Source organism: Dipodomys merriami, unplaced genomic scaffold, assembly GCF_024711535.1.
Source record: "Dipodomys merriami isolate MVZ:Mamm:240054 unplaced genomic scaffold, mDipMer1.0.p SCAF_35, whole genome shotgun sequence".
NCBI classification, from domain to species: Eukaryota; Metazoa; Chordata; class Mammalia; order Rodentia; family Heteromyidae; genus Dipodomys; species Dipodomys merriami.
The window spans coordinates 10,874,365-11,445,447 of NW_027205048.1; the positions used below are offsets into that span (position 1 = coordinate 10,874,365).

Genomic DNA, 571,083 nt, shown 5'->3' on the forward strand with positions numbered 1-571,083 from the left:
AGAAACCAGCTTGGCACCAGTGACTCACACCTGTAATCCTAACTACTTAGGAAGGTGAGATTTGACGATTGTGGTTAGAAGCTAGCCAAGGCAGGAAAGTCTAGGAAACTGTTATTTCCAATAAACTACCAAAAAGGCTGGAAGTGGATCTGTGACTCAAGTGGTAGAGCACTATCCTTGAGCAAAAGAAGCTCAGGGACAGCACCCAGGCCCTGAGTTCAAGCCCCAGAATTAGTGGGTACACACACACACACAAAACAGCAGCAGATCCCCTGTGTCAGTCTTACTCAGTGTTGTCACTACCCTGCTTGACACAGTAAGCCACTTCACGAATATTAAATACATAAAAAACAACCACATAATTTACAACTTGGAAGGAACCCTGAAGGGTCATCTAACTTAGGTTCAGGATTTCCCAGTTTTCAAAAACAGCAGAAGCTTCTTTCAAGTGAAAACACTTTCAGATTTGAGCTGGTAAGTGAGGTGAGACAGTGTCTCCTGTGTGTGTCTTGATCCCCTTTTCCTCACGAGTGAGTGGCTCAGCCCCTCCTACTCAACTCCCAGGTAAGACAGTCAACTCTGCTACTTCCAGATTGTTTCATGTGTAGAGTTGGGGACAAAATTTTTTTACAAAGTCAGCATCAGAACTTGAAGGTAAAAGAGACATCATAAAACTGATGGGGAAAACCCAGGTCCAGTTAGTGTATATTGTAGTAGATTGCAATGAGCTTTCTGAATCGGATAGGCAAATGTGCTTCTTTTTTTTTTTTTTTTTTGGCATGGGGCTTGAACTCTGGGCTTAGGCGCTGTCCCTGCGCTCTTCAGCTCAAGGCAAACGCTCTACCGCTTGAGCCACAGCGCCACTTCTGGTTTTCTAGTAGTTTATTGGAGATAAGAGTCTCGTGGACTTTCCTTGCCCGGGCTGGCTTTGAACCGTGATCCTCAGATCTCAGCCTCCTGAGTAGCTAGGATTACAGGCAATCCGTGAGCCACCGGTGCCCGGCAAATGTACTTCTTTAAATCCAACCACATATGTGTTTTCTTTTTTCTTTTTTTGGCAGTTATGGGGCTTGAACTCTGGGCCTGGGTGCTGTCCCTCAGCTCTTCAGCTCAATGGTAGAGCACTAGCCTTGACCCACAGCACTACTTCTGATTTTCTGGTGGCTTATTGGAGATAACGAGTCTTAGGGACTTTGCTGCCCAGGCTGGCTTTGAACTGCAGTCCTCAGATCTTAGCCTCCTGAGTAGCTAGGCACTGTTTTCTTAAAACCAGGCAGGCTATAATTAAAACAAATGGATGCAGATGGTATTAATTTTCAAGGTAATAATGTTACCTGAGATGTGGTCTGCAGACATCCTTGCAGAAGAGAATACTGGGAAGAGCTGCACTGTCTGGCACGGATGAACAGGTATTTGAAATTGTTATCTAGTGTGAGGCTTAAAATCAGGATTGCCTCCAGAGAGACTAGGATGATTGGCTTATTTTTGTTGTTGGTCATGGGACTTGAACTCATGGCCTGGGATGCTGTCCCTGAGCTCTTTTGCTCAATGCTAGCCACAGTTCTACTTCGGTTTTTTAGTTAGTTGGAGATGAGTCTTACAAGGAACTTCTCTGCCCGGGCTGGCTTTGAACTGTGATCCTCTGATCTCAGCCTGCTGTGTAGCTAGGATTACAGGCGTGAGCCACTAGGGCCAGCTAGGATGATTGGCTTTTGCATTCATACTGCACTGTTTGGGGCATCTGCCTTGAAGCACCAACTACCTGAGTCCCTTGATGTTACCAAGCACCCATTTGGTTGCCATTATCAATTTTACCACCTGGAAAGAGGGCAAAGCCATCCTGTGTAGTGCTTTGGTCAGGTTTCTGGTACTTGAACACTGCTAGAGAGAGCAGCTTACTCTGCACCTTGAGACTGGGGAGTGATGGGCCTGTGTGGTAGGTAGGTTCAGGCCTTGGGAGGCGGGGGCGAAGGCTGTGGGACTGGCTGGGGTCTGGAGGGAGATGATGTTGAGGGCTTATTAGCCTTGCCTTCACCCAGGTCACTGGTTCTTACAAAGCACCTTTGGGCAATGTCAGTGTGAGCCGATTTGCTAGGCTCATCTTGAAGTATGAAATTCCTAAATTATGTCCACTTCACTCCCTAATATTTCTTTGCTTTTAAAACTCAACTCCATTGTAGATTTTCCCAAACATATGGATCCCACAGAAAAATTGGAGAATAACTATGCTGTTAGGCCTAGGTGGGAGCTAGTGGGATAACCCAACTCTTCCTGCAAGACTTCCCTTCTTCATGTTTTAGATCAAGTGAAATGAGTTTGGGCAGTTCTATATTACAGTAGACATTACTAAGACCACATATCCTCAATATGGATGACAGACTCCTCAGACCTGGGCCTCTTTAGGAGATGTTAGAGAGATGGTGGGCAGATGCTTGATGTTGATTAGTGGGAGTTGCAGTTCAAGCTCATGGTTGGATAGGTGGAATTAGTCTATAGGAACGGATATACCATATATCCCCTTCTTTCTCGTGTTGAGAGTCTATTGAAATTACGGGATTTATACACATATTCAGAAGCATGGAGGATAGTTATAATGAATCACTGCGTGTCCTTCTTCAAGCTTCACTAGTGGTACTGGGATATAGAAGGTGCCAGGTGGAAAGGAGGGAAGGAAAATACATGTAAGACCTATGGAAAGATGTGTGGTGGGAGAGAGCATCATGCCCATGGGCAACTGAAGAAGTTGGGTATGATATACAAAAAGAGCTCTATGATGAGTATGCTTTCATTGAGAATTTTTTCCCTCCATTCCAGGGCTTGAACTCAGGGCATTGTGTTCTCAGCTTAAGTCTTGCTCATGGCTGGTGCTCTACTACTGCAGCCATGTCTCCAGTCCAGCATTTTGCTGATTAATGGGAGACAGAGTCAGATTTTTCTGTCTCTGCTGGCTTTGAACCATGATCCTTCAGGTCTCAGTCTCCTGAGGAGCTAGGATTGCAGGCACGAGCCACTGTTGCCGGGCTTCCTTGAATAATTAAAGAAAACATCTGTAGTAGTGCCTTTTCTTTTGATGCCACATAAAGTCTTGTTGAAAGAGCAGTTTGTAATTCTGGAAGGTAGCTGCCCGTCAGATGGATCACTTCTGCAAACCTGCACCCCAGCCATTTCTCTCTGACCTCTGCTTTTCTTTCCATTGTGGACTGATTAGTGAGAAGTTGCAAACTGTTTTGAAGAGCACTTCTGATGCCTGGAGCAGTGTTTAGGTGAGCCAAATGTGGCTTCCTAGTTTGAAGCAAGTTGGGGGACATCTTGTGTTTTCTCTGCACCCTGTGTTTCAGGCACTGCCAGCTCAAGCTCCTCCCTTGATGTTTTACAGAGAAGAGAACAGAGGCCAGAGCACCTAGCTGTGCTGCTCAGTCACTCCTGTGACTACAGGCAGGAGAGAGTGTGCTCATATCTTACATGGCTGAATCAAGGGAGGAAGCCTCTGCTGTAGAGTGGGCATTTCCAACACTTGGAAACACCTGAGCAGTCAAAGCTCACCTCTTTGCTCTTTTCTTTAACTTTGAAAGAAAACTGAGATAGGAATTATAATTTGTTTTTTCCATATGTGTCTTTTTTAAAGGTTAATGAGCAGGTTTTTGTCTATAACTGCCCATTGTGCAACATGCTCATGCCATTATCCTAGCTATTCAAGGGGCTGGAATCTGGAGGGTTGAGGTTCAAAGCTAGCTCATAAGTTTGCTAGACTTATTTCCAAAATAACCAGCACAAAATAGGGCTGGAGGCATGTCTCAAATGGTAGAATGCTAGCCAAGCAAAGTATGAAGCCCTAAGTTCAAACCCTGGTACCAGAAAAAAAGAAACAAAAGTGTAGGAAGTGTCCCTAGCCCATGACCCCCGCCCAAGTTTTTTGTGTGTGTGTGGTCATTGTCAGGAGTTCACTGCTTTCCTCAAGCCCAATAGCCATGATGCAGCCCTAACTGCTTCCATCTTGAAATTCTGCCCTCCTTGCTTTTCCTTAAAGGCCTTTCCCCCTGCCCTGTACCACAGGAAGGAAGATATTAGGTCCTTGGTCCTGTCTCCTGTCTTCCTCTCCAGTCTCTCTCAGCCTGTCTTACACTCCCTGTATATAAACCAAGCCAAGTTTGTTTGATTCCTACTTCTGCCTTTAAAAAGTAATGTAGAGGGCTGGGAAAGTGGCTCAGTGGTAGAGCGCTTGACTTGCATGCATGAGGCCCTGGGTTTGATTCCTCAGCACCACATAAGCAGAAAAAAAAAAGCCAGAAGTGGTGCTGTGGCTCAAGTGGTAGAGCGCTAGCCTTGAGCTAGAGAGCTGAGGGACAGCGCCCAGGCCGAGTTCAGGCCTGACAACCGGACCCCCCCCCAAAAAAAAAATAATAATGCAGAAGGCTAGGAACATGGCTTAGTGGTAGAGTGCTTGCCTAGCATGCATGAAGCCTTGGGTTTGATTCCTCAGTTCCACAGAAAAAGCCAGAAGTAGTACTGTGGCTCAAGTGGTAGAGTGTTAGCCTTGAGCAAAAGAAGCTCATAGACAGTGCACTCAAGCCCCAGGACTGGCAAAAAAAAAAAAAAAAAAAAAAAAAGTAATGCAGAAAGTGTACTATTTTCACTGTTAGAAAATTCCTTCATCAAAATTTCCACTAATTGAATCTTACAGTCCTGACTCTATTGCCTGCTAGCCAGTTAGTACTTCCTGGTGAAGGAATCTTTTCACCGATCCAATATGGATGCAGGTAGTTCATTTCATCCTGTTTCTCTAGCTCCTTAGAAACTTCTTCCTTTGAAGGGTGAAGTTTGCCAGCTTTTGCACACACCTAAGGAGATTAATTTTTTAAGCTTTCTCCTCTGATTTAAAACACATACCATCTTTTCCTTTCATGTTCAGTTCCCACTGGAGCAAGCCAGGCACAAGAAGTTGGCAGAAAACTCAGCTGTTATTAAAGAAGCAATGTGTGGCCCACTGATCACCCTAAAGAACTAGGTCAAGGAGATTTTAAAAAAACAAACCCACCATTAATGGGCTCTGAATGGCAAACACTTTATTTCAGTGTGCTTATTTAAATCTCTTAACAACCCTATTGAAGCAATAATGGTTTTAATCCTTATTGTGCTGTTTAGGGCATTCAAACTGAAAGAGGTGAAGGAGCTGGTCAGGAGGATGTGGGTGGATCAGGACTTGGATAAACGGCCAGTAAGTGTCAGGCATAGGCACTGGGCCACTACCCCAGACCCCATCGAAGCCTTCAGGGACATGGCACAAGGCCCTGGGTGCTTCTCTAGGATTGTGGACAAGGATACACAAAGACCACTGGCTCCGGGAGCATAGCCTTCTTACTGAGATCAGTATGAGATGAAATGTGCTGAGACCAAAGTAGGTCTAGTCACACATGAAGCAGCTGCCTCACGCACGGTAGGAACCATGGATACAGACACCCTGTTTCATGAGGAGCACAGGTCGAAGCAAATGGCTCTTGAATTCACTCTTACTTTTCCAAATAGTTTTTTTCTTTTTCTGTTTTGGTGCCAGTATGGGGCTTGAACTCAGGGCCTGGACACTGCTTGCTCAAGGCTAGCATTCTACCACTTGAGCCATAGCTTTACTTCTGGATTTTTGGTGCTTAACTGGAGATTTCAGTCTCATGAACTTTACTGCTTGGTTGCCTTTGAACCACAGTCCTCAGATCTCAGTCTTTTGAGGAGCTAAGATTACAGGGTTGTGCCACTGGCATACAGCTCCCTGTGCTCAATTTTTCAAATTAAGAAATGGTGTTACACTTTTTCTTTTTGTTGGTCAGTCATAGGACTTGAACTCAGGGCCTGGGCACTGCCCCTGAGCTTTTTCAGTGCTTTTTCTGGTAGTTAATTTGAGGTCAGAGTCTCATGGGCTTTCCTATCCAGGCTGGCTTCAAATTGCAATCTTCAGATCTCAGTCTCCCAAGTGGCTAGGATTACAGATGTGAGCCACTTTTGCCTGTTCTTTTTTTTTTTTTGGTCCGTTGTGGGGCTTGAACTCAGGGCCTGGGAGCTGTTTTCAGCTCTTCAGCTCAAGGCAAGCACTGTACTACCTGAGCCACAGCGCCACTTCTGGTTTTCTGGTGGCTTGTTGGAGATAAGAGTCTCATGGGTAATAGTAACTCCTCTGTACAGCATTTTTACAATTAAAAAAAATGTAAAAAAAAAAAAAAAGTCTCATGGACTTTCCTGCCCAGGCTGGCTTTGAACCCTGATCCTCAGATCTCAGCCTCATGCGTAGCTGGGATTACAGGTGTGAGCCCCTGGCGCCAGCTCATTTTTTTTAAAGGCAGGATCTTGTTGTGTAGCCCAATTTGGTCTCGAATTTGTTATCCTCTTATCTTGTGAATGCTGGCATTAGAGGCCTACACAACTAAACTTGGATTGTCAATGGGTTTTTGAAAGTTCTAGAATATGGAGGCAAAAGTTCCCATGTCTTTTTGCGCTGTCAGCATCTCTGGGAAGAGTGAGCTGCTGGAAGCCCCCTGTGGGCCTTGGTTGCTGTGACAGTAAGGCAGGGTCTGCGTCTCAGGCCTTCCAGTGTGGTGAGCTCACAGAAGCTCCGCCAAGCTGCTGTCTCAGCACTGTGCAGAAGCTGCGGAACGAACGGGAGATTTGTTTTTATTATTGTTAACTTTCAGGACTTCTACAAATGTACATTTTTCTATTTTATTGTGTAGTTCTAACCACTAAAATGACCCTGAACAATGTACAAACTGCAATAAAGCATATACATCTGACTTTCAGGAAGATAAAAATGTAGGTAGCAGGAAGAAAGAGCGGCAAGAGGAAGAATTGAGTAGGAAACAACCATAAATAAATGCCTGGACTGGATCCCCTCCTCCATTTTAAAACTATGCTTCAGCGCACCATTGCTCGTGATGGCAGAAGATGGCCAAGAGCCTCAACCTCTAGCTAAGGGAGATGATTAGACAAATGACAGTTCTCCATGCTATAGGGTCCTATATAGATCAAAGTTAGAGAAGATCTACCAGACATTTAAAATGAAGTAACCAAGCAAATTCTGTTGTACACTAAGCTGTAGTTTGTAGAAAAAATGAATTGTGTGTGTGTGTGTGTGTGTGTGTGTGTGTGTGTGTGTGTGTGCACGGTGCTCTTTTTTAATCAGACTCTAGGTTTGAACTCAGCCTGGGTGCTATCCCTGAACACTTTTTTGTTGTTGGTCATGGGTCTTGAACTCTGGACCTGGGCACTGTCCCTGAGCTCAAGGCAAGCTCTCTACCATTTGAGCCACAGCACCACTTCTGGTTTTCTAGTGGTTAATTGGAGATAAAAGTCTCCTAGGCTTTCCTGCCCGGGCTGGCTTTGAACCACAATCCTCAGGAAGCTGAGTAGCTAGGATTACAAGTATGAGCCACTGGTGCACGGCACCCTGAACATTTTTTGCTCTAGGCTAGCACTCTACCACTTGACCTATTGTTCCACTTCTGGCTTTTTCGTGGTTAATTGGATATAAGAGTCTCATAGACTTTCCTGCTGGGACTGGTTTTGAATCTTGATCCTCAGATCTCAGTTTCCCCAGTAGCTAGGTTTGCAGGCATGAGCCACTGGTGCCTAGCTCTCTAACACATTCTCAAGCTTGCTTATTTATATCTAGTGAAACTCTGGAAAGGTCAAGAAGAGACTGATAGCAATGCTTATATATGGAGGTGGGAGGGAGATTTCATAGTAACACCTATATAGTTTTTATTTTGGGACCATGTAAGTATATCACTTATTGAAAATAAAACTAGAAAGGGTTTCTATTTGTCAGCCAGCCTGATTTCAGGTAATGCTCAAAATCTAAATTAAGTTGATTTATAGGCAACTAGACAGTTACACAATTTCGAGAAACAAATCTCTTTTTCAGACTCTTTGGAATTTACCTTTTGATGGAGGAAGCCAACAACTTCTGGTCCCGACACTATAGATTCCTGGGCAGAAGCAAGGAGGAAGATGATGCTCAATCTTGCTGGACAAAATGGTCCTCAACTCTTTGGAGAAACCAGAGTCCACTGAGGTTAACAAAATCCCAAGGAGTTCAGGGCCAAAGTGACAGAGTGAGCCTTTGAGTACCATCTCTCTTCCTGTCTTCAGGCATCTACAGCATTGAGAAGGGGAATGGGTCTAGGGTAGGGGTTTTCGAGTTGGGCAGAGGAGGAAACCAAAGCTTGGATGACTTGAATTGGTTCACTGGGGCTCGGTCTCTCCTGCATGTTGTTTTGGGGCAGAGGTGGGAGGTGCTGTCCCACCCCTCCACCCCCCATACACACACACACCCATGCATACTCAACCCTGGCTTCTTAGCTGGGCTCAGCCCTGGATTTGCCTTACCATCCCATGTCAACTAGCAGGTAAACAGGGAAGCAAAAGAACACGCATTGATTAAGTGCCCATCTCCTTGAGGCTGGGACCTTCGCTGCTCTCACTCCCAAGACTCCTCAGGCAGGAAGATCTTGAGCTCAGGTCTAGGAAGAGAATATGTCTTTCCACCCGGAGTTCAGGTCTAGGAAGAGAGTATGTCACTCCATTCAGAGCTCAGGTCTGAGAAGAGTGTGTCTTTCCATCTGGAACTCACCTGGGGAAGCACAAGGTAGGGCCTAGCTTTCCTTTCTACCAGATAACCATCACCAGACAAGGAGCAGTTCCTCTTAAGGGAATAGTGGTGACTCAGGAAGTTATCTGAGGAGCAGGTCCTTTGTGAAAATAAGCTGCCAGTCAAATGTCAGAGATGCTGTGATGGCTCACCAGCGAATCTGTCTGTTAAGTCATAAAAAACGGGAGATAGGCAGATCAAAGGTGAAAAGGTAAACAGAATTAGACCCAGAAAATCTGAGCCTAAAACAGCTCCATAGCTTAGTACCAGATAAAATACATTAATATTTATAACAACCAAAGCAAAGACAAAGGGTCTTGCTGTGTAGCCCAGAATGGCTTTGAATTTGTTAGCCTCCTGCTTTAGCCTCCTGAGTGCTGGAATTACAGACATATACCACAACACTTGGCTGATTGTTGGGTTTTTTGTTGTTGTTGTTTTGTTGGTTGTGGGGCTTGAACTTACAGCCTGGGTGAGTCTCTGTTTTCTTGCTCAAGTATAATGTTCTACCACTTTAAGCCATAGTGCCACTTCCAGTTTTCTGGTGGTTAATTGGAAATACAAGTCTCAAGGATGTTCCTGCCTGGGCTGGCTTTGAACCAAGATCCTCAGATCTCAGCCTCCTGCGTAGCTAGGATGACAGGTATGAGCCACCAGCACCCAGTTGTCTCTTTTCTTTAAGCCATAGTTAGTCTGGGTTTCTGATATAAGTAACTGAACTTACATCATAACTAAAATAGAACTGAAGAGACAAAGTTGTCATTATTTTTCAATGTTATAAGAATTTACATAGCAAACTGAAGGGAATAAACAGAGCATTAGGGCTGGGAAGGTGGCTCAGTGGTAGAGCGCTTGCCTTGCATGCCTGAGGCCCTGGGTTCGATTCCTCAGCACCACATAAGCAAAAAGAAAAAAGCCGGAAGTGGCACTGTGGCTCAAGCGCTAGCCTTGAGCTGAAGAGCTGAGGGACAGTGCCCAGGCCCAGAGTACAGGCCCCTCGACTGGACCCCCCCCCCAAAAAAAGAAAGGAAGTGAATGATTAAAAAAAAAACAAAACAGTATTAGAACCAATGAGAGAATTAAAAGTTCATCAAGGTTTTGGATAAAAAGGAACTAGAAAGACCTCGTTGAAAAATGCAAAATGAAAGGAAGGTACTGATTAAATAGTAAGGAGCAAAATTTTCTAGGAATGAACAATAACAAGTATCAAGATGCTTATGAAGGAAAAAATGTGTAACTCTATACTAACAAGGATAAAATCATATGTTAATAAATGATGCACCTCTAATTAAAATTTCAAGAGTATTTTTAGATAAAGCTCCATGAATAACTAGACATTTTGGGAGTAAGGTGAGCAAAAAAGGAGACCTATTAGATGTTGACGTACATTATAAACTCAGTGTAAAAACAGGCCCCATAGAGGTGAAGCACTCTGCCCTGTGTACAGCAGAGTATATGGACTCTGTCTCTATGGGAGCTTGCTATTTTATGGAGATAGGAAAGGGTGGACTGTTTGGTAAATAAGCTTGTAAAAATTGAGTCATTATTTAATAAAAGTAAAGTAGAGTCAGGCACTGTGGCTCATACCTGTACTTCTAGCTACTGAGGAGGCTGAGATCTGAGGATCCTAATCCAAAGCCAGCCCAGGCAGGAAAGCCCATAAGACTCCTATCACCAATTAACTAGCAAAAAGCTGAAATAGAACTGTGGCTCCAGTGGTACAGCATCGGCCTTGAGCGAAAGAGCTAAGGGACAGTGTCCAGGCCCTGAGTTCAGGCCCCGGTACTGGCACGCCCCTCACCACTACTCTCTCCCCCACCCCCCTCGCACCACACACAAAAGAAAAAATAAATTTTGTTGGTTGGATTGTGGCTATTTTGATTATGAATCACCAAGTGAGCTTTTCCCACTTGGTAGTTAGTTTTATTCATTTGTGTAAGTATTTGGTTGTCTGTCTTCTCCAGTAGCCTGCAGATTTCTGAAGGTAGGCAGCATGTTTGCTTCTGCAGAGTTTACATGGTGTCTGGTATATAGCAGTTGTTCCATTAATATATGCAGAATGAACAGTCATCAGCATTTTTAATGAACTAGTGAGTTACAAGAGGAAGAGGACTTAGAATTGGTGCCTTCAGTACAATAATTTCTAAACAAATAGTAACTATTTGCTATGTGCTAGGTAGCTATAGTACCTAAATGTCTATTCAGTTTAATTACATAAGAGTTTAAGAGTTGTGAAATTGTTTCTCTCCTTTCCTTCCTCCCATGCTTGCTTGCTTGCTTCCTTCCCTCCTTTCCTTTTTTCTGCTTTTTTTTTTTTTTGTGGCAGAACTAGTGTTTAAACTTAGGGCCTTGTGCTTACCAGGCAGGTGCTCTACACTTGAGCCATGCCCCAGTTCCTTTTGCTTTAGTTATTTTTTAGATCATGATCCATTTTTATTTATACTTTCTGAGTTTTTGGTGTAACAGGTGTGCACCACCCTGCCCAGCCTTTTGTTTGTTATTAGTTGAAAGGAGGTCTTAAATCTTGATCCTCTCCATCTCTACCTGTCCAGTTACTAGGATTATAGGCATGAGCAACTGTTCCGGCCTTGAGTTGTGAAATTCTTTGCAAGGGATTATGTCTCTCTTAGATGAGGAAGTCTCATTTGCTTCCTGGGACTGATGCTTGCATTTAACTAAGGTCAGTGCGTTTGGTGGGAAGAAAGCCCCCAGCATGGATGTAGAAGCTGCTGTAGAAACAGCACGAGGTAGACCAGTGTTCTGTGTGCCATAGACAGAGAGAAATTAAGTTAGGTTTCTTAGGATTAACATATTCAGGCAAAATCAACACAATGTAACAGTATGAGGAGTTGAGAAAAATATAGATTCCAGATTCATCTCTGCCCTTCTTCAGCCTGAAGCCCAGATTCTGAAAGCTTCATTTGAATGCAATGTATCTTCATTTTAACTCAGTGTAAAAAAGTCATCATTTATTTGCATTTGAGTTTAATTGTCCATCTTTAATATTACTCTCCATATTCTGACTGGTAAAGCATTTTAGTTAAAATGCTTAAGTGCAAATCATCTGTTTGCCTTTTTTTTCCTTTTTAATGGTGGGATGAAGTGTTAGGGGGGAAGAGTAGAAATACATCTTAGTGGAATTTGGGATATGAGAGGAGCTACTGGCTGGAAACAGTGCGGCATTTCAGGCTCAGCTCGACTGAAAACATTATGAAAGGCTCCATGTATGTGGTGCTTTCTATATAATTTAGATATAATAATAAATTGAAGTTGGACTTTTGGCTCCTCTCCCAGATTAAATCCTTTGAATATTTATCTTATGGAAGACACAAAAAAGAATTCAATTTCAGACCCATACATTTATCTAAATGCTGCAACTGACACTATGTTTCTTTTGTTTTGTGTAGGGAGAAAAAAATTCGTCTGTCTCAGAGTAAAATACAAAAAAAAGTAATAGTAGTAATATTCTAGGACCAAGACTCTGAAATACATTTTCCTAGTGGCAGGACAACTTGATAAATCAGGGCTATTTGTTTGCTTTGTAATTGATTTTCCATATATTTTTTTTAAAGCAAGCCACAGAAAATTCAGCTTTAAATATGTCTGTTTTTATCTACAACCCTCTGTGGGAAGAAATTACTTGTGTCTGTAATTTAAATTATTTGCTTTCCTGAAACTTTCTTCATGTCTTACCTGCAGATTAGTCATACAAGAGGTTTATTCACTTATTCATCTATGATTTATATGAAGTCTTGTCTGGATTCCTGATGATTGAGTTAGTTGTGTCTGGCATTTGATGGCATTTATGCCTATTCATTAAATGAAGGAACATGTACTCAGTCCTCTTCCCTGTACCTCTGAAACGAGTGGGATTGTATTCATGTTCTACCACACCAGTCCGGGCTAGCCTTGAACCGCCACCCTCCTAGTCTCCCCTTCCTGACACATTTATCTTTTTATTTAAGACATACAAACATGCTATTATTATAGTTTTTATTTATGACCAACCTTCCTGGTTCACCATTTTACTCATGGATAAAACAGAGTTAGCAATATTTGCTTTCGTATCCTTATGTGCAAAACAATGTCTACCTCTTAGTCACAGTATTGGGGTTGTAAATCATTTGCACAATGCTGCATGCATAGCAAGCTCAAAAAATTAGTATACAACTTTTGAAGCAGGGCTCTAGAAAAGGTCTCCATGTTTTCTACTTCTTTTAAGGGAAAGACAGGGCTATGTGAAATTTTGTTAAATGTTGTATGGACAGTGTCCGTGTGTGTGTGTGCGTGTGTGTGCGCGCGCGTGCGCGGTGCAGGTGTTGTGCGTGTGTGTGTGTGCACGCACGCGGGTGCAGGTGTGCATGTGTGTGTGTGTGTGTGTGCGTGCGTGTGTGCGCGTGCATGTGTGCCCGCAACATCTGCCTTAACAACAGGTATTCAGCCTCACTCTGGCTCGTTCTGTGCCTTGGCAGGGGAGGTGGAGGATACCAGTTGGTGTTGGAGAGAACGTGGAGTTCAAGGGAGCTGCAGCCATCGATTGAGGCCTTTTCTGAGGTGTTCCCAAACCCTGGAAGGAGCCTGTGTCCTTTGTGACAGTCAAGGAAAATGAGATTTGGAGAAGATGAACTGTCTGGCCCGTGGTCCGTGGTCCTCGGGCTGCCCTGGCAGATGGGGAACCATCTGACACTCGCCCAGGGACTCCTGCCAGTTGCGGGGTCAGAAGTAGAGCAGGCAGGTTGGCAGAGCTCCGGATGTCTTTCCTGTAGTCCTATAGTGCTGTAGTCCCAGTGATGTCAGAGAGACTCCTGTTCTGACTCCAGCTGTCTGAGATGGCACCCTCCAAAAGGGCCCTTGACCTTGTTGGGGTCTCTCAGGGGATCCTCCTTCCCCTTCTTCATTTCTTGATCCTTTAGGGAGCAAACTTCTTTTGGCTTTCTCAGCTGGAGTTGGGACTTCTTCAGAGGCTGTCTGGGGTACCCTGTCCTGCCCTGTCATCAGGAGTGCTGACACAGATGAAAAGGCCTGAGTCAAACCCTGCACTTCAAGAGCTTTCTGGAAGAGCAGGCTGCTTCTCAGCTGGTCAGTACCAGTTATTCAGACTGCCCTGGAAGGTAAGAGGTTAAAGAAGAAACAGCAAGAAACATGGGCTTCCTAGCCTAGGCTATGACAGAGCAGGGACAAGAGTAAGCTGGCATGAGGCGGCTTTAGCATGTTCCAATTTTGTTTAAAAAGGGCCAAGGGAGCTGGGCACTGGTGGCTCACGCCTGCGTGCCTAGCTATTCAGGAGCCTGAGATCTGAGAATCTCGGTTCAAAGCCAACCTGGGCAGGAAAGTCTGTGAGACTCTAATCTCCAATTAACCACCAGAAAACTGGAAGTAGTGCTGTGGCTTAAATGGTAGAGCTCTAGTCTTGAGCAAAAAGTTCAAGAACAGCACTCAGGCCCCAAGTTCAAGCTCCAGGATGGACAGACAGACAGACAGACAGACACACACACAGACACACACACACACACACACACACACACACACACACGTGTGCCGTGCTAAAGGGGTGACCTGAGGACTGATACCAGCCCCTGCTCAGCCTGGACAGGAGGCAATGGCTTCGGTCTGGTCATTCCTTCTCTTGGCCAGACAGTGGCCACTGCAGGCGCTAACACGCCCCCATGGCGGTCACCTTGCCATGGTCTAAATCAGGGACAGATGGAGCTGCCACGTGTGCTCTGCCCGTGGGAGGCAGAGTCAACGAATCATCCAGCACCAGGAGAGCCAGGAGACCCGCGAGGGCAATGGAGGACACCACGGCATTGCTGAGGCCCAGCAGGACAGGTCCCCGGGCCAGTGGACCCTGAGGTTGCAGCAGCAAGCTGGGCCAGGGGCTTCCAGCGACTTCTCAGTGGGTGGAGCCCTCGGCTCACAGTCGCACTCTGAATATTTCCAATCACAACGAGAAGACAATTTCTCACAACGGATGCGATCAAGGGTGGCTCTGGTGTCCATTTCGGTTCTGATTTCATCCATTTGCCTGATGCAAAAAAAAAAAAAAATCTGATCACTTCCAGCTACATTAAGTCAAAACCAGGTGCTTGTCCGTCAGATGGCTGGAAGGCAGGCTCTCCTGGGGCTGTAGCTTGCTGTCCTCCTCCATTTTGGGGCCACTGCACCACTTGACTGGAGACTTTCACCAATGCCCTGAAGGCTTCCTCTTGGTTGGCCACTGGTCTTGGCCTCCATTTCCAGTGGCTCTCATTCCCATGGCCCTGGGCCTGCTGCCTGTGGGCCTGTTCCCACTGTCACCATCCACACTGTCCCTGATCTCCCCGGGTTCCTGCATGCCAAGCTCCTGCCCTCGGTTCTGCACTCTCCCTCCCCTGGTACTGGGTGAGGGGCACCTTTGGTTCTTTTTCACTTGCACCTTTCGGTTTTGGGGAGCGAAGGCTGTGAAAAATATGAGCCCTGCTAGTTTCAAACAACTGTCCCTCCTATGCCTTTTTCTTTGCTGGTCTTTGTGGGACTATGAGCCAGTCTGGAGAAGATCTGAGTCTCAGCTTATCTCTTCGGGCAAGGGAAGTCTTCCTTCCTCTCCTTTTGTCCTGTTGAGGGCCTCTGGGGATTGGATAGTGCCCGTCAGTGCTGGGGAGGGCCATCTGCTTCACTCAGTCTACATATTCAAATACTGATCTCTTCTAGACACACACAGAGTAACATTCAACTCCTGAGAATTGTGGCTCGTGCCTGTAATATTAGCTAACTGAGAGGTTGAGATTGGGTGGATCATGGTTTGAGGTTGGCCTGGGCAGAGAGTTTATGAGGCTCCATCTTAAAACAAAACAAAACAAAACAAAAAACAGTCATTCCAGCTATGGTGGGAAACATAAGTGGGCAAATCATACTTCAAAGCTGGCCCAGGCAAAAAGTCAAAACTTACCTAAAAAATAACAGAGCAAAAAGGCCTGGAGTTCTGGCTTATATGGTAGAATAACAGCCTCGCAAGAATGAAGCCCTGAATTCAAACCCTGCTAACCCTCCCCAGCCAAAGTAGTATTTAATTAAATGTCTGGGTATACAGTAGCCCATTCCAGTTGACAAATAAAGTTAATTGTTACACTTCAGTACTAGCTCTCCTGAAAGAAGAGGACACACAGTTCAGCTACATTACTTAGAGCTCAGCAGATTTGTTATATGCTCTTTTGGTTTTCCTTGCAGTGTTTGGTCTGGAACTCAGGGCCTCAATGCAAGTGTTCTACCCCTGATCTATGTCTCTAGCTGTTAGGTGCTTTTTACCCAGACTATACCCTAGATAAATACAGCTGAAGTGTTCCAACAGCACAGACTGAACTTTATAGATAGCACTTGGTTTGAATAGTCTGTAGTGATGTTCAGTACAGCATTTGCTATGAGTTTCAGGTCTGTGGACACCACTGGAGCTCCATGAACATTATACCCAGGAACCAGCTGCCTCTGAAGCTTTACTATTGAGCTCTCATTAGCACTGGGTTTCTGTCTGGCAGGTTCTCACTTATTGACTTAATTAACAGATGTCACAAGACAGGTAGCTGCGAATGATAAAATGTTGTAGAGATGGAAGTAGATGGGAAATCAGAGAGCAGGAGGCAAACAGGAGCTTTCTGTTTAAATTTTTTAAGGAGTGGAGGAAGTTGGGTGTGGTGGTGGTTCATACCTGTAACTATAGTTACTCAGGAGGCTAAGCCCTGGAGGATCAAGATTTGAAGCCAGCCCTGAGCAGTAAAGTCTATGAGATGACATCTATGAAATAACTGGCAAAAAGCTGGACTAGAGGCAAGGCTCAAGTGGTAGAGGGCCAAGGTGGGCTGAGAGAGAGTACTAGGTCTGAATCTAAGTCCCGATAATGACACACACACACACACACACACACACGCACATACAAAGGAGGAGTTGAAAGAATATTCAAGATATCAAAAGATGCAATTTAAAATTTTCTTTTAATTTCTTTAAAACAAAGTACATTTTATGAGTATACATTAATAGCACAGGAGGTTTCATTATGATAACTATTGAAGCCCACAGAGTACTTTGAACACATTCACCTCCCTCCATTATACTCACGTAACCCCCCTTTTTAAAGAGTATTTTGTGGGTTTTATTATGCTATCTTTATATATATATGTATATATATATATATAAGTATGTATATGTAACATCTTTATCTTGTTAATATTTATTGTCATAGAAGTAGAAAATTTAGAGGGTGCATTTATAAAAAACAAAATAATTGCTCATAATTCTACCACCAAGAGATACACTATTTATATACAAAAATATATTTCCGTGCATGACATGTGTTTTATAAGAATGCTTTACATAGAATACTTTATAAATATTCTATTTTGAGAGTTTATAATTGTAAAAGCAATCTCTGCTTCCTGTAGAAAATTCAAAAGAACAGATCATACGCAACCTGGCTTTCATCCTCTGGATTCCCTGTCTCACTCCCAGAGTGTAGGCATTTGGCGTGCATTCTTCTAGATACTTCTTTCACACATGGAATGTCTGCAAATTGCCTTGTTCATTGGTTCTTTCTATTTATCCTTTCCCCTCCCCTGTGCTCGTGGGCTCAATTAATGAGAGCACAGTGCCACGCAGAGCAGAGCCACTGGCTGAGCCCCAGGCAATGCCTTTTCCTGATGGTTTCAGGAAGTCAGGGGAGCACCAAAGTCCACTCCTTGTCCTATGATGATATCTCAGACAACCCTGGACGTTGTCTTCTCCCTGAGTGCTGTCATCATGTGCAGTAATTCCCTCCCCATCAGTGACCCCACGGGTGATGGCCCTGGCTTGCACAGCAGGTGCTACTGGCAGTTGACTAAGAGAAATCCAAATACGTCAACATTTGGAATTGCATATTTGTGTATGCTGAGCTCACACCTAAATAGCCGCTCCCCCTCCGCCCCCCAAAAATCTGGGAAGGTAGCTTCCATGTTGGCTTCTAATTTGTTAGAAAATTTTCGTTCTGTCTGAAAGCATGGGAGAGCCAGATAGTGTAATTGTCACATTGTTTACAATTGTTACCTGTCTCCTAGGAGTACGGTGGCTCTGCCATTAACGGGAGAACTGGACGTTTCAGGGCTGCTTTTCATTTCCAGCGGGCTTGCATTCTCTGACTCTGTCTCTGTTTCTTAATCCTAGATCTATAGCAAATTCAAAGACCTACAGGACAAGAGCAGTGATATGAGCTGTGGAGCAGGTGAAGGAACTCTTGCAGGTGAGGCCCAGGCCCCTGTGAGTCATGTTTTCTCTCCACCCGTCCCCCCCCCCTGAAAATTGTTTTAATGTTTTTTTTAAAATTATAATCTAGGGACTGGGAAGGTGGCTCAGTGGTAGAGTGCTTGCCTTGCATGCATGAAGCCCTGGGTTCGATTCCTCAGTACCACATAAGCAGAAAAAGCCAGAAGTGGCACTGTGGTTCAAGTGGTAGAGGACTAGCCTTGAGCTGAAGAGCTGAGGGACAGTGCCCAGGCCCAGAGTTCAGGCCCCACAGCCAACACACAAAATTTTTTTAAAAAATTATAATCTATGGGCAACTTACATCAGATCTTTTAGTCTTTGTTAAAAATGTAGATGTAAGCCAGGTGCCAGTGGCCTGTAATCCTAACTACTCAGGAGGCTGAGATCCAAGGATCAGGGTTCAAAGCCAGCCCAGGCAGCAAAGTCCATGAGACTTTTGTCTCTAATTAACCCCCAGAAAACAGGAAGTGGAGCTGTGGCTCAAAGTGGTAGAACACTAGCCTTGAGCAAAAAAGCTCAGGGACAGTGCCCAAGCCCTGAGTTCAAGCCCAGGACCAACAAAATAAATAAGTAAATAAAATGTAGTTCCAACCAAGGAATCTTTTAAATTTTTTTATAGTTATTATAAAGGTGTTGTACAGAGGGGTTACAGTTACATAAGTCAGGTATACTTTTCTTTTTCCAACCAAAGAATATTGGCTGTGTCTCATGACTGGCATTTTAAATCTCTTTGGTTACTATCAGTGCCTACAAAGGCTTAAGGACCACTGTACTAGTGATTTCCTTCCTTCCTTCCTTCCTTCTTGCTATCTCTGTCTCTCTCTTTCCCTCTTTCTCTCTTTCCATTTTTGGGATTAAACCCAAGGCCTTGTGAATCCTAAGTAAGTGTTCTATTACTGAGCCCCACTCCACTTCTAGCCCATAGTGATAGTTAAAGGTTTTCTTTTTCTTTTTTGACAGAGTTCAAGCTGTCCCTGGGAGCTATTCCTGAGCTTTTGAGTCACAGCTCCACTTCCAGTTTTTAGATGGTTAATTAGAGATAACAGTATTATAACAGCCTTTCGTGCCTGGGCTGGCTTTGAACCAAGATCCTCAGATCTCAACTTCCTGAGTAGCTAGGATGATAGGTATGAGCGACTAGCACCTGGCTTAAACAGTATCTTAATAGCATCATGTTAGGAAGAATTCTGTCTCAGTCTTATTAGACTGCTACAAAACAACACCTTAGATGAAGTAATTTATAAATGAGGAATTCACTGCTCATAGTCCTGGGATTTGGGGAATCCAATATGAAAGTGCTGGCAGATGCAGTGACTGGTGAGAGGCCATTTCAGGGATGACATCTTTTCTCTGTCCTTGACTTGGTGGAAAGGACAAACAAGCTCTCTTGGGCCTCTTTTATAGGCCCATTAATACTATCTATAGGGACAGAGCCCTGGCCATCTCATCTCCCAAAGGTTTTGTCTCCTAAGACTCTTACCTTGAGGGCAGGATTTCAACACATCAGTGTTTTGATTGTTTGGGTTGTCTTTTGTTTTGTTTTTGTTTTTTGGTAGGGAAGACATATCCAAACATTCAGACTGTGGCAGGTCTTCAATATTTAAACTATAAACGGTCAGACTCGTCTCCTGTGGGAGTGGAGCGGGATGGATCCATTTCCATGTTCTAGGCAGAAACTGTTCTCAACTGAGCTGCCAGCAGCCAGGCTTGGAAGACAGACCCTTGGGACCCGAGGAACCCCCGTCTTTACAAGGGCTTTATTTCCGCAATCCAGCCCCTCCTGCAAGGACTGTGTCCTGACCCTTCTCAAAGGTTGAACTCCCTCGGCCTTGGCGTCTACAACACCACAGCATAACCTTCCTGAACTTGCTATCTGCAGCCCAGTCCCGAGCCGTGGCCTCGGTTTCCTGGCGTGCAGGGTCTCCTGAGCACGTGTTCTGATCTTCTGTCAGTTGTCCGTGCCTCCACTGGGGATGACTGACAGCAGCGGGCAGTTACCCGGGCGCACGGTTTCTCTGGTGTTGGTTCAGCTGATCCTCGCAGCGGATGGCCGGCCTCGGGGGATCCGGGCCTTCGGCGGGCGCGGGGCCGAGCCAGGGCTGCGAAGAGGCACCTGCCTGACCCCCGGAAGCGCGCTCTGGCTGGTGGCCGACAGGCCGGGGCCTCCCCGCGCTACTCTAGTCGGGCTGGAAAGCGGGGTGGCTCCCAGCGCGGAGGAGCGCGGAGCGCGGAGGCGGGACCCCATCCGCGGGCTCTGCGGTGAAGCAGCCGGTCCCCGTCCCCGTCCCGATGAGGCCTTCGCTGGGCCTGCAGCGCAGGAGCGGGTGCCAGAGTCAGCACGGCAGCTCGGAGCAGAGGGAGAGAGGAGAGAGGGGGGAGAAAGGAAAGAAATAGATCCTTCGGGAAGACCAGTCTTCAGGTGCAATAGGTGCTGCTCCAGTGCCTCTCCTGGAGTTAGTGAGCTGCCGCACGGACCACGTCCTTCCCGGGATGTGCGGGACGGAAGCCAGAGCCTGCATCCAACTGAGGGAAACTGAGTCTCCAGATTGAACTCTGGTAAGGCGGGGCCTCGGAGGCTGTGGGTGGGGCATGGGGATGGAGAGGGCGGGGCCTCGGAGACTGGGGTGGGGCATGGGGTGGGGAGGGCGGGGCCTCAGAGGCTGTGGGTGTGGCACGGGGAGGGCGGGGCCTCAGAGCCCTGGGTGGGGCATGGGGACGGGGGGCGGGGCCTCAGAGGCCGTGGGTGGGGCATGGGGATGGGGGAGGGCGGGGCCTCAGAGGCTGTGGGTGTGGCACGGGGAGGGCGGGGCCTCAGAGCCCTGGGTGGGGTATGGGGATGGGGGGAGGGCGGGGCCTCAGAGGCCTGGGTGGGGCACAGGGGAGGGCGGGGCCTCAGAGGCTGTGGGTGTGGCACGGGGGAGGGTGGGGCCTCAGAGCCCTGGGTGGGGCACAGGGGAGGGCGGGGCCTCAGAGCCCTGGCTGGGCTGGGATTCTGAGCAGCCTGGTCTGGCAGTCTGACTCTGCTGTGGAAGTGGGTGGCTGTGCGTTTTAGAGCTGAGGGCGTGGATGTGTATTTTCGAGCTGCTGGGGTGAAAGTCTCATCATATACGGAAGGAGAGTTTAAAACCAGGGAGCGGTCTCTGGAGACCAACAGTGAGCTTTCCAGGATTTCAGCGGATGCTGGGATGGCGGGAAGTGCCTCCAGTGAGAATCTGCGGCGAGTGGAGGTTCAGCAAGCGTTCAGAGACTTCTTCTCTTGAGGGAATGGAAACCTCTGACTTACAAAGGAGTTGAATCTGCGTTGCTGCTGAAGGGAAGGGGAGGATATATATATATACACACAACCGTTTTCATCAGAGCTCCTCGTGTTGCGAATCGTTTCTGCTTTTGCCAGGTTCCTGGCCGCAGCCACTTTGGTTATCGCCCGATGATCACTTTATGTTCCATTCTACTGTGCATCACGTTCTTGTGGTTTGATGCATCGTAACTAGTAATGAGCCAGTTTGTCTTTCCTACTGACTGGAAGAAAGAGTTTGGGTGGCCTCCAGAAGAAGCCTCGCTTCAGTTACTAAATAGGAAGCTGTTTAGATTTAAGTAGACAATTCTTATATCATAGATGGATTTTCTTCTAGTACCAAGGTGAAAGCCACATTTAGGAAGAGATCTATTTAGCCAAGCCCTAAATGGCTCATGCTTCAATCCTAACTATGTAAGAGGTTGAGATCTGAGGGTCACGGTTCAAAGCCAGCCCAGGCAGAAAAGTCAGTGAGATTGTCCAATGAATCCATAACAATGCCGAACTGAAGGTGTGATTCGAATGTAGAGCTCCAGGTGTGAATGAAGAAGCTGAGTGGAAATGCAAGGCTCAGAGTTCAAGCCCCAGCATCTCCCCCCAAAGAACTATTTCTGGGGTGGAGAAGCCCAGCGGGAGTGGGAAGGAAGAATGAGCAGTTGAACATGGGGAAACATTTGTCACCATCACCATAGCTGACCAGTTTAGGTACCAGAGGTGAGAGAGGCCTGGGAGGAACATTGGCCCATGGTTGTTTAGTCCAGAGAATTCAGAGCTTTTCCACTTACAGAATAAATATTGAATAAATACTGCAATTTCTGCTTCATGTATATCTTTAGAGAATCACTTGGAAGTGACCTGGCAGGCTTGAGTCTTCATCTTACTTGGAAAACTGACATGTTTCTAGTTGGAGAAAAACATTGCACAGTAAATTGGAGTTTTTGCCTGGGAAGGCTCTTCTCTGGCCAGCTGTGCAGCTAACCTGGTGGCTTCGTGTGGGGTCAGAAGTTGAAAGTAATTAGCAACCAAGAAATTAGAAATCTATCCAGGTGCCAAAGGCTCATGCCTGTAATCCTAGCTACTCAGGAGGCTGAGGTCTGAGGATCGGGTTTGGAAGCCAGCCAGGGAAGAAAAGTCTTCATGAGACTCTTATCTCCAAGTTACCACTCAAAAACTGGAAGTGGTGCTGTGCCCAAAGTGATAGAGTACTAGCCTTGAGCAAAAAGAACACAGGGACAGCATCTCTTCCCCCTTCCAAATTAGAAGTCTCAGGTCTTTGACAAACTTGTTTTTCTTTCCAAAGCAAAATTTGTATCCATCTAAGACCTCTTTATTTATATTTATTAAACTTGATTTTTACTTACTTTTCTTATTATCCTTAAATAGTAAGTAGTTATATAAAAGGGTTTCAGTTCAACCTATCAATTTATGAGTACAATGCATCTTTTTCATTTCTTTTTTGGTCCTGGGACTTGAACTCAGGATCTGGGCAGTGTCCCTGTAAAGTGGTACAGAGGGGTTTATAGTTGCATAAGTCAGGTAATGAGTATATTTCTTTTTGAGCAGTGTCACCTCTTCCCTCATTTTCTCTCATTTTTTCCCTCACAACCCCTCCCCCACAAGTTGTATAGGTCATTTTCAACAGTGTCTAGTGAGTATCACTGCTAAATTAGTTTGTCCTTTGTCCCACTTTTTGTGCTTTCCCCTTGCCCTCCCCAAATCAGATAAACTTACAAAACAAAAGACACAGAAATAAAAAAGTGACAAAAGACAAAAACAGAAATAAGAACCCCACAAAGTGTAAAATGAAAACCTGGTTTCCATTTTATGGAGTTCATTTTGGTAAGCATCATTTTATATGATCATATGCATATAGCTACTGAGCCCTTGTGATCCTCTTCTAAGAATATCCTCCTGTGGTCTCACTGTATGAATGTTTTGAGTCCTGTTTAATTTATCATGTCTAAGTGTAATTTTTTTTTTTTAGTATCCATTGGATTTACTTGTAGTACATACTAATTATTACAAATGAGGGAAACCATGCAACCTATGTTTCTTTGAGTCTGGCTTACTTTGTTTAATATAATTTTTCCAAGTCTTTTCGTTTCCTTAAGAATGGGACAATGCCATTCTTTCTGATGGAAGCATAGAATTCCATTGTGTAAATATACCACATTTTCTTGATCCATTCATCCACTGAAGGGCACCTGAATTGACTGTATATCTCGGCTATTGGAAACAATATTACAATGAACATGGTTGTGCTGGTGGCTTTAGTGTGACCTTGTTTGTGGTCAATTGGATAAATGCCCAGGAGTGGCATTTATCCAATTGCCGGGTCAGAGGAGAGCTCTATGTTTGTTTGTTTTTTTATAGGCACCTCCATACTGCTTTCCAGAGTGGTTGAACAAGTTTACATTTCCATGAAGAGTGTAGTAGTGTTTCCTTTTGGCTACATCCCCACCAGCATCTGTTATTGTTAGTTTTCTTGATAATGGCCATTCTAACTAAGGTGAGGTGGAGTCTCAATATTGTTTTGATTTGCATTTCTTTTATGGCCAGAGATGTTGAACATTTCTTCATGTGCCTATTTGCGATTCTTACTTCTTCTTTTGAGTACCTGAGCTTTTTGTTCAAGGCTAGTGCTCTACCACTTGAGCACACTGTCATTTCTGGCTCTTTTTTCTGGCTAATTGGAGATAAGAGCTTCATGGGCTTTCCTGCGGGGGCTGGCTTTGAACTGCAGTCCTCAGATATCAGCCTCCTTGAGTAGGGAGGATTACAGGAATAAGCCATTGGGGACTAGCTCAGACAAAATGTTTAAAAAAGATGGTACAAGATTGGCACTGACCAAGAAGGTGTCCTGAGCTCAGAATGTGGAGAGTTTGTGTATCATACACACACACACACACACACACACACACACACACAGATACATACAAATATCAGGATAAATAGGCCATTCTGTCACAGAGGAACAGGTGTTCAATGTGGGAGCAAAATAATTCACAGTCCCAAATACCTGCTTTGGGGGACTCATCCAGGCTCCAGGGCAATACTCCTCAGCTCCTGTCTGGTGCCCTCTGCACAGAGATAGTTGTGCCTGAGGACCATGAACTTAAGGCTCCAGCTGCTACTGAGTTGGCTGTGCTCAGGGATGCAGGGTGATTTACACAGCAGAGCACTTAGGTACAGAAAAGACAGTTTCATTAATTTGTCTTTAATTAACTTGCAGTAGATTTCTGGATAAAGAGTTATTGTTTCTCAGCAGTGCCAAGGATTCATTTTCTTGCTTTTCTTGATGTTCCAATTCTTGGCTCCAGAGATTCCTATAAATTAGAACAGTGTTTGCAGGAGTTACGATGGCAGCTGAGCAATAATTTGCAATATTGTAAGTGCATATTATTTTTAAATTTGTAATTATGTAAGTCTAGGAATAATATGCCTGAAGTATGATATGTATTCTTTATATCAGCAACTAGAGAGTAATGGAATGTTAAAAGACCAAGTATGGTGGTGTTTGCTTGTAGTCCCAGCACTTGGAAGATGGGGGCAGGAGAACAGAAATTCCCGTCTAGTCTGGGCCATGTAGTGAGACTGTATCTTTAACTCCCATTCCCTTCAAGGGAAGCATGGAATGTTTTTCTCTTTTCCTACTTTACTTTGTTCTAAAATAAATTCTTGCTGGGCACTGGTGGCTTACCCCTGTAAATCCTCGCTACTCAGGAAGTTGAGAGCTGAAGATTACTGTTTGAAGCCAGCTTGGACAGAAAAGTCCAACTAACCACCAAAAAGCTGGAAGTGGAGCTGTGGTTCAAGTAGCAGAGCACTAGCCTTCAGTGATAAAGCTAAGGGATAGCGCCTAGACCCAGAGTTCAAGCTCCAGTACACTCTCTCTTTCTCTCGCTCTCTGTCTCTGTCTCTATCTCTGTCTCTCTCTCTCTCACACACACACACACACACATACACACATCTTGCTAAAACTTAAAAAAAAAAACAAAACCACAGAAATTAAATAGACAAACCATAAAGAACAATTGGAGTGCTAGAATTAAGCATAGTTTTACTTTCATAAAATAAATAAGCTTTGATTATACTTACAAAAATAAATTTCCAGCTTTAAAAACTTGAGAAAGATATAACATTTTCTTTTTTTGTCCTTTAAATTATTGTTTATTGTGTTTTTGTGCCCTTCATTTTATGGAAACTTGCATCTCAAAAAACAAATGGTTGCCCCCAAATTGCCCAAGGTAAAAGTTATGGTAGTCTATGTAATCATAAAGGCAAAGAGCCTTAATTTAAATGTTAAAGTGAAAATATGAGATGTGTTGAGGTGCTATGCCTGGAAGTTAGATGGTACTGTGTTATAGGAAGACTGAATGGGGTATATCAGCTTGTCAATGCATCAGAGAACTACTTGGAAGCATTGAGGATTACTAAATTTAGGATACTGGATTTGGTTTAGCAGTAGAACACTTCTCAATAATCCCCTCAGACATATGCCTATAAGGCTTGTGGGAAGACATGATGGCCACAAATTCCAACCATATATTTCATGACTTTCTCAGCTTCCCAGGGAAGTCGGTCTTCATGACAAAATTAACTCCAGGGAACCCCAAGAGCATCAAGCACTTATCTTGAGGAAGCCTGAGCACCATCAGGAGAGAAGGGATCACTCATCATGGTTGCCAAGACAGGAGCATGCTGTCAGGGAAGCAATGAAAGAAAAGGCCAAGCCCCTCAGGGCTGGCTCCGGACATGCTGCAGCATTTCCAAACCTTGGGCTTGACAACGAGCATCCTGGTGCTCCAAATACTGAGCCATGATCATGAGGCACTGCCTGGCCTTTGGTGGACCCACCACAGTGACTTGAGTGTGGCCTGTGGCTGTGAACCAGGGCTCCAGCTGAATGAGGGTGTGGCTCTGTTTCTCAATGCAGCGGAGAAATGTGTCCCCTTGGCCGAATATGTCTTTCTCCTGTTCTTCTGTCAGGTAAAAAACCAATGGAGCATCGAAGTTTTCAGGCCAGGTCCACCAGGCTCCCATGCTGTGTGTTCAGCTCTATGTTGTCTTCTCCCCTAGCCTTACTCAGAACAGAGCAAGTCCAAGCAGCTGCTTGCCAAGATATAACATTTTCATAGTTATTATTTAAAATTTATATTTTGTATGCCATACTTTTGAATATTTTAGTAGGAAAAATCTCTTTTGAAAGCATAAAGTTTAGTGTTCAAAATAATATTTTATTTTCATTTACTTTTTTTCTTTTGGTATTGCTGGGATTTGAACTCATGGACTCAGACTTAATAAGCAGAAACTCTACCATTCTACCAGCCCATTTTTATGTTAGTTACTTTTTTTTTTTTTTTTTTTTTTTGTTGGTCATAGGGCTTGAACCCTGGGCCTGGGCGCTGTCCCTGCGCTTGTCAGCTCAAGGCAAATGCTCTACCGCTTGAGCCACAGCACCACTTCTGCTTTTCTGGTGGTTAATTGGAGATAAGAGTCTCATGGGTACTTTCCTATTTGGGCTAGCTTTGAACTGTGACCCTCAGATCTCAGCCTCCTGAGTAGCTAGGATTACAGGCATGAGCCACCAGTACCCAGCTCTGTTAGTTACTTTTGAGATAGCATCTTGCTTTATGATCAGGCTGGCCTGAGCTGTGATCCTCTTATTTGTGCTTCTCTTTGTTTCTGAGGTGACAAGCATGTGCCGCCATACTCAACTATTGGTTGAATGGACACGAATCCCTTGTTCTCTGCCTCTAAAATGCTTAGGATTGCAGGTATAAGTCATTGTGTTTTTCTGGTGGTATAGAGGTTTGAACTCTGCTCCTCAGGTTTTCTGGGTGGGTTTTAACCACTGAGCCATTTTATCTGTGGTAAAAAATATTTTTTTTTGAGATAGGGTCACTTTTTGCCCACGTGTGTGCCTTGATGTGATTCATCTTTATAACACTGGCCTTGAACTCTTATCACAACAATCTCAGCCTCCCAAATAGCTGGGATTATAGGCATGAGCCACTGGTGTCTGAGTTAATTTACATTTTTGATGAAAGTTTATTCTAGTTTTGTAATTTTTTCCTGGTAATGGAATTTGAACTCAGGGCTTTTGATTATTAGGCAGTTGCTCTATAGCTTGACCACACCCCCAACTGGTTTTATAAATTTTCAATATTATGTTTTTATTATTAAATAATTCATGCTACTGTTTGCAATATAATGCATATTATAAGAAAATCTTCACTGTAGGGCTGAGATGTAGCTCAGTGGCAAAGCACTTGCCTGGCAAGTGCAACGTCCTGGGTTTGATCCCCAGTACCAAAAAAGAAAAGACAAAAAAAAAAAAAAGAAAATCTTCACTGTAAAATATGATTTTTACTGAAATTTATGAAATAAATGTAATTCATAAATGATGTACTTCTATTTGCTGGTACTGGAGTTTGAACTAAAGGTTTTACACTTGCTCAGCTTTCTTGCTACCAGGCTGGCACTCTCCCTTTGAGCCATACCTCTTGCCTGGCATTGTTTTTTTGCTGGTTGTTTTAGAGATGGAGTCTAGTGAACTCTTCTTCCCAGGCTGTCTTTTGAGCCCTAGTCCTCTGGATATCAGCCTCCTGAGTCACCAAAATCATTACTGAGCCTCTGGGACCTGGTGAATGTGCTTCCATTACTTATCCAATACCACCTGCTTGTTAAAAGAGCGGCCAGAGATGCACAATCAAGTCCAATGTGTTTCGTTGTGTGCCAACTTTCATTTACATCCAAACCTCACTCTGTATATATGTTAAATATTGTCTTATGACACTATCCTTGTCAAGGTAGGAGGGTGAAATTTGCTTCAGTGAGCAGTCTGATTACTTGACTTACAGCTTTCAAACTTAGTCCTCTACTTAGACTCAGGCCCAGAAGCGAGTGTATATTGGAACATCCCATATCCCACTGACAAGTCCACTTACACTGCAGAGAATTTCCAGTCTGGGATTAAACTTTTAATCTCCTTTTTTTTTCCTTAAAAAAAAATGTGCTGTTACTAGAGCTTGAACTCAGAGCCTAGACACTACCCCTTAGTTTTTTTCCACCCTATGACTTGAGCCACAGCTCCTCCTCTTCTGTTTTTGTGATTGTTGTTGTTAATTGAAGATAATCTCACAGACCTTCCTGCTTGGGCTGGCTTTGTACCTCAGATCTTGTAGCTAGAATTTCAACATAGGTGCCTAACTTAATGAAGTGTTTTAAATTATGTGGCTTTGAGAATGCTCTGTGACACCCAAACTCAGGAATACCTCTGTAGTTAGGGCTACCTCAAATCAATCAAACCTCGGACATTGACATTGAATGTGGAGAGATAAAATGGCAGGAAGTTAGTACTTTTGCTATTCGAGGATGGCATTTTAGAAGTTAAATTGCGATCTCTCTGCAGAAAGCCATCTTATCAAGTGAAGAGGGATAAGGCACCTTCCTGCCAATATGGAAAGTAAAAATATTTATTGCACTGCTTACCAGAGGCTAGGAGCCAATTTTTCTTTGATTGACAGTGTGACCCCTATATACCTGGGGCACACGCTGTCTCAGTGGACAGAGATTTTATTTGTCACCTGCCTTTCATAGATGTAGTTTTAAACCAGGAGCCCAAGACGAAGCTGAGTTGGGGCAGAGGGCACGATGCCCATAGTTTCAATCTCTTCCTAGAGCACATAGTCTATTTTAGTAAACAAAGTCAGGGTGTTCCTTTGGAGTCACAGAACCACGGGCTAGCCGGGCTAGTCATAGCAGGCCATAGGGGAAAGGCGGGCAGGTCATGCGATGTATTATTTGGCAAATGATCTGAGCCCAGGCCGGCCCCTCCCCACAGTCAGCATGGAGACTTTACAACTATTATGTCTCAGTTCAGAGTTGCAGGGCCACAGCTCCCTGTGCCCTAAGTGCACAATAAATTTTTGTTGGCTTGCTTTGTTTTCTACTACATTGCTTTAATAACCAACCCACTAGACAGAGTCTACCATAAACTGTCATTAAGTTTCTGTGTCCAGGCAGGTTAAGGTCATGGGCTCTGGGTTGGATGGTCAAGGGTTAAAACCCTGAGGCTCTGTTACCGATTAGCAGGGAACCTGGACCACAGTCATCACTTCTGTTTCTCCCTTGGTGTCTGTAAAATGAGGGTGATAATACTCCATAGCGCTTAGAGGTATTTTGCAAATTAACTTAGTTGATATACATGGACTGCATAAAGCAGCCTTTTGGCTGCTCTGGGTAAGTCTAGCATGTGCTTTGCTGGCTCTCTGCCCCAAATGCATATTCATGAAGCTAATTCCATTACCTTTACCTTTCAGTGGCAAAGTCTGCATTTTGAAAGTGAGTATGGTTGGGGATTCCTCTCTGTTCCAGCTGCTCAGGGATTCTGTTTGTGGTTCATTAGAATTCTAAGGGCAGCGGGGCTGGTCTTGAAATAGAATCTTTAAGCACAAGACCTTCTGATGGTGTCTACTGGACTATTACTCTTCATAAGTAACACTTTTTCAGCTTTGCACTAGCCATTGGATATGAGCATGTTAGCAATTAAAAATAGCTTAAAAGCACATTAAGATGACAACTAATCTCGATTGATCAGAATAGGTCTTTATTATACTTGATGCATAGTTTGAATTTTATTGCTGAGATAAAAGGTTAAAACAGATAGGTAACTGACATGGAATCTGTGCTTTACAGGAATTTTCCTTTGAATTTTTAAAAATATCTTAGTGAAATTAATAAACCATTTCTTCCAGCAGAATTGTGCCACTGAATAGATCCCATGAGCTTACTGAGTGTCAAAGCAAAATCAAGTGACTTCGAACTTTTTTTAAAATTTTTATTTATTTTTTATTGTGAAAATACTGTACAGAGGGGTTACAATTACATGGGCAAGATAATGAGTACATATCAAGCATTGTAGCCTCCTCCTTTGTTTCCCCTTCCCATCCCTTCCAGTCCTCCCCCCCCAGTCCCCCCTGCCCTTTCGAACTTTATTTAAAGGAGAAAACTGTAAAGGCTTGTACATTCCTAACCTTGGATGAGGGAATCTGTAGTATCTCAGGAAGAGGGAATAAACATTCCCTGCAAGGTAATGCCACATTACTTTCTCTCTACAAAGACAAAATCTAGCCATGCAAAAACCTTTTAGTTGATGCAATCACATCTATCAAGTCTTTCTTGGATTTGCTTGCTGCGTTTTTGGATCATTACTCAGAAAGTTCCTGATTGATGTTTCTCCTATTCCTTCCTGCAATCGTTTCATGGTTTTAGGTCTTCCATTGTGGTCTCAGATCCATTTTGAATTGATACTGGTGCAAAGTGATAGACAGGATCGAGTTCAGGTTTTTGCATGTGGATATCCACTGCTCCGAGCACCATTTGTAAAAAAAAAAAAAAAAAAAAAAAAAAATGACATGAAGTGAAGACAAGTTGCATGCTTTCTCGTGTATGTAGAAGCCAGAATTCATTTACAAACATATAAATAAATATGTTGCATGATGTGCAAATGTCTACAAATGTATTCACCAAAATAGTGTGATTCCTTCGAAAGGCAAAAACCAAAATAAATACCAGGAAATAGGTACTTGAAAAGAATGGGGTGGGATCAAGGGGAGAGGAGTAGACAAGTGAAGAGAAGGAGGAGGGGGAGAGAATATAGTCAATAATTCAATGTGTAGCCTGCAAAGTTGAGAAAAATGAGGGAAGGGGCAGGTTGGGAGGGATGGGAGGGAAAGTTGAAAAGGATGATCAAGACACACTGCATTCAAAAACTGCTTTGTTGAATGGCAACTCCTTTTTACAACTACTTAAAGAGAAAAAAAAGAAACCTCGCCAAAGACAATAGCCATATGTAAATACAGTGGCTCCCACGTGTGTAGGACGATCCTTCTTTGCCACTCTCTAGTCACGTGCCCCTCTATATTCTTCGAGGTATAGCTATTATCCTCTGACATTCATGGTAAACAATCATGGTAAACAGTGGGAATTTGACCAGCCTGGTATCCTCTGCCAGAACACCACACACTGGGTGACTTACCACCTGACATAGGTGTTCTCTCAGAGGTTTTAGGCTAGGAGGCAGACATCGAGATTTGGGAAGGAGTTGTACCTTCTGGAGGCCTCAAAGAGTACTCGATGCTGCTGGTAGAAAGTGGCTGACAATCTTGGCTTGTGGACTCCTCACTTCTTTCTTCACTGAGTTCTCCCAGTGTTTGCGCATCTCTGTCCAAACTTCCCTGTTCTTATCTTCCTTGCTCTTCTCTGTTCTTATGAGGATACCTGTCATTGGACAAAGGCCCATCCTTACCAGTATGACCTCATCTTGGCTGACTGCTCTGTGAAGATCCTATTTCCCTTCATGCTCACATCTATAGCTATCAGAAATTGGCTAATATTTTCCATTTTCTGTAGTAATTGCAAAGTTTCAGGTTTTTTTTGGTCCGGTCGTGGGGCCTGAACTCGGCCTGAGCGCTGTCCCTCAGCTCTTCAGCTCAAGGCTAGCGCTCTACCACTTGAGCCGCAACACCACTTCTGGCTTTTTTCTTTTTGCTTATGTGGTGCTGAGGAATCAAACCCAGGGCCTCAGGCATGCAAGGCAAGCTCTCTACCACTGAGCCACCTTCCCAGCCCCAAAGTTTCAGGTTTTATACTAAGATCCCTGAACCACTTTGAATTTAGTGAATGTCAAGAGGAGACAGAAATCTAGTTTCTGTCTTCTGTATGTAGATATCCAGTTTTCCAGCATTATATGTTAAAGATGCTTCCTCTCTCCCTCACAACATAGGTACCTTTCTCAAAAATCAGATATCTGAAGCTCCATGGATTTACTTTTGAGTCCATTTGGTCTTTGTGTATTTTTGTGACAATACCATGCTGTTTTTGTTACTATGGTTCTGTTGTATAATTTAAAGTCTGATACTCTAATACCTCCAGCAATGCTTTTTTTCTGAAGATTGCTTTGTTGTTGTTGGTTGTGGGGCTTGAACTCTGGGCCTGGGTGCTGTCCCAGCTCAAGGCTAGCACTCTACCACTTGAGCCACAGCATTACTTCTGGCTTTTTCTGCTTATGTGGTGCTGAGGAATAGAATTCAGGGCCTCATGCATGCAATGCAAGCACTCTACCACTGAGCCACCTTCCCAGCCCCATGAAGATTGCTTTTGCTATTTGCGTTCTTTTTTTTTTTTTTTTTTTGGTGCTAGTCCTAGAGGGTTTGAACTCAGGGACTGAGCACTGTTTCTGAACTTTCCCACTTAAGGCTGGCCTTCTACCACTTGGCTTTTTTTTTTCCAGGTTAATTGGAGATAAGAGTTGTGGACTTTCCTGACTGGACTGACTTTGAACTGTGAGTCTAAGATCTCAGCTTTGAAACAGTATTACAGGTGTGAGCCATTGGCACACAGCTATTTAGGGTCTTTTGTGTTTCCATATGAATTTTAGGGTTGATTTATTATTAATGTGAAAATGGCATTGGGATTTTGATAGAGTCTTGTGTTGAACCTGTAAGTTGCTTTTGGTAATATAGCCATTTTCGTAATATTGCTTCTGCCAGTCCATGAGCATGGGAGGTCTTTCATCTGCCGATGTCGTCTTTAATTTCTTTCTTTGATATTTTATAGTTTTCATTGTAGAGGTCTTTTACTTCTTTGGTTATTCCTACTTATTCAATTTATTTATTTTGAGGCTACTGTAAATGGAATTGTTCTGATTTTTTTTTTCTCAGCCAGTTCACTATTGATGAACAAAAAAAGCTACTTGTTTTTGTATTTGATAAAGCAGCTTTTTGGTGGGTTCTGGAGTCTGGTGGCGCCTCTCTCCTCCCTGTCTGACTCCTGATGATATTGCTGGTTACCTCAGTCATGTACAGATGCTGCAGATTATATGCAGATTTCTGTGGGGCCACATCTAAGTCCTTTGCTACTCCCCCTGGAGGTTCCCAAATACCAGGGAATTCAATGTTGAAGATCAAGTGACTGAAGCTGGACCATGATTTACCCTGAAAGGTCAGCCTAGAATCAAGGATGTTACCTACCCAGGGTGAGTCCTCAAATCTTGTAGAATAAATCTCAAAACATCTGTGGATCTCTGAGTGTCATATATTCTATGTAGGTTTTCTGTTCTTCCTTGCTGTGGAAGGGTATTCTGTGTGGCAAGGCTACTGTAACAAGGCAGTGCAGCCTGGCTATATTAAAGAACGGAAATGCATCCTTCCATGGCTCTGGAAGTGAGAGAAGGGGTTGGGGGTTGGCAGGGCTGGTTTTGAGAGCTGTGAGGGAGGCGTCTCTCCTAGGTTCTAGAGGGAGGCAGACAGTCTTTGGGGGAAGGTTCCCTGGCCTGTAGATGTATTACCCACATCTCTGCCTTTATATTCTCATGATAGTCTCCCCAAGTCTGTATCTACCCCCCCCCTTTTATTTGTTGGTCAGGGGCTTGAACTCAGGGCCTGGGTGCTCTCCCTGAGCTTCTTTGTGCTCAAGGCTAGAGTGTTCTACCAGTTGAGCCACAGCTCCACTTCTGGGTTTTGAGTGGGTAATTGGAGATAAGAGTCTCACAGAGACTTTTCTGCCTGGGGCTGGCTTTGAACTGCAATCTTCAAATCTCAACTTCCTGAGTACTTAGGATTACAGGTGTGAACCACCAGTTCCTGGCTCCCTCCCTCCCCGCCCCGATTTTAATGGACAGTAGTCAGATTAGATTAGGGACTTACCCTTAAAGGGACTTACATTGCCCATGCCGAAAACAAGAGGTCTTAAAACTTGGAGTCCATATGAATTTCTGAGTTTGTGTGGATGCGACACAAACTCTATAATACTCCACAGAAGATTCTAGAGAAGAGAGCTGATCTCACCTGGGGAATCATGTCAGATAATTCAGTAGCAGCTGGTGAAAAAATTTTTATCTGGGCCAGAGTCTAGGGAAAGCACAGTGTGTTAATGACTTAATTCAGGGTGGAAGCTGTCTGCAGATATGCGATGTGAATTTAAATTGCAGCCTTGTCTTAATGCTGTACCCATGACGCCAGGGAGGTAGAAGGGAGGTGGAGACTTAGTCCAACTAAAATCAGTCTGAACCTAAATCTTTAGTAGGCCAGGTCACTTAAGGTCATGGCTGAGTTGGAGCAAGCACAGTATGTATAAAACATACCTGGTCTGACTTCCTGCTGTGAATTCCCCTGGTCTGCTGTGACCTACTTTAAAATTTCATGAAGAGCTGGCACTGGCTCATACCTGTAATCCTAGCTACTCCAAGGGCTGAGATCTGAGGATTATGGTTCAAAGCCAGACCAGGCATGAAAATCTATGAGACTCTGATCTTCAATAAATCACCAAAAAGCAGGAACTGGAGTTGTGGCTCAAGTGGTAGAATGCCAGCCTTGAGTGAAAAGCCTAGAGACAATACCAAGGCCCTGAGCTCAAGCCCCAGTACTGGCATAAAAACAAAGTAGTTTACTCCTGTAATCTTAGCTACTCAGAAGGCTGATATCTGAGGATTGCAGTTAAAAGCCAGCCCAGGCAGGAAAGAATAAACCATCAAAATAGCAAGAAGTGGCTCAAGTGGTAAAATGTCAGCCTTGAGCACAGAAGCTCAGGGACAGTATCCAGACCCTGAGTTCAAGCCCCAGGACTAGCACACCAAACATATTTTTACAAAAATTCTCAGCCATACTACTATTCTGAAACATAGTAGAAACACCCAAAACTGGTTGAGCAGACCGGTCTGAGACCTGATTCAGAATTCAGAGAAGATGGCGGCAGCCTCAGGACCAGGTCCGTAGCAACTGGTAAAGACTAGAGTCTGCCTGTTCTTCTGATCTCTTGTGGGAGCCTCAAATAATGAGACTTTATAATCTCCCCCCACAAGCAGGAAGTAGAAGTGTGGCTCAAGTGGTAGAACACTAGCCTGAAAAGCCTGGGCCCTGAGTTCAAACTCTAGTACCACCAAAGAAAGTCTAGAGATTTTTTTTTCATCAGATATCCAACTGAGAGCTTGATGAATATACTTTCCCTTTTCCATATGATACCTACAAACACAATATTTTGGGGAAAATTTCTGAAAGTTTCCCAAACTTAAGTGGCCCTTCTCTAGTTAACACATTTCATCATATAATCCTTTGACATTCTTACATTCCAAGGTATGAATGGAGATGCTGAAGGAGGGGAATGCTGTGTGTACCCTGGGCAAGGAGAGGTGAATAAGCTCTCAGGATCTTATCATGTTGGTGAGTTTCCCTCACATCCGAAGAGGTGCAGAAAATTCTAGAGTGAGGAGAGGAAGACAGACATGACAACCATCCTGAGGGGTATGCTTCCTGGTTTGTGAATGCTCTGTTTGATGTAGCCGTGTTTATTTCCTTGTTCATTTCTTTGCCAGTACTAGGAGGTGCAGGTGGAATCTTGGATAGTTTCGGGTCCAAGTATCACTATGAATTCTGCACCTGCACCTGCAGAATTGGGTCCTTTGGAAGGGCAGTTTTTTTTTTTTTTTTTACAACACTCATGAGTGCTTTCCTGTAAACAGTGAAAAGTTGGATTCTTTTCTATAATTTCTAGACATTTCTGATATGTTGCACAAACAAAAAGAATAAAAAATAAAGTTCTCCAGTGTCGGGCCTACCTATACTGTGAGGTATCTCAGCACATCATTCCTTTTTATGGCTGAAAATATCCATTGTGGGCATATACATGCAGTATTTTATCTGTCCACTCATCTACTGATAGACATTTGGCTGTTTTGGCCTCTTGGCTACCAAATGTTTTGTTTAAAATTGGAGACAAGAGGATCCTGTGCTGACTCCTGGGATGGTAGCAGCATAGTACACAGCAAGGAAGCCACGCTGATTTCATGTTATCTGCAGGAAGGAGGAAGAGAAGAAAGTCCTTGTTAATTGGCAAGTCCCTAGAATGGCTTTGTGTTATTGCTCCCTCACTTCCTTTGATTCCCAAGATTAATTAGACACGGTTTAACCATGCTAATTAGCAGCATATTCATCCATCCCTTCCTTCCCAAATGCCATTTTTTATCCATCCTCTGTAGCTGAGTAGAACTTAAACATTTCCTTTCATTTGTGCACTTACCTTCCACAAAACACTCAAGGGATTCTTTTTCAAGTCAACTTTCCTCAAGCAATTCACAATGAAATTCTACAAGTAAACCACATTTCCTGTCACTTAGGGAGACAGAAAGTCAAAGGCACACCCTTAGGCTTCAGTTCCAATTCCTTTAACAACAATATGTTTTTAGCTATGGTACATTCCCAGGCTGTACCTCGGAGACCTTTTGTCTTGATGAAAAATAGGAGCTGACCTGTTTTCCCCCATTAAATTTTGATATGTTCTTTTCATTAATTTAAAATAGCTGGATACTGCACTTTGGGGATTTTTCTTTTTCTGGTCCAGTGGAGAAATGTATCCTGGTGAGCACCAGCCAAGCAGAGGTATGTTCAGCTTCACATGTGAATTTATTTTTGACCCAGCTATGATCCAAATGAAAACTTCACTGGGCATTTTTTGAGCACCATTGCAAATCAGGTAGAACATCAGATAGAACAGTGGCTGTCTACTGCCTCTAGAGGGCACTCTCAAAGACTCTTCCTTAGTGTCACAACCCTTGTAGATGTGTATTTGCCTTGCCAGAGAAGAAGTGAACCTTGGTTAGGAGGCTTCATTGAAGGAGGTGGTGTAGACCCCAAATTTATTGATCCTAATGTGGTCTTAGATTTATTGTTTTGTGTCAAACTCCCAGCCAAGAAGTGAGTAGTAATAACAAGAGAATAACAAAAGCACAGATATTCTTAGAGCAAGAAAAACATTTCCCAGGGACATAATGAAATGGAGTCCTTAGATTTTGGTCTGTCTTCTTCCATCCCTTTGGGTTCAGTCCTGCTCATTCCCTGTCCCTCCTTTTCTTTCTTTAGTGTGTGTCTGGCTGCATTACGCACTGATTGAGAAAAGTCAAGGGATGATCTAGAACCTCATATCCGGGCTTGCTTCTAGAATCTCCCATTGATCCTCACATAATATCGAGAAAGTTATTTGACTTCTCTAAATGCCAATTTTCTCATCTATAAAATGGCAATGATGATCCCTGGTTATTGTGGGGACTGAGAGCATACATGCAAAATGCCAGGCGCAGCCCCAGTTCAATAACGTATTCCTAATAATAAATCTTGAGATCTAAAACCCACATGATGACTCCTAATGGTCTCACGACATCAGATAACATGGAGACCACAATGTGCACGTGGCCTTATCTAACAAGCAACATTATGGGGGCACACATAGCAAGCTCAGGTTCAGGTGGAATATCCACACTGCGTAGAAGAGACTCTGAGGATGAAGATTCAGTTTGAAACAGACTGAAACTGACTGCTGAGAAATAGCATTCTGTGGGCAAGAGCAACCGATGAGGAGTTTGAAGACCATAACTATGGCGGACAGTCGTAACTATCTGTTATATTGGTCATCAGCAAAAATTACCATCTTTGCATAGGTGCTCAGCTAACACTTACAGAATACTCTTAACCAGCTATGCAAAGTCTTGACACTGGGGAATAGAATCCCTGTCCCCAAAGACCTCAAGTCTGTCTAATTGGGAAGGAAGATGGCAGGATTGCTATACAGAGTGCTGTGGTAGTACAGAGGTGGTATCTTGAGCTTTGTGACCCAGAGGTCTTGGAGGGGTGTGGGCTGGAGCTGTGAACTAAGGGCTAAAGAAAGAACCAGGAATTAAAGAGGTGAAAGAGACAGGCGGCAGGTGTGGGCAGTAACCTTCCCACGAGTACATTTGTTACTGTGAACTGTAAATATTTCTATTACCTGAAGCCCAAGAGGATTAATTAGAAAAAACATTTGATAAGGAAGAAAGATTATTAGAATGTATTAAAACAACAATGAATGAAGTGATAAAAAGGAGATAAAATCCATGTCAACAATGAAGATGATAGGCTGACAGTGGCCTAGGGATCCAATGAGAACCACGGTGGCGACCGGATTATAGGTGGGTCTGGCATTGCTGCTGGGCAGAGAGGAGAATTAGAAGTGGAATGGAAGTGGGCATGGCAGCGCTTGCAGGACTTGGACTTTATCTGTAGGCGACAGAAAGTCACAGAAAGGCTTTTTTCCCCCCCAGCGGAACTGTGTATTCAGGATTTGGAGCACTGGTCACTTTTTGTTTTAGTTTTAGAAATTGACCTTGATTCATTGGGTTTCCTTTCTTTTGTCCTTCCACATGTTCAATTAGACAGTTGGATGCTGACGACTAAAATGGTCTGTGTGGTCTGGTTGTTCACACCTGAAAGTCCAGCTACTCAGGAACTGGAGATGGGAAGATAATTTGGCCAGGAACACAAGGCATTATGGGAACAAGAAGTACCATGATGGGTAATCTGACACATTAATTTTCTTTTTCCTTAAAACAGTTAAAGGCTCCCAGATTCAGACTGCTCTACTCATTACCACAAGGACAGACATCCCAGCGAGATCAATATACAGCTTTTGTCAGTAGTAGCTCCTGTGCGCATCCCAGCATCTAGGGCTGACCTTCCCCCTCGTGCTGTCCACAGCCACAGAACTGAACCCCGAGTCCCCCCACCCCCACCCCGCCACCCTCAACTTCTTGGAAAGCTAAGGAGTTTATTGGAGCTCAGGATGCAAATGATGAAGTAGAGCATTCAGAATTTGGGGGCCTTAAAACATTTGGGCTCAAACTCAGGGCTTGGGTGCTGTCCTTGAGCTTCTGTTTGCTCAAGGCTAGCACTCTATCACTTCAGCCACAGCTCCACTGACTTTCTTGGTGGTTACTTGGAGATCAGAGTCTCATGGTCTTTCCTGAGGGGGTTGGCTTCAAACCATGATACTTGGATCTCAGTCTTCTGAGTAGCTAGGATTACAGGTATGAGCCACTGCATCCTGCACTTCATAAAATTCTCCTTTTCTTCCCTCAATATTTCTACATGGTGATTATATAGATGAATAGAACCCAGAAACTGAGTTCCGGCACCAGCATTATCTGTATCAAATGAATCTTTTGTCTCCAAATGTGATGTGATTAAATTTTTTCCCCCTCAATATATAATGACTTATTTACAAAACTGCCTTCATAATAAACATTTTGTTAGCATGAACTAAAAGTCATTATGGTTAATTTCACAACCCTTTTCCATGTAATGGTTTTCACCAGAGTTTGCATCTACAAATTCATAGGTATAACAAAGTTAAATTCCTCTGTAACTAAAGAGGTTTTATTTTTATTTATGCAACAAATTATTATCTCTTCAACTTGAGCCTCTAGGCCAACTCAGTAAGCTTTAGTTCATTATCTCTGCTTTGTGAGGATTAACTCAGATGTGTGCCCATGCTGGCAATTAATGTATTCTCATTTGATGTTGGTAAGACCACCAAATGTCCACAGCCCCACCCTTCTTCAAGCATGGATGAACTAGTTTATTGCTTCTTCTTAAGCCATTGAAAGAAGATACAAGAACAGGAGACAAAGTGTCACCAGGTACAGGGAAGGTTTGTGAAGTTTTCCAATAGAAGTAGGGACTCTCCACTTAAGATCCTTGACTTCAATCACAGAAGAATTCCTGGACAAGTCATAATGGTAAGAAAACTTGGAAGAGCTTTATGGAGTAAGCAAATAAACAGAAAAACAGAGAAGCAGGCAAAGGGACAGGTAGACTGGAAGAAAGGAGGTGTACTTGAACAGTATGGGTTCTCTTAATGGGAGGGACACTGAGCTCTTTAACATCAGGGCTATTTCTTTTTTTTTGTCTGTCGTCGGGCTTGAACTCTGGGCTTGGGCACTGTCCCTGCATTCTTCAGCTCAAGGCAAGTGCTCTACCACTTGAGCCACAGCCACTTCAGGTTTTCTAGTGGTTTATTGGAGATAAGAGTCTCACGGACTTTCCTGCCCAGGCTGGCTTTGAACCGTGCTCCTCAGATCTCAGCCTCCTGAGTAGCTAGGATTATAGGCGTGAGCCACGGGCACCTGGCTTCAGGGCTATTTCTATAATAAAGGCAGAGTCTAACTTAAGGTTATGCAAAGATAGATGCTTACCTTTGCACTTAATCACTCTTGGTGTTACACTTTTATTACTTGGGTTCAGGGTCTCTAAGACTGACCTATATTTTTAATATTTGACCATTATGTTTGGGCATTCATTTTAGGAAAGAATGCATTCTGCCATATATTTTAAAACTTGTGTTTATCCTCAAGATAAAGAATGCATCCATGCATCCTTCCAGGAATGTTTATCCTTTGAGATGAGTACTTTGGGCCAGAAGGAGCCATTTTCCCAAGCATTTGCTTCTTCAGGAGACATCCCTTTTAAAATTTTTGTTTTAGTTAATTAATTAATTAATACTATTTTTGTTACTTGTGGGGCTTGAACTCTGGGCTTGGGCGCTGTCCTTCAGCTCTTCAGCTCAAGGCAAGCGCTCTACCACTTGAGCCACAGTGTCACTTCTGGTTTTCTGAGTGGTTTATTGGAGAGAGATAAGAGTCTCATGTACTTTCCTGCCCTGGCTGGCTTTGAACCATAGTCCTCAGGTCTCAGCCTCCTGAGTAGCTAGGATTACAGGTATGAGCCACTGTGCCTGGCTTTAATTAATTAATTATTAATTAATTTTGTTGGTTGTGGGGCGTTGTGTTCAAGGCAGGTGCTGTTCCACTTGAGCCACAGCACCACTTCTGGTTTTTGAGTGTTTAATTGGAGATCAGAATCTGGTTTTGAACCGGGATCCTCCGATCTCAGCCTCCTGAGTAGGTAGGATTACAGGTGTGAGCCACTGGCGCCTGGCTTACTTTTTACTTTTATGACATCCTTTCTGAGTTTTTAGAATACACTAATTGTTTGGGGCCACGGGCAAGATCAGATAGAAAAAGCTGCTCTTGCTCTTTCTTTTTTTCCCTTGTGCTAATACTGCAGCTTATGAAGGAGTGCAGGGGTTTTAACAAAGAAGACAGTGTTTCTGTCTCTCTAAATACCCTGTTTCTAAGTTCCTGGCGGCCATGCACCAGGCCTTACTGCCCCTATTCCATCCTGCCTCATTTCCCCAAAAACAACTTTGGTCTCTTAATCTTAAGGGAAGTTGGTGGGTGAAGATCAGCCTTTTGTATTTGCTTTAAGCTGAGGTTTTGAATTTCTGACTGCCGTTTATTCTGCCTCCTTTTCCCTAATTTATCCTGCCTCAAAAGAACACCAACAGTTTTTGGATCTCCCAAGTGTCTCTGCTCCATATTTCTCAGACTGACCCATGAGGGTGGTAGCAACTGTCCAGCCTTCTACACCTGGGTCAGGGCTTCTATCCTTGTTCTAGGGAAGTAATTGTCCCTCACTCCCTCCTTCCTTTTCCCCTTTGTTTCCCCTCCCCGGCCCAATCATTTTGTTGAAGAAACTCCACGTAGATGGCTAAAATGTTAACTGCTAACCCTTTAGGTTACAGAATCTAGAACATCTGAGGATCCTTGTAATATCCATCCTTAGCCTTTGTTCTATGTATCAAAGAACACAAGACATACAAGTCCCCCAAAAACCCACAAACCACTGTGGGAATCGCTCCTGGAGGTAGAGCTCCACTGCAGCCTGTGGAAAAGCCACAGCAAAGGACCCAGGCGGGGATGACGAAGACCTCACCCAGCACGCGCTGCCGGCCTCGCATCTCCTAATCGCTTTGCTCTCTGGGGCCTCCTTAGACAGCACTTGGAGGAGTTCTATCTTCTCAAGATTTCTAGCCCTTGAACAACACTGATTCCTTCTCACCCCCTCGTGGCACTTTGAATGGCAGGCAGAAGGATTTTAGTTATATAATTCCAGGTACACTCTTGCTACCAAAGAAGTAGTGACTATGAATCGTGCACTGCATCAGACCACCTTCTGCTTCTCTGGGAAGGGAAGGGATCTACAGTGTGGAATTCCATTTATAAAGCAGAGCAAATGTTTAATGAGTGGTATAGTGTGTGCTGCTGCTTTGGGGCACACACTGCAACCGAGACTGATAAAGAACCTCAAGTCCTGCCTGATTTGGTGGCACAGGCCTGTAACACCAGCTTCTCAGGAAGTGGAGACAGAAGAATCTCAAGTTCCAAGATAGCCTGGGCAAGGTAGTGAGATGCTATCTCAAAAGCCAAACACGAAGCCGGGTGCTGGTGGATCGCACCTCTAATCATAGCTACTCTGGAGGCTGAGATCTAAGGATCGCAGTTCAAAGCAATCTTTGGGTAAGTTCTGAGAGACTCTTATCTCCAATGAACCACCAGAAACCTGGAAGTGGTGTGATGGCTCAAACTGGTAAAGCAAAGAAAACTCAGGGACACTGCCCAGGCCCTGAGTTCAAGACTGTGACCAACGATAAAGAAAACAAAAACAAAAACAAATACATACCAAAGGTGTTGGGGTCTTAAGTAGTAAGAGTTTGCTTAGCCTGTTCAGGTCCTCAGGAAAAAGTCCAAGTTTTGGCCCTAGCACTCTGATTTCTGCAGCGAAGAGCAGCAAGTATTTGGAGAGGTAACAAGACCATAGAAAGGGCCCTTCGTTCTCTAGGGGCAACAAATTGTGAGACTACCAATCAATAGACAAGGGTAGTCAAGCGCATGACACTGATTCTGACATCATCTCAGAGCTGATAAAGTTTGAAAGCTGTGTTAGGTGATCCACTGCTGTCTTTCCTGGTAAAGGAAAAGCAGGACAACTTTCTAAATTTCTATCTTGCAAATGAGGGGAGGGCAGAAGGCTTTCGTATGTGTATCTTCTCAAGTGTTTTCCTCTCAAAATAATCCTCTGCCCAAGTGGCAGGTCTTGTGGTCTCTTATATTGCTGGTCTTCTTTTGATGGCATGCTAACATTGATAGGCCAGGCATGATGTCCCATATGTTATAAACTCATTTCCAGTGTGTGTGTGTGTGTGTGTGTGTGTGTGTGTGTGTGTGCGCACGCGCGCGTGCACACATACACATGGGGCTTAAACTCAAGGCCTGAGCTTTTAGGCTTAAGGCTAGCACTCCACTTGAGTCATGGCTCCACTTTCAGCTTTTTGTGGTTAATTGGAAATAAGAGTCCATGAATTGTGATCCTCAGATCTCAGCCTCCTGAGTGGTTAGGATTATAGGTGTGAGCAACCAACATCGGGTGCATCTCCATTTTTGCATCAATGCCATGAAGCAAGTGGATGTTATCAATTTCATCTCTATATGGGGAAACTGAGGTTTAGAGAAGATCAGCCAAGGCTGACCCAAGGCTATGCCCTTCGCGAGAGGCTTGGTTGAGCTGGAGCTTAGATCTCGCTGACTCTGAAGTCCATGGGAAATGAGCTATTGTATCCATGGTTGACAGGGGGTTAAGGTGTAGTGATATGAAAAGGTAGCTAACCAGCTGACTAGTACAGAAATGCTATATGACTTCATAGGTTGAGAATGGTTGTGTCTCGGGCACATGGTGAAATGGAATATTCTGCAGGGATTTCTGTGCTAGATTTGCTATAGGAACAAGGCCAAATGCCCTCTTCAAAGACAGGGGTAGAGAGGAATACTCTATAATCAGTGGTTTCCATGTTTGAATATTTGAGAAATAACCAGAAGGTCTGATCTCAACACACACGAGTGGGCCCACTCCAGAGCGTCTGTCCCTGTGAATCCTGGGTAAGAACTTTGAATTTGCATTTCTAACTTTCCAGGTGCTGATGCTACTTTGCGTGTCACATTTTGAGAACCGCTACTCAGCAAAGGCAAGGTCTGGAATTATAGGGTTTACTTGGAAACTGGTAATTTGGCCAGATGGTGCCCAGGGAAGGATTATGTAAGCCAGGGAAGGCATGGAAAAGGCTAGAAAGTAGTTGAGAGCAAATACATTCCTGTCATCATTCAGGAAAGAATTTCATTACTACGGTGTTTGTTATTTGTAATGAAGGATCAATCCCAGGACGTTGTGTGTGCTAGGGGAGGGGTCTACTACTCCAAGCCCTATAGTTGTATTATGGCAAAAAAATAACATTAAGGTATTTTTTAAAGATTTAAAACCAATTTTTTTAAAAAAACTATTAAAATTCTTTTTAGTCACTTAATTTTTAAAAATATTTTAATAATTTAGGGGCTTTGTGCTTGCTAAGCAAATGCTCTACCATTTCAGTCATACCACCAGTCCTCTTCGCTTTAGTTAATTTGGGGATAGGTGTTTGGGATAGCTGGTCTGTAACCATGATCTTCCAATTTATGCTTTCAGTGTAGCCGGTCTGACACGTGAGTACCATTATTCCCAATTATTCCTTCAATAGAGGCTTATGATATTTTTGTCTAAGCTGGCCTCAAGCCATTATCCTCCTGATCTTTATCTCTGGTGTAGTTGAGATTGTAGGCATGAGCTATCATACCTGGTAGGAAATTTCAATTAATCTACATGGGAAAAAGGCCTTTCTCTTGGTTGTAGATTGTATGACAGTCTCCTTCCTATATGCACACACCCAATCATTTGACCTTTTGTCTAAAGGTGGGACGTATTTCTCTCCTCCTTTACTTGGAGTTCATCTCTATGGTTTTATTTGGCAAAAAAAGAAAGAGGCAGAAGTGATAGCGTCGTCTAAGACTCGGCTGTGTGACCTGGTGGGTTTCTACTCTCTCTTTGGCTTCAGGCATCACTATTAGGAGACTCTGCCTGGACTGGTGCATTGGTCCAAGGACAACGCGAGGACAATGGAACAGTGCCATCCAGAGGAGCAAGATGGGAACAGTCATCTACTCAGTCTCATGTTCATGAGAAATAACTGATTGCTTAATGCAGAGGGGCTGAATGTGATCAAAATATATCATATGCGTGTCTGTAACACTAAAAACACTCAAAAATAGGGGGAGCAGCAAGAAAGACTAATACAGAGGTTGGTATTTACAATTTTTTTTGGTGTGGGTACTGTGGCTTGAACTCAGGGCTTTTATATCTCACTCAGCTTATTTGCTCATGGCTGATGCTCTACCATTTGAACAATGCTTCCACTCCTGTTTTTTTCTTGTTAATTGGAGATGAGGTCTTGGGGACTTTCCTACCTGGGCTGGCCTTTGATCTTAGTCCCATTACAGGTATGAGCCTGTATTTGACCAAATGCATTATATGCAAGTGTGTATGTAAATGTAACAGGGAAATCCCTTTGTAGAAGTAATTTATGCTAATAAAAATAAAGTGGGAAAAATCCATTTTGGTGAACATGGAGCTACAAATCAAAAATTAATTGTTAATTTTAAGCCACTGAATTTTGGGATGGCTTGTTAACTTGGCAATAATTTGCTGATGTCTCATCTCTTAAGACGTATTTAGTGATTTATGTATGTAAGCATGTTAAGTTGCCTAATCAAAATACCAAATTCATGATTCCCTTTTCTTTGTATGAGAAATCTTAAATGAAGTCTGTTAGGCTTGCAGTGTTGGTGATAATCTACAAAGCACCAAGGACATCACGTGGGCAGTTCTGTTAGAGAATCGGCCATAACCTCTGGGATTTTCCTCCTGTCTTCTGCTGTTGTCTTCCTGATTGCAGACTCTAGCAGAGTCCTTCACCGGGCTGGGTTATTATTCTTGAAGAACCTAATGAGCAGTACCTTATGTTGTCGGCTCATTGATTAAGAGTGTCTTCAGCATGAGAGAAGATCATTGTTCTGGAAATTACTCTGCTCCTATCTATTTTTCTGCATAAACTGGGTGCAAATGAGAAGCCAAGGAGAGAGAAAAGGGTACTGTTAAAGCAAGCCATAAATTCAGGCCAAGTAGTGATTTACCATTAATAAAACATTTCGGCTTCATTTTTCATAAATATTGCCAAATTGATTTATCCTTGTTTTGGTGCTGGATTGAGAGATGTGAGTTTTGGGTAGAACACAGCTTGATTCTTATGAGGGACAGCAGATGGCTCCTTGGGGTTAGTTCTGGGAGCTAGAAGATGTTGACACAGTTGCCACTGTTCTTGTTAAGAAGTCTCTAGATCCTGATCTAGAACAAGTATTATATTCTTTTTTTTTTTTTTTTTTGGTCAGTTGTGGGGCTTGAACTCAGGGCCTGGGCACTGTCCCTGAACCTTGTTGTGCTCAAGGCTACTGTTCTACCACTTGAGCCACAGCACCACTTTTGGTTTTTGAGTGGTTAATTGGAGATAAAAGTCTCATGGGGACTTTTCTGTCCGGGTCAGCCTTAAATCATGATCCTTAGATCTCAGCCTCCTGAGTAGCTAGGATTACAGGTGTGAGCCACTAGCACCCGGCATTAGTTCACTGTTCCTGGTGAAGAACTTGACTTACACACACAAGAAGTGGTCAAAAGACACCTCAATCCTCCATTCCAAGAGCACTTATCCTAAAGACATTGCTTTTTTTTTAAGACCATACTTCTTATACTGTCACATTGGGTCTTAAGCGAGACAAGCATTAAGACCACAGCACAGTGTGATTTATGATGTGTGCCTTGAGCTGCCCCATTTCAGCTGGCTTTCTCAGGTCTGAGGCTGGAGGTCAGACACAAAGGTGTCTATGTGACTGAACTCCCGTGAAAACCCTGGACCCTGAGACTTGATTGACCTTCCCTGGCTCCCAATCCTGTATTGTTGGGACAAACAGATACCAGCTCTGTCTACATGGCCTCCGTGGAGAGGACGGCTGGGCGTGCCTGCGGTTCTCTCCTGTATTCTCCCTTGGAGTCTCTTTCTTCTGTTGCTGTTAACCTGAATCCTTTTAGTTCAGTGGCTAGAAACGAAAATATAATGATTTTTCTGAGTGCTGAGTCCTAGCAAAAAATTAACCCCAAGAGTGGTCTTCCTGACTGGCAGCAGTGAGTGTGATAAATTACCAAAGTCAACACACACAGAGTACAGTGGGTAGTGAATTCACCTTGGTTGGCAGGGCGGGAAGGAGGGAAGGAGCTCAGAGAAGGGGGAGGACTTGAGCTAATCCTTGAAGGATGGTGAGATTAAAATAATAAAAATCTAGGAGAGTGGATTTCCTTGGAAAAAAGGTTTTCATAATACAGAAAATTATAGAGAAAAATGGAAGTTAACTCTCATTCTAAAGTACACCCCCAATTGAAGATATTATTGAGTCATCTTTTGGTATTTATATGTGCATGTAATTTACCCTGGAAAATACCAAACCTATGAAAGGATAAAGGGAGCTCCATGAGTCTATCAACCAAATATTAACGTCTTAATTCCTTTAATGCTTCCTTTTATTGCATATATTTCCTGAATGAAACCCCAGACATTGAGAACATTTTAGATGAATCTCTAAAAGATGAGAATTAACTTCTAAATGTGTAACTGCATCATCACCCTAACCCCAACCCTATAATAAGACCTTAAAGCTATAAAATACCTAGATAATGTTGACATTTTTTAGAAATTCCCTTTTAAAAAACAGAAACTGGAAGTGGCGCTGTGGCGTGAGTGGTAGAGCGCTCACCTTGAGCTGAAGAGCTGGGAGACAGCGTCCAGACCCAGAGTTCGAGCCCCATGACCCACAAAACAACAACAACAAAACCCCAACAAAACAACAAAAGAAAAACAAAAACAACGGCCGCGCCCCCCCCCCCCCCCCCCCGCCCAAAATTGGCTGGCTGCTGTTGACTGGTGTCTGTAATCTTAGGAGGCTGAGATCTGAGGGTTGTGATTTGAAGCCAGCCTAGGCAGGAAAATTCTTCTCTCCAAGTAACCAACCAAAAAGCCAGAAGTGGGGCTGTGGCTCAAATAATAGAAAATTAACACTGAGCAGAAAAACTCAGAGATAGCACCCTGACCCTGAATCCGAGCCCCAGGATCAGAATAACAATAACAACAAACAAACAAAAACAAAAAAACTGTTTGAATTAGGATCCTAGCAAGATCCACCCCTCTCATTTGTTTATTTTTTATTTATTTATTTATTTATTTATTTATTTATTTATGCCAGTATTCGGGCTTGAACTCAGGGCGTGGGCCATGTCCCTAAGATTTTTCACTCAAGGACAAGGCCCTATCACTTGAGCCACAGATTCATTTCCAGCATTTTAGTGGTTAATTGGAGATAAAGAGTCTCACAGCCTTTTCTGCCTGGGCTAGCTTCTAACTTTGATTCTCAGGTCTCCACCTCCTTGAACAGCTAGGATTCGAGCCTGGGTGCTATCCTGAACTTCATTTTGCTGAAGGCTAGCACTGGACCACTTGAATCACAGCTTCACTTCTGGCTTATTTTGGTAGTTTAATGGAGATTAGAGTCTTCCTGCTTGGGCTGGCTTTGAGCCATGATCCTCAGATCTCAGCCCCCTGAACAGCTAGGATTACAGGGGTGAGCCACAGGTTTTAAATCTGGCTTTAAATCTCTTTTAAAACACCAACAAAGGCCTAACTTACATGTGATAAATACACCCATCTTAGGTCATGCCATTACCATTCTCATCACAGATGGAGAATAGTGAAATTCCCTTGTGTGTCTTTGACATCCACTTCAGTCTCCCTCAACAGCTTTGATAATCTGCCAATGTACTCTAAGCTAGCCCCTGCCTGCACTTGGCTTTTCTCTTCTGCCATTTTGGAATTCTATGGAGCTCTGGAGATCAGTGTCATTTGTCTCAGGTCTTTTGGTAACATACTCCTGGTTCTGATTTGTGTAGTAATCTAATTCCATGTGCTGTCTTCCTGAGAGTTAAAAGAAAATATTTACAGCCTTTCGTGGCCTTTCTTGTTTTTCTGTGCTATCATGGTTTTGTTGGAAAAAAAAAAAAGACACATGACCCATCAACTCAGTGGGGACCTTAGCAAGAAATCGTTTTTATTTCTTTCAGCCATGGCCTCAAGACATTCCTTTGTCAATTTCTTCTTCCTTGTCCTTTAATAAAATCTTGGGCAAACTTTTAAACTTTTTCTTATTTTCCACTTAGTGCTGCGTTGGGTGGAAGTCTCATCCTGCTAGTTGATTGAAACTTCCTTCTCTGTAGCCTCTGACTTCAGGGACCAAGGGGGCAGGCTTAATTTGTTTTTGGAGTATATTTCTCTCCTCTCCTCAAACATAGTTCTTCCAGAATTGGGAGCAGAAAGGGAGACAACAGAAGCCAGAAAACTGCTTGAGAACAAAGCAAGCAAAGGAATCTTGCCTCTGCCCTCTATGCTGGCAAGGTTCCATCTGGAGAGCAAGGCATAATTTGATGTAGGGTCTTTCTAGGGAAGTATATGCCTGCCCTTACAATATATTATTTTCGCTCTGTGTGTGTGTGTGTGTGTGTGTGTGTGCGCGCCGGTCCTGGGACTTGAACTCAGGGCCTGGGCACCATTTCTGAGCTTCCTTTTGCTCAAGGCTAGTGCCCTACTACTTGAGCCATAACTCTAGCTTTTTCTGAGTAGTTTATTGGAGATAAGAGTCTCATGCACTTTGCTGCCCTGGCTGCCTTTGAACTTTGATTCTACTCAGCCTCCTGAGTAGCTGGGATTATGTGTGCAAGCCACAAGTGCCCAGCCATATTTTATTCTTTTTGAAAAAAGTATAGTGAGAAAAGGTTTAGGATTTGGGCTTTGCTGGTGGTGGTTTTTTCCTTTGTGCTTATAGCATCCTTCTTTCCTCTCTTAACGGTAATGATGAGAAACAGGTTGGGTTTTGTTGAGATTGCTAGAGCTTGATAGTAATCTCATGATTGCAGAACTGTTCATTGCTTCCTTGATTTGTCATTCTTGATAATGGGGATCTGGAAATTGCTTTTATCTATTTCACCTGAGATCCTGAGTAATTTTCTTCTCTCCATTCTCCATCTTGGAATGGCCGAGGCCAGAAGCTTTTGTTCGTTTTTCAGGTTATTATTAAAGGTGAGACTGAAAGGTCATTCAAATAGGTTTATGAACCAGGGATGAATTTCTTTGCTCTCAGAAAAGAGTTATCTTGAGATTTACTAATATCAGCAACACATCTAATACAGAAGTATTTCCACATGGTTGAAGGTAGCTAGTTTGAAATGCAAAACATTCTTCATGATAATTGCCATAGCATGCAATGGATTTCAACAGATGCTTTGGGGAGTTCACAGGTAAGAGGCTTGGCATCATGGCCACTGGGTTTTAATGTTTCAGAAAAGGTGTGATGATAACTGAGAGGCACTAATTACTGTCCATTGGTTATGACAGATGAACATATTACATTTGTTCTGCACTGTAGGCATTATTTCACAAAGATAATTTAAGGTACGTAAGAAAACAATCCCATATTGTTCAGTGGCATTTGTAAATCATTTCTCTCAATCCAAGGGCATTTTAAATACATCTTTTGGCAGTTAAAGTTCTCTGATGGAACTAGGAAACTCGGGTGGGAAGGGATTGGGCCAGGTTTGCATTCCGTGCTTTATTTAGCTCCTTTTAGGCCTTGCGAGTACAGTCAAGTATTTTTTCTTCAAACATTTGGAGTAAGTTTCTTTGACCAGGAATTGGGCTAGATCATTTCTAAGGTCTTTTGGAGCCATGAACTCCATGGAGTCTGTGCTTGAGGAGAAAACTCATTGCCTACTCAAATTCTAAAGCATTTGTTTGAGCAGTTCGTGATTTGTAAGTTGGCATAGCATTAGGGCTAGGAGTCTAGCTCGCCAGAAGGATATTTGTCTGACAGGTGGGAAGCGCTGGGTTAAGTGAAAAAGACAGGGAAAGCATTCAGCCAGGTGCCTGGTACCTGGCTAGCCTTGGGAAGTGTCTGTCATAGTGGCGGTCGTTAGCCGTCTAACTTCTAGGCGTGTCATAAAGGCCAACGTCTCACCCACAAAAGGATCTATCCTTTCGAAGCAGTTCAGATGTAGACATGCTTTCTTCAGACCTGTCACAGTTGGGCAGCTGGGGTAGCCAGCCAGGCCCTCTGCACCTTCCCGGCTGTTAGACGGCCCCTGTTGAGATAATCTCCCTTCTGCAGCTGGAATTCAACAGTGGCCCCTGGATTAGAAGGCCCTTTGAGGAAAGTGACTGACGGTGTGTGTGTGTTTCCTCCACTGGGCTCTAAATGGCTGTGTTTGGAGGTTTGGCACAGCAGTTCTCTTCAGGATGTCAGAGGAGGCCATGGCTCATGGTTGCCTTTGGATGGAAGTGGCAGCCGAGTTCTGTCTCCCAAAAGCTTTCCCGCTCTTGTTCTGGTAGGCGTGGTGACTGTGCTGACCCCCGGGAGACGCTGTGAGAGGTCTTGGTCTAATGCTGGAGTTTACAAACAGTGGTCAAGTCTTAAACTTCAGTTCCATGGGATGGCCACGTGGTCGAGGGAGTCTCTTCAGTTTTTCTCCCCAAGATTTTCCTTGGGGAGAGAATCCTCAGGATTAGTAGCCCCTGGCTACTGTAAAAGTTGTAATTTATAAAGGCCTAGGTAGAGGATTATTATTATTATGATGATTATTATTAGCACAGCTAGAGGGTTATTTCCATTCCATAAATGAAGAGCCTGAGAGGCTGGGGAAGGCCAACAATCTTGCGTGAGCTCACGCCCAGCAGAACTGAAGCAGACCACGATCTCTACATCTCGGGCTGCTTCCACGGGAGTGGCCTGTCCTCAGGGACCAAAAACGAGGCTGGAGATCCTGCACAGGGAAGTTTTCCAGTACTTTCTGTCCAGAGTTCCCATCCTAGTTCAGTTTCCTTCAGCGAGGGAGCAGGGGAGGGAGAGAGAGTAAGGAAAGATGACAGTATATATATGTATATGTATATTTGAGAATATATCTGTCTATCTATCTATCTATCTATCTATCTATCTATCTATCTATCTATCTATCTAGGAATATCTGCCCTGAATTCGGGGCCTCATACTCTTCCTTTTCTTTATGTTCAAGGCTGGCCCTCTACTAGTTGAACCACACCTCCACTTCTGGATTTGGCTGGTTAACTGTAGATAAGAGTCATATGGATTTTCCTGCCCTTAACTGGCTTTGAATCTTGGCCCTCAGATCTCTGCTTCCTGAGTAGCTAAGATTACAGGTGTGAACCATGGGTGCCCAGCAGAGGATGTACGTTTAGCTTCTTCCATTGGAGAAACTTGTCATCTGTTTCCTTTTGCTTGCTAAACTGTCCCGGAGAATTGTCTTTCCCAGGCTCTGAGAGTCTCCTGTGTGGCTCAGCTTCACAGCCTCTCATGCTGGCACAGACGATATAAATGTACACTCGTGTCTTCTTTGCTTTGGGCCCACAGGAGGGAGATGACATTTTCTTGTGAGAATGAAGGCAAGCAGAGGCAGGCACGGGGAAAGACTGTTTTGTAGTCCAAATGTTATGGATGTTTTCTATTGTCTTCTGAGGGACAAAGTATTTACCAAAAAGGAGCAGGAGCAGATGATGATGTCTGGGCCATCCTTTTCTGTCACAGAGAATAATAATCAGGTGCAGCCTGTGGGCTTGCTGAGCTGGGTCCATGCCCTTCCTTTTGCCCAGGCTGAAGCTGGGCTTTGCAAAGGAGCATGGGTGTAAAGGTGGCAGTCCTATAAAAGGCGGCACTCACAGGTTTGCTTGTACAACGTGGGCAGAACACTGATTCTCAATCAGGTGACGTTTCTCCCTCCTCCTCCTGCCACAGGGTACATTGGCAACACCAGGGGACGTTTTTTTGGTTGTTATAACTGGAGAGGGTGCTATTGGCATGCAGTGGTAAAGGCAGGAGACATGGGATGTGCTGCGGAGCCTCTTATGATGTCTGGGATAACCCCCCAGCAGTGGATATCTAGCTGGGATGAAGATGGGCAGCCCTGGCCACAGCGACGCATCGTGACAGGTGCTTTGAGGATGCTGATTGATGGCTGGAGGCTGATATCACAGAGCTCTGAGAAGGGCAAACCTGGTCAGCATGAGTTAGGTAAATTAATTATAATTGTTTTTGCATTAAAAAATCCACAAATGAGACATGATACTATTATTACTGCAGATGATTCAAGCAACACAAGAATGAAGAGAACAAGGCTAGACCGCCCTGCTGGCGTCCTGGAGTCCTCTCTGGCTTTTCTTGTCCTTCTCATCCGCACACTCCTCTCCTTTCTGGAGGTGATGCTACCTATCCATGTCTCCAGTGCCCACTCACCTTTTTTTTCTGACATAAATTGGATCGTTCCTCACACACTCGGCTGCAACTGGCCATTTCCACTTACCTTTGAGAAGTCTTACTGCGGGTAGACAGTCTTATTGTCAAAGGCTCAGAAGCAGCTACTGTCTAGGGACTTCTAACAAGGCAGGATTCCAGAGACTTAGCTGGGATTCATTCAGTCCTCACATCCATGCATGAGGCATCAGGAAACTAAGGCACATAGGCAGTCTGGTTGGCTATGTTTTTAATCCTGCATTATCTTAAAAAAAATATTAGTTGGATACTGGTGGCTCACACCTGTAATCCTAGCTATTCAGAAGGCTGAGATCTGAGTATTGTAGTTCAAAGCCAGCTTGGGCAAGGAAGTCTGTGAGACTCTTATCTCCAATTAGCCACCAGAAAATCAGAAGTGGTGCTGTGGCTCAAAGTGGTAGATCCTTAGACTTGAGCAAAGAGCTCAGGGACAGAGCCCAGGCCCTGAGTTCAAGCCACACAACCCCCTATTATTATTATTATTGCATAATATCAGGGTTTGAATTCAGGGCTTCATGTTTTCATTCCCCTGTATTTTTTTTCTCTGTCATGGGCTTGAACTCAGGGCCTGGTTGCTGCCCCCGAGCTCTTTGCTCAAAGCTAGTGCTTTACTGAATTGAGCCACAGAGCCACTTCTGGTTTTCTGGTGGTTAATTGGAGATAAGAGTCTCAGGCACTTTCCTGCTTTGAACTGCTATTCTCAGATCTCAGGAGCCTCCTGAGTAGTTAGGATTACAGGTGTGGGCCACTAGTGCCCAGTTTCACCTCCCTGTTTTATCCATGGCTGATGCTCTACTACTTACGACATGCCTTCAATTCAGCATGTTGCTGGTTTGTTGGAGATGGAATCTTTTCTGTGTAGGGGGGCTTTGAACTATGAGCCTCAGCTCTTAGCCACCTGAATAGCTAGATGACAGGTATGCGCCACTGGTGCTTGTGTTTATTTATTTATTTTTTATGGCACAAAGGATTGGACCCAGGTCTTACCTCTGCCAGGGAAGTAGTTACCACTTGAGTTATGCTCTCAATTCCTTTTTAAAATGTTGTTTTTGAAACACAGTCTCATGATTTTTCCATGATCAGGCTTCAAACTCAAGACTCTCCTGGTTCTACTTTTCCAGCAGCTGGGATTACAGGCATGTACCATCACAGCTATTTTTCCAAATTACATTGCCTGCCCAGAAAATGATTTTCTGGGGGTTGGGAAAACTTCACTGTCACCCATCACTGAATAGCAGCTAGGTGCTCAGCACAGAGCCAGCCTTCCCTGCCTTCCAGGCCTTCCTGGTCTCAACAGGAAAGGGAGGCAGATGGATAATCCCAGTTCTCTTCAGCCTTGTAAGCCTAAGCGTGGGGGCAACAGTTATCCCTTGATATGGCAACTATGGGAGGGAGCCCAGAGCCAGGCTTAACCAGCAATGGTCTTACGTTTAAGCGCTGCATCTCTCAGTTCTGAAGCTGGCCCCGTCCTCATTTGCCTTGTGGTTTTGCTCCTGAGCTTCACATCTGGACCTGTCCCAAATCACCACAACCCTTCAGTCATTGCAACGTGCTGGAGCTTGGAACTCCACTGTCTGAATTTCTCATTTCCATTTGAGATGTACTGCTAATTATTTCCCAACTTGCAGATGCGTTGCATTAAATATGTCAGTCTTTTCCCTCCCTACCTTGTAACGTTAGTTTTCTCTTTCACCAGTGATGATACTTTCTCAATAGTTTGAGTATAAATAAAATGACACAGGAACCCAGTTCACAATATCCTTAGCTACTGTCCCTGTTTCCAACTGTCCCTATTTTCATGGGACTGTTTAGTGTTTAGTGTTAACAGGAAAGTTCCAGCAAACTGGGATAAATCCATCATTCCAGCATCATGCTGTTAAGACAAATTAGAAGGAGGTAGTGAACTGGAGGCTACTTGTCTAACCAAGGCTCCTGTGTAAGCAAACCAAAACCTCAGCTCAATGTAACAGAGTAAAATGAATTTAAAAAAAAATTGTCAGTTGTGGGGTTTGAACTCAGGGCCTGGGTGCTGTCCCTGAGCACTTTTGCTCAAGGCTAGCACCCTACCACTTTGAATCACAGCGCCACTTTCAGTTTTCAGGTGGTTAAGTGGAGATAAGAGTCTCACAGACTTTCCTGCCGGGGTTGGCTTTGAACCAGAATCCTCAGATCTCTGCCTCCTGAGTAGCTAGGATTACAGATGTGAGCCTGTACCAGTACTGCTGGCATCCCACAGTAAAATGAAATTTGAGCTTAATCCCTAAGTAACCTCTTCTTAGGGCCCAGCTACAAGATCATATCCAAGTAAAGTGCATGGCCTGGGAAAGCCGGTTGAGAAAGTGTGTGGCTTCTCTTCCGCGTTCAGCTTGGAAAAGCTTGCAGCTTGTGGCTCTCGGCCAGCTGAAGCTCTCTTCACCACCCCTGGTTCTGAAAACACTGTCCGAGTAACCAACCCTGCCATGTAATCTGCGTTATTGATTGTGTCTAAAGTTTTCCTTTTAACCATGGATTTGTAAGAACATTAGTCTTTTGGTGAGGGTTCTGGGCAAGCAAGTTTCTAGAAAGGAAAAAAGCAAAAGCAAGCAGGTGACCACTCAATGTGACCTTCTGTCATAATGAGAGTCGCCTGGGATTATTCAGACCTGGGAGGGAGGGAGGATGGAGGAGGGAGTCTTGGCTGCCTTACAGTTGTGTGTGTTTCTATCCTATAGGCCAGGCGGGCAGAGGCTGACCCCACGGTGCCCTCCCAGGGGGCTGGACTCTAGGGGAGCTGCTGGAGGCCCTGGCTGTCAGACTAGGTAGCTACTGCCTTTTGGCTAACTGATAGTGTATTAAATTTGTCCTATGAAATAGACTATGACTAGGGATGAACTCAAAGTCTTCAGCCTGTGGGCCCAGTAAGGGACAGTTTACACTGTGTATTAGTCAGGATATGGGCTCCACGGAATGGGACAAAATCCAAATATCACAGCCCAAATGCAATAGATATCTAGATTCTTCCATATAAAAACCCAAGCCCAGAATAGACCTTACACACCCAGTTTCTTTCCACTTATATTTTCATCTTGTCTATGGTGGGGCCTTGTCCATGTGGTCTGTGAATGCCCCTGAGCTGTGTTTCTCTCCAGCCAATGGGAAGGGAGGAGATGGCAGCTGTATTTCTTCTGGGAACTCCAGCCAGAGGCACACATCCTACTTCTCACATCTGATTGGTCAGCACTAAGTCACGTGGGTAAGTTACGTGGGTAAGCATGACTGCAAGATCACCTTGTGAGCATGGTATTTGTTTTAGACAGTCATATGTCCAGCTGGACGTTCCATAATGAAGGAGGTCAGGATATGCCCTGCCAAAATACGCCATCATGGATGCTAAAACCAATGGAGAAATCAAAAGAAGTAGGGGACCTTCTCTGCCCTCCTCTGTCTGTCTAATGGCAGGACCTGTTTCCCTGAGAAGGCCCCCTGTGAACCAGCAAGAGAAGAACAATTCTGTTCCCTGGAGACTGAGAGTTAACACTAAGACGTTTGCATAAGCAGACTTTGTTAAAATGACCTCATATTCCCTTGATCCCCTGAATGTTTCCTGGTCTCTCCTTTACAATTGATCAACCCTTAAAAACCCAACCCCTAGCATGTACTGAATGCCATGTATGAGCTAGTCTCACTGCTTCTTGGAGTTTGATTTCTTTTCTAAGGACTCTCAGTTACACAGATACTAATAAACACTCATTTCTCTCAAATGTATCTTACTGGCTTAATTTGCAGGCCTCAGTGATAGAATCTAAAGGCAGAGACACAAAGTTTCAAGCATTAGGAAGGTGGGGAGAAGCCACTCATAACATGAGGATGCTGTGCAGTGCACTAAACACTGAAGAGGGTGAGAACGGGATGCTGCTGGCATCCAGCATCCACTGAGAGCAGGCCGCTACCAACCCTAGCACCTGAGGACACACACATGTGGCTCATCGTGCTCCATATGCTCTGTGTTCACGGAGAGTGCCCGGATGAGCATTGTGCTCTCCTCCTGTCTGCTCCTCATGTAGGGGCTGGGAGGTTGGGTTTTTGGTGGACTGACAGTACAGTATAAACACCACAGAGCCAAGGAATGTCTCCTTATTTACCATCTTGTGGGAGAGACAGCTGGTCCACTCTGGTGAGGGTCACAGGTCACAGTGGGTATTCAGTAAGTTAGTAAACGTCCTTTGCTAATCTAATCTCTTCTAACATTACAGTGTTAAACCCATTTACTCCAAGGCAGATAAGTGAACCCCAGGTTTCACCTGCCTGTCCCTCTCCCAGCCCTGGAAGACAGTCTCTCAGTTAATACTGCAATGTCACTCCCCTCCCTCAGATAGTGATCGCCTTGTTCAACTGTGAATTCCCAGGAAAACCTTCCCATCCACTGCCTTTATTCACTGCTCCTCAACCATGCACCTTGCATGGTTGAATTTAACTTCTTCTGTTTGCTGTGGATTTTCTCTGTATCAGAAAGTCAAACCACATTATTTAAGAAGGCAGACAGAAAGACATTTATACCCTTGGGCTTTTGACATATCAGACTTTCCTGAGGCAGTGGAATTGTTTAAGCATCCACAGATATGTGGGATTTGGGTATTTAAGCCTTTTAGGATATTTGTGAAGGCTTTCCATTTTATCCCAAGGCATGTTTGGAGAGGATGCTTGTTTTTTTGGGGGGGGGGTAAAGAAGAAACTTTAAAATTTTGGGTAAGCCTGGAGTTTGTGTGGAATGAAATCTTTATGAGGCAGTCAGGACAGATTGTGGTTTGTTGTAGGAACAAGGCATGGCTCCTCCTGACACTGGGAAGAAAGAAAGAATTATCTGAAATTTACAAACTCTTACAGAGAGGGAACTCACATTCTAGTATTTCTGTTAAAAAAATTAACTTTATTTTTAAATGATAGGGATGTCCCAAAAGAGCTGGTGTCAAATAAGGCTAGGAGATCTTTTGTTAAAAAGGTTATAAACTCTTTGCCCCTAATGCTTCTTCTTCCTTCCTTCCTTCCTTCCTTCTTTCTTTCTTTCTTTCTTTCTTTCTTTCTTTCTTTCTTTCTTTCTTTCTTTCTTTCTTTCTTTCTTTCTCTCTCTTTCTCTCTTTCTTTCTTTCTCTCTCTTTCTCTCTTTCTTTCTTTCTTTCTCTCTCTTTCTCTCTTTCTTTCTTTCTCTCTTTCTCTCTTTCTTTCTTTCTCTCTCTCTCTTTCTCTCTCTCTCTTTCTTTCTTTCTCTCTCTTTCTCTCTTTCTTTCTCTCTCTTTCTCTCTTTCTTTCTTTCTCTCTTTCTCTCTTTCTTTCTCTCTTTCTCTCTTTCTTTCTCTCTCTCTCTTTCTCTCTCTCTCTCTCTTTCTTTCTCTCTTTCTTTCTCTCTCTCTTTCTTTCTCTCTTTCTTTCTTTTTTTTTTTTTTAAAGTATTTTTTTTATTGTAAAGATACTATACAGAGGGTTACAGTTACATGAGTGAGGTAATGAGTACACTTCCACTTCCTCTTGAACATTGTTACCCCCTCCATTGTTTTCCCCCTACCATCCCCTCCCTCCCTCCCTTCCCCAAGGTTCTTTTTTTTTTTTTTTTTTTTTTTTTTTTGATTGTGATTAAGTGATTACTTAATTTCCGGAAATTCACAGTATTGTAGAATAATGATGCTCATTTAAAGTCACAAGTTCATTCTAACTTTCCTGGAGCAAATTGTCTATCACAGTCTGTAATATATAACGGTGCTCATATGTTATATACCATATATGTGATCAGCAGCATGGGGATATTTAGTAGTGGTTCAACCAGATGAGTGGGAGTTCTTTGTTTCTTAAGTCCTGTTAGTTTTGTCATATCACCTAACATTTTGGATTCATCATCCACTTATCAGGGAGACCATGTACTGTTTGTCTCTTCGTTCTTGGCTTACCTCGCTCAACATGATTCCTTCTAGCTCCATCCATTTCCCTGCAAATGCCATTATTTTGTCATTTCTAATGGCTGCATAATATTCCATTGTGTATAGATACCACAATTTTTGGATCCATTCATCTGTGGTGGGGCATCTAGGTTGTTTCCATATCCTAGCTATTGCGAACAGTGCTGCAATAAACATGGAGGTGCACGTGTCCTTGTATATTGGTTCCTGTTGTTCAGGGTAGATGCCTAGAAGTGGTATGACTGGGTCGTAAGGGAGGTCAATCTTTAGCTTTCTAAGGACCCTCCAGACTGCTTTCCAGAGTGGTTGTATGAGTGTACATTCCCACCAGCAGTGTAATAGCGTTCCTCGTTCTCCACATCCCCTCCAGCATTTGTCGTTGGCTGATTTGTGGATGTGGGACATTCTGACTGGGGTAAGGTGGTATCTCAGGGTTGTCTTTATTTGCATTTCCTTCACCACCAGGGATGATGAACATTTCCTCATGTGTTTCTTTGCCATTTTTATTTCTTCATTTGAGAAGTCCCTCTTTAGTTCCCTTGCCCATTTAGTAATTGGTTTGTTGGGTTTGGGAGGGATTAGTTTCTTGAGTTCCCTGTATATACAGGATGTTAACCCCTTGTCTGATATATTGCTGGTAAATATTTTTTCCCAATTAGTTGGTTGTCTTTCTAGCTTGGTTGCGATAGCTTTATCTGTGCAGAAGCTTTTTATTTTAAGGTAGTCCCATTTGTCGAGTCTCTCTCCAATTTGTTGTGACCCTGGGACTCTGTTCAGGAAGTTCCTTCCTGTGCCTATTAGTTCAAGTGTCTCTCCTACTCTGTCCTGCAGTAGTTTCAGAGATTCAGGTTTAATGTTAAGGTCTTTAATCCATTTTGAGTTGATGTTGGTGCATGGTGATAGGCTGGGGTCCACTTTTAGTTTTCTGCATGTGGCTGCCCAGTTTTCCCAGCACCAGTGGTTGAAGAGGCTGTGTTTCTTCCATTGTATGTCTTTGGCTCCTTTGTCGAATATCAGCTGACTGTAGGCCTGTGGGTTTATTTCTGGATCTTCTATTCTGTTCCATTGGTCTTCGGGTCTGTTTTTGTGCCAGTACCATGCTGTCTTTGTTATTATAGCTCTGTAGTAGAGTTTGAAGTTCGGCATGGATAGCCCTCCCATATTGTCTTTATCCCCTAGAATTGTTTTGGCTATTCTAGGTCTTTTGTTGTTCCATATGAATTTTTGGACTGTTTTCTGTATTTCAGTGATGTACGTCATTGGGATTTTAATAGGAATTGCATTGAATTTGTATATTAGTTTTGGAAGTATTACCATCTTTACTATATTAAGTCGGCCTATCCAAGAGCATGGGAGGTCTTTCCATTTCCTAGTGTCTTCTGCAATTTCTTTCTTTAACTTTTTATAGTTCTCATTAAATAGTTCTTTTACATCTTTGGTTAGGTTAATTCCTAAATATTTTATTTTTCGGGAGGTTATTGTGAATGGGGTTGCTCCCTTTATTTCCCTCTCTTCCTGTACATTATCAGTGTATAGGAAGGCAACTGATTTTTGTGGGTTTATTTTGTATCCTGCTATTTTGCCGAAGTGATTTATGATTTCTAAGAGTTTGGGGATGGAGTTTTTGGGATCGTGGAGGTATAGTATCATGTCATCTGCAAAAAGGGATAGTTTAACTTCTTCTTTCCCTATGCGGATCCCTTTAATGTCTTTTTCTTGCCTTATTGCCCTGGCTAAGGGTTCTAGGACTATATTGAAGAGGAGTGGAGACAGTGGGCATCCTTGCCTTGTTCCTGATTTTAGGAGAATTGGTTGCAGCTTTTCCCCATTAAGTATAATATTGGCTATTGGTCTGTCATAAATGGCTTTTATTGTTTTTAGAAATGTTCCTTCTATTCCTATTTTCTCCAGAGCTTTTAGCATGAATGAATGTTGAATTTTGTCAAAGGCCTTTTCTGCATCTGTAGCAATAATCATGTGATTCTTGACCTTGGCTCTGTTGATATGTTGGATTACATTTATTGACTTACGTATGTTAAACCATCCCTGTGTCTCTGGGATGAAGCCTACCTGGTCATAATGAATTATTTTTTTTATGTGTTTCTGGATTCTGTTAGCTAGAATCTTGTTAAGGATCTTTGCATCTGTGTTCATCAAGGAGATTGCCTGTAATTCTCCTTTTTGGTTGGGTCTTTGCCTGGTTTGGGGATGAGTGTGATATTGGCTTCGTAGAATGAGTTTGGGATAGCTCCTTCCTTCTCTGTTTCTCTGAAGAGCTTGAGGAGTATGGGTATTAGTTCTTGTTTAAAGGTCTTATAGAATTCTGCTGTGAATCCATCTGGTCCTGGGCTTTTTTTTGTTGGAAGACTTTTGATAGCTTCCTGTATCTCATTATAGGATATTGGCTTATTTAATTGGTTAACTTCTTCTTTGCTCAGTTTGGGCAACTTGTATTTCTCTAAAAATGCATCCATTTCTGCCCGATTTTCTTCCTTTAGAGAGTATAGCTTTTGAAAGTAGTCTGTTAGAATTGTTTGGATATCTTGGGTACGTGTGGTGATGTTTCCCGTGGCATCCCTAATCCTATTAATATGGGTTTCCTCTCTTCTTTTTTTAATTAATCTAGCCAATGGGCCATCAATTTTGTTTATTTTTTCAAAGAACCAGCTTTTTGTTTGGTTTATTTTGGTTATGGTTTTCTGATTTTCTAATTGGTTAATCTCTGCTTTTAATTTGGTTATCTGGCTTCTTCTAGTAGCTTTAGGTCCCATTTTTTCCTGTTTTTCTAGCTGTTTTAATTGCAACATGAGATTATTTACTTGGTCTGTCTCCATTCTCTTGATGTGGGCACTGAGGGCAATAAATTTGCCCCTCAGGACTGCTTTTGCTGTGTCCCACAAGTTTCTTTGTGAGGTGTTTTCATTTTCATTGAATTGTAGGAAATGCTTTATTTCTTCTCTGATCTCTTCTGTTATCCAGGCATTGTTAAGGAGTGTGCTGTTCAATTTCCATGTATTGGAGAAATTTCTGCGGTATGCTTTGTTATTGAGAGCTAGCTTGATTCCACTGTGGTCAGATAGGATACAGGGGATTATGTCGATCCCTTTGTATTTGCTTAAGTTCCTTGCATGAACTATGATATGGTCTATTTTGGAGAAAGTTCCGTGAGCTGCTGAGAAGAATGTGTACTGTGTTGTTTTAGGGTGAAATACTCGGTAGATGTCAGTTAATTCCGCTTGAAGTATGGCCTCTCTTAATTCGGTAGCTTCTTTGCCAATCCTCTGGTTGGTAGACCTGTCCTTTGGTGAGAGTGGTGTGTTAAAGTCTCCTAGTATTATCGTATTGGGATCTATTTTATTCTGTAAGTTTGAGAGCATTTGTTTGACATATCTGGGTGCACCAATATTTGGGGCATATAAGTTGATGATGGTTATATCCTCCTCTTGGATTGTTCCCTTTATTAATATGTAGTGTCCGTCCTTGTCTTTCTGTACTGATTTTAATGAAAAGTTTATTTTGTCAGATATCAGGATAGCTACACCTGCTTTCTTACTGGGGGCGTTTGATTGGTAGATCCTTTTCCACCCCTTCACTCTGAGTTTGTTTGTATGTTTGGCTGAGAGGTGGGTCTCCTGAAGGCAACAGATGGATGGGTCTTGTTTTCTTATCCAGTCCTCAGTTCGTTTTCTTTTAATTGGCGAATTCAGCCCATTTATATTAAGAGAAAGTATAGAGAGATGCATTGTTGTCCCTGCCATTCTGTTTTCCTAAGTTTTTCTTTTTTCCTTTCCTCCTGTGCTTGCTCAGTTAGACTTTGAGTAACGCCTGTTTGGGGCAGGCCCCAGTTCCTGGCTGCTTTCTTCAGGTTGTGTCCCCCCTCTTAGAATTCTTTGTAATGCTGGCTTAATGTTTATGTATTCATTTAGTTTTTCTTTGCTATTAAAAGTTTTCAGTTCTCCATCAAATGTGAATGCTAGCTTTGCCGGGTAGATCAGTCTGGGTTGGCAGTTATTGGCTCTCAGGGCTCGTATGGTGCTTTCCCAGGCTTTTCTTGCATTCATTGTTTGTGTGGAGAGATCTGCAGTAATTCTTATTTTTTTCCCATTGTAGTATAGCTCCTTCTTCATTTTTGCTGCATGCAGGATTGTTTCCTTATTATTCAGATCTATCATTTTTACTATAATGTGTCTAGAAGTGTTTCTCCTGGGGTCTTGCTTGTTGGGTGTTCGATAAGCTTTTGTGATGTAGTTAAGATGGTCGTTTTTGAGGTGGGGAAAATTTTCATTGATTATCTTGTTAAATAGGTGTTGCATTCCCTTGCTCTGGAATTCCTCACCTTCGTCCACTCCAATTATGCGAAGGTTAAATTTTTTAGCATTATCTGCTTGCTCTTGAATATCCCTTTGGTTTAATTTGAGTGTTTTTTCCATATCTGTCACTTTTTGGTCCAGTTGGTGTATTCTGTCTTCTGTATCTGACACCCTACCTTCCATTTCATTCACTCTGTTGACAGTGGCTTCTATTGTGGTTTGCATGGAGGAAATGGATCCCTTTATGGATTCAATGTTGGTTCTCAGAGTACTGATCTCACCTCTCAATGAGGTATGCATTACCTCTAATTTGGCATTTATCTCACTTCTTACTGAGGTTTGTGCAGCTTCTATTTTTGCATGCATCTCTTGTTTGATACCCTGTATCTCTTTGGATAGTTCATCCTTGTGCTCTTTCAATTTCTGATCAATTTCTCGCTTTATTTCTTGAGTCATTGCCTCCAGCAACCCTTGGAAGTAGCCTTTGTCTTCCATTCCTGCTTTGCTCCCACTGGGGCTCTCCCCTGTGTGGCTGCTGGCTTTTGAGGTGGGCTTGCTGTCCTGGGTGGTAGTAAACCTTGTGATTTTTCTCTGTGATTTTCGCATGGAGGTTCAGGAGACTGCTCTTCAATTTTGTTTTGGTGTGTCTGTCTTTGCTTGGTTGCTGATTCTGTATTGGTAGAGAGAGTCTGTGCCTGATCTGGGTTCTGTTGGGAGCCTATTTCCAGCTGCTATTCTGACTTAGGATTCTCAGCTCTCTGCTGTAGATTGCTGGCAGTTCCCGCCTTTGGAAGGGTTGAGCAGCCTAGACTGCTTGTGTTTGCTCCTACGGGTGCTCTTGTGAAGAACAGATGCTCTGGATGCACTCTCCCAAATGCTGGAGTCTGCTATGAGCTCCTGATGTGTTTTTGTTTATTTGTTTTGGGCTGGTTGTGGGCTTGAACTCTAGGTTTGGGTGCTGTCCCTCAGCTTTTCAGCTCAAGGCTGGCACCCTACTGTTTGAGCCACAGCGCCACTTCTGACCCTTTTTGCTTTTGTGATGCTGAGGAATCAGATCCAGGGCCTCATACATCCAAGACTATCACTCTATTGCTGAGCCGCCTTAACAGTCTGAGCTCCTGCTTACTATCAGGTGCTGGCAGCCTGTGTTGCCCAATTCTCAGTCTAGGGTATATGGGTGGAGTTTTGGTGGGGTTTGGGCTTCTCTTGTCCTGGGCCTCCAGGTCTTTTGTTGTCACAGGCGTGCTTCCCGGGGGAGTGTTGTTTCCTGGTTTTCTCCCCTCTGTTGAGGCGTATGCTCAGCTTTTTACTTCAATTGGGAGGAGTTGGTTGTGTTGTTCAGGCGCCGGATCCCCGGGCCTGGTTCCGGCCCCAGCCTGGAGCGCGCTTGTTAGGCCTGTGCTGATGTGTATACCACCTAGGTTATGCAGCCTGGAGCGCACTCGTTAGGCCTGTGCTGATGTGTATACCACCTAGGTTATACAGCCTGGGGGACACAGTTCGAATTTCTTCTACTGTTGGTAGTCTTGACCCAGGGGCGCTGTTCCTGGCTTGGGCATTTAAGCTCCCTTCCAGGGGTGCTCTTGCTCTAGCCTGGCCAGCTGAGTGTGCTCCACGGGCTGGTGGAGCTCTCAAACAGTTCCCAGTTTTAGTGGGTCCTGTGGTCCGGGTGCTGGGGTAGGGAGTCTAGGTCAGGGTCTGGGGATTCCCTCCAGCTCTGGTCTCCCTTGAGGGATACACTTCCCCTGTGGGGTACTCACCCTGGAGCTGGTTGTTTCTGTGTGGTGTAGGTCGTCAGTTGTTGTTGCAATCCGGGCTGGGTTGGGCGGTGGTGGCTCTGTGTGATTCTTTTCTGTCTCTGCCTCTGTCGAAGCTGTCGGGTCAAGAGTGTCCACGCTCAGGCAGCTTCTTCTCGGTACCTCTGGGGCCCGAGTGACCCCGCCGGGTCGTTGCGATCGTGATCGGGCGGGCGGGTGGTTTGCAGACAGGACCCTTTGTCGCACTGCTGGCGCGCGGCTTTGGCAGGATGGAACCTCTCTGCTCGGGTGGAGAGTGCTGGATCGTTGTGATCGCGATCAGGCGGGCAGGGTGGTCTGCTGGCAGGTCCTTTTGTCACTCTGCTGATGCCGAGCGGCTTTGGCGGGATGGAGCCTCTCTGCTCGGGTGGAGAGTGAGGGGTGGGGGTGGGATCCTCGTGGAGACTCCCGGCTGGTAGGTTTCTCTGTTCCTGGCGATCTGCTGTTCTGCAAACCAGTACCTGATGTTCTGAAAGCGGCCCCCTGTGTCTCTGCTGTGTCTCTGGGGCTCCCCCAGCCCCCGCCGGGGCCGGCTGGCCGGCGGCTTGGCGCACTGCCGCGCGGCCAGTAAAGGTTGGGGGAGGGGTCTTCGCTTTTCTGTTTTGAAATTCTTCTTTTTCTCTCTTTCTTTTTTTGTTATTCTCCGCCTCTGGTTTTTCTCTGAGTGTTCGTCTTTTGTTGTTGTAGGTCTCTTGGGGAGATTAAGCGTAGGAACTCGAACTCTCTTTTTGGTTGGAGAGAGCTGTGGCGTTTCCCTACTGCCCCGTCGCCATCTTGGTCCCCCCCCTCCTCTCTTTCTTTCTTTCTTTCTTTCTTTCTTTCTTTCTTTCTTTCTTTCTTTCTTTCTTTCTTTCTTTCTTTCTTTTTGTCAGTTGTGGGGCTTGAACTCTGGGCTGGGCACTGTCCTTGAGCTCTTCAGCTCAAGGCGAGTACTCAAACCACTTGAGCCACAGCGCAACTTCCAGTTTTCTGGTGGTTAATTGGAGGTAAGAGTCTCATGGACTTTCCTGCCCAGGCTGGCTTTGAACTATGATCTTCAGATCTCAGTCTCCTGAGTAGCGAGGATTACAGGTGTGAGCCACTGGCACCCAGCCCTAATGCTTCTTATAGCCTTCATTTTTTTTTTCTGTGAAGGTTCTCAAATTTATGCAAAAATAGGAAGGAAAATATGATTCTCCTGCTCCCCAGGCATTAATCTTCTTTATTTCCATTTCAGTTCCAGGCCCAGCCACAGTGATACTGAAGAGCAAGGCAGGTGCACTGTTAGTCATACCTTGCTCCCTAGGGGGTGCTTGGGGATGAGCTCCAATATGGATAGCCTGGTGTGATGGGAACTCGTAGGGAATAAATCCATAGGAAGGACAGAAGAAAGCAACTTAGACGTGAGGAGTAAAGGAATTCCAGGTAAAATAGGTTTGGCAAATCACTTTTCTCCTTTGTGAGTTAGAATCTTTGTTCACCATTCCTCTGAGGGCTTTATCCCAATACTGCTGAGTTTGTAGGGCCTTGGAATCGAGAGAAAGCCAGAGGAAGCCTACTTGCTAGCTTTAGCCCAACCCTGAGGGCTGAAAATTAGTGTATTGTTCTGAAGTTGGTGCATTGTTCACCCAGATGGGAAGGGAGGATGGATGGGAACAGGAGACTGTTGTCCTAGTTAGGGATAAAAAGTGTGTAATTTGAGTGTCTCTTGCATGGTTGCAGGTGAGCAAGGCAGAGTTAGAGGTTGGAAAGACTCAGGAAAGCAAATCAGGACCTTACCATCTATTTCCAAAGAGAACAACTAATTGTCCTGTGATATACATGATGAACATAATTGGCAGGAGATGCAGGATGGTGATTCCTTACTTTGCCCTCAAGGCTGAGGTTTGCATGAGGGGTGATAGAACACACACCTGTAAGAAGGGAATTGAAGTTGCTGGCCTGTGTGGTTCTAGAAGATTTCAACTATCCTGAAGTGAAGGAAATAGTTCTCAAGGAAATCTCCAAGTGGGGGTCACTCAACTACTGCCAATGGGTTTATAGAATTGTGGAAGAGAGGTTTGTTGGAAGTTTAGTCAACTATGAAAATTGTTTTGATTCTTAAAAGGGAAATATGGATTTTTTCTCCCTCCAAGATTATAGCATGATAAGCTTGACAAATGAAGCTAGCTAAGAGCATAGAATACATTACTAAAGGAATTATATGTGACCACTTAGAAACAAAAGTGATCAATAGACTTAGTGTGGGCTTACTAGGAATAAGACACATTTCATCTTACTTCATTTTCTCTAACAGTTATTCAAACCCAACTGTCAATTACCTAGTCAGAGTTTAACAAGGCACCTGACAGGTACGTAATAATCTCTGAAGAGGACAGAGTATTGTTAGCAGGATGGATTTATAACACTACACAAAGTAGTGTTATTGATTCGTTGACTTGTTCTCCCCGTGGAGAGGGGAGTAACAGGACACTATGCAAAATTTAGAAAGGCTGTCTTGCTACTTTCATCTGAACATGTTCATGTACAAGACTGGTCCAGTGGCAAAGGGAAGAAAATATTTGGACAAAATATTCAGGAAGATCCCATAGATTAAGTTATGGGTCGACTGAATATTTTATTAATGCATATTTACACTAGGCAGTGGAAATAGCCCTCAAATGTTATATATCTCATATACAACTCATATATCATAGGAAATGGACCCAGTGTGGTAGCACACATCTACAATCCCAGCTACTCAAGAGGCAGAGATGAATGAGGATTTGTGGTTTGAGTCCAGCAGGAGGGAAAATTTCCTGAGACTCTATCTCAACAAATAAGCTGTGTATAGTGGTACGCACGCTGGGACGCATGGGTAATGGGATCAGAGAGCAGCCCTGACAATAACAGGAGACCCGGTCTGAAAAACAATGAGAAGAAAAAAGGCCAGAGCTATGGTTCAGGTGTTAGAGCTGAGTTCAAAACCCTGGTATTACAAACGAATGTGTTTATTGTTCACACAATGGTGAAGGTGGATGCTCATGGCTGGCTGTGGCCTCCTTCTAGGCTGTGGCTCTGCATCGACCTCCAGATGTGAAAACCAGACAGCGAGAGAGCATGCGAGAGAGCATTTGATGTTTTTCCTCTTAAACTTATCTTTTACTACTGATTATTTCAATGAGAGAACTTTTGGACTCATCCCCCATCCCCCTCGTCAGCTCTGTGGTGATCAGCTGATGCCTTCGTTTCATTTCTGTTTCCTGTTTTGCTTCCTCTTCCCCTCCCTCATTAGATGATTTTGTTTTTTGTTTTTTTGGGTCCGGTCGTGGGGCCTGAACTCTGGGCCTGGGCGCTGTCCCTCAGCTCTTCAGCTCAAGGATAGCGCTCTACTGCTTGAGCCACAGCGCCACTTCCGGCTTTTTTCTTTTTGCTTATGTGGTGCTGAGGAATCGAACCCAGGGCCTCAGGCATGCAAGGCAAGCGCTATACCACTGAGCCACCTTCCCAGTCCCTCATTAGATGATTTTGAAGCCAAGTCTACCCCGTATATCATTCTATACATAAGTGTGGATTTCCATAAATGACTCTATGATTTAAAATGACAAGCCGGGTCCGGGTGGTTAGCTATTTAGGAGGTTAAGGTCTGAGGATCAGTGTTCGAAACCAGCCCGGTAGAAAGTGTGTGAGACTCTTATCTCCAATAAAGTATTCAGAAAAAAGCTGGAAGTGGTGCTATGGCACTAGCCTTGAACACAAAGAAGCTCAGGGACAGTGCCCAGACCCTCAGTTCAAGCCCCAGGACTTACAAAAGAAGAGATAATTACAGTATCAATATCACTCCTAACATACTGACTGCAGTTTCTTAACATCATCCAATGTCTTAGCCATGTTAACATTTGCCGGATTCATATTCCAGCTCTATAGTTTGTTTGAATTATGATCCAACAAGAATATCCACATTGCAGTTGGCTGATATATACACAGTAGTGCTGGTATGTGTGTATAATATGTGTATGTGTATACATATATAATATGTATATGTATATGTATCTACACATATATGTAGATCTCCTACATGGTTGCCCTTTGTAACTAATTTGCTATCAGGTGATTTGTTCTGGATTTACTGGTTACATTCCCACTCTAGAGTCAAATGGATTCCTTTGCATTTTCTGTGACCTGACGATTATATGTAGGGTCTTGTCCAGATTCAGGCTGTGCGTGTTTTCACCACTGATGATCATGATGTGAAATCCTAGTTCACTGAGGGGTTGTGAAGGAGTGATATTTCACGTATCTCATTTATTAGCCAGAGTCTCCTATAGAGAGAAACAAATCTCATGACTTGATGGGCTACTCTGAGTTCATATTTGCTTCTTTCACATCTCAAGCTCTACTCACAGGGTCATCAGATTGCATCCTGGGGCCAGCTCCACCTGCAGGGGAGGCTGGGAAGTAGACACCAGCTGTGTGCCCAGAAGAGAGAGGAAAGCAGCCCATCTGTACCTACACCAACACGGAGATTTCCCTGTGCTATTGCGAAGGTCCAGAGAACCAGCAACCCCATTGAGAACAGGAGAGACATCACAAGCAGCAGAGGAGCTGGAAACCTTATTTCAGCAAGGAAGCACAGGGCTGCAGAAGCCAGAAGAGGCTCAGAGTCCCGGATGGCTGCAGCAGCAGTAGCAGCGTCAGGTGCTGGAGGAGTTCCTGGACTCTCTCAGGTGCTGAGCAGAGCAGCTCAAAGTCACCTGCTGGGAGAAAGGCCGGCAGAATTGAGAGCATTTAGACTCAGGTGGAATTTGAGAGGAGGCTGGAAAGGGGCTCACACTGGATCTGAATGATCTGGGGGAGGGGGGGGAATTAGAGAGGCAGATTATGGTTGCATGGAGGCTGTCTCCTGTTGTTTGCAGTGATTTGTTTCTGTAGTCCTGTCTGTGTCATGACAGAATGGAATATCCCAGAAAGCACATGGACTTCCTTTTCTCTGATAGGCAGAGGAGGGATTTTGGGGCCCCTTGATCAAGGTGGAGTGAAGAGTGCAAAAGAGACTCCTACAGGTGGCAATGCAAGACCAGCCTGGGTTAACTTGGTGAGACCCTCTTCCCCAGCGCAACCAATAAGCCGGGCATGGTGTTTTACATCTGTGGTCCCAGCTACTCAGGAGACATAGAGAAGAGGATCCAGGTGTGAAGCCTGCACTGGGCAAGAGGGGGGAGGGGAGGAAGAGCAGCATGTGTGGGAATGAGGGTGGGGTACGTTGGGGTGTCAGGAAGGCATAGAGGGCTCCTAGGGGTGATGTGCTGCTGAAGGCTGCCTGGCAGTTCATCGGGGCAGCGGAGGGCATCCCTTTTGGGGAGGGAGGGGACCATGGTGTATGGTGATTCCAGGTCACGATAGGAAAGTCCTTGCCAATGGGCGCTGTAGGTTCTTGCCCCTCCTCCTAGATCTCCAAGGTGGCTTCAGGGAGGATGGCTTGGAGCGAAGTCAGAGGGAGGGATGAATGCCAAACTTTCCTGGCGCTGTTAGTTGCTCTTTGGGCATTTGCAGGCCCCAGCCAGGAGTCCCTGCTTTTCAGCGCAAGCACCGTCTGCTGGCAATTGGATTTTCACGGAGCTAATTCCAGGCCACTGAAGTCTCAGGCCGTTGTAGGCGTGGCTCTAGTAGTTTGCTCACAGCCTACTCTCCTGCCCACTTCCCAGGCCAGATCCCCCAAACCACACACCGCTGTGGCAGCCAACCATGGGTCAGTGAACAATGCCACAGTTAATATGCCACTCAGGATCATAGGAACACTCGGCACAATGAGCAGCCCTACTCAATTAAATCCCAGCGCTGTGGTAAGTAAACCCTTTCCAGGGATTCTCTCATCCAATCCTCAGAGGTTGACTTGTTCTTCCTGCCCATCTCCCCCCACCCCCACCCCAATTTCCCCATGAAGAGGCGCACAGGATAAACAACAGTAAATAAGTGCTGGGGGCAGGATTTGAACTTGGACTCTCTGTTCCAAACGGGCCACTGTGCTCTTCGTCACGAGTCCTCTTTGTTCTCAAGATGTGGAAACTGAGGTTGAACACAGGAGAAGTGGATGATGGCCACGCTGGGCCCAGCATCAGGGGTGTCCATCCATCTCCAGCCCGGGGCTCCCCAGAAATCCCTGTGCCTCAGGAGGAAAATCTCAAAGACTGAGCCCCGGCTCTTCAGCATGGCTTCTGCACCCTTCGGGCCTGGATCCTGCGCTCTCCAGCCTTGCTGTCACTGCGCCCGCGGGAGCCGTCCACGCCTGCCCCACCCTCTCCATCCTGAGGCCTCGTCCAGGCCACAGCTGGGAAGTAACTGAGACTATTTAATAATTAGGCAGCCCTCTCACCCTCGGCCCCATTCTGCCTCCACGGATGCCGGAAGCTCATGACTGTGTCCTGCAGATGGGTGGAAATGCTCGCTTTGCCTCTTCCTGTAGTGTATCTGGGCCACACGGTGAACCTCTATTCTCTGCCCTTCACCACTGTGGGCCTCTTTACTTGGTACACTGGGGTGAGTGGTTGGACATATGGAATGCCTGGAGTTGGGTCTGGGGTCTAGAACTCCAGGTGCACGGATTACACATCGAAGGCCACTGCATGACATGATGGCTAGGTTTCCTACCGGATGAAGGGTCAATGGTCAAAGAAGGGCATCAGCCAGCTTGTTTCTTGTGCTCCTGTTCACAAAGTTCTGTCTCCTCCTCTTGCTCCCTCCTCTGCTGGACCTCTCTCTCCCACCCGTGGCTGCTCCAGCCCCAGAATAGCTCCTTCTATTTATTTTTATTGATTTGTTTTGAAAGTCGTGGGACTTGAACTCTGGGTCTGAGCTCTTCAGCTCAAGGCTAGTGCTCTCCCACTTGAGCCACAGGGCCACTTCTGGCTTTCTGGTGTTGTATTGGAGATAAGAATCTCACAGACATTCCTGCTCAGGCTTTTGGAACCATGATCTTCAGATTTCAGCTTCCTGAGTAGCTAGGATGTCAGACGTGAGCCACTGGTGCCCTGAGATTGCATTTTTTAAAATGAGCATTAAGTAGTTATAGAAAGGGGATTTTCAATTCAACATGTCAGTTTATGAGTCCAAGGCATTTTGATCAGTGCTGCTCCGTTCATCCTTCTAAACCTTTCTTCAGGCCCACTTACCATGAGACCCTCTATCAGCCTCTGATACCATCAATTCTCATATAGCTGACAAAATCCAGTGGGTGTTACTTTTTTGCTCTTAAAAGGAGAGGTCTAGTAAATTACAGGGGGATGGTTTGGGAGAGGATCTCTGGGAGAGGAGAGGGGCAAAGGAGAAGATGGAAGGGTGTGAATGTGATGAAAGTAGATTATATGTGTGTATGGAAATATCTTCCTCTTACAAGAACAAATGCTGTGTTCTTTCTCTCTCTCTGGTTGGTTTGGGGCTTGAACTCTGGGCCTGGGCAACGTCCTTGAGCCCTTCAGCTCAAGGCTAGCATTCTACCACTTGAACCACAGCGCCATTTGCAGTTTTGTGAGTGGTTTATTGGAGTTACAAGTCTCATAGGGGACCGGGAAGGTGGCTCAGTGGTAGAGTGCTTGTTTTGCATGCATGAGGCCCTAGGTTCTATTCCTCAGCACCTCATAAGCAGAAAAAGCTGGAAGTGGTGCTGTGGCTCAAGTGGTGCTGAAGGGCTGAGGGACAGTGCCCAGGCCTAGAGTTCAGGCCCTATGACCACACACACACACACACACACACAAAAGTCTCATGGACTTTCCTGCCTGGGCTGGTTTTGAACCGTGATCCTCAAATCTCAGTCTGCCTAGCTAGGATGACAGGCGTGAGCCACTGGCGCCCAGCAAGTGTTTTCTTTTTAAAGTAGGAGAAAGGTGGAGTCTTGACTGGTCACTTCATGGAGATGCCAGTTGCTCGGGGGACAGGAGCTGCAGTCTGACTTGCTCCCTCCTGCTCTGGGACTACCTGTGTCTTTGAGGCTCAGCAGGACGGGTAGGGCCCCTGCCCAGAAGCTGGAGGTTCTGAGGCTGGAAACGGGGGCGTTGAATCCCTCATGGTTCTGTGCCCCTCGGCAGCCCGCCTTCTTTATCTCTAACGAGACTCTGCCTTCCTCAGCTGTCCACTTTGACTTTTAGGACCACAGAATTGGCCTTAGTGGTGAACCCCATCTTGTGTGGTTTTATGTAGTCTGGATCTGTGCAGCAGCTCCATGTAAGGAGCTTTCTTCAGCTATGAGTGCCAAGTATTATGCAATCAGAAATGTCCTACAAGATGCCTTTGTGTCAGTATACAATATTGTTGGCAGGGGGACACTAATATGTGAGATTGGAGAGATTGTCTTGGGCTTTAGAAACAAATCAACGAAAGTAACGAGTCTTTGTGGAATCTCTGGAATTGTTCTTCAGGCCCTGGTTGTGTCTGTCAGGCTTTTTATTGTGTTTGCCCATGGCTGAGTGTGGTTTCCATGACAGAGGTTGCTTTTGAAGACAGATGCACAGGTCTTTATATAGAGAGCCAGGCACCTGTGGCTCATGCCTGTAATCCTAGCTACTCAGGAGGCTAAGACCTGAGCATTATGATTCAAAGCTAGCCTAGGCAGAAAACTTTCTGTGAGGCTGATCTCCATATAACCAAAACTAAAAAACTGAAAGTGATACTATGGTTTTAGTGGCAGAGTGCTAGCCTTGAGCACAAAGAAGCTCAGAGACAGCACCTAGGCCCCAAGTTCAAGCCCCACAACTGACAATATATATGTATACGTTTTTTTGAGAAAATGAACAATTTACAGAACAAAATGAAGCTGGGTGCTGCTGGCTCACACCTGTAATCTTAGCTACTTAGGAGGCTGAGATCTGAGCATCAAGGCTTGAAGTCAGCCCAGGAGAAAAGTCCTTGAGACTCCAATTAACTACTGAAGAGAAAGAAATAGAGCTGTGAATCAAGTAATAGAAAGCTAGCCTTGAGCTAAAAACCTGAGGGACGGCACCCAGGCTCTAAGTTCAAGCCCTAGGATAGGCACAGACACACAGACACACAGACACACACACACAGACACACACACACACACAGGAATTTTAAACATGAATAAAAGGGATTTTCTAAAAAGTTAATGGTCTTTTTATTGAAATAGAAAGACTAGCATTTACAACTTGGAACGGAGGTAAATTGTAAGTTTCTTGAACGGCAATGTCTATGGTTGTGCTGACATCCACAACCACAGTGTCCCCTGGGGGTTCCAGGTGGTGGTTCTGAGAGCTTTAAAAACAGAGTCCAAAGATGCTCCTGGTGCAGATTCCTTATCAGAAAAGTGTGTGTGTTCTTGGTGAGTGACCCCAGACACTCACTTCGCTCTAATGCTAATGCTAGAGGATGCTAAAACCAGCAGACCCCAGGGGCCTGCACCGGGCGTCCCTGTCACCGCGGCGGGGCTCGCGGAGGCGCAGGAAGCCCAGCGGGCCCGGGGGCCGCGTCTCTGGCTCACCCTTCACCCAGTTTTGCTTTTTTCCCTGCTCCCCCTCCTGAAGGTCAACCCATTACAAACGCGCTCGCTTTCAGCAAACCCGCTAGAACCCATTTACCCCGACTCCCATCTGCGACTTTAATCCGAATGCCCGCGGCAGGCATGAAGCCCTGGCCGGCCCAGACAGCGCACGGAAAGTCGGCAAAGGAGCCCTGCCGCCTGCCACTTCCTTCTTTATCAAGTACCGCGCTCAGTGCTGAGGTGCTCAGTCCTCAGGCGGAGCTTCCTTGGAGGGGCAGACCCCCGGCCCACGCGTGCAGACTTGGTGTGGACAGCGGGTACTTTCGCACCTTCGGTTTTGCTATAGAGAAATGGAATGAATACAGGAACCCTTCCTTTCTTTCTTTTCTTTTTTGGTAAGTAAAGGGTGGAGCTCGCCTCTTCTGGGCGGGGCTGGGGTGGGGCTTGGGCGGGGCAGGCTGGGGGTATCAGGGCGTGGCCAGGGCGTGGCAGTTCCGGACGGGGCGGGGTCGGGGCGTGGCCAGGGCGTGGCCTGAGTGTGGCAGGCCCGGGGCGTGGCAGGCCCGGGGCGGGGCCTGGGCGGGGCCGGGGCGGGGCCAGGGCAGGCCCGGGGTGGGGCCGGGCCTTCACTTGGCCATCATCATCTGCACGAACTCCTCGTAGTTGAGCAGGCCGTTGCCGTCGATGTCGGCCTCGCGGATCATCTCGTCCACCTCCAGGTCGGTGAGCTTCTCCCCCAGCGTGGTCAGGACTTGGCGCAGCTCGGCCGCGCTGATGAAGCCGCTGCGGTCTTTGTCGAAGACGCGGAAGGCCTCGCGGATCTCCTCCTCGCTCTCCACCGACACCGAGCCCCGGCTGGCCATCACGGCCGCCAGCGCGGGGAGCGCCACCGTGCCCAGCCCGTCGGGGTCCACCTGGCCCAGCAGGTCCTGCACTTCCGCCTCCGTGGGGTTCTGGCCCAGCGACCGCAGCAAGGTGCCCACGTCCCGGGTCTTGATGACGCCGGCGCCATCTTTATCGAACAGGGAGAAGGCTTTCTTGAGCTGGGCCATCTGTGTCTCGGTCAGCACAGGGGCGTCCATGCTGCGAGGGGCGGGGGGAGGGGGGAGGGGGGCGGTGGAGGGGAGGAGGGGGAGAGGATGGGGGAAGGAGGGGGGGAAGGAGGGAGCGGGGAGGACGGGGGAGTGGGGGAGGACAGCGAGAGGGGGTGGGGGAGGACAAGGGGGTCGGGGGAGGGCGAGCTGGGCCGGGGCGCGCCGGGCACGGGGCACGGGTACCGCGCGGTCCATAACGGCCTCGCCCCCGCGAGGCCCCAGCGGCACCGCCGTGGGGTTCCCCCCCCCCACATTAAAAAGATCTAGAAAAAGGAATTCGGGGACTGGCATGACATCCTGCCCCTGACAGGGGGACGTGGCGTCGCTCGCGGTGACCGCACACGGTAAGTGCATTCAGCCTGCTGTGATTGCAACGAAACGTGCTGCAGAGCCGCCTGCGTGACTGCAAGAAAACATCCGGAGCCACCCGCGTGACTGCGGCACTGTATCCCGATCCCGTCTGCGTGACTGCGGCTCAGAATCCGATCCCGATCCCGCCTGCGTGACTGCGGCTCAGTATCCAGAGCCCGCCTGCCGTGACTGCGGCTCAGTATCCGATCCCGATCCCACCTGCTGTGACTGCGGCACTGTATCCGGATCCGCCTGCCAGGACTCCTGCACCATATAGGAGAGGGTCAACAGACTTTGGAAAGGTCGACGCAGGCGCACAGCGTTCCGAAGCCCTGCGCCCTGGTCCGTGGGCCTCGTGGCTTTGGGCCGGTGGTTGGGCGTCTTGTTAACCCGGGAACAAAACTGTGATCCTCAAGGCCAGGAGGCAACAGAGACAGAAGAAGGGTCCAGGGCCTCAAGGTCACCTCTGAAGGTCCACCTCTGACTCAAGCACCTCCCCCCTCCCTAGGCTCCACCTCCTAGGCTGTGCCCCACCCCGCGCAGCTGCCACGCCTGGGGACCGGGCCTTCCGCCGGGCTGGGGGACGCGCGGCCTGCGCGGCCTGCGCCGGCCAGGAGCGCACTTCATCCTCTGCTTTCACGCAGACCCACAGCCCTTGGCCAGCAGCGGCTCCGTCCCAACCAGGGTGCAGCTGCCCGCCTGCTCGCACGGTTATTCCACTCCCCCTGGCCGCGCTGCGGGGCTCTCGGGCCGACCTGCCGGCCCGGCCTGGCTGTGCGAATCGCTGCAGGAGGAAGAAAAGGGCTGGCTTGCGAACACGCTCAGGAGCCAGCAAGCGAGGCTCCTGACGCAGGTGCACACAGGCAGACTCGACGAACGACGCAATCAAACTGGACTGACCCCCTCCCCCAGCAGCGCAGTGTGGGTGCCGTAAGAACGTCCACAATGGTGGTTTACCTCTCCGCGCCACACGAAGCCTCTCTGTGGGCCAAGGCCCGGGACAGGCAGGGACCCTTTTTTTTTTGTCAGTCGTGGGTCTTGAACTCTTGGCCTGGGCGCTGTCCCTCAGCTCTTCAACTCAAGGCGAGTGCTCTACAGCTTGAGCCACAGCGCCACTTCCGGTTTTCTGGTGCTTTATTGGAGATAAGAGTCTCGCGGACTTTCCTGCCCGGGCTGGCTTTGAACTGCGATCCTCAGATCTCAGCCTCCTGAGTAGCTAGTATTCCAGGCTTGAGCCACCAGCGCCCGGCTTGGCAGGGATCCTTTTTCAACCTCCATTTTTCTTTATCAAATTTATATAAAATAGGGAAAATTTGTATCAGTTTATCCCAGCACAGTTATTTCCATCATTTGAGGCATTTGTTTTTGGTCTGGTCTCCCTGCACAAGATTAAAAACAAATTTGGTTCCAGACAGTATATACATACAATTTTACACCATCTCATTCCTTGTTATAACGATACTGGCATTATAGTCCCCCCTACGTTATTTGTATAGCTATTCAAAATGACATTTAAACAGTTGGTTGGATATAACTATGTTATTGTTCATATATAGATTATTTGCTTTGCCGTCTTTGTTTTTGTGTGTGTGTGGGGGGGGGGGTAAGGGAGGCAGTACTGAGATTTTTTTTTTTTTCTTGTCCAGTTGTGGTGCCTGAACTCTGGGCCTGGGCGCTGTCCCTCAGCTCTTCAGCTCAAGGCTAGCGCTCTACCACTTGAGCCACAGCGCCACTTCCGGCTTTTTTCTTTTTGCTTATGGGGTGCTGGGGAATCGAACCCAGGGCCTCATGCATTGCAAGGCAAGCACTCTACCACTGAGCCATCTTCCCAGCCCCAGTACTGAGATTTTTGAACTCAGAACCTTACCCCCATTCCTTTTCTTAGGTTATTTTCTTTGGGTAGAATCTCGTACTTTGCCCGAGTCAGCCTTGAGACTATGATCTTTGTCCTTCACCTCCAGAGTAGCTAGAATTATAGATGGTACTTGTGTCCAGAGGTTGCTGGGGAGGGACTCCCAAGCATGGTAGAGCAAGAGCAATCATGGGAGAACATGAGGAGTGAGAGAGGAAAACAAGGAAAGCAATGGAGGCGGGAGATTAGTTACCGTGAATCATGGGCACCAAAAACTGAGACCAAATACGAGTTAGCCAGGGGTTCAAACACCCACTCCTTCAACAGGCTGCCACAGAGTAAAGCAGCACCTTTAATCTTGTCCAAACAATTTGCCCTACGATCTGTACAGCACATGCCGGACAAATAGCTTAAGGATAAAGAACTGGAGAAAGCCATCCTTTGATGAAAAATATGCTCAAGGAAAGCAGATAAGGAGATGGCTGTGTCACAGACATTTCAGGAAACTGACTGGATCTGATGCTTCTGGGTCAGATTGAGCCGATCAAGCCTTGTAACAAGAATGCTCAAGTTTAACAGGCACTCAGAGGAAGAGAGGGCTCATCTAAAGGAGAGGGTAAGCCTTAACCTACTTAGCTTAGGTGTATGTATCAACCTCTGATGTTAGTTAGCACAAGCTGCTGTGTTCAGCTCAGTGTCCACACTTGGTCTTTGAAGTTTGGTCTTTGTATGTTGCTTTGGTTGCTGGATAAAACTGCAAGTCTGTTGCTTTGTGATGCAGCCTGAAATTCTTTCCTGCCTCAAAAGTCCAGGACTCCACCATGGCCGGACAGGTCCTCTTGTTTTGAGAGGAGCTTCCTTGGTGTCTCAGTAGCTTGCAGTCCCAAGACCAAGAAAGTGGGGCTGGGTGGAGGCAGCAGTTAACTCCAGTGACAGAAGCTGACCCAACCCCCCCTTCCTAGTGGGTGGGGAGGGGCTCCTGCTGCAAGATCTCTGTCAGCACTCCTGGGCACTCAATCTGGGCCAAACACTGGGCCAAGAGGTTCAACTTCCTTGGTGTTTTGGCTTGACCTCCTTTGTCTCTAGCTCCAGAATCTCTGGTCAGGGCCTTGCCTCAATTGCCTGTCTTCTTTCCCATGCTAGCATCATTTCCTTGATGGTGTGGCAGCCACTGGAGTGGACAGGGTGTCTTCCTCAGATCTCCAGTCCTTGGTCCTCACTACAGGTGAGGCCTAAAATGGATTCCAGGGAGTTAGCAGGCTCTGGTGATCAGGTAATGACACCTGAAGTTTATAGAGAGCTTTGTGCTAGACTCTGTACTTGGTAATTTTTTTCCTCTGATACCAGGGTTTGAACTCAGGGTTTCATACATACTTGCTTGTTCAGCTGGTGCTCTACCACTTGAGCCATGCCTCTAGCCTTACTCCTTGCTGGGTTCTTATTTTGGAATCTAGCAAACTTTTCTGACTGGGCTGACCTTGAACCAGGATCTCCAGGCCTCCTGAGTAGCTAGGATTTCAGGTGTGAGTCACCTGTACCCAGTTCTTTTAGAAGTGTAATGTCATTTCATAAAAGTTGCAGCAACTCCAGAAAACATAAAATGTATTGTCTTAATTAGTTTTTGGTGCACAAGTGTTTAGTTGTGTTAACCATATTCACATTGTTGTAGAATATATCTCCCAAGCCTTTTCATCTTGCAAATTTGAAATATTGTATTCCTTGAACAACATTTTCCTGTATATACATTTTCTTATATTTTCCTGTGGATTTGCCTATTTTCACTATCTGGTATAAGCAAACTCATACAGTATTTGTACTTTGTGATTTTAGTACAAGGTTCTCAAGCTTCAACCACATTATCGAATGCCACAAGGTCCTTTCTTTTTAAGGGTAGACAACATTCCATTAAATGTGCACGCTATGCTGGGTGCCGGTGGCTCATGCTACTCAGGAAGCTGAGATCTGAGGATTGTGGTTCAAAGTTGGCCTGAGCAGGAAAGTCCATGAGACTTTTTTTGGGGGGGGGGTCAGTTGTGGGGCCTGAACTCTGGGCCTGGGCGCTGTCCCTCAGCTCTTCAGCTTAAGGTTAGTGCTCTACCACTTGAGCCACAGTGCCACTTCTGACTTTTTCTGCTTGTGTGGTGCTGAGGAATCGAACCCAGGGCCTCATGCATGCAAGGTAAGCGCTCTACCACTGAGCCACCTTCCCAGCCCCTTCATGAGACTCATTTCCAATTAACCACCAGAAAACTGGAAATGGTGCTGTGGCTCAAAATGATAGAGAGCTATCTTTGAGCAAGAAGAGTTCAGGGACAGAGCCCAGGCCCTGAGTTCAAGCTCCACGACGACGACGATGACGACGACGACGACTACTACTACTACTATTATCCCCCCAAATATGCATACCACATTTTATTTGTCCATCTCTTGGTGAACATTAGGGTTTTGTTTTTTCCCTCTTTGCCTTGCTCTGAAGGTGCTCTACCACTTTCCACACACCCAGTCCTTGAATTTTGTGAATAATGCTATTTTTCATGTAGGTGCTGAGGGTCAGTGAGGTGTGCTACTTGCCTAAAGTCACATAAAATCACAACCAGAAAGTAGTCAAGGTAGGTGAATTTTGAACCTGGGTCTTCCCATGTGTGTAATTTATGTTTGTTGCCACTAGGAGGCACACTCAAAAAATAATACTTCATTATTATTAAGGTGTACAGAGGGGTTACCTTTTCATAAGTCAGGTAGCGAGCACATTTCTCTTTTTGGACAATGTCACCCCTTCCTTTGCGTTTCCTCAGTTTCCTCCTTCCATCCCTGCCCACAAGTTACATAGCTTATTTCCCACATAGTGTAAACTGAATAGCATGATTACATTTGTGCCCCTTCCTCCCTCCCTTCCTACATTCTGCTTCATCATCTCCACCCCCCAAAACCCCAAGGGCAAAAGCAAACACCACCACCACTAACAACAAAACAAACCGTGCTTCAATTTCCTGAAGTTTGTTTTGATAGTATTTTAAATGCGCAGAGAAATTACACCTTTCTGTTTCTCCCCTGAGTATCCTCCTTTAATCTGACTGTACATGTGTGAATGCCTGGAGTCCTGTAGAGATTCTCATATCCACTTAGATTTTAGATTTAGCATCCACGTATAAGAGAAAACATGTGCTGTTTGTCTCTCTGAGCTTGGTTTACCTCACTTAACATGGTTTGTTCTAGGTCCATCCATTTCTCTGTAAATGACAGTCTTTCCAATGAATGAGTAAAATTCCATTGTGTATAGGTACCACATTTAATTGATCCACTCATCTGTTGTAGGGCATCTGGGCTGTTTCCATAACTTGGCTATTGTGAATAGTGCAGCAATGAACATGGATGTGCAGTGTCCTTACCATATCCTGACATATGATGATCTGGGTAGATGCCAAAGAGTGGGCATAGGGGAATTCTTTTTTTTTTTTTTTTTGTGTCGGTCGTGGGACTTGAACTCTGGGCCTGGGCGCTGTCCCTCAGCTCTTCAGCTCAAGGCGAGCGCTCTACCACTTGAGCTACAGCGCCACTTCCGGTTTTCTGGTGGTTTATTGGAGATAGGAGTCTCACGGTCTCTCCTGCCCGGGCTGGCTTTGAACCGCGATCCTCAGATCTCAGCCTCCTGAGTAGCTAGGATTACAGGCGTGAGCCACCAGCGCCCGGCTTGGCATAGGGGAATTCTATGCTTAGGTTTTTGGTTTTTTTTTTTTTGGAACCTTTATATCTCCATCCAGAGTGTTGTACTAGTTTACATCCACCAATAGTAGAAGGCACACTTTTGCTCGGTGAGACCCCCAGAAGATAAATGGAGAACTCTTGAAGTTGATGGAAGCCTTAGGTTTATTTGTGAGATTTAGTGTCAGGTCCCAGAACATAATCCTAAATACTATCCTTAGCATTTACTGAAAACCTATTACATGCGGCAGGTAAGGAATGATCTGGAATTGATACCAATGGCTGCCTAGATGAAAGGACAATGCAATAAAGACAGAGAACTCAGAGAAAGTTGCAGAAGTGATTTTCTGTTCCCGTCACTTATTTTCTGAACGCATCATGTTGAAGCATCTCACAGCGTATGCACGTGCATACATTTCTGTGCAGTGCATAGAAAACAAGCCTGTGGGTTCGAGAAATAATCTGAATGATAAATGGCCTCTGTGTGCATACATTGTAAGCAAGGATGCAAATGATTTGGACAAGTTTGTTAACAGATGCGATCTATTTAGCTAAACCAATATTTTCCAGCTCCTTGACCTGCTGATAAATTACATCCTGTTGGAGATACATTATGACAAGTTAGTTACAGTAAAAGTGAGTGTTGCAAATGATTGTGAAGATGCTATTCAAATGAGATGAGGTCTAGTCACTTATGCTGTTCTTTAATTTAGGAATTATCCACAATATAGGTTTAAAAATAATCAGTTTTTTCCTCTCAAGTTCTGGGCTTGAACTCAGGGCCTGAGCATTATCCCTGAGCTGCTTTTACTCAAGGCTAGCACTCACAGTGCCATTTCCAGCCTTTTCTGTTTATATGGTACTGAGGAATTGAACCCAGGGCTTCATATATGCTAGGTAAGCACTCTACCACTAAGACATATTCCCAGCCCTCATTTATTTTGTAAAAGTAAAGAGGAATAAGTTTATTTGAAAGTGGAAGGAAAATTATGAAAGAAAAATAATGAAAATCTTCCTTTGGAGACAGGCCCCAAGAGGAGTCCTAGATATTTTGCTATTTAATAAATTTAACATTAAGTATTTGAAGAAATTGGGTTATCATTAAGCCAGTTATATTTTTGGCACAGGTTTTGGAGTCTGCACCTAGCTCTTCAGAATGTCGCTTTTCCCAGCACTTACCCTGTAGAACCTGAGATGTGACATGCCCGTGAGCCTTGCTGGGCTTCCAGATAGTCTCTGTAGAGTGGTCTGAAATGCAAACCCTTTTTGTGCAAAGTAGAAACATGATTTGGAATTTCCAGTGAAAAGTCACTTTTAATGATAGCAGATTTTATTTTCATGTATGAAAAGCAAGTTTCTCAATATCCTCAGTAGTGACGCGGTAGACTAGATTGTCAGTTGTCTCCTGCATCTATCTTGTGCATTGTGAAGTTTAACATTACTCCTGGGGGCTTTGACTTCTAGAGGACACTCACGCTGCCTAGTGGCGACAATCCAAAATCTCTTCCCACGTTGTCCAATGTGGAGTGGGGACACGCATTGTTCCCTTGGGCAGATGGCTGATTGAAAGCTTCAGAAGGCGGTGCCTGCCAGCCTCTGGGCGGTGGTGGGTTTTACATGAACTCTCTCTTTGTAACACCTGTTAACGTAAGTATTCTTAGTTGTAATTTTGGCAGTGGCCTGGCAGGGAAGACGAATGGAGGGGGAGAAAAAGCAAAAATATCCTCTTGTGATACCGCAGTGTACTGAATTACATGCTCCTGCAGTGCTGATAAAGGAGGCAAAACATGAAATAATCTTCAATTCTCTGCTGTGTTCCCTGAGTACACCTGATGTCTGGTCCTTCAACTACAGCCTGTCTTTCTGAATCAGTTAATTGTAGGTTACTTTTAACCCACTGATATCACCCACTGCTTATTACCTAGTATCCTTTAAAAAATTCTTGTTAATCCATAAAGCTTTGCTAGTCATTCATCATTGAAAGTGTCAGATTGTTTTCCATTCAGTGTAAATGGCTGACTTCCTGCTTGGATGGATGGAGAAATCTATTTGACTTTGGCGGTGCTAAAATTACATTGTTATTGATCAGTGTCTTTTTGCATGGCAAATCTTGTTGAAATAAAATAATAGAATTTCAGCCTGTGCAGGTGAATAATAATATCAAGGGCAAACACTATTAACAGGCCGAGAATAATTGCTTAAGCTAGATCCTGGGCAGAACATACCATTTGGGTTAGAGGATGATAAAATTTGGATTGTGAATGTAAGAATTTTATGGTGTTAGAAGATGAAGTGATCTGTCAAATGTAAATCCAATGTGACACATTTGTAATGCTTGCCCAGATAAGGTATTCATACTGAATATGCTGTATTGATCAAATATGAGGAATGTAACTAAAATTCAGGCTCTCTTAAGTTTAATGTCGCTCATTTCAGAACTGACAAATGGTTTTATTTCTCTTTTCACTCTTCATTCTTCCCCTTTATTTTGTGATGGCTAAAATGATTTTTCATTTAATTAACAAGAATAAAGGTGAGGATTGCTGAGCAGCTCAAAATAGAGAAGGATTTTATGGTTTTAAAAAATGACCCCAACCTTTTCATTTTGTAATGAAAATAAAAATTAAGGTCAGGAGAGGAAAAAGTGATGTTGCCAAGAACACATAATCAGATAGTTCCACAAATAAGATCGGAGGCTTTTGTGGAAGGTTACAATGGGGTCCTAATCCAGGTTTGATAAGCTATGTTCCCACCAGTGAAAATCTGCCCATCTGCCTTTTTTCTAAATAAAGTTTTATTGGAACACAGCCATGCACATACTTATTACCTATGGCTGGTTTTGTGTTACGAATGCAGAAGTCACTGCTTGTGGCAGAAACAGTATGGTTCATGGAGCAAACACTGTTTTCTCTATAGCTGCTTACAGAACAAGCTGGCTGAGCCTCACTCCCTTTGCAAAGTAACAATGCAAGATTGCCGTCCCTTTCCACCCCTCCTCTGACTCTGGGCTCAGCCACGTGTCTTGCCTTGGGCCTGCTTGCTTTTGTGTCTCCAGGCTGCCATGTTGGAGAATGAGAGGTGTGTGGAGCAGAACAAAGCTAACTGGAGTTACCCCATCCGAGGCCAGCCTAGAGCCCCCGTCAGCAGCCAGCCTTCAGGCAAGGGAGTGAGGTCAGTCAAGACCAGCTATGACCCCAGACTGTGGGCAACTAGTGCCTGTTCTTAGGTAGAACTACGGTGGTCACAACCGTCTTGAGAAATACGTGGTAATGAAGGACCTCCAAGCAGGAAATGGTAGGTTTTAGAGATAGATAACCCGGGTTTGGGACCTGAGTGTGTCACTTTTGGCAGTACTGGGCGTGACGGCCCAGTGCTCCCTGGTACTTGCTAAGCAGATATTCCACTTGAGCTCTGCCACTAACCTGTTTTTGTCTTGATTACTTTCAAGGTGGGGCCTGGCTTTATTCCCAGGTCAGTCTAAGCTGCAGCCCTCCAGCCTGTGCTTTGCTGTGTCAGTGGGTCACTGTGCACAGCCATTGTGACTTCCCCATAGCTGGGATGCAGGTCTCTGCTTGTAAGATGGAGCTGGCCTAGGCCGGCTCCAACTGACATCCTCCGAGCTCTGCCTCCCAAGCATCTGCAGGCTGGAACCACTGCAGCTGGCTCTGACTATGCCATTTTTTTCTTTTTAAAGCTGCATGACCTAGTTCCCTTTCAAGTCTCCCTGCTTGTTGCGGACAGTAAGTACCTCTTTCCTTACATCCAGCTTCCCTCTCCTCTGATGAAAGAGAAGATTCAATTTCTCGGTCTCTCTTTTGATAGACATGCTTTGTGATTTGCCATTGTGACAGGTGGTGGACAAAAGTCACAGGTGTCATTTCTGGGTATGAGTGTCTAGTTACTAATGCTGACTCTACATGTAACTCTTCCTCCCCCAAGGTGGCATCTGCACAGACTTGTTTAGTGTGGGCTGTAAAGCAGTGCACATGTGGGCATCTGTTCCCTTAGAGTGTCATCTGGACAGACCCAGGAGAGTGAGAATTAAGCTTTCACTCTGTTAAGCTGCTAGAATGTGAAGGAAGCTTGTTACCACCACTGGGCAAATAGCATTTTTTTGAGAGATTTTGTAGGAATGACTACAAGTGGGCAAAGTTGTGATGTAGAGAAGAAGAGTGATTTATGGATGCTTTCTGTACATCAAGAAATAATGGGGAACATAGATCTTTACAATGCCAGCTTCTGAGGTCAAAGCCAACAACTACCACAAAACAAGCTACATGACCTGTGGAAGTCAATTCATCATGTGATCTGAGGCATACATAGACCTATTTCCTTTCTGGAAGTTGTAAGGGACTCAACATGGTAGTTATTTGACAGGACATCCAAAGTCCCAGGCAGGGACTCCTGGGAATCTAGGAGAATCTCTCTCCATTGCTATTGAGAAATGCATGCAGGGTAGATGTTAAGATACCATCATGCTTATCTGTATAGTGGTGTTTTAATCTTTGGGGCCTCAGCCGTCTGGGTGCACAGTAGCCTAGCTGAATTACAGTCCACAGTGACCCTGAAAGGCTGTGAAGGTAAGCAACTAGGTAAGGGCAGAAAGAAGAGTCAGGAGACGTGGAGGCTAGGGAGACATCAGGAAACACAGGAGGGAGAGTAGAGACAAGTGCAGAGCCTTCGGGTTGAAGAGGCCTGAGTTCCAATCCCGATTCTGCTCTTACTTTTTTTGTTGTATGACAGAGGATGACTTATTTAACCTCTCTGGATAAGTAGGGCCTAATCATAGTATCAGTCTAGTGGGGTTGTTGTAAAGCTAAAATCTGAGACTGTCATGAAAATTACTGGGTGCCCTCCTTACTTTATTCTTGAGGGGCATGTATAAATGGAGGGAATGTGCTGCATGCCAAGTCAGGGGGCAGGCAGCTGCTGGTCCATAGCCACCCAGCACGCACAGCTAATGTTTCTTAAGAGGAATACGCCGGGTCAGCAGTGGGGTGGATGGTTAACCTGTGCTTGGTCATTATATACCCCAGGAGTATAATCACCTGGAAATAGACTGAACTTGCCAACTCATAATAAGTGCCTGGCCTGATGGTACTAATCAGAAGCATGCCCTGTGGGGCCTATGAAAACCAGACAACCGAATTTGATTCTGCCTCCATTGCTCTGTAATGGACATGTGCGTGCTTATTCATGATCTCCTAAATCTCCTGTCCCAGAGGACTTCCATGTGCTTGAAATCTCTTAGTGACCTTAAAGTTTTTCCTTCTTCTAATGTGCAGGCAGGAGGAGAAGAATAAAACCTTCTTAATTTATTCTAAGGTAAGAATCTTGCACAGATTAAATGATGTGGCAATTACCACTTGTACTCGGGCAGTGCAAAGCAATATGGAGACAGTGAGAAGAACAATTAGGTTTTATAGATGATGTACACATTCTAGCTGAGTGCCTCTGGTCCCTTCTTTTAATTGTTAAGTGCCTCTGGGTGGTTTTTTTTTTTTTTAGCTTATTGGGAGGCTCAGAAAGCAATATTTCAGTGGGCCAAGTTCCAGGAATGGAGGATGAGTATAGGAAGGTTTTCTCCCTCGTCTTACCATGACAAGTGCTGCTTGGGAGATAACAGTTTCCCAGGCTCGAGTCTTGGGGAAAGCTGCTAGATGAACCCAGTGAAATCTACTATCAGGAAGGCAGAGGAAGAAACCCCATTGAAGGCTCCAAAGAAATTCTTGGTGGCTCCCAGTAGACATCTGGGGACCCCCTTATAGATTCACAATTACATTTTGGGGCGCGAAGGCACATACTATTAAGGATATTGCAAATTAAATACGCTGACAGCAAAGAGTTGGTATGTGATGCCATCAGAAAGAAAAACAATTTTCCCAAACAAGAAAGGTACTCTCTGAATTAATTTCTCAAGCATTTATTCTTGCTATGGACATTACTCCCTGCTGGACAGTCAGGGTATAAAATGAAAAGAACTAAAATGATGGAAGGAAGACTCTGATTTGAGTATCTTTTTTTTTTTTTTTTTTTTTTTTTGCTTATGTGGTGCTGAGGAATCAAACCCAGGGCCTCATGCATTGCAAGGCAAGTGCTCTACCACTGAGCCACCTTCCCAGCCCCAGGAAGACTCTGATTTGATGGGGTCGCATTTGCTTTAGAAGCTTTGGATCTGAGAAGATACTTCTCCCTCACCAAGCTGAGAGTGCATTCAGAGTGGATATTAAAATACTTTCATGCTTTGAATAGAAAGGCAGGTTGTGTATTGGGTTCATCAACACAACCTTTACTGTCAGCCTCAAAAGAACTTGTTATCATGCAGGAATTCAGGTCATTGTAAAGTAGATTTCAAAAACATAAACCGTGCCATCAAACAAAAATGGCTTCTGTTTGGAGCTGTGACTTCGAAGGGCAACTTTTATTTTTGTCCTTTTATGGTGGTTCTCCTTCTTTGTATACCTTTCCAGTTGTTTGGGGGACTGAAATATTTTTGAAGCATTTTTTCCCTCATAAGGTAGTTGAAAATGAAATCCGTTTGCTTAGGGCACCTTGAGAATGATCCGACAGTAAAACTTTCATGTGGCCTCAGAAAATTCAGGAGATGTTAGCATTGTTGTGAAGCCTAATTAATGTAAATAAATTTCCTATAAATCCCAAGATAAAAAGTCTGAAAGAGTTGGCTGAGTTCTTGTCCCTTGAAATTTGGTGGAAGTGTGTATGTGTAGAAATGAACATGGTTGTCATTCAAGTGTGTGTGGTTTTTATTTTTGTTTTTGTTTTTGCCAGTCCTGGGGCTTGAACTCAGGGCCTGGGCACTGTCACTGAGCTTCTTTTGCTCAAGGCTACCACTATACCACTTGAGCCATAGCGCCAAATGGAAATGGATGCACAGTAGGAAAAGCCAAAACATCTAAATTTCGGCATTGGAATGGGATCCTATGGGGAGGGGACGGGGCTTGTATTTTGAGTAGCCTTGAGGCCCAGGCTGCACTTCACACGCAGAATGGCAGTCAGGCCTCACTCATGGGGCTGGGAAGCCATTAGTTACCCTTACCATACTGGCTCGGGACTGGCTTCCCCGTGATCCTGTCACCCTGGGGGCCAGAGGCAGCTTTTGGGTAAAAACCACAGCATACCTTGTGGAATTATGAATATCCATTTAAAGGCGGTGATTAAAACAGGGAATGTGCAGAGATACTTGGATTTCTGAATATTGTGCAAGAAGTGACAGAGTGTAAAGGATTGCTTTCCCAAACAATAAACACTTCAATCTGTCTATAATTAGTGCTCAGCTCCTCCTGCAGAGGCCATGGCAAAGTTCCTTTTGTGATTCCATAACCAACCAAAAATGGCCAAGGTTTTCTTTCCCAAGTGGGTGGCTTTTGTCAGACAGCTTAGCAAAGCTGATCGCCAGCCAGGTCTCATGCACAGGGCCTCCTCTTCAAAGGAGAGTAGATTTATTTTAAGGAGCTAAAACCATTAATTTTTCTGGCTGCATTTTCTTTTGCTGTCTCCTGATCTTACCCCAAAAATGTTCCTTAGGGAATCTCATTTGAGAGCTCCAAATTAATTGGAGATCTGTTTTGTGTTGCCACTTTATGATACCCATGGATATGATTTAAAGTGTGCTAGAGATTCACAAGCTGAGGAATAGGAGCACTGAATTGCAGAGGGGAATTTAATTTATTTGTCCTTGTGATAATTTGAGGGTTTTCTCCCCCAAATGTCCTTTTTCATTAAAAAATTTCCCTTTTAAGCTTATTTTCCTTTGACACATTTTTAAAGCAAAATTTGAGTATTGCTATAGTATTTCATCATTCTACCCACATTAAGCTTCAGTCTTTTTGAAGTCAGAGATGGTGCCTTTAATTCATTATGCAACTTAGATTACAGGCTGTGGTATGGGGAATATTTGTAATGCATGCCCTGTAGCACTCAATGCAGTTCAGGGGGTTCATGGTGTTTACCTGTGTGGTTTGATTAGGGTGATGCTCCTGGGGTTCCAACCTTCCTTATAGAACTGAAATCACACCAAGTTTCAACCCACTGCCCTCCCTTTTTCTTGATGATGATGAGGAGGAGGATGATGATGATTTTTAGGATAGCGTTTGGGATCACAGGTTGTTAAATCTTGAAGTGGCTTTGAGGTATCACCTGGGACAAGATGGTCCCAGAGCAGGACTGTTGGGGAGGCCAGAGGCTAGGGATGCCAAGCAGTGAGGATGAGGGCCATGATTTTGACACTGAGAGTCGCAGGGACTTCAGGAAGCACTTTTTGGAAGAAGGCAATTTCAGGTGTTAGACTGTGTCCTAATGCAGGTTGTTGTGGTCGAGTAGAGGCGCCGGTACTGCAGGTGTGTTTCATTCCACCTATACTCAGGAATCTGGAGATGGGGGCTGTGTAACTGCCAAGAGAGTCCCATGAGAAACTGCCTTACCCAGAGAACATTCGTTCCTTTACACTGCTCCCTGCTGGGTGTGTCTCTTGTTGAGACAACTAGGGGGTCTGCTGTCTTCCCAAGGCAGGAACTGTGAACCAGTCCCAGGGCTGGGTTAACACCTCCCCTCGGATCCTCCCCAGATGTTGTTGCTCTGCTGGGGACAACTAGGCTGTCTTCCAACCCTCTGTCTTCTCTCAGCTCCAGCTTTCTGCCTCCCAGAAACAACTGAGGTAGCTCTTCCTGGAACTCACCTGCTCCAGGTCAGTACAGCCTACCACGGGCTTTCAAAAGAATATTGCCTTTGCCCTAGAATGGGAGAATGCTGGTGATGTGTATGGGTCTAACCCCACTATTTGCATTTTCTGTTCTGTATTCTAGTTCCACCCAAAGTAGGCAGTAATTCTAAAATCCTCATCTTAACCTTGTTTGGTGCACGCTCTCTCTCTCTCTCTCTCTCTCTCTCTCTCTCTCTCTCTCTCTCTCTCTCTCTCTCTCTCTCTCTCTCTCTCTCTCTCTCTCTCTCTCTCTCTCTCTCTCTCTCTGACAGGGTCTTATTAAGTTGACTGCTCTGGCTTAGAACTTGAGATCTTCCTGTCATACCCACCTTTGTACTGAGATTACAAGCATGTGCTTGTACTACTGTCTTGACTCACTTCTTTCTCTGTACCATAATTCTGGGACGAGCTAAGGGGAAGTAATTCTGAGCTCTGGGAAGACCTGGGGGAGTAGTAGTAGGAGAACATGTATGCCTATGTCTGTCTCTCTGTATATATGTGTCTCTATGTTTATTTATCACAGTCTCTGTGTGTGTTGTTGGCTGGACTCTTAGATCCTAGAAGCAGTACACTAAGCAGTGTACCAGAAGGTCAAGCCAAGCCTATCAGACCTGGGACAGGTCTGGAGGAGGTGGGAAATACCCCCATCTCCACTGTTCTGCTCTTTGTCCTTTATGAGCCCTAGAGGGTGGAAAGGGCTCTAACCCTGGGAATCAAGTTCAAGTATTTCTGCATTTAGCTGTTCTTTTAACCATGGGGACATGAATAGGAGATATGAATAAATAGTTGTAAGCATGACATGACTAAAATGGAGATTTAGATACATATCTGTTACTCTTTTTGCTCATGAACAGGGTTCTTTGTTAAGGCTTGTATTTCCTCTTTCACTTCTTTTAAGCAATTTAGGAGTTTTTGAGAAGGAAATGTGTATCACCGTTTCTGGATTGGTGACTTTTGGGAGAGTTTCTGTGCTTTCTTTTCTTTCACAGTTTTCTTTCTTTGGCATTCATACCCTAAGTGTTCATCAATTTCTGAAATCCACCCACAAAAATAGGCAAAAAGGGAAGATGCCCAAAAATAATGTATCCTATCCAGTACAGGCGAATAGATGTCTGATGAAAGTGGTGAAATAGCACAGATGTTAGAAAATTAAGAAAAGGCAATCCCAGCATCCAGAATCCAGGGGTGGACACAGAGCTCCGCATGGATGCAGGGTGGTGTGTGGCGTCTGTCCTTCCTGGGGGTGGGTCAGACAAAGGTGCACATCAGATGCTACTTTGATGCTTTGTTGAGCCAGGACGTATCTAGATTTCAACAGGCTGGTGTCTATGATGGGCATGTTTTAAAAAATAATTTTACTGTTATTATTAAGGTGTGGTACAGAGCAGTTATCGTTTCATAAGCTGGGTAATGAGTACATTTCTTTTGGGGCAATGCTACCCTTCCTTTGCTTTTCTCCAGTTTCCCTCCCCCATCCCTGCCTACAAATTACATAGTTCATTTTCCACATAGTGTATACTGCATAGCCTGATTGCATTTGTTCAGCCTTCTGGCCTTTTATTTATTTATCTTTATTATCTTTAAGTAGTTGTACAAAAAGGTTCCCATTCTACAAAACAGTATATAAATACAAAGTGACTGACAACGTTGTCACCCATCTCTCTTAACCCATCCCTTCTCTCACTTTTTTTCTTTAATTGAGATTAGGTGATTACATAAATTTCACATATTTCACAGTGTTGTGGAATAGTGATACTTAGTCCTCCTGACCTTTCTATGCTCTGCTTTACTCCCCTCCCAAATCCCCCAAAGCAAAGACAAACACCACCACCACCACCACTACCAATAATAATAACAAATCAACCCCATGTTTCCATTAAAATACAAATAGTATTTTAAATGTTCAGAGAAGTTACACCTTTGGGTTCCTCCCCTAAGGGCACCCTCCATTAGTCTGACTGTGTGTGAATGCCTGCAGTCCCATATAATTCATCATGTCCAGCTATAGTTTAGCTCTAGCTTCCACATATGAGAGAAGCCACGTGCCGTTTATCTCTCTGAGCTTGGCTTATCTCACTTAGCATGATTTGTTCCAGGTCTATCCATTTCCCTACAAATAACGCAATCTTATTCTTGGTAATGAATGGGTAAAACTCCATTGTGCATAGGTACCATGTTCTATTGATTCACTCATCTGCTGTAGGGCATCTGGACTATTTCCAGAACTTGGCTATTGTGAACAGTGCAGCAATGAACATGGGTGTGCAGTGTCTTTACCATATCCTGACCTGTAATGATCTGGACAGATAGAGTCTAAGAGTGGTCTGGTTGGGTCTTAGGGAACTTCCATATCTTAATATTTTGAGGAAACCACAAACTGCCTCTGGGATGGTCGTACTAGTTTACATCCCAACCCCAACAGTGCAAAAGGGTTTCCCCATGATGGTCTCTTCTGCACAAAGCTTTTGTCCAAGAATAAACAGGTGTGAACTGACTCTGGAGAGTCCCTAGGAATGAGTCCAACTTCATGGACTCATGGCAAGCATGCAGGTGACAAAGGGGCCTCCAAGCAGCTTCCTCTCCTCCAGATAGCATTGCCTTGTAGGGGTGGAAAGAGAAGTAACCCAGCCCCTTAGTCTTCAGAGAACCATGGCCTGTGGTGTCCAAGGAAAGCAACCTTTGTGTCACAACGGAGGACCAGGGAAGGCCTCACAGTGGAGCCTGAGTCTGCGCGAGTTCAAGATGGCAGTGGGGTGAGGTGGCAGAGCACCAGCCTGGCCTGCTCAAAGACACGGAAAAGGACCTCAAGCTGGACATTGCCAAAGTGGTGAAGAGTGTGGGATAAGATAGGGAGGGAGCCGAACTCTTTGTTTTAGAGGTTGTTGGATCCTGGGAGAAAGGGGAGGGAGGGAACTCAATAGGCAGGGACGTTCATGCGGGGCATAGGATGTTTAGCATGCAGTCCTGCAACAACAGGTGGCCAGGATGGGAGGGTAGGGAAGAAGAAGTGGGAGGTGAGGAACCCGGAAACCCACACAGTGGCAGATTAGTGCGGAAAGCCAGGCAGGAGCAGCTATAGAAGGGGAGCTGGGCGAGGGTCCGCAATGAGAAGCAGGGTCACATGGGCTTTGTGATGCCCCCTGCCAGCCCGGGGGTCCACCAGCAGGAAATTTATCACCCCATACACTTTCTGTTATAATGTTATCTCTAGTCTGTATAGCAGTAGAAAATGAATGAAGGATGGCAGAGCTGGGAAGATGAATTAATAACAAGAAAGAGGAAAGGAGTACAGAGATGAAAGCCAGCCAGTAGGAACCCAATACTGTCAAAGATAAAGAGGGCAGAAAATTCCCAAACAAGCTGGGGGCTTCCCTCGTGTTGGGGGGGGGCGGGGGGGCAGGGGCTGGGGGTGGGCAGGGAGTGCTGGCCCCTGGCTCAGAGAGTGTGTGGTAGAAGGCACACTGAAAGAACCTTTGGGAAGGTTTTGTTTTTTTATTTTTTAAAAATCCTTTCCCTTTTTGTATGCTTTCCATTTTCGCAATGTCAGGGGGAAAAAAAAGCCACAAAAATCCTGGCTGGCATATTGCAATGATGAAAATAGGCAGTGTAGCATGCTAACTGTGAAGAAGGTCATTTTAGTAGGTCTGGGAGGCGGTTGAATGTGCTGGAGAATCAGTGTTCAGGCCTTCTATGATGTCCAAATTGAGCTAATGTCCCCCTGGACCAGTTATTCTTGGTCACATAGTAAGGTCAGACCAACTGCTCTGGAAACCTTAGGCTGTGGTCACTGAGAGTGTGCATAATGTCTGTGTGTTGCATCAGCAATTTGTAAGCCTGAATTTTCAGGCCAAATTGCTACAAAAAACATGCCGGAGCTTTTTTAAGTGAGCATTAATTTGATCAAAAATGCCGAGTGCCTAATTGTAAGAAGGTGGTCTTCAATAGAAGAGCACACTTGGGCGGCACACTCAGGTGTGCGTGGGATCATACACAAGAGGCCTTTGTGTCTTGTGATGGCTGCTCTGTCCGTCAGCTGCAGAGGCTTTGTGGATAATTGATTTGTTTTGTTTTTGTTGTTGGTTGTGGGGCTTGAACTCAGGGTCTGGGTATTATCCTTGAGCCTCTTTATGCTTAAGGCTAGTGCTCTACCACTTAAACCACAGCACCACTTCCAGATTTTTTTTTGTGGTTAATTGGAGATAAGAGTCTCACAAGGCCTTTTCTGCCTGCGCTGACTTTGAACTGTGATCTTCAAATCTTAGCCTTCTGAGTAGCTAGGATCACAGGTGTGAGCCACTGATGCCTGGCCTTTGTGGATAGTTGAATGTGTACCTTTCTTCTCAGGCCATGGGAAAAAAAACTAATTATGATCTTGAGCCTCACTCAGGTTTTAAGGAAAAAAATACTAAAAGAGAATTTTCCCTACCTAGGTTTTGCCCTAACTTGCACATGATAGGTCTATCAGGTCTTTCTTATGGATATGCTATGCATATTGAAAATGCTTAAAGTTTAAGTTATAAGACTAATCTCTCTCTTTTATTTATTTTTTTTTGTTGGTCGTGGAGCCTGAACTCTTTGCCTGGGTGCTGTCCCTCAGCTCTTCAGCTCCATCTCTTTTTCTTTTCTTCTTCTTCTTCTTTTTTGTTTTTGGTGCGAATGTGCAAGCTTGAACTTAGGGCCTGGACACTGTCCCTTAGCTTTTGTTTTGCTGAAGGCTTATACGCTACCAGGTGAGCCGTAGCACTACTTCAGGATTTTGGTGGTTAATAGAAGATAAGAATCTCTTGGAGGGCTGGGAAGGTGGCTCAGTGGTAGAGCGCTTGCCTTGCATGCTCAAGGCCCTGGGTTCGATTCCTCAGCACCACATAAGCAAAAAGAAAAAAGCCGGAAGTGGCGCTGTGGCTCAAGTGGTAGAGTGGTAGAGCGCTAGCCTTGAGCTGAAGAGCTGAGGGACAGTGCCCAGGCCCAGAGTTCAGGTCCCACGACTGGACCCCCCCCCAAAAAAAAAAAGGATCTCTTGGACTTTTCTCCTGGGCTGATCCTCATATCTTAGCCTCCAGGGTAGTTAGGATTATAGGCATGAGCCACTGGTGCAGGATAGTAGTCCTCATTTCTAGCCCTTCTTCATCTTCCTCCTCCACTTCAAACCAGTTACAGTTGTAGTTGAGAAATGCAGTGGAGAAAACAGCCTACAGGAAAGGGCAAAGCAATGGTCTCTGTGTGCCCCCTTAGTAGGGTGTTGGCAGGCCAGGGGCTGGTAGGGGGAAGGAGGGTCTCATTCAGGCCCTATGTAACCTCATCCTCTGAGAAGAGGAAGCCAAGAAGGAATTTCAGCCTCCAGAGAGGAAGATCCAAGAGAGACAGTGCGAGGTAGGAAGGCAGCCTTGTCGGTGCAGGGTTGGTGAGTCATGTATGTGAGACAAATTAAATCCATTACTTGGCGCTACTGCTTCATTTGCAGTGATTATTCATTCACTGAGCAGGCTAAATGATGCTCTCATCATTCACCACATCATTTCGCCACCCTGGAGATCAGAGGTGGAGACCTCCGGCGTGTTCTTAACAGTGGATGAAACCGCCCTCCTCATCTGGCGCAAGGCTTCAGGCCCCGAGCGAGCGTCTGTTCAGCCTCTCTCCCCTGACCCCAGGAGCTGTTCTGGGAGGGGAGGGGACCCAGCGTGCATTTCCTCTGTGGGCTGAATATCAATTCGTGGACTCTTTCACTTCATTCCCGTGTCTTGAAGAAGATTAAAGGCACGGAATGTGAAGTGGAGCTGACTAAATGTAGCTGGATGGAGCTGTGTGGTTTCCAGGTTCCTTCTTTTGACAGCTTGGCTGGTCTTTTTACATTTTTTTCCCATTGAGGTGAATTGAGATTTCTTTTTTTAATTAAGTGGTTGTACAAGGGGGTTTCGGTTCTGTTCTGCACGTCAGTATATGAGGACCGTGCACTTTGATCAATGTCACCACGGCTATCATTCTCTCAACCCCACCTGGGACCCAGGTTGCCCAGTTCCATTTTCATACATGACAACAGTCATGATATTCATGTCTCTGCCTCAGCCTCTCTCCATCCCTTCACCTCTCCTCCCCTTGACCTCGCCCTGCCAACAACACATGGTCCAGCCTGGTTAAACTCTAGGCTCCTTGTTCATAGGAGTTACACCATTGGATTCCTCCCTTGTATATGCAAAGACATCCCATATATATATATATATATATATATATATATATATATATATATATATATATATGCATGTATTTCCATTATATGTAATACATAAATATATCATGCTTCACTCAATTTGTGTATATCTGCATAAATCCTGTATATATTTTCTTATATATTTATAGCTTATATATAACTTCCACATATGAGAGCGAGCAAGCATGTGCCCTTTGTCTCTCTGAGCCTAATTTACATCATGGAACATATTTTTTCATTACTATGTAAATTGCATAATATTATTCTTCATCATAGATGAGTAAAATTCTATTACCTAGATCATATTTTCTTGATCACTCACATCATTGTAGGGCACATGAGCTGTTTCCCAAACTTGGCTCTGGTGAACAGTGTAGCAACAAACGTGGGCATGCCAGTGTCTTTTCTGAATCCTGACTTGTACTCTTTTGGATAAATTCAACTGGTCTTGAGTGATGGGCTGGGTGTAGGAGGATCAGGCCCTCTGCAAGGTTTTCCATCACCCACACTGCCCTTACTGTGTGGACACCTCATCCCACACAGATTGAGATGCTACTGTACCGGCAGCCAGGCTGGCCCTGCTGGAAGTAGCATGGCCCTTGGTTAGGAGGGGTGGAAAATATTATTTCAGAACTTGGGGGAAAAGAAAGCTGAACAGATTTCTATGCCATCCTCCACCTTGGGGGTAGTGACCCCGCATCCCTAGCTCCTGACTCTCAAGAGCTGGTAGCTAAACCCACGGAACAATCCACAGATTTGTACCACTTAATATGCTCTCCATGATCTGACCTGTCCTGCCCTAGTGCCCCTGAGTAGCGAAGGAAAATTGCTTTATGATCCTTTAGCTTTTTGATATAATCCTTGTCTTTTCTCTGCTAATCAGTCAGTGGTGACTTTTCACTAAGCCCCATTCTGTGTCCTCTGGGATCTTCTGAGCAAGGTCTACTGCAGTGTGGTTTTGTCTCCCATCCACCCCCGGGGACTGAGACACATTTGTTGACACAACTGGGGAGTGGAGGTGTCTAGGGGGTGGGGGCAGGGATGGCTCAGCATCTTTGAGTGCTGGATACCACAAAGAATTCTCCAGCCCAGAGTCCAGAGTGTCAGCAACCTGGCTGTCCTGCTCTGTCACAAATGGATCCCAAGCCACATCATGGCATTGTCGCCCAGATAATGGAGCTCATGACATCCCAAGCTGGTGTGGGCAGTGCCCAGCATAGAACTGAGCCCACAGCCACCTCTCAGGGTTCCTCCCCACCTGTGTGCTGTGCCCGTGACCCACAGCTGCGCGTGAGCACAAGCTGCCTTGTTGGGTCTTCCCACTGAGCAGGGAGGGCTTTTGGAGTGGATGGGTGCCCCCAATTTTTCCTTATTGAGTAAAGCTATCTTTTTTTTTCCTTCTAAGAGAGAAGACAAAAGATTTTTTCCCCTTAGTACTAAAGAGGATGACTCTGCAGGTAAATGAAGCCAAACAATCTCATTGCAGAAATCTGTCTCCATTGTACCACTGCTTTCTTTTCTTGCAGTTCCAAGAAGACTGCCAGAGGCTATAAATAAGAGACTTAGAGCTTTTTGACTCAGAGCTTCTCTCTGAGATGGCAGAGTGCTCAGGGTTCAGAAAGGGTCTCCCTTTTTGTGTGTGGGGGGGAGTTGAGATCAGGAATAGGTGTATAAGGGAAAAAAAAGGATGATTTTTTTAAATATCCGGTGGGATATTTAAACATGTTATATGAGAAACAGTGTAGAGGACAAGGCTCTGAGATTTCCTGCAAACAGGACTCTAAACATTCACACAGTGAGAACTAAGGAGGATATTCTTAGGAGAGGATCACAAAGTCTCAATAGCTATGTGCATATGATCATATAAGATGATGCTTATCAGAATGAACTCCAAGAAATGGAAACAAGACTTTTTTTTTCTTATTGTACTGTTTGTGGTTCTTTTTTTCCCCCTTTGTCACTGTTTTTGATTTCTTTGCCCTTTGTCTTATGTATAAGTTTATCTGATTTGGAGAGGGGAAAGGGAAGCACAGAAATGGTAGGGCAAAGGGTGAATCAATTCAGCACTGATACTCACTAGACACTATGTTGGAAATGAATTATACAACTTAGGGGGAAGGAGGTTGGGAAGGAAAAATCTGGGAGAAGATGAGGGAAGGGATGACACTATTCAAAGAGAAATGCACTCACTATCTGACATATAACTGTAACCCCTCTGCACATCACCTTTAAAACAAAAATAGATAAAAAAATGAAGCAGAACTGTGAGATGCAAAAAAAAAAAAAGATTTCCTGGAATGTGGTGGTTTCATTTTATTGCTTTTGAAAACTTAGCTGGCAAGTGACAGTTGAAGGTATTCTTATCACTTAGTCTCTGATTGAGATAGCAATCAAATTAAACTTTCTGCTGCTAAAATAACTTTCTCCTGGCCAGAGAGTTCTGGGTTTCTAAGCATATTACATCTTGTATTTGTGTTGCACATTTCCTTCTGAGACAGTCAGGAGCCAGTACGTCATCCTATGTTTGTGAGCTTTGTCCTCATCTTACAGATGGTGTTAGGGAACTTAGTCCTCATCCTACAGATGGTGTTAGAGAGACGAGCTTAGTACTATGACTCACCTGGGGGCTTGGGCTCTGTGGGGGACGGTCTTGGTTCACAAATTGCTTCAGGAAAAGAGAGAGTAGCTGCAGAAATCTGTTATAATTCCCACTTCCCAGAGATTTTCCCGGAAAAGGGAACTTGCAAAGACGCGGGGAGTGAGTGTGGACTTTATTGGGACAATGAGGTTGGATTTATCATGATGTTGAGCTTTATTGAGAGGAACTCACATGATTTGAAATGTACAATTGAATACTGTCTTTAGTCTGTACCATTGATGGTGTTGAGGGTTGGAACCATTACAACTAGCTATAGAATATTTCATCAGCCACTAGAAGAAAACCCAGGCTCCGTAGCTAGGCCTGCCTCTGTTCCTACCCTCAACCTCCAACATCCTGGCAATCAGTAGTCTGAGTTCTGCCTTCATGGATTTGCTTAGCCCCAACAATCTGTGTACATGGAATCATACAGCATGTAGCTTTCTGTGATGGTCTTCTTCAGCTTAGTCTTGTGTGAAGATTCAACCATATTGTGGCAGGAGGCATGTGAGGCATGCCTTTTGTTCCCTTGTAAGGCCCAGAGAATTCCTTTGTGCTGAGGGCCCACAGTCTCACTGGTGGCAACTGAACACAGGTCACAGAAGAGTATGTTCATGGGCCAGCTGAGTGCTCAGGGCATGAATGGATGCATCCATCCGCTCAGCAGGTGATTACTTGATGGCCTACTACTGTGCACCAGACACAGATTGGGGAGTTTTTGTTTTTGTTTGGCCGGTTGTGGGGCTTGAACTCTGGGCCTGGGCGCTGTCCCTCAGCTCCTCAGCTCAAGGTGAGCTCTCTACCACTTGAGCCACAGCGCCACTTCCGGTTTTCTGGTGGTTTATTGGAGATAAGAGTCTCATGGACTTTTCCTGCCAGGGCTGCTTTGAACTGCAACCCTCAGATCTCAGCCTCCTGATTAGCTAGGATTACAGGCATGAGCCACCAGTGCCCGGCTGGGGATTTTATTTTATTTTTTGTAGTGAGGACAACTCCGCTTCCGTTCTTCTGGAGATTGTGCCATACCATAGTAAGAGAGACAGGCCAGGAGACAGATCACTTTGGGTTGTTTCAGTAACAGTAGAAGATATAAAAACTATGAAGGGTGGGAGGAGAGAGAACTTGGGAGGCTCAGAATTGTATTTATGAATGTAGATTCCTTTCTCCTCCACCATCTTGGATTCTGGTACTTCCCAGACATAGGGTGGCAGATCAGGAAAAAGAACCCAGGGTTCCTTTTCGTAATGGTTCAGCCAGACACAGGGAGATTGGCCTGTATGCTAATGTATAGCAATGAGATCCATAAATCTTCCCACAATTGCGATTGTCCCCAGAGAAGGGGCTGCCTCCCTTCTACCTCTTTCTTAAACTCTACATTTGGTACTGCTTAGACATTCCTCGGCATAAATGCCATGCGTGAGAAGCTCACTGTCATTTTGCTCCTTGGTGCTTTTGTAGCCATCAGCTGAGGAGGAAGCTTGCCAGTGGTTTGCATCTTAGGTGGATGTTTGTACACATCCAAGAGGCTTCCTGGTGTGGGAGGAGGCTCTGCTGTGCATTCACCTCCCCCTCCCCCCGCCCCCATGCATGTTCCTGTGTTTCTGTGCATGTATACCTCAATGCCCCAGAGAAGGTTTGAGTCCCTTGGTCTGCCAATCCCTGGCAATACTGCCCATGTGCTTTTTAGAATCCAAGTAGAAATTTGCAGCAATTGTGAAGAATGAGTTCTATGCAGTAGAGTTAAAAAACAAACAAACCCCGAACAAGGTTTTCTATTCTACATGCAAAATTGAGTGTCTGAGATTATTAGAAATGGAGGAGGGGGAGCGGGGCTGGAAGTCCACTTGGGAGAAAGTAGCTGTCACCAGAGCATGATATTTTCATGAAAAGGTTTGCCCTCTCAAAGGTGAAGCTGAATCTTCTGGGTCTTAGTCTTGCATCACAGCCTGGAGGACTGGAGAAGGGGACAGCTGACACTCGGTGCCACTAATGAGGACCCCAGGATCCTGTGGGGTGGAATCAAAGGCTCTGCTCAGGTGTTTGAGTCCACCTTGTGTTTGCCTTGTAGATACAGTCAGGGACCTGGGCCAAGTTATTCATCCAACTTCTTCACTACCTGAGGAGAAACACGGGAGCTGGAGCTCGAAGGCGCTGGGGGCTTTTCTCCTTAATTAACTGGTTAGAGTTAGACTTAGACTGTTCATGAACAGTTCTGTGAGTAACTGGGGACTTGCTCAGAATGAGGGGATATACTTCCAACACAGATCAATATAGAAGGATACAAATAGATGAAAATCTATTTACTAAATTTGCATATTGCAATCATCTGTATTCGGGTCTTTGTTATTTCAATTAAAATGCTGCATTGTTGGTGCATGTACATTGCCTTAGAAATCCAATCAAGGCAGATGAAAGATGATGGGTGAAATATATTTCCCCCTCTTGCTCTCATTCCCTTTTCTCTTCTCGGAAGGCAGCCGTGTGTTTCGTTCCAAAGCCATTTGATGCAAGCATTTTCCAATATTGCAACAATCTCTCAGTGATCACCTGAAATGACCAGGCAGCCAGCTGAGCCAAGATTTGTTCTTAGCATGTACACCTAGAAGCTTCTGTCATTTCTTCCTTCTTAGGGATGTTGGCTCTAAACAAAAGGATTCATATAAATCCCAGAGCCTGATCACAGTACATGCTGGTTATATTAACAATTATTATTTCTATTTAAAACCTAGTAAATAGGGTTGCCACATAGAATGTAGGACAGTCAGTTAAATTTTTAGATAAACAACAAATAGTTTTTAGCAGTCTCCCTTGATACCCATAGTAGACTGGTTTCAGGATTCAAATCAATTATTGATATGACAACATATGTGCTCAAGACCTGTATCTACAATGATGGCATTTGTGGCATTTGTACATAACCTATATGTATCTTTTCAATCACTTCCAGATTACTTATGATGCCTAATACAATCTAAATGCTACATAAGTCCTGGCTTGTTGGGGGAATGACACAAAGGAAAAGAGGATGTACACTTTTCATATAGAGGCAGCCAGCATAGGCCTGTCCATGTCCATACAAGGTGAGTAGAGGTCATCAGAGACAAAGGGGTCTGTGAAAGGGGGGCAGGGAGCTGTGGGGGTGACTGTATGTCACTTCACTCTGTGGATTTGCTTCAGTGCTCAGGGTATGTGGCAAACTCAAGAGTTTTTTTTTTTTTTGTAACTTTCTGGTCCTCCCCATCCACCATTGGCCAAAATCCTTGGATGCAGAATCCTGGATGTAGCGGGCAGAGTGACATAAATATTTCCAAATATTGCAGACGATAGACTTACAGTAACACATTATTCTGGTTATATGTGAGCCTAATGGAGGTGAACATTTGTCACTTTTGTTTGCTAAGCCTGGCAGCCCTACATTTTGAATGTGGCCATGTCATGTCCTTAGACCGTTTCTTTCCCAGGAAAAGCAAATGGTGAGATGTCAGAGCTCATGCTGGCTGAGAGGAAGGAAAACCATGGAGAACTCAATTCAGCCCCCCTTCCTCCCCCTTATTTGTTGTGTGGGTCCCAGGGCTCAATCTCAGAGCCTGGGCACTGTCCTTGAGCTTTTGTGCTCAAAGCTAGTGCTCTACCACTTGAGCCACAACACTTTCAGCATTTTGTGGCTAATTGGAGATAAGAATCTCTCAGACTTTTCCTGCCTGGGCTGGCTTCAAACCATGATCCTCAGATCTCAGCCTCCTGAATAGCTAGGATTATAGATGTGCGACACCAGTGCCCTGCTTTAGCCTTCTCTGAAAAACATGTTGTGATTAGTTTTCATGACTAACGGGATGTAAGTAAACACATTTCAGTGGAAAAATGCAAACGTTCTCCCTCTCCCTTGCTTTCTAGGAAATGCTACTCTACAATGCAGATTAAAAAATGTTTCTGGTTTGTTTTACTGCACAGACCATTCTCTTTCATTCATGGTCGGGTTTCCTTTCTCTTCACATGCCTTCTCCCCTCTCCCATGGTCCACCCAGAGCCGGTCTCCCCTTGGCTCTGAGATTCCCATTAGCTCCCATTCTATAAATCCTGGGAGAAATGCCTCTCATTGCGTGGATTATATGATACTCTTAGGAAGCGGCAGCCCGGGAGGCAGGAAGTAGGAAGAAAGGGGTGGCAGACAACTGCACCCCTTCTTCTCATCCCTGGAGGATGCCAATGAAATGTCACCCAATAGAGCTGTTAGATGGGTGTAACTACAGCCGGAGGCGGAGTCTTTCTAGGAGACAGCTTCCCCAGAGGGTGACCTTGATGACATGCAATGGCAGAAGAGGTCTGATCTTGGATATGAAATAGGAAGGAATAAGAAAGGATATTTTATGACAGTTATGGTTTGGGGAATGGTAGGCACGATGACTTTGTTTTGGAAAGCAGTCTGTCTTACCTGTAAATCACTTTCTACAGTCCAAAAATGTCAAATGGAAAAAATCTGCCGGCAAAGGATGCACAAGTTTTAAGTTGTGTGTCATTCGGAGTAGCATGAATAATGCCATTCCACTTTGTGCTGTCTAAACATGAATCGTCCCCTTGGAAAGCGTATCCACACTGTTATCTGCTATCTTCCGGGTGGTTATCAGATAGCCTGCCACTGTGTGTTCTCCCAGTGCTTGTGTTCAAGTAACCCTTGCGGAGTAAGTGGGAGACCTAATCCTCCATCACGATGTCATTCGCCTCCCGCGTTGATACTATGTCATCTCAACAGGAGGCGTGGGCAGGGAGTAATAAGTATTTTGGGAGGGATTCCATATCACATAACTTTTATTATGGCATCTTATTATACTGCTATAATGGTTCTACTCTATTATTAGTTATTAACAAGAAATGTGGGTATAGAATAAGTATTTTGAGAGAGATCATATCATATAACATTATGGTATATTGCTGTAGTTGCTCTACTCTATTAGCAGTTATTAATCTCTGTAAATAGGCATGTATAGGAAAAATAATGCATATAAAGTCTGTTACTGTCTGTGGCTTTAGACAATCATTTGTGGTCTTAGAACATATCTTCCCTGGGAGAAAACATTCTTTTGAGAATTTACTTAGTTTCTGAGATATTTTGCTTTTATTTTTTCCCCTAATAACTTCAAGTATAATTGTCAACTTATGGGGGGTGGGGATTGTGTCTGCATAGTAGTGAATAAAATACTAAGGTTAGCTTGATCTTTTTTTTGTGTGTGTCAATTATGGGGCTTATACTCAGGGCCTAGGTTCTTTCCCTAAACTTTTCTGCTCAAGGCTAGCACTCAAGCCACAGCTCCATTTCCAGTTTTCTGGTGGTTAATGAGAAATAAGAGTCTCGTGGACTTTCCTGCCTGGGCTGGCTTCTGAACTGCCATCCTCAGATTTCAGCCTCCTGAATAGCTAGGATTACAAGCATGAGCCACTGGTACCCTGCAGTTGATCTCTTAAAAAGCTTTTATAAAGCTGGGCACTGGTGACTCATGCCTGTAATCCTAGCTACTCAGGAGGCTGAGATCTGAGAATCAGTTCAGCCAGCTAGGGCAGGAAGGTCCATAAGACTCTTATCTCCAATAAACCACTCAGAAAACTGGAAGTGGCACAAGTGGTAGAGCTCTAGTCTTAAGCTGAAGAGCTGAGGGACAGCGCCCAGGCCCAGAGTTCAAGCCCCATGACCACCACCAACAACAAAAAAAAGGTTTTCTAGCCGGATACCAGTGGCTCATACATACCTGAAATCCTAGCTACTCAGGAAGCTCAGCTGTGAGGATGGTGGTTCAACACCAGTGTGGTCAGAAAAGCTGGAGAGACTCCTTTTATCTTTAATTAAGCAGGAAAAAGCCAAAAGGGGAGCTGTGGCTCAACGTGGTAGAGTGTCAGCCTTGAGTGAAAAGTGAGTGCAAGGCCCTGAGCTCAGGCCCAGCTGTGGCACACACAAACTTGTTTTTTTTTTTTTTTTTTGCATTTTTTTAATTGTATTTTATTTTATTTGAGAACATACTGTACAGAGGGGCTACAATTACATGGGCAGGATAATGCATACATTTCTTACCAAGCATTGCAGCCTCCTCCTTTGTTTACCCTTCACTTCCCTTCCCCGCCTCCCCCCTCCCCCCACCCAATTTTACCCCCCTCCCCCCACCCAATTATACCCCCCTCCCCCCCCCACACCGACATTGTAAAGCTGGTTTTGACATGACATTTTGTACTTCTCATTGTTGCAACAGGTCCACCTGAATCCTTAAACGACTTGTTTGTCCCCATCTCCTCCACATGTTATACTGACATCAAATATAGTGAAAGCGGGGGTTACACTGTGGGGGAGGGACATACAAAGCAACAAAGAAATAATCTTATAAATGCGTTAGAAACACATGCATGAAAGAAACGAAAACATTAAAATACATATTTAAGGGTTCATTTTCCTAACATCACATTATCTGACCTTTTCCGCTTGACTCATACCTATACTAGATATTGCAAATAAGGGAAACCATGGGACCTATGCTTCTTTGGGCCTGGCTTACTTCACTTAATATAATTTTTTCCAAACCTTTCCATTTCCTAACAAATGGGGAAATGTCATTCTTTCTGATGGAGGCATAGAATTCCATTGTGTATATATACCACATTTTCTTGATCCATTCATCTACTGAGGGGCATCTGGGTTGGTTCCATGTCTTAGCTATGGTAAATAATGCTGCAATAAACATAGTTGTGCTGGTAGCTTTAGTGTGGTCTTGTTTGTAAACATTTGGGTAAATGCCCAAAAGTGGTATTGCTGGATCATAGGGGAGATCTATGTGAAGTCTTTTGAGGAACCTCCATACTGCTTTCCAAAGTGGTTGAACAAGTTTACATTCCCACCAACAATGAAGTAAGGTTCCTTTCTGTCCACATCCCCTCCAGCATCTGTTGTTGTTAGAGTTCTTGATTTTTGCTGTTCTAACTGGAGTGAGGTGATATCTCAATGTTGTTTTGATTTGCATTTCTTTTATGGCTAGGGATGTTGAACATTTCTTCATGTGTCTATTGGCCATCCTTCTTTCTTCTTCAGAGAAGCTTCTCTTTAAGTCTTTCGCCCACTTATTTATTGGGCAGTTGTTTCTTTGAGGATTTGTTGTTGGGTGGTTTAATTTTTTGAGTTCCAAGTATATTTTAGATATGAGACCCTTGTCCGTTGTATGGCTAGTAAAGATCTTCTCCCAATCCTTGGGCTTTCTATTGATCTTGCCAGCTATGTCATTTGCCCTGCAGAAGCTCTGCAATCTTATGCAATCCCATTTGTCCAACCTTTCTTTGATTTGTTGTGCTTCCGGGTCTCTATTCAGAAAATTTCGACCTGAGCCAAGGAGACCTAGGGTTTCTCCTATTCCATCCTGTAATGTTTTCAGAGTGTCTGCTTTGAGTTCAAGGTCTTTGATCCATTTGGAGTTGATTCTGGTGCAGGGTGATATATAAGGATCTAGCTTTAGTTTTCTACATGTAGTTAACCAATTTTGCCAGCACCATTTACTGAAGAGGCTGTCTTTCTTCCATTCTATTGTTTTAGCTTCCTTATCGAAGATTAGATGGCTATAGGTCTGTAGGTTCATTTCTGGGTTTTCAATTCTATTCCATTGGTCCTGAGGTCTGTTCTTATGCCAATACCAAGCTGTTTTGATTACTATGGCTTTATAGTAGAGTTTGAAATTTGGTATTGATATTCCTCCAGCAGTGTTCTTTCCGTTGAGGCACGTTTTTGCTATTCGGGGTCTTTTATTGTTCCATATGAATTTTTGGATTGCCTCTTCTATTTCCTTGAAGAATGAGGGTGGAATTTTGATAGGTATCGCGTTGAATTTGTAGATAGCCTTGGGAAGTATTGCCATTTTCACGATGTTAATCTTGCCAATCCAGGAGCATGGGAGGTTTTGCCATTTTTTAAGTTCTGTGTTGATTTTCTTTTTCAAGATTTTAAAGTTTTCATCATAGAGGTCCTTCACTTCTTTGGTTAAGTTAATTCCTAGGTATTTTATTTTTTGTGGGGCTATTACAAATGGAGTTGCTTTCCTAATTTCAGCCACACTTTTCTCATTGTTGGCATATAGAAAAGCCATTGATTTTTGGGGGTTAATTTTATAACCTGCTACTTTGCCAAAGTTTTGAATCAGCTTGAGTAATTTGGGAGTGGAGACTATGGGATTCTTTAAATACAAGATCATGTCATCTGCAAAGAGGGAGAGTTTTATTTCTTCTTTCCCTATTTGGATCCCCTTTATGTCTGCATCTTGTCTTATTGCTGTAGCTAGGCATTCTAATACTAGATTGAAGAGAAGTGGAGAGAGTGGGCATCCTTGTCTTGTTCCTGAGTTAAGAGGAAATGGCTTTAGTTTTTCACCATTGAGTATAATGCTGGCTGTAGGTTTGTCATATACAGCCTTTATTGTATTGAGGAATGTTCCATGGATTCCTAATTTTTCCAGAACCTTCATCATAAAGGGGTGTTGGATCTTGTCAAATGCTTTTTCTGCATCTATTGAGATAACCATGTGGTTCTTATTCTTGCTCCTGTTGATGTGATGAATAATATTAATTGATTTGCGTATATTGAACCAGCTTTGCATCCCTGAAATGAATCCTGTTTGATCATGGTGTATGATTTTTTGGATGAATTGTTGAAGTCGATTGGCCAAAATTTTGTTGAGAAGTTTTGCATCAATGTTCATCAAAGAAATGGGTCTATAGTTCTCTTTCTTTGATGAGTCCCTGCCTGGTTTTGGGATGAGGGTTATGATGGCTTCATAGAATGTGTTCGGTAGTGAGCTTTCTCTTTCAATTTCATTGAAGAGTTGGAGGAGTATTGGTGTGAGCTCTGCTTTGAAGGCCTTGTAAAATTCCGCTGTAAAACCATCTGGTCCTGGACTTTTCTTAGCTGGGAGGTCTCTTATTGCTGTTTCTATTTCAATGCTTGATATGGGCCTGTTAAGCTGGTTTAACTCATCTTGGTTTAGTTTTGGCATGTCAATATTTGCTAGGAAAAGGTCCCTTTCTGTCAAGTTCTCAAACTTATTAGCATAAAGTTTTGAGAAGTATTCCCTTATAATGTTCTGAATCTTGGTTGTTTCCGTGGTGATGTTTCCATTCTCATCTCTGAGTTTATTAATTTGGGTGTGTTCTCTCCTTTTTCTGATAAGGTTTGCTAAGGGTCTGTCAATTTTGTTAAGTTTTTCGAAGAACCAACTCTTTGTTTTGTTGATTCTTTCTATAGTTTTTTTGGATTCTAATTCATTTAATTCTGATTTAATTTTGATTATTTCTTTCCGTCTACTGGATTGGGGTTTATCTTGCTGCTCTTTTTCAAGGAGGTTTAGATGTGTCATTAAATTGCTAGTTTCCGATCTCTCCAATTTGTTGATGTAGGAGCTCAGAGCTATAAACTTGCCTCTGAGTACTGCCTTTGCTGTGTCCCAGAGGAGCTGGTAATTTGTGTATTCATTTTTGTTGAATAGCATGAACATTTGAATTTCCTTTCTAATCTCTTCCATGACCCACTCATGATTCAGCAGTGTGTTGTTCAGCCTCCATGTGATACCGGACTTTCTTTGGTGGCTTTTGGTGTTGAGTTCTAATTTTATTCCCTTGTGGTCAGAGAGAATGCAAGGTATAACTTCAATGTTTCTGAATTTAGACAAGTTTGCTTTGTGGCCTAAAATGTGATCTATTTTAGAAAACGTTCCATGTGCTGCTGAGAAGAACGTGTATTCTGATGCTGCTGGGTGAAATGTTCGGTAAATGTCTGTTAAGTCTAGTTGATCTATGCAGCTGTTTAGATCTGCGGTTTCTCTGTTGAGTTTTTGCCGAGTTGATCTATCTAGTGGGGAGAGTGGTGTGTTAAAATCCCCAACGATTAATGTCTTTGGATCTATCTGGGATTTGAGGGAAAGTAGTGTTTCTTTGATAAATTTGGGTGCTCCATTGTTTGGAGAATAGATATTTAGAATTGTAATATCCTCCTGAAGGAGAGATCCTTTAATTAGTATGTAGCGACCTTCTTTATCTCTTCTCACGAATTTTAATTTGAAGTCTATTTTATCTGATATTAGGATTGCAACTCCCGCCTGTTTATGAGGGCCGTTTGCTTGGTAGATTTTGTTCCAGCCTTTAACCCTGAAAATATGTTTGTTTTTACGGGCAAGATGTGACTCCTGGAGGCAGCAGATAGAAGGGTCTTGTTTTTTAATCCAACTAGACAGTCTATGTCGCTTAATTGGAGAGTTCAGTCCGTTAACGTTAAGAGATAGGACTGAGAGGTATTTGGGAGTTCCTGCCATGTTATCCACCTTCTTGGGGGCTGTGAAAACTGGGTTCTTCCTAAGGTTCTTGGATTCTCAGTTTGTGTGCAATTTCTTGGCCTTTGTTGCGTTCTTGTTGGTTTTCTATGTGTAGGACATCTTTAAGAATCTTTTGCAGGGCTGGTTTGGTGGAGATGTATTGTTTCAATTTTTCTTTGCTATGGAAGGTTTTTATTTGGCCTTCAGTTATGAAGGAGAGTTTAGCTGGGTACAGTATTCTTGGTTGATAGTTGTTTGTTTTTAGGGCATGGCATACGTCATTCCAGGCTCTTCTTGCTTTGATTGTCTCTGCTGAGAAATCTGAGGTAATTCTAATTGGTTTCCCTTTATAGGTGATTAACCTTTTCTCCTTGACAGCTTTAAGGATCTTTTCCTTGGTCTGGGTTGATCCTGTGTGGATTATAATGTGACGGTGAGATGTCCTATTCTGGTCTGGTCTATTTGGGGTTCTAAAAGCTTCTTGTATCTGAATAGGCCTATCTTTTTGTATGTTTGGGAAGTTCTCTGCTAGGATCCTGTTAAACAAATTTCCTAGACCATTAACTTCTGTTTCTAGGTGCTCCTCTACACCCATTATCCTTAAATTGGGCCTTCTGATGGTGTCCTCCAGGTGTTGGATAGACCTATCATATTTCTTGGACTTGTCTTGGATGGTTGTATGTTCTTTCTCTATAATATCTAGGCTGTCTTCAATCCCTGAGATTCGATCTTCTGCATGGTCTAACCTGCTGTCAAGACTCTCTACTTTGTTTTTTATCTCTTTTCCTTCTAATTGGTCAGCTTTGATGGCTTCAAGTTCTTTGTTGAAGCTCTGTTTTAGGTCTTGTATGAATTTCTTTACTTCCTTAATTTGGTGTTCAGTGTTTGTTCTCAAATCACTTAGTTGATTGGTTATGGTTTCTTTGGACTCCCATTCCTTCTGTTGGGTTCCATTCAGCATTCCCTTTGTGGTCTCCCTGACTTCCTTCAGCTCTTTGTTAATGGATTCCATGAATGTCTTTAGTGATCTTTGTGTATTCTCTACCTGGTCTCTTAATTCGTGAATTACTCTTTGATTAGTTTCCTCCCTTCTGTGGGATTCCTGCAGTTCTCTTTGAGTGTTCTCTGCCTGCTCACGCCATTCCTCCCTTTCTCTTTGAGTATTCTCAAGTTGTTCACGCAAATCCTGTATCTGTTTTTGAGAAGCTTCCTCACGCTTATGATATTCCTGTATAAACTTCTGGGATGCCTCCTCTCTCTCCCTATCACGCTCATACAGAGTCCTTTGTACATTGTCAAACTTCTCATTTATCATGTTTGCTATTAGTGTTTGTAGAGCTATTTGGGAACTCTCCTCTGGATTATTCTTTATCTGTTCTAATCCCTGATTATCAAGGTTGGGAGTTGAGATACCCGAATTTGCCATTTTTCTTGTGTTTTTCCAGCTTACTCGGCCCATTTGAGATAAAGATTGCACCTGTTTTGTGCTAGAACACTATCTTAAGGCAACCATCAACCAAAGTTTGCATTTGTACAGTCAATAGTCTACAGATACAATCTAGTTCAACAGATACATCTATTCAACATCAACCGACTATATGTTAAAGGACTTCGAACCGCAGAAAAGAATTTGGAAAACCAGAAATTATTAGGATTAGTGAGAGATGTGGGTAAAAAATCGGAATAGATTGGTGTTGGGAGGCACAAGGAGAGTTAACTATGTCCTAATCACAGTGCAGGAAATGGGTTGGGTAGGATGCAAGTAGAGAGAGAGAGAAAAAGAAGAGACGGAAAGGGGAATAAAGAGAGACCAGAAAAAGAATAGAAACGTAAAAATTAATGCTATTATAGAGGTTAAAAGACCATCTATTTAGAGAGGAATGTGAATATGTTCAGAGAAGGGGAGGGACATTGAGGAGATGTGAAAAGCTTTAAGGGAGAAGAAAAGATCAGAAGTTCAGTAGAGCTAGATAAAAAACAAAAAGATAATTAAGAAAGAAAGAAAAAGAGAAAGAAGACAAGAAAAGAAAGGAAAACTCTCATTCACGTAATTCTGAAATAAAAATTATAAGATGAGAAAAAAAAAGTTACTGGAAAACAATTATTTTTTCAGAAGAGGCAAAAATTAAAGATTAATAAAAGTTTTAGAAGGGAAAAAATTTATATACGTATATATATATATATAAGGTAACAAAAAACAAAAAACAAGCAAAAAAAAAGAAAAGAAGAAGAGGAAAAAAAAAAGAAAAAAAGAAAAAAAAAGTCTTTTGATTTTTTTTTTTGGGGGGGGGGAGGAGTGGGAAGAATCCTGTATCTCCCTTTTATCTGCAACCAGTCTCTTGGAGTCTCTGGTCAGCTTGAGGTCCTGTGGCTTGATTGGTTTCTTAAGTCGATTGGTTGGAAGAGGCAGAAAAATGCTCTGCTTTACCCAAAATTTTGAGATCCCCCTCCCAGGTTAGTTTTCTGGGAGGGTGGTCTGCTTTGAGAGTCACAAAAGAGAGGGATGTGGTGATGAGGCTAGGTTCTGGGTAGCGTTGAGGCCTTTCAATAAACAGTAGCTTTTCCCTGGGGCTTTTTTGTGATAAAGCTCACAGCGCCCAGCCTGGAGCCATTCTCAGGTTTTCTGTTTTTCAATTGATTGTGGTGGCTGCTAGAGGGAGGGGCAGCCTCTGGCTCTGGTTACCCAGTGAGGCAAGGCACTCCGATGGCTGGCGCCTGAGCTGGGTGACTTTTCCCTGGATGGAGCTGAGTCTGGCAGGTCACTTCGCCGTTAAGTTCTTGTGACCTGCTAAATGACTCATTTTATTCCAAGGCCTGAGCTGGAGCTAGCAGCTCCTCCGAGCTTTGTCGGTATCCAAGATGGAGATCACCGGTGCTGGGGGGGGAGGGGTGGCCTTCCCTCCTCTGCTCCCGGAGGAGTGAGGATGTCGGGCTTGTACTCACGCCGAGTCTTGGATCCTGGGTCGTCTCTGGTCTGCAAACAGCAGGATGAAGATGTTCGCTCCTTGTCGGTTCTTGTTGGTGTTGAGTAGAATCCGCTCGTCTGCTGCGTCTGGCTCCTTCGTCCCCGACTCTCTGTGTCTCAGGTATGACTCCGCGGCGGTGGTCGCCGCCGCGACCCTCTCCGCTGGAGCGGCAGCTGAAGCGTTTCCTTGGCTTCCCCTCTCTTGTCTAACTCTCTGTCCTGTGATGGCACACTTGGTGTGATTCTCTGGCTTAGGACTGTTCACTGGAATTCTAAAACTACTTTCTATGCGAGAGCTTGTTCAGATTCCAGCTTCTCCTCCGCCATCTTCCCGGAACTCCTTTTTGCATTTTTTGATGTGTATTTATTTTATACTTAAAAAATCAGGTTTGCTTTTTAAAATAATAATCAATTTCTTTTAGGGATGGTACAAACAAAGACAACGTGCACAGTAAAGTATACTCCAACTTTGTACATTCTAAGAGGAGAATCTAATCTGTCTGCGGTTGGTACATTGTAAACCTTCCCAGGCCTTTAGTCAAGGACATCATAAGAATTACCATTAGTAAATTGGAAATTTAATGAAGGAAAACATCGCATTCACTTGATGATGCTAATTAATTAACCTTGGGTATGTTCAATGAATTTGACTATTACAAAGTCATGATTGTCCTCTGTAAAAACCCAAATAAAGGTTGATCACCTTGCCTCCTAGTTTATCTAACATAAAGCAGAAAGCATCTATTACATAGTAATCACTAATGAAGCAGAGTATGCATTTATGTACAGCAAATATAACTGCATAAGGGTTGGTTGATAAACTAGGCTGATACCATGTGACCTCCGATGTATTATTTAAAGAATTAATAAGCTTATGATAAACTTAATTTAATAAGAGATGTGTTACTAATTCCTTATTAATGAGGATGTTATAAGAAGTGAGAAAGTCCAACAGAGATTGTGTTGGAATATGTTTGTGTTGTGGTAGTAGCTCAGAGATGGATAAAACCAAAGAGATTTAATAGATTTTAATATGTAAAAACAATAGATTTCAGTTTGAAATCTATAAAATTTACTATGGACATTTTCCCCTAAAGTTTTATATTGTTAGCACCTAATAATGGGAGATAGTACATTTCAGTGTACTTGTACATTGTGTGATGATCATCGTAATTGGCATATCCACATTAAACATTTATCATTTCTTTGTAATGAGAACATTCACAATCCTTCCCTTTTTTTTTTTTTTTTTGGTTGGTCATGGGGCTTGAACTCTGGGCTTGGGCGCTGTCCCTGCGCTCTTCAGCTCAACGCGAGCACTCTACCACTTGAGCCAGGTGCCACTTCTGGTTTTCTAGTGGTTTATTAAAGATAAGAGTCTCACGGACTTTTGTTCCTCAGATCTCAGCCTCCTGAGTAGCTAGGATTACAGGCATGAGCCACTGGTGCTCAGCCCTTCCCGGTTTTTGAAATATATATTCCAGTATTGTTTTGTTATAACACCCTAGTTTATTCCTACTGAACTGTAGCTTAGTACCAAATGACCAACCTCTTCCTTCCCTTCACTCCCCATTTCTTTCCCCACCCTCTGATAACAACTATTATATTATTAATGTTTTAAGATTCGCTTTTTTTAAAGATTCAGCAAATGAGTGAGATCATGTAGTGTTTCATATTCCAAGATAATTGAGATCCAACCTACATCATTGTTTTTGGCTTACTGAAAACACTTGCTTTTGGAAACTGTTCTTCAAATCTAAAAAGTAAAGCTGACTTAAGTTTCAGTGTGGAAATACTGCTAGCTAAAGACATTCTTGACAACCTCAAGAATGTATATTCTGTATCTTAACTGACTGCTCTCTGTGAGGTTTGCATACTTTCCATGAATCTGCTGACATTCCTTATCTCTTCAATAGATAGTCTGCCTTTCCATTAGATTCTTTAGCATTTGTATCATAGTCATTTTTTTTTTTTTTGTCATGGGGCTTGCACTCAGGACTTGGAAACTATCTCTGAGCTTGTTTGCTTTGAGCCACACTACCACTTCTGGTTTTATGGTGGTTTATTGAAAATAAGAGTCTCATGGACTTTCCTGCTCAGGATGGTTTCATACCATAATCCCCAGCTCTGTATCCTGATTAGCGAGGATTACAGGCAGGAGCCACCATCACCGGGTTTATCATAGTCATTTTAGAGGCCATGTCTGATAATTCTGAATGCTGGGGGATCTTTGTGCTGCTTCTATCGACTGTTCTCTTTCTTGTCCATGGATGACATTCTTTTGTTTTTTATGACCGTATCATTTTTGCTGTATGCTGGATATTTTGTATAAAGAAACAATAGATGCTAAAGTGTGGAGATGAGCATGTCCTTTCTCCTTTGGAGAGGCTAGTAGGGAATGGCTGGTTCAAGGCCTCCCGTGGTTGACCTAGGATGGGACCTTAGTGTAGCTTCAATTCACTTGCTTCAGATCTTGAATTTTAAAAAATCATCTTTGAGTAGCTTGTGTACAAAGAGGTTTTAACTAAACATATCAATTATGAGTACAATGCATTATTGGTCAATGGCATCCCTGCTTCAGATCTTTTGAGAGCAGAAACAAGATATTCTCTTCTGAGGTGCCTAGACTCTGACCACAGTTGAAATCCATGACTACCTTTCTATTATGATCCAACTGTTAGCCTTCTCAGAGCAGGAGACCCTCTGTTCACGGTCCATTTCCAGCTCTTTGGGATTATGGATAGTTTTGCTTTCTTCTTAGTCCTACATGAAGCATACTCAGAAACATTTCTTTCGGCTTTCTAGAAATTTGTAGGGAGAATTTCTTCCCCAAAGCTCTTCAAAGCTGAAGCCCTGGTGCCTTGGATTGCTTTTTACCCATCACCCTATGCTTCCTATCTCCCCCCCCCTCAATTAGTTACATAGCATTTGGAGAAGGACCTGTGCTCATGGAGGTGGGGAGTTGGCATGGGGGGCGGGGGAGGATTTCAGTTCTGCTCCATCTCCAGCTTTTAGTATAAGAATATCCATTTGTATTCTAAGGGGATTGGTTTCTAAACCCCACAATGATCTCCGAACCTGTGGATACTCACATACTTTATGTTAAATGGTGTAGTTTCTGACTATCACTGACACACATCTCCTGCATACTTTAAATCACCTCCAGATTACTTCTGATACTGAATGCAATGCTATACAAATAGTAGTTGTGATGTATTGTTTAAGGGATGCTGATAATAGAAAAATGTGTATATGTTCAATATAGATACATTTCCCCCCCAGAATATTTGTTGATCGTGTCTGGTTGAATGTGCACATATGCAATGGCGGATATAGAAGACTGTTCCAATCTGAGCACTTAGTAACAAAGGCTGTGTGAAAGACAGGATCACCTGCCCTGGGGTCAGGGTCCTGGAATGCTAGCCTGTCATTCCAGCTCACGTGTGTGAACTCACAGTGTTACCTGCTTCCTCTTCACTGCCCTCCTTGGAGGAGTTCTCTTCTTATTGCTCAGCCAGAGAGGAGATCAGCTGTGTGTCTTTTGCCCAGAAGGATGGCTATTTTTGGAGACAAGGTCCAGTTCATACACATGTTGAGTCTATTCAATATTTTTGGTTATTGGACAAGGTATATTGTTTTCAACTTTGCCTTCAGTAACTAAGAGCAGAATTGCTCATTATATTTAAATATACCAAATTCCAACCTTGACTTGGTAGAATGTTCTGTTGTTCACTTTTAATGCTTTCTCCTCTCTGCCTATTGAGATACTAGTGGGGTTTTAGAGTGTCCCATCCCCATCATGATGCTTCCCCATCACCCAGGGGCTGCTGTCACCTGGGAATTCTTCTAGTGTTTAGTGCTCTATACTCCCTTAGCATTGAAAATGTGTGTGTGTCCACACACACACACACACACACACACACACACACACACACACACACACACACACACACACACACACACACACACACACACACACACACACACACACACACACACACACACAACTTATTTTGCCTGGGACTGCTCTGTCTCCCATCTCAGAATTCCTGGTTTTGGAAAGTTGGGTAAATCCACGGGAGCGGCATATGTTACCACACAGGTACCCTGACTCGACCCCAAAATGCAGAGATAGTAGTAAATAGTACTGCCAAAAAGGGCAGCAGAAATCCAAGAGGACTGGAAAAGTTAAAAACTCCTCATTTGGAAAAGATAAACAAAAGAATGACTCTGGAAGACAAAACCTGCCAATGTTACCAGTTTGTTGTACTCTGGGATGGTAACAAAAGGTAGAATGAAATGATCAATTAATCTGAAATCACTTGGGGAATCACAGGAGGCAACAAAGCCAGCAATTCCAGCAAGGTCTATTCCATTTCCATTAGAAAACAGCAGCTAGTCACAGAGATGGGGGACAAAATTGGGTGCAATCTATTTGGAGGTATTATTTCCCCTTTCATTCTTCATTCTGAATCAAGTGGTCAAAATGAGAAGTCCCTACTTCCTCAAGAAGAGATTGACAGTTTCATTGCCATCATAACCAGTATCACTGGAACTGGCTTTAAATCAATCAGCAATAACCTGCTTCAGGAAGCAACCAATCAGTGACAGTCATATGCTTTGAGAGCCGGTCAATTAACAGTGGACTCACTCCAGTGAGCATGTTTCTAAGCCCTTGTCAATCTACTCTGGCTCCTGGAACCAGCTCAAAACACATTTCAGAGACTGATATTCTTTCTGCTCTCATCCCTTACCCCAGGTCTGCAGAAAAATAGTCCAGTACTTACAACTTCTCCATGGAATTTTATTGGTCTCTTTGCTCAATGAAATCTCCTGTGACCAGCACAGTTCTTTCTAACTTGAGTAGGCAAGAATCTCAGCATTTTGATGTCAAATTTCAAATGCCTTATTCTTTGACATCCTTCAATAGATACCTACTCAAATCACTTTGAAGACTCTCACATGAAAACATCCTATGTGTACTTTAGGCTAATTGGTGTTTTAATTGGGTCACTTAAGTCTAAATTTTATTGATCCATTCTATTTGCTGCCATGTAAAGCTCTCTGATTGATGATTTGAGCTCTAATGTCTCAATGAGTTCTTGTTGCTGAATGTTTTGTCATCCATCAATCTATAAATTATTTCACTGAACACTTTGGTTACTGCTTTTATTTTGATAGTCTATAATTTATGTCTTACAATTTATTTATAGGCCTAACAAAGTCTGTCATATAAAGTAATTAGATCTTTTAGTTTGTAGGCACAAAATTTGTCTTAAAAGGGGCTGGGAAGGTGGGTCAGTGGTAGAGCGCTTGCCTTGCATGCATGAGGCCCTGAGTTTGATTCCTTAGCACCACATAAAAGAAAAAAGCCGGGAGTGGTGCTGTGGCTCAAGTGGTAGAGTGCTAGCCTTGAGCTGAAGAGCTGAGGGACAGTGCCCAGGCCGAGTTCAGGCCCCACAACTGGACCCCCCCCAAAAATTTGTCTTAAAAAGTTTGACTTAGGTGTGTGTATAAACTCATTGGAAGCTTGGATTTCTAATTGAACTTTTAGTAAGTATTGTTGTCATTAACATGCTTACTATTCTGCTAGCTACTTCACTTTTGTGATTGAGCATTTGTACGATGTCTAATGTGTTTTTCTAATTTCCTGCATTGTTTTGTGTTTGTTGGATGTATGAGAAAATGCTCCATAGAGAATGGTGTAGCTTCAGGCCAAAAACACCTTCCTTCTAACTGGGACTAACCTGAGACTAATCGAGGACTGTTTTGCTGCTGGTCAGCGGGTGATAAGGAGATGGGCGAACCACCTTTGCATTGAGTCTCCTTCAAAGTCTTCAGAGAGGCACTTTGTAAGTCAGTTGGAGATTTGGTTTAGTGGATTATGTTAGTCAACTTTATGTCACCATAACAAACACTTGAGGTAAGTAGCTTTGACTCACAGGGCGCTTGTGATCAGGTAGGCTTGCTGCTTTTAGGCCTCAGGTGTGTTGGAGCCAGCACATCATGAAGGGAGTATGTGACGGAGGAAAACTGCTCTCCTCATGGCCAGGAAGTGAGAGGAAGAGGAAGACGCTGAGTCCCACCGTCCCTTCAAGGGCTTGCCCCAATAACCTAAAGACCTCCCAGCAGGCCCATCGCTCACAGGTCTTACTACTTGCAGATAGCAGCACCCGGGAGGCCACGCTTTTATACCAGGCCCCTAGGTATTAAAATTACCTAGTAATACCTAGGCCTCTAGGTATTTGATATGCAAACAGTATCATGCATATTTTAGAGTTAATTATCTGATAGCTGGTAGCATGAGCTCTTCTTAGGCCTATTTCTTTTTTTTTGTTTTTGTTTTATTTTTATTTATTTTTTTATTGTGAAAATACTGTACAGAGGGGTTACAATTACATGGACAAGACAATGAGTACATTTCTTATCAAGCATTGTAGCCTCCTCCTTTGTTTCCCCTTCCCATTCTCCTTCCGCCCACCCCCCAGGCCTATTTCTTTCTTTTCTTTTTTTTTTTGGGGGGGTCCGGTCGTGGGGCCTGAACTCTGGGACTGTCCCTCAGCTCTTCAGCTCAAGGCTAATGCTCTACCACTGAGCCACCTTCCCAGCCCCTAGGCCTATTTCTTATGTGAATTTTTCTTCTTTTCTCATGAACTATTTTCTATATTAAGATGACCTATAATCTTTAAAAAAATCTTCCTCAGTAAGTGGTAAATATATCTCTATCTATCTATCTATCTATCTATCTATCTATCTATCTATCTATCTATCTATCTATCTTTTGTCAGTCATGAGGCTTGAACTCAGGATCTGGGCACTGAGTTCTTTTGCTCAAGGCTAGTAATCTCCTACTTTGAGCCACAGCTCCACGTCCTGTTTTTGAGTGGTTAATTGGAGATAAGAGTCTTATGGGGACTTTTCTGCTTGGGCTGACTTTGAACCACAATCTCAGATCTCAGCTTCCTGAGTATCTAGGATTACAGGTGTGAGCCACTGGTTCACTGGTGGTAAACCTATTTTTTGCCACAGAAAAAGCAATACTCACTTTGATCAACTTTTCACATGTCATAATCAGTTCTTTTGAGGACTCTAGGAATATAAGGGAAAATAAAAGACTCTAGGAATATGAGGGAAAATAACACTGAAAACTGCAAGAAAGAAAGGTTGAACCCCACAACTATTCTTTCTAAAAAAAAAAAAGCTTTGGTTCATTCCTGTTTTACGCCATCTGAACCCCTCCTTCTTATCTGTTCTCTTCTTTGTTACTTCATCATCCAAAGTGCTGCTTCCTGTTTCTTCCTCTGATCCCCTAAATAAGTCATCCTTTCTTCAGTTTCCTCAAGAAAAGAACACTCACATTATGAAATTACCAGACCAAAAGACTGATGCATACAAAAACTGAATTTAAATCAAAGCCTCAAGCCAAGTAAAGAGTCTATAATTAAAGATTTTTTTTTAAGCCTCATCAAGACAGACAGAAATCATTAGGATTTGACATTTTATTAGATATTTACTGTTTAGGACTATCATCTCAGTACCAATTATTTCATTCAATTGTTGGGAAAAATAGTTTAAACAGCACCAAGTGGGAGTGACAAAGAGAATTTAAATAACTCAGCTCTACATAATTTAATAATAGCCTTGAGAAGACAGGAAAAATAAGCAGTGAATTATTGGAGGCCCAGTAGATACCATTTCCTTAGGGAAGGTTGAATAATGAGCCAAAATTACAAGCAAAATAAAGATGAATCAATAGGAAGCTCTGGAACATAGATTATTCCAAGGGTAGCCAACAATATAGCACATTATATATCATAAAGTAAGAGAGAGGATTTTGAATGTATTCACTGTAAGAAAATGACAAAAGTTAAAGATAGTGGCTCTGATAACTTCCTTGCTTTGACCATAGCTCAATATACAGCTGAATCAAGACGTCACACTGTACCCTACACGTGTGTGTAAATATTGTATCACTAAGAATTAAAATGAATAAATGAGTAGATTTCAGGCAATATTTAGGTAAGATCTAGCAACCTAACCAAGGGAGCCATAGCATCTCTTTTAGACCTCAAATTGAGGATTTAATCAGAAAAGGCATTTCTTTTATTTTAGAAATATCAAGAGTTCTAGAAAGAATGTGAAGACAGGGCAGAGAGCTCCTCTATCTTCCACACTCCTTCCCTTATTATTAGCGTCTCATGTTTGAGGGGATACTCTTTACAAGCAAGGATCCGATATTGATATTATGAACTGAAGCCCATAGTTTATTTAGATTTCCTTAGTCTTAGATTTTTAAAAATAATTTTTCTTAGTTTTTCTTTTTTTTTGGTCCGGTCGTGGGGCCTGAACTCTGGGCCTGGGCGCTGTCCCTCAGCTCTTCAGCTCAAGGCTAGCGCTCTACCACTTGAGCCACAGCGCCACTTCTGGCTTTTTTTCTTTTTTGCTTACGTGGTGCTGAGGAATCAAACCCAGGGCCTCATGCATGCAAGGCAAGCGCTCTACCACTGAGCCACCTTCCCAGCCCTTTTCTTAGTTTTTCTAAGTTTTCCTTACTCTTTTTTCTAACCCAAGGTCCCATCCAGGATGCCAGATGTGTCCACACGTTCTCCTCAGCTGTGGGTGACTTCTCTGGTTCACCTTGTTTTTGATGGCTTTGACAGTAGTGAAGAATTCCAGTTTGGAACCATTTGGTTCCATTTTGTACCATGTTGCTCCATTGGGATTTATCGGCTGTCTCTCTCATGAGTATACTGAGGTTGTGCGTTTTCTTTTGTATCTTTCTGGTGGTGGGAACTGCAGAGATAAGATGCTGTTCCCATATGCCATGTGCAGGGTGTAGACTTGAGCTTGAGGTGGCTGTGGACATCCTTTTGAACACATGACCCAAGGCACTGTTGGGATCTCCTTGTAAAATTCCTCCTTTCCAATTGAGAATTCTTTTGGTTGGTGTAGTGTCTCTGTGATACGGCAATGACATTGTGATTTGAAAAAGGCTGTATGCACTTCCTTAATTTCCCGACATTACAAGATGTACTAGGTCTACCTTGTATATTTTCTGTCCCCATGCTGAGATCAGCCATTTATTCAAGGAGTTCCTGGCTCCTTGTATTGGAGAAAAGTATTAAAACAAAGATTTAAGGGCCCAGTATTGTCACAGCTACGAGATTGTCTGGTTCCAGGCTTTCCCAGTTGACAGAACAAGGAGATTGTTTGTATATGCTAACTTATGTATTTAAATATTGATACACATAACTATGTACTATAATAAGATAAAAGAGAATTCATATTGAAGTTTCCAACTAGTATATTACCACTAGGATCTGAATTGTATAATTTTTTCGTGAGTCTTTCAAAAGAGGAGATTGATCTCCCCCTCCATAGACAAGAAAAGAAAAATGGAAATGTAACAAAATAACTATAAGAAGTCTCATGGCATTTGTAGTAGGTAGGTCAACTTTCTTTTGTTTTGTATATATGGTATTATTATGTAACCCAGGCTTTCCTCAGACCCACAATCCTCATGCCTGCCTCAGACTCTCAAGTGTTGGAATTATAGCCATGTGCCACCATCCCAGCTTAGATCAATTTATTGTGTTTGTGGCCTTGAGAAGGCAGGAAAAAGACCACACTTATTGTATGTGTGTGTGTGTGTGTGTGTGTGTGTGTGTGTGTGTGTGTGTGTGTGTGTGTCTGTCTGTCTGTCTGTCTCTGTGTGTGTGTGCAATGCATGTGTGCTCACACACATGCCAATTCTGGGCTTGGCTTCAGGACCTTGCATCTTCACTCAGTTTCTTGATCATGGCTGGTACTGTACTACTTACGACATGCTTCCAGTCTAGCATTTTGCTGGTTTTGGAGAAAGAGTCTTGTGGACTTTTTATGTCTTGATGCCCTCTTGGTCTCAGCCTCTTAAGTAGCTATGATTACAGGCAGGAGTCAGCAGCTCTCTGACTTTTTTTTTTCATAAAAATCAAAACTGACAGATTGTGTTTTCTTGAGTATTACAAGAATCTCTTGCTCTTAGTAAATTCTGGTTCATTCTATTTTTGCCCTTGAATTTCTTTTTTCTGTTATCTTTTTCTCCCTTATACATCTTTTATCTTCTCTTGCTTACACAGATATTTCTTGCAATTAACTTTGGAAAATAGCCTCATTTTACATACCAAAACTCAATATTGTCTTATTTTTATATTTCTAATTTTATGGATTTTGCTTATTTGCTTTACACTATAACTCTTGCCATTGCCTTTGGTTAAAAGCAGCAGCATTTTTATGTGAGCGGCAATGCCACTAATTACTAAAATTTCAGAGTCAGTTGAGTATAATCTCAGGATATTCTTTAGAAAGTGAACCAAGTCTATAAAAAAGAAGAGCCATATTTTAATTAATAAGTATTTTTATTGTGAAAATACTGTACAGAGGGGTTACAATTACATGAGCAAGGTAATGAGTACATTTCTTATCAAGCATTGTTGCCTCCTCCTTTGTTTCCCCTTCCCGTCCCTGAGAAGAGCCATTTTTTGATATATAGTTTTTAGCGTATTATGGAAACTATGTAGAGTATGTACATATGGCCCCAAAGTATCAGTTTATGATTCTCTCGCCCATCCCTCCTGCACAGGCAAGTAAACAACACATGTTCCTTCATAAGACCTAGAAAATATGTTTTCCTGTAGACAACCATCTTAACAGTAACATACAACCAGGTTCCCAGTTCACTTTATTTGTAAGTGCCTAATTCCTCCTTTAAAGTTCATACTGGCTGCTGGCTTCTAGTGGCCAACTAAGACATCACTTTTCATTCTTTATATGTTAACATTCTTTATATGTTTCATGGAATAGATGATTAGAATGAGGACCTCCTCCCCCTCACCCATCCCCTCCCTGAATCCACCTGTGCAATGAACCAAGTAGCTCTGATCTTCCAGCTACTGATAAAATAAGAAAAGAGACCATAGCAAACCAGTGGACTGCCATCTCTTAGGAGGGATGCTCCATAAAATGACTACATCTGGTCCGGCCCATCTTCATTTATAATTTTACTTAGATCCTATGGACATCACATGTTACAATGGAAAGCACCACTTGGTCAGTCCTTTTCCAGAAGGTCTAATTAGTAAAGGGAGAAAATTGACTTTCCATTAAAAAATGGCAATGTATACAACTTGCCCTCAGGCTAAAGTGAGGAAAATTAAATATCAGCAGCAGATGTTTTAGGCCATGATTTGGGTGCCACAAAAACTAGAATTTATACTACTAAAACTATTCCTTTGGGTTGTAGGAAATTACCTTCTCTTCAATAAAATGAGTTTAGGATGGTATAATTATATTAAAGGCTCTCTTTTGTTAGACGTATCAGCCAACTTTTATCTGAAACCTGTTCTTTGCATAGCTTCTATCTCTACATGGACTTTATTAATATTACATTATATAAACAGAAAATTAAAAATACCAAAGGCAGCCATATTTTCTGTGATTGGATACCGTTTGAAGAATTCAATATAATCCTACAATGAAAACTACAGACCTATTTAGAGAAAATAATTTAAGATATTAAAACATTTAATAAATACAATACTTTGGGTAGGTGTAATTTTATTACAGTTAATTTTTGAAACCAAGATGGAAAATGACATAACACCAGGTATTAGAGGAAATTAATTTTATTTTTGCACCAGTCCTAGGACTTGAACTCAGGGCCTACACACTACCCCTTAGCATTTTTTGCTCAAGAATGATACTCTACCATTTGAGCCACAACTCCACTTCTGGCTTGTGTGTGTGTGTGTGTGTGTGTGTGTGTGTGTGTGTGTGTGAGAGAGAGAGAGAGAGAGAGAGAGGAGAGAGAGAGAGTGAGATTTTGCCTTCCTAACAGGGTCTTTTGTCACTAGGCTCTACCTGACTACTGACACACGGTTTAATGCACTGGCATGACTTTTATTCCCCTAGGATTACAGAGAGAGAATCACTGGACTTATTGTAGCAGTTGGGGAATACTAGTCTCTGCTCCAATAGGGCTATTCTTCCCTTATTTTAGAACTCTACTGCAGTCTGCACAATGGTTTCCTCTTCAGCACCAGGACCAAGGGACAGCTCCAAGCTGTCTCCCACTACTGAAGCCACTCAGCATCAGCTTAGTGTTGAACATAGCCTGGCAAAGGATAGATCTTCAAGGGCCTCTTGAATTGCACCCAGACCCAGCACTCAGTGCCTCTTCTCTAAAAGAGCCCTTCAGGTTCTAGTTTGTACTATAACATCAAGTTCATATTTTTGGAAAAGGAGACCTCAGATTGGCTTATTGTCTCTTATAACTTGCCAGATTTGGAATGCAACTGCCTTTCTTAGGTCTGGCTTAAATAATGCCACCAGGTTCATTTTCCTACTGTTTAGATTGGTTTCTCTCCATGATGGGGAAGATGACCACTATGGCTCTAGACTACTATATTAGCTTAATGATTCCCCTGAAGACACAACCAGCAATGTTCCAGGGAGACTGGTTTTCCTGACCAGGGTCTATGTCTATCCTCCCTGGGCAGGTTGAGGAGCTGTATCAGAGTGGAACCTCAAAGGTAGCAGAGATTTTAGACAGAAGGAGGCAGTGGTGCCAGAGGGACAAAAGAAGTGGAGGTCTGCCCCCTGCATCCTCTGGGGAATTCTTACAACCTATAAGAGACCCAAGAACTGCTGGGAGGGAGAGCCATTATAAAAATCAGATTTCTGGGACACTCAGTGAAAGCCCCAGCTAAGAGTTCATCCATTCTTCTCTGTTACTCCCCTGTGGTGGATATGTTTTAGAGACACATGTAAACTTGGTCCAGAAATAGCCAGAGGTACTTCAGATTTCCCCAGGAGATGCAAATACAATCCTAGCAATGAGTCCTGGTTCTACTTGTAGCTTTATATATCCTGAGCTTATGACAGAATCTATTGTATAATGACTTCATATGATATGAAGTAAATGCATAGTTTAAAGAAGTGACCTGAATGGCCTAACATGGCCACTTTCCTTATTTCACAAGAAAGAAGATCCTGTCATTTACTTGCTCCATTTGTGAGGAATTCCTTTGTGTTTTGTTGTGCAAGACACTAGATTCAGTTGGATTTTAAAATCTGTATGCTTTCTAACATGTATTTTGTAGTGACGCAGGAGCATGGTTTGGAATTGCAATCTCTGCAAGCAATTTCTTCCCCCATTGTTTGTAATTAACTTGATGCTGCTATTTAGAGGAGGTGCTCTCCACAATCTAATTCAACTCTGACAAAGAAGACTACAGGTTACAGCAAGAACCTGATAGCTCCTACCTGGTGAAGAATGCAGGAGCACACAGACTTTTCTCTAGAGTCATTACCACCATTGTTTAGTATTAAAAAAGGAGTAGGTAAGTTTTCTGTCTGATGCTAATATAGGTTAGCAGGTGGCTGCTTGATCCTGATAAAAGAACCAAACAAACATATCTGGAGGTTTTGTGATAGGAAAAAGTCTCAGTGGCTTCTTTCTGTGTCCTCTGATGCCCTTACTTTCTTAGCAGCCCTGATTGTAGGGGTCCAAGAAGTGAGGTTTCCAAGAAGTTGGGAACGTGGCATGTAAGTGTAGCCTCCTGCATCTCTGCGCCAGGGCTTCTCTGCACAGCTGGCTCAGCCAGCGTCTGTGGCTGCACCCCATTGAGCGTGAACTCAGAGCCTTGAACATTCCAAGCATGCACTTCATCTTTCAGCTGCATCTCCCACTCTTCTTGCCCCATATTTTCATCTCTGTCAGCGATGAAATGGTCTCCTGATGACTGATTGAACTTGGATCTGTAGACTTACTTTTCATTCCTACACAGGCCCTTGCTCTCCTGCTTTCTCCCAGCTCTTCCCATGACCTCTTTTACATTTCTCCTTTGCATGCAGGTGAGAGGACCTCACCTTCCTACTCCACTTCAACATAGTCTCTTCCCTGTTTTCAACTTCAGGGCATCTTTCCCTAGTCCTTCATGAAATGCCAAGTAAAGAAGTTGGTGGAGTCAAGTGCTTAGAATCCTCTCCTCACTGCCCAACTGTCTTAGAATAAAAATTTAACTCCTTACCTTCGTCTGCAGGTGCCTGGAGATCTGGTTCCTGTCCCTCTGAGACCTCATCTTATTCTTCCTGTACTCTGGCAGTCTTCCTCCTATATGCTCCCCTTGTGTCCTCACTTTGAACTTGCTCATTCTTTCCTGGCTTCTATCCTTGGGAGGCTCACTTTTTGTCACCTCTTTATTTTTCACCTCACAGCTCAAGAATGCCATCTCAGGGAGATGCACTCTTAATCCAAAGGGGCCCCTTGGTCATGAACTGTCCCAACATCCCAACACTCTTCATTATTTGTAAGACTTATGAATATAAATTTATCCTGCCCCTGTATTTGCCTCATTCCCCTGCAGCACCGCTGTGTTTCTTGGCCAGGCACAATGCCTGGTGCATAGTAAGCCCCAGTGAGCATTTGTTGAATGGAGGACAGTAGGTTTTCCACTGATGTGGATGGATGGATGGCCGTACTCCATTCTATGATAGCCCTGGATTTCTGGAGGGTCATGGATTTCCTAACCAAGGAAGTCAAGATAATTTTGATAATTTGGAAAGCTACCCATTTAAGGTATCTTTCTCTTTAGGTAGGATCAGAAAAATCCATGAAAGAAGTCTCTAAAGCCACCTTGTCTACTTTTTCTGTAAATTTTGAGGTTGTTTTTGAGTCTAGACATGTGGGCTGAGTGGTAATTCCCCAGCTTCTGGGAAGCCCCCTTCATTTTTGGTCAAATCCAGATTCCTCAGAGACAGAGAACAAACTGTATTTATTATTATAAGAAAGGGAAAAATAATTATAGGAATTGGCTCATGTAGTTATAGAAGTTGGGAAGTCCCACAATCATCTGCAAACAGGAGACCAGGATAACTAATGGTATAATTCCAAGTGTAAGTCCCAAGACCTGAGAACCAGAGAGTGGATGACATCCCTAGACCAAGAACAAAAAGACGACAATCCCAGCTCAAGCAGGTAGGCTGAAGTAAAAGGGGGAATCCGCCCTTCTCCCTTTTCTTCTACTTAGGCTCAATGAAGTAGAGGATACCCAAGCACATGGAGTCCAGGGTTTTTTTTTTTACTGAGTCTATTGATTCAATTACTCATTGATTCAGTACTCATCTGGGACTATCCTACCTGACACCCAGAAATTGTGTTTCCTCTGGGCATGTTCAAATCAGTCCAGTTGATCTGTGGAATTAACCATCACAGTGTTAGATAGCTGATCTTTGACTCCCACCCATTTGTTTCCACCTGATCAGCTTATTAGCAGATTATTTGCTAGGCCCCCTAGTTTTGCGGGGCCCCTAGTGAATAGGGAAATTCCTTTTTTTTCTCAGATTTTGGTTAACAGACGACTTCCTGCTAAGTTTGCGAAATGATGTAAAACCAAGCTGGTTTGCTTTAAAGGAGTACAAGTCTGTTCAGTTCACTAATCTTCCCTCTTGCTTGAATATAAAAGAACTTCCTTTGAAACTTCTATTTTTCCCTTGAAGTTTTTTCTTGTTAATATGTTTCGAAGGCGCTATCAGGGGAATATGTTGGTTTACTGTTTCTGATCAGTAGTCTACATGAGAATTATTTAGAACATATGTTCTTATTACTCATGTAAATGAAGGACATCTTCTAAAAGCAACCAAGGGAATACAAATTCAAAATCTTGCATTAGGGATAAAACTTTCAGCTCATGTTAAAGTCAAGGCTACATAGAATCGTTTATGAGTCGATCAATGCCTGACTGGTATCTTCCCTTTAGAACTTCAGTCTTGTTCTTTAAAAAGTATCTTTATTGGAAGATCTGTGCTTGGTCTAGCAATCACCACAGAAACCTCGTTATTCCTCCAGGACTCGTGCCCGTATTGTCCCTATCTGACTCTTAGGAACAGAGTGGAAATGGCCATGGGGAAGGCACAGAACAGCAGGTGACAGTGGAGCCACTAGGACAATCATTTGTGAACCTGTAATGATGATTATCCTTACATTACCTGGGTCTCATGAGCACAGACTGAGATGACATATTTAAAAGCATATTAATGTCAAACATGTAGAACCCATTGTTAGTAACTAAATAATGGCTGTAATCCTCCATAGAGTAGTGATCAGATCTGAGCATGGCAGAATAACATCGTTGCCTCCATCTCCCATGTCCTAATTCTAGGAACCTGTGACATCTCCAGGTTAGGTTTTGCTAGCAAGGGGAATGAAGGTGGAGGATGGAATTCAGGATGCTAAATCAGCTGATTTGAAATAGAGAAGTTATCCAAAGGACACAGGTGGGCTCAATATAGTCACAAGGTCTTTAAATGTGGAAGAGGAAAACAGAACCTACCCTCAGGGAGATAACAGCACAAAGTGCTGCCTGAGATGCTAATAAGATGAGATGTTACTCTTAGTTGGTTATGAACCTAGGAATATAAGCTGCCTCTACAAACTGGAAAAGACAAATGAGTGGATCCCCTTACATCCTCAGGACAGAAATGCTGTTCTAATTAGGTAATAAGTGAAGTTATTTCAAGCTATTAAGTTGCTGGCCATTTGTTAGAGCAGGAATAAATGTGAATAGAAGCTCACAGGGGCCTTAGTGCAAGAGGCATGCTCTCATGTGGATGGGACATTGTTCCCATCCTACCTCTGTGTTGGAGATTACCTGAAAACATATGTTCCTACCATAAACTCATGTGTACTTTGGGATCATCTACCACCAGCTATTTATCATCTCAGATCGCCGCCTTGCAAATAACTATCAACTCAGCGCCTCCAGGCAGCTCTGTGGACACCATGTCTGCTCTTGGATATCCAGTCTCCTTTTTCTCTCTCCTCAATTTCCATTTCAGAAATTATTTGTACTTGCCTCTCCCTAGGACACTGTTTGAAACGTTATTGTAGGATACTTTATTTCCTCTTAGACTTAGTAACTCCCAAGAAAATGGCCTTTCCTTTTCCTCCCCATTCCCACTTTGTGTTTTAATTGTAACAGAATAGTTTATTGGACTTCCAACTTGTCTTTGATATTCTAAATCCATTTGTCTTTGCTCTTCACTGTGGCCAAATGGGAGCATTTATCTACCCTTCTGGAAATCTTTCTAACCTCTTTTCTTGCCCAGCAGCAAATCACTGCTATTCTCCCCTGTGTGTTTGTAGAGTGTAGCTGTGACAATGTTTCGTAATTTTCTTTGGCTTAAGAGAGACATGTGTTCCCCAGGAGACAGGCTGGTCTTCTTTAGAGTTCTCTGAATGTGGATGGTTCTTCCTGTTCTATGAAATTGGCTCTTACAGCTGCAGAATACAGAGGGAGTGTTTGCTCTGCTTTTTGCTGGTCTAGATATGAAAAGCTACCTGCCCAGAGTTTTCTACTGCCATTCAATGAATGTTTATTTAGCACATTGATGGGCCCTGGGTGGCCTTACAAACACAAAGCTACTCTCTCTGCCTTCAAAATGCCCAGGCACTAGTGTGCAATAGGTTTATACCTAATGAACTGAGACATGGCCTAGGATTTCTCCTCTCTCCACTAAATCACTTTCCCCAGCCTCCCTTCAAGTCAAGGCTGACTATGGCTGAACTATATTCAGGAATTTGAGTAGGCCTGATTGGGGGCCCCCATCAGGCCAGGGTGTGATAACCCCTCCTTGTCTCCAGGCCATGTAGGGGAATGTATACTAAAGATGGCTGGCCAGGCTGGGTGGTTTGCTTGGCTATTCATGAGCCCCAGACTGTCATGTGAGCTAGAATTATGAGATTGGTGTGCTACACTGAGCCAGTGGATTCCTTGTGAACAAGAAGTAAATGCTGACTGTTTGTGACTATGTTTTTCATATGTTCATTCAACAGCTGGTATTACCATAACGAATATATCAGACAATTTGAGGTAGGTGTAAGTGGAATTGTATAATTTTAGTAGTTTTACATTTACTTTAAGAAACTAAAAGAAGTGCATCAAAACTATGCTTTCATTCATTTTATCAGTTAGGACATGGCTAAGTGGGTGTTTAAATTCAGAAAGCAATCTCTTGGGAGAAAAGGAAAATAAATAGTATTACCACTAGTGTTGCATGGGACCAAAGATGGCTGGGCAAATAATGGTGGTCGTGCAGGACATGATGGGTGGGGGTATGCCATATGCACAGGACATAAGAGAGGTACACTGCAAATGCCTGCTCATGAGATTTGGGGAATTCATTCTAGATATACACTTCAGCACTGTGACATCATTAATGCAGCTGGGCACTTTTGGGGGCTCAGGTCCTTCTCAGATCTTGAAATTTCAATACTCTGCAATGACTTTCATTGAAGTAAAAAGAAACACTTTTGTACTATTGCCAACAATGAAAAAAGCAAGACTGAAATCAAGAAAGCATCTCCATTTGCAATTTTCACATGGGAATTAATTTAATGTGAGAGACATCTACAGTGAAAAACTATAAAAACTTGAAGGAAATCAAAGAAGATATAAGGAAGTAGAAAGGTCTTCCATGCTCTTGGATTTGAACAAATAATACTGTGAAAATGGCAATACTACCCAACAATCTACAAATTCAATGTCATACCCATTAAAATCCTATAATTTTTCAATGAGATAGAGAAAACAATCCCAAAGTGTGTATGGAACCATAAAAAGCCCTGATTCATGAATGTGGTCCTTGGCAGAAAAAATAGTGCTAGAGGTATTACAATATCAAACTTTAAACTCTACTACAGAGCTATAGAAATGAAAACAGCTTGGTGCTGGCACAGAAATAGGCCTGAGGACCAATTGAATACAATAGAAAACCCAGAAATAAACCCACAGACCTGTAGCCATTAATATTCAATAAGGTAACCAAAAACAGCCTGGAAGAAAGAGCCTCTTCAACTTCGTGCTGAGCAAACTGGATATCCACATGCAGAAAACTGAAACCTTGCACCATCATCAGTTCAAAATGGATCAAAGACCTCAATGTGAAACCATGAAACAATTACAGGAAAGAGTAGGGGAAACATTAGGGCTCCTGGGCACAGGTAGACATTTTCTGAGTAAAGATTCAGAACCACAGTAAATCAAAGAAAGACTTGATAAATGGGACTGCATCAAACTAAAAAGTTCCTACATGGCAAAGGACATAGCCAATAAGCTAAAAAGACAACCTGTGGAATGGGAGAAGGTTTTTTTCACCTACATATCAGACAAGGGCCTAATATCCAAAATATACAGAGAATTTAATAAAATAAACCCTTAAAAAATCCAGTTTCTCACCGGCTGTGGAAGGTGGCAACAAGGCTGAAGATCCCTTTCCACCCTCCCTCGGCCTCTCGGCTCCAGCCCCAGCTTCGGTGAAGGTTTATTCGTGTCCCATTCACCCAGCTGACTCACAAGGAGATTGCTAAGCCCTCAAGCCTCCAGTTTTTGTGCCCTGATCTTTTCGATAAAACTCTTTATAAAGAAAAAAAAATCCAGTTTCTCTGATGAGCTAAAGAGAGTCTTCTCCAAAGAAGATAATGAATAGATATATGAAGAAATATTCAACATCTCTGGCCATAAAGGAAATGCGAATCTAAACAACATTGAGATTCTACCTCACCCCCGTTAGAATGGCCATTGTCCAGAAAACAAACAATATCAGATACTGGTGAGAATGCAGCCCAAGGGGAATCCTAATACACTGTTGGTGGGAATATAAACTTTTGTTCAACCACTTTGGAAAGCAGTGTGGAGGTTCCTCAGAAAATTAAACATAGAACTACCCTATGACCAGAAATTACACTCTTGTACATTTATCTAAAAGATTCCAAACCAGGATATAGTGATGGTGCCAGCACAACCATGTTCATTGTAGCACTATCCACCATAGCATAGGTATAGAATCAGCCCAGATGTCCCTTAATGGATGAATGGACAAGAAAATATGGTATATATACACAGTGGAATTTTACTGATTCATTACAAAGAACGCTATTTTCCCATTTGTAAACAGATAGAAATATCTGGAAAAAAATTATGCGAAGTAAGTTAGACCCAGAGAGACAAAGGATACATGTGTTTCCTTATATGTAGAAGCTAGATTTATCTTATAAACTTGAAAGTAAATATGTTGGGTACTATGCAAGTGTATACAAATGTATTAACTGAAATATGATGGATTCAAGGGAGAACTCAAATAGTATAATTCCTTAGAAAGGCAAAGTATAGTTTAACAAAGTAAACATCAGTAAATCAGTACCTGAAAGGGGGTGGGAACAAGGGGAGAGGGATCCATGAATGAACAGGAGAAGAGGGAAGAATGCAGTCAAGAACTCAATATATGCCCTACAAAATTAAGAAGAGTGAGGGAAGCAGTGGGTGGGGGAGGGACAGGTGAGAATGCTGAATGGGGAGACATTGATCAAGGTAAATTATGTTCAGAAACTGCTTTGTTCAATGGCAACGCCTCTGTACAAGTACTTAAAGATAATAAAGAAAACGAGTGAGGAAACCACTGAAGTACTTACTTCTTATTCCATGTCTTTTCTTTAAAGGTTGTAGTTATAACTAGGTTAGCAGAAAAAAAGTATTGATTGGAGGGGGAAAAACATGAAGCTGGGTGCTGGTACAATCCTAGCACCTCAGGAGGCTGAGATCTGAGAATTGAGGGTTCAAAGCCATCCTGGGCAGGAAAGTCTGTGAGACTCTTATCTCCAATTAACTACTCAAGAAAAGCTGGAAGGGGAGCTGTGGTACAACACTAGCCTTGAGCAAACAAGCTGAAAGACAATGCCCAGGACTTTAGTTCAAGTCAAGCCTCAGAACCAGTGCGTGCACGCACGCGCACGCATCCATACACGCACGCGCGTGCGCATACACACACATGTGTGAAAGGAGCCCATCCATTCCTTTCTCTTCTTAAGTGTTTTGTAGAAGAGGACCACCCTGAGTTGCTGGCGTGATTTTTTTGCTTTTCTTTTCTTCCCTTTTTGGACCTTGGGGGCACCTTGGAGTTATTTTCTGAAGTGCCACTGTTGTGAGATGTCATTGTCAGTCTTTTCAGGACAGGAAGGCTTTGTTTTACTTTTCCCCTTCTTCCTGCTCTTCTCCTTCCTCTCACCAGGAGGCACTGGCTCTCTGGGATTTCTCTATCCTTAAATTTACATGCATCCACAGAAATATTTCCGATCGTTTTCTATGTATTTGGATTTGCCTAAGTGTATGGAACTATAACTCTTGTTGTCTTTTTTTGTTCAATGCTGTTAGCTTTCCCCCCCAATCTATACTGGTGCCGAATGCGCAGCTAATTTGTTGTTTCTGTAGCACAGCAAAACTATTGGTTTGATCTATTTTCCTTGTCCATCTCCCTAAGTAATAGACTGCAGAGTTTTATGTCCTTTTGTTCTGTAATCCAGGATAAGACAGACTGTGTTTTTGATTTAAAGAGAAACCCAGAATGGCAGAGAAGTTCAAGAGAGACAAACAGCAACAGCCTGTAGTGCAGGCCATGTCTTAGATTTGTAGAATCATGGAACTAAAAAGGACTTAGAGATAGTCATATGGGCTGGGGATCTTTCAGAGTTAACAAGATTCAATACATGTTTGATGGGAATGTCATCCTGAAAGGGTCTATTTCTAAACGATGCGAGTGAAATTGTATGTAGATGGGATGCATATCAAAAACTGAGATACAGTGTCACACTGGTATTTCCACAGAAGAGGGGAAGATGGGCGGGCACCATGAGAGAAATGATTGTTGTGTGGGTTTAAGGGGGACAGAGGGCACATAGCTATTTGGAGAAGGCAGCCACTGTTCATTGTGGCTAATGCTTAGCAAAGTGGGGGTTAAGTTCCAGGATGGGCAAATCTTTCTGTCTTTCCTGTTTTTATAGGCAACCTCTTCTAGACCATAAAGAAACAAACCTAATACATTCATGTAACAGGTACAGCACAGGGGTGTTACTTTGTACCCTTGTCTGGAGAATGAAAGTTTCCTTTCAACTAGAATCTTTCAAGACACTGAGCACAGGGTTTGCACCCAGCTAACTGGCATGTGCTCAGGAGATCATAGAATCCCCATGTAAGAAGATCTGTGTGTGAGCCCACATCTGGCCCCTGAGTGAAGAGGAGATGCCTACCACAGCTGCCAGCCAGGCACATGGGCTTCCACATGTGGTCACTTTTCTGCAGTGTGGTCCTGTTGGGCATGTGAGCAGCGACAGTAATGTGACTTCCCATGTCTCCCCAAATTTAGGCTCTGTGGTCATGGAGCTCTGAGCAGTGGGCATTATAATTTACAAGTGTGAGTTTTTTTTTTTTTACAAGAAGTCCAAAACTTCTTGTAAAAGTTTCCAGAGTCTCCAAATGTATAATTTGAAGCCAGACTATTATTACCTTGCAATTTTGAAAAACATTAAAAACCTGAGTTTCTATTCAACGTGCTTCTCTAAGCTCTGAAACAGAAAGAACATTAGTGTGTTACTTGGAAATGGAAGGCTCTGGTGGAAGCCTCTTTACTCAGAGTGGATGTGAACCTTTTTCATGGAGCTTTGTGCAGATGCTCCTCTGCAGGGGCCAAAAATGAAAGAATTAAAATACTAAAGTAGTTTAGGCAGAAATGATAAAACTTCTAGAGGGTGTTTGGGCTACTTTCCTGTGAAATACATGTGCTTTAGGTCTTGCTGGTAGAAATTCCCCTCCCTCCCTCCCTCCCTCCCTCTCTCCCTCCTCTACTCCTCCTTTCCCCCCTCTCTTATTTTCCCTCCTCCCTCTTTTCCCCCTTCTTTCTCTCCCATCTCTCCCTTCCCTCCTTTCTTTGGACTATACTGGGAAGTAAACTCAGGTCCCTGTGATTGCTAGGCAAGCGCTCTACAACTTGAGCCACACCCCTTTCTCTTTTTGCTTTAGTTTTTTTTTTTTTCTCGAATAAGGTCTCATGTTTATGCCTGGGTTGGCTGGACTGCCATCCTCCTATTTATTCTCCCCACATATCTAGGATGATAGGTGAAGACCACCACCTACCACACTCAGATTTTTGTTGACCGAGGTGGGGATCTTGCAGACTTTTGCCTGAGCTAGCACTGAACCAAAATCCTCCCAACCTCTGCTTTTCAAGTGGCTGAAATGATGGGTGTGAGGTGGAATTTCCTGACTTAATAACAACAGGCTTTAGATGATGCGTGATGGACTGCCAAGGCCAGCTGCACAGAGCAGCCATTTCTGTGTCCCAGGCTGGGGAGTCATCCCAGGACTTTGCCTGGGGAACACAGTGAACCTCTGGATGCAGGAGTTCACACTGACAGTTGTTTTTGGACCAGCATCAGAGATTCCAGCCCCTCAGGTGTAGATGACAAAGCTTCAGGGGTGGTGGGCAGGCCGCTGCCTCCTCAAGTAGGTTGCCCTGTTCTACAGCTTTAATCCACTGCCAGAAGCGAGCACAGTTCCAGTGGCATCTTTTTGTATTAATGGAGTGGCTCATTTATTTATTATTCAAGAGTCAATAACTGAATCCTTTAAAAAAATCAGGCATTATACTGTGTTTGGAATTCATTAGGGAGTAGGACAGACACATCTTTGGTGCTTCTGGAAGTTTCTGCTGAACAGAGAAACCAGGCACAAAAGCAAAAGCACAAGGAAACAAGGAAGGAAGCAGGTGATGAGCACTCCCAGCGGTGATGGATCTGAGAACGGGTGAGTGGGAGGGATGTTAGGGAGGGAGCCAGCATTTAACCTGAAGGAGACGGATCCTCTACAACTTGAGCCACAGCCCCCATGTCTGCGAGAGAGCAGGGAGCTAGGTGAAACCATGTGTTAATTTTAAGAAAAAGCCACCGTTGCACAGCTGGAGTGTGACTGTGTGTGTAGCAGTCTTTGGGGGCTAAGCAGAGCTGCTTCTGATGCATGCTGGCCTCTGTGCAGCTAGCTGTGTGGTCTCAGAGACTACAGACAAGGAGGAAAGTACTTAGCCTGATTCCTAGAGCTGTGGGTCTCAGCTTTGGATGCTGAGGACACTCAGGAAGCATCTGGAAATCCCAAGAATGATACCAGGATGCTTCAGGTACCAGGGTTTGGGAAGCTCAGTGGATTCAAATGTTTGCAGAACTTAACATCTGGAAGAGCATGCTGGGTCATTTCTCAGCTCTGAAACATCAACACTTATTAAGAATGTGCAACTTGTCAGGTGCCAGGGCTCATGCCTGTAAGCATAGCTACTCAGGAAGCTGAGATCTGAGCACTGTGGTTTGAAGCCAGCTTGAGCTCCTAGGAAAGTCTGTGAGATTCTTGTCTCCAATTCACCAGGAAAAAGTCAGAAGTGGAGCTGTGGCTCAAGTGGTAGAGCGCTAGGCTGACGCAAAGAAACACAGGGACAGAGCTTTGTCTCTTAGCCCTTTGAGGATTCTGGTGAGTTGGTTCATCATGGCTGTGGTTTGAAAGCTTGGCATTCACCCTGGGAGTTTTTAATTGAAATGTTCTATGCACACATTTCCCCAAGTTTGCAGCTTGGGAAATAGTTACAAAGTAAACACGCCTGGATAATCTGTATGCCTGTCAGGAATCAGGACATTTCCCCCGGAGAAGTCCTAAGACGCCACAGCTTGAGCTCAGACAGCAGCTTATTACATGTTGCTTGTAAATTTGCTTTTATGAAATTTCTGCTCATTTGCTTTTGTAAATCACCATGGATCTAATGATACATTTTCTGATGCTGGCCTGTCATGGGCTCAGGAGGAGAGATCTGCTGGGCTTACAGAATGCCTCATTGAGGGACCCGGCTTAGAAACACAGACGAAGGGCTGTTAGCATCTGTGGGCCATGTCCCCTTGCCTCAACCTCAGATGCATCTATCTGTGATCTGAAGGTCATCGCCTACCTTCCTTGCATGATTCCTGTGCATTTGTTCTGTGTCTGTATTAATAGGCAGACGTTTATCACTATCCATGACAGTTATATCCTCTGAAGTCATTTCGAACAGCAGATGAGCAAATTCTGAAGCATCGCTTCTGGGGGAAACACAGGGTTAGGTTCCTGACAGCCTTTGATCAGAAGCTCTCATTGGCCAATTAATACATTAAAAATGTAGGTTTCCATTTAAAGACTTCTTAGTTAATACCTATTGTTGACTCATTAGCATTGAACTTTGGGCCAGTAGTGCCATCAATCTGTGCCGGTATGAAGCTTGTCTGACACATGGATTTTCTTCACAAGTCCCTCGGAGCCTGAGACAGTGGGCTCTGCAAGGTGAAAACATGGCACTAAATAGACAGTAGGGAAGCTGAGCGTGGCCTTGGGATATAAAATGGAGTCACCCAACTGTGTTTGCTCCTCTGCACTAGGCAGTGATTGATTCTGAAAGCACCTTGAGGACTGAATTTGGGGTTACAAATACATTTTCACAAGAAAGTAATTTGCTGATATGAAATATGTAAAGCACACAGTTGATGTGTTATTCTGGCTTGAGAATGGGGACAAGGAATGCAATGACCCCAGGATCCCTGAGAAAGTGACAAGTGAGGCGTAGAGACTCCTGAACATGGAGCGAGATGCTGACCTGGGAGCAGAGGTGTGTCTGGCACCTGAGATGATGGGCAAAACCCATATCTACTCTGGGCCCTTTCTCTTCACTTTACACAAGGGGACTTGATTTGAGTTACAGCTAAGACTTTGGTGATTGATGGATTGATTTTTGTACTGGGGATGGAACCTAAGACCTAGAGTACATTTGGCAAGAGCCATGCTACTTGCCTTATAACCTTTGACCTTTTGTTTGTCATTTGGTTTACAGACAAGGCTTCTAATTTCGTCCACGCTGGTCCTGAACTTCTGATCCTTCCGCCTTTACCTCTTGAGTACAGGTGTACATCACCGCTCTTGCTTAATAAGTTCAATAATTCTGAGTTCTAGGAACCAAACGGGCAACATACAAATCAGCGAGGAGTTTGCTTGGGGTTCTGTGTTGAAGAGATGATCACATTCCTCTCTGTGTCAACCCCCCACCTCTGTGTGTTACCATTGAAAATTGTGAGCCTTAGAATATCATGACAAACAATGCTTGTTTTATATGTTGTCTTAGCAAAGAATTGCCCAGGATTGCAATTGCGTAAAGACTCAGGTAACGGAATTTTATAGAAAGAACATGCTGTTAGAGCTAGAGTTTTTAGCGTAACCCCAGGCTAACATATCACTGGAGGCAAGCAGGATCTGTATGCAAGGTGAAAAGCCAAGAACAGAACAAAGTTTTCAGAAGGGAAATACCCAAGAGTAGAACTGCAGTGCCACATTTATTGTGAAGTAAGATTATTTGCCAGAGGAATTAGGAAACACCCAGTATGTGGATATATTTAGCCAGTAATTTTTAATTAGAGTGAGAGTGAACTTGTTAGATTGACACCAACTAATTAATAAAATGGTATGCAGTCAGATTTCTCCATTTTTCCTTCCCCTCACTATTAGAGAAGGCATCAAGGATGGATAGAGAGAAGATAACCTTTCTAGGTAGGCAGGTAAGAGCCACCCACCAAACATCTGAGATTTACACTTTCCACCAGATTTCTAATTAACTTGGCCCAGTTCCCACTGGCGTGGGGAAGAAAATCCATAATGTGTTAGAGTGCTTTTATTTTCCTCAAAAAAAGAACCCAATTTGTCACTGTCAGGTAAGGAGTAAAAAGGTCATCCTCTCACTTTGAAATTTCTGAATCATTTAATAGCTAATTTGTACTGCTAATTACTACCTTTCACTTCAGTAATTATTTTGAATTATTGTCATCCCGTTACTATGAATAGATAAGCACGAGACAAATCAACATGGACCTAAGTTTCAGTTGGTTATTCTGGAAAAATGAATTACTTAAAAGTGGAGGAGAAAGATGTCAGTGTATTCAGATTTGTTGTTGACAAAACGGAACAAAACAGCAGCTAAGACATCGTTTGCATTTTCCCAGTCTGGGTGTGCTTCTCTCTAGTATTTTGTATGGTGACACTCTTTTGGATTGAGCGCCTATGATAATGAAGTTCAGCATACTATCTCTACTACTGTAATTACTCTTGTCATCAGATACATCTGAAACACCCAATAGGCTTGATTAACTACTTACAGATCTTCTGGAAGATTCCAGAAGCCATATAGTCAGAGAGTTTAGGAGAAATCTTGAGCAAAGCCCGAGAACAAATTAGATGACAGCTTGGGATGATTTTCAGTGTTCTGATTTTAGGATGAAGTTTCAGTGAATGTAATCACATTGGCCCAGCTTTTAAGGCATTTGGGTGAGATTTTTACAGGTTGAACTTAGACAACCTGTCACGTTGACGAGATGTAATGAATATCACCAGAGTTTTGCTGTCCTGGATTTCTCCTAGGCAATAGCTTGAGGTCTATATTCCTTTCTTTATTTTTATTTATTTTTTTAAAAAATATTTTTATTAAGTAGCTGAACAAAGCAATTACGGTTCCAGAAGTCAGTTTGTAAGCAGAATGCATCTTAGCCAATGTCACCCTTCCATCATTCCCCTTCATCTTTCTTTTTTTGGGCAGTCATGGGGCCTGAACTCTGGGCCTGGGCGCTGTCCCTCAGCTCTTCAGCTCAAGGCTAGCGCTCTACCACTTGAGCCACAGCGCCACTTCCGGCTTTTTTCTTTTTGCTTATGTGGTGCTGAAGAATCGAACCCAGGGCCTCATGCATGCAAGGCAAGCGCTCTACCACTGAGCCACCTTCTCAGCTCTATGTTCCTTTCTTTAAATGCAAGGGTGCAACTGGGTGCTGGTGGCTCACGCCTGCAATCCTAGCTATTCAGGGGCCTGATACCTGAGGATTGCGGTTCAAAACCAGCCCAGGCAGGAAAGTTCGAGAGACTCTTATCTCCAATTAACCACTAGAAAATCAGAAGTGGAGCTGTAGCTCAACATGGTAGAGTACTGGCTTTGAGCACAAAAGTTTAGGGGCAGTACCCAGGCCCTGTATATATATATACACACACATATAGAGAGAGAGATAGACAGAGAGACAGAGAGAGACATAGAGACACAGAGAGAGACAGAGAGACAGAGACAGAGAGACAGAGAGACAGAGACAGAGTCAGTCCTGTTTATGAGCAGATATCTCCAGGCACCTTGCCTTGGGATCTCCTGTGCACAGTACTCTACTGAGACCTTGATTGTGTGTTTGTGTTTGAAATCAAACTTCTGCCCAAGAAAATCCCTTCTCCACACTAAATGGTGTCCCTTCATGTTATGTGTGTTGAGGCACTGAGCATATTATATGGATGTGCGGATTGTATTCCATTGGATTGTGTTGGCTATGGCCAGGGTCTGTAGAAAGAAGACTTGGGTGGAAGTTTGAGCAATTTAGAAGTACAGTTTTCAGACCCTTGGAAGTGGTCAAGCTGAAGAGTTCACACAGTACATCACTCATTCCCTATAGGACAGGAGTGACAGCCTCCAAGGACATATTATCTTTGATTGTTTTCCAGCATTATTCATTGCCATCTGTCAGCTGCAAGAGAGGTCTTGTGACATTGTAGAATAAGTATAGGCCTTGGAATAATAAATATAATAGCTACCATTTATTACGCTATTGCTTCCAAGCTGTTGCTGGGCTAGGCTCACTCTGGGCATCATGACAACTCTCCTGAAGGAGGCGTCACGGTTTATTCCATTCAAGGATGAGGTGGTTAGGTACATCCCACACAGGCAGGAAGTGGAAGTTACTGGACACAGACTCATAGCTGATATGCTGCTCCTTCCTGGGCTCACAGAAGATGAAGAATCCTGTTGGAAATAATAAGAAGAAGGCTATGTACACCAGAAAACAGAAACATGATGAAGAATAAAAGGCTTTCATTTGTTGTAATGGGGCTACGGGTCTTCCTTAGTATCTCTTCCCTGTATTTAGTTTATATACTTTATGCCCTGTACAAATTCATTATTTTTTTGGTGGTGGTGGGGAGGTTGGTCATAGAGTTTGAACTCTGGGCCTGGGCGCTGTCCATGAGCTCTTCAGCTCAAGGTGAGCACTCTACCACTTGAGCCACAGCACCACTTCCGGTTTTCTGGTGGTTAATTGGAGATAAGAGTCTCACAGACTTTCCTGCCTGGGCTGGCTTTGAACCATGATTCTCAAATCTCAGCCTCCTGTGTAGCTAGAATTACAGGTGTGAGCCACTGATGCCTGGCCAAATTAATTGATTTAAAAATTTTAAAAACTTATTATAAAGGTGATGTACAGAGGGGTTACCATTTCACAAGTCAGATAGTGAGTACATTTTTTTAAATTGTGAAAATACCATACAGAAGGGTTACAATTACATGGGCAAGGTAATGAGTACATTTCTTATCAAGCATTGTTGCCTCCTCCTCTGTTTCCCCTTCCCATCCCTTCCTATCTTCCCCCCCATTGACCCCCCTCGGCCAAAGTTGTAAACTTCGTTTTTCGACCTAATGTCTTATACATCTCATTATTGCAATGGGTCCACTTGTATCCCTACTTAAACAATTTGATTTTTCCCTTCCCCTCCACAAATTATACCAACATCAAATACAGTGAAAACAGGGGTTATACCATGGGGGAGGGACATACAAAGCAACAAAGAAATCATCTTATAAATGTGTTAGAAACAATCACAAGAAAGAAAAAAATTTGAGTCCTTGTCTTGGGGTTCATTTTGCCTTAACTTCAACTTATCTGACTGTTTCTGCTTGTCTCAGACATATACTAGTTATTGCAAATAAGGGAAACCATGGGACCTATGTTTCTTTGGGCCTGGCTTATTTCACTTCATATAATTTTTTCCAAGTCTTTCCATTTCCTAACAAATGGGTCAATGTCATTCTTTCTGATGGAGGCATAGCATTCCATTGTGTATATATACCACATTTTTTTGATCCATTCATCTACTGAGAGGCATCTGGGTTGGTTCTATATCTTAGCTATGGTAAATAATGCTGCAATAAACATAGTTGTGCTGGTAGCTTTAGTATGGTCATGAGTACATTTCTTTAAAAAATTTACTATTATAATTTTTTTATTGCAGAGATGATATACAGAGGGGCTGCAGTTACATAAATCAGATAAATGAGTATTTTTCTTTCTTTTTTTGGGGGGGGGTCCAGTCGTGGGGCCTGAACTCTGGGCCTGGGCACTGTCCCTCAGCTCTTCAGCTCAAGACTAGCGCTCTACCACTTGAGCTATAGCGCCACTTCTGGCTTTTTTTCTTATGTGGTGCTGGGGAATCGAACCCAGGGCCTCATGCATGGAAAGCAAGCGCTTTACCACTGAGCCATCTTCCCAGCTCCAGAGTATTTTTCTTTTTGAGCAGTGTCACCCTTCCTTTGTTCTCTCCCAGTCAAATTCACTGATTTTTTTTCAGATGGACTAAATTATTACTAAGTACACTTGCCATCTGTTTTCATTTTTTGTTTTAATTCATGAAATTCTGTCCTACATAGATGCTCCTTTCTCAATAAAAACCAACAAAAATATATACCCTACCAGGCTAATTTCTTTGTCTTTTAAATATTACTAAATGAAAGTCATAGTTCATTGTATTGTTCTTATATATTTGGACTCTCCTAGACAATTTCTGACTTGCTTTTCTCTTTTGAAAAACATTTTTTTTTTTGGGTCCGGTCATGGGGCCTGAACTCTGGGCCTGGGCGCTGTCCCTCAGCTCTTCAGCTCAAGGCTAGTGCTCTACCACTTGAGCCACAGCGCCACTTCTGGCTTTTTTATTCTTTCTGCTTATGTGGTACTGAGGAATCGAACCCAGGGCCTCATGCATGCAAGGCAAGCGCTCTACCACTGAGCCACCTTCCCAGCCCCTTGAAAAACATTTTAATTAGTATTAGTTGTATGGGGGATTTCATTGTGATATTTCCATATATACACACAGTGTATCCTGGTCAAACTCACCTCCCTCATCTACCTTCCACCTCCTTACAACAATTTCAACAGGATTTCTTTCTTTCTTTCTTTCTTTCTTTCTTTCTTTCTTTCTTTCTTTCTTTCTTTCTTTCTTTCTTTCTTTCTTTCTTTCTTTCTTTCTTTCTTTCTTTCTTTCTTTCTTTTTCTTTTTGCCAGTTGTGGGGCTCAAACTCTGGGCCTGGGCACTGCCCCTGAGTGCTTTTCTGCTTAAGGCTAGCACTCTACCACCGAGCCATAGCATTACTTCTGGTTTTCTGGTATTTAATTGGAGATAAGAGTCCCATGGGCTTTTTTTGCTGGGGCTAGCTTTGAACAGTGATTCTCAGATTTCAGCCTCCTGACTGACTAGGATAACAAGCATGAGCCACCAGTGCTCAACTTCAACAGGTTTTATTTTTCTATTTTCATGCATATGTATAAAGTCCTTCATTCATATTCGTCTTTATTTACCCTCTTCCTTGGCCTTTCCCCCTCCTTCTAATACTTGCTCCCCCAACAAAGTCATTCACTTAAAAAAAATCTAGTGTATATTAATGATACAAAGGGTTTCACGGTACTATTTCACATGGACATATTATATTTTAGTCAGATTAATTCCATCTACTGTTCTATTTAGGAAAAGAGGGAGTAGTTGTTCAATATCATTCTGTGAGTTTTATTATGCTATTTTCATAATAGATACTATGTATTTTGATATTATTCATCCTCCATTATTTTCTGGATCCCTTCACTGCTGAATTCTACTAGATATTAAAAAAAAAAACAACCAAAAACCTAACACCAGTACTCCTCAAACTTTTCCATGAAATAGAAAGGGAAGGAATGCTACAAAACTCATTATACGAATCTACTGTTACCTAATTTTAAAGCTTATCAAGGACAAGACAAAAAATTTATATGCCAATCTCTGTAGTAAACATAGATGCAACATTCTCAGTAAACGATTTGCAAACCAAATTCAACCACACCCTGCAAAGATCTCATCATGATCTTTGTTCCAGGGACACGAGGCTATCAGAGCTTCTTAGAACTAGCAGGTTCCAGAAACATTGCATGTTTTCAGGAATCCTCATGTGGAAGTGTCTGGTGCAGAAGCTCAGAGAAAGAGGTGACCCAAGGATCTGGAGAATTGGGGGCAATTTCCAGCATAGTGGAAGGCTTAAGTGTAGCACTGGACTGCCCACCATCTTGAGGGTAGACTTGAAGGGTTCCATTTGGGGAAATGGAAGCCCAAAGAACAAGACCACACTTCTGAGCACAGCTTGGGCCAGAAGCCACATTTTCCAGCTCCAATCTGCCTCCTCCAAGTGTCTCATCATTCATGAAGCTAGAAGTGAGAGCTCCTGAGCAGCACACCATGCCCCATTCCAGACTCAGCGTGCTTTGTTCTGGTCCAACAGATGGAATTTTCTCTCCAGCTTGTACATGGGAAAAGAGGAAAGTGAATTCCTTTCACTTGTAGGAGCTCTTGCAGCCAGAGCTTCTATACTCTCAGGAGCCAAGCACACTGTGGGATGCAGGGAAAAGACCCCACTGCCCAAGGTAGATGGAAGTGCTCCCTTTGACAGTTGCCCTGGTTTAGAATTGATGTTGCTGCTCTCTGATGGTTCTCCCTTCTAGCAGCCCATGTATGAGGCATGCCACCAAGTGAATGAGCACCTCAAAAAAACCCTAAAAATGATCACTTTGGGGCGAGACTCTAGGAGTATATATACTTTTCAAAAAGGATGGAGTTCATAAGCTAATGATATATATGTATATATAAACAATATATGTCATATGTATATTTAAGGAATGGAGTTTACATAGTGAGGTGTGTTAAAAGGGTATTTAAAAAGGCATTAGTTATGAATATTTTTTTGAGATAAAAGGCTCAATTTTGATGAAACATTAAAATGTGAAGAGAGGAAGAAGCCACAACAGATAACCCAAAGACCCCTGGTATGGTATAAATGTTACCCGCTGGTAACAAAATGTCACATGAGTTTGAAATAAAAATAATTAATTTTATTGCTTCTTGTTGGAACATAGGAAAGACCGAGAAGCTCAGTAGAATACTGTGAGATCTGTGATTTTATTGTAACAGATTTCTAGAAATGGAATTTAAAAAATTGGATTGCATATATTAAAATTTAAAGGCCCTGGATAAAACATAGTTCTAATTTCAATTACCTTGGCCTTTATGGTCCAGGGGGGTGAATATTTTAGTGGCTGTTTTTACAGGTATCATATATTCACTTCACTTGCTGGGCTGTCTCTGTCCCTTAGGCGCCTTTTTTCCTCCAGTTGGAAATCTTGTTTAGAACACAGAATCCCCTGGTGCCCTCCAAGTCTGGTTTCCTTGGCCACTGAGCCGGGCATTTCCTGCGAATTGGTTAAGGTGAAGATGTCCCCTGCTGCCTGAGAAGAGATGTGGTCCTGCTGGGTATTGGTGTTTGGAATGAAATAGGAGAGTGTTTATTTGTCTGAGCCCAGTTTTTCCAGGATGCTCCTATTTTCCTGTGGATTTTTTTTTTTTAAAGTTGCTGTGAGCATAGTTTTGCAACTTTTTAAAAAAACCAAAATAAAAAATGTTTATTGTAAATGATGAAGAACCTATAAAAGTGCATATTTCAAAAGCAAAGCTGGAGGTGTAGTTCAGAGCTAGAGGGACTGCTTAGCATATAGGAGCCCCTGGGTTCAGAATAACAATAGCAATACCACCACACTCAGAGATAGCCACAGATACCTCCTGTGAATATAGAAAAATCACCCCCTCCCAGAAATATCTCCTGCTATTAGAACATTTTGAATTACAGGCATCGGAGAGAGTGTTTTGTGTATATAACACATGCAGTTCAGGAACCTGTAAACATTTTTTTGTTTATTTTGTTTCAAGTAAGCAGAGTAAATTTATTTGAAAGTGAAAGGTAAATCATGATAAGAAGACAGCCAGAGTTCCCATTTGGAAAGAGTCCAAAAAGAGGAGTCCAGTAGAGCCCTTTTGGAGGGCAGCCATTATAGTACAAGACTCCTCCACCATCTTCTCCTCTGGGCTTTGCTTGTGTGGGCTCTGCCCTGCCATTGGTTGAGCACTCAAGGCATTATGGGTAGAACACACATTCCAGCAGGGACCAAGGATCTCTGGGAACAAGAAGATCCATGGTGGGGCTGGGAAGGTGGCTCAGTGGTAGAGCGCTTGCCTTGCATGCATGAGGCCCTGGGTTCGATTCCTCAGCACCACATAAGCAAAAAAGAAAAAAGCCGGAAGTGGCGCTGTGGCTCAAGTGGTAGAGCGCTAGCCTTGAGCTGAAGAGCTGAGGGACAGTGCCCAGGCCCAGAGTTCAGGCCCCATGACTGGACCAAATGGGGGGCCCCCCAAAACCAAAACAAAAAAAAAAGAAGGTCCATACTTCTGTCTGATGAATGTATTATGTTAAGGTTATAGTTTACTCGTGACTGTGTTGTATTTTCCTTGTTTGGAGAATACTTGACTTGAATTCCTAACAGAATCATTATCTTATTATCAGATATTTATTTCCAGTTTTTTATTCTTGAAAACAAGACTCCATATTCTTTGTGAGCACATCCTTGTACACTTCTTGAGCACCAACTCTTCTAAACGTATACCAAAGGACGTGCAAACACTTTGTCCTTTTTAATTTGTATTTCCTAGGTTAAAGTTTTGTCTGTCACATTTATTCTTTGTTTAATGGATGGCCAACAATCACTTTGAGATTTTCCTCTGTTTCATCTGTTTTTTTTTTTTCTTTCTCCTTTTTCTGTTTCAAGAAAAAGAGAAATGTTGGCACACAAAAGAATTTCAAATATTTGTTGAACATTGAATTATTTTTCCTGTTCTCTGTTATTCCCGCCCCCCCCCCCCCATGACTCTTGCCTTTTCATTATTGGTTTTGTTTATATACTAAAGATTTTAGCTCTTTGTCATACAGAATTCAAGTTTCTTCCCCGTTTGCTTTTTATGTTTTAACTCTGAGGATTTTTATTTTTGCATATAGAAAGACTTAGCTGTTAGAGGGCCAAGGGTATTTATATTTTATTTAGTTTTCTCTTTCTTGTTCTGATGAAAAAAAAGGCTTTCTCATTCTAGTGTGATAAAACTTTTTAAAAAATTACTTTTAATGGTTTCAGTTAAAAACCTCGTTATTAATTTTTATGAATATGTTTTGGGGAAAGATAGGGATTTAATGTGAATTTTAAAATCCCAAATAATTTGACAGTCACTACCACAATCCCTCCTTTCTCCTGGCTTAAGACCTTTGGAGATGAGCTGGTGAGAGAGGACTACATTTTATGGGGGACTATTTCAGACATGCGATGCTTGCCATGCATATACGGCATTTACCCTCCCAGTCTTTCCCTGAAAGGCTCCCCAGTTTGGCCCAGTATGATAGTACATGTCTGTAATATCAGCTGCCCAGGAGGTGGAAGAGATAAGAGGATCCTGGTTTAAGGCCAGGTGGAGAAAAAGTTAGCAAAACCTTCAAACAAAAAACAGAGTATACACGATGGCATAAGCCTGTGGTCTCAGTTTTGTGGAAGGCCTAAGTAAGAGGATTGAAGTCTGAGGACAGCGCAGGCAAATGCTCAAAGTGCTATCTGAGAACGAAATTAAAAACAAAGGGACTAAGGGGCATGGCTCCATGGTAGAATGAAATTCTGAATTCAGCCCCAGGACTGAAAAACAATTACACCTGGTTTGTACAGGAGTGACAGAGGCATCAAGAGGCAAGAATAGGTCCAGGGCTACGTGGTAAGTGCAGATTTAAGGCTCCCAAACCCCTGCTTTTTTAATGCCATTACACTGTGTCCTGAGTCCCAGCCTCTGAGTGTGTGTGTGCAGTGTGTGTGTGTGTGTGTGTGTGTGTGTGTGTGTGTGTGTGTGAAGTGGTTGTACCAAAGGGTTTCAATTCAACATGTCAGTTTGGGAGTATAATGCACCGTGATCAATGCCACTCCTTACATTTTTTTCCCTCTCTGTCCAAACCCTGCCCATCCCCTCGAGTTCCCCAACTGTGCTCTTATGCCAAGGAAATGTCCTTCTTAGCATGTGGCCAGCAGCATGAATGATGCCAATGGCAGGCCTTCTGCAACCATCAGTAGGTGACATTTTGGAGTGAGGTTTTTTTTTTTTTAAGTCATATTTTGGTGGAGGAGGCAAAGCCATGTTTATAGCTTCCCTCTCTATCTTAAGATGAGCTGCAGTCCCTCAAAACCTATTTTTCTGAGTCTTGAAGTGGCCACAGCCTGCAGGGTCAGAAGCAGAGAGCACAATTTTGTGCCCTTAACATGGAATGAAAGTTGATTTGTGGAAAATGATGATTATTTAAGATGTATAAAAACATTTAGAGTCATACTGCTTGGCACTTCTAGGATGGTAAGCATTATTATTTGATGTTCAAACACAATTTGCTCCATTGAGTTGTTGCCTAGCATTTCAGGTAATAAGGTCTTAAGAAACTCTATTTTGTATCGTAATTGTACTTTGTACTTCGTAGCATTTCTGAATTGCCGTATTTTTAAGAAAATGCCTTTTTCATATTGTGCGCTGAATGTGAACGGTTTTTTGAATGTAATTTAAATGATGTTAAGAATTCAGATTTTTCAGTGGTCTGAATCACTGACAAGGTGATACATTTACAGCACTGAAGTACTGTAAAACAGTTGTGTATTTTTAGCAGCTTCTGTGGGTGCAGACAGCCTAGTAACTTGTGTTTTTACATTTATTCATATTAATTGGACACAGTTTATTTGGAGCATAAACCTGGCAAAATAATTTGAGGCTTTATAAGAATAAATAATAAGTGACATTTTATATTTGAAATAGCACATATATATTATCCCACAAAAGCAAAAAAAGCAAAAAGGAAAGAAATCCCACAAATAGGGGCTGGGGATTTAACTCAGTGGAAAAGCACTTGCCTGGTAAGTGCAAGGCCCTGAGTTCAGTCTTCAGCTCTGCAAAAAACAGGGGGGTAAAAAGAAATCCCATAAATAAATGTATGTTATCTTAATTATAAAAAATAACATACAATAAACAATGTAAAGTAAAATAAGAAATGCTACATGTTAGATAATTTAGAATAAATAAACTATAAATATATATCAAGCATGTGGTATAAATTATAGACATTATTTTATTTGTATTTTAAATTTAAATTGTTTATTATCTTTGTTCTGTTTTGTTTTTTTGTCGGTCATGGGGCTTGAACTCTGGGCCTGGGCGCTGTCCCTCAGCTCTTCAGCTCAAGGCTAGCGTTCTACCACTTGAGCTACAGCGCCACTTCCGGTTTTCTGGTGGTTTATTGGAGATAGGAGTCTCACGGTCTCTCCTGCCTGGGCTGGCTTTGAACCATGATCCTCAGATCTCAGCCTCCTGAGTAGCTAGGATGACAGGCGTGAGCCACCAGCGCCCGGCTGTTTATTATCTTTAAGTAGTTGTACAAAGTGGTTTCAATTTAACATATTAGTCTAGAGTCCAATGCATTTCCATCTTAGAGTTAACAGATGATGTATGGTCACTTCTACAAATATTTTCTGGTGTGACTTCCTTTTTAAATATATAATTTTTTATTACATTTCTTTTAACTGGGTTTAGTTGTCATTATATGATATCAAGGCATTGACCTATATAGATTTACTGTATGTGTTACATAGTTTTTCAGGTTCTTGAAAGTAGTATAACATTAGCCATTCGAGCCTATTTTACCAAAGCTTTTCATTTTCCAAATAGTGTCATCTTTTTTTTTTTGTTCCTGGTCCTGAAGCTTGAACTCTGGGCCTAGGTGCTGTCCCTGAGTTCCTTTTGCTCAAGGCTAGCACTCTACCATTTGAGCCACAGTGCCACTTCCAGGTTTTTCTGTGATTAATTGGCGGTAAGAGTCTTAGATCTCAGCTTTCTAAGTAGCTAGGATTACAGGAGTAAGCCACTAGCATCCAGTTTAAACAGTGGTTTCTGAACAGTATGCATAGATTTTTTATTATTTTTTCTTTGTAGTTAGTACTTTCTGTGTTCTAAGAATTAGTTTGCTACACCAAGATTATAATTTTCCTTAGTGCTTGTTCTAAAAGCTTTAAGGTTTAGTTTTTACCTTTAATTCAACCCTCCATTTCTTGTTATATGTTCATAATGGAAGGCATGGATTAAGGTTCATCTTCTTCCCTATGGATATTGTGTTTTTCAAATATCATTTGTTGAAAACATTGTTTTCTCATTGGACTCTTTCAGTGTTTCAGTCAGCAGTGAGTTGCACGTGTGCAGATCAGGTATGGGGCTCTGCATGCTGCTCTGTTGTCTGTCTGGACATCTTATCCCAGCACTGCAACATCTGAACTCCTGGAGCTCTATAGTAAGTTTTGGGGTCATAGGGTATAAGTCCTCCAATGGTGTATGTCTCCATTTGTTCATGCCTTGTGTAAATTTTCTCAGCAATGTTTTTAAAGTTTCAGTGTTTAGTTTTGACTAAATTTTTTCTAAGAATATCGTTTTTTTAAGACATAGTTATGCCGTGTAGTCCATGCTAGCCTTCAAATTGGGATCTTCCTGCCTTAGCTTCCTGAGTATTAGGATTACAGGTGTGCACCTTACCTTGCCCACCAATAATTCTTTTTTGTTTGTTTGTTTGTTTGGTTACGGGGCTTGAACTCTGGGCCTGGGCACTGTCCCTGAGCCCTTCAGCTCAAGATGATCGCTCTACCACTTGAACCACTGCGCTACTTCCGGTTTTCTGGTGGTTAATTGGAGATAAGAGTCTCATGGACTTTCCTGCCTGGGCTGGCTTTGAACCGCGATCCTCAGATCTCAGCCTCCTGAATAGCTAGGATTGCACCAGCGCCTGGCCATCAATAATTCTCAACTCTTACCAACACCTTAGGCTAATATACGACCTCATACTTCAGTTTTCCCATTTTATACCTGACACTTTCCACATGTTACTTCATCCTCTCTGCCTAATTACTTTATTTTATTTATTTATTTATTTTTGAGTCCAGTCGTGGGGCCTGAACTCTGGGCCTGGGCGATGTCCCTCAGCTCTTCAGCTCAAGGCTAGCACTCTATTACTTGAGCCATGGCGCCACTTCCAGCTTGTTTCTTTTTTGCTTATGTGGTGCTGAGGAATCGAACCCAGGGCCTCATGCATGCAAGGCAAGCACTCTAACACTGAGCCACCTTCCCAGCCCACCTAATTACTTTAATAAGACAGTTTAATCCCATTTACCTGCAACCTTCTCTTTGGACTATTGCTGTCATATGCTTCACTTCATGATTAAAAAGCCACAATTTTCAATGTTATTTTTTTTCTTAGGCCATCTTTTTTAAGCACTTTGAACAAAAATGAAAAATGGAAATACAGTTTTATATTTTTTTGCACGTTTGCTTTGCTGATAAACACATCAGCATCTATTTCCCTTCCTTCTGAAGAACATCCACAGACACATTAACTTCTAAATTTAAAGTCTTTTTAATTTCAGGATTTAAAAATATCAATATCATTAGTAATCACTAGTGATTTGGGATGCTTTTCTCTTCAAATCTTTTTGCTCTCTGTAAAGAGCTAGTTGGATTGGACTCTGGGTGGTGCGCAGTTGAAATCTCTGTCCTCTCTCATTTTTCTTCTCCATGGTGACATTGGTAACTTTGTTCCTTTTGAGAAAATGGATTTCCCAGTGTCTTCTATGTGTCTCTGCTCTCACTCACAACTATTTTCTGTTGTGACTTCTAATATAGTTCTCTCGAAAAGAGCTCTGTGAAGAAACCATTCTCATTTCTGAGCTCTGCCTCAAGCTGGCTTTTAATGTTCTCCTGTTCTTTGTTCTTTTGTGTGTCTGAGCTCTTGGAGGAGAAATGAGGCTGTCTGTCAGAGCTCTGACTGTATGTAGAACTCAACTCTTCCGTTCCCAGGGACTTCTCTACTTGCTTTTGTTGCCTTCTTCCATCCTGCAAATCTTCCTCCTCCTTACCTCAACTCCTTGTTACAACTCCTCTTTAAATGAGAGCATCTATTTCATACTCATTCCTCTGCTGATTAATAATAGGGCATAGGAGAAAAGGATAGGGCGGTGAGCTCGGGCTCGTCATACCTTACGTTAAACCTCTTCTTACATGGACTGTAAGGTCTGCTAGCTATTCTGGGCTGGGGATGTGCTCTTCTCAGTCTTTGGCACTGAGTGAGAGCAGAGCTCAGCTCAGGGTGGAGTGCCATGGGTTGCAGGCCAACTGAGTCATGACATGGACAGAGGTTCTTGTGGTTTCCTGGGCTCCTCTCCAGTCATCTGGGGGGGACCCTTGGCTGGAAAGCTGAGGCATGGTTCACGGGGCGCCTTCACCAGCGCCCTCTCTCTCTCTCTTACTGCTCTGCAGTGACTGAGAAGCTGGGAAGATGTTGTCTCTGGTCCCAGGCTTGGGGGGCCCCTCCCACCTGGTGTTCAGCAGATCCGCTTTCCATGAATACTGTGCCCTGCTCTGGATCAGAAGTTCAGAAACCTAATTCAACTGGGCCTATAACCGTATTTTATGGCATTTGGTAGCTATTCCACTGATTCTGCTTTTAGGTTATCATTTCATTGACAATGAGGGAGGAGAAAAAATCTTTTCCTCCTCCTCCCCCCTCCTCCTTCCTCTTCTTTCCTTCTTTTCCCTCCTCTTTCTCCTCCTCCTCCTCCTCCTCCTTCTTCTTTGTACTGGGACTTAAACTCAGGATCTTGTACTTACCAGGTATGTACTCTACTAACTTGAGCCACACTCCCCCATCATTTTTTCTCCTTTATTTTGTAGACAGGGGTTCATCCTTGAACTATGATCCTCCTGCCTCTAGTTCTCATTCAGTTTTGATTCTAGGCATACACCACCATGTCTGGCCTTGTCCTTCTTGTTTGTGTGCTGGTTCTGGGGCTTTAAATCAGGGCCTTTGTGCTGTCCCAGAGCTTTTGTGCTCAGGATTAGTGCTCTCCCACTTGGACTGCACTTCCACTTAATTGAAGATAAGAGGCTCATGGACTTTCCTTCCTGGGCTGCCTTTGAACTGAGATCCTCAGATCTCAGTGTCCCTGGTAGCTAGAATTATAAGTGTGAGCCATCAGCATCTGGTTTCCAATTTTTTTTCCTGTTTTTTTTTTTTATTTTTTATTTTTTTATCTTTTTGGTTGTGGAGCTTGAACTCTGGGCCTGGGTGCTGTACCTGAGCTCTTCAATTCAAGGCAAGCACTCCACCATTTGAGCCACAGCACTACTTCTGGTTTTCTGGTGGTTAATTGAAGATGTGTCTCATGGACTTTCCTACCTGGGCTAGCTTTGAACCTCGATCCTCAGATCTCAGCCTCCTGAGTAGCCACTGGCACCCAACTTTTCCTGTTCTTTTTTAAAGAGTATTTTTTTCCAGTAGGTTCCAAGGTAAAGAGAAAAGTACAAAATGTACAAAAGTAATTTTCTTTGTCATATCTAATAGGAGTCTATTAGGTTTCAGCTGGAGCTGGTCTACTTTTAGTTTCTGAAGATATCTCTGAAGGGAAAAGACCAAATGCTATAGAGACTCCTGAACAATGTATGTAACTGTTATTTGGTCAGAATGATTGGTTTCTTACTCTAAAATTTGAATTGTGAAAATTCCATCAATCAGTTACCAAGACAATGTGTGCCACTCATGTGCCATCTTATGTATGTATTCAAAAGATAGTTGTTGAAGTGACTGGAGGCTTGTTATTGCTTTGAAAGGTCTACATCAGTATGTGGAACATTTAGATAAGCTTCATACATGAAATTAACATCACAAAGTCACTATTTGTGTTGCCTCTGTGTGTGTGTGTGTGTGTGCGCGCGTGCGCGCCAGTCCTGGGGCTTGAATTCAGAGCCTGGGTACTGTCCTTGAACCTTTGTGCTCTTTATCACTTGACTCACAGTTCCACGTCTACCTTTTTGGTGCTTAATTGGAGATGAGAGTCTCATGGACTTTCCTGCTGAGGCTAGCTTTGAATTGAAGTCCTCAGATCTCAGCCTCCTGAGTAGCTAGGATTATAGGCGTGAGCGACTGGTGCCCAGCTCGTGTTGCCTTTATACTGAGCTGAACTTGGGTACATTGACGGATGAGGTGCATATTTTAACAAATGATTTTGGAACATGGATGATGGCATCTTTCCTTAGTTGGTCTTGGGATTTTACTCTGTGTGTGTGTGTGTGTGTGTGTGTGTGTGTGTGTGTGTGTGTGTGTGTGTGTGTGTGTGTGTGTGTGTGTGTGTGTGTGTGTGTGTGTGTGTGTGTGTGTGTGTGTGTGTGTGTGTGTGTGTGTGTGTGTGTACATGCTCTTGCTTGGCTTTTTCACTCAAAGTTGACAACAAGCCACACCTCTACTTCCAGCTTTCTGCCATTTAATTGGAGATAAGAGTCTCATGGACTTTTCTGCCTGGGCTGGTTTTAAATCATGATCCTCGGATCTCAGCTTCCTGAGCTTACTCACTGTTTGCCATCCGTTGCTAAGACTTTGTTTTTCCTTGCCTATATATGAGAGAACTCTAAATTTTGGATTTCCTCAAGGTAGTAGCTACATTTTCCTAAGACCTCTGACACAATTGGCAGACTTGTATACACCTAGGGGACTTTACTGCATCTATGAGATCAACAGCAATGCTGTAGGTCTTCCTGGATAGGCATTAAATGGCTATGTAAATGAATGCTCTGAGCCCTTGGTATTTGTGCATTGGTGAGACAGGTAGCATAGGGGACTCCCTTCCCAGGCTTTTTGTCTCAGTTCATTTATCCTTCCATAAGCCTTGTTTTGGCATCTTTTTATTTATTTTCATTACTTTCTTCCAGATGCAGCCCATATGGCTTTTCCACGCTCTGCCCCCAAACTTTCTTAGTATCCCACTGATAATTGTATGAATCCAGTTGGAACCCAAGGGAGACTTTTATAGCACATTCAAAGGGAAGAAAACACATTAGTTTCTTGGGACACAATTGGTTCCTAAGCAAAATACCTAATCTTTTCTCTAAAAGGGTGAAAGTAAATAAGTCACTTAAAGCCTTTCATGGATAGCTTGGCTTGCCATTACACGGGCCATGCACATGAAGAGGTTAGTAAGGAGTTCCCGGAGTGGAAACTTTGAGAAATACCAGTGATTTGCGTGAAGCAGAGCAGAGCGAGGCTGTTTATCCTCACAATGAAGTAGGCAGAGCAGGAACACAGCGGTGCTTTAGAGCATTTGAGCTGTTCACGGGGTTTTCTACCCTAGGAGATAAGGTAAGCATTTAAGATTGCTGAGTTAGTTCCTGGCCAGTTTCCGAAGCCTGAAGTGAGCGTGTTGATCAGTTGCTTTTGGAAGAGCTGACAGTTTGAGTGTCAGGTGAAGCAAGTCACCACTTGGAACTTAGAGCCACATGAGTCAAAAACAGTCTTTATATTTATGCCAAATAGATTCAAAATAGCATTATCACTCCAGAATCATCTGAACATGTAATCTTTCAGCATAGACAACAGATTCTACAGGATCTCCTTGTGAGACAGCTACTGAGTCTATATTTGTGTGTGTGTGTGTGTGTGTGCGCGCGCGTGCGTGTGCGTGCATGCATGTGCATATGTGCACGCTGTGACTAGGACTTGAACTCTAGGCCAGAGCTCTGTTCCTTAGCTTTTTTTGCTCAAGGCTAGTACACTTGAGTCACACTTCTACTTGGGGCTTTGTGGTGGTTAATTGCAGATTAGAGTCATGGACTTTACTACCCAGGCTGGCTTTGAACCAGGACCCTCAGATCTCAGTCTCTTCAATAGCTAGGATTATAGGCATGAGCCCCCAGAACCCATCTTGCTACTCTTTGAAAAATAGTATAGGAATGTAGAATTTTGTCACCTGTGATTAGAGCCTAAGTTGCAATATGGAAAGAGGAGAAGCAGAATTTTGGATGCTCATTCAGGCAAATGTTGAAGAAAAGCAGCTGTTGGATGTATTAAGAGGGCCAGGAGTGCTTTCTTGAGGTGTGGCTGAGTTGTTGAGGCCCTTTCAATAGCTACTTCCTGCAAGGCTCTGGAACCTGGTACCTGTGCTCACCATGGACACATGTTGAGCGGCCTTCCCTCCTTTGTGTGCTCAGTTGCTTTCTTCTAGACTTCCGGAACTGCTGACATTCCTGAGGTGTACGTTTTGTACAACTGCACTGAGCACCTCCTTGAATTATAATGACAGAGATAATCAAGTCATGGACGAATGTCACTTGAGTACGCAGGGCAGGTCATCCAAGGATTATTTTTAATAACTTAAATTTTGGAGTGAGTGATGCAAGCTTAAGGAGCTTTATACTGAACTTGACCTCTGAAAAGATCTCATTTTATAAGGTCTCAAGGTCCCTGAGATGCTTTAAGATAGTACCGTTTCCCATAATGCCAGGAAAAGAGATTTGTCACTAAGTCTGGAGTGGCTTTAAGTCTTGGATGTTGAAGCTGAATTTCAGAAAGGGACCATGTCATCTTTATTTCCGCTTTCCACAGGAAGGACCCTTGGGAGTCTGTATGTGCTGAGCACAAATGGATGAGGGTTATGAGTTTTGCTGGCTCTGATCTTAGGATTTTTTTTTTTTTTGTCAGTGTGGGGCTTGAACTCTGGGCCTGGGCACTGTCCCTCAGCTCTTCAGCTCAAGGAGAGAGCACTACCACTTGAACCACAGTGCTACTTCTTGTTTTCTGGTGGTTAATTGGAGAGAAGAGTCTCACAGACTTTCCTGCCTGGGCTGACTTTGAACCATCATCCTCAGATCTCCACCTCCTGAGTAGCTAGGATTACAGGCGTGAGCCACGGGCACCTGGCTTCTGGCCTATGGTTTTTCTGGTGGTTATCATGGAAGCTGTGGACAGATTGCCAAGGAGTCAGATGCTAGGGCTCAAAGCAGAGTTGGAGACAGAGATGTACTGAAAAGTGCACATTATATAAGCAGTCATTTTATTTCATGGTGGTTAAGCTTTCATTATTATATGGAGCTTGGAATGATGTCTGTGGCTTTGACAATTATTGTCATCTTGCAATTGAATATTTTTTAATAGCTTCCCTGAATGCATCTTTTAGCAGGTCCTTTAACAATGGAAATCTTATTTGAAAAATAGTCTCATTGTAATCTTGAGCTTAGTGTGTATTGGAATTATCTATTGATTTTACTATACACTGGTCATATTTTTCTTACTTTCTATAATAAAGCTAAATGCAATTGTTAGTTAAAAATTTCCTCTATGAGGTATAAAATATATTTTTAAAAGATTCCCCATGTATATATCTATAAAATCAGTAACTTTAATCATGTTTTCAGTTTACCTGGTTGTTGGTAAACCTCTCTGTATATATTGCTCATAGGTGTTGGGCCTGGTTTGGGGTTGACATTTGGAATTCACTGACTGTAATTATCCTAAAAATGTAGCTGTTCTTACAAAAATTTCCTAAAACAAAGACATAGTTTTGGCAATAAGTTAACTGGAAGATGTAAAATTTGACTTCTTTTTGATAGTCCAAAGGTGTGTTTAGGTTGCATTTATTGATTATTTTTTTGTGCTTGTCTTGGGCCTTGAACTCAGGACCTGGGCACAGTCCCTGAGCTTTTTTGCTCAAGGCTAGCCACTCTCCCACTTAAGCTACAACTTCACTTCCAACTTTTTTGGTGGTTAATTGAAAATAAGAGTCTCAAAGACTTTCCTGTTAGGCTGGCTTTAAGCCACGGTAACCAGATCTCAGCCTCCTGAATTGCTAGGGTACAGGTGTGAATCACCAATATCTGCCCACATTTGATTCTTTTTTTCTGAACAGGAGGTTTTATCTTTTCTTTGATAACCCACAATTTGTCTGTTCAATTCCCATGACATAGCAATTGAAAAACTTCCTGTTATTTCAAGTGGATCACACTGAACATTTTCCTCATTTCAGGTTAAAAGTGAGTTCTTGGCCATGTGCAACTGGTACCCAGAGGAAGCAAAGCACTGAACAGTTAAGCAGGTCATTAGGTCATTGGGGATGGCTGGTATAGACAATTTCATATGGAGCTGAGGGCGAGAGGAGAAATCTAAGCATCCCTGGGACCACAGAGACAGTGGTTGCAAAGTTGCCGTGTGCTGAGTCTCCCGTGTACCTCATTCTGGAAGGGTTACTTGTCTGCATGCAGAACTAAGCCAACCCCAGCGAGAAGTTAAAAGAGGGATGGATTCTGAGCATCCTTGGTGCTGACAACTACACACCTTGGCTTGTCCTGCAACCTGTGGGGAACGCCAAGCATCCTCTCTCACCATTTCTGATCTCATTGGCCTTTGCTGTTTCTGATGTGCCACCCTGGGCAGGCCCAACCTCAGGTGCCCACTTGAATTCTGATTAACTCCTACAGGGTATCTTTGATGACCACGTGTTGACTTGTGTGTTAGGAACATTGATCATTGCACTGTTTTCTTTCTTTCTTTCTTTCTTTCTTTCTTTCTTTCTTTCTTTCTCTTTCTTTCTTCCTTTCTTTCTTTCTTTCTTTCTTTCTTTCTTTCTTTCTTTCTTTCTTTCTTGATCATTGCTGTATCTGTAACAGCAACTTATTTATTTAACAAAGCAGGTTATGAATATAATGCATCTTGACCAATGTTACCACTTTCAACCTTCTTGCGATCCCTCCCCTATCCACCCCTTTCCTCAGACTTAATTTTGTGGGGTGTATATTGGATTCTTGACTGTTTCCTCCTCTCTTCTCCTCTTCTTTTGTCTGTCCATTTCTAAGGATGTGGAGAATCCATTCCTCTTGACCCCACCTTGCCCGTTTAGTACCCCATTGCTCTATTTCTGACCTGTCAGCTTAGCACAAATACTGCATCTTTCATCATTCCTGGTTTCCCATTTTTTGTGTCTTTTATGAATAGACGGTGGAAATGGCCAGGCTTTGTGTGAAGTTCTGGCGTTTCTCATGTGCTGGCATCCTTTCAAAGTGCTTGTGCTATCTGTAAGGCAAATATCAGACATCGTCCCCCTCCCCCATTGGTTCTTTTTCCTTCTCTAACCCATGACTTAGTCTTCATTCATCCATGGCACATCTGAATGAAGTAAGACTCTGAACAAAGTGAGAGGTTTCAGAGAGCGCAGTGAGTCAGATGGAACTCTGAGCGCCTGCCTGTCTGATGGGCAGCTGGTGCCGAATTGGCTGCTCTGATTAACCTCAGCATCATGGCTTCCCAAACCTGAGTGTGCTGAGCTGTGTGGCTTGACAGCAAGTACAGATGATGAAGGGAGCACTCCATACACCTCATTAAGAAGGGGGTTTCAGTTCAGTCATAACCAATGATAACAAAGTACTGGCTGAATGCTGAGTGCTAAGACCTGACTGAACCTCAGGGCTCTCAGCTGCTGCGAGCATTTCTGCATACAATAAAGGATACGTTCACTTCTCACCAGACAGTGCTGGGGCTTTAGGCTGAGAACCCTCTGTTGAGACATGTGTGATAATGTTTCTGGAATGGCATGAATCACATCTTGGCTTGATGCTATGTTAATGGTAGACATGAGCCTGACAAACTGGGTGCTAGTAGCTCATGTCTGAAATCCTAGCTACTCAGGACGCTGAGATCTGTGGACTGAAGTTCTAAGCAAGCCAGGTCAGGAACACTGGAGAGATTCTTTTCTCCAATTTATCCCCCCAAAGCCAGAAGTGGAGCTGTAGTTTTAATGGAAGAACATCAGCTTTGAGCAAAAATGCTAAGGGACAGAGCCTTGACTCCAGTACCAGCACAAGAAACAACAACAACCAAAAAAAAACATGAAAAAAAAGGATAAGCAAAAGGAAAAGAAATGTGCCTGACTGGTAATTTTCAGTGTTTTCTCAGGTGTGAATGGTATGGGGATTTCCTTCCTTCCTTCCTTCCTTCCTTCCTTCCTTCCTTCCTTCCTTCCTTCCTTCCTTCCTTTCTTTCTTTCTTTCTTTCTTTCTTTCTTTCTTTCTTTCTTTCTTTCTTTCTTTCTTTCTTTCTTTCTTTCTTTCTTTCTTTCTTTCCTTCCTTTCCTTTCCTTTCCTTTCCTTCCTTCTTTTCTTTCTTCTTTTGTTACTGTGTGGTTCTCTTAGAAAATTTTCAGGTCACAATTGATGGACTGTTATTGATGACCCATTCACTCAATCAATTTCACCTTGTGTAGAGAAAATTAATCTGCTGAATTTTCTAGACATTAGCAACACATAAAAATCCTCTAGTAAAGTATGCTATTATCTCTTCTTGAAAACGAGTAATGAGGCATGGCAATTTCTTTCTAAAGCAATAATCAAGAAAGAGAACCTTGCATTTAATTCATTATAGGAGTCCATGGAAAGCGCAAAGGAAAAATAAATATTTTTCACCCATTTGATTTAGCTTCAAGCCTGAATTATAGGTTCTTGGAACTTTAACTTAATTGCCATCAGTACGCAGCACAAGTTGCTGGGATCAGATAGCTCATGAAGTACAAAAGCACTAATCCTTGACATTTGGTAAGTGATGTGATTTTCTTTGCTGCGACCTGCACTGATTCTCTTTCATAGTGAGTTAAGAAAAAAATCAGAACTGAAAACAAAGCCAAACCCAAAAGAAATTTAAATGTAAGTATTCTGTAACAGGGTGACAAGGACTTAATTCAGTGTCTGCTATATCCTTCTCATGGATAATGAATCCCCTCCCCTCCCATGCCCTTCCTGCCCCTCTCTCCTTTCCTCTCCTTTCTCCTTCCATCCCTTCTCCTTTTCTATCTACTTTTCTCTCTTTCTCTTTCCCTTTGTCTCTTTGTCTGCTCACCCTCCTTTCATTTCCTTCCTTCCTCCTTCCCTCCTTCCCTCCCTCCCTCCCTCCCTTTTTCTCTCCCTCCCTATTTCTCATTTCTCTCTCTCTCTCTCTCTCTCTCTCTCTCTCTCTCTCTCTCTCTCTCTCTCTCTCTCTCTCTCTCTCTCTCTCTGTCTCTCCCTCTCCCTCAACAGGGGTTTGCTCTGTAGCCCAGACCAGATTTAAGCTTTTTATACATTGCCTCAGTCTCCTGAGTGCTGAGTTTACAGGCATGACCAACCAGACTCAGCCTGAATATTCTTTATTTTTTGTCAGTTGTGGGGCTTGAACTCTGGGCCTGGGTGCTGTCCCTCAGTTCTTCGGCTCAAGGCAAGTGCTCTACCACTTGAGCCACAGTGCCACTTCTTGTGTTCTGGTGGTTTATTGGAGATGCATGGACTGGCTTTGAACCAGGATCCTCAGATCTCAGTCTCCTGAGTAGCTAGGATTACAGGCATGAACCACCAGCACCTGGCCTGAATATTCTTACTAATATCAATGATACCCTTTCTTACTACCGAAAGTGGTCTTTGTGGATTATTGTCAAAGTCAGTATAGTGGTTAGAATGTGGGGGAGGAACCCGCATCAGACAGTCTAGGATAAAAGGTTTCCTTACAAGGTCACTAGCAATCCCTGGAATGAACCAAGGTGTATGGCGGTGGTGGGGGCGGGAGACCAGCCCTCCTCCTACTGAAGTCCGTGCTTGAAGGAATCGCTTTAGCATCTTGGAGTCCTGTTTTGGCTGTCCTTGTTTTGCATGTCACAGCTTCATTCATTGTCATCATTATTCACTTCATAAAGACTCTGAAGCATTCAGAAAACATCAGCAACAGCATTCACGTGCCCACTATACAACTTGTGCAAATCCATCTTGTATCCCTCTTGCTTCAGATTTCTTCTTTTCAAGGAAACACAGTCTCAGTCCACAGGCTGGCACCATACCTATAATTCCAGCTACTCAGAATATGGAGACTGGAGGATCAAGTTCAGAGGCCTGGGGGACATGGCTCCATGGTCGGGTGCTTGCCTCCCAAGTGTGAGGCCCTGAGTTCGATTTCCCGGATCTCAAAAAGAAATACTCAAAAAAGAAATCTCGAAGAGAAGTAAATGGAGGAGTGTTATTCCTGCATGGCTTGGCCACTCTTTGGCTGTGGAGTCTGGACCCCGAGAGATGTCACAGTCTCAGCCCTCCTACCACAGAGCAGAGCCCTGCAGCTCAGGGCCTGCCTTCCGGTGGCGCTCTGCACTTTGTCCAGCTCCTCTCTTCATCCACTTCTGTCACTCTTCCAGCCCTCAGCAGCACAGGCATGGCGCCTGCAGAGCTGGAATTCAGACCCACAACTGGTTGGCCTGCAGTGGAGTCCTGGGGGGCTCAGCATAGGGCTCCTGTTGTTTTCACCCAGTAAAGGGAAAGGCTGGCTTCATTTTTTAAATTATTTTTATTTTTTTAAAATTTAAGTTTAAATTTTATTGTCAAGGTGATGCACATAGGGTTTACAGTTACATAAGTAAGGCAGTAAGCACATTTCCTGTTGAACTTATTACGCCCTCCCTCACTTTTCTCCCACTTCCCTCCCCCACAGCACCCCCCCCCCCACTTCATTTTTGGAAAGCAATAAGGAAGAATCCAGAAAACCTCGGGGAATGAGGGTGGGAGGGAGAAAAAAAAAACCTTTCTATCATAGCAACAAAGAATCTATACGGCAATATGAATTTCCAACTCAACCCAATGTAATCAGCGGGTGATGTCTCCCTTTCCCCTAAGTGGCTCAAGGCTTGAGTCAGGCTGAAAATCTCAATAGAGAATCCCATGGCTTCTAATCAGTGCTTTGTGCCAGGGGCCCTGGCGCTCTTCCTGCTCTTCCCATGCACTTGCTTAGCCTTGACATTGAGAGGTGGCAGCCAGGGTGGGGGCTTCTCTCTGCTTCCTCCCTGTGCAGTGGCTGGTGCCTGGCTCCACAGGAAGACAAACATGTCATTTCCAGTCAGCAGCTTTGTCCTACCAGGCTCCACCCAGGGTGGAGGGGTCACAGCTAGAGTCCTTCTGGGGTGCTCCCCTGCTTCTGGCCAAGCTCCCTAATACACTTCAAAAGGGAAAGCTCATTTTCCTGGTGAATGCTGTGTGGCTGTGGGCTGCTGTCTTCCAGCCTTGAGTCCTAGGCAGCTTTCCTGCCTGACTAGCGATATTGGCTGGTAGGGTGCTAGGGTTTGGGGTGAGCCACTCAGTGACACGTGGTAATTTGATTTGTTTTTTTTTTAAGATTAAAAAACATCAGCTACTGTTTATCAAGAATCTTCTGTATGCTTGCGTCTTCTTTTTTAATATATATATATTTATTGTGAAGGTACTGTACAGAGGGGTTACAGTGACATGAGTAAGGTCATGAGTACATTTCCTATCCAGCATTGCTACCCGCTCCTTTGTTTTTTTCCTTACTATCCCTTCCCTTCCCACCTCCCCAACTCCTCCCTCCACTCCTCCCAAGTTCGTTTTTAACATAGTGTCTTGTACATCACGTTGTTACAATGGGTCAGCCTGTATCCTTGTTTCAGCATTTTGTTATTTCCCTTCCCCTCCCCAAATTCGAAAAATGTATATACAAGAGGAAGGATAGGGACACAAGAGGTTTTATCTTTGTTGCTGTTGTTTTTAGTGTACTTATAATGTACTAAGTGATTTTTTTGTTTCTTTTGTATGTGCTCGTGTCTTCTGCATGCATTAAGTTTCATACCAAGCCCTCTAAGAGCTCTGAGGTGGATGCGGGTGGCTCCATTTTTTAAACAAACTTATAATTTAAGAGGACTTTCAGGTGTGTGGAGAAACAATTGCAGAGATCCAAGAGGGGCCCTGAATATTCCAGAGTCAGTTTCTGATATCACATGGTGCATCTTCACAAAGAATGATTGATGCTGGCTGTTTGTTAGTAACACAGCTTAGCATTTACTCAAATGGCCTTGGTTTGTACCTGTGTTTGTTTTTTTTTTTCCTATCCCAGACGGACAGGTTGCCTGACTGTTTTTGGTTTTCTTCCCCCCCTGCCCCCATACTGGAATTTGAACTCAGAATGTCACACTTGTGAGGCAGGGTTCTTGCACTGAACTGTGCCTGTCGCCTCTGAGCTGCTTCATCAGGGGCGTGGGGTGAGGAGCAGCTGTGTTATCTGGGAGGCAGTGATCGGCTGGCTGGCTCAGGTGCGGGCCGCGTGGGCATCTCTTCTACATGTATTTTATCATTGCAAACCACAGGATCCCCATTCTGGATGACTGAAGAGAAGGGATTCCTCTGGAAGGCTGTAGAACTGTCCAGAGCTGAGGAAGCATCAGAAGCCAGGTCAGATCCAGGACCAAAAAATGACAGAAAAATGACAAATAGAAGCACTTACCGGACATTTTCTATGTGCTAAGTCTTGGACCCAAAGTGTTGTCTGACGTGATTTTTGCAGTGACTCTATAATTATTACCCGATGAGAGCACAGCGTGCTGACTCTGGACTTCTGCTCTCCACACGCCTGGGTGCCCTGGCAGTGTGGGTTCTGGACAGGTGTCCAGTCTGTCTCTCCCTTGTAAGGGTCAAGTTCTTAAGGAAAAACCATCCAATCAACCCAACTTTGATCAGTTCTGTGGCATGGGCAGAGTCATGTGTGCCCTTGCTCCTGGAGCCCACCCTGAGCAGAGGGAATAGAATGTTGGAAGGGTATCCACCCACCCCATGACTTAGCCTTCTACTTCTATTTACCTTCCTAAAGTCCAAATAATGGCTCCTGAAATGTGTGCCCAGGCTGTACAAGCTAGCCTGGGAAACATGAGTTTATTTTCCTGCCCCACCTCAGATCCACCTCCTCTGGACCCTTGTTAGGATGCAGAGGTCTTAGTGCTTAGTGTGTCAGACTTCCTGTGTTTTATGTGCCAGGATATGAAAATAGAGGCTCCTTCAAGGAACTCCCAGAGTTCTTTTCATGAAAGTTCCCTTCATCACTAAATGTGCTGTTAGAATGTGCTTACTTGGTTGGAAAGAAAATATCTCTGTTCTCTGCTGTGTTTCTTCCCACTTCTTCCTAGAAGTAGCTAGTCATTAAAAACCTACATCAGAGACTATGAATCTACTTAAGTCCTACTAAGAAATATATGTAGGTAAGAACTTGCTAAGTAACAAAACTTTCCTTTGGTGTCAATATTCCCAAGTTTCCATGCATGATTTTACTTATGTATCTGAAGATTCCAAGAAGGAGTTCTACATTCAGGTCTAGTTGGATCAAGATACACAGCTGATGTTACAACCTTTTTCTTTCCCTCTCTCTCTTCTCTGGTTTTTTTTGGCAGTTTTGGATAAGGTCCTTTCAACATGAAGATCTTTCGAACTAGGCTATCATGTATCTTCCATTTTATAACTCAAAGCGAGATTGATTTTTCTCTGTCAGCCGGCATCTTCCTCTCTCTTCTGAAAATCTCTTCTTGGCCCTGTTTGCATTGCATGATCTTTCTTGAGCTGACCATCATTCTGGTAGCTCCAGCCCCTTTGATGGAGGAGCAGGGCTTCCTGCTAGACAGTTCTAGAGTTGTGCCCATTAGGAGTGGGTTAGAATCAGAGGTGGGCTGAAAATATTGAACTACCCACTCTGGTGAAGGGGATGGAAGGCCTGACTAGTGCCGCAGATGGGTTTTTGTAGCTTCTCTCAGTGTGGCTGATTTCCAGCTACCAAAGTGATATTGTTTGAAAATGGACTCCTGAGAGCAATATAGCATCTTACCTAGTGTTTTCTCTATAAAGACATAGCATTGTAGATGAAAACTAACCTCAAGTGTATACGTTACTGTAAAGAGAGTAAAATAATCAGAACAATGGGTTTTGAGGAATGATGGCCTTTACTTTTCTATAATTTGTGTAACATCTTTGTGTGTGTGTGTGTGTGTGTGTGTGTGTGTGTGTGTGTGTGTGTGTGTGTATGCTGATACTGAAGCTTGAACTCAGGGCCTCCCATTCTTGCTTACCTTTTTTTCTCAAAGCTAGCATTCTACCATTTGAGCCATACCTCTGCTGATAGCTTTTTATTGGTTAGTTGGAGATATAAGCCTCTGGGATTTGCCTGTCCACAGTGGCTTTGAACTGCAATCCTTATGCCTCAGCCTCTTGAGTAGCTAGGATTATAGGTGTGAGCCTATAATCAGCCTATGCCTGATGAGCATAGTTTTTAATGATGGCTGTGTTTACCAACTGGTTCTTCACATTCCTGGAAAACTGAACAGTGCTCTTTCCCAAATGGTGCAAGCTAGCTTTAGCCCACAACCAATTGGAACCCAAAGGTCCTTTCCAACTCCTGGTAAGAGCACTGCCGTGTTCACACCTGAGTACTACTTCACATGGCTCATCAAGGTCAGCAAGTACTAAGGGTCAGCACTAAGTCCTTATAAACATCTGGCCTGCAGCCCTTGGCTGTGAACAAATTCATTGTCACACAGTGTTAATGTCCATCCCAGCCATCCCAGGGGACCACGTAGAGGCAGGCAGACACAGGACAAAGATTATTATAAGGTTTATTAGAGGGGCCTTATGTTCCCCAGGAGAGGGAGCAATATGGTGTCTGCCCCTATCCAGGTGGTTGTTCTAGGGTTAGTGGATCAGGCACTCTATGTGCACAGGTAGGTGTGGGCAGAGAATGGGAGTGGCCAGCTACCCCGGTGGGAACTGTAGGACAGGGAAGAGCTCAGGTCTGGGTGGATCTGGGGGCTGTGGATTGGCTGAGGACCTGAGGTGGAAGAATCCCAACACGTAGAGCATGACAATGTGGGAATAGAGCCTTACAGGTCTTTGAACTTAAAGGTGCATTTCAGTTTGACTTTCTTTCTCAGTACAGGAAGACAGCATGACTTTGCTTAAATATAATTTATAAAGTTTGCCCGGAGAGGAACCAAACCTCCTGTTTGTGTCCCCTGCATAAAAAATGCAAAGCTGCCTGTTGGTGGACGTTTTCACTTAGGAAAATCGCACATGCCTCTGGGAGTGTGGAACGTGGGCTCCCAGCCCTCTGCGTGCTTTGCACGCTCTTGCTTGTTTGAGGAAGGCACAGTACTCGGTTGCCAGCTTTGATCCCACTCTGAAGTGTGTTTCACCTTGGAGAAGGCTGAGGCTGGAGGCAGGGAGCAGCCAGGTGGCTGCTACATGTGGGGTTCCAGGTGAGACATGATGGAGTCCCGGGCTTGAGCTTGGTAAGAGGGTACCGAGAGATGTCCAGTGGCCGGCATGAGGTGGAACGATGACCCAAGGGTCTAATCTTAGCTAGAAGAACACAGGGCTGGGATCTGCATACTTCAAAATACTAACCACAATGGAATACATATATTCAATAGTCCAACACTTTCTTGGCAAAGGCTTCTTAACAATAATCCCTCCCCCCCAAAAAAACCCAAACACCAAAAATATCTATCTCAGAGTCAGATTCACCCCCCTTCCACCATTAAACATCATAAAAATTCATTTGTACCTTAGGTATTGACTTGGAAAATGAATAAAGAATAAGGCACAATTTTGCTGGGGCTATTTTTAAGAGGTACCAAAGAGAGTAATGGCTTAAAGAATTAGGCAGACATAAAGTGCAGTGGTAAACATGGATATCTGGAGATGATTTATTATCTGCAAGATACCCAGGAAAGGTCAACACAGACATACAATGTATTCTTCAGAATACAATCAAAGAAAACTCTCAGGGCAGCTTCTTAAAAAAGCATATTCATGTAACAAAGCTGTGTTGTTTGCCTCTTGAATTGGCGCAAGCCATTCAACCATTTCCTTTATGGAAATGGAGTCACCTTTTCATCTAGAGAACAAAGCAGCCAGAGAGGGACCTAAGGCATATACCCCAAAAGGGTACCTGGTATTTCTGCCAGAAGCAACACAGTTCTGATTAAACAATGTTTGCATGATCTCCACCAAAGTGAAGCTGCAGGACAAAAGAATAATCCACTAGCGCCTCTGAGAAACTATGGACAGTCTTTCTAATGCCAATCAAGAGCACTAGAATGCTCATCACAACACCTTCCCAAATCACCTTTGCATGTGCCTGAGAACCAGCCGTACACAGGAAAACCTACTTGGGAATTGGGAAATATACCAGCAACATCTACCAGATCAATGAGTGAATGTTTAAAAAGTGACAAGTGCATCTTTCCTTAGGTCGTACTTGCTTCTGACAAGTTAACGAATTAACATCAGCGTTCTGTGTTCAGATTTGGTTTCAGGATCTCAACAAATCCTGCAGTGACTTAGTTGGACATTACCATGACTTTATGCTCTGCTAACAATTGTGACTGGCTAAGGACCAGGAATTATGCCAGAATATTGCAAATATCTGCTCTGGAAAACACATGCTCTTTCACAGATGTGGTGACTGATTCTCAGAAAAGTTGGGGAATCCCCAAAGTCAGGAAGTAGCTGTTTTGAGCTTCCAATCACATGCCTAATCCCAAATTTATTTTCCTTATTGTGACTTTATATTGGTTAATCTGTAAAGTACTAATGATGTCCAACAAACAAGAGGCACTTTAAGAGTTTGCAAAGGGCAGTGTCATGCATCAGATGAGTATATGAATGTATCTAGAGATTTAGATTGGCCCTTTAGTGGCTGACCTCCTTTATCTCCAGGGAGAGTGAGTTCCAGAACACTGGGCAAATGTACATTCACTCCTGTGAGGAGATAATGGTGTTTATCAGGACTCTCTGTACCTCTGTTGCCTCCAGATAGGTCTGAAAGCTGTCTGCCTCAGTGGCACCACTTCCTTCTATTAGGTCTCATTGTTTTCAGTGCTGCCCTGGGACTCTGGAGTTAACTGGAGACTTTTTTTGGAGATGGATCTTTGAAGTTTGGCCAATGAACATGGAATTCTTTTCATCTTCTAGTATCTACTTCAGCTTCTTTGTTGTATAATGTTCATTGTAGATGTTTTCCATCATCGTCTTAGTTTCATTTCTAGGTATTTTTTGAGGCTATTATCAAGAGGATTGTTTTCTTGATTTCTTTCTCAGCTTATCACTGGTGGTAGATAGAAAAGCAACTGATATTTATACATTGATTTTCTATTCTTCTTTTAATTGTTTATTAGCTCTGAGGGTTTTTTTTTTTTGGTGGAGTCCTTAGGGTCTTTTAAGTAAGAACCATTTCTTCTCCTTTGCAGTACAGTGTCACTATTGGTTTGTCACATTAGCCTTTATTATGTTGATGCACATTCCTTCTGTCCTGCTCCTAGTCATGCCTGAGCTCTTTTTTTCTCTACCCCTACATTCTGTGGTATCATTAAGATTCTGCTCATGACTGAGAATACTCTGCATATGTGTTTTATCTTGTCTTTAGTTCCCTCAACCTCTACTCTCTGCAAGTGCTCGTGATCCACTCAGCCTTTGGTGCTGGCTCTTTGCCAGCGCAGGACAAGAGTTCACTGCCTCCCTTAAAGACTGGTCATTCCCTTAATCCTCAGTAATTCCCTGCCTTCAGCCACTGAAAGAGAGGCTGGAGTATCACTGTTCTAGGTCATTTACCCAGAGCTGCTAGCCTTCTGTTTCTTAGTCTATCATCTTAATCTGCATTATTTAGCTTGGTGATGTAATTCAGTAGTAGTATGCTTGTCTACCCTGGGATTCAATCCCTAGCATTAAAAAAATTAGGTAAACCTAAGTTTTAGATTTTTTCCTTCCCTTCCCTTCCCTTCCGTTCCCTTCTCTTCCCTTCCCTTCCCTTCCTTTCCTTTCCTTTCTTCCCCCTCCCTCCCATCCTTCCTTCCTTCCTTCCTTCCTTCCTTCCTTCCTTCCTTCCTTTCATCTGTGCCAGTACTGGGATTTGAACTCAGGGTCTGAGTGCTGTTCCTTAGTACTTAAGGCCAGTGCTCTACCACTTTGAGCCACAGCTCCACTTCTAGTTTTTTCCTGCGTGGGTTAACATTGAACTCTCAGATCTCAGCCTTCTGAGTAGCTAGGATTACAGGTCTGAGTCACCCACTCCTGGCTTTAGATTATTATTTTTCTAAACATATATTTTTATTGTCTTTCAGTAATGTACAAAGGAGTTACCAGTCAACAAATCTGTTTATGAACATAGCACTTCGTGGCCCGTGTCACCCTTTTCATCATTCTCCCCCATTAGATCTTCTTGGATGAATGTATTTTCATTTTCTGGGTGCTGTGCAGAGGCTGCTGATAGTTGTTTGTTTTAAACATTTTTCACCTCTTGTTCTTGTTTTATTGCAGGACTCATATTGCCACCCTGAACTCCCATTACCAGACTTAGAACAAAAGCCCCAGAGCCTGGGACGTGCAGTATCATTGCATGGACAATCCTTCATCCCTTGTCACGGTATCAGAGATTTGAAGCGAGAGCAGGACTCAGATGATGTCACTTGTTTTAGTAGGGGGAGACTATGACAAAGAACGTATGCTGATTCAGAGTCCTAAAGAGGTTCTCCAGTGACAGCCATTGAGAAAATGGGGAACTTAGTCCTATAGTCACAAAGAAGTAAGTTTGAGCCTGGAGACTGATTCTTCCAGAGGCTGGTCAGCCTCTTACTATGACTATGACCTTGTGAGAGGAGGTTGAGTTCTGTCCTTCAGCACTCATCCTAAGGGAACACAGAACATGTTGGTGTTGAATGTCTTGTTGTGGTTGCTGGGCTGCAGCCTGGAGTACTAAAGGAGCCTGGAATTCCACTTCTGTCCTGTTTTCCTGGGTGGCTGTTTGTCCTGTCAGGCTCAGCCATCCCCTGTTGTCCAACCTGAGGTGAGGTAGGCCCCCCCGCCCTGACATGCATTCTCAAGCTATCTCCTTCCTTTTCTTCCCAGCAATCACCGCTCCTTGGTCTTTTAGGCTTTTTGAAGTAGTAGCATATAGGACTCACACATGCACACTCCAGAACTGTAGAGTTCAAAACTCAGTTCAGCTCATCCTATTTGCCACTTGGATGGCTTTGGCTAAATTATTTACCTTCCTATGCCTTACTTTCCCTATCTGTAAAATAGGCACAATGGGCTTAATGAAAGGGAGTCAAATGAGCAACTTGTATAAAGAGTGTAGAAAAATATTTGACGCAGAGCGCCTAGGCAATAATTGCAGTTATCAACTGTGTATGAATTTAATAACTTTTTAGATCTGAGCTCAGCAAACTGCCACCATTGGGCCAAACCTAGCCACCACATGTTTTTGTAAATGAAGTTGCCTTGGAACATACTTTCATTCACAATTATCCAAGGCATGTCTGGACTCCCTTGGCACTCAAGTAGTTTTGACCACAAGGCCTACAAAACCTCACTTAAAAAAAAATCCTCTGGTCTTCTATTGTAGCAGTTTGGTGTAGACTGCAATTTCCCCATAAGATTGGAACCCCAACTGCCTGTTCATCCTGCGTCCCCAGTTCTCCGCTGGTTCAGCATCACAACATGTGGCAGCAGGATTAGAGGATAAAAGTTGCATTGGGTGCTGAGCCAGTGTTCCCTGTGCAGGTATGAGAGAGTGTGGGTCCTTCCTGGGTTCCCCAGACTGGCAGTAAAACCTCAACTCTGGGACCAGAGGCTCTGCTCATCACCATTCATGCCATCCTTCCACCGGCCTCATTAATGCTCCTGTGAGGGCATCTTGGGCTTTCATGTCAAGTGCCATTTTTACTTTTCAATGAAAGCTGCTTTGTAGCTGCAGTTAATAAGCCCGGTGTCCTTCGACTGTTCATCTCCCAGATCAGTACCTACGGCGGACTGTCTGGGATGCCTCAGACATGATAATCTCAAATCACCAAGTTATAAATCAGTAGGAACTATAGCACTTTAATAAAACTCTGCTATTGGCTTTGTCTTGCCTCCACCTCCCTACTCCAAAGATAGTGTTGGCCTTTGACCCGTGATGCAGGAAACGTTCTAAAGTGTGCATTAAATACCTTAATACCTTTCCTAGTGCTCAATTTAATGGGGTTGGTCCCCTGCCATCCAGCACAGAATTTCCTGTTTGTATTCTCCTATTCTTTAATTATTCCACGGGAGTTCTTGGAGAGTTCTAAATGATCAAACGTATCATGCTCATAGGGAAATCAGATTACCTTTGCCTGAGGTGAACTGTCAGACCTGATTGATCTGTTTGCCGTCTAGACTGCCTGTCTCAGCAATGACCAGGGTTGGGAGGGCAGCTGGCAAGCCTGCTTCCTGTCCTCTCCTTTCTGTCTCAGAACCAACCACGGGCCAAGAATTCCCTTGCATCTGTACTGTCTGCCTCAGGGCCATACATTACAAATATTTTTTGAGAGGTTAACAAGAAGTTTTAAAATTCCACGCTTGATAAACACAAACATATTCACTGAAGTTGGTATAGGCAGGGACGGATTTCAGTGTAGTAACTCCTTTAAACAACAAACTTACAGCTTAACCTACTGAATACCGGGAAGCTGTCAGGGGTCGGAGTGGGGTCAAGAGGAAGGGTAGGCAAATCTAGTCTCAATCTGAATTATTTAGCCTGGTGGTATAGCTCAGTAGTAGTATACTTGCCTGCCCTGGGGTTCAATTCTTAGTAATTCAAAAAAATTAACTTAACCTGAGTTGTAGATTTTCTCTTTCTTCCTTCTTTCCTTTCCTCCTTCCCTTCCTCCCTCTCTCTCTTCCTCCCTCCGCTCTTTTGCTGAAGGCTAGTGCTTTACCACTTGAGCCACAGCTTCACTTGCAACATTTTTGGTGCACAATTAGATGCAAAAGTTTCGTGGACTTTTCTTGCCTGGGCCAGCTTTACACCTTGATCCTCACATCAGCCTCCTGAGTAGCTAGGATTACAGCACCCAGCTTCACACAGCGTTTTGTGACCTGGTCACACACATTACACTTATTCTATTTATTAGAAACGAATCCCTAAATGCCACAGCCAATGGGAAGGCACTAGACTAGAGTATGGTTTCAGGAGGTGGGGTCACTGGGGACCCTTTTAGAGGCTGTCTGTTGTAGGAAGATACATGGTTAATTGTGCTTGTTCACTTGGCTTGAAAAGAATCTTTCATTCCTGTTTGTTAGGATGCATCCCATGGAAATCAGTCCATTCTAAGTTGTCGATGGTGTGATGTCCTCAGAAATCATCTCTTATTCTGCTTGCTTCCTGGGTTGATTTTAGACAAGGATAAAAATCTATGTTGATGACTGTTTCTGTGCATTTGATATGAAGGCATGCCGCAGATGTTGCCTGGGCCATCTACAAATGTCAGTGATGCTGAGCTTTGAGCTATAGCTATTCAAGTCTTCTCTATTCCCACTGATTTTTTTCTATCCATTCTCCCTGTCAATTACTGAGAAAGGAATGGAGCAATCCTGGATCTTGATGGTGGGCTTGTGTATATATCCCTTTAGTTCTGTCAGTTTTGCTCACCTGTTTTGAAGCTCTATTATTAGTTGTGTCATACTTAGAATTGTCCTGTTGAGTGAACTACATTATTATAGATGCTTCTCATTTCTCTGCAATAACCAGTCTCTACTGTGGCTGATTCTCATGTATTTTTCCATTTCATTTTCTACCTGTCGAGGTTTGCAGATTTAGATTTCAATTCAAGCAGTGTGGAGTTGGATCTTGTTTAGTTTTGCTTTCTTAGGCAAGATCTCATTATATAACAGGCTAGATCCGAACTCCAGGTCCTTTGTTGTCTACATTCTAAGTACTAGCATTATAGTGTTTGCCACCACACTCACCCAGGTCTTTGCTTGTTTTTCTTTTTCTTTTTAATCCAGTCTGATAATCTGCCTTTTTAATTGTAATGTTTAAGATGAGTTGATTTTACAGACAGATGTGTTACTGATGGTTGATCCATCAATTTCTTTTTATTTTTTTCCTTTGATGAATTTTGCTTGACATATCTTAGCCTAGGTAGTTAGTTATGTGCTTTATGGGTTAGAAATTGCATTTGGCCCCAGAGACTTAAGAAGTAGAGGCCTAAATAAGGTAAGGGATTGCTTTTTTCTTGACATAACAAAAGTTTGAACCTGGCTCCCAAAGTACAGAATGTGGTATCACCGTTGGAGTTTCTGCCCATGGGGCTTGGATTATAAACACAGATCATAAGCTTTTGGGGAAAGTCCTTATAGACTTTGATGACCAAAGGGAAGAAGCCATTCCTAGCAGGGATGTGAGATTTTTCACCTATGAATGTGTTAATCATGATGATAAAAATTGAAGATTATGAGTAGCCTAAGTAGGATTTGAATTATGGTGTCAGCGTATTAAGCAGATAAAGAAAATCAAACTTACTTTGTTAAAAAAAACATAAATCCTTCATAAAATGAACTTTGGATGCCAGGACTATTTGATGAATGGCTCCCATATACATTTGGGTGATAGGACTCTATGTTTCAACCCTGTCCTGGGACATAGCTGGTCCTCAGTTGTGAGGATAAGAAAGTTTTCACTGCACATTAACTCATTATTTGTCTTTTTCATTTGTTGCTGAGCACTGGAGGGAGAGATTGATGTATAATAGGAAGCTCTTGTTTTCTAGGGATTCCTGTCTGTTGGGAAATGTGTATGGAAACTAGTCACTGAGCACAGTGCAGCAATGTTGGAATGGAGACATGGATTAGAATTAGCCACTGGAGTGCTGGTCAAGTAGATGTGACACTAAGTCAGTGCTTGCTGGCGGACTCTGTGAAATGAGTTGACAGTTGTTTGAGAAACTAGGTATCTTTAGAGAATTTTGAGACTAACTGTATGATGTGGACTAAAATCTTCCTTAGTCAATTCTCCCATTTTAAAAACGATGACAACATAACCTTCAAGGCCCTTCCAGATCATTTCTTATTGCTTGTGTTCTTGATAATAGCCATTCTGACAGGAGTGAGGTGATATCTCAATGTTGTTTTAATTTGCATTTTCCTTTATGGCTAGGGATGTCAAGTATTTCTTTATGTGTTTATTGACTGCTTGTCCTTCATCTTTTGTGACATGTCTGTTCAGTTCATTTCTCCATTCATCAGTTGGGTTAATTGTTTAGGAGTCTAGCCTTTTAAGCTTCCTGAATGTCCTGGTTATTAATCCCTTGTCAGATGTGTAACTGCCAAAGATCTCGTCTCATTGTGTAGGCAGTTTCTTCAGTCTACTGACTATTTCCTTTGCTGTGCTAAAGCTTTTTACCCCGATGCAATCCCATTTATCTGTCCACGCTATTTACTGAGCTTTTAGAATTCTATTCAGCAAGTTACTTCCCATTCCAATATATTCTACTGCTTTTCCTATACTTCCTAAGTTTCAGGCCTTGCATTAAAATCCTTGATCCACTTTGAAATAATATCTCTAGAGTTCTGTTTTCAGTCTTTTGGATGTGGATATCTGGTTTTCCTAGCACCATCTGTTAAAGGGGCTGTCTTATCTTCGGCATGCATTTTGGCTCCTTTGTAAAAAATCACATGGCTAGACCTGGGTGGATAAATTTCTGTTTTTCTTCCTATTGTATTCTATTGGCCTTTTTGTCTGCTTTGGTACTAATACCATGCTATTTTTGGTACTAAGGATCTATACTATAATTTGAAATATGGTATTGTGATACCTGCAGCATTGCTTTTTTTGCTCAAGATTGCTTTGGCTCTTGGAAGTCTTTTGTGCTTTCATATAAAATTAAGGATTGATTTTTAATTTTTTGTGAAGAATCTTATGGAGATTTTGATTAGGATTGCATTAACTCTTTCAATAATATAGCTATTTACATGATACTAATTGGGCACAGGAGATCTTTCTATCTTTTGGTTGTCTTCTTCAATTTTCATCTTCAAAATTTTGTAGTTTCCATTTTTTATCTTCTTGGTTAGGTTTATGCTTATGTATTTTATTTTATGGAGCTATTGTGAATGGTTTGTTCTCTTTATTTCTTTCTCAACATAGTGATATTTTATATGTTGATTTTATATCCTGATAGATTTCTTTTTCTTTTCTTTTTTTTTTTTTGGGGGGGGGTCCGGTTGTGGGGCCTGAACTCTGGGCCTGGGCGCTGTCCCTAAGCTCTTCAGCTCAAGGCTAGTGCTCTACCACTTGAGCCACAGCGCTACTTCCGGCTTTTTTCTTTTTTGCTTATGTGATGCTAAGGAATTGAACCCAGAGCCTCATGCATGCAAGGCAAGTGCTCTACCACTGAGCCACCTTCCCAGCCCATATCCTGATAGATTTCTGGAGGTATTTATTAGATGTAGGAGTACTCTTTAGGATCTTTTAGGTGTAGAACCATAGCTCCATATATCTTTCCATATTTGTATCTCCTTTATTTCATTCTCTTGCCTAATTGCTCAGATGAGGAATTCTAGTATGGTATTGAATAAGACTGGATAGAGTGAATAACCTTGTCTCATTTCTGACTTTAGGGGAAATGATTTTAGTTTCCCTTTGTCTAGTATGATGTTTGCCATATATGGCCTTTATCATATTGAATAGATTCCTATGGTCTCTAGTTTCTTTACAAAATGATGTTGAATTTTGCTAGGCTTTTCCTGCATCTATTAAAATAATCATGATTCTTGTCTTTGAGTATGCTTATGTGTTGTATTATGTTTACTGAATTACTATTTCATTGCATACTTAAAGATAACTTTTTGATTTGGTTTGATTTGCAAATATTTGCTGAAGAAGTTTTGTGTCTATGTTCATCAGAGATATTAATCTATAATTCTCTTTAATTCTGAGGGTTTTTTTCCCCTCTTGGTTTGAATTACCTATCTATTGGTGAAAGGTATTGAAGAAGTATTGGGGTATTGAAATTTCACTATCATTATGTTGGGCCCAATCTGTGCTTTAAAGTCCGATAGTGTTTGTTTAATGAAATTGTGTGCACTGATTTTTGGTGCATAGATGCTAGCAATTGTTATCTTGATGGATTGTTCTCTTTGTTAAGTTGAAGTACCCTTCTTTGTCTCTTCTAGCTCATTTTGGTTTGAAGTTTATTTTGTGACTTATATGATTTATATGATTATACATCATTTGCCTGCTTTGGGTATTAATTTGTTGGTAGATTTTAATTATACACCTTTGTTTTGGTTAGTAACATGTATTTCTTGTAGTCAAGAAATGGCTGGGCTTTGTGTGTGTGTGTGTGTGTGTGTGTGTGTGTGTACATGTGTGTGTCAGTCCTTGGGCTTGAACTCAGAGCCTGGGTGCTGTCTCTGAGATTTTTTTTGCTCCATGCTAGTGCTCTACCACTTGAGTCACAGCTCCACTTCTGGATTTTTTTTCTTTTTACTGATTGATTGGAGGTAAGTGTCTCTGGGACTTTTCTGCCTGGGCTAGTTTGAACCTGGATCCTCAGATATCAGCCTCCTTAGTAGCTAGGATTACAAGTGTGAGCCACCAGTGCCTGGTGGTTCTTTTTTTTAAATAAATTTTATCATTATTATTTTTGTTTGTGGAACTGAGAAATTGAACCCAGGGCTTCATGCATGCTAGACAAGTACTCTGCTACTAAGCCACATTCCCAAATGGTTCCCAGTGTGTTTAATCCAACTTTCCTTTTTATTTGAAGAATTGAGACAATTAACATTTAGTGTTATTATTGAGATGTATGTAGTAATTCTTACCATTTTATTGCTTTTGTAATGTTTAGTCATGTCTTAATTCATATCTGCTTATATGCTTATTTTCTCTCCCATTTTTATGGTTATGTTTAGCTTCCTTGACTGTATATATGATTCTTTTGAGTGTCTTTGACAGTGCTGATTTTAGTGGTTATTACTGCTCCCTTAGTTTTTGTTTATCATGGAAGGCTTTCATTTCTTTTCAGTCGAATGTTTCTCATTTATAAAAACACTTTGTAGTGGCCTTCAGGTCCTACTGCAATATGCAAGATACTGTCTTCATCTTGGTGTCCTTAATTTTTAAAATTTAATCACATCTTCTCTGGTTCTCTTCCCAATAAAGTTGACACGCTCAGATTCTAGAGAATAGCATTTGGACATAATTTGGGATCTATTATTATTGGCCTGTAAACTGTGTAAATTGAAAATAGTCTAACAAAAGAGGTGATTGTTCTGTTCTATTGAACTGGAATTCTGTGTCCATTTCTTGTGTCTTATATCCTCAGAGGGGAGGGAAGAACTTATGATGGTGAAGAGTAGTTTGAGGAAAGAGCAGTAGAAATGGACTTTGAGTGTGGAGAGGATCTATCCTGTGCTGGAGGCAGCGGGCTGGAAATGATGCAGGATGATGGACTACAGCTAAAAGTGGCCATGGCTCGACTCTGGCCTTTCTGCGATCATCATAGTGACTTCATGAGGTAGACTCTGCTGTCCTTCCAGATATTAGTTATTGAAATGTAAATGAATTTTTATCCACCGAGAAGCTGAGCTGCTCACCTTCATGCAAGGGGTGGACACCAAACACTTGACACTTTGGGGTATCACGGAATTCATGCTGTTCTCAGGAAAATGACGGAGCCATCACACTATGGAGGAGAAAAGCCGTAGGATTCAACATGTTTCCACAAAATGCCGTGTGACCCTATTTAAATAAATATAAAAGGGCTACGTATATTAGAAAGTACTAAAAATTGCCTATTGCCAAAGAAGCGTTTTCTAGCATCACTGAAGGGCTTGGCAAACACCAGCTTTTTGGCACCACAAACAATTTCATGTAAAGACCATATGTAGAAAAAGACTTATTTAAAAATGACAGACTCACAGTTTAGTCAGCTCCCTGAATTAATGGCTTCCCTATCTCTGAGTTCAATCAACCATTTGGAGAGGAGATTCAGAAAAAAATTGCATCTGTACTGAACACGAACATTTTCCTTGTCATGATTCCCTAAACAGTCCAGCCCAATCACTATTTCCATAGTATTTACATGGGGCTTAAAACGTGTGTGAGGATACGTGTAGTTTATATGCAAGTACTATGCCATTGTACATGAGGGGCTTAAGCATCTGAAGGCTTTTATATCTATGGGGCTTCTGGAATCAATCACCCTCAGACGCTGAGGGTAACTGTATAGTAAAACATATATATGAAAACGATGTATAAGGATATTTGTATATGTGTTTATACATATTTGTTGCTATTCTAAAAGATGCATAATTTAGGTCTTCAGTCCCTAAAGCCTCACTGCTGATTCTTTTTTTTTTTTTTTTTTTTTGGGTCCGGTTGTGGGGCCTGAACTCTGGGCCTGGCGCTGTCAATCAGCTCTTCAGCTCAAGGCTAGCGCTCTACCACTTGAGCCACAGCGCCACTTCCGGCTTTTTTCATTTTGCTTTATGTGGTGCTGAGGAATCGAACCCAGGGCCTCAGGCATGCAAGGCAAGCGCTCTACCACTGAGCCATCTTCCCAGCCCATCACTGCTGATTCTTTCTGTGCATCTGTCTTTCCTCTTTGAATAGAACAACACACCTTTCATATGCCCCTGTGTTCCCTTGATGCAAGGATTTAGAACAGTGTCTAGAGTATGTGTCTGACTAAACATTTGGGGGCAATAACAGAGAGGTGAGAAGTTTTAGACGGTTGAACGAGTTTCAAAGTACCCCAGACTTGGACTAGAGGCTAATGTGCTAGCCACAGTTGACTGCATATTTGTGCTTTTGCATGATTTTGGTCGTGGAGAGGTGATCAGTGAGCACCATCAGCGGTCAGTAGTTAGCAGATGGTCTACGCTTGACCCAGGTCTCTGGTACCATGTCATCCATAAACAAGACTGTATCTGTACAAGTATAGTGAACCAGAGGCCTAAGAATAGAAAATATCCATGACTACTCTAGACCTATAGCCTAGACCTATAGACCTATAGCTATGGCTTAAAAATAAACCAGAAAAATTAACTGTGGGAAAGTGTATAAGTTACAAGTGTATAATCGCAACTTTCCCTCAGTATATGTTTTCCTCCCTGAGCATGCAGTACAAGAGACCCTTTTGGTTCCCCCTAGTTACAATATCTACAGAGTAATTTTCTCTTGACTTTCAGCAGTATAGAATAGAGCACCTGTGATGGTTCTTTATACTAATGAAACCATGCCCTGTACATTCCTTGTTTAACTTCCCTTGTTAATGTTGTGTTGGTGAGATTCATCCATGTTTTCATGGATGTGGTTTGTTAATTCTCATTGCTGTGTAGAAATCTACTGGGATGAGCTCTCTATTAATAGAGAGACATGGGAGTCATACTCCATGTATGTTATTGTATTATTATCAATCATATTCCATATATGTTATTGTATTATTATTATTGCTGGTATCAGAGTTGGAACTCATATCCTGGTGCTCACTGGGCTTCCTTGTTTGGCTGGTGCTCTACCACTTGAGACATACCTCCAGCCTGGCTTTTTTGCTAATTATTTTGATGTTGGAAAATTGTAAATTTTTCTACCTATGCTGGCTTCAAACTATAATCCTCCAGATATCATATCATTGAGTAACTAGAATTATAGGCATGAGTCATCAATGTCCAGGTCTGTATTTGGTATTAATGGCTAGGTGTGGTCCATTCTACACATTGGGTATTTTCCAATTTGGGTCTATTAAAAAAGTGTTAAAACAGGCACCTGTGGCTCACGCCTGCAATCCTAGCTACTCAGGAGGCTGAGATCTGAGGATCATGGTTCAAAGTCATCCCAGGCAGGAAAGTCGGTGAGACTCTTATCTCCAATAAACGACTCAGAAAACCAGAAGTGGCACTGTGACGCAGTTGGTAGAGCTCTAGCCTTGAGCAGAAGAGCTAAGGCACAATGCCCAGGCCCAGAGTTCAAGCCCCATGACCAGCAAAAAAAAGTGCTACTATGAAGATTCTGTAATATTTCTTTTTGTGCAGATGAGTACATATTTCTTGTGTATATAACCTAGAAATGAACTTGGCTCTCATAGCATATTACAATGACTAACTTGGTAGATGTTTGGACCTAAAGTTCGTGGGGATATTAAGTTTGGGGTGATTTGTTATCAATATTTTTAAAAGCATGCATTCAGGAAGGAATTAGAAGGAATTTAGAAGGAAAATGATCATTTTTATAATACTTGATCTTGTGCAAGAATACAGAATGTCTTTCTACTTATTTGGATCTCTCAAGGGGTTCCACTCATTCTTGTTTAAATAAATACTAGAAACTGCATGGCTCCTTCTATAACTTTCTTTTATTTCTGGTTGATTATTGCTGACAGAGAAAAATGCAATTGGTTTTGGTAGATTTCCCTCAGATCTGACTTCACCATTTGAATAAAAAGTTGTATTTTTCTCATAGCTCTCCCCCCCTCCAAAATACTCACCAGAATCCATTAATCCATTCCTAAAATGGCCAGACATAGCTCTACCAATGGGTTTCCTTCTTTATACTACACTCTTAATGTCCTCAGATATGTCCAAGTGAGGTGGGGCAGTGGTGGCTCATACCCGTAATCCTAGCTACTCAGTAGGCTGAGATCTGAGGATCACAGTTTGAAACCAGCCTGGGATCATAAGTCCAAGAGTCTCTTTATCTCCAATTAGTGAGAAAAAAGCTGGAATTAGAGCTGTGGCTCAAGTGGTAGAGTGAAAAAGCTTAGAACAGTGCCGAAGCTCTGAGTTCAAGCCCCAGTACCAGCACAAAAAAATAAAATGTGTCTAGATGAAGATGGAATAGGACTTGGGTAGGTTTATTGTAATTTCATAATTACTCTGGTATGTCAGTTTCTTAAAAATCAAGAATTAAACCAGAATGTGCCTGTAAATCTACAAGTAAACCCAATGGACAGTAAAAGACAAATAATTACACTTGGACATGATTACTTAAAAAGCACTATAAACATTCACCCAGTGAAAATACAGGAGGATATTTTAAGGAGAGGATCACAAGGGCTCAATAGTGTTGTGTTATGATCATATAAAATGATGCTTATCAAATGAACTCCAGGAAATGGAAACAAGAGGCTTTTTTTTTACTGTATTGTTTGTGGTTCTTTCTTTCTTTCTTTCTTTCTTTCTTTCTTTCTTTCTTTCTTTCTTTCTTTCTTTCTTTCCTTCCTTCCTGCCTTTCTTCCTTCTTTCTTTCCCTCCCCCTCCCTCCTTCCTTCCTTCCTTGTTTATTACCTTTTGTTGCTGTGTTTGATTTCTGTACTCTTTGTCTTGTATATAAGTTTGTCTGATTTGGGGAAGGGAAGAGGAAGCCCTGAAATGGTGGGACAGAGGGTGAACCAATTCAGCAGTGATAGTCACTAGATACTATGTTGGAAATGAGCTATAAAACTTGTAGGGGACTCTCTGCTTTTCTAGCTCTTTCTCAGCTCTTTCCTTTTCTTTCCCAGCTCCCTTTTCTCTCTGCTCTCTCTCTGCTCTTTTGTAGCTCTTCTGTAGCTCTTCTCTTTTCTAGCTATTTTCTTTCTTTTCTAGCTCTCTCTTAGCTCTTTTCCCCAGCTCTCTCTCTTTCTATCTCTTTCCCAGCTCTCTCTTTCCCAGGCCTTCCCCACCACATGGAGGACCAAGATGGCGTGCCAGCCAGAATGATGAATAAACCTACCCCTTACCTGAAAAAAAAAAAACTTGTAGGGGAGAGAAGGTGGGAGAAGAAAAACTGGGAGAGAATGGGGGAAGAAATGACACTGTTCAAAAAGAAATATATTCATTACTTGACTCATGTTATTGTAACCCCTCTGTACATCACCTTTGCAATAAAATTTTAAAAATTAAAAAAAGACCAAACTAAAAAAAAAAAGAATTAAATGGGAGAGACTAATCCATCTTGACTTTTTTCCATATTAGTTTATTTTCCTTTACCACCATATTCATATTGGTTGCACATATACTTGAGAATGAGTATTTAATCATCATGCCAGTTTCATTGCTTAACAGCACACTGATAAGAGGACACCTTCAACCAAACTCCAAATCTCTTGGAAAATTTGCTTTATAGCATAGTAAGTTAGAAAGTGAAGAGATAATGATCTATTTTTAAAAAAATATTTTATTATCTTTAAGTAGGGGTTAATTCCCTTAAAAAAGAAGCTACCATTCAACAAACCAGTTTATAAGTACAATGCATCTTGATTGATATCAACCCTTTCATCATTCTCTCTTACCCTTTCAACCCAATTCCTCCTCTCAGTTTTCCTAGTTTCATTGATATGCATTGAATATGATGACTGTATTCTCCACCCTACTGAGATAATGACCTATCTAATGGAGTTTATGAGGAGTGGAATTATTTCTGTGCTACCTGTTTAATAATTGGGCCACTGAGAACATTCTGAAAGTGAGAGAAAGGCCACATTTTACTCGAGGCAGCTGAGGTACAACTGTACATTTAAAGATTATTTCCTATTAAAAATTAGTAAGACAGCAGGGAGTAATATTCTGCAGTGTTTCTTATTGGACAATATTGTCTTGGTAAGCAGGGATTTTCAGAAGGTTACGGAATCACTGGAGAGTCTTAGGATAGTGTGGCCAAGCTAAGGGTCAGTCCGAGTATGGCTGGCTGTAGTTCTGGGAGCATCTTTGAGAGATGTCTTATAGATTTAGTCCAATTCCTGGTCCAAAAACAGGACTGAGGACCTACTGCATGCCAGACCTTATGTTGGTAATTCTGAATTTTTTTGGCCAGATGTGCCAGCAAATAAAGATGATCTGAAGTCAGAAATCGTGGTGTCACTATGTTGATCTCTGGCCCTTGGTTACCCCTATCAGAGAAGATGCTCTCTGCAGCTGTCAGGGCTTCCTGGGAGCAGATCTTGTGACGTGTCGGCACGTGCAGCTGGTTTGTTTATTTTAGTGGGTGGTCTCAGGAGTCCACTCCTCAGCCTTGGGAGCAGAGCACAGGGAGTGGTCAGTAGAGCGCACAGTTCTAGGCTGATGCCGTAGGCACGTCAGGCTCCGTTCTGTCGAGCAGTTCTGGGAAAGAGCACAGGCATGGAACTCATACTGTGTAAGGCCAATGTCCTTGAACTAGGAAGCTGAAAGTCTTGATTTTCCCCATGGTTTTCTCACTGACCAACTTTCTTGGTTTGGGCAAGACAAGCTCTCTGTACCGTACCCCCGCCCCCGCCCAGTTTTTCTCATAAGTAAACATAAGCAATGATCTAGATTTCTAGAGTGCTTCCTAGCTCTCAGGTATGATCATTTTTGTAAGTTTAGTGCTTTACTTACCCAGAAAACCTCACCCAGGGGAAGCTGGATGCTGAGTAAAGGCTGTTTTATACACATTTCACAGAAAGAGAACGAAAGGGCAATATGGAAAGAAATGGCCCATATGTTCCTTGGTGAGTTAATGGTGCGGCAAAATTACCATGTCTGTATCTATCTGTCTTGAAATAAATATATTCCCTGGCGAAGGAGTTAATGGATTTGAAGCAAATTTTCAAAATTGTGCACACGAGCGGCACTTTATTTGGGAGGGTAGGAAAGGTTCCCATTATGGAGTGTTGATAGAGGAATTATCACTATTTTGGAATCCATTAGACGGTCACAGTTTCAGTATGCTTCCAAGGTTTGTTCTTTCTTTTTTGCCTGGGTGCTGTCCCTCAGCTCTTCAGCTCAAGGCTAGCATTCTATCACTTGAGCCACAGTGCCACTTCTTGCTTTTTCTGCTTATGTGGTGCTAAGGAATCGAACCCAGGGCCTCATGCATGCAAGGCAGGCACTCTACCACTGAGCCACCTTCCCAGCCCCCAAGGTTCTTGCTTAATTATTCAGATTTTAGGTGCTGTATCTGTAAGCAGTCTGTGGAGCTGTGGTCTCCTCCCTGATATTTGGTTATCATGTAGCTCTTCTTTTCCTGACCTGAGGAGAAGTCCCACCTGTATGGTCACCACACATCACATTTGCACCTTGTGCAGATGGCTAGAAGAAAAAGATAAAAGCCTAAGTTGTGAGTCTGACTGACCAAGTAACACTAAAGGTATTTGGAAGTCCATGAATTCATTGTCATTGAGGTTATTTAGAAGCTCATTTCTTGCCAGTGGGCAAGGCTTTAGAAAGCAGAACTCTTCTCAGAGAGAAGCTGCTTATGATGAGCGGCATGTATTTGTAACGCTCCCTTGAGCAGTCCCAGTGGTTGTAGAGCTGATGAAAATGGGGGTGACAGAACTAGAGAAAACTCAGTCCATGGTGAGCTTGCACTGGAGGTCTAAACTCTGAGGGATTGTGATCACAGGGCTGAGGCGTTCCTGACAGCTGTGAGGGAAAGCCCAGCTATGCAAAGCCCAGCTATGCCTCCGTGTTCATCCATTCATTCATCAGCTTCAAGCACATCGGGTTTGAGATCCTTTTGTAAGTTCCAAAGAAAGATGACCAGTAGCTCTAAAATAGCTGCTACCTTTTCTATAGGCCTGCCTAGTGGAGCAGCGTGGGAAGGGCAGACAAAGCTTCCCGAGTGTCTACTTTGGGCCAAACCACATTATCTCTATTTGTCAGAAAAGAAGGTGGAAGCTTATTGAGTTTCAAAAGCTTGTTGCAAATCATACAATTAGAAGGTGGTCAAACGCAGGTATTTAAAAAAATCTTTTAGTAATGTTATATTATAGAAGGTTTGAAGCATATGCAGAAAGAGAGAAAATAGCATAAAGAAACACAATGAACAGCTTTAAGGATTACTACTTTACCTTGTTTCATCTGTACCAGCCACTGCCTTGGTTTGGAAGCAAATGCCATTTCATATGTAGATGAAATTTCATCTGTAGCTATTTCAATGCCACCTAAAAACTCTTAAGCCTATAGCCCTGTCGCCATCATCAGCAAATTACCAGTGAGTCCTTATCAGCAAATTCAATGTGGGCTTTCACTGTCATTACAATCTTTCCAAAACCTCTGCTTAAAACAGGGTGAAATAAGGTCCATATAGTACAATAAGCTGATATGTCCATAGTCATTGATTCATCATTTTCTCCTTCCCCCTTTTTTCCTTTCTCCCTCATAATTTCCATATGGTAGGGAAATGTTTTCAAGCGTTTGTTGTTTAGCATGTAAGACCCTCTTATGGCTTAGGGAAACACATAAAATGAAGTCTTGTGTCACTGAATGATGGTGAATGTTATGTGATGTTTGTCTGTGGGCATAATAGATGTACTTAAACTGAGATGTCTACAATGCCATTAGGTAAAATAATTGTATGGAAGCACCATTGTATATGAGGCTCATCAGTGACCAAAATGTCCCTATACAATGTACTATTGTACAGATATTTTACATGTGTGTGATCGTTTTATGTTTTGTGCACATGGAACCATTTAATAATTCTAGTAACTATCAGCTAATTCTATAAGATGTATTTCTCTTCCAGTGTGGGTCACACTGAAGCAAATTTTGATTCTATTTTTAGCTGGTGGTCTCAGGAGTCCTGTGAGGGGGTGGAGCAGAGCAGAAAAAGTAGGCTGAAGCTAATCAAGTTTCAATAGTTTGTTGCAAATCACACTATTAGAATTCTTTTCTCCTGATCATGGCTGTGGAACATAGTTTATAAATCAAGATTTGAAATCATTCTACCCTGTTGTGAAGGACACTATAGAAGTGATCACTAGCATTGTGCAGTGCTTGATTTCTTTTTTTGCTTGATTAATTTTTTAATGTTAATTTATTGGTATGATAAAGGTGATGTAAGAGGGATTGTAATTACTTGAGTCAGGTAATGAGAACATTTCTTTTCATATGGAGTTTTCTGTTCCCTTACTCTCTCCCAATCTCTCCCTTCCATCTCTTCCATCTCTTTCTTTCTTTTCTTTCTTTCTTTCTTTCTTTCTTTCTTTCTTTCTCTTTCTTTCTTTCTTTCTTTCTCTTTCTTTCTTTCTTTCTTTCTTTCTTTCTTTCTTTCTTTCTTTCTTTCTTTCTTTCTTTCTTTCTTTCTTTCTTTCTTTCTTTCTTTCTTTCTTTCTTTCTTTCTTTCTTTCTTTCTTTCTTTCCTTTCTTTCTTTCTTCTTTTTTGGTTGGTTGTGGGGCCTGAACGCTGGGCCTGGGCGCTGTCCCTCAGCTCAAGGCTAACTCTCTACCACTTGAGCCACAGTGCCACTTCTGGCTTTTTCTGCTTATGTGGTGCTGAGGAATTGAACCCAGGGCCTCATGCATGTAAGGCAAGCACTCTACCACCGAGCCACCTTCCCAGCCCTAGTTGATTTCTTTTTTTTTTTTTTTGTCGGTCGTGGGGCTTGAACTCTGGGCCTGGGCGCTGTCCCTCAGCTCTTCAGCTCAAGGCGAGCGCTCTACCACTTGAGCTACAGCGCCACTTCCGGTTTTCTGGTGGTTTATTGGAGATAGGAGTCTCACGGTCTCTCCTGCCCGGGCTGGCTTTGAACTGCGATCCTCAGATCTCAGCCTCCTGAGTAGCTAGGATTACAGGCGTGAGCCACCAGCGCCCGGCTCCTAGTTGATTTCTTTCTAAGTGTTTTTATAACTTTTTTTTGGTGCCAGTCTTGGCTTGAACTCAGGGCCTGATCGCTAACCCTTAGCTTTTGTGCTCAAAGCTATCACTCCACCATATGAACCATAGTTCCACTTCCAGATTTTTGATGGTTAGTTGGAGATAAGTATCTCACAGTCTTTTCCTGCCTGGGCTGGCTTTGAACCTTGATCTTCAGATTTCAGCCTCCTGAGTAACAAGGATTACAGGTATGAGCTACTGTCACCCAGTTTATGCTACTTGTAAAGTAGGTTTGGTGGTGGAGTAACTTCAGAATTATTATTGTTCTCATGTAGTTTTAAACATTTATTGACTCTAGTGTTATTGCTAGTTTTGTGATGGGAATGCTCCTGTCAGAAAGATGTACTGCCTGGGTTTAGCAAGAGTTAAGGAAGGCAACACGTGGGGTTTTACAATACGTGCTTATACATACATATAAGAACATATCTACATATGTATAGGTAAAATTTGATTGCCCTGTATGAGGTGGTGAATAATATGGAACCCACTGAAAGATATAAAATTCAGAAAATAGGGAAGAAGAAAGAACTAGAGAGGGATAATCTGATCAGTGTACAACATATACTTCTATGAATGATCATGATGAAACCCTTTTGTTCAATTAATGTCCATAAGATATATAATTGGCCCAAAGGCCAAACTGGGTATACTGAGGCTGACTCTTCTTATGTTTTACTATGCAGCTGTACCCCCCAACCTTACCCCTTGATCAAGATCCAGTTTGTTCTACCTCCCAGTTCTGTGAGTACAGAGGCTCTGGGGCTACCAGGTGTTTCCAGATGTTTGTTTTGGACAGGAAACAGCCCTGCCTTCATCTCAGGGTCATTGTGAGTAAATGACAAAGACGAAAGCAGCAGAAGCAAAGCATGTGGGACAGACAAACTTCCCAGACAATCCACCCTGCCCTTTCCCACCTCTAGAAACCAAGGAGAAGTTAATTTTTTCCCTTGAACTTGGAGGCTTACCATGTTCTCCATCTGGCAGTGCCATTGCCCTGTTACTGATGGAAAAAAATACAGATTAAATCTGAACTGTCAATTAAAGAGATAATTTAACTCAAACTCCCTTAACAGACGATGGTCATAAAAAGCATTTTTAGAAGAACCCTTCGAATACATCAGATTCCTGAAAGATAATGGAAGCATGCAAGGAAGTATATTATTCATGAAGTTTTCTCAGAATATGATCTAAAAGATTTTTAAATGATATTAATGTTAAGGCCCAAAGTTGCACAAGAGATTAGAAAGGGTAACCTATCAGAGCACATTTATGTTATAATGAAATCTTGCAGTCAGGATGAAAAAAACTCCCACCCTATTGTGCCCTTTCTGCCCTCCCCGGGCTCTGGGCTTTCAAGAGCTGATTTTCTCTTTCTGTAGACCCATTACGTTTCTGGCTTGTGGCTGGAAAGCAGAATAATTCCCCTACTCCGTCTCTTCTCTTTCCAACCTATCATCCACACTCACGTCAGGATGACTTTCTATAGCGCAATTAGGATCACATCTCTCCCTGATCATTCGGCTCATCAGGGACCAGGCCCTGGAGCCTTAATGTCTGAATCAAGGAATCTCATCTCCTGGCTTAGTGCTATGGTAGAAGAGCCTGGAGCCAGCCTGCCTGAATAAATCCAGGGGCGGGGGGGGGGGGGGAAGGGGAGAGCTCAGAACAGCAGCTGCCATGCAGGGAAGCCACAGAAAGATGCAGCTGGGATGATTATCTGCTTCTGGGCTGTCTTCCAATCTCATTTCTATTCTTTGTCCCTCCCATTCATTCCATCATCATCTTTAACACTCTTGCAGCTCTCTACTTCACGCCATCCTCACGTCAGCCCTTGGAGATGGATTCTTTTATTAACCCCTTCCACAGGGAGCTCTGGGGGGCTTGTCCATACGGAGCTTCTCAGCATGCTCTAAAAAATAGTGATGCCTGCACCTCAGTCCATCAGAAATTCTGATGTATTGTTTGGGTTTGCATGATTGAATCTCTTGGGATGCTACTATGGTGAAGCTAGGGTGGAGGACCAATGAGTTTGGTTGATTTGATGTCTGTGGGGACATGTCCATACACTCCCAGGGAAACCCATTTCAATCTCAGTTCATGAGTTGCCTCATTCTGATCTTCCCTGTTCTGTGATTGCCTGTCTGGCCCACACTGTGAGTTCTAGGAAGGGTGTGGGCTCTATTTAAAATGATGCCTTGGGGGCCTAGCATACTAGCTGACAGAGAGGAGATGTCAGGAAGCGTTAAGTGAGGGACACGGGAAGGACTGCACATGAGCTAAGTCTGGGTCCTTCCATGGAGGAGGTAGAGGCCTGATCAGAGTCTACTTTTTTCATTTTGCTGGTTAATCCCTACTTTCCTGTTGGAGCAATGGGCAGAGGAATTCTAAAAGCCTGTTTTGGATAACCTCAGATGCATTTCTCTCCACCTGAGTATGTTCAAATTGAACTCCTTAAATGTACTTTTAGGAGTCCGAAGTTTCACATCGTCCTGGAGTCTTTGTAGATACAGTTTCTTATGTCATTTGGGAAAATGTCTTCTGTCCCCAGAATTCCAGAGCACTGGGAAGGACAATTGAGCCCATGAAGAAGCACAGTGCTGTGGGAGGAGGAAAGACATTGCCGTGAGAACCAAGGCACTTTAGCAATTGCTTTCGGGGTTGTGGACTTTCCCAGGAGACTGAGGAGTGTCTTGGAATTTTGAACCCTGCAGAAGGGCTGACTTCTGGTCAAGGAGAGCTCTTGCTTTGAAACCCTCATGAGGATGTTCCATAGTCAAATCCCCACATCAGTAAAACAGTTCTATTTGAACTGCAAGATGTATGATTATGAATCCATTGTTTTCTTTAAAGCAGTGGTTGAAACAGGGGCATGGAGAAATGTATATTATTTACTATATCTGAAAGGGAAATTATCTTGTGTTTAATTTTTCATAAGAGATGTTGATTCTCTCTTTGTGTGTGAAACCGTTAGGGATGGTGGTTTTGACATGGTAAAGAATTATTTTCTTACAGTGTTGAATATTCACTTTACAAAATTACCATAAGCTATGAATAAACATGAACAGAGAAGTTAGAGTGATTATCCCCTCGAATCCTCAGGGTGTCCTTTGTAGAAAGTCAATTATTCTAACAGCCTTAATAAGTTCTAATTCTTGAGATAGTTTTAAATAAACGAATCTGTATTCTGTGTGTGTGTGGGTACCAGGGCTTGAACTCTGGGCCTCTACTTTCATTTGGCTTTTTCATTCTAGGCTGGCATTGTACCACCTGAACCATACCTTCATTTCCAGCTTTTTGCTGATTTATTGGCAATATGAGTCTTATGGATTTGTCTCTTTGGCTTTGAACTGTGATCCACAGATTCAGCCCCCTGAGTAGCTAGGATTACAGGCATGAGTCATTGGCACCAGGCTGTCTGTGACGATTTTAAAGAATAATTTTGTGGAGTTAAAATTTCAGAAGCCTGGTTCAGCTCTCCAGCCCTGTGACAATTTCTTTTTCTGCACGATTCATCTGACCTCACAAGGCAGATGAAGAAGTTGGTAGGGCAGCGGGGCACAGGACTGATACCTTTGAGTCTCTAAAGGAGTCCTTAACAACCTCTACAGGTGTAGAAAAGGCCGGATTTGGGGTGCTTTACCATTTCTGAACTTTCCATGGACCTGTTTCCAGTTTAGTAACTTAGGCCTATGTGGACCATTTGGTCTAAGGGTTGTCCATGACCTACCATGTGTTGAATCTTCTTTTTATCTTTCTAGAGATGTGATTGGTGTGTTCTTAGGTAGGCATCTGTAACTGCAAACAGTGGTTGTATGTCTTTCCACCAACAGAAGCGGGGGGGGGGGGCGGTAAATTTTATGGCTAAGGAAGATTGGTTCCTTAATTTTCCAGAAAACATAGAGACTCCAGGAAGAACGCCCAGTGAGCCAGAGAGTAGATTTCAGTCCACTCTTGACTCATGTGTTTGCTGGGAAGGCAGCCTTCAAACGAGTCTCCTAGATGTCCATCTGTCCTAAATTCATGCTGTTCTTTTAACTAACTTTTAATTAACTCTTTTAACTAACTAACTCATACTAGGCTTTTTTCTTTTTCTTTCTTCACATCTCCTCTCTTCTTCCCTTATCAACCCTAGCTTCCCCTCACCCCCTTCTCTTCCTTCCCTTCCCTTTTTTCCCTTCCTCTTCTTTTTGTCTTTTTTTTTTTTGTTAAAGACTAAACTTCTCTCAGTCTTGTTTTCCATGTAAATTACCTTTAAAATGATGCTTCCCATAATGTCTAGAATTTCCTTCTAAAAGTTTCTAACCTTTAATCAACGTTACACTAATGCATTTTTATGAATTTGTCCAGAATACCTGGCACCTGACTGTTTTGCTTTTGGAAAAGATGTGAGGCACATTGTATGAAGTTCTTGGTCCTTCATCCACCTTTCCTCAAAGATTCATCTTTTAATTTCTTTGGGGAAGAAGGGAACTGTAGTGGAAAGTGAGTCAGAGTTTAGGTTAGTACCCATCTCCATACCTGGGTAATAATAGCATTCCTGTGCAATGCCAGGGTGTGGATAATTGTCGTTCTTTTAGATCTGGCATGTGTCAAATCACCTTCCCTGAACAGGAAGAGCCCAGGGACCTGGTGGTTGCCACGTGAGTGCTGGCTGCTGTGTGAAGTGCTTGCTTCTGTAATGGAGACTTTGTGGGAATCACAGGGAGAAAGCAAGTCCTGCCTTTCAACAGCAGCAATTGCAGAATTCCCTGCAAGGTCTTAGCTGCTCTGTTTAGTGCATTGATTTGATCACCTAGACTCTGTGGACTGAATTTTTTTCCCCCTCAAGTCTAGTGAAAGACATATATTTATATGGCTACAAGATATGAACAAAATGAACTCCTTTGTCTTTCATAGTTTAAAATAATCTTGTAGCCTTATTGTTTTCTAAAAATTATTTGAATTCATGATATACAGAAAAATCAGACAATAAAGAAAATACAAGGAAATAAGGTAAAAATTACTTTAAAATATCCTTCCTCCCAGAAATAAGCTTTGGTAAGAATTGATTGACCTCATTCCAGATCTCTCCTTACATGTAAGTAGAAAAAAAAGTTAAATAAAAATGGTTTGGGAAAAACATGATTAAAATGGGATTCCAGTATGTCTGCTTTTTATTAAGATGATTACTAAATTTTACTTGCTTAAATCTACCTGAAAAAATGAGGTAAAATGATCTGATTTCAGGCAAATGTTTCTGTTATTAACTGGACTCAAAACTATCTGTGATGCCTTGCTGTGTCTTGTATAAAGTACGAATTTGTTGAATGACTATATGAATATATTTCTGTATTTATTTTTGAGAATTGATTTTTCTCAAACTGTGATTACATTTCAGTCTTGCACGGTCTTGAACTCAAGGTCGATTTTATATTTGTTTGTGGATTATTAATGCTTTTGGAAACATTTATTGAGACATAATTTTTCATGCTGGGGCTAGTACTCATGTCAACATGTCATCTCTTCTCTCCTGGGACTTAGCTTAAGCCTGAAACCTCCTGTTATTCCTTCTTTTTATTCTTTTGGGAGGCTCTCCTTTTAGCTCTGAGACTGTAACACTGACCTGTGTTCTTCCTGTCTTGAGAACTTGAGTTGGTTATTCCTTCCAGTGAACTCTCTTCTTTATGCTCTTGTTTAATTTGTCTCAACTCTACTTTCAGCTCTAAATGTCATCTCTAGAATGTTCTAGAAGAAACTAAATTCCTGTGTTGTACATCCTACTTCTTTGTCTGTAGGCTTTTTGGGGTAGATGTTTATTGAACTCTAAATACTTGTGGGCAGGATGCTTGGGTCTATCCTTGAGGAAAAACAGATGGAATAAGGCTGAAGGGGGAAAGCATTCCTCCTCCCCCTCCTCGTCCTCCTCCTCCTCAATCACCTCCTCCTCTTCCTCCTCCTCCTCCTCCTCCTGCTGCTGCTGCTTGTCCTAGGGCTTAAACTCAAAGCTTAGGTAGTGTTTCTGAGCTATTTCAATCAAGTCTAGTGCCCTACCACTTGAGCCACAGCTCCACTTCTGGCTTTTTGGAAGTAAGAGTCTCGTGCACTTTCCTGTCTGGGCTGACTTTGAACCACAGCTCCCAGATCTCAGCCTCCTGAGTAGCTAGGATTACAGGCACGAGACAGCAACATTCTTAAATTTGTACTAGTTTTCATATAAAAATCTAGAGAAAAGATGGAACATGATAAAATTCATGAATGATCTGTACTGAGCACTTAGATGTTTTAATGTATTACATTTCAGAGTCATGTTTCAAAGCTCTGCAGTGATTCTTTTGAATTGCGAGGGCTAGGATGAGTAGAGTCGATGGCCCTGTGGTCCCTTGATGTCTGAATTTCATTCAGGTTCATCCATCATTTGAAAAGCACTTTGATAAAGCTGAAGTAGAACCACACCGCTTCGTGTTTCTGGAGAAGCCCGTAAGGCTTGAGCTACAAGGTGGCAGTGTCATCCCGAGCTGCCATGCAGAATTGGTGGCTTCTGCTGAGCCATCTGTGCCAGCCATGCAGTTGTAGGGCACCACATTCCATCCTGTGTGCCTGGCAGGGGCTCATTTCCATCATTATCCCTCATGGAGTACCAGACTGGAAGTTTAAAAATTTCAGATTGATGGGAGAGGGAAATATGGGTGGGTGAGAGGCTCCGGATGACATGTTTTCACCCTCAGCTTTTTGCAGAGGAAAGGAAAGCGGTATGTAAAAGTATAATTAGATGATACTTTAGACTTTGACTCCATTGAGCTCTGCAGGCAGATTTTTACCCTGTCACAGAATAATCTCCATTTCTTTTTGCCAATGTGTTCTTTGCAATTTCTCTTAATATTCTATCCCAAATTAGAGACAGAGGAAATAACTGGGTCAGCTCATCTTTGCTGTGCCAATGCAGGTGTTTTCCAGCAACATGTGTTCTCCGATGGTGCCCAGCTTTTAATAACAAGCCTGTGTACTGTGCAATTAATTTGATAGTCAAGAAAAGATGATAAATGGTACTCACTCTGCCCAGAGAACCCTTTCATTACCGCTGCTCTGCATGGGGATTTGGGGGAAAAGGAGAAGGAACTGGGTATTGAGGTAACCAAGCTTCAGGCCACTTTCTTTTTAAATTTGAAAGCTTAGCTTCAGTCAGCTATAGATGAGATGCACGAAGCACATACAAGCATACTGTTAAATGTCTCAATAGTCTTGGTTAGACAGGGTCTGTCTTACGGTCTTCATAGGACTTGACAGAAGATGACCATTGTGTTAGGTGCTGGTGCCTCACACGTGTAATCCTAGCTATTCAAGAGGCTGAGATCTGAGGATCATGGTACCAAGCCAGCCCAGGCAGAAAACTCCGTGAGACTCTTAGCTCCAATTAATCAGCAAAAAGTCTGGAAGGGGAACTGTGGTTTATATGGTAGAGTGCTCATCTTGAGCAAAAAAGCCAAGAGACAGCCTGAGACCCTGAGTTCAAACCCTAGCATTAGCACACACACACACACACACACACACACACACACACACACACACACACACACACACACACACACACATACACACACACACACACACACAGATCATTGTGAGTAAAATTCCCTCAGAAATTGAATCAGCCTCCTTCCTTGTAACTCTTTGCATTTCTATTTATTTTTTTGTGGCATACATAATTTTATATTGTAATGACATATTTCTGACTATATTGAGCTCTTGAAAATTAGGCCTCACCTTATTTGCCTTCATATTCACAGGACTTTAGCAATGCACTTTGTCCATCCTTGGTACTTTATGAATTTTTCAGTGGATTGATTCGGTCTTGCTATTGGGTCCTCATGAACAAGAGCTAGGTATTGACCTTTGTCTAATAACACCATGTTAGGTGATGTACTTAGTACTAACAAATAGTCAGGAAAATATACGTAAATGTTATTCTTCACCTCTTCATGTGGTAGGAATTTGAAAGGTTTGAGCTAGTTAGGCATGGTGTTGGAAAAGAAGAAAACGGTAGGTATGTTCCCTGTCCCACAGGAATGTGGGAGATAAGGCAGAAAACAAATAGCTAGAGTAGCTAGAATACTATACTAAGATGTGCTACTGATTAGAACTATTGCAAGAAGGCTTAAATAGGGATAGAAGCTGACAGCAGTGTTGGGTAGTATTTCAGGGCAAACATCTTCTTTTGGAATTTAACAGAGACAACAAGTAGTATTATCTTTCCTTCATCCACATGTTGAAAAATATTTTAATATCTACCAAGAACCTACAATACTTTTTTGTATGTGCCCCCATACATATTATATCCAAGACATGTAAAATGGATAAACAATATCTGATACACAACCCATTTTCATTTTCCCAGTTTTCTCAGGTATTGCATTTATATATCATGTCTCTAGTTATTTAAAACAATGTTCTTATCATTTGTGACACTGATACTTAGAGAGTTGTGACTGACTCTCTTGTACAATGTTCATCGATCTGGTTTATTTGTGATCAGATGAGGTTAAACTGTTTCTTCAAGAGTACAAAGCAGGACTGGGAAGGTGGCTCAGTGGTAGAGCGCTTGCCTTGCATGCATGAGGCCCTGGGTTCTATTCCTCAGCACCACATAAGCAAAAAGAAAAAAGCCAGAAGTGGTGCTGTGGCTCAAGTGGTAGAGCACTAGCCTTGAGCTGAAGAGCTGAGGGACAGCGCCCAGGCCCAGAGTTCAGGCCCCACGACCGGACTCCCCTCCCCCCCCAAAAAAGAGTACAAAGCAGGTGATGAAGTGTGCTGTTCATCATGTCAAGATGCACACCCCCATTTGTACCATTATTGGTAACAATAAACTTTAGTCACTTTCTACTATATGGCTTGCCAGATGACTCTATTATAAAAGTACCACAGTGTTAATGATTTTAGTATCTATAGAAGATCCTTTCCTAATCAATTATTGCAATGATGGCAGATGGTCTTTCTAATTTTATCCTCTCTATATTTATTAGTTGACTTTTTAAATAAAGATGGCTCAATTATTTAGTTATTTAAAGCAATACAATGGATTGTTTTAAAATTTAGGGGTTTTTTTGGGTCAATATCTGAGTTTGAACTCTGCCTGCTTACCTTACTTACTCAGCTGGCACTATACCACTTGAGCCATGTCTCCAGCTTGGCTTTGTGCTGGTTATTTTGGAGAGAGCTGGTCTAGGCTGCCTTCAAACTACAAACCTCCAGATCTCAGCCTCCTGAATAGTAGGATTACAGAAGTGTCTGGCTAGTTTCATTTTTTATGTACATGTGCATCAAGTTAATTTTGACAGTGGAGCCTCTTGAAACTGGTCTCTGTGTTTTTCTGATATGTTCCCTTTGTTCTTTAAGCACTTCATGGGAATTTGGCCCAACCAATGGTCCAGGGTCATCTTATACTAATTCTTCCCCAGCCTAGGAACCAGTTCCTTTGTTGGAAGACTAGGTCTGGACACTAGAATATTAGATACATTAATTGTAACTAGTATCTCTGAACGTAGGCCCTCCCAATGGACAGAGCTAGGAAGAAATGTACAAGTTAGCCCATGAATATGCATTGATATCTCTAATGGGAACAGAATTTTAGAAGGTTCTTTCTCTCTCATTCTATATTTGTTATCTCACCAGTTTTTTTTTTGGAGGAGCACTAGCAGCAAGAGGGTAGCTGAAGAGTTTTGTTGAGTGGCCAGGGGCAGAGATGGTAGGAGACAGAGGTGATAAAGGATGATGGAAGTGTAGAGAAGGTTGTGCTGAGCTGAGAAGGAGGGACTGTAGGCCCTGGTCCCTAGAGGAGTTCCAGGGAGCTGCCAAACCCTAAGAGCTTAGGTTTTAATACCCAAGGCCTAAGAGCTGTAACACTAAGGTTGAAGGTCCTGACTCAGAGGCTTGAGAATGTTGACAGTTTATAGAAAAGAAGAAGGATCTGTACCACTTCTGCTTCCTAGATTGACCCCATGGACCAGGAAAATTTGAGCAGAACCAAATGTATAATGTGATGAGCTCTTCTGAGGTTCAGCTATGCACATGGCAGGAGACTAGGGCAGTTAGCTGTTTCCAGTCAGCTGGGAGGGGATCCTCTTTCCCTACTCAGAAAATGCAAGAGAGGGAGACAGAGACAGAGAGACAGAGACAAAGATAAAGACAGAGAGAGAAAGAGAAAGAGAGGGAGAGAGCAGTAGCTTCCCTAGTGTGGGCAGACCAGGGCCTTTGATGCCAAAGACTTATTGGCTGGGCTGACTCAAGTAGCTAATAATTCTGAGGCTATGGTTCCAGGCTGTGAAACCCAGAGAATTCAGACTCTAGGTGCTCTGGTTGGAGACTTACTGCTTTGGACTTTGATTGCCAATATCCTGGCACTTGGCAACTAGTGTAATTCTTGACTCTTACTAGCACCTAGTGCCAGCAGTTAGCACAAGCTAGTTTTGTAACTCCTTAGTCTTGGCATCACTCCCATAGCTCTAAGAGAAATAAGTCCAGAGGCTGAAGATTCTTATTTACTATCCATCATGGGGCTGATTGATCTCTGAAAAACATTACTCTCTCAACTACTTAAAAAACTACGTACCAATTCATTAGCTCAATCTATTCTTTAAGTTCAGGTCTCTGAAAGAATCGGCGTAGAATAGATGTTCTCTTTTATATACTTTTCTCAACCTCATGGATCTAACCCAAGATGAAGATGGGTTATGGTCCAAGGGGACAGAAACATATGAGCATGTGTGCATATGTGTGGGCATATATGCACACATGCACCAACCCAACAGTATGTGTGTGATTCTTTGGGCAGAAGGGGGAAAAAAACAGATCAGTAAGAGCAAGCTCAAAACCCCAGTGGGAACTTGCAATGACTCTGGAAACATCAGAGTAAGACTTTTCTGACATTAAAAAATTCTATTCCTATGTATTAGGAAATAACATTTCCTTGAAGAAGATAAAAAATGTAACAGAACTGAAAGTTCTCTTGAAGCCGAGAATGAAGTATTTAACATTTAATAACAAAATTTTGACCCTCAAGCATTAAAGCGCCTATCAGTGACTATACATATCCGGCCCAATTTGGCTTTTCTGCAGCATGAACAGTGGTGATGTTTGCATCTTGAGGAACAACAAATTAGGGAAGAAGAGATGATGGCCTTCATCTGTATCCCTTTCTGAATTTTTTTTTTTGTGCAGAACTTTTCCTTAGCAGAGATGGTTTGGTTTTGGCGACAATGTAATTTCAATAATGAATAATTCAAAAGAGTAGGCAGAGTGAGTGGTAGCTGAAGACAGAATAAAAGTATCTTTGAGTTCCTGTTCCTTTTATAGGCCATTGGAAACAGCCACCTATGAACAGAGAGAAGGGGAAAATGTGTCTGTTCTTAGGCTAATGGGAAATAATGGCACCATCAGTGAAGTCTTATTCTTAAAAGCCCAAGATAGGACTCACCACACCGCCCCCCTGCCATCTTCTGCATCTATGCTTTCCTGAGTTGGTATCTGGAATAGCACCATCTAAGGGCACCATGCAACGGAAAGGCACCTGCAGCAATGCTTGCGGATGTGGGAGCATCCGAGAGCTGAAAGCAGAGGAGGCATCATCTCCTCCAGCAGACCATGCCGGGGCCAGTCCTGGCTTGCCTGCGTTTCCCTCTCTCCATGCCCTGCATGAAAAAACTCTGCCTTCTGGATTCTGAGATCATGCTTTTCTGGCAGACAGGGAATTGTATATCATCAACCAAAAGACTCGCTGCCTTCTCCATTAATTAATTAGGGGGCAAAAAGCTGCTCTCACTTTAGTTGTCCCTCCCCTAGATGGAGGAAATCTACCCCACCCCCCACACACATTGAACACATACTTAGGAACTCACAGATCTATATGCAGAATGTAGATTAGTGAATTGAATGGAACAGTGTCTTTCCAAATGCCCACTGTCTCCACTTTTGCTAGCAAGTCCCCATTCTCTCCTTTCCAGAGTGTTTAGGAACCTTGAGGATGATGGATTTGGCACTAAGCAGGAATCAGGGTGTAAGAAGCTCTCGGGGAGTTGGGAGCAGGAGAGGGAGGTCTGTGCCATGCTTGGCACAGCCGTGCTTGGATGGGCTGGATGCCCCCTTTCCCAGAGTGCATTTGGAAGTAGAGGTGTTTGTGATTGTTGCATGGTGAAGGGCCCTGCCAGCACTTATTAGATGTGAGCCATGGAAGCAGTCTGTTTTGGAAGGTGGGGACACTTGTGGACAATGAGCATATGCCACGTTGGTTTTATATGCCTGTTACGCTATAACAGATGGCCATAATCTTTTGGGGTCAAAACAGTATAACGTTGTTCTCTGGTTCTGAAGTCTGTTTCATGGGTCTCGCTGGGCTAAGGTTGAGATGTTGGCAGGGCTCTGCTCCCTTCCAGGGTTCTAAGAGAGACTCAGTTTCCTTGCCTTTCCCAGCTACCACCAGGGCAGGTACCCTTTCTTCAAAGCCAGTAATTCTGCATCTTCATGTGTTTCTGACTCTCTGGATACGGCTTACATGTTACGTAGGCCTCTCTGACCCTTCTATACCCTAGGTGCCTTATAAAAGACCTTTGTGATTATGATTACACTGAGTCTATCATGATAGTAAGGATTGTCTCCCCACTTTGAGATTTCCAATTTAATAATATTTACAAAATCCCTTTCTCCATGTATGGTGACAGCATAGGGTACAAGAAGTAGAATGTAGAACTCTTTGGAGGTGATGGTGGGTGGCATTGTTTTGCTACCAAATGCCCTTTCCAAAGGGTCGCAGTGAATTTTGATTCAACTGGCTGGGAGCCAGGTGACTCCCCTTCCTCTCTAATGCTGGCACAAGTTTTGTGTCTTTGCGGTCTGATGATTTGACCACTGCATGGGTGTTATGGTTTGAATAGGAACATTCCTTACAGGCTCCTGTGTTGAAATCTTGCTCCCCAGCTGGTGGTGCTGTTTTGAGAGACTGTGGAAAGTATTGCTGGAGGAAGGAGCTCACTGGGGCCTTGACCTTGGGTGCTATATCGCCCCCTGGCCCCATCCTGTATTCCCTTTTCCCTACTTCCTGTTCACCATGAGGTGAGCTGCTCTACTCCACCATCATGGTGGACTGAAACTTCTGAACCAATGGGAATTGGTGGTGGTAGTAGTGCTTCACTCCAAACACAAACTCTCCAGGCTCCTGGGACTAGAGTTGGGTAGTAATAATCATCCGTCCCCTTTGCCTGTCCTTCTCTCTCAGAAACCAATAAAAAACCAATTCTTGATATTTTTCAAGACTCAACACCACCACATGAGGTTTACTCATAAACCTCAACAACCTGACTGCTATCTTGTGGCTAAGGGAAAAGGAGTCCACGGGATCCTCCTCCATGGACTCTGATATCTGATCTCCCTCCCTGTATCGGAGTCTATTTGTCCTTCTTAAATGCTGGTAACAGGTCTAGTTTACATCCTCCAAGGACAGCTGTCATGATTGAGGGCTGGGTAGATTAGAAAGAGCTGGTGAATACTTGCAGCAGAAAGACACAGTCTGACCTAGAAGCAATGAAAGTTATGAAAAAATACCAAGAACTTACATGCCTGGAGTGTTTCCTCTGCTGCATACTGTTCATTATTATCATCGAATCTTCGTAGCTATCTTGTGAGATGAGTGTGGTTATCTCTGCACAAGAGACAGTATGTGGGAGCCTAGCCACTTGGAGCCCCCAACAAATCTTAGCTTAGGTGTGTAGATCTCTGTACCCGGGACCTGGAAAACTGAATTGGTAGTAGTTGGGCTCTGGCTCTGAACCTGGGGACAGCTCATCTGCTTGTGAGGCCCAAAGCCTTCTGCTAGCCCCTCCCCTTTTAGTCTCTCCCTCTAACCAACCGCATGGTGGTCTTCCCGGGCAAAACTCTGGTGGAAATGAAGGTGTTCACATGGATCTCAGTGCATGCTGCTCACTGGAAGGTGGTGTGGGAAGTTGGTTGTCTTGGAACCCAACAAAGTCATCCAGGTGAGCTCTGTCTCCTAAAGTCAGAGCTGTGAGACCGCCCCCCCCCCCCGCCCCCAAGCTTGGCACAGCCATAACACAGTTACACATGCATAAAGGGTGATCCACCAAGTGCTTTTTGGGAAAAGAACACACAGAGCTTCCTTAGAGATGTTATAAATTAAGCTCCTTTGGTGAACAAAAGGCGAGTTGGCAAGTCATGTGATACAGGAGCTGAGCTGCACTTAGCTTACTGCAGAATTAATGGACTTAGTTAACAGAGACTCCATAAAATATAGACGGCCACAGTCCCATGGGTAGGAATGGAGAGTGATCACCTCCACTGCTGCAAGTCATTTATTAAAGTCTGCAAGTTCACAGGATGAATTGTAGAATGTATAGACAAGATGAGGTTTCTTTTTTTTTTTTTTAACTTATTTTATTGTAAAGGTGATGCACAGAGGGGGTTACCATTATATAAATAAGGGAATGAGCACATTTCTTGTTGAACATAAAATGAGATTTCTGGCCCCGAGGAGAGCAAACCTCACAGCTGAGTGTCGGTGATATTGAAGTTCAAATGTATTGTAATGTGGGATTGTTATCAGAGGTAGACTTCAGGCAAGAAGGCTAAATATGGCTGTTGGCTTTGACAAAGTGTTTAAGAGAGGTGAAGGATCATCTCAGAAGACAAGCATAATGTTAACTTCATGCAAAAAGGAAACAAGTGCACAACTTGAGGGTTTCCCAGACAAGGAGCGTAATTCATTGTCAAATTAAAAGACAAATAATCAATGATAATAAATGCCTGTATCTGTTAAAATTCATCAGAAGTCGGCCACAGGCTTGGTAAGACCATAGATCATTTTTGTTCTGCTGATTAAATTACCTTGGTGATATTGTCTCTGGGGCAAAAACCTTCACATTTGGAAAAATTGTCATTAAACATTTAGGTAAAGTCTCTAGCCAGGGGTAAAGATTTTAGACATGGAGAGGATCAATGCTATACACATGCATGCGTGCACACACACTACATCTGATGGCTGTACTATTCTAAGCTATTCCTTTTGAAAGCTTTGAAAAATAAACTTGGTTTTAACATACATCATCTAATAGATACGCTGCATCTCTGAATTATATTATACAACCGTAAAATGTTTTAGCTGACATACTATGACCTAATTCAATGAGCTTTCCAGTTTAAAGGTTTTCCAACAGGTTCACGTTCAAAATCACAGGCCGGAATGATGGCCTCTGACTTCATTTCGGCTACAACCCCTAGTGTGGTTTAGAGATGAGAGATAACACACAGGTTCTCTGAGACACTCCTCCTGCCATGGTGGACCCTACACAGATGACCCAATGGAATGGGATTCATTACTTAGTTCTAAAGGTTCAATGCATATTCTCATGTACACACTCTGAGCTCTGATTGGGGGGAGTGGTACAAAGTGGGACCTCCTGATAGTTCTGAAGATGGATGAACCCTGATCAAAAATGATACCACGGTTTTTTCTTCTCTCTTTCTTTTTCTGTCTCCCTCCATCCCCCCTTCCCCTTTCTATTTCCACACTTTCTCTTGCTTCTCTATTTTTCAACTGTTAACTTCTGAAGGCTGGGTTAGATGGCTTTCAGAAGTTGGTTGTGGTCCGGAAATTCACTGAGCCTCAGGGCCTCCTCTCTCCATGGCCAGGGTAGGTGAGCGAGGAGACCCATATGCATCCTGCAGCATGGTGACCCTGCAGGGTCTCCACTCCACTAAGAAGCAGAGAGTGTCAGAATATGATGAACAATTCTTACGTTCTTCCAGTGGTGTGATCATCCATATAGGCTGTCTATGTCTTTCAGCATCTGCATCTTCCCCTTCCTGAGAATCTTTATTACTTCTGCCATGTGGGAAGGTACCTAAATGTGAACTTGGAAATCTAAAACAAAACAAGAAGTAATACATGACCAAACCATAATGCCATTATCAAACATACCATTTGATACACTGTCTTCCTTTCCTTCCTTCCTTCCTTCCTTCCTTCCTTCCTTCCTTCCTGTTTTTAATTTTGGATTCAGGGCCTAGGCACTGTCCCTGAGCTTATTTCTGCTCAAGGCTAGTGCTCTACTACTTAAGCCACTTCCAGCTTTTTTGGAAAAGACAACAGATTCATGGACTTTACTGCCCTGGCTGGTTTTGAAACACAGTCCTCAGATCACAGCCTCCTGAGTAGTTGTGGTACACTGTCTTTCGGACACAGTTATGACACTTAATTATCTATTGAAGTAAACATGTTTCTAACAAAGAAGGAGTTTGTAAAATATTAAAGCTATGTTCTATTGCTTCCTACGTTAGGTGCAGGAAAAACAGTTTCATTAGCTCTGTGATGAGTTTTCAAGGCATTGCCTAAAATTGTTTTGTCAAGATTGCTTTAAATAGTCAAAAGTATGTAGCTTTATTTTCTAAATGGTGCAAATTGAATTTGCTTTATAAATTAATGAAAAGGATGATGACCTCATTTCTTTGAATTCTACCATTTATTTAAGCAGTTGTAAAATTTCAGAGATGAATTAGTGGTGAGAAACAGGGTGTCTTTTTTCCTCACTATTTTCTGTCCATTTTTTTTTCTATCCAACTGGGCACCGACTATGCCTGCCTCAATGAAGGCAGTGTCCAGGGTAAGGCCACCTGAGGCTCTTGAGTAGAACCCTGAACCCTAGCCCTTAACATAGTATGAGATTTTTATTGCTGCTATGACAAATAGCATACATAGGCTTAAAATATGTAGTATTCTGTACCAATTCTGAAGGATTTTAAGTCCCAGGTGGGACTTTTTGTATCACACATACTGTGATACAAAGCATTTATTGGTGGAGCTGGTATACTTCTGGAGCGTCTAGAGAACATTCTGTTTCTCCTTCTTCTCATTTCTAATGACTGTCTATACCTCTTGTGGTCTCCTTACTGTATCTTTAAAGCTAAAAAGAGCAGGTTGAGTGTTTTCCTCTTTCATCTTTCTGACTTTTGCCTTTGTCTCTTCCATTTTCTCCTTCATGTGATTAGATTAAGCCCACCTGGATAATTCAGGCCACTTCCCCCTCCCCCAAGTCATCTGAACAGAAACTTTCATTGAAGGACAATTGTAATTCCTTTTTTTCTAGGTGAAGTAATATATTTACTTGTTCTGAGACGAGGACCTAGCCCTTTGGAGGCCCTTACTTGCCATCCACAGTGAATCAGTATCACCTGCCTTGCTACCAAGTCCCTGACTCCTTTCACTGCCCAGTCTTCATGCTTTCCAGAAGAATCCTGGGCTCCTGGGTTCTTTCATTCTCAGGTGTAAGTCAGCTACTTGACCTCACAGGATAATTCTGGACAAAGTAGCTAAAGTGTAGGGAAGAATGTCTCACTGGAAGAGAGCCCTGGGTTTGGAGGGGTGAGGCAGGGCTGCACAGAGGGGAAGAACAGCTTCAGATGTGGCTTCTCTCATGGGATGTCTGATGAAGGTGCGCCCTTTTCTTTCCTGCCTGAGTGTTAGTTAAGCTAGTGGGAGTGTGAGGCATATACCTGGACCTGAGCAACTCTTCTGAGTAATCTGTGATGCCAAGAGCACACTGCTGAGTAATGAGGCTGTCTGGTACCAGCTCTGCACCGCAGTGCCAGCCCCCTATCCACAGCACCAGCCCAACCATCTGTTCATGAGACCATATTGCTGCTTATACAAATGGTGGAAAGGCATATATTCATTCATCCGTCTATGTTCTGAAGTGCAAGTAGACAGCAGCTTCAGACAGGAGACTAATTTGCTTATATTTGCTTGACCAGGGCTCTGGGCATTCTCTTCTGAGCATGCAAAAAAGTCTAACCTTGGCTGACTTTGGTGTTTGATTTTTCCTCCAATGTGCTTATAGTCCTGAAGGTAACAAATAGTCTTGACAAAACCAGAAGTCTCTTCTGAAATCCTGCTGACCCAGGTATAATTTTCTTGTTTATGCCCGTTGATGTGATTGCCTAAAAGAAGGATTGATCCAGTTTGTTTACAGTAAAGAGTAAGCAATTGATTTCAACTAAATCTTCTTTTTAGAAATCAGCAGAATACATCCATTTAGAGTTCCTCTTTCTCAGAACATTAATCAACTCATTAAATAATTTCTTCAAATTTATGATCCCTAATTAGACTCTCTGGAGACCCAGAGAATTAAGTGAGATAGAGTGTTCATTTCTAAAAGCCTTCAGACATTGATTCTAGTTCCTCATGTGCACAATTTAGAGAAATTATTCGATAAGACCTTTGGCCATTTTGCATGGTATACTTCAGTAACTGGCTTGCAGTTAGTGGGTGGAAATACTTGGGATTAGGATCTCTTTGTGGTGAGGAGTCACGGACTACCTTGTAATCTTGTTTTACTGTAGCAATCTTCTCTGTTTGCTTCTCTAATGTTAGTAGTTCTTGAACTTCAGTGTGTATAGAGGCCACCTAGAGAGCTTGTGAAGGGTAAACAGAGTTGATCAGATTTTCTTACCTCTAACTTCTGGAGACCTTTGGGCCTACTCATCCTAGGGACTAGGTTTCAGTTGATTCAGCATGTCCATGATGGATGAAAAGATAGAAAAACCTCTACAAGACATTTTGTGGATGTGATGGGACTAAGCAAAGAATAATGGAAGAATTTATGAAGAACACAAATAAAAAGCTAAATGAATTCTAAAAGATGGCAAAGGAGTCCAATGGAGAAAAAGCCACTCAATTAAAAGAGACAAAAGAAGGCCCAGATTAAAAAAATCAGTGAAGTCAATACATGATCTTAAGGACTTTAATAAAGAGATAGAAATCCTGAAAAGTGACCCAACAGAAGGCAGAGAAATAAAAAATAAAGTAGAAAACCTTTCCAACAGAATAGATGACATGGAAGACAGAGTCTTGGTGCTTGAAGATAGATGGGGGGGGGAGGAGAGAGGGGAGAGAGAATATACAAAAAAAATCCAAATAAAAGCAATAGGAAAGGAAAGAGATTAGCAATAGCCAGGATTCATTAAAAACATCAACAAAGAAAGACCTCTTTTGTCCATATCTTGGGGTTCATTTCACTTAGCATCATCTTATATGGTTTATGTGATTTTTTTGTTTCCTTTGTATGTTTTTCCCCCTATGGCATATCCCCTGTTGTCATTGTACTTGATTTTGGTACCCTGAATCTTGTATATACATTTGTCTAATTTGGGGAGGGGAAGGGGAATAACAAAACTCTGAAACAAGGACACAGGATGACCCATTGCAACAATGATAACCACAAGACAGTATATTGGAAATTATTTTACAACTTTGGCATGGAGGGGGAGGAGTGAAGGAAGTGAGGGAGGGAAAGGATAGTAGGAAAACAAGGGAAAGGGGTAACAGTGTTCAACAAGAAATGTACTCATTGCCTTACTCATGTAACTGTAACCCCTCTTTATAGCATCTTTACAATAAAATAAATTTTTTTAAGAAAAGAACCAGTACTCAATCAGAAGACTTAATTTGTGGCTGATAGGCATTGAGGAAGGAGAAGAACAAACAACAAGGGTACAGGAAATACATGACTACTTGTAGTAGAAAACTTTCCAAACATTCAACAAGAAAAGCTCATTGAGTTACAGGAGTCCTTTCAAACACTCAATGAACCAGACCAGAAAAGAATCTCCCACCACAACATTGTGATCCAAACTGGTTCAGTAGAGAACAAGATAAGGATACTCAAAACTGTTAGAAAGATTGGTTACCTATAAAGGAAAACCGGTCAGAATAACTGCAGAAATCTCAGCTGTCACCATAAAAGCAAGGCAGGTTTGGTATGATTGTATACCAAGCATTGGAATGCAAACAACTACCAACCAAGAAGACTGTATCCACCCAAACTTTCATTCATAACTGAGGGACAAATAAAAACATTCTATGATCAAAACTAAAATTTATCTCCACCATATCAGCACTATAGAAGATATAGGGTGAAGGAAAAGGCAAGATTTGACTTCAAGTGAGTTGATTGTGCCTACAGAATGCCAACATACCTGGATGAAAAGTTTGATCCTGAGTATTTATGAGTGTGTGTGCAGTGGCTCTGATCAGGTAGAATTTTCCAGTGAGCCAAGAAATGACTGTTGTCTCTGTGTTGACTGTGTATCATGCCAACTCAGGTGGAGCAATGCTTCCCAGATTTCCTCGCAATTTTGATTATGAGTTAGTGTTAGGAAAGAGTTCCTACCATATTAAAAGAAAGAAGTAGGGCAGCTGCCATTGATCTCTGACTGCTAGGGCAGAGTGTGCTGCTGCTCCCACAGGTTGCTGGATCCCTTTATTGGTGGAGGTAGCAGCAGAAGGGCCCCCAATCTTCACCGCCCCATTCCCAGCTGTCATGAGACCTCTTTTCACCAGCTTTTCCAAGGTCCTGGACAGGTACCTGTGCAATTCAGTACCACATGATACCAGCTTCTTCTGCCAGTGAGTGCATAATCTACTTACTATGGTGAGAGAGATGTGTGTGGCAGTTGTGTCATGGTTCCAGTTTGGTCTTGTGAGTTTTAGGGGTTTTGTTGCAGATTATGTCTTGCCCATGATCTCTCCTACTTTATATATGGTTTTCCTTCTTGGCTGTCTGCCCCACCTTCAGTGAGTTTCTAACCATCCCAGCTTGTGAAGTCAACAGCTTTCTGTAGACATCTTAATCTGCTTCCATAGTTTTGTGGGTGACCACATAGCAACTGTCAGAATATTTGGTGACAATAAGGAATACAGTGTTTTGTCTGGGAGCTTCTAAGAGAACTTAGTAGAAGTGGTTCATTATTACAGGTGTCTATAAGTGCTACTGACTGACATCAAATGTGTGACAACAGGACAGTAAGGGACCATGTGACCTGAGCCATCTATTATGTACTTCATATTCTCTAATCTACTAAAGCCCAGGGTGGGATGTGCATGGCAGAATTCCATCATTAAGTAGAAGTACTATGTATAATTTTAGGCTTCTATAAAGTGTAGACTTATGCTCATGAAATTCATTGTTTGACCATCTCCTATCACTAGGAGGCAGTTAGTTGATAGATGTTGGATGTTGAATTGTCTTTTTGAAGATCTAGTAATAGTTACAGTAGGGTAAAAATTTCTTGACATATGATCTGGATCTAGGTAAACAGAATTATTTATTATAAGTCTTAGAACTGAGGAATAAAATGGGAATAGCTCTTTTCACTATTAAGTTTAGGGACCCTGTGGTAAATTTTGCTTTTCATTTCTGAGTCTTTCCATATGTGAGCTGGTCAAGAGGTCTTGGATTCAGGGAATAACTACTTCTACCAGGAAACAAGTGATGACACCATTACCCTGGAAGTTGAAGCTTTTGGTTCTTCACTATGAGCTCCTCAGGCCAGTGAAGATGAGTTTCAATAATAGCTGACTGACCCTATCTACAGCTCTCCAATCCTGAGAAAGAGTGTTCTTAGAACTTCCTTGTCTAGTGACAAAAGCCAATGGAAAACCACAGCCATAAAATTTCCAGTAGACCAGACCTTCCAGATCTGAAGCTTTGGGTCATCTCATGAGGGAAGAAATAATGACTAGCTGCTGTGCTCATTGAAGGCATAGGCATGTGGAATGGGTAGTAAGGATTCTGCCAGATTATGCATGTAGTTGCAGGAACTGTCATAGTGCAGAGCCTTTCTTCTTTGTTGTGATGGGCCCATCTTTTTGCATGCATTCACCATTTTCTACTCATCTCCCACATTACCCATGATGTGTTAACAGTACTTAACTTTACACTCACCATTTAAGCTATAGATATTCAAAAGAGAAGTGTGTCTTCCTTAGAAGAAGAATGATTGTGCAATCTAAAGATGAACACTGTATGTTTTGAGGGCGGGGGTTGCTTTCAGTGTATGTGTGAAGCTGAGCACAATCTTTATTTGGAAGCTTCCATGTGGTCATATATGTAAATAGATATAAGCATGTATTTGTATATGTATATATGCATATATTTGTATAGAAAGATGTATATACACAGATATATACCGATACAATCATACACATGTATATATAAACATATATATGTGTTTATACACATATATCTATATGCACCTATATATCTATAAATGACAAGTTGTCAAAGGGTAGACTGTAGTAGCTTTCAACTCTGCCAGCTTATCTAAGCTAAAACTATTCAAACTATTTCAAAAACTAAGATGAAATGATTAGACTTTAAGCTGCCGCAATACTTTATGCAAGGAGACAGAATTTAAAAAAAATAAAGTAAAACTTTGAACAGACCATCACATCAAAATGTTTTTACTGGAATCTTTCATGTAAAAGGAAAAATCTTAATTTTGATTAATGAACACCCAGAAGACAAATGAAACTTGGTTAGTTTTGGCAATGGAAACTGGCTTTACTGGGTTGTGGAGAACATGTAGGATTTTTCCTCAGAAATCTTGGAAAGCAAACACAGTTTTGATTATTTCTGGTCAGAAGGCTGTACTGTGAACAGTGAGAGATCAGAAGGCAAGTCTGGGTGGGGGATAAACGCATACCTAGCAATACTGGAGCAATACAGGCTCAGTGTGAGAGCTGTGAAGTCAGCTCCTCCCATCCCTAGCTGCTTGGCCTTCTCCAGCCAGAAGGAGAGCTCTCCAGCTCTCCTGATTCCCTTCTGGAAGGAGGAACTAGACATTTATCTTCACTGCAGAATCTTCTGTAGAAAGCTGCATTTTTCTTCTGGGAAGCCTTAAGGAAACTTGATCATAAAGGCAACAATTCCCAGGCAACACATCTCGCTCACGGCATATACCTTCCCTCCTCCAGCTGTTGCTCTTGAACAGCTGCTTTACCTGGTACCATCTGCTGGCTCCCAAGGCTCTTGCAAACCTGCACTCTGAGACTTTCACAGTCTCAACACTTACTGGAAGTAGGTGGGTCACTTCTTTGTGTCAAGGGCAGGGCACAGCTGGCCTCCAGTAGTTCCCAGTGATCAAAGCATTTCACAATCTTTTCACTCATTCAAGATCCTATGAGTCACTTGCCATGCAGTTGAGTAGATCCAGATGACGAGTATATTACAGGTCTACCAGTATTATGGAACCCAACTATGCAAAATGATCACATAGTGAGCTTACAAATAAGACACAGTAAACCTTGTCCAAACTGACAGCACCATGAAAGCACAACATCTGGAAGTCAACTGACCTGTTACAGTGACTGACCAAAAGTCTCTCTGTATTCATTTTCATTTATTTAACAAACTTAATAGTGCAGCATTCTGTTTTAAAAATTTAGTTCATTTAGTATTTATGACAGCCCTCTGAGTTAAGAACTAATATGATTGGGGGCTGGGAAGGTGGCTCAGTGGTAGAGTGCTTGCCTTGCATGCTTGAGGCCCTGAGTTCGATTCTCAGCACCACATAAGCAGGAAAAAAAGCCGGAAGTGGCGCTGTGGCTCAAGTGGTAGAGCACTAGCGTTGAGCTGAAGAGCTGAGGGAAAGCACCCAGGCCCAGAGTTCAGGCCCCACGACTGGACCCCCCCCCCAAAAAAAAAGAACAAATATTATTGAATTTCTTTTACAAAGGAGGAAACTGAAGGTCAGAGAGGTTAAGAAATTTGCCCAAGGTCATATATCTATTTAGTGGTGATGAATCTGTTTACAGAATAGCCCAGGTTAAAGGGCTCTGCAATCTGTGTTCTAGGGATAAAAGAAAACAAGGGCTGGGAAGGCGGCTCAATGGTAGAGTGCTTGCCTCGCCTGTATGAGGCCCTGAGTTTGATTCTTCAGCACCACATAAGCAGAAAAAGCTGGAAGTGGCGCTGTGGCTCAAGTGGTAGAGTGCTAGCCTTGAGCTGAATTGCTGAGGGACAGCGCAGGCCCAGAGTTCAGGCCCCATGACCAAAAACAAAAAAAAGGAGAAGACAAGTAGTAAGGAAAAGCATATCAAGGAAAGAAACAGGGATGTGCTCTTAAAAATCAACTGCTGCTTTGGTATTGGTTCATTCCATCCTCCTTTAGCATTTGTAATATCATCAATAGTAATGATTATTAACCTTTTATTTACTACTTGCTGTTATGTTGTAGCCAGCATTAGTTGCATTTCTTCTGTGTGTTACGAATTGTGCTGTTTATTATACATTTGCATATGATGATGATGATGAGTGTATTACAGGTCTACCATTATTATGGAACCCAACTATGCAAAATGATCACATAGTGAGCTTACAAACAAGACAGAGTAAACCTTGCATATAACTGCCTTGGAACTGCCGAATTACTTGCCCTCTTTATATCACTTTTACAGATGTTAGATTACACCTCAAAGAAATATGAGAACTTGCCAGAAGTCATAGAGAATATAAGAATGAAAGACCCATAATAACTTGATCAAGAATAACTGGACTCAGAATAGTTTGTCTGGGGGAATCTATGTCACTCACAGAAATTCTGTAAATAATAAAAGAAAAACTGCATTCTCATCCATAACACATTCTTGGAAAATCAGACCCATGTTACAGGAAAAATGGTGGCCCCATGATTGGAGCAAGTTCTACTCCTTTGACCAGCTGGTGCTGAGGTCTCCAATACAGCACTGGTTCCAGGAATGGACTGGCATAGGCCACCACCTATGTAGATCATATCCACAATCCTGGATGATGTGGTTGGCAGTAGCCCATCCATCCATCCATCCATCCATCCATCCATCCATCCATCCATCTACCCATCCATCTAACATTTATCAGGTACCATGTAGTTCCAGCAGTCAAGTACCAGCACTATATTGTTAGTTACAGGCCTTTTAGGTCTTTTTTTGAGGAATATATGGGATGGGATAATGTTCAGTAAATCCACTGGTGAGAAGAACCTGGAAACAGTCTCCAAATTGTCAATATTTGAGATCCAAAAGTTAGATACCAACTGGAAGCTAAAGGCCCATTCTCCACAATTCTTCTTAGGGAAGATACCTATGACTGTCTCCATTTTACAGGTAAGGAAACTGAGGCAAGGGACAGCTTAGTGAAAGACTCTGATCCATGCAAGGGCAAAGAGGCCTTTCTCTGCCTGCCCAAGCCAGTAACTCTGGGCAGGTTGACCTTATGCAGGTGAGCCACCCTTGAGATCTAAGAAGGACCCTGGGAGATGGTCCTTGACCCCCAGCTGGTGTGTTCACTGAAGTGCCTGGCTCTGCTTTCCCACTCTCTCCCCACCATCTGTGCCTCCCATTCTTCTCTAGGAGTCACATCCCTTTGCTTCGCAAGTCAGCCAGACGCATATTCTTTATCTGCAACCACAGTGATCTTAAGAAGCCGACCCTTGTTGAGTTAGAAATTCAGAAATTACACTTGGAAGAGGCTGTGGAGTAACCATTTGCTGTGACTAGGTAACACTGCCCAGAATGTTAGAGAAACTCCACCTCGTTCATGCTGCATGTGATTTTTAAAAGATTCCTAACCAAAGTATAAGATTTCTGCACATATTGAGTCCAGTTACTTATTTATGATGCAAATAGATGGGTCTTGCTACATCAAGTAAAGAAATAATTTCATTTACTTGACTCGGTCTTTCTTGGAAATGCCCTTTAGAATAACAGAGGTTAGCCTGGGTTGGCCTGACCACTGGAGTTCATATTCCATTCACTGTAAGACAAAACAAGCCTAAGAGAAACTCATTTACAGTGCAGAGTTATTGGCTATAGTAGGGAATGACAGAGCAAGTTGGCTGAGGTTAAAACATTTAAGTAAAGTAAAAGCAACCTAGTATAGTCATCCCTCACTATCTGCAGTGCACGTATTGTGGCTTCACTGTATCACAGGTTAAAAAAATATATATCTAATTCTGTATCACAGACTTTTCACTATATTGTGGGACTTTGTAGTACATGGGTATTTATATACTATTTACGATTTTAATTATTTTTGCCTAAAAATTTAAAACAATATAAAAATATTAAAAAATGTTCATTAAGGTTTACAAGACAGTGGGAAAGGTTTATAGGAGAGTGGAAAGGTTTATAGGAGAGTGGAAGGGTTTTATAAAGCCTTAGTATATATAAATAATGAAATGAATGCTGCTACTCACAGGTTATCGCCTCTGGCAGGGGGTCTGTGGAATGTAACTCCCACAATAGGTGAGGGATTTCTGTAATGCGCTGCCTAGAGTCCCGTGAGATGTGGAGCTTTGCAGGGCACTGTGCAGGGAGGGTTCTATGCCTAATGCACTGGACTTGATGGGTGATGTGGCAGAGCCATTTGCTCACTCATATCCATTATACCACTGCTCCCACTCCCTGCCTCCAGTCTTCCCGCTCTCCACTATCCTGCCACCTGGAAAATGTGAACTGAGAGGGGGAGTGTGGCCTGATAGATTCTGAGTCACTGCAGATAGGAGGATCACAGTCCAAAGAACCCTTGGGAACTCATTCTGCTGCAAACCTTCCAGTTTTAAGTGTCAAATCATTGAGACATTATTATTATTTTTGGACCACTGCCTGGTGTAATCCTGAATAACATAATAGATGCCCTGTTCTAAGCTTCAAAACCTTGGTACCATTGACCTTTTGGGATAAATCATTCTTTGTTGGATTTGAGTTTGTTCTGTTTCTTGTAGGATGCTTGGCAAATCGACAAGTGTCGCTAAGAGGCAAAAACCTTCCTAGTTTCTGAATGAGCTTTGCATCCATTGTGTGACTGCTATTGCTCTCTCTTTGCTGGGTAAGATATTAATATCATGTAGCTTGTACTCTGTAACACGGCACAACCACCAGATCAAGTCAAGAGACTTGTGTTCAAGACTGGAAGCTTGGGATGGTCACAAACCTCGTGCCGGATTCTTTGGTTGTAAGCAACAGAAACAAATTTTGATTACCCTAAAATAATTTTTTTAAACCCAAGGATTTGTTAGTAGACCAGGAGTGTTCTAGAAGAAAGAGGAATCTGGACATCTGGTGGCCATTCCAGCACTCACAGAAACAGATATTGTGGTTTCTATTTGGGCTTCTCCACTTATCCAAGTATCTGGGACCCAGAGAGGTTGATTCCTTATCATGACCCAGTCTTGTGGTAGGAGGGGCAGGGCCTATGATTATCAGCCTCATCAAAACCAAGTGGAGGTGGGAGGAGTCATTTCCTTAAGGAGAGGAGGGAAGGGAGGCCAGGGAAGCAGGAAGACAGCTGAATCCTGCGGGGCTTGGTTTCTGTGCCTATCTATTGGGGATACTATAACTGCCTTGCTTACTTCAGCTTTCTTGAGGATCAAATGAGTCCAATATGAAAATACGAAATGCCAAAAGGGAGCCTTGAAATGTCAGAAATGTGTTCAGGAACTTGTGATTAAAAAAGGCACTGCCAGACAATGTTAAGGCAAGATTTTGGAACTAGCTAAGAGTTTTCCTATCCAGTGGTTGGTTTCATCCAGAGTGTTAAGGGACTTGGGCTCTTGGAGGAGGGGGGAAGGGGAGCATCTCCAGGAACAGTAGGGAGTGGGAGGAGTTTGCATTTGGGAGGAGTTTGCATATTCATCTTCTCCTTCAACCTCAGACTCTAGAACTGGGCTCAGGAGAGGTCTGAGCATGCAAAGCAATTCATGTGCCTCTTTGGCTGGGAAACCCACCCAGTCTACCTTCTTTTGCTTCCTTCCCTCCTAAGAAGGAAATAGACAAATGGTTGTACAGAAATAGGAGAGAGTCTGGAGAAACTCATCTTCTAAGCTATTGGGATAAAAAGAGGAAAATGGCAGGGGGAGGGGCAGGAGGCGGGGGAAGCCCATTAGAGGAAGTAAATTTAAACCTGACCTCAAACCCCGAAAGCTGCTGAAAGGAGGTGAGCTGGCAAGAAGCAGACAGCAGGTCCACATGGCCCGATGCTGGCGTCGTGCAGAGAATGTTTACCTGAGAACCAGTGGGTCCTGGAGCTCTCATTTCTTGACAAGGATACAATTAAATAAGCGAAATCCCGGTGGCTGTCTCTAAAGTAGGAAAGGCATAAATCAAGCTAGCCTCAGCTTTTTTCCACCCCTCCAAATACATTTCCATTTGTTTGCAATGACCACTTTGATTCAATTGTGCTCTGTCACTCATCAGTGATTCCATCAGTCCAATTTCATATACATAAATCTCCAGCTCTGGGGATGCCGCGCCCGCAAACCCTGTTAGCTGCAGAAGGAGACGAGACCACTGCCGGAAAAGTGCATCCAGGCCCCGCAAAGGGATGCATTTATCGCCGAGGGAAAGAACAATCGTTGAAAGACATCATGCTCTGAAGATGTGGGGCGCTGGGCCCCTGCGGGAACTGAGGTGTCTCCGACTCATGAAGGAGGCTTCTTGGCAGAGAGGAGGACGGGATGCTGTTTATTTCCTCATGTGTAGCATTGACTGGACACCAGGCTCAGCAAGCTCATACGGCCACCCAATGCATAGATGCCTGTGGACAACCAACCGTGCATGAGGGTCAAGGGGTGCAAGGGGTTTAGGGCCCCCTGGGGGGCAGATCTACCCCTCTGTGGCCATGAGAAGACATGCATCAGGCTCTTGGAGGTTGTAACAGGGCCTGGTGGTGTACCAGGAGCGGCGGCTTCCCCGAGGAAGGGAGGATTGGCAGGAATCCACAGGGAACGAGGAATGAATGAGGGAAAGGATTTGAAGGTGGGGTGGGGAGAGGTCCATGGGGGGGGGCAGCCAGTGGGCTGTGTCTTGAGGCCAGGAGGTGGACAGGGTCAGGCTGTGAGGTTCCCTGCCAGCCCCCTGCGGGTGGGGGTGGGGGTTCCTGTCTTAATCTTACCACAGGGGTTTGGAGAAGTGCAATCACAGGGTGATTTTCATTTTGGAGAGGTCACATGGGAGGTGGCACCGTGGACTCTGTTACAGTCATCAGGACTCTAGGCCTATAGCAGAATCCAGAACCCAGCCAGGCAGCCCCAGCCTGCACTGGCTGGTGAAACCCTGGAGAGCCAGGCAAGCAATGAAACAGAGGTGACCCACCCACCGACGGTCAGGTACTTTCACCTGCCCAGATCGTAGCCCCCGGTGAGATAGGGAAGCAGCTTTAGCTGGTGGGAAAGAAGTCTAAAGAAGGTGTACTGCGCAGGTGAAAAGAGTCTACTTGCTTTCTTCTGCATATGGATATCATGTTTCCCAACACCATTACTGCTTTTGGGCCAGTGGTTGGGCTTGAACTCAGGGCCTGGGTGTTGTCCCTGAGCTCTGTAGCTCAAGGCTTGTGCTCTGCTCTGCTCTACCACATTGAGCCACCATACCACTTCCAGATTTTGAGTGGTAAATTGGAGGTAAGAATCTCACAGGAACTTTTCTGCCTGGGCTGGCTTCAACCTGGGATCCACAGAGCTCAGCCTTCTGAGTAGATTGGAATACGGTCACGAGGCACAGGCACCCAGCTACCATTTTTTTTTTAAGAAGACTGTCCTTTCTTTAATGTGCTCTGGGCACCTCTGTTGACAGTTGGCCGAATGTGAATTTATTTATTTGTTCTATTCCAGTGACCCATGCATCTATTTTTATGCTAATACCATGCTGTTCTGGTTACTGTAGCTTTGCAGTGTATTTTTAAGTAAGTATGCCTCTGGTCTTGTTCTTTTTGCTCAAGATTACTTTGGCTATTTGGGAGCCTTTTGAAGGTTCATGTGGATTTTAGGACGTTTTTTATTTCTGCAAAGAACATCACTGGTATTTTGATAGCAATTGCATCAAATCTATAGCAGCAATTTCAATACTAGGCGTTTATACCAAGGAAATAAAATCGATGCATTGAAGAGACACTGCCCAATTCATCACAACCAAGATAAGGAGAGAGGGATGAGGAGAGATTGGTCAATGGCTACTAGATTACTTAGTTGGAAGGAGTAAAGTCTGATGTTCTAATGAACACTAGAGTAGAGGATTTTGAATGTTCTTACCACAAAAAGTGATACATGTTTGAGGTTATAAGCATGCTAATTGCTCTGATTTGATATTTATCTTTGGTATGTATGTCTACCTGGGAATACTGCCCTCTAACTATGAGCTATTATTATGTGTCAGTTGAAAGTGAAGCAAGACAGAATTACAGAAAGGAAAGGGGCACTGGGGTCGATCTCCATTTCCCTTTTTGTCTTGGACAAAATCCAATGCTGGATTCTCCTCTGCTTTTCTTACTATTCCTCATTGTGGGCCTGATGCCCTTGTGTCCCCATAGAAAATGCCGGATGATGCTGGCTTTGTTACAGAGTGTCTCAGGAGGTCATAAAAGGAAGTTCTTGTTCCTGTGGGGGAGTGGAAAACTCTTAGAGATGGAAATCAAGGTAGCTGTGGAGCTGAATGTTTAGCTGTGCTCAAATGGAGGAGATGAGAAGAGCCTGTAGAACAAGTAGGAGAAGCAAGAGGCCTTCCTGGAAGAGGAGTAGCCGGGCAGATCAGAGGGAGAGGGACATGCATTGTTGGGCAGACACAGAGGGAGAGGGACATGCATTGTCTTCGAGGCTGCCAGAGGCAGACAGCGATTGAGAGGCAGTAGGGGAATAGCTAAAGCTCTGATCATGGGCCCATACTGCGCCAGTGAAAATCTCAATGCTACAAATCCCTGTCTTGAGAACACAGCCAAATCTCCTTACTTGTAAAATAGGAATTAGATCACCTTCATATTTGGGCCATCATGGGCATTAACTTGAGCACACATACAACCACCCTGTAAGTTTTTGCTGTTTTTGTAGCAATAGGAGTTCATGTTATAAATACAAGGTGAGGCTGTGTCATCAAAGTATAAAATCAGGAATGTAGAGGTAGCAATTACTAGGGCTGTCCCAGATCTCATTCTGTCTTCAATTTCTAATGTCATTCCCATCTGCTTAGAGAATTTAATTGAGTGACTTGAATCTTTTTAATTTATGGGATTCTTTTATGTCTGAGAATATTAGAAAATGTTCTATATGCCTTTAAAAAATGTGTAGGGCCAAATAGGGTGGTACATGCGTGTAATCCCAACACGGGAGAGACTGAGGCGTAAGGTTTGTGAGTTCTAGTTCAACCTGAGCTACTTAATGAGACTGGAAAAAAAAGAAAGGGGGGAGAGAGAGAGACAGAGAGAGAGACAGAAAGATAGGGAGAGACAGAGAGAGACAGAGACAGAGAGACAGGGACAGAGAGAGACAGAGAGAGAAGGGAGGGGAGGGGGGACTGTGCATTACTTCACTAAGTAGAGTGCTATATAAAGTCAATCAGGCTAAACGGGTTACTAATAAATTTTTCACATCTTCCATACGTTTATTGATTCATGTAACTAATGTTTAGAGAGCAGTATTAAAATCCTTATCACAATTCTGGACATGTAATTCTCCTTGAAATTCTATCAGGTTTTGCTTCCTTCCTTTGGTTTTTATGATTAGGGGCAAATATATTAAGATGCTTATATCCTGTCGATGGGCTGATCCCTTTGTAATGGTGAAATGACTTCCCTTATACTTGGTGGTATTCTTTGTTCTAAAGCCTACTTTGAGGTCAATGCTACTCCAGCATTGTTTTGATTAGTGTTAGCATGGTATGTCTTTTTCTGTCCTTTTATTTTAAACCTTTGGTGTTTCAATGTTTAAAACTTTTTTGTACATATGTATGTACAAAAAACTACATTGTATGTAGTTTGTTTTGCCTTTGAAAATCTACTGTGGTTGCTAGTACATTTGATTGCCGTTTTTAGGCTATTTATAGTTCATGTTTGTCAGTTTGCTGTCATGTGTTCTTGTTTCAATTGCTTTTGGTTCCCTGTTTTCTTTTTTTCCTGGCATTCTTAGTAGAATATTTTCTCCTTTCTGCTTGCTTAGTGGCTTTAATGTTTTGCTATATTCTCTTAGCAGTTATTTTCATTAATGGAATAATTTAACTTATCATAGTTCATGTCTAAATGATATTATATCACTTTACATACAGCATAAGAACGTGATGATAGTTTATTTCCATTTTTCCCTTCCTGATCTTGGTGGTATCCTGCTTATATATATATATATATATATATATATATATATATATATATTAGTTTTATATGTATTTGTTATAAACTCCACTATATTATGATTTTTATTTAAGTCACCAGTGACTCTTTAAATGTAAAGAATATGAACAAATCTATGTAGAACTGGGAAGTTTTCATTTCTTGTGCTCCTTATTCTTTTCTGTAGATCCATAATTCCAGCTGGTATACTTTCCCATTTTTCCTGAAGAACTTCCTACCATATTTCATGTAGTGCAGCTTTTCTAGTTGTACATGTGTTCAGGTTTTGCATGTCTTAGATATTATTTCCACCTGCAGTAAGTAGTTTGCTATTTATACCATCTAGTGGATTTTCAGTTTGGATATTGTTATTTTTACCTCTGGAAATTCAATTTTAGTATTTTTAAAGAGCTTCCATATTTCTGTGTAACATTTGAATGGGTGAATTATTGAAGCAACTATTTTTGTTTTAAAGGTGTTTTATTACTACATATTAGGTACAAAAGAAAAGGGACTCTTTTAATGTCTTGGTTAATTCTAACGTGTTTGAATTGTAGGTCAGTCCTGATGAATTCTTCTCTTCTTTTTTTTTTTTTAATTCTTCTCTTCTTCATGGCTTATATTTTTCTGCTTATTTGCATGCATGCTTTTAGTTTTATACAAGACACAGTAAAATGTCATGGTGTGGTGTGTGTGTATGCATATTTGAATTTCTATAGCTGTTCTTGAACTTCTGTGACAAAGTGATATTACTTGGCAATAATTTCATCCTTTTCGATCTTTCTTTTGAGGTACTCTTAGGTGATACCAGAGCCATGCTTACTTTGTTTCATGATTTCTCATTACTAAGATAAGCCCTCCAGTGCACTGTATCCAATCTGCCACCTGTCTTAGGGTCTTGTAGGCAGAAGGGAAAGAAACCTTTTCAGTCTGCCTCCTTCTCCAGCCTCAAGAAATCTATGCGTATGCATGTGCTGTTTGATACCAGAAAGTCTCCAGAATTCTGTGTGTGTGAAGCTCTTTCATCTCTCGTGCTCTGTCCTGTGAACTTCAGTTGCCTGGGTCGCTGTGAACACTGAGCTCTGTTTTCTCAAGTTGGAGAGGGGGGCGTGTCTTTGGCTCTGTCTTATGTACCTGCAATATGCTGGAGACCCTATCAAAGCAGTAAACTGGAGGCAAGGTAGGGCTATATTCTGTGCTGCCTATACTCTGTCAATGGCAAGAAGTGTAGCTTTCAGCCTGTAAAGTTTGTGTCTCAGTCTTTGGTGATACAGAAGCACCAAAGCAGAGAAGTGATCCCTAATGCTGTCAAGAAGGTAACTCTTGGAATGTCCCGTACTGACATGAAGACAGAGCTAAATGGGTACTTACAAAGCCTCCCAGGCAAGAGAGGACCTGGAGAAAGCATGTTTGAGAAACTCTAAAATCTGAGCCTGGGAAATACTCTAAACTAAAATGCACCACAGAAAACACATGCAAAGCAATGTTAGGGATTTCAAGTCCTTGGTGTGCCCCTGACAGCACAAATTGAAGCCCAGAAAAAAGTCAGAGATTGTGGATGTCCTTCCCAAATACTAAATGCCAAACACCCTCGGAATTGAGGGTTTTGTGGGACCCACTGAGGTCATACAAAAAGCCCCGCAGAGCTTGCTGGCCAAGGAGTGTGTGGACTTGCCTAACCCCAGAGATGTCCAAATGGCTGTATTTGTCTGGTCAACATTCAAGCATCGTTCCCCGGAGAAATCACAATGTTTTATTCATGTGCATTTGAGAAACTTTGTGAACAGCAGAGAATATTTTTGGGTTAAAAAAAAACAAATTTCCACATGTGCTTATCACAAAGCCATTGAGTTTTCAAGTCCCTTTGGAATGAGACTATTTTTCTTCCAAACACCAAGTTCCAGTCCAGCTGGGATCTTTACATTTGAACATGACGTTTTCCCCAGTTGCTGGTGTGCTTAGTGCTAAAATAATAGATTTAGGATAACAAAGTAGAGTAGGGAATCAAAAAAAGCACAAAGCCTCGTCTAATAAAGCCACTGTTCAGAAAGTGTACCATTCCCACTTTGAAGGATTTGAACTTCAACAGAATCTCTGCAAAACTTCGTGTGTGGAGGGAATGCCTGCGAGGAACAAAGATCAGAGAATAGGAGCCAGTTTGTATTGGGGAAAGGTTATTAGGAAGATCTGAGCACTCACAGCCCTGGGGGAGCAGGTCTGGTCCTAAAAATGCTTTGTGTGATGAGGAATGCAGGCTGTGGGACATCCTGGAAGGTAGCTACCTGTGGTTATGGGCCGGCTTCCTCACCCAAGAGGATGCCGTGGCCAATCATGCCTTTACTTTGAATTTCTCTAGCTATCGCAGTTCATGGAAGACCATCCTACAAATTTCTATCTGATAACCGGTAATGAGACCTCCAGGGGAGCATAAAAGCCCTGTTATTTTAAAACTTAACTAAGTCCTTTCCACAATGAATGTTGCCTGACAACAAAGAGAGTTACCTTTTCAAGCTTAAGTTTAGGAACAATCACCTGCTGCTCTTTAGCCTTTGAATACAGTGCAGCTACTGGATAGCTACTTGCTTGATGAGGAGAGAGGCTGGTGAGGAAGGTGGAAGGGGAAAGGAGAAGCACCAAGAACCCAGACCAGCCAGCAAACCCAGTAACAAACAAAAGCCTGAGTCTCCGTTTCCTAGGGCAGCGTGACTGCGGGCCACACTGGGAACTGGCTGGTTACGAGCACTGCTAGACGCTGCAAGGCATCATTTTGATGTCAGTATGGCAGAGGGTTCCTCCACTTTACTGATACAATACTGACTGCCCTTCCCATACCTGCCCATGCCCGTGGAAGTTCTGCGATTGAACGGGGGGCATGGAAGGGCGATTTTGGCTGCTTCAAGGGCCTTTCTGTTCCTTGGGGACAATATCTCACTTCTTATATTCTTAGCAGAGCACCAGTTAGAATCCTGTTAACCCCCCCCCCCCCCCCCGCCACGCACACACTTGTCATAGGGAGGGTCTGTGACCCAGGCTGGCCAATTTGCAATCATTTTCTCCGGCCAAGAGTGGGGTAAAAATGGGTGTGATACTCAACAGGACCTTCAGAGGCTTCTCTGGGGAGAGAGAGGATCCTGCTGTCCACTGGTGTCCACTCTAAGAACATGTTGTGACTGGACATGGGTGAGTGCAAAGGTCAGGCCATCAAGGAGAAGTGAGCAGGGCCTCCAGAGCACACCTATGATTTTAATAAATCCCCAGCGAGGCCTTCATCATGACGGATGGAGGATTCTAGGGACTACAATATTTTCTTTAACAGCTTCCTAATTGCAGAGACTTATTTTTGACTTATTTCCTGTCCCATGTATTGAAGACATCACTCAATTCTTTTCCGTTCCTCCTGTCAAAATGACAAGTGACCCACAGCAGAACAGTAGCTAGGCTGGCAGCGTCTGTCAGCCCACAATGTGACCCCCAGTAGAAGAGTGGTGGGAATGGTGGAGGCTGCTTCTTCCTCTGCTTAGGAGCCGCTTCGTGGGGTGAAGCGTGCTTGGTGTCCAGCAGACAAGGAGGGTTCTAACAAGAAGCAAAGGAGATCGCTTGTCCTTCTTGCGATTGGCTGTTCTTTAGAAATTGAGTTTACTTGTAAGAAAGTAGAAATGGGCACATTTTGAATAATGAGGATGGAAGTCACCTTGGAAGTGCAGGATTAGCTGAATCTATTGCTGCACAAAGTGGAGCTAGTTGACAGTTTTGTTTCAGTTTTGAGGGACTGTAGGATTCAACCATGCACTGAGGGTTTTCCCTTCCTTTCCCTTCCCTCTCCCATTCCCTTTCCTTTCCTTTCCCTTGCATTCCTTTCTCTTTCCCCTTCCCCTTCCCTTTCCTTTTCTTTCCCCTCCCCCTTCCCTTCCCCTTCCCTTTTCCCTTCCCCTTCCCCTTCTCCTTCCCTTTCCTTTTCTTTCCTTTCCTTTCCGATTGTTTATTTGGGCCAAGGGGTATTGCTTCAAGGAACTCATTATGATGCCCAAGAACTAATCATGATTACAGTTTTCTTCAAAGATGAATTCAAAGGTCATTAAAATTTTTCCAGCTTTCACTCATTTTCCAAATAATGAGCGAAAAGATGTATTCAGTAAAATAGCCATTGTGGCTTTTTAAGATACTTTTTTTCTGTTATTGTAAAGGTGATGAACAGAAGGGTTACAGTTATATAAGCCAGATAAAGAGTACATTTCTTTTTAAACAAGTTTACACCTTCCCTCCCTCAATTCCCAGCTTTTCCCTACTGTCCCCACAGTAGGGAAATGCTTCCAGAAATGTGAACTTTGATAGGTTTCAGCAGAAAGGATGTGTGTGATGAAAGACAGAGGTTCATTCTCTCCTTGGGTTTGTTGGAGACCACGATTGACTTTGTTTGCCAGGAAATTTGCTGGCTTAGTCTCCTGTAGAAACTCCCTGAAGGGCTGGGAAGGTGGCTCAGTGGTAGAGTGCTTACCTGGCATGCATGAGGCCCTGGGTTCAATTCCTCAGCAGCACATATGCAGAAAAAGATGGAAGTGTCACTGTGGCTCAAGTGGTTGAGTGCTACCCTTGAGCTGAAGAGCTGAGGGACAGTGCCCAGACCCAGAGTTCAGGCCCCACAACCGGACCAAAGAAAGAAAGAAAGAAAGACAGAAAAGAAAGAAAAACTCCCTGAAGTTCACTGCAAGCCCAGTATATAGAAATAATTACTACAAATGACAAAGGCAGGTCTTTTCCTCCCATGGACACATGAGTCCTCAAACACATGTATGTGAATTAGAAGAATATTTTATTTTATTTTATTTTGTCAGTTGTGGGGCTTGACCTCTGGGCCTGGGTGCTGTCCCTCAACTGTTTAGCTTAAAGCTAGCATTCTACCACTTGAGCCACAGCACCACTTCCGGTTTTCTGGTGGTTAATTGGAGAGAAGAGTCTGTGGACTTTTCTGCCTGGCTTGGCTTTGAACTGTGATCCTCAGATCTCAGCCTACTGAGTAGCTAGGATTATAGCTATGCCACCAGCGCCCAGCTGGAAGAATATTTTAAATGTATAGCAACATGGGAACAAGAGACTCAGGATGATGCCATAAAAAGTATTTAATATAATAGTCGGCCAACTTTTGCTTTAAAGAGCCAGTAGTGATTATTTTAGGGTTTGCAGGACATATGGACTACTGTTGAAACTATTCAACTTTGCCATCATAGTACAAAAGGGGCTTTAGAAAATATGTCAATAACTAGGCATGGCTGTGTTTGAATACAACTTTATTTATAAAAAGCAGCTGGCAGCTGGACTCAGTCTGTGGGCTCTGGTTTTCTGTGCTCTGGTGGAGTCCTAACCTTCAGTGAAGAAGCTGAACTTCCAAAGGAACTCTGTGCTCACAAAGCTTGTAACTGGCAGAGCTGAGTCTGGGTCTCAGACCTTGAGTTCTAATCATTCTTTTTTATACTTTCTCTAACTCTGCTGTGTTTTATTTTTCAGGGGAATTAGCATCACCACCACTCTGAAAACAGGGCTTTTCAGTTTCCATTCAGCAGGGCTGTCTGGGTGTGTGAGGTATGTTCCCATGGGTGCCGCAGGTTGGACATGTGCCAGGTCACAGCCCAGGCCTCCAGGGAGCACCCAGCCCATGAAGCCCGCTGCCATACCACCTTTCCCAGGGCCAGAGGACCAGAGCTCCGTGGCCATCTTCTACCTGCCCATCTGGGTCAGTCTCAGAAACTACACAGTGAATTCCAAAAAGAAAGTGGGAAATTCCGAGGGGGGCAGGGAAGAGTTCTGCTAGCAGAATTACATTTTCTGAGCCTTGTTGCCCTCTTCTTATCTCCAGTACCTCACCATCAGCACCAAAGCCGCCTCGTTCAGTTGTGGATGCTTTGTAGATAGTCAGACTCATTTATCTTTACCTCATTTGCCTTTAATGTTTATTTCGCTTGGCTGTGGCATTAATTATTTTAATCTCATTTCAGGGATTGAACTCTTTTGACTTTGAACCACTGGTTTAACCTTGTACTGAATACCCTCTAGTTCACCTTTATTCAGGGATAGAATGTAAGCTGTAAATAGCTGCAGGAAATGCCTGTTTATGAAAGCTAAAACTCATTTCCTTCCACATATAAGAGTTTTGTTTTATGAGAGATTTAACCTATTTTATTAACTTGACCAGTTGAAGATAAAAATTATAGCCCAGGATTCATTTGGTTCTTGTGATGTCTCTTTCAGCATATACTAGGGATATGTTTAGGGATTCTTGATCAAAAAAACAACAGGAACATAGCCAGACTCACAGCAGAACACAAAATGAGACATGGAGGAAAACTGAACACAGAATGCACAAAGCCAGCTGGATATCTGTAGGGACCCAAATCAGGAGCCAGCGTGTTGAGCCATATTGTCTTGTGCCTCTTTCTGAGGCTCGGCCTCTTGTCTGCCTCCATCTGTGTAGGTTTCAAAGAAACTGGACATAGCCTGGCCTCAAGCTCAGACCTCCAACCCTGAGCCAACTGCTCTGACTAGTGGTAGTTAGATGGTGCCTGTGAAATCTTGGAGGAGTGCCACAAAATGCCCAAGAATGTATCCAAGACCAATGAAGATGTAAACAGCCCATCCCCATAGAACCTCCTCATGCCTTCTCTGTGGCGGGTTCTGTGGGAGAACCCTGTGAGACATTTGAAAGCGTGGTTCCGCATTCTGCTTTGTGTTCCCATGTAATTAACATCGAGCGGACACCAGCAAAACAAATAGCAAAACAAAAGAACTGTACGTTGAGGCAATATTTCGGATAATCACACTTAATTTTGTAGCAAGTGAGCTAATTGGGTTTACTTGCAGAATAGGCTTTCTTTGAGTTCTCAGGACAAACAAATCCATTATTTTCCTGGCTCAAACAGAACACTGAAATAGGGATTGCAAACTATGGTCCTGGAGCCAAATCCAGTAGCTGCTTATTTGTCCATAAAGTTTTACTGGAACACAGCCATGCTCACTCATTTACATATTAACCATGGCTAGGTGTTTTTCATCTATGACAATCAGCCAGATGGGGTAATTGTAAGCAAAGACCATATGGCCCATAAAGCCTAAAATATTAATGATCTGACTCTTTATAGAGCGTTTGCTGACCCCTTTGTTAAAGAGAAAAGACAAGAACAGTTTTTACCTCAAAAAAAAACCCCACCGTGGTATCTTTCCTGGAAGAGGCATAGACAAAAGGTGGAGCTGTTCAGAGCCCTAACGTAACTGCTTCCTGTGAACTCAGCTCACAGGGAAACAGCAGACCAGGGGTGCATCCAGACAGTTTGGTAGATGAAATGATCTCAGTTCAGACCTGCAGTCCAACTAGTTTGACAAGACATACATAAAGCTACTGAAGAGTGTGAATTATGACCAGGGTCTGGGTGTTGGCTGTTTCGACATCATAAACTATGGGTTGAACCATTTCCTCTTAAGCCTCACTAGAATGATTGGCTGGTTCTAAGTTAAAATCTGAATAGAAGTCAAATAGGTGCATGACAAATAGCGAGGATGTGAAGTTCAGGTGGCCATCTGTGTGGCGCAAGAAAAGATTTTAAGAAACTCCCCTCCCCCTTTGAGCTAGGAGGGAGAGGCTGGCTAGGTTCCCATGATTTAGTGCGGCCATGCTGTCTTTTCTCTGAACGGCTTACTCCCCAGTCTTGTCTTTCTCCTGAGAAGGAAGACCCTTTATTCAGTTTCTGTCTCTCAGCTTTTTGTTTTAATTGTAAAGGCCTCCCATGTATCAAGGGAGATGGATGTCAGGGCCTTGGTCTTGCAGGGGTGAGCACCCAGGAGATTTTTTTTAACAGATTTATTTAAGCAAAAGCTAAATTCTGTCGAAGCAGAAATGATTGTGTGTTATTATGTCCCATAAAGGAAATAAGCAAACTGTCCTCAGAGCTCTTCATGGATTGGGTTCAATGGTGATGTCAAGGATATGCACATACTCATGAAATGCTTTCAAGAAAAGAGGGCGTTTCCAAGAACTGGGGAATAGGGAATTTATGAGTGTCTTACCAATCAAGATGTTCCCAGAGCCAGGCTGGCGATTTAAGGGGTGGTATGTGCAGAGAAGCGTAACTATAATGAGATACAAGTGAGGCCTGCGGCTCAGCTCTGGAGTTGGGACAGTCCCCATCGTGCTGGTCTTTGCTGGGCAGCTGACTTCTGTATCATTACTTTAAGACAAGGTTTGCTGGGACAGATTCAGTGCAGAAGTATAACTGAGCTCCTGTGGGCTTTCGTTTTATTCCTTTCCACTGCACACCTATATCGCATCTTATTAACCCATTTCCCACTCAAGCACCTCTAGTCTACAATTTGCCTTTAAAACTCTTCTCCAGCTTTTATTTTGCTCTCCTGACTGAGGTAAAATGTCATGTTTCTATGTTCATAAGAACGTCAGTGATGGTATTAATTATAACTTGGTGCCATCATCTGCTCACAGCTTTTCTGAGTAAAACCTTTGAAATCATTTGCTCATTGTATCAGCCCTAGAAAATAAATACAACGAGAAATCCTGATGTACTCATGGGGAAACTGAGGCTTAAGGAGATTAAGTGGCTTAAACAAAATAACTTATCTGCTCATTCATTCCACAAATGTGTATCACCTGTTCTTGAAAAAGTGCTGCAGTAAGCAAAGACTTGTGTGTTGTAGAGCTTCTACTTGAGCAGAATACACAAGTACTGAATGGACATCCAGATGAATCTGTGCTTCTCATGTGTGCTAACTGCCGGGGAGGAAGAGTCCCAGACTCGCTGAAGAATAGTAAGGGATCACCAGACATAGCTGTCTGGACTCTGAGCTGTTCCAAACCCAAGTCTGTCTCTGAGATCTGTCTACTTGAGTGACTTACCTGTCCGTTCTTCCTCCATCAGTAGCATGGCATAGCCTCAAGTTGGAATGGACTTTGAGACCCAGGCCTTCCCAATGTATCTTGGGAGGTGAATTTCTCATATGAGATCTGCAGATGTGCATGTTATCTATGGCCTCCTACATGGGCAACTCATTCCATCATGAAAATATATGCCCCTTCTTCTTCTTCCTCCTCCTTTTTCATGAGGCTTAAACTCGGGGCCTGGTTGCTATCTTTGAGCTCTTTCACTCAAAGCTAGCGCTCTACCACTTGAGCCACAGCATCACTTCCAGTTTTCTGGTGGTTAATAGGAGATAAGAATCTCATGGACTTTCCTGCCCAGGCTGGCTTTGAACCATGTTCCTCAGGTCTCAGCCTCCTGAGTAGTGAGGATTACAGGTGTGAGCCACCAGTGCCTGGCTTATATACCAATTCTTGAAGGCAAATAGCTTTCTCTTCCAATTGGCCCATTCTACCCAAAGTAATATTGGTAGGTGTTTGCCGATCTTTGATCTCTGGCTAGTTTTCACTGTCTAGCCAATTCTCAAACAAACTTAATGGATTATTTCTAAGACTTTTTTATGTTTTTCCTTTTCTCTTGCTTTTTCTAGTAGTGTAGGAAAAAAAAGAGAACAAGGACTGAAATTAAAATATTGCCCAGGCATTTTTTCCCTCTCTGAGTAGAGTATTAATGAGATGAGGAACTTGAAACTAATAGTTTCAGAAAAAGAAAATTGGTCTTAAATGTGAGTAAAATATGTCCATTTTCCTAGGAATCTTAGACACCCTCTCCCCATTGTCAAGTTCATAGGACCACTGCATTTCAGTGCTGGGTCATTATCAGGAATTGATAGTTTCATTTATTTATATGAGTAACTAATAGCACATCAGCAATGCTCTGTACGGATTCAGTTTTTTGACATGTTTTTGTTGTTGTAGAGGATACTAAGGCCTGAATGACTTTTAAAGTCACAAATAGTTTCTACCAGATGGCAATGAACCTGAAACATGTCCTCATGTCTCTCCATGTTTCCTTGCTATAAGAGCCATAATAAATATTACAGTTGAAATAACTATGTTGCCCTTTCTTTCATTTCCCTGTTGTGTTCTTCCAAGAAATTCTTCTGGGAAGTAGAAACATTATGAGACCAATAATATTTAATTTCATTATTGAGAAGAGTCACAGTGGCCTCCTCCTAATGAAACTTCTTTGCTTCTAACCTTTACAAATGTCCCGACGAGAATGAATGTAGCTCTGGATGGGCTTGTACAATCGCATTTGGTGACTTGAGACACCAGACCTTTCTGACCTTTTCCTGGAAAATATTATAAAGGCATATTTCCCAAGTATTGTGCCCACAGATGTGGAGGATATAAGATTTCTGTCATAAAGCACTCCAATCGTCTTTTAACAATGGATGTTCAAATATGCCCCGTCTGCTTAGAATCATAAATATTTACAAGGCTGACATTTGATTATGTTTTATGAAAGCAGAGAAAACACATTAGCTGCCATTTAAGCTTTTGGGGAAAAATTTGATTTTCCCCCTCTCTTTTGGAGGAAAACATTTGAATTGCCTCATTGCTAATTTTTAGGAAACTCCTATTCTATGGCAGACACAAATGTCATTAACATCTTCAGCGATTCCTGTTCTTCAGATCATTGTTGGAGGCAGGAAGTGGTTAAGTCGTAGCACTAGGGAGTGAAGGAAATGAGTCAAGGCTCGGGTGTTCTGGCTTCTGGATCCTTGTTTTTTCCACTGTAGTATACCATCTCCCCCTTTTTCTGCCATACTCACTATGTACCCATTGAGTACATGCTTTCGTCGGGTTCCAGCCAAGCATTTACAAATACTACTGTGTTCCCTTCGCTTCTGTGTGTTCCGGTCAGATGTTCAGTTGCTGAGGACACAGGAGGAGATTAGACGGGTGAGGTTGGTCTGTAGCATCAGGTCCCTTCAAATTCCTCTACAGAAGTCTTGATCTGGACGGCTGGCCATTCTCTACTGACCGCAACACAGCAGTGTTAAAGAAGCATCACTGTGAAAGACGAAAATCCAGGGTAGTGCCAGAACTGGCTTCTGCTAGCTGCTTCTCCAGCCTTACCTTTTGTGACTTCATGGGGTTGTTTGTAATCATCTGCAGTAGCCGTGTCTATACCACACAAAATGGTAAACTCTACCAGTCAGAGCTCCCACTCTCTAGATAGTAGTTAAATAGTTATTAGCACAACCTAGGAAAGAATACAAGTCAGGAAAAATCACTTTGATATAATTCCTTCCCAGTCATGATATCTTCCCTGCTCTAGTGATACAGTCAGATCCAAGCACAGTTACCACCAGGCACTACTTAGGAGAATTTGCTTCTTTGTACTAGCTCAGGTCTGTTTTGCCTTCTGAGCCTCTGCTCTGAAGGCTCCTCAGTCCTGTCCTATCCCCATCCTGGGGCTTGGGCCCCACCCAGATTTCCTTTGGATGGTGAGAGCAGCTTCCTAATGCATGCCATTGGACTAAGTCTTTCCTTGCCTCGCAACTCTTACCTCCCTGCTTTAAACTCAGGGGTGAGCATTCTAACACATATGCTGGATCTATTTGCTAGTCAGAATCAGTTTCCCGCTTTCTCCAGCTTCTTCTCTGGGTCCATAACCCACTTTACGTTTCTGTCTTCCCAGCTCTGCAAGGGATCACGCTGAGCAATGCTTTGTAAAACCTAGGAACTTCACACACATGCAATGTATTGAAATCCGCATATTCCTCCATCTTCCCCTGGTCTCTATGGTCCCTTGATCACCAGGGAGATGTTTCCTTATTCAGGTTAGTCACTGTTGTAGGGATCCATCAGTTTGCTTATTCATCATTCCCTCATCTTTGGGGGCAGCTTATCTCGATACTTTCTTGTTTCTATAGTTACATGTAACAGGCTTTTTGGATATAGGACCTTGGATCAAGATGGCCCAAGCATGTCTTCCTTTAGCACTCAGAAGTGAGAGAGATCAAAGGGAAAGCGAGCTTTCTTTCTTGTTGCCTGGAATGTAAGATGTAAGATTCTAAGAACAGCTAGCAGCTGTGTTCTGATATGTGGACAGAGAATAAAGGAAGCCAGTCTTCCATGGAAGACAGGACCTGCTGATCTATACAAGACAGACAGGAGGGACTGAGAAAAGGCACTTCTGTATTGGCTCTGGTCCTAAGTCTGGGCTTGCCTAGAGAATATGGCACCTTTCCAATAAAGATTCCATTTGTTTAAGCTACATTGAGTTGGGATTTTCTTATAACCTCTCTAAGGTTGGCAGAAAATACCACCACTCAAGATATCCTCATTCTTGGCCCCTAAGAACTATGAAAGTATAACAGTTCATAGCAGAGTTACCCATCATGGCTAAGTAGTATTCTTTAAGTAGTTAAAGTTCATTGAAGCAGGAACAGAAAATTCATACACGCTAGCCGTGTTACAAGCACGAGGGCCATCCCTGCATTCTGTATCTCACACTTCAAAATTGACTTCTCCAAACGTGTTTTTCCATTTCTGCTCTTTGGTCTTAATAAGCGCTTAAGTATTCCTTATGTTCTTCAGTCCTCGCCTCCACAAACACACATTTCCTCTCCTCCTAATTATGCAAATCTTCTAGCAGCTTGGCTGGCTCCTGAAAGGCACCCCGATAGAGTGTTGATGTAGTGGGTTTGATCGTTGTCACACCAAAGGCATGTTTAAACCTGTAGAGAATCTGAAACAATGTTTCTCTTACGAGGAGTTTCTTACGAAATAATTGTGATGTTGAGTTGAAAAATATTGACAAAAACCATGAAAACAGTTCCTTGAATTTTCTGATCACTTTTCATTAAGAAAAGCTATAAAATATCAAGACTACTCAAACTCTTTTTTTAGTTAAAATTTTAAGAGTATCAACATGTATTCTTCCATCTTCCACCTATTTCTTTTGAGAACTTGTTTGGTTTATATCCTTCAATATGAAAGACATTGCTTTCAGTCACATTTCCATGCATATTGAAAACTGTCAACATACACAAATTGTTTAATTAAGAGCTGCTCCCAATTTACGTTCAGTGGATCAAGCCGTGCATCTTAATGCCTTCATATTGATTTTAATTTCATTTTCTTCAATATTTTAAATGAACAAGATGGCCCATCACTCCAGATTTAATAGATATTCCTTCTTTAGAGGTGTATTTGGCTCCTGATGTTTATCTATAAGACCTTTGTAATTAATCTGGGACCTGTCATGTTAAGAACTTGTGAAGATTCTTAAATGTAATTAAATGTGGTAAACAGCCACGAAAGTTTTTATTATAAAAGAGAATTTTGCTTAAATCATTTTGGAGGGCCGTATGAGCCTGCTTTAAGTGAGATTAGGTTAATTTGTGTAGCACGGGAACTCCATCTGCAAGATACAGAGAAGCCACATCTTGAGAGTCAAATTGGGAGTTTTTATTGGAGAGCTGGTGACTGCAGGTGGTCTCCAGTCTCAAAGACTTGCAGCTGCCTAGAATATGCTTAACACTGTCCGAAAACTGAGCCATGAGAGCAGGAGAGGAAAGAAAGAGCAGAAAAACAATACCAACAAACCAGATCAACTTCAATGGAGAACTGAAGTGGACGCTGTGGTGACCGGAGGAGATCTGGCAGACACAATGGCATCTGAGCTGGGCTGGGCCTAAATAGGATCAGGGGTGAGGGGCAGGGTCTCGGGGAACTCAGGAGAGTGTCCTGAGTTTAAGGCACAGGACTGAGGAGTCCAGTAACTTATTGTCCAAGTCACTGCCTCTGCCTCTAGGGGTATCACCTGGGACTTCCTCTACCATGAAGACAAGATGTCTTTTTGAAAAGATTGTGGAATGTTTCAAATACACAGAACAATGTGACAAACTCACCATCTAGTCCTAGAAAACCTTAGTGTGTTGCTATATTGGCTATGGATTTTTTTTTTTTTTTTTGGTAAGAAGCAAAACACTGCAGATGTAACTCTGTCTTTGTTTCCATCCCTCTTCCTCCCCTCCCCATTCTACTCTTTCCTTTCTAGAGTAACTTCAGGTGTAAAGTTGGTGGTGTCATTCCTATACTATAAATAATTAATTGGACATGTTTTTAAATTTGCAGGAGCGGTAATTCCATTGTGCACATACTTTTGCACATTTCTATATCCATGTAATAGCTTCCATTTATTCAAAATGTTTTGCCATTTCCTGTAATACATATGGATGGCAGTTATTTTTCCATTTTTCTAGCAATAGATCTTAAAATTGTGTCCAGTATGAAACAATGGTGTATTGAGCATTTTTTGTGCACGGTGTTGGTGGGGGCAGGTTGTTTCTGGTTTACAAACAGATGAAGAATAGCTGAGATTTAGTGTGCATGAGTCTTGAATGCTCCTGCTTCTTTTAAAATCCCAATTGCTCTCTGGCATATGAAAGACCGGATTTTCTACATCCCCAAACTCAGTCTCAACCTAGGCATTTCTGATTCACAGCATGAGGAAGCAGTGGTGGTTTGTGGCTGTGTTTCATTGCCACAAAAGGATTCAACACAGGGATGAAGGCACATTAGGCCATGTCTGAGGAGACCAGCTTCTAGAATCTTCTCTTAGTAAAGTTGTGTAGAGCATAATTATTATTCCAGCAATCCACCACAGCAATCCCTGTGAAATTTTCTGTGCAAGAGAGGCTTGTTGAGGCTAAGGATTTGTAGGTTTGTGTTTTTTATGTTGTTGTTTGTTTGTTTTAATGGAAGCTGGTCATTTGCTTTTCTGTTTCCTCTGCTGAAGTCATTTGCTTATCTGTTTCCTCTGGCCTGGCTGAAGTCACTACACCCTCAGGCCCACAGAAGAAAAAGATGTTTATCACAGACCTCCATTTTGCACAATTTATCTAGACCAACTGTTACACTAGAGTCAGAAGCTCCACGTGTATAAAATGGCCTAAAGAGTTAGTAGCACAGAGATAAGACCAATAGCTTAATTCACTGGTGCAGCCCAGGCCCGCTAAGTTCAGTTGTCTGTGTACTCTCCGACTTGATATTTGCATCTCAAACTTGTAGATAAGTTGCTGAGAGTAAGGTGCAATCTCATTCATTGTCTGATTTGCATTTTCTTGATTACAAGCCAGGTTAAGTGTGCTTCCTCTTCTGTTCATATTTGCTGTGCATTTTTTTCCATCAGAATTTTTGTCTTATTGGTTTGCAAACCTTTCCACATGTTGAGTATGAAAGCCCTTTTATTTTGGATCCATGTGCTACAAATATATTTTCCCCATCTCCTAACCCTAGTTTTTATTAAAAGTTCTTTTCTATGAATGGATACTGAGCTTACTGAAAGATTTTTCTTTATGTATCAGTATACTAGTTTCTAGTAGCTTCTATAATTAATGTCACAAACTGGATAACTAGAAATAGGAGAAATGTGTTCTTTCTGTCTGGGAGGCCAGCTGTATGAAGTGCCGGTGCTGGTGGGTTCCTTCTGCAGCAAGGAGTATATGTGGTAGAGAAGAGGGTACGGGACAAGGAGTCAGGAAATCTAGTCCCGTTTGTTAACTTTGGCAAAAGTAGCTATCTGATTCTGTGCTTAAAAACTATGAACGTCTCTTCTATCCCGTCTGTAGGGTCAGCATGAGTATCCAAAAAGATGTTCTGGAGAGAATATTTTACAAAAACAATGGGTGGAAGCCTCAGAGGACACTGTGCAGGGGTTGCTGCTCTCTGGTCTCAGCCACTGCCCTCCCTGCCGAAAGATAGAAGCTTGGGGATTGTTCTGTCCCAATCTGTTATCTACTCAGTTTCAATCACTCAAGAAAAAGGGCTACTTTATCTATCCCAAGGTGACAAAAACGCTTTGATTTTGAATGGGCTAAGTGGAATTCATTTGTCTTTCAAAAGGCCCTGTGGATGGAGAAAAATATAATGATAAGGCTGTGATTTACTGAGATCTGGTTCTATTCATGTTCCTTCCGTGAACCCCCTCCTTCCAGCCCTGTGAATCTGGTATTGAATTGTCTTTACTTTAAAAAAAAACCCAAAATGTCAACATTTGGAGACCAAGGTCACAGAAATACAGGCATTTAATCCTGAAATGTATTTCCTTATTCTTTCCAGCCCATAGACAGACTTTCCAGAGCTCGATGGATAAGAATCCTAGAATGTCTCTTTCAGACAAGGAAAGAGCCTGGGGACCTAGAATCTGATCAGATATGGATTCAAACACCAAGGTGTGTTGGGTGAAGAATCTTCCAGGGTGAGGGACCACTATTTACTGGCCACTATTTCTTCTGTGCATTCTCCATACAAAACCATACATGAATTTGTATGATCTTGGCTTCATGGCTAAAGAAATATGGATAGCTGAGCTTACCCAGAAAGATCCAGAGTACAATTGCAGGCTCTTTCTCTCCAATTGGCGATTGTTCTACTCAAAGATGGAGGAGAGCCATAACCAAAAGCATGTACCATTAGAAAGACGAGTTAAGACCCTCACCACACCCAACTTTGCAGAAATTTGACTCATAGCACATGAACACAACAATGTCCGGATGCTTGCTGCAAAGGTCAACAGACCTCCCTGCCCCTACCCCGGGGTTCTCCAAAGGAACGAGGCTGACTAATGGACCTCATTAGCCAGCATAATTGGTGTTATGAGAGCCACAGCTTCTGTCCCCTGAGAACAACAGGTGCTGTTCATCACGGTTACTAATGAGAGCCACCAAAGTTTTAAGGCACTTTCTAAAATTATTCCTTAGCTCTTCTTGGGGTTGGTTAAGGGAGAAATGAGAACAAATCGAGCTGTCAGTTCAGATCGTCCCTTACAAGTGGTGCAGAGGAGACAAAGGACATTATCTCAGTTGCAAAAGCCCACCGCACTGCCCTGGTTTCTTACCAATGGTAATAAGGAAAATAGATGTGAAAGGCATACTTCAGTATGATGTGCATCATCTCACAGACATTTAATCACAGCGGGCCTGCATGTCCGAGAGCCTGGCAGTATTGCTTCTAGAAGGCAATTCTTCAAGTAGCTGGTGACATTTTAATTGCTATTTGTTTAAAACAGCAACTTGAACTTAACTAACCTAATTCCTAGAGTCATGTTTTTGGCTATTTAGAGTGATCCACAGGTAATTTCTTTGAGATGGATGCTGTGGTGAATGCACGAATCAGAACTGGCTTCATACACGTGTACTGAGTGACTCAAAGCAAAGCTTCTGGAGATTGTAGACTACTTCTCATTTAGTTTTATATCCCAGTTCTGGAATGGAGAATGAGTCCAGATTGCCTTCTGTGTCTGGGGAGGGGGTGGGCTACTACATTTGACGCACAGGATGTGGCCCCCGCTGTTCTACAAGATGACGCACAAGGGAACGGATGAGAAGCAGGTTTATGTCACGTGTCACGTGCCTCTGCTATTTGATGGGCTGGTTGGTTGTGGCTGGCTGAGGAGCAATGTGGAGAAAATGTGGAGACTTTGTTTGGGATCAGAAGAAAAACCCCTGAAAAATATTATAGGCAACTTGGAGAGGATGGTGGTAGAGTGTGATGTATTTTCCATCCCTGAGAAAGAGTATATACAAGTGTAATGCATTAGAGCAAATGTCAAGGAGCACAGGAAAGATGCAAAGACTAGGTGGTTACTCACACGAGGGCAGGCGTACAATTCCCTCCACACCTGTGGGGCTGGTCCATGAGGAACAGACTTGGTGTGCACCTTGGACACCAGGGTGTGGACACCAGGAGGACGAATTCCTGCCCAGCATGGCCCGCAGGATGCTGGCTTGTCTGCAGAGTTACTCCTCAGGGGCACAGAGCTGTTTTGGAACGGACATATTTTACCTCTGGGTCTGTGAATGGGGCTGGATTCAAGATTTTTTCACACTCGCAAACTTGCCATACCACCTGGCATAGAAGACCAACATTAAATTATACAATAATTTGTTTGTCAAATCACAGAACTGCTGTGCCTGGTGGTATAACACTCAGCAAGATGATGAGAAGTTCAAAGCCATTCAGGGGAGGGTATAACTCAATTGTAAAGTCCTTTCCCAGTGTTCAAAATGCCGTGGGTTTGATGCTTAGCAACACACACACACACACACACACACACACACACACACACACACACACACACACACACACACACACCACAAAACATACATATGCTCTGAAATGAAAATTACCTGTTATTGGAATTTTAATATAAAAATATAGAGAAGCACTGTCTCCATAACCTGGAGCCATCCTTTCTTCTTTCTTTCTTTTTTTCCTTCTTTCCTTCTTTCTTTCTTCCTTTCCTTCTTTATTTTTTGGTCCATCATGGGGCTTGAACTCTGGGCCTGGGCGCTGCCCCTCAGCTCTGCAGCTCAAGGCTAGTGCTTTAACACTTGAGCCATAACACCACTTCTGGTTTTTGAGTGGTTTATTGGAGATAAGAGTCTCATGGACTTTCCTGCCCAGGCTGGGTTTGAACCGTGACCCTCAGATCTCAGCCTCCTAAGTAGCTAGGATTACAGGTGTGAGCCATCAAACTATCCCAAATGCCTCCTAAAAGATTCTGAATCTATCATTCTGTGCTCAGACCCTTGGTTCTTTTCTTAATTTGCTCATTGCAAAACATGACCATTCATAGAGGGGCCCACAGTCCTGAATGCATGTCCTGCTTCAGCCAGGTCACATCCTGTCTCATCTGTTCACCAGCCAGGATTGCTCCATATGAGTTACCACATGGATTGCTCTTTCTCCTCTTGCAGCATTGTGTTTAAATGACAGCTGCTCACTGTGGTCTACCTGGGCTTTAAGTGGCAAGTCTTCACCTCACCTCCAAGCTCCATGTCCATCTTTCCCTATGTGATTTCCTCCCATGGCATTATTCTCTGTCTAGCAGATAATATTCCATTTATATGTTTTTGATGGCCATGGTCCTTGGTTGAAGTAACCTCTGTGTTGGAAGGTTTTTTGTTTGTTGGTTCATGGATGTATCCTAGGGCTGAGTATGGTCCCTGACGGGTGGAGTGCCCTCAGTGGATATTTGATAGATGAATGCATGCATAAAGTATGAAAGAATGCATGTACACAGAACGTTCCCAAGGGGCTGGCGTAGGCATCTAGAAAGTTTCAGTCACCAAGATTCAACTTTTAGGTAAGTCTTCCAATCAAATGCAGGGTGCGGGGAAAGGGGAATTAGGATGCTTTCCAGATAATGGTGACAGAATCCTGCAAGAGTGAATTTAAGAGAGCACGCTTATTACAATGGTAATTTTATGACATTTAATATGTCTGTTCTCAGACTCCTTATTCTCATAAAGGCTGATGTCTCATAGGCATTGTGAAATCTGGGTCAAAAATTACTTTGCTCTGACAACCAGATTCCCATCAGAAGTTTGAAATTAGAAACTTGAAAATTCTCACCCATTCTAGACACATTCCTAAGATATTCAAAAACAAAATATATATAAATCTGCAGCTGCGAAGCTAAAAATCTAGAGATTCAGATTTATTGATATTGATTCTATCTCACAGAGAGAGGAGATAAGACTGTTGAGGAAGGCTGATGGTTGGTGGAGATTTCTCCACATCAACTCCATCCTCTCCTAAAGGATGGAAGCTGCCTGAGTTTGGTGATTCTGTTCTGCATCTCAGAGTCACGTCACTGGATTCTCCATGAAATATCAGTTTGATCTTCCACTGTCTGGCCACCCAAATATTGTAGATGCAAGGATAATATCATCCAAATATCTAAGAGGTATAAAAATGATTAAATAGTCAAGAAGTTTATGTCTAAGGAGGCTGAGATCTGAGGATTGTGGTTCAAAGCCAGCCTGGGCAGGAAAGTCTGTGACTCTTATCTCTAATAAACCACTCAGAAAACTGGAAGTGGCTCTGTAGCTCAAGTGGGAGAGCACTTAACCTTGAGCTGAAGAGCTCAGGAACAGCACCCAAGCCCAGAATTCAAGCCCCATGACAAAAAAAAAGCACTAGATTTTGAGTTCTAAGCCAGGCTTGAATCTAGGCTCCATCTCTGATCTTGACCAAATGACCATGTCTCTGAGCCCAGGCTGGCATCATTACAACAGAAGGCTTCTTGTTTGATTAAAGCCCAACAGAGAGACAGAAAAATTGTTAATGATGTAGAAATCTGGAAATTACAATACATGCACAAACAAAAAAACTCACTGTTGAGAATATTAGTTAAAATGAGAGAGCATGAAGATTAGAGAAAGTGATGCTGGCTCCAAGGAATTCTTCTTTACATTGTCCAATGTTATTGATGAAGCTGGGAATCATTAAAACAACACAGATTCATTTGGGATGGAACAGGGTGCCATATGCTTTCCTGCAGAATGGAGTCATAATTCATTGCCATTAAAATGAGATCATTACGATGACAGATTGCCAACATAAGGAACACAGTCACAAAGCTCTAGAAAATCCGACAGTTCACAACAAGCAAACCTCCACTGGTAGGAATGGTTGAGTAATTACAATATTGTGGCTCATTCTTTATCTCCAAGCTGTCAACAGACATTGGTTGGAGAAAATAAGAAGGGTAAAGGTTATGTTTAGAGGAAAAGGCAGAAGCACTGAATCCTGAACTGGCTTGTTGTCTATAACCTTGTGCTCAGTATTTTTGGTCAAACAGCACGCAAACTCCTCGTGTTTGAGAAATCTGTTGCTTTCTAATTGAGAGGTGGTAGAGTCTATAAGGTGCAGATGATAGAGCCAGGCTTTCCCTCTAAAGAACCCTATTCCAAAAAATAATCTCTGGGAGTCATCAGAGCTATGGGACAAAGAACAGCTCATGGGTTAACAGGAACTGGCAATTACATTTCTGGGTACTGAAGGTTAGAGATGATACTTGTTATTTATAGAGAAGTATGAAACAGAACATTGGATTCAGAAAACAAAGCCTATTGGGTTTTGATTGAGTGTGACTGGCAAGGGATTGAGTGATAGAATTTGAGCAGAAGATGAGGTAGAAAATGCAAATCAAAGTGCTTTGCAAAATGAAAAGCACTAGAAAAAATGTTGGTTCTTTTAATATTTTTCTGCCTTCCGGGATTATGTACAGGCCAGCGATACAGTACACTGTACATCTAAAATTGTTTTGTAGATGACTTCAGGGGGTAGCCGATGTGTGAGAACACGGAATGCTCAGTCAATATCTAGGAGGCTTGTAAATTGGTGCTAGTTTGGAGAGTAATTTGTCTGCCTTCAGGGAAACTGAATATGCTCATACTCTGAGAATCAGCAATTCCATTTCAAAGGAAATTAGTAGGTAATCAAAAGGGCCATGCAAGAATATTTATTGCAGTATTGTTTGTAATAACAAAGGACTAGAAATAAACTAAATGTCTAGAGTGATAAGAGGAATAGGCAAATATGGTATCTATACATACACAAACATGTACAAATGTACATTCATACATGTTCACATACATGCCCATACCTATATATATGGACACATATACCTATAATGGAGTGTCATACAGCAGGTAAACATACCCATCTGTCTACTCATCAAGTAAAGAATAAAAAAGTCCCACAGAAAATAAGAACAGAGGATTTCAAATGATCAATTAACATACAAAAATGGTTAGCTGTTGGCTCACACCTGTAATCCTAGCTACACAGGAGGCTAAGATCTGAGGATCGTGATTTGAAGCTAGCTATGGCAAGAAGCTCCATGAGACTCTTACCTCCAGTTAACCACAAAAAACTCGAAGTGGAGCTGTGGCTCACATGGTAGAGCCTAGTCTTGAGCACAACATTTCAGAGATAGTGCCCAGGCCCTGAGAGCTACAGGACACAAGTTTAAATCTGATATAAAAAGCCTTTAAAAGGTGGACCACTTGTCCTCTCCTGAGGACAATTTCTCTTCCTCTAGGAAGGAAGAGAAATTACTAAAGCTGTTTGGAAAACCATTTGGTAACATTTAGTGAAGTTGGGGATGTACATACTTCAAATCTAGCAAGTCCCATTTGTGACAGAGACACTCAATACTTTGCTCTGATGCTTCTGAACATTCCCACCAATTTTTGTCTATGGCAAGGAAAACAAAACAAAAGCAAAACAAACACGGGAAACAATTCAAAAGTCTGAGGACAAGGAATGAATCACAATGATGCATAATTACAGAAATGAATGCAGCTCTGAGATCTACTGGAACAGCAGATATGGTACAGAATTTTCACATGTTGCCGAAGAATGTAATTCCATTTGTGTAAAGTTTAGCAGGATGGAGATTAAATGATGCATCGTTTTGAGTGAGTGATATATAAAGTCAAGGAATACATAAATGAAGAAGTGAAAATGGGGGCTTACACATAATAAACATAGTTAAATGAAAGAAAGCAAGAAGAGGAGAAAACCCAACACAATTCTCCACACTAACAGCAGTTTGTTAAGGATGCCCCCCAAAATATGTAAATAAAGTCACATAGGACAGCTCTGTGTTAAATACAGTGGCGTATGGAGAGACTGGAGATGGGATTTTAAGATTGGGTGATGGGGACAATGGTCACTGATACTTTGAAATGCTAAAGAAAAACATGGAGTCTGCTTAGAGCCTGGTATGCTGTGGACTGGCCTCAGGTGTTTGAATCACTCTTATCACTCAAAAGCTGAGATCCCCAAAGGAAAGGCAGATTGATTTGCAAATTGAGAGAGTTAAAACCAAGTATTCACTACTAAAATATGTTTTGTGTTTTTTCTTGAAGAAATTTTTATTTTAAGTTGTTGTACAAAAGGGGTTCGATTCACCAAGTGAGATTTCGAATACAATTCATCTTCGTCATCTTTCCCAATCCCATTCATACACTCAGTGATAGGGTTCCATTTTCACATATGGACATTGAATAAAATGACTATATTGGACCACTTTTCCTCTATCCATTTGTCTGTACCCTCTCTTTCCCCTCCCCTCCAACAAAACATATTCCAGCTTCTTGGTATTAATACCAAGTACTTCTGGGGTGGTGGGTTTTTGTCATCATCTTATGGGAAATGTTGATTTGGGTGCTAAGCTTCAGCCTGGGAACCCTAGACATGGCTCTTGGGGTTCCCTGGATCTAGCACAGTTTGTGAGCCTTGGAGTTGGGCTACTTTCATTTTCCCACTCTGCCCCTGACCTACCCAACCACCTGCACTTTTCTACACATAGGTGTAGCATAACTGGTCATGTGTCTCTCCTCCAGGCAGAACATGGCAGTATGGCATTAGCTAAATCAGAGAAATGGATTACTAGCAGGAAGGGTGGTCATTTGCTTTAAGTTTTCCAGAAGAAAAACACATATGTCTCAGCAGGTATCCTATCATTCTTCTGCGGTGGAACTTGAAGTGTGCGTATAAGCCCACGCTAGAATCACAAGGCTGTTTACCTGTTCCTCTACCTCTGATGGCTGGCAGAAATTTCCAGTACCAGAGTCAGTATTGTGGGATGAGCTGGAGTTTCTTTCCAGTAGTCCCTGTGAAAGAAGAGCAAAGTATCAAAGAACAATCGTCACAGAAATCAGAAGAGGCATTAGGGTGTCTATACACAAAAAATAATCAGTGTAAGAGGAAAAAAAATATTTTGCTGCACAGTGGCCCAGAATCAGAAATAGGGCCTGAGTCTAGGAAGAAAATGGGATTTCCATTCCCTTCACCATACCCTTACTGGGGAATCATAGCCTTCTCAGGAAGGAGAATAAAGATTGTGAAGTCAAATTGAAATCTACATGTGTCTGAGAGCCACACAATTCTTCTGTGGATCTCTGTTAGTTAACTGTTGTCTTATAAAAAAATCACCCCAAAACTTCTTACCTTAAAAATTTAACAAATATGATTCTAGTCTCTCTGGGTCAGGAATCCTTAAGCAGCTTAGCTGGGTGATTCTGGTTCTGGGTTTCTCATGCTTCATGAAGTGGAAGTCAAGCTGGGGCTGCAGGATCTGCTTCAAAGATAGCGTCCTCATGTTTCTGTGGTAGGAGGCCTCAGCACCTCACCCAGTGGAATTGCCTTGTGGGCGCTTCAGTGCTGACAGGACGCCAGCTGACATAGACCCTCACAACAAGGGATCCAAGACAGAGAGCTCAGCCCCGAGGAAGCCACAATGGCTTTACTGATATGTCCTAAAAGATAGACTCCATCCTTTTGGCCACATTGGATATTTTAGAAGTAAATCACTAAGTATGGGCCACACTCAAGGAATTGGGAATCAGGCTGCACTGTGAGGAGAGGAGGATCCAAGACCATGGGGATATATTGAAATAGGGGTACTGGGTCTCTTTGGCGCCATCTTGGCTTCTTGGTGGATGAAGGTAAAGTCCCCCTCCCAGGTGATGGGCATTTCTAGAGGCAAAGGCAGGGACTTGGACAATAGGTTACTGGACCTTCCAGACCTGTATCAGGAACTTGTGAGACTATGTGAAATCTCGAACTCCCAGTTACCCTGCCCCTGACCATGACCCTATTTAGGCCCCAACTAGCTCAGCCTCCATTTTGTGCCATGCCTCATGTTCCTGACTTGCCTCAAGTCACCATGGCAACCCTCTTCAACTCTCCATTAGAGTTGATCAGGTTTGTTGAGATTGTTTCTCTGCTCTTTCTTTGCTTTACTACCCTCATGGCTCAGTTTTCTAATAGTGTTAAGTGTATTCGTGGCTGCAAATTTTCTGGGGACATATGTCTGCTTGCAGTCACTGGCTTGCTTGCTTGCTTGCTTGCTTGCTTGCTTCCTTCCCTCCTTTCTTTCTTTCTTTCTTTCTTTTCTTTCTTTCTTTCTTTCTTTCTTTCTTTCTTTCTTTCTTTCTTTCTTTCTTTCTTTCTTTCTTTCTTTCTTTCTTTCTCTCTCTCTCTCTCTTTCTTTCTCTCTCTCTCTCTCTCTCTCTCTCTCTCTCTCTCTCTCTCTCTCTCTCTCTCTCTCTCTTTCTTTGTTTCTTTCTGTTGGTCGTGGGGCTTGAACTCTGGGCCTCGGTGCTGTCCCACAGTTCTTCAGCTCAAGGAGAGAGCTTCAGCCATAGCACCACTTCTGGTTTTCTGGTGGTTCATTGGAGATACGAGTCTCACTGCCTTTCCTGCCTGGGCTGGCTTTGAACCTCGATCCACAGATCTCAGCCTCCTGAGTAGCTAGGATACCAGGCGTGAGCCACTGGTGCCTGGCTTGCAGTCACTGGCTTTCTAATAGAGACTCCTCATTTGACCTCTCAAAATGTGGCTTCTCTGTATCTCACGATTGAATTCCCATATAACATATAAAACCAGACCAGTGTTTCACACCTTTTTTTGCCATATATATATATATATATATATATATATATATATATATATATATATATATATATATATATATAGAGAGAGAGAGAGAGAGAGAGAGAGAGAGAGAGAGAGAGAGAGAGAGAGAGGAGAGAGGAGAGAGAAAGAGAGAGAGAAGAAAATTACCTACAATGTAAGAGGAGAATATCTGAGTTAACTCTTGGGCATTTTTATCTTCATGGTAATTGTATGTCAGTAACTTTCCTTATTATTAAAACATTTTGAGTTAAGTTTCTGTTCCCATAGGTGAGAATGTAATATGTTGGGATCATCTTACAAATTGGAAGATAGGATAGAAATCAGAAGCTACATTGCCTTGTGCTCAAGAGAAGGTGATCCCAGCCGAAGGAGGCAGACAGTGATCATTCTAAATCCAGCCCCCTTGTCTGTGAGTTGGCTAGGATCAGTGCTCCTTGATCTGACCGTCAGATCACTGCACTTCAGTATTTCTAACTCAGCAGATCCAGGGCAGGCCAAGAACATGCATTTCTAAGGAACTGAAATGCTGAAGCTTCCAGTACTAGGATCCATTCTGAGAACTACTGGTATAGGCCACTGACATAGTAGTGAGGACTATGAAAAAGACTTTCTAGGAGTTACCAAGACCCAAAACCAGGCAGAACTTGATTGGCTTGTTTGCTTTTAGATATTTATTTCAGGAGGGGAGGGAGCTAACAAGTGGACGTTGGCAGAGGCCTTGTATAATGTTGTCACGTTTCTGAATTGACCAGTGCTGAAACTTTTTACAGCCTTACCCTGTACGTGAGATAACACATTTTCTTGTTGATCAAGTCATTAGAATTAGGTTTTCTGTTTTCTGAATTGGAAAATAAAAAGACTAGCTCATTTGTATACAAAATTTTAAGGTGTATAATGAAGATTGACAGACTGTTTCCAAAGAGATGCACCAATTTACAGCCGAGTACGGATTGCTTGCTTCCCGAAACCCTTGTCAAGGCCTAGAAATAGCATTTTAAAACTCGACTCGTTTGACAGGTTTAAAACATCTTTTGGTATACATTTGCATTTCTAGGATTACAAGACAGACTGAAGGTATTTTAAAATCCATTCTTCTTACAGCAGATGAAGTATGGTCCACAGGGCCAGGCTAGAAGGGAAAGGCCTCCATGAAAATCACTACTCGTTGCTTTGCTTGCTTAGCTGGAACTGAAGTCATGTGGTTCAGCTGTTGATTCCAATGTAAGACTGGAGACATTGTTGTGCATGGTAGAAGTTATTTGGGGGTGGAGGCCTGAGAACTCTGCTAAATGGCTTCCCTTTCTCTCTGTGCTGTCATAGCTTAGTGTATGTTAAAAATTCATGCTGAAAGGAGAAGGAAGCCAGCAGATGCTAAGGGCCAGATGCAGGGTTGGATGAGGTTACTTGTAGCAGGTGCTTTGTGTCCACCTTTACCTTCAACATCGTGTATAGGAGTGATAGAAACTTAGAAATAGTATTTTTGATGACAGTGGGTCAGATTCTAGATGTTGGGGTGGTTTCTATTAGTTTCCTAAAGCTAAGAATCCTCAGGATGCTCGCTGACAATCTGCTCATGTTCTGGTTTCTGTTTGTTGTTTTTCCATTTATATTTACAGTTGGGGGCAGCTTGGTGAATATAAAATGGTCTAAGAAATGCAGTATTTTTAACCTATTCGGTGGAATAAGCCACATGAATGGATTTCTTGTGTTCCTGTGTTTTCTTTATTAATCTCTCTCCTTCCCTCCTTCCTTCCTTCCTCCCTCCTCTGTCTTGCATACACATACACTCACACATACACACACTCACACTCACACACACTCTCTCACATACACACACACACATTCTGCCTGCCACAGACTCAGTTCTCAGAACTCCTTGGGAATGAAGGCTCACTCAGCCTCTCTTAGGCATTGCCCATCCCATATTGATTATAGTGTAATGAAAACCCATTTGGGGGCACAATTAGCCTAGAACAGCAACAAAGAAAGCTCAGGGACAGTGCCCAGGCTGAGTTTAGGCTCCATGACCAACAAAAAAGAAGAAGGAGGAGGAGGAGAAGGAGGAAGAGGAGGAGAAAGAAGAAGAAAGGAGAAGTTGGAGTTTCTTCAGGGTGACATATTACATTTCTTCTGCAGCCTCCAGTAACCCTTAATACAACTCAACAGGGAAAGTGAACCAGTAGAGGCTTAGTGTAAATAAAAACCTGTGGGCAATGAATGAAAGACTGGTTGGTGTGAGAGAACAACCAGAAGGCACTGAGACAGGAGGCAGGAGGCTGGGCACGTGGGTTACTGGAAACAGAAGGTCCCCAGTGCAGGCACTAGGTTGCTCTGAAGGGGAGGGATGGGAAGTGGGAAATGGGATTGCGTGGCTTCACTTGATTGGTTACAAAGAACAAGAAACTAGGAAGAATGACCAATGAGAACTGTCGCTTTGCCAATCAAAGAGTTGAGTGATGATGAAAGGCTGGGAAAGGAGATTAGGTGGCAGGGCCATGTTGGGAGAAGGGGTCAGGTAAGCACCTCAGCCCATCTTTGGGGTGTAGGCAGAAGCTTTAAGTTTAAGTAGACAGAGAATACAGGTAGAGGGAAAGAGGTGTGCGGAAGTAAACACTCGGTAACTAAGACTCGGTTGATCATTATCATCTCAGTTCTGATTCTTCTAGGGCTTCCAGGATTTGTCCTAATCTTGGTTTATTTGAAAAGGGAACTTTGGGATGGCACGTTGAGACTTTCAGATTTTCTTTTGTTTGATGTGGCCCAGGTGGGAAACCCTGATGTTTGCTTGGCTCTTTTTATTTATTTATTTTTATCTATCTATCTATCTATTTATTTATTTATGTCGGTTGTGGGGCTTGAACTAGGCCTGGGCACTGTCCCTCAGCTCTTCAGCTCAAGGCAAGCACTCTACCACTTGAGCCACAGCACCACTTCTGGTTTTGAGTGGTTTATTGGAAATAAGAGTCTAATGGACTTTCTTGCCCAGGCTGGCTTTGAACCATGATCCTCAGTCCTCAGCGTCCTGAGTAGCTAGGATGACAGGTGTGAGCCACCGGCACTTGGCTTGCTGGGCTCTTTTAAATCACGGTGTTTCCTCTTCCCTTGCTCTAACTTCTGAAGCCTCCTGGACTCCGGCTTGAGCCTGAGACTGGGAGAAGTGGCTGAGTGTCCTGAGGATAGCAAAGGAGCTTCCTTCTTTGTTTCCTTTCATTGAAAAAGTGTTTTCTCTTTCTTAATGTTATCCTTGACTTTTTCCCCCAAGATTTCAAACCCCATAAAAATGCCATGCATTTGCCCCAGAGAGTGTACAAAACAAGGTTCTTTTTGCTAGGCCTGGTGGTTCGAGTCTGTAACCCTAGCTACTTGGGAGGTAGAGATTGAGAGATGATGGTTTGAGGCCAGTTCACCAGACTCCATCTGAACTAGTAGGCTGGGAGTGGTAGCATGTTCCTGCTATCCTATCTACAGGGGAAGCACAGTGGCTGGGCACAGTTGGTGCCTGCTTGTCATTCCCAGGTACCTGGGGAAGCAGAAGCAGGAGAACTGTAGCCCAGGCCAGAATGAACACAAAGTGAGACCCAACTTCTAAAATAATCAATGCAAAAAGGATGTGAAAGTGTGGTTCAAGTGGTAGAGTGCCTGCCTACCAACCATGAAGCCTCAAGTTCAATCCCCAGCATTTCCAAGAAAGAATTTATAGTGTCTCCCTTTCCTGTTCTTTCCTTCTTCCCAAACTCTTTCCACTTCTCAATCATACCTTCTGTTTTCTTTCCTTTTTCTTTTTCTTTTTTGCTGGTCCTGGGGCTTAAACTCAGGGCCTAGGCTTTGTCCCTAAGCCTCTTTGTGCTCAAGGTTAGAGCTTTACCACTTAAGCCACAGCACCATTTCCAGCTTTTTTTTTTTTTCTGAGTAGTTTATTGGAGATAAGAGGCTCACAGACTTTCCTGCCCTAGCTAGCTTTGAACTGTGATCCTCAGATCTCAGCCTCCTAAGTAGCTAGGATTATGGGCTTGAACCACCAGCTCCTGGCCTGCTTTTCTTTTGATCTTTCTTTTTTATCTGCAGTAGAAGTGAAGTCATTCTAAGCAACTCTCTGTGTACCTTTAAAAGGCAGGTCAGTTCCAGACCCTCCGATTGTATGAGCTCTTTCTAGTCATGATGGGTTATTTTTCTCTTTTGGCAAAGGTCTTGTAAGGAAAATATTTGGGTAGTGTGTAGTCATCCCTATTAATTCAACAGTCTAAAACTAGCAGCTTATTATTTATAGTGTTTAAAACTTGATTTATTGTGTCTTGTCTCTAAATAGTAAAAGGAATATGATTCTAGAAGAGGTAGCCCATGGTTCAGGGGATTTATAGTCTTTTTTTTTCTCTTTTTTTTTTTAATTTAATTTAATTTTATTTGTGAACATACTGTACAGAGGAGTTACAATTACGTGGGCAGGATAATGCATACATTTCTTACCAAGCATTGCAGCCTCCTCCTTTGTTTGCCCTTCACATCCCTTCCCAGCCGCCCCCCTCCCCCCCAATCCCAATCCTTTTCCTTCCCCCCCCCTTCCCCCCCCCCCCGCACCTACGTTGTAAAGCTAGTTTTGGACATGACAACTTGTACTTCTCATTGTTGCAACAGGTCCACCTGTATCCTTAAACAACTGGTTTTTCCCCATCTCCTGCATAAGTTATACTGACATCAAATATAGTGAAAGCAGGGGTTATACTGTGGGGAAAGGATATACAAAGCAACAAAGAGATAATCTTATAAATGCGTTAGAAACACATGCATGAAAGAAAAAAACATTAAAATACACATCTAAGGGTTCATTTTCCTGACATCACATGGGATTTATAGTCTTAAGTAGTAATGGCTACAAATGAAGAACTCGCTGTGCTGCTATTCAAATATGGGCAGCTCATTAGCCACTAAAGTAAAATAAAAAGTAGATTTCAAATGCAAGTTCTGACCAGCCTAAAGAAGTGATATACATTTGTAAATTATGTAGAAATCACGTTAACTTTTGAGTCTCCCATGAAGCCTAGTTACTGGACATTTTGTTTGTATTATTGGTATAGATCTCTTTAGGATGGATGCACTAAATAGATATATATGTAGCAATTTATTTAAAAGGAAGAAAGTGGTTTGTTCTCATCAGGATGGTATAATGTCTTACAAACATCTCTGGCATAATTCTGTTTCTTCCAATCATTTAATTTCTTAAAACTGGAGACAAACGTTATATAAATTGATAAACCATTTAAATATTGCCCTGTTATAAAAGCTATCCTTGTTTTTTTCTGAGTTAAAGGGAATTCCTTAAAGAAAAGAACTGTACATTGTTTAAAACAACAAAAACAAAATACCCAACTTCAGTTATCAAAAAAAGTCCCTTGTCAGGCGTTGGTGGCTCATACCAATAATCCTAGCTTCTCAGGAGGCTTAGATCTAAGGTTTGTGGTTGGAAGCCAGCCTGGGAAGCAAAGTCAGTGAAACTCTTATCTCCAATTAACCACCACACAAAAAAACCCCTAGAAGTGGAGCTGTGGCTCAAGTGGTAGAGCACTTGCCTGGAGCAAAAAAAGCTCAAGGACAGCACCCAGGTCCTGAGTTCAAGTCCTGAGAGTTCAAGTCCTGAGACCAGCACACACATGTATGTACACACACACACACACACACACACACACACACACACACACACACACACACACACACACACACACACGTCCCTAATCAAGCATTTCAACTTAAGGTAAGCAAATCAGTTTCAAATCACAGGTTACCATAATTTAGAACTTTTCAGTATTTGGTTAAAAAAGAATTTATGTAAATACTAATTCAAAGGAGAGAAATGCATTTGTAAAAAACCAGGGAAGTGAGTTTGAGCTAATGTCAGGAAGTTAATTATTAACTGGATTCAACTATCAATCATCATTTACAAGGTGGGGGGGAGCATTGAGGGAATAATCCATTGGAAAATGAAGACAGAAGAGCCTGGGACTGCTTCTCATTTTAGGAGAGTCTAGGCATTGGCCAATTTATCTTCATGTTGCAATGAATCTTCAAAGGGACTAAGCAAGAGTAAGTGCTGTTATTAAAGGTAATTAAATCATTGAACTCGAGTTTGTACAAACCATTATCTAACAGAATTATTATCATAAAAAGAAAAAAGTAAATATAATAATTGGTTGAGCAAGGAATTCCACTGAATTTGTTTTTCATTTTTAAAACAAACCCTTTGAAAATACTAGTGGTTCCCCCATCCAGCTGCTTATCCCCTGTTCCTGCTGCTTCAACGCAGTTTGATCCCAGGACATTGCAAAGAAGCAGGAACTGATTTTCTTGCCTGTATTTTGTTGTTGTTTAAAAATCACATTTGTCCAAATAATTAAACAAGAAGTTAATGTTGCATTATAATCACAACTGGATATGAAATAGCATATCTTTTCTCTTTTTCATTGGGATATGGCAAATCCATTGATATCTGAGGTGGAGGGAGAGAGAGCAGATTAGTTTTCAGATTCTAAACACTAAGCACATTGTGACGTAAGTGGAAATACAGGGTAAATATCATCATTGTGACAGGAAAAAAGAGCCAATGAACCTACAATTTCATTTACAGAAAAAAAAATAATTTAAAATATTCACTTCAAGTAGAGCCAGCTTGGGGTGGGGTGGGGAATGAATGGGAACAAGATTTTGGAATATATATTTGGACACTGGAAAAGCATTTGAAAGTGACATGTTACCAGACCGGGTGTGTATGTGACTAGGTGCCTGTGTTGTATAGGTATATATATGTCTATTATACATGTATGTGGACATACACATACAGGTCAAGCTATAAGCACCTCTACAAAATAAATGAAGCAATGGATGAGGCTCATCAGACTGCCTTATGATCCATGAAGCTCACCATATGCTTGTCTTGCCTGGGGAGGGGCGGTGGGTGGGGTGGGGGAGTGAAGAATGTACTGTGGGTCCTGCAATCTCTGTAAAGATTACTTTTCTATGGCAAATTGACCGGGCCACAGGACTATTATTTCTACACACCAGTGCAATCGTTCCCTGTATATACCATACTTTTGTCATTGTGTGTATATGCATATGATACTTGTGTTTTCATATGTGTTTATAATTTAAACCTAACATCCTCATGTGAGAGAAAACACATGTCCTTTGTCTTCCTGAGCCTGACTTAATTCACTTAACATATTTTATTTTCTAGGTCGATCCATTTCCCTGAAAAAATGACATAATATTATTCTTCCTGATGGATGAGTAAAATTCTGCCAGGAGTTTTCAATTCTCTCCTAGGGGGTCATGGTTTTAAACTTGTCACTGCTTTTAGCAGGAAGACTCTAAACGAATAAAACAACCCACAATCTGTCTGAAACCAAATGGGATTTTTAAGTAAGTGTGCTGTGGAGGTTAGTGAGGTTCAGCATTTATCTGACTACAGGTTTCCATGTGAGAAATGCCAACAGCTTCCCCGGGGAAGGAAAGGGGCTCTGAGTGGAAGGATAGCCAGGCTTTTCTTGGAACCACCCTGGAGGGCCATTCTCCTCTCCTCAGAGGACCAAGAAGCTCCTAATATGCACATCTGGAGGCGCCCGAGCCTAGGTGGCCATGTTTGCTTCTGATGCATCAAGAAGCCTTGGTGGCTACACATGCAAGCTGTGTCCTAGGGTCTAGTATTTACAGTAAGAAAGTGGAACAGAGCTGACACTTTGATCTCTATTAAGGGGCCTGGAACTTATGTCACAATTAGTTCCTGATTAGTTCAATGATGAGGAAGAAAATTGATGTCACGTAGCTCTCTGTCATTCCACCAGTGTTAGTCCAACAGGTCTTGAGTTCTGTACCAGATTCACTCATAGTACAGTGGAGGAGGGGAAGTTCACGTGGAAATCCCACAGATGTATATAGTAGACAGGTTCTCCTCCTCTGTTGTGGCTGCTTCACCCTCTTTCTTCTGCCTTTCCTTTACAAAACAATATTAGGTTATTTCCTTTATGGGATCTCCACACATTTATGTGTAACACACCTTTATCTTCTGTATCCGGCTCCCTCTCCTCTTTCCCTCCCCACTCCTATGGAAAGCCCCTCTCCCAGAGGATGCTCCGTGGAACAAAAGAGAAGCTGAGCTCTAGTGAAGGAGGAATTGGTGGGAAGGAGGTCAGAAAGCCCAATGGGAAGGGAGGAGTCCACAATGGGAAGGGAGGAGTCCACACTCTGGTCAGGCCAATTCCTGGCAACCTGTAGTCCCAGCCTGGTGCAAGGCACTGTGGCCCAGCACACAGGCTAAAAGAACTCTGTGCTTCTGCATTCCCTGCTCCCTCTTCCCTCATTTCCAGGACGAGAGCAGGCTGGGATGTCAACATGGTTGAGCTTCAGTTACCATTTATTGCCTTCAAGACTGTGGCAGCAAGAGCGTAGCATTTGAGCTGGGTGCCGGTGGCTCATGCCTATCATTCTCACTACTCTGGAGGCTGCAAGTTTGAGATCCAGGCCCCAGTGGTTTGGATCTGGCCAGGTTCTTCACCTCCTGCCTTGAATCTCTGGGGCAGAGAGAGAATATGCTCCCTCTCTCTGGCCTCTTCCCATAAGGACACTTACCCCATCAGGTAAGGGCTCCACCCTCCTGGTTTCATTTAACCTCTATTACCTTCATCAAGATGCAACCTCCAAATGCAAAAGTTACATTGGAGTTGAAGGGCTTTAATATGTAGATCTGGGGGACATAGTCCTGGCATTATATGATTAAGGCTTTCCTGGTTTCTGTGATTCAGCAAACAAATATCAAACCAAAGCCACTGAATTCCTAAAGGCTTTCCAACTTTCTCACTTATTTTCACCATGGTCACAGCATTTACTTGCTAGATGTTTATATATATATATATATATATATATATATATATATATATATATATATATATATATATATATATATATATATATATATAAGCCTCTTAACTTCAACCCAAGGATACATATATGTTCCTGTGGAAGTTCAAAGTATTCTCTCTTCTGCACTGAAAACCTTCTCTTCAGTGCCCAGCCGACTCCGAGGGCTGACAGTCAATGCAGTGAGGGGCGATTAGAGATTATAAATCAATGTCTAATTACCTTCACTCCAGAAGGTCTAATAATCACAGCCCTGAGCCACTGCCTCCTTAGCTTCGATTGCGGTTTTGTTGCATATCTGATCATCCCACAGCTCTGGGCTCCTTGGAGCATGACTGAAAACGTACAAGATAGCAACAGGTAGACTTTGATTAATTCTCCAAGTATAAAATAGTATTAATTTTAAAAAATCCATTCTACTCTTTTCTCCCCTGTGATTTTTGCCTCGCATTTGGCCATCACTGTGTGTTTTGACTTGAATGTAATGCAGGAGGTGTAGGCAGAAAGGATGCCCTCTTTTTTGGGATCTAAACACAGGTCAGGGATACTAATGCTCTCAGAAAGGCCTGAGGTACCTCTATAAATACACTGACCCCAGAGCCCACAGGAGAGGCCACAGAGCCCTGTGCTTCATCTTCAGATGTCAGAGGAGTGATAAGGCGAAGACAGAGCCTGCCAGACAGTGAGCAGAAGTAGCCTTAATGGGCCCAAGAGCCAGGCACCAGCCTTTGAGAAAAAAATGACTCAGTCCACTTGCACCTGCAATCCCAGGACAGAACAAAGCCTATCAACTAAAAGCAAGGAAACTGCTAACGACATTAAGGTTAGACGTTAGACTAAATGGTCCTGGGCCTTTCTGGGAATGTTTCTATCCTAGACTTGTCTTTGGATCCCTTAAAAGGAGACTGGGCCCGCATCCCAACTCTCCCTCCACCCCACCCCATATCACATTCAGTTCACAGACACACAGTGATGACCGAATGCAAGGCAACAACCACAGGGGAGATGTCATCAAACAGCTGATTATGGTTCAGGGTGGTCCCTTCACAGAGGACAAGGGAGGCTGTGTGGAGGCGGAGACACCGGTGAAGGATGGAGAGAGAACTCATTGTCCAGAAATCTCACAGAGTCACACAAGAGGGGGAACAGGAGGGAGGATCTGTGTGTGTCCATATATACATGAGTGCATGAAAGGCGCGGGTCTGTATTTTCCGTCCCAGATTTTAACTTCTATGTCTGAAGACACTGGAGGTTTCTTCTTGGGACCTGGAACCCCAGGGTCTTAAAGAACATTGTGCAAGGTGCAGACAGCTGTGCTCCCCCAATCTCTGGGCCAGGTGCTCTCTCCTTCTCTCTGACAATCAGAAACAGCCCAGTAAATACCCACCAGCTCCTCTGAGACAAGCAAAGTGGTCCTGCCAAACCTAGTCTAATCACACTCTAGCATTACTCTCTTGATTGCCACCACCCAGCATAGTCATCCAGCACTCACAGACCCTCAAATACTCTGTGAGACTGGCTAGCACTAGCAGGACAAGGGACCCTCCAGAGCTGCGGGAGCCATGTCAGTAAGTCCTGCAGAGCTAGAGACATGGAGAGAGCCCCAAATGCATACCATACACATCCTTCAGTGACTAAGTAGGATGCTCCCTTGGGCAATCTCTCTGTTTTCCTGGGATCCGTGTGCTCAGTCTTTTGTAGTCATGGTCACTGGTTAAGGTTCTGCCTCCTTTGAAGGTTCAAGGTGCACTGATATGCAGTCATGGAAATCCATTTTTGCAACCTGAACAAGCACCCAGATGCACTCACCAAGCGTTTGTCTTCGCCACAACAAAGTATGATCAAATATGACTTTGATGTGCCTGTTTCTGTTAGGAATCTGGGGGTTGCAAGGAATAGGGACCCAACCAAAAGTTGGCATGAGTTAAAAATGAATTCAACTCTGTGTCGGTGGCTGCCCCCTGCAATCCTAGCTACTCAGGAGCCTGAGATCTGAGAATCGACGTTTAAAGCTGGCTTGGACAGGAAATCCTGTGAGACTCTTATCTTCAATTAACTACTAAAACTCTGGAAGTTGAGCTGTGGCTTAAGTGGTAGAGCATTAGGTAAGAGACAGTGCCCAGCTACTGAGTTCAAGCCATAGTACCAGAACAATAACAAAAAATAATGCATTGGTTCATGTAACCAGGATTGATCTGGGCTCTTAGGTCTACTTTTTCAGTGTTGTTTGGCTCTTGGGTGGGCTGTTTCCAAGTGGCAGCAAAACTAGCCAATGATAGCTCTGAGCTCACTTCATTCCCACAATTCTAACTGGCTCTGCCTGGGCCATATGACCAGCCTGTGATCTATCACTGCAGATGTGAATCAGAGTCCTCTGCCACCAAGGAGCAGGGGGGGCATCATAGCCATGCACATTCCCTCACTAGAAAGGTCAGTAGGAAGAGCCCTGTACCATCAAGTTCTATCTTCTGAAAGCAAATTCCTCCAATAGCTGAAGCAGGATGCAAGCACTTTGCAGATATCTATGGGGACAGGCCTTCCTCTGGTTCTGTTACTCGCCCTTTCAAAGTGACATGTGGCTTCACAGCCAGGTCCCCAGCACACTGGCCTCACACAGAAGTCTTCTACTCTGGTCCCAGTGCTGACTTCGAAATCAGCTGTGGCTCTGAGCAGAGCAGGATGGTCAGGCTCTCTCGTAGTTGTCCAATTGATTTTTCAGTTTTGAGGCTGTTAACCTAACACTACCCCTGGGGACATTGAGTAATGCTCACCAGAGTGTTCCATCTACCTGCTTAATTTCCATTTGAGAGATTTATGTGTGAGCTGGGGCCCATTATTACCCTTGAGTGGGCATTCAGCAGTGTTTGTGAATTAAGATTGATTCCATGGACAGCCACCTCTACAAATGGCTTAAAAGTCATTCATTCCTAGTTGGCATCAACTTGTCTGATGGATGTCATCAAGCACAAATCAGAAGGAGCTCTTGGCTCCTTTCAGGGGAGATGGGGCTATGCCACTCATAGCATTGCTTGGACTGGGCTTCTCGAATGGTACCAGTGGGTACCATCTGCTCCCTGGGCACTTGAGGGAGACACAGATTCTTGAGCTTCCCCAGACACCCTGAAGAAAACTCTCTGCATTTTAGATCAGACCCCCAAGCATTTCCTTATGTCCCTTGAAATTTGCCCTTCGTTTTCCATAATCTGCTCTGTGGCTATTCAACAGTGAGGGCAAAAAAATGGAGAGGAGACTTTCAGTTTGTCAAGAGATATGTGACTCCCCAAGAAATTATTCTGCTGGGTGCATAGTCAGGTGACTATAAAACACACTGGGAACAGACAAACTACTCAGGATTGATCTTATAGCAGATGGGCGACCAAGAGTTTGGACTTTGGTATATTGCAGGATCTTTCTTTTAAAAATATCTTTAGGTAGCGTACAAGGAAGTTGCCATTGAAAACAGCACTGTATGAATATAATCCATCTTGATCAATATCACCCCTTTCAACCTTCTCCCTGTCCCTCCCCTACCCACCCCTTCCCTCACTCTTCTTAATTTTGTAGGACATACATTGAATTCTTGTCTGCATTTCCCCCTCTTCATTCCTCTACACTTTCTCCTTGACTCCACACCACCCTTTTCTAATATCAGCTTCCTGGTGTTTTATTTTGCTGAACTTTGCAGGATCTTTTAATCCGATCAAAGAAGAGAAACAAAAAAGCCTAGTATTAATTGCAGCGCTCTTCAGGCTAGCATCTGGATCAGAATCCTCTGGAGGGCATTTTAAATCACAGATAGTGACTGGGTATTGGTGGCTCACACCTATAACCCTAGCTACTTAGGAAGCTAAGAAGTTCAAAGGAAGCCTGAGTAGAAAACTATGATTAGTAATCTTTTGAATAAATTTCCAAGAGTAGAATTGCTTTATCATAGTATAGTTCTATGTTTAGTTTTTTTTCTTTCTTTTTTTCTTTCTTTCTTTTTTATTGTAAAGATACTATACAGAGGGTTACAGTTACATGAGTAAGGTAATGAGTACACTTCCTATTGAGCATTGTTACCTCCTCCATTGTTTTCCCCTACCATCCCTTCCCTCCCTACCGTCCCTGAAGTTCTTTTTTTTTTTTTGATTGTGATTAAGTGATTACATAATTTCCTGAATTTCACAGTATTGTGGAATATTGATGCTCATTTAAAGTCACACGTTCATTCTAACTTTCCTGGAGCAAATTGTCTATCACAGTCTATAACATATAATGGTGTACACATGTTATACACCATACATGTGATCATCAGGATGGGGATATTTAGTAGTGGTTCGACCAGATGAGTGGAAGTTCTTTGTTTCTTAAGTCCTGTTAGTTTTGTTGTATCACCTAACATTTTGGATTTAGCATCCACTTATCGGGGAGACCATGTACCATTTGTCTCTTTGCTCTTGGCTTACCTCACTCAACATGATTCCTTCTAGCTCCATCCATTTCCCTGCAAATGCCATTATTTTGTCATTTCTAATGGCTGCATAATATTCCATTGTGTATAGATACCACAATTTTTGGATCCATTCATCTGTGGTGGGGCATCTGGGTTGTTTCCAGTGCTGCAATAAACAAGGAGGTGCACGTGTCCTTGTATATTGGTACCTGTTGTTCAGGGTAGATGCCTAGAAGTAGTATGACTGGGTCGTAAGGGAGGTCAATCTTTAGCTTTCTAAGGATCCTCCAGACTGCTTTCCAAAGTGGTTGTATAAGTGTACATTCCCACCAGCAGTGTAATAGCGTTCCTCTTTCTCCACATCCCCTCCAGCATTTGTTGTTGGCTGATTTGTGGATGTGGGACTTTCTGACTGGGGTAAGGTGGTATCTCAGGGTTGTCTTTATTTGCATTTCCTTCACCACCAGGAATGATGAACATTTCCTCATGTGTTTCTTTGCCATTTTTATTTCTTCATTTGAGAAGTCCCTCTTTAGTTCCCTTGCCCATTTAGTAATGGGTTTGTTAGGTTTGGGAGGGATTAGTTTCTTGAGTTCCCTGTATATACAGGATGTTAACCCCTTGTCTGATAAATTGCTGGTAAATATTTTTTTCCCAATTAGTTGGTTGTCTTTCTTGCTTGGTTGCGATAGATTTAGCTGTGCAGAAGCTTTTTATTTTAAGGTAGTCCCATTTGTCGAGTCTCTCTCCAATTTGTTGTGACCCTGGGACTCTGTTCAGGAAGTTCCTTCCTGTGCCTATTAGTTCAAGTGTCTCTCCTACTCTGTCCTGCAGTAGTTTCAGAGATTCAGGTTAAGGTCTTTAATCCATTTTGAGTTGATGTTGGTGCATGGTGATAGGCTGGGGTCCACTTTTAGTTTTCTGCATGTGGCCATCCAGTTTTCCCAGCACCAGTGGTTGAAGAGGCTGTGTTTCTTCCATTGTATGTCTTTGGCTCCTTTGTCAAATATCAGCTGGCTGTAGGCCTGTGGATTTATTTCTGGATCTTCTATTCTGTTCCATTGGTCTTCGAGTCTGTTTTTGTGCCAGTACCATGCTGTCTTTGTTATTATAGCTCTGTAGTAGAGTTTGAAGTTCAGCATGGATAGCCCTCCCATATTGTCTTTATCCCCTAGAATTGTTTTGGCTATTCTAGGTCTTTTGTTGTTCCATATGAATTTTTGGACTGTTTTCTGTATTTCAGTGATGTACGTCATTGGGATTTTAATAGGAATTGCATTGAATTTGTATATTAGTTTTGGAAGTATTACCATCTTTACTATATTAAGTCGGCCTATCCAAGAGCATGGGAGGTCTTTCCATTTCCTAGTGTCTTCTGCAATTTCTTTCCTTAACTTTTTATAGTTTTCATTAAATAGTTCTTTTACATCTTTGGTTAGGTTAATTCCTAAATATTTTATTTTGGGGGAGGTTATTGTGAATGGGGTTGCTCCCTTTATTTCCCTCTCTTCCTGTACATTATCAGTGTATAGGAAGGCAACTGATTTTTGTGGGTTTATTTTGTATCCTGCTATTTTGCCGAAGTGATTTATGATTTCTAAGAGTTTGGGGATGGAGTTTTTGGGATCATGAAGGTATAGTATCATGTCATCTGCAAAAAGGGATAGTTTAACTTCTTTCCCTATTCAGATCCCTTTAATGTCTTTTTCTTGCCTTATTGCCCTGGCTAAGGGTTCCAGGACTATATTGAAGAGGAGTGGAGACAGTGGGCATCCTTGCCTTGTTCCTGATTTTAGGAGAATTGGTTGTAGCTTTTCCCCATTAAGTATAATATTGGCTATTGGTCTGTAATAAATGGCTTTTATTGTTTTAAGAAATGTTCCTTCGATTCCTATTTTCTCCAGAGCTTTTAGCATGAATGAATGTTGAATTTTATCAAAGGCCTTTTCTGCATCTGTGGCGACAATCATGTGATTCTTGACCTTGGCTCTGTTGATGTGTTGGATTACATTTATTGACTTACGTATGTTAAACCAACCCTGCGTCTCTGGGATGAAGCCTACCTGGTCATAGTGTATGAGTTTTTTTTATGTGTTTCTGGATTCTGTTAGCTAGAATCTTGTTAAGGATCTTTGCATCTGTGTTCATCAAGGAAATTGGCCTGTAATTCTCCTTTTTGGTTGGGTCTTTGCCTGGTTTGGGGATGAGTGTGATATTGGCTTCGTAGAATGAGTTTGGGATAGCTCCCTCCTTCTCTGTTTCTCTGAAGAGCTTGAGGAGTATGGGTATTAGTTCTTCTTTAAAGGTGGGTCTTATAGAATTCTGCTGTGAATCCATCTGGTCCTGGGCTTTTTTTTTGTTGGAAGACTTTTGATAGCTTCTTGCATCTCGTTGTAGGATATTGACTTATTTAATTGGTTTACTTCTTCTTTGCTCAGTTTGGGCAACTTGTATTTCTCTAAAAATGCATCCATTTCTGCCAGATTTTCTTCCTTTAGAGAGTATAACTTTTGAAAGTAGTCCGTTAGAATTGTTTGGATATCTTGGGTACGTGTTGTGATGTTTCCGGTGGCATCTCTAATCCTGTTAATATGGGTTTCCTCTCTCTTTTATTTTATTTTATTTTATTTTTTATTTTAAATTTAATTTTATTTTATTTGTGAACATACTGTACAGAGGAGTTACAATTACATGGACAGGATAATGCATACATTTCTTACCAAGCATTGCAGCCTCCTCCTTTGTTTACCCTTCACATCCCTTCCCAGCCTCTCCCCTCCCCCCCCCCCCCCCCCCCGCACCTACGTTGTAAAGCTCGTTTTGGACATGACAACTTGTACTTCTCATTGTTGCAACAGGTCCACCTGTATCCTTAAACAACTGGTTTTTCCCCATCTCCTCCACAAGTTATACTGACACCAAATATAGTGAAAGCAGGGGTTATACTGTGGGGGAGGGACATACAAAGCAACAAAGAGATAATCTTATAGATGCATTAGAAACACATGCATGAAAGAAAAAACATTAAAATACATATCTAAGGGTTCATTTTCCTGACATCACATTATCTGACCTTTTCCGCTTGACTCATACATATACTAGATATTGCAAATAAGGGAAACCATGGGACCTATGTTTCTTTGGGCCTGGCTTACTTCACTTAATATAATTTTTTCCAAGTTTTTCCATTTCCTAACAAATGGGGCAATGTCATTCTTTCTGATGGAGGCATAAAATTCCATTGTGTATATATACCACATTTTCTTGATCCATTCATCTACTGAGGGGCATCTGGGTTGGTTCCATATCTTAGCTATGGTAAATAATGCTGCAACAAACATAGTTGTGCTGGTAGCTTTAGTGTGGTCTTGTTTGTAAACATTTGGGTAAATGCCCAAAAGTGGGATTGCTGGGTCATAGGGGAGTTCTATGTGAAGTCTTTTGAGGAGCCTCCATACTGCTTTCGAAAGTGGTTGAACAAGTTTACATTCCCACCAACAATGCAGTAAGGTTCCTTTCTGTCCACATCCCCTCCAGCATCTGTTGTTGTTAGAGTTCTTGATTTTTGCCGTTCTAACTGGAGTGAGGTGATATCTCAATGTTGTTTTGATTTGCATTTCTTTTATGGCTAGGGATGTTGAACATTTCTTCATGTGTCTATTGGCCATCCTTCTTTCTTCTTCAGAGAAGTTTCTCTTTAAGTCTTTTGCCCACTTATTTATTGGGCAGTTGTTTCTTTGAGGATTTGTTGTTGGGTGGTTTAATTTTTTGAGTTCCAAGTATATTTTAGATATGAGACCCTTGTCCATTGTATGGCTAGTAAAGATCTTCTCCCAATCCGTGGGTTTTCTATTGATCTTGCTAGCTATGTCATTTGCCCTGCAGAAGCTCTGCAACTTTATGCAATCCCATTTGTCCAACCTTTCTTTGATTTGTTGTGTTTCCAGGTCTCTATTCAGAAAATTTCGGCCTGAGCCAAGGAGACCTAGGGTTTCTCCTATTCCATCCTGTAATGTTTTCAGAGTGTCTGCTTTGAGTTCAAGGTCTTTGATCCATTTGGAGTTGATTCTGGTGCAGGGTGATATATAAGGATCTAGCTTAAGTTTTCTACATGTAGTTAACCAATTTTGCCAGCACCATTTACTGAAGAGGTTGTCTTTCTTCCATTCTATTGTTTTAGCTCCCTTATTGAAGATTAGATGGCTATAGGTCTGTAGGTTCATTTCTGGGTTTTCAATTCTATTCCATTGGTCCTGAGGTCTGTTCTTATGCCAATACCAAGCTGTTTTGATTACTATGGCTTTATAGTAGAGTTTGAAGTTTGGTATTGATATTCCTCCAGCAGTGTTCTTTCCATTGAGGAGCGTTTTTGCTATTCGGGGTCTTTTATTTTTCCATATGAATTTTTGGATTGCCTCTTCTATTTCCTTGAAGAATGAGGTTGGAATTTTGATAGGTATTGCGTTGAATTTGGAGATAGCCTTGGGAAGAATTGCCATTTTCAAAATGTTAGTCTTTCCAATCCAGGAGCATGGGAGGTTTTGCCATTTTTTAAGTTCTGTGTTGATTTCCTTTTTTAAGATTTTAAAGTTTTCATCATAGAGGTCCTTCACTTCTTTAGTTAAGTTAATTCCTAGGTATTTTATTTTTTGTGGGGCTATTACAAATGGAGTTGCTTTCCTAATTTCAGCCACACTTTTCTCATTGTTGGCATACAGAAAAGCCATTGATTTTTGGGGGTTAATTTTATAACCTGCTACTTTGCCAAAGTTTTGAATCAGCTTGAGTAATTTGGGAGTGGAGTCTATGGGATTCTTTAAGTACAAGATCATGTCATCTGCAAAGAGGGAGAGTTTTATTTCTTCTTTCCCTATTTGGATCCCCTTTATGTCTGCATCTTGTCTTATTGCTGTAGCTAGGCATTCCAATACTAGATTGAAGAGAAGTGGAGAGAGTGGGCATCCTTGTCTTGTTCCTGAGTTAAGAGGAAATGGCTTTAGTTTTTCACCATTGAGTATAATGCTGGCTGTAGGTTTGTCATATACAGCCTTTATTGTATTGAGGAATGTTCCATGGATTCCTAATTTTTCTAAAACCTTCATCATAAAGGGGTGTTGGATCTTGTCGAATGCTTTTTCTGCATCTATTGAGATAACCATGTGGTTCTTATTCTTGTTCCTGTTGATGTGATGAATAATATTAATTGATTTGCGTATATTGAACCAGCTTTGCATCCCTGAAATGAATCCTGTTTGATCATGGTGTATGATTTTTTGGATGAATTGTTGAAGTCGATTGGCCAAAATTTTGTTGAGAAGTTTTGCATCAATGTTCATCAAAGAAATGGGTCTATAGTTCTCTTTCTTTGATGAGTCCCTGCCTGGTTTTGGGATGAGGGTTATGATGGCTTCATAGAATGTGTTCGGTAATGAGCTTTCTCTTTCAATTTCATTGAAGAGTTGGAGGAGTATTGGTGTGAGCTCTGCTTTGAAGGCCTTGTAAAATTCCGCTGTAAAACCATCTGGTCCTGGACTTTTCTTAGCTGGGAGGTCTCTTATTGCTGTTTCTATTTCAATGCTTGATATGGGCCTGTTGAGCTGGTTTAACTCATCTTGGTTTAGTTTTGGCATGTCAATATTTGCTAGGAAAAGGTCCATTTCTGTCAAGTTCTCAAACTTATTAGCATAAAGTTTTGAGAAGTATTCCCTTATAATGTTCTGAATCTTGGTTGTTTCCGTGGTGATGTTTCCATTCTCATCTCTGAGTTTATTAATTTGGGTGTGTTCTCTCCTTTTTCTGATAAGATTTGCTAAGGGTCTGTCAATTTTGTTAAGTTTTTCGAAGAACCAACTCTTTGTTTTGTTGATTCTTTCTATAGTTTTTTTGGATTCTAATTCATTTAATTCTGATTTAATTTTGATTATTTCTTTCCATCTACTGGATTGGGGTTTATCTTGCTGCTCTTTTTCAAGGAGGTTTAGATGTGTAATTAAATTGTTAGTTTCCGATCTCTCCAATTTGTTGATGTAGGAGCTCAGAGCTATAAACTTGCCTCTGAGTACTGCCTTTGCTGTGTCCCAGAGGAGCTGGTAATTTGTGTATTCATTTTTGTTGAATAGCATGAACATTTGAATTTCCTTTCTAATCTCTTCCATGACCCACTCAGGATTCAGCAGTGTGTTGTTCAGCCTCCATGTGATACCGGACTTTCTTTGGTGGCTTTTGGTGTTGAGTTCTAATTTTATTCCCTTGTGGTCAGAGAGAGTGCAAGGTATAACTTCAATGTTTCTGAATTTAGACAAGTTTGCTTTGTGGCCTAAAATGTGGTCTATTTTAGAAAACGTTCCATGTGCTGCTGAGAAGAACGTGTATTCTGATGCTGCTGGGTGGAATGTTCGGTAAATGTCTGTTAAGTCTAGTTGATCTATGCAGCTGTTTAGATCTGCGGTTTCTCTGTTGAGTTTTTGCCGAGTTGATCTATCTAGTGGGGAGAGTGGTGTGTTAAAATCCCCAACAATTAATGTCTTTGGATCTATATGGGATTTGAGGGAAAGTAGTGTTTTTTTGATAAATTTGGGTGCTCCATTGTTTGGCGAATAGATATTTAGAATTGTAATATCCTCCTGAAGGAGAGATCCTTTAATTAGTATGTAGCGACCTTCTTTATCTCTTCTCACGAATTTTAATTTGAAGTCTATTTTATCTGATATTAGGATTGCAACTCCCGCCTGTTTATGAGGGCCGTTTGCTTGGTAGATTTTGTTCCAGCCTTTAACATTGAAAATGTGTTTGTTTTTACGGGCAAGATGTGACTCCTGCAGGCAGCAGATAGAAGGGTCTTGTTTTTTAATCCAACTAGATAGTCTATGTCGCTTAATTGGAGAGTTCAGTCCATTAACGTTAAGAGATAGGACTGAGAGGTATTTGGGAGTTCCTGCCATGTTATCCACCTTCTTGGGGGCTGCGAAAACTGGGTTCTTCCTAAGGTTCTTGGATTCTCAGTTTGGGTGCAGTTTCTTGGCCTTTGTTGAGGTCTTGTTGGTTTTCTATGTGTAGGACATCTTTAAGAATCTTTTGTAGGGCTGGTTTGGTGGAGATGTATTGTTTCAATTTTTCTTTGCTATGGAAGGTTTTTATTTGACCTTCAGTTATGAAGGAGAGTTTAGCTGGGTACAGTATTCTTGGTTGATAGTTGTTTGTTTTTAGGGCATGGCATACGTCATTCCAGGCTCTTCTTGCTTTGATTGTCTCTGCTGAGAAATCTGAGGTGATTCTAATTGGTTTCCCTTTACAGGTGATTAACCTTTTCTCCTTGACAGCTTTAAGGATCTTTTCCTTGGTCTGAGTTGATCCTGTCTGGATTATAATGTGATGGTGGGATGTCCTATTCTGGTCTGGTCTATTTGGGGTTCTAAAAGCTTCTTGTATCTGAATAGGCCTATCTTTTTGTATGTTTGGGAAGTTCTCTGCTAGGATCCTGTTAAACAAATTTCCTAGACCATTAACTTCTGTTTCTAGGTGCTCCTCTACACCCATTATCCTTAGATTAGGCCTTCTGATGGTGTCTTCCAGGTGTTGGATAGATCTATCATATTTCTTGGACTTGTCTTGGATGGTTGTATTTTCTTTCTCTATAATATCTAGGCTGTCTTCAATCCCTGAGATTCGATCTTCTGCATGGTCTAACCTGCTGTCAAGACTCTCTACTTTGTTTTTTATCTCGAATCCTTCTAATTGGTCAGCTTTGATGGCTTCAAGTTCTTTGTTGAAGCTCTGTTTTAGGTCTTGTATGAATTTCTTTACTTCCTTAATTTGGTGTTCAGTGTTTGTTCTCAAATCACTTAGTTGATTGGTTATGGTTTCTTTGGACTCCCATTCCTTCTGTTGGGTTCCATTCAGCATTCCCTTTGTGGTCTCCCTGACTTCCTTCAGCTCTTTGTTAATGGATTCCATGAATGCCTTTAGTGATCTTTGTGTATTCTCTACCTGGTCTCTCAATTCCTGAATTACTCTTTGATTAGCTTCCTCCCATCTGTGGGATTCCTGCAGTTCTCTTTCTTCCCGTTCGTGGGATTCCTGCAGTTCTCTTTGAGTGTTCTCAGCCTGCTCACACCATTCCTCTCTTTCTCTTTGAGTATTCTCAAGTTGTTCACACAAATCCTGTATCAGTTTTTGAATAGCTTCCTCATGCTTATGATATTCCTGTATAAACTTTTGGGATGCCTCCTCTCTCTCCCTATCACGCTCATACAGAGTCCTTTGTAAGTTGTCAAACTTCTCATTTATCATGTTTGCCACCACTGTTTGTAGAGCTATTTGGGAACTCTCCTCTGGGTTGTTCATTATGTGTTCTGACCCCTGATTATCAAGATTGGGAATTGAGATACCCGGATTTGCCATTTTTCTTGTGTTTTTCCGGCTTACTCTGCCCATTTGAGATGAAAATAGCACCAGTTTTGTGCTAGAACACTATCTTAAGGCAACCATCAACCAACGTTTGCATTTATATAGTCAATAGTCTACAGATACAATCTAGTTCAACAGATACATCTATTCAACATCAAACAACTATATGTTAATGGGCTTCGAACCGCAGAGAAGAATTTGGAAAACCAGAAATTTTTAGGGTTAGGGAGAGATGTGGGTAAAAAATAGGAATAGATTGGTGTGGGGAGGCACAGGGAGAGTTAACTATGTCCTAATCTCAATGCAGGAAATAGGTTGGGTAGGATGCAAGTAGAGAGAGAGAGAAAAAGAAGAAAGGGAAAGGGAATTGAAAAGAGACCAGAAAAAAATAGAAACATAAAAATTAATATTATTATGGAGATTAAAAGACCATCTATTTAGAGAGGAATGTGAGTATATTAATAGAAGGGTAGGGACATAGAGGAGAAGTGAAAAACTTAAGAAAATGCTTAAAATATTATATAGGTATAAAGAGGTAGTACTGCTATTAAGGAATTTAAGTCTCAGAGGTTTTGAATTGAGTAATAAATTTGTGGATTAAGTGTGTACACAATGGGGGATAGGGTCTACTAGTTAACTACGGGTTTATCTGAGGATGTGCAGGACAAGAGTTAAGTCACATACAGAAGATCAAAAGAGAGGAAAAGGTGAAAAGGATTAGAAAGGGAGAGAAAAAGATCAGAAGTTCAGTAGAGCTAGACAAAAAAACAAAAAGATAGTTAAGAAAGAAAGAAAAAGAGAAAGAAGACAAGAAAAGAAAGGAAAACGCACATTCATGTATTCCTAATATAAAAATTATAAGAGGAAAAAAAAGTTACTGGAAAACAATTATATTTTCAAAAAAGGCAAAAATTAAAGATTAATAAAATTTTTAGAAAAGGAAAAAAAATTATATATATATAAGGTACCAAAAAAAAAAAAAAAGAAAAAAAGAAAAAAAAAGAAAAGAAGAGGAAGAGAAGAAAAAAAAAGTTCTTTGATTTTTTTGGGAGGGGTGGGAAGAATCCTGTATCTCCCTTTTGTCTGTAAACAGCCTCTTGTTGGAGTCTCTGGTCAGCTTGAGATCCTGTGGCTTGATTGGTTTCTTAAGTCAGTTTGTTCAACAGGCAGAGAAATGCTCTGCTTTACCCAAGATTTTGAGATCCCCCTCCCCGATTAGTTTACTGGGAGGGTGATCTGCTTTGAGAATCACAAAAGAGGGGGATGCAGTGGTGAGGCTAGGTTCTGGGTAGAGTTGAGGCCTTTCAACAATCAGTAGCTTTTTCCTGGGGCTATTTTGTGAAAAAAAAAAACTCACAGAGCCCAGCCTGGAGCCATTCTCAGGGTTTCTGTTTTTCAATTGATTGTTGAGGCTGCTAGAGGGAGCGGCAGCCTCTGGCTTTGGTTACCCAGTGAGGAAAGCCACTCCAATGGCTGGTGCCTGAGCTGGGTGACTTTTCCCTGGATGGAGCCGAGTCTGGCAGGTCACTTCGCCGCCATTAAGTTCTTGTGACCTGCTAAATGACTCGTTTTATTCCAAGGCCTGGGTTGGAGCTGGCAGCTCCTCCAAGCTTTGTCGGTATCCAAGATGGAGATCACTGGTGCTGGGGGGGGAGGGGTGGCCTTCCCTCCTCTGCTCCCTGAGAAGGAGTGAGGACGGCGGGCTTGTACTCACGCCGAGTCTTGGATCCTGGGTCGTCTCTGGTCTGCGAACTGCAGGATGAAGATGTCCGCTCCTTGTCGGTTCTTGCTGGTGTTGAGTAGAATCCGCTCGCCCGCTGCATCTGGCTCCTTCGTCCTGGACTCTCTGTATGAGCGCTCAGTTATGGCCCCGGCTGCGTTCTCCGCCGTGACCCTGCTGCCGTCGCCACGGCGACTGCTGGCAGGCGCTCAGATGTGTCTTTTTGCCTTGGCTTCCCCTCTCTTGTCTAACTCTCTGTCCTGTGATGGCACACTTGGTGTGCTTCTCTGGCTTAGGACTGTTCACTGGAACTCTAAAACTGCTTTCTATGCGAGAGCTTGTTCAGATTCCAGCTTCTCCTCTGCCATCTTCCCTCTCCCCTCTCTCTTCTTTTTTTAATTAATCTTGCCAACGGGCCATCAATTTTGTTTATTTTTCAAAGAACCAGCTTTTTGTTTGGTTTATTTTGGCTATAATTTTCTGATTTTCTAATTGGTTAATCTCTGCTCTTAATTTGGTTATCTGGCTTCGTCTAGTAACTTTAGGTTCCATTTTTTCTTGTTTTTCTAGCTGTTTTAATTGCAACATGAGATTATTTACTTGGTCTGTCTCCATTCTTTTGATGTAGGCACTGAGGGCAATAAATTTGCCCCTCAGGACTGCTTTTGCTGTGTCCCACAGTTTCTTTGTGAGGTGTTTTCATTTTCATTGAGTTGTAGGAAATGTTTTATTTCTTCTCTGATCTCTTCCGTTACCCAGGCATTGTTAAAGAGTGTGCTGTTCAATTTCCATGTATTAGAGAAATTTCTGCGGTATGCTTTGTTATTGAGAACTAGCTTGATTCCACTGTGGTCAGATAGGATACAGGGGATTATGTCGATCCTTTTGTATTTGCTCAAGTTCCTTGCATGAACTATGATATGGTCTATTTTGGAGAAAGTTCCATGAGCTGCTGAGAAGAATGTGTACTGTGTTGTTTTAGGGTGAAATACTCGGTAGATGTCAGTTAATTCTGCTTGAAGTATGGCCTCACTTATTTCGGTAGCTTCTTTGCCAATCCTCTGGTTGGTAGACCTGTCCTTTGGTGAGAGTGGTGTGTTAAAGTCTCCTAGTATTATCGTATTGGCATCTATTTTATTCTGTAAGTTTGAGAGCGTTTGTTTAACATATCTGGGTGCACCAATATTTGGGGCATATAAGTTGATGATGGTAATATGCTCCTCTTGGATTGTTCCCTGTATTAATATGTAGTGTCCATTCTTGTCTTTCTGTACTGATTTTAATGAAAAGTTTATTTTGTCAGATATCAGGATAGCTACACCTGTTTTCTTACTGGGGGCATTTGATTGGTAGATCCTTTTCCAACCCTTCACTCTGAGTTTGTTTGTCTGTTTGGCTGAGAGATGGGTCTCCTGAAGGCAACAGATGGATGGTCTTGTTTTCTGATCCAGTCTGCAGTTCATTTTCTTTTAATTGGCAAATTAAGCCCATTAATATTAAGAGAAAGTATAGAGAGATACATTGTTGTCCGTCATTCTGTTTTCCTAAGTTTTTCTTTTTTCCTTTCCTCCTGTGCTTGCTCAGTTAGACTTTGAGTAATGCCTGTCTGGGGCAGGTCCCAGTTCCTGGTTGCTTTCTTCAGGTTGTGTCCCCCCCTCTTAGAATTCTTTTAATGCTGGCTTAATGTTTATGTATTCATTTAGTTTTTCTTTGCTATTAAAAATGTTCAGCTCTCCGTCGAATGTGAATGCTAGCTTTGCTGGGTATATCAGTCTGGGTTGGCAGTTATTGGCTCTCAGGACTCGTATGGTGCTTTCCCAGGCCTTTCTTGTGTTCATTGTTTGTGTGGAGAGATCTGCAGTGATTCTAATTTTTTTCCCATTGTAGTATAGCTCCTTCTTCATTTTTGCTGCATGCAAGATTGTTTCCTTATTATTCAGATCTATCATTTTTACAATAATGTGTCTAGAAGTGTTTCTCCTGGGATCTTGCTTGTTGGGTGTTCTATATGCTTCTGTTATGTAGGTAAGATGTTCTTTTATGAGGTGGGGAAAATTTTCGCCGATTATCTTGTTGAATAGGTGTTGCATTCCCTTGCTCTGAAATTCCTCACCTTCGTCCACTCCAATTATATGAAGGTTAAATTTCTTGGCATTATCTGCTTGCTCTTGAATTTCCCTTTGGTTTAACTTGAGTGATTTTTCCATATCTGTCACTTTTTGGTCCAGTTGGTGTATTCTGTCTTCTGTATCTGACACTCTACCTTCCATTTCATTCACTCTGTTGACCGTGGCTTCTATTGTGGTTTGCATGGAGGAAATGGATCCCTTTATGGATTCGATATTGGTTCTCAAAGTACTGATCTCACCTCCTTAAGAGTATGCATTACCTCTAACTTGGCATTTATCTCACTTCTTACTGAGGTTTGTGCGGCTTCTATTTTTGCATGCATCTCTTGTTTGATATCCTGTATCTCTTTTGATAGTTCATCCTTGTGCTCTTTCAATTTCTGATCAATTTCTTGCTTTATTTCTTGAGTCATTGCCTCCAGCAACCCTTGGATGTAGCTTTTGTTTTCCATTCCTGCTTTGCTCCCACTGGGGCTCTCCCCTGCGTGGCTGCTGGCTATTGAGGATAGCTTCCTGTCCTGGGTGGTGGTAAACCTTGTAATTTTTCTCTGTGATTTTCACATGGGGGTTCAGGAGACTAATCTGCAATTTTGTTTTGGTGTGTCTGTCTTTGCTTGGTTGCTGATTCTGTATGGTAGAGAGAGTCTGTGCCTGATCTGTGTTCTGTTGGGAGCCTACTTCCAGCTGCTGGTCTGACCTACTTAGGATTCTCGGCTCTCTGCTGTAGATCGCTGGCAATTCCCGCCTTTGGAAGGGTTGAGCAGCCTAGACTGCTTGTGTTTGCTCCTACGGGTGCTCTTGGCAAGATCAGATGCTCTGGATGCACTCTCCCAGATGCTGGAGTCTGCTATAGGCTCCTGATGTGTTTTTGTTTGTTTGTTTTGGGCTGGTTGTGGGCTTGAACTCTAGGTTTGGGTGCTGTCCCCTCAGCTCTTCAGCTCAAGGCTGGCACCCTACCATTTAAGCCACAGCACCACTTCTGACCCTTTTTGCTTTTTTGATGCTGAGGAATCAGATCCAGGGCCTCATGCATCCAAGACTATCACTCTACTGCTGAGCCGCCTTATCAGCCTGAGCTCCTGCTTACTATCAGGTGCTGGCAGCCTGTTTTGCCCAATTCCCAGCCTAGAGTATATGGGTGGGGTTTTGGTGGGGTTTGGGCTTCTCTTGTCCTGAGCCTCCAGGTCTTTTGTTGTCACAGGCGTGCTTCCCAGGGGGTGCAGTTTCCTGTTTTTCTCCCCTCTGCTGAGGCATATGCTCAGCTTTTGACTTCAGTTGGGAGGAGTTGGTTGTGTTGTTTAGGCGCCGGATCCCCAGGCCTGGTTCCGGCCCCCGCCTGGAGTGTGCTCGTTGGGCCTGTGCTACTGTGTATACCACCTAGGTTATGCAGCCTGGGGTACACAGTTCAAATTTCTTCTACTTTTGGTTGTCTTGACCGAGGGGCGCTGTTCCTGGCTTGGGTATTTAAGCACCCTTCCATGGGTACTCTTGCTCTAGCCTGGCCGGCAGTGTGTGCTCCACGGGCTGGTGGAGCTCTAGAACAGTTCCCAGTTTTAGTGGGTCCTGTGGTCCGGGTGTTGGGGTAGGCAGTCTGGGTCAGGGTCTGGGGATTCCCTCCAGCTCTGGTCTCCATTGAGGGATACACTGTCCCCTGTGGGGTACTCACCCTGGAGCTAGTTGTTTCTGTTTGGTGTAGGTTGTCAGTTGCTGTTGCAATCCAAGTTCAGTTGGGGTGGTTGCGGGCTGGGCTGGGTGGTGGTGGCTCTGTGTGATTCTTTTCTGTCTCTGCCTCTATCGAAGCTGTCGGGTCCACAGTGTCCACGCTCAGGCGGCTTCTGCGGGGGTGATCTGCAGGCAGTCCCCTGTGTCTCTGGGACCCAGGCGGCCCCCTGCCAGGTCCTCCCAATTGGTGGGTCTGACCCGGTACCTCAGGCGGCTTCTGCGTGGGTTGTCTGCAGACAGGTCCCTTTGTCGCGCTGCTGGTGCCAGGCGGCTTTGGCAGGATGGAGCCTCTCTGCTCGGGTGGAGAGTGAGGGGTGGGGGTGGGATCTTCGTGGAGACTCCAGGCTGATAGGTTTCTCTGTTTGTGGTGATCAGCAGGTCTGCAAACCGGTACCTCAGGCGGCTTCTGTGCGAGTGATCTGCAGGGGGCCCCCTGTGTCTCTGGGGCTTCCGCAGCCCCCGCCGGGCCGGTTGGCCGCGGGGCCAGTAAAGGTTGGGGGAGGGGTCTTCGCTCTTCTCTGTTCTGAAATTCTTCTTTTCCTCTCTTTCTTTTTTGTTATTTTCCACCTCCTGTTTTTCTCTGAGTGTTCGTCTTTTTGTTGTTGGTCTCTTGTGGAGATTAAACGTTGGAACTCGAACTCTCTTTTTGGTTGGGGAGAGCTGTGGCATTTCCCTACTGCCCGTCGCCATCTTGGTCCCCCCTCCTTGTGTGTGTGTGTGTGTGTGTGTGTGTGTGTGTGTGTGTGTGTATGTGTGTGAAATCTCCAAATTATTATCCAGAGTGGTTGAACAAGTTTATATTCCCACCAGGGAATGTCAACTTGAATGTACTAGGGTCCCTTTTCACTCATATCCATGCCAATATCTGTTACTGTTTGTATTCCCTTGATGATGGCCATTTTAACCAGGCTGAGATGAAATCTCAGTGTTGTTTTGACTCACATTTCCTTAACAGGTAGAGATGTTGAGCATTTCTTCATGTGTCCATTGGCCTTTTTTTTTTTTTTTTTTTTTTTTTTACTTCTTCTGAGAAGTCTCTAGCTTGTTAGCTCATTTATTAATTGGGTTATTGATTCTTTGAGAATTTAGTTTCATGAGCCCTCAAAGAATATTCTGGATATCAGGCTATTGTCTGACACACAGCTGGCAATGTTCTTCTCAAGAAAAAGGTGATTTATGTACACAATGGAATTTTACTCATCCACTAGGAAAATGATATCACATCATTTGTAATGAAATGGATGAACCTGGAAAAATTATATTGAGTGAAGTAAGTCAGGCCTGAGATACAAAGGATGCATGTTGTCTCTCATACGTGGCAGCTAGAACTAATTTATAAATGTACAAGTGAACATAGACAGGCTTGTATGCAAGGTCTTAACCAACATTTTTACAGGGGGAAAATTCAAACTGTTATTGCTTAGAAAAAACCCAAACCACAGACTAACAAAATGAATTTCAGAAACATGGCTCATGAAAGGTGTAGGGGGAAAAGCCAAGAGGAACGGGAAGAGGAATGAAGAGAAGGGGGTGGTGAATATAGTCATAATATCCAATGTGTGTCCTGTAAAACTAAGAGAATTGAGAGGAGTTGGGGGAAGGGCGGAAATGATCAAAGGGGTAACATTGATCAAGATGCATGGTACTTACAAACTGATTGGTTGAATAGTAACTCCTTCCTACAACAACTTAAAGAAAATAATTTTTTAAAATAAAGAAGTCTGTGAGAGTCTTATTTCCAATTAACCAGCAAAGAGCCAGAAGTGAACCTGTGACTCCAATGGTAGAGGACTAGCCTGGAGCAAAAAATCCAGGAGGCCCTGAGTATAAGCGGCAATACACACGTGCACATGCACATGCAGAGTAGGCCCCACTCCTAAAGATCCTGATTCACCAAGTCTAGAGAGTGTTAAAGTTTGCTACTTCTTAAGCACTCCTAAGTGGCACAGGCTACCTTCTATAAGTCACCTTTATCGTATGAAGCAGGGAAGACCAAGCATCTTTCTGCATCACACTAGGTAGTGTGTGTTTCCACATCCTCCTGGAGTTCTGTTGGGGTGAGCAGAGGGACACACCCTATGCATTTTTACTTTGTGTTTATCACTTCTTGTCACTAAGCATTGCTTTTTATTTGTTATACCTGCATTGTCTGAATTTGGACACAGTTTTAGTTCCTGAGCTCAGCAACCATAAGCAGTTGTGGGCTGGGCCTGTAACCTTTGAGGAAGAGGACAGAGCTCTTGATCTCGGACTGTAATTCTTTTTTTTTTTTTGCGAATGTTTAGAGGAGGGGAAAATTTTTCCTCGACCCTCTTAGGTTCTCTGGGTGGGACCCTGGTAATCAAATTGACAGAAGTCAGACTAACAAGAGGAAAACAGCATAGCTTATTAACATGTGTATTGTAACTCAAGGATGAATGATGCCCAGGGGTGCTTAGAACGTAGGCCTCGGGTGGCATCTAATAATGAATAATAAGTGTATAGCAAAGTAGACACACAGAAGATCTAGGCTCCACTGGTGGCCATATATGCTAAGGTAAGCACGTGGAGTTGACTATCAGAAGAGGAGTCTAATTGAATAAGGTTGTTACATAGGTTGTTCCTGGTGCCATTGCTGGGTGGGTAAGTCTAGAGTCATCACTGGTGACTAAGAAGCTTTTAAGCAAATGTGAAGGAAGGCAGACAGTTTTTATAGTTCTACTTTTCTTGATCAGCTCAAAATAGCCCTTTTGACAAAGTGATTTTTGGTGTGTGTGTGTGTGTGTGTGTGTGTGTGTGTGTGTGTGTGTGTGTGTGTGTGTGTGTGTGTGTGTGTGTGTGTGTGTGTGTGTGTGTGTGTGTGTGTGTGATGTATTTGTAGGTGGTTATTCTAACAGGATTCTTCTTCCTTATAAGTCTTCTTTCTCCCTGGACCCAATCTCTAGATTTTCAGTCCCAGAACTACCTGTAACTAATGGCCCAATGTTATTTCTCTTTTTTTTTCTTTTTTGGTCGGTTGTGGGGCTTGAACTTGGGACTGGGCACAGTCCCTGAGCTCTTTAGCTTAAGGGGAGCGCTCTACCACTTGAGCCACAGTGCCATTTCCGGTTTTCTGGTGTTTTATTGGAAATAAGAGTCTCATGGACTTTCCTGCCTAGGCTGGCTTTGAACTGTAATTCTCAGATCTCAGCCTCCTGAGTAGCTAGGATTATAGGCGTGAACCACTGGCACCCGGCATGTTATAAGATGAACATATCACTCCTATCTTGCTCCGTATCTTGTGCCTAGGTGGGGTTTTTGGAGCAGACGCAGTAAAGTTGATATTCTACATGGACCTTGAAGACATCTTGGCACTGCTTTCAGGGAAGTGTTCCCGCACATTTTGTGCTGATGTGTAAATTTAAGACATCACTAACTGGGTATGGTAATGCACACCTATAATCTCAGCACTCAGGAAGCTGAGGTAGGGAGATCATGAGTTCCTTCACAATCTACTACACAAGACTTTCTGCCTCAAAGCAAACAAAGATGTTACTAACTGATCTCTGAATTGTTTTTCTACTAAGCTTGGGTGCAGCCTCATAATCCTTTTCAATAAATATCAAAGCAGTTGAGTTTTAGTTTATTATGAGTAAAGACTCTACACACTATACCTGATAAGCCAGATTTCACCTAGGAAAATAAGGCTGTTTATGGAGCAGAGAGATTTCGCTCAAGGCAAAGAGCTAGGTCTGGAAATGAGCCTCTAAGCCTCCAGTCTTTTTCTTACCCTAGTAAATGATCCGTGTTTAAAAAATATTATCTGCAAAACTTGGGATTAAATCATAAATTTTCACAGTGAAAATAGAAATTTTATGAAACATACATAATCTTTTTATTTTCCTATATGACTGAAAATTTCTTAAGTGTTATAGAAATCATAAAGAACTGAGTGTGTATTGGCCATTGTTATGGTTTGGAAATGGCTGAGTGTGTCCTTTAAGGCTTCATGTTTCTCGGTGTGGTGTTGAGAGGTCATGGGGCCTTTAGGGGCCAAGGTCATGGAGAGTTATTAGATTACTGAGACACTGTCCTCAGAAGGGAGGAGATGGACACTGTATCTCAGAGTATATTCCTGTCCTCATAAGAACTCCTTGCTGTAAAGGAGCAAGGCCAGTCCCTCCATTTTTCTTTATTTTTTATCTTATAATGTGACCGAGTCCTCTCCTGTCTCTCCCACCAAGATGAGAGATTCTGTGGCATAGCCCTTACCACAGGCTGAACTAATGAATCCTTTCAGTCTTACACCCGCAGTCTCCCAAATCATAAGCAAATAAATCCATTTTCCCTATGAAGTACCTAGGCTCAGGGATTTTTGAGAAAAAGGGACTAAACTGAATGTCTAGAAACTGACGACCTGTTAATTTGGGGGCATAATTAACAGATTACTGGATACTGCACTATTTAGGGTTGTAAGTACTGGTTCACTTATTCGACTAGAAGAAGAAGTGGTGAGAGGAGAGAACAAGACAGCATAATTTACACATACTCAAGTATCTGGCATTCACACACAAACAAAAAAATAGAGAATGTGTCACTCTGTTCAACAGCATCTCCTACAGTGTTTTGACATCCTAACAGGCTCTGATGAATACCCTTGATACTATTCCTATTCAGTCGTCAGTATTGATCCTGGGAGTTGTATTTGTCAGCATTAAACAAAAGAGATGTCATACTGCTTCCATAATGGCATGATGGCGAAGTTCCCCAAAGGAATCAGAGTCCTGTAGAGGAACTTGTCATTGCTACTGTGGTCCTGCAGGCTTCTAGTTGTCGCACCAAATGCTACTCAGTCTACTCTGTTACTCTGTCTGATCGTTGCTCAACACCAGGAGGAAGATTGTGGAGGAATGCTGTGGAGTTTATCTACTGAAGGAGGCAGGAAGTTGCGGGTTGAGACCTGGCCCACTGCCTGATATTTTCTTCCAAAGCTCCATTCTTCATTCTTATTTAATCGCTTCCCCTATTTCTCCTTCTCTCTCTGCAGATGTTATTCTCTGCCAACCCCTCAAGCTGGATTAGTTTATAACTTTAATAATGTAGTAAAAAGAACCTGAAGGTATTTTGCCCAGAGAAGGTATATAAAAGAAAGCTGCGTAATTTTCCTCTGTGTTTATCCAGATGCAGCCCAGTTGCTTACTCATCGTTTGCCTTTGGAATTTTAGCCTTTGTTTTGGAAAAAGTGTTTGGATTAATTTTAACTCCAGGGATAATTAGGTCTATAAAATGTTTATTGCTTTTTAGTTGACAAACAGTAAGAAGTGAGGGGGGGGGACTTGGAAAGTAGGGTGGAAATGTGCTAGAAAATTAACTCAAACTAGATCTTTGAAATTCTGGAGGGATAGTAAGGTTCTGTTTTCAAGGGCACCTTCTGAATAAAATCAACAGAAAAAAAATTTTGTGTGAAAAACAACGTAAAATTTCTCACTTTTTTCATTGACTCTTATTTTTTCAATACAATTCTTTATGTAATGCTATGATGTAACTACCACATTATATTTGTATTTATAAATATTATTTTATATATGCACATTGAGAGAACAACTGGGAAAAATTTGCATGAAAAGACAGGCAAAATCTTACAGGAGAACCTACAGATATTAAGTTTAGAGGAGAGATGTATATACAAATAAAACTGGATTCTTTATTTTGGATTGAATTGGAAAGAACTTAGAATTAAAGATGGAGAAACCTTTTAGATTGAATTTGGACTTTCTCTGAATTGAGCCCATAGAAGATGCATTCGTTTATGCTTTTGAATTTGGTTTTCTGCTCCTTACAGCTTTGTCTCTTTCCTCAATTTTGAGTTGTCCAGTACACCAATTGGTTTTTTCTGTTACAGACGAGGAGACAGTAGTTGGGACATGCTAATGCACCAGCTCATAGTGGCAAAGGCTGGATGTGGAATTCAGGTCATTACCTCATTGGTCTGTTAGTAATAAGTATTGTACTTGCTCTGGACTGGGAGCCTGGAGGCAAAGGCAATAGAAGCTGCTCCAGACTACTCTCAATAATAGGGGAAGTTTAGAGTATGTAGACTACATGAGACCGTAGGATTGGGATGCAAAATGTCTACATGACTCCTCAGAGACAATGTTCCCCAGAGTTGGGTATTGATGACTGTTAACACAGTGGGAATTAGAGAACTGGAGATTTAGAATTGGAGATGTGGTTCTTGTCTTTCTGTACTTGGCTTACTTGACATAATCATCTCTCGTTCTATCTATGTTGCTGTAAATGACCAGATTTAATGACTTTTTTAAATGGCTGAATAGTATTCTAATATGAAGGCATTTTCTTTATCCCTTCATCAGTTGCTGGACACTTAGGTTATTTTCATTTCTTGGATATTGTGGATAACATTTCACTAAATATAGGTGCAGGTGTTGCTTTGATATACTGTTTCCTTCCCTTTGGCTCTGTATCTAGTGTAGGGTTGTTTGATCATACAGTAGTTCTTTTTTATTGTGAAAATACTGTACAGAGGGGTTACAATTACATGGGCAAGATAATGAGTACATTTCTTATCAAGCATTGTAGCCTCCTCCTTTGTTTCCCCTTCCCATCCTCTCCCTGCCCCCTCACCCAAACCTCCTCTCCCTCCCCACCAAAGTTGTAAAGTTTGTTTTCGACATAACAACTTGTACATCTCATTGTTGCAGTGGGTCCACCTGTATCCCTATTTAAATGATTTGTTTTTCCCTTCCTCTCCATAAATTATACCAACATCAAATACAGTGAAAGCAGGGGTTATACCGTGGGGGAGGGACATACAAAGCAACAAAGAAATAACCTTATAAATATGTTTGAAACAGTCACATGAAAGAAAAAAAACATTTGAATACATATTATAGGGTTCATTTCCCTAACATCACCTGATCTGACCTTTTCTGCTTGACTCAGACATATACTAGATATTGCAAATAAGGGAAACCATAGGACCTATGTTTCTTTGGGCCTGCCTTACTTCACTTAATATAATTTTTTCCCAGCCTTTCCATTTCCTAACAAATGGGGCAATGTCATTCTTTCTGATGGAGGTGGAGGCAGAGAATTCCATTGTGTATATATACCACATTTTCTTGATCCATTCATCTATAGAGGGGCATCTGGGTTGGTCCCACATCTTAGCTATGGTAAATAATGCTGCAGTAAACGTAGTCGTGCTGGTAGCTTTAGTGTGGTCTTGTTTGTGAACATTTGGGTAAATGCCCAAAAGTGGGATTGCTGGGTCATAGGGGAGCTCTATGTGGAGTCTTTTGAGGAACCTCCATACTGCTTTCGAAAGTGGTTGAACAAGTTTACACTTCCACCAACAATGCAGTAAGGTTCCTTTCTGTCCACATCCCCTCCAGCATCTGTTGTTATTAGAGTTCTTGATTTTTGCCATTCTAACTGGGGTGAGGTGGTATCTCAATGTTGTTTTGATTTGCATTTCTTTTATGGCTAGAGAGGTTGAGCATTTCTTCATGTGTCTATTGGCCATCCTTCTTTCCTCTTCAGAGAAGTTTCTCTTTAAGTCTTTAGCCCACTTATTTATTGGGCAGTTGTTTCTTTGAAGATTTGTTGTTGGGGGATTTAATTTTTTGAGTTCCAGGTATATTTTAGATATGAGACCCTTGTCCGTTGTATGGCTAGTGAAGATCTTCTCCCAATCTGTAGGCTTTCTATTGATCTTGCTAACTATGTCCTTTGCCATGCAGAAGCTCTGCAATTTCATGCAATTCCATTTGTCCAACCTTTCTTTGGTTTGTTGTGTTTCTGGGTCTCTATTAAGAAAATTTTGTGCCAAGGAAACCTAGGGTTTCTCCTATTCCATCCTGTAATGTTTTCAGAGTGTCTGCTTTGACTCCGAGGTCTTTGATCCATTTGGAGTTGATTCTGGTGCAGGGTGATATATAAGGATCTAGCTTTAGTTTTCTACAAGTAGTTAACCAATTTTGCCAGCACCATTTACTTTCTTCCATTCTATTTTTTTAGCTCCCTTATCGAAGATTAGATGGCTATAGGACTGAAGGTTCATTTCTGGGTTTTCAATTCTATTCCATTGGTCCTGAGGTCTGTTCTTGTGCCAGTACCAAGCTGTTTTGATTACTATGGCTTTGTAGTAGAGTTTGAAATTTGGTATTGATATTCCTCCAGCACTGTTCTTTCTGTTAAGGATCGTTTTGCTTTTTGGGGTCTTTTATTGTTCCATATGAATTTTTGGATTGCCTCTTCTATTTCCTTGAAGAATCATACAGTAGTTCTGTTTTTAATTTTGTGAGGATTTTCTGTACTGTTTTCCATAATGGCTATACTAACTTACATTCTCAATGGGGCTCTTAATCCACAAGTTGTGTACCTTTTGGATACTTGCCTCCTCCAAAAGATGAAATAATGTTTGAAATCCATTTTTATTTGTTGCCACCACAAACTGTATAACAGAACTGGAAATCACCAAGAACTGGAATCCCTTTAATTTCCATGACTACTCTTGCAATGACTAAGGTGTATGGTTGTATTCCTGGCTCTTATTGACTCTGTCAGTGAGGAAAACTTGTCTCTGTAAAGTTCCAGTTTAGTTTTGCATTATTTTCTTTGACAAAAGAAGGTAAAAATCAATCCAAATGGAGATTTGTCTTTTTCTTATTAGTGGTGCAGCATGAAGAATCCATCTTTGTGAATTGTTTCATGGCAGGACCACAAAACCCATTGTAAATGATATTTTGAAATAATAATAAAATCACTGTCAAGTTGTTTGGTTCAATATTTCCTGAGAAGCAGGTGATAACATTCAAAAGATTGGCATATGCATACCTTGCCCTGCTCCACACACCCCCAACCCCCGCCACCTCACACCCAGGCTCTGCTGGAATGATTAATGTTTTGCCCTTGATTTGAATTGGGAAAGAAGTACAAGGCAAGATCAATTATGGGTGAACTTGGACTTCATTACTGTGGAGCAATCAGTAACCATGGTGCTGCTCTCTGAAGGAATATGGAGGCATAGAGAAGACAGGGTGTGAGGAAGGAAGGGTCTGGACCACTCAGCTACCTGTGCATAAGATGTGATTACTGTGACCATGTTTTCTCATCGAGTCAATATTACAACATAAGCTTCTGGTCTTATTGGAAGCCTTATTTATTTTTCTGTTTACAAAATTACATATCCATACGGTTAACATTTCCTATTCTGTGTAATATCTGATTTGGAAAGTGAGAAGTATTTAGATTTGCTACTCCTCTATCCCATCTTACCACCATTCATAGCCAAGTATTATTACAGCAATAAATGTCTATAACCCCAGCTATACAAGAAGCAGAGACAGGAGGATCAAGGTAGTACAAGACCATTGTTCCAGGATTAACCATGTTTCTCAACCAATGGTCATTTAATGTTGTGGGCATCCAATAAGAAGCTTACCCGAGAGCCAGCTTGTTTTTGTTGTGTGCCTGAGATCCTGGACTTTTGTCTTGGCACTCAGAGAACCCTAGGAGTGGAAAAGATTCAAACTTACACGGCAGAGTTGATGACGTCCAATGTTCTTTAAGCCTGTTTTTGTCTTTGTTTTCTTGTTTCTGTTTGTCTATATAAAAGAAAAATCTGACATGAGTTAAATTTAGCACAGTTTTCTTGAGTAAGAAAAGGTTCCAGAGGCTGGGAAGGTAGCTCAGTGGTAGAGCGCTTGCCTTGCATGCATTAGGCTCTGGGTTCGATTCCTCAGTACCACATAAACAAAAAGAAAAAAGCCAGAAGTGGTGCTGTGGCTCAAGTGGTAGAGTGCTAGCCTTGAGCTGAAGAGCTGAGGGACAGCGCCCAGGCCCAGAGTTCAAGCTGCATGACTGGACCCCCCCCCTCAAAAAAAAGAAAAGGTTCCAGAACTGGGTCACATTCAAGCATGGCCCAGAATGCCCTTTCCTATCATGGGAACAGGTTACATTTACAGATAGAGAAAAGAAAGGACATACAGAAACAACCTGATTAGCTGCAATGAGTATTTGCCTTACACAGGCATGGTGTGGTTAGTTCACAGCCATGATCAGCTGGAGCTCCACTGTGGTGAATGATTGAGTCTCAGCTATCTGTTACAAGAACTGAGGTGTAATTAGATGGCAGTTTGTTTACATAAGGTAAGCTGCAATGTGGTATGTATAACCTGGCCAGATTTTATATCATATAAGTTGGTAACTTCGGCCACATTTATATCATCTAAGTAGGGGAACAAATTTAGGCCAAATGTATCAAATTGATATCTGCAAATGGAGCTAACAACAGAATCTACATCATGAAGTTGTTCTTGAGAGGATTAAAAAAAATTTCTTCACATTAAAGCCCTTAGCCTGGCAGCCTGTTTTACAGGAGAGGCTCCTAGTAACTGGCAGCCAGCGACAGGATACAACACTGGCCGTAGTCTATCCCAGAGTTGGAACTTGGCTCACTGAGGAGTCTCAGTAAATATTTAGTGAAGAGGCAGGATTCTTGCCAGTCGTCCACGTCAACCTCACTGATCAGGAATCCGTCAAAACCATACCAGTGCTTAAAACTGGAAGGAGAATCTGGAAAGAGAAATGGAAGGGTCAGAGAAAAGTCATTTGCCAGCCTCCTGAGGTTCCACCCGAGGTAGACAGGCAGAGTTTACACATCGAGGCCATGAAGCTACCACCAGCTCGCACAGATGGAGGGGACACCCCAAGGACAGCGAAGTGTGTGGAAAGCTGCTCCTCACTGCCCCAGGACTGTTGCACATACTGTCTTGCCAGCAGGCTGACATTTGGGAGGATGTATGCCAGGGGAGGCTGAGACATAATGGAATCTGCCAACATGGGAGCATCGGTCTTTACCTGGCACCTGACCATGATGATCTGATGGCTGCTGCCTCACTCTACCTTCCAGGTGGCAGTACATTTCTCCTCTGAGCAGCTCTACATTGGATGCATGCATCTATAGAGAAGGCATTGTAGGAGATGACCTACCTCAGCCAAGCTGACTCTGTCAGTGAGCCACTGTCGGAAGCCCATTCCTTGTGGGTGTTTAAATAAAAATAGGAGGGCAGTGCATTCATGGAGCTGCTAATGAATCCTGTGGCTTTGTGCCAGGACACTCAGAATGGATTTCCACGGCCAGTTCTACCAAGCTACGTGTCTGTCTTTACTCCTGTGAACAGAGGGGCTCAGTGCTCCGCAGATATGCACAGGCCTCTATTGTGCAGCGCTAACGTCTCTGCGCATAATGATGCCGAAGCTCATTAACTGTTGTAGCAGGCAAGGTCTCCTGGGATTTCTCTAGTCTATAATTGGCTTTTACTGTTGTGGGTTCTGTGAGTGTCAGAAATAATGAGGTGACATTTGGATCTGACACAGCACCATTAGAGAACTGGTAATGCAGATTATGAACATGCATTCATGTAAAGGAGAATAATAAATCAAGTGGAAAAATGCTTGAGAAGTAATAAGGGTCATGTCCAAATATATACTCTTTTGGTATAAATTAATGCCAGCAATTAATAATTTATGGCTCTGCTCTTCAGGGCTTCAGGCTTCCCCTGCAAAAAGTCTCTTTCTTCGGCCACTGGAAAACCTATTGTGAATCTTAGATGAAAAAGTCTGACAATGGTGCCTTGCAGGGGGTTCAATGGAATGCCGATCAGTTCATAAGTAGGAGGGGCAGGGGACACATATCAACCTGGCTTTCCGGAAGAACATTATTCTGAGCGCAGTTTTATATTTGTCTGCATAATTCCAGCAATATTGTCATTTTGGCAAAAAAATAGTTGTATAGCAATTTATAACAATCATTAAATTGCTATGAGTTACAAGTAAGTAGCATTCCCCCCAAGATATACTGGAAGCTGTATTTTACCACTCTGAAGAACAAAACAATGCAAATGTTGGTGTCTGGCTATGGAAGTTCTTTTTATATGCATTGGGTATTTATGAGAATTTGCACAGCTCTGCTCATTAGATAATGCAGAACTTTCGGTACCATTGTTTATAGTCAGGAAGTGATTGGGGAAGAGAAGGCTGAGAACATTTGTTGATAGCCAAGATTTCTCACACAGGTAATTTCAAACATGGCATCTTTTACTGTTATTTCCCACCCCAAGCTGATATATTTATTACCTCTAGAAGATGGCCACAATATCAAAGGATCAAGTGTTTCAAGAGAACGTAGGTTATTGGTCAAAGTTAAGCTCTTAGGGGCTGGGATGTAGCTCAGTGGTAGAGGATTTTCCCACCATGTACCAGCCCCTGAGTTTGCTCTTTAGCAACACACACACACACACACACACACACACACACACACACACACACACACACACACACACACACACACACACCTCTGCTGGTCCCTGTTTGTCACCATTTGTCCCTATCTCTATTTCTATCTGCTACAGCTAAATTATATGGGATTCTATTTACACATAATGCGACCCAATGAGGATACTCTAAGTGCCTCTTTATATTTATATAAAATAATAGATGTACCTAAACAAATTCTAAGATAAGGAAACAAGAGACCTTGTTGTAAAAATTATTTTTTTAGTTTTCGATGAGTCTGTCATTTTTACCGTATGTATGGTGTATTCAAGTGTATGGCTTCGGAAGTGTTGAGGCAGAGGGTACAGAACTTGAGGGATGAAGGATGACAAAGTGCAGCAGCAGTGCTCACTGGGCACTGATGAAAAGTGGATGCTACAACTCATGAGTGTAGAGGGAGAGAGGGACTGTGAGAGAAGGAAGGAACAGATGACACTGTATGAAAGGAAATGTACTCATTAGCTAACTCATGCAATTGTAATCCCTCTGTATATCACCTCTATAGTGACAATAAAGTAAATTAATAATAAAACACTCTCATCTTTTAATTTTTTTTAAAAAAAGATTCTTATTATAATAGAAGGGTTACAGTTACATGTTAGGTAATGAGTACATTTCCTTAGTGACCGTGTTACCCCTTCCCTCCCTCTCACCCAGCCTCCCTCCATATGCAACCACAGGCTGTATAGTTCATTTTTAACACAATGTTTAGTGAGTACCACTGCTGCATTTTTTTACCCTTTGTCCCTCCATTTCTGTGCCTCCCCTAACCCTCCCAAAGACATATAAATGAACATGGAAAAAAAGGAAAACAAAATCAGCACACACAAAAACCTGTTTCCATTTCCTGGAGCTCATTTCGGTAAATATTATTTTGTATGATCAGTCTCCTTACCTTTAAATTGTTTTTTTATGGTAAAAGATAATTTAATCTTCAGAAAAGTCCGTGTAGGATCGGACCATGGACGAATTCCTGCAGACTCCGGCCAGGGGCAGGTGCGCGAGGCATCTGCGTTCTCACTTCCCCGCGCCTTTGGGAACGGCCCGGGGAAGGTTTGCTGGGAGCCACACCAGATCACATACAGATGTTTGCAAAGGAAACAGTGAACTGGCCGGGCTCCAGCAGAAGCTAGGAAGGCTGGCTTCAACAGAGTGATTGAGGTGCGTGTAATAACGTAGCGGTGTGAAGATGGAGGCTGAGTGAGGAGAATACCAAGGAAGGGAGCGAAGCCCCAGGACTGCGTGACTGGTGCCAATTAGCTGAAGGTTCTTTTGGACAGAAATTACAAAATAGGCAAAGCGCAGCTCTCTCAGCGTTAGCAGGCCTGGGCTTCAGACACCCATGGCTCCCAGCTGCTAGGGGCACTACCATGGCTTGGCTCCCATCCTTGGGGGCACGGGGGGCTGGCCACCCCCTGCGCCCCTCCACCACCTCCCCTGTTCTTTGGCTTGCCTGCCTGCTAGCCATCCTTGGGGTCACCAGCCACCGCTGCCAGCCGCCTTTAGTGCTACGGCTCATCGCCCGTCTGCCCCTCTGGCCTGGGCCTGGCGGGGACAGGGGGCTCCTTGGGGACAGCGGGGGGGGGGGGGCATCTGGAACGGGGCGGCGATGCTGGGAGGCAATGGAGTGCTGAAGTTCTGGGGCATTCCAGATCCTCCTCCTAGGTCACTCACTACCCCTCGGCTGGAGGAGAACCAAGGACGGGACAACTTTCTGGAGCCCCAAGTGGGGAAGTGAAGCTAAAGGAGATGTGGCCCTTGGGTTGGGGGAGCGATCAAGACTGAGCTAAGGGTCCTGGGTCCCCCTCCTCTGTCCCCCTTCCCCTCCCTCCCTTTCCTGGCGGTGGGTGTTTCCCCAGCGAAGCCAGGCAGCCATCCAGCGGAGGTGGCTCATGGAGCCTCCCGCGATGCCCAGAGCGGAGGAGGGTAAAGGGCACATCAGAAAACGAGCCGGGCTGGGGGCCGAGGTCCTGATGCTGTGCGCACGGCGTGAGGCCGGCCCTGCCAGCATCCTTGGCAGACGTCCCTGGGCCACCCAGGAGAGTGGGCAGTTGAATCCAAGCCATGGAAAAGTCCCACTTGCAGTGAATGAATTGCAGTTCATTACAGGGCACTTTGCAAAGTAGTAATTTCTAGTTTCCTACCGGGAGAAGAATTGGTTTCATGTGATTTGTTTGTTTGTTTGTGGTGCTGATGGTTGAAGCCAGGGCCTCACCACTAGGCAGGCAAACACTGGCTTACTGGGCTAAAACCCCAGTCTAAAGCAAATTTGTTTTTGAAGAATGAAGGAAGAATTGGGTGCTAGTGGTTCACACTTGTAGACACAGCTACTCAGAAGGTGGAGATCCCAGAGGATCATAGTTACAGGCCAGCACTGGCAGAAATGTCTGTGAAGCTCCATCTCCAACATAATCAGCAAAAAGCAGGGCTGGAGGTATGGCTCAAGTATGTATAGGGAAGCAACCTGGATCTTTCCAAAATGTATAGTCACAGTTGGTCCTGCTAAGAGTTATCCATCCTCACACAGTCTGACAAAGACACTCAAGGGACAACTGGTGTAGCCCTGTTCTCAAACCATCCACATCATCCTACCCCAATTCCATCGAATCCTCTCAGTGCTTCAAGTTCATATGGGCTTAAATCAGCTGGATACTTTTCTCCTCAGAACACTGCTCTTTTGTTTGTATGAAATATCTTACTTTTGTTGTTGTTGTTGGTCATGGAGCTTGAACTCTGGGTCTGAGCATTGTCGCTCAGCTCTTTAGTTCAAGGTGAGTGCTCTACCCCTTGAGTCACAGTGACACTTCTGGTTTTCTGGTGGTTTATTGGAGATTAGCATCTCATAGCCTTTCCTGCCTGAGCTGACTTTGAACTCCGATCTCCAGATCACAGCTGAGTAGCTGGCATTACAGGCGTGAGCCACTAGCACCCGACTGAAATATCTTACTTTTGAAAAGTGGCAAAAACACATTTTTTGTGAATGGGCATATTAGTTTTTCCTTTTCTCCTTTTGGCAGATGAATTCAGAGGGGGCATATACATATGTATTTTTTATTCAAAGGAGATTAAAGTAAGTTTTTCTTGGGTAAGCCAGATGAATCATTATGTATTAATTTGTACAGTCTGCTTTATTGGGGTTTCTGGAACTATTAGGAATTTCCAAATATGTACTTTAAAACTTCTGGGTCATTTCCATGATTTATTGCAAGGTAATATTATATAAATATAAGTTTCGGTGCCCATTAAAAATAGATTTGAGTCCTATAATCTGAAAATTACTCAGTTCTTCAAGTTCATAATATATGACTTTACTGGCAGCTTAGATCCATTATGATATTAACAAAGATCTGAGCAGTAATATGATTATACTTACAGGAAGGTTAAAAGAACAAGATTTGCTTCTAATGGCTCTTTAAGTCACTTGGAACAGGGTAATGTTTTGTGGACATATTTTTTTTAAAAGATGTGAATAGTGAAACTTTGTTTCTGAATGGTAATTTAAAATTCCATATCCCGTAACGTATTATTTCAAAATCTAAGTATTAAAGTTAGCCAGCTGCAGCTGTTTTTTTGCCTTTCCATTCTGAATTTAGGTAGGAGTCTGTAAAATGTATCAGAGAACTTGTGTTCGGGGCCCCAACAGAACGAGGAGCAGCTCTGTTGTCTTCTGCCTGTCTTGAGATGGATATGGAAATGGGCAGCCACCTCCTCAGAGTCTGTGGAGCAGCAGTGTGAACAGCCTGTGGAAACGGTCGGGTTGCTCTCGGTGCAGAGAGTATTTGGCTCTGAGGGTGCACTGAAGCCTTCATCGGCTGCTGCTTCCCAGTTTAGTTCAACATGCCAGGCATGTCAGTGCCCCAGATGAGCTCTGCAGAGATGAATCTGCATTTCTGAGTTCTTCCTCATGAATGTAATGTGGCTGAAGCAGTACAGACACAGAGACCAGTGCCTAGAGATAATTGTGAATTCTCACTTCCTCTGCTTGGTTAAAAGGTTGAAATAATTGAGACTCAAACTCTATCAAGTCTTGAACTCAAGTTTAAGAGTTTAGCATATTCTAGGGGATAAAGACAATATGGGAGGGCTATCCATGCCGAACTTCAAACTCTACTACAGAGCTATAATAACAAAGACAGCATGGTACTGGCACAAAAACAGACCCGAAGACCAATGGAACAGAATAGAAGATCCAGAAATAAATCCACAGGCCTACAGCCAGCTGATATTCGACAAAGGAGCCAAAGACATACAATGGAAGAAACACAGCCTCTTCAACCGCTGGTGCTGGGAAAACTGGGCAGCCACATGCAGAAAACTAAAAGTGGACCCCAGCCTATCACCATGCACCAACATCAACTCAAAATGGATTAAAGACCTTAACATTAAACCTGAATCTCTGAAACTACTGCAGGACAGAGTAGGAGAGACACTTGAACTAATAGGCACAGGAAGGAACTTCCTGAACAGAGTCCCAGGGTCACAACAAATTGGAGAGAGACTCGACAAATGGGACTACCTTAAAATAAAAAGCTTCTGCACAGATAAAGCTATCGCAACCAAGCTAGAAAGACAACCAACTAATTGGGAAAAAATATTTACCAGCAATATATCAGACAAGGGGTTAACATCCTGTATATACAGGGAACTCAAGAAACTAATCCCTCCCAAACCTAACAAACCAATTACTAAATGGGCAAGGGAACTAAAGAGGGACTTCTCAAATGAAGAAATAAAAATGGCAAAGAAACACATGAGGAAATGTTCATCATCCCTGGTGGTGAAGGAAATGCAAATAAAGACAACCCTGAGATACCACCTTACCCCAGTCAGAATGTCCCACATCCACAAATCAGCCAACGACAAATGCTGGAGGGGATGTGGAGAACGAGGAACGCTATTACACTGCTGGTGGGAATGTACACTCATACAACCACTTTGGAAAGCAGTCTGGAGGGTCCTTAGAAAGCTAAAGATTGACCTCCCTTACGACCCAGTCATACCACTTCTAGGCATCTACCCTGAACAACAGGAACCAACATACAAGGACACGTGCACCTCCATGTTTATTGCAGCACTGTTCACAATAGCTAGGATATGGAAACAACCTAGATGCCCCACCACAGATGAATGGATCCAAAAATTGTGGTATCTATACACAATGGAATATTATGCAGCCATTAGAAATGACAAAATAATGGCATTTGTAGGGAAATGGATGGAGCTAGAAGGAATCATGTTGAGCGAGGTAAGCCAAGACGAAGAGACAAACAGTACATGGTCTCCCTGATAAGCGGATGATAAATCCAAAATGTTAGGTGATATGACAAAACTAACAGGACTTAAGAAACAAAGAACTCCCACTCATCTGGTTGAACCACTACTAAATATCCCCATGCTGCTGATCACGTGTATTGGTATATAACATATGATCACCGTTATATATTACAGACTGTGATAGACAATTTGCTCCAGGAAAGTTAGAATGAACGTGTGACTTTAAATGAGCATCATTATTCCACAATACTGTGAATTTCCGGAAATTAAGTAATCACTTAATCACAATCAAAAAAAAAAAAAAAAAAAAAAGAACCTTGGGGAAGGGAGGGAGGGAGGGGATGGTAGGGAGAAAACAATGGAGGGGGTAACAATGTTCAAGAGGAAGTGTACTCATTACCCCACTCATGTAACTGTAACCCTCTGTATAGAATCTTTACAATAAAAAAATTAAAAAAAAAAAGAGTTTAGCATAGTGACTGTGTGGCTACTTTTGTTCTATGTCTCAGTATTTGTGTCATATTCACCGCCCCCCCCCCCCCCGGCCACACACACAAGATTGATACCATCCACAGCCCAAACCTGTTGAATGAGAAACACTAAGGATCACATCATATTGACCTGGACTGAGAAGGAAAAGAGAGGTTCTTCCTACTTCACTATCAAGTCTACAGCCTCCTCGATTTGTGTCTCAGTAATTTCCCCTCTAACATCCTCCTCCCAAGAAGCCATTTGCCTGAACATCTTGAGCTATGTTTTGTATGGAGAAAACAAGATCAGAGGGGTTTGAGTTTGTGTGTGTGTAGGATCTTGATGTGGAAGAAGAAGCTATGGGGAACAAAGAAAACAGTGAGATAGCATGCCTGGCCTGGCCGGGGAAGGAACTAAGACAGCACATAGGAAGAGAGGACAGACTCATACCTGTGCGCTCACCAAGACATAGCTGGCAGCCCAGCCTGCCATTGGGAAATGGGAGGGTTGCAGTCTGATTGCATGTTGGTCTCAGCAGTAAGGACACTGGCCTGCAGTCAAAGGGCTGAAGAGAGGATGAAGAACCAGTACGAGGAGTCCCTAGTGACTCTTGAAAGCAGGTGTGTGCATGCGTGCGGCTGTGCACATGTGTGTGGAAATGCATGCCTTTACAGGTGAGCGAGGACACAGGGAGTTCATGAGCTTTTTCATCCCTGTGCTGTGTACCTCACGTAAGGAAGGAAGAGTTTATTCTGGTTCGCGATTTCAGACGTCTCAGCCTGGGGTCTATGCTTCCTTCCCATGGATCTGCCCAGCATCATGGCGGCCAGGAAGTGCAGAGGGCTAAGGCCTGTGCTGGCAGGTTCTCTCCTTCTGTTCTTTTGAATTTATTTTTTCTTAATCCTTGTATTATCTTTAAGTAGTTGTGCAAAGGAGTTGCTATTCAATCAAGCAGTTTATGACCACAATCCGTCTTGATCCTTGTCACCCCTTTTGATATTCTCATTCATTCCTCCCACACCACTTCCCTCACTTTTCTTAATTTTTGTAGGATATATATTGAATTTCTCACTGCATTCTCCACTCCTCCCTTCTTTTCTTCATTTGTCTACCTACCTCTATTTTATTTCATCTAGGCCCCCAGCGTGTTGAATGGTTTCACTATCTTCAGGAAGAATCTCCTGAGTCAGTTCTCTCTGGTTAATTTTCTGTATCTCCCCACCTAGACACACCCAGAGTTGTGTTTTACTAATGGATGGGATAAAAGGGAAAAAAAGAAGAGAGCCTGGGAGCACAACTCTCATCTGCTCTCTCCTTTTCATTCTTTTTTTTTTTTTGGTCGGTTGTGGGGCTTGAACTCTGGGCCTGGGTGCTGTCCCTCAGCTCTTCAGCTCAAGGCGAGTGCTCTACCACTTGAGCCACAGTGCCACTTTCGGTTTTCTGGTGGTTTATTGGAGATAGGAGTCTCACGGTTTTTCCTGCCCACACTGGCTTTGAACCACGATCCTCAGATCTCAGCCTCCTGAGTAGCTAGGATTACAGGCATGAGCCACTGGCTCTTAGCTCCTTTTCATTCTTTCTCCTTCCTTCTTTCCCTCCTTTCCCCTGTTCCTTCTTTCCCTCCTATCTTTTCTTTTATTTCCTGTCTTCCAGATTTTCCTTCTCTCTTCCTGCCCACATTCAGAGGGATTTCTCTCTCTCTCTCTCTCTCTCTCTCTCTCTCTCTCTCTCTCTCTCCATCTCTTCTTTCTTCTTTTCCTTCCTTCCTCTTTCTTTTTGTGGTATTATAGATTGAACACAGGGATTCATACTTATTAGATCCCTTGAGGCATGCCTCAGCCTCTTGGTTTTTATGTTGTTTTTGAGTTAAGGTCTCACTAACTTTGCCTAGGCTGCCTCCAAACTTGTTATTTTTTTCTGCCTCTACCTTTGAGGCACTAGGATTACAAACATGCACAACCTCATCTGGCTCAAAATGATCTTTAATGGCCAGTCTAAATGTTGCTTCCTCTAGCCTGTTCTAACAGCTACAACCTCTCTGCATCTTATAGCCAGGACACATCATCTGTATTTCTTTCTCTTGGTTTTTGCCAGTTCCTCACATATGTAAGTGCTAATTATATATGCAGGTGAGGCATGCACTAAATGTTCATCATTTGTGTTCTTCCACGTCCCTATTGGATGGAAAACATGAAGGGCAAAGCCCAGTTCTTTGCAATCTTATTTCTATAGCCTGATGCTCTCAGGGAAGGGACCACATACATTTCCTGAACAAATGAACTTCCTAGTGAACAGTTGAAGATTTTGTTCAGAAAAAAAAGAGCTTCCAAAGAAATTCTTATGACTGCTTTTTAGAACCATTCCTGTTTAGAACTATTTGGTTTGAGAGTCTGCAGGGGTCTTTTCTGAGTATACTTATTATTTCATTGACCCAGTAAACATAGATCTTGACCCTCCGGGCCCTTTCCAATGCTGCGCAGTATGTGTGCAGCTCTCAGCTTGGTGATTGACTTAAGTGAGTACTTAGGATGTTGAGTAAATCTTTCTCACTAGCTTTCCTAATACGTGAACTAGACAACAATTCCCAACTTGGAGAAGATTGAGAAACACTCTGCCTTTAATGACAAAAAAAGTCAAATGATCTTCACTTTATGGTAATTGTAGTTTTAGTGTCTGTTAATTGAGAACAGATATAATGAAAAATGCTATGAATAATGAATAATTTGATGAATAGTTTTTGAAACAGCATTTCCAGTTCATCTCAACAGCACCTACAGGCATAAATCCTGTGTCATTTAAACTTTTATGGGAAACTAAAGTGATGATCAAAATGGGGGCTTATTGTCACATGTGTTCATGGATATACCGGACTCTGCTCCTTTGTCCTGTCAAGTCCATGGCCCTAGTTACTGGGCTAACCTACCCATTTAATTAAAGGGCACAAAGGGCAGCACGCAAGGATCTGAACAAGAGCACAGCCCATCAGCCTCCTGGATGCTTTATTCCTTTCTTATGTTTTATCTCCTGTGTGTTTATGTGTCCTACAAAGAGAAGAAATGGAGTCTATATTGTCTGAAGACAATAAATCTCACCTCTTATGTAAGACCGCTGAGAGCCAGACTCAAAACAAGGCCTTGCGCCCCACATCATAACTGAGAATCCCTTTGCTGTGCTATGGACCTCCTTCCTTACCTTTCCCATCTGTCCAGACTCTTCACCAACTAACAAGCCATTGGAGTTAGAAGCAGAGAAAATGAAGACAAGGGGAAAATGCATATGTTCTTATGGAAATATATATAGAAAAAGAAGGTTCCCAGAGCCCCCTTGTTTACTCGGCTAAAAGGGCTGTGTAAATCAAAGTAGGACCAAGCCAGAGTGAAGGCTGAGGACTAATGCTTGCGGGCATTAGTCTTTTCTTTTCTCTTGGACTTGACAAGTTGAAAGAGGGAAGTTGTGAAATAAACATGACTAGATTTCATATATTGATGTGGTTTCTAAAAGATTTTATATCAGCTCAATTTATGAACGGATCATGCCTTGTGGTATTTGTAGAATAATTGATTAACCTGAGTTGCACCATAAAGAAGTTTCTGTTTTCAGTATTGGCATGTCAGTGGGATTTCTCCATGTTTGTATGGGGTTCATTTGCCTCTCTTTAGGCTGGATAACACCAGCTCATAGTTTCAGCTATCCTTTTATTTTTTCAGTGTGTGTGTGTGTGTGTGTGTGTGTGTGTGTGTGTGTGTGTGTGTGTGTGTGTGTGTGTGTGTGTGTGTGTGTGTGTGTGTGTGTGTGTGTGTGTGTGTGTGTGTGTGTGTGTGTGTGTGTGTGTGTGTGTGTGTGTGTGAATCCTGGGGTTTGAATTCAAGTCCTGTTCCTGAGCTATTTTGCTCAAGGCTAGTGCTCTACCACTTGAGCAACAGCTCCACTTTCAGTTTTTTTCCTTCTGGTAGTTAGGGAGATAAGAGTCTCATGGACTTTCCTGCTTGAGCTGGGATCCTCAGATCTCAGCTTCCTCAGTAGCTAGGATTTGGGGTATGAGCCAACAGCGCCTGGCTGACTTCTTGTATTAATGAAACTATACGCAATTTATTTCAACATTTCAAACTTACCCTTGCATCTTCAGCTAGAGTCTTTGGAATGATGGGTGTTTTCTTAGTGTGTATTTTCCTAAATCATTTCATGAAGTTTGTGAATATATTCTTGCCATTGCCAAGGGAAGATTGAAGAGGGTTCACTTACTTGAAGATGATATCATTTCAAGGCATTGTTTCATTAAAGTTCCACCTTCTGTATGCTTCTCTATCATATTTCTGACAGAAATAATATTTTTTAACTCTTGACAGTGTTCCACGGATATGTTTAATTCTTCCATTAGCAATCTATAAATTGCTTTTTCTTGAGGGAATAATTGGGGACAAGAACCCAGATCTGCTGGATTCTGACCAGTGGCCTATTGATTTGGTGATGCTGATTAGGACCTGTAGGGTTAGAGGGGTTCTTCCTCACTACCCTTTCCCAGATGTCCCTTAAGGGTATTTCTCAGGAGCTCTGTTTCTGCCCCTTACATCTATGGCTTACCAAACCAAGAAGTGGATTCCTGGTCCATGCCAGGGCAATCAGATTTGTCTCCTGAGAAAACAAATGGAGACTCAAAAGCAAGCATGGGGAGAATTTGTCTGGCCTTTGTCCCAAAGCCCTGGAATGGAGTTTCTACATTCTTGGACTATCTCCAGTGATAGGAAAGTCTTCGTTATTCATGGCCGGCCCTTGAGCACCTCTGAGTCTATTAAGATGATTCAGAGCAGGGGCTTGTCCTGCCAGCAAGACAGCCAGGTGATTACAGGAAGGCTAGCTGGGTTCATCTGGGGCTTTGAGCCAGGTGATATTAGCCTGTCATGTGGACAATGATTCAATCATCCTACCTCCAAAATGAGACCCCAATAAAATCTCTAGACACCACACCGAGGCTCAGATAGCCTTTCTAGCACACCAATGAGCTTGGAGGATGAGGGGCCAGGATTTTCTGTGGGGAGCAGGATACAGAAGCTCCACATTTGAGACTCTCCCATGAATAGCCCTATAAATCTCTGGCTTTGTATCCTCTGTAAGAAAACTTCAGCGGTGAAATATGAGCACTTTCTAAAGTTCTGTGAGTTATATTGGTAGACTATTGAACCTGTGTTAGTCATAGGCTACCACTTTGTAGTCAGGTGACCAGAAGTACAGGCAGACTGGGAGATGGGGCAGCTGAGACCTGGGTTGCTGGAGAATTGGCATCTCCATGCTGTGAAGCGGGTCTGGCTTCTTTGTCTGCGTGGCATGAGCAACAGATTACTCCACTCCTTTTGCAGAGATGCTGGAAACATGAAACATGAAATCACAGATCTCTTAGCAACATAAAGTCACACCATTGAAATCTAAGGTCTGATGTAAGCTAATATTCTAAGTCTAATTTGGGGCGATCACAAATCCTAAGGGGATTCGTCAGTCAGATCTGCCTTGCCCATTTCACAGAGCCAACGCAGCTGGGGAGAGCCCACTAAACCTGCAGAAAGGCCGAAAACCACCCCTCATCTCTAAAACACCCCGGGGTCCCTCAGAAATGCTAGCGTGCTGTCAAGCTTTGTGGAAATCTCTGTTAGTTCCTGGATGCTGAGATTCTAAGCAAGTGTGCAGTGAGGGTTCTTCTGATGGTCTAATTTACATCCAGAAAGTCGCCAAGACACAAGTAAGATATTCCATCAGTGTTCCCTGACAACAGATCAATAACTTTATATCTTCAATTGTTCCTTTCCTCTAGCACCTCTAATGAAAATACAGTCACTTTCACATTGATTTACAGGAGACAGGATTCTGGACAGGGGAAAAGAAACACTCTCCACAGCAAAATTGAAATCTCAGAATTTAAACACACGTTGTCTAGTTCAGTGTGTGGGACATGGATAGGAACCATGGACTTGTAAAATCTTTGCATATCTCTGAGCACTCTACCCCCCTGCCCAAACACTCAAACAGGTGGTCAGGAATGGGTAGCAGCTGTGTCTATTGCCAGAACAGAGCCTGGGACTTAGTAAGTGCTGAAGAAATATTTATTAAATTGTCTAACAACCAAAGTGGAGACAACCCAAATGTTAACCCATAAAGAATGGCTGAATGAATTAAGCAATAGCAAGGCTAAGTAAAACGTGAGTTAGCATGTATCTTTTCTGATGAGAACACAGACAATGGATCCAATTATATAGATAGATAGACAGATAGATAGACAGATAGATAGATAGATAGATAGATAGATAGATAGATAGATAGATAGATAGATAGATAGATAGATAGATTAGATAGAGAAAGAGGGAGGGAGAGAGAGAGAGAGAAAGAGAGAGAACAAAGAAGAGAGAGTGGGGGGGGGAGACTCCTAGAATTTGGGCATTGGAAAAGCTTCTCCTTCCCTGCTCATGACTTCTATTTGGGTAAAATAAAAAGACTCCAGAGAGTTGATTGTTAACAATTCTCTACCCCATAAAGCTGCTGTAAGGATTTCTCGACTTCCTGGTCACTGTTGGCACTCAGATATGGGTGGGGTTCTTATGTTTAGCTGTGGCAGAACTGATGGGCCTCAACAGTGGCCAGCAGGTAGGCGATTCACCTGCTCCATAGACACATGTGGCAGGTGATAGGGAAGTTGGAAAGTGAGGTGATTTACCCATCTTGCACCTATAATCATACATGCCACAGGAGACATCCAGCTTCAGGTTGAGGCTCTGTGAGCTGTGGAATTCCCTGTGTGGACATGGGCTGGGCCATATATTCTCTTTGAGCCATTCATTATTCAGTCTGTTTGAGGGAGACAGTAATGGTATTGTTTGAAGGGTTTTTGGAGAATTACCTGAGAGGATGCACAGATGGTGTTTAGCCCCATGTCTGGCATGTAGTGTGAGTCTGATAAATGGAAGCCATCACCCTCAGCCTCATTCTTATCATCGTTGCGGCTATATGCTCTTCTTTCTACTCCCATCTGAATTCTGTGCCCGGTTTTAGTTGAGTGTCTGCATCACAAGCAAGGCATCCTTTTCTATAGGTGGGCATTACTTCTCTATCTTCAAACAGGTTCCTTTAGGGGCATCAAATCCAGCTGAGTGCTTTTCTCAGAAGAGCCTCTACCTGTGTTCAAATAGAAATCATTGTCCTTGGCAAATAGCCTTCAACATTCCAGGGCAAACCAACGCAGGCAACCCCATTAGACAGTCTCATGTAAGTCACTTGAGAAATTTTTGATTATTTACTTGTAAGTATTAAGATAGTTTTTAAATTTTATTTTTTAAGTTACATTTTTAATAGCTTTAAGTAGTCATGTAAAGGGTACCACTCAGCATGTCAGTGATGAGTACAGCGCATCGTGATCCATGCCACTCCTGTCATTCTCCATCGATCCCAACTCCACCCCTCTCCTCAAGTTTTCTAGTTTCATAGGCTATGCATTGACTATTATGACTGGATTCCCTCTGTTCCCTTTCTCTCTTTACTCATGTATATCCCCTCCCCCACGGGGAGCATTTTAATTAGTGCCAACTTGGTAGTAGGCCAGCGTGAGTCTTGTCATCCTTGCTACAGCAGGTGTCCTACTGAGAGTATTTTATGACAACTCAGATGATTAGTAACTTTTCTTTTACAAGTGTACTACAACATGTTATCTTCTACTCTGCTTTTGGTTGACTTATATCTCCCCCCCCTTTCTTACCCCCGTTCCCTGACAAACTCTGGACAGCCATTCATTATCCAATGAGTTACTTTGTGGTTATAAAATCTTTATAGATGTGATATAGTGGAGAAGAGCTCATTAGAGTGAGCCCTGATCCAATATGGCTGGTGCACTTGTAAGATCAGGAAATTTGGATAGAGATACACACAATGATAATGCAATATAAAAACACCATGGACACCATAGACACATGGCGAAGGAGAGTTTTACTCTTCAAGAGAGAAAGCTGGAACAAGGCCTCTCCTAATGCCTTTGAGAAAAACTTTGGACTTAGCCCCTAAACCTATGAGGGAATATATTTTTGGTTTCTGAAGCCACCAGGTATGTGGCAGTTTGGGACAGTTACATACTAGCTTTTGCTATTTCCTGGAAACCTGGAAATTCACATGTAGAATCTCCACGGAAACGTAATAATCAACCCCAGGGTGATGTCAGAGCTCCAGCTAACTTGATCAGGGGAAGCTGTGAGGACCTCCAAGAGCCAGGCTGTGTCCAGTGTCCAGTGCTGGACCCATGATCACCTGATCTCTCAACAGATGTGAGAGAGCTGCTCTTAGGAGAGTGACTGAGACACCAGCATCAGCCATGTCCATGCTGCTCACTGAAACCCTACCTTGCACCCATCATATGATGGGGAGGGGGTGGAGTATAATGGAGAAGGTAGCCATGAGATGCTCAACTTCCCGTGTGCACCGAGGGGTTGCTGGCTGAGTGAGAAGGACACTTCTCCTCTACCTTTGGGCTAAGCTGCTGCTTCCTCTGTCTCTGACTGCAGTGACAAGATAAAAATGAAAATGAGAACCTCAGGGTGACAAAGACATGCTATTCCTCATCTGTCAAGTGGGAAAGAACATGAAATTTGGTGTTGTTGGGAACAGAGGAGGAAGGCCATGGTGGGAGTGGAAATGTTTGCAATTGCCGAGGAGGATAATTTGGGAATGCCTAGCAAAGTATTTGAAGCTCATGCATGTGGATGAAGGAGTTGCTTTGCTATGAACTTTATGGTTATCCTTCCTAGACTTGGCTAGTAATGCATAATAGTTCTAATTGAAGGATTTCAATTTAATTAAAACATTTCAATCAGGTAATTTGCTAATCATGTGTAATCCCCAAACTAACCTTTGCAAATAATGGGTAAGAATGCAGAGTGTGGCATGTTTAAAAACAGCAAAACACAAAAAATGATCAACTGTAACCCACCTAAGTGCTCTCCAGTGAGAGAGCTCAGAGTTTAATTGTGTATATCGATATAATAAATTACGGAAATGATGTTGATATTTACCTGGGAATAATCAGATTACTGGTTGGAGTATAAATTAGTGAAGATTATTATTGTTGTTATGTGGAAGATTACTGGCATCAGCCAAGGCTAAACAAATGCACCCCATATAACTCACGTAGGTTCAAGCCACCAAGATGCACATACAAGTACTAAAAGACATTGTAAGGATGCCTCCCACTGCTCTATGTTTCTTAGACTGAGCTAGAAACAACTCAAATATACAAAAAAAATCATATTGGCTCAATAAGTTGTAGAAAAGATATACTATTGGAATATTACACCAATGAAAATAAACACAATGCCACTTCATGCCAAAATATAGATGAATTCTACAAACATAGCATAATAGGAACGACTAGATCAGAGAGACAGTAGTCAGGGCTGGGTGACAATGTGGAAGAATTAGAACGCTGTGCATTGCTGGTGGGAATGTAAAATGTTAAATACTGAATAACCCTGTGACCCAACAACTCTACCCTTTGCTCTACATACAATCTAAAAGCGGAGACTGAACAGATACTTGTATACTGACAGTATTATCCACAAGAGAAAACAAAAAGGAAAGCAGACCAAGGGTCCACCATCAGACACATGAATAAAAAAGTTCATGTTTATACAATGAAATATCACGCAGTCTTAAAAAGGAATAAAATTCTGATAGATGCTTGCATGGATCCAGTCTGACATGACTGCCGCCATTTTGAATTGTGACCATCAAGGTGGCCTGGGGCTCCTGTCTGGAGAGACCTAACTCTTCAGCTTCGTTTGGCATGGTCATTTAGTCATAGACAAAGGGGCACCATTCATTCATGGAGCCATTTTCCAGAGATGGAGGGAGGGAGGTCTCAGAGAGACCAGTTAGGCCTTTGCACAATGGTCTGTTGTCGACTTCATGGCCGCAAATCACTGCTGAAGCAGTGTGGCTCCCAGGGTGTGGCTTTGGACAGACTGCATGGAGCTGTCTGCAGTGGCATTGTTGTGAGGTGCTGCTGTCATTCCGTGTGCGACTGGGGTGCCCCCTATCTGCTTTCTTGGTAGAAAAGAAATCCCGCATCTCAGTGACTTGGTTCAGGGAACAGTTAAATTATATCCCAGCACAAAAGGGAAAAAAATTCCCACATTTTCCTGGAAATGCAAGGCACTTGGCTGTCACGTACATACAGGAGCTATGGAGCGGCTTCCCTGAGAGCTTCGAAAACAGTTCCCATTGTCCTGTGCCTGATACACATGGGACAGACACCAGTTCAAAGCCATAGGATTCCTGAATACTGATGACTCATGGCTGAAATCCTAGCTACTGAGGAGGCTGAGATCTGGAGGATCCCAGGTACAGGCCAGCTCAGTTTGCTATACTTCATCTCCACAATAACTAGCAAAAATCAGGGCTGGTGAGGACATGTTACTCAGGTAGTACAGCACCAGCCTACCCAAGCAAGCCGTGTGTGAGGTCCTGAGTTCTATGTGTTATACTGCCAAAAATAGATAAATAAAAATGGAAGCTATCACAGGACTAGGCATTGTTTAAGTATCTGATTGCTAAGAAGTTTCTAGTTGACTCAAAACTTTAACTTCCCTTTGAGGATACAATGATAATTTTTCTTTTCTTTTATTTGTTGGTCCTGGGGCCTGAACTCTGGGCCTGGGCGCTGTCCCTCAGCTCTTCAGCTCAAAGTTAGCACTTTACCACTTGAGCCACAGCGCCACTTCCGGCTTTTTCTGCTTCTGTGGTGCTGAGGAATTGAACCCAGGGCCTCATGCATGCAAGGCAAGCACTCTACCGCTGAGCCACCCTCCCAGCCCATAATGATAATTTTTTAAGTATTATTCTTAGGTGTGTTGGGGGCAACCAAGCTTTTCCAGTAGATTTCAAAGCTAGCCTTCATAAGCACAAATGTTTTGCTGCTTGTTGCTGTGAACTGTGGTCTCCTTCGGGCTCACACGTGGGAGACGGCCCGCTCTCCAGTGTGGAGGTACTGGGAGGAGAGCTTGTGGGGAGGTGATTAGCTTTAGAGGAAGCACTGAGGGAAGGCCTCTATCTTGGAATTGCAGCCATTGTAAGAGACAGAGAGACCAGAGGGCTTCCCTTTCCCAGTCCCTGCGTGGCCATCTCCTGGTCCTGCAAGCCACAGGGGACCCCCAGCAGATACTGACTGTCTGCCACCTTGATCTGTGTCCAGTCCGGAACTGGGAGTGCTGCTTGTGGTGTTAAGCCTCCCTCCCTCTCTCACCATGTGGAAATTTGTCTGACTGGCAGATCTCACCCTCCTGAGTAGCTAGGACTACAGATGTGAGCCACCAGTGCCTGCGGTGCCTCTGTTTTGTTACGCTGTAGCAGATCTATGACCTATGATGTGGAAGCTCTCCACATTCTCCCATCCTACAAGATCCCATTGTAGTTTCCAGCCTTGGTACCATGAGACGCTTCCTTTACATAGGCCCTGTCTGTCCTCCATGGAAAGCCCAGGCTTAGATGTGGGGCTCTTTCTATCAGGAAAGTCATGCTCACTTGTGTTCTGTATGGAGGCATGGACTCTGAGTCCTTGGCCCTGTTCCAATCCCACTAGACATGGGAGGTGTGCAATCCATGCCAGTCCCCTCAGTGTCTGCACCATGGCTCCAGCCCTGTGCCCAGCATGTTCAGGGCTCATCCTTGGCATTGTAACACTGCTTGATTTCCTCTTGAAGCTTCCCCGAGTGTGTGTTGTCTACTCATACGCGATGGAGGAATGAGGCTACCATCTGTATCCGAATAGGTGCTGGAAAATGCGATAAACCAAAGCTCTGTGATGCTGTGGGGTTCAGGAGATCCGCTGTCAGTCCAGAGCTGCAGCTTCCATTCAAAGAAGACAGGAGGAGAAAGAAGAAGGCCCAGGAGCAGCCAGGCAGGAGCGGCTGCTAAGCAGCCTCGCTGGACTTTTCTTGCCAGAGCTGTGTGATTGCTGTGGTTCTCCTGGGAGGTGAGGAGGATCCAATGGGAGGTTAGCAAGTGTAAACTAAACCAGTGTGACGGCAACACCATGCCAGTCCTTGTGGGTTTACCAAGACAGAGCGTATGCTTCTTAGTAGGACAGTCTGGAAACACATCGTGATTCAGTCTGGGGTGCCATCTCATCAACAATAAGCTTGTTTCCCCCTTATGCATCCGAGAAGCCATTCTTTGCACCATTTTCTTGTGTTTGTGAGTGCTGTTTAATTTTAAAAGGAACAGTTTTGTTTGCTCCGGTGAAGAAAGATGGAAAAGGATTAGGCCCTGACAGGGGAGCAAGACTCTCAGTCCCCATCAGGGCTACTTCCTGGGATTACCCAGCCCAGGGCCTTTGGACACGTGGATCTAAACAGCACTGCCTTCACCAGGCACATATGGGGCCCTCCTCTTCCTGTTTGAAATTACATAACACTCTCTAGGGTGAAGAGGATGCTCGGTGGACACAGCTGACCCTGTGCCCTCCTGGAACTTAGACGTTGTGAAAGATGTGAAATGAAAAGTAAATAAGCAGACACGAGTGATTGAAGACAGGGGTCATGATATAAGGAGAGTAGAGGGAGTTTTCCATATCTGTGATGGGTAATGACAAAGCAACTCAGCGGCAGTCCTGGGAAAAGACCCTTGAGCATAAGAAAAAGCCACCCATCCCTAGGGCCAGGGTGGGGGCCTTCAGACCCTGGAAATACAGACAAGAGGGGCTCAGTGGATGTGAGGGAGATAGAGAGGATGTAGATCAAGGGCTCCTGGTCTGTATCCTCAAATGTCCAGTGTATTCTAATACAGGGAATGCCTTTGTTCCCAAGGTTAGGGGTTCAGGTTGCTGTCCCTCTGTTCTAATCCCTTGGCAGCTCCAGCTCTTGGCTCCTTCCTCTGAATGGGGAAGCCAATGACTCAGTCCTCTTGTTTGTCCTGGACCCTTGTTCTGGCTTCCCATGATGCAGTGGGGTCTTCCAGGTCATGACATCAGGGGCTGTGGCGCAATGATCTCTGATGGATGGACTCTTCTTTGACATACTCTGGCACAGAATTGCCTGGAGTCTGGATATTTCCACCTGTCACCTTCGTTCTGGTTCATTCTGATTTCTTGGATGCCTTACAGCCACTCTGGCTTCATGCCTTAAATGAATTCCAGAGATGGCAATGGAGTCATGTGGTGATTCCAGATTTGCCGCCAGACAGAAATGGGATGGCATCCAGCCTGGGCTTCTCCGGGTCACAGGGGTAAAGTGACTCAACCAAGGTCGCATTATTAGGTACCAGCAGCACGAAGACTAGCACGTGGGCTTGGAGGCTCCCAGCACTTGGCATTTCCATTTTGTAGCTGCATCTCCCCATAAAGCTTCAACTCTCGTTGTCTCCCCTGCATAGGAGAGGAGAGCCATGGGCAGAGCCTGGGTGCTGGGATCAGGCTGCCTACCTGCAGACCCTACCTGTACCTCCTTCACTCAGCTGCAGCATTGCATCATGCCTCAGTTTCCCTAACCACCAAATGGAATCATGGCAACATTGCTCTTTTAGTGCAGAGGTAGTTAAATAATTCAGGCAAAGAACCTAGCACTTAGTAAGACCTTCTGAAATGTGAGCCATTATGACTACCCATCCTCAAAACTCCCCTCTGTGGTCAGCGGGTACCCACGCACCCAGCACATGTCGTCAGCTTCAACTGTCCTTTCTTCTAATGATGCATTTGTATTGCTTTTCTTTTCCTACTAATTACTGAACAGGATTTTATGTATCTGTCTGTTCCTGGGCAAATGTCTGGACTGCTGGTGAAATGATGAAGCCCCAGCTATTGTTTCTTTATTGTGTTTTAGGAAATGACACACACAACGCTTAGGAAAGAAGGCTTATTATAATTAGAGAAGTTAATTAGTCATGCACAATCAGTGCATGACTGCTTGGAGAAAGGGCCTCTAATGGAGAAACAAGGCTGGAACTGCAGTCTGGAAGATGACATTACAAATGGAACAAGGGATTAACGTGTATAAAATTCATCCTTATAAAGGGAAATGGAGGGAATTCATTGGAAATGAATAGGGTTAGAAGGGTTTTAGTTGCCTGAATGGAACGTTAAACATGAGGCCTATACTTACCAGGTGTATAATAAGAATGAACGTAGATGAGTAGATGGGTGCTGATAGGTGGATGGATAGATGAGCTAACAGGTGGAAGGGTGGACAGGTGGATGCCTGGGTGGGTAGATGGATTTGTGTGCAAGCACACTGATGGATAGACAGATGGGTAGGGATGGATCAATGGAGGGATGTAAGTGGACAGATGTATTAAAACAAAAAAGGTCACCTGATTTTTTAAAATTCTAAATCACCCGCTACTCTGCTCCTCATATGTGTAACTGTTTGGGATGGTTAATTTTATGGGTCAACTTGATTGGGCTAAGGGGTGCCCAGGCAGCTGGCACTGTGGGTTTGTCTGTGGATGCATTTAAGGAAAAGATTAGTATTTCAATGATTTGACTGAAAGAAAGCAAAGAAAATCAGTCTCACCAGTGTAGGTAGGCATCTTCCCATCCTTAGATGGTTCAAATAAAGCAAAAAGCTGGAGGAAGGACCATCTATCTCATCTCATCTGTCATCCATCCATCCACCCATCCACCCATCCACCCACCCATCCACCCATCCATCCACCCATCCATCCTCCCACCCATCCACCCATCCATCCACCCACCCATCCATCCATCCATCCATCCATCCATCCTCCCATCATCTATTTTGGTCTTACTCTGTAGCTGAGGTTGGCCTGGAACTCATGATCCCCTTGCCTGAGACTCTCAAGTGCTGGGATTGCAGATGAGAATCAGCACAAGTGCTTCTTTGAATGCAGCATTTTGAACGGTAGCATTTGTGTTTTCCTACCCTCTCATGTTCAATCTGGTTCTGGTTCTTAGGCCTTTGGGGCTTACAGCACTGGCTCCTTGGTGTTCAAGGCTTTGGTCTGGCTTTCTTGGATCTCTAGTTTACATATACCAAACAAGGGACATCCCAAAACTGCACAAGACAATTCGTATAAGAAAATGTCCTTATATCTCTCAGTATATCCTATTTAGTCCTGTTTCACTTAAACTATCCAACCTACCCCCATAAGCTATCCACATGATCTGAAGAAGAGGCCATGATACCACTCGGTTCCAGCTTTCCCCAAGGCCATTGTACTTATCCCATCATGCATTGTGCCCCACCTAATCTTAGTCACCACCAGCAGTGCAAGCTTCCAGGTGAACAAACCATAGAGAGCTTTGAGACACAGGTAAGGGTACCTTGAGTTGGGGATTTATCTTGTTTGGGGTTAGTGAGACAACATCTGTGTAGAAATGGCTTCCAGAGCTCTCCTTCTGCCTACGGTGCAGACTCACCTGTTGTGAGGATGTGAGGGCCTGGGCCAGCAGTCACAATGTAACAGGAGTACGTTTACAGAACAGGATTCTGCCGCAGAAACCAGCTTTTAATGGCTCCAGAACCAAGTCCGTGGAAGTTTTTCAGAGCTGTCTACGTAAGATGCGAGTGGGGTTTGAACTCAGTGCCTGCACTTGCTAGGCTGGTATTCTACCACTTGAGCCATGCTTCCAGCCCCGTTTCAATCATTTTATTGAAAGGTACCAAACAATCGTTAGTCAGGTTACATCTGCCAACATAAGTTAGCACTGATGTTTGCAAAATGTTGAAATGTATCAGCCCTTTGGGGAATCCAATTTACCCAGAGCATTCAGAGAGTTCTTCACCTTTGAAATGCAAAAGTCAAATCTTGTGACTCTTCTGCTTCAAATCCCTGAGTAAATTCCTCTCAAGTGTAGTGTTCAACGCTAACAATTTACCCCAGCCTGTCCACCTCTCTCACTACATCTCTTGTGCTCTCTCCCTCAGCCAAGCCCAATTCGCCTGCATCATTGCTCTTGAATTGGCCAAGCTCTAGCCCTCAGACTCTGTGCTTACAGGTCTTCCTGTAACCCTCCCTAACCTCTGATAGAATGGATATTGGTCTGCAGAAGCTGCACACCTTTTGTCCTAATATGGCTGAAAGGGATCTGGTATGGTTCAATTATGGGGCCACTGCTGATTAAGGATCTTGAGACAATGAGATTGCGCTGAATTATTTGGTTCATCTAAGGCAATCGCAAAGGTCTGTATACAAGGTTAGGTGAGACGCTAAAAGTGAGAAAAGATAATAGAGTGCTAAAAGATAATAGAGTGTTACTCTACTGGCTTTGTTTGGGACAGGTCTGGTGTTGAATGCCTGTAATCCTGGCTTCTCTGGAGATGGCTATTAGGATAACCAGTGTCAGGCCAGTCGGGGCAAGACATTAGTAAGACCTTCATCTCAACTAAAAAAATCTGGGAGAAATGGCATATTTCTGCGATTCTGACAACTCAGGAGGTAATGATAAGTGGATGAAGGTCTAGGGCCAATTTGGGGCAAAACCGTGAGACTCTCTCTGAAAAAATAATGAAAGCATAAAAGGACTGAGTGTCTGGCCCATGTGGTAGAGCAACTGTCTAGCAAGCACAGGGCTGTGAGTTCAAACCTCAGTACCATTCCCTCAAAGAAAAAGAAAAAGAGGAAAGGAGGAACAGAAGAAGGGAGGAAGGGAGGAAGGAAGGAAGAATATTCAGACTCACCCATATGTCGTCCTTGGCTTACAGAGACACATTCAGATGCTCTCCGGCTGTGCCTTTGTTTGAAACATCCCCTGGCATTGGTGTAATGGCCCTGAGCTGGCTACACCCACTGCCTTGTTTCCTCATTGGGCCAATGGCACTAATGTCATTGGACCAAAAGGCTTGGGCCTTTGGCCTACCAGAACCTATTCAGATCACTCTTGAGAAATGAGGACTTCCCCAAATTAGGAAGACAGAGGCCATTAGGGCTCAGACGGGGAGACTGAGATCCCATTTGCGCTCCAATGCTATACTTGAGGCCATCTGCCCTTCATCAACAAAGGGAAAAAATGGTTCTGTTTTGGCTACTAATATAAATTTCTCTCCGGCTAACCATCTTTCCTTCCCCAGTGCTGCCAGGCACATGGAATTGGTACCATTTCATGGTTTCCGTGACCAGAATCACCACTCCCTGCCCGTGAGAGCGGAGTAGACACTGTGTAAGGGCTGGGTTGCCTACGATGAAGGAAGTGAGGGTTTTGTAGGTTTGCGTGTGAACCATGCTTGATGAAATTAACACATACATTATCAAAGCTATGCATTGAACGCTTAACTTGGGAGTCAGAAATTTCCCAAGTCATTTCCTCAGTGAAGGAGAAATTGCCTGGAACAGCCACCACAGGCTTGACGAAAATTAGCATTTAAAAACAATTTAATGTATTCTTTCATCCTTTATGCTGCTGTAGACTTTAATGGGGTAAACATAGGAGGTGAAAGCTAGTAAAATATGAAAAAGAGAAATTAGGCCGACTACCAATCCTTTAGCAGAATTAACCACCAGACGCCTTCGAGGTATTTCTGAGCAGCTTTACAGAAAATAGGTAAATAATTAATTCACTTTAATGTATCCTCATGTGACAGTGCATGCCAAGTCTCTTTAAAATGGTGAAAACAATTGTTCGTGAGCTTCTCAGGAAAGTGACACAGAAAAGAGTGATTAGGTGGAAATGCTCAGATTCCATTACACATATAATCCATCATTCAGAAATGAAGGTATCTGATGAACTGAGTACACAATGTGTGGCCACAGGGCCTGGCTGGGCTGAAGAAGAGGGAGATGACAGGCCTGCCCTCTGCACATGGGAGAAATAGACTGGTAGAGAGGCTTTGAGTCCGTCCAACTATAACCTTGGGCCTGGAAGGCTGGGACCTTCCATAAGGGTAATGGGAGGAGTTTGCAAAAGGATCCTGGGGAGGGGAGGACCTGGGTTTCTGGGACTGAACTTCAATCATTGGGTTAGAGTCGTTGATCAACAGGTGTTTCTGAGTACCTACTGTGCGCCTGGCATCAGGCTGGGCACCGGGAGATTTAGCAGTCAGTATGGCAGCTCTACCCCGTGTCTCTGGAGGACGTCACACCCAAGGGACAATAGTGGAGTGCAGTGTGTGCTGACAAGTGCCAGGGAAAACAAGCCAGGCTGTCACACAGCTCATCCGAGGCACCTTCCTATGGTTAAGCTAAATCTGGAGATACCAATGAATGACATAGGGAGGAGGCTTTCCAGTAGAAGGAGGGGGCACATCCAAATCCAGGAAGAGCTCTGTGAAGTCCAGGTACAGGGAAAGGGAGCTGGTGTGGCTGCGTCAGCAGGAAGGAGGGGAGAGTGTCAGGGAGGAAAACCTTTCCCTCTACCCTCTTAGGGACAGTGGCTAGGGACTGGAAACTTAGTGGGAAAAAGACAGGTGAACGCGAGCAAAGGAATATGTGCTTGATTAAGGTTTCGTGTGGATGGGGGTTTATAGAAAAGAAATGAAACTCAAAGAAGCTGACTTGGGAATTCATGTACCATTTTCACAAAGGAAAGGGAGTTCAGGTTTCAAGGCATGCTAGATACGTTGTGGGACATCATCTAGAAAATACTTGGGAGAAAGTAGCGGAAGAGAAGAGTTATTTTAATATGGTTTATTTTGGCTCATCTTGGTTCCGATTCTCCATCTGATAAGTTGCACCTGTGTTCTACTGTAGGTGAGAGAGTGTGTCATTTTTCCAAGAAGAAATGGATGCCCTGCTTTTAGGCAGGAAAAAAAAGAGAGAGAGAACTCTGGCTGAGCTGTTGATTTGTGAGTGTTATTGGCTCAGAATAGCCATGTGCCAAAAAAAATGGCATCTTCTGGAACTGGCAAATCCTAGCCTCCATCAAGAGACACAGATGGCGGCAGGAGGCAGAAGGCTCATGGGAGCTATGAGCCATTAGTAAAGCCTTTGAATTTTACTTAAGATGTGATGGGAGGTGCCAGCGCAGGGTTTCAGGCCAGGAAGTGGCAAACTCTGAGTTGCAGTTTAAGAAATTTGCCCTGACATCTTCCTAGAGAGTAGTCGCATCACTCCTCTCTACTTGGAAATAAACTGAGGACCTGCGATAGCCCTCATTCTATAGAGGGAAACTGGTGTTGGGATCAGCAGAACGGTGGGGTCATGTCCCTTGCAGAGGTCTTGTGGGTTTTAATGAGGGCCTGGCTGCTGTGAAGGACTTCCTGAATGGAAGTCTGAAGACTGGTGGCTGATGGGTAGAGATGGGTGGAGCCAGGGCTGGGTCAGTCTTCCAGGTGTGGGAATGTGTGTCTACTTTGAATTGGCCTTAAAAGCACTGAGAGCAAGGGCCTATGTGACAGAGAGACAGTCTGGGCTGTGGCTTTAAGGAAGCATGCCCTGGCTGCAGCCTGGAGCTGAGCAGCACGGCCAGCAGAATTGGCAGGCCAGTCTTGACCGAGACTGCTGGAGGAACCGGTGTCTGGGAAGGAAAGCAGCTGGCTCACCCAGGTACTCCTGCGAATGGGGCTCGCAGGCTCAGTGCTCATTAGCCATGGCTGGGAGACAGGGGATGCGGACTGGAGACTGGAATGAGAAGAGTCCAGAGATACCCTGATGTGTGCTTCATGAAGCTGGCTGGAGAAGGACACCTCCTCCGGTTCAAGGAGCTGAATACCAGGAAGAGGAAGGATTTCATGGGGTGAGACACAGAGCTGAGCTTTGGACACAGGGCATGAGGAGTCTGGGGCTGCTATCCCAAGCGAATGTGTAGAAACTCCATCCGGCCACGCCCCCAGCACATTGCCTGCAACTCCAATCCCTGGAGGTAGCAGGCCTCGCTCCTCTCATCATTTGTGGCTTCGTGGATACCAGCTGGGCACCTGAGTCCAGAGGCACAAGGAGAATGGACAGATTTGGACCTGCTAGCATTTCCAACTATGGGGTGGGGGGATGTGAAACTGACACACGGCTAGGAGAAAGGAGCTAGGAGTCTTCTGCCCAGCCTGGGTAGCAGGTGATGGTGGTGTCGTTTCTTCAGGGTGATCTGCCCTGGTGTCGCTGTGGCCCTCAGAAGAGACCAGCCGTTCTCTTAAGAGTTCAGGGTCCTGCCTGGAGGAGGAGGAGGCAGGCCTCACCCAGGCCTTGATCTATCTATCCCCTTGATTCTACAGGAAGCAGGGGTAGAGGTGAGGCTTTGGCTGCACTGCATGCTGCAGCCACAAGGGGGCTCACAGCTCACAGACTTGGTGCCCCCAAAATTCTTCCGTGTTGGCACTGGAGACAGCGGTGTTGAAGGGGACCCCGTCCCACAATGCATGGAGTCGAATAATTATGCACCATCAGTGGACAATTGTAAGCACTTCCACAGCAACTAATATTTAATTTTGTATCTTCATTGTGATCAACGTTTTCAGGGTGTTGCTTGTGCAGAGCTATTCAAATGCAGATGATGAACCTGCATGATCCAGATCACAAATTTCTGGAGGTTTTTGCCTTGAAAATTAAATTTCCCCACTGAAGTGTTTCCCTTAGTCACCATCCTCTCTTCGCTGTTGGGTTCATATTCACAGGGATGATTTTCTTTTTCTGGGCCCACAACCCACAGTGTCCGCTTTCATTTCAGCTCTCAGATTTGTGAAGTGGGGGTGAGTACATTTCACAAACATATGAAAGCCATTATCTTGAAGCAACAAAAGGGCAGAGAAGGAGTCCTGGGACCTGAGACGCTTCTTGCCCTTGCAGCCTGTGTCCCACATTGCAATCCACGAAGGCGTGTGGCCCTGACTAGACTTGCCCCTGCCTACCCTCCAATAGAGCTATCAGTGGTGGTTGACACCTAGCACTCAAGATCATCATTTATTTGCCTGGATGGGTCTGGCTTCCCTTGTGGGGCAGAGGCAGAAGCGCTGGCTGATGGAGGCGGGCTTGGCAGCAGCTCTGGGCAGGGTACCTGTAGTGGAGAGCCAGGCAAGGAAACTGAAGCAGGGCAGGCGAAACTCTGGGGCAGATGGACCGCCACCATGCATCCTCATCACTGAGCAGACTGAAGGCCAGCCAATGGGAGATGGTACCCTAGGACATGAGAAGGATGTTAGGGTCAAGCGGCAGGTGGGATGGGTTTGTGGATACCCACTGGCACCCATGCCGCTATGAAGTCAGCCCTTTGACAACAAGCTACCCTACTGACCTGAAAAGAACTTCAGCTCATCTACCATCTTATCCCGATGGGCCTTCCTTTACTTACTGGGAAGCTTATTTAATCTAAAGCTGATTCAGGGCCTGCTTCCCAGAGACTCTGAGTCAGTAGGACATCTGTATTTTTAATAAGCACATTAGTGATCCCGAGGTGAGTTAATGGAACACACTTTCGGAAATCCCGCTTTCGTCTCTTTGTAGAAAGGGAATGTGCTTTTTCCCTCACTGTTTTAGAATCAGGGGTAGCTCTTGGCTGCCGCAAAAGTCCCTTCTGAAAAGAAGAGAGGGAAAAAACACTGCTGGAGAGATGTGACAGAGACCTCCCAGCCAAGAAGGAATTTATATGCAGAGCGGTTCAGGAACATTAGGTCGCTCTCCCCATTTGACCTTTCATTCTTTTGCATATCCCGAAAACTTATATAAATTGCTCTTAGCATAAAGTTACTTGTGCCTAAAATCTTTAGCTCAAAGAAAAGCCTTTTATGTTTTTGCATTAAAAAGTTCAACCTACTGTGAGTCTCTGCCAGGGTTTTGGAATAGGAAGCCCGAGGTGTTCTGTGATTATCCCCGAGCTGCAGGCTTGATTTTCTCCGCCAACTTCTTAAATCCAGTGGGAAGTCTTACAGCATAGACAAGTAAGTTCACAATGAATAACACCTTGTCAGGCACTGAAGCCAAGCAGGGAAAGCCAGCCAGGATGCTGGATAGTGTTAGAGACAATAACATAAGGTTTGAGGGAAACTGCAAATTTCAGGTGTGCTTGGTTCTTTCGCAAATGTAGAGAAAGCCAGATGGAAATTCTCCTACCTAGCAGATGTTTCTTATTGTAGTTTTACATATATATATGTATATATATAAAACACTTAAGTATATATAACACATATATAGCTATATAATATATAACCATATAACATATATAGTTACATCTAACTATATAACTATATATAACCATATATAGTTATACCTATAGTTATAAATTATGTATATAACTATATATGTGTTATATAAAACATATATATCTATCTAACTATATATATATATCTAACTATATATATCTAACTATATAAGTTAGATATAGTTGTATAAAATAGAATATTACATATAGTTATATAAAAACATAAAACCATGTTATGTGGTGTTTGTGTGTTTCTGACCAGTGCTGGTGATTGAATTCAAGGCCTTGTGTGCTTGCTTACCTTTTTCTCTCGATGCTGGCACTCTACCACCTGAGTCATATCTCTATCATGCTTTTTGCTGGTTAATTGTTGATAAGAGTCTCTTTGTCTAGCCAGGCTGGGTTGGAACTGCTTTCCTCAGATCTGAGCCTCCTGAGAAGCTAGGATTACAGGCCTAAGCCCTGCAGGTTAGCTGTAGGTGGACAGTTCTATAGCTGTACTCACATTCAGTGCCATGTTCCTGAATGTCTCCAGGATATTTTTCATCTTCTGAAATGGAATCTCTGCACCTGTTCAGTGTCTACTTTCCATGGTCAATTCTCCAAGCCCTGGAACCACTGTCCTACCCTCAGTTGGGAAATTTGACTGTTCTAGGCATTCTATCTAAATGAAATCAAAAGTATTTGTCCTTTGTGTCTAATTCCAGTTAGCATAATGTCCTCAAAGTTCACCCAGGTTGTGGCATATTAGATTTTTCCTTCTATCTATGACACACATGTATGTCATATATAGTTAAATATACCACATCCATATAAATTTTGTTCATTCATTCTTAAGATGATGGCCACCCGCTGAGGTTACTCCTGTCTTTTGGCTGTTGGGGGATAATATCACTCTGAGTGTCTGTATCCTCAGACGGGGATTTCAGTAATACAAAGCAGTGACCCTTTTCCACCATCCCCTGTCAAGTCGGGTCTGATATTCTAGAGCTGCCAGGTGGCTGTTGTGTTGGTTGAGTGGCACTCAGCAGGAACTGTGCTGAGTAGGTGGCTCCCCCCCAGAACCACTGGCCAAGCTCTTCTTAGTCTCTCTTGAGACTGCTACATCTCGTGGAGCTCATCACTTTGGAAATCCTCAGATACCTCCACCCCCAGTATGACACTTCCTTTTTTTTATTGTGAAAATACTGTACAGAGGGGTTACAATTACATGAGCAAGGTAATGAGTACATTTCTTATCAAGCATTGTTGCCTCCTCCCTTACCATTCCTGCCCTCCCATCTCCACGCCTCCCGCCCCAGTATGACACTTTTTAGAGATATTGTTTTTAATTGAGGAAGACCAAGAAATTCAACTGGATAATTTGAAATCCCAGAAAAGAATGTTGGTGCCAACGGCAGGAACGGGGAGACTATTTTTGTCAGAATCAGATTTTGTTATGAATGATGCTCCCTGTGAGCTGTATTTGCTTTGATTGCAGTGTGTGATTGGTAAATTGTGTTTGATATTCAAGAGGGGCATATGGATTGGGAACCGGTGGCTCACATCTTTAATAATCTTAGCTACTCAGAAGTCTGAGGTTCAAAGCCAGCCTAGGGAAGGGAAGTCCATGATACTCTTTTCCTCAATTAAACACCAAAAAGCCACAGTGTAGCTGTAGTGCAAGTGGTAGAGCTCTAGCCTTGAGTGAAAAAGCTAAGGGACAGCTCCCAGGCCCTGAGTTTAAGTCCTAGTTCTGGCACAGAGAGAGAGAGACAGAGAGACAGAGAGACAGGGAGACAGAGAGACAGAGACGAAGAGACAAGAGAGAGGCAGAGACAGACAGACAGAGAAACAGAGACACACAGAGTCATATGGTACTGGCTGATTGACAGAATAATAATATTGTAATTTTGTAGTTCTGATCTACACCATATAGGTAGACTTTGTTCTGTACAAATAGGAATTGTCCCTCCCCATGCCAATTAATCTGTAGAACAAGAAACCAGATGGGAATGATAGTGATAGGAAGGAGGAAATGACTAACGAGTGACCAGGCTGGATGGGGACTTTTGTCCTCACAGGACCAACTAAGTTTCAATCTTCTGTAACTGACTCCCAGAAGAACCAATCAGCAACAGCCCCAGCTTTCTCCAGCAGTCTTGCCCCTCCCCTCTGTCCATCCCCGAACATCCCCCCTGCTCCCACCCTCTGTGGACTATGGCCAGCCAGGATGCTGAGAGACCCTGTCAGGTTTACGTTAATAAAAGCCGCCTGTCAAGGGTATGGCTTCTATCTTGACTAATGGTCTGCTTTACCTTCCACACTTCCCTTACCGGCAGTACTGACTCTATTTCTCTTATTTTTCAAGACTATTGAGGAAGGAAATCACTGTCAACCTGTTTAGAAGGATGGGTTTTTTAACTTGTAGAACGCTCTGGAAGAGTGGTGGGGGGAGGGGGAGCGGGGTCTGACCAGAGCTTTAGAGATGTTCTCTTTCTGGTTCTGGTCCTACAAGTGCCTCAGCACCCCCTCCCAGCCCGCCCCGCACCCCATTTGTAAATGTCGCCAGCTGAGGCTCTCCAGGACAGTGCTCCCCAGGAGGTCGGGCTGTCTTCAGATTCAGGCTTTGAAAAGGACTGTGAAGATAAGAGGAGGTGTCCTCATGCTGATCTCCCTCTTGAGTTTAATTTCCTCCCACATCCTATCCCTGCACCAGCCTTCCCTTGACAGGGCTAGGCTGCGGTGGGTGTAGGACTGAGATGTCAGTGGGGAGGGTACCCCCTTCTCCCCTGGCCTGACTCCTCCGAGATGGGGTTTTGCTGGTGTACCAGGAGTCTTCACCTCCTTCCTTCCCCATAATCCTCCTGGCCTCTCAGCCCTTTCTCTTCCCTGGTTCTGAAACCAACTGTGCAGGCTGGGAGCTTTGGTACTAGGTGACACAACGCCTCATTTGCTCAGCTCTGCCGCTGAGAACCCAGATTGCTGACATTTTCCCTTCTGAAGCAAAAACCTGAATACCTCTGGCTCCCGCCCGCAGGCCCCCCCCCCGCACCCCCCCCACACCCAGCCCAAAGTCTTTTCAGAAAGTTCCTTGTACCTTATGTTCCTTTGTAAAGCGAAGGAGCTAGCCGAGGCAGACCTCTGCCAGGCCCTGGTGTGGGGTCCACAGGCAGGCTGTGTAGGGTCCTGGTGAGATGCTCTCACGCATGTTGAGGAGTAATTGAAATAGAGTAGTCAGTATTACATAAGACAACTACAGAGACTACACTGTGTGTGTGTGTGTGTGTGTGTGTGTGTGTGTGTGTGTGTGTGCGTGTGTGTGTGTGTGTGTGTGTGTGTGTGTGTCTCCTGGGGCGTTGAGCCACAGCACCACTTCCAGCCTTTTTTGAGTAGTTTATTGGAGATAAGAGGCTCATGGACTTTCCTGCCCAGGTTGGCTTCAAACCAGGATTCTCAGATCTCAGCCTCCTGAGTAGCTGGGATTGCCCCTGGCACCCGGCAAGACTTTGGTGAAGTGACAGAGGGCTATGACTGACCTCAGATCATTCCGGATTGCAGTGGTGAGCCAAGAGTTGGGAATGAGTGGGGCGTTCAATGTCTTCCAGGCTCAGTTTCCTCTTGTGTAAAATGGGGATAGAAAGTGATTTCTTCATAGATTGGTCTAGTATCCCACTAAGGAACATAGGAGGGTGTCAGTGACGGAGAGGAACAAGTGGCAGACCTATTCATGCCCTGCCCGTTTCCCCCGGGGCCAATCCATACCCTTCCACAGTGCCCACCGTCCCTCTCGGCGGCCAGCTCTGAGACCTGCTACTGTCTGCGGAGGGCTTTCTCTGGCCTTGCCAGGAAGCCAGGCAGGAACCTGGGCAGAGCCAGATAAGCCCTGAAATGGTTTCCTTGGCTTCCCTGGACCATCTCCGCGCTGGCTGTAGCTGGCAGTGGGGAAGGGGAGAGTCAGACACTGTCGGCTGCAGTGTCCCAGGGGCACTGGCTCTCACCCACACAGATGCCACCTGCTCGGCGACGTCCCCTCGGCGATGTCCCCTGTGTGGACATTTCTCCCTTCCCTGTCTTGTTTCCTCCTTCTCCAGCAGGCTGTCTGGGGTCACTTCCTAAATGGGCCCTAAGAACTTGTGTCCTCATCTTGGGACTGGCCTGTGCAGAAACCCAAATTAAGACCTCGTGATGATGGATAAACACTGACCTAGTGTCCTCTCGGCATCTCCTTTGCTTCAATGTTCTGTGTGGATCAGGGGGTGCTAGGGCTTGGGGGTTCACTGAAGGTCCCAAGAGTCCATTGGGATTGTAGTCTTGGTCCCCAGGGTGATATTGGTGGAAAGTGGTAGAAACTTTGGGAGCTGGGACTTAGCGGGTTGTGCTTAGGTTATGGGAGGGCGTGCCTCTGGAGATCAGCATAGGCCGTGGGCTCTGTCTTCCCTCCCTCCCTCCCTTCCTCCTTCCCTCCCTCCCCTTCCTTCTTTACCTCTGGTTCAAAGTATGCCTGCTCCTGACAAGTGGTTCCACATTGCTGTACTGACACGAACCACCTTCATCAGAGGCTAAATCAGTGAGTCCGTCTAATCATGAACCTTTATTGTGGGGTCAGTGCTAGGGTTTGACCTCAGGACCACACACTTGGTAGGCAGATGTTCGACTGCTGAGCCATGCCGCTGGGACCTCACCGCTTCCCCCAAACCGACAAGGTCTTGTTTCATGCACCTGAACTATGATCCTCCTATGTTTTGGCTCCCTTACTAGCTCGGATGGCAGGCACACACTGCTCACCTGCTGCTTCTGTTGAGATGGAATTTTGTAGGCTCTTCTGACTGGGCTGACCTGAAACCATTTCATTGTGATGTCAGCCTTCCACAGTTAGATTGACAGATGTATACCACTGCACCATTACCAGGTGAGAGGGAGTCTCGTAAACTTTTCCGCCTAGGCTGGCCTTGAGTCAGGATTCCTCCCAATCTCAGAAGCTTATGTAGTAGTTCAGATTCTAGGTGTGAGCCACTGGCACTGGATTTTAAATCTCCAAAACTGCAATCCCCATCAGCCTTATCTCCTTATAAAATCATTTACCTCAGATATTTTGTTGTAGTTGTGTGAAGCTGATTAATACAGTATGGCAGAGAAGTTCACGCAGGCCTGCAGACACACACGCTAACGATGGATATTTAAGATCTTGCTTTGCAATATTTATCAATTAAGCCGCTACACCACCATGAGAGAGATCATTGCTTTCAGAACTGAGTCATCCATAAAGCTAACAGCCACGTGCATTCCACAAATCCCAGGGAAGCAAGAAGTACAGGGGCTTTCTGAGCAGGAAGCAGCCGGACCATCTGAGAAGTGTGACGCCCGCTTGCCTCCGGGCAAGGTATTTTTCTGATGGCACCACTGTATACTTTGCCTGGGACACATGTCCACGTATTCGCCTGTCACTGGACAGCTGGCTTTGAGTGACAAGGGCATGCACCAGGCCCACAGAGCTGTCCCTGTGTGTGTGTCTGATGCAAGGACATGTTCAGAGACTGGAGTTTTAAGAAAAAAGTCCAGCACAGAGGGCGATGCTCCTAGTTCCTGTCACCTTTATTCAAAGGTCAGATCCATAAGCCAAAAGAAGATGGTTTTGACTCGGAATGTTTGCACCCAAATGAGCTGCTGTGGCTGCCCAGTCCCTGCACGGTGGCGGGGCTGGGCCACACGTGAGTAGGTGGTGCCCTTTTCCAATAGAGTTCTTAAAGGGGTTGAAATGTATTTCACAACACTTGCTTGACTTGAACTTCTAGAAGCAAGTTTGGGACGGTCACATTGCAGCCTGCAGACAGGCCAGCTCCTTCTTCCCACAGCCCACCTGCCCGGGGATAGTGGGGGGAGGGAAGGGGGGAGAAAGAGGCTGGGAGAGAGGGCACAGAGGCATGACCGAACTGGGGAAGACAATGACCAAGTCTGCTTTGCGGAAAGAACCTTTTAACCTACATATTCTGCTTCTGGCAACAAAAACATGGCCTGAATCATACCTGCTGCTGTGTTTGCGGAGCTCTGGCCTGGCGCCACACTGCTTGGCACTGACATCATGTCTCTGGGTTCTCCAAATACTACTGTGAGGCACAGAGAGGTTAGATCACTTGCCCAGGGTCACACAGTAGAGAGGGATGGCTGGGGTGGGAGGTGAATGTGATCCAGGGGTGTCCACACCAAAGGACACGTGAAGACTGTGTTCCAGATGGGCCTCACTCATGTGCAGAGCATGAGCTGCTCTTCCTTTTTCACTCCACAAATTCATCTACTATTCCTGATGGCACAGACGAAGAAAGGCTGAAGATGAGGGCTTTGTCTGTGTGGGGAGAGTATTTTTTTTCTTACATGGTGCCCATAGACATCAATGGACATGGTGGAGCATTGTATACAACATACTCTTTTATTGCTGCCACAATACTCTATGCAAGGCAATACACTGAATAATCAGTGCGTTGCTCTTAGAGAGGTCCAATTGTGCGCCCAGATTTTCTCTGATGCCAATAATTCTTTGAAACTCGACTTTCAGTATCAACAGCAAAAAATAAGCTGGTGGGGAGCAGCAGGCCTTTTCTGAGGCCTAAAATGTAGCTGAGTGATTCCTTTCTTCTTTACTCACTCATGTGGTATGGTCAACAGATGGATTTCTCTCTGATGGTTCTAGAGAGTTCCCTGGAACAAAGACAATCCTTCAGAAGTTTCTGGATCTGAAACCAAGACCTAAAGAACAGGACTGACTACGAGAGGCTAAGGGCATACTGTGAGACCTGGAGGGGCGGAGTCCTGCATCCGAGATGCCAGATGGCAGAGTGGGGGTTTGAACTCAGGTTGGCTGAGTTCTGGGTTCCAAGCCCCCCTGGGTGTTTCATACGGATATCATGGAGAGGGGGGTTAAGTCTGGGGTACTGGGGGGGGCGTTGGGAAGCAGGGATCTGGGGAAGATCAATCCTGACCAGCTCGTGAGCTGCAGAAATTTGGTTTTAGGGTTTACCTGTGTCCTCAAGTGTTAGATGGGGGAGTGTAGACAAATGAGTCCTCGCCCGGGAACCCACCTGGATTCCACCAACAGGCATGTGCAGCAGTCTGCTCTATTGCCTTTGCTTTTCCTTAGATAGTTTTGTTCTCTTTAGGTAGTTGTACAAAGAGGTTAAATCTCAACATGTCAGCATGCAAGTACAATGAGCCTTCGTGTCACCCTGCTGCCATTCTCTCCCTGATCCCTCCCTGCTCTGCTGCCTCTGCACGCCCTCTCTGCGTGTGCTGGCTACTATTTCTTCCTTCCACCCTCACTGCCAGGAAGGTAGCTGGCAGTCAGTGAGATTCCACGCACTGCTGCAAAGGATGGGGTCAAAAGGAGGGCCTGTGGTCATAGCAGGGAGGCTGAGGTGTGGTCCTGGAGTTGAGATGGTGAACTGAGAGCACACAAGGTGAAAGTTGGGCACCAGTAGGGGGTCTTCCCTGGCGGTCTGGAGTCCACACTAGCTTGCAGTCCATCCTTCTTAGGTCAGTGAAATTAATTCCTCCCCATCTCAACTTCCCTTTTTCATCACGGCTTCTGTGTGGCTGCCTGGCTTGAGTAATATTGGTTAGTGACTAAGGCTGAGTTTACAAGGTGAAGCTTACAAGGTGGCACCAGAGACTGGTAGGACCTCATATCAGGGTGACAGTCAAAGCGACAGGGTGTATTTATTAATCACAAAGAATCACTTTATCATGCAAACAAATCCAGTGTCACTCAGGGGCCATCGGCATATAGACACAGGCATATATACACAACCAAGCTGACCAAAGTATGACACATGCAGGGGTAGATTTCCATGCTAGAATCCCTTTGAACAATTCAAACCCAGTTTAACAAAATGAATACCTGGAAGCAGAAACATGTCTTGCCTGAGGAAGGATGAGTGTTATCGGGAGAGGGGTGGAGAGAGGAATGGTGGGTGAATAGAATCATCACACCCAATGTACATATGTGAAAATGGAACTAGGAAGCTTGAGGGGAGGGTGGGATTGGGGTAGATGGGGGAGAATGAAGGAAGGCATAGATCATAATGCACTGCACACATGGACTGACATGTAAAACTGAAACCTGATTGTACAACGATTTAAAGAAAGTAAGAATGATTACACAACAAATCAAATCAAATTTACTATTATCAATAAAGAGGCAGCTTGGTGTTCTAAGCCAAAGTAATGAGGTGCTCATACACCCCTGTGATTTATTATTGTCCAAAATGCTTACCCTATCAAATCAAGTCTAAAAAAGTGACTCTTGGCTGATAGCAATCATTTAGGGGGCGCGAGTAGAAAAACAAGTTCAAATGCATGATGAAGAAACAATCAGACCAATCTGAATGTTGGTTTTACAGCCTTGGCATACTTCAAAAGCAGTGAACTGGATTCTTCAAGAGTTCATCGTTAGGGGAAAAGGGAGGGAGGTAGAGAGGGTCTGAGGAGACAGCAGCAAAAACCCATAAAAGTTATAAAAGACACCTGGCTATGTTTGAATATGGACCAGATATTAGATAATGCTAGGAAATTATTCATAGATAGATAATGATATTGTAGTTATATAAAAATATTCTTAGGAGACCCATATTGGAGTTTTTAGGGATAACATATTATAATGCTTTTAATATATTTTCAAATAAGACACCTCTCCACCTCCCCATCCACTTAGCTATCTAGAAAAAGGGACAATCAAATAAATGTGGCAGATCTTATTACCTGTTGTATCTAAGTGAGGGTCAGTCATGTTGATTGTCCTTTTCTCTACTATTCTTAAAATATGCCAACGCAGAAAGGAAACTATATAGAGATGCTTTGCACTCACAAGGATGTTAGTGCAGACACATTCCCCCATGGGCCACTCCCCACCTGTGTTTGTCTTGTTTCAGAGATAGTGAATGAATGAGTATCTGGCTTCTCTACTCTTGTGTGCCAAATGGGATCCTGACCTGTTTATTAATGGGCCCTCTGCTTTAACTCAGCAGGACACAACCAAGGAAAATCATGTTGGTTGGTGGCATGGACTGGGTTCAACCCATGGACATTTTGCTTTTCCCCTGCATAGATGACAAGTATGGTTGATACTTAGGCCTGATGGTGATTTGGAAGGGGGACGTCTGTTTCCTTGGGAAGAGGGGAGATACAGCATCCATTCTCATTAGCACCCTTTGCATGGAGAGGAGGAAAACGTCTTGTGAATATCACTTATTACTCAAGTGTCAGAACATCATGTGGCCTGGAAAGTTATAAAACAGATCTGTGAATTGGAGAAGGAGATGAGCCTCAGGTAAGATGGGAAGGGGTGGGCTTTGTTGCCATGACATCACTGTCGAATCAGTAAAGCACAGGAAGGGAGAAGTCATGGAAGAAGACTGATGACAGCAAAGACATTGTCTTCTTCAGTGTGCAGGCCATCTGATGGGGCTCTTGGTCATGTGCTCTTTGCGCTGTGGTTGTTGATCTTTCTTTTCCATAGCTGCGATGGATTTTGTATTTTCTATGGCTTCTGCAGTACAGCATCATATTTGGCACATGGTATGTATTGGACAGCAGATTGATTTTAATGATCTAGGCAAGTTTTGGTAACAGAAAAAATCCAAATAAAGTGGTTTAAAATAAAATTAGGACCACAGTTTCCTATGCAACTAGTTAGTCCAAGAATAAGCATTAAGCATAGCTTGCCTTAGTTGTCTGCTGGTTTAGCTTTCTCCAAATTTTATCTCTGCTCTCCTCAATGGATTCTCAGGACCTATGCCTGCTTTGTTCCTGTACCCTCTAAATGGAAGTCCAAATGAGAAGAGAGAACCTTTCTCAGAGGCAGAAGTTGCATTGCATTTCATTGTCCCCCATTTGATTGGTCCATTCTGGACCAATCACTATGTTGGAAGACTATGGACTCCAATTGGCCACGCCTGAGTTGAATATACTTTCTTGAGCTGGCAGTGAGGCCAATTGAGGTCCTCCTAGTTTCACCTAATGTTGAGGCAGAATCCGTTCATGGGTTTAAACTGTACGCCTTACACCAGCGAGGTTCTAAATGAAAATTAAGAACTATTAGCATAAGCAAAGCAAGTCGATGCTGGGTTCGAAAAGCAACTTATGGGACTGGGAAGGTGGCTTAGTGGTAGAGTGCTTGCCTAGCATGCATGAAGCCCTGGGTTTGATTCCTCAGTACCACATACACTAAAAAAGCCAGAAGTGGTGCTGTGGCTCAAGTGGTAGAGTGCTAGCCTTGAGCAAAAGCGACTCAGGGACAGTGCCCAGGCCCTGAGTTCAAGCCCCAGGACTGACCAAAAAAAGAAAAAGCAACCTATGTCCATTGTCCTTGACTCAAAAGACTTCATGGAAGTAGTCACTGGAAGTTGGTTATGAAATGCCACTTCTTCCGTTCCCCTGGATTGGACTTGTTTCTACTGACCTATGCCTGTGAATCTCACAGTGGAGGTGATGAGGCTGGAAACTGGATTGAATGAATGAAGTCTTGTGGATGCTCGTCTTGGGGAGGGAACCCCTTCTTTGGGGAACAGAATCCTAGTTACAGTGTCAGCCTGGAGGACACCTTGGTTAGACCACTGCCCTGCTCCAGGCCGCTCATTCCCCCTTTCTCATATGCAGGGCCCCCCCCCCCAGGTTGAGTTTTTTGGTGGGTGGGGTCATTCTGGGCCTGATTCCAGTTTTGACAGCGGGAGAATGCACCGCATGGCACTTCTTTTAATAGGTCTAATTGAAAAACCTTGCATACAGCAATGGGACTCATTTAAAAAAATGTCAAGCATCTGGGGCACATGTTGTATTACAGCTGGGTCAAGGCTTATTGGGTCACAGGTAATGTGATCCGATAATTCCTAAAGTAGAGATTCTTGACTTTCTTTCTATGATGCTCTCCAGGAATCACATGGAAAGCTATGGACTTAGCATTAAAGTAAACACATACTCAGGCAATTTTATAGACAACCTACAGACCATTTCTGGGGATTATACACAGCACTAAAATATACATCATAGTTAGATGTGGTTAGATATGGCTAGCCTTGGGAATCATAGTTGGAGAAATCGTTCAGTAGCAAGTGAGAGAAGACAATCTTTATCCCCAGGAAGGTGGTAATTTTGTACACCAAATCTCCAAGTATCTACAATGCAGTATCTGCAGAAATCCAGGAGGGCTGACCAGTGCTGTTTGGGGCTGCTAGGTCAATGTGTTCATCTATTCATCCATTGATCTTGCCAGGTGCTGATTGCTCACACTTGTATTCCTAGCTATGTAGGAAGCTACAATCTGAGGATCTCAATTCTAAGCCAGTCCAGGTAGGAAAGTCCATCAAACTGTGATCTCCAATTAACCACCCCAAATCTAGAAGTGTGGAGCTGTGGCTCAAATGGTAGAGTGCTAGCCTTGAGCATGAAAGCTTAAGGCTAGCATCTAGGCCCTAAGTTCAAGCCCCAGGATGGGCACCAAGGGAAAAAATGAAAAAGCTAAGCTCCATGATGAAGTCTTAATGTATGTGTTGACTTATGAAATTCTTCAATGGAAAAGAACAGGTGCTTTCTGCTTTAAGCTCAAGTATAAAAGCACTATAAGACAGATCATTTAATATGACCGGTGTAGCTACTCTATAAACCTGTGGACCTAATTCTGCAATTGGAACGAAGAGAGAAGCAATACAGAGCCATGTAGCATCGTATTTAGCAGATTATCCTGATGTTTGGGGTTCATTCATTTGTGCTTATGCAACAAATACAAGTATTTCCTGACTTGTACTCTGTGTCCTATTGTTTTTCGTTTTTTTATTTTTTTTGTCAGTCATGGGACTTGAACTCTGGGCCTGTCCTATGTTTTTCTAGGGGAGGGAGCTGTGAGTACAATGCCTGTTCTGCTGCTGCTGCCTTCTAGTGGGGTCTGTGTGGACTGATTAAAAATTCACGTTCCCAATCTCCCTTCATCTTTTTGGTAATAGCACCTGTGTTTAGCTTCAGGATAGAGCCCTCCAGTGCTCTGGATTCTCTTGGTTTGGGAGATTGGCCTCTAACCCAGTGTTAGTGAGTCAGTATAATTACACAAGATATCCTTAAGCATGATGACCAAACAACCCAAGATGGTTTCATTAGAGAAAAAACTCAAGATTTTTTTTTTTTTGCAGAAACTACTGGGGAAAAACAAGAGAACACTCACCCATAGACACAATGCATACATGTGCCCACACACACACACACACACACACACACACACACACACACACACACGCACGCACACACACACACACGTACTTTCTCTTTTCTTTTGTGCTGAACTTAACACTTTGGGTTACCAGCATCCACCTGGCCCAAAGGAGACGATCAACTTGAGTGTGATGACATTTGCAATGACTTAGAGGTTTCATGGTATTGCAGGAGCGCTGGGTCAGGCTGAGCATGAGCAGACTGCCACTCTGGATAGTATTGATCAGGACCAACTTGAATTGGCTTTATTAACAGTCGCTACTAGAGGAATGATGGTCGATCGATTCACTTGCCAGCCTGAAGACTTGGTGAAGTTGTTAAAGCCACGGCATGTTCTAAATGAGAACAGGTATGTCTGGCCAAAGAGGGGAGCAAGTAATGGCAGTTGAGCTACCCTTTCCTTCTTACCTTCAGCCCTTGCACTTTATCTCAAAACCTTTTCTCAGGCTGGGAAGGTGGCTCAGTGGTAGAGTGCTTGCCTCGCATGCATGAGGCTCTAGGTTCGATTCCTCAGCACCACATAAGCAGAAAAAACTGGAAGTGGTGCTGTGGCTCAAGTAGTAGAGTGATAGCCTTAAGCTAAAGAGCTAAGGGACAGTGCCCAGGCCTAGAGTTCAGGCCCCACACAAAAAACAAAAACCCCTTTTCTCATGCATCCTTCCAATCTGACCTCCTAGGAGTCAATCCATCAGTCATCAGACCTGCTATGAGAGGAAGTTCTGTCCTGTGCTTGCAGCTCTGTAAGCTTCCCATGTCAGTGGAGTGAGTGGTTCAGGACTGCTTATGTTCAGCTTTTTGTTGTTGTTGGTGGTGGTGGTAGTGGGTGGGCTTGAACTCAGGGCCTGGGTGCTGTTCTAAGCTTTTTTGCTCAAGGCTAGCACTCTACCACTTTGAACCACAGCACCACTTCCAGTTTTCTGGTGGTTCATTGGAGATAAGAGTCTCACAGACTTTCCTGCCTGGGCTGCCTTTGAACCGTGATCCTCAGTTCTCAGCCTCCCGAGTAGTTCTACTGCATGAGCTCCAGGTGAGGATCAAGGGAAGTAATGCTTATGGGGGTATGCTGTGAGTAGCACGTTGACATATGCCCACTAGGAAGTGCTGTTGATAGATAGCTGAAGTTGAGACTTTAAAAAGAGGTCTTTGAAGCAGGAAAGCCTTTCATTCCTTATAGGAATGAAGCTGTAACGGTGACATGTCAGCCTTGGCTAAGGGCTGATCTGTCAAGGCTAAGAACTCCTTCCATTTCTCTAGCTCTTTTGTGGTTATTCCTCTTCTGTCTGTGCAGTGACTGTGCTTCCAGCATCATTATTAGGACCTGGAAATCCCTGGGTCATACAGGACACATTTCATTGCTGGATTGTTCTTTCTGAAGCTCTCATAAGGCAAGAAGTGGTGCAGAGGAAGATCTTCACTAGCCATACAACGGACAAGGGTCTCATATCTAAAATATACTTGGAACTCAAAAAATTAAATCCCCCAGGGGATGTGGACAGAAAGGAACCTTACTGCATTGTTGGTGGGAGTATAAACTTGTTCAACCACTTTGGAAAGTAGTATGGAGGTTTCTCAAAAGACTCCATATAGAGCTCCCCTATGACCCAGCAATCCCACTTTTGGGCATTTACCCAAATGTTTACAAACAAGAACACACTAAAGCTACCAGCACGACTATGTTTATTGCAGCATTATTTACTATAGCTAAGATATGGAACCAACCCAGATGCCCCTCAGTAGATGAATGGATCAAGAAAATGTGGTATATATACACAATGGAATTCTATGCCTCCATCAGAAAGAATGACATTGCCCCATTTGTTAGGAAATGGAAAGGCTTGGAAAAAATTATATTAAGTGAAGTAAGCCAAGCCCAAAGAAACTTAGGTCACATAGTTTCCCTTATTTGCAATATCTAGTATATGTCTGAGTCAAGCAGAAAAGGTCAGATAAGGTGATGTTAGGGAAATGAACCCTAAGATATGTATTCAAATGTTTTTTTTCTTTCATGCGATTGTTTCTAACACATTTATGAGATTATTTCTTTGTTGCTTTGTATGTCCCTCACCCACAGTATAACCCCTGCTTTCACTGTAGTTGATGTCGGTATAATTTGTGGAGGGGAAGGGGAAAAACAAATCGTTTAAATAGGGATACAGGTGGACCCATTGCAACAATGAGATGTACAAGTCCTTATGTCGAAAACGAACTTTACAACTTTGGTGGGGGGGGGAGCGGGGAGGATGGGAAGGGATGGGAAGGGGAAACAAAGGAGGAGGCTACAATGCTTGATAAGAAATGTACTCATCTTGCCCATGTAATTGTAACCCTTCTGTACAGTATTTTCACAATAAAAAAATTGAAATATAATGTGCCCATAATAAAATCACATATATTAAGCGCAGAGTTGGGTGAATGGGCAAATATAGGCATATATTTGCACCCCTGGAACCACCATCTTAGGTTCTATAGAATGTTATTTCTAGCACTCAGAAAGTTCTCCTTATTTCCTTTTCTTGTGCATACCCAGCAATAGCTGCTACAATGGTTCTAGCACCATCGTTCAAGTTTATCTGTAAATGGAAATGCACTATGTTTTCTTTCATGGGTGATTCTTTTGTTCAAAATGAGGCTTCCAAGACTTAATTATGTAAGTCTGTGTGTTTTCATGTGTCACCAAGTCCTTCATTTTTCTCATTCTGAGTATATCTCTTCATCCATTTTTTCTTTAATAGGTATTTGACTTATTTCCTATATTGGTTCTTGTGAATAAAGATACCACAAACATTTTGACAAGTCCCTTAGTGTTGACTATCACAGACAAGAGAGATGAGAAGAAAAACTAAAAGGAATCGAGTGAATCCAGATGAATTGTCAATCTTCGCTCCAAGATGTCAAGTTAATTCAATGTAAAAAGTCTTTTTTTCTTTTTCTTTTTTTTTTTTGGCCAGGCCTGGGCATGGTCCCTGAGCTTTTTTGCTCAAGGATAGTACTCTACTACTTAAGCCAAAACTCCACTCCTGATTTTCTTGGTTGTTAATTGGAGATAGGAAATCTCACAGACTTTCTAGCCTGGTCTGGATTTGAACTGTGATCCTGAGATCACAGCCTCCCGAGTAAGATTACAAACATGAGCAACTGGCATCTGGCTAGAAAGTCTTTTTAACAATAACACTGGAATAAATGGATATTCTTAGAAAAATAAAACTTCAATCACTACTTCATTAAAATCAATTGAGATACAGCATCAACTTAAACAGAAGAGCTATCTTCTAGAAGAAAATAGGGGAGAAAAATTCTTTATAAATTCTTTATAAATACACAAGGACTTCTTAAGGACTCAAACCCATCATCAGAGAGGAAATCGATGAATTTATTCATCAGAATAAACAAGTGCTCATTGAACAGCACTGCTCAGAATGTGGAGGAATAGAGGAGAGAAAATGTATGTAATTTGAATGACTGCCAAAGGGTTACTATTCAGAATATATTGTATGTAAATCCCTTCAAGTCAATAAGAAAAAGCAACAACCAACTTTAAAAATAGATGTGAGACAAGACGAGGTCCTTCACATGTGCACACACACTCTCTCTCTCTCTCTCTCACACACACACACACACATACACACACACACACACACACACACACACACACACAAAGATGAAAAGAAAAAAGAGTGAAATGACAGCCAACCTCATTAGTCACCAGGGAAATGTAAATGTAAAAAAAATCACAGTAAGATATATCTAAAATGCAGCTGCTGCCATAAAAGAAGGGAGAACTGAGGATGAGAGAGCCTGGTTCTGATCCTGCACTAAGTATGAAGCCTTTTCAAAACTTTAACATTTTTAAATGATCTTTAAGTAGTTGTACAAAGGAGCTGCCATTTAACAAAGCAGTTTATGAACACAATGCATCTTGATCAATGTCACCCCTTTCAATATTCTCACCCATCACTCCACCCCTTCCTTCACTTCACTTGCTTTTTGTTTTTGTGTTGGTCATGAGGCTTGAACTCTGCACCTGGGTGCTGTCCTTGAGCTCTTCAGCTTAAGGCAAGTGCTCTACCACTTGAGCCACAGCACCACTTCCAGTTTTCTGGTGGTTAATTGGAGATAAGATTCTCATGGACTTTCTGCCTGGGCTGGCTTTGAATCGAGATCCTCAGATCTCAGCCTCCTGAGTAGCTAGGATTACAGGTGTGAGCCACCAGCACCCGGCTACTTTTCTTAATTTTATAGATTATACATTGAATTCTTGACTGCATTCTCCCCTCACCCCTTTTTTTCCTCTTCATTCTTATACCCGCTCACCTGGACCCTACCCCAGCCCTGATATTTATTAGATTTAAAGGAGAGCTCAAATAATGTAATTCCTTAGAAAGACTTCATTGTTTTTTTTTTCTTGGTTGATTATTTTCTTTATCAAAGTTGTGCCATACCTTCTGTGGCTCTCACCCAGATGTCTCTGTAGATTTAGTCAGGGAAGACAAGTACTCTAACTATCCACATGATGGATCTGAAAACAGTAGACACAATCTGCCATGAAAGAGTTCCTAGCTTAAACTTTCCCAGGAAATGACATTTTTCTTGAGGAATTTATTAATTTATAATTTTCCTCTTTGATGACATGACATCTATTTCACCTCTTTCTTGGAAGTAGTAAAATTACTTTGTATCATGTGGAATTTGGTCTTATGAACTTCATTGTCAAGGTTATAGCTCTGTTCTTGAGGGTTGGCTAAAGATCACTCAAGGGATGTACGTGAAAGAACAGAATACTCAAGTTGGGAAAGAGAAGAGTCTCTTTGTGCTTCTGCCCCTGTCTCTCTCTCTCTGTGTATTTATTGTACTTATTGTGATCTACTTGTAATTTTGATCTATTACGAGGTTGCCATGTAGAAGAATTTCTACACAACATTCAGTCTATTCCCAAAGCTCAATTCTGACCCCTGGAGCAGGCCACAGGCAAGCCTGCTTCTACTCCATCAGTAGATCTTTCTAGAAATGTGATGAACATGGAATAAATTCCTAATCCTTGGAGCTTTCAAGTGGACAGATTTTTGTTAAGATCAGTGTAGAAGGGATTTATAGACCAGGATGAACCTGAAATTCCTCTTGGATCCTTGGTAGCTCAAGATCTCTGGTAACCCTAATAGAAAGGTGGGAGATGTGGGTCCCCATACAAAAGATCCACTGTGTTGGCTGCTCGTTGACAGAACATTCTTTTAGAGCAGCAAGGTAGGTATCACTCAGATACAAACTGTGGTTTTGTAAATGAGATGTTCTACATTTGCATTCTCTGAAGGTCATGTGGCTTAGGGGAACAGCCTGAGTGTCCATCTGGGATCATCAGGCTGGACAATCTGGCAGGGGCTTTAAAAATTAAATGTAGGGGCTGGGAAGGTGGCTCAGTGGTAGAGTGCTTGCCTTGCATGCATGAGGCCCTGCCTTTGATTCCCCAGCACCATATAAGCAGAAAAAGCTGGAAGTAGTGCTGTGGCTCAAGTGGTAGAGTGCTAGCCTTGAAGAGCTGAGGGACAGCGTCCAGGCCTAGAGTTTAAAAAAAAAAAGAAAAAAAAGGAAAAAAGATAAAAGAAAAATAATTAAATGCAGCTGGGCACTCCTGGCTCACTCCTGTAATCCTAGCTACTTAGGAGGCTCTGATCTGAGGACTGAGGTTCAAAGCCAGCTAGGGCAAGAAAGTCTGTAAGACTCATCTCCAACTGACTACCAAAAATCCAGAAGCGGTGACATCAGTGGTAGAGCACTAGCCTGGCGCACAAACGCACAGGGACAGTGCCCAAACCCTGAGTTTGTTCAAGCCCTAAGAACAAAACACATGCACATGAGTGCTAGCAGGCATACACACACAAACACACACAAATTAAATGTAACAGAGGTATGACTACAGAGAAAAAAAAAGTTGATTTTCTTGGCATGCCTCTTGCTCAGTATGAAATATGAACACTTTGAAAAATGTATGGAGCCACAAAAGCATTGGGGGAAACTGAGCTCAAGGGCTGCCTATTTCAGGAGTGATTTTTCAAAGATCATTCTCACACTTTGGCAGCCCTGTGCCTACATCTAGAATGAGAGTTTTCATTTTATTTCTTATGATATAGCATTTCTAAGGCTCCTGGAAACTCTGATCCAGCCTTCTTCTCCTGGGAACCTGCATTTCTTCAGAGTTTTATGCTCACTGGGCCTACGAGTTTGCTAGGAGAATTTATCTACCCTGCCTTTGCTTCTCCACTCCCGTGTGGACTCATTTATCTGCTGGTGTAGCCACAGAGCCTTACCTGCACCGTGTGTGTTCACAGCTGGACAGCTGCTGGAGCCAGCTGTGTCTAGACACTTGGGGGGTGGCTGATTGCTTTGTGTGATTTGAGCAGGGAAGATGCCATCTGCAGTCCTTTCTCTGGGGGACAGAGATAAGACTGCCCTTCAAGAGAGACCTGGCATCATCAAGAGAGATGATGGAAAGTAGGAAAAAGGAGAGAGAGTGGAGAGGGAGAGAGACAGAGAGTGAGCATGCACTAGTACAACACACCAAGTTTATATAACGAGTGAGACTTGAGCCCTCCACTGCAGAACTTGCGTAAGTGGAAAAAGATCATTAGGGCAAATGACAGGGCACAAAGGGGACCAGGGAAGAGACATGGCAGTTGAAGATGAGCACAGGAGATAACATCAAGTCAGTCCTGAAAGTTCTTATTGACCTAGGGAGAAATCGGGAAATCAGGCAGTCTTACTATGGAACTCGCAGAATAATTCTCCCTTACTTATTAAAAGTCCCCGGATTTGGACAAGAAAGTGTGTGTATGGGGGCATCTACTTGTCTTCAGTCTGCATGCTTGGGGCAAAGAAAGTTGTCACCTCCCCTTCAAATAGTTTCCCTCCTCTGAAGAATCAGCCCTCCATGGGTTTATTCTTCTCCCATTCTCAGTCAGCGCTCTGGGCGTTGATGGGTGTAGCTCAGGCCATCCATCCCTTCCAATTTTCTGACCGTAGTGATGGGCTCAGTGTTGGAAGTGTTGAACAGTGATGTTCAGGAGACACTTTTGCTGGTAGGGTTGGGATCAAGACACCAGGCTGTCTTTCCAGATGTGAACCTGAGAGGACAGAAAACTGGAATGCTGTGCAGCCACCTTCAAACTCACGGGAGCCTGAGGCAAGTCGATACAAGGCAAGACAGAGCAGAGAGGGCTGGAAAGAACCCAGTGCTGATGGCACTGTCTTCACTCTGAGTGTGCAAGGGCCCGGAGCCTGGCCTTCCCCATGACTTTTCATTCCCCCCCCTCCCCCCCCCCCCCCCGCGCTCTATGGTTAGGTTGAAGCATCTGTTGCTCGCCACCAAGAAACTCCGCATCTGTTTCCTAAAGCAGGTGAGGATGAAGTGACTGTGTGTAGCAGTTTTCTACACAGAAGAGTTTTGAACGCTTCTGAGTTCAGAGAGTTGTCTGAGGAAGACTCAAGCTACCTCAAGGATCGTATAAATACATTCTCATGTCAAATGGGAGGGATGTGGATTGGGCAGCTCTTTAAATGTATGTGTATCAAAGTTACCTTTTTCTTTCTTCTTGGTCACTGCTGAGGTTTGAACTCAGGACCCCGTGACAGAATGGCTTGCTCACTTAGCTGGCTCTCCAGCACTTGAGCTGTGCCTGGAAGCTCTGTCTCTCCCCCCCCCCCCCAGTGGTTAATTCAAGAGTCTTATGGTTTTTTTTTTTTTTTTTTTTTTTTTGCCCATAGTGGCTGTGAACCATGATCCTCCAGATCTCAGCCTCCCAAGTAGCTCATGCTACTCCATTCAACTCAAACTCTCCTCTTACTGGCTATATCAGTGAAGGTAGGGGCTTTTCAAAGTCTCCTTCCAAGCATCTTTAACACAAATGTGGAGTGGCAAACACGATGTGGCACAATGATTCTGATTTGATGATCCTGATAATGATCCTTAGGGCCCCACAACCACCCAGACCCTGGCCTACCTTTCTGTATGATTTATTCACTGACTTCCATCTTCTTCAGGGAAGAGATGACTTCCAAACTCTACCATCCAGCATGCAGCCTTGCATAGACCACGCTCAGCTGGCACATACAGGTAGGTGATGATGTCTCGGATCAGGGGCTCTTGTTGGCTCTTATTCTCCTCCTGAAACTTGGCTCCCTGGCAACTTCAGGAATAGGCAGAACCCTGCCTTCTCCCTGCCTTCTCCCTGCCTTCTCCCTTTGAGTCTTTCCTATCCACCTGCACCTGACATCCTGTACCTGATGAACGGTGTAGCCACTGGATTATGTGTTGACTGTAGTATTCAACAGCCACCCAAAGCAGGCCAGGCACCAGGCACACAGAGATGGGCAGAACAGACAGTTTTCCTGCCCCTAGGCCCTTCCACACACGGCCTGGGTTATTTTCCTCCGCCATACTCTCCTGAGGTGTCTTGCCTTGGTAGCTAGAAACTGGGCCGAGGCCCCCAGCTGATGCCAGAGCCGCCTCAAGGTCACCTTGGTCCTCCTTTGTCCCAGGCAGGATTCAGCTCCTCAGTCCTAGCACCCAGTTAGGACAGGTCCCCTGCCTACCAAGTCCTGGCCAGGTCTCTTCTGAAGTCCAGGAGAATCAGGGGCTTCCTGTTCACAAGGGAATGGCTAGGGATATTGTTTCACACGTCAAACACCCATTTGGTTTAAAGTAGTAAAGCCTGGCTCAAATGCTAAGAGGAGGATGAACAACACCCGACCTTCCTTAGTGGGAAAGCGAGAGCCAAGACCCGGCTGGGCTGGGCGCAGGTGGCGGCCTCCAGACCAGCGGGCGGTCCTCTACCTGCCGCCAGGGCGCTCTGTTGGGGACCAGGACCCAGATGCCCGGCCAGGGGGGAGACGAAGGGGGACTGGGGGCCCAAGGGCCCTCTGGCGCTGGAGGCACTGGGGGGAGGGGGCGCCTCAGGTGACCTCGTGGGAGCATGGGGGCCGGGGAGAGTGGGACCCGGGGACAGAAAGCTGGAAGGAAGGGGCCCTCCCTCCCTGGCAGGGGCGTGCCGGGCGCTCTCACACCCGCGCCCACGTGTGTGTGTGTGAAGTGTGAGTGTGTGTGTGCGCGCGCGCGCCAGGGACTGGAGATCGGAGATGGAGCGTCAAGGCAGGATCGGGATCCAGGGCGGAGGCTGGCAGAGCCCGGGCCGGCGCGTGGCGGGGGCGCTCAGGCCGCGGGGGGCGGAGCGTGCAGGGGGCGGGGCGGGAGGGCGGGCGGCCGCGGCGGGGCTTCCCCGGGCTTCCCGCTCCCCCCCCCACCCCGCCCCGCCCGCCCGGCGCGGGCTCGGGGCGCGGAGGGAGGCGGCGCCCGGCGCGAGGAAGCCGGGAGTCCCCGCGGCGACCGGTGCTCCGCGCGCGCACGCGGAGCTCCAAGCGCCGGGAGCCGCGGGTGCGGCGTCCGGGAACCCCCGCGCCCGTGGCGGGAGGTTCGGGCTGAGCCCCCCGCCGCCCGCCCGGCTCCCCCCCCCCTCCGCGCCGCCCGCCCGCCCGCGCCCGCGCCCGCGGCCCGGAGCGCGCCGCCCCCGCCGCCCAGGGTCTGGCGCGCCTCGCGGGCTGAGCTGCCGGAGCCGCGGACAGCACCGGCTGCGGCGGCGGGAGCTGCCCGGGCTGCACCATGCGCGAGCTGGCCATCGAGATCGGGGTGCGAGCCCTGCTCTTCGGGGTCTTCGTGTAAGTAGCGGGCGCTGCGAGCGGGGCGCGCCGACGCGGGGACCCGCCTGCCCTCTCCGCGCCCCAACTTTGTTTGGGCGGACGCGAATGCCTGGGGCCTGTGTGGAGAGCCCCTTCCAGCCCGGGGCCCCCGAATGTGGCTTCCGGGATGCAAAAGACCCCCGTGTTCCCTTCCCGGGACCCTGGGGCGCCGGCACCGGCCTGTCTGTCCCCACCGCGCCCCGGGGCGGCTCCGGCTCCGCCGGGTCCCCTGGCCGGAGCCCCTCGCCAGCCCCCAACCACCTGTCCCGGGGTCCCGCCGCTCCCCGGGACCGAGACGCACACCCTCGGAAGTTTCTCCCTCTCGGTGGCGTGATCTTTCCGGTTGACGCCAGCTGGCTCCGCTCCCCTGGCCCCGCGTCCCCTGCCCGGGGCGGATCGATCTAGTCTCCGCACAGGGCCCCGGGCTCCGGGGTCTCCCCGGGGGTGTTTGCTCTGGGGTTCGGGGCCCCGGCGCTGGGGGTGTGGGCTGGGAGCACTGGGGTTGGAGTTTCTGGTGGATGGTGCCGGCAGAGGCCCTTGGTGGGCAGGGGCGAAGTGCCCAGGGGGCTCCGAGCAGCTGGCATCTGGGGACAGTTGGGGGGGGGGCGGCGGAGAGGACCCAGCTCCTTCCCAGCGCCTTCTTAGCGCCCGGGCACCCTGCTGATCACGGAGTTCTTAGGGAGACCCCTGGGGATTTTCCCCATCGACCCGGCCCCACATTCTGCTCTCCTCTCCCCCACTTCTACCTTTGGCTGTGGTTGGACACATTTTCAACATTTAAAGTTACGTGAACTTTCAGGATTTGCCGAGGTTTCTGGAAAATACCCACACGGAGATAAACAGGCAGCCACACGCTCGGCATTTGTGCCCTAACCTCATTCGTCTGTGGCAGGTGTACCTTGTCAGAGATGACTTCAGTTCCCGCAGCCAACGCATCAGGAGAGTCCTTTCTGCAAGTGTCTCTTTCCTAAGCCATCCAGAGCGCTTATTCCCACCCTCAGAAAAGGCGGCGGGCCCTCCCACCCCCCAAGAAGCAGGCAAGCCCCTCCTGCTGACAGACTAAACACTAGTGCCATTCACTGGGCAGCAGGACGGAGAACTTAAACGGGTCTTGGTGAATTTGGAGAAACAAAGGCACTTCTCCCTTCTCAGACTCGGTCTTTCTACCTTTTGGAACCAACATTAGATCTGGTGATGACTATCTGCTCAGGCGAGGACAGTGTCTACTTGGCAAACAACTTAAATTCCGTCCAATTATGATGTGATAGAAATGATAGCATAGTGGACGGTCGAATCCAACATCTGGTGGGTGGATGTTTCATGAAAAATGCAGAAATAAAATGGGATAGGCTCTTACTTACCTGCTTCGGTTGCTACTGAAAATTCCCGTTTTAATATGGTCTGACAGTATGCAAAATATTTATATTGTTCCCACCTTTCCCTTCAGATATTTCCCCAGACGTTTGTGAGATGTTTGTAAATATACAATGGGCTGTGTTGTGAATTTGAAAACTTGATAATTATTGTTTATGCGCTTCTGGCTTCTGGTAAGGGTATTATGTAAAAAAAAAAAAAAATCAGCTTACGTTCTTTTCTCCAAAGTTTCTCTTTGCATTACTTCATGTCATCTCTCCCAGAAGGGCAGATGGGTGAGTCCTGGGTTTTATATCAAACTGGAAATGTCCAAAGCATGTCCAACTTGTGGCTCTCTTACCTGCAAAGAACAGCTTTGGCATAGATGGAGATTGTGTGTGTGTGTGTGTGTGTGTGTGTGTGTGTGTGTGTGTGTGTGTGTATTTGGCTATGCATCTTAGTGCTCAGATGCTCATTATCAACAGGCAGATAGAGACTGCTAGATCAATGGTGACACAGGCACAGATAACCCCTTGTTTTCTCAGATAAGCTTCTGGCTCCTCAACAGAAGCTGGCCTGCGGGGAAAGTTTCATCTTTCCTTTTTTTTTCTAGCCCAGAAGCAATGGCAGGATCCAGTGGGTTCTCCCCACCATTCATAAAGACTGGTCTCTGTAGCCCGCAGACGTCTGGGACCAGTTTATCCAGATGAGCAGAACCATTGTCCAATGGAGTCCAAGCAATTCATCACCTATTTTAGCTTGACATGTCTACCCTACTTCCCAGGAAGATAGACTTCCTCTGTGTGTGTGTGTGTGTGTGTGTGTGTATGCATAACGCATGTGCCAGTATTGATGCTTGAACTCAGGGCCTCATACTCCTGCTTGGCTCAAGGCTGGTGCTCTACCACTTGAGCCACAGCTCTACTTCTGGAGTTTTGGTGGTTTATTGGAGATGAGTCTCATGGACTTTCCTGCTTGGGCTGGCTTGGAATGAATCACAATCCTCAGATCTCAGCCTCCTGAGATCCAGAGATTAGGCTTGAACCACCTGTGCCTGGTCCACTGAAGCTAGGTTTTGAGAGGGAGTACATATCACCTCTTTGCAAGCTTTTCTCCCACCTGGACATGTGCCCATTCTTGGACCACGAGTAAGGATTCTACTTTCCCTGGCTCACATGCTCCCCATAGACTTCAAGTTAGAACGCTCCATGCGATCTGACATGCATTTTGGACCCGTAGGCAGCTGGGATGTGAGCTCCTCCTTGCTTACTCTTCAGGAAGAGTCTTCTCTTAGCAGATCGTGCTAAGATCATGGAGGTCCTGTGCATTCAGGATTCAGAGGAAGCTCTCCTGACCCCAGAACATGTTCGGTGTCCTTGGGCAACTGTCTGCAAACCTCAAATAGCTGAGAGGAAAAACAGCAAACAGCAATGCAAGTGTGAGCTACCTCATCAAGTTTATTAGCTTAACAAAAGGTAAATTGGTTAGGTGTAAGGTTAGGTCAAAGCACAGTGTGTGGGTTTGAGCTTGTGTAGGTCTAAAAGCTGTTGGTCTAGAGGCCCTATGGCTGTTATTCAGGACCTGGGGCTAAGGCGGGGTAGGGACCAGTATCTGCAACCTCCTCCATCCTGCTGTCCTTACTGGCTGCAGGACAGACTCAAGAGCTGGACTGGGCTAGAGCTGGACCTTGCTCAGCAGTGCTGAGCTGCTGTTCCCCAGCCCCGGTGCCCTGTGTTGTACTGGAACCAGCATGCCAGTTACCATCACTGCCATCGCCAGTACAAGTGGCATTATGGAGGGCTTATTGGTGCCTTCTAACCTGGTGAAGAGAGTGTGTTGATATGTCGAAGAAAAACAGGAGCACAATGGCAGTAAGGAGCCACCCAGGTTGCTGAGCTAATGAGGACATCTCTGAGATCTAGATCCCGATGATGAAGCCGCGAAGTCTGGGTCCTTAACTCTCCTCTCTGGAGGAACCATGGTGGGCATTGGGCAGCTAAGAGCTTTCTGTGTGCCCAGGGCATCCCGTGAGCATTTTCTTAGGAGCTTCATCTCTCTGGAGGTTGATCCCTTTTGCTACCCCACTTTACAAGTGTAGAAGGTTCTGGAAGGTAGCAGGATTGAAGGTGCTTGCTCAGCTAGCCAACAGTCATTCCATCTTGTGTCCCAAAGCCATTGCCCATGAACAAGGGGTTCCACACCAGGCTTCTAGCCTGGTGTGAAAGTGACCACATCCTGTAGCCATGGCCATTGGTGACTGTTAGCTCCACAGAAGGAAGTACACGAGGCCTGGAGGAGGCCATGGGGACAGGCATCACTCTGGGTCTTAGGTGGAGAGATGGTGGTGGTGGTTTAGACTTCCTAGGAGATGGGATTTGGGTTTGACACAGAATTTGAAGGCAGGCCTTGGTGAGGAAATTGCTGCTTGGAATAAAGATTGCAGCTGGGTGCTGTGGCGCAGGCCTGTAACCCTAACTGCTTAGGAGGCAGAGATTGGAGGATTACCATTTGAGGCCAGTCTGGGATGTGAGGGGAGGAGTTGTGAGACTCCATCTCAGCCAGTGGATGGTCACAGTGCCATGCACCTGACAGCTCAGTGACACAGGGAAACACAAGTCCGAGGGTCCAGACTGCCTCCAGGCTATAAAATAGGACACTTATTGCTAAAACAAAGCAGTGCAAACAGGGGGGCTGGCAGGGAGGTTCAGATGGTAGAGTGCCTGCCTAGAAAGCACGAGGCTCTGATTTCCAGCCACAGTACTGCCAATGTAAGAAAGAAAGCTCAGTTGTGAAGAAGTAGTGGTGGGTGCTTTCTCCCACTGCCGTATTCCTTACCCTGTGCTCATCAGTTTTCTTAGAAAGCCTTATGTTCCCAGCTCTGCAGAGGAGGAAGAGGCTCTGAAATGCTGGTTTGGGGCAAAGGTGCCTACCTGTTCCACTCTTCAGTCTGAGTTCCCTGGGCTCCCCTGTCCCTAGAGTCCCTCTCTCCTTATAATGGCTCCTGATAGCTCCCTGTCTGCAGTGTCTCTAGAGAGACGGATAGTGTGCAGGAGGCCTGTGTTGGTGCTGGGGCAGGGCGGAGAAGGGAGGCCTGTGGCCCTTAGACAGTGCCTGCTTCAGAGCAGGCACGCGATGGGCCACCGCCGGCTGTTTTCCCCTTTGGTAATCACCGTTTTGAAATGTTTACCTTCTAATGCTTCTCTTAGCATCCATCCAGTTGGCAGATCTTTATTTCTAGCTTGGAGGTGCTTACTTACACCTGTAGTTGTTCTCTGTCCCCTTCACTAACAAACTACTGTGGTAATTCCAGCAAGACACGGGGAAGTTTGGCTTTATTGGTCCAGGTGGTTTGCTTGCGGGCGCTGGAGGTTGGCAGATGTGTGAAGTACTGCTGGTAACTAGCAGATGTGTCATTACTGCCCGTAGGGTCTAGGCTGTGACTCTAGGCTGAGTGGGTCATGGTAGGTGAAACAGTGCTTGGCATTACTGAGAAGGATAAATAGTGAGCCCTGGAAGGGTCCCTAGGGAGAAAAGGCTGGGGGGGGGAGGGAGCAGGGCCAGCTCACCGTGGTGGTTGCAGGTTGGAGCAGGTTGGGCTTGGGAATAATGGGAAATGAGCATAGATTGAAGATGTGGAAGGCTTCAGTGCCCTTCTAGGAAGGCAATCACCAGAATCCCCAGAGACAGAGAACAGAGGACCCCCAGCTCTGTATTTGCCCAGGGGTGGGATGGGGTTGTCCTGGTTGGGCACATGGGGCTCAGGTCCCTTCTGCGAGTGACATGCCGTCACTTTCGTGGCTCTGCCTTGGTGTGCTTTGGGAATGAGTCTTCTCCCATCTGTGCTGCAGTTAGTCATCTTCAAGCCTGGCTCTCAGCTGTCCGCTGCAGCACTCTGGGAACGAGGATGAGCCTTCATCTTCCTCCCCCTCGCTCCTGCCTGACCTGCCGCCTCCTCACCTCACTTCTACAGAGCATCTTCATAGACTCGCTATTCCACGACAGTTTATAACAAACTTCCTTACGTGTTGCAGAATGCCTGCAGGAGGATTACCTGGGGACTGGCTTAGCCTTGCCCCATGGACAGGAAGGAAGCCCCCAGTCTGTGTTTGGAGCAGATGATTCTTTTACCTGTCCGGTTTAGGTGCTACTGATGGCTGGTCTAGCTTATATGAAGGTCTCTGCTTCTCCTCTCCTTCTTGGCCACACAGGAGAGCTTCCTGCCTCCGCCTCTGCCCTGGGGTTAGATGTCCATGGAACGGGGTTGGTGTCACAGCAGAGCTGAGAGGCAGGAAGCTGACCCGACAGAGGATGCCGGACAGCTGTCCTGCAGGGCCATGTTGCTGGAGGTGACCTCAAGGACAGGAGGTCACTGTGCTAACTGGGGTGTGAGGGTTGGGTAGATACACTTGTCATCATTTTGCTGGCTATCGAATGACAAGTTCAATGTAGTAATGAGTTGTTTGGAGCCCAGTACTAGAGTGAAAGACCATGGGCTTTGGAGCGTGACGTATCTTTGTTGGAATTTCGGTTGTGCTACTAATTAGCACATTGCTTAAAATCTCTATGCTTTACTGTCTTCATGTGGGGAAGGGGAAATAATACTTCATTGGGTTTGATTAGGTAAGGTACTGTTGGTCTGTACATTAAGTGTCTTCTCTCCAGTTCTGATTATATTGATGTTGGTCTGTGAATGGCAGTCTGGTGTAGTGGTATGATTGTGATCTTTGACCTTGGGGTGCCAATACTGATCCTGTTTTTTTGCTCCCTTGCAAGAAGAGTGAGCTTGTGGTCAAAGTGTGAATCCAGCCGAGAGCTCTGCTTCCCATTGGTCCATGGGGATGTTCACAGTATTAATGAGCATTAGACTTTTGAGTATTAACTGAGACAACATGCTGATGTCATTACTGTCATCCTTTTACTAAAATGAATCCATAATGCATGCAAAAGAGAAATGCCATAGATTGCTAATGATATTCTTATTACAAATTAGTATGGGCTTTCTAAGAAGAAGTATATTTCAAGTGATTTTTTTTTCTTTCAGCCTCCACAAATGATAACTTGCCATGAGATCATCCAATGAGGCAGATCCAATGGGGCAGCCAGTGGGGGTAGGGGCGGGTCTCAGCCTGGTGGTTTCTTAATGGTGACTTAAATTGCTGGCTTTTTACAACAGTGATTCAGGAACCATCCATCAAAAGTGTCATGAGCAAAGCTGCATGAGGCAACGTAGAAGGAAAATGCTTGGTTCCTCTTGCTGGCTTCAGTCTGTTTTCTCCACTCAGTTAGAAGGACGTCTGGAGAGCTCTCTTATCAGATTTCCTTCCATTCACGTAGAAGCAGGCTTCTATGAGCACGTCTCTTCTCCCTGGGAGGGAGGGCATCTGCCTGGTTGTCTGATAGATGGAGCATTTCTTCTGCTTGAAATATTATTTGCCCCTGTAAAATGAGTTGGCTCCATCCAGACCTCTCAGAATTGATGGTATTTCCCCACCGGGAGATATATGCTTATCACATGACAAAAGGAGATCATTAGTTCCAGAACTGGTGGATATAGTTTTCTCAATTAGTTATAAAGACTATGCCTTTTATGGGTCACGTAGGCTTGTAAAAGTGTGGAACTTTTTTTTTTTGCCCCACCCCCCAAAAGTGTGGAACTTTTTACTTCTTCTGGGATCGTGTTTGTAAATATAATAGTTATGTCAGTCATATTGCTTTGTTAAAAAGTATCATCTTGGAGTTCTGTATGGATGAATTTGAGACAGCTTTATACCATGGAAGCTAATTCAGACAAGACCAGTTCCCTGTTGACTGGTCTTCAGGGCCCAGCAAGAGCTGATTATAGGCTTTAGGGGCAGATGAGATGCTCAGGCCCAAGGGAAAGCAAGCCCAAGGGAGCTGGCTTGGGCCCAGGAAGCCCAGGCAGGGCTTATTTGCAAGTTCTTCCGAAAGATCCAGGGGCTTGTTGTCATGTTTTCGCTAAGGACAGAAGCCCAGATGACAGGATCTATCTCTGCAGAGGCATTTAGGTCAGTTTCCAGAAAGCTCAGTCTGCCAGTCAGTGCTGGATGTTTCTTTCTGTTTTCCAGAGGGATTTAAACACATGTTTTTATTGAAGTATTGGTTTGAGCCATATGAAATTGTTGAGGTTTGACTGTTTTGACCTATAAAACCGGAAATTTCATTTAGTTCTGCCTAAAAATAACATACACAGCGAAAAAAAGGCCCTATTCATAATTGTACAGCTGCCCAGAACAGCCCCCACCTGCCAAGCCTCCCACCCCCGTCCCCGCCCCAAGCTTCTAACAGTGATCTGCACTCTGTGCAAATGGAATCACACTTGGGCTTCTGTGCAGAGTTCATGGCTCAGGGCTTGGGAGATTGGAGGCGAGGAGTCGATGCCAGTTTGTTCTCATTGGTGTGGTGTTCTCACCCTCTGTTTGAGGGGACTGAACCCTCTTAACTACCTTTGCTGTCTGTAATGCCTGGGTTCTTTCTTATCTTGGTCTCTTTTAAGTGTAAGACTGCTATGTTTTTTGGTGAATGTGTTTGCAACTTGGAGGTATGTCCATCTTGGAATGGTTATTGCCACTTTGTGTGTGTGTGTGTGTGTGTGTGTGTGTGTGTGTGTGTGTGTGTGTGTGTGTGTGTGTGTGTGTGTGTGTACGTGTACTCATGGCCTGGGCTTTGTCCAGATTTTTTTTTTTTTGCTCAAGGCTAGTGTTCTACTACTTGAGCCATAGCTCCACTTCCAGCTTTTGAGTGGTTAATTGGAGATAAGAGTCTCACATGCTTTGCAGACTGGTAGACTTTGAACCTCACATTCTCAGATCCAGCCTCCTATGGTAGCTAGGATTACAGGTGTGAGCCACTGATGCCCGGCTTACCCGAAGTTTCAAAAAGAAATCTTCGTCTCTCCTTTGCCCAGCTATCCATCTTAAAGTTGTGTCCAGGCTGCACCTGCACTGATCTCCATGTGCTGAGAGACTGCTGGTGGGTGACACAAAGGAGCCTCAGGCCTGGCTTCACCTGTACAAGGGGGGAGATGGCATGGTGTCTGGGCCACAGCATTCATTCCTGACATGGTCACCCTTGCTTCCTCACCTGTGATCTGAGGATACCATCTCCCCTTCTCGGGGTTGTAGGGATGGGTGGTGCAATGCATGCTGGGAGCCCAGGACACAGATGGCCTTAGGAGTGTTCAAACATTCTTTTCATCCCCTCCCAACCATCTAGGAAGGTGGGGGTATAGACCAAAGATTCCTAACAGCCCATTGTGATAGTAACAGAGGATGGTTCTTAGGACCACAGGGCATCCTTATGCTGGCATTTGGAAAGTTTGGGGGCAGGTATTCTTTATGAGTGAGTGAGTGTGTGTGTGTGTGTGTGTGTGTGTGTGTGTGTATGTGTGTGTATGTGTGTGTGTGTGTGTGTGTGTGTGTGTGTGTGTGTGTAGTGGGGCTTGAACTCAGAGTCTAAGTGCTATCCCTAAGCATTTTTGCTCAAGGTTAACATTCTACCACTTGAGCCACAGCTCCACTCCTGAAAGTGCCTTTCCACTTAGAACTCTGAGGAAAAACCTATATTGAAGCACTAATGCATGAGATACAGAAATCCACACTCATTCACTCTGTATTCCTACAAAGCAAAGCTAATGCACTAGTCAAATAAAAATGAATTCAAACTCAAATACTGTGATCTGAAATGATTTGTCAAATAATGGACATAGAGAATCATTAAAGTTCTTCAAAATATTTCTGTCATCATTTTCCCTTTATTTTCTTAGATTCAGCATTCTGGTCCTTTTCCATTTCTTTCATCACTTTTTTTTATTAACATATATTAATTACACAAAGGGATTTCATTGGGTTGTTTCCATACATGAATTTAATGTACTTTGATGAAATTTATCCTTTCTATGACTCCCTTATCCCCCCCTTTAAAAATAATGGGTTTTATTATTTTATTTTCATATAATACACATAAACTACTTTGTCCTGACTTAGCTCCCCCTCTTACTTTCCTTTCGCCCCTCTTCCCAGTGGTTCCCATTCCTGGCATTCCTTTGTTTTTTTGTTTTTGTTTTTGTTTTTTGAAATGTTTTTTTTTTGGGGGGGGTGGTCCGGTCATGGGGCCTGAACTCTGGGCCTGGGCGCTGTCCCTCAGCTCTTCAGCTCAAGGATAGCGCTCTACCACTTGAGCCACAGCACCACTTCCGGCTTTTATTCTTTTTGCTTATGTGGTGCGGAGGAATCGAACCCAGGGCCTCATGCATGCAAGGCAAGCGCTCTACCACTGAGCCACCTTCCCAGTCCCGGCATCCCTTTGTTTTGTGTTCATTTTATTCTTTTTGGGGAGGGGGTTGGAGTCCACATTTGAGACAGAATTTGTCAGTCTGGCTTGTTTCATTTAGCATGCTGATTTCCAGTTTCACCCATTTGCCTTCAAAGGACATAATTTCATTGTTCTTTATGGCTGGCTAGTGCTTTAAAGATGCCTTTACATTGTCTTGGATCCCATCATTTCTGATGGTATGCCAGTACCATTGTTTATCTGAGTACAAAGTATTATTTCACTTGGTAGTTTTTAAGATTTTCTCTTGACTGTTTTGTTTTCAGTAGTTTTAAGTGTGATGTATATGTTGGTCTCATTTGTGTTTTTCCTTCTTGGGTTCATTGAGTTCTCAGAAGAAGTATGGTTTGGTGTCTCATCAGTTGAACATTCTTAAGATATCACATTTGCCCCTATTCCTTTTGCCTCATTCTTGTGCTTTTCTCCTTCTGTTTCTTTGATCACTGGAAAGTTTGATATTAGTTCATAGGTCTTGGTTGGTCTGCTCTATTTTATTTGTTTTTGAAACTTTTCTTCCTGTGGCTAAGTTTGAGATACTTTCTATTGAGTTATCTTCAAATTCTTTATTCTGCAATGTCTATTCTGCTGGTGAGTTATCTTCAAAGTCTTTATTCTACTATGTCTATTCTGCTGGTAAGTTCATGTAATAAAAGCTTTCTTTCAGAGTTCATGTTTTCTCAGTTCTAGAATTTCTATCTGGTTGTTTTCTTGGAGTTTTAATTTGATATTTTCCATCCATTCACCCATTGTGCTCATCTTTGTCTTTATTCTTATTCTTTTAGCACATTGAGAATAGGGGGCCCTTTCTGCTGATTCCACCTCAAGAGGATTGAGTTCTGAATTTTTTTTCTTAAAAGATACTTACTTTTATTTTCTAGTTTTATTATCTTTAGTCATACAAAGGAGTTGCCATTTAACAAAGTGGCTTATGAATATGTTGCATCTTGATAAGTATCACCCCTTACAACCTTCTCAACTCTCCCTCCCAACCCCCCTCCCCCCCTCTTCTGTTAATTTTTGTAGGATATGCATTGAATTCTTGACCACATTCCCCCCCCCAGCTCCTTTCATTCATCTACCCCTCTCCCCTTGGCCCCACCCCCTTTCAAGTACCTGCTTCCTGGTGTTTCTTTTGTTCAATTTTTATTTTGGCTTTCTAAGGAATTATGCTATTTGAGTTCTCCCTTGATTCCACCATATTTCAGTTAATACATTTATATATGTTTGCCTGTCACCCCAGGGGATTAACTTCTATGTTTATAAGCTAATTCTAGCTTCCACCTGTGATGGAAAACATATCACCTTTGTCTCTCTGGGCCTGATTTCCTTCACTTAACATAATTCTTCCAGGCATTGCCCTTTCTTTACAAATGATGTACCATTCTTTCTAATGGATGAGTAAAATTCCATTGCATACACACACACACACACATATACATACACACACATAAACACACACACACCCCACATTTTCTTGATTCATTCATCCATTGTGGGGTATCTGGGCTGATTCCATACCTTCACTATGGTAAATAGTGCTGCAATGAACTGGTTGTGCTGGTGGCTTTACTGTATCTTGGTTTGTCATCTTTTGGATAAATGCCCAGGACTAGAATTACTGGATCATGGGGCTTAGTTTTTTTTTTTTTTTTGGAGGAACCACCATAGTATATTATGTTTCCCTTTTGGCCACATCCTCTCCAGTGTAATTATGGGTTACATTTCTCTCATAGAATTGTGTATATAGCACTTTTTTTTTTATTGCAGGGACATTGTGACCCATACACTGTAGAGACTGGAAAAAAATTTCCCCTTAAGTGTTGAGTTTGATTCTTGCATGTAATTAATTGCTGGATTGTGTTCAGCCTTGAGACCTCGATTCTGGCCTAGGCTTGGGCAAGTCTATTTTTTGCCTTTGATTCTATGTTGAATCCCATAATCCTAAGATGGGATTTCTACCTCTGATTTAGTCCTTCTGAGATTGCAATAGAAAGTTTAACTTGGAGACATTTTGGCTTCAAACTGTTTCTCTCAGCACTGGGTACCTGCTGACATCTCTGTTGGACTCCTTAGGTTGTAGCTGTTCCTCTTCTTTGGGGTCCTTGGAGTCTTGCTCTGCACAGTGCAATTTCTGGGTTAGCCAGTGATTCAGAAGATATCTTTACACAGAATTCTGGGTAATCTTTGTGTCTAATCTCCTTTACAGAGAAGTTTTTCTGTTGTATTAGCTATTATTTTATTCCTTTCTGCCTTGTCTTTTTCATAACCCTTTCCCCTGTCTGTCTCACTGATTGGTGTGCTTTGAGGCTCTTCAGTCTCTATATAGATTCAGTTATGTTTTCATTCTTGTCCGTGGTGTTTTGAAAAGGAAAAGAGAAATGAGGGCATATAGTCTTAGCCATCTTGAACTGGATTGCTCTTTATAAAGATTCTCAAGGGATGGGGATGTAGCTCAGTGGTAGAATGCTTTCTTAACATTTGCATGGACCTAGTCAGTCCCAATCCTCTCCACCTTCAAAGTAACGCTTGCATTTTTATTTGATACAGGGTTGATGGTTTTCATACACAAAAGTGTACTTCTTATAAACCCATCAGTTCTTACTTTCTGGGTTATTATGTAAGTGACCCCATGTCTAAAGTCTTAGTTTACCAAATTCATCCCATACTTGGTTTTCCTGTGAGGCCTTGTCTGACCATATTAGCCCCGAATTAACCAATATTACTGATAGCAGTGTTAGACGCAAGTCTCACATTTATCTTTTTGTTTTAATTATAGGAGTTCTTAGTTCCCAAATGTATTGCATTTTAATCAAGTCTTGTGGACAAGTGTGAAGATCTTGAGTCATATAGTAAGAGCATGTTAAGCTCAGCACTGGTGGCTCACACCTGTAATCCTAGGCACTCAGGAGACTGAGATCTGAGGATCACAGTTTGAAGCCAGGTCTGGGCAGAGTAGTCCACAAGACTCTTAGCTCCAATTACTAGAAAAAAGCTGGAAGTAGAGCTGTGACTCAAATTGTAGAGTGCTGGCTTTGAACAACAAAGCCAAGCCAGAGTGCAAGGCTCTGAGTTCAAGCTCCATCCTGGTACCCCAAATTGCATATTAAATTAGACTTTCTCACATCAACATCATATTTAGGAAAACCCATATGGAAATGAAAATTTGATTTTTCATAAAACATCTCTTCACTATTTGTTAAAAATAGCCACCTGGGTTGGTTTTGGCTTTGGAGATGATGGTGAGGATTTTAGAAGAGGGAGAGGAGGAGGAAGAGGGGGAAATGGCAGCAGTCACTCATATTTATTGAGTACTTACCATGTGCTAGGCAGTACTGTGAGACACATCTTAGATCTCCATACAGCTCTAAGATAGCTATATAGTTCTTTCTCTCTCTTTTTTTTTCTTGAGAAATCCAAGGCTCAGAGGGGTTAAGAATGCATGAGGTGTCACACTGTTAATGAATGAGAGGGCAGGGCTTTGTGGGAACATTTCAAGTTGGGTGTTTAACGGGTCAAGACCATTTATAGCAGGTTTGGGTGGGGAGGGGTGGAGAAAGGACTGGCTAGGAGGCTTGCAGATAATTAAATGGCTCTGAAGACCTCAGGGGACACTGAAGAGATGTAAGGACTCCACACACTGAGCAAACAGAGCTCTGCCACTTCCCAGATGGCACCAGAGAGTGGATGACACCATGCCCAGTGCCTAATGTGGGGGCATCCTTTGGGATGGTCTCTTGCATCTTCCTCCTTTACATTCTTTCTTTTTGTACCCCAGATCTTTTCTGGTTTTTTAGACATTTTTCCCCCTGGCATTGCCGAGCCTTGTGCCTCCATCTCCATAAAAATCATGGCATATGGCTTTCTCCGCTCTGGAAATGCCAGGTTCTGCACATTTGAGCTCGTCTTTTCCTCACACTTTTCGGATCATTTGAATACAGCTGTGTTTCTTTTTTAAATTAGCATATTAGCTGCACAAGGGGGGATTTCACGGTGACTTTCCACGCATGCGTACCATGTTGGCATTCCAGGCCAGCTCCCTACTCCCCACAGCTGTGTTTCTTGACAGCCTGGTGGGGCAGCTAGTTCAGACACCTGCTTTCTGTTAAAGCCAACTCTTGCCTACAGGAAGGCTGGACAGTTCCCTTCAACGTGTTCCATCACACTTGTGTGGGACACACTAGAGACGTGTCACCGGCACAGAGAACGTGGAGAGGGATAAGAGAGCTATCTCAGGCTGCGTCGCTCTTCTTCCTGGTCTCTGTCACTTATGGCAAGTCTTCAGTCCTGGTTTTTGCTGGTTAAATTTTTGGAAAGGGAGTCCAATGAAGTTTTGGTGGTGGTGGTTGTTTTTCACACTGAGATTGGCCTTGAACTGTGATCCTCCAGCTCTCAGCCTTATGACAAGCTAAGATTACGGCTGTGAACTACAACACCTATAAGTTACCATACCAATCCTGATTTATTTTTTAATGAATGGCCACTCTCCCCAAATGTTAAAGACATTGTTGGGAAATAGTAGCCCACGTAAACTTCATCATGAGCCTTGATGAATTACCTGCGTCCTTTTTGCCTCCAGAGTGAATCGTGAGTTTCATTTTAGCGCCAGGAATGTGAGCCGCCTGCTTTGAATGAGTCCAGGAGAACAACTTATTCCGAACCAATCTCTCTGCCGCTGTGTCAGCAGTTAGGGTCACTGCCCGAGGGCTCCTTCTCTTTACCTCAGCAACTCTGAAGGTATGCCACCTAGGCTTCAAATTAAATTCCATAATTTCACATTTAAATGTAAGAAAGAGAGCTCAGTCAGGGTTGTGGCACAAGGCAGAAGAGCCCTTCCTGTGTTCAGCATTCATGCTCTGAGCAGGTGCATGGGCCTTGCTGCTTAGTTCTGACCCTAGAGGAAGCCAGGTCACATGCCACAAGTCTATGGCCGTGGGGTTGGACAGCATTGCCCTGGTGCACTGTGAACCCTTGGGGGATGGGGCCTGCTGGGTGGTGCGGCCGTCATTGATGCCCAGGGTAACTGAGTACACATTGATAGCAGTGAGGTAGACACTGGGCAAGGGAGACACCGTCTCATCTCTGAGGACAGGGAAGGGAGGATTGCCTTCTTTTCCATGGCAAAGCACGCTGAGGAAGAGACCAGATCCCCCGTGGGTTTGCTACTCTGTCAGCTTTCTTGGTGGGTGGTGCCTGGCTCCTTTCTTCTGCACTGGGCCTTTTGGAAGCTGCTCAGGGAGGATGAAGCAGGGATGTGGTAAACTTAATTGTGTGTGTGTTTGTGTGTGTGTGTGTGTGTGTGTGTGTGTGTGTGTGTGTGTGTGTGTGTGTGTATGTGTGTGTGTGTGTTAAATGTGCAGACTCATACCAGCTAGCCAGGTCCCCATCCCCATCAGACCCACGCCACAGCTGGCTGTCCTGTCTCTGGTGACAGAGGCCCAGGCACCGGGCGCCCCTTCCTTCCCCGTGTGGCTGCCCTGCCCTGCCTTTGCCCTCACAGATCGAGCGTCCTCTTCCCAGCCATAGCTTGAAACAAGAACTCTTCACTTTTATTTAAAGAAGAGATTCCCTGCAAAACGAATGTAGGCTCAATGGAGGAAACATATCATGCAGTGAGAAAAACAGAAAGAGAATGAAATAATGTATGCCCTACTACCTAGAGAAGGCCAGGTAACATTTTGGTTTGTGTTTAATTCTTCCTCCCCTTCAGTGGGACACAGCAGACACTTCTCATCAGAAATCCAATCCAGCAGTCAGCCTTTTGTTTACTGTCATGCACTACACACCTTTTTTCAACAAGGACATCCTTCCTCAGCGTGTGTGTGTGTGTGTGTGTGTGTGTGTGTGTGTGTGTGTGTGTGTGTGTGTGTGTGTGTGTGTGTGTGTGTGTGTGTGTGTGTGTGTGTGTGTGTGTGTGTGTGTGTGTGTGTGTGTGTGTGTTGGTACTGGGCCTTACAATCTCACTTGACTTTTTTCCCTCAAGGCTTCTGTTCTACCACATGAGCCATGCCTCTACTTCTGGCTTTTTTTCTGATTAATCAGAGATAAGAGTCTTATGGACTTTCTGCCTGGGCTGCTTTTGAACCTTCATCCACAGATCTGAGCCTCCTGAGTAGCTAGGATTACAGGCGTGAGCCTCTGGAGTCCTGCAAGACAATGGCTTTTCATGCATGATATTGAGTGTCGCTGACGATGTGAGTTAACGTTTGTTAAGTCAGTGCACTGTCTACATTGCAATGAGCAGAAAGCAAGCAAGAGTGAGGATACTGAATTCCAGCACATAAATGAAAAATAAAACAAAAGACAAAAACATAAACTGAAGCCAGGCTCTGGTGGTTCACACCTGTAATCCTAGCTACTTGGGAGGCTGAGATCAGATTGAGGTTTGAAGCCAGCCTGAGCAGAAAAGTCCATGAGAGTCTTATCTTGAATACCAGAAAACTAGAAGCAGTGTTGTGGCTCAAAGCGGTAAAGTGCTAGGTTTGAGTGAAAAAGCTCAGGGACAACACCCAGGCCCTGAGTTCAAGCCCCATGACCTATAAGAACAAGCAGACAAATGAAAAACAAAACTAAAACAAAACAGGCCATTGTCTCTACTGTATATAACAAAAAGATGCCAGTGGCTCATATCTATAATCCTTGCTACTCAGGAGGTGGGGATTGTGATTTGAAGCCCAGCCCAGGCAGGAAAGTCCATGACAACTCTTATCTCCAATTAACCACCAAAAAGCCAGAAATTAGAAGTTTGGCTCAGGTAGTAGAGTACTATCCTTGAGCAAAAAGTCTAAGGTGTAGTCCTCAGGCCCTGATTCAAGCCCCGGGACCAACACACACACACACACACACACACACACACACGCTTGTGTGTGTGCATAGCACATGTGTATGCATGTGCCTGTGTGCATATATATACACATAGATGCTAAGGATAAACTATGATTGGCCGCAATGCGGTGACAGTGACGGGCAGGGAGTTGCGTTATTTCTCAGATGTCCTGAGGTGGGAGCCTTCTTTCCCATGCACGGCCTGGACTGGTAATTATTGTGGATTCTTTCTCATAGTTTAAAACATGTTCTTTATTGCGGTGTACTGCCTAAAGCAGGTTAGATATCTCCTTGTGATTGGCAGCTGCCAATCTGCCTTGAGAGGAGGCTGTGTCACCCCTGTGAACAGGGTGAGAGGCCGCAGGTCTGGGCTGTGAATCTGCCTGAGATGTCTGTGTGATGGGGTGCTTGTCAGATGGCCGCTGGCTGGGCAGGGAGGGCGGGGCAGGCAGCGGTGTTTTGAGGTGGCTGGGTTTCACCATTCTCCTTCCTAGGTGTTGCCCCTGGAGCACAATGGCCAAGGCCTTGTGTCTAACCCAGTAGTTAGAAGTGTGGCAGGACCCCCAGCTGTGGCAGCACAGCTGGCACACAGCTGGGGACACTGTTCAGGGACATGCTCTGGGACTCTGAATTTGACCTCTTCTGTCCGAGGGTTTTGTCAGCAACTTAGATAAAGACATCAGGACCAGGCTTATTAGATTTTGAATGACACAAAGCAGGATGGAAGGCTCATACGTCAGGTAATAGAATGAAGAGTCGTAAGAATCCGGATGGGAGTGATGGGCCAGCACCCTAACAGGATTACACGTGGAGCCGCTTGGTCCGCATGCCACAGGAGAGGCCTAGCTTGAAGCCGTTGGGAACCTAGGAAAGTCTGTGGGTTTCCTAGATGCTAATTTTTAAGTTAATTTTGTCTTTTCTGCCATCACTGCAGTGGGACATTGGGTATAAAGGCAATTAAAGTGGACCAGCACTGCCCCTGGCCCTACTAGGGACAAGCCCCTTCCTACCTTCCCTTTCTTCCACTCTCTCATTCCTCATGGTTGTAGGCCTCAGTGGAGCTTTTGCTTTCTCTGGGAGCATTTCCTGATTTCAAAGCAGGCTGAGTTCTGCTGTCTTCCAGATGTTCTAGAAGTTTCCTCAACCCTCACCCCACACTGTAGTACTCATCCACCTCAACCTCGGTGGCCAGGGTCTGATGATCTGCCTTCCCCTTGGACCCCAGAAGCCTCACAGGCAGGGGCTCCTGTTAGATGCTCCACTCTGAGCATGACCCTGAGACTATGACAGAACAGCCATGTCACCTGGCTGGTGACCGTTTTTTGGAATATGGAGCAGATTCTGGGCCTTGGTAGGCCATCAGAAGTGACAGCCTCGTAGGCCTTGCCTTGTGGAAGGCAGTGGATTGTGGCTGCTTGGCCCGAGAGTGGCAGAGGCCTAGGTGAGGGAGGAAGGTGGGAAGGTGGTGCGGGCTTTGTGGAACTGTTTCCTGGAGCATAGAACACGGCAGGAGGGAGAAGGGAAGACCCGTTCCTTGAATGGCAGATCTTTCCAAACAGTTGGAATTCCAGCCATGTGTTTTTCTTTTTTGTTTTGGGGGTCCTGTTGTGGGGCCTGAACTCTGGGCCTGGGCGCTGTCCCTCAGCTCCTCAGCTCAAGGCTAGCGCTCTACTACTTGAGCCACAGCGCCACTTCCGGGTTTTTTTTTTTCTGCTTATGTGGTGCTAAGGAATCGAACCCAGGGCCTCATGCACGCAAAGCAAGTGCTCTACCACTGAGCCACCTTCCCAGCCCAGCCATGTGTATTTCATACTTGGTAAGAGTCACCTGTGAGCTGCGCATGCCCAGTGTGTAGAGAGGACTGACACTGAATCTCCTGGGAGCTGAGCATGCTCAGTGTGTGGAGAAGACTGACAGTGAGTTACTTGTGAGCTATGCATGTCCAATATGTGGAGAGAAGACTGACACCAAGTCCACTGTGAACTGCGCATGCCCAGTGTGTGGAAAGGACTGACACTGCATCCCCTGTGAACTGCACATGCCCAGTGTGTGGAAAGATGATAGACATTGTGTCCCTTGTGAACTGTGCATGCCCAGTGTGTGGAAAGGACTGACACTGCATCCCCTGTGAACTGCACATGCCCAGTGTGTGGAAAGATGATAGACATTGCGGCCCTGTGAACTGCGCGTGCCCAGTGTGTGGAGAAGCCATTGACTTTGGAAGTGGAAGGGCTGGAAGAGTAAGGGGAGAGTAAGAGCCACCGTGTTCCTGGCTCTAGACACATGATATAGGGAATCCCTCACAACCTCCCATGGGGCTGGGTGCGCTTACCATCTCTGTAACCGCAGGTCTAGTAAGGAGCCATCAGTGGCTGTAATTCTGCTGCCTGTGGACTAACAGCACTTCCTCCACTAATCTTGAGTGGAAGAACCTTTTTGCTTGTGGCCACAGACTTTGTGTCTGCTAGCAGAGGCCTCGTCTGCCCTCTCTGTCCATATTTTGGGGCTGGCAGCTGACTCTTCACTGCCCAGGTGCAATAAATCCCACAGCCAGGTCCAGCAGGGAGCCCAACCAGTCTGCATTGTCAACACAGTCATTCATCTTCTCTGGGGAGGGAAGGACCTCATGACCAGAAGTGACAACCTTGAGTTTTAGTGCCCACTACCATTTGCTGGCTGTGTAGCCATGCTCCAGTCAGTCACTAAACCTCTCTGACCTTGGTAGTAAAATGTAGTTTGACTCCTGTTTAATAGAGCACTTGGCACAGTACTGCTTGATAAACTATATCTCCTATTCCCATCCACGTGTAGGGTCCCAGATTGGTTGCTGTTGATCAAGGTTGTTAGAAATGTTGTCCAGAGAAGCTGAGCATCTCCATCTCTGCCATCTCTGCCATCTCTGCATTGTGTATGTAGTCCCCCCAGCTTTTTCTGCCTGGTGGTAAGATGCCAACGCAGAAAGAAGGGAGGGAAACAGACCTTCAAACTCTCTTGGCCTTGTGCTGTCTCAGAAGGGATCGTAAAGTCTTTGTCATCTTTTCCAGTTGTCATGGAGGCTGTGCATGTGAGTGTGTGTGTGTGTGTGTGTGTGTGTGTGAGTGTAGGAGGGAAAGGCCCCTCAAGGGCCTTTAGTTCTCTCCTATAGTTCTCTTCTGTACTGAACATGGTGATGGACCAGTGACTGGCATGGATCTCAGTAAGTGAATGTGTGTGTGTGTGTGTGTGTGTGTGTGTGTGTGTGTGTGTGTGTGTGTGTGTGTGTGAAATGACAGAGTAGGATCATACATTCATTCAGTGAATTCTTTTGGCTGCCTGTTAGACAGGAATCTAGACCTTTGTGTCCAACAGTGAACAAAACAGATGAAGCCATGGTCCTCACAGAGCTTCTATTCTATCTGGTAAGAGGCATGGCTCCACTAGCACACAAACATGAATGGTGTGTTTGATGGCGATGGACAACACAGGAACATTCCAGGTGAGGCATGGAGGGAAGGCTGGTTTGCAGAGGAGATGTCATGGCAGGCATGACTGTGTGATCACAGGGTGGGAGGAAGCGAAAAGTGATCCAGGGCAGTGTGTGGGGAAGAGCATTCTGGGAAGGAGGAACTTGTCTAGTTGCCAAGTTTCCAGGCCCTCAGACTGTGGGTGAAGTGGAGTGAGAGAGTCAGAGCCATAGCAGCCCTCAGGAACTGCGCAGGAGTTCATAGGTTCTTGGCTTGGCTGGCTCATTCCTCTCCTCTAACCTTTACTTTCCAGGCCTTGGCGGTAGAGACGTACCAATTTAGATCTGGAGTGGGCCTGTGGCATTCACAGGTTGGCAAGCCTCTAGAGTCCTTCCACCTTCTCCTTCTCTCCTCCCAGTTGTTCCCCTGGGTCCCTACACCCGCCCAGGCCTGGGGACCAATGGACAGGTCAGGAACAGAGCGCTCCCATGTGGTTCGAAAGCAGGGGGTGAGTTTCTTCAGGTTTCAGCCTCATCTGGTGGAAGATTGAAGTTAGAAGAATGAGCTAGAGATTGGGGACCGAGCATGGGGGTTGGTAGCAGTGAAGGAAGGTGGCTTTGAGAAAGAGGGGAGCTGGTGTAGTTTGCTGGACCATGCAGCTCAATCATCTACCCTGGCAAAGGTCTTTTGAGGACTAAGTGAATTGTTATAAAGCACTTAGAAGTTGCTGTGAATGCTGTGAACTTAGTGCTTGACAAACGGGGTCTGAGACCCTCCAGGGGCAGGGCCTTGGGATGGCTTGGGAGAGACAGGTGCACTGTCTGTAGTCCTGAGTTCATGGGGCCAAGTAGCATCAGGTAACGTCTGTGTGGAACAGAGTATTTAATTTGCAAGTTGCTTGGCCCAGGAGATCTCAGTGGGATGCAATGCTGGCTGAGAAGCTGTTACCATTGCTGACATTCCCTATTCCCTATGCACGTCTGCATGTTATTTAAGTAACAGGAAAATGGAAAGGATCTGCTATGCCTCCCCCCCCCCTTTACCTGGAGCATTGCTAGCAATGGATTGTTCTAAACAGCATGTGGCAGACTCATGCTCCTCTTGAGCTGCCGGTGCCCTCATCCTGAGCCTGGGCTGCCTGATGCAGCAGTAGAATTATGGTTTTATCCTTCCTGTGGGGAGATTGTCCTGCAGTACCTGTGGGTTCTGACTAATCAATCAACTAATTAAACCACCAGTTAAAAGTGGATGGGCAGAAGAGGATTGGAAAGATGCATTTTGATGGGTCTCAGAATTCACCCCTGATAGCTTTGATAAGGAAGGGGCTGCACACCAAAGACTGAAGGAAGCCTCTAGAGGTTGGAAAGGTCCAGGAAATGAAGTCACCTTGAGTGCTTCCAGAATGCAGCCCTGCTAGCCCTTTGATTTTACATAGGTGAAACCTGCATCAGACTTCTGTCTTCCAGAGCTCATGCCTAATGCTATTACGTTTGTGGTGATTTGCTATAGCAGCGGGCACAAACTGAGACTGCCAGCTTTGAAACCTGTATCTTCTTCCTAATCTGGGGCTGTATCTTATTCAGAGGCCTAAGGCCTAGAATGGCCTCCCAAGCTCAACAGACCGTTGCCAAACTCATTCTACCTGCCTGTCTGGATGTGGTCCACCAAGAGTGGCTTCTAAGGGACAAGGCATTCCTTCTAGCCCAGGATGGTTTACAGGGAGGACAAAGGTACCAAGAGATACTGATAGGAAGGAGAGAGAGAAAGAGAGACAGAGCGAGAGGGGGGGAGAGAGAGGGAGAAAGAGAGAGAGAACTCTCTCAGGCTGCCTTCAGAAGGGAATCTCCATTAAGTAGGATTCATACATGATACTCACTACATATGTATGGTATCTGAGTCTAGATAATATGAATTTCATATAAAAATTTTTTTAGAGACTGTTCTCGATTCATTCAGCAGGAAAATAAGGCACAGACAAAATCAAAGAGAATATTCCAATAAAAGCGAGCAAGAACAGTGAATAGAATAAAGAGGTGTGTCCCTGGGGCCTAGGTTGTGATCCGCAAGGCGGCTCTGATCAGGGTGCTCTCTCATGGCTGCCCAGCAACCCTGACTTAATTGGCTTGGGTTGAGGCCTTGGCAGTGATATTTTAAAGATGGAGAACCACTGCTCCAGGGGTTTTTGCTGTAGTTAGACACTACCAGGTCCTGTGATCCATTAAAGGCCACCCAAGAAGCCCTCTTATCTCACAACTGGGGAATCAGATGCCTTCCCCAAGGTCATCCATGCCCTGGCTGGGTTGAGACCCTGCTTTGGATCCAGACAGACCTACCAGCTTCTCTCAGGAAGTGCCTTTCTTTATGTCCTCTGCATTTTCTTTAAAATATATTTTTTAAGCCAGTTCTGGGGCTTGAACTTAGGGCCTGAGCACTTAAGCTTTTTGGCTTAAGACTGACACTCAACCACTTGAGCCACAGCTCTACTTCTGGCTTTTTGGTATTTAATTGGAAATAAGAGTCTCAAGGGCTTTCTTGCCTGGGCTGGCTTTAAACCGTGATTCTCAGATCCCAGCATCCTGAGTAGCAAGGATTACAGGTGTGAGCCACTGGCACCCCGGTAAAAGATCAGCTTTTTTTTTTTTTTTTTTTTGGTCAGTCATGGGGCTTGAACTCTGGGCTTAGGTGTTGTCCTTGTGCTCTTCAGCTCAAGGCGAATGCTCTACCACTTGAGCCACAGCGCCACTTCCGGTTTTCTGGTGGTTTATTGGAGATAAGAGTCTCAAGGAGTTTCCTGCCTGGGCTGTCTTTGAACTGTGATCCTCAGATCTCAGCCTCCTGAGTAGCTAGCACCCTGGTAAAAGATCAGGTTTTGACGTACAGCCTGGATCCACTGTGCCTCTAGGTCAGCCTTTATCATCTCTTGAAGCAGCAGTGCCAGGTTGCCATGCAAACATGGACTCTGGGTCAGAGGTGGTGCTGGGATCCGGCTGCATAAACCCTGCATGGCCTTCAGGAGCTTTGCTTTGGCCATCTGTAGATGGGACATTTTACGAGGACATAGTCCATAATAGTTGTGAGGGCCAAAAGACATCTGCATTTAATGTGTCCAGGACCGTGGGTGTCACAATATTATAAATAGTACTGTGTTTTAAAGTGCTATTGGCATAAGGAGGGGAATGGAGTGTTCCAGGGCAGAGCCAGTAACAAATAGGGTGGGCCATGGTTTGGGCAGTGGGTCTTCCACTTCCTTTATAATCACTTGATGACAGTCATGGTGTCCACTGCTGGACTAGGCCAGGAGTGAGCCTGAACTTAGGGACAGGCCATGGCACATGGACAGGGAGATTGTTAGATTCTGATCAGAGGCTCAGTGCACCCGCCCTCTCTGAACTTCCCCTATCCACCCAGAGGTTTGGCCACCACTCACCCTATCAACCTGGAGGGTTTTTCCACCACTTCCTCCCTCCCCATTCAGACATTTGTGCACCATTTCCCCTGCCTGGGAAATGCTGTCTCCTGCAAGGGGTCAAGGCTTATCACAGAGCTGAGCTGTGGTTGGCTGTGGAATTTAGAAGAGATCGTCTGCCTTCTCTTCCATTGTTTCCTTTCCGTAAAAATTCTCCATGCAAGTAATTGCAGAATGGGGGTGATGAGGAAGGAGGATAGGGGAGGTAATTGTGGATAAATCAGCTTGATTACATGCTTTCCCAAACTTGATTACCCAAAACTTGCAGTGCTGTGTGAAATCTCGAAATGTAATTCAAACCTTACCATAAGGACCACAGGTTCCAGGGAAATCCCTCCTAAGTCTCACAGATATGGCAACAGGTTGAAAATGGCAAGAATAAGCATTCTTCCTTGGTTTTTATATTCCCAAGAGATGAGAAGTTGTGCTATATATATGTAATACACACACACACACACACATATATACATATATATGAATATACATATACATATGTATATATAGCACAACATATACATATATATACATGTATATATATATATTGTTTAATTTTTTGGTAGTCTTGAGATTTGAACTCAGGGCTTCATGCTTGCTGGGCAGGTGCTCTACCACTTGAGCCATACTCTAAGCAATAAGTGCCTGGAATGTGTCAGGCCATTTCTGGGTGAGCATCACAGCCCATGCTCCTCCCCCCTGCCCCCCAATGTGGGCTTGAGGAAGAGTGGCCAGGTCTGAATGCTGATCTCTCACTAGGAATTTGATGATTGGGGGGGGGGGCGGAGGGAGCAGAGCATGGAAAGTTAGAACGCATTCTACTGTGGGTGCATTTGTCTTAAGTCATTCATCCAACAGGCATGCAGCAATGGCTACGCTCTCTGGGGATAGGCCTTGTGCACAGTGAGCTGGCTTCTGGGGCAGGACCCATGAGGTCATGGGAACTGTTAAAGGCTCCCCTCCCAGATGGATGAGGAGCAAGCAGTCGGAGCAGCCATGAGAAGGATGGTGCACGCCACAGGCACCGTCAAGATGGTAGCAGCTCACAAACACATGCGAGTGGGTGGGGAAGACGGTGGGCTGACGCCTTCCTCGTCTCCCTCATCCACCGTAGGCAGCTGCTGCTTGGCCCCTTGGACTGACCGTAGAAGGCAGAGCCAAGGTGAGCAAACCAAATTCTTCCACAGAAGCTCAAAATTCAGAGTTTGATGCAAACGTTCTTGGTGTGTAAGTGTTGGCCATGACTTGCATTGTTTTATAACAGCAAGGAGCCCACACCAAACACAGCAGCAGGCCGGGTTCAGGCCAAGGGCTGCCAGCTGCCAGCTACCAGCCTCCAACTAAAGATTCCATGTAGCAGAGGACTGGGTCTTTATGGAGGCAGCTGCCATGGATTTGTGATTCAACCGAGCACCGACTACGTGCCAGGCACCGTGCTAAGTGCTAATGGTACAGTTGGATCCAAAGCAGGTAAAAACCCAGTGGAGCATGGTGGTGCATCCTGTCATCCCAGCCACTTGGGAGGCAAAGGCAGGAAAATCAAAAGTTCTTAGCTAACCCAGGCAAAGTTACCGAGACACAGGCCCTGAGCCCCCTGAGCTCATGCAGATGGGAGCTTTGTTTGAGTTCAGGCCATAAACGCCTTCCCGGTCTTCTGTTTGCCTGCACGGGAAGGCATTCTATGAGCAAACAAAGGCCCAAAGAGTGATTTTTTTTTGACTTGATATCTAAAAGAGAAAAGCATAAAGCATGTTTCCTAATTGCCCAATAGATGCTCCTGATCCAGCCTGTCCTGGGTGGGAGGCAAAGCACTTACACATGGGCACTGCATGTGCTCAGCAGAACCCAGCCACACTGCCTGGCAGGGAGGAGGTACATGGGATGTATCAGTCCTGAGAACAGGGGATGGATGCATTCATTGATTGAGTGGCTGTCATGACAGGCTAGCTCTGTGAGCTATGGAACCGGCAACCTGCTTCTGGAAGGATCTTCCTCCAAGTTGGGGCAGCTGGCTCTGCCCAAAGGCAAGAGATCATATTAAATATTCTCCTCACTCTCCTCTCTGAATCCCTTCCCCAATGCCCTTCCCAGCTTAAGAAGGCCTAGAGAAGGGGGGAGGGGAGCCAGATGTGCTTGGTGCATACCTAGAGATGGAGGTGTCCTGAATACTGGCTTGAAGCCAGCCTGGAAAAGAGTGAGACGCCCTATCTGAAAGACAACTAAAAAGCAAAAGGACTTGACTCAAGTGATACATAGAGTTCAAAGCCCTAAGTTGAATCTCAGTACTGTCCCATCCTCCCCCTACTCCCCACAGCTTTACCCCCTGCAAAATACCAAAAAAGTAAAGTAACACATATTTGCATTTCTGGGAAAAGCAGCTACGTTTATTGAGGTTTTAATGACCTGGGTTAGACAGATCTGACACTTAGTACTGTGAATTTAAGAATATACTATTCAGAGGGACTCTAGTGGGCGTGGCAGTTGTGGGGGGTGGAGGGATATGATGTCTCTGAGAGGTTGAGTGACTTTTCACACTCCAACCAGCTGCAAATGCCAAAGGCAGTTAAACCAAGGAGTTAAACCAAAGGAGTTAAACCAAGTCCAATGGTCTGCTTAGGTTCCTATTTCTACAATACCTAATGGTTTCTGGTGGTGGAAAAGGAAGGAGAGAGCTGACACTAAACATACACCATGACCTTGAAGCCTCTCAGAAGGGGCCAGATATCAAGGGATTATCGGCAAATGCATAGAATTGTTTAGAGAATGATGGGGAGACTTGGGCTTATGAACTTGCCTTGGAATTAGGGGAAGCCCTGGTGATAATGAAGTCATTGCCCTTGACAATCTTGTTTTCGCTCTGGAGTTAAGCTCAGCCATTCTTCTAGTTTCCCAGCTTTGAACTGAATCTGTGGGTGTGTTCAGCATGTGGACTGTGGTAGATTTGTGCCTTGCCACAGCTAAGGACCGGCTTGTCATCAGTGGCTCTAGATGGGAGAGGGACCCAACCTGGACGTCTCGAAGCAGCGTGAGGATGTGTCTCCAGGCTGTGCTCAGGCAGCGTTCTAAAGCCTGTTACCGAAGATTCTCATGTCTCCTGTCACAATCGGTTGTGAGTCAGCATTCCTTGACTGTCGTCTCTACATTGGGGACCCCGGTTCGTTCACAGGAGGGTACTGCGTGTATCCCAGAATTTATCCTTGAATGTGTATTAGATAAGATGGGAGTCTGTGGTCTGTCCCCTTCTGTGCCCTTCCCATATGACGCATACATACCCTAGATTGCTGAGTTGGGGGTGTGCTATGGGAACAGGGCTGGCCTCAGGGAGGGTGGGAGGAAGCAAGTGTCAGCAAGCACATGGGTGGGGTTGGGGTGGGGGTGTGAGCCTGGTGCTAATTTGGCCTGAGTCTAGATGCAGTCTGGAGACCTTCCAGTGGTGAGGTCATGATTTTATTTGATGCCAGGATAGAAAAGCGATGGAGGGGTCCCAGTGGTGACTCTGTGTCACCTGCTACTTGGAAGTGAAGACTCAGGTGGCCCAAGGAAGCAAGGTGGGAGGTGATTGATAATTTGCCATGGAAGAGTTCCCGGGAGCCCAAGCATACCCAGAGGGGAAAGTGTTTGGTTTTCTGCTGTTTGCTTTGTCTCCTTTCCTGTGTTAGTGCTGTGTTCTGCTTGTCTCTCATTTGTTGGCAGCATCTACATTTCCTTTTCCTCTTTTCCACTTCCCTGTGTCTTCAAAAAAGAAAAAAGCATGCTGGCCCAGTGCGGGTGGCTTATATCTGTAATCCTAGCTACTCAGGATTGAGGTCTAAGGATCGTGGTTTGAAGCCAGCCCAGGCAGGAAAGTCTGTGAAATTCTTATCTCCAACTAACCACCCAAATCCAGAAGTAGAGATGTGGTTGAAGTGATAGCGCATTAACCTTGAGACAAATTTTAAAAAAGCCCAGGGACAGCATCCAGGCCTTGAGTTCAAGCCCCAAGATGAGAACAAAACAAACAAAAGGCATGTTTTTTTCTTGCCTTCAACTCATTTAAATTCAGGTTTGATGTGTGTACAGGGGAGTAAGTTTTACGTGTTCGATGTATGTGTGTTTGCACATAATTGTGTGCATATTTATACTTGTTTTATGTATGCATACTTGCAGATATTGTATGTGTGTATATTTGCACATGTCATGTGTGTGTGGTATGTAGTTCAGGAGGATTTACATGATGCATGAACTATGCACGATAAAGAGCGAGTTGCCAGGCATAATTAGGATTGTGTCTTTGAATTTTCATTACGTATATTTTACAAGCTTCTCATTCAAACTTCTATCATAAAAAATTAATGAGAAAACAAGTAATACTATTCACATTTCGCCAAGAAGAAATTAAGATATACATTGAGGTAGAAAAATCCCTCAACTCAGCCAGCACAGGAACAGAAGCAGAAATTGTCTTAAAACCCAACAAGTTACTTGACCTTAGACAGTGATAGTTTCCACGGAAGCAAATGGTCTGTTTACTTCTGTCGGAACTCCATGATTTTCACATAGAGATATTTGACCTACAAAGTAGAGATAGCTTATTTTCATGTAAAATGGTGTTGACAGTAGTTAACATTTTGTGAATTCTTAGAACGTGGGAAGAAGTCATCATTTGGAAATGAGACTGGCACTGGCGGCTGGTTAATTTATGACAGTGAGGAAAACATGAAATTCCCACCTGTGCAATCCTGTGCGATAGCATTTTTTTTCCCCTTAGCAATCAATAGAATCTATGCTCTGCATCTGCTGAATTCCCACGCCTTTCTATACAGCATGCTTCTTTTCCATTTCTTTTTGGTCATCCAATCTGATGACAGTTTAGAAATCATAGCCTACTGCTAAGCATCTCCTCTCTTGAGGAGGAGGCAGTAATCCACACAAGTGGAGCGTAGAGCCTCCTGCATTCTGCACACAGTCACCCCGACACTCCTCATAACCAGAGCTCAGTGGAGCTGGACAAACATCGTTCACTGTGAAGACAGCAGGTCCAGCCCTCAGACCTGGAGGAGAGCAGGATAGATCTCTAGACACAATTCCTTTGTACACTAAATTAGTGTAAAAATTGATCTGCCAATAGACCTGTCCAAGAATTTTGGACATTAGACATTTCTTCCTGCATTATGGTTATTGGGAATAAAAGTAAACATATGTAGCTTCACACATCTTCCAGTGGTCAAAGTGTTGCTACATTTTCTTCAGCTGTTTATGAGAGTCTAGCGTACTGGTCGCTATACTGGCCGGGCATATGTAGATATCCTTGCAAGAATTACTAATGCCGGTGAGGCTATTTTCCACTGCCTGGAAGGGTCCCAGATTACTGTACCTTTGAATTTTTTTTTTCAGATTTGAATCTTTTGCTTTTTTCTTCTCCCATAACTTATATGGGACCTGGGATGATCTTAGGGGCTTTGTGAGGTGGGTTAGATCGGATGCGGTTGAGACCAAGGTAACATTGCAGGCAGAGAGGAGGTTGGTGCTCCTCCTTCCCCTACCCCCCCCCCCCCAGCTCTCCAGCACAGCAAGGTCTTGGTGAGCTCACTGCCCTCTTTTCCCTCGCAGAGGGAGATCAAGCCTCTGAGGTCAGGCCTCTGCTCATAAGGCAGTGTTACAGGCTAGGGTTGCAGGCTTCCATTCCATTGCCTGATTTTGGTGCTTACCCCCTTGTCTAGGGAGGTGTTGACACGAAATTTCTTCACCAGTCAACTAATGTAGTTTCCCAAGGGAACAGTCACAGGAGTAGCAGAAGCAGGACAAGGCAAGACCAATGAACCCAGCCCATACTCGACCCAAGTTGACACACCCTGGCTTGTCCCTGAGGACACTCGGTCTCAGACAGTCCCATTCACAAGAATCCCCTGTTTTGTTACCTGTGGATTCAGATTCAGTAGGCCTGGGGTGAGACCAGGGACTCGTAGTTGATGCGGTCTTCCTTGTATCTGGATCTGCAGTGTCACCAATGTTCCCCACCCCCCACAGTGTTTCCTGGTTATATTAAAGTTTGGGGGTCCTCTGACCTGGCACATGACAAAGCGCATGTAGAGGACACTTCAGGTCTGGGCCTGCCCTGTCTTGGAACATTTTGGGATGTCTCCAGGACTCATCCGTGGCTTGCCCTCCTCTGCCCCCGTGAGCATCCATGAGCCCTCGGTCCTCTGAGCAGCTGCCTTACTGTCTGGGTTTCTGAGGCAGACACCAGTGGCTGGAGCTGGGCGGAAGAAGGGACATCTATCTTTCTTGGTACTGTTGCTCCCACAGGGTGTAATTTGCTTGATAAATGTGTTCTGGCTGCAGCTACTCTGGGTAGGGTGAGAGATTTGTGCAAAAAAAAGGCAGAGTGCACGGGACTTTAGAAAACATTGCATGCAGAAAGTAGAACCTGGAAGACAGAGAAGATGGGAGGTATCGAGTTCTTCAGCCCTGTGGCTCCTGAGGAATAGGGGGCAACAAATGGGAATGACAGTCCTGGGAGAGTGGGGACCATTGTAGTTAATAATGCGCTGTGGGTGGCAGATGGTGTTTTAGCTGTAGCTTGCATCTACCTGCTTTTCAGTCATGAGACGTTCCCTGCCTACACCTTGGCCAACAGATTGTGTTACCTTCCCTCCCTCCGATCTGGCTGACTTATGCCTCACAGACAGAGGTGGTGCAGGCTGCTCTGTGTGGCTCCCGGGCAGGGCCAAGAGAAGCGACTCTGTTTTCTGCCTGATTCTTTCAGGGCTTATTCTGGGGGAGGCCAATGGTGGTGAAGGATGCTGACTCCCTCCTGGACCACAGTGCTGGCAAGGCATGTGGAAGGGCTCAGGGAAGCGTTAGCAGGACTCCCGGATATCAACTGGCATCAGTGGCTGGCCTGTGGCAGCCAGCGTGCTGAGAAGCTTCAGTGTCACACACAGAAGCCACACGAAAGCTAAACCTCTCTTGCCTTTCTGATCCACAAATGCATGAACCAACAAAACATTGTAAGGGGGGGGGATCATTATACAGGCAGCAGAGTATTGTTGAAGCTGGAGTTACTCTAAGTAGGTTATGCACTCTTGAAGACATTTCTCAAACAGAATTTGTTGAATTTCATGTCCTTTAAAAATGTTTTAAAAACACTTGGGAGCAGGGAATAGGCTGCCACAAATATCAAGCAAACAGAATCATGAAAATTGCCTGGTGCAAACATTCAGCTGTAGGCTACAGCGGAACCACAGTGGTGATAAAACGCCAGCTTCTGTTGACGTTCCGTTAGGCATCCGCGTGCAGACTCTTTCCTTTGGTTTTCACTACAGCTCTGTAAGGTGTGTCCATCTTCCAGAGGGGGGACCAGCTCTGTGTCTCCTCCTCTGCTCTGCTCCAAGTCCCATCCTCTCCACTCTTAGAGTAACTGCTTTGACTGGGATTTCCCATCCCCTTTGCTGAGTCTGTCATTGACTTGCCAGATTGGAAGTTCCTTGGCCTGGCACTTGAACCCTGCCTCTCCTGGTCCTGTGGCTTCATCTGGTCGTATCCGAAGCCTTGCCACCAAGTAGAGATTGAACAGGAGAGCTGGGGGGATGCTGGTAGCTGAGAACCAACAAAGCAAGCGCATGCATTTTCCACCATCCCTTCCCTAGTTTCCCCCTTAGCGGGTGATGGCTTTTCATTGCCCAACCAAGGATCTCAGGACATGAGTGGGATGTCTTGAAGAATGAAGAGGAAGGAGGCTTAATGCTGTTAAGTCAGCAGACCCAAAACATATGTTTTTTTTTTTTTTTTTTGACATTCCTCTCCAGCCCCCAAGCGTCCAACTTTTCTTGGAATCTTTTCACCCTCACTCTGCCCCCTAGAGGAGGTGGTGGGCACAGCATGGTGCCTCTGGGTAATGTGAGGAGAGGAATGTGGACAGTTGCTCTCTCAACAGAGCCATTTGCTTTCTCATGCTTGTTCCAACTTAAGCCCATTTTCTTCCCAGAGTCTGGCCTGGCCTTGCTGTCTCAGACATGCCATATTACACATTAGCTTTTGCATTAATTTTCAGTTCCAGGTTCTTAAGAGTCTCCCTCAAAGCCATTTCCTGACTCAGAGAACTGATCTTTGTTCTGAGTCCTTGTCATTCTGTAGATGGAATGGGCCCAGAAGCAGCAGCAGGGCGCCCACCCTGGAGGGCAGATGTGTTCCCTGTGGAGGGGTCTCCTTGGGTCAGCCCACCGCCACCCCTAGCACAATGCTCAGCTCTCATGATCTTTGCTTTGTTTCAGTTTTACAGAGTTTTTGGATCCATTCCAGCGAGTTATCCAGCCGGAAGAGATCTGGCTCTATAAAAATCCTTTGGTGCAATCAGACAACATACCAACTCGCCTCATGTTTGTAAGTACCATAATTTCATGGCTGATTTGACCCTTCTCCCAGGTATAAACCCAGTGGGCTTTCATCTTTGCTTTTCTAAAACCCCTGCTAAGATGGCAATCTGCTTGGAATAAAGAGAAGGTGGGTGGCCCGTCACATTCAAATTCAATTCTGAATTATGATGGCTGCTGTTTAGTCATGTGAGAAAACATAATTCCCCAAAACTTTGGAAAGAGAAGGGACTCATGTACCTGGGCTATGCCAAACTGCTTCTGAATATTTACAGTAAAAGAAAGAATAGAAAGCTGGGTGCTTGTGCCTCACACCTGTAACACTAACTACTCAGGCTGAGGTCTAAGGATTGCAGTTTCTAGCCAATCTGGGCAGGAAAGTCTGTGAGACATGTAACTCCAATTAACTACCAATAAAGTAGAGCTGGGAAGTAGAGCTGGGGCTCAAATGGTAGAGTGCTAACCTTGAGCAAAAAAGGCCAGGGACAGTGCCCAGGCCCTGAGTTCAAGCCCCAGAACTAGCAAACGCATATGCGTGTGCGTGCATGCGCGCATGCACATACACACACACACACACCAAGGCACACAGACACAGAAACACTAAAAAAAATGATAAGAATTTTATGCCCCTTGTTCCTGAGAATAAGTCTTGATTTTGCCAAACTTAGGTACCATAGGTAGTTCTGTTAACTACTTTTCTGGTTCTAGCTGGTCAGTTGTTGACTACCAATAAGATTAGCCCTTGAATGGTGTCTTGTGTCTCTCTTCAAGAAATGAACAAACAAACAAGCTGGTGGGGATAGCAGGATTATATTTCTACCTGCCCGTCCTGGCTGACACTGGAAACATTTTACCCTTCACTTCCTCAGTGTGCTAAGAGCAGGAGCAAGGACAGTCTCACTTGGTTCCACTCCATCTCGGTAAAGAAGGTGTCATGATTGTCCATACATTGCAGGTATAGATCTTCAACCCAAGGAAGGTGTCATGATTGTCCATACATTGCAGGTATAGATCTTCAACCCAAGGATGAGGGAACTTCCCACGAGATATGACATCTAGTGAGGAGCAGTACTGTACCCAGGCCACCAGCGTGGAGTGCTGTCACTATCTAGTCTTCTCTATGAACTGTCCCTGTAGGCAAGAAGCAGAGTGTCCACAGCCACTTCCAGATGTGAATTAACCCCAGGAGAATTGCCGTCAACCCCTTCCATAGCACAGGAAATATTTAAGCTCCCAGTGCTGTGGAGCCATAATGTATCATTTGGATGGCCAGGCTTGAAGGTCATTCCTCCTGACCTGTCATTGTGTCTGGGCCTCTGGGAACTGAGATGAAATTTCGAGAACTTTCATAGAACACACGCAGGTAAATTTTGCATTTTGAATGAAATTCCTCTAGTTTTTAGGTGGGAAATCTTATTAGCTAATGATGATTGAAAAGATTTCTGTATCTGCAAACTCCAGGATGCCTGGAACATCGCAGGAACACCGAAATAGTCTTACACTTGCTTTTAATAACTACAGAAACTAGGTTTCTGTCAGTCTCAGGGAAACTGAAATATTTACCATATCAGATACTGGAGTATTGCAATAAAACATTTTCACTTCTGGACAAATTCAAATGTCCTATAACTCCTGGAGATGAAGGAATGAATCAGTGTGTGTCTAATGATTTTATGGCTGTAACAGGAAGAGGCATCTATTTGTCCCTTACTCTCATTCTTCATAAGAATTTACATCTTGTATGTTGTATAATACAATTTGGAGATGAGTGTTTATACAGGATAGGGTGAGAAAATTTGTGACTGTGCCCTAGATTTATGAACAATGGGTTGTTTTGAAGACTAGAGACAAGTGCCACAAATATCCTGGCTACAGACACAAATAGGATGGACCATTTTGCATATTGGCAGAAGCAGGAAAGAGGCAGCCAAGAAAGCTGTTCAGTGGGGGTCATGCTCAAAGAGGAGAGGGGCACTCCGTCATACACACTGATTTGTGACCGCTCATTTCCCAGTGACATAAGTTCAGTCTTATACTTTGTTAGTAGTAGTTTGGTCTGGAGATTTTGTGAGGCTGCATCATAAAACCAGGAAACCCCATGGCTACACTTTACAATATCTGCAACCCCAAGATGAAAAATATTTTGTCATGCCATGAATTCCATTTGTTTTCCTGGATTTTATTAAGGATTTAATATAAGGTAGTGTTTGTCACCGTTTGAACATCTAATTCCTTCCAGTATTTGTAGAAGAGTGTTAAGTGGAGAAGATATGTTTGACTGATATTTAAAATAACTTGATAATACTTTTTATTATCTTTAAGTAGTTGTATAAAGGAGTTGCCACTCACCAGAGCAGGTTTTGACTACAGTGCATCTTGACCATTCTCACCCACCCTTCCCAACCCATCCCTTCCCTTATCTTAATTTTAGGTTATGTATTGAATTTTTTTGCCATTGAACAAAGCAGTTTATGTGCACAATGCATCTTGATCTGTGTCCTCGCTTCCACATCTTCACCCCAATTCGACCCATCACTTCCCTTACATTTCTCAATTCCATGGTATAAACAATGAGTTATTGCCTGCTGTCCCTCACTCCCCTCCTTCAATCTTTTACCCCTCTCCTCTTGGCCCCACCTTCCCTCTTGGCAAGTACCCATTTCCTACTACTTATTTTTATTGGGCTTTGATCTTTTAAAAGAATCGTTCTATTTGTGCTCTCTCCATAGAATCTATTACCCTTCAGTTAATTCATTTGGAACCCCTTGTACCACCCAGTGTGTTTACTTGTAGATTTATAGGCACATTCCGGCTGACACAAATGAGGGAAATCAGGCACCCTGTGTTACTCTGGGTCTGGCTTACTTCATTTGATTTCTTTTGAAAGCTCAAGTTTCATTATTTAATACATATGCAAAATCCTGGGTCTCTTTTACTTTGGGTTGGAATGCTTTCATCTAAAGGTAAATTTCCTAACTCTTAAGATTTTTTTTTTAAAGGAAACCAGTATTGGCCCAGATGTTTCTTTATTAGGTAATTAGTACTTCTGGGGTTATGGCTCTGTGTGTGTGTGTGTGTGTGTGTGTGTGTGTGTGTGTGTTAGAGGAGTCAGTTGGTCACATGTAATAAGAAAACTAACAGAATAATGGCCAAGCGATTGAGTTATGTGTGGTTACATAAAGAGTGGATGTTAATGATATCACCAGCAGGTCTCTCTGTCTGTGACCCCCTCTCAACATGAAAGCTAGGCATGGGGGGACTGTGTGATTTCCAGAGTTTGTTTCCCTCCTGATGTTTCAGTGTTCCCTCACCAGAGAGGCTGGCAGAGAGTTCTTGTCAGAGGTACTTGAGTCTTAACATTTCCTGGCAATCTTCACTCAGCTATCCTTACAGAAGGTTCTCATTCAGAAGGGGTCGTGGTTCCTTGTGAGTGTGTGGTCTTTATCAGAGCATGTCTGGAATGCCTACTTGTTGGGTTAGGACAACTTAGTTGGTATTGGCTGTTGTTGTTTTACTATATTCTTTGTTAGCATCTATAGTAGTTTTCTCTTTGTACATTCAGAAGTGCTCCAGGGAGATTATTTTGGGTGAGAAAAGCCAAAGGAGCTGGAGGTTGTGGGAAGTTGAATCAGGCATGAAGTACACCCTCGGGGACAGTACAGGCCTGGGGGAAAGATGGCCTAATACAAATTAAAACAAGCGGATGCGGTGGCATGGGAAAACTTCCAGAGGTGTCATTATCCCCATAACAATCACCACCATCACCATCAGCACCATCACCAGCTTCATCCTCATCTTCACCGTCACTTTCATTTTTATCACTGTCGCCAGCATGAACGACTGAAGCAGCCAACACTTCCCGAGGACAGGACTACGCTCATCCTGTGACAAGCAGCATCTCAGCTCATGGTCCTCAGCATTCAGGGAAGTCAGCACTTTGCATGACTCCATCATTTCGGGATGAAAATGACTTGTCCAAGGCAGGTCTTGTCCTCAGCTGCAATGGCTGGACCAGACCCAAGGGGCTTCCAGAACGCAGGCCCTTCGCCTGGAGCCCAGATGCCGTGTTGTCTCCCTGGGGACTGGTAGAGGTGGTAGCCTGTCACACACAGGAGAGCAGCTGTGCAAAGGATAGGCGTGGGTGAACAGGAGCACTTTGGACTTGGTAAATAGGAGTCTTTGTAATTATCTGTGGGGTAAAGAGGCAGAGGAAGTGGAGCTCAAACCAGGCTGTGGGAAGCTTCGGGTTAATCACTGTGCAGGTCCGGGGACAGTTATAGTGAGCACACGGATACAAGTGCAAGGCATACAGCTCAGTACCGCGGGGAAACCTTTGAAGAACAGATGAGTGGGGGCTTGAAGCATGAAGGGGTAGTCACAGATTTTCTTCATTTTATTTAAAGAAAACGTCCACTGGAGACCTGCCCTTTGCCTTTGTCTCTTTAGACTCTGGCCAAAATTATGCCAGATTTCATCTCTCAGAATCTTTCTGACACTGTATTGATTTGCTAGCAGGTTTTATTTATTTATTTTTTAACTTCAGGGATGGAATGCATCCAAAGAAGACAGAAATAGTTCCTTGGGAAGGTTGGAAGGAAGAGAGACAAAACTAGCTTGTGCGAGACAATTTAATGGGATGGGTCTTTTGAAGTCTCTGACAGTTCTTTTTGTGTGTGCGTGAGGGATGTGATTGCTTACTCACAGAAGACCTTCTCCAGGCATATCTGTCCTGAAGTTGTCTTTGTTTTATTGTAAAGTTACTGTACAGAGGGGTTACAGTGACATGAGTAAGGTAATGAGTCCATTGCCTATCAAGCATTGTTACCCCCTCCTTTGTTTGTCCCCTACCATCCTTTCCCTCCCCAACTCCTCCCTCTTCTCCCCACCTCGAAGTTGTAAAGTTCATTTTCAACATAGTGTCTTGTACATCTCATTGTTTACACTGGGTCAACCTGTGTCCTTGTTTCAGCCTGAAGTTGTCTTTATGATCCCTTTGTAGGACACTTTCCTGTCAGGTTACCAGAAATATAGTGATGTTGGCCCTATGCGTTGTCTGATGGGGGTGTGTCTCGGTGACAAGCTCTTGTCCAGGGAACATCCTGACATGGGGGCTGCCCTGATTTTGACCTGATCCTTTCTGGTGGTTGGAGTCCCTTCACCCCTCACATCATCTCTCCCAAACATGGTGCTCAGAGTCTCATCATGTTCCAGAAGCATCCAGACAGTGTGTCCCCACATGCGCATTTTGTAGATGGAGCAGGGCTCGGGGGTTGTGGGAACACCCTGTGTGGATTTCACTGGTGGATCTACTTGGAGATGTTTCTGATCACTTAGGGAAGAGGCACAGCATCTTAAAGATCTAAGATCTAAGATCAGATGGAAGGACACAGGATCAAAGGTGCTTTACTGCCACGTGTCTCAAGTCAGGATCCTCATTCCCTGTGTTGAGATATTTTGAGTATTGGTTAACATTCTTTTCTGGGATACGATGAAATAATAAACATCAGCTGGCGTTTACCCAATGTGCCAGCTCTCTGTTTGGCTCTGATGGTTGTCAGTGCTGGGAGTTCCAGAGTGGCTACCAAAGAGCAACTCCCAATATGGCCGGTTGGGAAAATCCTCCGTCCTCTTGGAGACTGCCTCACTTTCCTTCTCTGTACGTGTGGGCTTCCATATCCATATCACACCCCTCTCTGGGTGTGGACAGCATCCTGCAAGATGATACACATGTAACACTTTCCTCAGGGTGTGGCACTTAAGTGCATTCAGTAACAATGTGTCAGATCCTAGTGACAGCAGTGAATTCACTGTGGCTGTGACTGTACCCATTTTGTAGATGTTGAAACTGGGAATCAGAGATTCAGTGAGATGCTCACTGAGGTGGTAAGTGGCAAAGCTGGAGCTTTAGCCCATTTCTTCTTCAGGGTCTCCCGCATCTTTTCTTCTAAGAGTTCAGCTCTGCAGCCAGTGGAATGGACACCCAGTAAACCAGCCAGGAATTGAGTGGTCCTTCATGATCAAGATTATTGTCTCATTATGTGTGCACTCAGTCTTTTGCAGAACGCTCTTTCCCAGCCTCTTCCCCCATCTGTATAATGAAGCTGTTGGCCAAAAGTGATCCTGAGATTCATGATGACAGCCCAGGATTACGGCAGCCTAATACAGGGTTCCTGGTCCCAATAGCCGTGGGACCAGTTCGCTTTTCTCTCTGGACTTTAGATCTGTGATCTGTACCATGGGTACTGTTTCCCGCAGAGTACTTAGAAGATTTAACATGTGGGAGGAAACCCCTGACACACTGTAGGTGCTGGATTCAGACCAGTTCCTCCCAGTACCCAGTGGTGATCACTTCAGTAACTACATCTGAGTGCTTATCCAAGTCTGGAGAAACATTTATTATGGTTAAGTCTTAACTTTCTAGGGTGGAAACTGCTATAATTGTGGTTACAGGAGTGGAAATGACTTTAAGAGCCAAGTAGCAAAACCTTGTCTTAGTACTTATTCATTGTGTGTCTTTCAGTATGTTGCTTAACTTCTCTGTGTCTTTGCCTTCTATCTATTAAATAGGACCATGCTGGTGAGGTTAATGGAATTAATTTATGCAAAGTGCCTGGAATACACATACCATGGCCTTCTTAAGGCCTCAGTCCCTGCTAGCTTTCGTCATCCTAATCTAGGAATGTCTGTCTGGTCAGCAGCCCTGCCTGTGACACGTGAGCAGAAGCCAACTCACAGGTGCTGCTGCCTGGCACCCCAGAGTTTGGGAGAGTTGTGGTTCTCTCAGTCCCACTTTACAAGCACCCCCCATCCTCTTCCTACCCTGGCTTTCATCCCAGGAATTGTGCACTGTTTTGTATTTATAGAAACATTAGGAGCAGAAACAATCTCAGGGAAAGGAGGAGCAAAGCCCCCTGCACTTGCCCAGGTCTGCCTTCCTCTGCCAGGCGGGCACTGGGGACAGAACCGCAGCAGCTTCAGGCCTGAGGAGGAAGCCAGAGGGTGTGCACAGTGTGACTCTCCCTGGCTTGCTGAGTCTGCGAAGGTGTGCACAGTGTGACTCTCCCTGGCTTGCTGAGTCTGCGAAGTTGTGCACAGTGTGACTCTCCCTGGCTTGCTGAGTCTGCGAAGGTGTGCACAGTGTGACTCTCCCTGGCTTGCTGAGTCTGTGAAGGTGTGCACAGTGTGACTCCCTGGCTTGCTACATCTGGAAGGTGTGCACAGGTGTGTATTTCTCTGGTTTGTTGAGTCAAGGAAGGTGTGCACAAGTGTGATTGGTTTGCTGAGTCAGGGAAGGTATGCACAGGTGTGACTGGTTTGCTGAGTCGGGAGGTGTGCACAGGTGTGACTGGTTTGCTGAGTCAGGAAAGGTATGCGCAGGTATGGCTGGTTTGTTGAGTCAGGGAAGGTGCGCACAGGTGTGACCCTGGTTTGCTGAGTCAGGGGAGGTGTGCACAGGTGTGACTGGTTTGCTGAGTCAGGGAAGGTGTGCACAGGTCTGACTCTGGTTTGCTGAGTCAGGGAAGGTGTGTACAGGTGTGACTGGTTTGCTGAGTCAGGGGAGGTGTGCACTGGTGTGGCTGGTTTGCTGAGTCAGGAAAGGTATGCGCAGGTATGGCTGGTTTGTTGAGTCAGGGAAGGTGCGCACAGGTGTGACCCTGGTTTGCTGAGTCAGGGAAGGTGTGCACAGGTGTGGCTGGTTTGTTGAGTCAGGGAAGGTGTGCACAGGTGTGACTCTGGTTTGCTGAGTCAGGGGAGGTGTGCACAGGTTTGCTGAATCAGGGAAGGTGTGCACAGGTGTGGCTGGTTTGTTGAGTCAGGGAAGGTGTGCACAGGTGTGGCTGGTTTGTTAAGTCAGGGAAGGTGTGCACAGGTGTGACTGGTTTGTTGAGTCAGGGAAGGTGTGCACAGGTGTGGCTGGTTTGTTGAGTCAGGGAAGGTGTGCACAGGTGTGACTCTGGTTTGCTGAGTCAGGGGAGGTATGCACAGGTTTGCTGAGTCAGGGAAGGTGTACACAGGTTTGCTGAGTCAGGGAAGGTGTGCACAGGTGTGACTGGTTTGCTGAGTCAGGGAAGGTGTGCACAGGTGTGACTCTGGTTTGCTGAGTCAGGGGAGGTGTGCACACTTGTGACTCTGGTTTGCTGAGTCAGGGGAGGTGTGTGCACAGGTGTGGCTGGTTTGCTGAGTGTGGGGAAGGTGTGCACAGGTGTGACTGGTTTGCTGAGTCAGGGAAGGTGTGCACACATGTGACTCTGGTTTGCTGAGTCAGGGGAAGTGTGCACAGGTGTGGCTGGTTTGCTGAGTGTGGGGAAGGTGAGCACAGGTGTGTTCTCCCCTGGCTTGCTGAAGCAGGTAGGTGCACAGGTGCGATTCTCCGTGGCTTGGTGCAGGTGAAGACGTGCTGGTTCTTCCACGTTTACCCAGATCAGAGCTGCGTGTGCCTCAGTAACAAGCTGTACCCATAACATATTGGCTTCTTTGCTCATTTCTCAATTCCAACTGCTAGTTGAAGGAATTAGTCACATGGATAGATGCTAAATGTAAGTATGCCTCTCTTCATTCTCACTGTGCTCTGAGCTATCCTGAGGATATAGGAGATGTGTGCTTTGAAGAAGCCGTGGGGCCTGGCTGTTGTGAGGAGGAGACAGTGTGTCCCACAGTGCTGCACAGATGCTTCTCTTGCAGGGCCTAGCGTGGAGCTGCACACTCCCTCTGAAGGCTGCGACTCCTTTGCCTGCGGAGCTCTTGCAGCAGGGAGCTTCTGCCATTCCGGGTGCTTAGTTCTGGCTCGGGAAGCAGTTGGGTGCAGAAAAGATACTGAAAGGCATTTACCTAGGAAAGTTGTGAAGTGGGTTATAGTAAGTCCAATTGTGTGTGTGTGTTCACTTAGCAACAGATAAACTGAGGCTCAGAGTTGCGTTGAATGTCCATGGCTATGGAGCCCCCAGCTGGCCATCTCTTGGTGGCTAGATGACTTCTCAGCCCCCCCCCTCCCCGGGTCTGTTTGTCCACAGATCTCCAACCTGGTGCCTCATCTCCCACGTAGACTGTGCCATTCTAGTCTTTGACAATCTTTGGGGACATTGTGGGAAACTCTTCCCCACTCATAATTTGTGTGGGGTTTTAATTCTGTCCAGAAGCAAATTGGAGTCTCCCGGCTGGCATTGTCTTGTGACGTTTTCTCCTATTCTCTTAGTCTCCTGTGTAAGGTTTGACTTGGCGAGGATATTACCAAGTCACTCACTAACAAAGCTGTCTTAGAAGATGCTTGTTAAAAACGTGGACTAGCCACATACATATATTAACCAGCCTTGCAGTTAGGCAGGTGTGAGACTCATCCAAGATCACTCACTTGCTGGAACTGCTCCTTGGATGAATACTGCTTTGGCAGCAGCCCTGGGAAGCTTCCAGGCCTTGTCGGTGTCAGCTCCAAGTCTCCTTTACACACCTGCTCTACACCGGTGTCACAGGCATCTGCATGACCTTTGTGGTGACAAGGTTTCTTTGACTTTCAAACAACCTCTGTCATTCATAGTCCGAGCTCATTGCAGGGATCCTGTAGCTAGTTATGCCACTCGCCATCCCAGGGCAGTAACAAGTGAAGGATAAGTGACCCCAGAAGACAGGCATCAAGCAGGAATCTCCCAAAGTGCTTGAGCTTAGTTAGTCTGGAGGTAGTGTGTAGAGCACTCTCAAAGTATTTTGAGAGATTGTGGTCTTTTGGATGAATTCTCTCTCTCTCTGTCTCTGTCTCTGTCTCTGTCTCTGTCTCTGTCTCTGTCTCTGTCTCTGTCTCTGTCTCTGTCTCTGTCTCTGTCTCTGTCTCTCTCTGTCTCTCTCTCTCTCTCTCTCTCTCTCTCTCTCTCTCTCTCTCTCTCTCTCTCTCTCTCTCTCTCTCTCTCTCTCTCTCTCTCTCTCTCTTCCAGTCCTGGGGCTTAAACTTAGCTCGCTGAGCTTCTTTTGCTCAATTCCAGTGCTCTACCACTTCAGTCGCAGCACCACTTCTGTTTTTGTTTCTGAGTAGTTTATTGGAGATAAGAGTCTCATGGACCTTTCTGCCTGGGCTGGCTTCAAACTGATTCTCAGATCTGAGTAACTAGGATTCTAGGCAGGAGCTACCAGTGCTCGGCATGAGTTTTTCTTTTTCTTTTTATAAAAGAGCATCTTCTGGTCATGACTGTCCCACTAGGAAGCCCCTCACCCCGACAACACACGACATCTCCCTTGAACATAGATACAGATTTCCAAATCGTATTGGTCCCCAGTTGTCCTCCTCACACCCCTGGTTTATTCATGGACGTGTTGGATATGATACTGTGATACTGTGATCCCGAAAAGTTCCTCATAGGGAAGTAATGTAAATGATTTTTGTGCGAGTATTCTGGAATGTTCCAAAGCAATCTACTAAGTATGGGAAACTGGATTCAAGAGACTCCATAGGGGAGGTAGAAACCCTGGCCTTTGAAGCCTGCCCTTGCTGCTCACCAGCTGTGTGCCCTCATACACAGCATTTAATCCTTGAGCCCAGAAACGTTGGTCACGGGGCCATCACTAGCACTTAAGAGGGTCCTGGAATCATGGGACTGCGCACAGACCCTGCCTCATGGTAGGTCTTGCAGTGCGTTGAGTCTTGGTTGCCTCTGGGGCCCTCTAGGTTGATGACGCATGTGTTGAATATAGGTGTGGAGGAAGGGACTTGGAAAAGGGAGAGGAAGGGTACTATGCAAAAGGGCTAAGCTTTAAGTGTGCAGGGAAAATGGATATTCTACAGAAGAATACCAAAAGGGAATGAATTGACTGCCTCTGAGCAGGCCCCACACCACCATGTTGCCAGAGAGATGGGAAGGAGAAGCCCACAGCTCCCCAACCTTCCACTATGGAGAAAAAGAGGGGTGTTCCTGGCACTGATCACCCATCACAGACTACTCTTTTCTGTTTAAAAAGCCACCACTTTAAGTGTGGCTCCCAGCAATTAGAAATCCATTCTAGCCTATAATCAGACCTTTGGTTTACTGTGTATTCTCTAAATATAGACAAATCATGCGCCTTTGTTTGAGGTCAGGAGTTTAGTGTGAGCGTCCTGTGAGTGAGTGGAAATGAAGCTAACTCCAACTAATTATCAATCAGCCCTTCTGAATGCAAACCGACATCCTCATAAAGGATTGTTTGTTATTTCTTCTAGGCAATTTCTTTCCTCACACCCTTGGCTGTTATTTGTGTGGTGAAAATCATCCGACGAACAGACAAGACTGAAATTAAGGAAGCCTTCTTAGGTAGAGTATTCAGTTCTTGTTTTAAGGGAAGGGGATGAATTTGATGAGATCATCACATTTTAAAAGTTAAAGTTGCAACCTACCCAACTGAGTCTTCATGCAATCAGATTCAGCTCAGGAGAAATAAGACAGGATATGCTTTATTCTTATTTTTGGATGTTTGTATTATCTTTAAGTAGATGTACAAAGCAGTTGCCACTCACCAAAACAATTTATGAATATAGTACCTCTTGATCAGTATCACCCTCTTCAACGTTCTCACCCATCCCTCCCAATCCACCCCTTCTCTTACTTAATTTTGGGTTATCTATTGAATTTTTTGCCTTTTAACAAAGCAGTATGTGTACAATGAATCTTGATTTGTGTTATCACTTCAACATCTTCACTCCCCTTCGACTCTCCCCTCCCCTTGTATTTCTCAATTCTATGGTATATACAATGAACTTTAAAGCCAAAGAGCCAGTTAGGCAATTAGTTTGTAAGTAGGGATAGTTCAGAGGGGCCTCATGGTTGCTGTCCTTGGTGCTGACTGCTGAAATGGCACGGCATCAGAAATCTGGGTTGCTTAGCCACACAGGCAGGGCGCCTCTTGGCTCAGACAAAGCCAAGTTGAAATTCTGCCCAGTCTTATGTATTTATGTATAATAGGCCCCATACTCTAGGCCTATTCAGGAAGGAAGTAAAAACAAGTATTAACTAAAACAGATATGGAAAGCAAGGCCTGTAACTCAACCTTCACCTTGGAGAATGCTTCGGCAGTTAAGCAACTGCTGTTAGGTGAAGAATGCTTCCGTCTTTGTCATTGATTGTAACACTATGTTTATAAATTATCCCTGTGCCCAGCCAGGTTGGCATGTGACACAAGTGTGACATTTGGGAATTGAATGTTTCTCTGGTCTGAATAGTAATCAAATGCTACTTTAAGTGACAGGTATGAGATATAGCTAATAATATTTGACTTGTTTGGCATACACTAACCTGTAGCTCAATTTTTAGTTCTTTGGTCCTGAGGAAAATTGAATTAAGTTGATGGTTTTGTTGACACTGCATATTAAAGTTATCCCAATCTTTGCCTTTAAATTTGTGTTTGGTATGTAGTATGGATTTTGCCTTCTAGTGTGATAATAAATTTGTAAAAAAAAAAAAAAAAAAGATTTCTTACCAAAGGATATGTTTGTTAATTATGGAGCTTGAGAGAAATGCAAACAGAGCCAAATACAGTCATTTCTTTTCTTGGTGAAGGAACAAGTGTGACTTTCAATCAAGGAGAAGTAGAAGAGTTGAGGGCTGGTTTTATATAACCAGGCTTTAGTTAGGCCCTGTCTACTTGAAAAGAACAGCAAGACAGTGTCCTTCTCAAATTAGCTCAAATAAATTAGTGGCTTCATTACGGGGCTAAAATAAGAAATCTCACAGACTCCAAGAAGAGGAGGGGAAGAGAACACAACCGAGGTGCTTGCGGGGGAGGGGGGATTGGGGGAATGCGGTGGGAAGCTGGGACAGGAGGGGAAAGGACAGCCCTTCCTCTCATGACCAGCTCTGCCTGAAAGATTCCTTTATTTCCTTTCCCACTCCCTGCTCACAGCCATACCTGGGTTACATCGCTGCTCCCCCAGCCCTGTGGTGAGTGTGAGTCTTGGGTTCACGTGGTGAACCACAGCCAACCACTGGTTTTACCTTGTTTCTTGGCTCAGGCTTTCTGGAGAGAGATTCTGATTCAACTCATTTCTCCAGATTGATTACAAAATCGTCAGTCTGAGAACAGCCTGGGGTGGCCCTCCTTCAAGTTGGTGTATACCGCACCCCCCCTCCCCAATGTCTTAGAGTTTGGTCATGTGGCCTTGGTCTCTTCACCTGAATGGGAGAAAGACCAGTGTCTCTATGAAGAGTACTGATACCTTCTAACTCTGGGCTCCAGGGGTCAGGCAGTGTGTGGACAGGGGTCACAATGGTCCCCCCAAATGTCCAGTTAGACAGCCTCTTATTTAGCTTGGAAGTCACTGGGCTTCCCTCTTTCTCCCAGTTGCTCTCTCGGCACAGTCCTGAGATAAATGGTAGTGGGGAAGAGCTGTCTCTCGTAGCGGTGGCAATAATTTCCTGCTGGCTTTCAGAGCTGGGTGGTTGCAGTGGCCATAAGTAGCTCCCAGTTACCTTCTGCAGATGTTTTCATTCTCAGCTAAATCTCCCTTAAGGTGACGTCTCAAAATTGTTCAGCGTCTTCTGCCTCCTGTATGCTCACTGAGAAGGCAGAATTATTGGATGTTTGCTGGCTGAAATAAATGAGCACTTGTCCTGTAAAAATGACGGAGGGCCCTCATTGCGCATGAGTTTTACAACAATCATTCCTTTTCGGAAGTCTTGGAAGTAAGAGGTGGAAGTAAGAATGACCTTTAAAACCAAAGACAGAAACATTGGGGTTGTCTGAGAGAGGGGCTTCTTCTGTGGGATCCTGCCTTACTCAGGTGTCTTCAGTATACTTCAACCCAAGCTCTTCAACATGAGCCCCAAGGACTCCCCTTCACTGCATACACGCAGTGGACCCATCTGGCCATCTGGTGCTGGGGGAGATGGCAGCCTTTGCCGTGTGGCATCGGGCTGGTAGCTGTTTAGGCTGAAGCACAGCCAGAACTTCGTCATGATCCTGCTATCTCTGCAGCAGGATCACCCAATCACCTGCAATGCTTCTTTCTATCCAGTGGTGCTCTCAGTATGAGAGCTCTTCACCAACCAATCCACAGGATGCATTGCTTTGAATTTGATAGCCTGCTCTGGCTCTCAGATGGTTCTGTCAAACTCACAATGTTAAGAGTCGGTCAACATTAACAGTATCAGTACCATGCATTGTTCTGCTTGTCCAGCCTGTCAGGCAACTGCTCTAAGCCCAGCTGTCTGTGAATGGTATTGCGAGAGGTTCCTGAGTTGGTTCCTGTGGATTGGGCTGTTGCGATGAAAATATGAATCAGCTCTGTACTTTCAGCATGCTGAACCAACCCTGCCACAAATTGCCACCGATCCCAAGTCCCTTCCTTCTCTGTCACCTCCAGCTGTTTAGAGGAGCTGTTGGTGGTGTCACAGCCCGCATGTTCTCTAGTTCAGCTACATCAGGCTTTTTGAGTAACTGCTCTGTGCTGTGAGGCTGATCAGGCGCAGCGTGTGGGGGAGTAAATGGGGTTGTGGATCAGTGTAGCTGGGTAGGAAGATTTATTGTGGGGCCCTGGGACATGCCAGTGATGGTGTGTGGTGGAGAGCTCATCTGTGCTCCAAACGGGGCAAGACTGAGTTTGGCCACACTGGGACAGCCAGCCAGCAGGGATCCTGCTGCCGTGGGCCAACACCAACAGGGAAAGACCCCAGTTGTTCCCTTCCCATTTCACAGGCTGTTCATTGTTTTGGCTCCAGGACAGAATACAACCATTATAACCTTAGGAGTTGTCTCTGGAAAAGAGAACACTAGTGTTCTGGGTGAGAGGAGGGGAGAAAAAAAGAAGATCTGGCCTTTTAGGAAGGAAAGGTTGGTGTGTACAGAATGCTATTAGCGGATCTTTCTGAGTCCTCTACACTCAATTCTAATTTACGCATGCTTGGTGTTTTGATGGTGCTGCTATGTTTCTGGCTCATGCTCTGCTCTCTACTTGGGGCCGGATTAGTTTTTCCTTCCACAAAGGTGTTCCCTTCCGTGTGTCCCTCCCCTGCTCTGCTTCCTACAACTTGTTGAAAGCGAGCGGGAGTTTTTGCCTGTTGTCTGTGGTCTATGCACAGGGTGATTGCATTGGTCATTTCCCTGGTACTTTCTGCTTGTAGAACAACACATCTGTCTCCTTTGATAGCCATAAATTGCTGGAGGCAATTCCTTCCTGAGAACGGCTCTTCCACGGCTCCGTTCTTACATAAATCTCGGCTAGTATTGAACAGTTTAATATTTGCCAAAGGGAAATGGTAGCTCCCACGCTTTAGTATTCAACACAGCAATGGAATGGGCTTTCAATAGTTTTTTACTGCTTAGGCAAGGCATTTTGAGCTGCTGTCGCCTTGATGGTGATGACTGTACCTTTTGTGCACTTCTGATAAGCCGCAGGGGAGAGGGAGAGGCTTGCAGGGAAAGCCTGCGGATTCCTGTTACTGGCACTCTCTAGAAGGTCTGTACTTTATCCAGCAGAGACTTTCTAAGTGGTTTCGAGAAGGTCCCTGGACTGCATACTTTAGAATAATCTATTCCAGAAGTCCCTGCCATTTTAGATGTCAAAAAGCACCACCTGGACTCTTCACCTTCTGGGAAACAGTGATTTGTTTGATAACAAATGGGCAGCCATTGCCAGGTGATGGTTATTAGTGAGCCGGTGGCCAGGTGGCTGGGGGTGACAGTTCTTCAGTGGGAGTCCAGCAGCTGCTCTCATTAGAATTATGTCGAAGAAGGTTGCCAGGAGGAAATAAAAATGTTAGGTTTCTTGCTACCAGTAAAAGAAATTCTGCATGATATACTATTAAATCTGTTTGTGTCAGGGCAGAAAAAGATAGACAGCATCTTCTGTGATGTTGAAAATTTCAGTCAGGGAGCAGAGATACATTTCATGTCATATGGTCTTGGAATGTTACATTTTATTCTCCATATTCCTGGTCCAAGTATATTTTACTCTTAACAACTAAATGCCCCCCCTTTTAAAGAATTGTTTCATCTATCCATTGTCATAAATTAAGCAGCAAAAGGTAACTGTGATGATGGCGTTGGTGGTGGTGGTGGTGGTAGTGATTATGATGGCGATGATGATGGTAATGGTAATGATGGTGATGATGATGATGACAATGATAAAGATAGTGGTGACGGTGTTGATGTGATGGTGGTGGTGATTGAGGTGATGTGTGATGATAATAGTGGTGATGATAATGATGATGATAAATATGGTGCAATGATAATGGCGGTGGTGGTATTGGTGGTGATGTGCGAAGATGGTGATAATCATGTTGGTGATGATGATGAGAAAGATTCTGGGAGGATGATGGTGGTGACAGGGATGGTTTTTGACTTGAGATCCAGCTGGTTATTTTTATATCTGTTGGTTTTGTTTTGTAGCGGTGTCCTTGGCTCTTGCTTTGAATGGAGTCTGCACAAACACTATTAAATTAATAGTGGGAAGGTAAGTTCCAAAAAGAAACGAATGATGACTTAGAGTATGAAGGACCTGGCCAGAGGACACGGGATGGGAAGATTTGAGCTCTTCTGCTTTTCCCTTAAATCGAGCTTTCTGCCTTCAGCACAGATCTTTCTTCTCCTTTGAATTATAAAGCTATACTTTAGAGAGTAGGAGATTGGTAGTGAGGAAGTATCCTGAGTGCATCTTCCTATGATCCCAGGCCTGCCCCTGGCTCATGGATGTCTGAGAGATAAAGATTGGTAATGCGCTCCAGCCACTGCTACCTCTGGGTTTTACCACAGCCACTTGTCAGTTTGGACCTTTAATAAATAAATGAGTTTCCTTACTTATTCTTTTCTTTGGGATGAGGTCTACATATTAGCCTTTGAGATTTGGGTTATGGCATATTTGTCTTACTACCACTGAGAAATGATTTCTGTTCTCTATCTGTCTTTCCTTTTCCTCTGACTGCTGAGTAGAGAACACATCTCTGTAGAGGCCTCAATTCGATGCCTAGCTTGGACCCTGACTACCTCTTAGCATTGGTTAAATTAAGTCTTTTTTCAAAACCTCAACATTTATTGAATGTCGGCCTGATGCTGGGTGCTGACCAGGCCCTGAAGGGCAAATAGTGGATAAAAATCCATCAATGCATACACACATAAGAGCTGCAGAGTTCCTGCTCTGTGCACTCAGCATTGTCCTGGCAACTCAGATAAAATGCGGATTCTCAGGCCAGCCCTCTCTGAGGTTTGTTTGAGCAGGCAGACTCACACTAGAGAAGCACTGGCTGAGTTGGGGAAAGGCAATGTGCCAGCAGCGCTGACAGTTTGCTGAGGCTGCCTAGATCCCAGTGAGTCTGCGTGTGTCCACTGGTCCAGTCTATACAGAGCCATGTGCTGTGCTTGCAGCATCAGCAAAGCCTCCTCTGTGCTCTGGGTTCAAGCATGGGTTGAATTACCATGAAGCAGCGAATGTGCATGTAACAACTTGGTGCATATGCATGTACAAATCCTTGCTTGAGTGGGGCAGTTGAGCTTGGGGTGACATGTGAAGGCATAGGATCTAATATTGGGGTTCAGACCTTGTTGTTGCTACTTGCTGGTTTGTGTGACCTGGGATAGGGGTGCCCTCTTCCTAAGCCCCTGGCTTGGCTTTGGGGATTCTTCTATAAGTTGTGTAGTATGGTGGGGATCCTCCTGGAAGCCATGTGATGTGGTGGGAGGCTTCTAGAAGTCATGATATGGTATGTGGGGGGGGGGTCTCCTAGAAGTCACATGATGTGACAGGCGTGTCTACATCCTGTAAGTATGTAATAAACCTTAGCTGTGGTTGCTGCAGGAAGCTCAGCTTCAGGACCCCGGCTTCTCTTCTCTCTAGAGGCCTCTGAGCCCTGTCCTGTGCCAGGGCTGCCAGCCTGGGCCCCTGTGCTGAGCATATCCTACAGCAGAGCCGTCAGCCTCACAGTAAGGCGGAGTGAGCCCTATTGTTGGAGGAAGGGCTGTTGGCCACTGAAATTCAGGATACAGGGACACGCACGGCTAGATTCCGGGAGCAGTGTCTGGAGTGACAGAGGAGTAGATGGAGGCAAGAAGTATCTTTTATTCTGTGAGCGCTGTCTTCAGGCACCTCCTGTAAGACAGGTTAATAACGCTCAGGACTTCCCCTTGGGTAGATATTTATTTCTCCCTTTTACAGGTGTTCACACTGAGTCTGAAAGAGGTTGTGACCTCCCTAAGGCCACAACACTAGCAAGTGGCAAGCAAGGCTCCCAATGCGTAGCTTTCTGACCCCAACCACCGTGTCTGGGAGGGCTGTGTGGAGAGGCCCAGTGAGGATGGCGCATGGGGGCAGGAGGAAGGGGCCGGGCGGGTCAGCGTGGGGCTCCTGTGTGATGGCAGCATTTTATATTGAAAATGTCCATGGTGTCTTTTGTAGACCTCGCCCCGATTTCTTTTACCGCTGCTTTCCAGATGGAGTGATGAACTCGGAAATGCACTGCACAGGTGACCCAGACCTGGTGTCAGAGGGCCGCAAAAGCTTCCCCAGCATCCACTCCTCCTGTAAGTTCCCAGCGTGGGGTCCTCTGCGGCCTGCTGCGTGCATCTACCGATCGCTTCCTTGGTGTGTGAATGTAAAGTGCCGCTCATTTTTCTTCCTCACTGGAAGGTGGTTGGCTTAGAGATGAGATGTTCCACAGGAGGGAGTAAGCCTGCTGTGGAGTTTGCCCAACACTCTACACGTTGTTTGGACTCCTGGCCTCAGAACTATGAGAGAAGGAAGGCCTGCTGTGTCAAGTCTCTGAGTGTGCCATGCTTTATTGTAGCAGCCCTAGGAAATAGATGGAGATCTGGATCTAGTACTTAAAAAATTAGTGTGAAGGATTTGGCTTTAGCATCATGAAGGGATTTGGGAAAAACCTGTCACTATGTGTATGCTGCTTTCTGAGGTCCCTGTGACCACCCTCCCTGCTCCCCCCAAAGGGGCACAATGATGTGTAAAGGTGTAACGCAGGGCTCAGAGGTCATACCTGCCACGTGAACCAGCACATCCACCTGACTTGGTTTTCAAGGTGATGTCACCGTTTGGGAGGGGTTGTAGACATAGGCCACGGGGTTCCCTCTAGATGGACAAATTGCAGCCTTGTTGTTAGGCTCCTGGAGTGACATTCACCTGGGATCAGGCCTATGAGAAGGTTGGACTCTAGAGGGCAGTGCACTGTGCCTTCCCCAGGGACTGGGCATAGGAGCACAAAGGTATTCCCAATGGGGAAGTGTGTCTCATAGAAAAATCTCATCTTCTGATTAGGTATTGACTCATCTTCCCAGAAGAGGATAGATGTTAAGAGAGAAAAGCAGAGGCAAGCAGATAATGCCAAGTCAAGCTACTAAGAAATGTTTAGGGGAGGGAGACACTGTGGAAGCTCACACTGGTAATTCTAGCTATTCAACAGGGTGAGGTCCTGTGGATCATTATTCCATGCTAGGTTGGGCAGAAAAGTCTACAATATTCCATCTCCAAAATAACTAGCAAAAAGCTAGGCTTGAGGTATGGCTCAAGTGGTAGAGGATCAGTGGAGCTAGCAAAATTGAGCAAGTGTGAGCTCTAAATTCAGACCAGGACTGGAAAATAAAAGAGAAAAAGTGCAGAGTGTGTAAAGTTGAGGGGGGGGTGGGAGGGGAGGTCTGAAACTTTGATCAAAGCAATAGTGTGCAGGTGGCAGCACGTGACAGCACGTGGACCACATGCAGAAGCTGCTCATTTTGTAAATGAAATTTTATTGGAGCACAGAGATGGCTGTTTGTCACTTTAAAATGGCACAGAGGTGTTGCAAAAGAGACTTGGGATCCACAGAACTAAAACTTTATTATCTGGCCCTTTGCAGAGAAAGTTCACAAAACTTGGCAGGTCCCTATGCTGCAAATCAGTGGAGTTACAAAACATTACTAAGCCAGGCACAGCGATGCAGCTTGTAATACTAGCACTCAGGAGGTAAAAACAGGATGATCATGCAGGCCAACTTGGGCTACATAACGAAGCCCCATCTTAAGATATAACAAAACATAAGGAATATATAAATGCAGAATGACACATTCAGATTGTGACATGGATGGCTTGGTGTGTGTGTGCGTGTGTGTGTGCGTGTGTGTGTGTGTGTGTGTGTGTGTGTGTGTGTGTGTGTGTGTGTGTACATGCCAGTTCCAGGGCTTGGTGCACTTGCTTGGTTTTTTTTATTCACAGCTGCAGCTCTACTATTTGAGCCATATCCCCAGCTCTGATGTCTCATTTTTTTAAATATATAATTTTAACAAGATGTTGTACAGAAAGGTTACCATTACACCATTCAGGCAACGGGTTCATTTCTGTTTTGGAGGATGTCACCCTGCAGTTTCCCCTCCCATGCCTGACACAGGTTGCATAGTTAATTGTCCATGTAGTGTATACTGAATACAATTGCATTGTTCGCACTTCCTCTCTCCTTGTCTGTATACCCCTTTTGCTCCCCTAAGAAACAGAAGAAGAAAAAGGAAACACACATACCATGACCACCACTACCACCACCAACATAAGTAACCCATGTTTCCATTTCCTGCATTTTGATAAATAGTATTTCATGTGTTCAGGAAAGTTAAGCCTTGGGGCTCCCCACCTACTGGTATCCTACTTTGGTTTGACTGTGTGTAAATGCCTGTAACTGTGTATAGGTTCTCATATCCAGTTATAGTTTAAACCTGCTTTCACATATGAGAGCAAACATGCCATTTGTCTCTGGGAGAATGGCTTACCTCGCTTAATATGATTTGTTCTAGGTCCATCTATTTCCCTGCAAATGACCTAATCTTATCCTTTCTAATGGATGAGTAAAATTCCATTGTGTATAGGTACCACAGGTTTTGGATCCACTCATCTACTCTAGGACATCTGGGCTGTTTCCATAATTTGGCAGTTGTGAATAGTGCAGCAATGAATATGGATATATAGCGATGTCTCATTTTTAAACAATACTTTTCTAGTATAAAACTTGGCAGTTGTTGTCTATTCTTTTTTTCAGAGCCTTTATATTTGTTTATTCTTCATTTAACTTTTAAAACACTGTAGTAGTACAACAAAAAACAATAGCAAGTAGTGAGCTTATTATGATTAGTCCTTCACTCATTCACTACTGCATTTAAAATGCCAGTAGTGGGTGCTATTCACTGGTCCCATTACAAGATTTGACACTGAACACCACCTCTACAGTGATGTTCATCATCCTTGTAAGCTTCTCCATTATAATGGCACCGTCTTTCCTGATTTGGATCAAAGTCTACCAGTTCTACCTGATCCATTTCATCAGTCTCTTCTACTTCCTTCCTCTCAGGAAGGAGTTTTTCCAGCAAAGAGAGTTTGTCAGAAGAGAGGAAGCCGTTTTCAGGAAAGTTTACCTTAAACTCAATGATCAGGCACCCTTTTTCATATGGTCGTCGATAAGTTGGCATGCCTTCACTTAGCACACACGTGATATCTCCAGGCTTAACAATCTGACCTGGATGAGAAGTGATGACTATGCTTTGGTTATCAAGAGTGGAGATGGGCTTTGGGAAGCCACACAATGCTTCAACTAGTTGTATATCCATACACATGCAAAGGTCTTCTCTTCATCTTGTAAAAACAGCATGGTCCTTCTGATCTAATACAATGATGATGTCTCCAGGCTCCAATCCTGGTTCTTGGTCTCCTTCACCATGGAATGTTATCTTCTGGCCACCTTTCATGCCTTTGTCAATATGAACTTCCAGAATCTTCTTCTCTTGACCTATCTTCCTTCCATTGCAGCTTTTACATCTATCTTTAGGACTGATCCTTTCTCCATGGCCCTGGCACTCCATGCACACAGACTGAACTTGCTGAACCATTCCAGGTCCTATCTGATGAATTTGTATTTGCATCCCAGTACCTCAGCAGTTGGGACAGCACTCCACTGCACCTCCCCCCCCCCTTTTTTTTTTTTAACCACCACGGCCTTCACATTTGTCACAAATCACATTCTTCTGCAGATCCAGTTTTCTTGTTGCACTGTTATATAAATCTTCTATGGTAACTGAGAGTTGATGCACAACATTTTTACCTCGCCTTTCTCTCTGTGTCCTTCCTCCTTCTCCAAAAAACATAGCAAAGATGTCCATGGGGGATCCAAAACCACCACCTGCTCCACCCTCCTTAATTGCCTGTTCTCCTCCTTTGTCTTATAATTCTCTTTTCTTGGCATCAGAGACAACCTCATAAGCTGGAGAAATCTGTTTATAACTTTTCTCCTTCATTTGGATTCTTACCAGGGTGGTATTTCAAGGCTATTGTCTATTCTTAAATGGAAGAAAAAGTCTAAAAGGTATATCTGGAAGACAGTCAGCAGATTTCTTCTTGAGCCATTACTCTGCATAGGTACTTGGTTAAGCACTTAGGGAGAAGCCAATGATGGTCATGGCTATGTTTCTCCTCAAGGGCAAGGTGAATAACCCATCCTGAAACACCCAGCTCAAAGACTGAGCAGCCTGGAGCCCCCGCTCAGGGATTGAGGGGTTGAGAACTCGAACTGGATGTCAGTGTCCTCCAGGAAAGAAGAGCATTTTCTCCTGTAGTTTTCTACCAAACATTACATACAAGTTCCATGTTTGGGGATATTTAGGTTGGAAGTATGTTACTTCTCTTCTTTGGCTTTGGGTAGAAGTCTAGACAGAAAATCCATTTCCAGCAGGGCTCTCTGGTTAACTGTATTCCCGGGAGATGACTGCAGTGTTGCTTTGCTTCTCTGTCTCCTGCTATGGAGCCCAGGCTAGGCTGCGGCTCAGGATTTCCCAGGTACTGTGACTGCCAGGCCGTTTCCAGCTCAGCTCAGGACTCTGTGGTCCCCTGAAGTTTAATTTTGATGTGTTTTACTGCAGTTCTCATTCCTCCGCATGGCTGTTGTGATTTCTCTATTGGTCCTTTTCATCTGGAACTTCCTGGATTCCTGCTTTGTATTCTATTTCTTCTCTAGAACCATTTTTTTGACAGATGTGGAGTTTCCCAGGCTGATGTATTCAATGTATTTTCTTGCCTATTATCTTCTTGGAGATTAAAAAATGGGTCTGCTAATCCTTCTCTGGAACTTTGATTGTCATCTAGAACTCTTTCTTGAGGCCTGGTTTTAAAAGATTTACCATGTTTTTCTTCTTTCCATGGAAATCTTTTCCTTGCCTGCAGGTTTCACCTGCTCCATGCCTTCTCCATGTATTTTATACCTCTCTGTCCTTGATTATCTGCCATCCGTAGCTGTGTGTTCTTACTCAAGGTTGAATGGCCACAGCTAATTGGACTGTGCTTCTTAATTGGGCCTCACTGAGGGTGAGGGAGAATGGGCTGGCTCACTCCCCTGTTTCCTTCCAGCCAACTGATTGTAAAGGTTTATCACTTCCAAAAATATTCAGGGCAACAGCTAGACTGGGATTTGCCAACAACCAACAACCGCAGCTGAGCCAAGCTGACGCATGAAGTTAGTCACCGCCTTGATGGTCCTCCCTTTCTCTCATTTGAAAGTCAGGATGCTCTGATGCCTTTGTTGCCCAGGATCCTCTGTTGCTTTTGACAGCAGCGTCCTCGAGAGTGGAGTGTGCATGCATGCTAACGGGTTGTTGCAGGTTGAGCGTCTGGATGTTTACTCTTACTGAAGGAATCCAAATAGGCTTTATGAAGTGGGAAATGGTATCTCAAGATCTCATTGATGCCAGGTTTAACTGCATCAAGCATGAATATTCAGAATTAGAAGCCAGCTGCTGCTGAGACGGTTGGCATAAAGAAAGAAGAAAACAAGAGAGCAGGGGAATGTGCAAAATTCATTTTGTTTCCGAATCATCTTATGAAGTCACATTGCCACCAAGGGCTTTTCCTGGTGGAATGGATGCTTGAAAACTTCTTCCATTCTTCTTCCTTTTAAAAAAGGTAACCTGTAGTTTATCTAGCAAAGAGAGAAAATACATGCTTCTCAGAAGAATGAGCAGAGGACCTGGAAACTGGTTGTCTCTGATTCTCCTTTGAGGTACTGTGTGCAAAGGATATGGGCTGTGAAGGTCCTTGGATTTTTTAAAAAAATTTTTATTACCAAGGTGCTCTAAAAGGGGTTACAGTTGCATAAGTAAGGTAACAAGTACATTTCTTGTCAAACTTGTTACCCCTTTCTATGATTTCTTTTTTTGTTGTTTTTTTTACATTTTTTATTGTATAAATGTGGTACAGAGGGGTTACAGTTACATGAGCAAGGTACTGAGTACATTTCCTATTGAGCATTGTTGCTTCCTCTTTTGATTTCCTCCTACCACCCCTTCCCTCCCACCTCCACAACTACCCCCCCCCAGCCAAAGTTGTAAGGTTTGTTTTCAACATAGTGTTTTATACATCTCATTGTTACAATGGGTCAACCTGTATACTTATGTAAGCATTTTGTTTTTTCCCTTTCCCTCCCCGAATTAGAGAACTGTATATACAGGATGCAGGGCACCAACATCAAATACGGTGAAAACAGGGGTTATACTGTGGGGGAGGAACATACAATGAAACAAAAAAATACTACATGGTCGGGCTGGGAAGGTGGCTCAGTGGTAGAGCACTTGCCTTGCATGCATGAGGCCCTGGGTTCGATTCCTCAGCACCACATAAGCAAAAAAGAAAAAAGCCTGAAGTGGCGCTGTGGCTCAAGTGGTAGAGCGCTAGCCTTGAGCTGAAGAGCTGAGGGACAGTGCCCAGGCCCAGAGTTCAGGCCCTACGACCAGACCCCCCCCCCAAAAAAAACCCAAAAAACCCCACATGGTACATTATAAATATGTTAGAAACAATAGCAAAAAGACATAGGTCCCATGGGTTCTCTTATTTGCAATAACTAGTACATGTGTGAGACAAGCAGAAAGACTGAAAGCTATGTACATATGACCAGATAAGATGACATTAAGCGAAATGAACCCCAAGATAGGGACACAAATATCTTTTTTCTTTCTTGCTATTGTTTCTTTGTTTTAATTTTGTTTTATTGTGAAGACGCTGTACAGCGGGGTTAGTCACATGAGTCAGGTGATGGGTGTATTTCTTGTCGAGCATTGTTATCACCTTCTTTGTTGTTCTCCACTATCCCTTCCCTTGTCCCCCTCCCTACTTCTCTCCCCTGAAGTTGTATAGTTCATTTCCAAAGTATTGTCTGTGGTATCATTGTTGCAGTGAGTCATCCTGTGTCTTTGTTTCGGTGTTTTGTTATTTCCTTTCCCCTCTCCAAATTAGACAAGTGTATATACAAGATGCAAGGTACCAAAATCAAATACAGTGACAACGTGGGGAAGAACATGCAAAGGAAACAAACCCTCATAGTACATTAAAAACAACAACAACAACAAAAGGCCTATTGTGTCCATATCTTGGGGTTCATTAACATCATTTTATATGGTCATATGTACATAGTTTTTTTAATCTTTTCTGCTCATCTGATAAAATTGTCCTAGATGAATACTAATTATTGTAAATGAAGGAAACCATGGGACCTATATTTCTTTGGATCTGGCTTACTTCACTTAATATGATTTTTTTCAAGCCTTTCCATTTCCTAACAAATGGGGCAATGTCATTCTTTCTGATGGAGGCATAGAATTCCATTGTGTATATATAACACATTTTCTTGATCCATTCATCTATGGAAGGGCATCTGGGTTGGTTCCATATCTTAGCTATGGTGAATAATGCTACGATAAACATAGTTGTGCTGGTAGCTTTAGTATGGCTTTGTTTGTGGTCATTTGGGTAAATGCCCAGAAGTGGGATTACTAGGTCATCGGGGAGCTCTATGTATAATCTTTTGAGGAACCTCCATACTTCTTTCTAGAGTGGTTGAACAAATTTACACTCCCACCAGCAATGCAGTAGGGTTCTCTTTTGTCCACAACCCCTCCAATATCTTTTGTTATTAGAATTCCTGATTATAGCCATTTTAACTGGGGTGAGGTAGAATCTCAATGTTGTTTTGATTTGCATTTCTTCATGTATCTATTGGCCATTCTTATTTCTTCATCAGAGAAGCCTCTAAGTATTTAGCCCACTTATTAATGGGACAGTTGTTTCTTTGAGGATTTGTTTTTGGAGGATTTTGAGTTCTAAGTATAGTTTAGATATGAAACCCTTGTCTGTTGTGTGGCTAGTGAAGATCTTCTCCCAATCTGTGGGCTTTCTATTGATCTTACTAGCTATGTCCTTTGCCATGCAGAAGCTCTATAGTTTAATGCCATCCCATTTGTCCAACCTTTCTTTGATTAGGTCCTTGGATTTTTTTGGGAAAACTCGTCAGTCCAGCTTATGGAATTTCTCTCGTAACTGGAGGATGATTCTGGGTTGGCTGTCACACCAAGAGACATCCATAATCCACAGACTTGGCAAGAGGCTTTCCTGGCTTTATTTTCCCCAGCTTCCCTTTATTCCCTATGTCTAGCTGGCATGCTCATTGCAGAGGCTCTGACCATTAGCTGCACTCATTGGCCATAACTTTCTACCCATGTGAAGACCCCTATGCATATAACAGGCCTTGCTCTTGGCAGGCCTGGCCCTGGAGGGAATGAAGTCTAGCAGCAGGACCAGGCATCTCTCTGCTGCCGAGTTTCTCAGGCTGGGTTTTATTATCACCACCTCCTCCTCATGGAGCCTCTTAGACTTTCTTCCTCTGATTCCCGCCCTGAGATTTGAATGCCTCAGGTGTATCGTAGACCTGCCAGTGTCCTTCAAATGAAAACTCCCACATCCATGATTGTGTCAATGTCAAGAAATATCAGCAAACTTGGTAGGGCCTCCTCAGTTTTTTTCCTAATGACAATGGTTTTTGAATCAATGTTTATACTAAGATTTCTTCCTTCCTTCCTTCCTTCCTTCCTTCCTTCCTTCCTTCCTTCCTTCCTTCCTTCCTTTCCTTTCTTCCTTCCTTCCTTTCTTTCTTCCTTCCTTTCTTTCTTTCTCTTTCTTTCTTCCTTCCTTCCTTCCTTTCTTTCTTCCTTCCTTCCTTTCTTTCTTTCTTTCTTTCTTTCTTTCTTTCTTTCTTTCTTTCTTTCTTTCTTTCTTTCTTTCTTTCTTTCTTTCTTTCTTTCTTTCTTTCTTTCTTTCTTTCTTTCTTTTTTGCTGGTTGTGGGGCTTGAACTCTGGGCCTGGGCATTGTCCCTCAGCTCTTCAGCTCAAGGCTAGCACTCTACCACTTGAGCCACAGTGCCACTTCTGGCTTTTTCTGCTTATGTGGTGCTGAGGAATCGAACCCAGGGCCTCATACCTCCAAGGCAAGCACTGTATCACTGAGCCACCTTCCCAGCTCATAAGATTTATTTTTTAACTCTACAAGAACCATTTTTCATTCTTCCCCTCCCCAGGAGAATTCTATCAGCGGGTTGAGAATGCATGTGTTAGGGTAGTCAGTCTTAACTGGACAAATAGCTCCTCAACCCCCAGAGAGATATTCAGTAGTGTCTGGAGGCAGTTCAGGTGTCACAAATGTGTGAGGCTGTGGCTTGTCTTACAATGCATAGGACAGCTTCATGATGAAGAATTACCAGTAGAGACCAAGCTGAGAAATTGTGTTCTAGGGGAACTGGACAGTGCAGGGCAGACATTGATCTTCATGTGTAAGTTCATCCAAACTTCCATATAGGTGTTTTAGAAATGGATATTATTTAATTCAAAATACTTCTCCCACTTTGCATACTTACTAAACAAACAACAAAAAATCATTATGGTCAAACTATCCTTGAAGTCCAGTCAGTGCCTGCCTGCCTCTTTTCTTCCTGTCTCCCTCCCTCTCTTCCTTTCTTCTTTCTTTTCAACTTTTTGCTATAGGAATTTCAAACACATAAAAGAAAGCAGATTAGCTAATGAATCTTTGCCTATCAATACGCCATTCTGCTGAGGATGGTGAATCTTGGTGGTCAACTTCCTTGGATGGAGAAACATCCAGCAGTTTAGTAAAGCAGGCCTCTGGGATGTCTATCAAGGAGTTTTCAGGACCAGTCCTGAATGAATGTGGGCAATCACATCCCACTGACTGGGATCCTGGAGGGGACACAGGGAAGATGGAGGAAACCAGCTAGCACAGGCCTTCTCTCTTTTTCTCTCTTGCTATCCCTCACGGGCTCTCTTTGTCTGTCTCCTCCCCCACCCCTGGTCTGTTTCCTGGCCACCATGAGGTGAGTAGCTCTCCCTCTCCATGACCCAGAAATGATGGAGCTATGGACTGAAATCTCTGAAATGGTGATTCTGGAACCTTTTCTCCTTTTGAGTTGTTACTCACGGTTATTTGCCACAAAATGGTGAACATAATCCTCTTCTTGTTTCCTGTTCGCCTTTTTCTAATGCATTTCCCACCACCCTCATTGAGGAAGACAGTGATTTCTTTTTAGAGAAGTTTAGCATGTTAAAGTAAAATGTTACTGAAGCACATCATGGCCCCTCCCCCACCATATGTCCAGTCCAGCCTCTGTCCATCCTGTCAGTCTTCGTCTATATGCAGGAGGTGGCCACACCACTAATGTTACTTTCCTTCCCCTTGGCAAAAAAAAAAAATCTCTAAAAAGATTTCATATCATTTCTGTTTATTTAGAATTTTATATATACATGGAATCCTGCAGGGTTTGCTCATCTTCATTTAGGAGTGTCTTCAGATTTATCCGTGTTGTTGCAAGTTATCAATAATTTATTCCTTTTATTAGTGAACATAAGTCATTATAATGAATGACTTCCACACAGTTTTGCCATTCTGTCCTAAATTGTTTTGTTGTTGTTGTTGTTGTTGAGTTGTGAATAAAGCCACTATAAACATTTCTGTGTAATTCTTTTGGTTAGTTGGTGTGTGTTGCTATGTTATGTTGGCTAAATATCTTATGAGTGGCATTGTTGGATTAAAAGTTATCAAGCAGCTAGGAATGTTAGTACATGCCTGTAAGCCCAGTAGTTTTGAGGTTGAGGCAGAAGGATTGTGAGTTCAAAGCTAGCCTGAGCTCCACAGTAAATTCTAAAATAGGCAAGGCTATAGAGTGAGATCCTGTCTCAGAAAAAAAAAGATATCACTACATTTAAACCTTAGAAGAATACCAAACCTTGCTTCAAAGTGCTTGGCAATGGATGAATGTTTCAGGGGGTTCTCTATATCTTTACTAACATTGGGGTTATTAATCTTTTTCATTTTAGTCATCTTGGTAGGCATCTAGTGAGATCTCATTGTGGTTGTAATTTGTATTTCCCTAGTTACTATTGAAGTTCTATAACTATCTGCCTTTTGCATACTGACTGCTCAGGTATCTTCCAATTTGCATTTTATCTAAGTCGTTTGTGCACTTACTGTGTGTATAGTTACATGGTGGAGTTTCTCTATATTCTGTTAATAAGCTTTTTGTCATATAAATGTTTTGTGAATGTTTTCTCCCAGCATGATGAAGAGATTTGCTTATTTGTTTTCTTAATGGTGCCTTTTTATGAGAAGTCATTTTAAATTTTGATTAAATCTAATTGGCTATTTTTTACTTTTATGGTTATTACTTTCCATGTCCTGGTTAAGAAACACTTTTTTACTCTTAAATTCCAAAGTCATTTGGACATATTTTCTTTAAAAACTTTATAGTTGGGCTTTGACTTAAGTTTTCTAAAGACTTGTACTATTTGAGCTCTCTGTAGAGTCTACTGTAACCACTTGCATACCACCCGATGTATTTACTAAATAGATCCGTAGGTATATTCTACTTACCACAAATGAGGGTCTGACTTACTTCATTTAATAGAATTAGTACCAGGAATTGGGTAGTTGCAAGGGGAGAGGGGTAAATCAACAAAGAGGAAGAATGAACTCAATAATTCTTTGTATGTACTACAAAATTAAGACAAATGAGGGAAGGGGTGCATTGAAAGGGGGTGAAAACGTTAAAAGAATGACAGATCAAGACGCATTGGATACACAAACTACTTTGTTCAATGGCAAAAAATGAATACATATCCTAAAAAATGAAGAAGAGGGAAGGGGTGGGTGGGGAGGGGTGGCTGAGAATATTGACAGGGGGACATTGATGTACTGCTTTCATAAACTGCTTTGTTGAGTGGCATCTCCTTTGTACAACTACTTAAAGATAATAAAAAATATGAAAAAAGAACAATTCTCATAGAAACAAAAACTAAAGCAAACAACCAAAACACAAAAAAAAATTAAAGAAACTTGATCACTTTTGGGTTTTGCATTTAGGCTTTTCTCTAATTTTTGTACATAATGCGAAATATAGTGTCTTACATTTCATATTAATATGCAGTTTTTCAGCGCCATTTGTTGGCAAGACTTTCATTTCACCATAGGATTACTTTATCGCCTTTGAGAAAATTAATAGACTGTAAAAGTGTGGGTCTATTTCTGCAAACTATATAACTGTCCATTAATCTGTGTATCCATCCCTAGGCAGCTCTGTAGCTTATGTTGAACTCAGGTGGTTCAGTTCCTTCATCTCTGTTCATTTTTTTCTCAAGACTGTGCTTAGTAGCTGTTGGTCCTTTATTTTCACACATATATTTTGGAGTCAGTTTCCCTGTTTCTATAAGAAATCCTGCTAGGTTTGGGATTATCAATAGATTGCTCTGAGGAAGAATTGATATTGGTGTTCAGAGTTCTGCTCCACCAACATAGCTCATTCCTCTGTTTATAAAGTGCTTTAATTTTTCTCAGCTATATTTTTTAAGAGATAACTTTCAGTATAAAGAACTTGCACATTTACAAAACCACTTTTTTTAAATTAGTGAAATAAAATCCCCATACTGCACAATTCACCCATGTAAAGTATTTTTGTGAGAATCCAATTCTAGAATATTTTTGTCTCCTATAAAGGAAAACCTGAATCTATATCTCCCTCCCCATTCCTCCTCACCCACAGACGAGCAACTGCTCTCTAGTTTCGGTTTTATGGATTTGCTTCTACTGGACATGTCACAAAAATAGAGTTAGAGGATGTGTGGTTCTTGGTAGCTGGTTTATTTCATTTAGCAGAAAGTTCTCAAGGTTCCTCATGCTTTAGCATGTATCAGTAATCCATTTATTTTTATTGCTTAGTAATATGCTGCTTTATAGATGCTGTTTGGTTGGTGAACTAATTGGTGGACATGTGGGTTGATTGTAATGAATAATGCTAGTGTAAATGTCTATGTAAAAGTTTTTGTGTAGTGAGGAGGTTTTGGTTTTTCTCGGGGCACTTCTGGAATGGAATGGAGTGGGGTGAAGTCAGCTGTGAGCTGAGTGCTTAGCCTCGACGAGCCATACTCTCATGTTCTGTAGGAATCACCCCATTCTACCTTCCCACTGCTGTGGTTGAGGGCTCTGGTGCTGCCGCATGCAATCAGACACCTCTTGTTGCATCCATTTTCTCAGCCCACTAGCATGGCAGTACTGCTGGAGATACACTGGTTTCTGACTAGGCTTTTAATTTACATTTCTTTACTGTTGAAAATCTTTGCAGGTGCTTCTTGGTCATTTTTAGCTTTGTCTTGGAGAAGTTTCTATTGTAAATCCTTTGTATGCTTTTAAATGAAACTGTCTTTTTCTCCATGAGTTCTGTTTACATTTTCTAAACAGAGACGTAAGATTAGCGAACGTCTTCTATTCTGTGGGTTGCACTTTCACCTTCTTGACATTATTCACAGAAACAGCTTTAAATTTTGATGTCAGGTTTGTTTTCTTCTTTTTTTGCCATTTGTGTGTGTCAATTTGGTTAAGGTGGGGCGTCCCAGACTTTATCTCTCTGTTTATATTTTGTTTATTTCTCTGTCAATTACTGACAATAGGATTTGATGAATGAACATCTTGGACTTTGATTTTATATTTAGCTGATTCCCTTTTTATTTTGTCAGCTTTTTCTTTGGATATTTTAGACCTCTGTTTATTGATGGATCCCGATTTGAGATTATTTTGTCTCCTTGATGTTCTGACTCTTTACTTAATCAATATTAAATATCTTCTTTTGATCATCTTATTCCTATTCATGATATACTTTGTGTGCTGTGAGGAGCCCCTGGTGATGGAATGGACTAAAGTTGTAAAGGAACTGAATTGTGGGGTGATTTCCTCTTCCCTATTACTTATGACAAAAACTGTAACACACGCCTTGAATGTGTACAAGTTTTATTTGTCCATTATACCTTAATGAAGATGGAAAAACAACAGGTGGATCTCATGAGACAACCCTGTTCTGTAATTCCCTTCTGTGGAACTATTCCAATTCTGAGATGAGTAAGCATCCTTATCTATGACCTTGCCATACAAACATTGTCTTTTAGGCTCAGAACCACCAATCTTTCTCTCTGCCTCTCTGTCTCTGTCTCTTTCTCGCTCTCTCTGTGTATGTGTGTGTGTTCACGCATTCATCTCTAGTACACATTTCCTTGGAGAAGTACATTTTATTTTCCCTTCTTGGCAGAATGCATTAGCATATATAAGTTATTCCCCTGGGGTCCTTCACAGCAAACATTTCCCTCCGGGCTTGCTTCCCTTTGCTTCACATTACATTTTGTCTGCTCCCACTGTTAGCCCTGAACTCTGTGATAGACAGGACCATGACTGCCCTGGGCCTGGAAGCAATGCTGGTTTCTGGCACAACAATGGTCCATGATGGGTCTATCAGATATTCACTGGATAGATTGGTTTGCTCGCTTGATTGAGTAAAGCCTTATTAAAGCTGGATTTACGCTATCAATGTGGCTTAGGGACCCCAGATTCACCATTGGTGACACGTTCTTAGAACACTTCATGCATTCTTTTGCTTCTAGTAAAAAACCCAAACTGTAGGTGAACATGGTCAGCTGTCCAGCCCCTTGGCTGTGGAGGGGAACACAAGCCTCTCATTGTCAGGATTTTCCTCTTCTCTCAGGAGACAAAGGGCTGGAGCTTGGCCACTAGTCCTTTTGCCTTTGTGCTGTGTAACCACCCATGATCCTCTTCAGCATCGTGGCACCAGCTTCATAAGGGGGTCCAAGATGCCGACTGTGGATGTGGTGAGTCTTGACTGGAGGAAGACCGCGAGGACCAGGCCCCGTGGATGTGCGAGGTGCCTTGTGCATGACAGAGCCCTCCGTCTCCTCCAGCAGTGTTGTCACTCTGTTCCTGACTCTAAAGAGCAAGAGCGTGACCATAGCTCAAGGCACCCAGGAGTGAGGGGCCATTCTACTCTGAAGCTCTGGGCTGGGAGAGCAGAGACCTGCCAGCCTCTTCAGCCCACAACCTTGTGTCAGGTCTTCCTGACATGCGCAGATGTTCTCCAGGGACTCTGCTATTATCACCCCTGAATGGATCCAACCTCAGGCACGAAGTCAGTTCTCTTTCCTCATATTGTCTCCCTCAGCCTTCTGGGTTATGAGACAGGAAGACAGGAAGGAAGGCATGTCCGATCTGGCCCTCCTACTTTTATTTACCTGGATACCAGGTGACCATGAGTGCACCAGTGGACTGTTCCCACACAATCACTGACTGTGAAAACTTAAGGTGCATATTCAGCCTATTGCTCATATTTCCATGCATTTGGGCCTGACCTTATTCACCACGCTTCACAAATGAAGCAAACATTTTCTCCAGAATTATTCCTTTTTAAAAGAGAAGGAGACATGCTGGTGTTTGCTGACTGTGGTTAGAGCAAGAGGCCCACTTGATGCATAGTCCATTTCCCCACCCCCACCCCCACCCCGCCTTGTGCCCCCGGCCCATCTGTGAGCCCAGGGCTTGCTTCCTTCCCGCCTGCAGGCTTCCGCTCCTGAAGCAAGCGAGACCACATCTGCCTTTGGTAAAATTCCAGTGTGTAAACTGTCTAAAAGTATCCATCCACTCACATATCCCATGCACACCTACAGGGTAGCTACTCTGTGCCGGGCCTCTGTTAGACAGTGGGAATAACGCAGACAAGAATCCCTGTCCTCACAGGGTTCACACTGGACCCCCAGAAACCACAGGGTGCCGTACACCAGTGAGGCCAAGGCACTCGTTCCTCCCATCAGAGGCAACCTGAGGCGCAGGGCCAAGCGAGCGGAAGCAGGCCTCCCTCCTTCACTGGGCGCCCCTGGGCAGTAGACATCCTGAACAAGATGGATAGCGATGGACATTAAACAAATAATTACACATAGCCATTTAATTAGAGTCCTGATGTACTTGTAGGAAGAATACGTAATGCATACATTATTAGACTGTGTCTCTGATGTAATCAGAGGAATCTGGGACAATTACTTCTGAAGAGAGTGAGGTGAGTTCAGGTCAAGAGGAGGCGAGATGCAGAGTGGAAGAGCCGTGTTCCCTGTGCTGGGGGGTGGGGGGAGAGGCTACAGCAGCTGTGATGGGGAAAGGGTGCAGTGCACGCAGCTCCTTCTGTGACTTTAGTATCTGCCTCTAAACTGTGAGCACGCTTGTTTTTTCCTTCTTTCTCAGTTGGTTGAGAACCACATGTGACTGATTACAAAAACAAAACAAAACATGCCTTTTTAAGACCTTCCCCAGGACCAAAGATGTCTATTTGCTTTTCTAATCATTGTATTATGAGAGAATGGTAATGATAGAATGATTATCATGTTTAAGCATTGGGTTGCTCTCAACATAATATATATATATATATATATATATGTTTAAGTAGATTGCTATATATTGATTATGACAGAATTTGTGTGTGTGTGACTCGCTTACACTTCTCCTTCTAGGAAGCCCTTCCACGCCCCGGCAGGACCCCTCCCCCTCCCCCTCACTGCCCTCTACACCCACCATATGAGAGGCTGGGATATGTCCTTGCATTCCCTTTGGGACTCCAAGCTTGAAGAACCTAGCCCAACCTTTTGCCTGTGTAGGGTCTCATGAACAGTAGATAGTCTGAATTATTGAATTCCCACAAAGATGACACCCAGCCAAACTGAGGACGCAGCCATGCCGACTGTCAGAAAGCCCATCTGTTGAGACACGGTGTATTCCAGCCAAGGAGAATCAAGATCATTGTGTTGGCAAGTCCTAGACTGCTACCAAGGTTGCCTCTGTTCAGGAGCTTCTGGAGAAGGAGGGAAGGGAGCCTTCCCAGAGGGGGATTCCCCTGAGCTTTGGAGAAGTGACAGTTTCTGGGTGGCTTATGCGTCACATTTCTGTGGGTCATCACAGCTTCCTGCAGGCAAGCACACCATGGCGTGTTCTTGAAGGCCGCCAGCCTGCCTTCATGTGCCGTGGCGCACACCCAGCGGCAGGCTTCAGGACCTGCCAGGTGTCCAGCCCCAAATTCATTTGCTCTTATCATTTCTGAACGATAGCTCTAAGCTTCCTCTTCATTAGACACATCTCGCCATCCAATGAGCACGATGTCTGTTCATGACCTGTTTTCATCTTCCCGCTGCTGCTCTCTCTCTGTCTGCATACCTGAGGATCAGCCCTGCCCCGCAAGTACAGTATCTTGGAAGGAAGGAGATCCTCTGCCTTTTCTCCTGGACTTAGTCTCTTGCTTTGTCCCATTTGTCCCACATGCTTTTGGCCTCTGCTGTGATTTATAACCCAGTTCAGCCCCAGCAGCAGTCTCTCTTCTTCTCTTTCCTTGTGTATTTCCTCTAGCACCTGGGATAGTGCTTCTGTTGTGGAAGGAGGGTGGCAGACCTCCCACAGCCTTGCAGGCTGGACTGAGCAGAATTGGGCTCATGCCCCTCACTGTCCCTTAGGAGTGATAGCAGAGCTAGAGGGAGGGCTGGAGGGAGGACTGGAGGGGGGGCTGGAGGGAGGGCTGGAGGGAGGCTTGGCTCTCCTCCAGTTTTTCATTTACATCTTTCCAGATCACACCTGCCCTGCTTCTCCCCAGCCCCTGCCTGTGACTGCCATCGTCCTCCTCAGCCCTGACTCTCAGGGACAGCAGGACCCCAGAGCTCCCCTCTGTGACCTCCCCCTCAGGAACACCTAGAGTGTGGGTCTCACCATGACTCACCAGTTTCCTTAATCATTCATTCAGGAATTCTAACCTGGGGGTTTTCCCAAACCAGGCTTAAACTAAAGGGAGTTTTCTCTCCTGTCTCCTGGGAGGAGGGCCTGGCACCCCGTTTGTTTCCAGCCTCCAGTCCTCACAGTTCTGCCCTAGTCTTTGGCTCAGGCTCATCTACTCCTCTGGCCCTGCGGACCCCCCTCCCCCAGCAGCATTCTCTTGGCCTTTCTCTATAGTCTACTCTGCCTAGCACAGAACACATTGAGAGAATAAATCCACATGCCATCTACCTATTTGTCAGGGACAGGCTCATGTTCCAGAGTCTTCCTGGAATCCTCCTGTGATTCCTGTGAAACCTTTAGCTTTTCCCTGTCATCTGCCTTGCTTCCCTGTGGAGAATGGTAAGGATTAGGCTAGAGAACACAGGAATTGTCAGCCACCGTCGATTTGAAAGTAATGAAGAATTAAAAGCACAGTCCTATGATGGATTTTTAGCACTGAATCATTTATTGCATGGCTTGCATAGCAGATGAAACAAATCATGTTCATTCACAAGGGGTAGATCGGACACCAGGCCCAGTATTTTGCTAGAATTCAGGGACAACCAATGTCACATCCTTTTAAACTAAAATAGCTGTCCCTGAAATAGTTGCCCTTTATTAATCTCTAAAAATGGTGTGCACAGATAATGGAAAGTTATTTTTCTTCATTTTCTAAAAGAAGGCACTCAGTGAGAACAGGTCCTGAAATAAATGTTTAGCAAAAGCTTGATATTTCTTGACCCGGAAGAACTAAGTGTCTCCCATAGAAGTGTCTAGATATTAGAGGGCACTGCATCGGCTGGTGAGCAGCTCTTATCAGAGAACAGAAACATGTGATTTTGATCAGACATCATAGCGTAAACTTGCAAGTGGCAGTTTTCATCCTCAATCATGGTTTGGAAGTGAAAGTTGGAATTTTAAGGCTCTTCAGTTTAAGTAAAGATTTCACCCATAATATACAAAGAGTTCCTATAGACCAACAAAAATGATACCCAATAAAATTAAAGTGAAAGACTTAAATGGAGACTATAAAATGGAAGATATGTGTATGATCAGTAAGCACAGAAAAAGATTCCCTATTATGTATTAGGAAAATACAGATGAAAATGAATATGATACTACTTCACAACTAGAGAACTAAATTAAAACAAGACCAAGTGCTGATGGCTATGAATTCAAGTGGGACTCTCTTATATTGAGAGTCTCATATATTGAGGGTGGCTAAATAATTTTGGTAAAACCATTTTGTAATTTGATTTTTACTTTTCTATACAGATGAATCATGTACTTATCCTACTACCCAGCAGGGCCAGAGAAAGAAAAATTCTTTATTTGTGCAAAATATTGAATAGCATCTTTATTCCTAATTAGTCCAAACAGTACTAATGTTTATCAACACCCAAAAACAAAACATGAGAACTCCATATGGATACGTATGGCCACAGGGATGAGTGCAAGGCTATTATCTGGAGAAAAGCCAGACAGAAGAGAGTCTGTGTTGTAGCATTGAGTTCATGTGAAGTCCACAGATAGGGAAGCCCAGTGCCTGAGAGGTCACTCCAGAAGGGCTTAAGGACAGCGCTCAGGTGTTCAATAACACACACACACACACACACACACACACACACACACACACACACACTTCAGGAATCTCATGGGCATAGAAGAGCAGTCCCTTCCTTGCTTTCATTTGAAAAGGAAGCCAGCTGTGAGTCCATCCAGTGGTATTTGTAACCATGTTCCAATTTTGGCTTGGTCACACATGACTGTAATCCGAGTTACACAGGAGGCACAGATGGGAAGAACATGGTTCCAGGCCAGGAAAAATGAAACAACCCCGATACCTGTACATACCTGTAATCCCAGACACTTGGGAGGTGGATTTAGCATGGTGGTTCCAGGCTAACCCCAGGGGAAAATGTGAGATGCTATCTGATCTCCATCTCCTCCTCCTCCTCTTCCTCCTCCTCCTTCACCTCATTCCTCCTTCCCCTTCCCCTCCCCTCCCCTCCCTTCTCCCCCTCCTCTTCTCCCTCCCCCACCCTCCCCCCATCCACTGACTAAGCTCTACACTGAAGGTCACCCTGCACTGGCCTCTCTAGTGAGGGCCTCCTCACTACCGCCGCAGGCACCTGCCCTAGCCACTGTGTCTGAGGATCTTTGCAGACCCTGATCCTCACGTTTCAGACACACATCAAGTGAGGTCTCTTTGTGCATGTCTGATCATTCTCTCCTCTCAGAACCTATTTGTTCCTTTCCTAAGACTTTTTTATAGTTTGTTGTGGGTTCTATCTCTAAATTTCCTAAGACCTCATACCCAGTTTGATGTTTATCTCAAAAGAACTGAGCATAATACCTGGCCAGGTAATGTAGCTGAGTTAAATATGTGTTCAATTAATATCTTCTTAAAGCTCTCAGCTCTATAGCCCTAGGCAGTGATTGCATTGAGTGTGTGTGTGTGTGTGTGTGTGTGTGTGTGTGTGTGTGTGTGTGTGTGTGTGTGTGTGTGTGTGTGTGTGCGCGCGCGCATGTGCATGCATGTGTGCACATCTGTACTAGAGCTTGAACTCAGGGCCTGGACACACTTACTTGTTTCATTTCCTCAAAGCTGGCACTCTACCACTTGAGCCACACTTCTACTTCCAGCTTTTTGCTGATTAATTGGTGATAAGAATCTTTTGGACTTGCTTTTCAGGCTGACTGCAAACCTCAATTCTTAGTTCTTAGCCTCCTGAGTAGCTGGGATTACAGGCATGAGCCATTGGTGCCTGGCTGTGGTCTTTTTTTTTTTTTTTTTTTTTTAATTTAATTTTATTTTATTTGAGAACATACTGTACAGAGGGGTTAAAATTACATGGGCAGGATAATGCATACATTTCTTACCAAGCATTGCAGCCTCCTCCTTTGTTTACCCTTCACCTCCCTTCCCAGCCTCCCCCCTCCCCCCACCCAATCATACCCCCCTCCTCCCCCCACACCGACATTGTAAAGCTGGTTTTGACATGACATTTTGTACTTCTCATTGTTGCAACAGGTCCACCTGAATCCTTAAACGACTTGTTTTAAAGACAACCAAATTTGCTGAATTGATGGCCTATCTGGCATTGCAGAACACAGGCCAACCACCACCCTCGGGCCTCATATCACAGCTGTAGATACACAGAGGTTGTGCATATTTTGCAAAGGTTCAGAGAAATATGAAAATCAGAACTTGGATTATTTATTTCTTGACAATGATTAACCATGACTTATACAGACTTGAAAATAAAAATAAAATACTTTTGTTATAATGATGTAATATATGGTGATGATCTCAATACTGTGATAGGCCTTGTGCTCTTACTTGGTTTGGTTATGGCTGGTACTCTACCACTTGAGCCACATCTCCAGTTCTACATTTTTCTGGGTAACTGGAGAGGAAGTCTTGCAGACATTCTCTGTCTAAAATGGCCTCAAACATCAAGCTTCTAAATCTCAGCCTCCTAAGAAGCGAGAATTATAGGGATGAGCCACTAGCACTCAGATTATTATTAAGTTTTTCTTGAAGAAAACACCAACATGCATCATCAAGTGGAGCTTTCTTCAGTGACTACTTAACAAAAATAAAATAGCAGCGAAGCCTGAAATCTGTTCTGGGGAAAGATTTGGAAAAGGCAACCTGGCCATTTTCATTTCTTCTTCACTTTCCCCATTATACGCCTTGAATGTTCCCTGGGCACTCGCTTGCTAAATCAATGTTTTCAGAATTCCCAGTGGCTTGAATTTTCTATCTGAGAAATCAATCGAGTGCCTCGGGAAAGTGCCAGGGCTCATTCTCTCTGAACCCCCAAACGCCTCTTGTAATTAAGCCTTAGTTGGGGTTCATTGCACCTGAATAATGAAGAGATGTTTCAGCAGGCTTCTTTTGTTGTTGTTTTTCTTGGGGAACACTGCTTCTGTTTTCTGGTTAACCAAATCACTGTTGTCATAAAAATTCAGCTTAAAGTCTCCATAACTACAAGTCTTATTGGTCTCTGAAAACCCAAACCAGCACTTTATGTGGGCATGCGAAGCCCTGGGTATTTCTACCCTGACATAATGGAGCTTTTACGCGGAAGCCTTTACAAGGAAAGTAGGTGTGAGCTGGGAAGCCTTGAACTCATGATTCCTTCTTAAAGGGGTCTGACTTTCCTGATGACAAAATGTGTGCCTGAGTATTCCCTGTCATTAAACAGTTTGATTACTACCTAATTCTGCATTTGTTTCCTGAACTGTAATGATTATCTTGGCTTCCTGTCTCGTTTAAAAGAGGTGATTAGCTAACAGGAAATTCTAAGTAGGAAAGTTAGACACAATGGCTTACACCTGTAATCCAAGCTTCTTAGAGGCATGCATCTATCATCCCAGCCACAACAGCAAGTATAAATAGGAGGATCATGATCCTGGCTGGTCCCAGCATGAAGTAAGAAATGATCTCAAAAATAACCAGAGCAAATAAGGCTATTTTCCAACATACATTTTTTTCTACTCAGCTTTCCTTCCTATGCTATTTAATCGATTTCATTTTCCAATTACAGAAACTCTATTTGGTTTTGAAAATATCTTCCTCATTGTTCCTTTATCCTGCTTTCCCTATCCTCATCTTCAAACTTCTCTTTAGTTTTTTGAAGTTATTTTCTATTCTGTGTCTGTTAGTTACCCTACCTGAAGTGGTCATGAGTCGATTTGTCAGTCATGTTGCTCTGAAATTGTTGTGTTTAGGGTTTCTTCTTCTGAGTTTTCAACTTTCCCTAGAATTTTCTCCTTGAGGAGTATTTTGATGACTGGATTAAAGTTGAATTTCTTTCTCTTGCACTCTCTCTCTCCCTCTCCCTCTCCCTTTTCCTCTCCCTTTTCCTCTCCCTTTTCCTCTCCCTTTTCCTCTCCCTTTTCCTCTCCCTTTTCCTCTCCCTCTCTCTCTCTCTCTCTCTCTCTCTCTCTCTCTCTCTCTCTCTCTCTCTCTCTCTCTCTCTCTCCCCCCACCCTCTCTCTCTCCCTCCCTCCCTCCCTCCCTCCCTTTTGTTGATTGTAGGGCTTGAACTCAGGGCCTGGATGCTATCCCTGAGGTTTTTCACTCAAGGCTAGCACTCTACCACTTTGAGCCATAGTGCCACCTCCAGTTTTCTGGTGGTTATTTAATAAGAGTCTCATATGCTTTTCTGCCTGGATGGGCTTTGAACCACGATCCTCAGATCTTAGCCTCTTGAGTATCTAGGGTTACGGGCATGAGTCTTTGATGCCCAGCTTTCTTTAGACAAGATTTTTCTAGTTGCTAGATAGTGATCAGCCTCGGGGCCACTCAAATTAATTTTCTACTTAGAGGTATCTGGAGACCACATGAGAAGCCCACATCAGACAGCAGAGCTGTGACAATTGGCTCATAATTATGAGACCTTTCTACACAGGGTGGAGATGGAGGCAGCCAGTGTCTGTGCTGTGTGCCTCCGCAGGGCAGGCCTCTGTTCATACTTCTTCAGCAGGCTGTGTGGGCTTGGCTATGTTTTCCATCTTGGACGGGGCTGAGACTCTCTTCCCTCCTGTGCCCTGTGAGACACCAGAGCGGGAGCTCCAGGTCTGTAGGTGTCCACCAGCTGGCTCTGCTCAGCCATGCTTACTGCTTCTCTTTATATCTGAAGATCTTTGTCTCTTTTTGTTCGGGGGAATCCTGCTTTCATGAATTCTCTCTTCCTCTTTGCTCATTGCATTTTATCTTATACTTAGTGTTGTCTGATGTTTTAATTCTGGCCCGATTTTTCTTCCTCGACAAAGTCACCAACCTATGCGTAGCTTAGAATTTTGGAATAATGTAATGTTTGTATTAACTTACCATATAAATACACACCAGCATTTTTGCTTCCCATCCCTTCGCCTATCTCAGCCTTTCTCCTTTCTGCCTAAAATATGATCTATGTTTCCGTGCTTTTGTTTGCTTTCCTATTTTAGCCAACATTTAATGGTTGTAAACAGGAGTTAAGTCTTCTACGCTCTTGTAAACAGAAGCACAGGTCTGGGAGCTGTGCAGTGTTACTGTGTTGGGAAGGAGGGACTGAAGTAGCTTAGAAGTAGACAAGCCCAGCTTTGATGCTACATTCACTGTTTCTAGAGATCCATTTCCTCAGCTTTACTAATAACACCTTGCCTCTGTATGTTGCTTGTCTGCTTACAAAGTGCTTTTGCAATTGTAAGTCTCCTGAGAGTTGGTGGGTCCAATGTCCATTTCCTACTTGGTGAACAGAAACCATTGTGGGAGACACCCCACTGATTTAGAACCAAGTCCTTCAACTCCTCAAGAGGTCTGTTTTTGTGACAACCTTAACTTGGATTAAATGACTTAAGAAAAGCCAGCGAGTAGCTTTTAATTTGCTGCCTGGGGCAGAGCAACTGCTTAGACACTAAGCCCCAAACTGGCTTTCTGGATAAAGTCCTTTGATCAATTAGTGGTATCTGAAGGTCACAGAGATGAAAATGAGACATATTTGCTTCCCCCAACCCAATTTACAATGGGCCTCTAGACCAAGAAATCCACAGCCCTGGTATGAACATGTGCTGTAGTTTCTTCAGTAACTGAAACAATCACGTAGCCTGACTCAGGACGATAATATCAGGCTTCCTTTCTTCCCCTTTGCACTGTGTAATACTTCAGAGGATTTGATGGGGCCTGGTGGCATGACCAGCACCCAGTATAGACATTCGCTGTGGGTCAGACACCCCAGTGGGGGCAGATAGTTCGCATACAAAGCGCCTTCCAATCCACTTTCTGAGCTCTGACCAAGGCTGTGAGTGGTGGGATTTTGAAGGGTTGTTTTCCCCCTGATAAATCATATGGCTGATGCTACTTGATCTCATAACAGACAGGAGGAATGGGGGTTCTTTAGAAGAGAGCAAGCAAGACCCCAAGACCTTCCCCTGCAGCCCAGCCACCCCGAGTAGAGGAAATGAGGTGAACATCTTGGCAGGTCAATGGCCACTGCCTTTTTGGATGTTCCTCAAATGTTCATGTTACTCTTCCAGGTCTTATCACCAGATTTATGCTATGCAGAGGTCTATGGAGGAAAAATAAAATCTTCTTTTCTTTTTCATTAAAATATTATCTGCATTGGAATCCTGCCCAGGTGCTTATCAGCTGCCCTCAAAGCATTATGGAGAAAGTAATTTCTTCCGTTTGAAGGGTTTTTTGTGTTTGTATTCTTACATTTATATTTCAGAACATGGGGGGGTATTAAAGCTGACCACCAGAGGGGCTGGTTTGAGGACTGAGACCCTCTGTGGATCAGGGTGCTTTGCTCGGGGTTCAGCCTGCTTCCTGTGTTTGTGACTGCTTGCTGTAAACAGTTCTTTCCAGGGCAGAAAGAGTATTTGCAATTCCCGATAAGCATATTTCCACAAGCATGTTATAGAGGGAAGGAAACAACATGGCTCCATTTAAAAATCTTTCATTCTTCTTAACTGGGTGCCAGTGGTTCAAACCTATAATCCTAGCTACTCAGGAGGCTGAGATCTGAGGCCAATTCAAAGCTATCCAAGGCATAAACGTCTATAAGACTCCATTTCCACTTAACTGGCAAAAAACTGGGCTGGAGATGTGGCTCAGGTGGTAGATCGCCATCAATGAACAAGCAAGCTAAGGTATTGTGAGAACTTGAATTCAAATCCAGGTACCGGAAAAAAAAATGTCTTCTGCTGAGACTTCTTGTTATATGGCCTCCTCCTTCCAAAGTCGAGTTTCTTCCCACAACTTGGTCTTCCGTTGCATTCTTGGTGCGTTGTCTCTGAGCTGATAAGTTTCCAGAGCAAAGTCTTCTTTGGAGACATAAACTGAGACTCTACAAAGAAGTTCAATCTGCTCTTCTCACATCTGACATTGGCTTTAGATGAACAATGAGATTTGGGTTTAGTTTCAGAAACTATACTCGTTGTCCAAGTCCACACAGGGAAGAAGCTCTGGCACCAAGATGTATCCTCACATCCCCCCACTCCCCACTGCCCCTCCATGTTATGGGGCATTTCCCACTTGTAGGTGGGTGGAGGGTAGAGGGGGTCCTCGTTCATTTTACATCTCCTTAGTTGGATCCTCCAGGTCTGCCTGGCTGCCTGGCCTATGGGCCAGGATGCTCTCTCCATCCCTTTGGATGGGACAGTCAAGTGGCAAAAGCCCTAGACTCAGCCTGCTTTCCCCAGGGTATTATGGGCCCACCTCATCTCCTCTGTCCTAGCCAATGGCTTTCCCATCTCAACACCACATCAGCTCTTAGCAAATCTAGTCTATGGGGGCAGAGTAAGTAAATTCTGCAAGAGACTGTTGGCAGCTGACTGTGCCTGCAGTCCCAGGCAGCTCTATACCAGGCTGAATTTTACTGCTGGGTTCCAGGAGTTGAGGTTACCATGAGCCCACTTCTGTTGTCCAAACTCCAATCCTGCTGCTTCCAGGAAGTGTCTTATGTTATTCCAGGTTACTTTCCTTTGATAAAACAGGGAAGGAACTGAACTCTATGCATCTTCCTTTTACTCAAGTCCAGCCAAGTGCCTGGCTTAGAGATGCCCTTTAATAAATAGGTGTTGAGAGATGAATGGAGGAACAGATGGTTATGAATCGCCATGGCCCAGCCCTTCTCTCACCCAACTCGTATTCAACTCTCCACTCAACTCTGGTCCTTAGAAGAAATATTAAAGGAATTAATTGCTGTGAAATTCACAAAATGTCAAGGATTTTGAGAATTCCCTTTATTCCAGAAAAGGCAGAATTTTTATCTTCTCTATCAGACCCTAACCTTCACTAACAGAGTGAAAGTGAGATTTAAAGAATTAATCACTGTTGAATCTATTTTGCAATTTACAGCAAAAGTTTCCCCTTGAAACTTAACACTGGTTGGGCAGCTTTATCACATGCTACCGGCCTTCTGTTGCTAATTTCATGAAGCCTTCATAACAGTCTCTCCTTACACTGTGTTTGGTGGCCTAAAGGATAGTTAAACTAAAGACCACTTTCATGTAGGAGTTAGGACCATCTTTTGTTCTGCTTTTAAAAAATGAAAACATAAGGCAGTAATTTAGGATATTAATGAATATGGTTTTTCCTGAAAAAGAAGAGAACGAGGATGTTAGGCTGACACCATGAGTGGAGGCACTAGGGACAGAAACCACAAATTGAGGAACCAGATGCATTAAAGGGTTTGGGAGCACTGGCACATTCAAGTTGATCATTACATTGCTTCTGAGACTCCAGGAGACACCCTCAGCCATGGATCACCTGGCACAGACACGGCCTCCTGGCTGCCTGGCCCTGTCCTCTGAGACTTGCCATCATCTTGGCAAGTGCCCTGAGACAGATACCCTCACTGGCAGGAATACAGGGCCTGCATGTTCACATGGTGGTCCTAGCTGGAGGAGAGGCAGAACAATGTCTTTAGGTAAGTGCATTGTCCGCAGAGTACCACTCCCAATTATCCCTCAATCATGAGGGATAATTCCTCACAAATGAACCATTGAGTTCTTTCCAGAAGTGATGTATTTCTTGATCAGTAAGCCTGGCTTAGTAGTAGAAAGACCAAATGGTTGTTCTGTAGTAGGAGCATTAACTCTCATATCCACAGTGTACTTGTGTTCACTGTCCACCTACCCTCCGTGGACACGCCGTGGTACCTCCATCTGCCTCAGCCTCTCATTTTTAGAGTGGAAACTAAATCCTACTGGGCAGAAGCAGCTTGCTTTATGCTGTCAGTGACAGAGCCAGGTTGAGAACCCGGTCCTCATTTTCCAGCAGGCTTGCTTCCCACGCCCATGGCCTTGGAGGTCTTGTGGAGCTGTATTTGCATCCACTGTGAAATGCTCTTCACCAGTGAGTTGTTCACCTATTTTCTGCAGTCCTTCTCCCTCTTGGAGAAGAGATACTAGCTCACTGAGCTAGTATCATACATACATACATATATTGGCTCAACAAAGCACAATTCTGTCTAAAGAATAGTCATCTTTGTCTAGAAAATTTACTATAATTGGCAGAAGTAAAAAATACAACAGGAAAAGCAGGGTCTGTCTTCCTGATTATTAACTCTCTTTTTTTTTCTGGTGGGTGTGGGGCTTGAACTCAAGGCCTGGGCACTGTTCCTGAGCTCTTCTGCTCAAGGCTAGTTCTCTACCACTTTAAGCCACAGTTCCATTTCTGTTTTTTTCAGTGGTTAATTGGAGATAATAATCAGGGCTAATCTGCCCTGGGCTAGCTTCAAACTGCAATGCTCAGATCTCACCTCCTGAGTAGCTGGGATTATCGATGTGAGCCACCAGTTCCTGTTAACTCCTTTTTTTTTTTTTAAAAAGATATTTCTTGCCAAATTTCTCATATTTTGTAATAATCAAAGTCAAAGATTACTGGGTGTTCATACCTGCAATCCTGGCTACTCAGGAGGCTGAGATTTGATAGGATCATGATTCAAAACCAACTCAGGTAGAAAAGACTCTTATATCCAGTTAACTACCAAAAAGCCAGAAGTGCTTAAGTGGTAGAGCTCCAGCAAACACACACACACACACACACACACACACACACACACACACACACACACACACACACACACACACACACACACACACACACACACTCTCTCTCTCTCTCTCTCTCTCTCTCTCTCTCTCTCTCACAGGATAATACATGCACATACAGAAAGAAAAAAGTCAAGATTTGCTACTTGGTTTAAAAGTCATCGCACCTAGAAGTAAGCAGATCTTTCTTTGCAAGGGAGAATCATCCTGCTCATTCATCTGAGTGTTCAGGGGGAAGATCCAGTGGTGGTGTGTGTTGTCATCAGGAAGACACCCTGCATCACCTCCTGGACCAGTTCCATTGATTCTGATGCTCTGCTCATCTCCTGTCTTCCATAAGAGCAAGCGAGCATCTGGACTTCCAGAAACAGAGGGAAGCCATCACTTTACGTCTTCTTCGTAGCTAAGAGCACATTTGCTATTCACACACAGATCCATATCTATTTCCCGCCAGCTACTTCAAGCTGACGGCTCTGAAAGTGAGGGGCATGCGATTCTTCTGCCTGTCCCTGTGTGTGCTTCCTTTCCACGCATGCTGAAGGGATGTGTGTACATTCACACGACACTGGAACATCCATGAACAAGTTCACTACCAAGTAGAGGCAGATTCTTAAAAGTTTTCTGCTCCTCTTCAGTTATTAGCAATGTTAAAAAAAATATGGATACGTTTATCCCATGTGTTATAATCTCCATCTTCCCAAATGGGCAAAGGGCTGTCTTGCTTTTGATTCTTTTTGGGTGCTGGTATTGGATTGAACTCAGGACCTCACACTCTTGCTTAGCTTTTTCACTCAAGGCTGGCATTCTACCACTTCTGCCATACCTCTATTTCTGATTTTTTGTTGATTAATATGGGGATAAGAGCCTCATGAACTTCTCTATCTGGGCTGACTTTGAGCCATGATCCTCATCTCTCAGCCTCCTGAGTAGCTAGGATTGCAGGCTTGAATCACCCATGTCTGGCTCGATTTGGTTCTTAATTGAGCTGGAAGTTAGGCTTGCATTTAAAGGGAAGAACATGAACTATGCAACTTGCGGGTGGTATGCGAGGGGAAAACTGGGAGAGAATCAGGGAAGTGGTAACATTATTGAAAATTCTTTTGCCTGATTTATGTAACTATAGCCCTTCTGTTTAATAAAGATTTATTTTTTTTGCCAGTCCTTGGGCTTGAACTCAGGGCCTGGGCACTGTCCCTGAGCTTCTTTAGCTCAAAACTAGCACTCTACCACTTGAGCCGCTGTGCCACTTCCATCTTTTTCTGTTTATGTGGTACTGAGGAATCGAACCCAAGACTTCATGCATGCTAGGCAAGCACTCTACCAATAAGCCACATTCCCAGATTTTTTTAATATACTAAAAAAAGGGAAGATGGATTCTCACTTGAAGTAAACATCATCTAACTTGATCCAGGCTAGAATAAAAGGCTTCACAATCGCCACAGAACTCAACTGTGTGTGTTCTTCAAGAAGAGAATACAGTGCTGTGGTGAGTTGAAAACATCATTGACCTTCCTGTCTGGTGCTCTCAGATGAATTTGGATCTGAGTCTTGGTGTCTGGGGTTCCAGAATCTCGAGGCAGGGTGGTTCATAGGCATGGGTGTCCTGCTGCCTCACAGAAGGAATCCTGTTCAGTTAGTATGGCTCGGTAGAGTGGTCATTGCAAAAGCAGAAGCGCAAAGGACCAGAACTCCCCATTGCTCAAACATGCCTCTCAGGCCAAAAGGAATTGCTTCAGAAGCCCTTTGTCAAAGAACATTATGTCAGTTCAACAACTGTATAAGTATTGGGGAGAAAGTGGCAAGCGTAAGGTTTAGCATGAAATTGGAGCTTCATCCTGTCACCGAGGGAAGTCAGGTACACAGCAGGGATTTAACTGTGCAGTGGTCTGCTGGCACATGTTGAAGAAAGCTGGGGATGTTGGATGCCCGCAAGCTGTAGGCTGTCAGGCCCTGGTGGCACATGACTGTAATCCTAGCTACTCAGGAAATTGCAATGTGAGGATTGTGGTCCCAGCCTGGGGGAAAAACAAAAGGTCTGTGAGGCTCTAGTTAACCAGCAAAAAGCTAGAAGTGGAGGTGTGGCTTAAATAGTAGAGTGCCAGCCTTGAACAACAATAACAAAAAAAGCCAAGCAAAAATGAAGAGCTGTGAATACAAACCCCAGTACCAGCACTTAAACAGCAACAACAAGAGCCTATGACTCCCCTTTCCCTCCAGTTTGCAGAGAACAGAGTCTACATAGTGTGGAGAAGCTGTGGTGGGCACTGCCTTCTGTCGTGAGGAGGAGAACATATTTTACCCGCACTTCCAAGAGGGAGGCATGGTGTCAGAGGGAGTCACATGAGAACTCCTAGGGCAACGGGGTCAGGTGGGGTCAGGTGTAGGCTGTTAGCCCCTTGGCTCCTTCATCTTCTGACGGCGCCCAGGGTGCAGGTGTAACTACTTTCTCCAGTAGATGACTCAACTGTCTTAAAGTCTCCAAGTCATTTTTATGGGGATACATACAGATTTCTGCTCACCATCCATTCTGTGTTCACTGAGTTTTCATTGTGTGTGTGTGTGTGTGTGTGTGTGTGTGTGTGTGTGTGTGTGTGTGTGTGTGTGTGTGTGTGTGTGTGTGTGTGTGTGTGTGTGTGTGTGTGTGTGTGTGTGTGTACTGGAGCTTAGATTCAGGGGCTTTTGCTCTTGCTAGACCTCTTTTGTGTAAGGTTGGCACTCTACCACTTGATGTGTGTGTGTGTGTGTGTGTGTGTGTGTGTGTGTGTGTGTGTGTGTGTGTGTGTGTGTGTGTGTGTGTGTGTGTGTGTACTGGAGCTTAGATTCAGGGGCTTTTGCTCTTGCTAGACCTCTTTTGTGTAAGGTTGGCACTCTACCACTTGAGCCGCACCTCCATTTTGGCCTGTTCTCTGGGGCTTAACTGGAGATAAGAGTCTCTGGTTTGTCTGCCTGTCCTGGCTTCCTGCCAGGATTCTCAGATCCCAGCCTCTTGAGTAGCTAGGATTACAGGCACAGGCACAAACCGCCAGCACTTTTGACTTGGTTGACTTTTTAAAACTCTTGTTTGTTTTCCTGAGGTGCCAATTTGGCCTCTCCTCGGAGTCCAGTCGTGAAGACTTTTCTCCATAACCCAAAAAAGCCATACTCAGGATAATTAGGTGGATAGACTTGTGAAGCCGTTCGATTTGAATAAAGTCCCTTATTCCTCCTGGAAGAGCTCAGAATGGGACCAGGAGCCATGGGTGCCAGCCACACACCCTTCCTCCCCATGGGAGGTACCCCATGGGAGAATGTAAATGAAGAGACGGCACAGAGCAGAGTGCATTTGGATGGGAATGAAGAAGCGCTTGCACTTCCTAGGATGGTGGCCAAATGGAGCTCCTTCAGAACACTTAATCCCCATCCATTCTGGCAAACCATCCAGAACGGGCCTGGGCAGTGCAGTGTGTAACATAGTCTTAGCACCATGTCCAATGGATGCTGGCATTGCTTTGCTGTTTGAGTGCTGATCAGTGTTCAGAAAAGTTTCAGTGTATCCATTGTTCCTATGCCCGTGTGTTTCCTTAGGCTCCTTCCTTCCTTCCTTCCTTCCTTCCTTCTTCTCTCTCCTTCCCTCCATCCCTCTCTCTTTCTCTCTTTCTCTTTCTTTTCTTTCTTTCTTTCTTTCTTTCTTTCTTTCTTTCTTTCTTTCTTTCTTTCTTTCTTTCTTACTTTCTTCCTTCCTTCCTTCCTTCCTTCCTTCCTTCCTTTCTTCTTTTCTTTCTTTCTTTCTTTCTTTCTTTCTTTCTTTCTTTCTTTCTTTCTTTCTATCTTTCTATCTTTCTTTCTTTCTATCTTTCTATCTTTCTTTCTTTCTCTCTCTTTCTCTCTTTCTCTCTTTCTGTCTTTCTGTCTGTCTTTTTGTTGGTCATGGTTCTTGAATACAGGGCCTGGGCACTGTCCCTGAGCTTTTGTGCTCAAGGCTAGCACTCTACCACTTCGAGTCATTTCTGGTTTTTGGGTGATTGCTTATAGAGAGGATGAATGTGCTTCAGCGCAGGGCTTCACTCCATTGTGACATGGAGATTCTGACTCAGTAGCTAGATCTGGGGTAGGACTGACAATCTCCATTAGCGACAACGTCCTGCACGGTACTCAAGCTGACGCTCCAGCTCCAGGCTGTCTCTTAAAGTTGTTGGTGTAGCTGGCATCCAGGCTGATGCTCCAGCTCCAGGCCGTCTCTTAAAGTTGTTGGTGTCGCTGGCATCCAGGCTGACGCTCCAGCTCCAGGCCGTCTCTTAAAGTTGTTGGTGTCGCTGGCATCCAGGCTGACGCTCCAGCTCCAGGCCGTCTCTTAAAGTTGTTGGTGTAGCTGGCATCCAGGCTGATGCTCCAGCTCCAGGCCGTCTCTTAAAGTTGTTGGTATCGCTGGCATCCAGAGAAGATGAGGAGCTGTGACACCTGCTTCCACACAAAGCCTCCAAGACCAGTCAAGGCTGCCATTATAACCCCCTGGCCAGCTCAGATCCTCACGCGTGTATGGACACGCCCACAAATTCATGCACATGTGCAGACATACCATGTGGGAGCCACACTAATCCAGGGACCACACCAGAATATGATAGACATATGTCTGGCAATGGAAGCTAGCTGCTAGTAGTTTTTTTTTAAGTTTTCCAGGTATTAAAAATAACTTCCTGTGTAGCCAGGACCGAGTGCTATTGTTCATTGCCTTCAGAGACCGATCTTAACCCTTATTCAACTCCCAACTTATCCTTTTATCAGAATTAGTTCCTTTTCTTTAATGGATACAATATTTGCACCTATTTATGGGGTAGTGTGATCACTGACACTTGCATACATCATTAGGATCAAGTGGGGATAATTAGTCTTTCCATTTTCTCACATATCATCTCTGTGTGAGGATCCTTTGGCTACTTCTGCTGTCCACAGCTCCACATCTGGTTTTTAGATGGTTAATTGGAGATAAGAATCTCATGGACTCTTCTGCTTGTTTTGAAATATATAATGACTTGCTTTAGACTCCAATTATCCTACTGTGTCATAGAACATTAGAACAAATTCCTTCTATATCACTGTATTTTGGTACATGTTAACCAAGTTCTGTGTTTTTCCTCCTCCATGCTGTTCTTCCTAGCCTCTGGTGATCACTACTCATCTCTCTTCTATGAGATCAGATTGTGAGCTTATACATACATGCACGAGTGAGAACATGTCGTATTTGCCTTTCTGGGCCTGGCTTATTTCACTGAACAGGTGTCCTTCCATCCCATCCATGTTGATGTGACTGAGAAGCTCAGGGATTACCTCTGCTACACTTTTAGCTATGGATTTGGCACCACCATGGGTGGTTGTGATTCTAAAAAAGAATCTCTCCTAGGAGAGAACATATGTTTGTCATGATTGGCTTTTCCATGAAGCCAACTCCTCCAAGGCATTTGCCAATACAATCATGGTTGATGAAGGCCACCACTATGTACCAAAAATCTGGGATGTGTTCCAGTCCCCTGCCTTATTCTTTCCCTTGAGATCTTAGTAGCTCCGCCTTTAGTGCTAGTATAGAATTCTTTAGTTTAGAATTCTCTAATGGCATGACCATGCCCTTCAGACCTGGAGTCCTTTGAGAAAAGAGACAGGTCTGACGCACTTGGCATCGTGCCTGCCTGTTTACTTAGTTGATACCCATCAAACTTGTTGAGTGAATGAATGAATGAACTAGAATAGGCTTTGATTGTGTGCAAGCCTGAAAGGTTATTCCCACAGATGAAAGATACTCCAGTGTGGTTCTAAAAGGAGCGTAGACTATTTCAATAGTTCCTGGTACCATCATGGCTTTGGCAAATAAAGATGGCAGACAAGATGTTCAGGACACCCTGAGGCCCTTCCACTCAGCACCTGCTAGACTAACACCTGCTGTTTCTCTTTGGCAGTTGCCTTTTCAGGCCTTGGTTTCACGACGTTCTACTTGGCGGGCAAGCTCCACTGCTTCACTGAGAGTGGACGGGGGAAGAGTTGGAGGCTCTGTGCCGCCATCTTGCCCTTGTACTGTGCCATGATGATCGCTTTGTCCCGCATGTGTGACTACAAACACCACTGGCAAGGTGAGTCCCTCCCCAGAACCTGCCCAGTGCTGGGAGAGGTCCAGTCTCCTTCTCCAGGGATGCGTGTAGAGATGGGTGGGACTGGGGAGAACTGAGCTCCCACTACCAGAATCCAGAGTGGGCTGAGATGACAGAGTGGATGTAGTTTGGAGCAGACATGCCTGTTTGTGTGAGTTCTGGCCTTCAAGCTGCCCATATTGGAAAAAAAATAGAGCTCTTCCTTGTCTTCTTTTGTGCTTGATATCTATCAGAATGTCAGGCCTTCAGTGTGGAGTCAGCCTGGGCCTCAGACCCACCCACAGGTGATTTCCCGGCTGGATCACTTGCCTCTAGCTTCAGATCTGGCCCATCTCCTATGGCAAAACCAGCCCAAAGGGTGTATTTCTCACTATGGCTGCTGTTTCAAAGGATGTATTTGTTAAAATTTAAATCACAGAAACAAGTGAAGAGCTTGGTCCTGCCACAACTGCAGCTCACAGTCCGCCTGGAAAACAAACATCTCTGCCCAACACACAGACAGAAGTGACGGCCACGGGAAGTCTGGCCTCTGGGGCAGCAGGTGCTAGGGCAGTGTTTCCCAGAGGACGGTTTACAGATCATGATTGGGCCGCCCTGATCTAGGAGCTGGATCGGGTCACGAGCTGCCTTGTGAGGGCTGACTTTAAACAAAGCCAATTAAGTTTTTCTACTCTAGCTTGTCAGGAAGCATGCACTTCCACAACCAGCCTGGGACTCAGCGCCCCCCCCCTTCCTTCCCCGTGTCCCTCTCCTCCTCATTCTAGTTCTGCAGCTAGCTGGCTGCTTTCCTCACTTCCCATGCCTCCTCCCCGCCCCCACTCCCCCAAGTTCATTCAAATGGTAGAGAAACAGCAGAGGCCAGAGGGGAGGGGAGTTCCTCACGGAGATCTTTTCTCCCCATCTTCTCTGAGGGGTTTCACACTGTCCAGGTCCCAGCCTCAGGTCCACCCTCCTCCCTCCTAGAGCTCACCCTCTTGGAAGTCCCATGCCTCTAGCAGGGTGTGGAGAGATGCCGCCACATGGTTTGGTATCTGGGTACCCAAGCACCAAGTGCTGACCAGTGTGTGAGGTTCCCCAGGGAAGGTGGGTTAGGCTAGACCTGCAGGGCTGTGGTCATAGCTCCCCCGCCCCCCACTTTGCTCTTTAGTTTTATCAGTGATTTGGATAAAGTTCTTGGATGAAGGCTCCTCAGAGGAAGAAAGGAGGGAGGCACTGAGTCAACAGTAATGAGGACATTTTTCCACAGTAGCATGGAGCCAGGACTACTGTCCCATAGGGTCCTTATGGTAACCTAGGGGAGTGGAAGGAGTTTCCCCAGGAAAAGTAGCATGGACCAATGGTCTTGCGTGCGTTGAGTATCCTGTATTCCTGCCAACTGCAGGAATGAGCACAGGAATGAAAATCTCTGACTATTTCATAGATTTCATAGATTGAATGCCATAATGTAGTGTATAAATGAGAATGCAATTCAGAAGTGCAAATTGGAATCACCATTGCATAACACATCTAATGCATCATTTGTAAGGAAGGACGTCTTGTGTTTTCTAAACAAATGACTTGGTGGCAGGTGCTGTCCTGTTGGGTAGGAATGCTGGGTTTTCATGTGTACAGTACCACCACTGCCCGATGTGGCTGTCCTGGAAGAATTGGCATCCAGCTCTTGGCTTTAGCGACGGCTGGAGTCATTATGAATGAGAGCAACCAAGCCCTACTGACAGCACCTGGGGTTCTCAAACCTTTCTGTCAAAAAGCTACGCAAGAGAAATTGGAGCAGTAGAGAGGAGACTTGGAATATACCATGGGAAATGCCAAGCAAGAGAATGGATGGTCAGTGATATTCAGGGCCACAGTTTAGGGGAGGGAGATAACCCAAAACACTGTGTAATGGTAGACTTCTATAGCCAACCTGAACATGTACCCATTTGTGTAGGGCATTGCATGGTCCAAGTACTAGCTGCTTAGTTTGTACCCCTGACAGTGGGAGAAGAGTTTGCCTTCCCCTGGGTCCTCCGACAGACACAGGGAGACTCATTTTACCTACACTATCTTCCATTCCACTGTTGCTTTTCTCTCGGGTCGATGGGGTGGCTCGATCTCTAGGATGATTATCAGCATCTGTAGACGGCTTTCTGCTTGTCTCAGCTTTGGGAATGTTAAATATCCTACAAAGCACAACCCGGCTCCGTCCCCCCGCCACGTGAACACTGCCAAAGTTGAGAGGCTGACGTCTACAACGCGCCTCAGCTCCATTGCTCTTTCCCTGGTTCTGTGTTAAGGCACAGCAGTGTTCTGGAATGGGGAACTTCACTCATTCAATGCGCAGTAACTAAGGGAGGCACGGAGGAAGCCATCAAGGTTTCCTGCCTGGCAAAGGGATGGACAGCAGGGCCTCCCAACTGCTGCGTAGGTGCTATGTGAGGCAGGGCTCCTGATTGAGACAAATGGCCTGTTTTCCTTTGGTGGATGCAGCTGCCCAGAGACTGCGGGCGGGGCATCCATCCTGAGGGAGATCTGTGTGTAGCCCCGAAGACATCAGCAAAACCCACGCTGTGCTCATTATCAACCTCAGTGAATGACATTAATATTATGTGATTTTGTGACTGCATTTCAATTTGGATTTAAGCCACAGTGCCAAACATGAAAATAGTCATTCGACTACATAGTCACACTCAGCAAATAGCCCACATTCTCAGAAGGCCGGCCCTGATGGTCATGTTTTCTGTTATTTCTGCCTTCCCAGTCCACTCCAGGTACACCAGTGTGTTGTTTTATGCAGGTAACTATAGTAGAGAGGGGCATATGAGATATTTTGTGAAGCTCCGCCCCCCCCCAAACAAAAGCCCCAAATAAAGCCAATCTAGATCAGTTCCCCTGCAGCTGATACTCCTGTGTCATTGTGCCATGCTGGCTTTCGGTTCACCAGGAAGCTGGAGAATTTCATCCATGATCCTCACGCAAAGCCCTGAGCCTCGCTGCACAGTTTGCCTTTGTGATTAACTCTAGGTTTGTTTGTTTGTTTTTAGCTACAGTGCAAGCATGCTAGAGAATGTAAATGCAAAAAAGAATAGAGCACCTCCAGAAACCAGTGTCTACCTCTCCTGGCACTCTGGCGTGGTTACGGTTTTCAGCCAAAGGGGGGAGTCCCAGCTGGGAATGCCCACCACAGGGCATAGTGAGCCCCCCCTCCCAGGGTGGGTCCCCCACATCCAGATCCAGGCCTCTCTCATGGATTGTGAAGCTTGGTAGTAATCTTTCAATCTGGAATCACTGGTCAGCTCAGGCAGCTTGGGACACCTGGAGTTGACTGATCAGGAAGAACATCTATCTCTAGATGCAGCACAGGAAAATGGGTCTCAGGGAAGAAAGTATTCATTCCCACCAAGGCAAAGGCCAGAAAGCATCTGTGTCCCTCACAGACATAGCTGTCGCACCTGAGGGCTTTCAGGATGGCTGTCATTGTCTTCTGCTCGCTTCCCTGACTGGGCATTGAGGACTGAACAGGAAGAAATGCAAATATCAATCACAGACTTTAGGAGAGCATTAGTCTTGGAAGTGTGGGTGTTTGGGGAGGCTGGACAATGTCTTGCACTGAAGTGTGTGCCCCAGAAGGTTTTCATGGCTGGCATGGTGGTGCACACATGTGGTTCCAGCCAGTCAGGAGGCAACGGTTGGAGGCTCCCAGTATAAGGCTGGCCTGGGCAAAAGGAAGAGATCCTAGCTTTAAAATAAAAATAAATGCAAGAGAATGGGGATGTGTGGCTTCGGTGGTAGATTCCTTGCTTAGCAGGTATGAGACCTTGAATTCAAGACCATACTCCTTCCCCCATCCTCAAAAAGAAAAGATTGTGAGCTTCATAATACCCAGCAGAGACTGGGTCCTCTGGGAAGGCTCTTTCATCAGCATGTGATGGCATTTGGTGTGTCTCAGTTTTCCTCTCCCTTCCCCTCTGTCTCAGCTCTCTGTCTCTCTGTCATCTTTTGCACACACATGGAACACAAGAGAATCTTGCCCAACCTGGACTTTGGGTAGCGGATCGCTTGGTTCCACATAGAGGAGGGCATTCTCTTCTCAGCATCTTGTGGTTTTTCGTGTACAACACACTTCCGTAATTCACCCTCCTCTCTCTACCCTGGTCCTGTGAGCCTCGCGCCTTGCCTGGAGTACTGCAGACGCCTGCCAGTCTGTCTTCTCCTTCCTCATTGCCCTCCTCCGTGCAGCCAGAAGAAGCCTTTAGAACTGACCTGCAGTGGCCTGCGAGGTCCTGTCCCTTGCACGGATGCCTGCATATGTAGGCATGTTCCTTGAACAGGCCAAGCCCATCCCACCCTGGGGTCTTTGCACCTGATCCTCCTGGTACCCAGAATGCTCTTCTCTCCCATGTGGGCATGGCTTATTCCCTTTCCTTCCCTAATCTTGGTTTGTGAGTCATCTCCATCTGTGACTACCACTTCACTGAAATTGCCACCCGTCCCTCATACCTTCTCTCCCTCCTGTTGCTCATTGTCTACCTTCTAACTTCATTGCCGAGGGCCTGCCCCATCCACTAGCAGACTTTGTAAGTGTCTTAGGTTCTCTTTGGCCCTAGGATCTCAGTGGTGACTGTAGTACATGAAAGTGGCTACAGACAGTATGCACATTCACGCTGGGCCTCTGTCCTGGAATATTGTCACAGATATGTTCAGGTCTCATTGTTGGCAGGGCCCATGGTCAGGACCGCTCCTAGTTTCCTATGACTACCATAAGGTAGTACTTAAAACTAGGTGGCTGATGGCTGGAAAGGTGCTTAGTTGTAGAGTGTTGGACTAGCATGCATGAAGTCCTGGGTTTGATTCTTAGTATCACATAAACAGAAAAAGCTGGAAGTGGCACTGTGGCTCAAGGTAGAGTAATAGCCTTGAGCAAAAGAAGTGGCCAGGCCCTGAGTTCAAGCCCCACAACTGGCAAAACAAAACAAAACAAACAAAATAACTAGATGGCTACAAATGAGAGAAATGCATTGTCTGACAGCTCCAGAGGCTGGAAGTGTAAACTCAAGGCGTCAGCCGGGCTGCCCTCACTGTGAAGCCTGTCAGGGAAGGCCTTTCTTTGCCTGTCCTGGCACCCCAGATGTTTCTTGGCTCCTGGAAGTATAGTTCCCAACTTCCCTCTGTCCTGCACAAGGCTGTCTCCCTACCCACCCCTTTGTGCCATGTTCTGGCCATGTGTCTGCCCTGTCTCCACATTTCGCCCCTTCTTTAAAGATTATTTGCCAGCGTCCAGCCCCACAGCCTCCTTCTGACATAGTACATCTATAAAGGCTCCATTTCCTAGACCCCATTTTCCTAGGACACATTCTGAGTGACAGGAGATTAGAACTTAACATACCTTTTCAAAAGACATGTTCCCGCTCTAACACTGCTCAATAAAGGTATGCCGAATCTGAGTGATTTTGACTTAGTCACCTTCCTTTTGTCTGTTTTGTTGTTGGTGGTGGTGGTCATGGAGCTTTGTTGTCCCTGAGCTCTTTTGCTCAAGGCTGGTGTTCTACCACTTTGAGCCACAGTGCCACTTCCATTTTTCTGGTGGTTAATTGGAGATAAGAGTCTCAAGGACTTTACTGCCTAAGCTGGCTTTGAACTGTGATTCTTAGATCTCAGCCTCCTGAGACTACAAGCATGAGCCACCAGTACCCAGCCTTTCATCTGTTTTTGTTGCGGATATTGGGTCTTACTCTGTAGCCAGGCTGATTTTGAATTTGTGATCCGTCCTCCTCCATCATGCTACTACAGGCATATACCACCACATCTGGCTTAAGCCATTAATCATACTCCTTTCTTACCAGGCATCATTTTTTCTTAATACTGATGTACTGTCCATTGTCTAGCTGTGGTAGGGCAGTGATAATAGGTTATTGAGAGACTGGAAAAGGAAGAGAGAATGGAGGAGGAGGAAGAGGAAGAGAGGAGGAAGAGGGAGAAAGAGAAAGAGAGACAGACAGACAGGCAGACAGACAGACAGATTGAAGACTCCAGTGGCACATGCTGGATAGGAATCTTTCTGTTGGATCCACTGGCCGCAGGCTGGGTCAGTAGCACCTGACCTCACCTGCCACATTCTTCCCGTTGCACCACACACTTCTCAGGAGAGCTTTCTATGAATCAGACCACAGATGCAGCTGCATCTTTAGCTTGCTGGCTTGATTCGTCTTCTATGGTCAAAACCCCAAGAATGGCGGGGCTTAGCATCCTTACAGGTGCCCTGGGCAGACTGTCTAGCGCCTGGTGACCTTGTGACCTCATCTGAGCATACCATGTTGTTCCACCTGACCCACTTCCATTGCTCCCTTGTTTTGACTAGAGTCTTGGAAAGGAAAGATACCTCGGGGAAATGGCAGTCAATCCCCGTGCCTTCGCGTCTTCCAGGAACATAAAGCTAGCTGGTTTAATGTTATAAGACACATTCCCTGCAGATTATCTTGTTAAAAATAAATTTCTTAAAAATTATACTTTGAACATTCATTTCCTCCTCCTTGTGCCTGTGTGCCTGGCTGTCTTATGAAAAAAGACAGCCACGGACTGCTACCCACCAGCCCGTGTGGTGCTAAGTAGATTCTGTGCATCTTCTGTGCCATGTGAGTTCCTTAGTGACACAAGCTGGAAGCTTCACTAGTAGTATAAAAAAATTAAAAGAACAAAAAAAATTACAAGGAGTGGTTGTGTTAGCCCGAGCTGAATTTTGCTGTGGTATCTTGGTTCGTGAAGCCCAAGGCATGCAAGGTTCCAAGCTAAGCCAGCGGAGTGATGCTGGATGTTGCCATGGTGACCGCCAGGTTATGTGCTTCTGCCAGAGATTTGACAACACCGCTTCAGAGGCCCTTGTGCTTGTAGCTGCCAGAGCAGGTGAGCTAGCCTCCTATGCCAAACCTGCAAGGTCCTTTAACTAAACAGAAGGGGTGAGCTTGGGCCTGTTGTGTAATTAGCGATTATAGGTACCTAGGTTAGAGTCATTGTTTCCGGTACCAGTGGAATCCATGTGGTATGGGTCACAAAGAAAGAAAGAAATGAAAAATAGGGAAGGAAGGAAGGAAAGAAAGGAAGGAAGGAAGGACAGTAGGACAGTTTTATTGAAATATATTTTAACACCATAAATGTCTCCCTTTTAAAATTTACAGTTCCGGCCCAATCCTATAATCCTAGCTACTCAGGAGGCTGAGATCTAAGGATCAAAGTTTGAAGCCTATCCAGACAAGGAAGTCAATGAAACTCTCATCTCCACTTAACCAGTAAGAAGCCAGAAAGTGGAGCTGTGGCTCAAGTAGTAGAGTGCCAGGATTGAGTGAAGAGGCTAAGGGACAGTGACCAGGTCCTGAGTTCAAGCCCCAGTACAGGCACGCGCACACACACACACACACACACACACACACACACACACACACACACACACACACACACACACACACACACGGAGTTTGATTTTTTTTTTAAGTTTTAGCAAGGATTTATTTGTGTAAAACAGTTAAAGTAAGGACAAATAGAAAAAGAGAAACATTTCCTACTCTCCATGCAGGAAATGGGCGTTTAAAAGTCCTTCAATGGATTTTTAAGAACATATTCATGGTTGTTTTGAATCCATCTCCACCATCTGATTCCACAGCATGTTTATACCCCTAATGTATTCCAAGTACAATAGCTGTCCTTCCTCACTGCCCCTCCCACCCCAGCTGCTGACAGCCACTAGCCTACTTTCTGTCTCTGTAGGTTTGCCTCTCAGCACATTGCATGTATTGTGAACCATGCAATATGTGGTCTTTTGTGGCTGCTGGTGGTAATTCCATAGTGCATCTTGCAGATGTTGTTCATTCATCTCAGCATCTCAGTTTACTACCATTTACCAAATCACTGCTAAGCTCTGGGAAAATGAGCATGAACGAGGCTGTAAAGGGCCCTAACAGTACACTTAGCTGGGAGACAGATTAGGATAGATAGGATGAGGCTCAGCACTGGTGGCTCATGCCTGTAATTCTAGTGACTCAGGAGGCTGAGATCCAAGGTTCACAATTTGAAGCCAGCCCAGGCAGGAAACCCATGAGACTCTTATCCCCAATTAACTACCAAAAAATGAAAAGCCAGAAGTGGAGCTGTAGCTCAAGTAGAGCACTTGCCTTGAACAAGAAGCTTAGGGACAGCACCCAGGCCCTGGGGTCAAGCCCCAGGACCAGCACAAAAGAAAGAAAGAAGAAAGGAAAAAAGGAAGGAAGGAAGGAAAGAAGGAAGGAAGGAAGGAAGGAAGGAAGAAAGGAAGCAAGGAAGGAAGCAAGGAAGGAAGGAAGGAAAGGAAGGAATTGGGGTGTGGCACAGAGCATCAGGTTTGGGATACATCAGGTTGGTAGATTCATGGGCTGTGTTCTTCTCCATCTCATACAGCACATGGGGTCACCATGTGTCCCACAGTCCCACAGCCCCCATGTTAAAAGATAGGGCAACCTTCAGTTTTTCCTATTTGCTGACTCTTTTTCCTTCCTTTCTTGGTAGCCTCATGCATACTCTTCCCTCTCTGCCTGGGAAACAACAGGTGCTTTCTTGCCACTACATGCCCTGGGAACTGCTTGCTCATTACTCAGGTCTTAGCCCACAGGCCAGGTTGTCAACAGAACCCATAATGCAGTCCAGCCCTGGCCACTGTGCGGGCCAGCCCACCAAAGACAGCAAGTTTCATATATGCGTCACCGCTGCAACTCAAAGCCGAGCTCTTGTTACTTAGTGTCTGGTTTGCCCCTTTGGATTATAAACTCTGTGTTGTTGGTTGAGCTGCATGCCCTGGGACAGGCCCTCAAGCCTGACACTGGACACAGGTGCAGAATGGAAGAATGACATAGTGCTCAGTAAGGCAGCATTTTCTATTCCAGAGACAGTGAGATCTGTTGATTTCTTTTCTGTGCCTTTCTGTCACTTGCCACCAATTTTGGGGTGAAGTTAATCCCACGTGGCTTTTTCTCCTATAAAGGCGTTGCTTGTCCCCTGCCTACCTTTCTGTCCTCAGGGTGGGAAGGTGAGCTCATTGAAAAACCTGTAGTCTGCTTGAGGCTCTTGATGGACTCCCATTTGTGGATGTTATCTGCCACCTTTATAGTAACCATCCTGATTGGTTTTGCTGGCAGGTGACCTAGATAAGGCCCTGCACTGCCCTGGGTGCTTCCCATACCTCCCATGCTCCCAGGTGCCACTCTTCCTCCCTTCCATAGAGTAGGAAAACATCATTGGCAGGAATTGATACTTCCTGACACGCTGCTGCATGAGTAAACCCGAGAAACAGATGCCAGGAATGGTTTGATGTCTTTGGTCAATGAGCCACCTCATGAAATGCTGAGCCACAGAAACGCACAGTGGTGCTCCTTTCAGGTTCCGTTCTTTGGTCCGTTTGATCGTCATTGGCTCAAACGCAAATGATGTGGGTCATTTTAGATGCTAATAAGAATACAGCCCTCCCCCACCCATGGGCTATTTTCCTGAAGCTAGACAAAATAATAGAGCAATATCATAGGATAAATTGATGACCTGGAACTAGAACAATCTCTGGCACATTTTACGGGCTGGTGACTATAGATTACGTGAAGAGATTCTTTGTGGGAACAGCTGCTTCCTTTAATCATGTTGTCTGTGCCTTATGGCCCAGCTCAAGAATTTGTAGTGAAGTTCTTGGGCAATAAAATGTGGGTTTTTTCCCCTTAAGTTCATTAGAAGCTTATTTAAAGTACTGTGAAATTATGGCCATGCTGAAGAGGTTGGAACTCACGATAGCTGAGTTCTATATAGGGCTGAGGATAGGGAAGGATCCAGTATCTCCCCCCACACAATGCTGGAGTGGGATGGAAGAGGGACAGGTTAGAATAACAGTTTAGAGACTTATTTGGGCATGCTGTAGAGCATGAGCTTTAGAAGTAAAATAATACTAGCTAGGCATGGTGGCTCACGCCTGAAATTCTTCCTAATTGAAAGGCAGAGATAGGGAAGATCACACTTTGAGGCCAGCCAAGGCAAAAAGTTTATAAAACCTCATCTCAGCTAATGAAAAGATGGGTGAAGTGGTGCATGTCTGTCATCTGTGTACACGGGAAACATAAGTAGGAGGATCACAGTCCAGGTCAGCCCAAGTATAAATGACAGACCTTATTCAAAGCATAGTGAAAGCAAAAAGGGGTGGGAGTGTGGCTCTATTGCTAGAGTCTGCCCAGCAAGCCCAAGCCCTGGGCTTAAATCCTAGTACCTATTATTATTATTATTATTGTTTTACTTTTTATCTATTTTACTGTTGTAGATCAAGAAAATTATGTGAACTAAAGCGCTGCATTTATTTAAAAGACCTTAAAGCTATGCATTCTGGCATGCTTTGTTTTTCTGTTAGCTTCCTGGAAATGCCAGAAGTAGAAACATTCCTATGAAAGATAATGACACATAATATCTTCTCCAATCCTCAAAAATTATTTTGATAGTGCTAGAGTCTAGATACCTTTAAGGTCAAAAGAAGACTTGTAAGTTTGATACAAATATCTATATGCTGAGCAATTTTTTTTCTGGAAAGATACATCAGTTTGACAGTTACTCAAAATTCCTTCTGCAGGAGACAGAGAATTAAACCGAGAGCCTTTAACTGAGGTCTCTCTGCAGTGTATGGCTTCCAGGGAAGGGTTGGGAACTTACCTCCCTGAACCCTGATCCTTGGGGAACCCTGTGGCCTCTCACCTGAGCCCAGGTAGACATTCCCTCAGCCCTGGGCCCCCTGTGTTCTGAAGGCTGGGCCACCGCGAATCCTGCGGGTATCAAGCCTGGAATGGACCCATTTGGGGCCTAGCCTAGTACCTTGGACTGGCATGAGCTGCAGACTCAACACACCAGGGGTCAAGCTCAGTTTTTCAGGGAAAAATGGGGCTGATGCTACCTGTGCATAGGAAGTTTTCATTATTCAATGAAACATGTAAGTGAAAATAGAGAATGACAGCATGGCAGCCAACTTAAGCAGTCCGAATTTCTTTTGGTTAGGAGAAGCGCTCCATGGTGCTAGAGTGTTTTGACAAGAACATCGAGGGGGTTAGATTGTGCATGCACACGCTGAGTGGGGTCCCTTGGCATGGACCATTTCCATGGAGGTTCTCTGACTGGACACTGGCTTGGGGTCGCCCTCGGTGGAGGGTCTTACCTTATGTGCAGGCAGGCCTTCCCGCCTCATCTTCCCCATCTTCTCCTTGATGTGGTGAGATCTGCGGCACATCCATGGGACTGAGGCCCTTCCAGCAGAGGCCGGCTGAGTTTGCCAACCTGGCGTATGGTGAAATGTTTTATTCACTTTGTGACTCGAGTTCATTTCATCTCTGGGAAACCATTTTCCTCCAGGCAGAGGCCAGTGCCCCCGCCGGGTTTTTATGCCACACCAACGGGATTGTGGGTCTCCGGTGAGACTTGTCTCTCTGCAAAAACAATTTTAGCTCTATAACTCACAGAGGTGGTTGGGAATCTTCCAGAAACCAGGAATATAAGCATGAGCTCAGGCACTGCTTGTGTGAGTTAAAGAAGTAATGCGAAGGCAGGTAAGAAGTGTAGAAATGATGCCAGCAGAGGCCACGGGTATTTATTTGCAGCTTGAGCAGTCCTTCTTTCTTTTGGTCTTCCGGGGGCTCAAAGACAAATTGGTTGCTGGAGCAGGTAGGGGAGTGCATTCTAGGGACTGGCACTGGCTGTACCCAAAGCAAAAGTAATGCATTTCCTGTTTCCTCTCTGTCTCTCCTGCCTAGATTCTTTCGTCGGTGGAGTGATTGGCCTCATTTTTGCCTACATTTGCTACCGACAGCACTACCCTCCTCTGGCCAACATGGCATGTCATAAGTCCTACGTTAGTCTCCGAGTCCCCACCTCGCTGAAGAAGGAGGAGAGGCCCACGGCTGACAGTGTGCCCAGCGTACCTCTCGAGGGGGTCACAGAGGGCCCCGTATGATGTGTGTCTAAGGAGGCTGGACCCTGTTCCACCCAACGCCATCCTCAGTGGAAAAGGTTTTCTGTAACGCGTTTCTCATCCGTTCCTCAAAGCCCCCTCCTCCCATCTTCTGCTTCCATTGTGCCAATGGTGTTCCTCCCACGCTTCCTATCTCCTTTCAGCATTTTTGAATTTGCAGGGTTAGGACACCAGGATGGATCTCTTGAGAGATAGATACGGGGAAGGAGGCTGTCGGGGTGGGGTGGGCAGAGCTGGGCCAATTCCTCCATCTGAAATATCTGCTGTAGCCACCGCCTCCCTCTCTTTTCATGGTTGTGAAACATAATAAAACCTTCCACCTGGACACTGGGGTTGTTTCTCCGCCAGCTCTGTCCTAGGGTATCAGGCCTGAGCCGCTTGGAAGCCAGGGCTCCCGTGTAAGCTGTTGCCTTTACCTAGTGCGTCTCTCTGAGGGCTTTCATGCACAGAACTGCAGCTTGTGAGTCCGGGCTCTGTGGTTCACTGACTTCTAAGGATTTGAGCACAGACCTTAATGAATTAAAGACACACAGTGTTGGGCAGGTGGGGGTGGGGATGTGGATCTTCCACAGTTGTCTCTTGACTCTTGGGTGCAGAATCCTTACATTCTTCTGGTCTAGATTTGGGGGGCAAATTCTGTATGTAGCCCAGTCCTTTACTGAGAATTCTATAGCTCTTAGGAGTGGGGTGAGTAATTCTATGGGCCAGGAAATGGGTGCCATGGGCCTACTGAAAGGGAGTTGCTGGCTGACCACTAGGTAAGAGGTAGAGGTAAGAGTTTTCCCCCTTTGGGATCTGAGCCTTGCAGAACTCTGCTCGAAGACGTCTTGGTAGGAGCAGAATCCCACTGCAGGCAAACACCCTCCGTGGTAGAGCCTGGGGAAAAGGGATGTGAGCAGAAAGAACAGTGGTGGGTGGGGCTCAGGTCTTTGCCTGGTCAAGTGTGACCAGTCAGAGTCAATCTTTTTCTGTCTCAGTACAGAGCTCCTTGGCAGCTTGTTCTCCCAAAGATGACGCTATTCCCTTCACTCAGTTCTGATCAGATGTGCCAAGCGGCTCTCCAAACTCCTGGGCCTGGCTCAGGCTGCCAGAGGATGCATCTTTGATGTCCAGAGAGCATCACTTTCTCACAGCCAGCCCAGCAGACTACATTTTGAAAGATACAGGCATTTGTGTAAATTGTCAACTGAGCACCTAGTAGAACCACCTGCCAGGTGACACCATCAGGTCTGTGTGTGATCGCTGGTACAAAGGCTTGAACGCAGGGCCTCAAGCTTTTGCCTGCCTTTTTCACTCAAGGCTGATACTCTACCACTTAAGCCACACCTTCACTTCTGGCTCTTTGCTGGTTAATTGGAGCTAAAAGCCTTATGGACTTGTCTATCTGGGCTGGCTTCAAGTTGCGATTCTCAGGATCTCACCCTCCTAAGTAGTGAGGATTATAGGCATGAGCCATTAACATCCAGCATCCATGAGATTTTTTGGGGGGGGGGAAGGAGGGGTGGTCCTGGGGCTTGAACTCAGGGCCTGGATGCTGTCCTTGAGTCTCTTTGTACTCAAAGGTAGCTCTCTACCACTTGAGCCACAGCGCCACTTCTGGCTTTTTTGAGTTTATTGGAGATAAGAGTTTCACAGGGACCTCTCTGCCCAGGCTGGGTTTGAACTGCCACCCTCAGATCTCAGCCTCCTGAGTAGCTAGGATGACAGGCATGAACTACCAGCACCCAGCTCCATCAGATACTTTTGATGGCCACGCTTCAGTGAAGCCCAAAGCTTGCAACCAAGCCATTGGTTTCTGAAAGTTACAACAGCTGCCCTAGCAGCAAGCAGCTTTAAAAGTGAACGTGAGGCACTTGAAAAGCCTCACTGTGGAGGATAGTCCTCATGCCCAGAGGAACCGTAGAGCTCAGTGCCAGGGGACAAGGGAGGGGGAGCTGCAGAGCTGCCTTGCCATGCAGATGCCACCCTCCCCTCCCCACAAACACCCTCCCCTGCCACCCTGATTGTCACCTGGATTTCCTGATTAACTTGCATGGCAGGACCTTATGTAATTTGCGTGGGTTAAATTGAGTCCCTCCTCTTCCTGCCTCATGTCTTGAGATCCTCATCTCCAGTACAATGTGATGCAAGTAGGAGATGGTCTTAACGAAGGTCATATGGGGTCATGAGGTTGGACTGTCCTCCCAAGTGCAGGAGTCCCTGCACTGTCAGAAGAGATTTGGACACAGTTATACTCAGAAGGAAAAGGGCATGCTGAGGAAACAGACCCAGGAAGATCCAGCCCTATGGGCACCTTGACCACCATGACAATAAGGGAAAATTCTGAATTTTTTCCCTCCCCTTACACCCTCTCTCCCTTCTCTAGAGAACCAACCTCTGGAGAACAGGAGTCCCCCTCTGTGTCATCATAGCGCAGTGGCCAGACGCGCAGCAGCGTATGGCTGCCATTATGAATGGGCACCTCCTTCGGTACCTGCTGTTCTAAAAGGTGGGCTCATCAAGTTGAGGCAAGGCGACATTTAAAAGCAATAGAACTCTCGATTCCAGGTATCCTGGCAGTGTTTCCGGTGGGCCTTCTTGTGTAAAATAGAATCTGAAAACAAAATAGACTGTCCTGTCCTTGTTGAAGGATCTGGAAGGCGTGTTCTCCTGAGAACGCTTCAGGAAGTTCAATTGCTGTGTGTGTTGTGTGTCTGTCTCCTCTGCTCCGTTCTCGCTGTTAGCCTGCGTGTCATGGGTCTGTCAGCTGTGAGGGTGTGGGTGGTATGAAGGAATGCGAGTTGAGTGAGCTGCCCTAGGACTTCATCAGCCACCAGCACACCGAACGCTGAGCTCTTCTGTGGAACAAGGAACTCCTGGGAGGGAGAAACGTCTCTTGGAGCATGCTATGTCATCTCATTATCATGAAAGTGGAAGGAGGAATCTCTCACGCTGTCGTTTCAGTAAGAAAAGCCTTTGAAAGTTGTATAATTACCTTCCCACTGGGGTCTTCATTTCCTAAAAGATGAGGAAATCGTGTTGAGCACTCGTTAGCTGATGGGGGAGGGCGAGGTAAGTTATTGAAATATTAGTTGGGTTCTGACCTTGTTGCTGAGGGAGGATCCAAAAGCTTGGTTAGCTTGGCTGGGCTGTTCTTTGGTCTCCCCAACTTCAGGGCCTGTGCTTCTGAGCCCTGGCCTGGGGGGGGTGGCGGGGGGGGGCAGATGTTTAGGCACCAAGGAGAGGTTGATCAAAGAAGCAGGTGGCTATACTCTGGGCATGGTGGGAACTGGAGAGGAAACTTCCACCGTTTCTGCAGGGGAAGAGGTTTGTCTGTGATCTGTCCAGAGAAGAGAGGGATGGAGGAGTTGCAGCTTCTGCAAAGATGGGAACAGGGAGGACAGAAATCTTTCCCTTTAGAGCTCCCTTTAGCAAGATCTTTGCCTTTAGAGCTCCCCATGGGTTCAGGAAGTGAATAACATATTCAGAAACAAAAATTATGGGGTTCACCAAGTATTCCTCTCCTATGGGACCCCAGAGCCCTTCTATCCCATTTGTTGAATACAGATTCACCTCAAGGAGTCTGAATTCTTCACCAGGCCAGTGAAGTTAGACTGAGGACTAAGAGTCAAGGTTAATTTGATTTAAAAACAACAACAACTGGACATGTTTTGCCCACCTCACCAGGACTGAGATGGTTGGGATAAGATTGGATGGAATTACACAGGTGCCTTTCTTATGCTCTTTAGAATACTGCCTCTTACTCCATACCTCTGTGTGTGTGTGTGTGTGTGTGTGTGTGTGTGTGTGTGTGTGTGTGTGTGTGTGTGTGTGTGTGTGTGTGTGTGTGTGTGTGTGTGTGTGTGTGTGTGTGTGATGGAATCAGTCCCAAGTTGTAGTGAAAAGTAGACTGAATGGGCAAGAGCAATTGCCTCAGAATTTCTCTGATCTTTAGCAAAGACACATACCGATGCTCACAGATTTACACCTCAGCTGCACCATGGGCCTTGGGCGAGCTTCTTCAGTTTGTTAATGGCAGTAATGATGTTACTCCACAGGGCAACTATGAACATGAACTGAACCAATGCATGTAAAACACCTAGAAAACAATGAGTGGCACCTGACAGGCACCTGAGAAATGCTCTCGCATTTGCTGTTTCTAACTAACCTGGGAGAAAGGAACTATGAATCATCACCCACTGTGTTAGGCAGCTTTGCATTACAAGCAGTTGTCTGAGGCAGCTCACATACAAAGATTTATTTAGCTCACTGTCCTAGAGGTTCAAAGGACAAGATGTCTGTGTCAGCTTGGTTCTGGTGGGGTCTCTCTTCGTAAAGGTCAAAGTGAGAGTGCAAAGTCACATCTAAAACAGGAGGACAGAGAAATGTGTGTGACCAAACTCACACTCTTACTTGTTATCCTTTTGTGAGAACTATCGAGTGTTACAATAACTACCTTCTGCTGGGTGCTGGTAGCTCACGTTTATAATCCTATTTAAGAGGCTGAGATCTGAGGATTGTGATTCAAAGCCAGCCTAGACAGGAAACTTCATAAGACTTTTATCTCCAATGAGCCATGAGAAAACTGGGCATGGAGCTGTGGTTCAAGGTGGAATAGCACTAGCCTTAAACAGAAAAGCTCCGGGATAGTGTCCAGGCCCTTAATTCAAGTTCCACGACCAACAACAAGAACAAAATACCTTCTGAGGTCACATCCTTGAGGCCTGAGGACTTCAGCTAGGTTCCATCTTCCCAGAGCAGCAGCCTGCAAACAGATCGAGCCTTCAGTACCAATGTGGGACACTCAGCCCACACTCAAACCACAATATCCACCAAGGAATCTTTGAACCAGATGGCTTCTGAAGTTCTTTCCTCCTCGAACTCCCATGGCATGTATCTCTTGTGGCTTTAGTCTCTTCATTCTCTTCTTTTGATCACTAGTGGGCAAAAGCCCACTTCTAGCCAGTTAGAAGTCGGACTGAGAGTACAGTCGTTTAATACTTAGAAGAGAAAGATGTGAGGTTCACAGAAGACCAAACTACAACCCAACTCCTATGTCAGGGAGAAGACAGGGCAGTTTTGGCATAGGACAATGTGCTTGTGAGAGCTCAAAAGCATATCTTCTTGTTTTGGAACATAGGGAATGCAGTTCACCAAAGAGCTACTGACTAATTTGGTAGATAAAAGAAGAATGGGAAAGATTTTAAAATAAAAACATTGGCTTATCTGATACATGGTGGGGCAGGGGCACAAATTCTAGAGAATGACTAGTGTCTTAACAGAGCTTTTTGGTTGCAAAAACTCTGGGTCCCTGTTGGGTGTTAGCTGCTTTACCCTTTGACTCCTTAGGAGAGATGACGGGCGATGGTTTCAAAAGGTTTACAGGAAGACTGCGGTGTGTGCAGCCATGGGGAACAGGAATGGATGCTGTCTTCTTTGTTCTCTCATTCCCTTTGAGATGGATTCTGCAGTAGCAGCCTGCTGACAGACCAAGTCTTCAGTAGCAATGGGGGCCCAAGATGGCTATGTTGAACCTAAAGAAGTCTCACCATCTGTAAAATGGCCAACCTACAGGTGCATGGGTGACAGTAAGTGTGAAAGCTTGTAAATCAGATCAGATATGAGGGGCTGATAGAAAAAAAGACTCCATGTCTTCTCATGTCTAGCCTTATGTCAGTATCCAGACATTTGTGGAGTGAATGGCAGGGTTAGGAGAGGAAGTTAAAATAGTTTGGTAATGGCAGCCAGCGGAATGGCCAACCAGGCCTGGTCTCTTCTACTTGACACTGCTGATAGGAATCACAAGACCTCTTTGTTTTGTAAGCATCATTCCAGATGCTTCTATCAGTTGAAATGGTCAAGTGAAGCGATTGACTTAACAGGGACTTCCGCCCAGACAGGGAATTGTTGAGTCAGTCCCTCTGATGGAGAGACTTACTTAAGAGAAGACACCATCTCTTCAATGAATTCACCAGCTAAAAGGCTCTTGTCTACATTCTGTGCCTTTCAGAACAGTCTCTTCTAATTGTCTAACAGTAAGAGGAATATAACACTTGGGAGAAGCATCTACATAATTGGAAAATTGGAACTGATGGCCCTGATACTTAAACAAAACTAGCAGAAAGGTCTATAATTTCACATTGGAAACTTACTTTCTAAATAGTCACAGCAGTGGCTTTACTTCTTAAGAGTCAGTAAAGAAAATGCAAATGTATAAACTGCCAAAAATAATCAAAAGCGATTGATATAGCTTAAGCAATTGAAATAGCTTAAGCAATTGAAATGGCTTAAGCACTATCATTCTTGAAAACCACTGACTTTTGAGAGGGACACACTCATTTCCAATAGTCCTTGATAATTTTATGCCTCCTCTGTCAATGGTCATGGTCAACATGATGGCTGAAAAGAGCAGAGCCCTATTCTGTCATGGAATCCTCAGGCTGTGTGGATTTGAGATGGTGAAAAATGAAGCCACCATGTAGCCCCATATTTAACAGTCTCTTGACATCCCTAACTAGTCCCTTTCTGCAATCAATTACACTGACGTGGCTACTGCTTTTATTTTCTCTTAGCACTCTTTTCACCTTGGTAGAATTCAACTACTCTGAGGAGCCATTCCTTATCTCTCTCTCTGACTAGTAAGTGTAGAACTGACCCCTACTTCAGCTTCAGGAATGAGCATGTGACCTAGCCTAGCCAATCAGTGATTGGTTAAGAGAGGACCACTAGACCTACAGCTAACCTATCAAGAGTGGCTGGAACTCAAGTAAAAGAAGCTCTTTTTAGTGGCTGGGGTTGCTGTGGGGGTGGAATGGGAGCCTGAGGAAGCTGCAGCCCTCTTACTAGCTGTACAAGTGCATCCGCTGGTGGGCGACCCCCAAGTCGGAGGAAGTCAGAGCCAAAATATATAGGGAGTGAACTGATGATCTCACTGGAGTCTTGGACCTAGCTGTATGAGAAACCAGGCCTAACCTCAACTTTTCAGCCACTTGAGCCAATGCATTCCCCTATCCTCAGCTGAATTTGGTTAGATTTTGCATCCTACGTGATTGACTATCGCATACACTGAGCTTGACAAGGGCCAGCAACAGTTAATCCCAGTCCCGATGCAGGGGTCAGGACCACTTCCTCCCTGCTCACCACCCTCTTCCCTCGGAGGGGATTCTATCCAAGCCTGCCCTGCCTTTCACACAGCCTTTCACCCTTGGCTCCTGGTCTTCTCCCTTTCTCCCCTTCCATACTCAAGCAGCCATGGCACTCCATTTATCCAACTCATGTTGGGATCCAATAAAGTGGAACTTTATAGCAGTCAGCTTTCTCCCTCATTAGCACATAGTTTTTCTGTCTGGGTGATGCAGGCTGAATGCTAAGCAATGCAGTCTTCTGGTTTGCATTCCATGGCTTGTGCCCATCCGCCCACATGTCTGTGTGCACTCAAGTAGGCTGTGACTGCAATTTGGGTCTGATGGCTCAGAGCCACGGTTGTACCCTGTCATTGATGCCCATTATGTCATTTTGGAAAATGTAGGGATATAGCAGTCCAATTTCTCTACATGTCTGTGATAGAAATAAATAAGTGTGCACTCAACTCCACGCACAGATGTGATCTGAGATGTGCAAGAAGAAAGTAGGTTAATATACCCTCAGTCTTACGAGCAGTGGGTGAAATACTTTTGATACTTTTGATTTTTACATTGTTTTTACTATGATGGTGTTGGTTTTTTATGAGGAGTCATGGTGGTTGCCTCCTCTCGACTGACATACCCACCCGTAGACAAGGAAATTGTAAGGTTCCCAGAATCATTCATGTTGATAAAAGAGCAGCATCGTAGCTCAGGGGCCGAGGTCACTCACCGTTATATACACTCTTGGCCACACCTGCACAGTGTACAGTGAGACAGAGGCCTGAGACACCTGCCAGGTTCATTCATCAGAATGAAGTGCTTTTCTGCTACAAGCTGCTATGTTAGACCACCAAGTTTGCCATCTGAATTGAACCAGGATGTAGTCTTAAGTATTAGCTCTATTGTTTGTTTGGGGTTTTTTTGGGGGGGGTCTTTTCATCCTGGGATTGAACCCAGGATGTTGTACTTGCTAGCCAAGCGCTTTGCCACCTAGCTATTACCCAGCCCATTAGCTCCATTTTTAAGCTCATAAGAAAGCAAACGTGTCCAGAAATGGGAAATTTGAGGCCTGGTTCTAGTGGATACTTACTTCTGGGGGAAAAATAAGACCTCTGTGTACACTGTTTGTCATGATTCCTGAAGTGAACCAGACAGAAGAGTCTTGTCTTTGTGGGGCAATAATCAACCCTTGACGATTTGAGAATAAGAATTTCCAAAGAAACCATAGGGAATTGTGTTGGTTGTTCAAAAATGTTTCCAAGTCATGTATACTTTGAGTATATATGAGAAGGGAAGGAGGGAAGAAAAGGAGCAGAGGAAATAGTAGGGGAGGAAAGGAAGGGGAAAGAAGGGAGGGTGGGAGGGAGGAAAAAGGGAGAGAGGGAGGGAGGGAGGATGGAAGGAATGGAAGAAGGGACAAAAAAGGAAACTAGTTGGAGTTGGAATTCTATGGCCTCATTATTGGCCCAAGGAAGAGATGTCTTGGGATGGCAGAGTGGGCATGGTTGCAGGGCTGGAGAATGGTAGCCACCTGAACAAACTTGTTTCTTACAAGACAGAGAATTAGAGTCAATAAATAAGAGGGGGGAGGGAGAGAAAGAGGGGGGGAGAGAAAGGAGAAGGAGAGGGGGAGAGAAAGAGAGAGGAAGAGAGGGGGGAAGGGAGAGGGAGAGAGAGAGATCTGTTACTCTCAAGCTTTCCTAAGAGGGAAATGGGCTTTCCAGATTGGTAGGGAGTTTTCTTCTGGAGAGATGCTAGCTGAGACCAAACACACACAGGGCAGTTCACAAAAGAAGTCAAACACTAAGGAACATGTTGGAGTGGCTAACTCCTGAGATCCTGTGTTTCACACCGACTCTTAGACACAGAGCAGTGATATTAATAGAATATCCCCAAGAAGCTCAAGCTGTTTGGGAACAAATCACTGGTCAACGTTCAGAAGTTCACAGGAGGGAGGAACTGTGACAGTAACACCGAAACGCACCCCATGACGATGCCTTGCAGTAATGAGGAGGCCATTGCTTTTCCTCCCCGAGCCCCACAGGGAACAATAGCAGCAGAAGCTAAATCATGGGCACTTCCCCTCCTGGTCTAGAAACTAACTTGAGCTGCTCTTCTAATTAGCACATGCCTGCAGCTCTGTGCTGTTTGCCACAGATAACTCTCAACCCAGTGAGAGGAACAGAAAAGTTTCCCTGTCCCAAACTGTGTTTGGCCATCATTGACCAGAACACTGGCATGAGAGAGGGAATGGGAGAAGACAGAGCAGGCAGCATAAGAACATTTGGGGTTTTTCATAGTGCATAGAGGGATTCAGCACAGTCTCAGAGTAAACAAGAATCCTTGCAGTTAAGAGACTGGCTTTGTCACCTGACTTTGCACATAAAGGTCAGTGTGTGTGTTCGTGCTTGGGTGTGTGTGTTGGATGTGGGAACTTTAACATTTAAAATAGAGACAACGATGCTGACTTTTTAATGGAGCAAAGTAAAATAAATGTTCCAAAAACAGCACTTAGAAATGACATTAAAAAATAATAATCTTTCCACCTGCTTCCTATTCTTGGCATACTCTCTTCTATGGCTTTAGTGACCACTACTTTCTACAGGCTGTGCTAGGCAGCTGTTTGTAAACTCATAGTTATGAAATGAATGGAAATACTAAAGGAAATCATTCCCCACTGATAATTGTTAAAAACCGAAGTACTGTCCGAATAGGATTCCCTACATGCATCTCCCGGGAGCTTGTCAATATTTGCTATGTAGTTTTCTCCTTCTTTTGATTTGAAATCACTATAACTATATAAGTATATGGTGGTAAAATATAGCTAGGGACACTTTTGAAAAGTCTAGAGGAACTAAAAAAGAAACAGGCTCATCAGCTCCCTGGAAGGAAGTCATCTTGTATTTGTTATGCTCTCTGCCATGGTGAGAGGTTTGTTGTTTTTTTCCTCTCATCAAAACAAGACAAAGCTGTTGGCTTTTCAAGGCTGTCATCTGTCATCCAAGGAGTTTTTGTAAATGTTTAGTTAATTAGTTGTCAAGAACATCAGGTGGAAATAAACACAAGTAACTTCATATGGGGCTTCTAATTATGAAAAGAGGAATTTGGGTAAGAGACAAAAATATACCTAGAGATTTAAGTTCTTAGTCTGTTTCTATGGCTTAAATTCTCCCCTGGTTATAGGTTAGTATTCTTATTTTTCTTTTTTCTTTCTTTTTTTTGCCAGTTCTTGGGGCTTGAATTCAGGGCCTGGGCACTGTCCCTGAGCTTCTTTTGCTCAAGGCTAGCACTCTACCGCTTGAGCCACAGCACCACTTCTGGCTTTTTCTGTGTATGTGGTACTGAGGAATCGAACCCAGGGCTTCATGCATGCTAGGCAAACACTCTACCATTTAGCCACATTCCCAGCCCTATTCTTATATTTTGACAGTATAATAATTTTTAATTGTGTGTTGGACATTGACCTGATTGGAATATGTATCTTCCCCAGAGTCTTGGGTCTTTAGGCTAAATACATAGAAAATGGTATCTTTGAGCAGCCAGAAAGGACAATAGAACAATTGGAATTGAAGAGGGCTTTTCCAATAGTGCAAGGGGTTAATTGTCTTTGGCCAATGGAGCTTACCCCCCAGTTCCAATGCTTTTATTGGCCATAGCTTTCTAGCTTTTATTGGCCATATCAGAATAACCCTAGCACTTAAAGTAGCCTTCCAGCCCAGCTCTAGATCTGCCTTCTGTCGGCTTGTCCTATCGTGAGTGTCAGGATTCCTGGTTAGGTGTGTGACTTCTGGACAACATCTGTCCCTGGAGCTATCCAGGAAGTTAAGCAAATGGTACCTGAGAGTCACTGTCTGTCCCTGGGGCAGGAACTTGAAATGGATGAAGAAAAGTGTGTTCAAAGGATGGGTGCAAGCCTGAGGAAGTACCACAAAGTGGAGGGCATAATAAATGCTCATGATAGTTAAGTTGAATTTTTGGTGGAGAGGAATTGTTTGTAGTTTCACCTACAAATGCTTGCTCTCCTTAAAACAAGTAAATGTCCAACCCAACCTTTGGGCTGCATTTGTGGCATTCAAGGCTGGCTTGAAGAGTGTTGTAGCATCTTGCTAAAGATTTCCCTTCTGTCCCTGGGTCCGGACAGCAGCTTTGAGTCCTACTTCGTAAGGTCTCTGGGTTTTCTGCCCTGAGTTTGAACCTATAGAGGAAACAGAAAAGATCTAAAAAACATTGGCTTTATATTTTGAATTCCATCCAGAAAGAAGAATTTAAGATGGATTGTGCAGCAATTAATTTGATTTCAGCAACTCTGACTTCCAGAAAGAATCTTGGTTTAATTAGCTTTACAGGTGACCCTCAAGGGCTGTGTGTATGTATGTGGATGCTCACTGAAGATGTCATGAAGCAGCTGTTATGTCTGCACCTGAGAAATAGATTCAAGTTAACTGGTTATGAAGCTATGGTAGCTTCAATCCTTTCTTCCCTGATACACACCACACACACACACACACACACACACACACACACACAGAGTAACAACAACAACAACAAGCAGCAACAAATTCTTAACATTTGTAGATGAGAAACTTGGGTCTGGTTGAACTTTCCTTTTCCCCAGAACAGTGGAAAGCTCCCAGACCGTGATTCTTCATAGTCTGTAGGAATGTCTATGTCTTGGGCTTTTGGATGGACTGTTCCCAGTGCAGTCACTCGATCGCTTGAGTCTGTCTTTAACAGTGTGCATTCATCAGCCACTTGGGTTCTTTGGAGATGTTTTTTCCCATTCCACAGGCCCTGCAGGACCCCCTTTGCTCACAGGACGGGGCTGGCGGCAGAAGCTGCTATTATTGCCTTTGCAGAATGGTCTATTTACATCTGTCTTTTCTTTGGCAGTTAGAATCTTGCTGTAAGCCCTTCCAGTGGGAGAAGAATTTATTAAATCAACTTTATTGAAGTATAATTTACACCAATAAAGCGTGCAGATTTTTAAGCGCACAGTTTGATGAGTTTTGACAAATGGGTACATCTGTCTAACTGCCACCCTGATCAAAAATATTTTAATCTCCCCAGAAAGTCATTTATACTTCCTAACCCTCAGGCAACCACAGATGCAATTTCCATTGCCAACAATGAGTTTGGCTGCTTCCAAAATTTCATAGAAATGCAATTAATGGCATATGCTTTTTATATTAAAGTTCTTTTACTTGTAAGTCTGTGAAAGAAATCAATATGGTTATAAGTAACTGATTCAGTACCAGACTTCTATTGCTTATTTCTTATGTGTGTGGGTGCTCTTGGGTGAATATATCACAATTTTTTTTCAATCATCTTTGGGTAGGTGTTCAGAACTTTCACGTTTTCAGGTTCTATTTTTTAAAAAAATCTTCTACAAACATTTGTTTTTAAAATTTGTGTTGAGCCGGTGCCAGTGGCTCACACCTGTAAATCCTAGCTACTCAGGAGGCTGAGATCTGAGGATCACTGTTCAAAACCAGCCTGGGCAGGAAATTCCATGAGACTCTTATCTCCAATAAACCACTCATAAAACCTGAAGTGGCACTGTGGTTCAAGAGGTAGAGTGCTAGCCTTGAGCTGAAGAGCTGAGGGACAGCGCCCAGTACCAGAGTTCAAGCCCCAAAACTGACAAAAAATAAGAAAAAAATTTGTGCTGATACATGTCTTCATTTTTCTTGGGTAGAGTGTAGTTTTTAGATCACAAGGTAACTATAAGTTTGACTCTGTAAAACACTTCTGAAAATTATGCAAATTATTGGTACCATGTTATATTCCAATTTATTTCTCAGCGTACGAAAATTTTAGTTGCTTCATATGTTGGCAGCATCAGTGTTGATTAGCTTAGATTTTTTAGCTCTTCTAAGGGGGTGGCTTTCAGGACCTCATAGTTGTGGTAATTAATTTTCCCTGATGACTAAAGATACTTGGCATCTTCTCATGCGTATGTTGGCTGTTCTCGTGTGTGTGTGTGTGTGTGTGTGTGTGTGTGTGTGTGTGCGTGTGTGTGTGTGTGTGTGTGTAACATTTGTCCATCCTAAACTAGGCTGTTTCTCCGAGTTCTTTATACATTGGTTACATGGCTTCTTTCAGTTTCTGCAAATGCTTTCAGTCTGTCATTTGACTTTTTCATTCTGTTGAGAAGGTTTTTCACAAAGTATGTTTTTAACTTTGATAAAGTGAAACTGGATCCATTTTCCCTCTATAATTTGTGATTCTTGGCATGTCATGTATACAATGGGCCTGCACCCTCTTCTTCCTCCTGCCCCCTCTTCCATCCACCACCTTTGCTGAGCTGCTCTTTCCTTCTGGACAGGCTCTGCCCTCTCTGCTCTCACAAACCACACTGCAGGCCCAGGCTCAGTCCTGATGGGCGCCAGTGAGTAGGACCAAGTGTGGGAAGTTCAACCTTCCCTTTGGCTTGGACTCTTCTCCCCCTACCCTCTAGCTCCAGATCTCCTGTCTTTTATGACCAATGCCACACCCAAATCTGCTTGATTCCCTTTTTTCTAACCACTAACTCTGACCCTTCCTCACAGAACTTGCTGAGATCCAGCCTGGAAGCCTTCCTTGTAACAACTCTTAACCTTGCGACTCTTTTCCCATGCCATGGTCTTGGTAGCTCCAGTGATGAACTGCAAATCCCCGCAGAGGGAGTCATGGCTGGAGGTAGACACCAGGTGCCCATTCTGGATGGAATGCCACTGCCCCATTCATGGCAGCCAGAGGGTTAGGGCCCACTGGAGAGCTGTAGGACATAAATACCTCACTATGGTGTGCTGCTGCAGAATTGATTCTCATGGTGTGACTATGGCTGGAGCCAGCGCCCTGCAGTTGGCTATAGGATCACATCCCCAGAAATGTCTGCAGTGCTGAGCGTCTGAGCGCCGTAGCAGAAAGGTCGATGGCCGGGCTGTATGGTGGCGAGGCTCTCCCTGAAAAGGAGTCGTGGCCTCTGCTGCTGTGTGCAATGGAAGTCCACAAGGGCATCATATCCAGCTTTCCCTCACCCCCTAGGAGAGCCGCTCTCTGAAGTTTCAAGAAAACTGTATTATAGGGATTCAAAGAACTGCATCAAAAAGTTTAATGGCATAAATAACAAATTATAATAATAATAGAATAATTCACATTATTTTTGTGCCCATGATCCTGATGAAGGGTTGAAATAACCAATTCTAAGTAAAAAAAAAAATATCAAAGGGATAAATGGGTCAGATTAGAGATTGTGTCACCTTAATGCAATTCATGCTTCTATTTTATGTCTTCCTCTAATCAACATAGGGCTGAGCAAATAGGATGGATTTCCCACTCAGAGATCTCCGTCAACTTCCACTCTCCCTCCCTGGATGCACTGCCTGAGGATGAAGAGAGGGGCAGGAGGAGGTGGCCAGGGAAATAGAGGAAAAGAATAGATTTAGAACTAGCATTGCTCACACACTTGAAAATAAAAATACTCAGAACTTCACAAAATGCCCAATAGTTAAGCTCACCATTGAACTGTCACAAGGACTCCAGCAAGCTCCTGCAGCTCTTCAGCTATCTCAAGACTTAGACAGTTTGCTTCAAAGCTAAAGCTGGAGGTTCAGAAAAGGGAAGAGCACAGGAGGTACCAAAGTCAGAGAAGATGAGGTTAACCCAGACAGGATTGCCTGCAGGATAGAGCCAGTAACAGCCTGGGCTGGGAGGAAAGGCCTCTTCCTTAGCCTGTGTTTCTTGGCAAGACAGTCTATATAGAGTTGTCCTTTGGCGAAGGAACAGACTTCTTAATTTATGATGTATGGCACCAGAACGCTGCTCCACAGAGCACAGTGCCTTATTACAAAGTCTTTTATAAGGAAGGCATTCCCATCTGCCATCGATAAATCGGACAGCCAGGAAAATGTTCTCTGATCTCTAGCTGCAGGGAGCAGCACTGGGACTGGTCCCAGCTGAAGGTCTGTCCCCATTTGTATCATTTCTCTCTCCACGGATCAGAGCTTGGTAGGAATTCTCTGGAAGCCCATTCCTAGGAAGCATGGGACCTAACAGGAGACCTTGCTCAAGGAGTCCCCTGGCTTTGCAATGTCTCAAACTTCCACCCTGCTCCATCCTTCTCTGTCTCCTCCATAAGAGCCAGGCCTACCCCAGCATGGGCAGCCTCTCCCAGAGCCCACTGGTTCCCCTTGTCCAATTCCTCACCAAGTCTCACACATCTAACCCTATCTTGGTGTCTTGTCTCCCAGTGGACACGAATAGCTGTAACACTGAACTTCCTGACGGCACTTTTGCTTGCACTTGAGGGTGCATTACGTTCTTTAGTTGGGGTTAATGAGGTAGGAGAGGGAGCTTCACTGAGGAACTTCAGCTTGGGGGTCAGAGGCTAGCATTTTTACCACGCCGCCCTGTTAAACATCATTCGATAGGTACCTTTACTTCCTCATACCCTTTATTTATCTGAAAAAAATGGACAGAGTAATCTATCCACTTCAATAGAGTTACTGTCAAGATTAAAAAGACAGTGAATGCAAGATCTCAGTGTACCTAGAAGGAGTCTTGTAATTCACCATCATTACCATTTCCATCTGATGCTGGGAGCTGTAAGAAAACCAAGGTGTGGAAAGGCTGAGAGTCAGAGACACAGTTTGAACCAAGTTTCACAGGGTGAACGCTACATTCCTCCTACTAGCTTCTGCTCATGAAATGATGGCTGTGATCTTATCATCGAATCCAGTGGATTTGGTGCCACTTACTACACAGTTACCTTGGTAAAAGTCCTCAGCTGAAAACAAAGAGGAAAGGAGGAAGGGCATGGAAGACACGTGAGCCTAATGCTTAGCAGATGCTCACTTGGCTTTAGTATAAGCATCGCTATGTTCATTCCAGCCTGCTCCATGTTTGAGGTAGATTTCCTCTGTGGACAGTGAAGGAACAATGGGCTACGAGTTTCTGGCTTTCAGAGGCAGATCTGCTAAGTGGGAATAGAAACAGACCATGAAGGAGCCGGGTCAGAAGTTCTTTTCTGATGAGTACAGTAGGTGAGGAGCGTCAATTATGATGCTGAACTTCTGCAGGCCTGCTTCCCTTTTTAGGGATTTTGTGTTCCCCGGTCCCTCTCTGGTTCAATCTGCTGCTTGTCCAGGGCCATCAATAACAAGCGTCCCTGAAGACAGCTGAAGGTCGTTAAAGGCAGCTGATGGATTGGAGTGCTCACCGGCGTCAGGCTGTCGACTATAAAAAGTTGGGTCCAAGAGGCCACCATTATCCATCGGCATCCTGGCAAGAAATGAGGTGCACGCCACCCACGAGCAGTTGCTGGAGAGAGCAGGTGAGTGAGTGCCCATGTCTGCCTCGTTCATTATGAACTAAGTTACAACACACAGGAGTCCATTTCCTCCTGAAAGAGCAGAGAGAAAAGAGGGGAAGTGTGCTGAATAATTTTTGTTTTCTCCTCTCCATCTGTTTCCTATTTTTATTTACAAGGTTAAACTCAAACCGTAGCGGTGTTCTGGAACAGCTTAGGTGAAATGACCAGGTTAAAGTTTGTTCTTGGCAATTCGGTTCTCTTCTCCTTCTTCTCCCTGATGGCCGCCACACCCCTCACAGGCTTCTCTGTTCTCTTCCTCACAGATGGCTCCCCAGTTTGCTTAGCCCTGGCTTGCTGATGTCACAGTTGTATGGGTTTCGTGATGGACACTCAAGGTTCAATTTGATTCATGTATTGAACTTATTCATACAATCTAGTTATGTGTGTGTGTATCACATATCTATTTAGTGATAGGCATGTTGAAGGACACAGAAAAACAGAAACACAAAAAAGATGGCACCTTGCAGGGGCTCATACTTGGACTCAATGCTTCTCACGTCGATGTGGGTGACCCCTGCAGAGGTGATTAGAACAGACTGCTGGACTTGCCTCCAGAGTTTCACTCAATGGATATAAAATCACCATCTGCATTCCTAACAAGTCCCCAGGTGCTGCTGCTGCTGCTGCTGACTGAGAGCACTCGTGAGCGCTTGCTTTCGTCTGTGTGTGTCCACAGGCAGGGAGGTCATTGTTGCAGCAGTGGTTGTGTTGCCATGTGGGTGGAGGGCAGTTTCTTAGCAGGTTAGTCTACTGACGACTCCCACTGACCACAGGGGCCTTCTGCTGTCACAGCCAAGGGAGAGGGACCTAGGAGTAGACACCTACTTCAGGATCTATGACAGCCACTCATTGCCTTGAGCACTTACCCGGGACTTTCCCCAGGTAAAGAGATGAATGTTCACACCCAAAGGTACTTGTTCACACCAAAAGATACTCGTTCTCGCCAGGCACCGGTGGCTCACGCCTGTACTCCTAGCTACTCAGAAGGCTGAGATCTGAGGATCATGATGCAAAGCCAACCCAGACAAGAATGTCCATGAGAATCTTATTTCCAAAAAACCACAAGAAAACCAGAAGTTGTGCAGTGGCTCAAGTGGTAGAGTGCTAGCCTTGAGCTGAAGAATTGAGGGAGAGTGCCCAGGCCCAGAGTTCAAGCCCCACGACTGACCAAAAAAAAAAAAAAAAAAAGAGAGATACTTGTTCTCCTCATGCTATGAAACAATCGCTTTTCCTTTGTAAGGGAATGTTTCAGAAACAGTTCAGCCAGTTGATAGATCACTTGTTAAATAATGACAAAATGCCAAGGTGAAAGGTGCTCATGTTTACTTAACTGATTTTTAGAATTCTACAAACCTGAGGAAACAGGAGGTAACACTGAGAAAAACCACACACACACAAACAACAACAACAAAACAGTCCCCTCTCCCCAGAGCACTCTGCACCTGGTGGAGAGACCTCTAAGAAACTCCAGGGACCTGTAGCACAGGCAGCACCTGGGCCTGTCTCCCACTAAGATGCCATAAATAACCAGAGTGATGTTTATACTAACTAAAACCCAGCGAGCATCTGCGAAGCATTAGGCCCACGTGTTTTCCATGCCTTTCCTCCTTTCCCCTTTGTTTTCAATTGAGGACTTTTACCAAGGTCACTGTTTGTTCCTCTTAAGATCCTGTTGAAGCTTAATGCTGGGGCCACATGTTAAAGGTACTTAGAGCTGGAAACTTAGGGAAGTAGGTAGGTTAGATGAGGTCATGAGAATGTGGTCTCCATGATTGTATTAGTGGCTTTAAAGCAGGAGGAGAGAATGGAGTTGGCAAGCTTGCTCTGTCTTGGGAACTCAAGAAAGAAACTCACCAGCAAGGAGGCCTTCACTAGCTCTGGCCCTTAGACCCCATTCTCTCTAGAGCATCTTTGGCTCTTAGGAAGTAATGGAAAGCTGCATCCATTCCAGTTGGAAATGGTCTCTCAGCACATGTCCCCAACCCTTCCTGCTATCTCAGGGCTTGGATCTGCGCATAGTGGCCTGCTGGCATCTGTGACTCTGCTGAAGACGCTGGTGACACACTGGAGGGAAGTCACAGCCCCAGGATCAGCCTTCACTTCCTTGCTTTTCAGGGGGTCATTCATGTGACCTTCATGCAGCCTCTAAGGAGCCCCAGCAGGGCTGAGGCCCACAGTGGCAACCTGTTCATTAACTTCAGGCTGAAAGCCTCTGACCCGGGCTGTCCTAAGTCCCTCTACCCCTGTTGATGTCTTGTGCTTATCTGTGCTTACTTCTCTGCCTTAGAATCTATGCTAGGTACACATGCCTGTAATCCTAGTTACCCAGGAGGCTGAGATCTGAGGACCATAATTGAAAGCCAGCTCAGACAGAACAATGAGACTCAGATATAATTAACCAACAAAAAGCCATACGTGAAGATGTAGCTCATGTAGTAGAGTGCCAACTTTGAATGAAGGGACAATTCTCAGGCCCTGAGTTCAAGCCCCAGTACCAGCATACACACAAAAAAGAACCTAATTTTGAGGAAATCCAGATGAAAACAACTGCTAAACTATCAAGTGCTGAGACAGAGAACAAAGACACTTCCAGATAGGTAAAGTCACGAAGCTACTGGAGAAAGTGTCCTTCTATGAAGATGGGACCATAAACCAAGCAAGAGAGAGACATGGATTTGGGAAGCAGCATCCAGTGCAGGAGAAAAGTGACATTTCAGGATCCTAGCTGGGTTCCAGGTGCCTAGGACCACTGGTCCAGCCTGGAGCCTGGCTGAAGGCTCTGGGAAGAACTTCCCTGGGACTATAAACTTGAAAGTACTGAATGCCTCTGGCCCTCTTAGGTCAGACAGTTGTTTATGCCTTTGATTTTTAAGTTGATGAAAAAAACCCTGGCATACTATGTACAATTGAAAGAGGAAGAAAAGATGTCAACTCCGGGGAAAACCAACTTTGTTATATTATAAAATCATGAAATCATAATGAGTGTTGATGTAAATGCTATTGGGCAGGAGAGATAGAAGGGTACTCTTAGCTGTAGCTGAAGCCTGTTTATTTTTTTGTAGTATAAAGTCAATAAAAAGTGCCTAGAACTAAAAATGGAGCCATAGAAATTGTGCATAATATTTCCAGATGTAAAGGAGAACACTCAACCAAAGCGGTTGAAGGTGGCTGTCTTCAGATGATCCAGAAATGGTCGAGAAAGGGAGAAAGGACCAAATGCTTCCTGTAGCAAATCTTACAAACAGTTCACTCTGCACTGTTGTGTTTGCTTCTGTGAGAGCAAACAAACAAGCCCTACAATATACAATTCAGGGACAAGGCCAGCTTTGAGAAAGCCTCAAAAGCTGTTTCCATGCTATTGTGCCATGATGAGGTGTCCCTAGGTAGACTCTTACCTGATTTTTAACTTTATTCCTTTTTTCCCCTTTGTGTACTGGGGTTTGAACACAGACATATGCTCACTAGGCAGGTGCTCTACCACTTGAAGCATCCCCCAGCCTTTTTTGCTTTCTTTTTCTTTTTTTTAAAAAAATTTTATTTTATTTTATTTGAGAACATACTGTACAGAGGGGTTACAAGTATGGTCTCACTTTTTGCCTTGGCCTCTCTAAAATGCAGTTTTCCTAATTATGCTTCTCCCCTAGCTGGGATTATGCAACACCACCATCGGGGTTTTGGTTTTCTTTTGTTTTGTTTTTTTAATTGGTTGATATGCAATCTCCCTGACTTTTTACCCTAGCTGGAGTCAAACTGTAATCCTCCTGATCTCAGCCTCTGGAGTAGCCAGGATCACGCTGCACCCAGCTGACTCCAAGCTCCTTGATCCTCCATGATCCAGCAATGGTGCTAATCCAGCCCTGTGTACAGCTCCTGCCCATCCCTGATTTGGCTTTGCATGGGGTTCTGCGGGTGCTTATTGAGCTTATGAAGGAAAGGAGAAAGTCCATCCGCAGAGTAGTGTCAAGGCAGGGGAGGAAGGCCTGCTGCTGCTTCCTGAGAGCAGCCTGGGGGAGGGGCCTGCAGGGGAAGTGATGCTTAAGGAGAATCCGGGTAGGGTGAGCCGGTGAGGTGGGAACTCTATGAATGGAGGAGCCACTGTGTGTGTGTGTGTGTGTGTGTGTGTGTGTGTGTGTGTGTGTGTGTGTGTGTGTGTGTGTGTGTGTGTGTGTGTGTGTGTGTGTGTGTGTGTGTGTGTGTGTGTGTGTGTGTGTGTGTGTGTGTGTACACAAAACAGCTATCCCAGTGAGCTAAGGACAGATGATCCTCTTTGACCCCTTCCTGGCTTTTAGAAGCCACTTGACTTGATGATCAGGGGTTCCCAAAGCTCATCAGAATCGCCTGGTATGAGGGGATGGGCCAGGCTTGGGAGAGGGATGGCCTGTAGGTATAGGGAGGACCAAATCTGGGCTCTCCTAAAATCCAAAGTTGATGTGTTCCTACCTGTGTGAATCAAAACATGAATACTGTCTTTGCGTTGATTTCAAACACCAACACTACGAAAGAGTTTTGTGTGACTTTCATTATGATTAAATTTGGCGCCGTTACCGCTGAAACGAGGTGATCTAAATATGGAATGTTCAGATCAATTTCCTACTTTCACTACTGGGATTTAACAGGTTCTCTAACTTTCTTTCTTCTGTATATTAGTAACAGTGAAATGAGTCCTAAGGTGAGCTGATTTATTTCATACCTAATATATGAATGTTGGTGCTATTCAAATACCCAGTTTTTTTTTAATTTTTTATTGTGAGAATACCGTACAGAGGAGTTACAATTACATGGGCAAGAGAACGAGTACATTTCTTATCAAGCATTGTTGCTTCCTCGTAAAATACCCAGTTTTATTGAGGGAACAATACCTTGAGACAATGCAGTTCCTACAATATGTATTGTTTGTTCCTGTGCTCATGTTTATTTATTTCAGTTGTATTGACCTCACAATTGACCAGCATCTATATGCTTAGTTCCTTCTCTGGGTGAGGCCTGGATTTGAGAAGAAGAGAATTGATCTGCTACAAACCAGGACCCCCTCAGAAGCTGGCTGGAGAGTTTAGACTGAAATGCATGAAAGGCTACTAATGATCTGAGACAGGGTGTGCCGAGATCAAGAACGTATTATAGACAACATAACTGTAGTAATTCAGGTGAAAGGAACAAGCTGTGTACTAGGCTGACCAAGGAAGGCTTTCTGGAGGAGGTGTGATCTGGCCTGGCCTCAGAGGCTGGGAAGGATTTCATTGGACAGAGCTAAGGAGAAAGACTGCTGTGACTGGGGGTAGGAAATGAGTCCAGGCAGGGGAAGATGTGAGACCCATTCAGTAGTCAGTGACGGAGGTCTTTACCTGGAGATCACAGTGAGTGAGGTGGGATGGGATGTTTAGGGTGCAATCACATCATGGAAAAGGCCGGATACCTGGGGGCAAAGCAGTGGGCAGGAGGAAATGGGCGATGTTTTTGATTGGGTCTGAGAAGTGCCAGATGAACATAGAATCTTGAGCATGCTAATGTGGAGGAAGAGAGTTCTCTGGGTTAGGAAACCAGGGGACAAATAAGGAAACAGTTGGATCTGAGGGCATGGAACTGAGTCAGGCCATGAGGTCAACCTTGATCAGAAAGGGAGCTATGAAGTAACACAAGAGGACAACAGAGTAGGAGCTGGTTCTTTGGAAGGACTGCATTGAAGGACAATGGAGCAAGAATGGAGTTCATAGCACAGCTCCTGGGTCTGGGAATAGGAGCTTAGGGGAATCCTGCTTTCAGAATGACATAGATTCGGTGGGCTGCCTTCTTGTGAGATTTTCTCTAGAGCCGAGATGGAGAGAGCTGATGACTTAGCTCAGATCAGATGTCTCCTGTTGAGCCACTGAAGCTGGCAGTGTCCCTGAGTCCCATCAGAAGCTGTCCTCTTAATGGAGATCAGAAGAATGAGTGGAGTGGGGAGGATGCCATGGGCCTGGAAACTTGTATATGGAACCCGGATCTTTGCTGATCTCAGGGTGGCCACAGATGCACAGCTTTGTCTACATGTAAGATGGGAATGCTAGCTAGCTGCCCAGAGGGTTTCTGTGAGGAGTACGTCAAATGGTTTATAAAAATGTCTTTTTTGTTGTTGTTGTTGTTGGGAATGTAGCTTAGAGGTAGAGCGCTTGCCTAGCATGCACGAAGTCCTGGGTTCAATTCCTCAGTACCACATAAACAGAAAAAATCAGAAGTGGTGCTGTGGCTCAAGTGGTAGAGTGTCAGCCTTGAGTGCCCAGGCTGTGAGTTCAAGCCCAGGACTGGCAAAAAAGATGTCTTTTTAATCGTTTCTGGTATGAAAGAGGTACTTACAAATGGTAGAGTTCATCATAAGATGAAAATCACCTTGGACTTTATTTAGAACAAATGTGTATATGATTTCTGCCAATGAGAGCTTCATTTTTTTTAACTTTTTCATTTTTGAGTTAACATGTTTGTAATATAAGGGGGTTCCCTTATGGTATTTCCATACATGCACAGTGTACTTTGAACAAACTTACCCTCTTCTGCACCACCATATTCCCATTCTTTCTATTCCTCCCTTTTCAAACCATATATCCTGAGTTTTAGTATGTGGTATCCATGCATAAGTTTGCATTTCTGTGTATGTAGCATCCTTCAATTCTTTTCACCCTGCAATATATCCTTCTTCTCCTTCTTTCTCCTCCCCTCCTGCTGAGCTCCTCCTACACAGGTCCTCTCTTACATGCACATCTTCATTTCACCTTCCCCTTCTCCTTCATCTTCTTTGTCATCATCATTATCATCATCGGTCTACTTTTGTACTTTGTTTGAATTCCTAGTTTCCTTATAGATTCCAAAATACACTCAGGGTCACCAAATGTCATCTTAAGACTCTTCTCCATGAAAATGTTTTAAGTTACTGAAAAGATAAAGTGCCCCCCACCCGCTCGTTTTCATGCAGTTCACACATGGGAAGACCTTGCTCTGGGGTCCAGCCACTCTCTGGGCCCAGCTTCCAAGCATGGCTTCCCCTGGTGACCTCAGGTACATGGCCTCACCCCCACTCCCGCCCAGCCCCATGCTGTGGGCTTCACTTTCTTCCTTTATAAAAGGAAAGATTTTATCTGGATGTCCTCCAATAGTGATGAGCATGTCTAGGTCACATCTCAATATTTGATGTCTTGTGACCTTTGCTTTTTCAAATCTAAATCTCAATCAGTGGATCAGCTTGACTTAAATTTCTTCAGTCCAACATTTGTCCAGGAAAACAGCCAGTGCCTTACTGTTGTCTAGGGGCAGTCGGCTTAGTGACAGTCTTCTCTATAAACCTCTAGATATAACAGCTTCATCTCAATGCAGTAAAGAAGCAATGGAAGCAAAGAGAAGCCAGGCTTGATCATCTGGAGAAATGGGTCTGAACTAAAGACAAACTTTCCCTGCATACCTACACCAGGAAAAGAGGCAATGCTGCAGCATCTAGGAGCAGAATCTTTATCCTACCCTCAGTCATGGGTGCCTTCTTGTTCAGGGGTTCTTTCTTTCTTCAGGGTAGAGGACATGAAGTACCTAACTTCTTGTTCTCTAGCAAAACTGAGCTTACCTTTGTATACTTCTAACTTTATTCAACTTTATTCTGGTGGCAAATAGTGTAAACTTGCCCTTAAAGACCTTTCCACATATAATTTATACCATTCATGAAGATCTGAGGGCAAATACTTTCTCCTTTTTTGATCCTGGCCATCCAAATGGTTCATTGGAGGCTTTCACATAAATAGATTTTCCCATTTTACTATCTTTATTATATTGTATTGTTATTGCGTTTTGTATTCTCCCACTTAGGATCATATAGTTGGAGGAATGTAAGGAAATTTGAAGGTAATCTACTCCTTTCTTATCACAAGGAAATTGAATTCCAGGTTCCAGGGTTGAGAATTCAAGTTTCTGACACCCATACAGAGACCTTCACACTTCAGCGGTCTGTCCAGAAGGAAGGCTTCAGGGCTGCTCTTTTATTCCCTCAGGTGTCATTTTATGAACTAATAGTGATAAAGAGCCAGAGAGGCCAAGAGTAGAGAGGGAGTAGGAGGGAAGATGGCATCATAAAACAAGATGTGGGCCAGAAATTACAGTAGGAAAGCCAGCCACATTGGTAGGAAGGCTCACTATGTAAAACCCCCATCCCAAACAGCAGTGTAAAATGGAGCTCCCTTCAGCCCCAGGTTTCTGAAATTTCAGAAATGAATTTTCTATCAGCTTTTGAATCTCAGCAAGACATTTTTAGACACTGGGGGAGGGGTAAAGGGGGGCAAAGGCCATCATACTATACAATGTACACATGTGACAATGGAATTAGGTAAATTGAGGGGACAGGTGGGAAAATCAAGGGAGAATGATAGAAGGGGTGACATTGATCCAGATGAGTTACGCTTTCAGACTCACATGTTAAATGGAAACCCCTTTGTACAACAACTTAAAGCTTAAAAGAAAGACAACAGCAAACCCCAGTTACCCCTATAAGCTTTTTTCAGGAATATCCTTATATATAAGGTACTTCTGGATGCTGTCTTTCTCAATGACTTCTTCTCCTTCTATCTTGTTATACAGCATAAGAAAATTAAACCAATGCAAAACTGCAAAGGTTTCATGTCTGAAATAATGCAACACTGACATATCAGAGAGGTTAATTACTTTTTTTTGGTCAGTCATGGAACTTGAAGTCTGGGCCTGAGCGCTGTCTCTGAGCTCTTCAGCTCAAGGTGAGCACTTTACCACTTGAGCCATAGCACCACTTCCAGTTTTCTGGTGGTTAATTGGAGATAAGAGTCTTATGGACCTTCCTGCCAGGGATGGCTTTGAACTACAATCCTCAGATCTCAGCCTCCTGAGTAGCTAGCATTACAGGAATGAGCCATCGGCGCTCAGCTAGAGGGATTCATTTTTACCAAGGGGATTTAGGATCTGTCTGTTATCAGCTGATTTATTCACTTGTTCTGTGGTGCCCGAAATATCCTTTCAACAACAAAAACAAAATATAACCACCCCACATCTCCCAGGTCCCACAGAAGGCCTCTGGCTGTGCTACTTGAGCCTACCCCAAGTTAGAGATGGTTTGGGGGAAATTGGAGGCAGTGCTGTTGTAGAGGTTGCCCTGGGTCTCTACATTGGCCATGGAAGGTTGGAGGAGGAGGAAGGAAGGGAAGCATGGCGGCCTGGATGATGGGATTCTTAAGTAGTGAAGCTGAAGGCCTCTCAGGATTTCCATCACCTCCTCTCTGGAAGAAGCCCTCAAGGGCCTCTCAAGCCACTCAGGATGACTTTCCATTTTGGTTGTCCTGTTTAGTGTTGTTTCTGGCTTAGGGACTATGGTGGATCCCAGGCTTACAAAAGAAACAATCTACTCTTACTTTTTGCAAAATATAAACTTTCTAAAACCAACACAAAGTGCTTAAGTACTTAAGCCATTCAGGAAACATTTATAATCAAATTCTTTACACATGAATTCTGGATTCCTGTCTGGACTCAGTTTGAAACCTCACTCTAGATAAGATAATTGTTTACTTCAATGAAGCCTGCTAATAGGGAAGGCAAGCAGCCCCACTAGGGGAGGCCAAGCCCACTCAGCAGGGGCCTTTCGGTGACAACCCAGCCATGAGAATTGAGAGCGGAAGCTTCTACACCACTGAAATTGGAAGGTTTTTCCCTCTTCTCACTTTGCCAACCATGGTGCCATGTGAGCCATAGGAAGGTCACTGAATTATGAAGTTTGTAGAATCAACTCACTGCTTGCATTCCCATGGGCAAGTCATTGACCCACCTGTTTCCACTGAAACCACATAATGTCCTTGTTGAGTTGTGAGGATTGAAACTGATAGATTCCATGTCAGGCATAGCAACCAAGGCATAGCAACCATGCCCAATGTTCAGTACTATTAATGGAGTGGAATGAGCAAGGATCAGCAAACTTACTATCTACGTCACCACAACTTTACTCTATCCTTATAGTGAAAGCAGCCACAGACAATGTGGAAACCAGTAGACATGGCTTTGTTCCAACAAAACTTTATTTACAAAACAAGTAGCTGGTTTTCTGGCTTCTTCTGGCCACCCTATCCTGGAGGGTAAAATATTCGATAGGGAGAGAAGAGTTCAGGCAGCTCATCCCCAGTCTATCTTCTCAAATTCCTCCACAGAAGTATTGAGAAATGGAATGAGTTGAGTGGGTATCACTTTTGCTTGCTTTTGCTATTTATTCTGTTACTTTCACCCAGCAAATATATAACTGATTCCATTCATCAAGGGAATCTTATTTCACTGTCCAAATCTCCATCTTCCTTTGCCCTGGTCCTGGCCTTGGCCCACATGCCTTGGCCAAATAGATCTGTTTCCTCAAGACTACAGTTGCTCGTACCTGATTCTCACGGGTCATCTTTAGACGATGCATGCATTGTTCAGGGAGCCCAGTAACCAACAACACCCTATTGTGTTATCACATGGCCACCACCTGTCTGTAGGCTGCAGCTATGTTCTTTTCCCAGAGTGCCCCCACTCATTTGTGAACCTGACTTATTCCTATAGACATTTACCTGCCACCCTTAGAAGCCCCTTTGATGGTTTTGTTCACTCAGATCCTACTGTGAGCCAGGTCCTGAGCTGAGGACAGCGATCTGCCTGTCAAAAGTACACATTCCTTCCTACGAGGGGGATAAAGCTTACCAGCTTTGAGCTATATTTTCCAGCCCTCTTTTCATATAGTGTGGTCTAAGACCATTCTTACAAATGCAATCATGGGTTCAAGTCCCACTTCCAGGCCAGGATTAAACCAAATGTCCCTTTGTACCATTTCTTTCTCTTCATATGGTCTCAAATACAGAATCTTGAACCGCTAAGAAATGGTGGGGGTCCTATGATGGCAAAAGAACAAAAGAGACACCAAAGTGTCCCATATCACAGTGCCTCATGCTAACCATGCACCCTGTGTTGGGCTGATGTGTAAGAAATAAACTGCTCTGACAAGACATTACAAGGTTGGGGTGTTTTTGCCACCATAACTTATAACTGGATTCAGCTCTTTATATGTGCTATTGTGCTTAATATTCAATTTGAAGCCCTTATTTTATCATGTGTTTTAACCCTTTCCTATAGATGCAGTGATCAGATCGGTAACATTGTGTCTGAGGCCCTAGTAAGAGGATTTAAAAGTGAGGGAAATGAATTCGCCATTAAGTCAACACAGTTTAAGCCTCGGGGTCCTGTTCTTGAAACTCTGGAATGGGTTCATGTGGTCATATGTCTTAGCATTTTTTTTTCCTTTGTTCAGTCGTGGGGCTTGAACTCTGGGCTTGGGCACTGTCCATGTGCTCTTCAGCCCAAGGTGAACACTCTACCACTTGAGGCACATCACCACTTTCAGTTTTCTAGTGGTTTATTGGAGATAAGAGTCTCACGGACTTTCCTGCCTGGGCTAGCTTTGAACTGTGATCCTTAGATCTCAGCCTCCTGAGTAGCTAGGATTACATGTGTGAGCCATGGTGCTCGGCTTACCTTAGCAAAATTTGCAAAAAATCAGTTAGATCACTATCTCCACTCTCGCTTTCCTCTTCCATGTTTCACTCTTCTTGGTTAGAATGACTCATGAGCATGTTTGGTATCTGGCTTGGGGAACGGTGAATTAGGTAACATTTGGTTTTGCTCATGGGAGCATTTTTTTGTGACTTACTATGTCTTCTGCATAGTTTAATTTTTATTTGCTTCCATATATAAAAACAACTTCCAGCGATGCTTCTCCCACTGCCAACTGATCTTAAATTGTGGCAAACACCAGACAGAGGCAAGTGAGAGAAGAAAGGAGGCCCCAACTACACAAAGCCCTGAGGCTGCTCCAGGAACTTCTTCTGAATGTAGCATCTCAAATACACTAACAATGTCACTATCTTTGATCACATTTGACTCTAATCCTAAAAATTCTATGACATTACTACGAACAAATTGTACTTGCTAAACTAATGCTTCTAAGTTACCACAAACAGCAAAACAAATGCTGATCATCCATGATAGAGCCAAGATTGAATGAGCTCTTTAACTACCCAATATCATTGATACATGGAGACATAAGAGTCAAGCTGGGCACCGGTGGCTCACGCCTGTAATCCTAGCTACTCAGGAGGCTGAGATCTGAGGATCAAGGTTCAAAGCCAGCCTGGGCAGGAAAGTCCGTGAAACTCTTATCTCCAATAAACCACCAGAAAACCGGACGTGGCACTGTAGCTCAAATGGTAGAGCGCTAGCCTTGAGCTGGAGAGCTGAGGGACAACACTCAGGCCCAGAGTTCAAGCCCCATGACCAACAACAACAAAAAAAAGAGTTACTACTCCCCCAAAGTGGGGAAACTATTACAGAAGTCAGACAGCTAATAAAATTATTTTGCTCTCTTTCCAGATGCCTAGATTATTTTGTATCAGCCAGATTTGAGATTTGATATGATTCCTTTTTGTACTGAGACATTTTGCTTTCTCTCTTAAAATGTTACAAAAAAATTCAGATGATACTCAGGCCTCACAAAACTTACACTGGCCCGGAGTTTATGAATCAACATAAAGCATGTGTTAACACCAGGATTGTGCTGTGCTAGCGCTCATGTCAGCTGTGGGGCCTCTGGGAAAATGCGGTTGCCCAAATTCAACCTACAATTCTTCTTTGGAAATGAAGTTTACAGATGAGCCTCTTCATCAGATACTCGTTTGAAAACCTCTGTTGAGATGATAACATATTCTGTTCCTGCTTGTCTAGTCTGTTCCTGCAGTCCCACTACAGGATTATCATCTTTATGAAAAAAGTTACTTTCTATCTTCACCTTTTACTGAGTACTAGAGGGAATTTGGACTAATGGAGGAGATTGCCCTGCACAATGTGGAATTTCTCTGGTCACTCTCTGGGCTGCTCAGGCAAGGCAACCTAGGCTTGTTCTGGCCTTCCAAGCTCATCCTGAGTCCCCCACATTTCACTCTCCCCAGTAAATTGCACCCAGAAAGCAAGACGGTGCAGAAGAGTTATTAGGCATGTGCGGCCAGGCTTGCATCCCCACTGTGCTCCTGATTACAAACATTTTTGTATGTTTGGTCTTAATTCTGTCACTTCCGATTCTTTTCTTTTGCCAGTGGCTTTGGGTGCATGATGGGGTATTTTGTTTCCTTTCTTGCTATTATCTTCATTTTTTTCAGCATAAATTCCATCATAGTTTGCTTGCATTTGTTTTCTAGTGTAAATGAATGTCATAATTCTGGTTTTCCCCTCTTTTAAAGAATATTAAAGTACAGCTTCTGTAATCATCAAAGACAGGAGGGAAATCCTATGCTCTGATTTAATCAAATATATGTTTAAAAAAGGAAAGTTAAATATGCTTTTACCCACTGCATTCAGGGTTGGAGAATATGACTTAGATATGACAACTCTTATTTGAAAAAATTAAAAAAATGTGTGTGTATTTCAAATTCCTCACATCTGTTCTGAGAAAGATTGTCTTTATAATTAATTGAGCCTCTTGCCTGTGTTTCCCAGAGTTCACCAGGCCTTTGCTCTTATCTAGAAACCTGAGGTAAAGTCCCCTTTGCCTATGAGAACCTAGAAATTTGCCCCTCAGTCCTAAGAACTCCATGATGTAATATCATGATAGTTGTCTTCTCTTTTATATTGTGTGTCTTTGAGATCTCCCCAATGGAGACAGACACCATACTGCTTTTTAAAAGAAAAATTTAAAGAGGGTAGCCACAGTAAATGTTATACTTAAGATTATAACCTTTAACTTATAAGTCTGGAGAGTGGTCAAATTCACAAAAACAGAAAGTAAAAAGGGATTTCATGATAGAAGGGGGGCTGTTTAATGGGTATATAGATTCAGCTTTACAAGGTGAAGCATTCATAGGTGGGAAAATAGTAATAGCCTCACTGTCATGTAAATGTATTTAATGCTCCTGACCTGAGCACATAAAACAAGATGGTAAATATTACATCATATATATTGTAGGAAAACTAAAGTTATTTTTGAAGTTATGGGATGAAATGTTTAGGAAAAATGCTTATTAAGTTTGTGTTAGATTTATTTGCTGCATTTTTTTTTCTCTGAGACACAGTCACCCCCTAACCAGCCAGAATGGCCTTGTTCTCGCCATGCAATCCAGGGCTGTTAGGAACTCTGTCTAGGCTTTGAAGGATTGCTGTAAGGAGGGCTGAGCACTATCTAAAATCAAGATCTCTGATTGTAGTCATAAAAGACATTTGTTATGATCTGTGCTTTTACCTGTCTTTTAATGTCTAAGTGACAATACCCAACTAGATTCTTGCAAACTCTTTCAGATAGTTAGCTTTGGCCTGACAGAAGTAGCAGGATTAAATCCTTACCAGAGCGGAGAACAGTTCATCTATGAATTCATTCAGCTGACAGTTACTGCAGGCCTACTGTGTACCAGGCATTAAGTGAGATCCATGTAGATCTCATATCTCAGATGCTGTTTATTTCATATAGTGAACAAGAACTTATGCCTCTCACTCCCACAAAGAGCTTTTGTCTCTGAGAAACAGACACTGGACCTACGTACTCAAATGCTTTTTTAACAAACAGCTCCACCAAAATACAGTTATGGTTCAATAGTTTGCACATATTTTAAATGTTCAATTTGATAAAATTTGGCATACCCCTGTGACGCCATCACTACAGACAACATAGAGACTATATACATGACTTCCGATGAATTCCACTCTTCCTTCATAATCCTTTCTGCTCACTCCTGTCCACTTCCTCATGCCACATAACTGCAGATCTGCTTTCTGCCAGTGTAGATTACATTTCCATAGTTTAGAATTTTATACAAATAGAATTAGACAGTATGTATAATTTTTTTTGGCTTTTTCACTCAGCATGCTTATTTTGAGCTCAATCAATCTTGTTGAATATATCAATAACTCATTCCATTTTATTACTATGTAGCATTCCATTGTATGCACATGCTAAAGTTTGTCTTTTTTCTTTTACTACTGATGGACATTTGGGTTGTTTTCAGTGTTTGGCTATTCCAAATAAAGCTGCTACACATATTCTTATAGAAACCTTTGTACAGGTCCAGACTTTCATTTCTCCTAGGCAAGTACCTAGATAGAATAGAGTGGCTGCATTATATACATGAATATTTAGTTTTGGAGCCACAAAATGACTGTGCTGTTCTGAAGCCTCCAAACAATGTGTGGAAGTCCAGCTACCCCATATGGTTTCTGTGTACATCTCCTTAATGATGGATATACTCTATTGTTATTCACTAGTGATGTGGGAACCTTGGGAGGAACTGATAGAACTGTGACAGTGGAGACAGACCTCTGCTGTGGAGAGCCTTTGCTTTGTGAGACTCATTACCACATAATTCCTAAAGCCCCATGCTGATCTTTGTGCTGGATTTGGTCTGCAGATGAATATGACAGTCAGTTGGGAATAATCAGATATTGGACTGCCCTCCGATTTAAAAATACAGTATAGAGATCTTTACTCATCTATAGCTATGCTTGGATAGTTCTCTGAGCAGGGTCCGTTCCAGCTCAGTGAATGTACTGGTGTAGAATAAATGAGCAAACTTTTCTGCCCCCAGACCTACACCCTCACATTCCACTGGTGGCAACCTCTCCTAAAGAATGAGTTTGTTTGATAAGTGGAATGATCAGAGACTTTTTTTTTCAATCTTCACAAGGGCCAGACAAAATCCTGTCTTTGCGTGAGGTTGCTGATTGTGTAACAAGATCACTGGACAAAAGAAAGAACTGAAGGGAGTGAGGAAAAAATACAAGTTGAGTCCCTTGGGGAAAGAGAAGGGACACAGAGATGACTCTTCCTGCCAGCTGCTTCCAGGCCCTTACTGCTGCATCATAGTGATCTAGCCTCTCCATGTATAGGACCTGAACTTGCTGGTTTAGAAGACAGTGCAGGATGCAGTGAGCTAGCTCTGAAGGTCCTCCCTTCCTTCCCCTGTAAGACTCCATAGCTTTCTGAGAGGAATGAAGCAGCAGGCAGAAGGTAGTATCACAGAAGACTGACCCTTCACCGGTTTTTATAGTTTTCATCACATCTCTACGGTTACTTATTCCCTAGTCAAATTGAAATTTGCATTTTTTAAATACTAAAAATAATTCTCTACCTGTGGTCCAACAGAAGAAAAGGAAAATGAGAACAAAAAAGTTGTTCCTTGGTGGTATCTGAAGGAACGGTGAAGATGCTGTGTGTACCCTGGAGCTGTTTCCTGCTACTTCATCTAGATAAGGAAAAGTACTGAGCACAGGGAAATGGAAACCCTTATATTCAGAACATCCATTCCATACCTCTTCTCTCTACTGAGAAATGTTAGTTTTAGTTTTAGTCAGTTTAGACTGGAAATGACATTGCTTGGTGCCTTATTTGTTCTTCCCTCTTGTTAAACTGTCTTCCCTCTTGCCACCCAACCCCAGCTGTCTGTGACCCTCATGATTTTATTTAGATTTAGATTTTATATCCTAAGAACATTCTACTATAAGTATAAACTTTCTTTGTGTGTGTATATCTATCTATCTATCTATGTGTATCTATGTGTGTATGTGTGTGTGTGCATATATATATATATATATATATATATATTCATATTGAGACTCAAATTCTAGACCTGGGCACTGTCCCTGAGCTCTTTTGTTCAAGGCTAGCACTCTACCACTTGATTCATAGCTCCACTTCTGGTTTTTAGGTGGTTAATTGGAGATAAGAGTCTCTTGGACTTTTCCTGCCCTGATTAGCTACCAACCTCAATCCTCAGGTGTCAGCCTCCTGAGTAGCTAGGATGTGAGTATAAACTTGTATAGTTTAAATTTGAATTATTTTTTCAGCAATTGCTGATTTACAGAAAGCTTGAGAATTAGCTTGTAATATGGTTCCAGGCATGAGGCAAGATCTCCTGGAGAGAGAATCAGGTTGACCCAGTTTGGGATTGGAGTCCACCCCCGGTCTCACTGAGTGGCCTGGAAGGTAGCTGGGGCTGTGGCACAGACATGACCATAGGAATCACCTTTGTATGTCTTTGCAAAAAGGAAGGAAAATGTAATGGATAGCCTTAACCAGCCTGCAGAGTCAATCACAGGGACCTGGAATTCTTCAGGTGTTAATGAAATCAGTTCCCTGTGCCCCTCTCATCCTAGTCTGAAGACCAGCATTTTATACACAAGACAAATCATCCTTAAATTCATTTGCAATATTTTAGGGACTTGAGGTGGTCTCTGCTCTCCAAATGTGACGAATTCACCAGTGACACATCATCTGTGGAGGGGATTGGACTCTTGGCACAGTGGATTTGCATCCACTAGTGGTTGAAAGTGCTTAAGTGACAATCCTAGTGCCAAGAATTGTGAATGTCATCTTTTTTCAATTCTCAACTCTAAAAGATCGAAAGTATCTTTATTCCAATATGAGAGTATGTTTATCCCAATACCATGGATGAGGTTATGTCATTTGCTCCAAACGTTGTAAGAGAAAGAAGAAAGTTTACTCCAATGCACCTTGCTCCGTAGCACAGGCTTTAAAGCAACTTGCTACGGCACCTCTCATAGTTTTCTGATAATTCTTTTTTTTTTTGGGGGGGGTCCGGTGGTGGGGCCTGAACTCTGGGCCTGGGTGCTGTCCCTCAGCTCTTCAGCTTAAGGCTAGCGCTCTACCACTTGAGCCACAGCGCGACTTCCGGCTTTTTTCTTTTTGCTTATGTGGTGCTGAGGAATCGAACCCAGGGTCTCAGGCATGCAAGGCAAGCGCTCTACCACTGAGCTACCTTCCCAGCCCTTCTGATAATTCTTTTATATAGCTATGCAGAAATGTCTTTCCCTATCTGGTAGTAACAGTCATTCACAGAAGAACCGATCACAAGGTGGTAACGTGGCAGCTTTTCTGGGACTTGCTGTCCTGCTTTAAGCACTGTTGGACTCTGGACCACTGATTTGCTCCCGCAAGGATGTTGCAAGTCACGTGGTCATCCTTTCCTAACTCCCAAAGGAAGCAGAGAGAAAAGAACACAAAGCTGCTGCCCCCACACTGACAATTATTTCTTTTTTGGGGGGGGGGCCCGGTCATGGGGCCTGAACTCTGGGCCTGGGCGCTGTCCCTCAGCTCTTCAGCTCAAGGCTAGCGCTCTACCGCTTGAGTCACAGTGCCACTTCTGGCTTTTTTCTTTTTGCTTATGTGGTGCTGAGGAATCGAACCCAGGGCTGCAGGCATGCAAGGTAAGTGCTCTAACACAGAGCCACCTTCCCAGCCCCCTGACAAATATTTCTATTTGTGCAGCAAACAAGGATTTAAGAATCTCCAGCCTTGAGTTATAGAACCAACTTAGAATATTAGCTTATAGTCCCTCATTATGCTATCATCCATGAAAAAAGTACAAAATGCCAGAGCTTGCATTTCTGTTTTGATTTGTGTGGGAAATGACTGTAATCATTTGCCATCATCTTTATGGATACAGTCAAGGGACCTAGATGGATATTTAATGTCACATGACTTGTTCTCTCTCCAAAGAGAGACTGCAATTATTTGAGATATGTAAATGTTTCTCTCTCCTTATTTCAGATTATAAGGAATATTCATGACTAGGCTATCAATATCCAAACAGGAATCACTGAATTTTGCTCCTGGGGGAAGCTGCACAATGGTTAAGCATGGAATTAAGATCTCATTTGATGATGTTTACCTTTCCCTATAAGGAAAACTCCAGATGGAAACATAGATTCACGAAAAAATGGACTTGCTCCTGATACATTTCTTTAGCGCTGATGTTCAGCTCTGTTTAAGTCCTAAAATGTTTAGAAGATGTTTGTTCTGAAAGAATTTTCAGAGATTATGATACTAGGAATTAAAGTCCCTCTTCCCTACATCTGGAAGAAGTGAGCCTGTGCTTTCTCTGCTGAGGCATTTAGAATGGGTAATTGCTTTCATGCCAGCCATTCTGGTGAAATCATATAATAAACAGGGTCTTAAAATTGTTTGTTTCCCTTAAGTCGCATGAGCTTAAGAGAATTTCTGTGGAGAACTTTATTTCTTATGCGGAAACTTTAATAACTTCATTAGGGCCCTTGCATCTCTCCCCCTGATCCCCAGCTGGGTATATTTGGGTGTGAAATGTAATTGTCTCCAGCCACAGCTAGGAGGAAGAGTCTTAAAATGTTCAATTTCTTCTAAAATGTGAAACACAGTTAAGTTTCTGCTGTGAAAATACTGGGCATTTATTGACAAGCTCAGGAGTCTACAAACTTTGTAAAGGGCCAGATATTAACTATTTAAGGCTTTGAGGGACATAGAGTCTCTGTTGTAAGTCTTCACCCATGCCTGCAATGTAGAAGCTATACAGACAAAGCTAAATGAGGGTGAAGAACTTTATGAACACTGACATCTGAATGTCACATGGATTTTACATGTCATGGAATGTTATGGCTATATGTCTTTTTTCCCACCCATTTGAAAATGTAACAGCCATCCTGTGCAACAGGCCAGATTTGGTCTATCTATCACAGTTTGTTGACTCATATATTAATTCACTGAAACCATAAATATCTTGTAGCCAGCTATTATGTATAGAGAGCAAGATAGACATGATGTTTATGCTTATATCACTTTTGGAAGACTGAACTATTTGAGAAGATTGTCAACAAGGAAATATGCAAACTCAGATGAAAAAGGGTAACTCACTTAACTATGTTGCAAGAGATACCTCCAAAAATCATGACACAAGCAGTTTTCTGTGTGTGCCATTAACAACTGCAGAAACATGATCTCTCGGTCTATAAAATACAAAGATGTAGCATCTCTCCACAGAGTCCTGCAACGAGGGCACACTGCTTGCGAGAAGAACATTGCAATTGATCTGCTCTGCCCCTTGGAAGCCAGGGTCAACCCAACAGCAAAATGGTCCATTCGTAAAGCATTGCACCATCCCAATAGAACAGTCACTCAATGTAGCTATTTAAAATTCATTTTCTCTTTTTCACTAGCCACAACCAAGTGCCAGACAGACAGTATGGACACATTTCTGACAATGCCGAGGGTTCTCTTGGACAGAGTTGCTTTACAACAGGAACAGAGGAATAATCTGGGCTGTTGCTTTTAAGCAAACTCATCAAAGAAGTGTGAATTGTAAACTCAGTCTCCCTTAGCCAGTGATGAAGAGGAATGAAAGAAGGGACTAGAACTCTAGGATGGCAGAGGCATTGTGGGATAGACATTGAATCTCCCTGAATTTCCTATGTAATGATAAATAAAATAAATTAGACCCTAAGCCAGAAATTCATGGTTAACATATTCAAAAACCCCAGGTGATATAGCATTCCTCACAACACTTATAAACAAGGAAAAAACAAACCTGGCACAGCTACCAGATCTACACAGTGGAAAAGTCTTCACAGCAGAAAAACAGTAGAAGGAAGCAATGGGGTACTTGAAGGTCTCAAATGATACACCCTCAAATACCAAGAAGATGGTCACTGGAAAGCAAGCCTTGTTAGTAAGTGGGGCAATGGATAAAACTGGATGTGAATGAATGGAAGAGTCCATTGGCAGGTTTCAAAAGGGGTTGATGAATCAGTCCACATGTGCTTGGCAATGATGAGCAAGTCTTTCTGAGTCTGACAGGGTTGAACTGAAGGAAAGCAATTAGGAATGAGAGAAAAATGGAGCAGGATATGGACAACAGAGAACAAAGAAAGAGGGGCTAAGAAGGTGACTCAGGGGTAGAGTGCTTGCCTCACATGCATGAGGCCCTGGGTTTGATTCTTCAGTACCACATAAACAGAAAAGGCCGAAAATAGCACTGTGGCTCAAGTGGTAGAGTACTAACCTTGAGCTGAAGAGCTGAGGGACAGTGCCCAGGCCCAGAGTTCAAGCCCCACGACCCACCAAAAAAGAAAAAAGAAAGAGAAATTCTGCATCCAAGAAGGTAGAAACAATACCTGGGGAATTCAGGAAGTGATCCATCATGGTTTTGCAAAACATCAAACCAGAAGACAGAATTGAGAAATTAGAAAATTTATTTGGAACCTTGCCTCCTATTAAAGTTTCAGGATGAAATACGTTTATAGAAAAATGAGCTGAAATTCTGAATAAAATCCATTCAGTTATTACAAGAAAGAAAAAAGAAAATAAGAACAATAAAAATGTCCTTACAGGTAATAAAGAAAAGCCTAGAAACTGTAACTTACCATTTCAAGATGAGAAATAAAATAATAAAGAAAAATTATGCTTGACATGAGAGAACAATAGAAAAACCTAGAAAGAAAATACCAAACCTAGGAGAGAATTCAGAATACTTTTTTTCAATTTATTTTTGTAAGGAAACACAATACCAAGTGATTTAAAACCGATTTTTAAAAAAAGTAGCAACGAAAGATAAAAAGCAAATGTTGAAGAATGAATGACAAAGCAAGATGCAGATAATAAGCTCTTTCATAAAGAAATAAAGCAAGGAGGGAAAACTATCATAATTTGAGAAGCTTTTACTGTTTTACTGAATTAAGAGACTGAAGACTATCCCTGAGAATATTAATCTAAGATGAACAACATCAAGATCATTCTAATAAAATGATCAGAGTTTTAAGAAAAAGAATGCTTTGAGCATCTAGACCTGCAATAAACCCAGTGATTTTGAAGAGAAGGAAATTATCTTCTAATTTGGGGCAGTAATGCTTTATTCTAAAAGCAATATAATCTTGCCCACCCTGAGCACATGGCTAAAAGGCATTCAGAATACAGGAAAGAAGGTGCTGGGATTATAGGTTGGCAATGGCACAGGTAGATATGGGACAGTTGCTTTTGACAGGGAGGGAATTGTTAGAAATAATTTAGCTTTGTGTGTGTTCACATGCGTGTGCTGGTCCTGGGGCTTGAACTCAGGGCCTAGTCACTATCCTTGAGCCTATTTTGCTCAAGGTTAGCACTCTACCACTTGAGCCACATCTCTACTTCTAACTTTTTGGTGGTTAATTGGAGATAAGAGTCACACAGATTTTAGTGTGCTCCTCAGCTCTCAGCCTCCTGAGTAGCTAGGATTACAGGCAGAGCCATCCATGCCTAACTAATTTAGTTATTTTTATTCAGTACATTTTAATTTTAGGATTTATATTGTTATTCTGAAGCTGTTGAGTGTACATTGCAAAATGAAGTAAATAAACCACCCTCTAATTCTGAGGATTTCTTCGGGATTCTCAAAGAGGACCCTATAGTTGTGTGTTTAAATTAAAACTAACAACTCATGCGGTATTTCATGTTGTGAATACATATACAGAAAATATATATATACACATATAAATTTACATATGTGTGTACATGTGTGTGTCCTAACTATACACTTCAACACTGAGAAATAATGACTTACCCACTTATGATCTTAAAACATCATTTCCATTGAAATACACCAAGCATGGCTGATACCAGTCTGGGACAGAAAAGGGAACATAAACTTAGGAATATCTTGTCACACTAAATGGCACGAGGAAGTGGCACAGTGGCTCAAGTGGTAGAACGCACGCCTTGAGCTGAAGAACTCAGAGACAGCACCCAGGCCCAGAGTTCAAGCCCCATGACCAACAACAACAACAAAAAGACAGTGTTTTCAAGTAGTAGAGTGCACACCTTGAGCTGAATTGCTGAGGGACAGTGACCCGACCCAGAGTTCAGGCCCCACGACCACCAACACCAACAACAAAAAGTAACTAAATGGCATGAAAGCTATCAAAGATCACTTAAGTCACGTCAACAAGATTGTATAGCTATCTTGAATGTCCTCCCACTTGCCAGAGAAGGTACATATATCTGGGCGCATGAACTCTTAGTAATAGCTTTGTTCAACTCTTGGTCAATTTAATAGGCTTTCGTTATCTTAAAAAGTGATTAAAGAATAAATGCGTTTCTTCTGCTAAAAATGTACAATTGGGCAAACAAATCATAGAGGAACAAAACTATTTCTATAAAAATAATTCCAAGAAAAAGAGAAATTATAAAGTAGGAATACTGCCATTCTGAGGTTCTCACTCAACAGATCTAGGCACCATGGGTTGTTAGTTGCTAAATGAGACGACTAAGCATGGCCTGCCTCCACATGAGAGAGCACAGAACACATGCAGCCTGGGATCATCAAGCCATTGGGTCCAACTGAACCAGGCAGGAAATAGACCGGAGATACATCCTGAAACACACAACCAGTGTACAGTCAATATGCAGAGAGTTGCAAATTATAGGCTAAACCATCTGAGGTGCTTTTTTTTTAATAATCTGAGAGAAAAGAAGAGATAGAAGTAATCTGGCTATTTAAAAGACATGTAAAATATATCAAATAATTTTAAAACAGCAAGATAAAAACTAGTGTCTAAAAATAGATGTCTGGACTTAAAAAATGAACAGCAAACCAACATCCAAACAAACAATAAAAACAATCTAACCAAAAGCCCAAGGAAAAATAACTGCACTAAAGGTCAAAGAGGCAGGTGACTTGGGAAGGGTCCGGAGGTCTTGCTCCATTCTTTACCCAGCTGATAATAACCTGTAGAGCTATATAATTGTTTTGTGCCTTCTATGTTTGAGAAAGGAGTTGACAGAATTTCACTGAGCCAGGCTAATGTAGCTGATGTCAGGATAAGGAGGTGTATCTCTTTTAGCCCTAACCAACTCACCCCACAAGGATCCTCAGGAATTTGAATGCCCAACCGTGGTTGAGAGTGGCTGATTATGCTTTTCGATTGCATTCGTCTGCCCAGAGGTCCCAGGCCTGCCTCCTCACAACAGTAAATGCCAGGGGGAATACAAATACTACACGGCGGGGCTATTTTTCACATTATGACAGTCTGATAAGGCCTCTCTCTCCTGATAATGTAATATATGGAGATGTTTATTGCTTCTGAGCACGCATAGTTTCAACTAAAATCTGCTTCCATTACTGAACCTTAATAAGCCTTAATGGCCAGATCCATCACTGAAACTCATATGTAGATTTAATATACAGAAAATATCCATGTTGAACAGCTCAGTACTGACAGCAACAAGTCAAAACCTGACTCTGCACTCGATTGAGTGCACAGGGAGGGAACTAGTCCTCTGGGGCTTTAAGGGACTTGGCCAAGAAAGCCATTGCCTTATTGCAAATGCTGGGGCTGGTGTGCTGCCCCAGCCATCGAGACAGCGTGTTCAGTGGAAAAGTCAGAACTGTTGTTTCTCTGACCTGGCTCTGACACTGGGAAGCGTCATCCCATTTGGCATGATGTCATGAGAAGAGAGAATGATTCCCTCTGGGTTGGTCTTGGCTCTCTGTGGAGATTTACTCGTGAAACTTGGACATGGGCTGTTGATCACCCATTGGGAATGCCCAGGGTCTGTGCAGCTTCTCCAGGTCAGAAGGAAATGTACATTTATGAGTAAATGTAATTTTTTTTGTTTGTTTTATCAGTCATGGAGCTTGAACTTGGGGCCTGGGCACTGTCCCTGAGCTTTTTCATTCAAGGCTAGCGCTCTACCACTTTGAGTCACAGCTTCGATTTTTGGCTTTCTGGTGGGTAGTTGAAGATAAGAGTCTCATGGACTTCCTTGCCTGGACTGGCTTTGAGCTATGATCCTCAGATCTCATCCTCCTGAGTAGCTAGGATTACAGGCATGAGCCACTGGCAATGAGTGTCAATTTATTTCTGGATCACAGCTCTTTTACCTCCTTCCTGGCCACCATGGTCCAAGTCAGGGCTGTACTGCATACTCTCTACGCCATTTGGGACCGGTGACTTCTTCCTAGCATCTAAAGGTACTGAAATGGGTGGAGAGGGAAAGGGGGGTGGGTCTCCACAGGTGGAGCAGCGTGTGTTAGCCTCCTCTGCTGAAAAAGACCACAGTGACCAGAAATGCAGACTCTAGTGCAGCCAGAAGGCAGGTACAGAGGGCAGAGGGAGGCTTGAGGGGGCAAGAGGAGCAGAAGGCAGAGCCCCTCGTACCCTTGTCAGGATCTGGGGCTTGGATTACAGCGTCCGTCTCAATTTAGGTGCACATTGTGTCACCAGGTCATCGAATTTTAGGTGATCTGGCAGTTTGTCCAGGTCACCAGACTTTTTTTTGCAGTCATGGGGCTTGAACTCTGGGCCTGAGCGCTGTCCCTCAACTCTTCAGCTCAAGACGAGTGCTCAACCACTTGAGCTACAGTGTTTCTGGTGGTTTATTGGAGATAAGAGTTTCACGGACTTTCCTGCCTGGGCTGGCTTTGAGCTGTGATCCTCAGATCTCAGCCTCCTGAGTAGCTAGGATTACAGGTGTGAGCCACCGGTGACCGGCTAGATTACCAGACTTTTAAAAGGTGATCGGGCCAATGCAGAAACTTGGGCCACTGGATTACAATGGTGACCGTCATGCACATCCAGAAGTCCCCTCTGGACACTACGTGGAGTGCGGAGGAGGTCTTCGGTAGAGATGAGGTCAGTGGCCACCTGGGCTAGGCAGGGGCATTCCACTGTCCACCTGGAAGCTGGCAGTTTGGCTATAGTTCTTAGAAACTTGGGTGGGGAACTTTGGGTGTTGACTTTCCCTTTGGTCTCCATTTAGGTATTAAGTCCCACTTGCCTTCCTAAAACCTTTAAGAAAAAAGAAATAAAAAAGGCCAAACTCTTGCTTTTTGGGAAAGGCAGACCCAGCCTCATTCCTTTCTCTCATACCAGCTTAGCAATAATGCAACAGGCCATTAGGGGCTCTGCATTTTTTTTTTCAGTCATGGAGCTTTTGGTTCTTGATTCTAGATATTTGGGACTCTGTTTCTCATGCCATAAGTTCTAGACCCCTCTAGAACACAGCCTATCACTAATAGGTCATCTTAGAGTCCATTCTGTTGCTTTCCACCTTGAGAAAGTTGCTTTTCCAAATGTATTTTACAAGCCATCTCAGAAAAACACAAAGAGAAAACATCATGCCAAGAACAAAGCTTTGTTTTAACAAAATTACCCATTCTCTATAACAAATGATATTTAAATGCTATCTATAAAAGGGCACTTAACCAAGTTTCACTCTTGGCATGGGAAGAGTTGAAGTTGGCACTTGAAAGACTAATTTTCCTATTTGTTTAGAGTGCTTAATTAATATGAGTTTTTTAAAGCAAGAAAGTAGGAGCCGCAGGGGGTCTTTCATTTTTCTGAAAAAATGCTAAGCTCTTCCATTGGAGAATGTAACTCAGGAAGAGGTGCTGTGGCTCAAGTGGTAGAGCACTCGCCTTGAGCTGAAGAGCTGAGGGACAGCACCCAAGCCCAGAGTTCAAGCCCCATGACCGACAAAAAGAGAGAGAGAGAGAGAATGTAACTCAGCACAAAGCTACCCTTGCCCTGTCACCCAGCATCTCTGCCATTTATGAAGTGGCATCTGCCTGGCATGGGCTTATGGTTTGCAGTTAGTGAACTCATTATATCTCCTCTACAACTCAGGGGGAAGCATGGTGGCCTTGCCATTCATACAGGTAAAGAAGGGGCGGGGACAGGGAGCTTGCCAGGATGAACTGCTCTGGGTCAAAGAATCAGGGCCAGCCTGAGTCCTCCTCCCTCTGAAGCCTTCCTGGATGCCTCAGCCTTCAGGACTTCACCTTTCTTTGGATGTCCTAATGCCTGTCTATACCTGAAGAGACAGATATGGTGGGGGCTTATGACATGGCATCCCCTTCCGTCCCAGCCATTAGCCACTGAGCTCTGCACAGCTTGTTTTCCTCTCCATTAGGTCTGTATATTTTTGGGGGTGAGGTTGTTCTTAGTCATTGCTTTCTTATAGTGCCTAGGACATGGCTCTCTCCATCAGTAAGACAACCAGTTTTCTTAATAATTAATTAATTAATAAGTGGATGGATAAAGCATAGACAGTTCTTCGGGAAAGCCATGAACAGAGGAGAGGAGAGTGAGCGCAGACAAAGTAGCTGCGCACTTCTGGCCTCAAGTGTTGGCTCTGTCATTAGCAGCTCTGGGAAGCGGAGAAACATTAGTCCTTCCACACAAAATAAAGACCATGACACAGTTCTCAGCCCAGAGGGGCGGATGTGTCCAGTTCCTGGAGTCTCATTCTTATCCACAGCAGATACAGATTCACAGCTGAATCGTGCCTGATGATTGATGAAGAGATTCCTGAGCATCAGGTCATTGCGGACCGATGTTGACAAAACACTGCAATTCGCTGGGTGCTGACTGGCAAACACACGGGTGTGGCCCTTCATGTCAGACCTTCCCCACACAGACATGAGGTCTCGAGGAAGGCTGTTGCTCTCCCCTGTCCTACTGAGAAGCACAAAGAAGGCCCGAGGGGCCACTGGAGCCATGGCCACTTCCTGCTTTGCAGGCCGCTCTCGTGGCAGCTGTGTGGCTGAGTGTGTTGTCCCCTCGACTAGGGAGGTGGTGTTTATTTTCAGGATGTTCATGTGCACAGATGTTAACTCTGCAATAGCCATTAGCTCTGATTTGGTTGATGTGAAATAAACCTGAGCAAACACAACACAGAATATAATTAAGTACTGCCTGGCTCCTCATTGTATTTGTTCCTAGTGAGTGCCGACTTGAGGGCCTGCAGCTGTATCATTTGCATGTACATACACACGTCAGGATTTGTAGGGGGTGCTGCTGCAGTTATGCTATTACAGATATTTTTTTTTGAACTCTGGGCCTGGGCTCAAGGCTAGCACTCTATCATTTGAGCTACAGCACCACTTCCGGCTTTTTCTGCTTATGTGGTGCTGAGGAATCAAACCCAGGGCTCATGCATGCAAGGCAAGCACTCTACCACTGAGCCACCTTCCCAGCCCAAGATCATTTATTTTTAAGTGCTGCAAAGAAAAAGGAAAATCTCACCATCCACATTTCCTCTTTCCCATCAACTGTCCACAAAATGTGCTTAAGTATTGAACTTGCTTTCCTCTTGCCAACGTCTCATTTTAGAAGTCAATCATAGGTTTTTTTGTGTTCTTATTCGGCTTGGGTTTTGACTCACGGTGGCCTCTTGTTTTTACGAGTTGTACAGTTCTGTAGAGGAAATCTACTCATCATTGTGGTTGATTTTGGCAAGTGACCCCTAGAATGAACTCCAAGGGTAAATTTATATCTTTCCGCCTTCTGCCAAATTTGAATTTCTTTTTCTTCATCCTGGGTTGCAATGACAGAGATAATAACTTCTGTACAGTCAACGCAGACAACACCTGGCCTTGGAAATACAGATCAATCTCCTTGAGAAAATGCACATTCTGTAATCTTTGTGGTTCTTACAAATACATTTAATCAGAGAGATCAGCACACTGCCCAAGCCATGATCTAGTAGTGAGATGAGAAGCCCCAAGACCTAGGGTCCTGGCTCTCATTTATCCCCTGTGCTGGAAGCAAATTTGAAATTCTTTAGGTCTTGATTTCTTGATTTCTTCCATCTCTAAAGTAGAGATAATGGTGCCTCAGGGTGTGTGTATGTGTGTGTGCGTGCACACGTGTGCACATGTGCATGTGAATGTGCATGTGAGTGTGTGTGCAAGTGTGGGTCAGATAAAATCACACTGTGTATGGGCATACAGGTGGGTGCTATTACTGACACAGATTACTAACTCAGGAAGTCTTACACACTGACAGAAAGACTTTCACCCAGGTGACAAACTCACATTAGTCCTTGGAGAAAGTACAACACAAGCTCAGATTTATAGCCTTTACAATGATGAAGGAACCTATACAGCACAATGCCTTATTTAAAAAAAAAATCAAATCTAAGCAATAACCCATGAGCTATAATAGGATAAGCAGATGGGAAGCAAAAATGTATGAGCTTGAGATGATTCACTTGACAGTTTGCTCAGATCACAGCCCACCATTGGAAAAGGCCCTGAGCCCTGAAATAGACTCCTTGTTTTGCCCCCTCCCCCAGTCCCTCTTCAGGGTATGGTGAGAATTGTGGATTTAAGAGGATTTCACAGATCATGGTCAAGCTTTCTTTGGCAAGTGGTGGCTTAATTTTAAGACAGTGGTAGGGCTGAGAGCAAAGTGACAGAGTTGATACAACTTTCTTCCCAGTCTATTTGTAGAGAGATTTTCAGGGCTGTTGCACAGAGCACACCTGAGCCATGGTGGGCTAGAGCAACAGACTGTACAGTGAGCAGAGTATAGCTGCGCCTGGCACTCAAGGGCATGGGCATGTCTAATGAATTCTGCATCTTCAGTTGTCAGATCAATTACATCTGCCTAGGAACAACTCGAATGAAGCTATCCAGAACCATGCGGAGCAGCCCCGAGCTGTTTGTGGCTCTCAGCTGATGGTTCACCTTGTTATAAGTCTCAGAACAGTGCTTTGCTGTCTTCTCCAGGTGATGTTTTCATAGAGGGCTTCTCAGTTATTACTGTGATACACAATTTGTGAAAGAACATTTGATAACTACAGAAAAGGGGGAAAATACACAGTATGCTGTAAACCTTCAGTGTGCTGTTCTGTTTTCAAATATGCAGACTGATTTTTAGAGTAAAACTGTGCTTCCTGTTGCATGTTTTCAGTTTTGTGTCTTGGTATTTCACTTGTCCTGGTGTCACGAGCATTGCTCCATGTCATTAATCATTCTGGAGATAGAAGAGGGTTAATGTGCTGCAGAGTCCTCTCCCAGCCGCAGCCAGTATGGAATACAAGCAGTATAAATTCCAATTAGGGTGGTGGTGTTCATTTGAAGGACATGCCTGGGTATAGATGTTAACTCAGCTGTAGCTCTGGTTTGTTTGATGGGAAGTCCATCATCATTGTATGAATTTATTGTTGTAAACCAGTTCTCAGTTGTTGGTCATTTAGATTCCTTCAGATGTTTCACGGCAAATAAGCACTGCTATGTATTATTTAGCATTACTGATAAAAATGAAGAAAGCCTTGTGCTTTCCAACAGTGGCATATATTTTCAATATATGAAGATAAAACAGTATACTGGGAAGTAAACAAAAACCAACAGAGAAATGAAGTAGAAAAGTTAAGGAAAAGATTTCAATGCATCCAATGTATTCCTCCCCAGTCCTGTGAGGAGAGTAATATTTATTATTGAGCAAGTAATGCCAGAAAAATTCTAACCCTGTGCTGTCTCAGCAGAATAAAGTCTATGTATTATATTAAATTAGACCTTTGAATTTTGAAATAATAAAAAAGCAGTATAAAACTTTACTAATTTTTCTCAGTGTTTAGAAGGACCCAGCATTTAAAGCAATAGACGAAATCCAGTGAGTAGAATTTAGCCCATCTTCTGACATAAAAATGTATAACTAAAACAATCCATGCTTTCAAAATAATCTTTGTGGACATCATGGATGCATGGAATAAAACAAACTCAGTCTTTTCAGGGATCTCAGATTCTGATGGAGGAAGTAGACAAAATGAATTAATTTTGAAAAGTAAAGCAAGGGAAGAGTCTGGAGAATGAATGGGCATTTCCTTCATCAACCACCAGGGACTGTGTGTGTGTGTGTGTGTGTGTGTGTGTGTGTGTGTGTGTGTGTGTGTGTGTGTGTGTGTGTGTGTGTGTGTGTGTGTGTGTGTGTGTGTGTGTGTGTGTGTGTGTGTGTGTGTGTGTGTGTGTGTGTGCGCGCGCGCACGTGCACAAACGTGCTAGTACTGGGCCTGAACTGGTGTCCCTTAGCTTTTTCACTCAAGGCTAGCCTTCTACCACTTGAACCACACCTCCCTTTCCAGCTTTCTGCAGATTAATTGGCTTGGAATCATGGTCCTCAGATCCTAGCCTCCTCTAGCTAGGATTACAGGAATGAGACCAACTTATACAACCTCATGATGATGGGAAAGAGACAGAGACAGAGGAGGAATCATACTTGGGATTTAGAGCTTTGATCTCTTCCTGGCATGGATACGATTCTTTCTCCATGGCTGGGGATGGCAGTGAGCCCCAGCTCCCCATCCCATGCTCACAAAGAGAAATAACAGATATCCTCTCTCCAGCAGCCAGGATTGGAGTTGTGATGTTTGCAGGCCAACTGCATAACATGAATTTTCAACTTACAATGGGTTCATTGGGAGGTCAACTCCTTCATAAGCCAAGGAGAATTTATTTTTAATTTAGATTTTTCTTGAAAACTGATATATGTTAGCTGGGTGTCAGTGGCTTACACCTGTAATTCTAACTACTCAAGAGGCATAGATCTGAGGGTCAAAGTTTAGAGCCAGCTTGGGCAGGAAAGTCCATGAGATACTTTATTTCCAATTAACCACCCAAAAGCCAGAAGTGGAGCTGTGCCCCAAGTGGTAGAGCATTAGCCTTGAGTACCAAAGCTCAGGGATAGTGCCCAGGCTCTCTCTCTCTGTCTTTTTGTCTCTTTGTCTCTGTGTCTCTCTGTGTGTCACCTACATATGCATACGTGTGCGTGCATGCGAGCGTGCACACACACACACACACATACACACACACACACACTCACTCAAATTGATATACATCTTCAAAAGTTGAAGATTGTTTTTTTCCTGAGTCCCTGTCTCTGTGACTACAGCTTTCTCTTGGTTTTGTGCCTGAACATCAGCTTGATCATGGAAACTCCCCATAGTTCCTTGGTTGTTGCTTTATTTTCTTCTGGGCTTTACATTGTTGATTAAAAAAAATTCTCACCAGCACAGTGTTTAAGGATTTATAGGCAGGTAATATAGTTTTGCTTTTATTTCTAGTGTGATTTGTTTTCTTGTTTTAAGTGCTTAGGCATCTTAAATTTATTCTTCTAATTCAAAGAGTTGACAGGTATTGTTAGATAGAAATCTCTTTTTCAGTAATATTAACATTGATATTGTATCATGGTAAATTTCCCACAGGGAAACATATATCATCTTATACCTCAGAAAGCTTCATGTATTCTTAGGTCTTTACTCTTAATTTCATACTTTTTTCTTCTCTAGGGAAACAAAATTATTTTGCCTGGTCTTTATTTTCTGTTTGTTTTGGTTTCTTTTTTTTCCTTTCTTTTAAAAAAAAAATAGTCTTGCTATATAGTTCAGATTGACCGCACTATATAACCTAGGCTGACCTCAAACTTGTGATCTTTCTACCTCAACATCCTGAGTGCTGGGATTATGGGCATGTGCTACTACACCCAGTCTGATCATTATTCTTTTTTTTTTTGGGGGGGGTCTGGTCATGGAGCCTGAACTCTGGGCCTGGGCACTGTCCCTCAGCTCTTCAGCTCAAGGCTAGCACTCTACCACTTGAGCCACAGCGCCACTTCCGGCTTTTTTCTTATGTGGTGCTGAGGAATCGAACCCAGGGCCTTGAGCATGCAAGGCAAGCGCTCTACCACAGAGCCACCTTCCCAGCCCCTGATCATTATTCTTTTTCTTCTACATGTACCTTTTCTTTCATTAGTTTAGTTTCTGCCTTTTGCTTTCCTTTCTAGAACAACTCTTTTTCCCTAAGTATCCCTAATTTAGTTTTTCTGTATATTTTACTTTCCTTGCCTCAGATGCAGATTGTAATTGAATTTTAGATTTCTTTCTCAGCTTATCTGATTTACTTTTTGCCTTAGCCAGAATTTCTTGTGGAATTCTATTTCTGTTTCCAGAGGCCAAGTATTTTTGTAAATGATTGAATATGCCTAATACATTTCTAAAAGTGTCTTTGTTGTCATCTGGACTGACTCAGAGTGGTGGTGTTCTTTTGGTTGTTCAGACTGATTTTTCTTTTTCTTTATTTTACAGTTACCATTTATGTTGTGTCTTCTTATTTTTCCTAAAGTGTGTGTACGTGTGTGTATGTCACAGAGAGAGAGAGAGAGAGAGAGAGAGAGAGAGAGAGAGAGAGAGAGAGAGAGAGAGAGAGAGAGAGAGAGAGAGTTATATTGTATCTCTATTTTTCACAAAGCTGGAGGAGAGGGAGGGAGGTGGAGAGGGAGAGGCAGAGCTGATGTTCCTATAGACAAGGCCCATCCTCCCTGTCCTTCTGGACCTCTTCCGTAAACTCTCTGTCCTAGGATTTGAGACAAGATCAAATTCTGTGCATAGACTCCAGCCCATCCAGGGCTTGCTTGTCTTTCATCTCATGCGAGTCTGTCCTGCTGAGTTGAATAGTATCAGACACTTCCACGACTTGCATTCCATCCCTCTGAACAGATGGTCCATAAAGCTGCAGTGTTCCGTATAGCTTGCTTCGGGAACTCCTGTCTAAGGCGTATGATGGCTACTTTATTCAGGCTGGACAGCCATGAGGAGGCAGGTCCCACTTCCTTTTTTTGGTGGTGTCTCAACTCCCTTGTACCCTGTTGTTCTGTACCCTGTTGTTCTTGTACCCTGTTAGTTTCCCGAATGTTTTGAGTCATTGAGAAGGAATGCTGCTGCTGAGGACAGGAGAGGGGCCATGTGTGACCACTTGAAAATGCAGTGTCTGATCAGCAGGGGGAAGGCCACCCTACTTCCTGATGGGTATAGATTGTCACTGCCCAATTGGCAGCTCCGTGTGGTGATGGAAATTGATATACACAAACTGCATTTAAACTGGATGTAGTATATATGTGAAGCTCTTCAAAACAGGAAGAAGGGGGCTGGGAGGGTGGCTCAGTGGTAGACTGCTTGCCTAGCATGCATGAAGCCCTGGGTTCAAATCCTTGGCACCACATAAACAAAAAAGGCCAGAAGTGGTGCTGTGGCTCAAGTGGTAGAGTGCTAGCCTTGAGCAAAAGAAACTCAGGGACAGCACCATGCCCTGAGTTCAAGCCCCAGGACTGTTAAAAGAGAAACAAGAACAGGAAGAACTTGATTCTTAAAAGATGTGTTTCTGCATGTTTCCTTCAGTGAACTGAACATTATAGCAAACAGGACAGCCTTTAGGTTAGCTCATTTTCCAAGGTGGTCTGCAAAGGTTTCTTAATGTTTTTTGCCAGTCCTGGGGCTTGAGCCCAGGGCCTGGATTGTATCCCTGAGCTTCTTTCAAGGCCACTTGAGCCACAGGACCACTTCTAGACTTTCCTGAGTCGTTTATTGAAGATAAGAATCTAATGGACTTTTCTGCCTGGGCTGGCTTCAAACTGTGATCCTCAGATCTCAGCCTCCTGAGTAGCTAGGATTATAGGCCTGAGCCACCAGCACAATGTTCAAAGGTTTCTTAAGAGGGCACATATTGGCCCTTTAGAAGTATTGAACACGGAGGCCTGGAATTCATAAGTCAGAGTATTCAACTTAAAAGATGAATTCTCTGCGGTGTTCTTTCAAGAGACGAACACTGTACCAAAATGAGAACTTTCAGGTTAATTCATTTTCTGAAGTGCTTTGAGTAGGTTTCTTAACCCAGAAGCACCAATAGCATGAAATACACACAGAGGTCTTGCAGACACGAGTTAGAAAACGATCTAAGCAGCTGTTGTGAATTTTAAACAATTCAGTTCCTTGGATATTCAAACCATCTTTCCATTGCCCAATACCCATCCATGGCTAGTAGCTCCTCTTTTGGACAGCATAGATGAAAAAGCATTTTCTAGAAAGTTCTATAGGATAGCCCTAGTACAGAGTTTGGTCCTGGAGTGGAGAGTATAGCAAGCCAGCAGTAAAGAAGAAAACATCTTTGTATCTGTATGTTTTTGGTAGGCTTTCTCTACTTAATGCAACAAAACATTGTTACAGGGTGTTTTTAGCCACAAGCCCAAGCTCCTGAATTCCTTAGATCAGTTCTGGCCATTCACTGGTATTTGAGAATACAAAAGACAGCTAGAGGCAAAGGTCAGAGAAAGCATGGGAAGCCATGGGAGGAGGAAAGGTACGTTTCAACCCATCTTCCCTATCTTTCCTGAATAGACATTTACTTTGGATTTAATGAGGAGGAAAAATGGGGGGTAAGGGAAAAGGTATACATCGTTAAATGCCAGTCCCAGCTGCCCAGATGTTCAGGCAGCACCTTGTCTCAGGACTGGTCAGGTAAAGCCTTGTTACAAGAAGCACTGACCACTGGCACAGGATCTTTGTTTCCTGTCCAGTCTTTCGTGGATTCCAACATGGCATTAAAGGGATTGCGGGAGAGAATGAATGGTTCAGGGCAAGGCCATAGATGCAAATGGAGACTGAGATGCTTTGCTCTTATCCAGCCTTCCATTCATTAAGGAGTCATTGCTTAAAAGCAGCATTTTAGTGCACGGTACCTGTGTCAGCTCAGGTGGCTAGGACCCCGCCATTTGTCTGAGTATTATAGCTTGAAAGAAGCCCCTGCCTCATCCTATCAGAAGATTGGTCGCTAGTTTGTTTTTAAATGTGTGTAATGAGTTTGGCTTTTTCATCTTTGTTTTCAATCATCTTTTAGTGAGAATTTGAGAGGGATAGCTTCAGGGGTGCTGGCTAGATAAGGTTTTTTTTAACCCTACTATGTTGTACTTGTCTTGCAACTGAATACTGGCAATAAGAAATATAAAAAAACTAGAGGACCAAAAGAGCTTGCTTAGAATGTTCCTGTTAGATTTGGCCATTCTGTCGGGATGTGGGCTCCCTGCCACCCAAAAACTGTGGGTGAGACAGGGCAGCATGGAAGTCATCCATATTCTCTAACACCTTGTCACTTCATCCCTTTGTATCTTCACAACACCAAGCTCTTCTCCCTACTGATGTATCCAGAGACTCTCCCCCACCTCCTCCTCCTCTATCACGGTCTTCCTCACCCCAGCCTCAGACTTGCTTATCTTTGAGGACAAAGAAACAGTATCCCACTCATCTACCAAAGTATTTGCCTGGCTGGGAATGTGGCTTATTGGTAGAGTGCTTGCCTAGCATGCATGAAGCCCTGAGTTTGATTCCTTAGTACCACATAAACAGAAAAAGCTGAAAGTGGACCTGTGACTCAAGTGGTAGAGTGCTAGCCTTGAGCAAAAAGAAGCTCAGGAACAGTAGCCAAGGTCCTCAGTTCAAGTCCCAAGACTGGCAAAAAACAAACAAACAAAAAAACGCCAATATTTGCCACCACAAAACATCTATTAGAAGAGCCAAAAGTCAGAACTGACAACACCACATGCGGGCATGAATGTGGAGCAACAGTAACTCTCATTCATGTAAGGTGGAAATGCAAAATGGTATAGCCACTTTGGAAGAGAGTTTGATAAGTTACTTACAAAACTAGACCTACTCTTACCATAAAACACAGAAATTATATTTTGTGGTATTTATCTAAAGGTGTGAAACACGTTTGTCTATACAACAAACTTGTACATGGATGTCTGCAACAGCTTCACTCATAGTGGCCAGTAGGTGCATGAACAAAAAACAACCCTGTATGTACATCTAGATACTGGAAGGTTATTAATAAGGAGCCTCAAGCTGTGAGAACACATGGAGGTACCTTAGATATACATCGCTAAGTAAAAGAAGCTCATCTCTAAAGGCTGAATGCTACACATGGCCTGCAGTATATGACTTTCTAGAACAGGCAAAGGTGTAGAGGCAGGGAAAAGATTAGTGCTTTCCAAAGGTTGAATGGAGGAAGGAAAAAAGAGCGTAGAGTGTTCTGGGAGCAGAATGGTGGTACCAGCACGGTGATTATGTGTCATTACACAATGTGCTCTATAAGAGGAAACCCTAAGGTGACCCGTGAGCCCTGAGGAGGCCCTGCTGTATTTTTGCTCTTACTAGACACCCCTGGACACTCACTCATGGGTCCATCAAGCTGCAACCCAGGTACTTCTGTGCGTTTTCCCATTGACCACATCTTTGCCCTCATCAGCCACAGAACCCCTGGGCCTGATTTACAGAGGCGAATTCAACCATTTGTCTGTAACAATCACCCAACTCTTGCTCTTTCACACTGATAACACACTTCAAAGCCTGAGCACAAGATTTTAAGTTCCGCTCCTCTGGCATTTTGCATGCAACAGCGTCTATACTTAAGGTAAAATGCAACTCCTCAAATACAAACTGTGTGTATTAGAGACTTACTAGCAAATTATATCTTTTTTTTAAAAAAGGGAGATTTTAGTAAAGCTAAACAAAATTAGATTTTAGGAGAGTAAAGTCCGTCCTAGTGGCACTGTGCTGATTTTTTTCTAAACACCTGTCATCTCTGTCATTGCTTTTCTAGGATTATGAATATGCCACCCTTGGCTCTAACAGCACAAGGCAAGGGGTAGTGCTGAATTGCTGCATTAAGTGTACACCAAAGCTGCCCCACTGTTTCTCACTACCCCAATATGGTCATGCCTGGTCCCTGAGCTCCTCCTATAAGAGAATTCACGGTTACTCTCGTCCTGATAACCTCTATCTCTACCTCTCTGTCTCCACCCTGTGGTTCTTTTCCTTCCCTAGGCCAAGCCCCTTTCTCTGATTTTCCAGTCCAATCTTGTTGCCCCCACCCCCCATTCCTTTTCTCCTTGTAGCCAGAGTGGTTGTTCACATATAAACCTCCTCATGTCCCTACCCCTGCCATTGCAGGCGCCACATGCTATAACCCTGGGTCACTTCCTGGACCTCACGCTGTGGCCCCTGGGTCACTTCCCAGGCCAAATGCCATGGCTGCTGAATCATGTGTTGGGACACTCTCCAGCCAGGCTGACTGCACTGTTTGGAGTGCTCTGTGCTCTCCCCATCTCTCCTGGATCTCCCACACCACACTGTGCATTGCTTGTTGTCCTGAGGGACCATCACATGCCCTGGTACCTCAGAGATCTACCCATCTCTGTTCAAGTCCTAGTAGCGGAGCCTTCATTGGAAACGATGGCCTTGTCCTTGTGTCTCACACAGCACACCCTTTGTATGCATACAGTAACACAGCGTAAACATGGTCCTAAACTTGAGGGTACTTTCACCCTTCCAGTCTGATGATTCTGCAGATCTTCATATAAAATGCACAAACAGCTAAAATTTAACGGATGTCTCGGGGGAAAAGGTCAAGTTCTTGAAGTGTATCATGGGCCACTGTGGTAGTATTTTTCAGTCTTGGCTGTGGACCAGAATTGACTATGGAACCTTATAAAAGTTCCATACCCAGAACCTGCCTCAAATATTCTACTTTAATAGGACTAAAGAGGAGTGCAGTGTTAATGGGAAGGGAGATAAATCTTCAAGGGTTATTCTGCCCAGCAGGAGTCTTGGAACTTAACAACCACTCTAAAGTTTAACAGACCCAAGTTAAGACCCTCTCTAGCAGGAGTTCAGAAGGAGCTGGGGTCTGGAAATAAGCACAAGGAAATGGGGTTAGAGTTGAGACTGGAAATACTGTTTTTCATGCAGATAAAAGGGGATGAGAAATAAAGGTATAAAGCTGGGCACCCGTGGCTCATGCCTGTAATCCTAGCTACTCAGGAGGCTGAGATCTGAAGATCATGGTTCAAAGCCAGCCCGAGCAGGAAAATTCCATGAGACTCTTATATCCAATAAACAACCAGAAAACCAGAAGTGGTGCTGTGGCTCATGTGGTAGAGTACTTGCCATGAGCTGAAGAGTTGAGGGACAGTGCCCAGGCCCAGAGTTCAAGCCCCATGACCAAAAAGAAAAAAAGGTGTAAAGTAAGATACATGGTCAAGGAAACATGAGACTGGCAAAGAATGGAAACTAGATTCACAAGGCGCAGCACAGAATTCTCTTAAAGTAGGGACATTGCATTCTCAACAGAATTCCTTTACAATGAATGTCCAGAATATCTTGGAAATAGAAGGAACTTTGAGAAGAATGACAGAATTGTCTCCTGCTACTGTAGTCTTGGGATAATGAGGGCCCTGACTAGTGACCAGAGGAAGATGAAGGGTAGATGAAAGGTCTAGGTGAGGGATGGGTACCACAAGAGGCAGTAGCAACCTTGGTCATTAATTAGCTATGCAGAGGTGGAGAGGGGGAGCAGTGTTCTCTGTCTGGCTGAGATCTGGCATAGACCCACTACATAAGGGGAGCTTCATGTATTTTATGTGGGGATTAGAGATGACTGGGAGGGTCCCAGAGAGCTCTTAGTTTTCAGACGTCAGTAATGGGAAACAGGATGGTGCTGTTTCTTGGGGATTCCAGGAGTAAATGGGAAGTGGCGCTGGCTCCAGAGAAGAGGTGACAGGGTGCACGTTGTCTGAGTGTGAAATCAAGTCTGAAAATGCCCATGGAGATCTGGGACTTACATCTCCTAAACGGAGGTGGTCAAGAGGTAGATGCCACCTCTTCATTTCTCTCGGCACCATTGTTCTCCTCCATTTTCCAATGTGTCTGACCCTAAGGGTTTGAGTTGCACACTGTGTAAGATTCTGTGCCAGGTAGGCTAGGGTTTGTCCTGCTCAAGATGATGCAGGCAACACATGAATTAGACTGGCGACTGACTTGGTGACCAATGAATTGTGAGCTCAAACCCCCTCATAGCAGGACCATGGACAGCTCCTCTCCAGGCTGTCTCTGCAGGCAGAACTTCATCAGCAGGCCTTCCCTACCCCTCCCTCCCAACCCAAGTGAATTCTGGAGACAGATGCTCATGAATACTCTACCAGCATACCCATCCACGAAGAAGTTTTCTAAAACCACTCTAATGAACAATGCTGAAAGATTTCTTTATTGCTGGACTTTTTAATAACCCTTCATATGATCATTTTTCTCCACGGGATGCCAATGTACCTACTATAATTCCTTTTTTAAAAAATTGTAATCAGGCAAATCTCAGCATGTGGGGTGGGGACAGTGAGCTTTCCCGCAGGCTTCCTGAGAGCTCTATTGCTGCTGTTCAATGCCATAGCACTCCGTGGAGACACTGAGGAGGAAGGGCTGAGCAGAAAGCCATTGCATCAGCCCCTGGACTCAAACTTACGTTGCAAAAGCTACAGAAAGGTTCTGCCGTGGTGTATGTATCTGCACCGAGTCTTAAGAACAGATCTGAATGTGTGCGTGCGGAAGCCCCAAGCGTCGTTGGCTCCCATTGGGAAGTATTATTAGCTACTTTCTCCCTCTCTCACATCTCCGCCCTCCTCCCCTCCCAACCTGCTCCTTTGCTCATTTCTTGTGCTGTGGGCACTTATGTTTCTGTAGCAAATAATGAGGACTCTGAGGACTTCTTGTCCTCAAAGCTGGGACTGATTCTAAAGGTTGTCACCAGGCAACGCAATTCTGATGTGGTGCAGTTGTTGTCCATTCTGTCTCAGCCAAAGGTGTGTTGGGAACTGGGCTTTCATGCGGTCAGCATGGAGGCTGGACAAGGGCTTATAGCCACTTGCTGTTTGACTGCAGACTGCATCACTGGTCCCTGGGAAGTCTAGTATGGAATGAATGCCATTATTCAAGACTCTCGCTTGAGAAGCTCTATTACTTTATTCCAACCAGTAGGCTTTGGCCATGCACATATTGATGTGCTTCTCTGTTTTATCTCTGTCTCATCCCTTCCCTTTGTGATGACAGCTAGCCCCCTTGCTTGTCCCTCTCCCATATAGTTTTTATTATTTTTAAATCTTTATTGAAAAGGTGAGGCGCAGGGGGTTACAGTTACATAAGTAAGATAATAATGAGTGCATTTCTTTTTAAACACTGTTACCCCTCCCTCATTTTCTCCTGCTTACTCTTACCCATTCCCCTCCCCCAAAAGTTGTATAGTTCATTTCCAACATAGTGTCAAGTGAGTATCATTGTTGCATTCATTCATCCTTTGTCCAGCTGTTTCTATGATTCCCTTTTCTTCCACATATCAGCTAAACTTACATACAAGATAAAGGGTACAGAAAACTAAAACAGAAGAAAAATAGAAACACATGCATGCAGGACAAAATAAGAACGTCTTGTTTCCAATTAGTGGAGTTCATGTTGATGCACTTTATTATAGATGGTCCTATACACTTAATAATTGGGCTATTCTGATCCCCATTAAGAATATCATAGACGTATTCTAGTTATTACAAATGGGTGAAATTATGCAACCTACTTTTGGGGGAGCTGACTTCACTTAATGTAATTTTTTTTCTAGATCTTTCCATTTCCCATACAGTTCTAAAATATGCTCATCACAATTCCCACACGACACTGAAAGGAGAGAAAGCTTTGGGTGAAAGATGTTCTGGGGCTGGAAGGGCACATAGCGCTTACAGAATGCCACTTAAACCGTGTGACATCTGGATGGGACACAGATGGTGGAAGCCAGAGGGAGAGAATCCTGGATTCTCTGAAATGGGACTGAGGTCTTGCTCCTAACAGAGAGAAGACTTTAATTAAACATGGTCTCCACTTGGTCATAGTACCTATGGTATCCCTAAAAGGACAGATGTGTTTGATTCATCTCCATGTCCCCCAATGCTACCACCACCAATATATAGGACACCTCTTTATAAGCCAACAATGCCTGCCTGTGCTGTGCAGGCCCTGTGCTGGCATGCAGGTGTGAGTCCATGGGCACCTCGATTCTCTCCCCATCACCTTGTGCAGTAGCCACTGCCATTATTTCATCTGTTATAGAAATTAAGACAAGGGGAACAAGAGAGTTGGTGGCACCAGCTGGGGTCAAACAGCTATTCTTGCCCCAGACAGAGAGAAGCCTGGGGATCTAAACACCAAAGTAAATACTCTGGACCACAGTCTCCAGAGAGAGCAGGGTGGGTGGAAGTTTTGGACATCACCAATGAGAACACAATGGTTAGGTAGAGGGTTTCCATCCTGAGGTCCAAAGCCCCGTTCTCATTGAAGACCATCTTCCCATCCTGGGCCCTGGGCCTACTGCACACTTTTCCCCATCGTAAGCCTGTGCTGGGCCACCATATGGTGTTCACTTAGGAGCCAGAGTCAGTGAGACTCAGGTGGGGGCAAAGCCTCCCTTGTTTGACCCTGGGAAGCGTGTCCCCTCAGAAGCTCAAAGGCCAGGACTCTCTAGGAAGGAAAAGGATCAAGGCGTGCCTGTGTAAAATTCTGGTGGATATGTTGGTTCCAATTGGAGGTAGGGCACTTTCAAGTTAATTACTTTCCAAGTGGAAAACCAAAACAATGCACCACAGCAGATTTCTCCCTCAGATGGACTACCTGTTAACTGGCAACGATTCTTGAAATATTTAAGACACAAATTCAGCAGATCATTTGACAGACTCATAGGCAGGAATGTTTGGCTTTGGTGTTTCACTGAATTTCTATGACAGCATTTCAGCCTGGCTAGAAGGAAACCTTTTGCTTCATTGGTGGACTTTTCCTGCCTTGGAGAAATAACCCCAAATATTTTTCACCTATTATTTTTCACTAATTTATAGTTTCATTTTGGCTGGGTTTTAGTTTGATGTAGATACCATAATTCTGAGCCAATTAAAATGGATTTTCTTTTCGCTTCATTAAAACTTTCTGTGAAGTTTAGTTCATTCAAATATTAGTTAATGAAGTCTTTCTTCTTCACCCCTGGTGGCAAAAGTAGCTAAAAAAAACCCACTACAGCCCAAAAGATAAAGTAATAAAATGATACCCTGGGGTAGTGCTTTAAAAGACTGTGCAGATGTTTATCTTCTTTTGGAGAAGCTGGCAGCAGAGTAGCAATGTGAAGTGTCAAAATTTTCTATTAGTGACACATTTAGGGGGCAAGGGTTCATGCCGTGGATCCCCATTTTCAGGATGAAGAGAAAATGATTACAGTAGAAATACATCTCTGTTCCCCCCCCTCTCAGAACTTGCATTCTATCCTGTTCTTATTTGCAAATGCATTCTGTTCAAGAAGATGCCATCCAAATGAGTTTGATTAATTTATCTTTCTGGATGGGGTTATTTCCAACAGAGAACATACATATTCATCTGGCCTAAACATTTTTCTCTTCATTTCCATCAGAAGCCTCTTCTTTTTTGCTTGTAAAGTGGGAGATGTGAAATTGGTTATCTCAGTCCTGAGGACAGAGGATGCGTTTAAATTACTTACAGGGTCCTCCAGCCTCAGGCACCTGACTGACAAGCACAGTAGTGAAGCGATCAGAGGAAGGAGTTTGCCTGGAATCTTCCCCATCTTAGAATGGAGTTTATTCTATTTCACATCTGATTGCAACCTTTTGCATGGAAATGAGTCCGTTGAATTGTATTGTTTCCTCATTTGGACTGTGAGGTATTCTCACAACAAAAACACAACAAAAGAAAAAGAGGAATCAAGTAAGTATGTATTCTTGTTTCATAACATAATAGGGGACAGAACATAGTATAGGATGATTCTGCTTTTGAGACCTTTTAAACTATAATCAGAAGCATGAATGGAGTAGAATAAAATTGGTTTGGAGGAGGGGCATACAATCTCTCTCTCATACTTATCACTCACATGGAAATGGACCTACAATAATGGTAGCATAATTAGATTTCACCAATTCAACCTAGGAAAGCAGTTGGAAGTCAATGTCTTCAGGCCCCTGTAAGCTGGAATTATAATAAAACACAATTACTGCTTAAAGATATTGAATACAAACATATCATCAGCCATCTTTATCACATGATAACAGTTCTCAAATATTTAAGCTTCCAATGCATTTAGATGACATTATTGCATATAGATGACATATTATTATAAGTGGAATTTAACTACCTGCTCAGATGTAAAATTACAAAATAAAATTGTGATGAAGAACCCAAACCGCATAATGCTTCTACCCACTTTCCAAGCCTGCAGCTGTGTAAAATAAAATTAAAGGCAAGATTGTAGAATTTTAAAATTGGAGAGGATTAACTCTTTATTGACTGGCAGTGAACTCAAAAAGCAATTGGTTGTTTCTAGGCTATGATACCATCCAAAGAGTGGAAAGAAGTGAGCTCCCCAGTTCTTAGGTAGCAAGTAGCATAAAGTTGCTTTTAGCTTGATCCTAATGGAGTCCAGCTAATTAATCTACTACATGGGTAAATTATTTAACATAGGGTTAGGTGTTTGATCAGAAAAGGCTTAGCTAACATCATTATTAACAGAATACAGTATGTACATCACTGAGTATATTTTGTTTTCTTCATTGGTTTGGCTTTGCTTTCGTTTTGGTTTGGGTTTCTGTAACCCGTGGATTCTAGGCAAGGTGACACATCACACTTGGATTTATCAGGAGAATGCTCTAATGAATGATGTCCATGACTTTAAGCCAAGTTTCATTTTTTGCTCAGATCTGCCCAGTGTGGTTTGATGGGAAGTGAGGAGAGACCCCCGAGTTTCTTAGGGATTGGCAGAGGCTCTGCTACCCAGTGACATCACAGCAGACGGTGGCTTCCAGGGTCTGTCCGAGGGAGGGCAGGGAGGATTGGCCATCCCCTCCATGCTGTCCACTGCCAGAACCAGTCACCGGGCTCGCCTTTGACCAGGACTCCACCCCCTCCCACAGGTCCAGACAAGAGAGAGGAATTGGATGGGACTCAACCGCCGCGTTCTCCTAATCAGAAGATTCTTCTAATGTTCAAGTTTTGGAACCCGTGAGATTATAACCCCCTTCCAAGAGTTACCTCAGATCCATGCATGCTCAGGGAAGGAAGTATCTCTTAGTCTCTTGGCTCAAGTTTCTGGGTCTGGTGCCAAGCTCAAGAATTCAGATGTCTCCTCAGGGAGATGTTTTCTGAGTCCCCATATAACGTGAGCCCCCTCTGGGGTTGCTGTCATTCATCTCTTCCTTAGTTACTTATTGTGTTCACAGTGACATTTCACTGTGATTGTCCCACCTATGTTATTTTTAATTATTGTTATTATAAAGGTGATATACAGAGGGGTTACCTAAGTCAGGTAATGAGTACATTTCTTTTTGGACAATGTCCCCCTTTCCCAGTTTTTCCCTCCTATCCCCACCCACAAGTTGTATAGTTCATCATCTACAATTTAATTATTAGGATGTTAAACTTGGCTGTTTTCCTCACTAAACTGACTGTTCCAAGAGGTTAGGGATGATGCCTCTCTCGGGTGCTTGAACTGTGCCTGCCACACACGGGGAATCAATATGCTCTCTGCCCGATGAATAAATAAGTAGATGTCTGTTTTGAAACAAGCCTTCCAGGTGGGTCTGATGCAATCTGTCCATTGGCCATGCTTTGATAACTACTTCGGTGTATTTGCTTACCTCTTCTGGAAATCAATAGTCCCCAATTTAATTTATTTTGATTCCACCCAATTAAACCCATAGTTACAGCAGTGCCATGAGGCAGGTGCTACAGTCCTGTCAAACTCCCACAAAAAAGGCTCTTAGCCCTTCCTACCCCAGCCTGACACACACACTCATTCAATATTTCCATGATGTGTGCCCGCACGCATGTCCAGCCTTGAAGCCCAGCATGAACTGTGTGCAGCAGGTGCCAATGCCTGGCCCTGTGGCTACTTGGGCATCATTCTCCTTTGCTAGTAGTGTCGTGGATTTGGGATGTCACTAGGGATGTCACCCTCTCCACACTTTTATGATCCCTTATGGTGGGGACATCTAGAACTATCTGTGCTGAAACCTGGATCAACGTCTTTATGCAACCATGACTGCCTGGAAGTCCTTCTCCCCAGTCTTTGCCTCTTGAGTGGTACAAGGGAAGGCAGAGCTACTTTCTGGCATTGGTGCTCCACTGGGAGGGGTGAGGAGTTATTCTAGCCTTGATCTACAGATTCCTCTGCTGAGCTTTAACTATGCCTGGCCCTCAGGCTCCATCTGTTGTGCTTCTGACTTTCTCTCTGGCTAGTCACTCAGTACCCTTCCACCCTCCTCAACTACCTTGATGTAACTGGAAGTGACAGTATCGCTCCCTTCTCCGGCAGGTGACATTTCCCTCCTCCCCTGGCTCTACGCCACTGTTTTATCCAACGAGAGACAAGCAGTAGGTGGTTCTGTAGGTTTTCTAGTAAAGTTTCTTGGAAGCGGAGGCCTGCCTCTTCACACGTCTGTGTCTCAGCCTCATTAAAGAAAGGTGCAGATGTGATTTCTCCCGCCCAGCCTAGGCCACGTAGGCATGTCCCACGAGATGTGAAAATACTCACTTATACAACAGATCATCTGATTCATCTATGACAAAGCGTTACAGTTCACCCTGAATGATCTCCACTTGTTTTCTCTAAATATCAAGCCTCCCTCATGTCACTCCGTTATATTTAAAATAACATTTTAAGTACTTTTCATTTGAGTGCTACACAGTCGTTAAGAACTTGGGCTCTGGACACAGAGCTTCAAAAATCTTAGATTTGTTGTTTTCTCAGGCAAATGGAAGAACCATGCTGAGCTACCGCCCCTGACTGGGAGAATGGAATATAAATGTCACCACTCCAGAGCCCTTATGAGGATGAAGTGAGCTAGACTCCTCCTCTTCCCCCTCTTCCCTGCCCCCCACCACCTCCATCCCTGGTTTGTAGCCATAGGAGCTAATGTTAACATCATGATAATCAGTATTTCTACAGCCCAAAGCCAGAAACACACACTGATGCCACCTGGTGCCTGCCCTGAAGTTCCTCCAATTCGTGCCAACGGGGGCCATACGAATGGTGTTTGTCCGGTTACCATATGCATTTTCAGAATCTCTTGTCACTCTTTGTCCTCAAACATTTATCATTCTGACTGCTCTCAAAGACTGCAAATATCTTTGTCAGTAGAATCCTAATTACTAGTTTGGGGGAGAAGTTGGGTTATTATTTTCTATAGTGAGATGCACATAATAAAATGTAGCAACTAGCCAGCGCTGGTGGCTCACGCCTGTCATCCTAGCAACTCAGGAGGCTGAGATCTGAGGATCGTGGTTCAAATCCAGCCTGGGCAGGAAAGTCCATGAGACTCTTTTCTTCAATAAACCACTAGAAAACCGGAAGTGGCACTGTGGCTCAAGCGGTAGAGCGCTCGCCTTGAGCTGAAGAGTGTGCAGACAGCTTCCTGTAGAATGCAACGTCTCTTGCCCAGTCCCTCCCAGCGTTATGTGGGTCACGGTCTCCAGACACCTTGCTGTCAGCCCCACAATCCGGTGTCATTGTTGGGCTTTAAACCATTAATGGCATTTTTAATAAATGTATCTTAAAATATTGAAAGAAAATGAATAGCCAGGCACAGCAGCTTAATCCGAGCTACTTGGGAGGCAGAGACGGAGGGAAAACCATGGGGCTTAGTCTGCCTCCCTGGATTTTTTTTTCCTAATAGGAGTGATAAAGTCGTTCACAGGAAGGACAGTGGCTGACTGTGCCCAGGGCCCGATTGTGCTTTGGGGACCCTGTCTGCTAGTTAGAAGGGGTCTCCATCCACCCATGCCTGTGGGCGTCCTGCTGGGAGGGGCTCTTGCTCCCAGACCCGGAGCCTGCGGTGCCGTCTTCCCAGCTCACAGGGCCAGGTGGGTGGTGGGAGAGGCGTAGGCTTCGTCACCTCCGGGAGTGAGCACTCACACACTTCATCAGCTGGATGGTAAAAATAAACGTGTGGTGGTGCACTGGGCTTAATGCATGGGTGAGATCAGCCTGAAGAGCCTCTGCCTCCCTAGCAGAGCGATCGGTGGGACGGAGAGCAGGACGCCTGCGGTGCCTCTGCTCACAGACTGCCCGATGCCCTCCCAAAGCCATGCGGTGACCTCCAGACTCTCACTTCAGGAACACCCTTTCAGCCGGTTCTAGAAGACAATGGTGGACATAAGCAAACCATTTTACCCCGTGCCTTGGAGCAGAGGAGGACACTAATCAGTCTAATCCATCCACCCACCAGATGCCACAGCTGCCGCCACTCCCCCATCCCCCACTTTATTCATTTACCTGAGGCCTCTAAAGCTCAGCTCCCCAGATTACAGTTCAAACGATGGAGTATTACACAATGCTCCCTGCGGAATGAGCCAGGCTTTGTAAATGGAAGAGAGGATTGTGGCTGGCACCCAAAGCTCAGAGGGTGCATTCGCTGCTTATCCGTTTCTGGTGTTTCTTTTGTTTATTATCTTTAAGTAGTTGTACAAAGGAGGTGCCATTGAGCACAGCGGTTTATGAATGCAAGTGTAAAGTGGTGACACTGATCGCATTGGCATGTTGACCCTGTACTAACAGCCATCCTTCCAGGATGCGTTAGCACTGTTACGCAGAGGGTAGATGCCTTCCGAGCCCCAGACTGGTTCCTCTCGAGCTGGCATCTCTCTAAAGCAGTCTCTGTCCCTTGCTTCCTGCTACATGCCGGCAAGGGCTCCCCTTGATCTGTGTTTGTTTTCCCCAAACATTGTTTCCTGTGGCCACAGTGGAGCCACCCAGGCTGCTCTTGGGTGAGGGCTGGCTCTCCAGGAGCTCTGCTGCTCTGTGAAGGCAGAGGGTAGGAAGAAAGCTTCAAGTCATTAAGACAGAGATTTGTGATGCCTTGTTATAATGGAATGGAGAATTGGAGAAATCTTTGCTATGGGGTCATTCTATACAGTAGGGCACACTGGCAACTTCCCTAGAGGCTGCCTGTGAGATGCCAGCACACACCATCATCCATTCCCAAGATATGACCCCAAATCTTCCATTAGAAGGTGCTGATGGTTAGAAATCTTGATTTGGAAAGCCTATCTTGACATTGACCTGGTGAGAGAAATGATGCAGGCTTTTGCTCTTAAAGCTTTGAAGACTATATGATCTTTTTTTTTTTTTTTCAGGTAAGGGGTAGGTTTATTCAGTAGACCTGCTGGGACCAGGCAAGGTTGGCACTCCATGTGGCTGGGAAAGGCCTGGGAAAGAGAGAGAAAAGAGATAGAAAAGAACAGAGAGAGCATCTGAGCCTGGGCTAGGCCTTATCTAGGGTATGGGTGGAGAAAGGTGTGGCCACATCAAATTCAGATGTGACCTCAGCGGATGCAGATGTGACCTCTTCCAGGTGTCCCAGTTGCCTAGTTAATGCAGGTACTGGGTGGAGACTTTGCTGCAAGGAGAGTTGAATCTGCTCACCATCCAGGAGTGGACCTTACATTCCAACCTTTTAATAATCATGAAATAGGGTGAGGATTCTCTCTGGCCACTTCCTGCTGACAAGGGGCGTCAACAATAGGGTTAAAAGGCTGGAATTTGGTCCCCTCCCAGAGAAGGCAGTGAGCAGCAGCTGTCCCTTGGTGGCGTGAATTCTTAGATGAAGTCTGGGGAAGTCTCATGAGCATTGAGGGGCTGGAAAAAAATACTAGAGAGCAAATAAATGGCAAGAGGAAGGACTTGGGGCTGAAAATGTTGGTAGAAATGTCCCTAGCTACCTCTGATATCTGACGACTAGGTAGAGAAGTCAGGTGACAAAGGCAAGAATATAAATTCCTGTTCAGTTAATAGGTAGACAGGTATATACATTGGATGGGCAGGCTTCTTACTCCTACTGATCTCCCAGCTCTGGTTAATTTTGAAAGGGCAGGCACAAAGTAGCTGATGTGACATCATCTCCTCTTACACCTGTCCATGTTCCCTTGTTCCCCAGACTGGCTGAGTCTAGGTGCTCATTGCTGGGATGGCTTGTCCCAGATGGTATTCAAGGAGGATTGAACTCAAGTCCTGGGCATTGTCCCACTGCTCAAGGCTAGTGCTCTACCATGTTGAGTTACAATAGCACTTCCAGTGTTTGGCTGGTTAGAGATAAGAGTCTTGAGCCATGCTTCCAGCCTGGCTCTTTGCAGGTTAGTTGGGAGATGGAGTCTTAGGGATTTTTCAGCCTGGGTTGGCTTTGAACTGAAATCTTTGCCACAAAAACCCTTTATTATTTCCAATTAAAGCAACAAGGAGATCAAATAGAATAAGTAGAGCTTACCTGGTCCTTATCGAGAATTGCCAACAAATATTCTGAAATGACAAAACTCATTAGATGTGATGAGAATTTTAGCACAGATATGCCCAGTATTTTAGAACCATGTAGTCAGTAGAATACACAACACAAAACAAAAAAGGCAAAACTCAAAACCTAAAATTTTGCCAACAATGTTTAGACATCTTTGCTAACAAAGCACATCACATGGTTGGGCCTCAGTTACCAGGGCCTGTGAAAAGAGCAACTTGTTAGCAAGGCACCTTAGACCAGATGGAGTAGTAAGCTTGGTGGATGGTTAAGGGCCAGGTTGGGCCAAACCCTTAACCCACCATGTGGCCAAGATGGCGAACTCAAGATGGTGAATTTCTGGGAAAAAAAAATGCAAAGAAACCCTGAACAAATAGATTAAGCCTACATTGGCTAGCCTTTGAGAGGGAACCTAGAGGGGGTCCTCTGTGCCTCTTCAAGGCACAAGCCAGACAGTTGTAGAAAAAAGGGTAGAAAGTTGGACATGAATGGCAGAGAGAGAACAAAGAGAGCCTGAAATTAAACAGACTTCTGACCATTTACCATTGCAGTAGCAAAAACTGTCTACATCTGAGAATGGCATAAAATGAGGCTCTCTGGCTTTCCAGGGAGCACAGGAGGCATTTCAAAGGGGCTTCACAGCTCAGGCATGACTCGCAGCACCCCATTAAATGGGTGGGAGAGTCAGTCTGGTGAGTGAAGGAGAGCTAACCAGACAGAAGCGGCGTCCCCACTTCCCCCAGAGCCCTCTAGAGAGAAATGGCCAAGCCCCCAAAACCAAGCGACCTCGGCTTAAGAGGTGACCGGCCTTTCAGCTAAAGGCCATAGGAGCTCTCTGGTGTGGCGCCACGTCTGGACAGAGACTGAGCAACAGAGAACCATAGAGAGTAGTTTCACTCACCAGAGTAGAGGAGTGGTGTGGACGTGGATGTGAAGGCAGCAATGGTATCGATGCGCTGTGTCCGCAGCAGACAGACGGGTTTGCAAAAGGCCGTCAGAACTGTGGGTATTCCTCAGAGCAAAAAGGGAAAAACAAACAGAAAAAGAAAAAAAGAGGAAAAAAAACAGAGAGGAATCCCAGCTATCCTGACTTTAAGCCCTTTATCCGAGTCACAGCACCATTTATGTTAGGGTTTTTAAAAAGAGGTAGCCGAGTAAGAACTGCACCATGCACGTGGTATTCAGGTAAGGGGTAGGTTTATTCAGTAGACCTGCTGGGACCAGGCAAGGTTGGCACTCCACGTGGCTGGGAAAGGCCTGGGAAAGAAAGAGAGCTGGGAAAGAGAGAGGAAAGAGAGAGGAAAGAGCAGAGAGAAGACCATATGATCTTGAAGGTTTTGGCTCTTGAACGTCCTTGGGGAAGTCAAACTCTTTATCCTTCGATGGTAAAATGCTCTGTGCAATTTAGAACCCACTCAGACAGATTTTTAATCTCTAATGTGGCCTGTGGTCCCTCAGTTCCTCCCTCCCAGATGCTAACTGCTCCCAGGAGACTTGCAGACAATGGGGGGGGGTGATAGAAGGTCTCATTGCTGTGATCCCACAGAGACCATGGGCAGCCACGCAGGGCACAGGGTGGGCTGGAAAGTGAGGTTCAGGTTAGAATTGCTACAGACTACTTTGGGAATCAGCAAACGACAAAAACAAACACAAAACTCAACTGTAGACATTCTGAGCATAACTTTTAGATCCCTGACTCATTGAAGATTCCTCTGGTGTCATTTCCTGATTTCTAATTGGCTGACTTAGCTGAAGCCAGCTGCTGTTACTGTTCATTTCCTATATGGCATTCTTAATGAAGTGGACAAAACACAGGACCTTTCAGGTGGTTACTTGAAGTCTGAAAGCCACAGTGACTCGTAGGCTCCAAGGCCTTACTGTGCTACAGAAGCAGCCCTGTCACAGGCTCCTACTCAGACTTATTCCTGAAATTCACATCCCTGACCTCGTATCCTCTCTCCCGCTGTGTCTTATCACTTGGAAGAACACGTCATTGGAATTAGGACCATGAATCTCCATCACTTCATCTTGAAATCCTTAGTTACATCTGCAAAGATCTTTATTCCAAGCAAGTTCACATTCTGAGGTTGTGTGGGTGCGGACTTATGGCACAGGTGGGTGGGAAGGAAGGAGTCCTACACAGGACACAGGTGACTTTAAGGAGAACGGAACCTATGGAAACCTCCTTGAACTCCACAGCATTGCTTCTTAAGCTTTCCTGGGCTTATGATCTCCCTGGGGATACCATTCACATACACTGTGTCTGGTGTGTGTGCGTGCATGCGTGCGCGCGCGCATGTGTGTGTGTGTATGTGTGTGTACACACAAGATCCCAGGTGCTGATGTGGTGGTGCCCCACATCTGGAGAATACACAGTAGCCAGGGATTCATGTACGCAGTCTAAGGAAATGTGTGCAATGACTTAGCCATGGTAAAGCTAAGCCAAGATGGCAAAGTCAGGAACCATTCCAGAAACAATTCCAAGTGCTTGTGGGTTCGGAGGAAGACACAAAGAGAAAACTGGATGTGAACCAAACTTTTCCCAGGGTGAAAAAAAGATAAACAGAGAGAAGACTGGGTGAGACTTGTCCCAACTCCTCCATCTGAGCTGAAATTAAGGGACTGACACAAGACATTATGCAAGTGTGTCCTGAACATATGTAAAGAGGAGCACAAAGCTCTGAGTTCAGGTTGGCCTGGGGAGGAGTCAATGTCTGTGAGACACAAGTCCTTGAGAGTCGGTAGAAGGGAAGGGAGGTATCAGGGCTCCCTTGACTTAAGCTAAGTAAGTGGATATTGCAGAGATGGGGAGAGACCAGTTGATATCTGCGTAATGAGTGCCAACGTCCCACAGAATTGGCCATCAGTGGGACATGATCTAAGAAGCACTGCCTTTAGCTTTGTCACAGAATAGTTCTTTTGTGTTTTTTTTTAATCCATAGGTCGGGAAAACTGGATTTTGAAATAGTCAATTAAAAGAAGTGAGGGGCTGGGAAGGTGGCTCAGTGGTAGAGTGCTTGCCTTGCATGCATGAGGCCCTGGGTTCAATTCCTCCATACCACATAAATAGAAAAAGCCAGGAGTGGCGCTGTGGCTCAAGTGGTAGAGTGCTGAAGAGTGAGGGACAGCACCAGGCCCAGAGTCCAGGCCCCAACAACAACAACAACAAAAGAAGTGAGTGGTGCGGCTTGGAGTTCACGATGCTGAAATCCATAGACTGTTTCAACCTGCAGGAAGAACGGTGGCCACCCGTCCAACTCAGTCTTGGCTCAGGAAGAGGAATCTTATAAGATGGATTTCTCTTCTAAAATCACTCTTCACAGAGAGCACTGAGGAGTGGGAAAACGGGGTTGGTTTCTAGAAATGGCTGTGTTGCAGGGCAGTGCTGACTTAAGTTCTCTGAGTCTGGAAAACCTGGCAGGTTAAACTCCTTCTCCCTCGTCTGGACAGGGAGCCGGCCTTCCTGGGTGACTTAGGGAAGACTCACGGTGCCCGCTGCTTCCCCAGGACAAGGCAGCGCAGAGACCCTCTGAATTTCAACTCTTTGTTATCTGGTTCTTTCATTTTATTTTTAATAGACTATGTCTCATTATGTAGCCCAGACCCGTCCAGAATTCTCTCTATAGCCCATGGTAGCCTCAAACCTGCAATCCTCCTGCTTCAGCTTTCTGCATGTGATTCTGCATGCCGAGGTAAAACCTCCATTCTTACCTTAGCCTAACTGACCAAGCCAAACTTCTTGTGAACTAAACTTTGGTTAGGATTCTCTTCATTCTCTCCTTGAATTTTGGCTTGCCCTCAGGCCAAAGCCAGAAAAAATTCCTTCCTCTTTAACAGCTCCTCCCAAGGAACAGGCTGATCTTAGGGCAAAGTACTTCCAGTCTTTTAACCACTCACCATACCCTCTCACACTTCTCTTCCTATCACCTGCCACTTCTGAGATATTTTCGCTTCTCCCCATAACAGCTCTTCTCTGGCTGTCCTTGGAGTTGCTTGTAGATCTCCTAGTCAGGGTGTCATCCCTATTGTAAGAGTCCTCCTCCTTCCCCTCCTCCTGCTCCTACAGTAGCTCCCCTTGGCTCTTGCTTTAATCCTTTGGATGACATCTCTCTTTATCCAGGTAGAGATTTAATTCTTATTTGACACCAAAAGAAGTAAAGGGAAATCTGTACGTAAGTTATTGTCTGCTTAATTACTTTGCAATCTGTCTTTCCCTGAGTTCCTGAAAAGGATCCTTGGTCCTATTTCACTGCTTGAAAATGGAGCAGGGCTGGGGACATCAGAGAGAACGAAGCCAGGAGACGAGACCCCAGCTCCCCCCCCACTCATGCCCCTTACAATGGGCTTTCCCAGGGGCACAGAGCTGGGGGGAAGCAGGGCTTCCCGGTCTCAGCAGGAATAATACCTTCAAGGAATCTTGGGGCTTTTATTTCAGTTCTCACAGCTGTGACTTTGTGATTGATTACACTTTTCCAGCCACTAACACCCTGAATTCTAATGTATTTTTAGTCCAAGCCTGTCATGGAGTCTTATATTGATAAGCTTGGCTGCTGTTTGGGAGGGTATGGAGGGAGGGGTAGAGGATGTGAAGGGAGTGTGTGAATGTATAGCCATAGTGTGTGTGTGTGTGTGTGTGTGTGTGTGTGTGTGTGTGTTTCCACACAGTGTGTATGTGGCACCCTGAGGAGTCTGGGCATCCACAATGCTCTAAGTAAGACCTTCGGGTGATGTTTTTCTTCCTGCCCAAGGCTTGGGCTTTGTGGATTTGCTTCCTTGGCTCCACCCCTGAGGGTCCCACGCACAGGTTTCTGGACAGATGTGGAGATGTGGTACTCCACACCATTGATGTGGATTTGCAGTGATTTCTCTATGACTCTCACAGACCAATGACGCCCTCTGCTCGCTGTTTGAGTTGTTTACTTTTCTCATTTAAGTCCAAGCAGTGTTGGCTGCATGTCTACAGATATTTCAGTGAAATGTTCAAAGCAAAGGCTCTGGGGATATTCATGCCAACTAGCTTTGAGAACTGTAGTTTCTTGTTTTCTTTACTTACTTCTTTTTTTGGGGGGGAGGGGTCCGGTCGTGGGGCCTGAACTCTGGGCCTGGGCGCTGTCCCTCAGCTCTTCAGCTCAAGGCCAGTGCTCTACCACTTGAGCCACAGCACCACTTCCGGCTTTTTTTCTTTTTTGCTTATGTGGTGCTGAGGAATCGAACCCAGGGCCTCAGGCAATGAAGGCAAGCACTCTACCACTGAGCCACCTTCCCAGCCCCTTTACTTACGTCTTTTAGGAAATGGAACTCCTCAACCCCCAACCAGATTCCAGGACAGGAGCAGTGGAGCTCCTTTAAGGATCGGGGCTAAGACTCTGTCCTGTCTTCCTTCTCCTACTCTCTCAGGCTGGAGAGCTCTCCTGCTCTGTGTGTGTGTGTGTGTGTGTGTGTGTGTGTGTGTGTGTGTGTGTGTGTGTGTGTGTGTGTGTGTGTGTGTGTGTGTGTGTGTGTGTGTGTGTGTGTGTGTGTGTGTGTGTGTGTGTGTGTGTGTGTGTGTGTGTGTGTGTGTGTGTGTGTGTGTGTGTGTGTGTGTGTGTGTGTGTCCATCCCTCAGCTGACCAGCCACTCCTTTCTTTGTCAGGGAAGTTGAGATTCAGATAAGTTTTTTACCCATGACCACAGAGCTGGTTAGGACAGAGCTGGAGTCCCAGGCTTCTGTCCCTCCTCATCTGGCCCCCTACTTTCCTCCCGGAAGCCACCCCTAGCCCCACCCATGGTCCCCAAGGCCCTGTGCTTCCCTGTCACCTGTTCTGTGTGAGCTCCTAATCCCATGGGCTTTGGGACAGCATTTTTCTGGAAAGGAGGAGGGAGGAATGGGAAGAAATACAGGAAGTGGATTTTTGTTAAAAGTTGCTGAAACACTCCACATTGAGCTAACTGTGGCTCCTGGATCCTTTTCAAATGCAACTCACAGACATGAGGCAGAGAATGCTGTCTGATGATGGACAAGACACATTCTTGATTTTAGAGTCAGACTTCAGTCAGTGTTAAAACAAGATTTGCTTAAAAAAAAAAAAAAAACCAGTTTCAAAATCATCAAGATCGCTCTGAAAAATACCAGAGCAGAGATCTGTAAGAATTTGAATAAGAACTTAAGCTCTAAATTACTTCATTAGTATCGTCCCCTGGAAGGCTTCCATTACTAGGTGGCAGGATATGCATCAGTGCCAGGAGATTATGAAGTGAAGAGGAGGCGCGGATTTTGCAGCCTGGTAGATTAAAGAGATCTATCAGGCTGATAGAGTGCTGTGCCCAAGAGAGAACCAAAGTTCTACATATTTAAACTTACTGAACTTGGCTTAAATTGGCCAGTTTCTCAAGTTAGTCTCTCCCTCCCTCCTTCCCTCTCTCTCCCTATCCCTCCCTACTCTTTCTCTATGTATTTGTCTCTCTCTCTGTTTCTCTTTGTATCTCTATCATGAACACACACACACACACACACACACACACACACACACACACACACACACACACACACACACACACACACACACACACACACACACACATCTCCTCTGCTTCCCAAATCCAGATGTATTGATACTGACTTCCATAGCTTCACTATCGAAATGTTTACCAAATCCCTCTACTTCCCTTCCCATGCTCAGTGCTTCCAAGGGAAGTTACCATGGTGCGACCCCCCTCCAAGACCGAGCAGTCACCCCAATTATCTGAGATCATCTGCAAGGGAGATTTGTCTGTTCTCCCTTATTTATGTATTTACTCAATTGTCAGTTTCTATCAGTGTGGATTAGTAGATATTTATTATATCCTCTGGGCTATATAATCTAATACAATTTGATTTATTTTTGTTGCTCAGATTTTTTCTAACTTTGGTCATCAAGAGCTTTCTAGCAGCCTCCTGTGTCTGCTACACTCCATCCTTGTGAGGTGTTGGGGTTTTTTTGTTTTTGCTTTTGTTTTAGTTCTTCTTTAGATGTTGTCATTATAGTTCTTCTGGGTATTTCTTGTATTGCCTTCACCCCAGAGTCTTCATATCTCCAAGGAGCCCTCATGCCTGCTGTTGGGAAATGGTCATAAGAAACAGGACCTGAAAGTGAGGTGCTCTTGTTGCTACTGAGGTGTCTTACGTCTAGGCTCTTTCAGCTTTCAGAGTCCAGAAATAGATACAGGTCTGTAGCCCACATACACTCAAATCTATAAATATCCACAGAAGTAATACATTCTGGTATCTTCTGCTTACTAAAATCACTTGTTAAGCCAGGTGCCAGTGGCTCACACCAAAAATCCTAGCCACACAGGAGGCTGAGATCTGAGGATCATCATTTGAAGCCAGCTCAGGCAGGAAACTGTGAGTCTCCAATAAATCACCAGAAAGTCAAAAGTGGAGCTGTGGCTCAAGAATTGGAGTGCTAGCCTTGAGCCTAAGTTCAAGCCCCAGGACTTGCACAAAACTAATACATACATACATACATACATACATACATACATACATACATACATACATGTTGAGATATATGTTTAATGTATTGATTTCTAAACTGTTAATAGCTTTGTAAAGAGCTATGGATTTTCCTCTCAACATGATTTTTGCTCTTTTTCATACTTTTCATATTTGCTTGGGGTATAGCCTATTGCCAAATTTGGGGTAAAATTTTTATATGTGTTGAAAACAGTACACATTCTGTGATTCTTTGAAGCGGTGTTCTATGTGCACATATTAATCTTGTTTTCTAAGTGTAACTGATATCTTAAAGCCTTTACTGCATTTTATGTGCTTGTTATGTAGATTGCTAAGAGAATTATATTAATTTCTCCTTCATAATTATGGATTTGTCTCTTTCTCTGTCAAGGTCTGTCTCATATATTATGAGTTGTGCTATTAGGTAGAATTCAAGTTGTGAATTCAAACTAAACATTGCACACACCATCTGATCTCTGTTCTCATGTGCATTTAGTGTCAGTCCTGGGTATGCATCTGTGGCCGAATCTCTCCCCTTTCAGGACACCAGTCATATTGGGTTAGAGTTCTGCTTTGCTCTGGTCTAGCTCATTTTAATTAATTATATCTTAAATAGCCTATCACCAAATAAAGTGGCACTTGAATACAGGGACATAGGACTTTAACATTGACTTGGAGACATGGTTCAACTCAGACCCGCTCTGTAAGAAGGGACATGCAGCTGGTGTCACTCCGTGGTTAGCTGGCCTATGTTTGGGTTCACCCTCCATCACCACCCCCCAAAAAGAGACATGCATACTCTCATTCCCACACTTGCATCTGATTCCATTTCTTTCTACTACTCATCTAATCAATTAAAGGAATTTGATGGTCATTATTGTCCTTACTTCCATGTGTCTGGGAGTCTATCCATCTGGGATGAATTTAAAATGTTAGAGAATCATAGAATTGTGGGATGTCAGAGTTGGAAAGATCCTAAGAGGCTGATGGCTGTCTCCCACTGACTTTATCACAGGGGCCAAATCTAAGGAGTATTCCAATGCAGGCTATTCCAAAGTGGCTTCCACAAAGTTGGGGCACCATTGTTCAAAATTCTTAACTATTTGCTTGCAATTCTTACATATTCATCCAAGACTTTAAAAAATTCCCATTCCGTTGCATTTTTTTAAAAAACAGAGATAGATTTGACCAGGTGCTCATTTCTGCCACTATCCAGGATATAAATGCCTTTCCTCTTAGCTTTCTCTGAGACTGATGTTATGAGATTTGGCTCCTATGCAGAGCCTATGTATTACTTATTGTTTGTTTGTTGATTAGGGTTGTCCTGTTCCTTAGAACATCAAGAAACCTTCCCAAGTAAATTGGGCCACTGTGTACAAATCAGAGTCTGGCCAAGGATGCTTTCTCGTGGTTCAGCTGTTTTATCGGCTGCTTAACATACAGCATGTGTAAATATGAGTTTCTGTCTACAAATGGTATTTCTAAATTTATGGCATTTCACAGCCATTAATTTTGCTACCATCTGGGTCACAAGAGGCAAGCTGATAAATCTTTCATCTGCAGTGAAGCATGTTTTCCCATCTGCACATTTATCTTCGGGATCCATGTGTATTTCAGCCAGGGTACCATTGATCTTTTACGATATCTGTGCTGGTGCATAAGTCGGACGCAGTAATAACCTGTGTCCACCTGCTCATGATAAATTCTGACTCCTTCAATTCTCAAAGGAGAACCCAAGGGGCCACGATTCTGCATCGCATGCCACATGACAGATGACTATAAAAGCTGAGACACAATAAAGCTTGACCTTTACCTAGACAATCATTTGCATCCAAGTCAGTGGACAGTGATCTGACTTTAATCAAATGTGATTGTAAAACTTTCCCCATCCCCTGCCACCTGAAGAAAGTTTCCCCTTCCAGAAGCAAATGAAACTGAGTTATTTTCATTACTGTCTACTAATATCCCAATCCAAACCCTTAAGGTAGTGGCTGCAAATTTAGAGTTGTTATACAGTAAGCAGTAAGTCACTCTTTTGCTTAATTCATTCTCCACTGATTATAATTTGCAGGGCATAATGTGAAAGTAATTCCAAATATTTAGTATAATTAATGTAGCAAGGACTAGACCTTAAGGATAGAAGGATTCATAGATCTATTCATATCCTGAGCCTTCCAGGTGTTTGGATGGTCATATTATGTGGCTTTCCTTTTATTTTTTTAAATCAATTGTGAGTGTGAAATATGTTATAATTCAAATTGTGTACATTTCCAAGTGCTTTTCTATTCTTTGTTTTATGGTTTTCACAATGAATAATAGCTCTAAGAGATATTTAAGACTGTTTCTATTTTCTAGAAGAAAGGGAGGCTCAAGAAAGTTAATAACTTGTTCAAGGGATGCGATCTGTCAATGTTGAGTCAAGCTCCAGTCTGCTGCCCCCAAGTTCAATGTTCCTTCTTCTATCCTATATTGCTTCTCAATATGGCACTTGGGTATTTCCTGACCCACTACTTCTAACAAGTCCTGTCCTGGCCACTCTGAAAACACTGGTGTGTTCGAGCCTTGCTATTGGTTGTCTCTGTTCTGCCTGAGTTAGGCCTTGCTATTGGTTGTCTCTGTTCTACTGTTTCAAGACAACCAATCACGAGATGGGATTTCCTCAATAGTGTCTGTGCAGGTAGATGGCTGCTCTAGATCTTATCTTAGCTCTACGCACCACTGTCTACAGCAGTGCTCTCTCTCTTCTCTCTGTTTCTCTCTGTCTCTGTCTCTCTCTCTCGGGTCAACATGAGAGGACAGGCTGGTGTTGAGTTTAGGGAAAAAGCAGGCTTTCTTCTTTCAACAGCTCAGGATACTTTCATGTTGTCTCTTTCCTTAGTAGCTTCTTCCAGAAGGACAAATTAAATTCTTACAAGAACATCTTTAATAAACTATACTTGTGGTGGCTTCCTTCCATTTGCATAGAAATTAAAGAAAGACAGTATTTTTGTTACACAAATAACTTCTACAATAACAGCTTGATATGAACTAATTGCTTTCCTGGCTTTGCAAGTGCTGGCAGGAATTATTACATTACTTATGCCTTGGTTGCTGGCTCACTCAACCTCCTGAGACCCCCAAGGTTTATATTTCTCAGGTTAATGAGCTTGATACCCCTTCTGTACTGAGGAAGAGAATGTCATAGGTCCTCCTTCATAAATTGGGAAGATTTGGTTGTAATAACAAGAATTGTTGTGCTGATTGAGTAGCTATGCCCAGCATTAGGTGAGGTAAGTGCTTTCTGTCCAATAGTGCATGGACTCCAACGCAAACAAAACCACTTGTACTTAACTCCCCATCCGACCCCCAGCCAGCTAGATGTGTAACCAGGTGTGAGTTACGCAGCCTTGCTATGCCTCAGCCTCTTCATCTACAAGGTGGGAATCGTGACCTGATCTTGATTTCACTTCAGGCTGTGACAGTGAAATGGGCTCTTAGTATTGAATGCAAAGAAAGTGAGGTCAGAAGCAAATGTGGTTGCTGTAGCTCCTATAATAAAGACTACATGAAGGGGCTGGGAAGGTGGCTCAGTGGTAGAGTGCTTGCTTTGCATGCATGAGGCCCTGGGCTCGATTCCTCAGCACCACAAAAGAAAAAAGCCAGAAGTGGCACTGTGGCTCAAGTGGTAAAGCGCTAGCCTTGAGCTGAAGAGCTGAGGGACAGTGCGCAGGCCCAGAGTTCAGGCCCCACGACCAGATCCCCCCCCAAAAAAAAGACTACATGAAGTCAGAAGAAAATCTGGTTGCAGTAGCTCCTGTAATAAGGACTACGTGAAGTCAGTAATCACCTAGGAGTTACAAAATATGTTTTCCTTTGAGTGATTCTGCTGCCCAAACTTCAGGAAAGTGAAGGAGTAGGCAAAGTGTGTGGTTTCACAGTTAGTAAATGACTACAGGAAGAAGGAACAGTTTCATTTAAATAGCCTAGGGTTGTCACACTATGGAGTGGTAGAATATACTCAGGAACTCTTCCATGCATTAAAATAAAATGAAAGGGGATTTTTAAAAAAGATACAACCAGGCCAGAATTCACGGGAGCAAATCAAATCCACATCTTCTAAGAGGAAATTGTCTCACAATCTCTCTATCACCATACAAGAATTGTTCTCTAAATGCTTTCGAGTAAAAATAATTGTGTTTCTCCCCATTTGAGAATATGATGACCTTTCTAGAAACAAAGGCTTTGGAGTGCTAATTAGGACATAGAGAGGGCTGAATGGAGAGAGTCTAGGAGTGTCAAAGTCAGACCATTCAGCTGCACAGCTGGGTACGGAAGAGCCTGTTGGGCCCAACTGGCTTAAGTAGAACTGGTTAGAAAAGTGGCTTTGTATATTCACAGCTTAAGAGCTAGTTGTTAATGTGACTAGAAAGATCTACCTCCAAGGACCAGTGTTAGAGCAGTTGGCTAGGTGGAGGATTGACTTCAGGCTCAGAGCTTAAGATTGATCCTTGACATCTAACTGCGTTAAGTACATTTTATCTGAACAGTTATAGCTTTGATTCACATTTGCATTGCAATGAGTGTTGTGTAGACAGATTCTGTAACCATTATAAAGAAAACTGTGAGACCGATACATGTTTTTAGTTAAGAGAAGGCGTTGTTTTTCTGGTGACTTTACCTGCGCCATCTAGTGGGCAGAGGAGGTATTTGTCAGCTTGCTGTTGCTAAAATGGAGATTTTTGCCTCAAGGAGCCAGTGGGGTATAAGCCGCAGAGGGGTGTGATCAGCACTGAGCTGCCATGAGATAGTTTGGTATCATTGCAGGACAAGCTCGACATGGTGTCACCTGTGTGTTGGGTACTGAGGTGGTCCAGCCGTAATCCACAGATGCGGGCCTGTGGACATGGCCACGGTGAAGGGGTGAAGGATTATAGCGAGGACAGTGGAGAGGTGGGTCAAGGCTGCCTGAGTTGGGGCCCAGGCTTGTCCCATCTCCCCCACCCCCACACCAGATATCCCAGAGCCTCATCTGTGACAGCCGCTTTGATTTCTAGGCAGGTCAGGGGCAACCAGTAGATGAAGTTCCTACCTGATTCCCTCTGCTTTGGAACTCTCACTTCAAGGTGGGTTTGTGCTGAGCAGGGCTTCTGATCCAAGCAAGGAAAGGGTGAGGTGTGCGCAAGGACAGACAGAAGGAGGACAGGGCCCTGTCCCCACCTGCGGCCCTTTGATGCACGGGCACTATCTGCAGCTCAGCTCCCAGCTGCCCAAATCTTAGTGTCTAGAAGCCTTGGTGTTCTCATCTGTGGGGTGGAGCCAGGAACTGAATCTCCTCCGCAGGCAGTGTGGATGCTCAGCCCGGGGACCTCCCTCCACAGGCTCTCAGGGGACCTAGTGTGTCTTCTGTGCTCATCTGACTGAAGCCATTATGTTTGTCCGGTAGTTGTATCCCTCTGAATGCTTCGCACACCGCATATACAGAGCAAAGGATCTGCCACTTCATCCACAACGTGACATCTCCGATGCTTGAAGCCTCTGGGGCTAGGGCAGAGCTGATGGGTCAGGGTTTTAGCACCTTCCCCTTTGTCTGGGATTACTTGGACAGTGACAAGAAGCACATTCTCATTCTGAACAGTTAGGTATGTTACAGATACATCAGATTCCTCCTCTCGCAAAGCGGCACTGTGGTGCTCTACGAACAACAGGGAAAAAAAAGTAAAATCCAGTGTTGGCTAATCTTGTAGTTAATTAACAAACTTCTTTAGTTTCTTCATAAAGAAGAAACCCAAACCACTTCCCCCACTCCTGTCTACAAGTGCCAGTAGGGGTGAGGAGAGAGAATTACTGTAATTAATGCTGGATTTTAAAAGTTCTAGCCTGGGGAGCTAGCTACCATCCTTCAAAGAGGGATGAGTCAGAGTCAGGGAGATGATAAGGTGTTTGGATAAATGTGATTTATTAAGCAAACAGAGAGAAAAACATTAGGAAAAGCAAGAATTAGGTCACTGAAGCTCCACCAGGGTAAGAAAATGACAAGCCACACTCCCGGGTGCTCTGTTGGGTAGAGCAGGTGTGTGACTTTGAACTAAAGCTATCTATTCCCAATAGAAGAAAGGATGGGGATGTGGTGTTTGCCCATACTGAGTTTTTACAGTCTTTGCTGTGCTGACCCAGGCTGGTTTTCCCATGGGCCATGCAGCCTAAGGATGTCTTCTTGCCATTCCTGTAGCAGACTCAAACAGTAAGATGGGTGAAGTCTCCTGCCCTTCCCAGACCTCTGAGAATGCTCCCAAAATGACAGGAATACATCTTTGTTTTGTTTTGGATTTTTTTTTTGGTGCTATTAGGGCTTGAACTCAGGACCTAAGTGCTGTCACTTGGCTTTTCCATTCAAGGCTAGTGCTCTTCCGCTTTAACCATACCTTCACTTTCAGCGTTTTACTGGTTAATTAGAGATGAGACTTTCACAGACCTTTCTGCCTAGGTTGACTTTTAATTGCAATCCCCAGGTCTCAGCCACCAAGTATAGCTAGGATTATAAGTGTAAGCCACCCATGCCCAGCCTTGTTTTGCTTTTATAGGCAATTTTTATTTTATTTTATTTTTTGTCAGCCATGGGGCTTGAACTCAGGTCCTGGGCACTGTCCCTGAGCTCTTTTGCTCAAAGCTAGTGCTCCACCACTTTACGTCACAGCTCTACTTCCAGTTTTTGAGTGTTTAATTGGAGATAACAGTCTCACGGAGACTTTTCTGCCTGGGCTGGCTTTGAATCACAATCCTCAGATCTCAGCCTCTTGAGTAGCTAGGATTACAGGTGTGAACCACTGGTGCCCAGCTCAGACAATTTTTAAAACCAGCAAACATGATTCAGGATGGAAAGGCCCACTGGAAAGACACAGGCTGAAGAATTTATTTATTTATTTTAATTTTATTTTATTTTATTTGTGAACATACTGTACAGAGGGGTTACAATTGCATGGGCAGGATAATGCATACATTTCTTACCAAGCACTGCAGCCTCCTCCTTTGTTTACCCTTCACATCACTTCCCAGCCTCCCCCCTCCCCCCCAATCCCCATCCTTCTCCTTCCCCCCTTCCCCCCCCCCCCGCACCGACGTTGTAAAGTTCATTTTGGACATGACAACTTGTACTTCTCATTGTTGCAACAGGTCCACCTGTATCCTTAAACAACTGGTTTTTCCCCATCTCCTCCACAAGTTATACTGACATCAAATATAGTGAAAGCAGGGGTTATACTGTGGGGGAGGGACATACAAAGCAACAAAGAGATAATCTTATAGATGCATTAGAAACACATGCATGAAAGAAAAAACATTAAAATACATATCTAAGGGTTCATTTTCCTGACATCACATTATCTGACCTTTTCCGCTTGACTCATACATATACTAGATATTGCAAATAAGGGAAACCATGGGACCTATGTTTCTTTGGGCCTGGCTTACTTCACTTAATATAATTTTTTCCAAGTTTTTCCATTTCCTAACAAATGGGGCAATGTCATTCTTTCTGATGGAGGCATAGAATTCCATTGTGTATATATACCACATTTTCTTGATCCATTCATCTACTGAGGGGCATCTGGGTTGGTTCCATATCTTAGCTATGGTAAATAATGCTGCAACAAACATAGTTGTGCTGGTAGCTTTAGTGTGGTCTTGTTTGTAAACATTTGGGTAAATGCCCAAAAGTGGGATTGCTGGGTCATAGGAGAGTTCTATGTGAAGTCTTTTGAGGAACCTCCATACTGCTTTCCAAAGTGGTTGAACAAGTTTACATTCCCACCAACAATGAAGTAAGGTTCCTTTCTGTCCACATCCCCTCCAGCATCTGTTGTTGTTAGAGTTCTTGATTTTTGCCGTTCTAACTGGAGTGAGGTGATATCTCAATGTTGTTTTGATTTGCATTTCTTTTATGGCTAAGGATGTTGAACATTTCTTCATGTGTCTATTGGCCATCCTTCTTTCTTCTTCAGAGAAGTTTCTCTTTAAGTCTTTCGCCCACTTATTTACTGGGCAGTTGTTTCTTTGAGGATTTGTTGTTGGGGGGTTTAATTTTTTGAGTTCCAAGTATATTTTAGATATGAGACCCTTGTCCGTTGTATGGCTAGTAAAGATCTTCTCCCAATCCGTAGGCTTTCTATTGATCTTGCTAGCTATGTCATTTGCCCTGCAGAAGCTCTGCAACTTTATGCAATTCCATTTGTCCAACCTTTCTTTGATTTGTTGTGTTTCTGGGTCTCTATTCAGAAAATTTCGGCCTGAGCCAAAGAGACCTAGGGTTTCTCCTATTCCATCCTGTAATGGTTTCAGAGTGTCTGCTTTGACTTCAAGGTCTTTGATCCATTTGGAGTTGATTCTGGTGCAGGGTGATATATAAGGATCTAGCTTTAGTTTTCTACAAGTAGTTAACCAATTTTGCCAGCACCATTTACTGAAGAGGCTGTCTTTCTTCCATTCTATTGTTTTAGCTCCCTTATCGAAGATTAGATGGCTATAGGTCTGTAGGTTCATTTCTGGGTTTTCAATTCTATTCCATTGGTCCTGAGGTCTGTTCTTATGCCAATACCAAGCTGTTTTGATTACTATGGCTTTATAGTAGAGTTTGAAATTTGGTATTGATATTCCTCCAGCAGTGTTCTTTCCGTTGAGGCGCGTTTTTGCTATTCGGGGTCTTTTATTGTTCCATATGAATTTTTGGATTGCCTTTTCTATTTCCTTGAAGAATGAGGTTGGAATTTCGATAGGTATTGCATTGAATTTGTAGATAGCCTTGGGAAGTATTGCCATTTTCACGATGTTAATCTTTCCAATCCAGGAGCCTGGGAGGTTTTGCCATTTTTTAAGTTCTGTGTTGATTTCCTTTTTCAAGATTTTAAAGTTTTCATCATAGAGGTCCTTCACTTCTTTGGTTAAGTTAATTCCTAGGTACTTTATTTTTTGTGAGGCTATTACAAATGGAGTTGCTTTCCTAATTTCAGCCACACTTTTCTCATTGTTGGCATACAGAAAAGCCATTGATTTGGGGGGGGGTTAATTTTATAACCTGCTACTTTACCAAAGTTTTGAATCAGGCTGAAGAATTTAATGTGATGTATAGTGAAGGGTCAGGGAAGGACTGGAAATCAAACCTAGAATAGCTGCACTTCATCAGCTTTGGAGTAAATGTTTTTCCTACTGCTTCATGGATCACTTTTTCTACTGCTTCATTCACAGAACAGGAAACGAAGAAAGAGGTGTAACATAGAGTCAGACTCAGCCAACTCACACATGCATACGCACACACACATGCATACACATACCTGCATATATGCACACATGCATGCACAAATGCACACACTGCACACACACGCACACACTGCACACACCCACCCACCCACCCACCCACCCACACACACACACACACACACACACACACACACACACTGTAGCTTTGCCTGGAGGAGAAATAAGAAGTGGACTCAGCTCTGAATCAGTGATAGAAAACGAGCTGCAAGTCGCTAGGGGCCTTTTTCCATGATCACTTCACTAAATAGTACTGCTCCCCTAAACAGAACTATGCCCAGAGCTGTCTAGGCTCTTTGGAATCACTGAAATCTGGGCCCTCAAGAACCCATGTTTACATCTTGGTCCTTAGTGCAACCTTTCTTACTTGATACATCCTCCCAAGGATCTTCTCTGGCTCTTCTGGGTATCCTTGTATGAAACCCATCATTCCATTTTTCCACACAAAACTGAGGAGGTTCACTGAATTGTTTTGGGAAGACAGGAAGGATTTGAAACCAAGCTCCAAGCTCAGCCAGCTCTATACCTTTGCCCTGGTGAATGAGCTTGCCCCTGACAACACATGACCTCCTCTGCTTCTCCAGACCTTTAGTCATACCTGTGCAGTCAGTCCAGCTGCTCAGACAGAGCAGGTGGCCCTGACAATTGTAAGGCTCAGTGTTTGCAAGTTCCCTTGGTTCACAGGCATAATGTCATGTCTTCTACTGGGCCTCTCCCAGGAGATGGGCCTTCTACTACTCTTTGTTTTTTGTTTGTCTCTCAGTGTGTGGAGCCCTGTGGTCTAGAAGTGCACCACTGAGTATTAATTCTTCTGACCAGCTCCTTCTCTCTGGAGTATCTTGCAATGAATGGGTTCAGACAGATGGAAAATGCTTAGCAGGAAGGAATATGTCTCTTCACACTAGCAACTTCCTCCCCCAGTCTCTTCTCTTTCAATAACGCCCTTCACTCCCCATCAGGGCCTCTGGGTTCCAAAGTTGGGAAATCAGGGCCATGGCTTAATGTAAGCTTTGTCATCATAGCCATCCAATCCGGACCAGGCCTGCAGCTCTGACTCCCGCTGCACCCTGAAGCAGCCTCAGGCCTGTCCACGAGCTCCAGTGTGTGCTTGTAGATGATTCCTATAGAGATGCTGACCATCTCATACAGCTGCCGGGGGCCTGTGCTGGAAAAGAGTGTGCTCTGCGGGTGCCCAGCCCCATTGCTTAGCCGTCTCTGTCTCCCAGGGCAGAGAGAAAAGCAGAAGCAACTCTTGAATGACAGTGCATAGATACTTAGACATCTGGGGTTCAGAGAAGCGTCTCTGGAGAGGCCCTGACAGATTCAGATCAAAAGCACCAGAAGACAAGCTCCAAGAAATGGAGATTCTTTTTTTTTTTTCTTTCCTTGAAATACAACAGATATTTCAAAAAAAAAAAGTGTATAAACCTATGCTCATTTCCCAAGCCTGTCTGGCCTGCCATGAGCCTCAAACAAAATACTGCCTGCCTGCCTTTGGCCGAAACACATGAACCTTTTCTTAGTCAAGGGCAGCCTGTTGAATTTCATAGTCATCACTTTCCCGGCTTTCTTCATAGTTGTAACACCTTCCTATACATTTCTCAACAGTATGACTTTGTTTGCTTATCTGCCCTTAAGCTCTTTTCTTTGGTTTCCCTGGTTGATTGTAGGGCTTGAATTCTGGGCCTGGGTGCTGTCTCTGAGCCTTCAGATCAAGGCTATCGCTTGAACCATGGTACCACTTCGGTTTTCTGGTGGTTTATTGGAGATAAGAGTCTCATAGATTTTCCTTGCCCGGGCTGGCTTTGAACCACGATCCTCAGATCTCAGCCTCCTGAGTAACTAGGATTACAGGCGTGAGCCACCAGTGCCCAGCTACCTAACCTCTTTTATGCAAAACCAACACTCTATCACATTAAGCTGGTGGTTAATTGGACATAAGAGTCCATGGGGCTTTGAACTGTGATCTCAGTCTCTTGAGAGTCCAGTCAGGAGCCACCAAGGCCCAGCTTCACATAACATCTCATTTGTGAAGTTCATTCAAGTGTATATGTGTACAGTTGTACTTTCTCTTCTGTGACACTTTACCATCCTGCCGTCCATGGGTCGATGGTTGTGTGGGTGGTTTGTAATCATTCTTGTTTCTGTAGGCTGGTATTCTTGTGCACAAGTTTCTCAAGGGTATCAGTCTAGTGATGGAGTTTCCGTATCATTAGGGGTATGTATCTTCAAATTTAATAGAAATGTCAAACTCTTCCAAAGTAAATACGCCTGTTTACATTCCAACCACTAGGGGGACATGGAGGGCAGGAGCCAAGAGAACAATGACTGCCAAGAGGGCGTGGGTTTTATGGCTTTTAGAATTAAACACTTATTCATTAACATATTATTAATCAAAGTATCAGCATCTAATTTGGACAGGCACTATCACATACTTTTCCTTCCCAAGTTGTACTATAGAAGTATGTTTTTCTTTAATCATAAGAAAGTAAATAAAAAATAGAATTCCTAAAATGAGACTGTGATTTCTTCTTGGTGTTGGCTGATTTGCTCTCTGTATCTCAGTTGAGAAGAAAGGTCAAGTAATGCATTCTACTCAGGGTCCAAACTGAACACACATTTGGACTCTATTAAACAAAAAATCTTGAGAAATTGAACATTATGTCTGTCCTGAGAATTTTCCCAGGAGAAGGTTATTGCTTTACTTTGACCTTTAAAAAAAAAAAAAAAGCATGATCAGCAATAAATATCTGACATATTAGAAGAGCTTCAGAGAGTTCTGATAGTCCCTTTGTTCAGATAAACAAATCCAAAAGTACTTATTTAGGAATTGTGTCTTCCTCATACTATATACATAAAACTGAGCATATGATTTGCACCTTACAGGTGCTCAAGAAAAGTTGAATGAGTAGATGAATAAACACATTTTGTTAAAAATTCTCTCATTTAAGACTCATCCCCTTCCAATTACTGCCACTACAAAGGTATATTGTGAATTTCAAGGAACTTGAGTCAAATCATTTTTATAAAGAAATACTAGGGCTGGGAATGTGGCTTTGTGGTAGAGTGCTTGCCTAGCATGCATGAAGCCCTGGGTTTGATTCCTCAGTACCACATAAGAAGTGGCACTGTGGCTCAAATAGTAGAGTGCTAGCCTTGAGGACAGAGTGGCTCAGGGACAGTGCCCAGGCCCTGAGTTCAAGCCCCAGGATTGGCAAAAATACAAAAAGAAACAAATAAAGAAATATTAGTCAGGAGCCAGTGGCTTATATCTGTCATCGTAACCAGTCAGGAGGCTGAGATCTGAGGATTATGGTTCAAAGCCAACCTGGGCAATTAAGACTCTTATCTCCAATTAACCACCAAAATGCCAGAAGTGGAGCTGTGGCTCAGTGGTTGAGTGCCACTTTTGAGTGGGAAAAGCTAAGGGACAAAACCCAAACCCTGAGTTCAAGCTCCAGTTCTGGCACACATGCCAAAAATTAAATATTAGTTCTAGGCCTACTTATGGGCCTTCAAATATCACTTACTAGGTTTGGTCTAACAAAACATGAAGGAGTTTGAAAACCTCCCTCATCTGCCCTTGTTCTGTTATAGTGTCATTCCTGGCATTTGTGTTCGGAAATTTGTGTTATAACTAAGCCCCCTGTAGCACAAATCCTTTCTAACAGGAAGGCGGGGCTACAGGAAGGACCCCAATGCAGTTGTAGCCAGTGCTAATGAGGAACTGATAACAATGAAGGAAATGTCCACTGAGAGGGTAATAAATCCTTTCTCCTTAATAAATTTCTGACAAAAAAAAGGCTACATGATGCTTCAGTGCCTTGAGCATACAAATTAAATCAGAGGAGATGTCTTGTTGATTGATAGATACTGCAGGTAATCAGCTAATTGACTAGGCATAGGCTGATAATGAGATACTCTTGGCTAATTAGAGGAGGGGCGATGAATTGAATTCAGATAAAAAGCTGCATATAGAAGCCATTGAGCAGCGAGCAAGTACTTGGAGAGCTGGGAGGAGCTGGGAATGAAGATGAAAATCATAAAATCCTAAATAATACATCATCTGCTTATTCAATGAACCAGTTCTAAAGCTAATGGAGTAGAAACTTCCCTGAGACTGATTGTAATCCAAAAATCTAATGTCCAGAGAGGAATTTTTTTGGGGGGGAGGGGATCCAGTCGTGGGGCCTGAACTCTGGGCCTGGGCGCTGTCCCTCAGCTCTTCAGCTCAAGGCTAGCGCTCTACCACTTGAGCCACAGCGCCACTTCGGCTTTTTTCTTTTTCTTTTTTTTTTTTGGGGGGGGGGGTCCGGTGGTGGGGCTTGAACTCTGGGCCTGGGCACTGTCCCTCAGCTCTTCAGCTCAAGGCTAGCGCTCTACCACTTGAGCCACAGCACCACTTCAGGCTTTTTTCTTTTCTTATGTGGTGCTGAGGAATGGAACCCAGGGCCTCAGGCATGCAAGGCAAGCACTCTACCACTGAGCCACCTTCCCAGCCCATCGGCTTTTTTTCTTTTTGCTTAAGTGGTGCTGAGGAATCGAACCCAGGGCTTCATGCATGCAAGGCAACCACTCTACCACTGAGCCACCTTCCCAGCCCCCCAGAGAGGAATTTTTAAAGGATTGCCAATAGTATTCCAAGAACATCCTTTTGTTTTTCCTTTAGTGACCCCTGAAGTATGATCCAGAATAGAATGATCAGATTTTCACTGGGAGCCACTGGAAATCAAATTTAAAATTGAACATGGATTTCAGAAACTAGGTTGCAGAGGAACTTACCGGATCCAAAGGACACAGTCTGAATTCAGTGTTCCATGTTCTCTATGTATTCAGTAATTTACTCTATATTTCGAAGACTAATAAGGCAGTGATTGAGTCCCATCTTCTTCTCATTCTCTTACGCACACAGTGTATAAACTGTCCTGCTGAGTCTCCTCTCCTTTTAGGACCCAAGGAGGATGTCGGTGAGGGTATTGGGCAGGGAAGACCTCTCAGACATCTGGATTTCTCTCCCTTGTCTACTGATCCTCTTTCTCCTCTTCCCCTGCAGACGTAGATCCACATAAAACAATTCAGCATGCTTCTAGTTCACTGCATAATTGCCAGCCAGTGATGCACAACTCTTTCTGTAATTTACCCTTTTTTTTGTCCAGTTGTGTGGCCTGAACTCTGGGCCTGGACGCTGTCCCTCAGCTCTTCAGCTCAAGGCTAGCGCTCTACCACGGGAGCCACAGTGCCCCTTCCCACTTTTTCTGCTTATGTGGTACTAAGGAATTAAACCCAGGCCCTCATGCATACAAGGCAAGCATTCTACCACTGAGCCACCTTCCCAGCCCTGTAATTTACCCTTTAAACCACAAACTTCCTCTGTCTCTCTCTACTTGGATGCTCACTCCTCTGCACTCAAGGTCTTCAACCAGATAGGTAGAGAGAGAGATAATAAAAAGATGTGGTGCACAGGTCTTTAGTTCTGTATTACAATTTACATGCCTATGTGATTCTATAACTTTCCTAAGTTCCTAATTTTTAGGTTCAACACTTTTTTGAGATTTAGTCCTATAGTAATATAAATCTAGTGATTTTTAATTTTTAATATATCTTATTTTTAGAGCTGTTTTAAGTTCACAGAAAAATGGAGCAAAACATAGTAATAAGTTTTTTCTTAAAACTCCTACTTAGTAACCTATAGAGCCTCCTCACCACCATTGTCCACATCCATGACCAGAGACGCAGAGAAAAATATTTCACTTCATGATAGGTATGTGATGGATGCACACTTAAATTTAAGGTTGTTTTGTATAAAGCTATTTTTGCATCAAGACAAATCATGTACTTTTTCTCATCTAGCCAGTTGAATTAACCCTGTATGCGTAACTCTTAAGGGCATAGGCAACTAGATAGTATTGATATTTGCAACCAGGTCTAAGTGGCCCTGGTGATACTACAAACATTTTTGGATCTTCAGGGAACATGGTAGAGGAGGGCTTGGAGAGTGAGGGCCTTTCATCTTCCTCAAACGTGTCAGTAGAAAAATGAATCTCCTGAAGATATTTTGTATATAATTTCATCAACCAGAGTCTTCTAATTACTCTCACAGGGGTGTGTGGGACTATCACAGAATATTTATTTTCTCTGAAGATTTTTGCAGTCTCCAAAATGAAAGAAATAGTTCAAACAAAATAATTGCAGATTTTGTTTCTCTGCTACATAGCCTGGGGAAACAGAGTTCTCTATGATGAACACACGCAGTTTAGCACATCCGGGAGAACAGAGTTGGCAGATTTAAAACAGAGAACGTTACTTAACATTCACATGGAACGCAGTGCGTGTGATGGGAAGCACATTAACACATCTGCCTGTCTGCCTGCCTCCAGATAGTTGGGCGGCGTGGTGATTCTGACCTCCATTTATAAATCACGGCGTGACGTGGACATCACTCGACCAAATCTCCCTTGATAGTGAGGCTCCTGTCCCCAGCCAAGCATGGTTACATCTTCCTTTAGTCCTGCCTGCCTACAGGCTATTCGTTGATTGAGAGATGATTACTGGCATTCAGGTCACGGGTATTCATTCATGAAAGCACACAAAGTAAATTTACTTTGGGGAGAGGAACAAGCCTGTTAAAGCTGGTGTCAGAGGATAGAATGAGTTTACTAAAGAGACGTATTTGGAACATGGGCAAATCTTGGCAGGAGATATTTTCAAGTAGGGACTGCCACTTGCCCCCAAGCCCAGAAACTTTAAGAGCAATTGAATTGCTAAGATTAAAGGACTAACATGCACCCACTGTCTCCATGGTCAGTATGGCCTTTCATGAATGAGTCTGTTCAGCATTTCAGCATTTCAGAGTGTCTCCTGGCATCTCACAATATAAATGCATATCAAAGTGCAAAGCTTGACAGTGATTTTCTGCGAAGTATGAGGTCTGTACTTGCATCACAGTTATGAAGAAAAAAAAATCCACTTATAACGTATGAAAATTCAACAAGTGACTGCCAACAGCAAATAGTCATGCCTGTGTAATGCCATTTAACTGACCATTTGGCTTTCTTTGAAAGGCTGTATTAAACTTGTTAGAAGATCTCAAATGGAATCAGTTTCATTGAGCAACTGAACAATTAGATCTTGGAATATTAGAAAAGATTACAGGCAGATAAACAGGACCACAAAGTGGCCCATGAAATACACCCAGAATTCAGTTGGTGGAAATGAACATTTGCAAAAGGCTTTCTTCACATTGTGTTCTTTTTTGCTAATTATCATTAATTGGCTATTTTCCAGTGTGAGACATTTGCTGTACTCATTATGGATACATAATAGGTTTGTAATACTTACATTGCAGATCATCTAAAAGAAGGAAATGACCCATTTGGAGAAATAACCATTGCCAATATTTTGCCTTAGAGTTGGAGTAATTGGGCTTATGCCTAGTTTCAGCACTTATTGACAGGGAATTTGGGAAATCTCAGTTAAACTTTGTTTGATGCAGTTTTTCCTGTCAATATAATTGGGATTGAAAATAGTACTTTCCTTATGATGTTTTCAGGTGATCAAGTTAGAGAACATGTATAAAGCCTTAGTTTCCAGTATTTGGTAAAATTTCAATAATTATCAGCTACTTAACCTTTTTGTATATACAGTCTACAACTAAAATAGGTGTATTACAATTCTATAGCTATTATTTATTTTTAGCCAAGCTTTTGAAAAAACTATATTTTAAAGACTTTTGGTGTACATAAATGCATATCTATTCTTTGTTTCTACTGGCTGTGTAGTATTCCACCATATAGCTTGTTTGGGAAACTTTCAGGTGGCAGGTGAGGCAGAGCTGTGTTTCCAGGAAGGCAAAAATCTCCCCTTAATCCTAGCTTTCCCTGACGTGCCCGAACTAACTCCATCTCCACAATAAAAAGCAAAAAGGAAGGCGGAAGATGTGGTTCAAGTGATAACATAGAAATTGCCCTGAGTTCAAACCCAGTAAAAAAAAAGACATACAGATAGACAGATAGACACACACACACACACACACACACACACACACACACACACACACACACACACACACACACACACACACACACACACACACACACACACACACAGAGGAGAGAGAAAAGAACACCATATGTAAAGCAATGAAAAATGACTTTATTTACAGTTTTGGCCAAAAGTGGAAAGAATTTTTTTATCTTTCTACCTTCCCCATAGCAGTTTTACAGCTTACCAAAAAAATGACTCAGCTGGGCACTGGTGGCTCATGCCTGTAATCCTAGCCACTCAGGAGGCTGAGATCTGAGGATCCTGGTTTGAAGCCAGCCCATGGAGGAAAGTCTGGAGAGAACTAGAAATGATACTGTGGCTTAAAGTGGCAGAGCATTAGCTTTGAGCACAAAAGTTGGAGGACAGCACCCAGGCCCTGAGTTCAGCCCCAGGACTACCACCACCAACAACAAAGATGAACCAAAGATCGTGACTTGTGCCTGTCAAGATGAATCTTTCTTCTAGCTTCAAGGCTCTTTCTCATGGCCTCTTCCCACGTAGCATGAAGTTCCCTGGAGGAACCCTAATTCCCAGGGCAGTCTGTCTCAGGACCACTACATGGGGTCCTGCAGGAACAACAGGAATGGTGCTGTTGATGTTGCATAGTGCACAGCCTGTGGTCCTGTACAGGATGACCTGGCTCTTGGTTGTGTCCTGTGTTTGCAGCGCCGTGCTGGAGCATGACATCATTGTGCAGAATTGCACTCCCAAGAGGCCAGAAGGTCTGCGAAGTCAGAATAATTTCCACTTTTCAACTAAACATTGCGGACTCAGAAAAGTTGAAGAACATCCCAAGATTTCACAGTCAGAAAGGAAGTGGTGGGGCTGAAATGAGGACTTGTGTGTCCGACTCTGCGGGCTCTTTCAAGCACCCTAGAGAACTGGGGATTGAATGCATTGGGATGCAGCCATGGAGCCTTGTGCTGAGTCTCTGACTTCCACTTCTGGTCTGGCCTTTCCCTCAGGGGTCCTGGGTATAGTCACCCTGTGTAATCAACTCTTGGTGAGAAGCCACTGAGAAAATTGCCAGCCTACCCCCACCACATGTGCACACACACACACACACACACACACACACACACACACACACACCAGCTTTTCACTACCATCTTCCTGGAGGGCCAGTTCACTTTCAATTTCTTGATAGAATTCTGTGTCTCTCCATTCACTTCTGAGCTTCCTCTTCCCTAAGTCTAGAGGTGCTCAGGGCGCTGCTCTCAGCCCTGAGTGCTTGCTCTACATTAGCTACTAGGATTATTCTTGACCAGGGAAGCGCTTCCTTATTTTCTTTTAGCACCGCCCCTCGACAGACTCAGGGCTATAGGTGGCCATGCCTGGCTGGGCTGTGGTTCAGGAGGAACCTTTGAGAGCAAGGTGCCTCTGTTTGGTTATGAATCCCACCAGCTGCTTCCCTGTGCGCCTACCTGGTACCTAATGGCATTTTGTTTTTAACCATGGCTTGGGGTCTTAGGCCTCTCCCTTTCCCATCTGATGCTCACAAAAGCATGTTGGGCTCCAGGACAGAAAAAAGAGGTTGCAGCAATTCTACAGTGCCCCCAGCTCCATGCCTTTCTCCAGGAGCATAACATACTCGTTCCTCTTTGATCAGGGTGAGATTTTAATTTTCTTTTTGAAGCTTTCCTAGCTAGGTTTTAGAGTGTTTGTCCCATTTGCAAATGACACTAAGCATGAAATCATTCAAGGACAGACATCTCTGTCAAGCTCATGAAAAGAACCAGCCAGGATGGATAACAAAGGAAACAATGGTGGACTGAGTTCAGGTGAGCGTTTGAGGTCTAGGAAATCTGGATCGCAGATTTATGGGGCTGAAGAACCCAGACTCCTGTGAACTCCTTACTTCTTCCCCTGCTTCCAACAGAACCAGGCTCTGGTAGACAGTACCCTCAGCCTAGTATGCAGTGAAGAAAGACTGGATCTCTGCATACTGCATGTGCTCTACACTCATGTGATGGTCAGGCAACCCTGGTAGCTAACTCTGATTAGAGTCTCAGGAATGAGGGCAGAGCCTTGAGCATCTTTGGATCTGAGGAGGAGTTAATGAGTGAAGACAAAGAGTACTGCCAAGACTTAGAAAGCCAATGGACTGGGAATGTAGCCCAGTGGTAGAGTGCTTGCCTAGCATGCATGAAGCCCTGGGTTCGATTCCTCAGTACCACATACACAGAAAAAGCCTAAAGTGGCACTGTGGCTCAAGTGATAGAGTGCTATCCTTGAGCAAAAGAAGCTCAAGGATAGTGTCCAGGCCCTGGGTTCAAGCCCCAAGACTGGCAATAATAATAATAATAAATAGTAATTAGAAAGCTAAGGGACCACGCGAGGAGATGCCAGCGGAAGGAGAGAGGCAGCATCCTCAGTGGCTTCGCAATTCACTGGGGATGGAGGAGGCTGTCACTGTGGCTAGCCCTCACCCCCTGTAGCACACCCGTCAGAGACAGAGCTTGGGAGGAGGGGAAGTGGCAGGTGCTAAGCAGTAGATGCAAGCCCTGCATATTACTCCTCTCTAGAGTTTGGCCAAACTCCTCAGAATCCTGTGATTCATACACATCCCCATGAATGTCCTCCGCTGAGGTGGATACTTCCAGTGAGCCCTGGTGCTCAGCTCTTCGTTCCCACGGGGTCAGGCTGTTATCAGAAAGCAGAGGCCAGAGGAAGAAGCCTGGTAGGGAACCCCTTGTGTAATGTTGATCAGGGAAGAAAATTAATCTTGCCGCTGGTTTTGTTCCAAGTGTAGCTGCAGAGAAGTAGAATCCAACCACAAAAGACCATCATGGCCGCCAGCCCCATACGTGAGGTGAAGGTAAAGGCCAGCCTCCAGTGGGGAGTTCCTCAGATTTTCATGCAACTGATATACTTGTCACCTCCCTTATTGGCTGCATTGTCTGGTGACAGCTATTCTTCTAAGGCCTAGGTGTCCTCATTCATGTGACTGTGGGTTGAGCCCCCTGTGGTCTTACTGAAACCTGCCTGAGCTGCCGTGAAGTCTGTCTCTGCCCTCGGCCATCCACACTAACCCCCTCTCTCTGCAGGTGTCTGCCCACATGGCCACGGGCCATCTCTCCTGCTGCCTCCCCTTTGCTGCCTGTCCTCTAGTAAGTCCCTTACACAGCTGGTCTCCTGTAGCATCAGCTCCCAGAGGGACTGAACTAACTCCTATTATTTAGTAGAGATAGAGGCACTAGATAATGATAGATTTGCAGTCACAACCCCTGAACTGAGTCACTTACTAGCTTTTCAACGCTGAGTCTGTAAAATGGAGTTGGAAACACTACCAGTGGGTTCTAATAATACGAGTTCACAGTGTTGTATGCGTTCAGTGTACTTAGATACACTTTGTATGGAATAAAAACTTCACACATGCTCTTTGTTCATAATGATGCATAATTCTGTTGCAGAAACCAAGATATCCTTTGTAATCAGAAGCCAGGTTGAAATAACCCAGTAGCTATATGTGTCTGTTCTGTGCATGGGTTCACTCTACCTGTCTGTCTCCATCTGCCTTACATTTGGCTGGCCACTCACTCACGGTTTAAAGAGTATGCAAACACAAAATATTTTCCCATGCTTCCACAGAAATGCTAGCAGGGCACACTCCTGTCTACTTCTTTCCAGTTTCCTTCCTTGTCTCCCTGCCAAGTTCACCCAAGCGCCTTCCTCTCTGGGGCTCCTAGCTGCATCTCAGAAGTGTATGCTGGGCCCTCAGGTTCTGACCATCACCTGAGGTCTGCTCCAAGTACTGAGATGAAGGACAACGTGGCCTCTTTGGATTTTTCGCACTTGAACTCTTAGAGGACAAATAATCTTTTCTCTAGTTACATTTCTCGACTTTAATCTCATGTTCTTGTATGCTGCCCTGTCTACCCCATTATTTTTATTTCATATTTTAAAAATCAATCTTGCCAAAGGCTCCCAGGAGCTTTGTCTGGGGCGATGGAGACAGGGAGAAATGAGGGAAAATGAAAACAAACTACATCTCGTCATATACATTAAGTTCTAGGCATTGAGAGATAATGAACTAAAGTTATAGTATTTATTTAAACTTTTCCCATCTGAGATAGAGCTTAAAACCTCCACTGAGTGTTCTCTGAACAGCACAGAGGGGAGTTTAAAGAAAAAGATGTTCTGATTTAATTCCTACATTATCATGAAAGCAATTGTCCTGTGTGATCATTATTTTTCCATTATCTTAATGCATCAGTTAATGAAGATCCTCAGCGCCTGTTCACCCAGCTACAGAAGTTCAGCGGTTAGATTCCATCCTCCACTTTGGCTATAGACTCAGTTTTCCTGCAGACATGGCTCTGTCCTCATAGCAAAGTCTCCTAGAGCTAGATGCGGGGATCTGCATGCCACGCAGGTGTGCAGAACCATTTCCCATCCACGCAGGTGGGCCTCTCTCCCCATTACTTCCATTTGTGACAGCATCACAAGAGGGGGTCCATTCAGAAGGGACCACTGTGCTGCTGCTGATAGGTTGACAGTTCTTGGATCTCATGGGCCCTCAGAGATGCTGGGTATGTACATGCATGGTATACAGTATCAGGCTCCATGGTAGGAAATGACATTTTAGTGAATGTGGGTATTTGCTTTTTATCCTATCCACAGGTCATAATTTCAGAATAGCCAACTATGCACTCCTCCTCTGATTTCTGACCATAGAAAGGATGGAAGCAATGCAAAGCCTCCTGAGAAGGAGAGAAGGATTTGACAGGTGGAAGTCCCCCTCCTCCTCAGGTAGCTTCATGGGGAAGGAAAGAGAGAGATGGTCCAGATGATGGGGCAATGCCATTCTTTCTGATGGAAGCATAGAATTCCAAGAAACTAGTTTCCCGATCCATTTGTCCACTGAGGGGCATCTGGGTTGATGCCATCTTAGCTATGGTAGACAATGCTGCAATGAACATAGTTGTGCTTTAGTGTGGCTTTAGTGTGGCTTGGCTGGTGGTCAATTGGATTGATGCACAGGAGTGGAATTTCTGGGTCATAGGGAAGCTTCATGTTTAGACTTTTGAGGAACTTTCATACAGCTTTCCAGAGTGGTTGAACAAATTTACATTCCTGCCAACAGTGTAGTAGCCTTCCCTTTTGGCCATATCCCCCCAAGCATCCATTATTGTTAGATTTGTTAATAATGGCCATTCTAACAGGGGTGAGGTGGATTGATTGTGGTTTTAGGAGCTGTATTTCTTGTAGCTGAAAACAGCTCCTCAATAGTGCCTCTCCCCTTCCCACCCTTGCTCTGAGCCTTCCTATTTCTCACACTTTGCCTTGGCGAAATCTCTAGCACATACATGTAGACTCACACACAAAACACACACACACAAGATTAAAAAGTTAAACTTTTCTCTGTTCTGTGGTCTTCCAGGATATGGGAGGCCCCTAATATCATAACCCCTGAGAAGCCTCAGGAGGGTTGGCAGGCACATGTGAGTTGGTGACAGGGAGACATTGCCTGGAAAGCCGTGCCTGTTATGCAAGGAGCAAGGAGCACAGAGCTGTCCTATGTGACTCACAGCAGGAGCCAGGAACCAGGAGCTACAGATCCTCTAATCCTAGAAGTGACCTCTATGAAGTAAGCCTAAGTCATCCAACTGTGTTTGCTGCTAGCAATTGCTATTCTCAGTGGATCACGAGGACCCTCCCCCTCAGCAAGGAGCACTAATTCCCTTCTTTGATTGATGGATAGTACTCCCAGGGACCACTGAGATGGGTATGGCTTCCAAGAAGATCTGAGCTTTAAGGAACTGCCAAGTTGCCTCCTGGGGAGGCTGGAAGGGGGGGAGCTTACAGATGTCCCCAGCTCTCTCCACTCTCCTGAAATTTGCCCTTGACATCTATGAAAGGGAAACAGGAATGTGTTCCTCTGTTTATTCACCCCTTGCTGTGGGAGGAAATTAACTTTCTCTCACCAGGAGATGCAGAAAGAAACCTCCCACCCCCAGTCTAGAGCTGAACCACTACAAAAGACTGCAATTCCAGACCAGCTTTTAGATTCTCCTTGGGCCAAGATGTTTGGCTCTGTATTGATTAATTGGCAAGTTGTCAATACTCAGTTAAATCACCGATCAGCTTCATCCGCCAAGAATTGAAGAAGTTCTTTAAACCCTGCACCTCAGACCACATTGTTTTTTTGACCATTGGCAATTATAAGATTTCTCTGAAAGGCTTAGAATAGCTGGTAGGCTTCTCATAATACAGCTTCTCCAATTCTTTGTACTTTGGCATAGACTCACAACACAGAAAGTTGGCAAGAGAGAGTCAAGTTGATCACAAACCAATTGATTTCTCTAACTTACCTAATGATGGTGAAATGAGGTAAATAAAATGAGACACTCAGCAGCATAAGAGGAGCCATGAAAGTTCTGGAAAACCAGGGCAGGGATCGTGATGATGCCAGGAAGCCATGGCAAGAAACTGCCAGACAAACTCACAAAAGCCCCTAAAAAGAAGAACTTAGGACAGGAGGGAGTTTGTGGGCACCCGATTCTGTTCTGAGTGGTGAGCCTGGTGCCTACATTTTTTTCCCCTGACAACCAGATATTTAGTTTCTGTATTCTGCTTCTGTATTTGTTTGGCTTGCAAGACATAGGAGAGTTGGAAAGATTCCATTTACATGATTATCCCCCCCCCCATTTAAAAAACGACACTTATTACTATTTGGGGCTGATTCTGGGTTCCCAATACCTAGTAGTAGTCCTGGCCAGTTATAATTGGCTATTGACAAATTTCCTTTTACTAATGAATTTCCTTATAATCAAGATTCGTTTTTTTGAGTCAGTGGTCTGTAACCTGGGGATTTTTCAATTTGTCACAATGGCTAAATCCTGGCTTTGAGACCACAGAGTTACACAGAAGTAGGCATCTAGCAGTAACCATAGTTACAGCCAACTTTGTGGAATGTGTGAGACACTGTGAGTCCTCAATGAACTGGCTACCCAGCACTGGCCACCTGGGTAGTTTGCACATACTGGGAAGTGATGGCACCATGACCCAACTGTGGGTCTCTGAGGGTCCAGGATCTACAGTGCCATTCTGTGACATCAGGAAACTTTGCCTTTCCTAGACTGTCCCTGTACCCCAACATGTTACTTTCCTGGAGGAAGCCATCATAGATTTTGTTGTTCAAGTGCCACGAGAGGGCAATCACAGACTCACAAAAGGCCAGCAAGTTTACAGAAGCCAAGCATCTGCCCAGGATAGCCCAGCCAGGGTGCACATGGCTGCCAGCTCTGTTCTCTCTGTGCTTAGAGTGCAAAGCATATTGGGATTCCATCGGCCATTATAGCATTCAGTTGGGTTCTCACATAATGTGACCTGAATACACATGTGAGAAGAAAGGGCTATCACCATCTTTGGAACACAAGATGTGGATGGCCATCCCAACCTGGGGGAGAGGTAGACAATCAGATCTAGTCTATGACTCTGAAGTCACTTACATCTTGTGAGCCTGTGTCAAGTAAGTCAATGTAAGACAAGTAAACCTATGTCTGACACCAATGCTCATGGCTGGCCATGGGTTACAGAACTGGCTTACAGTTACTGGAAGGTCAGAGGCCTTCCTCAAAGGAAAAGTGAATACAAGATTTGTTAATGGTCACTATTTTTCATGAATAAAATGAGAGAACCAAAGACCAAAAGACTCTTTGTTGGACCCAACTTTTCAAGGTAATGAAAGTGTACAAGAAGTTCAAGTGCACAAGAAGCCTAGTTCTAGGCTTGGTCTACCCCTAAGAGGCATGTGTATATATCTGTGCTTGTGTATGTACCTATGTGTGTACAAGTGTGTGTGTTGTGTGTGTGTGTGTGTGTGTGTGTGTGTGTGTGTGTGTGTGTGTGTGTGTGTGCCTGCAATCAGGTACATTAGTGGAGTTGAAGCATACACTCCAGGCTATTAGTATCAAGAGGATATTTAGACTAAAATGGACTTAAGTTTCTTTCATGTGCTAACTCAAATAAAAAATCATGTAATTTAGTGGTTTTGAGGATTCAACTTTTTAGTAAGAATCAACAATAACTTTACTGAAGTTTATCAGAACAAACCGTGATACGTCAACAGTTTTACCAGTAATTTTTTTCTTTTCTGCAGTTAGACACCACTAGTCAATGAACTGTTATTAAAATTTCCTAGGTTTTCAGCAATATGAAGGTTGTAAATCATGCTAAATGCCTGTATGTACCCAAAAACTTAAAAAGAAAAGATAACCTATTTTGCTTTTTGTTGATCGAATCAATTATCATGACTTCATTTGACTTTTTTTTTTCTTTTTGGTCAATCCTGGGCCTGGGCACTGTCCCTCAGCTCTTCAGCTCAGGGCTAGTGCTCTACCACTTGAGCCACAGCACTACCTCTGGTTTTCTGGTGGTTTATTGGAGATAAGAGTTTCACGGATTTTCCTGCCTGGGGTGGCTTTGAACCATGATCCTCAGATCTCAGCCTCCTGAGTAGCTAGGATTAGAGGCGTGAGCCACCGGCATCTAGTATTTGACTTAATTTTATTTTTTCAAGTGTGAACATTCCAGTTACCATGCAAGGAAGTGATCTTCTTGAAACTAGTGGTAATTATAATGAGAGCACATAGTTCATTATGAGAAATGGGTGAAAAATTCATTCCTAGCACATGCATTAGTGAGAAACATGACGGAGATTATGAGTGGTTGTGTTCAACAAATCATTCATATTGAAGAACTCGCCTTCTGTTCTCAGCAGCGCTGGGGAAGAGCTGGATTTGCTGAGGCAGAAGTCCTCATGAATGCTGAACAGAACACAAATAGGTGGAGCCTGCTAGGAAGGGCTGCGGGTCTTCTTGCTATGCAACCCACAAAGCCATGGTGCCCCCTTCTGCTCTGTGCTAACAAGAGTGGAATGGAAAGCAGGGTGCAGTAGTTATTGGCTGATCTGTGTCCCCCAAATTGAGATACTGAAGCCCTTATACGAAGGACCTCAGATTGTACATATATCTAGGGGCGGCGGTCTTTGCTTAGGTCAAAATGAAGGAGGTGGGCTGGGCTCTGATACCACCTGATAGATGTCCTTAGGAGAGGAGGAAATCTGGACACAAAAGGAGAACCAAGAGACATAGATGGGAGGACCTGGGGAAGAGGCAATCTTCTTCGGGCGAAGGAGAGAAGCCTTGGGGAAAACCAGACCCTCTGACGGCTTGGTTTTGGACTTCAGGCATCCAGAGCGTGAAAGAATACATTTCTGTGAGGTCACCCCGTCAGTGGTACATAAGGCCACCCTGGAAAGCTACGACTTCAGCTTGTTTATTCCCTGGGCACAGGAAGACCTAGCTGATAGCTCTGCGGATCTGATGAGCTGTGAGGGTTGGTGTCAGCTAAACCCCCACTACCGCGAAGAAAGCCATCTTTTGTGGCTGCAGTATCACCTACATCGTGACCACGCTAGACTTATGCAGCTTGATAGAAGAGGGTCCAGGCTGCCCACTGTTGGAATACCAGCATACTGGGCATGGACGTACTCTTACCCTCTAATCTAGATTCATTACTAATGTCAGTGATCGTAAAGTGCCGGCACCTAAAAATGAAGTGAGAGCCCTACTTGTTCCTCCAGAGCTTGTAGTTTGATGAAGGAGGGGCTCATTCTCTTCTGAGAAGGACCCACAGCTCTTCTTCACTTTTGAAGTTCATCCACCTCCTCAGAAAGCTTCCAACACAGGGCTGTGTTTCTTTGGCCAGATGTTGCTTATATCTTTTCCTTTCTAAAACTAGCATGTATCACACAAAATAATGAGTTCCTTTATGGCATTTTCCCACACTTACATAATATACTTTGGTCATCATTACCTTCTTGTCTCCAAATGGGTTCCTTTCTTCTTTCCAAATAGTTCATCTTCTCCTTCCATGTGATTCCTTTTTTAAAAAAATCTACATTTTAAAAGAAGATGTGAGATTTGCCTTTTTGAGTCTGTCTTATTTCACTTAGCATGATAGCCTCCAATACTATCTATTATCTTGAAAATGATATGATTTTATTTTTCTTTATGGCTAAATAATACTTCCTTGTATATAATATACCACATTTTAAAAAACTTATCCATTCATTTATTGATGGGCACCTAAGCTGATTCTCTAACATCATGATTGTAAATGGCGCCACAATAAACATGAATATTCAATTTTCCCTATTGTCTTGTGAATCTTAATTCCTTTAATATACACACATGAGTGGTATAGCTGGACCATACAGTGCTTTTAATTTTTAGGTGTTTTGAGGAACCACCCAGATGAGTTTTGAGGTAGATGGGCTGATTTAAATCCCACCAACAGTGTAAATGTATGTATATAGCCCCTCATCCCCTCCAGTATTTGTATTATTTGTTTTCTTGAAGATGCACATTCTGACAAGGTGAGAGAATCTTAATATAGTTTTCATATGTACTTCTTTGATGACTAAAGATAAAGGTTTTCATGTAATTATTGGCCATTTGTAATTCTTTCTTTGGTGTTTTCTGTTTTTGGTGTTTAATGTCTGGAGTCTTTACATGTCTGGCCATGTATGTGTCGTGGATATTCTTCTTGTCAAGGAATGTATAGTAAGGTCTTTCTCCCATTCTGTAGGCTGTGTTTTCACTCTGGTCATTGTTTCTTTTGCTGTGGACAAGCTTTCAAATGTGATGCAATCCCATTTATCAAATCTTGCTCTGATTTCCTGAGCTATAGAATCCTATTCAGAAAGTTATGGTCTTTGCCTATCTTGAAGTGGTTTCCCCATGCTTTATTCTAATAGTTTCAAAGTTTCAGAGCTTAATTGATTATTTGCACAGGATGAGACATTTGGGTGCAGATTCAGTCTTCCACATGTGAATATCCAATTTTCCCAGCACCATTTATTAAATAGGTTGAATTTTCTCCATTATATGGAGTTATTTGTGCCTTTGTTGATAATCAGATGGCTGTAGCTATGTGAATTTATTTCTATGTCTTCTATTCCATTGATTAACATGGCTTTTATGACTTACAATGTTATTTTTGTTACTGTGGCACGGTAGTATAATTTCAAGTCAGAGATTATGATAAATACAGCTGTGCACTTTTTCCCCCTCAGCTGGATTGGTTCATTGAAATCTTTGTGCTTTTATCTGCATTTTTAGAAGTTTAGTGAAGAATACCTTTGAAAGTATATGAGGATTGTACTGAATCTGTAGATCACCTTCAGTAAGTAATAAGGTCATTTTTTTCTTCAGTGTTTTATGATAGTCAGTGTACAGGCCTTTTTTTAGCTGTTGTGAATGGGATTGTTTTCCATGTTTTAAGGTCTCTACAGTAGGGGCCCCTCTAAACACATTGCTGGGCTACAGCCCTGAGACGCAGCGCTGCATTGCTCCTCCAAAGCTGGCCTGCCAATCCAGACACTGGACTCGAGGCTGATCAGCAGCTGGCTCCCTGCTTTCCTTGTGCTGACAGCATCTTCGCTTGCTCTCCCCTGGGGATGGTGTTGGAGCTACAGACTGTTTCCTACTTTTGTCTGCGTTGCCTTTCATTTTGTGGTACCATTGGCTGCTCTGTTAACCTCGCTCTCCTTTAAGGAGTGTCATGAAGAAAGCTTTAAGTCATACTGGTATACCTGGAACTCCATGAGCAGCTTACTGATAGAATGCTTCAATGGCATTTGGTACAAACGGTCTGACCTTATGTTCTCATATATGTCTGTCATTTGCTACTAACTTTGATTTGGGGCATGGATGCTGTTTTAGGCAGCAAGTGCCACAGAAGCCCTTAGAAACCACAGAAGTTGTCTGGTATAGGTTACTGTGGGCAATAGCTGGTATGTCTGAGTATGATCACACAAGGCCTGGAAGAGGAGCCTGCTAGACCTGAGTCTCCTGTCCCCAGAGGAAGTGTTTGTTTCCCTAGAGGCCGGGAGGCAGCTGGGCAGCCTGTGGAGACTTTTCATGTCAGATACACCGATTCATTTTCTTTCATGTACCCACTGGATTGACTGCCTAGAGCTTTACATTAAGACATTTGCATCCTGGGAACCATGGAAAGTGGTTGTACAGAATCCTTTAGAAGCTTTTGTTTTGTTTTAGATTTTCTTTTCCTTAAAGTTAGAATAGCCCAGTAAGGCCCCAAACTCTCAGCCATCCTGCTGCAGCCTCCAGTGTTAAGATTACAGATGTGAACCACCCAGCCTGGCGTTAGATCTGTACCTTTAAAACAATGAGAGCACTTAGACTGACTGGATTAAAATTCTTGGAGGTTGGGATAGTGGAATTCTGTTCTTCAATCTGTCCACACGGTTCTAGCACAGCAAGGAGACAGGCTGGAGAAGAGGACAGAAGACCCGCCCCCACCTGTGATAGGGCCAGTTGGTTCCGTGAATCAGTGGCCTCACCGTGATATCTCTTCCCCTCCATGTTCTTTGTTCATCCCTCTGCTGCTCTGCTAAACAAGTAATGGGAGGAACGTCAATACTTCACCTCAACTAGGAAGGCAAAACTTCATCATGATGGGTCCACAGAGCTCCCCAGGGGAATTAGAGTGATCAAGTTGTCTTGGCTTTAAAATTGAAAATCCCAGGCAAACCAGGAGAGCTGGTCACCTCACCTGAGGAGACAAGGGAGTTTCCTGCAGCACCTGTGTCTCCCCGCTAGACCACTGAGGTTCAGAGTTAGGAGCAATCAAACTTCTCACCATTAGTCAAAGTTGCAGAAGCGACAGACTGTCAGCTTTCCTAGTCAGTGCATGTCTATGACCTTGAGCTTCCATCCAAGGGGAAGATGAGCCAAGTCATGTCCCAAGCAATAAGAGCAGGTAGATACATAAGCACCAATGGGAACAGGTAGAAAGCCCAGGGGGAAAACCCACCATCCTAAGTTTGGTATTGAATTTGCTTGCAAATTCATCCTGCAAAGGCCTCTACTCAATTATAGATGTGTCAATATAGTGGTAAGGTTTGTGTTTTTAGCATGAATTAATTTATCTTGTGATCACCCTTGCTTCTGATGGGGAATGAGCATGCATGCAAGACATGATCAGCTGCTTTCTTCCCCCATGGGCAAAAAGCTCTAAAGAGAATTTGATCAAAACTAAAGAATATTTTTGTACATCTAGGAAATGTGTGTGTGTTGGTCCAAGAGCTTGAACTTGGGGCCTGGGTGCTGTCCCTGGAGCTTTTGTACTCTAGTCTAGCATTCTACAACTTGAGTCACAATTCCACTTCTGGCTTTTTTAGTGTTTAATTTGAAATAAGAGTCTCATGGACTTAACCACTGGAACTGACTTCAAACTGGGATCCTCAGATCTTAGCCTCCTAAGTAGCTAGGATTACAGATGTGAGCCACTGGCACTCAGCACAGCAAGAGAAATTGTAGTACAGTTGGATGATGAGATGTCATTCATTTTGTTAGGTGTGATCATGACGGCATGTTTGCATAGGAATGTGTATTTATTTCTAGAGGTCTTTATTGTGATTTTCAGGGGTGGTATACTGCCTATGGTTTATATTATAATAATTCAGCCACGCATTGGTTAATATAAAGGCAAAAATATTCAAAGCAATAGAAATTGAATATTCATGTGTGAAAGGAGAAGGTTCTCCCGGCCTCTGTATTGTGAACTCTGATGATGAATAGTCTTAATTAATAATTTCAAATAGTAGGGGAAATGATTCATGGTTGACCTATTTGTTATCAGAGGAAAGCATGTGTTCTTTTAATTTCCCAAGCCCTTTAATCTAAGAAATGGTTTAAATGTTTACATTTTTGCAATCTTTCAAAGCTGAAAGATTGCTAGGGTCTGGCCTACTGCATAGAGCACAGACAAATAAATGCAAGATTTCGAGTCAGAGGGGAGCTTAAACCCCAACACTACTGCTGACAGCCCTGAGACCTGAGCAGGTGGAATCGCTGAGGGGAGGGGCCCCTCTGTGAGGTGGAGGTGGGGAAGGAGAGAGCAGGAAATGCTGCAAGTGCAAAGCTGGCCTGGGTCTACTCCAGGAGCTGCTTCTCCTGGAGAAGGAGGAAATTAATTTGATGAACTGCTTTCAATGTATAAAAGAAACAATCCCCTGAAATGAGCTGACTACCAGGTTTCATGGCAACCTCCCAAGCTTGTGAGATAGAGATACACTGAAACGTGGATTAATAGTTATGGAAACCCAAAGCTGTTCTGGAAACATGTGCTACGGAAAATATCCCTGTGATGTTTACATTATAAGAATCCCTTTTTATAGAAAGTTAATATAAGGATAGTTCTGGTTGTAGTCTAGCCTATCCTTATATTCAGAGGAAATTAAACTTCATAGAAGTTAGACTCATGCATCCTCCATCTCCAACCTTCATTCTAATTGTAATGGCGCCATTTATCAAACAGATACTATAGGCCAACCATCACTGAATGTTATTTTCACCCAGAGCACAACCTAATGAAGTAGGCATTATTACCCAATTACACTCCATTTAACAGAAGTAATGAATATCAGAGAGATGCCCAAAGGCCACAGCTACAGAGGCAATGACATGAGACCCCATGACCTTGCCTCCAGGCCAATGGTTCTCCTTCAGTCCATGCTCCCTACTAGCCACGGAGGTCCAGTTTCCATGTCTTCCTCTTAACCTGAGAATAATGAGAGGACCATGCCCTTTGGGTCCCAAGGACTAAATGAATGCATAGGTTAATCCATACAAAGAATCCAGAAGAACTTCTGGCACAACTTTATTCTTCCATAACATCAAGTTAGCTGTGTAACAAGTGAGCCCTGGCCAGCTGCTAATTAAGAACCTCAGCTGGTGGGGTATCTTACCATTCACAGGATGTCCTGAGCTAGGGAAGACCAGAAGAACCATGTCCTTCCACTTCCCGGGCTGTCCTTTTGGCCCCCAAATCCCAGGGTCCTTCATCACAGCCTTTTTCTCTGCACTGTGATCAAAGTGATATGTCCTTCATCCTTCCAGTTACAATGAAGAAACAGCTGTCCATGCACTGGCAGGTTGATACATCTGTAAGTTCATCGGGACACGAGGTCAGAACTCTTGCTTGGGGTTAATGGTATTTTGTGAACCTGAGAACAAGCTTCCCACTTGATGATGGGTAAAGCAGGAACTTCTGTGGCTGAGAATATCTTAGAAGATGGAATTGAACCAAACATTTTATCTGAGGATACACATGCTTTGACCATCAATCTCTCTCCCCCACGTATTCTACTTGTACCACAACGGGGTTGGGGGAGGCAGGGAAGGGAGGAGGTTTCAATTGGCTTAGTCTTGATGTTTTGTGGTTTTTTTAAGTGTTTATATTTATACATAATATAAGGATTTGAGACTGTGTTGGACTACAGGGTGTAGGGTAGTCATAGAACACAGGAGAAACTTATTCAAAGAAACACACACACACACACACACACACACACACACAGAGATAACATGATTCTTCAGGAGGAAAATTTCTTTCAACCATAGACACAGATGGAACACCCAGCTCATTCATTCACTCGTTCATACAATCACATGTCTATTCATTCAACAAGTGTTCGTGGCATTCTCCTGTCATGCTAGGCCCTGATGGACAAAGCTTGGTTCCTATTCTGCGACTCGCATTATGGAAGCAATGGCATCAATGAGTCAATCGATGATCATGTGTGACCTGAGGCACCACCTCCTCATCTTGGACCTGTAGCCTAGTAATATTACACCCATGGGACTAGAAGCTGTATCCCCCTCAGAGCTGGTGAGGTAGTTTGAGACCCTCCTGAGAGTATTGACAAGACTGTTCCCACTTATACCCTCAGTCCTGATGCTGTGCAGTGCTATCACCCAGCTCCTCCTTGATAAAAGATGTTCTTGAGAATTGCAAAGCAGGCAATTGCTTTATTTCTCATTTGTATTCTTTTCTCTCTCTCTTCTCCTTCTCTTACTCTAAAGAAATGAATTACGCATCCCATAAGCATATATAATTAAAGAAAGAAAATTAAATCTAATATGTCCCCAACCCATTGTGTTCATGTTTATTTACACTCTGAACACACTGCTGGCTATTAATGCTCTTATTGACTTTAGCTCAGAGAAAAGGATAGAAATAGTAGTCACTGTTGATAATGGAAATGAGCTCCTTTTACCTGCTTCCAAATTCAATCAAGTAATAAGCATTCATTCATCGTGCACTTTCTATGAGTCCTCACCCAGCCCCATGAAGGATACAGATTAAAGACAAGGGTGTTGACCTGTCCCACTAATCAAATGGACTCAAGCTAGCTCTCAATCAGAACAGGCCCTGTGCTCATGTGGGGTGCCATTTCTGTCCAGGCTCCATTCCCCTTCCCCATCTGACTCCTCACTGCCTGGTGAACCCCTGTAGAATACTTTTGACACTGTTGTGACAGGGCTGTTCTGTTTGGGGGGCTATTTATGACACAATTGCATCAGTGACTGGTCAGAATGTAAAATAACTGTTGCCTATTACTGAAGGTTATGCCTCACAAATACTTCTGATCTTTATTTCTTTCCCATTCCCATGCCCCTTCATCCGGGAGACATTTTATTCTCCCTTTTCCTTATTGTCTAAGCATTCCAAACTATATCATCTTTTATTTAGGAGTATTTTTCAAAAATCTATTAGAATAGAATTAATCTCTATGGGTCTATTCCCTACTTCCAGAAACTCATTATAAGGTGGGTTAAGTGACATTCTATATGATTTCTGTCTTCTCCCAGGTACTGTGAGAACAATTGGATATGTATCTGAGGCCTGTCAGTGTAATTTGCAGAGCAGAGAGGAGTTAGTGCCCACTGAGAGCCTGAGACAGGGTGGACCTCTGCGGCAGATGACGGTAAGGGATGGCTACTGCAGTGCATTACAGTGGCAGTCAGGAGGCTTTACCTTTTGGGCTCTTGAATCAGTGGTTCAGTACTTGGGACCTTTTGAGTAATGCCTTGACAAAGAAAGGCAACGCCTGGACATTGTCCCTAAGCACCAGCTCAAAGCTGGTGCTCTACCACTTTGAGCGACAGTGCCATTTCCGATTTTCTGGTGGTTAATTGGAAATAAGAACCTTACGGATTTTTCTGCCCAGGCTGGTTTTGAACTTCAGTCCTCAGATCTCAGCCTCCTGAGTACTAGGATTACAGACATGAACCACTGGCATCCAGAACGCTGGCATTTTAAAGGATGTGGTTCAATTTTTTTGAACAGTGCTCCTCAAGTAGAGTTTTATTGGATCCCTTCATGATCAGATGCTTATGTTTTCATCAAGATTCCCACAGAGGGCCCTTTGTTTCATGCCGTGCTTATTTGCTGCTTTCAAATGTTGCTTATAGGATTTTAGCAAAAGATATTCATAGTATATAAAAGTAAGAAGTGATTCTGTCTGAAACACCTCTACATTTGAAATTCATCGAAATAATCGCTGCACCAAGCAAGTATAAATGTTGATTGCAAGTTGGAAGTCGATGTTGAGATAAACATAGATTACAGTGGTCATGATCATAATGACTACTATTTGATTTTCATACTTTTCTGACCCTGTAGAAAAAAAATTATAGTTCCGTCCAGCAATTTGAAAGATGGAGATATACAAGTTGGTGCTGAGTAGGAAAAAGAGTGGGTGGGTAAGTTCAACTGCTGAAGATTGTTTAATTTCAAGGACTCTTCTGGAATAATTGCTTTGTTCTTTCCCTTCCTTTTCTCTCAGTTCACATGGTAAGTGCCTCAGAAAGAGGCATCTGACCCCACTGTGTTTTCAGTTTGTGGTAAATTCTTACAATTGCATTTCATTCAAATGATGTGATTATTGTGAGATGTGACACCAGCCACCTAAACTGTCTCCGACAGGCTCATAATCCTGTCATTTAAGGAACAGCTGGCACGGAGGTCTGAGCGAGCTGTGCAACTGACAAACTATGGGCAAATTATATTTTTAATCAATCATTCGCCTAAAGTCTTGAGAGCCAATATCAGTCGGCTTCCCGTTACCCAGACACAATTCCATTTAGATACTTTTTTCATCTCAAGCATCTTTGGACATGTTATCGTTTTTTCTTCTTATGCCATGGAAATAAAAAGAGAAAGTGATCCAAAATGAGGCATTTTAAATCCTAAGACACAAATAAGAAGGGAAATATTCATCACTCAGCAAGTCGACATAAGCAAGATGATATGATGTGGTTATATTAACGCTAGTCAAAACAAATTTCAAAGCAAGAATTATTAATAAAGATGAGGTACATTTTACAGTGATAGAAGGGTCATTTATGTGGCTACAGAGCCGCATAAATGGTACATGACCTTCAATAGCAGCACAAAAGAATGCAAATGCAAAATTTATGACACTGAAATCTTTAGGCATACTTCTGAATCACAACCAAAGTGAGTTAGACCTGAATAATGGTAAAATATCTAGACAGTCTCCCAAGGCTTGGAAACTAAACAATACACTTCTAAATGCATCGGTCAAAGGAAGGACCATAAGCAGTATGTTGAAAGATGATTTTTAATGTTAAAACTTCAGAGAATCTGCATCGATTTCAGAGAAATTTAGAACTTTTTCTAAGTCCCACATCACTGATTTGCTATCTTTCTTCTCTTTGTTTATATTTTTTCTGCATTATGGAAATAGGGAAATAGGAATGAATCAAACTGAAAGTATAAAAATGGAAGAAATAAATAAAGGTTAGTACAGAAATTGAGGACATAGGAAACAGATAAATAATAGAGAAAAATAGCAAGGATGATAAATAATTCTTTGAATAAAATGGTAACACTGATAAACTCTCAGGACCAATTGTATCACTTAAAAGCTAATCAGAAGATCTGGGTCAAAATAAATTATGTCAAGTCTAGGGTTTATTATAGAAACTTGACCTTGTGCAATGGGAAAGGCTGGTTAGACAGGTGGTGGATGTAATTGCTTTGGTGTTCAATGTTTACAAGGTCACTGGTCAAGAACAAAAACTAAGAGAAGCTGGACGAAGTGGAATCTGGGAAGACCGCTTAAATGCAAAGGCAGTGGCTGTAACTTGCATGTGTCTTCCAATACCCAGTTTCAATGTCACACTGAAATTGTGGCCTACTGGTGTGCAGGTCACAGAGCTACACATGAGAGGAACTGGAGGAGACACAACAGAAGTTGTAGGGTTGTAGGCCTGGCTGGGGTCCCCTTATCCAAGATGGTCCACTAAGAAGCTGGTATACTGCCCTCTGCTGGCTGCTGCTTCATTCTGGATTGCATATCTAGGAGTTGGGCCAACCTGGACACCTCAACCCAGAGCAAAACAGGAAAAGAAGATCTAGAAAATGTAGCATTACTTCAAAGGGTAGACACAGTATCTATCCAAACAGAGAAAACACAAATGACCAGTATCAGGATGCAAACATCAGGCCATGTCACTACATTTTTTTTTGGAGGGGGGGGTGGTCATGGGGCTTGAACTCTGGGCCTGAGCGCTGTCCCTCAGCTCTTCAGCTCAAGGCTAGCACTCTACCACTTGAGCCACAGCACCACTTCTGGTTTTCTGAGTGGTTTATTGGAGATAAGAGTCTCACGGACTTTCCTGCCTGGGCTGGCTTTGAACCATGATCCTCAGATCTCAGCCTTCTGAGTAGCTAGGATTACAGGTGTGAGCCACCAGCGCCTGGCTGTTGCTAGATTTTTATAGTCATGTAGTAGAAGTATGTTTACTTATCTTCAAATTTAAATAGTTGTGTGTGGTTCCAAGAAAGAGAGGAAGGAGAGACGGAGGGAGGGAGGGAGGGCAGGAAAGAAGGAAGGAAGGAAGGAAGGAAGGAAGAAAGGAAGGAAGGAAGGGAGGGAGGGAGGGAGGGAGGGAGGGAGGGAGGGAGGGAGGGAGGGAGGGAGGGTGAGAAAGAAAGAAAAGAAATGATCTTTTCTAGTCATTTCAAATAGAGCATTTAGCTGAAGAATCTTGAAGCAGTAGGCCATGATCATATTTCATAGTATATCACTGTTTAAGGACAAGAACTGTGAAAGCCAAACACTATTAGCCAGTACACATTACAGAACAGTGGGATATGAGGATAGCACTTCTGAAATGAAAATCGAGCTTTCCACAATGCTTTCCTCAGAATTTCATTTGATCTTAAGACCCATTCGTTGCCCCAAGGGAGCATTCTTTGTACGGCTCCAGCTCCTTTGTCTTCTCGTAATACAGTTCCTTTGCCTGGTATATTGGGGAATAGATGTCATTGCATCCCTTACTGTGCATAGCTTTCTGCAGATGGTGGTCACAAGAAAGGGCCTACAAATTGGCTGTTTGCTTTCTCCATCTACACAGAAAAATAGCCAACAAAGTACCATTATAGCATTATCTGTCATACATCCTAGCTTCCTTGAAGGATCTAATACAATGGACAAAGGTTTGATCGAAGTCTTTTTCTCAGCCCTACCATTTGCCTGCACCTGCCCATGCCAGTCAGGATAAATCCATATTCTCAGACTCTGCCTTTTCTGAGAGGTACCAGGTCAAATGAGCCCCAGCATGGATTTGCAATGGTAGGATTTCAGGTGAGGATGAACCTGCCTTGGGAGAAATTCAGATCTTTGGGGAGAATGTTCAAGCTCTGCTGAATTGTTGGTTTTTCCTTCCGGAACCTCTTCTCTCTGTTTCCTTCATGTTCAGTGAGTTTATGGAGGACAAACTCTCTAGTAAGCAGGTGGGTTTAGGCCTGTCCTGTCTGGATGCCTGATACTGCTAGCTCTCTGGCTGGAAGTTTCTTTTTCTATCACTCTTAATACAGCCATTATTTCTGACCCTAGACAGAACTGAGACATGAGTTACTGGCACAATAGTATCCACAAGTCTCCTTCTTTGCCTTCTAGTAGGATTTAAGATGTGGCATTGTTGAAACAGAGTGCTATAAGTGCCTCGAAGAAACAGATGTTCTGTGGTCCCAGAGTCACAAGTCACCAGCCAGAGGAGAGGACTTGTCATGGATAAGAAGAGTGGTGGAGGGTCCTAGGAAGGGGAAAGCAGGCCCGTTACACAAACCCCCTACCAAGCAAGTAGCCAGAGAGATTTGTTGAGCCTTCTCTCCTAGAATTAATTACAATTTTAAAGCCAGGCAGCTTGATTTTATATTACAGCTTTCTTCAATTAAATCTACGTTTTTTTGGACTCACTTCATATCATGCTCCTAATTAGTTTCAACCTCTTTTCTTGCCAATCGCTACCAATATACTGCCTTTAAGAGAAAGCCACTCTACTAAAAGAAAATTAAAAATGTAAATGTATCCTATTTCATATTGCCTCTTTGTTTTCTGCAGAGAGATGGGGGCAGGGATCATCAGCTAAGCTGAAAGATCCCACAGCAATTAAATGTTCATTGTGTACTAGAATGCATAGGTAAGGACGCTTCTTACACTTAGGATTTATTCTTATTCAACTGATCTAGTCAGTCTCTGTTCTAGATGCTTCCAGGTCTAGACAGGACCACCGAGTATCCATGAAAGAAGTCAGTCCCCCGCTCACAGGGAAAGCTGTGCTTCTGGAGGGTTTTCCCTAGGCTACAAAACTTGTGTCAGCATAACATGATCAATCATTTGATGACTGTCATTTAATCAATGCTGGTAGCTCCTGTGTCACCACCTCCTCTACTACCTTCTATTTTAAAGATAGTGTTAACTCATAGACACGCTTAGGAAGCAAACGAAAGCAAAACTCTTCCCTTGAATGCTAGAAAGACTCCTTGGGTCCAGAAGGGATGATGTTATAGTGCCGTAGTTCTGGACACCAAGCTGAGAAGGAAATTCTCAAGTTCTTGTCATCCATTGGTACTAGCAGGGCTTGTGGGCGGGTTCACTGCCTGTCAACTGAGAGCAGGCAAAAAAGCATGGAGAACAACCAGAAGCTCTGTGTCCTTTGACTGTCTATGTGGGTGCCAAGAGCCATAGAGTTTCAGGGAAACTCATCAACAAAACTCCAGCCAGAGGGGCTCTTCATTTCAATGTCACTCCATGGAAGTAAAAGTTCCTACAACCCTAAAAATAATGTGAACCGGGCACTAGTGGCTCTGTCCTATAATCCTCGCTACTCAGGAGGCTGAGATCTGATGCTTGCAGTTCAAAGCCACCCTAGGCTGGAATTCTATGAGCATCTTATCTCCAGTTATCCAGCAAGAAGCTGGGAGTGGAGCTGTGGTTCAAGTGGTAGAGCACTAGCCTTGAGCAAAAAGGCTAAGGAACAGCACCCAGGCCCTGAGTTTAAGTCCCAGTACTGGAACAAAGAAAATTTAAATTCTAGCCTATGGTCTACTCTAGCTTGATCTATTTCTCTGTGGGGCTCCAATAGTTTGAAATAGTCAGATAGTCAAATAGTCAGCACTCCAGTGCCTCTTCTCTTCCCTTTGTTGCCTTTCTCCCTCTGCAGAGCCTGTGCTATAGGAATGTGCTCAGTGACTGGAGAATGTCCTTAAAGGGGGTTCTTCACATCCTCCTGCCTGGCCTCATGGGCCCAGAGTAACCATGCCAGCACAACATGCATGCACGTTTACATATTCAAGTCCACATTTACATGCAAGTAAGCTAAGTTCAATTTACTAAAAAACAGACACCTCTAAGGTTGAGTAATGCACTGCTTTTATTACTGCCATAAACCAGGATGTGATGGATGGAGCCCGTGACCATTATTCTTCTCGCTCCCCACCCCATGAAACAGGAAAGGATGGTTTCAGGGAAGTTAATAAGAATATATACCTAAGGGGTATTGCAACATGCAAGGCCATTTTGGAGAAGCTCTAGAACCATCCCTGCTGGGTGTGCATTGGGTTGGAGTGATGGAAGCGGTGTTGTCCTCCAGAACAAATGAAAGACACGTCCACCCATTGTGTAGCCAGCACAGGGCACTTCTAATTCTCAAAAACTCTCCTGTTAGGTTTTCATTTGTTCGGTTGGTTGGTTTCTGTTGGTCATGGGGCTTGAACTCTGGGCCTAGTTGCTGTCCCTCAGCTCTTCAGCACAAGGTTAGTGCTCTACTACTTCTGGTTTTCTGGTGGATAATTGGAGCCTCATAGACTTTCTTGCCCAGGTTGGCTCTGAACCACGATCCTCAGATGTCAGCCTCCCAAGTAGCTAGGATTACAGGTGTGAGCCACCAGTGCCCGACTTCATGTTAGGTATTTTTATATACTAGAAAAGAGATTTAGAAAGGTTTACTATCATGTCCAAGCCAGCAAGGTAATGAGTGATATGATTAGATCTGCCATTTTCTTCTGCTCAAATACTACCCAACATTGCACAGGGAGCTCACAGCCAAACAGGCCACACGGTGGTGTGACGAACACAATTCACCGATGATTAAGAAGTGCTTGAGAGTGAGTAGAGCCCATTGCCCAAGGCTGCCACACCTAGAGCTGGCCATCTGCTCTTTGGAGCCACACAAGCCAATCTAATTTTGACGATCTAGCCCTTCTGGTCTACGTGAAAGATTGTGGAGCTTGACTTCTCTTTCCTGCTAAACATCATGGGCTGAGAGAGTAGGCTAAGAGTTGTGCGTTCTGAGTTCAGATTGCTAGAGTACAAGACCTTTCTCTAAGAGGTTTTTCTGGGTAACCTGAGTCTCTCAATATCATGTGTGAAATGGAGTGAAAGTAGTAATACATGTTTATTGAGGTTTATGCAAATTGCAGTCAATAATCTATAGAAAGCACTTGGCCAGAATGTCTTACACACAGCAGGAGTGTAGTGAGTGACAATTACAACTATTGCTCATGGCTTCCAACTGCTAAGCTCTCCTCCCATCTCTCCCCGCAGGGCATTTCTTATGGATGCGGGGGGGGGGGGGGGGGGGGGGGGGGAGGGGGGGGGTCATGAAATGTGATGTAGGAAGAGCATGAAAGATCTCAGGACAGACCTGAGTAGATTTTGGAAAAGTTGCATCAACATCTTTACTCTGAATGTAAGGCTTGCTATTAATGTCGTCTAGGAAGGTGTTGGTTTTCAGTGTTGCCACATCACGCTGGTATCTCATATTGAACCTGGAGTTAATGGGCCCTCCTTGACCTTTTTGCGTTTTACCTCCGATGACTTCTTAACTCAAGAAACCTCTAAGGTTTAAATCCGAATAGTTTCTAGCTGAGTTGATAATTGCTGCAATCAAGGGGTAGGTGTAGTCCAGAGTTTTCATAATCTAAAAAACAAAACAAAACAAGTGAATGTGAGGTTTCCAGGCTTTAGAGTCACTTTAGTAGGGATCAACTAACATTTCTTGAATGACTAGATGGAAAGATGACCATAGCGATGCAAAATTGTGGATGGGAGATCTGAAGGAATTTGCATAACCAGTCGGGATTAGGGCATCAGTCTTGAACACTGGAGAGAAGTAACATTTCCCTCTTTTGTACTGTATCCTATGCCAGAGGACTTATCTACCTTTTCTCACTTTGCCTTTAAAACCAAGGTATGCTACCTAAAGGTCCAGACATCCTACAGTGCTACATGGGGGAGGCTCAGCTCCAGCTCCGGGACAGGAACTGCAAACACGTCTCTCTCCTACCCAATGTCCACAGATAGTTCTAAATGCAGAAGCTTCTATGTTGTCTTAATAATGACTATCAGCACTTAATGAGTATTGAGTATGCTCCGGGTCCTCTTCTAAGTGTTTTAAATGTATGAACTCATTTGATACTTGATGACCAGAAAGATAAAAGAATCCAGGCAGGGAAAAAGCAAACGCCCTGCTCAAGTTCATGTACTGAATAAGTAAAAGTGAGACTTAACTAGGTGATCCAGCACCAATGTGTATTTTTAACAGCCATGTCATGCTGATCCTTATCTACAAACCTGAAGTCCAGAAATACCTGCATCTAGATAGGCATCGTCCAAGATTGCTATCTTCCCTTTCTTGTTTGTGCCTCTCCAACCAGAACCTTAGCTCCAATGTTTACTATCACACATGATTGTTTCATTTTAAATTACGTAAAAGATAATTGGGTGAATGGTCATCTGACGTGTAGAATAATCAGGTCGATTGTGTGCAAACCACAGTGATTTTGCAGCTAAAGATGTCCACCCTGGATTTTGTTTTCTCAATTCACAGTTCTGGAGACCTCTAAAAGAAACCTTATTAGGAGGAAATGTGCTCTGTAGTTAGGATGGATGGAAATGTGGATGGTATTGATTTCGGTCAGACAGCCAGTTAAGAACAGCTTTAATGACCTGGTCCTAGGGGCTATGTGTGAATTAACTGTCAGAGAGCAGTGTCCTTGTCTATGCCAACACTTTCTCAATTTATTTCTATTGATAGCAGGAAACTGGATAGGGGACTGGTGTCCTAAGGAATAAATGGTGCTTGTTTGGATTCGAGAACGAAGTATTTTCATTGTCGGTTAAGTCAACATCAGTAGTTCATAACAAAAAGGTGCTTTTCATTCCCCCTAGCGGGTGTTTGGCAGTCACCAGAGATATTTTGTTGTCTCACCTGGTGTGAAGCATGTGGCTGGCATCTAGAGGTAGAGGTCAAGGTTGCTCTAAAGATTCTATAATGCTCAGGAGCCCTAAGGAATCATTTGGCTTAAAATATCACTATCACCAAAGTCGGGAATCCCTATTCTATATACTGCCACTAAAAGTATACACATAGTAATGAGAACAAAGTTATTGAGCTCCCAATGCAGAAAATATTCATAATAATGGCTTGATGTTGGTGCCCACCCTAATATCCAGTCCTTTGAAATGGATTATAATGGCTGTAATTTAGTTAAAGACCAAAAGCAAGTTGACTGATTGGTATCCAATGGAAACATTCCTAACTCTACTTTTTTTTCCCCCGAAGAAATTGTATCACAGCCATTCAGAGCCATATTTCTGGGTTCTCACTACATGTAACACACAGTTTTGGTGTTGACATAAAAAAACATGGAAAGATATTTGGTTTTTAAACTTGAAGATAGTTGGAGACTCCAGTGAAAACATCACCTACTGTTGACAAACTTGGGGTTTGGGGAGAAGGACATTTAAGTCTCATGCCTGATACTGGAAAGAATGGAAAAATATTTGGGACATTAAGACTATAGCAAATAAAGCCTTCAGCCTCCTAAGAAGCCTCTTAATAAGCATGTAGATATCCTAAAGAATGTTTTGGTGAGAGATCCATTATTATAAGAGAAAATGGACACTTTAAACAGCCATTGGAAATTGCCCGATAATGTTTAAATGCTTAATAACAAGCCCTAAAATAGTTATGCCCCAGTCAATTCAATCCAAGACTTAGTCATTCTTTCCTAATCAAACTCAATTATGTGAATTAGATGTTCTTAATAAAATCCTGGAACTAGACAATGGCATCACACCTGGAGCTTTCTCTATTACCAACTGAGCAGCAGCTCTTTGAGACACAGAAATGACTCAATGAATCCTGAAATGAGATTAAAAAGAACAGAAATAGAGGTAGAAAGGAAAAAAAACAACATGTGAAACAATCTTCCAATTAAGTAAAACCAAACAGAAGAAAAGAAGAGCTTAAGTCAGAATATGGAGAAGAGAATACTCTAACCTTATTGGTTTTATGCCACAAGGCAGCTGCATTATGTTTCAAAAGGACAGAATGCACTTTATTAAAACAAAGAGTACATTCAATAACTGAAGGCCTAGAGTTAGAACAGATAATTTTTTTTGGGGGGGGTCCAGTCGTGGGGCCTGAACTCTGGGCCTGGGCGCTGTCCCTCAGCTCTTCAGCTCAAGGATAGCGCTCTACCACTTGAACCACAGCACCACTTCCGGCTTTTTCCTTTTTGCTTATGTGGTGCTGAGGAATCAAACCCAGGGCCTCATGCATGCAAGGCAAGTGCTCTAGCACTGAGCCACCTTCCCAGCCCCAGATAATTTTTTTTTTAAACCAAGGCCAGCCAAATACCCCAAAGAAAATCGTTGTGCCTGTAATCGTAGCTACTCAAGAGGCTGAGATCCACAGGATCAGAGTTCAAAACCAGCTTGGGCAGAACAGCCTATGAGATTCAGTCTCCAAAATAACCAGGAAAAAAGGGCTTGGAGATGTGGCTCAACTGGTAGAGCACCAACAAAGTAATTGTGTATGAGTTCCTGAGTTGAAACCCCAGGACCACCAAAAAAGATTAAATAATTTTTTATTTCTTTCTTTTTCCTGAGATACATGGAGGCAAGATCGGCTATAATGGTACCCCTCTGTAAAACAGGAACTGTAGTGTATATAAAGATTTCAGACTCAGAGAACGCCTTCTAATTTACAAAGAAATGCTCTTTAGGAATTGCATGGAATGCTGCAACCAGGTCTAATTTCCCATATCAAATTCTATGGAATTCAGAAAGAAACTATTAAATGAACTTTCTCCAAGCACACTGCTGATGGACTCACACATTACAGCAACTCCTAAGCCAGCAGAGGTTTCCCAGGGAGCTAAAGTTTACATCCTTCTCTTTCCCTTTCTAGCCTTCCCCTCCCTTCACCTGTTCATCTACTCCTCTACAAAATCTCTTCCTGGAACTGGTTGCTGCGCTCTGGCTCTAGGATTTCCTCTCTCTGATGTCTGGCTTTGCTTTTACGTTTTCCTCCTGAACTCCTTCCCCTGCCCCTCCGTTTTGGATCCCGGTTAGCTCAGTGGCTGCCCACCCAGGAGCCTCCACAGCTGGCAGATCCACAGCTGGCAGATCCACAGCTGGCAGGCTGCCCTCTGCCCTGGGAACCCTTCAGCCCACCCTGGCTTTCCTATCATGGTAATTTTGTCTTTAACACAGCCTTCCACCCAACACCACAGCTAGGCCAAGAGGGAGGAGGAAGGGAGGGAGCCTGTCTCTTCTGGGCAGAACTCCTCACACCTCCAGTTCTTGCATTATCCTGAGAAATCAGAGCATTGCCTTTCCAGTAGAGGATAATGAGGCTCAGGCAGGGGCTGTGGGCTTTCTCCATACCCTGGATGATCAGTTAGTCAGGGGCTTACCATCAAGTTTCACTGGCCTGGACACATCCCAGGTTAATATGTGAATACTAGAAAAATGAATTCCACTGGGGACCTTAGCACTGGTTATGGAAGTCCAATTGCTTTAGGCCTTCCCGAAGCATTGCCTCGGGCCACTGGATGACTGCGGGACTAACCAGTAGCCATTTCCCCAGGCCCAGCCCACCCAGAGTCCTGACTCAGCAATGCATTCGCTCACCTGGATCCCAGGTGCTGGCCTCCCACATGCTGAAGGCAGAATTAGAGAGTGACAGACTCTAGCCTTCACAGCTGCACTTGCGTAAATATTCCTGGCTAGAAAAGTAGCCCTGGAGCCATGCTAGATGTTCAGGATTACATTTCTATCAAACACAGCCATGATCGTGGGGGACTTCTTCATACCTCACCTCTTCTGCTTGCTCTGCACCAGCTCCATTGGCCTCTTGACTGACCCACAAATGCACAGAGCATCCAGGAACTTAGGCTTGGTGGGGACCTATCTCCTTTGCTCCAGAACCTTCTGTCATACATCCATGTGGCCAGACCCACCTCCCCTTCTAGAGTTGCTCACACGCCCACCTCCTGAGGAAGGATTCAGGGGTGCTCATCTGACACCTGCAATCGCTTCTCATGCCAGCGGGTTGCATGTTCCCAAGCCCCACACCTGCTCTGTGTGTCTATGTGTCTGGTATCATTGCATTCATTGTCTACATGCTCTCTGGCTTCACTTTGCCTTGAATGATCTGTTTCCACCTACTCCCTTCCAAAACAACCATGATCCTTCTCTGTTTGGTGGTACTTTCCTATCTTAAGCTCACAGCACAGCATTTGGGGCATAGCATCACTTGCACTCAATACAGACCTGTGAGTGTACAAATCCTAAGCATGTAGCTTGGGTGGGAGACATTTCCTTGGCTCTGCGTTTCAGTGCATGTTTCTCACCACCCGTGAATCTGTTTTCCCATGCTGTGACTGGGGAAAAGGACAGAAGACCTGGCCAAAGAATTGAGGTTTAGGGGACACCAGGGGTAGCAAAGCTCATTCAGCTTCTGATTATCCTGGTCTTTCAAATGAGTATTTTTATTGTGTTCAGTACAGGGGGAAGAGTGAGGACAGATAAGTTATCAATCTATCTTGTGGTTACAACCATTAACATGAGGTATAATTTGTATACATAGAAATAATTGACTCCCTTATCATTAGGGAGCAGAAAGAAGCAATAAAATATTCTATCTGTAAAACACATGTCCATCTTGTCTCCAAGGCTTTAAGCTTTTAGTATCCAAGCAGGTCTAATTTAAACACACTTAGGATAATAACTTTTACATCTGTCACCCTCCACCATTTGACCTTACTTGTTTGACCTTACTGGGGCTGGGCCCTCAGCATGCTGAGGTCACCTGGAGCTGGCATTCCAAGCCCTTAACCCTTTCCAGTCTCACAGCTGGGCATCCGAGAGGCTCTCACACATACATTGCTCAGAGGTGGGTCACTGGAGGTGATGAAGTCTTGTCGGCTCTACTCTCCAGAATGGGATGGTGACCTTAGGAAACTCCATGGGAATAGCTAGGCCCTATTTGCCCTTCCACCTTCTGCCCTGTGAGACACAGCATTGGCCACGAGGCCACAGAGGGAAAGGCTGGAAGGCCTTCCTGAGATTCTGGCATGACAGGGATCTTGACTTCCTAGCCCCCAGCACAGTCACGGATACATTTCTACTGTTATAAACTCCTCACACTATGGTATTTTTGAATGACAGCACAAATGGATCTTAAGATGTCTAGCAGAATATAGACCTCATGTTAAAATATATAAATTGTGATATAAATATGTAAATGGTGATTTATTCATTTTTTCATGGCTGTTGTAAACCAATTGCCACAAGTTTTGCAGCTTCAAACAACACAAATGTGTTATCTAATGATTCTGGAGGCCAAAGTCTGAAATGTGTTTCATAGGATTAAGTTTAAGACCTCTTAGCCAGATGCTGGTAGCTCACACCTATAATCCTAGTTCTCAAGAGGCTGAGATCTGAGGATCACAGTTTGAAGCCAGCCCCGGCAGAAAAGTCCCCATGAGACTCCAAAAAACTACTCAAAAAGTTGCAAGTGGCAGTGTGACTCAAGTGGTAGGGTGCTAACTTTGAACACAAAGAGGACAGAGACAGTGTCTGAATCCTCAGTTTGAGCTCCAAAACTGGCAAAAACAAGAACAAAACAAAACTTAAAGCCTCAGCAGAGATGGCTTTTTCTAGCTTCCAAAGAAGCTTGCTTTCCTGTAATTACTTGAGTTTACCTAGAGCTCACCTCCATAATCTAAAATACTATTGTTATCTCAAGACCTGAATTTTATATCAGTGCAAAGGTCCATTTTTCTGTGAAAGGTCACAGGGTCATCTTTAAGTGGGAAAGGCATTGTTTTTAATTTACCACAGATAAAAACTGTTTTCCTCTGTACATAATCTCTTTAAATCATTTAGCTCATTAGAAACTATTTACAATACAGCATAAGTACAACAAATAATGCCTCCCAGCAACACCAAACAACATATTGTCATATATATTTGACCTCCATCCCTCTCAAAAATAAAATATTGCAAATAGAGCTACATCCCAACCAACCCCCATTTTTTCCTTCTTATCCTGCCCCAGGGGTGTATTTGTTATTCTTTTTAGACTGATGTGAATTATTGCTAGGAATTCATACTTTCTCTCCCTACCAAGTATGTTGGCTATTGTTTTCTATTTTTTAGATGAATGGTATAAGATGGTTCATCTATTTTGCTGCTGAACAGGTTTTTCCTGTTTAGCATTATGCTTTAGAAGTACACTAGTTTAGTAACTTACAAGATCCATTGCATCCATGCAATCCCAAGGCCTCATATGAACCAGTAAGTGGGGGCGTTTCCATGGGCTTGCCATGGAATAACAGAGCTGTACTGAACACCTGTGCAAATAGATACCTTGTGGCAAATGAGAGTCTCATGGAGAGAGAATGTGTCGAAGGGGCCTCATTGCTGTCTGAAATGACCACTTCCACCCGTTAGCCCCACCAAGAATGGTACAGAGTCCACATTTCTTTTTTTTTTTTTTTTTGGTCCAGTCGTGGGGCCTGAACTCTGGGCCTGAGCACTGTCCCTCATCTCTTCAGCTCAAGGCTAGTGCTCTACCACTTGAGCCACAGCACCACTTCTGGCTTTTTTCTTTTTGCTTATGTGGTGCTGAGGAATTGAACCCAAGGCCTCAGGCATGCAAGGCAAGCGCTCTACCACTGAGCCACATTCTCAGCCCCCAGAGTCCACATTTCTATACATCGTCACCAATACTCATCCTAAACTGAGGAGTATGTGATTGTATCGCATTGTTGCTTCATTTGTTACCTTTCATTCCTGTCTATTCCCTGATACCTGGACCCTGTGAATGCACTACTCCACATGGCCAAAGAGATTTGCCAATGTGATCCAGAAGATACAGGTGGAATAACCAGGGAAGACCATACCAGAACAGCAGACAGAGGTATCAAGATGCTAGAGCCTGCCTTTGAAAGAGGCCATGAATCATAGAATGTTAGAAATGCATCTCTAGATGCAGAGAGGAAGTTGGTTCTGCCATCCACTCGGTTCCAGCTGAAACCTCACATTGTGAATTCATGACCTTCACCAGTATATGAGGCTTGTGTTGTTTGGAACCACTGAGCACATGACCATTCACCACCACAACCGCGGAAAACGAATCTGAACACCAAGCATGGCATGTAGCTGATGATCTGATACAACCTCAGGTCAGAAGTGGCGAGGCTGCTGTCAGGAGGGACATGTGAGGCCCTGGGAGTAGGGAGATGCTGCCAGGAGCCATGGACAGATGACCCAAGAAGGGCTGACCTTGAGTACAAAGGAGAGACATGAAGCGGAGGGAGAATACAGAATGCTTCAAAAGTCAACAAGGAGTGCCAAGGGGTTGGTTTTCCCCTGCCATTTATTAATCTTTCTCAATGGCAAAGCAATCTACCAGCAACCTATCTCTAGGCCCAAGCCATAGAGACAAGAAGGAGGGGGGATGGGGGAGAGGGGAGGACAGGGCAGAGGAGTGCCTGCAACTGTGAACAGATTCCAAAATTCAGCGCTAACTGTTGTAGAGCTTTGTGAATATACTAATACAGTGGATTTTATGATATGTAAATTGTATTTCCATAAAGCCAAAATGATAGAAAATAGGTAGATAGATAAGTAGATAACTAGATAGATGGACAGACAGACAGATGGATAGATGACAAGAGCCCATTGCTCAAGTGGCTTTCATTCAATACAGCAGAGCCAGAGTCACCCAGGGCCTCAAGCCCTATGTGCCCCTTCCGACTAAGTATCCTGTAGATCATCGGCGTTCCCTGGCTTCCTCAGAGTTCCGTCTTTGACTCTTCCTGGGCAGAGGAGTGGCAGGTGACAGTGAAAACAGGATGAGGTATGTACATTGCCTGGAACACTCTTGGGAGGAGGAAGGTGTATCTGTTTCTTTGCATGAAACGGAACGTAGCGTGGAGACAGACCAGCAGCCCGCTCTTCTAGGTTGACTTCCAACAGCAGGTGGTGGTTCCTAATTAGAAAAGAAAGCATGCTGCTGTGATTTTAGATGCAAAAAATGCAAAGCCAAATGCTCACTGATAATCATTCATCAGAAAGAGCAGATGGTACAGGTTGAACATCCCAGAGGGCCTATGCCACAGGCAACAGGAGTTTACGTCCCATCCCTGTCATCATGGACGGGAAGCTGTGGCCAGAGTTCCTACAACTCTGAGGCTGAGTAAGAGACAATTCTGCTTCTGTATAGGTTCCATTCTCACTGAGGCACTGAGCACCTCAGTGTATCCATCTGTGAAATGGGAATCTTGGTTTCCATGGGCCAGACCCAATAGTGTTTTGAGTAGAGACACTCTTCAGACTGGACCTCTAGCAGCATAGAAGATCACACACGTTTCTAGGTAAAATATTTGCAATTCCTGCCTATCTTACTCGGTACCTATTCATTGCTTGAGAAGTAATATCAACTGACTGAAAATAAGCTTCTTTAAACCATTATATCTCAGCTGATCGCTGGCCTCCTGTTTATTTAGTAAGCATGGCTGCTATTGTTAGTAAAAAATTATACATTTTCTGAATTTGCTTCTCTGCTGGTAACACAGCCATAGCGGTGGGTTTTTGTGAGAGAAAATTTACTTTGAATACTGTATTCATAAGATCAGTAATCAAAAATTTGCTTTGAGGGGATTGTGTCAAAATCAGGTGGCATCATGTAGGAATCTTCTGGAAGGAGTCAGAGCTTCCTAAAATCCAGCTTCTCAGTAGAGCAATAGCTGGTCACAGTAGGGACAAGGACCCCTTTCCTATCACAAGGCTCTCCTCCCCCCAAATGAGGTTCCTGCTTGAAGTTCAGTTCTCCCCAGCTTCTCCACAATCAATTCTGGATGGAGACATGTGTCCAAATGGCAAAACATGTGTTTTGGGCAGGATTTATTTGTCACTTTCCAAACACACTATTTTCATCCTCTTCCATTTATGGGAGAATTAAAGAGTTGAAATAATACTTCTCTTCTGAAGAGAAGATGAGGTGTAGAAGATCAGAATCCCCACATTCTAGGCCTCCTGGAGAATGCCGGGATTCCTGGGCCTCTGAAGAGGAGACATGTACCAGTTCCCTGCTCTCCTCTGACTAGCAGGACCTATGGAGAGAGGCACTACATCCCACGAACTCCAAACAGAGGTCCAGACTTTAGGGGATATCCCAAGTGCTATAAAAGGTGAGGAAATAGATGGCTGAGGTAAAGGGATAATAGAGTGTAAAAAGTCCAAAGAGGCCAAAACAATAGGAGAAAGGAGGTGGAAAGCTGATTGCCAAACCAGTCCTGGAGAGACCTCCAGGGCCCCTCTAGCACTTCAGAGGCCACCTCAACTCTATGGTCTGCATCTCCACCTCTGCCATTTTGGCCTTCTCCACTCTCAGTACAAGGTGCCCATGAGATTGGATTATATAGCACACAGCTCACTGCACTGTCAAGTCTGCCATCTGTAAACAGAAGGGAGTGAGTCTCGGCCAAAGAGAGGAAGAACTCAGGATGTGTGGCAAGAAAAAATGGAGCGCAGTGGAGGAGAAAACTCCATTACAGACTCTCAGAGGCGCCAGCCTCATCCATCTTCCTGCTCTAGCTGTCAGCGCATTGCTCGCTGCCCACAATGGCCCCCATCAATCTCTGAAGGAAAGAGAGATCCATGTCATGATTATTCCACTTTTAACTGCAGAATTAGAAGGATGGGTGATGATACTTTATGTCACCTTATAACTTAATTGTTCACTTTATCATGTCCTCTAAAGGGGGAGGAGGAAGTCGAAGCTCACTCCTTTAAGAGAATTTACCCCTCATCATAGCCTCTTGATCATTCATGAGTCTGTTCTGTCCCCTAGACCTCCTCTCTGTTATTTCTTTTAAGTGGCCATACTAGACGTCTCTGCTGCCCAAATTGTCTACTCTGAGCTTCCTAAAACCTTGTGGATTTTATTTTTTGTGTTCAAAAGAGAATTTTTTATAAGAAAAGCATAAGACCAGGCAGTGTTTTACTTTATCACTTCCTGATTGTTTTTATTTCTCTAGAGACTGAGCACTGAGAAGAGGGAGTTCCCCAACCCCAGTGGGTCAGAGTGGGTTGGGAGCTTAGGACACAGGCAATTACAGACACTCGTTATAGTTCCCCATTAGTGTCTCTGAATAAATCTCTAATAAAAGACAAGGCATCCTAGGATACATAGCCAGTAAAATCGCCTCTACTCATTTACATTCCAAGCGGTGGGGGAGGGGGAGAGGAATGGTCTATAGATAATGTACCCACTTTGGTCACCTAACTGGCAATTATGGTAGTTTTCCAGGTTCTGCTTCATACATATTTGTATCCACAAGGGCATGGTGAACCTGTCTTCTGCTCTAACTGGAGGGACCCACAATCCCTAGAAATCCAGCTTCCAGACTTACCCACTTGCTTTGCCAACCAAGAATCCCAGTCTCCTTGTGCCTCAGTTTATACATCTGAAAAAATAATCACACATGACCTTCCTGCTGAGATGTTTGCCAAGAGAAAATGGATCACAGAAGAATCATAACTTACCAAAGGTCAAAGGACAAACTTTCAAAAATCTGTAACAAAACTGAAGGCAGAGCAAAGCCTTTCAGCTCTGCCCAATATCAACAGATGGCGGCAGGAGCGGTCAGCTGTGCGACTCGGGAAGGGAAGAGCCTCTGGGACCGAATCTGTTCTGAGCTCTTGGAGGAAGCAGGTGCCTTTGGGCTGGGAAGAGGTGAAGCAGCACAGACATACCTGCTTCAGTATCTGGTTAGTTCTGTAGCCTGTCCCCTGTAAATACCACATATTTTACCCATGAACTGGGTTGTCATGGGGTAATTGCAAAGAACACCTCCTTTTTCCCACCCTGGTTTTGGAGTTAGGATATCTGGACGTACATCTCCACCATGAATGGTACATTTTAGATACCATTCATTCACACAATGAATGTCATCGTTTGTTGGCTGAATCAAGAAGTATGCTGCATCCTGGCTAAGCAAGGAAATCGGGACATGTGTGCTCCAAACTATAGCACAGAGGGAACAGTGTTTGTTAGACTGTAACATACTATAATATACTGCTCGGGGTAGAATGCAGGACCCTGAGACCGGCTGCCTAAGTAGCAAAATGATACTCTGCTCTGAAGGATTTGGAATCCAACTATATGGGCTTCCATGGGGAGAGATGGAGGGTGCTGGGAAACTAAGAGCGGAGAGAAGGACCAAGGAAAGGGTTGCATATGTGGGTGAGAAAGACACCTGTGAGCTGGAGGAACTAAGACTGAGAGCGCGGGAAGAGTCAGGCGGAGTCCTCTAGTGGAAGGAAGAGTCTTTTAAGAGCTTAGAAGGTAGGTGTTGATTTTGGAGCTGAGAGGCTACAATAGCACCTTCTTTGTGTCTGTGTGTGTGTCTGTGTGTGTCTGTGTGTGTGTGTGCGCGCGCGTGCACATGCACACGCACATGCGTCCTGTGGGCTTGAACTCAGGGCCTGAGCACTGTTCTTTGGCCTTTCTGCTCAAGCTAGTGCTGTACCACTTGAGCCCACAGCTCCACTTCCAGCATTTTTTGGTGCTTAATTGAAGATGGGTTTTATGGACTTTCCTGCCCAGGCTAGCTTCAAACCCCAATCCTCAGATCTAAGCTTCCTATTCGAATAGGATGAGCCATTCATTAGTGCCTGGCTACAATAGCGTGTTCTTTATCTCCCCTGAACATTATCAGGGAAGTCGATTCTACTGGTAAATTGTGTGTGTGTGTGTGTGTGTGTGTGTGTGTGTGTACAGTTAAAGGCAGAAGATTCAAAACCCAAACCCAAGTTAAGTTCTCTGTTGACACAGGTGTATAGAAATGGCAAACTAGGGGCAGGATTGGCACCCTGGAGACCCTGAGCCCACCAGAGACTGTGGCAGCGATATGAAAGGACTTAGATGAGAATTCCATGACCATCTTATCTAGACCATGAGGAAAGGCGAGGCCCCACCTCCCTTCGCCAACCATGTCATCTAACTCTCATGGTTGCATTAACGGTTGTGCACATTTACAGACATAGAGATTCCTGAGAATGAATTCTTCTTAGCAGAGAACCATCTTCCTAAGGACAAACAAATAATCTCCTAAGGCAGGTGTGGAATCCAGAAAGAGGAAGGCCTGCATCCTGAGCATGAAGGATAATTCCATTTCAAGTCTATGCGGATGAGAGCACTAATTTGGCCCTATACTCTCCATACATTTCTCCAGCCTTGGTCTCCATTACAAGAAGAGAAGTGGAGACCTGTGAAGGTTTAGTTAATAGACTTTTATTGAACAGGTACTGTCTACCCAAGCCTTACATGTGTTAATTTATTTAAATGTTTCCCAGAATGCTTTTAGTCAGGTATCAACTCTGGCATACCATGATGAGTCAAAGTCATCCACATTTTCAGCTTAATTAGACTGGTATACTAAATGATAACAAGAAAATCAATATTAATTTGCCAAGAGTAACAAGTATCCATAAAAGTAGCAGGTAGAAATTGCTGTCTGCCGATCTGTCTCCTAGATCAGCTTTCTCCAGACACAAGGATTTGGACAATAGAGTCCCTGTGTTATACAAAACTGAAATCTCTCTCTCTCTCTCTCTCTCTCTCTCTCTCTCTCTCTCTCTCTCTCTCTCTCTCTCTCTCTCTCTCTCTCTCTCTCTCTCTCCCCCTCTCTCTCTCTCTCCCTCCCTCCCTCTCTTTCTCTCTCTCCTCTTCCCTCCCTCCCTCCCTCTCCCCCCCTCTTTCTCTGTGTACTAGGGTTTGAACACAGGACCTAGGTGCTGTCCTTTAGCCATTTTTCCCCATTCAAGGCTGGAACCCTTACCACTTGAGCTCCACTTCTGGCTTTTTGGTGGTTAATTAGATATAAGAGTCTCACAGACTTTCCTGCCTGGAGTGGCTTGGAACTGAGATCCTCCAATTATCTCAGCCTCCTGAGTAGCTAGAATGGATTACAGGAGTGAGCCATTGATGCCCAGCTTCAGATTCACTTTAAAAAGATACAAAAGTAAATTGAAAAAGGTTACCTTTGCACTGAAACACAACATCATCTATTAATGTGTGTGTATCAATTAGAATAATCTCAGCTAAGTTCACCTGTGGCATATGCCCTATATTTTAGAAATGCTCCCTTACCTAGTCCTTAATAGACTAAAAATTACTTTTTTTATCTTAGTTTTGCAGATTAAAAAAACCTCGATGTTTTAATGACTAATTAAGTGCAAAGAGACTAATAAGAGCAAACAGAATATGAGTGCAGGCAGCCTAGAGTGAAGTCCCTTGCTCCCCAAATAACCTTGAACAGCACGAAAGGACACTTCACTGATGGTGTTTGCTATGACTTCGCTCAGAACTGTTTTGCAGTTTACATTCCTCAATAGTTATCTCTCTTTCTGCACTGAAATGACCATTTAGTGGATATTTACTTGGTAGGAAAGGCAGAAAATTTATCTCAAGCTAGATTAGGCAAATGTAAATGTGTAGGTTCACATAAAACCCCATTTAACATGCACCATTATTATTTTATGCAACAATAAGGAAGGATGCTGCCAATTAAATTATATCAAGCTATCCATGGCAAGATACATTCAATTTTAGAAATGTTAAAAACATAAAAACAAAATGTGGGGGATGCCAGCACAATAAAAAAACAAAAACAAAAAGATAAATTAAACCTCCCCAGGAAATCTGCCCTCTAACAGCCAGGAAAAGCAAAGTTGTCTAAAGCAATGGTTTTTCAGGCTTGTAGAAACTAAGCAAAGCCTTATGACAACTTGGCAATGTTTATTGAAGAAAAACAGCTGATTTCAGTAAGAACATGTGGCAGTCTCTTTGCCCTCACCCGTCCTCCACTATCTGGGTTCACAGAAGCTCATGTTCCCAGTGCAGACTGTCAGTCACCAGACACAGGAGAATGAAGATTGTACAGCGTAGAAGAATGCTTGAGTACTGATAGTTGGTGAAAAACATAAAACAATTTCTCATGCATCCGGGGGCTAGACAATTCAAGGTCAAGGTTGCCAGCATCTGGTAGAAGGTTGTTGCTGTTGTTGTTTTTTTTTTTTTTTGCTGCATCCTTACATGGTAAAAGGTGAAGGACAAGAGTGAATGAACCACACACACACACACACACACACACACACACACACACGGGTCAGTACTGGGGCTTGAACTCAGAGCCTAGGTTGTTGAGCTTCTTTTGCTCAAGTCTAGTTATCTACCATTTAAGCCACAGCTCTACTTCCAGTTTTATTTTGTTTGTTTGTTTGGGGAGGGGGGGTTGGTAGTTTTTGGAGATAATCTCATGGACCTACCTGGACTGGCTTCAAATCATGATCCTCTGATCTCAGCCTCCTGAGTATCTAGGATTACAGGCATGAAACATTGGCACCCAGCCCCAAAGTACTTTTTAAAAAAAATATTGTTATTACAAAGGGGTGATGGTTACATAAGTCAGGTAAAGAGTGCCTTTCTTTTCGGATAATGCCATTCCTTCCTCTCTCTCTCCCAGTTTTTCCCACCTATCCCCACCCACAAGCTGTATAGCTCATTTTCAACATAGTGTCTAGTGAGTACCATTGCTGCATTTAGTCACCCTTTGTCCCTTCATTTCTGTACTCCCCTTACTCTCCCAAAGACAGATCAATGAATAAACAAAACAAGAATAAAAGGAAAAAACCCTTCTTGTTTCCATTTCTTGGAGTTCATGTTGATACACATTATTTTATATGATCAGATGCACCTAGGAAATGTGCTTTTATGTTCTTCATTGTGTTCCTAAGAGTATGCTCCTCCTAAAGCACTTTTTTTTTTTTTGGGTCCGGCCGTGGGGCCTGAACTCTGGGCCTGGGCGCTGTCCCTCAGCTCTTCAGCTCAAGGCAAGCGCTCTACCACTTGAGTCACAGCGCCACTTCCGGCTTTTTTCTTTTTTCTTTATGTGGTGCTGAGGAATCGAACCCAGGGCCTCAAGCATGCAAGGCAAGTGCTGTACCACTGAGCCACCTTCCCAGCCCCCCCTAAAGCACCTTATATAGAAGAATCAGTACACTTGTGGGAGTGGGGTCCTCATGACATAAACCTCTCCCCCAAAGCCCTACTTCCTATAACACTGTTGTATTAAGTATTAAAATTCCAAACCTTGAATATTAGAGGTATGTAGCTTTTTCAAAGACCTAAACAATTGTCTTATCTATCATTATTTTGCAAGGTTGTGTACCTTGCAACACACACACACACACAAACACACACACACACACACACACCACTAAAACACAAACCACTAAACTGAAGTACTTTTAAAAGCAAGAGAGACAAGTCCAGTATAATGTTTGAGAATGGCCAATTCCAGGGCATCAACGGTGTCCTCAGGCCAAAGCTGCCCGTAGCTCCAGCTCTGCTTTTCTCTAGGCAGTGCTGCGCTCAGGCTGCCTGCTAGACTTGGAGGCGCCCCACTGCCCCAGGCTTATGTTCTCCCTGCTTTGCATAGAACCCAAACAGAACATGACAGTGCCTATGGCCATCCTGAGGGAGCCATTGTGGCCAAACGTGGGCCTGAGTTACAAAATCACGTGGGGGGCACCACATAAGCAAAATTAAAAAAGCCGGAAGTGGCGCTGTGGCTCAAGTGGTAGAGTGCTAACCTTGAGCTGAAGAGCTGAGGGACAGTGCCCAGGCCCAGAGTTCAGGCCCCACGACAGGACCAAAAAAACAAAACAAAAAAAAACCAAAATCACGTGGGTAGTTCATGGGGTGAGAGGAGAAGGCACTGGCAACCAGGGGCAAGCCAAGGGTTTAGGACATTTTTACCAAGACATCGGCATTTTACACAGACACAGGCAACAAAGGCTACCTAACTAGCTGTTTGACCGGAAGTAGTGTACTTGGCTTCCTTATCACAAGGTCAGAAGAATAGTAGTACCTATCTGTATGAGCTGAAACATAAAGAATTAAGTAATATGAACTGCCTACATACTGAGCAGTACATAGTGTTGACTACCCTTATCATCATTATTATTATTGTTGTTGTTTTATGTGCAACTTCATCTCCTCCTAGATTTGTATAATTACCCTGGGTTATTTACTCCCTCAGCAGAATGAATCTTTTTTTAGTTGTCAGCAGTTTCTAGACACTGCTTAGCAAGAGTCAGCTCTTGTTTTTCTGTATAAAATGATTCTAAAGCATTTTGTAAATTTCTACAAAGGAAATTGAAGCAATAATAATAACAGCAGTGATTCTGGTCAACTTGATAGGATAGTGCTGCTTTTCTAAATATGTTTTTTCCTAAGTCTAAATTCCAGACTTCCTTACTTTTGTGTATGAGTGCCAGCCCTCCAGGCCCGGATGCTATCCGTGAGCTTTTTTGCTCAAGGTTAGTACTCTACCTCTTGAACCCTAGCTCACCTTCTGGTTTTTTGGTGGTAGTTTATTGGAGATGAGAGTCTCATGGACTTGCCTACCCAGAGTGGCTTCGTACCATGATTCTCAGATCTCTACCTTTTGAGTAGCTAGGATTATGTGTGCTCCACCAAAGCATTCTTCCTTTTAAAGAGTTCCTACAAACAGAATCTAAAACCTCACAGGAAGGCATGTTCTAGGCAAGTACCTTAGTAACGAGAATGTGCAATCTAGCTCCTTCCTGCAGTTCCTTAGAGGATTACCATTTCCACGTGAAAGAAGCCCCTTAGCAATTCTAGGGCTCTTTAATTATTAGTTTGTTTCCTGTCATATTGGAGAACAAAGGCAGGATCGAGTTCTACAGGTCATCTTGCATTTGTGCTTGTATCTCAAGACAAGACGGATGGCCCCATTAAACACTGGGAAAGCCTTCGTACGCTTGGACAACCAGCTGAAAACACAAAAATTGAATTTCACACTCAAGGCACAAATTCATCTTTACAACACAGTTCTCGAAGTGTTTCCAGGGATTATGTGTGAATAGTTGCAGAAATATGATTTTAAGATAAGACTACTTGGGGGATAGGCAAGTGGGGGAAGAGTGATTGTGTTAGTTTTGTCATGGTGACCTGATGGAAGAAATCAGCAACTCTGCAAAATACAAATAAACTACAGTCCCTGTGTGCTATGAGACATGAATGAAGGACAGATAAGGATGCCCAGTGCTGGCGGCTCATGCCTAGCATCCTACTATGGAGCTTGAGGATTGCAGTTGAAGCCAGCCTGAGAAGAAAAGTCCATGAGACTCTTATATCCAATTAACCAGCAGAAAGCCAGAAGTGAAGCTGTAGCTTAAGTGATAGAGCACCAGCCTGGAGGAAAAAGAAAGAAGGGAAGACCCTGAGTTCAAGTCTTAGTATCAGCACAAAAACATAGGTGATGGGTATGAAGAATAGAACCTGCTTCCTGGTACATATGAGTTGTTCCCACTCCTCCTTCCCTTCTTCAAAGAAGGAGGAGATTCTCAATTCCTCTATAAACCACCATGGGGAGCTACGGTAGTCTACAAATTCCTGTCATTGCGATTGTAACAAGTGGACACATACTTTTGTCTTTTCTTTTTTTGCAGAGTCAAGGATTGAACTCAGAGCCCATTTGCCAAGCAAGTGCTCTTCTACTGAGCTAAATCCTCAAACCCAAGACATACATATTTAATCAGAAACACACTCAGTTTTCCCTGTATTCTAGTGTAAAGTATATATAGAGAAAAGAATAGAAAATTCCAAGAGACCTAGGTGAGTTTCACCGCTCCTTGTCATGTGTGGTATGATCACTAGTGAGCATCCTGCTCAGTATGACTCCTGCTTACTCAGACAATTCCATTCTCACATCTACTTCCAGCTTCACTGTATGTTAGTAGATTCTCATACCTGGCCAATGATATGTGTAGAATAAGCCTTTCCGGAATTGTTGGTCTGAATCCGTTCCTTTTCCTTTTTCCTATCTTCATAGCTAGGCAGATCCCTGACTTCCCCTGGCCAGAGACAAAGTTTCCAGATACTGGATCCAACAAGAATGAGTCAAACTGGTGTCCAAGAGTTGCTTTGGAATTGGGAAAGCACCACAGATGACCTGAGCTTCAGACTGAATTTTGCTGCTTTCCATTTTGCTGGTCATTTTGGTAGAAAAATACTTTGCAATGCGACAGAAAAAGTCAATGAGGCTGGGGGAGCAGAGAGGAGAGAAGCAGCAAGAGGCTGCTTGTCAGATTGGACTCCCTGGTTCCCGTTGTCTCCAAGGCCCACCGGAATGCTCTCCTCCCTGGACCTGGATGTTTCCTTTCTCGCATCCTACAAGCTTTGAATTCTCTTTGGATCAAAGCTAGTTTGTGTTTGGTTTCTATCACTTCCAACCAAGCATCCTGACCTTGAGCATCCTTTATATTTGATCTAAGCATTCTTGTATTCATTCTTCTTCTTCTTCTTCTTCTTCTTCTTCTTCTTCTTCTTCTTCTTCTTCTTCTTCTTCTTCTTCTTCTTCTTCTTCTTCCTCCTCCTCCTCCTCCTCCTCCTCCTCCTCCTCCTCCTCCTCCTCCTCCTCCTCTTCCTCTTCGTCCTCCTCCTCCTCCTCCTCCTCCTCCTCCTCCTCCTCCTCCTCCTCCTCCTCCTCCTCTTCCTTCTTCTTCTGTTAAGCTTCCTGTTATGATACAGTAAAATTCAGCTTAGGGTAAGCCTGAGCCCTTCAGTGAGGTATCTCCTAACAATTCCAGGCCTAACAGACACATCCTGTGAGTCTAGAAGAGAAGAATATTCGAGAAAGCAGGTCAACACCAGTCTGGCAGGGTGAGGGGATGGAGTGTACTGGAGCCTCTCAGAATTCATACTTCCAGTGTTTGTCTGTCTATGACAGATTATATCTTTCTTTTTTTGTTAGTTGTGAGGCTTGAACTCTGGGCCTAGGCACTGTCCCTCAGCTCTTCAGCTCAAGGCTAGTGCCCTACTACTTGAGCCACAGCACCACTTCTGGCTTTTTTCGGCTCATGTGGTGCTGAGGAATTGAACCCAGGGCCTCATGCATGCAAGGCAAGCACTCTACCACTGAGCCAACTTCCCAGCCCCGAGTATATCTAACTTTCTGAGAAGTGAGTGTAAATTCTTTCTTTGGCAAGTTTGCAATCATTTAGGCAGAAGAAAAAAAATCTATAGTGACTCTAGGCATTAAGTTCTGCTTGCTAGCCTGGCAGAGCAGGGTTACTCTGTGGCGTGGCTCTTAGATGAAGCTCTGTGCTTTGTAAAGTAGTAAAAACTCAATATTTCCCAACAAAGTTTCAAGAAAAAGCTTGTTTCCTAGGCAACAGCTTTTCACTTGTCTTCCAACTGGCTCCTGGCAAGTTCGTCGTGAATATCAATGAAAGCACTGCTCAGAAAAATGACTGGTGCCCTGTCCTGCCCTGTTGGGCCAGCAGTGGGGAAGTCGAGAATAAATGAGGTCCTAAGCAAATCAGTGGAGCAGCTGGAAGCTGAGTGCCCAGAGCCCAGGCGCAGCGATGCCAGTCACCCCGGCTGGGAACACATGGTGTCTGCCGTGAGCCCATGCTTCCAGGAGGAAGGCCATCTTTCATCCACCTTCTGCACTGACAGCACCCCTGACAGGAAGTGAGCTGCTCACTGGCTTTGACACCACATGCATGAATCGTTCATGCTCCAGCTTAACGTTTGAAAGGAGTAGGTTCTTCCCACCTCTTGGCTCTTCTGTCTGGAGTCAACTGCATTCTGGGACACACATACACTTCTCACAGCAGCCAAGACACCACCTCAAGCTCACAGCCAGGGTGGAAGGAGAGTCACCTCTGGAAGCCTGGCAGAGGGCAAGGAAGGATGTCCCCAGAGAGTTAATCCAGCAAGATACCTCTGTTTAACCAGAAGCATAGCACATGATGATTCCTGAAGAACCCCACAGTAAGGGGAGAGGGCCCCCCTTAGGCCAAGAGGCCTACTCCAGAGCCAACGATGGCAAAGTCAACATCTCCTAAGGTACACGGCGTTGAGAAAGGGTGGATAACTGAGTTGAGTCTGGTTTCCACCATAGCCCTCCGCAACAGCAACTAGCTTAGTTTGAATGGGCCTCTTTCCTTTTCAGTGGAAAGGGTAATGGTCACTTGGCTGAGCAGGGCTTTCATTTACCGTCATGATGCACTTGCCAGGGGCCAGCTGGAAGACAAATGGAAAGCTGCTGCAGCTTCAGCATAAGTATGTTTTCTAGTTCGACCCCTCAGTTCCCTCCTCTCTACCACTTCCCCCATCAGAAGCATGAGGGGCAAGGTGAGCAAATTGCTCACCTAGTCCTGAGAGGCTTTCTCTTATAGACTCAGTGTAGCACAGTGAAGTCTTCACCCTGAACACGGACATCGTCAACATCCTGGCTTCAAGCATACACGGTACAGCAGAGGTGGTCACACTCCAGAGTGCAGGAGATTTTGAGGATCAAAGACTGTCACCTGGCTCCTGGAGATTTCAATGCATGGACCCAAGAACCTGACATCTGCATGCAGATCTTCCCAGGGTCACACTGAGAAACAGTGGCCTTGGGCCATGTGTGATCTTAGCTTGGGATCCCAAAAGCAGATCCAGAACTATGATGATCTGGCAGTATCTCTAAGAAAAGCAGTGGGAAATGGAAAGTGGGACCTGCCGAGGAAGGAAATCGTGACAGAAGGCAACATCAGCCAAGTCCCACAGAGCCTAATCCTTGATTCAGTCCCTTAGAGGAACTCTGGAATCTGCAGGAAGAGCTTCCTGGATCAGCAATGAAGGGGGATGGGACATTTATACCCCACCTCACTGTGCGCTTCTACTATTGGTTAAGGGCTGAGCCCAGAGTGCTGGTAGCTGAGAGTAGAAATCCTACATCAAGAATCAGTGGCCACTAAAGTAGGAAAGGGGTGGGAGGTGTCATAGACAAGATATTTACATTGTCTCTTCTACATATTGCTCAGTTTATATATATTTAAATGCACTTTAAAAGAGTCCATCTTATATATGAATTATATCTCAAAAGAGTGTTATTAAGTTATGTTTGAACCATAGATCCAAGCGGACCGACAGATTAAAGAGGTCTAACTCTTTACCCTGAGCTCTACAGCAGACCAAGCAACCATGCAACGGACCAAGGAAGCAGATGGTCACACTAGATGCAGGCCAGAGAGGAGACTGGTCGGTGTTCAGCACCAAGTTCTGACCTGGACATTATGGCATGGCAGTCAGTCTACCAATTCACCAACTCACCAGGCTCTGGCACTGAAAGGGATCTGGTAGGATTGCCAACCATTTCTGCTGCTGCCCCTATGGCTTCATCTGGAGCCAGCATTGCCACGGGCAGTCTTGTCCCTGTCCTGCCGGAAGCAGTGTCTCATCTCTGTGCTGTTTGGAACATGACAGTCTGATGACTGGAGGGGTTGAACTTCATGTTCTCAAGGCTCATACGCCAGGTACTCTCAGAAATGCATCTAGTTCTACAAGGCCATATAAATATTTTTCTCGAAGTTATGATTCATGAATGGGCTCAAAGAGATCATGTGGCTCTCTCCAGGTCATACAATAAGTGGGAGAGATGAGCACCAATCCTAGGTCTGCCAGGCTCCAAAGCTCACATCGCTAACCATTACAGCACAGGGTCACGTGGTACAAAGTACATAGCAAGTGGCACAAAGTCTATACATTTCAGATCATCTCAGCACAAGGACCTAGATTTCCATAAGCCTAGGCCACCCCGGTACCGCCATGAGGGGCTCTGATGAGTAAGAATGCACAGCCTTGGCCTAAAAGAAGCTTAACTATCCCCAAATGAGGGAACAGGAAGTGTATGGAAAAGCACAGGTAGGGAAGAGTTTTAATTATGTAGGACTTTCTGGCAGCCAGCCTGAGTTCTGTGGGCTGTGCTTGCAGTAGACTATAAGTGAATACCATGAGGTCAGCAGTTTCCTTTGGCCACACTGTAGAAAATGATTACATTGTAGACTCCGAGGATTCTGGATCACCCTGGGAGACTGAGACCCAAGGCAAAAGCTGCCTTCCCTTCACTTCCTTCTGGTGACTCACATTCATGGCTGGTCTGGGTTGTGCAAATATTCAAGGGGAAAAAAACAGAATGTTAACTATCTGTGTAACTCTGTGTGCCACTTTTAGGTTTTTTCAGAGCAAAGATCACAGTGAGAAAGAGAGCTCCCTTTTGGAAAGAGAAATCACACAGAGAAGAGACGAATGGGTCCGTATGTACCCCTTCTCCCTGCAGTCACGGCTCTATGGTCAGCTTTGTTGTTTTTAAGCATGAGAAGTCTACCATCCCTCTGGGAGAAATTGTCTATCCTGGAGCCAGGCTCTTTCTTTCTTTTTTAAAATTGTTATTGTAAAGATGAGGTACAGAGGGCTTACAGTTACATAAGTTGGGTAATGAGTACATTTCTTTTTGAACAGTGTCAGCTCTTCTTTCCTTTTCTCTCAATTTTTCCCTCCCAAATTCCCCTCCCCAAGTTGTATAGTTCAATATGTTTAGTGAGGATCACTGCTGCATTTGTTCACCCTATGCCCCACCATTTCTGTGCTTCCCCTTTCTCTCCCCCAAACAGACAAACTTACATACAAGACCAAAGGTACAGAAAGCAAACACAGTAACAAAGGAGAGAGAGAAAATAACAAAAATGACAAAGAAAAACCTCTGTTTCCACTTCTTGGAATTCATTTCCATAAACCTAATTTAAATTATCATATGCACATAGCTATTGAGACTTTGTGATCCTCTCCTAAGAACATCCTCTTTAGTTTTACTGTGTGAATGTTCAGAGACCTGTATAATTTACCATATATATATATATATATATATATATATATATATATATATGTATATGTATACACACATATATATGTAATCATCCAGTGTGTTGACTTAGATTTATACATATGACCTATGTTTCTTTGGGCTTGGCTTATTTTGCTTAATATATGTTTATTTCTTTCAATTTCCTTAAAAATGGTGCAATATTATTCTTTCTGATGGAAGAACAGAATTCCATGGTGTGTGTGTGTGTGTGTGTGTGTGTGTGTGTATGCGCACAACTGTCCTGGAGCTTGAACTCAAGCTGTCCCTGAGCTGCTTTTACTTAAGGCTAGTGTTCTACCACTTGAGTCATTTCTGGCTCTACTTCTGGCTTTTCAGTGAATTGGAGGTAAGAGTCTCATGGATTTTTTCTGCCCAGACTATCCTCAAACCATGATCCTCAGATCTCAGCCTCCTGAGACGCAAGGGTTACAGGCATGAGTCTGGAGCCTGGCTCGGTCTATTTCTTGAATATGTATCCAGCCCTGGTAAACATCTGGACAGTGGTCAATCCTTGGACATAAATGAGAAGACAGCACAGGCCAGCATTTCCCTCTGCCTGGTACTCTCTCCCTTCCTTCCTTCATATAAGCATCTGTCTCTGATAAACACTTGGAACACCCAGCCTTTGTCAGCATCCACTCCAGGAAAATCCACACGGGGTGAGTAGGGAGGCTTCAAGAAGGCCTCCTGGACAAACTTTTGCCCTAGGGAAATTCTGAAAGGTTGAGGGAAGAATTAGACAAATAAGGGAAGGACACTCAGCACTGAATGGTTAATAGAAGCCCCAATTTCAGTTTCATCTTGAGCTTTTACTCTTCTCTGTTGAAGGCTGTTTCTGGCTTGCACATAAAACAATGTAGCTCACTCTGCCTGAAATGGTGTCACAAGAAGGATCTGCAAGAGATATAAGGTACCCTGTGCCTAGACTCAGAATGTGAGAGTGTTTCTTCCTTGTTAGAATTTTCATTGAAAGATACCTACTGTGATTCTGGCTCTCAATAATGGGGGAGGACCAGTGTCCTCTCTGAGAATATCAACAGACCTTCCCCAGCCAGCCCAGAATAGAAGCTGTGCATGTGCTGTGTGACATGGAATTCAAAATGGCCCTGGCTGGCCACTGGTGGCTCACACCAGCTATTCAGAAGACAGAGATCTGAGGATCACAGTTTGAAGCCAGCTTGGGCAGGAAAGTCCTTGAGACTCGTATTTCCAAATTAAGTGCATGTGCACACGCACACGCGCGCGCACACACACACACACAGACACACACACGTGAGCCAGAAGAGCTGTGGCTCAAGCAGCTCTTTTTTTCCTCAAGGCTAGAGTTATGGAGGAAAAAAGCTCAGGAGGGTGGTGCCCAGATCTGGAATGAAAGCCCCAGGAACAAGAGGTCTTGTTGAAACAGGAGGCCTAGACTTTATGTCCCAGCTCTGTCAGCTGGAGACCTGAGTGCTGGAGATCCAGAAATGCTACGGGTGCACGTTCCACTGTATCTTTTCAGTCTTTGCTCAGCCGATTTGGGACAAATACTACAACACTGTAGGTGTGGGGGGGGCGGGGGGGGGGGAGAAAAAGTGGTGCTGTGGCTCAAGTGGTAGAGTGCTTGCCTTGAGCAAAAGAAGCTCAAGGACAGTTCCCAGGCCCAGATTTCAAGCCTTATAGCCAACAACAACAACAAAAAAGATATATATAATAACAACATGGACAAAAGCTTGAACAGATGCTACAGTCCAGTGCAGTGGTGCATGTCTGTCATTTCAGCATTCCTGAGGCTGAGGCAAGATTGTGAGTTTGAGGCCAACAAGGGCTAGTGAGACCATGCCTCAAAAAATAAACCAACAGCAAAAAAAAAAATCCACCATCAACAAGAAATTATGAGAAGTGGAGAAAGTCAGGCACAGAAGACCTCATATTGCATGATCCATTTGTGCGAAATGTGCAGAATAGATGAAAAGTAGCTCAGTGGTTGCTTAGGGCTGAGACAGAGAAGGGGAAGTGAAAGACATGGTGATGAATACGAACAGGAACAAGGCTGCTTAGAGAAATGGGGAATGTTCTAAGATGTGATGATGGCTGGGAAACAACTATTATAGAACCTACCACCTTGTATGTATGAAATGTGCAGATTCCATGTTGCACATAAATGTCACCTCAGTGAAGAAGCTGTGGGTTTCTCAATCTTGTCTTTGTGGAGGGAAGGTTCTTACATACGAAGAGCAGCTACCACAAAAGACCCTTCGTGCCCAAGTCCATTGAAACCTTTGTTCAACCTCAGACTAGTGCCCGCTTTGTTGTGAGCATCTTCTCCCAGGCGGGGTGTATAATGGGACGATCATTGCTGTGGCCGCGGTCTGCCATTCCCAGATACAGATGCCCTGTCTCTCCTCGCTCTTGTTGAGTTCACCAGTGGAAAGAAACCATGGCCTCGCAGGCCCCGGTGCTGTGAACCGCGTACTGACCGCACTGGTCAGCACTCTGCTGACGGGGAGAGGCCGCGACGCGCCAGCTCCTCAGAGAGGCGAGGGTTCGGAGGCCGGCTGCGACCCAAGCGCCAGGGCGTGGTTCACAAACCGGGGGTCCTTCCCACGCGGGGCGTGCGCGGGGGTCCCCTGCGGCTGCGCATAGG

The 571,083-nt window shown here is 43.9% G+C and overlaps 2 protein-coding genes and 1 pseudogene across 14 annotated transcripts; 1 reads left to right on the forward strand and 2 right to left on the reverse strand.

Moving 5' to 3' along the window:
• Positions 1-74,338: 74,338 nt before the first annotated feature.
• Positions 74,339-75,822, reverse strand: LOC138803942 (calmodulin-like). Its single transcript, XM_069988174.1, has one exon. It carries the CDS (start codon positions 75,805-75,807, stop codon positions 75,352-75,354), a length of 456 nt encoding a protein of 151 aa, XP_069844275.1. The 5' UTR covers positions 75,808-75,822; the 3' UTR covers positions 74,339-75,351.
• Positions 75,147-430,657, forward strand: Plpp4 (phospholipid phosphatase 4). Of its 13 annotated transcripts, none has more exons than XM_069988164.1 (10): positions 75,147-75,787; positions 102,234-102,366; positions 150,697-150,817; positions 332,317-332,389; positions 365,688-365,796; positions 376,966-377,056; positions 382,125-382,188; positions 384,124-384,248; positions 418,168-418,338; positions 430,122-430,657. In XM_069988164.1, the coding sequence occupies exons 5-10, from the start codon at positions 365,791-365,793 to the stop codon at positions 430,319-430,321; spliced, it is 657 nt and encodes a 218-aa protein (XP_069844265.1). In that variant the 5' UTR covers positions 75,147-75,787; positions 102,234-102,366; positions 150,697-150,817; positions 332,317-332,389; positions 365,688-365,790; the 3' UTR covers positions 430,322-430,657. The 13 variants fall into 13 exon arrangements, with proteins under 13 accessions (XP_069844265.1, XP_069844264.1, XP_069844263.1 ...); XM_069988163.1 differs by lacking the exon at positions 75,147-75,787 and adding an exon at positions 80,597-80,631; XM_069988162.1 differs by lacking the exon at positions 75,147-75,787 and adding an exon at positions 85,351-85,464.
• LOC138803847 (dnaJ homolog subfamily A member 1-like) lies at positions 386,892-388,924 on the reverse strand (annotated as a pseudogene).
• Positions 430,658-571,083: the final 140,426 nt, after the last annotated feature.

What these genes read in the sequence shown, in the direction of transcription:
- Plpp4 (XM_069988159.1), top strand. Translation starts at nt 333,932, where the DNA reads ATGCGCGAGCTGGCCATCGAGATCGGGGTGCGAGCCCTGCTCTTCGGG. An exon ending in AATTAAGGAAGCCTTCTTAG is followed by an intron (nt 377,057 to 382,124) that starts GTAGAGTATTCA and finishes TTTGTTTTGTAG; the next exon opens with CGGTGTCCTTGGCTCTTGCT. An exon ending in ATTAAATTAATAGTGGGAAG is followed by an intron (nt 382,189 to 384,123) that starts GTAAGTTCCAAA and finishes TGTCTTTTGTAG; the next exon opens with ACCTCGCCCCGATTTCTTTT.
- LOC138803942 (XM_069988174.1), bottom strand. Translation starts at nt 75,807, where the DNA reads ATGGACGCCCCTGTGCTGACCGAGACACAGATGGCCCAGCTCAAGAAA.